This window comes from Dromiciops gliroides, chromosome X (genome assembly GCF_019393635.1).
Source record: "Dromiciops gliroides isolate mDroGli1 chromosome X, mDroGli1.pri, whole genome shotgun sequence".
Taxonomy (NCBI): Eukaryota; Metazoa; Chordata; class Mammalia; order Microbiotheria; family Microbiotheriidae; genus Dromiciops; species Dromiciops gliroides.
Genome location: NC_057867.1, coordinates 28402169 through 28958220, shown reverse-complemented (window position 1 = coordinate 28958220; position 556052 = coordinate 28402169). Strand labels below are relative to the sequence as shown.

General features: G+C 43.5%; 6 protein-coding genes and 1 pseudogene across 10 annotated transcripts; 4 read left to right on the top strand and 3 right to left on the bottom strand.

Annotated features, from left to right (window-relative positions):
• The first annotated feature begins 18754 nt into the window (after window positions 1–18754).
• Window positions 18755–20612, top strand: LOC122733900 (fizzy-related protein homolog). Its single transcript, XM_043974613.1, has 2 exons — window positions 18755–19015; window positions 19062–20612. Exons 1-2 carry the CDS (start codon window positions 18755–18757, stop codon window positions 20610–20612), a joined length of 1812 nt encoding a protein of 603 aa, XP_043830548.1.
• Window positions 20613–58000: 37388 nt separating this feature from the next.
• Window positions 58001–59858, bottom strand: LOC122733899 (fizzy-related protein homolog). Its single transcript, XM_043974612.1, has 2 exons — window positions 59598–59858; window positions 58001–59551 (listed from the first exon to the last, which is right to left on the bottom strand). Exons 1-2 carry the CDS (start codon window positions 59856–59858, stop codon window positions 58001–58003), a joined length of 1812 nt encoding a protein of 603 aa, XP_043830547.1.
• Window positions 59859–82550: 22692 nt separating this feature from the next.
• Window positions 82551–106191, top strand: LOC122733462 (uncharacterized protein C8orf48-like). The gene is made up of 6 exons (XM_043973897.1): window positions 82551–82708; window positions 87631–87924; window positions 90138–90281; window positions 94918–95153; window positions 98011–98163; window positions 105953–106191. The coding sequence occupies exons 2-6, from the start codon at window positions 87633–87635 to the stop codon at window positions 106055–106057; spliced, it is 930 nt and encodes a 309-aa protein (XP_043829832.1). The 5' UTR covers window positions 82551–82708; window positions 87631–87632; the 3' UTR covers window positions 106058–106191.
• A 15503-nt stretch (window positions 106192–121694) lies between these two features.
• Window positions 121695–143287, bottom strand: ZC4H2 (zinc finger C4H2-type containing). Of its 2 annotated transcripts, XM_043973605.1 has the most exons (5): window positions 143077–143284; window positions 129887–130058; window positions 127797–127969; window positions 127286–127448; window positions 121695–123482 (listed from the first exon to the last, which is right to left on the bottom strand). In XM_043973605.1, exons 1-5 carry the CDS (start codon window positions 143127–143129, stop codon window positions 123369–123371), a joined length of 675 nt encoding a protein of 224 aa, XP_043829540.1. In that variant the 5' UTR covers window positions 143130–143284; the 3' UTR covers window positions 121695–123368. The 2 variants fall into 2 exon arrangements, with proteins under 2 accessions (XP_043829540.1, XP_043829541.1); XM_043973606.1 differs by lacking the exon at window positions 127286–127448 and having other exon boundaries at window positions 143077–143287.
• A 24586-nt stretch (window positions 143288–167873) lies between these two features.
• ZC3H12B (zinc finger CCCH-type containing 12B) lies at window positions 167874–488995 on the top strand. 3 transcript variants are annotated; one of them, XM_043974578.1, is made up of 6 exons: window positions 167874–167944; window positions 466328–467097; window positions 472673–472812; window positions 478690–478924; window positions 479260–479366; window positions 483398–488995. In XM_043974578.1, the coding sequence occupies exons 2-6, from the start codon at window positions 466502–466504 to the stop codon at window positions 484840–484842; spliced, it is 2523 nt and encodes an 840-aa protein (XP_043830513.1). In that variant the 5' UTR covers window positions 167874–167944; window positions 466328–466501; the 3' UTR covers window positions 484843–488995. The 3 variants fall into 3 exon arrangements, with proteins under 3 accessions (XP_043830513.1, XP_043830514.1, XP_043830512.1); XM_043974579.1 differs by lacking the exon at window positions 167874–167944 and adding an exon at window positions 180024–180075; XM_043974577.1 differs by lacking the exon at window positions 167874–167944 and adding an exon at window positions 418963–419101.
• LOC122733898 lies at window positions 249552–253463 on the top strand (annotated as a pseudogene).
• Window positions 488996–521664: 32669 nt separating the features above from the next.
• LAS1L (LAS1 like ribosome biogenesis factor) lies at window positions 521665–538210 on the bottom strand. 2 transcript variants are annotated; one of them, XM_043973814.1, is made up of 13 exons: window positions 537485–538210; window positions 533642–533767; window positions 533189–533258; window positions 532324–532405; window positions 531503–531742; window positions 531314–531360; window positions 530643–530752; window positions 530048–530133; window positions 529593–529799; window positions 528946–529093; window positions 528153–528574; window positions 527537–527690; window positions 521665–524783 (listed from the first exon to the last, which is right to left on the bottom strand). In XM_043973814.1, exons 1-13 carry the CDS (start codon window positions 538162–538164, stop codon window positions 524369–524371), a joined length of 2787 nt encoding a protein of 928 aa, XP_043829749.1. In that variant the 5' UTR covers window positions 538165–538210; the 3' UTR covers window positions 521665–524368. The 2 variants fall into 2 exon arrangements, with proteins under 2 accessions (XP_043829749.1, XP_043829750.1); XM_043973815.1 differs by lacking the exon at window positions 521665–524783 and adding an exon at window positions 525362–526503.
• Window positions 538211–556052: the final 17842 nt, after the last annotated feature.

Sequence of the window (556052 nt, the reverse complement as noted above, 5' to 3'; positions counted from 1 at the left end):
TAGGAACCCCAGGATCCTGCATCAGGAGTGAAAAGCTGTGCACACACGTCCTTTAGCCTTTGAGAGACGTCATGAATGCCCCATGCTGTTCACAGCTTTATCTAATACCGCATCTGACACAAACATTGTTAACATCATGCCAAAGGGATACACATAAGTCCAAAAACTAAATATTTCATATTATAGAAGGCAGAACTCTTAAACCTTTCACAATTACATGTATATCCACTTGACCTTAATTTTTCTCCAAAAATTTTTAACTCAATTATTTACAATCTAATCCTCACATAAGAATTGGGTTACAGATTATTTTTGTAAGAAGATGACCACAAATGAACTTACGTAAAAGTTACCAAGTTAATTTCAATTGTAGTAAAGGACTTAGGGTGACACTTAAGCAACTAATTTCAAAACAGTGCATGTCTAATAAGTTATTACAGGACATGCTCTACAGACAGATGTTATTTCCACATTACATAATAAACTTCAAGTAGACCTTTCCATATGTGTAAAAAAAAAAACCACATTCTATAGGTTTGTGGAGACCAATTTTTAATTGCGGAGTGCTAGCTAAGGGGCTCGCCGAAATGTTGGGGCAAGGAAGGAGACCGGCAGCCTCCCTCAAAACAGAACAAGATTTATTTTAACAACAACGAACTTAAAAAAAAAAACAAACAAACACAAACAGGATCAGTAGGATCAAGGGAAAGGAATTAAAATGGGGAAAGGGAAATTATAATACCTGAAAAAATACCACCGCCCAGGAATCAGCTGAAAATACGCAGCAGAACGCCTGTTGCTTTCCAGCTACCACCTAGAATGCCCAATTCTCCTCCCCCAAACCTAGAAACACCCCACACAGCCCCAGCCAATGGGATGGCTGCTCTGACAGTCACATGACTGCCCTCACTAGGCTTCCATTCATTATAATTTTGCCAGGCCCATGTAGGCGTCTGTGAGTGGTGATGACCTGAGGTGCCAGAGCCCTGGCAGCAGCTACAACCAGTGGCTGGAGCGTGCGGTTTGCGGAGGCCCAGGTCAGTGCGCACCGAGACATAAAAACCTCAAATGACAATTCTTTACAGGTTTTCTTCAAAACTGACTTAAAATGTTTCTGATTAATTTTTAAAATGCATAGATAATAATAGACAGATGACAAAGTCCGATGCTCATATACTCTTGTTGTTTTAAAATATAAAAAACGACTAGGATTTCTAGGTTAAATAGTTTAAATCTTATACCTGCATCTCACACAGATATTAATGTTAACCTAAGGGATGAAGAACCAATACTGTGTTCATGCTGACTGCATGACATGGTTATAGGAATCTGCCATAAGAGAAGAGGAATGAAGCTCTAAGGGAATAATGCTTCCCAAACCTCATGTCCACTCCACACACAAGTTATATAGACAGCCAAATGCAGTGTGCCAGGCTTAAAATCAGCCAGGTGGGAGAGTTTACATTCCATGTGCAGTATTTGGGGAAACTGAGTCAGGAGATGCCTACCTTAGCCTTAGCTAAAAGTCGTTCTCCCAGCCTTCCCCAAGAGAACTCCACCTGCAGAGCACACATGTAAAAAAGCCCATAGGGTTGTTGGCATCATGGGTCATGGGGCTCAACATTCCTTAATGGTCAGAACTGGAATCAGACTCAGAATAAAAATAGTTAATGTAAAAAAGCCCATAGGGTTGTTGGCATCATGGGTCATGGGGCTCAACATTCCTTAATGGTCAGAACTGGAATCAGACTCAGAATAAAAATAGTTAATAGTCTCATAATATCTTTTAGTGAGGCAATTGGGGTTAAGTGACTTGCCCAGGGTCACACAGCTAGTAAGCGTTAGGTGTCTCAGGCCGGATTTGAACTCAGGTACTCCTGACTCCAGGGCCAGTGCTCTATCCACTGCACCACCTAGCTGCCCCTCATAATATCTTAAAAAGCAAGTCCCAACAATCAGTCCTGCAGGACTTAAAAGGGAACTCATTTCTCAAGGATCACATATCCTAGGTAGCAAGCATTAACTATCCTTGTATTTAAGTTAAATAGATGCTTCTCGTCCACAAGTTAACATTAAACAAATGAATTTGCTTTGAGATGCTTAATAGCAAACAACTAAAGAGTTGAAATAAGTGCAATTAATCCCAAATTGCATACAGAGACCATACTAGAAAATGTTTTACCTCATAGTATATAGTAAAACAGGTTCGGGTATTAACCATGTAAACATAAACATAGGATACTGCCCTCAGAATTCCTTTAAACAGTGGGAACATCTTCAAGATGACTCTACTAGTTTGCATGGGTTTCTACACATGCTCCAAGTCCAGATTAAATAACAAACATCAGTAAACTCAGATTCCCCATTAGGGTGGTATATAATAGCTCATAAAATACCATTGTATTCACTAACATATCTTATACATATGCCAAGCACAGGCTCTAATTTAATTATGGCTTAATACCAATAAATTCAGGTCAAAACAGCAAGATCTTTCTCACAGTTTGTTACAGTAATTTAGGTGCTTTAATATTTTTTTCAATTTTTTTTTTTAGGATTACCCCACTTTTGTTTATTTTTTTTGTTTTGTTTTTGGGGTTTTTTGTTTGAGGCAATTGGGGTTAAGTGACTTGCCCAGGGTCACGCAGCTAGTAATTGTCAAATGTCTGAGGCTGGATTTGAACTCAGGTCCTCCTGAATCCCTGGCCGGTGCTCTATCCATTGCGCCACCTAGCTGCTCCTTTTAGTATTAATTTACTAACCAATTGATTCAATATTGACTTTGTCTACTCTGGTAATAGATAGATGTTATGAAAGTTATAAGAAGGACACACCAAACCTAAGAATGTAACGCAAAGAGAAAATTCAGGGTCCCAGGAGAGCTTTTCCCTTAATGAATAAAACCTCACAAATCACAGTATGTTTGACCATAACTGTTATCAATATCAACAAATTCGCTTATAAATAAGATAGCGTGCCTTCTAAATCATACTAGTGTTCATTGAATATGTACACATCATATTCGCAAAACACTTTTCTTTTGAGAAAAAGCTTAAAATTGATCCTGATGTTAAAAGGAATATTTATCAAACCTTCATGAGATAAAATGCTTTGAAAATGCCAAATATCTCTTTTCCCCCTCTAAAACATATCACTAGAAAGAAAACAATAATCACATGACATGTAAGCATTAACAGGTAGATGACAAACCTGGGCATGAATGTACCTAGTTGTCTTGCATATGGAGTAATCACACATTTAGACGGAAAACAATCTTCCATACTTGCATTCTGCTCATATCTTCTAGTTGCAAGAAGAAATAAAAGTTTACAAGGAGACACACACATGTAAGAGGTTTCACATAACAACGTTCACCATAGCTGAAACAATTGTTCACCAATTTGTACGCGATAAAAATATTTAGAAACATAATACCTCATATACATATATATATACATATATATACATATATACACATATATATACACATATATATACACATACATATATATATACATATGTATAAAAACTTGGCTTACTCCATTTCTCAAAAAAGTTGAGGCTTCTGCCCATACCTTAGAAACTTATCAGATAAAGAGCCATGGTAAAGAGTAGTCACTTTTCCCCCCAGCAGGTCTCCCAGGCTTTTGTGGCCTACAAGACATAGTGCAGATATGGCATGGCCTACTTTTCCAGAATTAAATCATTCAAAGACAAAGGCTGTTCCTAGGCAGTGCCATTCAATAGTTACAGACGTAAACCAATAAACATATTTTTATTTGAAACTTCTATACGTTACAAACAATTCCTGATCTTACACTACTCTACTACAATAGATTTTAAGAGTAGCAATACATACCTGATCAAAATCTTAGGCACTAGTTGCTTATCAGGTTACTTTCTTCCCCCCATAGCAGAAATGGCCATGTGCAAAAAGGGGGGCCTTGAGGACACATGCTGTCCTCCATTTTGATTTTAGCCCCCTGCAAGCCTTTTGGCAGTTACAATCCTAAAATATTTTCTTATATTTAAACTTTTTCTGGTGCAAAGATCAATCATTAAATATTACTTCTATATGATAAGCGACGTTCAAAATTCTCAGTAAGACCATTCCTTCCTTATCTAGGAATTTCTCAAGCTCTATTTCTGGCAACTTGACAAATTAAGGGGACTCGAGAAGGGTGTTTCTGTGAGTTTTTCTGCTTTTCATACAATAATATACCACTTTTCTCCTTTATCTCCAAGATCATAACATAGTCTATAACAAAAACAGTTAGGAGTCTCATAGGATTTACAGTTATTTCCAATTTTAACACACACACCAATTTAAAAGTTACGTTAAGGGGGCAGCTAGGTGGCGCAGTGGATAGAGCACCGGCCCTGGAATCAGGAGGACCCGAGTTCAAATCCTGCCTCAGACACTTAACACTTACTAGCTGTGTGACCCTGGGCAAGTCACTTAACCCCAACTGCCTCGCTAAAAAATAATAAAAAAAAACTTATGTTAAACTTGACCAGGGAGTACTTAACTTATAATTTGCAAGACTCCATAACCAACTAGATCTCCCGATCAAACTACTTTCAGACTCACACAAACCTTTTCTCTTTTTTTGTGAGCCAAGGAAGGGTTAATGTTGTTACTGCCAGGTTTCATTTAACTCACAGTACACCCCCCCTTCTTCCTCTCTCTCAAAAGTTTCCAACTGTTTTCTCCCATATTACTGTTCACACTGTCAATGTCAACAGGACACAGCTTTCTTTTTACTTTCGTTGATCAATCATAAATATTTGATTAAGACAATAACTCCGAGTAGCTTAGTTAACAGCATAAGTTCTTGATCTTGGTACTTCAGACCAGGTAGTCAACGAATAGCTTCCTAACCCATTCATTGCCCCTTTTGACTTAAAACAAAATCAAACTTCCTCATACCTTCTCAACGTGCTTAAATCATCTGAAATTAGCCAAATAGCAGTTAACCCAATATTTTGCCAAAATTCTATTTTTTTCAACACGAGGCACGGGGGATTCTCTTCATTCATCTGCCTGTTACAAAATTCAGGTATTCGCTCGGAATTCCTTGATTGCTTACTGAACAGATTTGGAAATTAATGAATCGTATACTCACCCATCTCGTTGTCTTGCACCTATTAACTTGGTAGGATTAGAAGGGTTCATTTACAGCATAGAAAAGAAATTACACTCTAAGGCCAAATTCAAACTCTGAGTAGCTCGCAACATAAAAACATCCTGAAGTCAGATTCTTACCTTCTCAGCTTGGCACAAGAGGCAAGAGGATCTCAGAATGAGCTTTTTCAGTTACAAGGGAAAAGAAAAGAAACCTTCCTTCTGTGATGTTTAAAATCTAAATTGTGGTCGCCTTAAATTAGAAGCTTTAGCACCAGTCCTTGGGCATTAAACATTTATTAAAGCATACAGATATTCCCCTGGAGTTCAGAAAGTTACGAAAAAAGCCTATTTAGCCTAGAGTTCCAGCCTGGTCTGGTTCTTCCTCAAGTGCTCTGCCACAAGCCTGCTTCAATCACAAACTCTCTCCAGCAAGCTCCTTGTGGAAGCTTTTTATAGGTCTGGAACAGAGGGATCCTTACACACCGCTTCAAGCTGATTGGTTGGCATGATCCAAATCCATTGGTTCTGAAGGTGTTCTCAAGGTGTGATTACAATCCAGTTAACTTGAAGTAGGCTAATCAGCAGTCAATCACTCTCACTTGATTCAGTCAGTCTAGATTAATCTCCAGGTGGGTCTTTGAGTATCTGCTAAATCTCATTATTTCATCACACTTCCAAACAGTCAAGTACAATGCTTGACAGACATATAACAATAAAACACAAACAGACAAACACCTGTGAGACAGCTCTCCCAATGTTAAGTTTATTTCTTCCTGCCTACCTTACTAGAGCCCTGGGTGTGTGAGAGAGAGAGAGCCCTGGGAGGAGGAGAAGAGGGAGCGAGGAGAGATGGAATTTCCTGCCAGCCGGGACCACAGCCCTAGGTTTCCTAATAACAGAAGGAATCCTCTGAAGGGGAGGGGCTTTTCTGGTTGGTCTGCCTGGTTCCCTCAAGTCTGAGTTCAAAGGTAAGGCCAACAAAGCTAAGTCCCATTGCAAAATGGTCCCATTTTATGGCCAGAATTCTTTGGATTCCAACTGATATTATCGGCAGGCAGTGTTACCATCAAAGACCATGCTTTTCTTTTTCAGGTCTGTAATGTCGAATTAATCCTAATGGTTCCAATTGCATCTCAGAGGGGAATCCCTCAGTATACTTTCTCCCTGCCCCATGAAAAGTAGGGCTGTGTGATCCACTAGCTACCCAGATATTGTCCCTACCTCCAGGGGGGTATCGACAACACCAAGTCTGGACACAGGTCAGGACGTCCCCTGACGCTCTTCTTTAGACAGCAGGCATGGTCCTTGCAAGGGAGACACCTCATACTTGGCCCAGAAGACCAGCTTCCCTTCCCTTCTGCAGCTGCCCCACAAGGGATAGGGTTCAAGGTGTGAGGGAGAAAATCCACAAAAAAGAAGTTTACTTCAGAGTGTTGTGGGTGAGAAGAAAGAGGGATATTTTCCCCAGCCGATGCACCAGAGCTATGTTACCGGGAAACTTCACCTCCTGGGGAGGAACAGATTTATGGCTTGTTACTCCATGAACAAAGGAGAAGGTGATAATTTTATAGAAGAAAGAAGTGGGGAGAGACATAGGACTGAAAAGTTACAGCTGCTTGAGGAATGATTCTTTGGGAGTGGGATACCTGAATAATAAGTAATGACTCTTTGGGGAGTGGGATACATGAATGATAATAAGGAATGCCTCTTTTGGGAGTGAGATACAGGAATAATAAAAATTCCACATTTCTAACTTGAGATTATTGTCATTACCTGGTCCTAATCACATAGCAAACCTGACTGGCTCCCAAATAAGCTCGTGCTACAAATTTCAAGAAGCCCAGCTTTCTGGGTGTCCGTGACATCTCTGCTTTGTTATCTGTTTGACTAATAACTACCTGTTAATGAACTACTCTGCTTTTGCAAGGAAAGATTAATCTCTAACTAACCCCAGCCAGCTGATCAACCATATGGGCTCTCTCATAACCTCTGAGTGGAACTGGCAACTGATCAGTAGCCATTGTGGAAAGCATTTTGGAACTATGCCCCCAAATCCATTAGCCTGTGCGTACCCTGTGCCCCAGTGATGCCACTATTGCATCTATACCCCAAAAAGAACCAGAAAAGTAGAAAAGGGCCAATATGTACAAAAATATTTATCCTAGCCAATATATTTTTGTGGTGGCAAAGAATTGGAAATTAACGGCCTGCCCATTGACTGGGGAATGGCTGAACAACTTATGGCATATGAAGGTGATAGAATGCTATTCTGCTGCAAGAAATGACCAAGGGGATGGTTTCAGAAAAACTTCGGAAGACACTTTGAGCTCATGCAAAGTGAAGTGAGCAGAACCAAGAGAACAATTTATATAGTAAGAAGAATAGTCAAGATAAACAGCTCTGAAATACTTAGAAACTGTGACCAACACAATGGCCAACCCTAGTTTCAGAGGAGCTGTGATAAAACATGCTTCTCACTTCGAGATATGGAGATGATGGACTCTGGATGCAGATGGGGAATGGGTTTTATTTTGGATATGGCCAATGTGGGCTTTTGTTTTGCTTCACTACGCAATTTTGAAGCCGGTTTGATTTTTTTTTCTGCCTGTGAGAAATGATTATTAATAACCAAATATTTGGGTGGAGAGTCAGAGTTCTCCCCTTCTTCCATAGCCCTGACTTATTCCATTTTTTTCTTGAATCTTCATCGCTGATGATGAGATTGCATTGACTCTCCAGACCTCATCCAGCCATACAAGGAATTTAATGTAGGGTAGGGAAGTTCACTGTGCTCTCAAGCTTAGGGGGAGTCAGATGTTTTTGTCTATATAGACAAAGGTTTCTCCATGGGCAGGGTTCAATTGTCCTCCTCATTAAAGAGCAAAGACATTCTTTGAATGGATAGCCCGTGCCTGGGGGTGATCTGAGTGGAGATAATGTCTCTGGGCCAGGGTCAACTCTGTCCCCATTGACCACCTACTGTTTCGAGGATACAAAAACTAGGAGTCCCTCCCCTAAGATTGTCTTTGGTCTGAGAGAGATGGCCAAATGACTTCCCTTTTATTGATAACCCGATGGCCTTAGTAAAAAATTGATTAAATCAGAAGAAACTTTGCCTCTCACCTTTTGAATCATCACAGTTATGGCAACCATGAAGGGAGTTTTGAGGAAAAGAGACTGGCCTGGCTTAGGGTCTCCTGGGAAACTGCCCTCTCCTGCCAGTGCTCATGGTGAGATTTCTTTACCCTCAGAGAGGCCCTTTCCTGAGAATCTCTAAGTTGAGCTTTTGACTCTCCTCAGCCTAAAAGTGATTCAAACCTTCAACCATTTCTGAGGAAGCGTATAGGTGTGCCTATATCCATCTGCGTGTTTCTGCTGCAGCAGCATTTTTTTCCTAATTTGCCCACTCACAGGGGGGCGATCCTCATGTAGATGCATCTACCTGAGCAAAGTCCTCTGAAGGAAGCTATCTGGGGAGGAGAGGAGGAAATCTACATACACAGTAAGGGGCCACCTGGGAGATTATCCATAACTCAGCTTATGAAACCAATTATTAGTGATCAGTCATCCCCCAAACGCTAATAATACATTCTGAATTTCCAGCAGGAGTAGGATTTCAGAGAGGGAAATCCAGCATCCCAATATTCTGAGAGAAGCTCTCTAAAGCTACCATCCTTGCTGTCAAGTTTGGGGGGACATATAAGGTTCTTTGGAGCTGTGAATTGTCACCATGTGTCTTTGTGGGTAAAAAAGGAAATATGGGAAGTTGTGGATAGTAATCCTTTTTCTTTTAAATTGCTAGCGGTATTAGGCCTTCGAAATTAAAATGTTACCGTTAGTGATTATCAATCCAGATTTGATTTGATTTAAGCCCAAATCTTTCCTAAAGGAACTAAGAACGGGGTCTGAGAGCGTTATCCTATCGGGATTATTATGGTAAATTAGAACTTAATGCAAGAAGATATTTGTGATTTGGCATTAAGAAATTTATTAGCTCTACAGCCCCATGAAATTTCTATTTACCCCAATTTACTGCTTTGTAAGGGGAGAAAGATAAAACCTACCTCCCAGGGTTGATGTGAGAATCACAAGATTGTAAAGAGCTAGGTACAGTGCTTAGCCAATGCAATATGAACGATAACTGTTGTTTTATTTTCTCTTTCATTGGATGCAATTACCTCATCCTGGATAACTCTACGTGGGTTTTTTTAGATGAGATCAGTCTACACTGCCAATGTGGATGATAGAAATGGTTTTCTCTGGAAAGTCACTTGGAAGAGCATTCAATGAAATTAAGGTCAACCGATTGCTAATTAATTGGGTCTGTTTCAAATTGTAAATACATCATATCGTTGAGGGTATTGTCATGTCTCTAAAATGTCTTATATTATGAAATTTTGCAAACTATTGCATCAGTTATGTTGCTACAACAGCAATTTGTCTTATAACCAAGACATTGTTAGATTAAGAATCGTGTTGTTTACGAAAAAAGGAAGAAGGAAAAACGAATGGGTTAGGAAGTTGTTACATCCTTCTATCAGCCCTGCTGCCCATGTGTTGGTGATGTTCTGAAGCACTGTCATTGAAGAAATTATAACCCTCCCATATTTGCCAATATTTAAAAGGAAGTTCCCCTAAAATTATTTGTCTGTTTCTTGTGAAAATTATGAGAGTGTTAACTAAGCCATTTGGAGTTATTGTTTAATCAAGTATTTACATAACTATTTGAGAAGGAGAAGAATGGTAATTATACCCCACAAAAAAGACCTTGTAAAACCCCCTTTGCAAACTCCCAAGTACTATTAGAACCATCTAATCATAAATTCTTACCAACCCTGTGCACGAGCTTACTGTGCTGTAGAATTCCGACTGAGCAAATGGGATACAAAATGGGGATCCTTGCACCAAATGCGAGTGAAGCCTGCTTAGAGTGTACAGTGAGTTTCATCTAAGGTTATTTGTCTATCCCTTGTGGAGGTTCTATGCACATATCAAAAACTCCACTCTTTATTTTTTTTTTATTTTGCTGGGCAATGGGGGTTGAGTGACCTGCCCAGGGTCACACAGCTAGTAAGTGTCAAATGCCTGAGGCCCCGTTTGAACTCAGGTCCTCCTGAATCCAGGGCCAGTGCTCTATCCACTGAGCCTCCTAGCTGCTCCCCAAACTCCACTCTTAAAGATGAATTTTGCCTTAGAGAGGTCTGTGTGTATAGATGGTAATTTGGAGATTTGTTTCTTCTCGGGGTTTTAAGTGAACTATCACATTCACTATCTATGTGGGATTCCAGAATATCATTTTTTCCCTTGATTCTTAGTGATATGTTTGAAGAGAAAGGGAAGGGGCAGCTAGGTGGCACAGTGGATCGAGCGCTGGCCTTGGAGTCAGGAGGACCTGAGTTCAAATGTGGCCCCAGACAGACATTTGACACTTACCAGCTGCGTGACCCTGGGCAAGTCACTTAACCCCCATTGCCTCACTAAAAAAAAAAAAAAAAAAAAAGATAATTGGTGCAAAATGTCTTTTTTTTTTTTTTAGTGAGGCAATGGGGGTTAAGTGACTTGCCCAGGGTCACACAGCTGGTAAGTGTTAAGTGTGTGAGGCCGGATTTGAACTCAGGTCCTCCTGACTCCAGGGCCGGTGCTCCATCCACTGTGCCACTGAGCTGCCCCACCAATTATTTTTTAAATTTTTTTTGTCTTTTTTTACGCCAATTGAATCTTGATAAATTCCAAGTTTAAAGATTTATTTTTGCTTTAACGTTTAATACAACAGAGATATCTGTCATTTTAGAGGTTTCCAACTAATTTACTCTATGAAAGTTTAGTGATTATCATTTTTAACATCGAAATTGAAAGCTGTTTTTAAGAAAGAAATACTTTTAGGGAGGGATGTTTAAGCAAAAGAAAAAGAAATATGCTTTTGTAAAAAAAACTTCTTGTGATTTTTAGGTCTACAAAATTTCATCTGTAAGCTATTTTGATAATTTGATAAGATAATTTTGATAATTTGATGCTGATCACAATTATGTCCAGACCTACTGTGATTAGTGTGTCCCTTTCTGGGACCCTGAACACTCTTTCTGAGTTTTATTCTTAGCGTGGGTGTCTGTATAGCCAAAAGCTTCTCAGTGTGGGGAGAATCACTTGGGCTCCCCACCCTTCACTGAAGTGGGAATACATTCTCTGAATTGAAAACCCAAAGCTGGGGGCGATCTGAGTAGAAATAATCTCTCTGTGCCACGGTCAACCCTCTGCCCCATTGACCAGCAACTGATTCGAAGAAATAAAAAACTGCGAGTCCCTCCCCTAGGACTGTCTTTGTCCTGAGAAAGATGGCCAAATGACCATCCTTTTTTGAATAGTCTGCTGGTCTTATTAATAAAATGACTACATTACCCAGAAACTGTGTCTCTCGATTTTTTAATCATCGCATGGCTTTCTCAAGGTGCAGAGGTGGGAGATGGGTGGGGTGGGGGGGTTGATGAGGGCGAAGAGAAGGTGGCCCTGAAAAGAAAAGAAAATACCATTAAAAACCGGTATTAGAAATAAAAACGCCTTTGGAGGACGTTAGAATTCTGAGCTGGTCCCGAATGTGGGTAAAGCATGAGTCCAAAGGACTAAAAAGGAAGCACACCACTTCCCTCCTGACTGAGAAGTGACAGATTCAGGAGTGGTTTGTGTGCAATTCTCTTTGGCCTTCCCTGTCTAGGGAAATGCTCACCTTGTTTGCTGTTGGCTAAGTTCAGAAATGCACACAGTCAATGTTACAATATTGAACAAGGGTCATTGAGAGCTGGTGACAAGGTATTATTCCACCAGCAGCAGGAGCACCACCTCCCCCTCCTGCTCACCCCCCTGCCCCACCCCATCCATTGAAGGGACACTTTGGGGCAAAAAGCCATACTTCTTTTTCTTTTTTTTTTTTTTTTTGCGGGGCAATGGGGGTTAAGTGACTTGCCCAGGGTCACACAGCTAGTAAGTGTTAAGTGCCTGAGGCCGGATTTGAGCTCAGGTACTCCTGACTCCAGGGCCTGTGCTCCATCCACTGCGCCATCTAGCTGCCCCTAAAAAGCCATGCTTCTGATGAGCCTTCTCGAGAAAGGCTGAAGAGAAAAGCACCAAATCCACCCTGTGGGCGACGTGCAGAGCCACAGCGGGACGCTGCCTGGCACGATCACATCTGTGAAGACTCCTCCTGCCAGTCAGAAAGGGTTTGCAAGTGTAGTGTCAGCCCAGCGCCCCCCTACACCCGCCCCCGGCAAGGAGGCAAGGAATCCTGGCAGCTCATGGAGGACCCCCTGGGGGCCCCAGGGCCGGCAGCATTGCTTGGACTCCCGCACCCCTTCTGGGCCCCTCTGCATGGCTCCCGTGCAGGTCGTCAGCCAGAGATCAGCCTGACCCCAGAAGAGGGGACGGGATCCCTCCGTCTTTGGCTTGTTAACCCCCTGCCATGGGTGCACACAAAAGAACCGGGCCTGCAAAGCACTGGCAAGCACGCGTTTGCCAGGAGGCTCTGCTCAAAGACCATGGGTGCAGTGACCGGGGCAGGGTCCCACAGCCAGGTTTGAACTCAGGAGGAGGAGTCCTACGGAGTCCTACAGAGTCCAGGCCCCGCCCCCTTGCACAGCGCCCCCTCGTGGCCCTTCCCCGCCTCCGGGCTTTCCCATGGGGCTCTCTCAGCCCAGCATCTGAGTGCTCAGCCAGGCTGCTCTAGCCCGCCAGGGGGCGCACGCCGCCCCCTCGGAGGCAGTAAAGGGGCTTGTGGGGGATGGGGGCGGAGCTAGCGCCTGGCGCAGTGTGCTTGCAATGTACCTCAGGGCGCTCAGCATCAAGGCACTTCAGTTAGACCCAGAGAGCAGCCAGGGTGGAGGGAGGACCAGGCCATCCCTCCCAGGCCCCAGGGTCTTCCTGGGGGCCCGCTGTGGGGGGGGGGGTGGGCCTAAGTGGGGGCCATAGGGGCCTAACTTTGGGCCTGCGCACTCCGGCCTCGACCGCCTCCCTCATCCCCTGGGAGAACGCCAGACAGACGTGAGTGTTGAGGAGCCTCTTGCTGGGCTTTGACCTTGGCCATGGACCCCAGGCCCTCATCATTGGGGGGCGGGGCGGGGAGATGGAGGAGGGGGGAGGGGAGAGATGGACTCTTCTTGACCTTGACGGTTCTTGCCTGAACCTCCTCTTGCCCTGCCTTGACCTTGGCCATGGACCCCAGGCCCGATCCCCTCTTGAGGGCCTCTCCCCCCTGTGTTGCCCTCAACCGCCATTCCCTGAGCCCTCTCCTTCCTCAATGCTCCCCTTGGCCACGCTGCGCTGAGGTGCCTCTTCCCCAGCCCTGACCTTGGCCATTGTCCCCCCATTGAGGTTCCCTGCGATGTGCTCCTTCCCCAGCTGTGACCTTGGCCACTCTTCCCTGAGACCACCTCTCCTCTCCCCATTGACTCTGGCCGTTCCCAGATACCCGCTGGCACAGAGGCCCCTTCCCTCATGCTGACCTTGGCCGTTCTCCCCCGGACTGTGACAGACAACGACGTTGGCCGTTCTCCCGTGGAAGGGCATCCGACAGGGCGCCGTTTCCCACGCTGGCATCTGGGCCTTGCTGGACCCAGTCCCAAAGCCACCTGGATCCCAAGAGAATTCTCTGTCCTCCATACACGCTTGTCCACAGCGGCCTGCTTCTCCATCTGGCCTCCCAGTCTTTTGCCCTAAACTGGGGTCACAAGGGGATCTCGTGTCCTTTTGACCCTGGTCCTCCTCATCAGACTGAGAGCCCCTAAGGGAAGCAGGTAGGGGGTCACTCCAGCAGTCAGTCAGTCAGTCAGTCAGTCAACATTTTGGAAGCCCCTACTCAGTGCCAGGCACATACAACAGAAGGCAGGCCCTGCCTTTAAAGAGGTCACAGTCTGATAGAGGAGACAACAGGCAAACGGATAGATACAAACTAGCTCTAGGCAGGATGAGGAGGAGGTGGTGCGGAGGGGGAGGGCGCTGGAATGGAGAGGGATGGGGAGCGGCTTCCTTCAGGAGGTGGGCTTAGAGCTGAGCTGAAAAGAAGCCGGGGAGGTCAGGAGGCAGAGGAAAAGAGTGAGGGTCTTCCAGGCATGGGGGGGACAGCCTGAGCAGCAGTCTGGAGCCCATCCAGAGATGGAGGGGCCTGTGAGTGGAACAGTAAGGGGGCCAGCGCCACTGGCTAGAAGAAGACAAGGTGGGGACGAAAGCATAAAAAGACAGGAAGGGGTGGGGCGGCTAGGTGGCCCAGTGGAGAAAGCACAGGCCCTGCATTCAGGAGGACCTGAGTTCAAATCCGGCCTCAGACACTTGACACTTACTAGCTGTGTGACCCTGGGCAAGTCACTTAACCCCCATTGTCCCGCCAAAAAAAAAAAAAAAAGACAGGAAGCGGCTTTGGGGCTTAGGGGGCCTAGAGCATGCCTGGCTTTGAATGGATCCCCAAGGCCATAGGGAACAACTGGGGTCTATTGGGTGAGGTGGGGGCTGGGGTGACATGGTCAGACCTGGGCTTTAGGAGAATTGCCTTGGTGGTTGAACGGAGGATGGATTGGGGCGGGGAGGAACTTGAGGTGGGAAGACTCCCCCTACCCCCAACAGCTATTGCAGCAGTCCAGGTGGAAGGTGATGAGGGCCTGTCACAGAGAGGGAGCAGTACGAGAGGGGCAGCTAGGTGGCGCTGCAGTGGATAGAGTGCTGCCCATGGGGTCAGGAGGACCTGAGTTCACATCTCCCCTCAGACACGGACTAGCTGTGGGGCCCTGGGCAAGTCACTTCACCACAATTTCCTCAAACATCCGGGGCTATCTCTGGTCGCCCTGATGTGTCTCTTGCCACTGGACCCAGATGGCTCTGGAGGAGGGAGTGAGGTTGGAGACCTTGCACAGCCCTCCCTCACTTTAATCCAAGTCCCTGCAAGTCAGGACATCGGCTTAGTATCATGCTCCTCTTTGAGAACAAGGACAGATAGCAACATCAGTATCAGAAGAGAGAAGGGGGCACTTTCCAGAGATGTGGCATGGGTGAAAGGGACAGGCCTGGACAAGAGAATGTATATTAGGGGGGCTGGTAGGGAGCCATGGAGCAGGACACCTAGGTGGGTAGCCCGGAGGACCCAACAGCAACAGGGAAGGTTGCAGGTGGCGAGGGTGTAGGGCAAAGAGTTCCGTTTGGGGCATCTTGAGTTTGAGATGTCTAATGGACATTGGGTGCGAGATGTCTGAAAGGCAGGTGAAGACGGGAGACTGGAAGTCAGCAGAGGAGTTAGGGCAGGCTAGGCAGATTGGAGAATCCTCAGCATGGGGACGGTATTTCAATCCATGAGAGCAGCAAGTTAGAGGAAGAAGAGAAAGGGTCCAAGCCTAGAACCCTCTGGGCCCCTCCTAGTCAGTGGGTGGGACCTGGAGGAGGATGCAGCAGAGGAGCCTGGGAAGGAGTGTTCTGAGAGGGAGAAGGAGAGCCAGGAGAGAGAGGTGCCCCCAAAGGCTGCAGAGGAGAGGGCCTCAGAGAGGAGGAGTGCTGGGTGGTGGGAAAGGCCGCAGAAGGATTGAGGACAAGGAGAGTGGAGGAAGGCCACTGGGTTGCAAGGCAGGCTTGCCTAGTTACAGCTCCACACAGCGGCTGGCCGTTGAAGATCCAACTCCTCCCAATGTCTTCCTTTATGGAGGGTCGGCACTGAACGCTCAGGTCACTCCCCTTGGCATCTGATGCCCTGCCTGCTTTCAGCTCCCCAGAACGAGGGCTTGCCCCTGCCTGGTCGCCCCTCCCGGCCCCCGCCTGGCGCCTCCCACCTCCCTTGGCTGTGTTGTCTCCCCCTCTAGAAGGCAGGCCCCTTGAGGTCAGGGACTGGCTTTCTGTTTCTTAATTGTATCCCCAGGCTTAGTACAGAGCCTGGCATGTGGCATTCGGCATGCGGCACGTGGCGCCGACCAAGTGTTTGTTGGACTGGGTCACGTAGAGATCATGGCTGAGTCTGGAGAGAGCCGCTTCTGTCGAATGAGGAGGGAAGAAGGCAGAGTGGGAGGGCTCAGCAAGTGAGTGAGAAGAGAGCAAGTGGAGGGGCCTCGCAGAGAGGACCTTCCCTAGAGAAGACTGGCCACAGGGCCAAAGAGAGCTGGCACCCCAGCTACCAGGGATGGAAGGCCCAAGGGAGGGTATTTCTCAGGATGGGGGAAACGTGAACATGTGTGTAGGCAGTAGGGAAGGAGCCAGGAGCCAGGGAGAGATGGAGGGTAGGTGGCAGAGTGGGGGGATGCCAGAGGGGGCGACCTGTTGGAGGAGACGGAACGGAAGGGGATCGCTTGAGCACGTGGCAGCGTCAGGCTCGGTCAGCAGAAATGCCACCCCGGTTCCCATGAGGCAGGGGTGATGGAGGAGAGAGTGGCAGAAGGAGTGGGAGGGATAGGGGATAAGGAGGAGTGGGAGAAGAGGGAGTTCATGGCCAATGGCCCCAGTTCCGTCTAAAATAGGAGGCCAAGGTCTCAGCTGAGAGAGAGCAGGGGCAGGGGCGTGGGCATAGGAGGTAGGAGGAGGGGTGAGACAGTTTGGCAGAGCCACTGTGCAGAGCATGCGAGTGAGCTGACCCGGGAGGGGGCACAGTGGGTTCGTCTAGGGCAGTGAGGAAGGGGTGGAGGTTGTGTCCCATGGAAGGGTAGGGGCCGCAGTCAGAGAACGGGTCCCTACGTTCCTTGAGCAGCGGATGTGTGGAGGAGGGAAGGCAAGGCAGGGGATGGGGGGAGTGACCCAAGGCTGAGACGTGGCCTAATCGGTGACGGGATACGGGGGCAGGCATTCCATAGAGGAGGACAGTGTACAGTTGAACTGGTTCACCAAGGGGTCAGCATGAGGAGACGAGCAGAGCGTGCCTAGTGGGAGGGAGACGGCCGAGGGCTCCGAGGCCGTGGAGGTCATGGCGTGGACAAAGAGGAGAGCTTGATAAGGGGAGGCCGGCGCAGAGGTGGGAAGCCAATAGCCTGGCTTTCCGTGGTGATTCTCCAGTCAGATGAGGGCACTGCAGAACTCTTGTACGTGGAGGTGGCTTCTTGGGCTTGGGTGGGGGGGGGGTGGCAGGACCCAGGGCATGGCCGTCTTCATGTGTGGCTGGGGTAGGGTGGAAGAGGAGCCCTTGGTCCCCCTCCTTAGGCCCCAAACCAAAGTTCTCATGGATCTTCATGGAAATCTGTCTCCTCCACAGAGCCACATCTGCAGGGAGAGCACCTGGCTGTCCCTCTTCCTCTTCTTCTGTCCTTGACTGAGACCCCCTGAGGCGCCTCCCCCCAGACTGACCTGGGTCACTCTGCCCCACTGAGATCAGGTAAGGCACCTCCTCCCAGATCCAGGCCCCAGAGCTAATGCTGCCTCGCTGGGAAGGACAGACCCACGTCAGCTGGAAAAACCCCGTTGGCGTATGAGTGCCTGTCTCTAGCCATCTTTCCTGTCTTCTGCCCTGGCCTGAGACAACCCCCCCCCCCCGCCCCCCACTGCCTCCCTATCCTTCCCCTCCCCAACTGCCCTTGGCCGTTCTGCCCAGACTCAGAATCCCCTGGGCTGCCTCCTCCCAGACTGGCCTTGGCCTTTCTGCCTATACCGGGATCCAGTAAGGAGCCCGCACCCAGACTTGGGCCCTCCTGGGTCCGGCCCCACCTCCCGAGTCTGAGGTTGCCCTGCCTCAGTCGTCTCCCCAGATGGAGATTGGCAAAGACGGGCCTCCCCGACTGACCCTGGCCATCCTCCACAGACCCGGGTCCCCAGAGGACAGTGTCTCTTCTCCGAACGAAGGAGCTCAGGCTTTAGCCCTCAGGGATCAAGGGTTCGAGCGTCAGGCCCCTCTGCCTGCTCCAGAGATTGGGAGCACCTCTCTTCCCGTGGTGGCCTTGGCCATCGTCCCTTAATTCAGGTGGCTCCTCCCCAGCCGATGGAGGCCATCTGGCCTCAGGGATGCAGGCCCCAAGTCTAAACCAGCACCTGCCCTCACGCTCTCCTGACTGAGATCCTGGAAGGCATCTCTTCCCAGACCGGCCTTGGCCATTGGCCCTCACCCCACTTGATCCCAGCCTTCTCCCCTGCTGAGAACCCCAATGACCTCTGCCTCCTTCACAGACCCCAGCCTGAAGTGAGGACCCCAGGGGCCTGGGGGTGCTCGTCTCTGCATCTGCCCAGGCTTTGGCCCTGGACCGAGATCCATGGCAGAGGTGTCTTCTGCCAGGGTGAGCGGGACTGTTCTCCTCACACTGAGAGCTGGTAAGATCTTTCCTCTCCGACTGAGCTTGCTTTTCACCCTTTGACGATCCAGGCCCAGAATCCAAGTCAGCCCCCAAGACTCCTTCTTCCCTGGCAGAAGTCCAGAGTGGAGGCTCCTCCCAGATCGACCTTGGCCACCAAGCCTCGTGGCTCCACGCCCTGGGTGGCAGCCAGTGCCAGCCACCTTTCTCTCCTGGCCAGGTCTTCCCAGACTGTCCTTGGCCATCCATCAACCTATCCAGCTGTCAATCCACAGACTATTTGCCAGGCACCACGCTAAGCGTCAGGGATGCCAAAAGGAGGCCAAAGACCGTGCCTGCCCCCAAGGAGCTTACAGGCCCCGAGTCCCAAGCCACTGCAGCCCTGCCTCCTCCCCCTACCTAGATGGCACAAGGTGTTTCCTCCCATACTGACCTTGCTTATTCTCCCCAGGCCCAAGATTCCAAAATTCCCTGGCTCCCCACGACCACCTCCTCCACCTCCCAAGATCAAGAGAGGTACCTCCTTCCAGATGTTCCTTGGCACTTGCCCCTGGTGGATCCTGAGCTCCTGGGGGACCCAGTGCTGTCTCACCCACCCCCAGCTCTACTCCCCTACCATCCTCAGAAGGCATCTCCACCACTGACCCACCTCCAGAGTGACCGTGTGAGTGTCCGTCTGTCCGTCCATCCGTCTGCCTGGCCCTCTGCAGGCTGCTCTCAGCAGCCGAGGGCCAGCATCAGGGGCTAGTCCTGTGGCTGTCCTGACTTCACCAAAGGGCCTGTTCCGGCCAGGCCGAGACACCAGGAGATCCCCAGAGAGCCGCCAGTCTGTCACCTGGGGAGCCAAGATGAGCTGGCTTCTGACAGGGTACGCTTCTCCAGCGCCCTGTCCCAGCGATCCTGGAGACCGCTTCATCCCCTCCAGAACTGGATCCGACTGGAGCCTGAAATTCCAGAGAGCAGAAGACGCTGAGAAGTCACCGAGGCAGACGGGGGAACCCGGAGGAGGGGACACTTTGGGCACCAGCAGAGAGATCCCGGTCTACTCCGCCTTACTGAAGAACGAGCTGCTAGGAGCTGGCATCGAGAGAGTCCAGTATGCCTGGAGAGGGGGGCAATGGCTGCTGCAGCCGGGCACCCCAGCGAAGCAGGACCTCTTTGTGTATTCTCCGGGCCCCAAGGGCCGGGGACCTGACGCTGCCGGGAGCGAAGCCTCTCAGTTTGCCTTGTCCTCCATCAGCCCCCAAAGCCAGGCCTTACTCAGGTTGCAGAAGAAGCCCTCGAGAAAAGTCCCCCCAAAGCCTTTCAAAATCCTGCGGGCCCCGGAGCTGCAGAACAACTTCTGCCTCAACCTACTGGACTGGTCTCCCCTCAACATCGTCTCTGTAGCCCTGGGCTCCCGGGCCTTTCTGTGGAATGCCGTTACGTACCAGGTGACCAGGCTGTGTGACCTGGCTGTGGAGGGCGATTCCGTGACCTCCACGTGCTGGTCCAGAGAGGGGAATTTGCTGGCAGTCGGCACGCACAACGGCTTCGTGCAGATCTGGGACGTGGCAGCGGAGAAGAAGGTGTCCGTGCTGGACGGGCACCGATCCCGAGTCGGTGTGCTGGCCTGGAATCAGGAGCAGATTTCTTCCGGGAGCCGAGACGCCACGATCATCCAGAGAGACTTCCGCACCCCGGCCCTGCAGTCTGAGCGCCAGCTGCATGGCCACAGCAGGGAGGTGTGTGGGCTCCAGTGGTCCACGAATGGCCGCCTGCTGGCCTCCAGTGGCAGGGACAACACCATTCTGCTGTGGAACCGCTCCAGCCTGCATCCCGTGCAGCAGTACACCAGACATAAGGGGGCCGTGAGGGCCATCGCGTGGTCTCCCCACCAGCAAGGCCTGCTGGCGTCGGGGGGCGCAGCCACTGACCGCAGCATCCATTTCTGGAACACGCTGACGGAGCAGACCCTGCACATCATCCATACCGGCTCCCAGGTCTGCAACCTGGCCTGGTCCCGACACAGCAACGAGCTGGTCAGCACCCATGGCTCCCCGGAGAACCAGGTCGCCATGTGGAAGTACCCCTCCCTGACCCAAGTGGCCAAGCTCACGGGCCACACCTGCCGCGTCCTCTATCTCACCACGTCTCCAGATGGTCAGGTCATAGCCACGGGCGCGGCTGACGGCACTCTGAGGTTCTGGGATGTCTTTGTCAAACCCCGTCCGAGGAGGCCATCCCCGTCTGTCCTCGATCTCTTCAGTCACGTGCGGTAACTGCCCGACTCACGCTCCAGGACCACCTGGGCCGCTCGGCCCAAATACCCCTGACTCTGAGCAGCAGGCGTGGCAAGGACCCCAACGGCCAGCTGGCAAGGGGGGAAAAGGGGGTGGACCTGGGCAAACCTTCCTTCCGAGGCATCGCTCTTTGCAGGACTGTGGACCCTGGCCAAGGAGATGTGGGCAGAGCGCAAGCTTGGGGGTGGGGGAAGCACTCCCATTTTAGGAGCCCATCCTTCCCAGAGAGGGAGCTGAAGGAAGAGAACCTCCATTTCACACACTGGACCAGCCTGCTGTGGCCAGAACAAAGAAACCTCACCTTTCCTCTTCTGCCCTGGCATCTCTGGGAAGAGACAGACAAACTGGCTTCTTTTGGGGGACTGTTGTTCTCTGGGGTGGGGGCGGCAGGGGGATCGTTGTGAAAGTTGGGGGAGGGAGGGGGTAGGCTGCGGGTGACCTCAGGCTCAGGGCAGGCCCTGCTCCTCCATCTAGATGGGCTGCCCTGAGAGCTGAGGCCCACTGGGGCGCACACACACACACACACACACACACACACACACACACACACACAAACAGAAAAAACAGAAGGGGTAGAGATAGGCAAAGGAATAAAATGAGTCTCTAAAGAAGACCTGGGTATGGGGCCCCCTTCCAGGCTCCCCCCATGGCTGTCTCTGAGCCTCATGGGGAGAAGCGACTGGGCTACTAAGGTTGTGGCCTAACTGACCAAAGAATGCTTGCTCCTCCCTGGCTCGAGAAGGCCTGGGGCTGCTGCCCCTCAGTTCAGAGCAGGGTGCTGGGGGTGGGAGGAGGACTTGTGGAAAGGTGGGGGGGAGCATTGTTTCTTTATTTTTCTTAAGGCATGAGGAAGAGTTGGGGTGGATTTTCTACCAAAGGCCAGAAGTTATTTCAAAATGTCCTCCTGGGTGGCAAGAGAAAGTGGGCATCACGCTCGGGAGTCTGGACACCAGCTTTTGGGGAAAGAAATGTGTTTAAATAGATCAGAGCCTGTGGGGGAAAGGCATTTTTGTTTGTTTTTCAGAGTGGCCTAGCAGCTCCTGTGTGCTGACCGAGGAGAGAGGGCTCTCCTTAAGGGGGAGCTGAGCTGAGCTGCGAGTGCTGTTGCCACAGGGGTTCCTCAGGGCCTTGAGCCGTCAGCTAGAAGGCAGGAGTGGGTCCTGATGGGGCAGGACAAGCATCCTTTTGGCCACCAGGCGAGGAGTGGATCCGGCCCCCGAGGGCTTAGGGTATTGGGCCACTTCCCTTTCACATCCCCCCTGATAGCCTCTTCTGCTGCTGTGGGCTAAAGAGAGAATATTTGAGGTACAGGTGAGAAGGTCTTAGATTGAGTTGGAAGTTGTCTCCTTGGCCCTCTGACTTTCTTTGGATCCTCCCAGATCTGTGTGTCTCTCTCTCTGTTGGGGGCAGGTGGGTTGCTTTGAAGTGTGGACAATCTCCAGCCCCTGGTTCCAGCCAACCGACCAAAGAGCCCACCTCAGAAAAGCAGGAGGAGTATAAGAAGGCCATGTCTCCAGAGGAACCCAGAGGTTTCTGAGGGCACGTGGTTGAGGAGTGTGCACGGTATTGTCATGCCTTTTGTGGAAAAGTATTGCTTCATAATCCAATGGCATTGGAGGAGGCAGAAAGGGGAGCTTCTGCCCAGTGGAATCTGTCGCTCACCTGCCCCTCACCCTAGGCCACCCATGACCAGCCTTGGGATGGGCCTCTAAAGCCTGGGAGCTCTATTCCACGCCCAGGGAGCACTCCCAGCCCTGGGCCTTTGGGGGAGGCTATCTGAGTGCCCACCAGAGAACCTTTGCTGGGGGAAAACAATACACGTGTGTCTGTAGCCTCTGTAGGTATAGGGCTGCATATAGACATAGACATATACCTATATGTCTGTCTATGCATGTGATTAATGGGTTATTTTTCATGAGAAGAACCAGTTCTTTCTTGCCTTGTCCCTGGCCTGAACCCTGTACGCTTAGCAAAGGAGGCAGATGACGATTGGCTCACTAGCGTTTGCTGAATTCACCTTGTGAATGTGGTTTAAAAACCCAGTTAATTAATTCTTGTATTTTTCCAAGTATGCCTGTGACATTAGTACGTTGTATAGTTTGAACATCGTCTTGGAAAGCCTGGGGAATTTCCTTCCCTAAAGTTCGTACAGGCCAGTTCCCAGAGTGGAGGCTTGTGCCATATGTGGCATCTGAGGGAGGAAGAGTATATATTGAGACAACATGTAAACTGGTGGAACTGTCATTAAACAAGTTGTACCTTGGAACCAAAAAGTGTTTTAGTGTGCCTTTCTTTCCCCAGCCCCTCCAACAAGGAGCGTTCTCATCGTTTGAACTGATGCACGAATGATTGACGGAGCATGTCTTTGGTGCTTCCCAAGTACCAAGCACCAGAGATACAAAGAGAAGGATTCTATGCTTCTGTAGCCCGCATCCTTAGTGGGCAACACAGCACATGCAGGAGTGGTCAGCTATGGGGTGGATGGAAAGGCCCAGGAGTCCTCAGGTTACATTGATGGGTCAGATGGCAATGCCAGGGGGGATTAATGTTTTGTTTTGTGGGTTGGGTTTCCTGTAGTGCCTGCTCCTTTTCTCCTTCTACCTTTTTAGAGATCTGTGCCAAGGAGCTGGTGGGTAGGGATGTAACTGGAAAAGAGTGTGTTGTGTTTAGTTGCTTCCTATTGGAACCAGCTAATGAGACCTTCCTTTTTTTTCTGGGTTTCAGGTAAAACCTTAATGGTATTTAGGTTTGCACTTCCCTTATCATTTGTCATTTGGAGCAATCTTTCATGTGATAATTAATAAGTAGCTAACTTTCTTTTTAGAGCTGTTTCTTCATATCCCTTGAGAATTTGCCTTGGGGCAGCTAGGTGGCTCAGTGGATAAAGCACAGGCCCTGGATTCAGGAGGACCTGAGTTCAAATCCAGACTCAGCCACTTGACACTTACTAGCTGCGTGGCCTCGGGCAAGTCACTTGACCCTCATTGTCCAGCCAAAAAAAGAAAAAAATCTAATTTGCTCTGTGGAGAACAGATCTTAGTTTCACGTATTTGGTTTTTGTTTTTTTTCCCTTGGGGACCCACTTGCTTTATTCAGGTTATTTAATACACAACAACTCAACCGTGGCCCCAAATGTGCAAAGTTAAAGCCTTCAGCCGTGGCTGGGGATGTAGAAGGGGCTATGGTTTGGAGCAACAAGGGAATGAGACTGAACGGGTTGCCTTCCCTCTTGTCAGTCTCTGCTCCCCATTGCCTCTGGGGAGGGCAGACTTAAGACCAAGTCCCTGTGGGCAGATGGAGGGAGCAGGGGAAGGGGGCAGAGACCTCCCTCTGACTGGTGGGGCGAGGAGGGGGCGTAGAAGAGGAAAGAAGTCTCCTTGGGCTGGAGACCCACAACAGCCACCGTCTGAGAAAGCAGACTGCAGCTGGACAGAGGTGGGAAGGGGGGCCAGGGCCAAGGAGAGCACCATTTGCTGTGGGGCGAGGGGGGAGTTTCATGTCTTTGTGTTCATTCCCTTTATACCTTCCTGTTCTGCGTAACTATCTATCCTGTTCATCTCTCCATCCTGGTAAGAGTTGACCATCTCAAGTCTTAGGCCCATAGGGTTTGGGGTGCACTCACATAAACTCTGTGATGTGCTTTCACTCACTGTGATGGCAATTCTCTCATCAACTCACCTAGGCTTCTAACTCACTAGCCTAACCCTTAGAAAAAACTGTCCCTGCCTGTTTTCCCCACTTCCTCTCCTCTCACTTCTCAATGCTTTACATCTTCTTTTTTAAAAATATTTAATTCTTAAAATCCTTCAGAGACATTGGATTTTTTTTTCCTTTTTTTCCCCGGGGCAGTGGGGGTAAAGTGACTTGCCCAGGGTCACACAGCTAGTAAGTGTCAAGTGTCTGAGGTCGGATTTGAACTCAGGTCCTCCTGAATACAGGGCTCGTGCTTTATTCAGTGTGCCACCTAGCTTCCCCCTGCTTTACATCTGCTCACCTATCACTCACCTGAGGCTGCTCCCCGCAAAGTTGCCAATGAGCTCTTCCTGTCTCATGGCCTTTTGGTCAGTGCTCACCCTTATTGACCTCCTTTCAGTATTTGCTATAGTTGCTCCCCCCCCTCCCGGGTGGATACTCTACTTTCTGGTGTTTTCTGCCATTGCACTCTTGTGCTCTCTCTTCCTCTCCCTCCCTCCTTCTCTCTCTTTCTCTCTCTGTCTCTCTGTCTCTGTCTCTTTCATTCTCTCTTTCTGTCTCTCTCTCTCTCTGTTCCTTTTCAGTCTCTTTTTCTGATCCTTTTACCAGAGCACATTCCCTTAGACTGTGTCCTGGGCTCTCCTCTCTCTGTAGTCTCTCTCAGTGACCTCATCAGTTCCCCTAAATTCAATTATCATCTCTATGCAGGCAATTCCCACATCCCCATGTCCAGACTTACTCTTCCAGTCCAAGGAAAACTGCAAGGAATATCATAGCCAAATTCCAGAATTATCAGGTAAAGGAGAAAATACTGCAAGCAGCTAGAAATTAACAATTTATATATCAAGGAACAACAATCAGGATTACACAGGACCTGGCAGCCTTAACATTAAAGTATTGGAAGGCTTGGAATATGGTATTCCAGAGGACAAAGGAACTAGGATTACAACCAATAATTTACTGCCCAGCAAAATTTAGCATAATATTTCAGGGAGATTGATGGGCATTCAACAAAATTGGGGACTTTAAAACTTTCCTAATGAAAAGCCCAGAATTCAACAAAATATTCAATCTACAAATACAATCCTCAAGAGTCACACAAAAAGGTAAAAAGGAGGAAAAAACAAAACATGTTACTCAATAAGGTTAAAATGTTTGTATGCCTACATGAGGAGAAAATACTTGTAACTCTTGAGATCTGTATCTTTATTGTAACGATTGGAATGATGCCACCTGCTGGAGAGCTACTGTAGGAAAGCTCTGCCATGAGGAGAAGGCATCTGAGGGCAAGTCATGTGGCTTTTCTTTGGCGTCAGGAAGTGACGTTTGTTCGTGGGTACTGTCTATCAAAACTACCAGCCAAGGGGCAGCTAGGTGGCGCAGTGGATAAAGCACCGGCTCTGTATTCAGGAGTACCTGAGTTCAAATCCGGCCTCAGACGCTTGACACTTACTAGCCGTGTGACCCTGGGCAAGTCACTTAACCCCCATTGCCCCGCAAAAAAACCAAAACAAAACCAAAACATAACAAAACAAAACAAAACAAAACAAAACAAAACTACCAGCCAATCAACTTGAGGAGCCTCCCATTTCTGGGAAGAGAATATGAAGTAGGAAGTGGATGCTGGTGGAGGGGTTCTTGCTCTTTTGGTTCCTGACCTCACCATGATAGGTTGGATGATAGGGTCTCTTAGAAATAGTTAGATTTTTACCTTTCTCTCTGATCCTAATGCTCTTTAATAAATACTTAAACACTTAAATACTCTTGCTAAAGCTTATAATTTATTGGTGACCACTCATTAGATTTTAGATAATATAGCTAGAATTTTAGCCCCTTACATTATTAAGGCATATAGGAGGAGGACACACAGACAGAGGGCATGGGTATAAGTTGATTATGATGTGATTATATAAAAAAACTTAAGGGGTGACAAAAAGGATTATACTGGGAGAAAAGGAAAGGGAAGGCAGAATGGGGTAAATCACATCACATGAAGAGGCACAAAAGATGTATTACAATAGAGGGAAAGAAGGAAGGGGTGAACATTCTTTCAACCTTACTCTCATCTGATTTCGCTCAAAGAAGGAATAACATACACACTCATTTGGGTATAGAATTTTATCTTACCCTATAGGGAAGTAGAAGGGGAAAGGGGAAACAAAGGGGTGGGGTGCTGATAGAAGGGAGGGTAAAACTAGGAGGCAAAAGGGGAAAGAAAAGGGAGGTGGGGTTGATAGAAGGGAGGGCAAAACTAGGAGACAAAAGTGAGGTTGGTCTGAAAGAAGGGAGGGTAGATTGAGGGAGGTGGTGGTCATAAGCAAAATATTGGTGAGGAGGGACAGGGGGAAAAGAGTGAGAAAAGTATAAACATGGGAAAAAATAAGGTTCAGGGAAATACACAGTAATCATAACTGTGAATGTGAATGGGATGAACTCTTACATAAAATGGAAGTGAATAGCAGAGTGGATTAGAAACCAGAATCCTACAATATGTTGTTTAGAAGAAACACATTTGGGGACATCTAGGTAGTGCAGTGGATAAAGTACCAGCCCCGGATTCAGGAGGACCTGAGTTCAAATCCAGCCACAGACACTTGACACTAGCTGTGTGACCCTGGACAAGTCACTTAACCCCAATTGCCTCACCAAAAAAAAAAAATCAAAACAAAATACAAGAAACACATTTTAACAGAGATATACACGCAGAGTAAAGGTAAAAGGCTGGAGCAGAATATATTATGCTTCAGCTGAAGTAAAAAAAAAAAAAGCAGGGGTAATGATCCTTATATCAGACAAAGCAAAAGCAAAAATAGACCTAATTAAAAGAGATAAGGAAGGAAACTACATCTTGCTAAAAAGGAATATCAATACTAACCGTGTATGCACCAAGTGGTACAGAATCCAGATTCTTAGAGAACTGAAGAGAATTATAGGAAGAAATACACAGCAAAACTTTATTAGTGTGGGACCTCAACCACCCCCCTCTTAGAATTAGATAAATCTAACCACAAAATAAATAAGAAAGAAGTTAAGGAGGTGAACAGGATTTTAGAAAAAATAAATATGATAGACCTTTGGAAAAAACTGAATGGGGATAGAAAGGAATAAATGTTTTCCTCAGTGGTACATGGCAAGTACACAAAAATTGACCATATATTAGGGCATTAAAAACCTCACAGTCAAATGCAGAAAGGCAGAAATAGTAAATGCATCCTTTTCAGATAATGATGCAATAAAAATTATGTGTAATGAAGGGAAAGATAGAAGAAAAAATAATTGGAAACTAAATAACCTCATCCTAAAGAAGAGGGGCAGCTAGGTGGCACAGTGGATAGAGCACCAGCCCTGGAGTCAGGAGGACCTGAGTTCAAATCCGGCCTCAGACACTTGACACTTACTAGCTGTGTGACCCTGGGCAAGTCACTTAACCCCAATTGCTTCACATCCCCCCCCAAAAAAAGAATGAGTCAAGCAACAAATCATAGAAATAATCAATAATTTTATCAGAGAATGACAATAATGAGATAACATACCAAAATTTATGGGATGCAGCCAAAACAGTTCTTGGGGAAAATGTTATATCTCTAAATACCTACATCAATATAATAAAGAGGACATCAATGAATTGGGCATACAACTAAAAAAGCTAGAAAAAGAACAAATTAAAGATTTCCAATTAGTTACCAAATTAAAAAATCTGAAAATCAAAGGAGAGATTAATAAAATTCAAAGTAAGAAAATTATAGAATTAATAAATAAAACTAAGAGTTGGGTCTATGAAAAAGCAACAAAATAGATAAGCTTTTGATTAATTTCATTAAAAAAGAAATAAGGAAACCAAATTACCAGTATCAAAGATGAAAAGGATGAATTCATCACCAATGAAGAGGAAATTGAAGCAATAATTAGGAGTTATTTTGCCCAACTATATGCCAATAAATTTGACAGTCTAAATGAAATAAATGAATATTTATAAAAATATAAATTGCTCAGATCAACAGGAAAGGAAATAAAATCCTTAAATATGTTCACTTTAGAGAAAGAAATTGAGCAAGCCATCAATGTACTCCCTAAGAAAAAATCTCCAGGGCCAGATGGGTTTATAAGTGAATTCTACCAAACATTTAAAGAACAATTAATTCCAATACTATACAACTATTTGAAAAATAGGTGAAGAAGGAAGCCTACCAAATTCCTTTTATGAGACAAATCTGGTACTGACACCTAAACCAGGAAGAACAAAAACAGAGAGAAAATTATAGGCCAATCTTCCTAATAAATATTGATGCAAAAATTCTAAATAGAATATTAGCAAAGAGATTACAGCAATTTATCATCAGGACAACACACTGTGACCAGGTGGGATTTATACCAGGAATGCAGGGCTGGTTCAATGTTAGGAAAACTGTCAACATTATCAACCACATCAATATCAAAATTAACCAAAATCATATGATTATCTCAATAGATGCAGAGAAAGCTTTTGACAAAATACAGCACCCATTCCTATTAAAAACATTAGAGAACATAGGAATAAATGGAGATTTCCTTAAGATGTAAACAGTATCTATCTAAAATAATCCGCAAGCATTATATGTAATAGGGATAAGTTAGAAGCATTCCCAGTAAGTTCAAGGGTGAAACAAGGATGTCCATTATCACCACTATTGTTCAATATTGTATTAGAAGTATTAGCCTTAGAAATAAGAGAAGCAAAAGAAATTGAAGGAATTAGAATAGGCAAGGAAGAAACAAAATGAGTACTCTTTGCAGATGACACGATGGTATACTTAGGGAATCCTAAAGAATCAATATCACAACAAATAAATAAATGAAGAAAAAAAATTAAAAATCTCTTTTGAGATCTTCCAGGAATTCTTTTTAGGCATATGTCCAATTCACATTTTTCTTCAAACTTTGCATCTGTAGGGGGCAGCTAGGTGGCGCAGTGGATAGAGCACCGGCCCTGGAGTCAGGAGTACCTGGGTTCAAATCCGGCTTCAGACACTTAACACTTACTAGCTGTGTGACCCTGAGCAAGTCACTTAACCCCAATTGCCTCACTAAAAAAAACAAACACACACAAAAAAAACTTTGCATCTGTAGCTGTTTTGACAGTGTTTTCTTCTTCTGAGTTTGTGTCTTGATCTTCACTGTCACCATAGTAACTTTCTATGGTCAGGTTCTGTGTTCTTGTTTGCTCATTTTTATAGCCTATTTCTTGACTTTTAACTTTATGTTAAAGCTAGGCTCTGTTCTCTGGGTGGAGGGGGCATTGTTCTAAGCTTCAGGTTTTTCTTGCTGCTGTTTTAGAAGTTAGATCTGGGGTTCTCTAAGTTTTTGGTGCTATCAAGGTGGTGTGATCTAGAGAGCAGTGTAGTCACTGTTCTCTTGACCTCTGCTCTGGTCTTTACCCAAGAAGGGACCTTGTTTCCCTATAGCTACCAATGCTAGCACTCCTCCTGGCCCTGTGACTGTGAGCAGGTCTCCCATTCTCCTTTAGCTGCAATTGCTAGTGTTCTCGCCTGTCTTGGAATTGAGACCAGGGACCTTGCTTACCCCTGAGCAACCATAACATTCCTCTCTAACCTGGAACCACATCCAGGGCCCCTTCTTTCCTGCAGGCACAAATGCTATCACTCCTTTTGGCCCTGAAACAAAGGTCTGGAACTGTGTATGAACAATGCAACAGGTTCCTGAACCCAGTGCTGGCTAAGGTTCCCATGTAATCTCTTTCCAATCAGTTGTCTTACCACACACACACACACACACACACACACACACACACACACACACACACACACACACTGTCTGTGGGCTGAGAGTTCCCAAAGCTGCTATTACCACCAATGAAGCAATATCCAAAATCTCCTGTTAGTCCTCTGGGGCAGGCTGAATTGGGCTCCAGGTGTGACCACCACCTTGGTGAGATAGACCTTTCCTGCCAATTTCCTAAGTTGTCTTTGGGTGGAAAATCGTTTCTTCCAAGCTTTTGTTGGTTCTGCCACTCCAGAATTTGTTTTGAGGTGTTTTAGAGTTGTTGAGGTGGGGGGATTTGGGAGAACTTGGCTGAGTGCTTCTTTACTTTGCTTTTTTGGCTCTCCCAATTTTCTCAATTCTTATTCTTCTTGACCTCTCTGAAGCCTTGGACACTATTGATAACCTTCTCCTTTATACTCTCATCTCTTGAATATGTCTTCCTCTGTCCTCTGACACTGCCACCACCCTGATGCAGGCCCTTTGCCTGCCACAAATCTCTCTTCTCCAATACATCCAAATTGTAGTGGCTCCCTATTGCCTCCAGGAACAATTATGAAATCCTTTATTTAGCAGTCTTCTTATACCTACACCTCTCTACTCTTTGATTCAATAACACTGGCCTCTTTGCTATTCCATGAATAAGATACTCCATCTCTCAGCTCTGGGGATTTTCCCTGGATATCCCACATACCTGGAACTCCTTTCCTTCTCATCTATACTTACTGGTTTGATTCTTCCAAGTCCCAACCAAAATCCTATTTTCTACAGGAAGCCTTTCTCTCTCCCCTTTAATTCTAGTGCCTTATATCTCTATTAATTATTTTCTATTTTTTCCTGTATGTAGCTTGTTTGTACATATGTTTTAATGTTGTCTCCCTCCTTGAGGGCATAGACTGTCGATTGTCTCTTTTGTATCCTCAGGGATTAGCACAGTGTTTAGCACATTATAGTCACTTAATAAATGGTGAATTATTATTTTACTTAGTTATCTTATTGCTTCCTACGGATTAAAATATCACTTCTGTGAAGATGATTCTTAGGTTTATTTATCCAACACAAACTTCTCTCCTGACTTCCAGGATCATATTTCTAACTGCTTATTAAACATTTCAATCCAATAAACATTTATCAAGTACCTACAATGCACCAGGCACTGTGGTAAGTGCTGGGGATACAATTACTATAAAAGAAAGATAGTCCCTGACGTTAAGGAGTTCACAATCTACTGGGGTGAGACAATACACAAGAAGAGGCAGGAAAACAAGTGGTGGTGGGGAAGACCAGGGGCTATCTATTCCATGGGGTTGAAAGCAGGGAGAGCAGCAGATGCAGAGTGAAGTGAGCCAAAATCCAGTTTCTGCCCTCTGAAAGAGAGTTTGGTACTCACCATTCCATCATCCAGATGATGAGCATCGCAAAGGGCAATGGAAAAGTGCATGGTGGGTGTGAGCAGACTGCCACATAGGAACTCCAAAAGAGGAATAGGAAGAACAAAAGAGAAACAAATGAGGAATTTCAAGGAAGAACAGGAGTTAGGATGTCATCAAAGAATTGTATGATGACAAGAGAAAATAGGCTGGACACAAGGTAAGAGAGGTGAATGACAGACAGGTGTCACACAGGATGGGCAGCCATAGGTAGGTAGCAATCTGTGGCATTTGAGGGAATTCTTGAATCACTGAAATCAAATATTCATTTGAGTTATTTGAGTTTGCTATCTCCAGTCTATGTGATCACATCATCTCTAATGAGTACATCTCTAATTTGTACACAGATGTTTCCCAAATCTCTGGATCTAACTGGGATCTTCTCTTGAATTTCAGTTCCACATCAACACCTGCCTATTGGACATCTCTACCTGTATGGTCCATTGGTATCTCAAATTTAATTCATCCAAAATGAATGTTAATAAAAGAAAAAAAAAAGGTGGAGTGGGCTGCCCTAAGAAGGTGTTGAGGTCTTCAAGTACAGGCCTACTGACTTCTTGGTGTGGGTGTCATGGAGGGGTATTTGGGTATGAGTTGGACTAGATGGGCTCTGAGGAACCTTCCTGGGAAATGCTTTTTTCCAATTTCTTTAATATATTGGTCTCCCTTGGTGATGGGGGCTGAGTAAAGGAAAAAGTTTAGATTTATCTCATTTTGAATTTATCTAATATTTTATTGGTCTAATTTTTATTTATCTCATTTAATCTTTTCCTCTCCATAATTCCTATGGGGAATTGGCACTCTTTCTTTTTAATTCCAAGGTTCTTTAAAGCCACTTTGTGGGGAGAATTGTTTTGTGCTTAAACCCAGTGTCTGCTTTTTGAAAAAAATTAACATTTTAATTTATTTTGGGCTTTCAAATTCTATCCTTCCCTCCCTTTCCTGCCCCCTCCCTGAGGAAGTAAATAGATATAGGTTATACATGTACAATTATGTAAACCATTTCCATATTTGTCATTTTGTATAAGAAGACTTGAATAAAAAATGAAAGAAAGTGACAAATAGCCTGTTTCAGTCTGTGTTCAATAATTATCAGTTCTTTCTTTGGAGGTGGATAGGATGCTTTATGATTATTCCTTTGGGATTATCTTGGATCACTGTATTGCTGAGAGTAGTTAAGTCAGTCACAGTTCCTCATCAAACAATACTGCCATCACTGTGCACAACATTCTGCTGGTTCTGCTAACATCATTATACATCAGTTCATATAAGTTTTTCCAGTCCTTTTTTGAAATCATCCTGTCTGTCATTTCTTATAGGACAATAATGTTCCATTAAAACCCTGTACCACAGCTTGTTTAGCCATTCCCTAATAGATGGGCATCCCTTTAATTTCTAATTCTTAGTCACCACAAGAAAATCTGCTATAAACATTTGTGTAAAAAGAGGCCTTTTTCTCTTTTGGGGGGATATTTTTGGGATATAAATCTAGCAGTGGTATTGCTGGATCAATAGTCCTTTGGACATAGTTCCAAATTGCCCTCCAGAATTGTTGGTCCAAGTTTTCCCACAGGCCCTCCAACATCCAACATTTTCCTTTTTTGTTATATTTGTCACTCTGACAGGTGCTCGGTGGTACCTCAGAGTTGTTTTCATTTGCATTTCTCTGATCAATAGTGATTAATAGCTATAACTATGACTATGGATAGCTTTAATTTCTTTGTCTGAAAACTGTTCATATCCTTTGACCATTTATCAATTGGGGAATTACTTGTATTCTTATAAATTTGACTCAGTTCTGGGTGGAGCCAAGATGGCGGAGAGAAGCCAGTAAGCTACCTGAGCTCTCCCAAATTTCCCTTAAAAAAACATTAAATCAAGTCTCTAAACAGATTCTGAAACTACAGAACCTAAAAAAAGAAAGAAGATCACAATATTCCAAATAGAAATAATTTAAAATACTTCAGGAAAGGTCAGTCTCACTTGGGCAGGGGAGGAGCACAGTGCACCTCAGTGCAGCGCAGCATGGAGGGGGTCAGGGCAAGTCAGTAGGAAGCAACTGATGCCCCTTGATCTTGGCTCAACAGGCTAGTGGCACAGCTGGCCAGTGGTGAGATCCACCAGCACCAGCTGAGAGGGCAGGCTGCCAGCTAGGGGGCCATCCACAGGATGGGTGCGACCAGGTCTGACCATCCCAGCATGTGCCCAGGGACAAACCCGGGGCAGTGAGAAATGCTCAAGCCATAGAGGCCTCAGAACAGAAAGCCAGCGACATAGCCCCTATCTCCCAGCACAAGAAGCTTGAAACAGTGACCCTAGTGTTCAAGGAGTGGACCTCAACTTTAAAAAAAAATAATAATAATAATAAGCTGCAATATGAGAAAGAAACAAAAAAGGGCTCTCACCATTGAGAGCTTCTGTGTCAATAGGGAAGAGACAAAAACAAACTCAGATGAGGACAATACTCTCAAATTGCCTACATGTGAAGGCTCAAGAGGGAAGATGAATTGGTCTAAAAAACAAAGAGCCTTCTTGGAAGAGCTCAAAAAAGATTTTAAAAATAAATTGATCTCTTAACCCTCACTGCCCCACAAAATTTTGAAAAAATCAATTGAGAGAGGTAGAAGAAAAAATGGGGAGAGCAATGAAAGCAACGTGAGAAAATTATGAAAAAAGAATCAGCAGCTTAGAAAAGGAACCACAAAGAAGAAGCAGCTTGGAAAAGGAAGCACAAAGATTGACTGAAGAAAACAATTCCTTAAAAAATTCATTTGGCCAAGTGAAAAAGGAAGTGCATAATCTGACTGAAGAAAACAATGCCTTAAAATTCGAATTGAACAGTTGGAAGCTAAGGATTCCATGAGACAACAGGAATCAGTCAAACAAAACCAAAGAATGAAAAAATTGTGAAATACCTCATTGGAAAGACAACTGACTTGTAAAAAAGATCCAGGAGAGACAATTTGAGAATCATTGGACTGCCTGAAAGCCATGATCAGAAAAAAGTCCAGACACCATATTCCAGGAAATTATTAAGGAGAACTGACCTGATATTATGGAATCAGAGGATAAAATCATCATTGAAATAATACACTGATCACCTCCTGCAAAAGACCACAAAAGGAAAACTCCAAGGAATATTGTAGCCAAATTCCAGAATTACCAGGTGAAGGAGAAAATACTCCAAGCAGCCAGAAAGAAGCAATTTAAATATCATGGAGCCACAGTCAGGATTGCTCAGGACCTGGAAGCTTCAATATTAAGGGATCACAAGGCTTGGAATATGATATTCCAGAAGGCAAAGAAGCTTAGATTGCAGCCAAGAGTCTATTACCCAGCAAAACTGATCATTCTCTTTCAGGGGAAAAGATGGGCATTCAATGAAATAGGGGACTTTCAAGGTTTCCTGATGAAAAGACCAGAACTGAATAGAAAATTTGATCTTAACATACAAGACTCAAGAGAAGTTTAAAATGGTAAACAAGGGGGAAAAGTTATTCAATAAGTTTAAACTGGGGAAGTTAGGTGGTGCAGTGGATAGAGTACTGACCCTGGAGTCAGGAGGACCTGAGCTCAAATCTGGCCTCAGACACTTAACACCTACTAGCTGTGTGACCCTAGGCAAGTCACTTAACCCCAATTGCCTCACCAAAGAAAAAATAAGGTTAAACTGTTTATATTCCTACACGGGAAATAATACCTATAACTCTTAAGAACTGTGTATATACATACATACATACATATACATATACATATACATATACATATACATACACACACACACACACACACATATATATTTGGGCAGACAGAAGGATTATACACGGAGGGTATAAATATAAATTGTCTTTGAAGTGATATAAAGAAAATTAAGGGGTTAAAAAGTAGTTTGTTGGGAGAAGAGGAAAGGGTAGGTCGAATGGGGTGAATTGCATCATATGAAGAAGTGCAAGAATACCTGTTACAATAGAGGGGAAAAAAGGGAGGGGGGAATATTGTTTCAACCTTACTCTCACTAGATTTGACTCAAAGAGGGAATAACATATACGTTCATTTGGATAAAGAAACAGCATATTCTTTAGGGAAGTAAAAGGGAGAGGGGAAAGGGGGAGCTAATAGAAGGGAGGGCAGAAACAGGGGAGAAAAGGGTAAAGAAAAGAGAGGGGGCTGATACAAGGGAGGGGACATTGGGGGAGGAATGGGATAAGAAGCAAAACATTGGTGAGGAGGAATAGGTTGAAGGAAGGGGGGGAGTACAAAGGGGTAAATAGAATGGAGGTGTAATGATTAGAATGATGCCACCTACTGGAGACTTGCTGTGGGAAAGCTCCACCATGAGGAAAATGCCTCAGAGGCATTGTGGCTTTTCCTTGGTGTCAGGAAATGATGTTTGCTCATGGGTGCTGTCTATCAAGGCTACCAGCCAATCAACTTGAGGAGCCTGCTATTTTCTGGGAGGAGACAGGAAGGAGGAAAGGGAGCCTGCGTGGAGAGCTCTCGTGCTTTTGGGTTCCTGACTTGATGGTGGTGGTGGCGGCAGAGGACTTCACAGGAAATTTGAGGAAAGATAGGAATGCCAGGCTGTTGGAATTCTGTTCTCAATCTTTTTCTTTCTATTTTTCAATAAACCCTTAAAAACCTAAACTCGTTTAATCAGTGATTTTAGTCAGTTTCCCCCAAAACTGGGGGAACAGATTAGAATCCACATTTAGAATCTTAAATTACACAGTTTGGCTGACCACGAAGAGGAAAAGCAGATCCTCGATCTTCTGATCAAGTTTGGTAAGAATTATTTTTTTTCTTTTCTCTTTTCCTTCCTTATTTGCACATGTGCCTGTCTCTTTAAATTGGGTTTCTCCTTAACGGCTAAGTACCTAGGTTGAGTATATATTTTAACCCTTAAGTACTCTTAGCCTCCTATTTTCAAGCCTTGCTCCCTTTTACAAAATGGACAGGGAATTGCGGAACCAAAGAGGACTAAGCCTCTTCCCCTGGCTTTTCACCAGGATTGACCTCCTGTTTAAGTTTGGTCCTTATGAATTCAAATGTTCTATTCCTATTTTAATTTTAATTTTAACTTTTATTTTTCTTTGTGTCATAGTGTGGAAATTTTTGAATTACAAAAAGGGGGTGGAAGATAATACATTTTATATCATTCATGACTCCCCCCTTGGGAAAATAATTGCAGCTTGGGACACTTACAAACTACCAATTCAGCCAGGCATGACAAAAGCAAGGCTTATCAAACTGTGTTTTATGTGGCATAAGAAATATTCTAGCTTATTGGAAAACAAATGGTTAGAAAATGGATCTTTTGATCACTTAACACTGAAAACTCTACAAATGATCCTTCATTTTGAGTCCCCCAAAGATGTAACTTATTGGAACCTCTGGAATGTAGCAAGTGAGGAATTGACTGAAAAGGGAGAAAAGGAGGACGGCTTTGGGCCTGAATGTGAATGTAAATCTGCCTTTCGGGCTGACACATCAACAAAGGAAACAAAAAAGAGAAAATCCATGTTTAGAGGAAACAGAAAGAATAAAGATCCTCCCCCTTCACGAGATCCCCTCCCATGGTAAGGATGATGTTGTAGTAAGTCTTAGAAGATATATACCATTCAGCCCCAAAGATTTAGGTATATGGAAACAAGAAATTCCTAAATTTGATGAGGACCCCACAGGGGTTATTGGCCATTTTAGGACAATCTTCAGAGGATATCAGCCCACTTGGAATGACGTTAATGAGCTTATGAAAGCAATATTATCCCCAGGGGAAAGAGCAGACATAATAGCTGCAGCCAATGGCCTGGAAGCCACAGGAAAGGTTGACATTGGGTGGCCTATTGAAGACCCTGAATGGAACCCCAATGACCCTAGGCATTTTGATCTGTTAAAAGAGGCGAGAGACACATTGCTGAAGGCAATGGAATCCTGTGCTAGAAGGACTGATAATTGGGAAAAATTTATAGATACAGTTCAGAGTCCTGATGAGAGACCTAATAGATTCTATGATAGGTTGTGTAAGCATGCTAAGCAACATGCTGGGCTAGACCCATTGAATCCTAGAGATTCCCATATTATCTGCTCTTATTTTGTATACCAGTCCTTACCAGAAATTCAAAAATACTTTAAAAGGCAGTGTCCAGATTGGAATTAAGTTGAGTCCTGACAGACTTAAAGAAATAGCAATGTATATTTACGAAGGAAATGAACAGACAAGGCATTTTAGCTCCAGTACAGGAAATAATGAAGCAGCGAAGCTGGGCAGTTGAGAACCACTACCAACCCCCAAATCACTGCCAACCCCAGAATCATTACCAACCCCAGAATCAATATCAAACCCCTAAATTTTGTCAGTACTGCCATAAACAAGGACATTTTATATGATTCTGTAGAATTTTGAAACGAGACATGAACAAAAACAGATATAATTCCTATCAGAGGAATACAGATGGGCAGAACCAAAACAGATATAGATCTTTTCATGGGGGTGCAGGACGAAGACAAAACAGACCTTTTCAGAGAGACACAGGTGGGCAGAACGAAAACAGTTACAGGCACTCTCAAAGGGGTGCAGAACAGAGAGATATAGAAAATTGATGGTGTATGGCGGGGGGGGGGAAGGACAGAAGCTTTTATGTTCCCAGACCCTGAACTTTTTAGCACTCTTGTGCCAGTCCATTCACCTCCCCAAAATAATGAACCCCACATAACCCTTAGGGTTGGAAATACTTATTATGATTGCTTATTAGATACAGGAGCCTCAAGATCAGTCCTAGTGCGAAAACCTGACCCTGATTGTACACCTATTGGATCTCTAAATGTAGTGGGTGTTTCAGGAAAAGCCCAGTCCATTGCGAAATTAACCCCTCGCAAGGTGAATCTGGGTCCATTAACAGTAGAACATTCATTCTTACTTATGCCTGACTCTCCTGCAAACCTATTGGGCCGTGACCTCCTTTGTAAACTCAGAGTAACCATATCTTGTTCTCCAGATGGTAGCATTTCCCTGGAGGTGCCAGAGGACACAGTCCACTTACTGCCAGTTTTGATTTCAGACAGTCAGAGAACAGTGGAGAACACATTTGAAATCCCTTCTGATATTCCTGAGTCCCTATGGGCTTCCTCCTCTACTGACATAGGCCTCCTTAAATCTGCCGTACCTGTTATCATTAAGACCAAAGGTGGCCCAGCACCATCCATTCCACAATATCCATTGTCTAAAGAAGCCATAGAAGGGATCGCCCCTATAATTGAGGCTTTGAAAAGCCAGGGTATTATTATTCTATGTCATCACTCTCCATGCAATACTCCCATTTTGCCAGTTAAAAAACCCAAGCCTGGGCCAGATGGTAAACCTGTTTATCGTTTTGTGCAAGATCTTAGAGCAATTAATAATTATGTTATCCCTAGACATGCTATAGTGGCTTCCCCTTCTACCATAATTTCTTCCATTCCCTGTGAATCTACATGCTTCACAGTGGTAGACCTCTGCTCTGCCTTTTTCTCCAAACCAGTACATGAGGACTTTCAATATTTATTTGCTTTTACCTGGAAAAATAGACAGTGGACCTGGACTAGACTCCCACAGGGATTTGTAGACAGTCCCACATTATTTTCTCAAATTTTACAGCAGGATCTGGCCTCCATTACCTTTAAAGGCTCCACACTGGTACAATATGTTGATGATTTACTTTTAGCCTCCCCTAATGCTGAAATTTGTCAGGAAGATAGCCTTCACTTACTACTAGAGCTGCACAAGAGAGGCCACAAAGTGTCTAAGTCAAAGGTACAATGGTGTTTGCCCCAGGTGGAATATTTAGGATTTATTCTGGCTGCTGGAACTCACTCTGTCTCTTCTAAGCGAGTCCAGGCCATTCAACAACTTTCTGCCCCCTCTACTAAGAAGCAATTAAGAGCCATTCTGGGAGCAGCTGGGTACTGTAGACAATGGATACCCTCTTTTGGTGAAATTACTAAACCTCTCATAGCTCTAACAAAAAGTTCTGTCCCAGACATTTTACAGTTGGATCCCCAGCATATCTCAGCCATAAAAGAATTACAACGGCCTTGTTATCAGCACCTGCCCTAGGACTACCAGATTATAGTAAGCCTTTCACTCTCTTTGTGCATGAACAAAGGGGGGTGGCTTCTGGAGTTCTGACTCAATCACTGGGGCCTAACCAACGCCCCATAGCCTATTATTCAACCCAGTTGGACCCTGTAGCAGCTGGAGTGCCACCTTGCCTTAGGGTAGTGGCAGCCACAGCCCTTTTGGTAGAAAAAACCTCTTATTTGGTCCTAGGTAACCCTCTAACTGTGCAATGCCCTCACGAAGTGGAGGCTCTCTTACTACGTCACAGGACACAAGCCTTTTCAGATCAAAGGCTAGCTAAGTATGAAATAACCCTGTTAGGTAATGAGAATATCACTTTAAAATGCTGCACAGTTCTCAATCCAGCAACATTACTCCCTAACTTACCATTCTCAGGGGAACCGTTGCATGACTGTGCTTCTTTAGTTGATGTGGCTGAAAAACCCCATGATGATCTTTTTGATACACCTTTAGAAAACCCTGATCTTGTCCTCTATACAGATGGTCCCTCATTTATGAGAGAGGGAACCCGTTTTACTGGAGCTGCTGTAGTTTCTGATTATGACACCCTCTGGGCAGCTTCTCTGCCTTCCCATTTTAGTGCACAGGCTGCTGAACTTGTGGCTCTTACACAGGCCTGTAATATAGCCAAAGGTAAGAGTGCCACCATTTTTACTGACTCAAAATATGGCTTTGGCATATGCCACTTTATTGGTATGATTTGGCTTCAAGGAGGCTTCCTAACATCCTCGGGCAAGGCTATTGCCAATGGGGACCTTATCAAGGACCTCTTAGATGCCCTGAAACTGCCTTCTTCCCTAGCTCTGCCCACACAGGGAATAGTGATCCTGTTTCAAAGGGAAATGCACGAGCTGATTCTGCAGCCAAGCTTGCTGCATTAGAAGCTCCTGAACATGTATGTAACCTTTCACCTTCTGAGGATATTCCTTCCAACCTAACCTATGACGATTCTAAAGTAGAAAAGTGGAAAAAGAAATTTAAGGTGAAACAGATCAACGGCGTCTGGGTGTCTCCGGAAGGTAAGCCATTTCTTCCCCGGAAATTCTACCACCAGGTATGCCTCTCTGTTCACAGAAAAGGCCATTTTGGTACACAAGGCATTGTAGACTCTATTAAGAGAACCTGGATAGCACCAGGTGTGACTAATACAGCATCTCGAATCTGCTCGGGCTGCTCCACATGTCAGTCTTATAATCAGTATGTTTTTAAAGCCAAAGCTTATGGAGGGTGTCCTCTAGCATATACACCTTTTGAGCACTTACAAATTGATTATATTACTATGCAAAAAGCAGGACATTATAAATTTTGCCTTGTTATAGTTGATCAACTCACTCGGTGGGTGGAGGCATTTCCCAGCCCCCGAGCCACAGCTGCCTTTGTTGCCAAAATTCTTCTTAAAGAGATAGTACCTCATTTTGGCCCACCAGCCCGCATCGATTCTGACAAAGGCACACATTTCACTGATTTGATTTTATCCCAAATCTACTCTTTCTTGGGAGTGACTCCAAAATTCCACATGCCCTACCATCCACAAAGTTCAGGCCAAGTTGAACGTATGAATAAAGAGCTTAAGAGTATGATTGGCAAATTATGTACTGAAACCCATTTGAAATGGCCTGATGTTCTACCATTGGCATTATTCTATCTACGCAGTAGACCAAGAGGAGAACTTCATATATCTCCTTATGAAATGCTTTTTGGTCACCCTCCTATCCAAGCTAAAACTTTTTCCCCAGTTTATACATCACTGGTGGGAGGTGATACTTCTGTTGCCTCCTATATAAAGGAATTACAGACCAGGCTACGTGAACTCCATGAGGCAGGAGCTGTGGTCCAGGCAGGCCCATTAGACTTTTCATTGCACAGCCTCAACCCAGGAGATAAAATATATGTAAAGAATTTTCAGAGAACCAATGGAACCCAACCTGCCTGGGAAGGACCTTTTCAGGTATTATTGACAACTCCTACTGCCATTAAAATTGGTGAAAAAGACTCATGGATTCATTGCTCTCATGTAAAGCCTGCACCATTCATAGGTGAAGAGATTTCAGATAGCCCTGAGGTAGACGCTAAAGAGCTAAAAACCCTAAGATAGCAACTGTTAAAGAGCAAAGAGAGTTCAGAGGAAATAGGCAGTTCCCATTTGATAATCCCACTGATCAGTTAAATGCTTTGGGACTCAGTCTTCGTAAAGTATCAGGAGATGGAAATTGCCTTTTTAGGGCTTTAGCAGACCAGCTAGAAGGTCACTGTAGGAATCATCTCAGACATAGACAAGAAGCTGCTTCTTATATGATTAACCATAGACAAGAGTTTGAGTCTTTTAGAATAAATGACTCCCCTTTTGAAGAATATGTTGACGAATTAAAGAAATTTGGAAAGTGGGGAGGAAATGATACAATTGTAGCATTTGCTAAGCAGCATCAGCTGAACGTGATAGTTCATCAATTAAAGCAGCCTTTATTGAAAATCAGTGGCACAGACAAAACTGATGCTAGAGAACTCCACATTTTCTACCATAAAGAACATTATGACAGCATTAGAAAGATCAATGACAATTCAGAAACCCCTGCCACTTTGGCATGCAGAGAATTGGGGAACCAGTTAAAACAATGTGGCATACCCCAAACTCTAGCAGCTTAAATACCTTAAAATTTAACAAGCATTTCCTTCTATAGGCAAAGCACTGAAGCACATGACCTAGTTTTCTGGCCCACCTCAATTTTCCCCCACCCTTTCCCTACCCTATACCTATTTTTTTTAATCTTTTTTGGTTTTGTTTTTGGTTTTGTTTTGACTTTTGAAAGGCACTGAAAAGACCTGGAATTCACCACACCTTTAAGGTCTTTAAGAGCACAAAAGGGTGCTTAGCGAATCTTTTGCTTTTTATTTTTGGTTTTGGTTTTGCTTTGTTTTTTGACTTTTGTTTCTTTTGCTTTTCTTTAAAACCCGATTTTGTAAACTAAGTGACTTTTCAAAGACATTTTAAGTATATGCTGTGGGTGAGGCCATCGAGCCTCAGAAGCTACCAGAATTCTTTTCTTTTACTCTTTCTTTTTGAGAGAACCATGAGTTTTTATTTTTTCTTCTCTTTTCTCTTTTATGGTGTTCTACTAAAAAAAAAAAAAAGACCAGAAAGGGTTATTGAACCCTATTGCTTGATACCTCACTGAAAACATTGAATATTGAATCTTGCTAATTGAAGTCTTGTTTCTTTTTGATAAATTGATCACCACTTTAAGTATCTGCTACTGTTATACTAGAGAATTCATGTATAAGATGATGTGGTTTACTTGCTAAAAGAAGATTAGGTAATAATGTCTAATATAATCATCTATTTATATTCGTTTATTATTTATATGTCATTATACACCAGGTATGGTTTGGAATTATTGTGTATATCACTAATATATTCTCAGTTATGCAGCATAGCACGCATTTTTACCATCATACTGTCTTTGGTGAAATTAATATGAGATTTCAGAAGTATGGAAACTTATCGTTTCAGAGACTAACTTGCTATGAACTCTGATGCAGGCCCTGGAGAGAATATATGTGCAACAAAAGGAGAGACAGGTATATGTAAGTCCATGGTTTGCTTATGATGGTGAGTATGTAGAGCACAATTACTAGGCACAGTCCAGTATTCATCCTCTCTCCCTCCTAATTTAACCTAACTTAACTGAACTTATTTTTCTTTTTATCTTACTCAGTCGAACTCACCTGTGGCCTAGCATAATCACTGGCTGTCTCGGAACCATAAGATATGATATGATAACCTTTCCATAACATTTTTCAGGTGCCATGAACACATACTAAATTTGGCTCTGATCCAGACACATGGTGGTAAAAAGTGTTACCGATTGCATAACTACCTCAACCCTCTATTAGAAGTCTAAGGATATAAAGGAGGGAATGTAATGGAATTTATTAATTTGATTATTGACAATGCTATGCTAAGGTTTAGTAAAAATCCAGCAATTCAAACAGTTAAAGAGAATCCAGCTTTCCAGACCAGAGTCCAGAATCCAGTTTTCCAGACCAGAATCCAGCTTCCTCCTGATGACATCTTACCACTTCAAGAAGACAAGAGAAATCAGAGACTGTATATGAACTGTTTTGTTTTGTTAGTTTTTACTATCTCCTTTCTGTTATAATATACACCATCTGTAACATGTACCCTCTGCAGAGGCCCTCCCTTTGCAAGACTAATGTCAAAGCATCGGTTCATGAGGACAAAAAAACCACCCCTCTGGACAAAACTTTCCTCTCTTCCTTTTCTATATTGTTATTTACATATTGTTAGCTAGCATAGGATATTATTTTTGGTTGTTTCATTGAGCGAGCAAACACATTCGTTTTTCAAATGAAACAAAAGGGGGGACTGTAATGATTGGAATGATGCCACCTAGTGGAGACTTGCTGTGGGAAAGCTCCGCTATGAGGAAAATGCCTCAGAGGCATTGTGGCTTTTCCTTGGTGTCAGGAAATGATGTTTGCTCATGGGTGCTGTCTATCAAGGCTACCAGCCAATCAACTTGAGGAGCCTGCTATTTTCTGGGAGGAGACAGGAAGGAGGAAAGGGAGCCTGCGTGGAGAGCTCTCGTGCTTTTGGGTTCCTGACTTGATGGTGGTGGTGGCGGCAGAGGACTTCACAGGAAATTTGAGGAAAGATAGGAATGCCAGGCTGTTGGAATTCTGTTCTCAATCTTTTTCTTTCTATTTTTCAATAAACCCTTAAAAACCTAAACTCGTTTAATCAGTGATTTTAGTCAGTTTCCCCCAAAACTGGGGGAACAGATTAGAATCCACATTTAGAATCTTAAATTACACAGAGGGAAATAGACAGCTAGTAATAATAACTGTGAATGTGAATGGGATGAACTCTGCCATAAAACGGAAGCAAATAGCAGAGTGGATTAAAAACCAGAATCCTATAATATGTTGTTTACAAGAAACACATTTGAAGCAGAGAGATACACACAGAGTAAAGGTAAAAAGTTGGAGCAGAATATATTATGCTTCAGCTGAAGTCAAAAAAGCAGGGGTAGCAATCCTTATCTCAGACAAAGCAAAGGCAAAAATAGATCTAATTAAAAGAGATAAGGAAGGAAAATACATCTTCCTAAAAGGTACTATAGAAAATGAAGAAATATCAACACTAAACATGTATGCGCCAAGTGGTATAGCATCCAAATTTTTAGGAGAGAAGTTAAATGAGTTATAAGAGGAAATGGACAGCAAAACTATACTAGTGGGAGATCTGAATCTTCCCCTCTCAGAATTAGATAAATCTAGCCACAAAATAAATAAGAAAAAAGTGAAAGAAGTTAATAGAATGTTAGAAAAGTTAGATATGATATATGTCTGTAGAAAACTGAATGGGGATAGAAAGGAATATACCTTCTTCTCAGCAGTACATGGCACATATTCAGAAATTGACCATGTATTAGGGCACAAAAACCTCATAGTCAAATGTAGAAGGGCAGAAATAGAAAATGCATCCTTCTCAGATCATGATGCAATAAAAATTACATGTAATAAAGAGCCATGGAAGGGTAGACTAAAACTTAATTGGAAACTAAATAATTTCATTCCAAAGAATGAGTGGGTCAAACAACAAATCATAGAAACACTCCATAACTTCATCTAAGACAATGACAATAATGAGACAACATACCAAAATCTATGAGATGCAGCCAAAGCAGTGCTTAGGGGAAAGTTTATAGCTCTAACTGCCTACATCAATGAAAAAGAGAAAGAGGAGATCAATGAATTGGGCATGCAACTTAAAAAGCTAGAAAAAGAACAAATTTTAAATCCCCAATTAAATACTAAATTAGAAATCCTGAAAATTAAAGAGAAATTAATAAAATTGAAAGCCGGAAAACTATAGAATTAACCAATAAAACTAAGAGCTGGTTTTATGAAAAAACAATAAAATAGATAAACCACTAGTTAATTTGATTAGAAAAAAGAAATAAGAAAACCAAATTACCAGTATCAAAAATGAAAGGGGGTGATTTCACGACCAACGAAGTGGAAATTAAAACAATAATTAGGAACTATTTTGCCCAACTGTATGCCAATAAATTTGACAATCTAAATGAAATGGATAAATATTTACAAAAATACAAACTGCCCAGGTTAACTGAAGAGGAAATAAAATCCTTAAATAAGCCCATATTAGAAAAAGAAATTGAACAAGCCATTAATGAACTCCCTAAGAAAAAATCCCCAGGGCCAGATGGGTTTACAGGTGAATTCTACCAAACATTTAAAGAACAATTAATTCCAATATTATACAAATTATTTGGAAAAATAGGTGAAGGAGTTCTACTAAATTCGTTTTACGACAAAAATATGGTGTTGATACCCAAACCAGGCAGAGCCAAAACAGAGAAAGAAAATTATAGACCAATTTCCCTAATGAATATTGATGTTAAAATCTTAAATAAGATATTAGCAAGGAGATTACAGCAAGCGATCACTGGGATAATACACTATGACCAGGGGGGATTTATACCAAGAATGCAGGGCTGGTTCAACATTAGGAAAACTATTAACATAATCAACCACATCAATAAGAAAACTAACCATAATCATATGATTATCTCAATAGATGCAGAGAAAGCTTTTGACAAAATATAGCACCCATTCCTAATAAAAACACTAGAGAGCTTAGGAATAGGTCGAGCTTTCCTTAAAATAATAAACAGTATCTACCTAAAACCATCAGCAAGCATTATATGGAATGGAGATAAGTTACAGGCCTTCCCAATAAGATCAGGGGTGAAACAGGGATGTCCATTATCACCTATTATTTAATATTGTACTAGAAATGTTAGCTTTAGCAATCAGAGAAGAAAAAGGAATTAGAATAGGCAAGGAGGAAATAAAACTATCACTCTTTGCAGATGATATGATGGTTTACTTAGAAAATCCTAGAGAATCAACTCAAAAATTACTTGAGGGGAGCTAGGTGGTGCAGTGGATAAAGCACTGGCCCTGGATTCATGAGGACCTCAGTTCAAATCCAGCCTTGAACACTTGACACTTACTAGCTGTGTGACCCTGGGTGAGTCACTTGACCCTCATTGCCCTGAAAAAAAAATAAAGAAACAACAAAACAACAACAACAACAACAACAAAAAGCAAAGCAAAAACAAAAACATAAAAAAGGGGGGGCAGCTAGGTGGCGCAGTGGATAGAGCACTGGTCCTGGAGTCAGGAGGACCTGAGTTCAAATCCGGCCTCAGACACTTAACATTTACTAGCTGTGTGACCCTGGGCAAGTCACTTAACCCCAATTGCTTCACTAAAAAAAAAATTACTTGAAACAATTAACAACTTTAGCAAAGTAGCAGGATATAAAATAAATCCACATAAATCATCAGCATTTCTATACATGACCAACAAAGTCCAGCAGCAAGAGATAGAGAGAAATTCCATTTAAAATAATGGTAGACAATATAAAATACTTGGGAGTCTACTTGCCAAGACAAACCCAGGAACTCTATGAATACAATTACCACACACTTTTCACACAAATCAAATTAGTTCTAAAAATTGGAAAGATTTCAATTGCTCATGGATAGGCCGAACTAATATAATAAAAATGACAGTTCTACCTAAATTAATTTACTTAACAGTGCCATACCAATCAGACTACCTGAAAATTATTGTATAGAGCTAGAAAAAAATAACAAAATTCATCTGGAAAAACAAAAAGTCAAGAATATCAAGGGAAATAATGAAAAATGCACAGGAAGGTGGGCTAGCTGTACCAAATCTGAAGTTCTACTATAAAGCAGCAGCCATCAAAACTATCTGGTACTGGCTAAGAAATAGAGTGGAGGATAAATGGAATAGGTTAGGCACAAGAGATACAATAGTAAATGACTTTAATAATGTACTGTTTGATAAGCCTAAATACTCCAGCTTTTGGGATAGGAATTCAGTATTTTACAAAAACTGCTGGGAAAACTGGAAGTTAGTATGGCAGAAACTAGGCATAGACCAACATCTTATACCTTATATTAAAATAAGATCAAAATAGGTACATGATTTAGACATAAAAGGTGATACCATAGGGGCAGCTAGGTGGCACAGTGGATAGAGCACCGGCCCTAGAGTCAGGAGCACCTGAGTTCAAATCCGGCCTCAGACACTTAACACACACTTACTAGCTGTGTGACCCTGGGCAAGTCACTTAACCCCAATTGCCTCACTAAAAAAAAAAAAAAAAAAGGTGATACCATAGGTAAACTATGAGAGGAAGGAATAGTCTACCTTTCAGATCTTTGGAAAAGAAAACAGTTTATGACCAAACAAGAGATAGAGAATATTATGAAATGCAAAATGGATTATTTTGATTACATTAAATTAAAAAGTTTTTGTACAAACAGAAGCAATGCATTTGTAAAACAATTTTTATGGCCAGTACTTCTGATAAAGGCCTCATTTCTAAAATATATAGGGAACTAAATCAAATTTATAAGAATCCAAGTCATTCCCCAATTGAGAAATGGTCAAAGGATATGAACTGGCAGTTTTCTGATGAAGAAACCAAAGCTATCTATTGCCATATGAAAAAATGCTCTAAATCACTATTGATTAGAGAGATGCAAATTAAAACAACCTCAGGTACCTATCAGATTGGCTAATGTGGCAAAAAAGGAAAATAATAAATGTTGGAGAAGCTGCAGAAAAATTGGAACACTAATGCATTGTTGGTGGAGCTGTGAACTGATCCAACCATTCTGGAGAGCAGTTTGGAACTATGCCCAAAGGGCTTTCAAGCATTGCATACCCTTTGACCCAGCAATAGCACTATTAGGACTTTTCCCCAAAGAGATCATAAAAAAGGGAAAAGGACCTACATGTACAAAAATATTTATAGCTGCTCTTTTTGTGGTGGCAAGGAATTGGAAATTGAGGGGATGCCCATCAGTTGGGGAATGGCTGAACAAGTTGTGGTATATGAATGTAATGGAATGGGGCAGCTAGGTGGCGCAGTGGATAGAGCACTGGCCCTGGAGTCAGGAGTACCTGAGTTCAAATCTGGCCTCAGACACTTAACACTTGCTAGCTGTGTGACCCTGGGCAAGTCACTTAAACCCAATTGCCTCACTAAAAATAAATAAATAAATAATGAATGAATGGAATGGAATGGAATGCTATTTGTTCTGTAAGAAACAATGAGCAAGCGGATTTCAGAGGAACCTGGAAGGACTTGCATGAACTGATGCTGAGTGAGATGAGCAGAACCAGGAGAACACTGCACACAGTATCAACAACATTGTGTGTTGATCAGCTATGATAGACTTGATTCTTCTCAGCAATACAATGGACCAAGATAGTTCCAAAGGACTCAGGATGGAAATTTCTCTCCAAATCCAGAAAAAAAAAGAGAACTGTTGAATCTGTATGCAGATCGAACCATACTATTTCTATTGTTTTTGTTGTTGTTGTTTTTTTATTTTTTGAGGTTTTTCCTTTTTGCTCTGATTCTTCTCTCATTACATGACTAATGCAGAAATATGTTTAATGTGATTGTACATATATAACCTCAGATTATCAGATTACTTGCTGTCTTGGGCAGGGAGTAGGGAGGGGAGGGAGGGAGAAAAATTTGAATCAGGAAATCTTATAAAAACAAATGTTGAAAACTAGCTGTACATGTAACTGGAAAATAATAAAATATTTATATGGAAAAAATTTGACTCAGTTCTCTATATAGGTGAGAAATGAAACCTTTATCAGAGATACTTGTTACAAACGTTCTTTCTCAGTTTTCTGCTTTTCTTCTCATCTTGGTTGCATTAGTTTTGTTTGTTCAAGGAGGTTACAATTATTCAGAAAGTGCCACATACACATACAAGTAGATATTAGCTATATCCAAGGAAAACTCAGGGCAATTTTGGGGGAGGGTGAGGAGCAAGTTGAGGGATCAGGAATGTCCTTGATGGAAAGTAGTAGGAGGTAGTGCTTGGGCTGGTCCTTGAAAGAAGCTAGGGATTCTAAGAAGTGGAGGGGAAGAGGAAATGGAATCCAAGGGTGGGGGACAGCTACTCCAAAGACAAGGAAAGGGAAAATAGAATGTCCTGTTTGAGAAACAAGCAGGCCAGCTTTGAGGGACTGAAGAGTGGATGAATGTGCAATCAGCCTGGAAAGGTAGGCTGGAGCCACATTGGGAGACCTTTTTAAGGACCTTGCCCTTTCCCACTTTTCCAGGCTTCTCCTCAGCCTACTATCAGACTACTACTTGCTCTTCCTCCCACATGAAGCTCATTCTTGCACCTTTTCTTTTTTCAGCCTTTTCACTGGCTGGCCCTCACACACCTGAAATGCTCTCCCTTCTTACCACCTCCTGGTTTCTCTGAAAACTCAGCTCAAGTGCCACCTTTCCCTGTTTCTCCCAGCTCCTCTCCCTTCCCCAAACAGATACTGCCTCCTGCTTGGAGCTTTATGCTGTGTGTATCTTGTATTGACTTAGCTGTTTGCATGTCATCTCCACCATTAGAATGTGAGCTTACTGAAGGCAGGGGTCACCTTTTACATTTCTTTGTACTTATTTGGCACTTAGCCATAATGCCTGGCACACGGGCAGCCACTGGCTGATGAGGTGAGAGGAAGCCACTGGAGTTTGAGCAGTGATATGAAGAGGTCTGGGCTTTCTCCATATCCTTGCTTTTGCAGTTGTGTGGAATGATTGGTACATATACATATACATATACATATACATATACATATACATATACATATACATATACATATACATATACATATACATATACATATACATATACACATACACATACATATACATATACATATACATATACATATACATATACATATACATATATGAAGAGGGGAGAGATCTGAGACAGGGAGATCAATTGGAAGTCTGTTATCTGGGCTAGAAGGAATGAGGACATGAACTAGTGTAAAAGGGTATGTGGTATGAGAAATGAATATTTCTCTCATGTATTTAATAACTAATTGTATTAAGACTAGGGTTTTGACCCCTTTTCTACTTCCTCATCCAGAAACCAACCACGGTGGGCAATCTATTAGAGATTTACCCAGACCATGATCTAATCAGACAGTAAAATAAATTCTAAGTTTGAGGTAATGGGTGTATTCCTGCTCACTGAGTTTGCTCTGACAGGTCTGGGAAACTGTTGATTCTCTCTTTTGTCAAGAGAGGTGATTATGGAAATTGACATTCCTTTGACCAAGATTTAAGTGACCTAAGGTGTGTATCCTAAGACCCACATTTTAATATAGCCCACCTCCCATTGTGTCAAGCAATCAATATTGATTGGGATTCCTCAGGAATACCTATTCTTTGAAGGGCATAGAAACTGTGAGCCCACTGCCATTAGGGGTCTTTGGTCTAGGAGAGACAGCCAACTGACTATCCTTTTATTAATAATGTGCTGGCCTCATTAATAAAACAATTAAATTATCCAGAAATTATGTCTCTCAAACCTTTTTAATCATTACTGTTGTGGGGAAATAGGTAGGGGGTTTGGGATAGGAATAGGGATTGGGGTCCTTAGGAATTCCTCTTTAAAGAATTACACCCTCTTGCACACAAAGATGTTAGTAAGTAAGTAAAGTAAGATAATAGTTTATTTAGGGGCTGGGGAAGGGAAACCAAGAAAGAAATCCTTGGACTTCTTCTCATGGGGAAAAAGGCATGGCATAGAGCATGGCTCTGAGATACCAATCTCCTCGAGCAGGAGACAGGCAGATATTTTTATAGAGGACTGATGGGGGTGATCATCTGACTGTGGAAAGTTCCCTTATTGAGGGAGGATCATCCCCCACTGGTGGTGGCTGGGGGAGTTGGGTGAGGGGTGGCTGCGGATCTCTCAAGCCATCTCTCTGCTCCTCAGGCCACAAAGGTAGCAGCCACACCCAAACGTATCTCCCCAGGGGTGAGGGAGACTGGAATGAAGGTTGGTGGTCCCAAAGCTAGCTCTGTTGCCATCTGGTTCCATTTATCTCTTCAGGTGTGTCTGTCCTTTGGTTTAGTTTCTCAAGGAGAAGGTTCTTTGATGTACCCCCAGAGAACTTCTGGGTTACTCTGGGCCCATAACAATTACAGTGGGTGACAATTAGATTGTGAGATCCTTGAGAAGAGACTGTCTTTTGCCTCTTTGTCTCCCCAGTACTTACCACAGCACAGTGCTTAGCACATAGTAGGTGCCTAATAAATGTTTATTCACCATTTGCTGAGATGTGTGAGGAGTGTGCTGGTAATGACTTAAAAATGAGCTCTCTCAAAACTAGAAATCTTATAAAAACAAATGTTTAAAACTATCTCCACGTGTAACTAGAAAATAATAAAATACTTTTATGATTTTTTTTTGCGGGGCAATGGAGGTTAAGTGACTTGCCCAGGGTCACACAGCTAGTAAGTGTCAAGTGTCTGAGGCCAGATTTGAACTCAGGTTCTCCTGAATCCAGGGCTGGTGCTTTATCTACTGCGTCACCTAGCCTCCCCAATACTTTCATGATTAAAAAAAGAATGAGCTCTCTCAAAAATGCAGACTACACTTAAAATGTAATTTTGAAAAATGTAAATTTACTACTTAAAATCTAAGTTTAACTTGCATTTAAAATTTTTTCCATCACTTTCTTAAATTTACAAATCAACAAAAACAATTAATCAAGCCTTCCTTTGTAGCATTTGCTGATTTCCAAGATGTAAATATTCGATCTGAAAATTTAACAATCAGCTGGTTCCAGCACAACCATGTGGATATTACACATTTTGAAGATAGAAATGACAAGATGAGGCAACTGAGAATTCCAGAATGACTGAGATTGTGAAGCAGAGTAACAGGAAGGATAGGAACATCCTCAATAGAGAGGTAAGCTTGGAGGATTGGTGGACTTTGGCTAGGAGAATAAGTTCTGTTTTGGGTATGTTGGGTTTGAAATATTAATAAGACATCCAATTAGAAATGTCTAACAGACATTTTGTTGTGTAGGGCTAGAAGAGTAAGTCTGGACATGGGGATGTGGGAATTGCCTGCATAGAGATGATAACTGAACCTAGGGGAACTGATGAGGTCACTGAGAGAGACTACAGAGAGAGGAGAGCCCAGGACACAGTCTAAGGGAGTGTGCTTTGGTTAACGGTTCAGAAAAGGACACTGAAAAGGAACAGAGAGAGAGAGACAAAGAGAGACAGAGAGACAGAGGCAGAGACAGACAGAGAGACAGAGACAGAGAGACAGAGGGGGGAGAGACAGAGACAGAGAGACAGAGAAAGAGAAAGAGGAAAGAGACAGAGAGAGATAGAGACAGAGAGTCAGCAACAGAGACAGAGAGACAAAGACAGAGACAGAAGACAGAGACAGAGAGAGAAACCAAGAGAGAGACAGAGACAGAGACAGAGAGTAAGAGACAGAGAGACAGAGACATAGATAGAAGGAAAGATGGAGAGAGAAAAGAGGGAGAGAGAGGAGACAGAGACATACAGAGAGACAGAGACAGAGAAAGACAGAGAGAGAGGAGACAGGGACAGAGAGTCAGAGACAGACAGAGAGAGAAAGAGAGGAGAGAGACAGAGACGGAGACAGAGACAGAGAAACAGAGATAGAGAAGAGGGAGAGAGCGAGGAGAGAGAGACAGAGAGAGAAGAGGGATAGAGAGAGGAGACAGAGAGAGACAGAGAAAGAGAGAGAAGAGGGTTAGATAGAGGAGATAGAGACAGAGAGAGACATAGAGAGAGAAGAGGGAGAGAGAGAGGAGACAGACAGAGACAGAGAAGAGAGACAGAGAGAAAGACAGAGACAGAGAGAGAGCGAGAGAGAGAGAGAGAGACGAAGGAGAGAGGAAACAGAGAGACAGAGAGAGGAGAGAGACAGAGACAGAGGAGAGAGACAGAGACAGAGACAAAGAGACAGAGAGTAAGAGACAAAGAGAGACAGAGAGACACACACAGAGAAGAGGGATAGAGAGAGGAGACAAAGAGAGAGAAAGAAGAGACAGAGAGAGATAGAGACAGAAAGAGAGAGACAGACAGAGACAGAGACAGAGAGGAGAGACTGATACAGAGAGACACAGAGAAACAGAGACCAAAAGAGACAGATACAGAGAGACACAGAGAGAATGAGAGAAAGAAGAGTGAGAGAGAGGAGAAAGACAGGGGGACAGATTCAGAGAGAGACAGAGAGACAGAGAGAGAGAGAGAAGGAGGGGGAGCAACGATAGCAAATACTGAAAGGAGGTCAATAAGGGTGAGCACTGACCAAAAGGCCATGAGACAGGAAGAGCTCATTGGCAACTTTGCGGGGAGCAGCCTCAGGTGAGTGATAGGTGAGCAGATGTAAAGCAGGGGGAAGCTAGGTGGCACACTGAATAAAGCACGAGCCCTGTATTCAGGAGGACCTGAGTTCAAATCCGACCTCAGACACTTGACACTTACTAGCTGTGTGACCCTGGGCAAGTCACTTTACCCCCACTGCCCCGGGGAAAAAAAGGAAAAAAAAATCCAATGTCTCTGAAGGATTTTAAGAATTAAATATTTTTAAAAAAGAAGATGTAAAGCATTGAGAAGTGAGAGGAGAGGAAGTGGGGGAAAACAGGCAGGGACAGTTTTTTCTAAGGGTTAGGCTAGTGAGTTAGAAGCCTAGGTGAGTTGATGAGAGAATTGCCATCACAGTGAGTGAAAGCACATCACAGAGTTTATGTGAGTGCACCCCAAACCCTATGGGCCTAAGACTTGAGATGGTCAACTCTTACCAGGATGGAGAGATGAACAGGATAGATAGTTACGCAGAACAGGAAGGTATAAAGGGAATGAACACAAAGACATGAAACTCCCCCCTCGCCCCACAGCAAATGGTGCTCTCCTTGGCCCTGGCCCCCCTTCCCACCTCTGTCCAGCTGCAGTCTGCTTTCTCAGACGGTGGCTGTTGTGGGTCTCCAGCCCAAGGAGACTTCTTTCCTCTTCTACGCCCCCTCCTCGCCCCACCAGTCAGAGGGAGGTCTCTGCCCCCTTCCCCTGCTCCCTCCATCTGCCCACAGGGACTTGGTCTTAAGTCTGCCCTCCCCAGAGGCAATGGGGAGCAGAGACTGACAAGAGGGAAGGCAACCCGTTCAGTCTCATTCCCTTGTTGCTCCAAACCATAGCCCCTTCTACATCCCCAGCCACGGCTGAAGGCTTTAACTTTGCACATTTGGGGCCACGGTTGAGTTGTTGTGTATTAAATAACCTGAATAAAGCAAGTGGGTCCCCAAGGGAAAAAAAACAAAAACCAAATACGTGAAACTAAGATCTGTTCTCCACAGAGCAAATTAGATTTTTTTCTTTTTTTGGCTGGACAATGAGGGTCAAGTGACTTGCCCGAGGCCACGCAGCTAGTAAGTGTCAAGTGGCTGAGTCTGGATTTGAACTCAGGTCCTCCTGAATCCAGGGCCTGTGCTTTATCCACTGAGCCACCTAGCTGCCCCAAGGCAAATTCTCAAGGGATATGAAGAAACAGCTCTAAAAAGAAAGTTAGCTACTTATTAATTATCACATGAAAGATTGCTCCAAATGACAAATGATAAGGGAAGTGCAAACCTAAATACCATTAAGGTTTTACCTGAAACCCAGAAAAAAAAGGAAGGTCTCATTAGCTGGTTCCAATAGGAAGCAACTAAACACAACACACTCTTTTCCAGTTACATCCCTACCCACCAGCTCCTTGGCACAGATCTCTAAAAAGGTAGAAGGAGAAAAGGAGCAGGCACTACAGGAAACCCAACCCACAAAACAAAACATTAATCCCCCCTGGCATTGCCATCTGACCCATCAATGTAACCTGAGGACTCCTGGGCCTTTCCATCCACCCCATAGCTGACCACTCCTGCATGTGCTGTGTTGCCCACTAAGGATGCGGGCTACAGAAGCATAGAATCCTTCTCTTTGTATCTCTGGTGCTTGGTACTTGGGAAGCACCAAAGACATGCTCCGTCAATCATTCGTGCATCAGTTCAAACGATGAGAACGCTCCTTGTTGGAGGGGCTGGGGAAAGAAAGGCACACTAAAACACTTTTTGGTTCCAAGGTACAACTTGTTTAATGACAGTTCCACCAGTTTACATGTTGTCTCAATATATACTCTTCCTCCCTCAGATGCCACATATGGCACAAGCCTCCACTCTGGGAACTGGCCTGTACGAACTTTAGGGAAGGAAATTCCCCAGGCTTTCCAAGACGATGTTCAAACTATACAACGTACTAATGTCACAGGCATACTTGGAAAAATACAAGAATTAATTAACTGGGTTTTTAAACCACATTCACAAGGTGAATTCAGCAAACGCTAGTGAGCCAATCGTCATCTGCCTCCTTTGCTAAGCGTACAGGGTTCAGGCCAGGGACAAGGCAAGAAAGAACTGGTTCTTCTCATGAAAAATAACCCATTAATCACATGCATAGACAGACATATAGGTATATGTCTATGTCTATATGCAGCCCTATACCTACAGAGGCTACAGACACACGTGTATTGTTTTCCCCCAGCAAAGGTTCTCTGGTGGGCACTCAGATAGCCTCCCCCAAAGGCCCAGGGCTGGGAGTGCTCCCTGGGCGTGGAATAGAGCTCCCAGGCTTTAGAGGCCCATCCCAAGGCTGGTCATGGGTGGCCTAGGGTGAGGGGCAGGTGAGCGACAGATTCCACTGGGCAGAAGCTCCCCTTTCTGCCTCCTCCAATGCCATTGGATTATGAAGCAATACTTTTCCACAAAAGGCATGACAATACCGTGCACACTCCTCAACCACGTGCCCTCAGAAACCTCTGGGTTCCTCTGGAGACATGGCCTTCTTATACTCCTCCTGCTTTTCTGAGGTGGGCTCTTTGGTCGGTTGGCTGGAACCAGGGGCTGGAGATTGTCCACACTTCAAAGCAACCCACCTGCCCCCAACAGAGAGAGAGACACACAGATCTGGGAGGATCCAAAGAAAGTCAGAGGGCCAAGGAGACAACTTCCAACTCAATCTAAGACCTTCTCACCTGTACCTCAAATATTCTCTCTTTAGCCCACAGCAGCAGAAGAGGCTATCAGGGGGGATGTGAAAGGGAAGTGGCCCAATACCCTAAGCCCTCGGGGGCCGGATCCACTCCTCGCCTGGTGGCCAAAAGGATGCTTGTCCTGCCCCATCAGGACCCACTCCTGCCTTCTAGCTGACGGCTCAAGGCCCTGAGGAACCCCTGTGGCAACAGCACTCGCAGCTCAGCTCAGCTCCCCCTTAAGGAGAGCCCTCTCTCCTCGGTCAGCACACAGGAGCTGCTAGGCCACTCTGAAAAACAAACAAAAATGCCTTTCCCCCACAGGCTCTGATCTATTTAAACACATTTCTTTCCCCAAAAGCTGGTGTCCAGACTCCCGAGCGTGATGCCCACTTTCTCTTGCCACCCAGGAGGACATTTTGAAATAACTTCTGGCCTTTGGTAGAAAATCCACCCCAACTCTTCCTCATGCCTTAAGAAAAATAAAGAAACAATGCTCCCCCCCACCTTTCCACAAGTCCTCCTCCCACCCCCAGCACCCTGCTCTGAACTGAGGGGCAGCAGCCCCAGGCCTTCTCGAGCCAGGGAGGAGCAAGCATTCTTTGGTCAGTTAGGCCACAACCTTAGTAGCCCAGTCGCTTCTCCCCATGAGGCTCAGAGACAGCCATGGGGGGAGCCTGGAAGGGGGCCTCATACCCAGGTCTTCTTTAGAGACTCATTTTATTCCTTTGCCTATCTCTACCCCTTCTGTTTTTTCTGTTTGTGTGTGTGTGTGTGTGTGTGTGTGTGTGTGTGTGTGTGTGTGTGTGTGTGTGTGCGCCCCAGTGGGCCTCAGCTCTCAGGGCAGCCCATCTAGATGGAGGAGCAGGGCCTGCCCTGAGCCTGAGGTCACCCGCAGCCTACCCCCTCCCTCCCCCAACTTTCACAACGATCCCCCTGCCGCCCCCACCCCAGAGAACAACAGTCCCCCAAAAGAAGCCAGTTTGTCTGTCTCTTCCCAGAGATGCCAGGGCAGAAGAGGAAAGGTGAGGTTTCTTTGTTCTGGCCACAGCAGGCTGGTCCAGTGTGTGAAATGGAGGTTCTCTTCCTTCAGCTCCCCCTCTGGGAAGGATGGGCTCCTAAAATGGGAGTGCTTCCCCCACCCCCAAGCTTGCGCTCTGCCCACATCTCCTTGGCCAGGGTCCACAGTCCTGCAAAGAGCGATGCCTTGGAAGGAAGGTTTGCCCAGGTCCACCCCCTTTTCCCCCCTTGCCAGCTGGCCGTTGGGGTCCTTGCCACGCCTGCTGCTCAGAGTCAGGGGTATTTGGGCCGAGCGGCCCAGGTGGTCCTGGAGCGTGAGTCGGGCAGTTACCGCACGTGACTGAAGAGATCGAGGACAGACGGGGATGGCCTCCTCGGACGGGGTTTGACAAAGACATCCCAGAACCTCAGAGTGCCGTCAGCCGCGCCCGTGGCTATGACCTGACCATCTGGAGACGTGGTGAGATAGAGGACGCGGCAGGTGTGGCCCGTGAGCTTGGCCACTTGGGTCAGGGAGGGGTACTTCCACATGGCGACCTGGTTCTCCGGGGAGCCATGGGTGCTGACCAGCTCGTTGCTGTGTCGGGACCAGGCCAGGTTGCAGACCTGGGAGCCGGTATGGATGATGTGCAGGGTCTGCTCCGTCAGCGTGTTCCAGAAATGGATGCTGCGGTCAGTGGCTGCGCCCCCCGACGCCAGCAGGCCTTGCTGGTGGGGAGACCACGCGATGGCCCTCACGGCCCCCTTATGTCTGGTGTACTGCTGCACGGGATGCAGGCTGGAGCGGTTCCACAGCAGAATGGTGTTGTCCCTGCCACTGGAGGCCAGCAGGCGGCCATTCGTGGACCACTGGAGCCCACACACCTCCCTGCTGTGGCCATGCAGCTGGCGCTCAGACTGCAGGGCCGGGGTGCGGAAGTCTCTCTGGATGATCGTGGCGTCTCGGCTCCCGGAAGAAATCTGCTCCTGATTCCAGGCCAGCACACCGACTCGGGATCGGTGCCCGTCCAGCACGGACACCTTCTTCTCCGCTGCCACGTCCCAGATCTGCACGAAGCCGTTGTGCGTGCCGACTGCCAGCAAATTCCCCTCTCTGGACCAGCACGTGGAGGTCACGGAATCGCCCTCCACAGCCAGGTCACACAGCCTGGTCACCTGGTACGTAACGGCATTCCACAGAAAGGCCCGGGAGCCCAGGGCTACAGAGACGATGTTGAGGGGAGACCAGTCCAGTAGGTTGAGGCAGAAGTTGTTCTGCAGCTCCGGGGCCCGCAGGATTTTGAAAGGCTTTGGGGGGACTTTTCTCGAGGGCTTCTTCTGCAACCTGAGTAAGGCCTGGCTTTGGGGGCTGATGGAGGACAAGGCAAACTGAGAGGCTTCGCTCCCGGCAGCGTCAGGTCCCCGGCCCTTGGGGCCCGGAGAATACACAAAGAGGTCCTGCTTCGCTGGGGTGCCCGGCTGCAGCAGCCATTGCCCCCCTCTCCAGGCATACTGGACTCTCTCGATGCCAGCTCCTAGCAGCTCGTTCTTCAGTAAGGCGGAGTAGACCGGGATCTCTCTGCTGGTGCCCAAAGCGTCCCCTCCTCCGGGTTCCCCCGTCTGCCTCGGTGACTTCTCAGCGTCTTCTGCTCTCTGGAATTTCAGGCTCCAGTCGGATCCAGTTCTGGAGGGGATGAAGCGGTCTCCAGGATCGCTGGGACAGGGCGCTGGAGAAGCGTACCCTGTCAGAAGCCAGCTCATCTTGGCTCCCCAGGTGACAGACTGGCGGCTCTCTGGGGATCTCCTGGTGTCTCGGCCTGGCCGGAACAGGCCCTTTGGTGAAGTCAGGACAGCCACAGGACTAGCCCCTGATGCTGGCCCTCGGCTGCTGAGAGCAGCCTGCAGAGGGCCAGGCAGACGGATGGACGGACAGACGGACACTCACACGGTCACTCTGGAGGTGGGTCAGTGGTGGAGATGCCTTCTGAGGATGGTAGGGGAGTAGAGCTGGGGGTGGGTGAGACAGCACTGGGTCCCCCAGGAGCTCAGGATCCACCAGGGGCAAGTGCCAAGGAACATCTGGAAGGAGGTACCTCTCTTGATCTTGGGAGGTGGAGGAGGTGGTCGTGGGGAGCCAGGGAATTTTGGAATCTTGGGCCTGGGGAGAATAAGCAAGGTCAGTATGGGAGGAAACACCTTGTGCCATCTAGGTAGGGGGAGGAGGCAGGGCTGCAGTGGCTTGGGACTCGGGGCCTGTAAGCTCCTTGGGGGCAGGCACGGTCTTTGGCCTCCTTTTGGCATCCCTGACGCTTAGCGTGGTGCCTGGCAAATAGTCTGTGGATTGACAGCTGGATAGGTTGATGGATGGCCAAGGACAGTCTGGGAAGACCTGGCCAGGAGAGAAAGGTGGCTGGCACTGGCTGCCACCCAGGGCGTGGAGCCACGAGGCTTGGTGGCCAAGGTCGATCTGGGAGGAGCCTCCACTCTGGACTTCTGCCAGGGAAGAAGGAGTCTTGGGGGCTGACTTGGATTCTGGGCCTGGATCGTCAAAGGGTGAAAAGCAAGCTCAGTCGGAGAGGAAAGATCTTACCAGCTCTCAGTGTGAGGAGAACAGTCCCGCTCACCCTGGCAGAAGACACCTCTGCCATGGATCTCGGTCCAGGGCCAAAGCCTGGGCAGATGCAGAGACGAGCACCCCCAGGCCCCTGGGGTCCTCACTTCAGGCTGGGGTCTGTGAAGGAGGCAGAGGTCATTGGGGTTCTCAGCAGGGGAGAAGGCTGGGATCAAGTGGGGTGAGGGCCAATGGCCAAGGCCGGTCTGGGAAGAGATGCCTTCCAGGATCTCAGTCAGGAGAGCGTGAGGGCAGGTGCTGGTTTAGACTTGGGGCCTGCATCCCTGAGGCCAGATGGCCTCCATCGGCTGGGGAGGAGCCACCTGAATTAAGGGACGATGGCCAAGGCCACCACGGGAAGAGAGGTGCTCCCAATCTCTGGAGCAGGCAGAGGGGCCTGACGCTCGAACCCTTGATCCCTGAGGGCTAAAGCCTGAGCTCCTTCGTTCGGAGAAGAGACACTGTCCTCTGGGGACCCGGGTCTGTGGAGGATGGCCAGGGTCAGTCGGGGAGGCCCGTCTTTGCCAATCTCCATCTGGGGAGACGACTGAGGCAGGGCAACCTCAGACTCGGGAGGTGGGGCCGGACCCAGGAGGGCCCAAGTCTGGGTGCGGGCTCCTTACTGGATCCCGGTATAGGCAGAAAGGCCAAGGCCAGTCTGGGAGGAGGCAGCCCAGGGGATTCTGAGTCTGGGCAGAACGGCCAAGGGCAGTTGGGGAGGGGAAGGATAGGGAGGCAGTGGGGGGCGGGGGGGGGGTTGTCTCAGGCCAGGGCAGAAGACAGGAAAGATGGCTAGAGACAGGCACTCATACGCCAACGGGGTTTTTCCAGCTGACGTGGGTCTGTCCTTCCCAGCGAGGCAGCATTAGCTCTGGGGCCTGGATCTGGGAGGAGGTGCCTTACCTGATCTCAGTGGGGCAGAGTGACCCAGGTCAGTCTGGGGGGAGGCGCCTCAGGGGGTCTCAGTCAAGGACAGAAGAAGAGGAAGAGGGACAGCCAGGTGCTCTCCCTGCAGATGTGGCTCTGTGGAGGAGACAGATTTCCATGAAGATCCATGAGAACTTTGGTTTGGGGCCTAAGGAGGGGGACCAAGGGCTCCTCTTCCACCCTACCCCAGCCACACATGAAGACGGCCATGCCCTGGGTCCTGCCACCCCCCCCCCCACCCAAGCCCAAGAAGCCACCTCCACGTACAAGAGTTCTGCAGTGCCCTCATCTGACTGGAGAATCACCACGGAAAGCCAGGCTATTGGCTTCCCACCTCTGCGCCGGCCTCCCCTTATCAAGCTCTCCTCTTTGTCCACGCCATGACCTCCACGGCCTCGGAGCCCTCGGCCGTCTCCCTCCCACTAGGCACGCTCTGCTCTTCTCCTCATGCTGACCCCTTGGTGAACCAGTTCAACTGTACACTGTCCTCCTCTATGGAATGCCTGCCCCTGTATCCCGTCACCGATTAGGCCACGTCTCAGCCTTGGGTCACTCCCCCCATCCCCTGCCTTGCCTTCCCTCCTCCACACATCCGCTGCTCAAGGAACGTAGGGACCCGTTCTCTGACTGCGGCCCCTACCCTTCCATGGGACACAACCTCCACCCCTTCCTCACTGCCCTAGACGAACCCACTGTGCCCCCTCCCGGGTCAGCTCACTCGCATGCTCTGCACAGTGGCTCTGCCAAACTGTCTCACCCCTCCTCCTACCTCCTATGCCCACGCCCCTGCCCCTGCTCTCTCTCAGCTGAGACCTTGGCCTCCTATTTTAGACGGAACTGGGGCCATTGGCCATGAACTCCCTCTTCTCCCACTCCTCCTTATCCCCTATCCCTCCCACTCCTTCTGCCACTCTCTCCTCCATCACCCCTGCCTCATGGGAACCGGGGTGGCATTTCTGCTGACCGAGCCTGACGCTGCCACGTGCTCAAGCGATCCCCTTCCGTTCCGTCTCCTCCAACAGGTCGCCCCCTCTGGCATCCCCCCACTCTGCCACCTACCCTCCATCTCTCCCTGGCTCCTGGCTCCTTCCCTACTGCCTACACACATGTTCACGTTTCCCCCATCCTGAGAAATACCCTCCCTTGGGCCTTCCATCCCTGGTAGCTGGGGTGCCAGCTCTCTTTGGCCCTGTGGCCAGTCTTCTCTAGGGAAGGTCCTCTCTGCGAGGCCCCTCCACTTGCTCTCTTCTCACTCACTTGCTGAGCCCTCCCACTCTGCCTTCTTCCCTCCTCATTCGACAGAAGCGGCTCTCTCCAGACTCAGCCATGATCTCTACGTGACCCAGTCCAACAAACACATGGTCGGCGCCACGTGCCGCATGCCGAATGCCACATGCCAGGCTCTGTACTAAGCCTGGGGATACAATTAAGAAGCAGAAAGCCAGTCCCTGACCTCAAGGGGCCTGCCTTCTAGAGGGGGAGACAACACAGCCAAGGGAGGTGGGAGGCGCCAGGCGGGGGCCGGGAGGGGCGACCAGGCAGGGGCAAGCCCTCGTTCTGGGGAGCTGAAAGCAGGCAGGGCATCAGATGCCAAGGGGAGTGACCTGAGCGTTCAGTGCCGACCCTCCATAAAGGAAGACATTGGGAGGAGTTGGATCTTCAACGGCCAGCCGCTGTGTGGAGCTGTAACTAGGCAAGCCTGCCTTGCAACCCAGTGGCCTTCCTCCACTCTCCTTGTCCTCAATCCTTCTGCGGCCTTTCCCACCACCCAGCACTCCTCCTCTCTGAGGCCCTCTCCTCTGCAGCCTTTGGGGGCACCTCTCTCTCCTGGCTCTCCTTCTCCCTCTCAGAACACTCCTTCCCAGGCTCCTCTGCTGCATCCTCCTCCAGGTCCCACCCACTGACTAGGAGGGGCCCAGAGGGTTCTAGGCTTGGACCCTTTCTCTTCTTCCTCTAACTTGCTGCTCTCATGGATTGAAATACCGTCCCCATGCTGAGGATTCTCCAATCTGCCTAGCCTGCCCTAACTCCTCTGCTGACTTCCAGTCTCCCGTCTTCACCTGCCTTTCAGACATCTCGCACCCAATGTCCATTAGACATCTCAAACTCAAGATGCCCCAAACGGAACTCTTTGCCCTACACCCTCGCCACCTGCAACCTTCCCTGTTGCTGTTGGGTCCTCCGGGCTACCCACCTAGGTGTCCTGCTCCATGGCTCCCTACCAGCCCCCCTAATATACATTCTCTTGTCCAGGCCTGTCCCTTTCACCCATGCCACATCTCTGGAAAGTGCCCCCTTCTCTCTTCTGATACTGATGTTGCTATCTGTCCTTGTTCTCAAAGAGGAGCATGATACTAAGCCGATGTCCTGACTTGCAGGGACTTGGATTAAAGTGAGGGAGGGCTGTGCAAGGTCTCCAACCTCACTCCCTCCTCCAGAGCCATCTGGGTCCAGTGGCAAGAGACACATCAGGGCGACCAGAGATAGCCCCGGATGTTTGAGGAAATTGTGGTGAAGTGACTTGCCCAGGGCCCCACAGCTAGTCCGTGTCTGAGGGGAGATGTGAACTCAGGTCCTCCTGACCCCATGGGCAGCACTCTATCCACTGCAGCGCCACCTAGCTGCCCCTCTCGTACTGCTCCCTCTCTGTGACAGGCCCTCATCACCTTCCACCTGGACTGCTGCAATAGCTGTTGGGGGTAGGGGGAGTCTTCCCACCTCAAGTTCCTCCCCGCCCCAATCCATCCTCCGTTCAACCACCAAGGCAATTCTCCTAAAGCCCAGGTCTGACCATGTCACCCCAGCCCCCACCTCACCCAATAGACCCCAGTTGTTCCCTATGGCCTTGGGGATCCATTCAAAGCCAGGCATGCTCTAGGCCCCCTAAGCCCCAAAGCCGCTTCCTGTCTTTTTTTTTTTTTTTTGGCGGGACAATGGGGGTTAAGTGACTTGCCCAGGGTCACACAGCTAGTAAGTGTCAAGTGTCTGAGGCCGGATTTGAACTCAGGTCCTCCTGAATGCAGGGCCTGTGCTTTCTCCACTGGGCCACCTAGCCGCCCCACCCCTTCCTGTCTTTTTATGCTTTCGTCCCCACCTTGTCTTCTTCTAGCCAGTGGCGCTGGCCCCCTTACTGTTCCACTCACAGGCCCCTCCATCTCTGGATGGGCTCCAGACTGCTGCTCAGGCTGTCCCCCCCATGCCTGGAAGACCCTCACTCTTTTCCTCTGCCTCCTGACCTCCCCGGCTTCTTTTCAGCTCAGCTCTAAGCCCACCTCCTGAAGGAAGCCGCTCCCCATCCCTCTCCATTCCAGCGCCCTCCCCCTCCGCACCACCTCCTCCTCATCCTGCCTAGAGCTAGTTTGTATCTATCCGTTTGCCTGTTGTCTCCTCTATCAGACTGTGACCTCTTTAAAGGCAGGGCCTGCCTTCTGTTGTATGTGCCTGGCACTGAGTAGGGGCTTCCAAAATGTTGACTGACTGACTGACTGACTGACTGCTGGAGTGACCCCCTACCTGCTTCCCTTAGGGGCTCTCAGTCTGATGAGGAGGACCAGGGTCAAAAGGACACGAGATCCCCTTGTGACCCCAGTTTAGGGCAAAAGACTGGGAGGCCAGATGGAGAAGCAGGCCGCTGTGGACAAGCGTGTATGGAGGACAGAGAATTCTCTTGGGATCCAGGTGGCTTTGGGACTGGGTCCAGCAAGGCCCAGATGCCAGCGTGGGAAACGGCGCCCTGTCGGATGCCCTTCCACGGGAGAACGGCCAACGTCGTTGTCTGTCACAGTCCGGGGGAGAACGGCCAAGGTCAGCATGAGGGAAGGGGCCTCTGTGCCAGCGGGTATCTGGGAACGGCCAGAGTCAATGGGGAGAGGAGAGGTGGTCTCAGGGAAGAGTGGCCAAGGTCACAGCTGGGGAAGGAGCACATCGCAGGGAACCTCAATGGGGGGACAATGGCCAAGGTCAGGGCTGGGGAAGAGGCACCTCAGCGCAGCGTGGCCAAGGGGAGCATTGAGGAAGGAGAGGGCTCAGGGAATGGCGGTTGAGGGCAACACAGGGGGGAGAGGCCCTCAAGAGGGGATCGGGCCTGGGGTCCATGGCCAAGGTCAAGGCAGGGCAAGAGGAGGTTCAGGCAAGAACCGTCAAGGTCAAGAAGAGTCCATCTCTCCCCTCCCCCCTCCTCCATCTCCCCGCCCCGCCCCCCAATGATGAGGGCCTGGGGTCCATGGCCAAGGTCAAAGCCCAGCAAGAGGCTCCTCAACACTCACGTCTGTCTGGCGTTCTCCCAGGGGATGAGGGAGGCGGTCGAGGCCGGAGTGCGCAGGCCCAAAGTTAGGCCCCTATGGCCCCCACTTAGGCCCACCCCCCCCCCCCACAGCGGGCCCCCAGGAAGACCCTGGGGCCTGGGAGGGATGGCCTGGTCCTCCCTCCACCCTGGCTGCTCTCTGGGTCTAACTGAAGTGCCTTGATGCTGAGCGCCCTGAGGTACATTGCAAGCACACTGCGCCAGGCGCTAGCTCCGCCCCCATCCCCCACAAGCCCCCTTACTGCCTCCGAGGGGGCGGCGTGCGCCCCCTGGCGGGCTAGAGCAGCCTGGCTGAGCACTCAGATGCTGGGCTGAGAGAGCCCCATGGGAAAGCCCGGAGGCGGGGAAGGGCCACGAGGGGGCGCTGTGCAAGGGGGCGGGGCCTGGACTCTGTAGGACTCCGTAGGACTCCTCCTCCTGAGTTCAAACCTGGCTGTGGGACCCTGCCCCGGTCACTGCACCCATGGTCTTTGAGCAGAGCCTCCTGGCAAACGCGTGCTTGCCAGTGCTTTGCAGGCCCGGTTCTTTTGTGTGCACCCATGGCAGGGGGTTAACAAGCCAAAGACGGAGGGATCCCGTCCCCTCTTCTGGGGTCAGGCTGATCTCTGGCTGACGACCTGCACGGGAGCCATGCAGAGGGGCCCAGAAGGGGTGCGGGAGTCCAAGCAATGCTGCCGGCCCTGGGGCCCCCAGGGGGTCCTCCATGAGCTGCCAGGATTCCTTGCCTCCTTGCCGGGGGCGGGTGTAGGGGGGCGCTGGGCTGACACTACACTTGCAAACCCTTTCTGACTGGCAGGAGGAGTCTTCACAGATGTGATCGTGCCAGGCAGCGTCCCGCTGTGGCTCTGCACGTCGCCCACAGGGTGGATTTGGTGCTTTTCTCTTCAGCCTTTCTCGAGAAGGCTCATCAGAAGCATGGCTTTTTAGGGGCAGCTAGATGGCGCAGTGGATGGAGCACAGGCCCTGGAGTCAGGAGTACCTGAGCTCAAATCCGGCCTCAGGCACTTAACACTTACTAGCTGTGTGACCCTGGGCAAGTCACTTAACCCCCATTGCCCCGCAAAAAAAAAAAAAAAGAAAAAGAAGTATGGCTTTTTGCCCCAAAGTGTCCCTTCAATGGATGGGGTGGGGCAGGGGGGTGAGCAGGAGGGGGAGGTGGTGCTCCTGCTGCTGGTGGAATAATACCTTGTCACCAGCTCTCAATGACCCTTGTTCAATATTGTAACATTGACTGTGTGCATTTCTGAACTTAGCCAACAGCAAACAAGGTGAGCATTTCCCTAGACAGGGAAGGCCAAAGAGAATTGCACACAAACCACTCCTGAATCTGTCACTTCTCAGTCAGGAGGGAAGTGGTGTGCTTCCTTTTTAGTCCTTTGGACTCATGCTTTACCCACATTCGGGACCAGCTCAGAATTCTAACGTCCTCCAAAGGCGTTTTTATTTCTAATACCGGTTTTTAATGGTATTTTCTTTTCTTTTCAGGGCCACCTTCTCTTCGCCCTCATCAACCCCCCCACCCCACCCATCTCCCACCTCTGCACCTTGAGAAAGCCATGCGATGATTAAAAAATCGAGAGACACAGTTTCTGGGTAATGTAGTCATTTTATTAATAAGACCAGCAGACTATTCAAAAAAGGATGGTCATTTGGCCATCTTTCTCAGGACAAAGACAGTCCTAGGGGAGGGACTCGCAGTTTTTTATTTCTTCGAATCAGTTGCTGGTCAATGGGGCAGAGGGTTGACCGTGGCACAGAGAGATTATTTCTACTCAGATCGCCCCCAGCTTTGGGTTTTCAATTCAGAGAATGTATTCCCACTTCAGTGAAGGGTGGGGAGCCCAAGTGATTCTCCCCACACTGAGAAGCTTTTGGCTATACAGACACCCACGCTAAGAATAAAACTCAGAAAGAGTGTTCAGGGTCCCAGAAAGGGACACACTAATCACAGTAGGTCTGGACATAATTGTGATCAGCATCAAATTATCAAAATTATCTTATCAAATTATCAAAATAGCTTACAGATGAAATTTTGTAGACCTAAAAATCACAAGAAGTTTTTTTTACAAAAGCATATTTCTTTTTCTTTTGCTTAAACATCCCTCCCTAAAAGTATTTCTTTCTTAAAAACAGCTTTCAATTTCAATGTTAAAAATGATAATCACTAAACTTTCATAGAGTAAATTAGTTGGAAACCTCTAAAATGACAGATATCTCTGTTGTATTAAACGTTAAAGCAAAAATAAATCTTTAAACTTGGAATTTATCAAGATTCAATTGGCGTAAAAAAAGACCAAAAAAATTTAAAAAATAATTGGTGGGGCAGCTCAGTGGCACAGTGGATGGAGCACCGGCCCTGGAGTCAGGAGGACCTGAGTTCAAATCCGGCCTCACACACTTAACACTTACCAGCTGTGTGACCCTGGGCAAGTCACTTAACCCCCATTGCCTCACTAAAAAAAAAAAAAAAAAAGACATTTTGCACCAATTATCTTTTTTTTTTTTTTTTTAGTGAGGCAATGGGGGTTAAGTGACTTGCCCAGGGTCACGCAGCTGGTAAGTGTCAAATGTCTGTCTGGGGCCACATTTGAACTCAGGTCCTCCTGACTCCAAGGCCAGCGCTCGATCCACTGTGCCACCTAGCTGCCCCTTCCCTTTCTCTTCAAACATATCACTAAGAATCAAGGGAAAAAATGATATTCTGGAATCCCACATAGATAGTGAATGTGATAGTTCACTTAAAACCCCGAGAAGAAACAAATCTCCAAATTACCATCTATACACACAGACCTCTCTAAGGCAAAATTCATCTTTAAGAGTGGAGTTTGGGGAGCAGCTAGGAGGCTCAGTGGATAGAGCACTGGCCCTGGATTCAGGAGGACCTGAGTTCAAACGGGGCCTCAGGCATTTGACACTTACTAGCTGTGTGACCCTGGGCAGGTCACTCAACCCCCATTGCCCAGCAAAATAAAAAAAAAATAAAGAGTGGAGTTTTTGATATGTGCATAGAACCTCCACAAGGGATAGACAAATAACCTTAGATGAAACTCACTGTACACTCTAAGCAGGCTTCACTCGCATTTGGTGCAAGGATCCCCATTTTGTATCCCATTTGCTCAGTCGGAATTCTACAGCACAGTAAGCTCGTGCACAGGGTTGGTAAGAATTTATGATTAGATGGTTCTAATAGTACTTGGGAGTTTGCAAAGGGGGTTTTACAAGGTCTTTTTTGTGGGGTATAATTACCATTCTTCTCCTTCTCAAATAGTTATGTAAATACTTGATTAAACAATAACTCCAAATGGCTTAGTTAACACTCTCATAATTTTCACAAGAAACAGACAAATAATTTTAGGGGAACTTCCTTTTAAATATTGGCAAATATGGGAGGGTTATAATTTCTTCAATGACAGTGCTTCAGAACATCACCAACACATGGGCAGCAGGGCTGATAGAAGGATGTAACAACTTCCTAACCCATTCGTTTTTCCTTCTTCCTTTTTTCGTAAACAACACGATTCTTAATCTAACAATGTCTTGGTTATAAGACAAATTGCTGTTGTAGCAACATAACTGATGCAATAGTTTGCAAAATTTCATAATATAAGACATTTTAGAGACATGACAATACCCTCAACGATATGATGTATTTACAATTTGAAACAGACCCAATTAATTAGCAATCGGTTGACCTTAATTTCATTGAATGCTCTTCCAAGTGACTTTCCAGAGAAAACCATTTCTATCATCCACATTGGCAGTGTAGACTGATCTCATCTAAAAAAACCCACGTAGAGTTATCCAGGATGAGGTAATTGCATCCAATGAAAGAGAAAATAAAACAACAGTTATCGCTCATATTGCATTGGCTAAGCACTGTACCTAGCTCTTTACAATCTTGTGATTCTCACATCAACCCTGGGAGGTAGGTATTATCTTTCTCCCCTTACAAAGCAGTAAATTGGGGTAAATAGAAATTTCATGGGGCTGTAGAGCTAATAAATTTCTTAATGCCAAATCACAAATATCTTCTTGCATTAAGTTCTAATTTACCATAATAATCCCGATAGGATAACGCTCTCAGACCCCGTTCTTAGTTCCTTTAGGAAAGATTTGGGCTTAAATCAAATCAAATCTGGATTGATAATCACTAACGGTAACATTTTAATTTCGAAGGCCTAATACCGCTAGCAATTTAAAAGAAAAAGGATTACTATCCACAACTTCCCATATTTCCTTTTTTACCCACAAAGACACATGGTGACAATTCACAGCTCCAAAGAACCTTATATGTCCCCCCAAACTTGACAGCAAGGATGGTAGCTTTAGAGAGCTTCTCTCAGAATATTGGGATGCTGGATTTCCCTCTCTGAAATCCTACTCCTGCTGGAAATTCAGAATGTATTATTAGCGTTTGGGGGATGACTGATCACTAATAATTGGTTTCATAAGCTGAGTTATGGATAATCTCCCAGGTGGCCCCTTACTGTGTATGTAGATTTCCTCCTCTCCTCCCCAGATAGCTTCCTTCAGAGGACTTTGCTCAGGTAGATGCATCTACATGAGGATCGCCCCCCTGTGAGTGGGCAAATTAGGAAAAAAATGCTGCTGCAGCAGAAACACGCAGATGGATATAGGCACACCTATACGCTTCCTCAGAAATGGTTGAAGGTTTGAATCACTTTTAGGCTGAGGAGAGTCAAAAGCTCAACTTAGAGATTCTCAGGAAAGGGCCTCTCTGAGGGTAAAGAAATCTCACCATGAGCACTGGCAGGAGAGGGCAGTTTCCCAGGAGACCCTAAGCCAGGCCAGTCTCTTTTCCTCAAAACTCCCTTCATGGTTGCCATAACTGTGATGATTCAAAAGGTGAGAGGCAAAGTTTCTTCTGATTTAATCAATTTTTTACTAAGGCCATCGGGTTATCAATAAAAGGGAAGTCATTTGGCCATCTCTCTCAGACCAAAGACAATCTTAGGGGAGGGACTCCTAGTTTTTGTATCCTCGAAACAGTAGGTGGTCAATGGGGACAGAGTTGACCCTGGCCCAGAGACATTATCTCCACTCAGATCACCCCCAGGCACGGGCTATCCATTCAAAGAATGTCTTTGCTCTTTAATGAGGAGGACAATTGAACCCTGCCCATGGAGAAACCTTTGTCTATATAGACAAAAACATCTGACTCCCCCTAAGCTTGAGAGCACAGTGAACTTCCCTACCCTACATTAAATTCCTTGTATGGCTGGATGAGGTCTGGAGAGTCAATGCAATCTCATCATCAGCGATGAAGATTCAAGAAAAAAATGGAATAAGTCAGGGCTATGGAAGAAGGGGAGAACTCTGACTCTCCACCCAAATATTTGGTTATTAATAATCATTTCTCACAGGCAGAAAAAAAAATCAAACCGGCTTCAAAATTGCGTAGTGAAGCAAAACAAAAGCCCACATTGGCCATATCCAAAATAAAACCCATTCCCCATCTGCATCCAGAGTCCATCATCTCCATATCTCGAAGTGAGAAGCATGTTTTATCACAGCTCCTCTGAAACTAGGGTTGGCCATTGTGTTGGTCACAGTTTCTAAGTATTTCAGAGCTGTTTATCTTGACTATTCTTCTTACTATATAAATTGTTCTCTTGGTTCTGCTCACTTCACTTTGCATGAGCTCAAAGTGTCTTCCGAAGTTTTTCTGAAACCATCCCCTTGGTCATTTCTTGCAGCAGAATAGCATTCTATCACCTTCATATGCCATAAGTTGTTCAGCCATTCCCCAGTCAATGGGCAGGCTGTTAATTTCCAATTCTTTGCCACCACAAAAATATATTGGCTAGGATAAATATTTTTGTACATATTGGCCCTTTTCTACTTTTCTGGTTCTTTTTGGGGTATAGATGCAATAGTGGCATCACTGGGGCACAGGGTACGCACAGGCTAATGGATTTGGGGGCATAGTTCCAAAATGCTTTCCACAATGGCTACTGATCAGTTGCCAGTTCCACTCAGAGGTTATGAGAGAGCCCATATGGTTGATCAGCTGGCTGGGGTTAGTTAGAGATTAATCTTTCCTTGCAAAAGCAGAGTAGTTCATTAACAGGTAGTTATTAGTCAAACAGATAACAAAGCAGAGATGTCACGGACACCCAGAAAGCTGGGCTTCTTGAAATTTGTAGCACGAGCTTATTTGGGAGCCAGTCAGGTTTGCTATGTGATTAGGACCAGGTAATGACAATAATCTCAAGTTAGAAATGTGGAATTTTTATTATTCCTGTATCTCACTCCCAAAAGAGGCATTCCTTATTATCATTCATGTATCCCACTCCCCAAAGAGTCATTACTTATTATTCAGGTATCCCACTCCCAAAGAATCATTCCTCAAGCAGCTGTAACTTTTCAGTCCTATGTCTCTCCCCACTTCTTTCTTCTATAAAATTATCACCTTCTCCTTTGTTCATGGAGTAACAAGCCATAAATCTGTTCCTCCCCAGGAGGTGAAGTTTCCCGGTAACATAGCTCTGGTGCATCGGCTGGGGAAAATATCCCTCTTTCTTCTCACCCACAACACTCTGAAGTAAACTTCTTTTTTGTGGATTTTCTCCCTCACACCTTGAACCCTATCCCTTGTGGGGCAGCTGCAGAAGGGAAGGGAAGCTGGTCTTCTGGGCCAAGTATGAGGTGTCTCCCTTGCAAGGACCATGCCTGCTGTCTAAAGAAGAGCGTCAGGGGACGTCCTGACCTGTGTCCAGACTTGGTGTTGTCGATACCCCCCTGGAGGTAGGGACAATATCTGGGTAGCTAGTGGATCACACAGCCCTACTTTTCATGGGGCAGGGAGAAAGTATACTGAGGGATTCCCCTCTGAGATGCAATTGGAACCATTAGGATTAATTCGACATTACAGACCTGAAAAAGAAAAGCATGGTCTTTGATGGTAACACTGCCTGCCGATAATATCAGTTGGAATCCAAAGAATTCTGGCCATAAAATGGGACCATTTTGCAATGGGACTTAGCTTTGTTGGCCTTACCTTTGAACTCAGACTTGAGGGAACCAGGCAGACCAACCAGAAAAGCCCCTCCCCTTCAGAGGATTCCTTCTGTTATTAGGAAACCTAGGGCTGTGGTCCCGGCTGGCAGGAAATTCCATCTCTCCTCGCTCCCTCTTCTCCTCCTCCCAGGGCTCTCTCTCTCTCACACACCCAGGGCTCTAGTAAGGTAGGCAGGAAGAAATAAACTTAACATTGGGAGAGCTGTCTCACAGGTGTTTGTCTGTTTGTGTTTTATTGTTATATGTCTGTCAAGCATTGTACTTGACTGTTTGGAAGTGTGATGAAATAATGAGATTTAGCAGATACTCAAAGACCCACCTGGAGATTAATCTAGACTGACTGAATCAAGTGAGAGTGATTGACTGCTGATTAGCCTACTTCAAGTTAACTGGATTGTAATCACACCTTGAGAACACCTTCAGAACCAATGGATTTGGATCATGCCAACCAATCAGCTTGAAGCGGTGTGTAAGGATCCCTCTGTTCCAGACCTATAAAAAGCTTCCACAAGGAGCTTGCTGGAGAGAGTTTGTGATTGAAGCAGGCTTGTGGCAGAGCACTTAAGGAAGAACCAGACCAGGCTGGAACTCTAGGCTAAATAGGCTTTTTTCGTAACTTTCTGAACTCCAGGGGAATATCTGTATGCTTTAATAAATGTTCAATGCCCAAGGACTGGTGCTAAAGCTTCTAATTTAAGGCGACCACAATTTAGATTTTAAACATCACAGAAGGAAGGTTTCTTTTCTTTTCCCTTGTAACTGAAAAAGCTCATTCTGAGATCCTCTTGCCTCTTGTGCCAAGCTGAGAAGGTAAGAATCTGACTTCAGGATGTTTTTATGTTGCGAGCTACTCAGAGTTTGAATTTGGCCTTAGAGTGTAATTTCTTTTCTATGCTGTAAATGAACCCTTCTAATCCTACCAAGTTAATAGGTGCAAGACAACGAGATGGGTGAGTATACGATTCATTAATTTCCAAATCTGTTCAGTAAGCAATCAAGGAATTCCGAGCGAATACCTGAATTTTGTAACAGGCAGATGAATGAAGAGAATCCCCCGTGCCTCGTGTTGAAAAAAATAGAATTTTGGCAAAATATTGGGTTAACTGCTATTTGGCTAATTTCAGATGATTTAAGCACGTTGAGAAGGTATGAGGAAGTTTGATTTTGTTTTAAGTCAAAAGGGGCAATGAATGGGTTAGGAAGCTATTCGTTGACTACCTGGTCTGAAGTACCAAGATCAAGAACTTATGCTGTTAACTAAGCTACTCGGAGTTATTGTCTTAATCAAATATTTATGATTGATCAACGAAAGTAAAAAGAAAGCTGTGTCCTGTTGACATTGACAGTGTGAACAGTAATATGGGAGAAAACAGTTGGAAACTTTTGAGAGAGAGGAAGAAGGGGGGGTGTACTGTGAGTTAAATGAAACCTGGCAGTAACAACATTAACCCTTCCTTGGCTCACAAAAAAAGAGAAAAGGTTTGTGTGAGTCTGAAAGTAGTTTGATCGGGAGATCTAGTTGGTTATGGAGTCTTGCAAATTATAAGTTAAGTACTCCCTGGTCAAGTTTAACATAAGTTTTTTTTTTTATTTTTTAGCGAGGCAGTTGGGGTTAAGTGACTTGCCCAGGGTCACACAGCTAGTAAGTGTTAAGTGTCTGAGGCAGGATTTGAACTCGGGTCCTCCTGATTCCAGGGCTGGTGCTCTATCCACTGCGCCACCTAGCTGCCCCCTTAACGTAACTTTTAAATTGGTGTGTGTGTTAAAATTGGAAATAACTGTAAATCCTATGAGACTCCTAACTGTTTTTGTTATAGACTATGTTATGATCTTGGAGATAAAGGAGAAAAGTGGTATATTATTGTATGAAAAGCAGAAAAACTCACAGAAACACCCTTCTCGAGTCCCCTTAATTTGTCAAGTTGCCAGAAATAGAGCTTGAGAAATTCCTAGATAAGGAAGGAATGGTCTTACTGAGAATTTTGAAGGTCGCTTATCATATAGAAGTAATATTTAATGATTGATCTTTGCACCAGAAAAAGTTTAAATATAAGAAAATATTTTAGGATTGTAACTGCCAAAAGGCTTGCAGGGGGCTAAAATCAAAATGGAGGACAGCATGTGTCCTCAAGGCCCCCCTTTTTGCACATGGCCATTTCTGCTATGGGGGGAAGAAAGTAACCTGATAAGCAACTAGTGCCTAAGATTTTGATCAGGTATGTATTGCTACTCTTAAAATCTATTGTAGTAGAGTAGTGTAAGATCAGGAATTGTTTGTAACGTATAGAAGTTTCAAATAAAAATATGTTTATTGGTTTACGTCTGTAACTATTGAATGGCACTGCCTAGGAACAGCCTTTGTCTTTGAATGATTTAATTCTGGAAAAGTAGGCCATGCCATATCTGCACTATGTCTTGCAGGCCACAAAAGCCTGGGAGACCTGCTGGGGGGAAAAGTGACTACTCTTTACCATGGCTCTTTATCTGATAAGTTTCTAAGGTATGGGCAGAAGCCTCAACTTTTTTGAGAAATGGAGTAAACCAAGTTTTTATATATGTGTATACATATATGTATGTGTATATATATGTGTATATATGTATATATATGTATATGAGGTATTATGTTTCTAAATATTTTTATCGCGTACAAATTGGTGAACAATTGTTTCAGCTATGGTGAACGTTGTTATGTGAAACCTCTTACATGTGTGTGTCTCCTTGTAAACTTTTATTTCTTCTTGCAACTAGAAGATATGAGCAGAATGCAAGTATGGAAGATTGTTTTCCGTCTAAATGTGTGATTACTCCATATGCAAGACAACTAGGTACATTCATGCCCAGGTTTGTCATCTACCTGTTAATGCTTACATGTCATGTGATTATTGTTTTCTTTCTAGTGATATGTTTTAGAGGGGGAAAAGAGATATTTGGCATTTTCAAAGCATTTTATCTCATGAAGGTTTGATAAATATTCCTTTTAACATCAGGATCAATTTTAAGCTTTTTCTCAAAAGAAAAGTGTTTTGCGAATATGATGTGTACATATTCAATGAACACTAGTATGATTTAGAAGGCACGCTATCTTATTTATAAGCGAATTTGTTGATATTGATAACAGTTATGGTCAAACATACTGTGATTTGTGAGGTTTTATTCATTAAGGGAAAAGCTCTCCTGGGACCCTGAATTTTCTCTTTGCGTTACATTCTTAGGTTTGGTGTGTCCTTCTTATAACTTTCATAACATCTATCTATTACCAGAGTAGACAAAGTCAATATTGAATCAATTGGTTAGTAAATTAATACTAAAAGGAGCAGCTAGGTGGCGCAATGGATAGAGCACCGGCCAGGGATTCAGGAGGACCTGAGTTCAAATCCAGCCTCAGACATTTGACAATTACTAGCTGCGTGACCCTGGGCAAGTCACTTAACCCCAATTGCCTCAAACAAAAAACCCCAAAAACAAAACAAAAAAATAAACAAAAGTGGGGTAATCCTAAAAAAAAAAAAATTAAAAAAAATATTAAAGCACCTAAATTACTGTAACAAACTGTGAGAAAGATCTTGCTGTTTTGACCTGAATTTATTGGTATTAAGCCATAATTAAATTAGAGCCTGTGCTTGGCATATGTATAAGATATGTTAGTGAATACAATGGTATTTTATGAGCTATTATATACCACCCTAATGGGGAATCTGAGTTTACTGATGTTTGTTATTTAATCTGGACTTGGAGCATGTGTAGAAACCCATGCAAACTAGTAGAGTCATCTTGAAGATGTTCCCACTGTTTAAAGGAATTCTGAGGGCAGTATCCTATGTTTATGTTTACATGGTTAATACCCGAACCTGTTTTACTATATACTATGAGGTAAAACATTTTCTAGTATGGTCTCTGTATGCAATTTGGGATTAATTGCACTTATTTCAACTCTTTAGTTGTTTGCTATTAAGCATCTCAAAGCAAATTCATTTGTTTAATGTTAACTTGTGGACGAGAAGCATCTATTTAACTTAAATACAAGGATAGTTAATGCTTGCTACCTAGGATATGTGATCCTTGAGAAATGAGTTCCCTTTTAAGTCCTGCAGGACTGATTGTTGGGACTTGCTTTTTAAGATATTATGAGGGGCAGCTAGGTGGTGCAGTGGATAGAGCACTGGCCCTGGAGTCAGGAGTACCTGAGTTCAAATCCGGCCTGAGACACCTAAAGCTTACTAGCTGTGTGACCCTGGGCAAGTCACTTAACCCCAATTGCCTCACTAAAAGATATTATGAGACTATTAACTATTTTTATTCTGAGTCTGATTCCAGTTCTGACCATTAAGGAATGTTGAGCCCCATGACCCATGATGCCAACAACCCTATGGGCTTTTTTACATGTGTGCTCTGCAGGTGGAGTTCTCTTGGGGAAGGCTGGGAGAACGACTTTTAGCTAAGGCTAAGGTAGGCATCTCCTGACTCAGTTTCCCCAAATACTGCACATGGAATGTAAACTCTCCCACCTGGCTGATTTTAAGTCTGGCACACTGCATTTGGCTGTCTATATAACTTGTGTGTGGAGTGGACATGAGGTTTGGGAAGCATTATTCCCTTAGAGCTTCATTCCTCTTCTCTTATGGCAGATTCCTATAACCATGTCATGCAGTCAGCATGAACACAGTATTGGTTCTTCATCCCTTAGGTTAACATTAATATCTGTGTGAGATGCAGGTATAAGATTTAAACTATTTAACCTAGAAATCCTAGTCGTTTTTTATATTTTAAAACAACAAGAGTATATGAGCATCGGACTTTGTCATCTGTCTATTATTATCTATGCATTTTAAAAATTAATCAGAAACATTTTAAGTCAGTTTTGAAGAAAACCTGTAAAGAATTGTCATTTGAGGTTTTTATGTCTCGGTGCGCACTGACCTGGGCCTCCGCAAACCGCACGCTCCAGCCACTGGTTGTAGCCGCTGCCAGGGCTCTGGCACCTCAGGTCATCACCACTCACAGACGCCTACATGGGCCTGGCAAAATTATAATGAATGGAAGCCTAGTGAGGGCAGTCATGTGACTGTCAGAGCAGCCATCCCATTGGCTGGGGCTGTGTGGGGTGTTTCTAGGTTTGGGGGAGGAGAATTGGGCATTCTAGGTGGTAGCTGGAAAGCAACAGGCGTTCTGCTGCGTATTTTCAGCTGATTCCTGGGCGGTGGTATTTTTTCAGGTATTATAATTTCCCTTTCCCCATTTTAATTCCTTTCCCTTGATCCTACTGATCCTGTTTGTGTTTGTTTGTTTTTTTTTTAAGTTCGTTGTTGTTAAAATAAATCTTGTTCTGTTTTGAGGGAGGCTGCCGGTCTCCTTCCTTGCCCCAACATTTCGGCGAGCCCCTTAGCTAGCACTCCGCAATTAAAAATTGGTCTCCACAAACCTATAGAATGTGGTTTTTTTTTTACACATATGGAAAGGTCTACTTGAAGTTTATTATGTAATGTGGAAATAACATCTGTCTGTAGAGCATGTCCTGTAATAACTTATTAGACATGCACTGTTTTGAAATTAGTTGCTTAAGTGTCACCCTAAGTCCTTTACTACAATTGAAATTGGTAACTTTTACGTTCATTTGTGGTCATCTTCTTACAAAAATAATCTGTAACCCAATTCTTATGTGAGGATTAGATTGTAAATAATTGAGTTAAAAATTTTTGGAGAAAAATTAAGGTCAAGTGGATATACATGTAATTGTGAAAGGTTTAAGAGTTCTGCTTTCTATAATATGAAATATTTAGTTTTTGGACTTATGTGTATCCCTTTGGCATGATGTTAACAATGTTTGTGTCAGATGCGGTATTAGATAAAGCTGTGAACAGCATGGGGCATTCATGACGTCTCTCAAAGGCTAAAGGACGTGTGTGCACAGCTTTTCACTCCTGATGCAGGATCCTGGGGTTCCTAGGTTCTCTCTCTCTCTTGGTTTGCCCCCTTTCTCCCTATAGTAACATTGGTTGTTGTCCTTTTAATTTGGAGCCTTTGTCTCTTTTACCTCTTGGTAATTTGTTTCACCTAGGCTCAAGGCTTTCAACCTTATGGCAGCAACAATTCTGGCCTATATCCCTGTTCACCCTCTGGACCAGGCCTGCAAGGATTTCTACTCCTCCCTCCAAGAACTAGGGGCAGAGGGGCAGCTAGGTGACGCAGTGGATAGAGCACCGGCCCAGGATTCAGAAGGACCTGAGTTCAAATCTGGCCTCAGACACTTGACACTTACTAGCTGTGTGACCTTGGGCAAGTCACTTCACCCCAATTGCCTCACCAAAAAAACCCCAAAGAACTATGGGCAGCTCTACAACCTTAGCCAGTCTGAAGCAGTACAGAAGAAAGATCTTTGCTCTCTTTCCCCTTAGCTATTAAAAGAAAAAGTATGGAAGTGTAGTAGCAGCTTAGTAGACTTGGACCCAGTTATGTGTACTCTGACCCTGGAGGGGGTGGGGGGGCTGACACTCTGACCATGGAAAAATATGGTTGATCAACTTGCTGGGGATACAGATTATTCTTTCCTTGCAAAAGCAAAGTAGTTAATTAACCAGATAGTGGTTAGTCTGTCTCTATTTGGGTAAAGGATGTTGTACAGTTGTGTTCATATATTTCCTTTGTCCATCTTGGTAAGTAGACGCCAAAATGTTTTATACTTTCTGTCATTTTGGGGGAGAAATTTTTATTCTTTCTTTTTTCTGATTACATATATATAAACCATTTAACATTGATTTTTTTTTTAAATTGCATTCTCATTTCTTCCCCCCCAGCCTTGATATAGATTATACATGCCCAGTCACAGGCAACATTTCCTTATTAGCCCTGTTGTGAAAGAAAACATAAAATAGAAACAAAACCAAGAAAAATAAAGAAAGTAAAAAATGCTATGATCTGATTTCATATTCCATCAGTTCTTTCTCTGGAGCTAGATCGCATTTTCCATCCTACGTCCTTCAGAATTGTCTTGGATCATTGTATTGTCGACAATAGCCGAGTCATTCACAGTTGTTCACTGGACATTATTACTGTTACTGTGTACAGTGTTCTCCTGGTTCTGTTCAGTTCTTCTCTGTTCTTGTGAGTGTTTCCAGGTTTTTCTGAAAACATCCCACTCATTATTTCTATCACAATTATAAACCATGGCTTGTTTGGTCATTCTCTAATGGATGGGCATCCTCTCAATTTCCAATTCCTTGCAATCACAAAAAAAGAGTTGTTCTAAATAATTTTATATTGATTAGTTCTTTTCCCTTTTCTTTGATCTCTCTGGGAGACAGACCTCATTGTGGTATTTCTGGTATTTCAAAGGGTCATTTGTAATTATATAAACATAATTACAAATTACTTTTTAGAATGAGTGGATCAGCTCACAACTCCACCAACAGAGCCTTAGTGTCCCAATGTTTCCACAGTCCCTTCTGACAGTTGTCATTTTCTTTTTCTGTCATAACAGTCAATCTGAAAGTTGTGATGCAATACCTCAGAGTTGATTTAATTTGCATTTCTTTAAACAATACTGATTTAGACCATTTTTCCCACTTGACAATAGATAATTTTTTTTTCTTCTTGAAAACTGCCTCTTCATATCCTTTGACCATTTGGCGATTGGTGAATTATCCATATTCTTATACATTTGATTCAATCCTCTGTCTTTTTGAGAAATGAAGCATTTAGCAGAGAAACACGATATAAAAATGTTTCCCCAGTTTTCTGCTTTCCTACTAATGTTGACTGCATTTTTGGGTGCAAAAACCTTTTAATTTGATGTAATCAGTATTATTGATTTTACATGCTGTAATGCTCTCTATCTCTTGTTGGTCATAAGCTCCAGGAAGGAAGACAAAAAGGAATGATAGAGCAAAGAAAAAAGGAAGGAATATGGAAGTGTAGAAATATTTTTACTGACTAGACCTGATTTGGGGGGACTAAACTGGGGATGACTAAACTGGGGACTTTTGACTATTTGGCTATCTGACTTCGTTAATTTAATGTGGGCCGTTTATAAAGTTCCACCACACTGCTCCCAAAGTGATAGACTAAAGATTAAGAAGCCTCTTAACCAAATAATCCAAGCAGAGTTTATTTATGAGATACTATTTCAAATTAGGAATACAGGGAAATAAAGTACAACCTGACTGCTTTCCTGCGGTTTCTTTCCACTGTGTCTCTTTCCCACCTGCTTCGCTTAGAACTTCTTAGAACTTCTCGAATACAGTAAGGGCCTTAGCTGCCTCCGGCCTCAGGGCACGTTACACTTTCCCTAGTTTGTATTAAGGCCTGTGACCTTCTGTCTGTCTGCTCTGTCAGTTTGCCCTTCGGCCTCTCTTTTGCCTGCTCCTAGTCCTTCTCGTCTTCTCCTGCATCCTTGTAGCCCCCTCTCCAGTCTCCAATCTTTGCCTCTGCTCAGCCGCCTCTTGACCTCTTCTTGCCCGTCTGAACCCCTGAGTCTTGTCTAGCTAGTCTGTCCTCGGCCCATCCTCTAGTCAGTCTCCCCCCTCCAGTCTCATTCCCGGGTCTGTAGATACCTTTTCTTCTCTCCAATCAAATCTCGGGGCTTCCTTCGCCCCCACAGACCAAGCTAATCCACCAGCCAGAGCTGCAGCTGGGGGGGGGGGGGGCTGTGCTCTCGAGCCTCATGCCTCAGCACAGGCCATCCGGGATCCTTCAGATAGCTCTGCTCAGGTCGAGGGAGCTGGGGGCTTTTTTTCCCCCCAACTCCATCTGACCTGGTCTTGTATAGCCCACGGGGCTTTTTCCGCTCAGCTGAAGCTGAGGAGGAGGGGGAGAGACCCTGAGGGCCTAAGGCTTTTTAATCTCAGCCTAAAGGTAGGGTCCCCAAATCAAAATAAATTTCCACAGAAGGAAAGAAAGAGGTAAGAAAGAAAGAAGGAAAGAAGGAAAGGAAGAAAAGAGGAAAGAAACAGAAAAGAATGAAAGGAGAGAGGAAGAAAAAAGAAGGTAGGAACAAAGGAAGGGTAGAAGAAAGAAGGAAGGAAAGATAAAAGACAGATGAAAGAAAAGGAAAACTGAAAGGAAAGCTATAAAGAGAGGGCAAAGGAAGAAAAGAGTAAAGAAAGAAAGAAGGAAGGAAGGGGGAGGGAAAGGAAGGAGGGAAGGAAGGAAGGAAAGATGAAAAAGGAAGGAAGAATAAAGAATGAAAAAAAAGTAGAAAGGAAGGGAAGGAAGGAAAAAGGAAAGATGGAAAAATAAGAAGGAAGAGTAAATAAAGAAGAAAGGAGGTAAGGATGAAAGGACAGAAGGAATGAAAGGGAAGAAAGGAGTAAGGGAAGAAGGGAGGGAAGGAAGAAGTGACATGGGGCTAAATTAGGTTATTAGGATAAATTAGGACATTGGGATAACTCAAGTTTTCTCCTCAAGAAGCCAACGCAAAGGACAGACACACCTAAGGAGTAAGGGGAGATAAGTCCATTAGGCTTGGCTACTACCTGAGCTTGGAGACAGAGATAACTGCAGAGGTCAGGACTATCATTCCCCCCCCCCCCCAAAAAAAAATCCCCCTGACTCTCGGTCATCTTTCCCCCCCCAAAGGGCACTTTCCATTGTCAGGTGATCACCCCATCTATCGTCTTAAAAAACTTTGGCCTTTCTTCTGTTTGAGGAGAAAGAAGTTTAAGCCCTCTCCTCCCCTGGAGGCCAAGTCTTCCACTTCCCTCTAGGTCACTTTCTCTAGTGCCCAATAAAGGACCCTTTGAATCCTGACTGGACGGGGTGTAAGAGTGTACTTCTTTATGGAGGAATACCTAAGGACCTCCCCACTGACAGAAGGAAGGGAATGTGGGAAGGGAGGAAGGAAAAAGGAGGGAAGAAAAGAGTGAAGAATGAAAAAAGAAAGAAAGGAGGGAGGGAGGAAGGAAGGAAGGGGGAGGTGACAGAGGTGATGGAGGGGGGGGAGCTGGCCGGAGCTGCCCCGCCCCCAGCCTTCGCAGGCCCCGCCCCCAGGGCCCTGGGAAGCCTTAGCCCCTAAGGCTCCGCCCCCACGGCGAGGACGGGCCCCGCCCCCGCCCCTGCCCGTGCTTGTGGGGGCGGGGGGCCTCTGGCCCCCGCTGTTACCAGCCTGGAACACTCGGGTCGCGGGCGGTTGCAGAGACGCAGTCCGGGCGGGAGGAAGGAGCGGACCCGGGACCTGAGTTCGGTAGGCCTCGGCCCCCCCCACCCCCCCTTCCCACCCCGCGAAAGAGACCCCTGGGCCGGGCTTCTGGCTCGCGGGCCGCCCCTCCAGCTCCCGTGCTCCCCGCGGCCCCCTCCGACCCAACCCCGACCCTCCTGGGGCCTGCCCTTCCCGCGCCTGGGCCGGGGACCCCGGCCTCCGAGGCCGGCCTGTGTGGGCTCCGTCCCAGACCCTGCCCGCTCCGGGCCTCAGTTTCCTAATCTGGACAGTGGGGGTGGGGGCGGCATGAGTCCAGCCCGGGGTGCCCGCATACCCGTCCCCCCCCCCCCAGCCCCCTCCCCGGAACAGCTGCCCCCCCCCCCAAGGTAGTGCCGGGCATGGATCACAAAGGAAAGCAGCAGCTGCAAGCCTTCTCTCCCCTCCCCCCCAGGCCCCTGTCTCCCTTCTCCCCCCCATCCCTTCTCTTCCTTTCTTCCCCCCCCCCATTTCCCCCCTCCCTCCCCATAACCTTCTGGAGAGCCGGGCCTGCCTTGTTTGTATGTTGGTTTGTTTGTGGTTTTCCTCCTTAGCATCCTAGGTGGCCGTGGGAAGGTTTCTAGGCAGTGGGTAGGCCCCGGGCCATCTTTTTTTAAAATTCCGAATATGGGAAATATAACGAGCGTTTCTATAACAAGGTGGAATAGAAAAAAAAAGAGGATTGCATCTAAATCTGCAAATCTCTTATGTCCAGCTTGCCTTTCCTTTTAAATATGCAAAAAAACCCGATTACGATGTAACTATTCCCCCCCCCCCAGATGGCTTCCCTTAGTCACAATTATATGTGTGTGTGTGTGTGTGTGTACACCCCCCCACACACACACACACGGTGGGCCAAAAGTCATGATTTTTAATAACTTTTCAAAAATGATTTTTCTTTATTTTTGCCATTTATAAGATTTGTTTTTTCACACTTCATGTCAATTCATTTCCTCTATGTACTGTATATGATGCTGTGGCCTTGTAACTGAAGCATGCACAATAAAGGAGTTATGAAATATTGAAACCCCTTTGTGATTTTCAGCCCACCTTTCTCTGGGTGCAGATAGCATGTCCCTGCAAAGGACCTTTGTGGTTAATTCAGGCATTTCTAATAGAATGACTTGGCCCATCAAAGTTGTTCTTAAAACAGTATTGCTGTTACAGTACACGCCGTTCTCTTGGTTCTGCTCATCTCACTCGTCATATTTGCATGCAAGCCTTTCTAAAACCATGGAGCTCATCATTTCTTAGAGCACAGTAGTCTTCCTTGAGGAACATAAACCACAATGTGTTCAGCTTTTCCCCCAATGACAGTCGTCCCCCTCACGTTGGTCCATCATTTGTTGTTTGTTTTTTTTTTGGGGGGGGGTTGGTGGCATTGAGGGTTAAGTGACTTGCCCAAGGTCACACAGCTAGTAAGTGTCAAGTGTTTGAGGCCAGATTTGAACTCGGGTCCTCCTGAATCCAGGGCCAGTGCTTTATCCATTGTTCAACCGAGCTGTCCCACCTTGGTGCATCTTGACTTTGACTGTAGGCATTGCATCACCTGATGTGGTGGAGAGGGCCTGGCAGGCAGGACACCTGAGTTCTATTTCCAACACCTTTGGTCTTTCTGCTCCTTAGCCACCTGTCCTTGGGCAAGGTCCCTCCTTTCTTCTGGGGCAGAGCTGAGAAGTGCGACTCTGATGTCTTTCTTTCTCTCTTTCTTTCTCTTTCTTTCTCTCTTTCTTTCTCTCTTTCTCTCTTTCTCTCTCTCTTTCTCTCTTTCTTTCTCTCTTTCTTTCTCTCTTTCTTTCTCTCTCTTTCTCTCTCTTTCTCTGTCTCTCGGTCTCTCTCTTTCTGTCTCTCTCTTTCTGTCTCTCTCTTTCTGTCTCTCTCTTTCTGTCTCTCTCTTTCTGTCTCTCTCTTTCTGTCTCTCTCTTTCTGTCTCTCTCTTTCTGTCTCTCTCTTTCTGTCTCTCTCTTTCTGTCTCTCTCTTTCTGTCTCTTTCTGTCTCTCTCTTTCTGTCACTCTCTGTCTCTCTCTCTCTGTCTCTCTCTCTCTGTCTCTCTCTCTGTGTCTCTCTCTCTCTGTCTCTCTCTCTCTGTCTCTCTCTCTCTGTCTCTCTCTCTGTCTCTCTCTCTCTGTCTCTCTCTCTCTGTCTCTCTCTCTCTGTCTCTCTCTCTCTTTTTCTCTGTCTCTCTCTGTCTCTGTGTGTCTCTCTCTGTCTCTCCCTCCCTCCCCCCCCTTTCCTTTCCTTTCATCAGTTGGAGTTAAGTGACTTGCCCAGGGTCACACAGCTAGTAAGTATTAAGTTTCTGAGCTCAGGTTTGAACTCAAGTCCTCCTAAGTCCAGGGCCAGTGCTCTATCCACTGCACCACCGGGACCCTGATTTCTACCAGTACTTCTAACTCTAGTCGTGGGGTCTAGTCTCACTCCTGGGGTCAAAAAGGGTCTTCCAACATGAGTGATAGAACTGGTGCTTTGACCACCTGAGAGAAGGGACGTGGAAATGGTGGGTGATGCTACCAGCATTTGTAAGGCATTAGAAAACACACGCATTCCAGTGGTGGAAGGGCTTGGCCAACAACTTGTAGGAACAGTAAGAAGGTTCAGTGAAGACCTGTAAACTGGGCAGCAAACCTGCAACATGGTGGGTGTGGTGGGAAAGGAGAAGAGGAGCAGGAGGAGGAAGAGGAGGAAGCAAAGGCAGGACCTGGGGCTGGGGCTGGCTCTGAACTAGGTCTGGGGTCCTGGACAAAGCGCTCAGGAATGTGTTTGGTACCACAAAGCTGCTTGGACTCCAGCTCAGGGACCTTCCCATTTGGGGTCACACACCCCTTTGGCAGTCAGTGTGGGGAAGCCGTCGGGCCCTTTTCAGAATCGTGTTTGTTACCTCCATTCCCAAAGGCTGATTCTCTGTCATTTTGAAGTTAGAGACAAGTTACTTGTAATTTTGACACCCCCCACCCCCCAAAGCCCTATGCAAGTTCCGGAGCCCCTGAAAACCATCCATGGCCCCTGGACCCCAGGGTAAGAATCCGTGGTCTTGAGGTTTGCCCAACAACTTGGCAACTGTCATTTCCCCCCTTCTTTCAGCACAAATAGGTGGATGAGTAGAAGACAGTCTCATATGGGAGGGGGGCCATGGAAAGAGAAATAAGGGCAGCCACCAAGAAGGCCTGGCAGGGGGAGTTCTGGTATCCGGATAGATTGATGTCCCTGTATGCTGTGTCCCTCCCCCCCCCCCCCATGCACATAGAGAGCAGGAAGCATTGTTCAGAAGGACGACCTTGAGTTCCAGCAACATCCTAACTTATCAAAGGACAGTTTAATATTGTACATCATATTTTATTGACTAAGGCCAGAGTGTGAGCTGTTTTTTTGCTGAAAAGATTTTGTTCTCAAGAGTGGAAACAGAAACACTTTTGTGCTTCACCTTCAGCCCAGAAAATCAAGGGAATCGGCCAAGTGGCTACATGGAGTATTCTGGGTAATTCACATTTTGTCATCTAATGGGGAGAGGAGGCAGTGTGGTGCAGGGGTTCTAAGGACCAAACTTGGTGCTTGGGAAACTGGAGTTCAAATTCTGCCTGTGATATTTTGTAGCTGTGTAATCATGAGCAAGTCACTGAGCCTCAGTTTTATATGAGGATTGGTGATGCCTGGAGTCCTTCCCTCCCAGGGACGGTGTGAGGATCCTCTGAGATAATGTACACACACAATCCTTTTTAAATGTGAGAGGGGTCAAGCATTGTAATCCTTAGGACAAGGTTTAGCCTGTGGGAAATACGATGGGTCCCCCCCACCCCGCCAAAATAGCTTTGAGAATGGAAACCAGACTTTGTAGGCTCATGTCTTAGCTCCTTTTAGGCCCCAGAGAAACAGCCAACTTTTTGCCCAGTTTAAGCCCTCTCATTTTGTTTTTGTTTTTGTTTTTTTTTTGGGTGGAGCAATGAGGGTTAAGTGACTTGCCCAGGGTCACCCAGCTAGTAATTAAGTGTCTGAGGCCGGATTTCAACTCAGGTCCTCCTGAATCCAGGGCCGGTGCTTTATCTACTGTACCACCCAGCTGCCCCCTAGTTGTACAAGTTTCTAAAAAAGATTGTAGGAGTCATATATTTCTTTCTTTTTTTTTTGGTGAGGCAATTGGGGTTAAGTGACTTGCCCAGGGTCACCCAGCTAGTAATTAAGTGTCTGAGGCCGGATTTCAACTCAGGTAGTCCTGAATCCAGGGCCCGTGCTCTATCCACTCTGCCACCTAGTGGCCCCAGGAGTCATATCTTCGATCAACTTCCAAAGGCCCCTTAGTCTCAGACAACTGATACTAGACCGCTCACATGGGGCCTACTGCTCATATTGTGTGCTGAATATTGAAGGGACCTTGTTACCTAATAAGTGATCCTATTCTTCTTCCTTTAGCTACTCCCTTGTCTTCCCACTGGGTAGGGGGTATCATTTAGCTGTAAGCCCCAAGTCACTGACCAGAAAAGTAAGCCTCCATTCTGTAGTCCAGGGTAACCGTCAGGGGAGTTCTTTAGCCCATGGGGCCACATGCTTCTGAGCCCTGACTCCAAGCCTAAGTGTTCCCAGTTCCATTTGGGGGACCAGTGAGCATCCCGGTATTTTCCATAAATATCCCTCAGGTCTTAAGCAGCAGACTCAGGCTTCCCACAAAGTCTCTCAGTTTCTTGTGAGCTAATTTGCGCCTCTTTGTTTCAGACAGATGCCAAAGAGATGTGCTTTCTAATGAGATGTGGCTGAGGAAGCTCTCATTTGTAGATCTTTCTCATTTCCTGTATCTGTCCCTCCCTGCCAGCCCCAGAAGTCATCCTGGCTCTATGATGCTCCTCCTTCCTTAGTCACGCCAGTGAAGTGGAGGGAGTAGGGCAGGGAGCACAGAGCACAGAGTTTGTTGGCCTGCACAGCCACCTTTTTGTTCTTGCAGCAATGCCAGATGTGTATGTGGTCCCGGGTGGAGCCTCGCCAGAGATGCCCAGGGAGGATTCTCATCAGTCAGAAGTGGAGGGTAGCAGTGTCCATTCCAGCTATTCCAGTGAGACCTTTGAGTCCTTCACAGAAGAGGAGGTGAAGGAGGAGGTGGCAGAAGAAGAACAATGTCAGCTGATTGAGGGGAAAGCCCCCGGCTCCTTGGCCTCTTCTGAAGAATGCCTGACCGAGTCTAGTGCCTCTGGGAGCCAAGCTGTGAGCAAGAAGCTGATGCCAAGCTTAAAGGATGGAGGTACAGAATTCCTATTGGGTGGGAGTGGAAAGGGCTGTTGGTTGGTCCATCAGTGGGCAAACATTTTTTAAGAACCCCCTATATGCCAGGCACTGTGATAAGTAAGTTCTGTTGGCCACAAACTTAGGGTTACATTCCCACCCACCCACTGCCTTTGCCCATTTTCTACAGTAAAGGGGACCAGCCACTTTGCCATTGGCATGCTCACCCTGGGCATCTACAACATGCAGAACGCAACAGAAACAACCCCTGGCCCGCCCCCCCCCTCCGGCCAAACAAGATGCTCTCTGGTTCCTCTGAAGCCACAGGCCAAGGTGATGTGAAAGGTGCACACCAGGGTACATTGCTGAAGAGGGCCAAGCTATGCCAAAGAGAGTGTAGTGGGGCAGAGGGAAGGCCACAAGGGATTGGTTCAGTAGCCTGATCACTGTGGATATTGACCTTCCTCCCCACCTGCCCCTGCACACAGCCCAAGCTCTGCTGCCCACTCTTCACACTTGTCTTCATTCCCCTTTCTACTGCCGTTTGAACCCCTTCCTGACAGCGGCCCTGTCTGCAAGTTGTTCCCGTGTTAGGAACCTAGGATTGAGAGTTAAGAGGGACCTCAAAGGTGTCTCCAACCCTGGATTGACAGATGAGAAAGCTGAGGCCCACATAAGTGAAGTGACTTGTAAGATGTCACAGGGTAATTTTACAAGAGCCAGATTTGAACCCACATCCTTTGACTTGAAATCTGGTCCTCATTCCCTGACATCACACTCTCCCCCTATCCGATGTGAGCTCAGGAAATGTGGGCTATGTTGAATATGTCTGTACAGTGAAGGTAATTACAAAAATGCATCTGCTCCAGGAAAATAATGGAATGCATTCCAAGGCCAGAGAGAACAGTTTTTAGATGGTTTTCTCTTTGGGATAATCCATTTCCACAGGCCATTCTTTCCATTAGCACCAGTCCTTGGGATTTGTCTGTCAGCATAATTCTTCAGGGTCTCTCCTGACAGTGGGGAGAAAAGACTGATGAGGCACAGCCTGATAATGGACTTCCAGTAAATTCAGGGTTACACGAACAAAGAAGCAAACCATTTCTCCATCTCCTTAGGAAACAGACAGAGAGGAATCGGGTTCATACAGAAACTGGGGAAAGAAACAATTTGTTTGCAAGGGCACTGAACCCCAAAATGGGCTTAGATGGCAAGGTTCTGGGCCCTTCATTCATCAGCCCTTTGGGTGGGCTGACTTGGGTACTCTCTCTAGCATGCGGGCAGAAGCTGGGATGAGAGAACATGTCTGAAAAAATGATGGTGGTTTTTTCCCTTGACGTCACTTCCCAGTGGCATTTCCCCAACCTCAATAGCACCTTCCCTGGCAATGGAGAAGTATGGTTCAACAAAGGAAAGCCATGTGTTGGCCATTAAGAACAACATGGTGTCATTCTGGGCCTCTGGCTTATTGCCACCTCTCTTTTGGGTGGCAGAAGCCTACTTCCTTTCTCAGGCCAAGTAGTTGGCCTCCTGAGGCACTTTGCAATTCAGGGATTCTACCAGAGGCTACTCCTCCCACCTTAGCCAATAAGGAAGCCTTCCTAAACAAAGCTGGTTGTGTTGATTTTTTTCTATCCCAAATAGGGGAATGAAATGCTCTGTGGTGTCTGGGATCTAGTATATTTATTTGAGCTCATGACTGTGTAGGGTGTCCTCAAGAAGTCAGATCTGACTTTAGAATCGATAGTGCCCCACATGGGGTCATCCTAGGGAGGTAGGGCAGAACCCCAACCCCCCCAAATGTCTCTTCTTTAGCCTGTAATAATCCTTCAAATTCGGCCTTTAGAGATTCATACAAGGGGGCTGGAAAGAAGAAATGAAAAAGCATTTATCAAGACCTCCCCCTGTGTATGCCACAGTAGAACGTGCACATACAAAAGCAAACCGGTCCCTGCTGTCTAGGAGCTCACAGCCCAACGGGGGACGCCGCCCAGAGTGGATTGACCGGGTGCTGAGCACCTCGGAGGGTACTTTGCTCCTTAGGGTGCAGAGGTAGGCTCAGGGTGCTGCAGCTGTCTTTAGTTTCATCAGACAAATCACAATAATGTTTGTGTTTCTGAGGTTGAGCCATTGGACGGCCTCAAAGACTTAGGTGGCAGGAACCTTCTTGGTGAGGTCTTCAGTGGCTAGGCCTCTACCACAGTCAGCCAACATTTCACTATTGTAATTTAGATGAGCCCTTGAAGACATTGGACCCTGCTGCTTTGGAAGAGAAATTGAGTCAAAAGTGGATCCAGCATCTCAAGGCCAAAGAAAGTCCTGTTGGACAGCCCCAGGCTGATGGACGACCCCAGGCAGGCCCCAGGCCCCGAGCAGGTAAGCCTTTACCTTGTGTTAGCAGTAACCTCCTCTTTCTCTGACTGCCTTGTCGGGAGCAGTGGCTGTCTGAGACTCAGTTTCCTTCTGTGTAAGACAGACATCTTACTTGAGTGTCTACCTCCCAGGGGTGCTGTGACAAAAGCCTTGTGTGAACCTCACACTCGTAAGGAGATGCTCATTAGCCAGCATCACCCATTCTTTTTGGCTTTTTATTTTTTAAAGTAATAGACATTTTTATTTATAGCTTTGAGTTCCAGTTTTTATTCCTCCTTCCCTCCCTGTCCTCCACCCTCCCTGAGGCAGTAAGCAATGGGTCATACATGAATGGTTAAGTAGAACTTTACCCTGTTAGTCGTTTTGAATAAAAGAAAAAATGAAAGAAAGTGACAAATAGCAGGCTTAAGTCTGTGTTCCATCAGTATCGGTTCTTTCTTTGGAGGGGAATAGTAGGTTTTTTCTCGATACTCCTTTGGGGTTGTCTTGGATCATTGTATTGTTGAGAATAGTTAAGCCATTCACAGTTCTTCATCAAACAGTATTGCTGTCTCTGTGCACATTGTTCTTTTGGTTCTGTGTTCTTCGCTATACATCAGTTCTCACAAATCTTTTCAGGCCTTTCTGAAGTCATCCTGCTTGTCATTTCTTTTTTCTTTCTTTTTTTTTTTTTGTGGGGCAATGAAAGTTAAGTGACTTGCCCAGGGTCACACTTACTAAAGTGTCAAGTGTCTGAGGCCCGATTTGAACTCGGGTCCTCCTGAGTCCGGGGCTAGTGCTTTATCTTCTGGGCCACCTAGCTGGCCCCTGCTTGTCATTTCTTATAGCACAGTAATGTTCCATCAGCATCATATACCACAGCTTGTTTAGCCATTCCCCAACTGATGGGCATTCCTTTGATTTCCAATTCTTAGCCACCCCAAAAAGAGCTGCAAGAAATATAAAAAATAGGTACAAATAGGTCTTTTTCTCTTTTGGGGGATGTCTTTGGGATGTTTCCCTAGCAGTGGTATTGCTGCATCAAAGGGTATGCCCAGTTCTGTAGCCTTTTGGGCATAGTTCCAAACTGCTCTCCAGAATGGTTGGATCTTTTCACAATTCCTCCCACAGTGGATTAGCATCCCAGCGTTCCCACATCCCCTCCAACATCCCACATTTTCTGTCTTTGCTATATTTGCCACTCTGATAATCACCTGTTCTTTATACATGAAATGGTGCCACAAACCCTATCTCCAGTGTGGCTGGAAACAACACTTTATTTCCAGAACAAAAGCCGTGTTCACGGGTGTGCTTCTCAAAAGCACTAAAAGTTTGGGTTTGGAAGCAAAGGGCAAGTCCTATGACAGTCAAGGTGTGCCCAGGTCTTGCAGAATGCAATTTAAGGAAGAGCCCAGGAGTTTCCTATGTTTCCTCTCTGTGGACAGACTTTGCCATTTTCAAGCTGGATGGGACCTGGGAAATCATGTGATCCAACCCTCTTGTTCTGCAGAGAGAGAGAGAGAGGGCAACAGCCCTGAGAAGTTCAGTGACTGGCTTATGGTCAGGCAGATACTAGGGAGCTGAACCAAGATTTGAACCCAGGTCGCCAACCTTGGAATTGAGAGTTCTTTCTGCGGTTTTCTTCCTCATATCAGCATATGCCTTCATCCTCTCAAGCTGTGTTGGGTTTCATTCAGGTTCTGCTAAAGAGCCGTGCAAATATCCATTCGGGGAGCCTGGTTTTTGATACAGTTCTCTCCCACCTCTGCACGGCCTTCTTTGTCTGCTTTCTGTTACGTTCTGTCTCCTAGGTTCTCGTTCTGTTGACCACCAGAAAAGTTATAGTTTTCTGCTCCTCTTTTGCATGAGGATATTTGGTTTCTTTTCCTTTATTGGGCACCAGATGGCGCTCTCTTGTCACTTTATTACAGTGATCATCCCTTATTAGGCAACTAGTCCGGGTCAGGGGTTCTGCTAAACTCTGGGCTACAAAAAGAGGCAAAAAGGCCCATCCCTGCTCCGAAGGACTGCACAGGTGGATGAAAGAGATGAAAAGGGAGCCAATACGTACACATCAAGCATACAGGAGATAAATAGGAAATGAGCAAGCGGGGGGGGGTGGCACTAGAATTAAGAGGAGTTGGGAAAGATGTTGGGATTCTGGATGCGAGTTGAAGGAAGTCAGGAAAGTCAGGAGGTGGAGGGAGAGAATGCCAGGCGTGAGAACAGGCAGGAATGAGGACCACAGGGGAAAGATGGAGGGTCTTGTTGGTGGAGCAGCCAGGAGGCCAGCATCACTGCATGGAAGAATCCCTGTTGGGCAGTGAGGTGGGAGTAGTTGGGAAAGGGAAGAGAGGTGGCCTAGTATCCCTGGAGGGAAGTCAGGGATTCTGAGTCTGAATTGCTGTGTGACCTCAGCCAGGCCATTTAAGCTCACTTGGTATGGGATTCCCTCTCCTTAAAACCCTAGGTCTGCCCAGAGATTTCTGACTTTCATTTCATCTCTCAGTCCCATTGATTCAAAGGCCTCCCTGCTTTGGTTACAAAGAGGAAAATGCAGGCCTTTCCCATTCCCCTTTCTCCCGCTCACTTGATCCAGTGTTGTAGAGATGTAAATATGAATAGAGAGAAAAACCCGAATGCTTTTAGACTGGACGTATGCCCCAAGGATTTCAAAGGCACAAGCAGGGGTTCTGTGTGCCCACCAATATTCACAGCAGGACTTTTGTGGAAACAAAGTGGGTTACGTGTGCCTACTATGGAGAGAGCTCTCACAGATAAGCCTAACATAGGGTTACTGGGTGGTAAGAAGGGACAGCTACGAGCAGCTCAGAGACTTGGAAACATGACCGTGAGCTAAGGACAACAGGCATCAAGTCCCTGAAATAACGTCAAATTCTTTCTGGAAAAATGTGAGAGTAGGCTTCAGGAGAGCCTTAGAAGTGAGGGAGTTTGAGGGGCAGCTAGGTGGCGCAGTGGCTAAAGCACTGGTTGTGGATTCAGGAGGACCCGAGTTCAAATCCGGCCTCAGACACTTGACACTTACTAGCTGTGTGACCCTGGGCAAGTCACTTAACCCCCATTGCCCCACAGAAAAGAAGTGAGGGAGTTCTTCTTTACTGGATTTTTGTTGGGAACATTATAGAGGAAATTTATACTTCAGGTAGTGGTGGAACTAGATGACTTCTGGGGGGTCCTCCCAGTTCTGAGATCCATGGGATTTTCCTCTTTCTTCCTGTAACTACCGTCTCCTCTAAGAATTTGGATGCTGTATCATTTGGTGCCTACATGTTTAGTATTGCCATTACTTCATTGTCTATGGTACCTTTTAGCAAGGTGTAGTTTCCTTCCTCATCTCTTTTAATTAGGTCAATTTTTGCTTTTGCTTTGTCTGAGATAGGGATCGCTACCCCTGTTGATATTTGATTCTGCTCCAGCCTTTCACCTCTCCCCTGTGTGTATCTCTCGGCTTCAAATATGTTTCTGGGAAACAACATATTGTAGGATTCTGGTTTTTAATCTACTCTGCTATCTGCTTCCATTTTATAGGAGAATTCAGACCTTTCCTGAAGACCTTCTAGGTTACCTTAAGTCAGAAGACTGGTTCACTGGGTTTTTTCAGGTTGTACAGCTCCAGAATCTGTTGAGAGGCTTAATTTAACATTGTTTCTGAGGGGAATTTGAGAGAGCTCAGGCAGCTTCCTGGTTCTACCCTGCCATCTTGGCTCCACCGTAGGATTTTTCAAGTGCAAGAGAAAAACACACCATACTCTGCATTTTTGGGAGATGTCTGTCAGAGACAGTTTGTCGATTTTTTACAAGCATTCCTGCTTGGAGGGAGAATCAAATGAGCCAAGCTTCCCTTGCTCATTGAAATTTCTTCTTCCCCAACCGATGTCTCCTTACATTTTGTAGTTATCCTGAAAGGAAAGACATCATTCCTAGTGCAAGACAAAACAAGGTGCAGAACAAAGGCTTAGGGACCTTTTACCCATGCCAGTGGATGGAAGCAGCATTGGTGCACCCTTGGAGAAATCTCTTCCCCCAAGCAGTTATTCCCTCTTTAACTGCTCCTTCTAGGAGTCCCCTTTCAGGCTAGGCAGAGATGCCCACTCTTAGCTGGATGACTCAGAAGGTATTCCCACTCTTAGCTTGGTCACCTCCAGCAAGACAGACTTGGTGTGTCATCTTAGTTTGGGGAAGTGAATGAATGAACAAGGACGTTCCTGAAAGGCTGATGAGATCTCGATTCAAGTGAGACCAAGGCTGTCAGATTGGGACAGTGTCCTCACGTGATTTCTTGACATTGTGTTACACTTCCCCCAGAGGTGGACCTGCACTTTCGCCACCATGCCGCCAAGTCAGGTTATAGTGAAGAAGAGGAAAGTGAGGCCCAGAGAGGGAATTGCCCCTCCATCCCCCAGGCGGTGGTAGGGCAGGATTCAAACCCAAGTGGTCAGGAGACTCGCATCCAGGCCCCCTCTGCTGCATTGTGGTGCCTTCCCTTCCACCATGCTTTCTCGTACTAGGGAATCTGTCGTTTTCCCTTTTCCCTTCCTAAGTGACAAACACGGAAAGCGTTGGAGACACAGATCACATAATTCCTCCTTAACCTAACAGAGTCACTGACATTTCTGTTCCGTGCACGTGTTGTTGACAGATGTCGTGGAAGCATCAGAGAGTGAAGAGGATGCTCTGCAGGCTTTTTATGCCACTAAGATAAAGGTGATTCGTCATCAGCTGAGCTCTCAGGAGACAAAGGGCAGCAGCCTGCCGAGGCAGCAGCAAGGACTGGGTGCAGAGAAGCCAGTGACAGATGAGCGGAACGACTGTGTTGTTCCTCGTCAGCTGATCAACAGAATCTCTCAGCAAAACCTGAGGATGGCACCCAACAAGGTACAGACACTGGAGAGTGTCCCGTTAGCTTTGGCAGCTGCTCAGTAAAGGAAAGTCTTCTGACTTATTTACTTGAAAGGAGCCCCGTGTTTTCCTGAAGCCACCGGGATCCTATGACATTGTGTCTGATGAAGAGCAAATCACGTTAGCAGTCAGGCAGCTAGGGGTTAGGGGTGGGAATGAGGCAGTACCAAGCAAAGGCAGCCCCCAGTGCAGTGGAGGCAGTGCGGAGTCACGAATGAATGGCTGATCTCTTCTTGATCAGGGTAGGGAAGGGAGGAAAGTGAAGCCAGAGTGGTGGCGACAGCCTGGAAGAACACTGGAGGTAGAAAGGGCATGGCTAGAGGTCATCATGAAGATGAAGGGTCTGGGAAGGTAATAGTTACCAGGAAGACTAGAGCAGTGCTCATGGCAACCTCCCCAAACCCCAGAGTGAGCTCTGTGTAATTGTAATGACCAAGCTTGGACCAGAAGAGGTGAGACAGTGCAGCCCCTCCCTTCTTTGAGGAAGTGTCAATGTGCAGAATATTGCCTTCCAGACCAGCTCACCTGAGGTGCTGCATAGTTTTGTCACGCTAATTTTTAACCCCTCTGGCCATCTTTTGTTCTAAGGGCCACCCCTGGGGGCGGGCCACCACTGGTTTTGCTCCTGAAGGTTGTATAAAAGAAGGAAACACCAACACAGTGGTTTTCAGAGGCCAAAGAGCCAACCAGGGGAATGTCTAGTCTGAAACTGATTCTTCCCAATCACTTTGCTTGGGGTCATGGGGAGTGGGTGGGTTGGTGGGAATGATGGGGAGCACAGGAAGAAATGACCTCCCCATCTTAGAAGTGGGACATTTTTGTTTGTTTTTGAGACGGGGCCTCCATGTCTCACCTAGACTGGAAATAGAGTGACCACTCTGGACAGTCCCACTGAACCCTGAGGGAAACCTGTAGTGAAAGGAGGTGATCTGGAGGAGGATCCAGCACAAGAGAATGAGGAGTGGTCAGAGAGGTAGGGAGGGACCGAGGAGAGCAGGGGTCCTGGAAACCTAGAAGAGAATAGTGAGGAGATCAGGGGCGTCCAAGCTACAGAAAGGCCAAAGGTAAGGAAAATGGAGAAAAGGCCCTTGGATTTCAGCACTAAGAGCTCACTGGTAACTTTGGGAGTTTGGGTGCAATGCTAAGACTGGACAGTGCACTGTAAGGGCTTAAGTAGAGAGTGGGAGGAGAGAAAGCAGAGGCACCTCTCCTAGGAGGCCTTCCCCAGCAGATTGGCCACAAAGGGCAGAAGTGGGATCAGGCCACAGTTCATGGGCATGAAGGCTCAGGGAGGGGGAGGAGACATGGCAAGGAAAGGAAAGGCCTCTCAGTCCGAAGGCAGGGAGAGATGGAAGGTTAGACTCATTGCCCCTGAAAGCCAAAGTTGAAGCAGTGGCTGGAAGCTGGAAGGAGTCACATTGTGGTGGAAAGACTCTTTGGTGTGGGAATGGCTGAGACTCCACGGCCTCTGAGCTCCCTTCAGATGGGGAGACTTTGTCATGCTCTTGTCTCTCTTTCAGGAAGCTTGGTACTGATCAGTAATGCTCACACACACAGAGGAACTCACACACACACACACACACACACACACACACACACACACACGCGCACACACACACGCGCACACGCACACATGCACACACGGACTCATACACACACACACACTCACATACTCACACACATTCACATACTTACTCTCATGTACTTACACATCCACACTCATGCACACTCACATATTCTACACTCACACACACACACACACACTCACATACTCACACACATTCACACACTCTCATGTACTCACACATACTCTCACACATCCATACTCATGCACTCTCACATACTCTCACACACACACACAGGGACTCACACACACACTCTCACATATCCACACTCATGCACACTCACACATACACAGGGACTCATATATACACACACTCACATACACACATTCACATACTCACTCTCATGTACTCACACACACTCTCACCCATCCACACTCATAAAGACACTCCTGCACACTCATAAAGACACTCCTGCACACTCACATATTCTCACACTCACACACACAGGGACTCATATACACACACAGACTTATACACATACACTACATAGGATATACACCTTGCCTTGATCCCCGCTCAGTTCGTTGCTGGGTGATAAGAAAATGAAATTCCCCTGACAGGAATTAAATCCTAGTAGAAGGTAAAATGCCGTCTGTTGCCCGCTCTCGTTCCCCTTTGGGGGCAGCTTGTGGTGCGGAGAATAGAGCTCTAGACCTGGAGTCAGGAAGGCTTGATGCCGCCAAACCCAGGCTCAGATATTCAGTAGCTGGGTGACCTCTGTCTACCTCAGGCTCTTCATCTATAAAGGGAGGATAATGGTGGCCTCCACCTCCCTGTGGTGGTGTGAGTATAATGTGGGAGAGAATATTTGGAAAGCATTCTGTAAACTCTAAATGCGGTTTAAGTCCCAGCCACTGTTATCAGTATAGGAAATAGTTTCAATTTGTTTCTCTCTCAACCCTAGCCTTGGAGTCAGGGATCCAGTTCTGTGTCTCGTCTCTGCCTGCTGCTGAAGTAGCTCTGTGACCGTGGTTGCTGCAGTTTCCCCTCACTTTCCAAACAGAAACTCTTAACTTGACAAGATAATGGTGGAGATTAATGTAGCAAAAGTACGTTTTCACCATTAGGCTCCATAAAGATGTCAACCGGTGTTATTCTTTCTGCTTCCAAGCATGTTTATTGAGCATTCCTTTCAGAAAGGTGTTGGGTGACTACCGAACTCGGCCTAATGCATCCGGTAATTTCTGATTCTGATTTCTCGTTTGAAGGCATCAGCAGTTAAAGAGCACAAGTGTTCCCGGTGCCCAGAGTGTACCAAGAAGAGAGGAGAACTCTCCCAGCTGACCTTTCTGCGACAGAAAAAGACCTTCCTAGAGTCGGCTCTGCTCAAACAGAAAATGGAAGAGCACCGCCATACCAAAGTTAGTGACTCTTACACACAAATTCTGAATGGCCCACGTTTCCATAGCCTTTCAAGGCTGACCCAGAGCTTTCCTCACAAGCTTCTAGCAGAAGCAGGCGGCGTGGCCTCCTCCTTTGATTTTCCTCTTGGAAATGCTTATTACTTATCCATTTAAAATATTCTTTTCTTTTTCAATTGAGTTGCAGGTTCTCTCCCTCCCTCTCACCCCTTCCCACCCCACCCACTGAGAAGGCAAAGGATAAGATGTCACTTATGCGTGTGAAGTCCTGCCAACTACATTTCCATATCAGCCCTATCTCACAAAAGCAAAAACCCAACCACCAGCCATCATCTCTGTGGCTGCTCTGTCCTTGGCTGTTCAGTATTTTTGCATCAGCATTAAGCGATATTACTTTAGGCTTCTTTCTCTATCCCTCTTTGGTCTGGATAAGAAGGTTGTGTTTGTCTCTTAGAAAGAGGTTGGTGCCTTCATCCTCTGTTCTTAAAAAGAGTTTCATAGCAGGACTCAGAGGTTATTTTGTAATGTTTAATACAACGTGCTTGCAAATCTCTGTGGTCCTAGAGGCCCCTCCCCTGCATGGGAATTCATGTATATGTTGTTCACTTTCTCTTTCTGTGATTAGCTTGTTTGGGTTACGTTTATGCCAGTTCAAGAATCTCATGTTGTTTTTTTTAAATTATTCATCCACTTAATTTCATGTTTTCCTTTACTTGAAATACAACTGGGTATCCAGTTTCTGAGAACTGTCTTTATTTCTCTTCCAGCTTTTGTGATTTCCTTTCATCAGTTTGATTTCGGTATTTTGGTTTTCTTCTCTCCCTTTCTTTCACTTCTCATCGAGACCGTTAATTAAGGTTATCAGATTTATATTTTTTGTTTGATCATTCAGTCGTGTTCACGTTTTTGTGACCCCACTAAACCATAGCACATCAGGCTCTTCTGTCTTCCACTATGTCTCAAAGATTGCCCGAGTTCCCATTCGTTGTTTCCATGACACTCCCCAGCCATCTCCTTCTCTGCCGTCCCCTTTTCCTTTGACTTCAGTCTTCTCCAACATGCAGTTCTTTTCCAATGAGTCCCATCTTCTCATTATGGGGCCAGAGGATATAAGCTTCAGCTTTAGTATTTGACCTTCTGGTGAATGGTCTGAATTCATTTCTTTAGATATTGCTGTCCAAGGGACTCTACAAAGTCTTCTCCACCACACTTGGAAAGTGTTGATTCTACAACTCTCACAACCATACATTGGCACCTTGATTATCCCGACCTTGGTTGGCAAGCTGATATCTCTGCTTTCGAGTCTGCTGTCCACCTTTGCCATAGCTTTCTTCCAAGGACTAAGCGCCTTTGAATTCATGGCTGTAGTCCTCTCTGCAGTGATCGTTGAACCCAAGACTATCAAATCTGCCACTGCTTCCATTTCTTCTCCCTCTATGTGCCTGGGTGTGGTGGGACCAGCTGCCAAAGTTCCTAGGGGTTTTGATGTTAAGCTTCAAGTCAGCTTTTGCATTCTGCTCTTTCACACTCAAGAGGCTTCACTTTCTGCCATCAGAGTGGTATCTTCTGCATATCTGAGGTCGTTGAGGTTTCTCCTCCTAACCATAATTCCAGCTTTTCAATCACCCGGCCTGGCATTTCCCCTGATGCGCTCTGCCTAGAAGTTCAGTCACCGAGGGGGAAGGGACAGCCTGGTCACCCTCCTTTCCCAGGCTTTAATTGATCAGGTGTTCCATGGTTAGTTCTAACTCTTGCTTCTTGGCCTACACGCAAGATGATCTGGCACTCCCATCTCTTGGAGGACTTGCCACATTTTGTTGTGATGCACACAGTCAAAGGCTTTAGTGTAGTCAGTGAGGCAGAAGTAGCTGTTTTTCTGAAATTCCCTACTGTTCTCCACAGTCCAGTTGTCAATTTGGTCTCTAGTTCCTCTGCCTCTTCAAAAATCAGCCTACGCTTTTGTGAATCCTCGGTTCACAGATTGCTGAAGCCTGCCTTGCAGAATCTTCAGGATGGTCTTGCTTGCGTGTGACATGAGTGCAACTGTTTGGGCACTTGACCATTCCCTGGCGTTGGCCTTCTTTAGGATTGGGAAGTAAACGGCCCTTCTGCAATCCAGTGGCCACTCTTGAGTTTTCCGAATTTGTTGGCCCGTTGAGTGCAGCCCTTTGACAATTGCTCCTCCATAAATCCGGGTCCGTGTGCTCAGTGGTCATCTTCCATTGATTTTCACCGTGTTCTCCTTTGGCCTCACTTTTGCATTATTGCCTTGGTGGTTCTGTACTCAGTTGCTTTTTAAATCCTTATTTGCCATAAGCAGCTCTGATTTCATCAGTGTAGGGAAGACTCAGCCTGCTAAGTCCTTCCACAAGTGTCAGTCAAGAGCTCCACTGTAACTTGGAGTCTTCCTGGGTCCTGGATTGTTTCAGTGCCAGGCCACACATGGCAGAGGTAGGACTGGAACCCAGCTTTCCCTGCCTCCAAGGCTTGCACTTTCTTGTGCTGCTTCGAAGCCTTCCCCTCAAGACATTAGTGTTCTCTTACCCTTTTGGTAATGTCCGTGTCATAGGATATACATTTTCTCCTGATGAGCATTGAAGTTGCAGCCATCAACATTCTCATGTTATCTCCTGGCTAGCATTCTCTTTAATGTTGTTCTTATGATTGGGCCTTTGATATTCTCATTGTAGGGAACTTCATTTATCAGTTCCTTTTAGGCCTTTTTCTAAGTCCATTTTTTGAGTACAATTTGTGTCACGTTGGGGCAGCTAGGTGGCACAGTGGATAAAGCACCGGTCCTGGATTCAGGAGGACCTGAGTTCAAATATGACTTCAGAGACTTGACGCTTACTAGCTGTTTGACCCTGGGCAAGTCACTTAACCCTCATTGCCCTTTTAAAAAAAAAACCAACAATTTGTGTCACGTTATAGAAAACAAAAATTTTTTGGAGACTTGTGCTTCTTTTATGTCTGAATTCTTTGTGTCTTGGCAGTTTTTGTATAAGTCTCATTGGAGTCTGAAAACAAAGCATATGCTCTAAGATTCTCACTCAGAAGTCTCCGTAGCCCCAAATTCTAATAAATTCTCTATGGAATTTAGTAGGAAGGGGACATCCTTACTTTTTGGAGCATCACCAGAATGCAGGTGGATCATGTACGGTGTAGATGAGCTCTTAGGGTTTTCATCCAGCTGATGCCATAACCTGGAGACTAGAGATTCTTCACCCACTTGATTATTTTCCTGTGTCGATGTTTGGGGCGGTTACAGGTCTCATCCAGGAGACTTGACAGAAACAAAAAGCTTCTGTCTTTTGCAAAGAGGAGCACTTGTAGATCTTCACCACCCATAGTGAAGCCCTTTTTGGGGGAGACTCTCTACCAGATCCATCTGTGATCCGGGCAAAAGGCTTCCACGAGCATTTGTCTCGCTGTGTTATGGCTGGCCTATTATTCATGATCAGAGGGTCACCAAAGAAGTTCTTAACCACCATCTCTTCTCAGTCCCCACTGGGGACAGCCCAAGACCCTGGGTCTAACATCTTATTAGAGACAGCCCAAGACCTTGAGTCCAAGACTCTCTGAAATTGTCACGCTTCCAGCTGAGCATTTGCAACCATCATCCCAGGTAGTTATCCTAGCAGAAATATAACCTGGCAAGTGCTCCTGCAGGTGGTATCACCACTTCACTTATAGATAGCCCCCCCAAAAGTTCTTGTCCCCAAAGTCCTTGGCACAGATGGATGGCTCCGTGTCACAAATGGGTATGATTTTTATCCTGGAATTGACATTAAAATGCTTTGCCATCTGTTTTGCCACTGTACCCTGAGGACCATGGGACTTTTCCACTTGGCTTGCCATTCAAAGTTTCCACGTATATAGTCTCTTTTATTAGAACGGGGGCCCCTTGAGATCATGGACTGTCTTAATGTCCATCTGTTTCTCCAGTATCTAGTGCAAAAGTGCTTAATAAATGCTTTCTTTAGTCATTCCTTATTCATTCTCTGCTGTTTTATATTTAAGGGAGCCAAATAGTTTGGATGCACGAATGGGAGATGCTTTTCTGGACTAGAGCCGTTAAAGTGGTATTTTGTTCTAGGAAACGGGAACGCTTTTTATAATCAAGAAACCCTAATCACAGAGGGGTCTTATATTCTCCATACCTTTGAGGCAGTTGTGTCATGGTTCAGATTCTGCCTGCTCTCCACTGTAACAGCTGCCCTCTTCCCTGTTAATCCCATCACGGGGGATGCCCTTAATGCATGTATTTGTGCTTCTCACCACTATTTCTTGTCAGTGGGAAAGTAGGCGCGTGCAGGTGGATTGTTGTTGATGTTCTGAGATACCTTGGCATCAGTTGATCCTTCAGTGACCTGTCATCGTGTTTCTCTGATTAGTGATCTGGAGCATTTCTTTTGCGTATGGCTATAAATAATTTGTGCCCATTGATACCCCTGACCATTTGTCAGGGGATGTTATTCATTCTTGCATGTTTCAATCTGCCATGTAAATACCTTAGATGTCAGACCTTTATCGAAGATCCTTGCTGCAAAGATTTTTTTCCTCATATAATGCCCAGGCTTTCTGATGTGTTGCTGTATCCTCTTTGCTAATATTTTATTAAATATTTTTCAAATTGATATTCATTATGAAGAGTGGTCCATACTTTTTCTTTCTCTGATTGGAGTTCTCTCTGCTTCTCTTCTCTGATACCTAAGTATCGGGACCTATGACCTGTGTGATAGAAGAAATTATGTGCGGTCCCTTATTTCATTTTTGCAACCATATTATTCTTCCAGTGTTTGAAAGAAGTCACTTGTAAATTAAACTGGTTGTGGAATTTGTTTTTCTTTTAGAGTTCATTTATAGCTTGTTCAGTTTCTTTTTCAAAGATTGGGATATGTAAAATCTTCATTTCTTCTTCTGTTCATCTGGATATCATATATATGTACTTATGGATGTGGATGTGGATATGTCTATTTCAATGAAGTTGTCAGTTTCATCTGGATATAGTTGGACAAAATAATTTCCAGTAATTTCCTTCATTTGTTCTGATTTGTCCTTTTTCATTTTTGGTACCTGCCATTTGGATTTTTTTCTCTTATTTTAATCAGGTTAAGTACTGATTTTTCTCTTTGGTCACTTTTCCCCTGACCTCCCAGCCTCTAGTCTTATGTAATTATCTATTGAGGACAGGGCAGGGGCTGCTTTCAGCTGTCTTATTCACTCCTTTGATTTTTCAGCCTTTTGCTCCCGACCCTTATTTTAACCTTGAGTGACTCTGTTTAAGCGTGTTTCTCGTTCCTAAGAAATTACAGAATCCTACTTTCTAGGCCCTTTTGCTACCTTCCTCTATTTCCTAGGTGAGTTCATCCCATTCGCATTTAGTGTTATGATTGTTTATTGTACATTTCCCTCTATCCTATCCTTGTATACCTTTTGCTTTCTTTGATCCTATCTTCCTCTTTGCAGAGGATAAGAGAAAAGGGGGATGCTCATCACTAGTGAGTTATATATTTGGTGTGGTCTACTTCTGTTCTCTTCCTCCTCTTCTCTTCCCCCCAACCAGTCCTTGGTTACAGGTTCTTACCATTTCTCTCTGCTTTGTTCCCCACTTTGTGATCCTCCCTACAGAGTCGGAATTTGTTTTGCTTCTGACCAATCCCTCCCTCACCCTACTCTGCCTCTTGTTCCACCTCTCCCCTCTCCCAGTTCCTACCTGTTTCCTCATTGAGTTTAATGTATTTTTGTACCAGACTCTCTTCTGTGGGGGTGTGTGTGTGTGTGTGTGTTTGGAAATGCTGTTTGGCATTCAAAGCCCTTCATCTTCAAGCCCCCTCCTGCCTTTCCAGTCTTCTTCTTCTTTCTTCATGCCTGACACGTACTCTTCTTCCCAGTGTCACTGGCCTCAGGGCTGATCCATAAACAAGACATTCCAGCTCTCTGTGCCAGGCATTTCCTTGAGCTGTCCCCCCATGCCCGGAATGATCTCCCTCCCCCATTCCCACTGCTGACCTCCTTTTCTTCCCATAAGTCCCACCCCAAATCTCACCTTCTCCAGAAAGCCTTCCCCAGCTCCTTCTTTTAAGGATTTCTTCTTGACCTCCTATATTCCTTGTTTTGTGTAAACGTGTTTGCATGTTGTCTCCCCCATCAGACTGTAAGCCCCTTGAGGGCAGGGGCTATTTTGCCCCTCTTTTGTATCCCCAGCACTTGGCACAGTGCCTGGCACATAGGACGCGCTTAATACAGGTTTATTGACTCACCTTGAATGGACCTGAGTTCAGATCTGGCCTCAGACATTGACTAGCTGTGTGATGCTAGGAAACTCACTTAGCTTCTGTCTACCTAGGATTCCTCACATGGGAAATGGGGGCAGTAATCGCCCTTCCCTCCTCTAGTTGTTGTGAGGACCAGATGAGGTAATATTTGTAAAGCACGTGCAGATGTAAAGTGCTCTATAAATACTATCTGTCTTATCTGTTATTATGTTGTTGTTGTCCATGATGGTGGTGGTAGTGATGATCACTTGTAGGGAGCGCCCCTAGTTTCCTGGGATGCCACTGGTCTCTTAGTAGAGCATCTGAGGGGTCCAGTTTCTGAGGGCCTTCAGAGGGTTCACTGCAGAATTCTGTGATCCTCTGCATTCTCCCTGAGCTAATTCTCTTTGTCATGAGGTAGCATAGCAAGTGCCAGAGGGAATCCCACGATTGTGATAGAATGATCAAATACATCGTTTTGATCAGGTGACTTTTTCTGAGCTGTTGTACACGCAAAATCCGTGCAATGAGCATAAGGTTGGCAGTCAACTAGATGAAAATTGTCTGTCAAGTCTACAGGCAGCTAACCTAAATACAGAGGAGCAGAAGCCATGCCCCAGGAGGGTAGTGGTCACAGAGTATGAACAATCAGTTGTCCAAAGTACTAGGTATTGTTAGCCACCATATGCCCCAAATCACTCATGATAAGAGAGAGGTCGGTCAAAGCAAGCGAAATCTGAGGTTTCTCTTCTTGCCCAGCAAACTGGGACCCAAAATATGGGAAGGACTGTGGAAAGACCAGCACAGTCACGGTGCTCTTGGTTTATCTGTGAATCTACCCAACCGTTCTGGAAAGCAGCTTGGAGTTATTTGAAAAAAAGGACTAAAATATCCCTACCCTTTGACCCAGAGGTTCCACTTCTAGGCGTATACCCAGGCAGGTCAGTGCTCAGAAGAAAGGCCCCACGTCCACCCAAATTCACCTTTTAGCAGCAATTTTAGAGTCGCAAAGAATTGGAAACCAAGATGACGCCTGGGGATCGTGGCCTAGTTCGCTAAGGTGTGACGTGTGAAAGGAATGGAATATTACTGTGTCGCATCCAACAAATAGGAAGAATCCAGAGACTCATGGCAAGACTTCTGTGAACTGATGCAGAGTGAAGTCAGAAGAATCAGGAAAACAATCTAGACGGCGACCACAAGGATGTCAGCGGAAAGGACCACACCCAAACAATGGACCCTGCCTGCCTTCCTTGGAATCTGAATGACCAGGCATGGCCCCAGTGACGCTCTGTCCCCTCCCTCTTCCTCCAGGACAGCTATGGCTGAAAACGTCTTTGCCAGGGGCTATCCTTCTAGGGATAACCCTCTCCACCCAAGGGCAGTCTGGTCCTCAGACAGAAGACACAGCAAAGTTGGTTCAGTGTCCACTGCTGCAAGAACAGGAGGAGGAGAAGTTGTAGATATCTTCCTCTTTGTCTTAGGAGTCATCCTTGTTCTTGTTACTGTTTTCCTATTTCTTTGTCTTCTAGGACTTTCTCAGCTTCATTGGAGAAATCCACGAAAGCCTTCCCAAGCTTTCAGATGACCCAGAGACCATCTGGAAAAGATTAAATGCTCGAGGTCAGGTTGGGTAGAGTGTGGCTCAGCTTGGCCCCAGAGCAGGAGGCTGGATTGAACTATCAGGCCCTCTCCTCTCCATCCTGGGCCCTGCCTCATGCCCTTTGATACCACCAGCTGTCAGTAATATGTGGTCAATAAACAGATGTTTCTGGCATGTGTCTGAGTAGCCTCATTATTCCTGCAGTACACAGTGCACATCCTGTAAGGGTTCTGTGCAGACCTGGGCACTTGCACAGAGATGCCAGGAGGAGCTCCCATGCACAGGGCCCTATGCTGTGTCATGGGGGGTGGGGGGTTGGGGGCACAGAGCCAGGGAGCCAAATTTAGAGAAGACAGAGTCCATCCCCTGCCTGCAGCCGGGTAGGGAGCCAGGCCACAAGCACCGGTAAGTATAAGATATAAAGTACCCCTGGGGTGCATGAGGGAGGTGCAGAATGGAATGCCCCATGAGGTCACACGCCTCGGGAGAGATTCAGCAGCTGAAGAAGAACGTTCCAAGTACAACAAAGAGCATGAAAAAATCAGTCCCTGCATGCCCGGAGCTCCCATTCTCCTGGGGGAGAGAACACAGTAGGTTGCTGTTTAGGGGCCAGTCAAGTGGAAACGTCCCATGGGCCTTCAGGAGGAGGCACAGAGCCAGGGCCAAAATGGCCCTTCTTTAAGGGTCTTTGTTCTGATGAGACCCTAGTGGTATCTGATGTGGAACCACTGCATGTTGCCAAGGATTTTGGTGGGGGGACTTTCCATTCCAGGTCGTCAGGAGCCACTGCCAGGGAAGCTTCCCATGCTGGAAGCTCTGCCCTTTCCCAGGCTCTTGGGCTCAGGGCCCTGGGCCCTCCCCATCAGGGTCTGAGGGGAGATCGGTGGTGGTCAGTGGGGTGTTGATGGTGCTGTGAGTTGCCTAGCCCCGAGTGCTGCCTCCTGGGTCTCCCTCAGGAAGCCTTGCTGCCTCAACTGGACTGGCATGCTCACCCCCTGCTGGGCAGTCAGTGGGCATAGCTGGCCCCCTTGTGCCCAAAGTCCATTCTCTGGATGAGGGCTGTGAGGGAAGGCTGATCTGGAAGCAGGAAGGGTGGGCTTGGAGCATCATGACTGGGTTCTGCCACTCTCGGGTCTCTTTTGCTGTCTTTTGATGGGAGCAGTTGGTCAGTGGTTTTTCTTGGTCATGCAGCCATTCTGTGTCAGTGGTGAGACCTCAAGTCAGGGCTTTCTTGCTTGGAGGTTCTCTCTCCCTCTCTCCGCTCCCCCCTCTCCCTCTCCCTCTTTTCCTCCCTTCCTCTTTCCTCCCTCTCTCTTCCTCTCTCTCCCCCTCCCCTCCCTCTCTCTTCCTTTCCCTCCCTCTTACTCTTTCATCCTCCTTCTTCATCTCTCTCCCTCCCCCTCCCATCCCCCTCTCTTCTCTTCTTCCCTTCCAACCCCCATCTTTCTCCCTCTCTTCTCCCTACATGTCCCCATGTCCCCATTTTCTCCCCCTCTTCCTCTCTCCCCTTTCCTCCCTCTTCCCTTCTTCCTCCTTCCTCTCCCCATCTTTCTCCCCCTTTCGTTCCTGCTTCCTTGTCTCTCTCCCTCCTTCCACCATCTCTCTCCTCTCTCTATTATGCCACAGCCTAATAGAGCAGCTGGGTGGTACAGTGGATAGAGCACTGGCCCTGAAGTAGGGGGAACTTGAGTATAACTCTCACCTCAGACACTTACAAGCTGTGTGACTCTGGGTAAGTCACTTCACCCCAGTTGCCTTCAACATCCAGGGCCATCTCCAATTGTCCTGATATATATCATGCCACTGGACCTAGATGGCTCTGGAGGAGAGAGTGAGGCTGGGGACCTTGGACAGTGTTCCCTCACTTAAATCCAAAGTACTGCAAGTCATGACATCACTCTGATGTCATGGTCTTCAAGAACAAAGGACAACCAGGAATAAGAATATTATGCCACAGAGCTCTGTGTCATGATGATGACAACCGAGGAGAGCGGTCACTCATGAACAAAGCAAGGAGGGGGCAGACGTCAGGGCAGCTGCCATGTGACTGACTAGGTTGGTGTGGTACAGCCATTCCACCGGGTCTGTTTCTGCCTGCAGACCCAGCTCGTGGTGCTGTTGGGGCTTCTGGCAGTTTGCTTTGGGGATGTGGAAGCTGCTCTAAGCTGCTTGTCAGGAAGAAAAGTAGATAGGGCTGCAGAGACATAACCTGTGTGTTTCAGGCCAGTGTCTCCCTGTTCAGCTGAAAGCTAGAGCCATGAGTGGAGCACAGAGAGAAAGAAAGAGGAGACTGGAAACTTCACCGTTGAGGGCCTGGATGACAGTAAGGGAATCCACAGAACCCAAGTACTTTGAATGTGACCCAAGATCTGGACAGGGAATGGTGTCTCGTGCATCAGTGACACTCTTTGGGCCCAGGCAGGTGAAATGGAAACACACTCCTAGAGAAGACTGGAGATGAATGCAAATTAAAGTCTGGCCTTTAAGAGCCTCCTTTTCTTCTTTTTTTTCCTTTTTTTAAAGGGGCAATGAGGGTTAAGTGACTTGCCCAGGGTCACACAGCTAGTGTCAAGTGTCTGAGGCTGGATTTGAACTTAGGTCCTCCTGAATCCAGGGCCAGTGCTTTATCCACTGTGCCACCTGTTGTCACGTTTCTTTTGAAGAATATTGCAGGCAGGGAAGTTGAACTGGTGAGATGAGAAGTACTGTGAAGTTTTCAGCTGCCCACCCCTTCATATGGGTCTAGAGATGTGGGGCTTCTCGTCATTTCTGCTCATCACCCAACTGAAGGATAACAGGAAGTAGTCCGCAGGCTTGTGGCTTTTTTAACCCAGCGCCAAACAAACAAAGAATAAGGGTGTGAAATGAGCAAATAAATATTGAAAAAATACAGGCAGAGTTGTTCATCGCTTGTTATAAAATGGTAGGCCTGGCCCCAACAATTAACAGCTTTCTTAGAAATGATTGAATGTAATTATATATTGGCTTTTCAAGGTCGCTGTGTAATGGCCACTTATGGGCCTCTCAATTTCAGTCTATTCTGCAACATTTCCCTTTTCCATAGAGAGGGGGAGTGTTATTGGGAGGGGATACACATGTTTATGACACAGGTCCTGGAGGGCTTTGCAATGCTGCAGTTCCAGGCACCCCTTCATGCTCTTCCTAGTCCCTCTTCAAGCTTTGGTTTGTTTTTTCATTCATTTGTTCATTCATTCATTCATTTCTCTGTTTTTAATGCAGCAACTCCTGCTTGTAGGAAAAAATGTTAGGCTCTAGGGACACCATTACAGAAAAGACTGAAATGGTTCTGTTGTCTCCTCAATTCAAGAGTTCCCTTCAGTGACACAGATCCCCACCCATCCGTGCCTGCCCATCCTATGGGGCTGTAGTTTCATCCCAGGGTGGGCCCCCCAAGTACTGCCACCCACTTAATTTTTCCTGATGCACAAAATAGTGCATTATTGAAGTTGTCCAGTTATTTCAGTCATGTCTGACTCTTTGTGACCCCATTTGGCATTATCTTCCAAAGATAGTGGAGTGGGGGGCAGATAGCTCAGTGGATAAAGCACAGGCCCTGGATTCAGGAGGACCTGAGTTCAAATCCAGCCTCAGACACTTGACACTTACTAGCTTTGTGACCCTGGGCAAGTCACTTAACCCTCATTGCCTTGCCAAAAAAAAAAAAAGATACTGGAGTGTTTTGCCATTTCCTTCTCCAATTGATTTGATAGATGAGGAAACTGAGGCAAACGGGGTGAAGTGAGTTGTACAGGGTCACACAGCTGGGAAGTATCTGAGGCCAAATTGGAACTGAAGTATTCCTGACTCCAGACCTGGTGTTCTATCCTCTGTGCTACCTAGCTGCCATAGGTTTATTATCAGCAACTTTAAAATGATGGTTAGCACTATGATCAGGGCATCTGAGGGAGAACTTTTTGTGTTCTGGTTTTGTCATCTCTTGTTGAAGGAAGGAATGAAACAAGCACTGATTAAGCACTTAGTGTGTGCCAAGAACACTGGGGATAGAAATGAAAAACTAAGATGCTCTGTGGTCATAATGAGCTAGCATTCCAAGTAGAGACAGCTTGTCTAGTAGAGGTCAGCAGTAAGGTGGGTGGAAGCACTTGGTGGTCTTAAGGGTGAGGCAGATGGTAAGGGCCCTTTGTCCTTAGAGCTGGATCCTGAGCCCCCACTCCCTTCCTTTTTTCCTTTTCCTAAGGGATGAAATCTAGTGCATCAGCATTGGCAAGGAGGTTCAGAGTGGGGCACAGGGAGGGCATGCCATGACCCCAGTTTTGTGCTGGTCCTGCCACATGTCACATTCAGATTAGAAAAATTGGAGTCCTTGGCATCCAGAATGCAGGTGTAAGAGCCACTCCTGGGAGTGGAGTCACTCTTTAAGAATGACAAAAGCAGCTTGGGCTTTGATTCTCTTTCCACTCTTGCAACCTTCTCCCCATCTCTGCTTCATCTTTGCCCACCTATTTTAAAGCACTAGAACAGTATGGGGTGGTAGAGAGAACACCTGGGGGCAGCTAGATGGCACAGTGGTTAAAACACTGGCCCTGGAGTCAGGAGGACCTGAGTTTAAATCCGGCCTCAGACACTTGACACTTACTAGTTGTGTGACCTTGGGCAAGTCACTTAACCCCCATTGCCTAAAAAAAAAAAAAATGATCCGAGAGAACACCTGATTTGGAATCAGAGGTCCTGGGTTCAAAACCTAGCTCTGGCCCTTGTTGTATGTATGACTTTGGGCAGGTCATGGTCCCTCTGAAGGCTTGTTTCCTTCATGAGAGTGTTGGGTCCATTCACCTCTAAAATGATCCCTTCTAGGCTGTGATCAAAATCCTAGGAGGCAGAATTAAGGACAGACCAGAGAGTGTGGTAGAGACTTGGGACAGCCAGAGATGGGGATCAGGAAACTCGGCAACTGGACCAGTGCTGGGGCTAAGATGCCTGGCTTCTAGGATTTAAACGGCTCAGAAACTCACTCAGTCTTTGGTTTTTCTTCTTCTTCTTTGACCTTGGGCTAGGTTTTTCCCCAAAGTAACTGCTCCTTCAGGTTAACTAGAAGGCTTGTGTCCAGAGTGAGACTATATCTGGAGGTATCAGATCCTCTGGAGGTACAGGCTGGAATTGGTAGCATCAGGAGAAAGAAGGGCCATTTTGCTCTATTCCACTCCCTCAGGTAGGCCTGGCCTTGGCCTCAGGCCTTGTCATTCCCTCCCTTCCCCAGCTTGAAATCGGCAATCCTTTGAGGGCTTTGAAAAGCCCTCCCTCCACCCAGTGCTTGGATACAGGCCAGACTTGTAGGCAAGACCCTTCTGCCTTTCTGTCACATGTCACATACAGCCTGCAGCCATGCAGGCCATCTGGAACTTGGGGCAAAAGGCAGCAGTGAGTTCCCAGTTCCCCACAGGGTCTCTTTTCTCCCAAACACTCAAGTATTCTCTGTACCTTGACCTCTAGCTCTGTGCAGCTCCATGGGTCATGGAGGGAGGTGACCATCCCATGAAGAAGATGTGCCCAGAGAGCCCATGAAGGGAGAAGCCAGGCAAACCTCTGGAGCAGCCCCAGTACTTTACAGCAAGAGAACCTGAAGGCCTTAGAGAAGCAATAACTTCCCCAAGGTCTCCCTGATTGGTCAGTAGCAGAACCAAGACCCCACAAACCACTTCTGCATGTTTGTACTTTTCTATTGGTGGTGGTTGTTTGTTGCTGTTTGTCCTTCCTTCTGAAAGAGGACCAAATTACATCAGGAGGGTGATGTCTTGACTCTCAAGTGAATTGGATTTAAGTGAGGCAGAGCTGGGCAGAGTCATGGGCCTCACTCTCTCCTCCAGAGCCACTGGAGTCCAGTGGACAACTGGAGATGGCCCCGGATGCAGTGGGAGACCTTGGCCTTTTTAAGCTAACGTCTTCCCCAGGTCTCAATTGGTTTGGGCTAACACCCATTGAGTAGTTAAAGGCTAGGTAAGAACTGAAGCCAAAGATGACCTGGGTTGATTTCCCAAAAGAATCAGTGTGGGAGGGGAAGATCCTCAGGGTTTCTGGCCAGAACACAAACACTGGCTATTTAGGCCAACCCTAAAGGCCTTTTATCAAGCAGCTCACCCAGGGCTGCCCCTAAGTGGAAAAAGCTGCCCACCTTCTCCTAAAACTTCTCCTCTGGGCAAATCCACAGCTGTGTGTTGCCTGGGCTCTTTCTTGGAAGGGTGAAGGCCTCAGCTTTGCCTTGGGAGCAAGGGAATCAAGAGGTATGAGAAAGTGGGTGGTAAGGAATGTGAAGGATTGAGAGACAAAAACAAAGGATTTCAAGGAGCCAGGTGTTTGGACTTGGGAATCCTGGCTCTGACTCTCTTCATCTAGGGGACCTTAGGACCACAGCCACAGCTAGCATAGCATTCCTAGTTCTCTAGACCAGATGCCAACTGGAGGGCAGGGCGACGGGTATGATTCCTCTCCCCCATCCACCTGGCCCTCCAGGGTCCCATGGTGATCCATCCCCATACCTTCCCCACCTTTGCCTAGGAACTTGCCTTTCGCTGAGGCCTATTACCTGTTGGGACTGGGGGGTGGGGAGTAAGTAAATCAAGGAGACCAAGGATGCCAACCACTACAGTCCTTCAAGAGTGAACTCAGGGGGCAGCTAGGTGGCGCTGCAGTGGGTAAAGCACAGGCCCTGGATTCAGGAAGACCTGAGTTCAAATTCAGCCTCAGACACTTGACACTTATATTAGCTGTGTGACCCTGGGCAAGTCACTTAACGCTCATTGCTCCACCCAAAAAAAAAAGAATAAACTCAGCACTAGCCTGTCTTGGTGTCTATCTTCTTCTGTCCTCTTTCCACTGTATCATTTGGGCCCCTTATGGCAGAAAGACCAATAGATTTCTTAGGAGGTTCCAAGTTTGAATGATTTCTCCTATAGGTAAGTCACTTGTCCTCTTTGGGTCTAAGTTTCTTCATCTGTAGAATGAAGGCCACAGAAGTTCCTTCTAGCTGAAACCTAAGATCATGGAGCTTCTCAAATATTGTCCATCTGTTGGTGCTCACCACCTGAAGACCTGTCCCCACTACCCCTCCTCATATACCTTCTGTTCCCCCAGATTTCCATCACTACCTTCAGGGCCTCCTTTTACCTCAGTCACCCAGAAAACTTCTGTAAAGTTCTCTCCATCTCATCTAGCCCCTTGTTGCCTATGAAGCTCTGGGTCACTTTCCTTCCTCCCCAACCAGTTTAGCCCCCTGGCTCCATCCCAACCCTGTTCCCCTGTCCCCTGGAGTCCCTATCAGTCAACCTCTTCAGCTCTCCCACCCTCAGGAAGGGCTATATCTTACACAATCCTCCTCTGCCCCACCCCCTTCCCCCACCAGCCTCAATTTGTCCCAGGTTTCTGAACTGTGTAACGTAGCTCCCTCCATTAGATTGTTAGCCTTCTGAGGGCAGGCACTTTTGTTTTTATCACACAGTGCTTCATTTATCATTGGGGTTTAGAAAGTCCATATTGATGTAACAAAACTGGGTTTTCCTGCTTGTATACCATTCCTTCTTTCATCCTTCTCTTTTCCCCAATATTGCCTACAGAAATATAAACAAAAAAGGACACCCCTCTCTGTGGGCCTCAACTTACCTCACCAGCCTGAACTCATTCTGAGCTTTAGCTCTCCTGGAAAAACCATTCCTACAGAACCATGCCCCCTTCTTCTACTTAGCATCTCTTAACTGTCCTTGCTTCAGTCTTCTCTATTTGTATATGAAAAGCACACTTCTCCACTTGCTCTGCCTTAGAATTCTTTCCCTGAGTGTCATCCCCAGTTGGATTCCCCAAGTATTTTAGGCCAGAGGGTCCTACCTTTCTCTCCTTCCTTAGAACCCTTAGAAATGTGCTTCCCTCAAATCAAGGGGCAGTGCATAGTCTATGCTGGTTCCCTCACCCCTCTCTGTCTCTGTCTCTCTGTCTCTGTCTCTGTCTCTCTCTCTATGTGTGTGTGTGTGTGTGTGTGTCTGTGTCTGTGTGTGTCTGTGTGTGTGTGTCTGTCTGTCTGTCTGTCTCTGTCTTTGTCTCTCTGAGTGTGTCTCTGTCTCTGTCTCTGTTGCTATCTTTGTGTCTATCTTTCTGCATATGTCTCTCTCTGTCTCTCTCCATGTGCCTCTGTCTCTTTCTCTTTCTGTCCCTGTCTGTATCTCTGTCTCTCTGTGTCTGTCTCTCTCTCTGTGTCTTTCTGTCTCTCTCTGGGTGTCTCTCTGTCTCTGTTTGTCTCTGTCTCTCTTCTTCCCAGTTGAGAATCCAATCCAGCATAGAATCCTTTCCCCTTCTTGTTTCCTTTGCTAGAGAATCTTCACCAAATGCTAAGGTCCCAATGGATCAGTATAAGATGAAGGCAATCAGTAGCCCATTACACTTGTCAGGCTCCTGTTGGAGGGCAGAGACAACTTGGCGGGGCTGCTGAATTGCTATTGGCCCAAGCCCCTGACTCCATCGTCCTCTGCTGAGTGGCTCAGTCATGGCTTTCTTCCGTCTTTCAGCCACTGAGTGACGCTCTTCTCTGAGAAAAAGGAGAAACTCCAAAAGAAAGGAAGTGATTTGGCTGGGGGCACCCACTGAGCAAGAAGCAGGGTGAGCGAATGTCTCCAGGAGTTTTCTGAATGCCAGGACCTACAGCTCCATGGTAGCCTTGAGACAAATGCCTGCACTTTGCAGAAAGGCTAAGCTCAGCTCTGTCTCTCTAACCAGTTATAAAGTATGAGGCAGGATTCAGTCTCAGGTCTTCCTGGCTTGTGAGTCCAGCACTAACCACTACCCAGCACTGCCTTCTTCCCTTGGGGAGGGACAGACTAGCTCCCTCTGAGACAGCTAGGTGTCCCAGTGACTGAGTGACTGGCAGAGCTGGGCCTGGAGTCAGGAATTCCTGAGTTCAAATATGGCCTGACACTTACTATCTTTGTGACCCTGGGCAAGTCACTTAATCTCTGTTTGCTTCAATTTCCTCAAGTATAAAACAGGGAGAAGAACAACACCTCCCTCCCAGGGAAATAATATTTGTAAAAGCACTTGACACAGTCCCTGGCATCCCCCTCGCTTCCCTCTGATGGAGTTAGCCTGGGGTTTACCCAGCATTCCAAAGGATGGTGGCCAAAGCGGCTCAGAGGCTACTGCTCAATTGAGGAAGCCGAGGCCACAGGGTGGAAATGACTTGCCCAAGGCCACACAGGTAGGAAATAGTAGAACTTTGGGACTCGGACAGGGCCAAGGCTGGTAAAGTCACTTGTGTTGTACCAGTGGAGGCCTGTAGCACTATCTCCCTTGTCATCACTTTTTAGCTAATGACAATGACTTGGATTTACACAAGGCTTGGAGAGGTAGCCTGGTATGGTAGAAAGAAATCCTGCCTCTCCCATTTGCTATACTATGGGCATGGCACTTAACTACTTTGGGCCCAGGCCACCCCAGAAGTTGTCTGGGGAGATCAAGGAACCTTCTCCTTGAGAAACTAAACCAAAGGACAGACACACTTAAAGAGACAAGTGGCACCGGATCAGGACTAAGCTAGTTCCAGGATCACCACCCTTCCTTCCAGTCTCCCCCATCCCTGGGGAGATAAGATCAGGTGTAGCTGCTGCCTTTTTTGACATGAGGAGAGAGATGGCTTGAGAGATCCGCAGCCACCCCTCACCCAACTCCTCTAGCCACCACCAGTGGGAGATGGTCCTCCCCCAATAAGGGGACTTTCCACAGTCAGATGATCATCCCCATCAGTCCTCTATAAATCTCCTACTCAAGGAGATTGGCATCTCAGAGCCACGCTCTGTGCCATAAGACATGGCACACTTCTTCTCCTCATGAGAAGTCCAAGGATTTCTCTCTTGGTTTCCCTTCCCTAGCCCCTAAATAAACTATTATCTTATTCTATTGGATTTATGTGCAAGAGGGAGTAATTCTTTAAAGAGGAATTCCCAAGGACCCCTACCCACACCCCCATTCTATTTCCCCATAACAATTTCCTCCTCTGTAAAATGAGGGCCTTGGACTAGCCGGTCTCTGAGGTTCCTTCCAGCTGTAGATGTGTGTTGGTCAAAGGTTTGCCTAGCTAGCCTTAGCAAACCCACTTTACTGATGAGGAAATAGGCTCAGAGAGAAGTGACCAGCCAGGGCTATATAACTGAAGTGTTTGAGCAGGGATTCACTGTCAAGGCCCCAGATTTCAAGGCCATCCATAGCTCCTTCTTCTGGACAGGCTGTCTGCCCTGCTCTGGCCTGCCTACCTCTTTCCGCCCCCTCCCTCCACCTTAGTTCTCTCTCTTCCTTTCCTTTTCTCTCTCTGCCTGCCTAGGCCTCAGGTCTCCCAGGAGTATCCAGGGGCCTAGCTTAGATCTACTTTCAGGCCTTTGAGATGAAGAGTTGGCTGACTTTCTACCCAGAGAGCTTTGGGTTCAGCTAAATTCATCACTGCCTTACAGTGGGAAAAGGAGAAGTCTTAGCACTTGGGGCCAGGACATCCTGAAAAGAGCTGGAAAGGAGCTGGAGGGAAGCAACCAGTTGCTTCTCCCTAAAACTCTATTTTCCTCATTTGTATTTAGCCACTAATTACCTCAGGGCTATTAGTAGGTAAAGGAGTTTCATCCTCCAGGTAGGAATGTAAACAGTTGAACCTGACTGACCCCATTGTAATTTCCCTTTTGGTTCACCTTTGTATGCTTCTCTTGGGTCTAGTATTGGAAAGTCAAAAGTGATTGAATGAAGTTCAAGCATTCCTGATGAAAAGGCCAGAGCTGAATAGAAAATTTGACTTGCAAATATAAGACTCAAGAGAAACATAAAAAGGGAAACAGGAAAGGGAAACCTTAAGGGACTCAATCAGGTTCAACTGTTTACATTGTTGCTTAGGAAAATGATACTTGTAACTCCTAAGAACTTTTAGGACATTTAGGAGTATACACAGAGGGCACAGGTGTGAGTTGAATAGGATGGGATGATACCTAAAAAAATGAAATTAAGGGGTGAGGAAGAGGAATACACTGGGATAAGGAGGAAGGGAAAGGTAGAACGGGCTCCATTTTCTATAGACATAAAAGAGGCAAGAAAGAACTTTTAAAGTGGAGGAGAAGATGGGGGATGTGGTGGGGAACACTTGAACCTTAGTCTCCTCAGAATTGGCTCAAATTGCAGAAATCTATCTTATCCTACAGGAAAGTAGGAGGGGAAAGGGATAAGAGAAAGCAGGGTGGATTGGGGGAGGTGGTAGTCAGAAGCAAAACACTTTTAAAGAGGGACAGGATGAAACGAGAGAATGTGGGTAAATTAAAACACTAATGTACTGTTGGTAGAATTGTGAACTGATTCAACCATTATGTGGGGCAATTTAGAACTATTCTCAAAGGACTATAAAAACGTGTACCCTTTGGCCCTGTGATCCCACTGTTAGAGATGAAAAACAAAAAGGAAAAGGACCTATATTTACAAAAAATATATTTTTAGCAGTTCTTTTCTGGTGACAAAGAATTGGAAATTGAGGGGATACCCATTGATTGCAGAACGACTGAAAAAGTTATGGTAGATGATTGTGATCGAATACTATTGTGCTGTAAGAAATGATGAACAGGATGCTCTCAGAAAAACCTGGAAAGATTTACATGAAATGATGCGAAGTGAAACAAGTAGAACCAGGAGAACATTGTACACAGTAACATCAATATTGTAAGATGATCAGCTGTGAATGACTTAGCTCTTCTCAGCAATATAATGATCTAAGACAATTCCTAAGGACTTATTATGAAAAATACTATCCATCCCCAGAGAAGGAACTGATGGAATCTGAATACAGATCAAAGCACACTTTTTTTGCTTTCTTTATTTTTCTTGAGGCTTTTTTTTTCTTTTGGTCTGTGTTTTCTTTCACAACACGAATAATATGGAAATGTTTTTGCATGACTACACATGCACAATCTATATCAAATTGCTTGCCTTCTCAATGGGGGGGGAGGAAAGGAGAGAATTTAAAACTCACAATTTTAAAAATGAATGTTCAAAATTGTCTTTACATGTAATTGGGGGAAAAATAGTAAATAAATAATTTAAATAAAAGGGAAACTTCTCTAAGTCTGTTTCCTCAGTTTCCATCAGGATGAGAGCACTTTCCACCTCCTGGGATGATTGGAAAGAAAGTTCTTTTGTTGTTGTTTTTTGTTTATTTTGTTTTTTTGCAGGGCAATGAGGGTTAAGTGACTTGCCCAGGGTCACACAGCTAGTCAGTGTCAAGTGTCTGAGGTCAGATTTGAACTCAGGTCCTCCTGAGTCCAGGGCCAGTGCTTTATCTACTGTGCCACCTAGCTGTTCCCTGGAAGGAAAGTTCTTGATAAACTTCAGAGCTCTAGGGAAATGGATGGCAGATGGAGAGAGGCAAACAGGGGAGCTTCTTCCCTCTTGACCTCAAACTGAGTGAATGAAGCCAGTGCTGGTGAAGCCGAAGAGTAGCCAATTGGTACCGGAAGCAATCGTGCCCATTTTTTGAACTGGTAACCTTCTAGCCAGGAAGTTAAGGGACTCTACCTCCCACTCCTTATCCCTCCACCTCACCCTATCCTGCGCCCCCATTACACCTGCCATCTTGATTTTTGTTCCAACACTGGGCTGTGGAGCCAGGCCTCCCTCTGGCTCATTAAGGGCTTCTGGTATTACTCCTTAGTTGATGAATGCTGAACTCGAAGCCTGATGGGATATTCTGGGCCAGGAAAAGGGGAAAGAAGGGCCTGCTGGCCCCAGGCCTGCAAGCAATCCCTTGGCCCAAAGACAATGCCCTAAGACTTCTGATTCCCTGTGCAATGAAGGGCTGGAATATGACTCTGGTGGAGGCCAGTTCTCTTGGCACAGGAGTAGGGTATGCATGGCTGAGCTACTCTTTCAGGTAAAGCCATCCCAGCTAACTGGAGTAGGGGGAGGAAAGAAGGGGCCCCTATAGCAAGCATGCCTGGGTCTAGTCTTGGACATAAGATGGTAAGCCTGTTGACATCTCTGAGGGAACAAAAGCCCATAGCATGAATAGTCAGATTTCAAGCTCAAAGGCATCTCTGAATCTTACAGATCAGGAAACTGAGGCCTAGAGAGGGGAAGTGACTTACCCAAGCTCATACATGTAGGAAGTGGTAGAGCCCAGGTTAGAACCCAAGTATATTGACTGCAAATTCAGTACTCAGTCTACTACTCCATACTATGTCTTTTTTGTTTTGGTTTGTTTTTGGTTTTGGTAAGGCATGGGGTTAAGTGACTTGCCCAGGGTCACACAGCTAGTAAATTTTCAAGTATCTGAGGCCGGACTTGAACTCGGGTCCTCCTGACTCCAGGGCCAGTGCTCTATCCACTGCGCCACCTAGCTGCCCCCATACTATGTCTTATAACAGTGCTTAGCATACAGTAGTAAGTGCTTAATAAATGCTTATTGACAGTTATATGAACAATTTTACAAAGCCACATGCACAAATGCTGCTCCACATGTATAGGACACATGGAGAAATACACAGTTGGACACAAGCACACTCACAGAATGCAGACATTCCAACAAAACAGATCCCATTCACCTGCTATGGGGAGTTATTGTGTAGTCATTTTCAGTCACGTTCAACTCTCTGTGACCTGTTTTCGGGTTTTCTTGGCAGAGATGCTGGAGTGGTTTGCCCTTTCCTTCTCCAGCTCATTTTATAGATGAGGAAACTGAGGCAAACAGGGTGAAGTGACTTGTTCAGGGTCACATAGCTAGTGTGTGTCTGAGGCTAGATTTGAACTCGGGTCTTCCTGACTCTAGACCCAGAGCTGCATCCACTGTGGCACCACCTATCTGTGGAGAGTGGCTTTCCTTTATGTGGCTTGTTTGTATAATAAGCCAATGGGATATTGGGAAGAAATCATGGTCTGGGCCGCAATTTCTCTGTTATTCCACCAACCTTGCCTATGGCTGAAGCCTAACCATTTGAACCATGAGGCCAAGGCCCTACCACTTACCTGGGGAGGTGTACTCTGTCAAAGGCAAAGTACCTAAGAGGAAAGATATACCTCTGAGACCAAGATGGTGGCTCCACAGTGGGTTGGGTGGACCTTGGAGAGAGGATTCAGTTTGCTAATTCAGAACTCATTAGGATTCAGCATCTTGGTTTCCCTCTTCTGTAAGATCAGGGCCCTTCCAGTTCCATGAAGTCTAAGATCCAAAGACCTTCCTTCTTTTTTTCAACTCAAAGACTCTTACTGCTATCTTCCCCATCCCTCTTGGTTGGAGGCTTTTTCTAGGCCTCTTAGAGATGCCAAACAAACCTCACCCCTTTAGCTTCCTTCTCTGACCCTCAGTTACCTTTCTGGGTCTCCCATCTGCAACAGGGAAGGCCTCGTTATTGAAAAAATATTAGGAGACACCCCCGCTGTTTTCCAGAGCAAAGGCCCAGAAGACAATCTGTGCTCTGAGTTTGGCAAGGCAACAATCCTTCGCAATTACTTTCTGGATGATTTCCCATAATTCACCAGGTGTTCTCTGAGCTAGACAAGCACAGGACAAACTCAGAAAGTCCTGAAGTGAATCAAACTTGTCATGTGCTTGCTATTACCCCTCATTGTCAGGGCTATAGCTCACTGGGCAGCCACTAGTATAGTACTGAGATCTCCCCACACTGCCTTGGCACTAGGGTCAGGCCCCCGGCACATGTCCTTGCTTGCAAGCCATTTTCCTCACTTTGAAAAGAAAACTTCTCTTTGATTCCTGACCCTCCTGTCGCTAGCCTGCTCTGGCTTCAGCCATTCACAGGTTAGAAGCCAGTTCTGCCTGATTGATGTTATTAAAGGAATTTCACAGTATCACTGAAGAACCACCATCACAGTGTTCCTGAAGCACTCAGGTTCTGCTGGAAACAATATCAGGCATGTGCTCGAACACCTTCAGTGATGGGAAGATCACTACCCCCAGAGGTTGCTCATTTCCCCTTTCGATCTCTCTAACTGATGTGTTTCCCTACATCCCTGCCTCTCTACAATGTTCACCTCCTGCTCCTCATCTGTCCTCCGGGATCTCCTCCATCACAGCCCTTCAGATACTTGAAGACAGCTGTCACATACCTCCCAAAGTCTTATCTTCTCCAAATTAAACACCCCCAGTTCCTACAACTCATCCTTTCTAGGGCAGGGTTTCCAGTCTTCTCAGCATCCTAGCTGCCCTCCTCTAGATAGCCTCTTCTTTGTCAGTGTCCTGAAAGCATGGTGCCCAGAATGGAACACAGCTGCCCAGCTGGGTATCTGACCAGGGCAAGGTAGTGGGGAAGAATCAGCTCCCTCATTCTGGACGTTAGGCTTTTTTGATGGCCATATAACTGTTAACTCAGAATGAACCTCATGGACCATTAAACCCCCCCCCAGAGAGTCTTTCTATCAACTTGTCCAGCCATGCCTCCTCTCATTCATATTCGTACAATTGATTTTTTGGACCTACATTTAGGACTTTGCATTTATTATCCTTTTTAAATTCTATTTTATTCAGTTGGGTCTCTGGTCTGTCAAGATCCTTACAGGTCTTCTGTTAAGTGTTTTAACTATCCCTCCCAGCTTCCTGGTGTCTTCAAATCCAAGCTAGCCTTCCCTAGACACAAGTCCAGTAGGAAGAAGGGAGAGAAAAAGAATGTTCACGAGAACCTGGAATGATGTTTATTTAATAGGATTTGTATAGACAAGTGGTATAACACACATAAGTCCAAGAGGCAGAGGAGCCTTTTGGGTTATGAACACATGGCCCTTGAGGGCAACTCACTAAAACTACCATTAAACAAGGAAGGAAAAAAATGCCCCCTGCCAGGGACATGGGGTTGAAGCTTTCTCAAACTTGGCCAAGGCCTACCCTCTTAACACCAGGAAAGGTCTCCATGAGAGCGACCTGGATGCCAAAGAGGAGCCCAGAGCTTTCTCTTCTACTTACAGGAGGGGATGGTATGTCAGGGGAGAGGTGTGCTCAGAAGCTGTGACCATGGTCCCCAGGGAAGGAGGTCCTGAGGACGGGGGTGCTCCATGTGGCTAATAGGATAGGCTTTCCTTGAAGGAAAAGGCCCATCCCCCACCTCCATCTCTCCTACTGACCCAAGTGCATGGTGGGTAGGGGTTGGGGGCCTAACAGAGGGGTTGACTGACTCACGGCGATAACAACACATCCACAGCACAGCTCCTAAATGAAGATGAGGGCTGGGACCATGGAAATATCCAGAATGAACTACCCAACAGCTCCCATGGCCTCAGCCTCCCAGAAAAGCACCATTGATCAAATGTAAGGGAATTAGTTCTTCCAAGCGAACAGGCTGACAAATGTTAGTGCCCCTTCCCAGGGAGTGCAGAGCCACAAATAGGCACTCAGCCAGGACAAGCAGTGGACAAGGGAGTCACCTGGGAAAAGGGGTGTTGGCATTAGTTTCACTGCAAGGGTTCAGGGGGCTGGGTAAGTGGATAGGACTGAATGGTCCTCCCATTGGGGGAAGGAGAGGGAAAGGAAGAATGGACCAGCCACATTCTTCTGGGTCAGCATCTAGGGCCCTGGGAAATAGAGAAACAATAGGGAGGACCACCCAACTGGCCTGGTTCAGGAAGTGAAGTAGGTGGGTTATGCAAGCTGCTTCCCTGGTCTTAAAGACCTTGACACACCTTTAAGACTGGGCCCCAAGGAAGACTGGAAGGCATGGGGCGGGAGGAGAATTAGAATGAAAAGGCTGCTGGAGGCAACTGCTACCCATGAAGTCAGAAGGAGGGAGGAAGGAAATAGACCAGTAGCTCTCCAAATTCGAAAGGGACAAACAGCACCAAGGTCCCTCGGCTGTAGCCACTGTTGATGAGCGGCATCACCCCTCCCCTACCTGAATCTGGAACAGTGGGCCTCCTTGATCCCACAATTCCTTGAGTGCCAGCCCCATCTGGGACACGGGGCCCCTGCGAGTAACCAGCAACTTACCCCACCATTATCCACCATTGGCAGGGATGTTAGCCCATCAGGCCCCTGGATGCCTTCTGCCACCACCTGACATCCTGAAGTGGGGAGGGGGAAGGGAGGGGCAGCAATCAGGGCTGGAGGAGCTGTCAGACACACAGGCCTTAGTACCTGAAACTTATGTCTTCCTAACCCCAAATCCCAAGGGCTGGAAGGAATAAGAACATGAGAGAAGAGTTGTGCTTCCGTCCCACTAAATACAAGATGAGGAAGGGCAGAGGGGAGAAGGAAAGAATGGAAGGAGGAGAAGAAGGAGGGGAGGAACGCTCACGCCTGGACCTCAATCACTCTGGCCAAGGGAAAGGGGCTCTCCGAGCAGGGGAGCTCCATGAGGCGGGTCTTCTTTTCATTCATCCTGTTTCCTCTTTGGCTTCTTGGGGTTCCGAGAGCGGCTCTTGGCTTTGCACAGAGGGCAGATGGGGGCATTCCGGTGGATTTGCTGGTGACAGGACAGGCATGCCTGGGAGACACACCCAACAAAGGAAGTGAGCTGCCTTGCTCCACTTTGAGGGGAGGCAGAGCCAAGGCTCAGAAGCCTTGAGTGAATGCATAGGACTTGGGGGTCCCAAGGGGGAAAGGACGAGTCAGCCTTAATCTGCCAGGCCAGCCTCAAGATCAAAGTTTGGAAGGGAAGATGCCAGTAGTCTTGGGGGAAAAAATGGTGAGATCAGCTAAGCTGCTCTCTGGACACAAAGACAGGAACCCACTGAAGGCCGGGTCCTAGAAGTCATGGTAGTACTCTACAAGGAAGCCATAGAGGGACCAAGAGGGACAATGGTGTTGTAACCTTGCTTTGCCTTGGAATTCCCCTAGGTGGTGGCAGTGGGCTGTGGCAGGCCAGGGTAAGGGAGAGGCTTTGGGAAAAGCTGGGCTTAGCCCCAAATCCTCAGGCTATTGGGGGTAGACTGGAATCAACTGGCTTTGCTTGTATCCTGGGGGACAAATGGAATCGATAATGGAATGAGACCTGGCCAGCATATCTAAAGCTAAGCGCTCATTTCTAGAGCAACCCCAACCTGGGACAGAATGAATGCAAAGTTCTTGCTAGGATGCCCTGCTGCTTTTTGCTCTTTGGAGCCCCAGTGCCTAAGTATAGTGCCTGGTTCACAGTAGGTCCTTAATAGATGTTTGCCAAATTGAACTGGGTCAAAGGAGACCCAACAGGCCAGATCTGTTGTTAATTCTTTTTATGACCTTGGGATGGGTCACTTAATCTCTTTAGGCAAACCAGAAAACTGCCTTGGAATGCTTGGAACACTCAAACGTCCCAGGGTTCCAATTAATCCCCAGTTAAGGGTACTCCCTGGGGAAGCAGAATGAAGGTAGAAGGTCAGGGGCCTCTGCAGGCCCTGGATTATGTGGAAGGGAGGGGGCTGGGCCTCCATGCTTTCATAAGGCCCTTCCAGCTTCAATCATCCATGTGTCTATGAATCTAAGAAGCCTAGAACCTAACATCCTTCCCAGCTTGGACATTCTGTGTTCTAAGGTTCCTACCAGCCCTGACCTTCTGTGTTCTAAGGTCCCTTCCAGCCCTGACATTCTGTGTTCTAAGGCCCCTCCCAGCCCTGACATTCTGTGTTCTAAGGTCCCTCCCAGCCCTGACATTCTGTGTTCTAAGGTCCCTGCTAGCTCTGACATTCTGGGTTCTAAGGTCTCTCCCAGCTCTGACATTCTGGGTTCTAAGGTTCCTACCAGCCCTGACATTCTGGGTTCTAAGGTCCCTCCCAGCTCTGACATTCTGGGTTCTAAGGCCCCTCCCAACCCTGACCTTCTGTGTTCTAAGGTCCCTCCCAGCTCTGACATTCTGGGTTCTAAGGCCCCTCCCAGCTCTGACATTCTGGGTTCTAAGGCCCCTCCCAGCTCTGACATTCTGTGTTCTAAGGTTCCTCCCAGCCCTGACATTCTGGGTTCTAAGGTCCCTCCCAGCTCTGACATTCTGGGTTGTAAGGTTCCTCCCAGCCCTGACATTCTGGGTTCTAAGGTCCCTCCCAGCTCTGACATTCTGGGTTGTAAGGTTCCTCCCAGCCCTGACATTCTGGGTTCTAAGGCTCTTCCCAGCCCTGACATTCTGGGTTCTAAGGCTCTTCCCAGCCCTGACATTCTGTGTTCTAAGGCCCCTCCCAGCTCTGACATTCTGGGTTCTAAGGCCCCTCCCAGCTCTGACATTCTATGTTCTAAGGTTCCTCCCAGCTCTGACCTTCTGTGGTCTAAGGTCCCTCCCAGCCCTGACATTCTGTGTTCTGAGACCCCTCCCAACTCTGACATTCTGTGTTCTAAGCTTCCTCCCAGTCCTAACATTGTGTATTCTAAGGTCCCTCCCAGATCTGACATTCTGTGTTCTAAGGCCCCTCCCAGCCCTGACATTCTGTGTTCTAAGGTTCCTCCCAGCCCTGACATTCTGTGTTCTAAGGCCCCTCCCAGCCCTGACATTCTGTGTTCTAAGGCCCCTCCCAGCTCTGACATTCTGGGTTCTAAGGCCCCTCCCAGCTCTGACATTCTGTGTTCTAAGGTTCCTCCCAGCCCTGACATTCTGGGTTCTAAGGCCCCTCCCAGCTCTGACATTCTGTGTTCTAAGGCCCCTCCCAGCCCTGACATTCTGTGTTCTAAGGCCCCTCCCAGCTCTGACATTCTGTGTTCTAAGGCCCCTCCCAGCCCTGACATTCTGGGTTCTAAGGTCCCTCCCAGCTCTGACATTCTGGGTTCTAAGGTTCCTCCCAGCCCTGACATTCTGGGTTCTAAGGCTCTTCCCAGCCCTGACCTTCTGTGGTCTAAAGTCCCTCCCAGCCCTGACATTCTGTGTTCTAAGACCCCTCCCAACTCTGACATTCTGTGTTCTAAGGTTCCTCCAAGTCCTAACATTCTGTATTCTAAGGTCCCTCCCAGATCTGACATTCTGGGTTCTAAGGTTCCTACCAGCCCTGACATTCTGGGTTCTAAGGCCCCTCCCAGCCCTGACATTCTGGGTTCTAAGGTCCCTCCCAGCTCTGACATTCTGGGTTGTAAGGTTCCTCCCAGCCCTGACATTCTGGGTTCTAAGGTCCCTCCCAGCTCTGACATTCTGGGTTGTAAGGTTCCTCCCAGCCCTGACATTCTGGGTTCTAAGGCTCTTCCCAGCCCTGACATTCTGGGTTCTAAGGCTCTTCCCAGCCCTGACATTCTGTGTTCTAAGGCCCCTCCCAGCTCTGACATTCTGTGTTCTAAGGCCCCTCCAAGCTCTGACATTCTGTGTTCTAAGGTTCCTCCCAGCCCTGACATTCTGTCTTCTAAGGCTCCTCCCAGCCCTGACATTCTGTCTTCTAAGGTTCCTACCAGCCCTGACATTCTGTGTTCTAAGGCCCCTCCCAGCTCTGACATTCTGGGTTCTAAGGCCCCTCCCAGCTCTGACATTCTGGGTTCTAAGGTCTCTCCCAGCTCTGACATTCTGGGTTCTAAGTTTCCTCCCAGCCCTGACCTTCTGGGCTCTAAGGTTCCTCCCAGCCCTGACATTCTGTGTTCTAAGGCCCCTCCCAGCTCTGACATTCTGTGTTCTAAGGTCCCTCCCAGATCTGACATTCTGTGTTCTAAGGCTCTTCCCAGCCCTGACATTCTGTGTTCTAAGGCCCCTCCCAGCTCTGACCTTCTGTGGTCTAAGGTCCCTCCCAGATCTGACATTCTGGGTTCTAAGGTTCCTACCAGCCCTGACATTCTGGGTTCTAAGGCCCCTCCCAGCCCTGACATTCTGGGTTCTAAGGTCCCTCCCAGCTCTGACATTCTGGATTGTAAGGTTCCTCCCAGCCCTGACATTCTGGGTTCTAAGGTCCCTCCCAGCTCTAACATTCTGGGTTGTAAGGTTCCTCCCAGCCCTGACATTCTGGGTTCTAAGGCTCTTCCCAGCCCTGACATTCTGGGTTCTAAGGCTCTTCCCAGCCCTGACATTCTGTGTTCTAAGGCCTCTCCCAGCTCTGACATTCTGTGTTCTAAGGCCCCTCCCAGCTCTGACATTCTGTGTTCTAAGACCCCTCCCAACTCTGACATTCTGTGTTCTAAGGTTCCTCCAAGTCCTAACATTCTGTATTCTAAGGTCCCTCCCAGATCTGACATTCTGGGTTCTAAGGCCCCTCCCAGCCCTGACCTTCTGGTTCTAGGGTACTGCTAGAGTTCTGACACTGTTCTAAAGGCCCTCCCTGCTCTACAGGTATGACATCCATACCTGAATCCATGCCCTGAGGCCATCTATACTTTCCCAAGCCCCATCCCACCCTTCACCTCCCCATCTGATCTCACCTTCATGGGTGGGGGCTGTTGTCTGAATGTGGCCGTCTGCCTGGTGTCTTGTTTCCTAGCCACTTGTAGCTGTTGGGCTGCCGCAGCAGCAGCAGCAAGGGACTCAGGGATGGGTGGCTCCTGAGGCTCCGTCTGCCACTCAGCCTTCTGCTTCTCGAAGTAACTTGGAGGGGGTGGGATGGGGGAGGGGAGGAGGAAGAAGTTGGCTGGGTTGTTCCATGGTCAGGAAGAACCACCTTGATCTTTTACCTAACCACTAGGCTACTGGGCAGTAACCAAGGCTTAGGCCATCACTACTCTGGCCCTGTCCCAACCCCGGGAAAGGGTCAGCATGATGGTAGGCCCCCCAGCCCACCAGTGCCCCAGGAACACAACCTCTGGAAGGGTCCCTGGACAAGACTGTCCTTCCTCAGAAAGATGAGGCCCTAATCTCCCAGGAAGCTCAGCCTTCTGCATCCCACCTCCCAAGCTCCCTGTCAGGGGGCTCAGCAACAGGGCTAGAGCCACTTACTCCAGGGACAGCTTCTCCTCCTCTTCACACAGGTCTGGAAGCCTCTGTAGGCCCAGGGTCATGCGGAGAGCATCCACATGCTCTTTTAGGGGCTTATACTCATCATGCAGCCGCCGGGTGGACTCCAGCAATTTGTTGAGGTCATTCTCTGACTGTTTGATGGTGTTCTCCATCTGGCCCAGGGGGATAGGAACAGGAAAAGGAGAGCAGCTGACCAGCAAGACCCTGGGTTTCCACTCCCAGCATCCCTCCAGGTAACTGTTGCTAGCCCTCCCCCATGCTGTCTGATTTCTCACCTGTCAAATTAAATGCCAAGACAATACCCTGGACCACAACTCAAAAAAGAAATGTGACCACAAAACATAGAAGGTTGCTTGGCAAACTGAAGCCAGGCCATGAAGAAAGGATGGGTTTCAAAAGGGAGAAATGGGCAGGATCTGTGGCAATGATATGGGGGTACATGAGCAACATGAAGACACAAGGGGAAGCATGTGAATATGGTCAATTCTGAAATGTTAGCAATTCTTTAATTTCATAGGCTCATATGCTTTTGGACCTAGAAGGGACTTTTGAGGTTTTCTATACCAACTCTCCTCATTTTTCAGTGAGGAAACCCAAGTCCCAGAGGTAGAAAGTGATAAGCTCAAAGTAGCGAAGCCAAGATTTGAACCCAAGTTCTCTAACTCCAAATCCATCCTAAGACTGAGTTAGCTGGACACTCAGATTGAGCTTGTAGGATAAAGACCCTCAGGAATCCCTCATAATGAGAAAAATGGAAATTAAAAGAACTCCGGGGGCAGCTAGGTGGTGCAGTAGATAAAGTATCAGCCCTGGATTCAGGAGGACCTGGGTTCAAATCTGGCCTCAGACACTTGACACTTACTAGCTGTGTGACCCTGAGCAAGTCATTTAACCCTCACTGCCCCACAAAAAAAAGAAAAAAAGAAGAACTCCAAGGTTTTTCCCCACACCTGGTAAATTGGCAAAAATGTCAAAAGATAGGAACAGCCAATATTGGAGAGGTCATGGGAAGATGGGCACACTACTGCACTATTGGTGACACTGTTAGCTAATCCAAGTATTCTAGAAAGGAATTTGGAATTATGCAAATAAAGTGGTTTCAATGTCTATACTCTTTGACCCAGAGAGTCTACTGCTAGGCATATACCCTATGAGACCAGTAAAAAAATATAAATATGCCAAAATAGTTATAGTAGCACTCTTTGTAGTAGCAAAGAATTGGAGATAAAGTAGATGTCCATTGACTGGAGAATGGCTAAACAAATCGTGGCAAATGAATGTATGGAACAGCACTGTACTCTAAGAAATGATGGATATGGGGGCAGCTAGGTGGCACTGCAGTAGATAAAGTACGGGCCCTGGATTCAGGAAGACCTGAGTTCAAATCCGGTCTCAGACACTTGACATATTAGCTGTGTGACCCTGGGCAAGTCACTTAACCTCTACTGCTATGCAAAAAAAAAAAAGTTGGATATGAAGAATTCAGAGAAGTATGGGAAGACTTATATGAACTGATGCAGAGAGAAGTCAGCAAGCCACAAAAACAATATCCAGTACTGCAACAATGAAAATGGAAAGAACAAATGAAAAAACAAGCCAAATGACAGAGTTCTAATAGCCAAGAAGCTCAGTCCTGGAGAAGAGGCAAGAAAAAGCACCTCTCCCCCTTCTTTGCAGAGGTGATGGGTAGTGAATGCTGTATAGAACACCAGGCACAACTCATGTGTTGGTTGGTTTGGCTGAACTGCTCCCCTCCCCTTTCTTTTGTTATTCTTTATAACAAGGGATGGATCTCTGGCTAGGGGAAGGATATATTCACAAATGAGGGTGGTGTAATAATAAAGGGTATCAATAAAAATGTTTTCAAAGATGCCCAGTAGTTCACATGATCTATTCTCTGGCTACATCATTAGCATTCTTAAAATCCCTGAAGCACTTTCCTATCAAGTTACCCCAGCCAAGGGAAGCCCTTCTGCTTATGGAACAAGGGAACCAAATGCTCAAGTAGAGCCCAGGTTGATGCTAGAACCCATTGCTAGTCTGTCCTACACTACTTGCCCGCCACACACCACGTTGATATCCGCGTGGATCAGACGCAGTTCCTCCACATGGGCCATCTTTTCCTGTAGCAAGAGATCCATCTCTTGCTTATATTCCTTCAGATGCCGTTCCTCTGACTCGAGGGCTTCAAACTCTGCCTTCAGTCGGGCCTTGATCTTCTCCATCTGCATGGTCTTATTCCTGTAGTATCAGAACATGAGAACAGGCTAAAAGCACAATATTGGACCAAGAATCCACGACTTGGAAGGGCCCTCCAGAGATAATCAGAGGCAGGAATCAAAGTACCTGGTTGCTCAACATGATTCATGACACATTCATGTCCTGCTCTCCATATCGCCATCTAGGGGTTTTCTTGACAAAGATACTGGTTTGGTTGGCCTTCTCCAGTTCGTTTTACACATGAGGAAACTGAGGCAAACAGGGTAAAGTGACTTGCCCAAGGTCACACAGCTAGTAAATGTCTGAGGCTGGATTTGAACTCATGAAGATGAGTCTTCCTGATCCCAAGCCCAGGGCTCTTCCCACTGCACCACCTAGCTGCCCATAGCTAGCACATCATAGGTGTTTCACAAATGTTCATTCCCTTCCACCCCTCCGCACAATGTTTCCATAACTTTACTAGCTGCATGACCTTGGGCAAGTCATTTCTCTGTGCATAAATAATAACTCACATTTCTATAGAACTTGAAGATTCCAAAGTATGTGTCTTACAGCCCCCTGGGAAGTATTATATTACAGATAAGGGAACTGAGGCACAAAATCTTAGTTCCCTCCTCTGTACAATGACAAGGCTGGATTACATGATCACATAAACTCAGAACTGGAATATCTAGTCCAACCAGAACCTGAGCCAGAATGCCCTATCCAATATCCCCAAAAAATCATCATCCACCCTCCATTTGACCGGCTCCAGTGACAGGAAGCTCTCTCCCTACTGAGGCAGCCCATTCCATTTGTAAATGGCTATGACCCTTAGAAAGCTTTCCCTTAAGGGTCTTACGTGAGCTGATGATGAGTGAGATGAGCAGAACCAGAAGAACATTGTACACAGTATCATCAACATTGAGTGTTGACCTACTGTGATGGACTATATTCTTCTCACCAATGCAATGGTACAGAAGAGTTCCAGGGAACTCATGATAGAAGAGGATCTCCAACAACAAGAAAAAAAAAAGAAAGAAAGAACTGTGGAGTATAGATGCTGATTGAACCATATTATTTCTTTTGTTTTGGGTGCTGTTGGTTTTTTTTTTTCTATTTTGAGGTTTCGCATCACTGCTCTGATTCTTTCTCTTGTAACAGGATTAATGCAGAAATAGGATTAATGTTATTATGTGTATATATATATGTGTGTGTATATATATATATATATGTATATGTATAGAGATATATAGATATAACCTATATCAGATTACTTGCTGTCTAGGGGAGGGGGGAGGGAGGGGAGGGAGGGAGAAAAATCTGAAATTGTAAAGCATGTATAAACAAAAGTTGAGAACTATCTTTACATGTAACGGAAAAAATAAAATACCTCATACATTAAAAAAAAAAAAAGAAAGCTTTCCCTTACAGGACACTGAAATATGCATCTCTGTGACTTCTCCACACCGCTCCTAGTTCTCTGGTTCTTTTATCTCTCTCTTATGACTATGGACAGAAGTAGATAAAAGAAATATCTATCCTGCAGGGGGCGTTATTTTTGTCTTTGCATCCCCAGCACCAAGCCCAGTGTTTGTTGACTGATTGCCTCATTTCCTCTAGTTGTTAATGTTCCTTCCCATATCACTTTATTTATATTCATGTACATACTGTGAACATGGGCTCTGTCATGACTATACAATATGTTAGAACTTCCCTTCTTCACAGGGGAGCAGGATAATTACCCAATCAGAAGGATTTCTGAGGCCCAGGGCTGCTTGACATACCAGCAATCCTTGGTGAGTAAACTCGAGTGGAATTTGGAGATGCCTGCAGCTGCCAGAGACCATAGAGCCAGCCTTGACCAGCTCAAAAACAACCTGGGGCAATAGTTGCAGACTCGGGACTTTCTAAACATCCTGCCCCCTGGTTTATTGTGTCTATATACATCTCCCCCAATAACCCTGATCCCTGCTTGAAAGCCTCTTGAAATCATAAATATCTCATCCTTTTCCACTCCCCTTTTGAGCTGCTGAGAACTCTCTCTTCCTCTCTGCTCCTTTGCAAGCTCTTCTCAGACAATAAACACTTGTAATCTGTGATCAGACTCTTTCATTTAGGGTCCCCTCTTTTGGGGGCTGGGGTCTTCCTTTAACAACACATATGTATATCTGTGTATACATATATATTTAATATTATATATTATTACATTTAAATTAGATATATAAATATATTCTATATATAAAATATATAAAAAGTATCTATTCTATATATTAAAATTAAATTCTATGTGTATATGTTGTTGGGTTGTTCTTTCTTTTTCTTTTCTTTTTTTTTTTTGCAGGGCAATGAGGATTAAGTGACTTGCCCAGGGTCACACAGCTAGTGTCAAGTGTCTGAGGATGGATTTGAACTCAGGTCCTCCTGAATCCAGGGCTGGTGCTTTATCCACTGTGCCACCTAGCTGCCCTGGTTGTTCTTTTTTTAAAATCTTTTATCCCCAGCCCATTAAAAAATGTCTCAAACCTGTGATCTCATTGGCATGGGGAATGACTTGGTGAGAAACTCCCCAAGACAACTTGGGGCACAGACAGGCCAGGGCAGATCCCAGGATCACACAGACAACACATGTCAGAGGTGGGCCTGGAACCCAGGTCTTCCTGATCTCAGCCTCTGCTTCTCTGATGCAATATTTTCAGAGCCCTCCTTATTGACTTCTTCAGGTTTTCACTGAATTCCATGTAGGCTGCAGCTCAAAGCCATGTCCTCAGAGATGGATGAGCCCCCAGAGGCTACCTGGTCCAACCCCTACCTGAACAAGAATGACCCCTGTTCTGTCACCCCATTCCCATGACCTCCCTTTGCTCTTTGAGACAGTTCTAATTACCTGATATCAGATCTCAATTGGCTTCCACCCATCATCTCTGGTTCTGTCCTCTGAGGCCAAGCAGAAGGAGGCTAATCCCTCTACCCTGTGACAGCCCATCCATCAATGTATAGGAATGGACACATACATATATGTGTGTGTGTGTATTCCTTTTCCATCCTCAGTAGAGAACAGCTGACCACCCTTCACATATTTCATTAAGATCACACATTTAGAGCTTGAAGAGACATTAGAGATCAAGTCTAACCCCACTCGTTTTACAGATGAGGAAACTGAGGTGCAGATTTGATGAAATTACTTCCCAAGGTGACATAGATTTAGAATCAGAAAACAAAAGTGGTAGGATGGTGACATAGAACTAGGGCCTAGAGGGCAGCTAGGTGGCACAATGGGTAAAGCACTGGCCTTGGATTCAGGAGGACCTGAGTTCAAATCCAGGCTCAGACACTTGACACTTGCTAGCTGTGTGACTCTGGGCAAGTCAATTAACCCTCATTGCCCTGCAAAAAAAATGAAAAAAAAAAAAAAGAACTAGGGCCTAGGCCTGGACCCAGCCTCAGGAGATCTGGGTTCTAGTTCTGGCTCGATCCACTTTCCCCATGCATGTATTGAGCTATGTTCCAAGCCCTGTGCTAAGGGCTAGGGACATAAAGACAAAAAGGGAACAGTTCCTGCCCTCAAGGAGCTTCTACTCCACTGGGGCTGTGGGGGGGGGGGAGAGGAGAACAGTCATTAAATCACTGGGTGACCTTGAGTGAATCACTTTTCTCTTGGTTTGTTTCTTCATTGGGAAAATGAACAGACTCATTAAACTCTCTTCCAGGACGTGTCGTGGAGTAGTGGAGAGAGCTTCAAAGACCTAGGTCTGAATTCCAACTCAGACACCTCAGAGGTGTATGACCTTTGACAAGTCACTTCCCCGGACCTCAGTTTCCCCATCTGTAAGTGCCAAAGCTAGATTCGAACCCAGGTCTCTTGCCCAAACCTGGAGCTCTTTCTACTCCTTCATTTGCCATACTAAAGATCTGAAGAGATCAACCCCAGCCCGGATGCAGGAGCTCAATGCTCTGCCCACTCAATTGGCCACTTGAGTTCCCAGGTTCAGGTTACAGATGATGAAAATAATGATTAGCACAAGTCAATGCATACATTAAGGCATTGTCTGGGGCTGAGCCCCATTTGTCCAATATGCCCACAATTCACTTAAGGTGGCATAAGCACAAACAATTACAATCAGGATGAAAGTGTCCCTTCCACTGGTACTTCCTAGAATGGCCCAGTGCAGCTTCCTTCCTGGGATGGGCAAACTCAATCTATGCCACTCCCTGCCCCGTTCTTGTCCATGACATACAAAGGAATTTTGTAGGGACAGGAAGCAGCCAAAGGTAACATGTGGAGAGAGGTGTCTCACCTATAAGCAACTAGCAAATATGAATCATGGAAGAAGTGCATAGGGCACTGGTGGTGAAGTCAGGAAGACTTGGATTGAAAGCTCCCCCCAGATACTTACAAGTTATGTGACCTTGTGCATGTAATTTTACTTCCATGGGCCTCAGTTTCCCCTTCTGTAAAAACAAAGTGTTTGGAATTCTAAGGTCCCTTCTAGCTCTCAGTCTATGATCCCATGATTCTGAGAAGTAAAAGGTGGACTTCAAGGGACAGTGCTGCTTCTGAAATTCAGGGATTAGAATTACAGAAACTCAGAGCCAAAGGGCTAGCTTCTCATCAAACCTGGACCTCAGCAGAAATCCAGTCTACACCATACCCAATAACTGGGCCAAAGACCCTTGGTGATGGGGAACTCACTACTTGGCCTTACAGTCTCCTAAGACTTCTGGTGATGGGGAATTCACTACTTTCCTTTCTGCTTTTGTTTTGTTTGTGAGGCAATTGGGGTTAAGTGACTTGCCCAGGGTCACACAGCTAGTAAGTGTTAAGTGTTTGAGGCTGGATTGGAACTCAGGTCCTCCTGACTCCAGGGCCGGTGCTCTATCCACTGGGCCACCTAGCTGTCCCTCCTTTCTGCTTTTGAACCAATCAGAAGTTCTTCCTTTCACTGGGTTTAGGGGATTCCTTTGTGGGAACCACATAAACAGGACAATCACCATCCTTAGGAGGTTTACATTTTAGTGGGGGGGGGCCCAAGTTCCTTTCCCCCTTTGGGCCTCAGTTTCCTTCTCTGTAAAATAAGGGAATCGATCTGTAAGGTCCTATCCAGCCCTGACATTCTATAATCCCAAGCCCCTTGTCCTCTCTTAGCTTCAGTTTCTACCTATGTAAAATGAGGGGCTTGGACTGAAATCAATCATCATTTATTAAGCACCTACTATTTTACTGGGGAAGAAACTGAGGCCTAGAGAGGAGGAAGGATTCACACCTAGATCTCCCTACCCAGTCCCTGGCTCCCCTCTCCTCAAGAGCCAGGAGAAAAGTGATTTTTTTTTTTTGGTGAGGCAATTGGGGTTATGTGACTTGCCCAGGGTCACACAGCTAGTGTCACGTGTCTGAGTCCGGATTTGAACTCAGATCCTCCTGACTCCAGGGCCAGTGCTCTATCCACTGTGCCACCTAGCTGCCCCAGGAAATGATTATTAAATAAGTCATTGTTAATATGGGGGAGACACAGCATTCATCCCCTTCTGAAGGCCATTCCTCCTCAGTCTTGTTTAGACCCCACCCAGGAGGGGAAGATCTTTGTGTTCTACTCAGGTTTAGGTGGGAATAAATTCTTTGATTAGATTGCCCAAGGCTGAGGATAATTTGGAAGCAAATGACATAATCAAAGTCACATTCCCCCAGCCTCTCATTAGAATAGACCCGCCTCTCATTACAATATTCATTCTCTCTCATTATGGTTTTTGGTTTTATTTTGGGTTTTTTTGCAGGGCAATAAGGGTTAAATGAGTTGCCCAGGCTCACACAGCTAGTATCAAGTGGCTGAGGCCAAATTTGAACTCAAGTCCTCCTGAATACAGGGCCAATGCTTTATCCACTGCAGCGCCACCTAGCTGCCCCCCCATTATTTGTTAAACAATGAGAGTCAATTGTCTCCCCCCTCAGGAGCACCTGCTCTTCCAATGGCATATGAACACTGACGGGGTTCCAGGAGGGGTCTTTGGCATTCAAGAGTGTCACTGATCAAGTACATTAATAATATGCTAGAATTACTAATAAAAATGTTTTAATTTGTATTTTACTCAGAAATCACCTCTCTTGACCTTTTCAAACGTCAGAGCCATAACTAGTAATTCTAACATCTGGGGACAAGTTCAGAGTGAGGAGAGATAGAAGCCACTGGAAAAGCCAAGGGAAGGGCTTCCTTCCCAAAATGGATGCCCCACAGGAAGTGTACTAGGGCCCCTCACCCCTGTGCTGGCATCCTGGGAAGAGAGGAGAAGGGAGCATGTCAGGGTCCTGGGAAGAGGCCCTGGTTGCAGCCCTCCCCTCAAGGCTCCATGAAGCTGGTTTATCCCAACTGACCGCAGAGCCGAAACTTTATGACTAAAAACATTCTAGGTTCTAGTGGGGGCCTGATTGTCTAAGTAAGGAGGGTGGCTGATGTGGCCGCCACACGCTCAGTCCTGTACACAGGAGACAATGTCGGCAAGCTTCCACTTTGTAATTGTAGGTCACCATGATAATCGAGGTTTTGAAATGGAATGTTTACCAGCTGGAAGAGTGGATGATCATTGTCATCTGAACCAGTTAATGGCTTATGGAGCCCTTGACCTGGAAGGTGAAAATATGTGACTGTTTCACAGCGGGTACCTAAAAACCATGGACAAATTCGACCTTCTAAGCTGAATACAGAAAACTTCTTAAGTACCTGATGTCATGGTATGCATTGTAAGTAACTAAGAGCTAATCAAGTCTACTGTGTCTAGTTTGGGCTCTCTAAGCCTCTGTCAATTAACCTCCTTTCTAGTTAGAAAGACAATGGGGGGGGGCAGCTAGGTGGCACAGTGGATAAAGCACCGGCCCTGGATTCAGGAGGACCTGAGTTCAAATCCGGCCTCAGACACTTGACACTTACTAGCTGTGTGACCCTGGGCAAGTCACTTAACCCCCATTGCCCTGCAAAAAAAAAAAAAAAAAAAAAAAAGAAAGATAATAGGGGGGCAACTAGGTGGAGTAGTGGCTAGAGCACTGATCCTGAAGTCAGAAGGACCTGAGTTCAAATCTAGCCTTAGAGACTTGATACTTGTCTTGTTGACATTGTTACAGATGATCAAAAAAGTAGAATTTGTACTTTTAAAAAATACTGTATTGGGGCAGCTAGGTGGCGCAGTGGGTAGAGCACCGGCCCTGGAGTCAGGAAGACCTGAGTTCAAATCCGGCCTCAGACACTTAACACTTACTGGCTGTGTGACCCTGGGCAAGTCACTTAACCCTCATTGCCACACACACACACACACACACACACACACACACACACACACACACACGGAAAAAATACTGTATTTATGAAGACTGCTAGATAAAGGGCCCTGACAATTATTTTTGCTTTAAAAATTTGTTTAGAAGATCATTTGACTGGACTAATATAGTCGTCTTAATTACAATGTAAATTAGGAAAATGTCATGGGTACATTTGGTTGTCAGATCTTAAACTGAAATATAAAAGTTTGCCCACAATAGGAAATAAAATTTCCAGCACACACATGGATTTTTTCATTTATCCATATAGGCAATATTCATAGTGCTGAAGAAAATATTTCTTTTGTTTGACAAGTTTTGTACTAAGGATTTATCTGTACCATGAAGTATCAAGACTGGCAATAGTTGTTTGTCCTTCAGGAAAGGACAGTACAGGAAAGGACAGGAAAGGACAGGACAGGACAGAAAAGGACAGGAAAGTACAGGACAGGACAGGAGAGGAAAGGACAGGACAGGACAAGACAGGGCAGGACAGGAAAGGAAAGGACAGGAAAGTACAGGACAGGAAAGGACCAGACGGGACTACACAGGAAAGGACAGGAAGGGACAGGACAGGAAAGGACAGGAAGGGACAGGACAGGAAAGGACAGGAAGGGACAGGACAGGAAAAGACAGGACAGGAAGGAACAGGACAGGAAAGGACAGGACAGGACAGGAAGGGACCGGACAGGAAGGGACCAGACAGGACAGGACCAGACAGGACAGGATAGGAAAGGTCAGGACAGGACAGGAAGGGACCAGACAGGAAGGGACCAGACAGGAAAGGACCAGACAGGACAGGACAGGATAGGACAGGACAGGAAAGGGCAGGACAGGACAGGACAGGACAGGACAGGACAGGACAGGACAGGACAGGAAAGGAAAGGAAAGGAAAGGAAAGGAAAGGAAAGGAAAGGAAAGGAAAGGAAAGGAAAGGAAAGGAAAGGAAAGGAAAGGAAAGGAAAGGAAAGGAAAGGAAAGGAAAGGAAAGGAAAGGATAGGAGACGAAAGGACAGGACAGGACAGGAAAGGATAGGAGACGAAAGGACAGGACAGGACAGGACAGGACAGGACAGGACAGAACAATAGAAAGGCCAAACACTCAGATAATCCCAGATTGATAACTGGAAAGGATGTTAGAAGCCATCTGGTCCAACCTCTTTATCTTATAGATATAAAGGGAAGTGACTTGGTTAGCTCTTAAGGTCTGAAAGAAGATCCCAGTGCTTCATGACTGCACTCCTCCCCCCCACCCCACCACAGTCCCAGTCCCTAGCCACTACCAGTGGTGTCAAACTCAATTAGAAAGAAGGGCTACCAAGGGATACATAAGGATCCCTGAGGGCTGCATATTGACTTAGAAAACCACATAGTAACATTATCTAAGTTGTACTGTATTTTTATTTCTTTTGTTAAATGTTTCCCAATGACATTTGAATCTGGCTTGGGCTTGGGAGTGTTGTGGGCCATGTCTTTGCCGTGCAGTCTTTCACATGTTATTAAAAACTTCTCAGAGATGTTAGTGCCACAAAGAGGCCAGCCCTTGGAGAGAGAACCTCATGGTTACCGTCACAGGGAAAGGACTTCAGTGGCCATCTAGTGTACCCTTATATGAAGGAATCCCCTCTGTAATGTGTCTGACAATGGGTCGTCTTGAGGACCTCCCAAGAGAGAGACCCCACCTCTCAAAGCAAACCATTCGAATGGCTTGAATTGTTAGGAAATGTTCCCAGACATTGAGCCTACACTGACTCCTGCTCCTTTCCCAGACTGCTCCTGAGTCTGCTCTCTGGGGCCAAACAGAGCAAACCTAATCCTTCCCTCCCATAGGACTTCAAATGGCTTGAGAATCCATTTCCCCCTAAAGTATTCTCTTTACCAGGCTAAACTCTTTCAGTTCCTTCCTACAGTTTGAGAATATCAAGAATTCAAGTCCCTTCCCTATCCTTTCAGCCCTTCTCTGGCCACTCCCAACTGATCAAAGTCATTTCCCTGTTCCTGGAAGTCCAGTATGTTTTAACGTGGCCCAAGGTGGAATGACAGTTATCCCTTCTGCATTGCAGGTGTTTCATCAAGGAAACACTTGTATTCCTCGAAGAAACAAAGGGGAAAATGGGATAAAATAATGGGATTTAGCAGATACTCAAAGGCCCACCTGGAGATTAATCTAAACTGATTGAATTAAGTGAGAGTGATTGACTGCTGATTAGCCTACTTCAAGTTAACTAGATTCTAAGCACACCTGGCTGGCCCTTAAGGAGGTATTGTTCTCAGAACCTAAGGACTTTGAACTCAACTAGAGACCACCTTCAAGTCCAGTGAACCAGTGGATTTGGATGATGCCTGCCAATCAGCTTGAAGCAGTGTATAATGACTGCCTATGCTCTGGACCTATAAAAAAGCTTCCGCACTCAGTTTGGGGGTGTTCGTGATTAAAGCAGGCTCGTGGCGGAGGACTTGAGAAAGAACCAAACCAGGCTGGAACTCTAGGCTAGATAAGCTTTTTCTTAACTTTCTGAACTCCACATGAATACCTGGTATGCTTTAATAAATGCTTAAAACCCAAAGACTGGTGCCAAAGCTTCTAAATTAAGGCAACCACACATTTAGATTTTAAAGATCACACAGGGGTTAGGGGTGTGGCCACCTTTGATCTGGAAAATCCTACCTGAGTAGAAGTCTGAATTATTGTGGTATGAAAAGAAAAACTGTTGATATCATACAATACTATACAATTAATTTATGAATTTCTGAATTTCTAAACTTTTGCTGGCCTTCACATGTTCCAACTTCCACAAAACTCGTCCAAAATTCCCATTTAATTTCTTATGCCAACCCATGACATATTGAAACCTTGATGAGGAAAGTCATGATGTAGAAGGGACAACTGTAGATTATTTAGCATCCCACCACTCGGCCCTCATAGTGCATTAAAACCTTCAGAACTTCTTCAGATCAACTGCTGTCTACTCATGCCTCTTGTAGCTTATAGTTGTGAAGCTGCTATTTTTTGTACTGAAGTGCAACATTGATCCCTACTAAATTTCACCTTAAGAGATTCATCCCCAAATTCTGGTCTGTTCAGACCTTAGTCAATTAACCTCTCTAAGCTTCAGTTTTCTCATCTGTGAAATGGAAACAATAGCACCTGCCTCATAGGGTTGTTGTAAGGATCAAATGATAGATATACAGTTATCCCTTCCACGTCTCAGGGATTAGGGGCACCATGCCCTCTGAGATCTGAAAAAACCACCTAAAAGATTTTGGCCCTCCCTTCATACCAGAGAAGAAGTCTGAATTATTATGGCATTAAAAGATAAAATATGTTGATGTTAAACCACACTATACATCTATTTTATGCTTTTCTAAGTTTTTAAACTTTTTTCTGTGTCATCTTCTGGCCTTCACTTCACCATCTACGACTTCCACAAAACTCCCCCCAAATTCCTATTCAGTTTCTTATGCCGATTGGCTATGATTGGCTATATATGGAAACTGTGATGAGAAAAGTCACAATGTAAAAGGGATAACTGTATTTGAAAACTGTAAAGTGCCATACAATTGCTAGTTCTTCTTTCCATGACCACCACCACCACCACCATCACCCTCTTTGTCATCATCACTAGCTATGTGACCCTTGGGCAAGTTACTTGACCTCTAAAGGCCTTAGGAAATTCCCAAGGATTTCCTGACTGAGTCTTGGCCCAGGGTTCATCTCCAGTGGCAGGGAGAGTTCTGCAACACTTGAAGTCATAACTACTTGTTTACAGATGATGAAATCAAGGCTGAGAGAGGTTGTTTTCTATTATTTTAGGAGAAGCTGATTATATAAGTGGGATACTAATGGATAGTGCAAAAAACAAAGATGTTTTTCATGTTCCTGGGCTTTGTTTAAATTTCTCAAGCAAAGTAATTGACTGGATTGGTTAGCAATAGAAAGGATAATTGCCTTTGTGGCTCACTAACACAGAAATAACCCAGTCAAATGTAAGTTTCTTCGATCAATCAACAGTCAACAAGCACCTACTATGTGCTAGTCACTTGGCTGGGTGCTGGAGATACAAAGACAAAAATGAAACAGTTCCTGACCTCAAGAAACTTACATTCTCCAACGTGTAGATGATGTTATTTTTTAATAGTTGTTTCCCCATCACTGGGCACTTGACTTTGAGCATAGTAGGCACTTAAGAAATGTTTGTTGACTATATTGAATTCCAGGAAGAGACCCCTCATGAAAATGAGGCAGAGCATCTTATCTGGCCTTATTATCCAGGACTTCCTTTTATATATTCTCTGCTCCATTCACCTTGCTGTTTCTCATACAGAACACTCCATCACCTATCTCTGTGCCTGCAGAGGCCTGGAATCCTCCCCCACCCCCACCCCAGTGGATCTCTGGTTTCCTTCTAAGCTCAACTCAAGGGTCATCTTCTACATGAGGCTTATTATGATCATCATAGGTGGGCTAGTGCCTCCCCTTCTACCCTTACCCCAATAGCATATTTGATATGTGCAGATTCATACATATAGAGAAACACACCCAGAGGACATAGATGAGAAACTGAATCCCAGAGGGGGAACAGTGACTTAGCCAGAGGCACATGGGTAGTAATAGAAAAAGGATTTGAATTCAGGTCCTGGGATTTCAAAATGAGGGCTCCTGACTTCCCCAGGGTAGGCTCTAAACTCTTTGAGGGGAGGAAGTGGGAAGTTTTTTGTTTTGTTTTGTTTTGTTTTTGCTGGGGCAATAAGGGTTAAGTGACTTGCCCAGGGTCACACAGCAAGTTAAGTGTCTAGTGTCTGAGGCCAAATTTGAACTCAGGTCCTCCTGAATCCAGGGCCGGTGCTTTATCCACTGCAGCGCCACCTAGCTGTCCCAAGGGAGGGTTTTTAACTTTCTTTGTATCCTCATCCCCAGGGCCTAGCACAGTGTGGGAACTTAAGAAATGCTTGGCTGCCAGTACATACCAGGGCAAGCAATCAAAGTCAGGTCATCTGGTTTCAAGTTAGGGGGCTCCCTTCCCCGTGCCCAACATTGTCTTCCCTTCCACAAAGAAAGATCGAAAAGGACAACCCCTGCCCTCAAAGAGTTTCCAGTCTAACAGGGGAGATGACATGCCAGCAACTATGTACAAACAAGCTATGTATGCAATGAACTGGGGATGATTGAGGGAGGGAAGGTACTAGCATTAAACTCGGGGCACGTTATCTTCTCCAAAAGTGTAGTTTGAGAGAGCTGAAAGGTAGAAAGGGTCTTTGAGATCACCTCTTCCACGCCTAGCATCTTTGAGAGGAAAGAACTACAGTTCAGAGGAGGGAAATGACTTGGCCAAGATCATTGGGGGGGGGGGGGTAATGTCCAAGACAAGATTTGAACTCAGGTCTCTTGATTCCATCCACTCTACCCTGTCAACGAGAGCAATCCGCTAGCCTTCCAGGGATTTTCAAGCTCTCTAAGGGCCGGCAGGGCAGGGGACTGTGGGATAGGTTTCCTCTCTCCTGGGACCAGAGGGGCGGGAAGAGGTTCAAGTGGCCCAGGCAAGAGAGCATCTTTAAGAAGCAAGCCCTGCCTCGTCAGATGCTCCGGAGAAGCACAGATGGACAGATGTGTGCAAGCCCAGCCATCACTGGGCATCCTCCCCCTCCCACCCCTCAAGCTCACACCTTCTTTCTCTCGGGGGCAGGGGCGGGGGCGGGAGGGGGCAGTTGCCGCCAGGGCTGCTGGGCCGGGGGTCCCTCGATGCCCTCGCTGCTCACCTGATCTCTTTGATGCTCTCCAGCTTGCACATGATTTCCTGCTCATCAGCCATGCTTTTCAGGCCCGATTTCACCGTCCCGAGAAGGTCTCCCGAAGAGGCGGCCAAAAGCTACAATAGACACAATGTAGCCCCCTCCTCCGGGCAGGGGGCTTGGAGACTGTGCGATGGCGGCCGCGGGGACGCCTGGGACTTGTAGTCCCTCGCCTGGAGTCGACCATGCCACTCGCCCGCCAGCGGACTACAACTCCCAGAGGAAAGCGCGCGGCCTTCCCGTTCCTCTTCCTGCTACCGCACTTGAAATCAATTTGTCACAGTTAATTATGTCAAAGGTTGTGAGGAGTCCAAGGGAATGGGGATTTTCTTTTCTCGCTCGTGCGGAAAAAGGAAAGTCCCCAACACCACCACCACTGCCACCCCCAACCTCTGCCCATGTAGGCTAGGGGAGGAGGGGATAGAGGGACTAAGTCACCAGCTCCCAGCCTTGCCACCGGGCAGCTGGGTGGGGAAGTGAGAGGGCTGTAGTGCTGTTTGAACAGATGCACAGTGCCTGTCCCTGAGGGAGGCTAGGGGCCAACTGGGAGCTTGGGCAGCCAAAGAGGCCCAGGGATGGGCCACCCAGCAGTCCTGGCTGGGAGGCCTTGAAGTCAGAAAGGAGTGCACCTTTTTTTCTGACTTTGTCAGGACAGTATCCAACTTTGATCCCCAAAGGGACAGGTGCACTAACCTGTGAAAAGAATCACTGGAAGTCACAGTGGGGAGGGTCCTTAGAAGCTAGAATGTTAAAGCTGGGAGGGGCTTTAGAACAGGGAACGTCAGAGCTAGGAGGGGCTTTAGAAAAGGGAATGTCAGAGCTGGGAGGCGCCTTAAAACAGTATCAGAACTGAAAAGCTCTTTATTTTTTTTTTTAATTTGTCTTTTTTCCCCCAATTAACAAGCATTTATTTTCTCTCTTTCCCTCTTCTCTCCTTATTGAAGGGGAAAAAGAGGAAAACAAACCCTTTGTAATAAATATGCATAGTGTAGCAAAGCAATTTCCAACATTGGCCACTTACAAAAATGTATTTTTCATTCTGTATTTTAAATCCATCTCCTCTCCTTCACAAATTGGATAGCATGTTTTGCCATCGGTCCTCTGGAACCATGGTTGGTCATTGCAGTGATCAGAGTTGTTAAATATTTCATAATTGTTTTTCTTTCTAATGTGGCTATTGTTAGTTTTTTTTTTTTCTCCTGGTTCTGCTCAATTCCCTCTTTGCCGGTTCATACAAGTCTTCCCAGGGTTTTGAAATACGATCCCTTTCATTCTTTCTTTTAGTTCTATATCTCATGAAGCTCTTAGAGCTTGGTCAGTCATCAAAGCTCATTCACTGCATCCGGGCCATTGCCAGTCATCCCGACTTTTGTCTTGCCACTACACTTAGATGACTCTGAAAGAGAAAGTAAGGCTGAACTTTATGCAACTCTGCGTCACTTAAATTCAGTTCACATCCTAGTTAAGGCATCACCCTGTGATGTCATTGGTCCTCTTTGAAAACAAAGGATAAACAACAGCAACAACTAAAACATGAAGAACAAGTATCCTGTTACCCCTGCTTGTTGAGCAACCCTTTAATTTCTAGGTCTTAGCCACTACAAAAAGAGTTGCGGGGCAGCTAGGTGGCACAGTGGATAGAGCACTGGCCCTGGAGTACCTGAGTTCAAATCCAGCCTCAGACACTTAACACTTACTAGCTGTGTGACCCTGGGCAAGTCACTTAACCTCAACTGCCTCACTAAAAGAAGAAAAAAAAAAGAGTTGCTATAATTTTTTTTTTTTTTGCAGGGCAATGAGGGTTAAGTAACTTGCCCAGGGTCACACAGCTAGTGTCAAGTGTCAGGCTGCTATAAATATTTTTGTACTTATTCATCCTTTTCCTCTAAAAGGAACTTTAGAACATGGAATTTCAGAGCTGAGAGGATCCAGAGAGGACAAAATGTCAGAGCTAAGAAGGACCCAAGAACACAGAATGTCAATCAAAGCTGAAAGAGACCTTGGAACAGAACTGTCACAATGCAGTTGAATTTAGAAGGGAAACAGTTAACTGGAGGAGGGGAATCTTTTTAACAAGTTTTTCTGATAAAGTTCTCATTTCCAAGATTCATAAATAATTGATGCAAATTTATAAGAATGAACCATTTCCCAATTGAAAGATAGTCACTTTTCAGAGGAAGAAGTACAAGAAAAATGCACCAAATCATAAATGATTAGAGAAATACAAATTAAAGCAACTCGGAGGTTCCACCCCATATGCATCAGATTGACAAAGGTGATAAAAAAGAAAATGACAAATGGTAGAAGGGCTGCAGGGAAACATTGGTCCAGTCATTCAGGAAAATTATTTGGAACCTCAAAAGTCACAGCTATAGGGGGAACTAGGTGGCGCTGCAGTGGATAGAGCACTGGCCCTGGATTCAGGAGAACCTGAGTTCAAATTTGGCCTCAGACCCTTGACACTTACTAGCTGTGTGACCCTGGGCAAGTCACTTAACCCCCATTGTCCCACAAAAAAAAGTCACAGCTATGCCTCTACTAGGCATATACCCCCCAGAGAGTTCAAAGAACATGGAAAATAGTCCATACATGGAAAAATGTGCATACCAGCTTTTTAGTAGTGGTCAAGAATCGGACATCAAGGGTTGGTCCATCAATTGGATAATGGTTCCACAAATGATGGTATATGAAGGTGATATAATACTATTGTGCTAGAAGAAACGATGAAAGGTATAGTTTCAGAGAAACTTGGGAAAACTTATATGACTTGATGCAGAATGAAGTAAGCAAAGCTAGGAGAACAATTTGTGCAATAATAAAAGCAATGAAAAGAAAAACAACTTTTGGTAAACCATGATATCAGAGGACTGACAATGAAGCATGCTATCTTCCTCCTGATAGAGAAATGATGGGCTCAAGATGAGGAATGAGGCATATATTTTTGCATTTAGCCAATGTGGTAATTTATCTCACTTGACTATGCATATCTGTTACAAGGATTGTGTATGTATTTCTTTTTTGTTTCTTTTTCATGGGCAGAGTAAGAGGGAGAGGGGTGCTGGTGATGGGGTCTCCCTCCTCCCCAAAATGGGAAGAGGATAGAAGAAAAGCCAGAAGGAATCACAGTCAAGCAGGACAGCTTTGAAAGTTACTTGTTAAATTTATGAAATACTTCCAAAGAAAAGTATGCTGTACATAATGGAGATTCACAGTTTCATGTACAGTCCTTTCCATCTGTTCTACAATGTATATGGAAATGCTCATTTAATTTGGTGTTTGCTAAATTCAAAATTTTCAAAATGAAAAATTTATCTAAAAATAATCACCTCGCTCAAAAAAAACCCCACTAAAAACCAGAAAATCTGAGCAATGGGAGGGAACTTATAAGAACCTAAGAACAGAAAATATAAGAGGTGGAAGGGACCTTAGAAGAGCAAGCGTCAGAGCTGGGGAAGTCTCCAGAACACAGAATGTTAGCTACAGAGATGACTGCCTGAAGGGAAGCAGACTGCTTGAGTCCCACGTGCCTACTCTAGCCAAAAAAAAAAACAAAAAAAAAAACCTGAAACTCACAATGATCAAGAAATCTGAGGGGTAGCTAGGCGGCCCAGTGGATAAAGCATTAGCCTTGGATTCAGGAGGACCTGAGTTCAAATCCAACCTCAGACACTTGACACTTAACTAGCTGTGTGACCCTGAACAAGTCACTTAACCAATGATTGAAGATCTGGAGATATCCCCAAATGGGATAGTAACTATGTAACAACTGTAAAGACTCAAAGGAAAAATGGATTTTTTCACAAGAACTGCATTAATATCTAGAAAAAATGAAGCAAGAGACAAAAGATGAAATAAAATCTCTGGAAAAAAATAATTAGGAGAAAAATGATAAACATTATCCAGGGAACAGACTCCCTAGAAAATCCAATAGATCAAATAGAAATCAATGACTACATAGGACAGAGAGAAATATTGTAACAAAGTCAAAATATTTATAAGATAGATGAAAATGAAAAGGATCTACTACAAAAACAACAATAACAACAAGTTAATGTCAGGATTGGGAGGGCACTTAGAATCTAGAACATCAAATCTATGAGGGACCTTAGAATACAAAATGTCAGAACCATAGAACAGAGAATATCATAGCAGAGAGGAACCTTAGAACATCTAATGTTACAACTGAGAGGGTACTCAGAATGGAAAATGTAAATGGTGGAAGGGAAATTAGTATAGCAAATGTCAGAGATGGGATGGATCTTGGAAGAAAAAATGTCAGAACTGAGAGGGACTTTGGAACATAAAAAGTCAGAGCTGAAAGGGAGCTTAGAACATAGACTTTGGAATATAGAATGTCAGGTATGCAAGGAATCTTAGAAAATACAATGTCAGCACTTGGCTGGACCTCAGAATAGGGAATTTAAGATTTGGAAGGGACTCCATAAACATCTCTGTTTGGCATTTACTATATCTGTTACTGTACCCTTTCTATCCTTCCCTGAGCTTCCCCTCTCCTAAACCCTCCACTTTTCAATTCTGGGAACATAATAAAATCAATATCACCATTGATACTGGGAAAAAAATCTGCTAATATCTAATTCCTTTGGTGTTACCATTAGAGTAACTGTCCAAACCAAAATACCCCTCCATGAATTATGGTCCCTCTTGTATGCTGTCAATTTCTACTTAGAATATAAGCTCCTTGAGGTCAGGTACTCTCTTCACTTTTGTATTTGTACCTCCAGCATTTAACCCAATGATTTGTAAATCATAAGCTCTTAAATATTCTTTTCTTCATTCCTTCACTCTGTGATCCTCAGTTTTCTTATCTATAAAGTGGGGATAATAATGTGGACACTAGCTCCCTCCCAGAATTGCTTTGGAGAAGATGTGAATGCTATACAAATGTGAGCTATCATTATTAAAGCCCTAATTTATCCAGAAGAAGAGACCATGTATACATGCCCTTTTTTCAGTTCAGCAAATAGTCACTGAGCACCTACTGTGAGCAAGGCAGTATACCAGATGTGAATGTAAGGGGCTAAAATTCTAGCTAGTCTGTCTAAAATATCTAATGAGTGGTCACCAATAAATTATAAGTTTTAGCAAGAGTTTAGACTGTGGTAAAAAGTTTCTAACAGTCGGTTAGTGAATATGGAAAGACGCCAGTTTTTAAAGGACTACCTTTCGGGGAGGAGACCAGCGGCTGTGCATGGGCTACGCATGCCAGTCTGGCTGCTAAGCACTCCACTTCTGGGGTGAGAGCTTAAAAGGCAAGGAGAGAATGGAAGTGGGATCTCTTTTTGGCTCTCCTTGTTCGCTGGCTGCGCTGCACACACAGAGGCTGAGGAAGGTTGGACTCGGCCCGGCTCGCCGTAACAGCACGTGCTTGACGCGGCTCTCCCCCCCAAAGGTGGCCTTGGGCTTTTGGTGAGTTTTATACGGAATATAGACTAAGCTTAGATTTAAGACTATTTGTTTGTATTTCTACTTTCCTATCCCTCTAATCAACATCACCTTGTAACTACCAAACAATAAAAGCTCTAACTAGAGACCAGAGGCTTCTTTAACTTACTGATCTGGGAGATAAAATAAGGGAAAGATTAAAAGGGGAGGTTAATGCTCTAGTATCCAATTTTAAATCTCACAAGACCTTTAAGCATTTATTAAGGAGAATAAGAATTTGGTGAAGAGAGAAAGGCCTAGATTCATCTATCTATCAAAGGGAAAGTGCATTTTTAGCTCCACTCTCCACCAGAGTCCTGACAAAAGAGAGCGAGAGAGCCAGCCTCACCCCCTCTTCCTCCCACAAGCAAACGTCACTTCCTGACGCCAAAGAAAAGCCACATGGCTTGCCCTCAGATGCCTTCTCCTCATGGTGGATCTTTCCTACAGTAAGTCTCCAGCAGGTGGCGTCATTCCAACCATTACATGAGGGACATACAAAATATAGATTAGACAAGATCCATGCCCTCATGGTGTTTAGGGAGATGACACTAAGATAATCATAATGTATATGTGGTACTTGGGGTAATCCCCAACTCACCATCTAGGCACAGCAGAAAATAGCTACCCCTGGTTCAAAGTACCCTGTAGGTCCCCACCCCAACCATAACTCACAAGCCCCCATCAATGCTTTTACCTTTAATAGTCAGTGAGGAGGCACAACTAGTTGGCAGCAAAGACATTTAATAACTAGCATAGTAAGAAAAGTAGTAATAAAACACTTCCCTCATATACCTTGGGGCACATTCTCCCACATACATACACCCCATCAGTGGGATATTCTAGTGCATACATGTTGAGAGGGAATACATGTATGTAACACCCATGGCCACTGCTTTTTTTCTAGGAATGTTGTTGTGATGCTCCCACTGGATCTGTAGCATCTTTGCTGGAAATTACTCTTCCACACACTGGTTAGTCAGACACATAATCTACATTAAATGTTTCTTCAGTTGTCGTCTCTACTGCTCAGCTGCCAAGTTTGCCAGCCTGGCATTTAGCTTAGGGCCCAAAAGACAGAAAGCCTTGCCTGAGAACAACCCCAAACCCTCCCCTCTGGTGTTTCTGTCTTACTCCCTCAGAGTATTAGCTCTTTTTTTTTTTTTTTGCAGGGCAATGAGGGTTAAATGACTTGCCCAGGGTCACACATCTAGTAAGTGTCAAGTGTCTGAGGCTGCATTTGAACTGAGGTCCTCCTGAATCCAGGGTCGATGCTTTATCCACTGCACCACCTAGCTGCCCCAGAGTCTTAGTTCTTAAGCATCTTACCTTCCCAAGAAGGGAGGGGAAGCGAATAAGCATTTATGTAGCACCTACTATGTATCGGGCACTGTGCTAAATAGTATCACCTTTGATCTTTACAACAACCTTGGGAGGTAAGTACTATTATTATTTTTTTTTTTTAGTGAGGCAGTTGGGGTTAAGTGACAGCTAGTAAGTATTAAGTGTCTGAGGCTGGATTTGAACTCAGGTACTCCTGACTCCAGGGCCGGTACTCTATCCACTGCACCATCTAGCTGCCCCCGGTAAGTACTATTATTATCCTCATTTTTCAGTTGAGGAAAGTGAGGCAGAGATTAAGTGACTTGCCCATGATCACATAGCTTGTTAGTGTCTGGGGCAGGATTTGAACTCATATCTTCCTGAGTCTTGGCCTGGAACTCTATCCACTGTGCCACCAGCTGAGGAGATTCTTATTCTCAGGCACCAAATTCTCTAGGACAAAAAAGAGTAGGGTCTTCACAGTTATGTCCTCAGACTTAACCTTTTCTTTAGACTTTTCTTCATAGTTTAGGGGCTCCAATTCCTCTGTCAGAGACCTCAGTTTCTGGTGAGCATTCCATATGTATCCCTATATTAATCTCTGATGGTTAGACTATAAGCTAGGTAATGGTTATTTGTCCCCAAAGTACTTGCAAACAGTTCTGGGTCCCAGGAGTCCTTGGTTTTTAAACCATAAGCCTCTTATATCCTCCCATGCAAATGAGGAGGCAGGGAAAAGCACCGAAAAACAACAGCAATAACAACTCAAAACCCAAGAAATACTTACGAGAGGCAGCATCAAGGAGCATGTTCTCTAGCAGCAGAGAAGAGTACCGACTATGCATTCAGGAGAGAACTAAACCTGGCAGTTGAGAGTAGAGCTACGAAGAGGAGTTGATTCAGTGAGCTCCAGGAAGTAGAGATTCTGGGAGTGGGAGGGGGTGGGGGAGGAAGGGAGAGAGAGGAGCAGCTTTAGGAGACTATGAAAAATAAAAGGACAGCAGGGCCTTGCAATACCAGAGGCATGAAAAAGTTGATTTCGAAAGTGAGGTGATGCCCATCAGTTGGGGAAAGGCTGAACAAATTTTGGGATGAGATTAGGATGGAACACTATTGTGCTATAAGAAATGATGAGCAGGATGCTATCAGAAAAACTTGGAAAGACTTATATGAGCTGATACAAAGTGAAATGTACTGTATACAAAGTAACAGCAATATTGTAAGATGATCAGCTGTGAATGACTTAGCTGCTTTCAGCAATACAGTGATCCAAGACAACTCTGAAGGACTTAGGAAAAATGCAATCCATCTCCAGAGAAAGAACTGATGGTATCTGAATACAGATTGAAGCATAAAAAATACCAGAAGCATGAGTTGCCTTGGTCACATGTTCCTTATGTGTGTGCCTCACTACTCATGTACTCTATTCCCATTCTTCTCAATCAGTCAGTGTTTATGAAGTGCCTATGGTGTGTAACCACCTCGGGACAGCTGGGTGGCGCAGTGGATAGAGCACTGGTCCTGGAGTCAGGAGTACCTGAGTTCAAATCCGGCCTCAGACACTTAACACTTACTAGCTGCATAACCCTGGGCAAGTCACTTAACCCCAATTGCCTCACTAAAAAAAAGAGTTAGCTTCAGGTTTATGAAAAGAATGTTTTAGCTACTGTCCTGACTGGGCTATCTTAGTAAATGTCTTTGCTTTGAGCTAATGGTCTCTACTAGCTGACTATCAAAGGCAAGCTCACCTGTAAGGGTTCCTGAACTATGGCTTTAGGGGCCTGGGTCTACAGAGAACTCTTTAAACCCTAAAGGTAGTAGTCTGCACCCTGGGGACTCAAACTACAACCTGTGAGTGCCAAGTTAGGGAGATAGCTACTAGAGGGGGTGTTATGTAAGTGCAATGAGAGGACTAGCCAATGAGAGCCCAGTCCTCATGGAATGATCGGATCTGCCTTTTCTGGTGGGTTATACAGAGCATGTGCACATCTTCTCTGCCTGGTTTTAATCCAACTTGTGGAACCTGAGGGAGCCAGTTTACAGCCATTCATGACTAAGCGGCTGGTACTTTGTGGTGACAAAAAAAAAATTCTACTAATTGGCTGAGGAGCCAGAAGGACTGATGACTCAAGAGGTTTTGATCCAGAACTGAATTTACATACAAAAGCGATGAAGCCCATCTCTTTGCCTTTTTTGCTTCTTTTTCTTCCTGTCAGAGAATTGGGCAGAAATGATGAGAACTACTACAGCATGGAAGATAGGGCAGCCTCCCTTCTCTAACCCAGTCACCGTGTGGCCTTGAGAGCATTACCTCTATTTCTTTTGTGTTTATTCTTTCCTGACATTGGGTGAATGAGTATTCTGAGACGGGGGTACCCATGTGTCTGGGAGAGTCACCTGAAGTCCCATCAGTAGCCAACTGGCAGCAAGAGGTAGTGGCTAGTTACAGAACTAGATGTAAATGTAGATGTAGATGAGAATGGGAAAACAGTCCCCTCAAGGATAGCAGTAGATTTAGGGACTGAGATCCCTTCTGATGGAGAAAAAGGCTGACTTCAGATAGGCACCAAGCATCAGAGCCCAGCAAAGAACTATACCTAAGAGGAAACTCATGAGGAGCTCATAAAGGGAGGAAAGAATTTCCAGGGCCCCACATCTAAGTTCAAATCAGGCCTCAGACATTTTCTAGATGTGTGACCTTTGGCTATATACCTTACACTCAGGAACCCTGTACCCTGTATTTGTTATAAGTGGGAAACCATGCCACATGTGAATCCAACTCTATCTGCCCAAACACATTTACTTGGAGGGAACTTTCATGAGTCTTAGCTAAACTTACATGAGAATGCTGGGTCCCTCAAGGTTATTTGTTGATAGAATTCTGAGTCACCTGACCTCTGAAGACCCCAACCTGTGACTGGCATCTCCAGGTAGAGAAGTAGCCAAGAAAGTATGCTATAAAACAGGGCTTCTTTTTTAATTATAAAAGTATTTTATTATTTTCCAGTTATATGTAGAGATAGTTTTCAACATTTGTTTTTATAAGATTTCTAGTTTCACATTTTTCTCCCTCCCTCCCCTCCCTCCCCCCCTCCCCAAGACAGGAAGTAATCTGATATAGGCTATATATGTACAATAACATTAAACATATTTCTGCATTAGTCATGTTATAAGAGAAGAATCAGAGCAAAAAGGAAAAACTTCAAAAAAGAAAAACAACAGCACCAAAAACAAAAGAAATAGTATGGTTCAATCTGCATCCATATTCCACAGTTCTTTTTTTTCTGGATTTGGAGAGCATTTTGCATCCATGAGTCCTTTGGAACTATCTTGGACCATTGTATTGCTGAGAAGAATCAAGTCTATCACAGTTGATCAACACATAATGTTGATGATACTGTGTACAATGTTCTCCTGGTTCTGCTCATCTCACTCATCATCAGTTCATGCAAGTCCTTTCCAGGTTTCTCTGAAATCCGTCTGCTCATCATTTCTTACAGCACAATAGAATTCCATTCCATTAATATACCACAACTTGTAGAACAGGGCTTCTTAAACTTTTTCCACTCTCAACTTCTTTTCAGCAGAGAAATTTTTACATGACCCACAGGTGTGTATGTATGTATTTATGTATGTGTATATGTATGTCTATAAGACACATATTATCTAAAATATACACGTTATATACATTATATATATATATATTTATGTATACATTCATATGTCATTGTGCATTCAGAAACCTTTTGCTGTTGCCAAGTTTTTTGCAACCCCTGCATTCAGTTACGGCAACCCCATATAGGCTCTCGACCCACAGTTTAAAAAACTTTGCCATATGAAATGTCAACTTTCAGTGGGAGAGGGAAACTGGTAGCAGAGAACATGAACAGAGGGTGATCCGTGTTGTTTGTGATGTAAAGCAGAGCATATAGTGGGAAGGAGTACAAGCTAAAGCTGGAAAGGATCCATGATGGCAGATCATGGAGGGCCTTGAATGCCAGATAGAAATGGACTCAGCTCATTGAACCACTCCTTGCTCTACTCCTAACTCTCTGCCAGCAGCTTTCCCTCCTTTTGTCCTACAAATATCTCTTCTGATTGCTGAGTCCCTGACTTGGACCAATATTTCACAAGTCTCCCAAACCATGCTTGCTTCATTCCTGGCTCCACCCTTCATAGTCTTCTGTACCTCTGCACCAACAGCCTTGCCATGTCCTCCTTTCCCCTCCCCCAGATTTCCAGCATCCTTCTATGTGTTATCTCCCCCATTAGAATGTAAGCTTCTTGGGGGCGGCTAGGTGGCGCAGTGGATAAAGCACCAGCCCTAGATTCAGGAGTACCTGAGTTCAAATCCGGCCTCAGACACTTGACACTTACTGGCTGTGTGACCCTGGGCAAGTCACTTAACCCCCATTGCCTCACCAAAAAAAAAAAAAAAGAATGTAAGCTTCTTGAGGTGAGGGACTGGGTTTGTTTGGTTGGTTTTTTGCTTGTATTTGTATCATTGGTGCTTAGCATACAGCCTGACACATAGTAAGGCCTTAAATGCTTTATTTGTCTATTCATCTCTAATGGTGATAAGGAGTCACTGAAGATTTTTAAGCAAAGGAGTGATATGACCAAATCTATACATGAGGAATATTAGTCCATCCATGATTAGAGTGATTAAAAAATAACCATTAAAGTTCTACTCAGAAGAAAGTGTCTTTGTATCTATTGTCTGTCCATCTTCCAGTCTCCTTGTTTAGGCTGTAATATCTGTGAGAACAGGGGGCAGCTAGGTGGCAAAGTGGATAAAGCACCAGCCCTGGATTCAGGAGAACCTGAGTTCAAATCTGGCCTCAGACACTTGACACTTACTAGCTATGTGACCCTGGGCAAGTCACTTAACCCTCATTGACCTGAAAAAAAAATGTGAGAACAAAGATCTTGTGTCCTTGAACAAAATAGGATGATACTGATGAGGGAAAGGAGAAGATCGAATGGCCCTTCCTACTCCCTTCATCATCAGTGCCCAACCCATTGCCTCAGGGCCTCACATGAAGGTGACATTTAGTAGATATTTCTTGATTGATTGGTTCATCAGGAGGCTGTGAATCAAGCCAGGCTGTGCTGAAGGTGACTGACATCTCAAGCATGGTTTCTTAGGTGAGCTGATAGATTTGATAGAAGGGGGTAGGAATAAAGTTAACTCTGGCTGGGCCAACATTGTTTTTTGGGTTGCTAAGAAACTGGAAGGGGGAGGGAGAGAATAGGAGGGGTGGATTCCATAAAAAATGGGAGAAATTAGGAAAGGGGAAAACCAGCCAGTTTTGTGTTGACATGATTAAGCCTATACTTTTTGGTAATGTATCTCAAAATGGAGACCCAGAATACTAGAATTCAGATATCCTCTGTATCTCAATGGTGAACAAAAATAGGATACAATTGACTTTCATACCCATTATGCTGACATATGCCAGAGTACAGGGAAAAAAGCCAGTAGGAAGTCTTATATTTCAATTTTCCTTTAATAACTAGATGCCACTTGTGGATAAAAGAGCTACAAATGGAGTGATAGCCTTCCTTCTGAATGACTCCTGAAAAATACTGTTGAGGAAGTCAAGGCATTAATTTAGATAGAGAAGGAAATAATTTACCAAATAAATTTATGTAGTACTTGTAAAGTGCTCTTACCACACCTGTTCCTTCCAGTAGCCCTGTGATGTAGTAAGATGGGGTTATTATTATTATTATAATTTCCATTCTATAGATAAGGAAATGGAAATGGGTAAGTGACTTGACAAAAATCACACAGCTAACAGTAATGGGAACTCTGGGTCAAAATGGAAACAGTTTATTCCCTTTTCTTTCCTAACTGCAAATTGCCAATTAGAATCAGTCAACAGTATTCATAAAGTGCCTCCTATGTGCCAGGAATTGCACTTTACAATTGCCAAGGAAATCACAGATGGAGATGGAAGTTTGACATAATCATAGCCCTGCTCTTTGGGTAAGGAAAGAACTAGAAGCAAAGTAGGTGCTTACTGATTGGCGAATGGCTGCAAAAAGTCATGGTATATACATTGTGAGAAAATAATTATTAATCATGGATTTCTTGCGGGGACCCAATTTTAGAAAAGTTTAGTTCAGGAACTTTAGCTAATCTCTTTCAGAGCCAGCCCAAAGGTACAATAGAGATAAGACTCTGACTAGTTTGCCCTCAGAGGGTCTGTCTTCCACTAGACCCTGATGGCATCCCAGTACAGCTCACTTTAATATGGCCCACCCTCAAGTCATCTCAATCAATGGAACCAAATGATGCTGACCGATTGGCTTTGATCAGTGGGTAAGGAGCTGCCTCTATCAGAAGGAGGAAGAGAACTGGACCACAGGAGACTTCCTCTCTCTTCTTCCTGGGACTTTCTTGAACTCTCTACCCACCCGCCCTCTTCTCTGTCTCTCTGTCTCTCTCTCGATCAAATACACTGGGTATGTAGTTGTTTAGGCCTGTAAACCTGTGACTAGTGAAGAAGTTAGGGAAATGCTACATGATTTCAATTGTTTACTAATATTTCATATACTTTAATAATAAATTATTACTACCTAAAGTGGTGCAATAGCCATTAATTTATAAGTAACAATAATTTAGCTAAACCCAGCCTAGCCCCCACAATAATTTAGATTACTCAACATATCATGAGTTTGTTGTAAGAAATGATGAGGGGGCAGCTAGATGGCAGAGCGGATAGAGCACCGGCCCTGGAGTCATGAGTACCTGAGTTCAAATCTGGCCTCAGACATTTAACACTTACTAGCTGTGTGACCCTGGGCAAGTCACTTAACCCCAGTTGCCTCACTAAAAAAAAAAAAAAAAAAAAAAAAAGAAATGATGAGTATAGGGGGCAGTTAGGTAGCACAGTGGATAAAGCACTGGCCCTGGATTCAGGAGGACCTGAGTTCAAATCCAACCTTAGGTACTTGACACTTACTAGCTGTGTGACCCTGGGCAAGTCACTTAACCCTCATTGCCCTGAAAAAAAAAATGATGAGTATAGGGGGTAGCTAGGTGGCGCATTGGATAAAGCACCAGTCCTGGATTCAGGAGGACCTGAGTTCAAATCCAACCTCAGGTACTTGATACTTACTAGTTGTGTGACCCTGGGCAAGTCACTTAACCCTCATTGTTCTGCAAAAAAAAAATGTTAAGTGTGAAGATCTCAGAGAAACATGGGAAAATTGATATGAACTGATACAGAGTAAAATAAGCAGAACTAAGGGAATAATATACACAATAATTGTTGTTGTTGAGTTGTTTCAGTCACATCTGACTCTTTGTGACCCCATTTGGGGGTTTCTTGGTATACATACTGGAGTGGTTTGCTATTTCTTTCTCCAGCTCATCTTACAGATGAGGAAACTCAGACAAATATGGTTAAGTGACTTGTCCAAGGTCACACAGCTAGAACACGTCTGAGGAAGATTTGAACTCATAAAGATGAGTCTTCCTGATTCCAAGCCCAGTGTGCTAACAGCACAATAATTACAACAATGTAAATGAAAAATCACTAAGATGAAGCTGAACTCTGAGTAATGGAAAAACAAATGAAGAGTCTTGAAAAGAAATATTGAAATATAGCTCCTCCTTCATAGAAGAGTGCTGGGGGGGACTACCAGGACAGAATACTGTATATGCTGTCAGGCAAAGTTTTTGTATTGGATGATTTTTTTTGCTCTATTGTTTTTCTTTTTTTCAGGGGAGGGGTTCAATCTGGAGGTGAGGTAGAACATGACAAATATAAGATGAAAATCATCAAAAAAATGCATTTTTTAAAAAATCACAGTTAATTAAAGGGGTAGTGGGGACATGAACTCAGGTTTAGCTCAAAGGATTTGACATTAGAAGGGATTTTAGGGATGAGGAAGGAGAGATTGAAATGGCATGACCTGGAAACCAATTGGATCTGGGGAATAAGAGGCATCCAAGATGGCTCCAAAGTTACCAACCTAGGGAGTAGGATGAGACTCCCTTCCACATAAACAGGAAGTTGGGGAGGGAAGTTTCTAGGGCAAAGATAGCATTTTACATTCTATATGCTAAGCTTCCTTTTAGCACTAACAGTATGATTCTACACATCACTCACCCCACCCAGACCTTCCTAGAAACTCCTACAAAAGGCCTTTCTTCACCTTTTCCCCATTACCTTAAAGGTTATTTTTAACTGCAATCTCTAAAACTAGAAAATGGAATAATTGAGGCAGAACCAATATGCTTTGCCCAAGGTTCTCCTAGATTTTAGAGCTGGGAGTTGTACAGTGTTGGCATATCATTTTCATGTGCCCACATGGATTGTGCTAGGTATTCTCGGTCGATTTTTTTTTAGTGAGGCAATTGGGGTTAAGTGACTTGCCCAGGGTCACACAGCTAGTAAGTGTCAAGTGTCTGAGGCCAGATTTGAACTCAGGTACTCCTGACTCCAGGACCGGTGCTCTATCCACTGCACCACCTAGCTGCCCCTCTCAGTCAGTTTTAAAGTTAAAACGTTCTTACTGTTAAACTGTCAAAAACCGTTATGGTTTTTCCAGTAGCAAAGGCTGTAAGAGTGGACTATATGGAAAAATGAGCACTATAGAATTGACACTTTTTTTTTGCAGGGCAATGAGGGTTAAGTGACTTGCCCAGGGTCACATAGCTAGTGAGTGTCAAGTGTCTGAGGCCGGATTTGAACTCAGGTCCTCCTGAATCTAGGGCTGGTGCTTTATCCACTGCAGTGCCACCTAGCTGCTCCCTAGAATTGATGCTTTCTAATTGTGGTACTAGAGAAGACTTTGGAGAGCCCCTTGGGCAGCAAGGGTATTAAATCCATCAATACCTAAAGAAATGAATTCAGACCATTCACTGGAAGGTCAAATACTGAAGCAGAAGCTTATATACTCTGGCCACATAATGAGCAGATGGGACTCATTGGAAAAGACCCTGATGTTGGGAAAGATTGAAGGCAAAAGGAAAAGGGGACGGCAGAGGATGAGATGGATAGAGAGTGTCACAGAAGCAATGAACATGAATGAGCTTGGACAGACTTTCAGAGATAGTAGAGGATAGAAGGACCTGGTGTGCTGTGGTCCATGGGGTCATGAAGAGTTGGACACAACTGAACAACAAAAACCGTTAAACCTCTACTCGTTAGCTCTTGGATTGTTTCTCCTCTACCTCTTATCCATTCAGTATCAGTGACACATGAGCTCCCATGAGAGCTGTTTGAATAGAGTGAAAGGAATCCTAGAATTTGAATCAGAGGACCTGGTTTGGCATCCCAGCTCTACTATTAACTCACTGAGTGATCTTGGAAGAGTAACTGTATCTCTCTGTGCCTCAGTTTCCTCATCTGTGAAATGAAGGGGTTGGACTAGATGGCCACTGAGGACCCTTCTAGCTCTAGATCTAGAAGCCCATGGGTGATCTTGGGCAAGTCCCTTCCCCTCCCCAAGCCTCAGTTTTCCCCTCTGTAAAATGAGGAAATTCGACTGGATAACCTCTAAGGTTTCCCTCCAGTCCTAACTCCTAAGTGTATGACAAAAAAGTGGAGGTAAACAAAGGCAGGGAAAAGGTTCTGAATGATTTGATCCCCAACTTCTCCACTCCGAACTGGGCCATTAGCTCTGGTTTGTGGAACTATGACATAATATTCATAATAGTTCTTGTTTGTACCACACTTTCTCATCATAAAACACTTGGTCTGGGGCAGTTAGGTGGCGCAGTGGATAAAACACCGGCCCTGGATTCAGGAGTACCTGAGTTCAAATCCAGCCTCAGACACTTGACACTTACTAGCTGTATGACCCTGGGCAAGTCACTTAACCCCCATTGCCCCGCAAAAAAAAAAGGGATCGCAAGTGGAAAAAGTTTAAGATGCCCTGGTATATAAGGTGCCCAGGCTATGTTCACTTTGCTCTCTGCTCACCGTCTGGACTTCTCTACATCCCCACCAGACAATTCCCTGCTTCCCTCTCCAGCAGTAACCCCGCCTCCACTATGTACTCTGCTATCCAGTGACACTGGCCTCCTTGTTGTTCCTTACATAAGACCCTCCATCTCCTAATTCTGGGAAATTCCCCTTGCTGTCCACATGCCTGGAATCCTCTCCTTCCTCATCTCTGTCTTTCAACTCCCTTAAGTCTTAGCTAAAATTCCATCTATTAAAGAATATTTTCCTGATCCCCCTTAATTCTAGTGCCTTCCCTCTGTTGATTATCTCAAATTTATCCTGTCTATAGCTTGTCTATACATTGTGGCTTGCCAATCGTCTCCTTCATTAGACTTTGAGCTCCTTGACAGTGAGGACTATTTCTTGCCTATCTTTGCATCCCCAGTGTTTAGCACAGTGCCTGGCACATACTAGGTGTTTTATACTGTTTACTGACTATCTGACTGACTACTTACTGGAGTGGAGATTCAGGGTCAGGAAACACAAAGGAGATCTAAAAGCTAAAACAAAGGGAATGTCAAGGAGCTGACCTTTTCCATGACTCAACCACTGATTGGTTCCCCCAAACTTCAGGTTTTGGTTGGTTTTTGTTTCTTGAATCTTTCCATCCATCCATCCATGCATCCATCCATCTATCTGTCTATCTATAGATATATAGATATATTGAGATATGGATATATAGATATAGATAGATATATATGCATATATACATATATAGTAATGATTAAAACTATGAGACAGTTTCTGGGTAATTTAATTGTTTTTTAAAATTTTTATTTATTTATTTGTTTATCTATCTAGATATCTATTTATTTATTTATTGGTGAGGCAATTGGCATTAAGTGACTTGCCCAGGGTCACACAGTTAGTAAGTGTTAAGTGTCTGGGACCATATTCGAACTCAGGTCCTCCTGACTCCAGGACTGGTGCTCTATCCACTGTGCCACCTAGCTGCCCCTAATTTAATCATTTTCTTAATAAGGCCAGTGGTTTATCAGTAAAATGAAGTCTATGGCTGTCTCAGACTTAAGACCCCTAATGGTGGGGGGGGTCACAGATTATATGTCCTTTGAAGAGATGCTCTTCAGGGATGCCTAGTCAACTCTCATTGGTCAACTTAATTTGGAGGTAGGCTATATTAAAATGAAGGACTGATAGCAGACCACCCCCCAGCCTAGGGCTAATTATTAATCTTTTCCCCATACCAAAATTTTTATGACCCTAACAAGAATTTAGAAGGGTCATTCTTATCTTATCAAGATTCCTAAAAGTTTATAGCTGTGACCAGGGCCAAGGAGAGAATCTTATTTTATAGGTTTATAGCCCTGACCAGCACCAAGGAGAGTTGATTTTATTTGATCAAGAAGGACTTTGGAATGGGGGGGGGGAGTCAGGATTATATCACGATATATAGATGTAGGTAGATTTATCTTTAAAATATATGTATGTGTATGTGTGTGCATGCGTGCATATGTGTGTGTGTTCTTGGAAGGTAAGCTTCTTGGGGGCACCTAGGTGGTGCAGTGGATAAAGCACTGGCCCTGGATTCAGGAGGACCTGAGTTCAAATGTGACCTCAGACACTTCCTAGCTGTGCAACCTTGGGCAAGTCATTGAGCCCTGTTGGCCTCAGTTTCCTCACCTGTCAAATGAACTGAAGAAGGAAATGGCAAACCACTCCAGTATCTCTGCCAAGCAAACCCCAAATGGGGTCATGGAGAGTGAGACACAAAGAGTGGGACATGACTGAACAACAACAAACAAAAGATGTCAACAAGCATTTATTAAACGCTTACTGTATTCTAGTAACTGAGTGCCAAGTGCTAGGGATACAAAGAAAAGGGAAAACAGTCCCTGCTCTCAAGGAGCTCACAGTCTGATGGGGAGACAATAAGTAAACAAATATAAACAAACAAAATATGGACAAGACTAACTTGGAGGCAACCTCAGAGGGAAAGCACTAACATTAAACTGACCAGGAAAGACTTCTTGGGGAAGGTGGCATTTGAGTTGAGACTTGAAGTGCTTTACACGATTAAATTCCAGGTGTGCTTTAAGCCCCATTCCCCATCCCTGCCTTCAGCCCCTCCCCCACAATCCCAAACTTTGATACTTGGTGACTTCAATGCAAAGATGGGAACAGACATGGATGGAGAAGAATATATTGGAAAATATGGATCAGGAATGGGAGACACCAAAGACAAAATGGGAGATAGCACTGAAGCCCCAAGCCTAAAGATCATAGAAGCTTTTTTTCCCCGAACAGAATCAGTAGGCACTGGACAAGGCAAACGTCAGATAACATCTTGTCAAATGAAATTGGTTACATTTTAACAGAAAGAAAACAACTCATTGCTAATGCCAAAGTCATTTCTGAGTCAGCTGTTTGTGTACAGTCAGATCACTGACTTGGTAGAACAAAGATCAAAATTTATACAAAGCTAGAAAAAGCAAAAACGAGGAAAAGATATGATAGGAAATTCAAGCAAGTTATCTATGGTAAAAAATTGAGCAATGGATGGAAGAGACACGGGCATAATACTATGATCATTTCATACAGTATTCTTTTTTAATAAAGTATTTTATTTTTTTCCTGTTACATGTAAAGATAGTTCTCAACTTTTGTTTATACAAGCTTTCCAATTTCAGATTTTTCTCCCTCCCTCCCCTCCCTCCTCCCTCCCCTAGACAGCAGGTAATCTGATATAGGTGTTTTATATATACACACACACACACACACACACCACATAATAACATTAAACATATTTCTTCATTCAGTATTCTAGCCAATACAGCTTGGTACAGTGGTACTTTAGAGTCAGAGGACCTGAGTTTAAATTCCTCCTTTGGGTGACCCAGTTTCCTCATCTGTAAAATGAGGCGGTTGGAATAGATGGCCCCTGAGGTTGCTTCCAGCTCTAGAGTTAGGATTCTGTGACACAAATCAATTGCCATGACAAGGAAACCAAAACCAAAGAGCTAAAAAGTCAAGAAACACATGATTTCATTGTGGAGGAGAGGGAGGGAGGGAGAGAGAGAGAGAGAGAGAGAGAGAGAGAGAGAGAGAGAGAGAGAGAGAGAGAGAGAGAGAGAGAGAGAGAAACAGAGACACAGAGAGAGGGGGGGAGGGAGAGGGAGGGAGAGAGAAACAGACACACAGGGAGAGAGAGAGAGAGAGAGAGAGAGAGAGAGAGAGAGAGAGAGGGAGAGAGAGCGAGGGAGGGAGGGAGGGAGAAGGAGAGAGAAACAGAGACACAGGGAGAAACAGAGAGAGTGAGGGAGAGGGAGAGAGAAACAGAGACACAGAGAGAGGGGGGAGGGAGAGGGAGAGAGAGAGAAACAGACACACAGGGAGAGAGAGAGTGAGGAAGAGGCAGAGAGAAACAGAGACACAGAGAGAGGGGGGGGAGGGAGAGGGAGGGAGAGAGAAACAGACACACAGGGAGAGAGAGAGAGAGAGAGAGAGAGAGAGAGAGAGAGAGAGAGAGAGAGAGAGAGAGAGAGAGAGAGAGAGAGAGAGACAGACACACACACAGAGACAGACAGAGAGACAGAGAAATAGGGAGACAGAGACAACTAAAGGCAACACTAGGTTACATGCTAAAGCAATCTGTAAAATCTTTAGGAGAGCAATGCTAAGAAGAAAGTCCTCATACACATCAAAATATTCACAGTACTTTGTTCAGTAAAAAAGAACTAGAAACAAAGCTGATTCCCCTTTGGGGGAACGGCTTCACAAATTGGAGTAACTGAATGTGATGGACTATTTATTCCATGTTGTAAGAAATGCTAAATATGAAGAATACAGAGAAGCCTGGAAAGCCTTAGATTTGGGATCAGAGGACCTGGATTTGAATCCTGCTTCTCCCACTTTCTACTTGTCACTTCATCTTTCTATGTCTCATTTTTTTCATCTGTACATTCAGTGGGTTGGGGAAGACAGTCTCTAAAGGCTTTTGTGGGCAGCTAACTTGATCTGCTGCAGTGGATAAAGCACCAGGCCTGGAGTCAGGAAGATCTGATTTCAAATCTGGCTTCAGACACTTACTAGCTGTGTGACCCTGGGCAAGTCATTTCACCTGGCTTATCTCAGTTTCCTCATCTGTCAAATGAGCTGGAGAAGGAAATGGCAAACCACTCAAGTATCTCTGCCAAGAAAACCCCAAATGGGGTCACAATAAGTCAGACAGGACTGAACAACAGTAAAGGCCTTTTCAGCTTTAAATCCTATGAAATGATGCAGAATGAAGTGAGTATAGGGTGGGCCAAAAGTCATGAAGGGCTTTTGACATTTAATAACTCATTTATTTTTTATTTTTAATTACAACACCATAGCATCATGTACAGAATATGTAGGAAATGAATTTACGTTATGTATGAAAAATCAAATCTCATAAATGGTGATAAATAAAGACAAAATGCTTTTCAAAAAGTTATTAAAACATCATGACTTTTGGCCCAACCTGTAGACATAGGAAAAATATACCCAATGACTATAACAATGTCGATGGGACAACTGTGATAGACTTGGCTCTTCCCAGCAGTGCAATGATCCAAGACAATTCCAAAGGATTCATGATGGAAAATGTTTTCCACATCCAGAAAAAAGAACTGTGGATTCTGAATGCAGATTGAAGCATACTGTTTCTACTTTTGTTTTTGTTTTTACTTTTTTGAGGACTTTCCCTTTTGTTCTTCTTTCACAGCATGACTAATGCAGAAATGTGTTTAACGTGATTATACATATATAACCTATATCAGATTGTGTTCTGTCTTGGGGAGGGGGGAGGGAAGGAAGGGAGGGAGAAAAATTTGGAACTAGAAATCTTATGAAAACAAATGTGGAAAACTATCTTTACATGTAACTGGAAAATAATAAAATACTTTTATGATTGAAAAATAAAGAAAATGGGCAGCTGGATGGCACAGTGGTTAAAGCGCTGGCCCTGGATTCAGGAGTCCCTGAGTTCAAATCCTGCCTCAGACACTTGACACTTACTAGCTGTGTGACCCTGGGCAAGTCACTTAACCCCCATTGCCCTGCAAAAAAATAAAATAAAATAAAAAAGAAAGAAAGAAAAACCAAACTGAACAAAAATAATGTCGATGGGAAGACCAAAGGGAAAAAAAAGAAAAAAAAACAATCTTATTTCTGTATAAGTTTGACCCTAGAGAAGAGATGAAAAAATATACCCTTCTCCCATTTTGCAGAGGTGGGGAACTCAGGGTATGGAGTATTGCATAGATTCCTAGATATGGTTGATGAATTGTTTGCTATTGCTGACTTGCTTTTTTTCCTCTTTCTTTTTCACAAGTCTTTAGATGTGAGATAAAGATGGAGATAGTTCAGGCTCCTTATGACTACTTAAGACATAGGGGGTCTATCTTTGAGCTTAGACCCATTTGTAGGTACAGATTATCTCATGCTGTGTGTAATTTAGTGGAAAGAACACCAATTTGGAGTTGGCTGTGCTTTTTAGGCCACATGCATTCATAGGTTCGGTGCCTGAAGGGTCCTTAGCAGTCATCTAGTCCAACCTCTTCATTTTACAAATGAGAAAACTGAGGCCCAGAAAGGGAAAGTATCTTATTCGAGGCCAGAGAGCTAGCAAGTGGCAGATTGGGATGCAAACCTGGTTCCTCCGGCAATCAAATACACCACATTGGCACATTGTTCTTGGGAAAATACATTGCACATAGGATTTTCACTTATTCATTCATTCATTCATTCATTCACTCCCTCACTCATTTATTTATTACCCATTTGTCCATTCATTCATTATTTGTCTATCGATCTATTCATTCATTCATTCATTTGTTCATCCATCCATCCATCCATTCATTTATTCATCCATTTTATTTATTCATTCATTCACTCTATTACCCATTTGTCTATTTATTTATTTATCTATCGATCTATTTATTTATTCATTCATCCATCCATTCATTCATTTATTCATCCATCTATTTATTCATTTATTCATTCATTCATTTACTTATTAGTTTTAGGGTTTTTTGTTTTGTTTGTTTCTTGTTTTTTGTTTTTGTTTTACATAGGATTTAGAAATAAGGGACGGGGCAACTAGGTGGCGCAGTGGATAAAGCACTGGCCCTGGATTCAGGAGGACTTGATTTCAAATGCGGACTCAGACACTTGACACCAGCTGTGTGACCCTGGGCAAGTCACTTAACTCTCATTGCCCCGCAAAAAAAAAAAAAAATTAATAGAAATAAGGGACCACAGAAGATCATTTAAACTCTCTGGTCGTCTGCTTTTCTGTAAAATGGGTCTTTCCCTTGTGTCACTATCGGGTTGCTATGAGGAGAACTTTAACTTGCTTTTGAAATGCAAATCCTTACTGCCCCAAAGCAGCACTTTAGGGGGGCCTGGTCTGGCTGGGAACACGTGGAGGGGCAGTAGTAGCAAGACCCTGATGGTCTAGTCACAACAAATCCTTTACTCAATTCCTGGTTCTGCCTTGAACTGCCTAAGTGACCTTGAGAAAATGACTGGTCTCTAATGTCTCTTCCAAGATCGAGATCTTGTGATTCTTTGACACCAGAGCAACTCTGGAGACAGTGCAAAGAGCTCTGGATTTGGATCACAGGAAATGGATCCCACATCAACAGCTGGAAGGGACCTCTGGGGTACCGGATGGGGCCAGTCCCCTACTTTTACTGAGGAGGAAACTGAGGCCCACAGAGGTGAAGTGACTTGTTCAAGGTCCCGAATAGGATACTAAGTCTAGAGCTGGAACGGACTTCAGAAGACACTTAAAATCCAACCCCCTCCTTTTATAGGGGAGGGAACTGAGCCCCAGGAAAGGGTAAGGGATTCGCTCAAGGTCACACGTGGGATCCTGGAGCTAGAGCTGGAAGGGATTGCAGAGGCCAGCCAGTTTTACCCCCTTGGTTTTAAAGAAGAGGAAACTGAGGTCCAGAGAGGTGACTTGCCCAAGGTTACATAAGTATAATCCTCATAGCAGGGATTTGAACACAAGTCCTCTGATCCCAGGTCCGATGCTCTTTTCTCTGTACTGTGGAGTCAGAGGGCCTCAGTTCCAATCTCTCCTGTAACACCTGCAGATCACCTGAGTGACCATGGGCAACTTACTTCCCCTCCCTGGGCCTCAGTTTCCTCGTTTTGTCAAAGAAGAGTTGGCCTCAATGATGTCTCAGATCCCTTCCGGCTGTGCCGTCCTGTGATCGGTCCTATGACTTCAGAGCAAGTCCCCGTCCGTCCATCGGTCCGTGACAAAGGCGTCCGCCCACCCCTCCTCCTTCTCCACCCCCCCCCCTCCCCGCCCGCCCCGCTTTCCGGGCTCGGAGCTCCGAGCCAGGGGATCGCTTCTGGAGCCCACTGCCAGAGCTGGGGGGGGGGGGGGGGGGAAGGGGTGAGGAGGCGCATGCGCGCGGTTGCTAGGTGACGGCGGCCAGGGAGCCGCGGCGGCCGCCGCGGCGGCGGCGGTGGCAGCAGCGAGGCTGTGTGTGTGAGTGTGCGCGCGTGTGTGTATGTGTGTGTGTGAGTGTGTGTGAGCCTGTGTGTGCGAGCGAGCGCGTGTGTCTGCTGAGGAGGAGGCAGGAGGCAGGAGGAGGAGGAAGAGGATGCGGCTGCGGCCGCGGCCCCGCGAGGGAACCGCCGCCGCCGCCGCCGCTGTGTGGCCGCCGGGGCCGAGGGCCGGGAGCCGGGGCCCGAGGGCGAGGGCGCAGCCGGCGCTCCCGCCCGGGGCTCGGGCCTAGGTCCCGCGGGAGGGTCCGGGCAGCCGGCCGGCCGGCAGCCGCCCCGCGCCCGTCGATGGTGCTGGCCTCGGCGGCGCCGGCGAGCGCAGGGCGCCCCCTCCCCTGCGCGCCCGCCCGGGTGCCGCGGCGCGCACCCGCCCGCCGCCTGCGCGCGCCCCCTGCGCTCCCCCGGCCCGGCCCGGCCCCCCCAGCCGGCCGCCCCCAGCGCTCGCCCTCGGACGCCAGCGCCGCCCCCTCCCCTCCCCCTCCCGCCCCTGCCCTCCCCTCCCCCGCCCCCGCCCCCGCCCCCGCCCCTGCTCCTGCCCCTGCCCCCTGCAGGGGCTGCTGCGAGTGGGGCGACGACAGGGACGTAGGAGAGCGGGGGTGAGTAGCAGCCGCCCCCCTCCCTCCCTCTCTCCCTCCCTCCCCCGGCCCCCAGCCGCTCGGCGGCCCCGCGGGCGCTCGCTCACTTTTCCCGGATCCCCGGGATGGCGAGCCGCAGCGGTGGCAGCAGGGGCAGTAGCCCGGGCTGCTGCCCCTCGCTGCCCCCGGGGCAGCCCCGCCAGCCTCGAGGCCTCTGGCACTCGTTCCTGGAGTCCCGTGGAGGTGACTTAGAGATGAGAGAATGTCAGACCTGGAAGGGACTCGGGACTCTTGGCCCGGGGCGTCTTTGTGGACCCGGTGCCCACGGAGGACCTGCTCAATAAAATGCTTGCTTGCTTCAGTTGCATTGCCAGAGAATGTTAGAGACGTTCCACAGCAGGTCAGATGTGGGGAAGGGACCCTAGAACCCCAGAGCTACCGTGTAGTCCAACTCAAGGTGATGGCTCGGGCTATTTCGTTTTCGTTTTAAATTTGTTTTGGGGTTTGTTTGTTTGCTTTTTTTTTTTTTTACTTGCCCAAGATTACACAGCTATTTGCTGCCAGAGCCCCTGGTACCCCTGTCTGCTACTCTCTTCCGGAACATCTTGGCTTCCCTGTTCTTGGGAAGGCTTAGCTATTGCTACTACCCGGCCACTCTGCGGCCCCTCACTTTTGAGGACAATTGCTACCTGTGTGCTTTCTGACAACCGCTTTTTACTTCTCTTATTCGATTAAGATTTAGGGGGAAAACCCCTCTTTTTTAGAGCCCTGCATTTTTGCCAGGTTAGAGTTAGCTCTATTGAAGCTGTTATTTGGGAGTTCTAGGAGAGAAGGCAGCTACGCAGATTGCAACTGTACATGACTTGATGGCTAAGTCCTAGGGAGTTGTTTGAGTTAACATCGACATTAAGTGACCTGCCTGGATAGATCCTTTAGTAAGGGTTCGAGATGACGTTTGGACCCAGGTCTTCCCAGCACACTGAGAGGCCAGGCTGCCTCTTAGAGCATCATCGATAACTGAAGAATAAAGAAAAACAAAAAACAAAAAACAAAACAAAACAAGCAATGCAAGGAGAAAACGAATTTGAGTTTCTTTTAAAGCCTTAAGGTTTTAAAAGGATTGGTGGCTCTGTAATGAGATATCTTTAGTGGTTCTGTCAAGTCTGCCAACACCCAGCTAGTTTTGAGTTAAGATGCTTTGTTTTGGCAGCTTTCATGTTGCATGAGGTCCTCCTGGGTACTGTCTTAAGCACGCTATAATTCTGGTACACTGCAAAGTAAGCCCAGAGCTTCTCGAACATCTCATTCCTTGTGCTAATGACTCAACTGGCTTGTCGTCACTAAGATGCCCAAGTTATTGATGTTTTTGTTTTGCAAATAGAATGCCCTAGTCAGAGGGGACCTCGGCACCTACAATAGCAGAAAGGGAAAGAATCCCGCCACACACCGTGTTGGGGTGGGTAGGGACCTTGCAGACCATCTGGTCCAACCTTCTCGCTTTAAGATGAGAAAGCAGCCCCAGAATGATTCGATGGGCTATGACTTGATCAAGGTCACGGGCTGGAAAGTGATGGAGCTGACCCATCAGCCCGTTTTCATTAGAGGCTCCCACGACGTCTAGCTCTTAGAACCATGTTAACATGCAATACACATGGGTATTTAAAAACAAAAAAACCAAGGTCCCTGGGGGTGGTCTTTACTTGTACTCGTTTTCCGACCCTTGCGGCAGCTTGAATAGGTTTAGAATTCTGTTGTTAATCAGTAAAACAATGAATATGCCATACAGCTAATCCCCGCGGGTTTTATCCACTGCCCTGCATTGTTACCGGGGAAGTGTGTGTGGATTGTTGTAAATGACATTGTTAGGTAATGGTGATAATTCATTCTGCAGCTATTGTCAAAGCACATAGCCTGTGAACTCATCCTCTGTTCTTTTATTATCGAAAGACAGATATCAATCCATCCCTTAAAAAATAGTTGGGTAAGGGTCAGGTACTGTACTAGTTCTCTGAAAATGATTCGTTTTTTTTCTTTCTTAGTGAATTTCAACGAGCTTTTAAGTGCCTATTTCCTACTAGAAGCCATGAGGGATTAAAAAAAAAATGTCGAAGATGAGACAGTCTGGTTCCTAGCCCTGATACTTAAAACCCAGTTGAGGCAACAAGTTAGCTACATAAGCTAACTTAGCAAACAGTTCAAGAGAGTATAAAAATAAACGTGTAAAAGTGTCAGTGCTATCTAGGGTCAGAATGAGGAAGATCATGCTGGTCTGAGGTTAGTCTGGGAAGAAGGCTTTATTGAGCAGTTGCTGTTTGAAGTGGTCTTTGAAGGAAGTATATAGGCTTTGAATTATGGGGCTGGGGCGGAGGGAGGAAGCGTGAGCAAGGGTCTTCAGTTCCATGTGAATCACAGTGCTCATTGTCTTCTAGACAGAATACTGAACTCACATAAGTGGAAATGAAATTCACTTGTATTGCATATGGTTCCTTATGCGAAATCCAACTTTGCCAAGTGAGAATTGGTTAAAGGAACTGGGGATGAGGAGACTCAGGGGGAATGTGATAGCTATCTGAAGGTACTAGAAGAGTAAGCTGTCTAGTGGAAGAGGGATTAAATTGGTTTTACTTGGCCCCTGAGGACAAAATTAGGAACAATGGGTTGAAGTCAAACAGAATCAGATTTAGGCTTTATGTAAGGAAAAACTTCTTGCCAATTAGAGCTCTTTAAAGTAGAATGAACTGCTTTGGGAGGCAGTGGGTCCCATCTCAGCTGAGGTGTTTAAGCTAAGGCTGGATGGCTGCTTGTGGGGAATGTCAGCCAGCTACCAGGCATATTAGATGGCCTCATGTCAGCTCTTTCAGGTTTAATGATGGGGATTTCAGTAAATCACTAAAATGCTGGAAATATCAACCCTGAAATTCTCATCTCAAATCCTAGAGGAAATGAAAATGTTTTCTGGAGATATGTGTATACACATACATATATATGTGTATATATACACATATACATATACACACATACATACATACATATATTTCACTTATATTTATAATCCACTTGTTTTACACCCTGCCAGACATGGACAATTTTATCTTGTTGTACGAGGTTAATCTGATTATTTGGATGCCATATTTTTAATGTGCTCTAGGAACATCCTTGGTAAAGTGAATTAAGGAGATTCCTCAAGCAGTTGGGGCTTTAGTTAGCAGTGTGATATAGTGTATAAAGAGCCCTGGACTCGATGTCAGAAAACTTGGGTTTGAATCCTAACCCTGCCACTTACTAGTTATGTAATTGTGGGGTAAGTCCTTTTCCCTCTCAGACCCTAAGTTATCTGCCAAGTGAAGATGATAATGTAATTAACAGACGAGTTATATTTTCAAAGGTTTTTTTTGTGAACCAGAAGTCCTATGGAAAATTATTATTATTATATGTCATATGATAGGCCATGTGGACCTACTTGATAGAGAGTTGGCCTTGGAACCAGAAAGACCTGGGTTCCAGTCCTGCCTCCCACCCATCCTGGCTGTGTGACCCTGGGCAAGTCATTTAACCTCTCAGTGTTCCAGGCAACTCTCTAAGACTCTAAGTTCCAGAGAAGGTGCCAACATGTATGGGGAGAGGGAGTTTTTCTGTATGCCAGTGAAATCACAGGCAGTCCTTATCTCACAATAGTTAACCTCCAATGCTGTATCTTTTGTGAGCTTTCTATGAAATGTGGCTGCCAGAGTCGTGCAGGTCGGTGTTTGTCTTTTTATATTTCCAAAATGTTTTTTGCAACGAAACATCAATATTTCAAGTTTACTTATAAAACCATTTAGCTTCTTTTTAAAAAAAAATTAAAAAAAATTTATTGATTGTTTTTGCATCACATCTATTTCTCAATAGAGCCTTCTTTCCTCCTACCTAGTGAGCCTTCTTATGTGCCAAAGATTTTTTTAAAAAGCAGTTCAGCAAAAACATTTGACACAGCAATTGTGTTTGACAGCATATACAACATTCCACGCCCGTAGTCCCCCACCTCTCCAATGAAAGGAGGGAGGTATATTTTCTTCTTTCCTTTCTGGAGTCTATTTCATGATATTTTTCTTTGCAATCACTGTGTATATAATTTTCCTGGTTCTACTTCCTTCACTTTGCAGCAGTTAAGTCTTCCCAGTTTCCTCACTATTCCTTATATTCATTCATCCATTACAGTCACATACTACAATTTGTTTAGATATTTCCATTTTGATGGGTACCTACTTTGTTTCTGGTTCTTTGATACCTCAAACAAGTGCTGCTATGAATATTTTGGTGTGTATATATGTATGTGCATGTGTGTGTATAAGTACATGCACACACACATACATATACATATACGTATATAAACTTTTTCTGTCATTGATCTACTTGGGTATAGACTCTTTAGTCACTTTTTGGGGGAAAGATTCTACATTATTTTCCAGAATAGATTAGACAAGTTCACAGCTCTAGTAACATTGTATGAGTTTACCTTTCTTCAACTTTGACTGTTTCCATCTTCTGTCACTTTTGCTGGTTTTCTGGGTATGAGATAAAACTTCATCACTGTTTTAATTTGTATTTCTCTCAATTTCTTTTCATTTAATTTGCATGTTTTCAAATGGACATTTATAGGTTTCAATTCTTCTTTTGAAATCTGTTCATATCCATTGGCCATTTAGCTATTGTCAGTAGCTCTTGGTTTTCTATATTTGTGTTAATTTCCTATAAATCTTGGATGTCAAATCTTTATTAGAAATACTTAATGTAAACATTTCCCCCTATTTGACAGTTTCCCCTCTTATACTAGCTACATTGTTTTTATCTGTGCAAAATCTTTTCAGTTTCATGTAGTTGAAATTGTCTATTTCATCTTCATCTTTCCTTTCTCCCACTAGGCATATACCTCTATCCATTTCCCTCTGACTTTTTAAAGCCACGACTTTTTAGATTTCTATCATATCTATTTGGAGCTTATTGTGGTACATGCTATCAGGTGCTAATTTAAACATTTTTTGTCCTAGGTGGTTTCCTCTTTTTCCAGCAGTTCTTATTGAATAGGAAATCTTTCCCCAAGGAGTTTTTGTTCTTTGGGTTTAGAAAACATGGCCCATTGAAATCATTTGTATAGGATGCTTTCTTATCCGGTATCATCCACTGAGCTACTGCAGGGTTTGCTATAGTGAATCCATCTAATAACTTTTCTGTTTTCTTGAGTCCTTTGAGAAACTATCTCTGTTTTAGGTCAGTCATCGAAAAATTACCTATATGTACATATGTATTCTTTTTTTTTTTTTTTAGTGAGGCAATTGGGGTTAAGTGACTTGCCCAGGGTCACACAGCTAGTAAGTGTTAAGTGTCTGAGGCCGGATTTGAACTCAGGAACTCCTGATTCCAGCGCCAGTGCTCTATCCACTGTGCCACCTAGCTGCCCCCTATATGTACATATGTGAATGTATGTACACATAAAGAGGGATCATCAAGGATCAATCATCCTGATCTTGGGACCTGGGGTAACTCCTATGGAGTTGGGTATGCATCTTCTGGCTCCGTGGGAAGGGATCCATATTCTGACTTTGTGCTAAAGGATGTCTATGTTTTAGGGTCTCCTTTAAAATGGGTTAATAGTGTCCCTTTTAGAAAAGGGACTCAGTGTACAAAGTAGATCCCAAGTATAGGACAGCTACTATATTTCTTTCTTCTACCACAGAAGAAATGCTTAAAACACAGAAGACTCATGATCATCAGCGCCTAATACTTTAAATACTTAAAACATGAAGCAGTGACCCCTTGCTCCTATTATCCTCTCCTGGAAGAAGATGATTTTGGAGCACTGCTCAATAACGATTTCGCATTCACCTCAGAGCTCTACTGTTTGAGCCACTTAGAAGTACAGATGATCTGGCTGGAATAGGACTGACTTTTTAGTCCATTCAGTATTCTAACTGTGGTGCCCTTCTCTTACTAGAAGTTGTTGCAGAATTTGCCTCCTGCCAGACAACTAGCTCCTAATTGCTTGAACTTGTGAGGTTATTAATAGGGTTGGAAATAGCCATTTTGTCAGGATCGCTATAGAATGAAGGTGGATTGGCCCATGGGGACCAGCCCTTGAGCCTATCACAGATATTACACGCTTGAATCTAGTCCAAGGAACTATATGGAAGTTTGGGGGAAGCATATTTCCAGCTGTGACTTGTCAGGGACTTGTGGGGTATAATGATGAGGGAGGGAAGGGAGGAAACAAGTCTATTTTTTTAAGCATCCACTATGTGCTAGGCACTATGCTAAACCCTTTACAAACATCTAGTTTGATCCTTACAACAACACTCTCAGGTAGGTGCTGTTATTATCCCTATGTTATAGGTGAGGAAACTGAGGCTGACAGATTAAAATCACTTGCCTAGAATTACACAGCTAGTAACTGGCTAGATTTGAACTCACGTCTTTCTGACTTGAGGCTCAGAGCTCTATCTGTGGCTGTGAAGCTGAAAGAAATGGTGATTCAGATTGTTGAGCTGAAACTGAGTGACCACACAAAAAGGGTGAACCATGCATCCATGTCTCTCCCCCCTTCTCATTCTCTTTCTTCCTCCCTTCCTCCTCCATTCCTCTATTTTTCCCCCACCTCGAGCTCTTTCCCTATTTTTTCCTCTTCTGGACTCTTGATTTTAAAGTGGAAGGGCAGCATTAAGTTGCCCCTTGAAAGCTAGGTGGGGGAAAGGCAGCTGCCCAGTGTCCTACCTAGTCACAAGGTTGATCTGAGCACATAACCTGCTGAGGCAAGCCCGTGCCTGGGATGGGGCCACCTTTTTTCTGTTTTTCCTTCTCTGAGTAGGTAACTGAGTAGCAACCTTAAGATGGAAATGTCTACGTGACCTGGAGAATTCGGGAGATCTGGAGTTCTCATAAGAGAGATCCTGTTGGCGGTTGGAGCTGAATGGCATCAGTAGCAGTAGCCACCAGAGCAGTAGTGGCTGGCAGAATGAAAGTGGCAGACAGCTGACAGCTGAGGAAAGACAGTCAATTACCCAAGGATGGTGGCTGCTATAAGGCACATGAGCCCCACCGGAGAATGGCAGCTGTGGACTCTAGAAAGGTATGGATCCCAGGAGCCCAGTTCAGTGATCTCTCCAGCAAAGATGCCATATCCTGTGAAGAGCCCAGTGGTTGGACACCCAGCCTTATCCAGTTTGGCTGCAGCTTAGCCCAGGGAGGATCCAGCTCAGCAGCTGCGAATGACCTGCTTGACTCAGCCTGCCAGTGGATTGACCTGTCTGCTCAAGATGATGTAGCCTATGAGGAGCATGCCATTTATCCAGCGGAGATGCCATGCCCCACAAAAGCCAGTTTAGCCTAGCTCTAGCAGCAACAACTGCTGACCAACTGCCATCAAGAGGCAGATGGGCATAGTAGCTGTACGTGTGATAGCATCTCTACCCTGACCATTAGTGCTGTCTCCAGCCCAGTCCTCACAGGCATCATTTGTGGAATCAGCTCCTTTGGAAAAGGGGCCAGCCTTCCCCACTGACAGCCAACCAGTTGTCACCCACAGGGCAGGAAAACCAGTCTAGCTATTTAAATAGCAAGCCATTCTGAAGGAGAGACAGGAAATAACATCTGGCAGGCAAATCAAACTACCACCACCACCACCTTGACCACCATTTTCCCTCATACTCTGATGGGGACAGCCTAAGACCTTAACATTTTCCATTTTAAGGAATAGAGTGCCCTTAGCCATCATACTGAGAAGCAATTCCTGTGGCTAGGTAGCCCATCAACTGCTCCTAAATGTGCTATAACCACAGCTGTTAAAGACCCAGAAAAGAAAGTTTTTGCTACCTGAGTCCTTGGCACTGTCACATGGTTTAACATCAGACATTGATAAGATTTTATTATCAACAGAAGTGACAAAGAGGCATTCGTATCTACTTTGCTGCTGCGTTTTATGGATCACAGAGCCTTTCCATCCCACTTGCAGCTGAAATCTTCCATATATATTGCTTGGTGCATTATAATGTGAGCTCCTTGAGAGCAGGAACTGTCTTTTCTCTTTGTATCCCCAGCGCGCTCAGCGCTCTGCTTTGCACATAGTAAGCGCTTAATAAATGTTTTATTTATTCATTCATGAAGAGCCTCCTAAGAAATAAAGGACATTAAGACCATGCTGTTCCAGAGTTGTGAGTTGCTTTGGTCCCCCTGTTTTCCCTACATGCATGCTTCACTAGCATTGTACTTTAAGGAATGTGCCCACTTGCCCCTCATTTCCCACAGGTGCTGTGTGTGTTTATGGGAGCATGTGCCCCACCCCAGATTTTTGGTGGAAGTTCTTTGTAACTATCATTTTTGCTAGACCATTTGAGTAGATGCTCTTTCTAAAAGCTAATTGAGTCTACTGCCTGATTGTTGAGGACCCACATGAGTAGAGGCTCAGAAGCTATGTTTGGAGAATCCATCCATAGTGTTGTTACCAGAACCCGATTTAGAAATCACCCTATTAAAGATTCAAACTGCCATTGCCAGTGTGAGTTGGTGGAGTGTGCCCCAAAAGTGTTACAATTGTTTGGTGACTTGGACACAGGGAAGGAAATATAAAAACAGAAGGGGCCATCAGGGACTTGAAATCCCATTCTAATGGGCTAACATTCCCGTTATCCTTTTCTGGAAGATAAAGCCAATTGTGTAGGACTGTTTAAGAGATATTTCACATTCACTTCAGATCTATACTGTTTGAGCAGTTCCCAAGTACAGATCATCTGGCCAGCCAGGCATGACTCTTTAGTCCTTTCAGCTTCATAATCCTATCTGTGGTACTTGTAACCTCCTAGTTGTTGTAGGAATTACTTCCTTCTGGGCAAAGAACTCCATTCCACTTCAATTCAGAAAATTATTTGTGGGGTTGGAAATATCCATTTCTCAGGATTGCTGTTTGGTGATAAAAATTCAGTCCACTTCAGGGAAACAGAAGTGGAAGCCAGGGATTTGAGGTTCCGTCTCAGGGTACCCTGGGCAAATCCTCTTTGGAAGAGCCCCTAGTCATGGGGACACATGAGGAGCAATATGGAGCTGGTCATCACACACACCTCCTAGCAAAGGGCTGAGCATGTGTCCTGATGCATGTATGCCCAACAAATAAGGAGCTACTGATCACCCCTGTTATGTATGGGAAAATAGCAATAAGAAGTAATGAAAATGGATAATACAAAATGTGAAAGGGTCCCTCACTTAACAGAGATTTATTTCCCTTCATTTCAGACATAAGGAATTCATGGATTCAAAGAGTCACTCTAAAGAATAGTACTCTACAAACTTGAGGGATTTGGAGTTGCTGTGCAACCATTTCATACCTATCCTTGCTCCTAACAATAGTCATGCCTTACCATGTGGGGGATTAATAAACTTCTTCTTTTTTTTTTTTTTTAGTGAGGCAATTGGGGTTAAGTGACTTGCCCAGGGTCACACAGCTAGTAAGTGTTAAGTGTCTGAGGCTGGATTTGAACTCAGGTACTCCTGACTCCAGGGCCGGTGCTCTATCCACTGTGCCACCTAGCTGCCCCTATAAACTTCTTTTAAAAACACTCGACAATTTTCAAGCTCAACTAATTTAATTTAGATTTACAGACAACCCATTACTTAGGGATATCATCTATTAGTTAAATGAGTAAACTGTCATTTTTCAAACAGAATGCCCCTTAGGAAAAAAAAATCAATGAATTTGATGCTAATTGCTGGATATTAGCCAGTTGCAAAGCAGTTGTCCAAAAGGCATTTTGTGAGCTTCTATTGCTAAGGAAGGATCCTACATTACAGTTCTTCTGTTTACTGAAACAAAGTATTTTTCTTTTTTTGAGATGTTGTTTTGCATTTTTTAAAAAATCATGATAGTATTTTATTTATTCCAATTACATGTAAAGATAGACATTTGTTTTTATAAGATTTTGAGTTCCAAATTTTTCTCCGTCCTTCCCTTCCCCCCTCCCCAAGATAGAAAGCAATATGATATAGGTTATATATGTACAATCATATTAAACATGTTTCCAGATTAGTCATGTTGTGAAAGAAGAATCAGACCAAAAAGGAAAAACCTCAAAAAACAACCAAAAAGTAGGAATAGTATTCAGATTCCACAGTTCTTTTTTTCTGGATGTGGAGAGCATTTTTCATCATGAATCTTTTGGAACTCTCTTGAATTATTGTATTACTGAGAAAAGGTATGTCTATCACAGTTGATCATGACACAATGTTGCTGTTACTGTGTACAATGTTCTCCTGGTTCTGCTTACTTCACTCAGCATCAGTTCATGTAAGTCTTTCCAGGAAACAAACTATTTCTTTCTTTCTTTCTTTCTTTTTTTTTTTTAGTGAGGCAATTGGGGTTAAGTGACTTGCCCAGGGTCACTCAGCTAGTAAGTGTTAAGGGTCTGAGGCCAGATTTGAACTCAGGTACTCCTGACTCCAGGGCCGGTGCTCTATCCACTGTGCCACCTAGCTGCCCCGAAACAAACTATTTCTAACTGAAAGGGATCTGAACCATGGTGTAGTCCAAAGCCCACATTTCATAGATGAGGCCACAGACCCTGAGAGGTGATTTCTCCTTGATCATGCATAAGGCACCAAGCTGGAATTTCTAACTCAGGTTCTCGGACTTCAAATTTCGTGCTTTTTTCCCTACGCCATTTATTATGATATTGAAGACATTTGGAAAGAAACAAGTAAATTCAAAGATGAGCAACTGCCTCCAAAGTAAAGATGACTTTGATTGGATAGTTAGAAATGCTCAGGCAATCTGAGTGTGGTAAAAAATGATAGCTGAGACAATTGGACAGTGAGCATGAATTAACTGAACTTTGCAACTTGCTCCCCTTGTGGGAGGCAGGAGGAGGAAGAACGTGCATGAGAAGCTGTGAAGTTCCTGTTATTGGATTGTTTTTTACTTGTATTTGGTGGCATTTTATTTAGCATTATGGACACTGTCTATTTTTTTTTTTGCAGGGCAATGGGGGTTAAGTGACTTGCCCAGGGTCACACAGCTAGTAAGTGTCAAGTGTCTGAGGCCGGATTTGAACTCAGGTACTCCTGAATCCAGGGCCGGTGCTTTATCCACTGCGCCACCTAGCTGCCCCCCAACACTGTCTATTAATGTACATTGTCTATTAATGTTTTAACTGGAAGTTGTAGTGATTTTTTTCAAATACATACTTTGAAAAGATTTTTTTTTTTGGTGAGGCACTTGGGGTTAAGTGACTTGCCCAGGGTCACACAGCTAGTAAGTGTTAAGTGTCTGAGGCAGGATTTGAACTCAGGTCCTCCTGACTCCACGGCTGGTGCTCTATCCACTGTGCCACCTAGCTGCCCAGGTTTGCTCTATTCCTAAGTATAATTGTTTTTGTCCAAGGATTTCAATTTTTTTCTAATGGAACATATCTCAGATGTTTATAACAGAAGCTGATGGAAAAAATGGAATTCATTTAACAGAAATTCTCTTTGCAGCTGACTTTTGGTAGCAGATTTTAATTTACATAAAAAGGCAAAACAGTCATTTAAAAATATAGCCATGATAAATGATAGTTATATATTTATATGTATGCCTACATATCTATGTATACATATATACATGCATGTATATATATAGTGCCTGGAACATAGTAGGTGCTTAATAAGTGTTTATTGAATGAATGAATTGAATGACTATTCAAATACCTTTATCTGTCTATCCTAATACCAAAAGGTATTGGGATTTTTTTGGGTGGGGGGTGGGGGGGGAGGAATGAGGGCAAGTAGAGAACTGGAAGAATGGGTGGCCAAGCCATGAAGTGTTTTGACATAGGGTGGTATGATACAAAGAATGCTGTAACTTTGAATGTCCCACCCTTCCTTTAGGCCTATCTCCTCCTCTTGTAAAAGGAGGGGATTGCTCCAGGTTATTTATACGATCTCTCCCAGTGCTAATGTGTTCTTTTCTCTTTTCATAGGCTCCTTCCACCTCTAGCAGTCTTGGTCTAAGGGCACATCTAGCTTTGACACCCTTCTCAGAGTCCCTAAGTGTACTCTGAGATATTAAATCTTTGCTCTCTCTTTTTATAGCTGGAGCCTCTCAACCTCTTCCAACCTCAGTCCACTCCTACATGAAGCAAAGGGATTGGGATTCTTTGGTTAGTAAAGTCCCTTGCACAATTTAATAATGTAAGACATTTAGCTTGATTTTATATGAGGAGAATGTTACTAAAAATTAGAGCCACTCAAAAGGGAATCGACTGCTTCAGAAGGTAGTGAGCTTCTCATCACTTGCTCGGGTGGCTGTAGAGGGTCAGTCTTGTTTAGAGATGGGTTGGACCAGATGACCTCTGTGGTTCCTTTCAACTATCTGCTAATGTGGTAAGATGGCAGTTCCTTTCTTTAATGGAAGTAGGTAAAGGTGGTCATAATGTTGCCTTCTAGGGGAAGCTGGAAAGGGTGGGGGCGCCCCCCCCCCCGCAGTGGATAGAATTCCAGTGGGCCTGGAATCAGGAAGACTGGTGTTCAAATTTAGCCACACTGGGGCAGCTAGGTGGCACAGTGGATAGAGCACCGGCTCTGGATTCAGGAGGACCTGAGTTCAAATCCGGTCTCAGACACTTAACACTTACTAGCTGTGTGACCCTGTCACTTAAGTCACTTAATTCCACTTGCCTCACCAAAAAAACCCCCCCAAACCCCAAACCAAAACAAAACAAAAAAACCAAATTTAGACACACAACTATCCGTGTAACCCTGGGTGAGTCACTTAACCTTGGTTTGCCTCAGTTTCCTCAACTGTAAAATGGAAATAATAGTAATAATAGCCTACCTACTTACTTCTCAGGGTTGTTTTGAGGATTAAATGAGATATTTGTAAAGTAGTTAATACAGTGCCTTGCACATATGAGGTGCTTAATAAAGGCTTATTTCCAGCCTTAAAATACTTCATTATAGGAATGAAGTATTTTATACCTAATTATAGGAATTGGTCTTCTGGCTGTTGCTCAAACAAGACACTCCATCTCTTGGCTCCAGGCATTTTCTCTGATTGTCTTCCATGTGTTGGAACAGCCTCCCTCCTCCAGGCTGCCTGCTGATCTCCATGGCTTTCCTTAAGTCCCAACTAAAATCCCTTCTTTTATTGGAAATCTTCCCCATCCTCTCTTATTCCTAGGGCCTCCCCTCTGTTAGTTATATCCTATTTATCTTGTATATAGCTTGCTTTTTATATATTTATTTGCATGTGATTATATTTTGAGCTCCTTGATGTCAGGGACTGTCTTTTCCCTCTTTTTGTAACCCTAGCACTTAGCACAGTGCCTATCACACATAGTAGATGCTTAATAAATGTTTATTGGGTGGTTGATTAATATTAAGTAGCTGCTATGTGGTAAGTGCTCTGGATGATATGATACTTGAGACAAGGTGCTTGCCCTTGAAGCATGTTTAATCTAGGTGTGGAGGTGAGGCACAGATGGATAATACAATAACTCCCAAGGACAAGGTGGCATATGATAAGCATCAAATATTAATATTTATCCAGGGGCAGCTAGGTGGCGCAGTGGATAGAGCACTGGCCCTGGATTCAGAAGTACCTGAGTTCAAATCTGGCCTCAGACACTTAACACTTACTAGCTGTGTGACTCTGGGCAAGTCACTTAACCCCAATTTCCTCATCAATTGTTATAGATCTGTAATACTATATACTTTGGTAGTAGCTTAGTAGTGCTTCTAGTAGTGTTTTTAGCATTTGCTTTGCTAGACCCCCAAATCCATCACTTCATGGATGACAAATCTCTCCCAATTTAGCTAAGCTGATCCTTCGATGAAAAGGCATAACTTAGTGAATCCTTGTAAGTTTAGTGTAGGTTGTGCTCCAGCTTGGTTTCTGCTAGCATAGCTTTCCAGAACCTGGCATTGCTGCCCCATCTATGTTGGAAGAGGGATGTGCTTTAGGGTTTTAAAATTCACTGATAAATATTGATCACTATGAATAGTGAGCCCCGGGGGTAGGTGGATATGGAAGAAGGTGGTTACAAAGAAGACCTCAGTGGCTAAAAATAACCTACAATTTGGTAAAAAAAAAAAAAAAAAAAAAAAAAAAAAAAAAAGGACCAACATTAGAAATGCATGTCATTTTATTCCTGCCTTTTCCCTCCAGATGGTAGACGGATTCCCTGCTCACCTTCTCTTAGGGTCCTCCAGTAGCTGTCCATGGTATTTCAAAAGCCATGGCTATGATCTTAATGGCATAGGAATCGAGAACACCTCACAACCTGATAATTCTTTTTTTGTTTCCTGTCCTTAATCTGGGGGTGGGGTGTGTCCCTCATTATGAGATAGGCTGATGGGTTGTCGTCATTCCTTTTTTATTTTTTGTCATCATTATTTTAATATCATTTCGTTTATTATGAATTGTCAGTTCCATTTGGGCTCTCAGCAGCCAGTTTTCCTCCAGGTTCTGATTGAGTCTTCTTTTCTAAATGACTGTCAGATCCCAGAGATTTGCTGCTGAAGTTAGTTGTGTTACTGCTAGCATTCCACTGGAAGAGGAGATTTCCCTCTGCAAAAACAAAACACATTTTTAAAGTGCAATGAAAATTAAGTATAATATAGAAATTCAATCACAAAGTGACTAATAAAAATGAGAAATGTGATTCTGGGCAGTGTTTGAAAACATTTTAGTCAACGGCTAAACTTGGAGCCATTTATTTTTTCCCCTAGGAAATGAACATCTTCCTAATGGTCTTCATTCAAGCCATTGTCCATGAAGTTTCGAGGGTCCCCACAACCATCTTGGGTCCCTGATGTTCCTCATGCTTCTTGCATCCATTTCCTGTAATAGCCCTCATGGGTTTGGTCTCATTGCCACTTCTCAAGCACGTTTCTTGCTCTTACATGAATTGTGCCACTTAAGTGGCAATTAAAACAAAAAACTTCAGCAGGAATTACTGTCTCTAGTAGCTAAGGAATTTTTTAAAAAGTGCTTGGCTATATCAGAAGAAATTGTATTTGAAACTAAGCAATCTGAATGAAAATAGTAGCTGGCAGAAAATGGGCCCTTCTTTTGAACTTGACTCCAGGGTCAAGTTACATCAAATTAACAAGTATTTTTTAAGTGCTGCTGGGGATATACAAAGTAAGGCAAAACCAGTTCCTGTCCTGAGGAGCTCATATTTTAGGGGTTAGACAGTATGCAAATAACTATGTACAAACAAGATATATACAGGATAAATTGAGGGGAATTTCAGAGGGAAGGGACTATGGTTAAGGAAGAAGGAAATCAGACAATACACTAAATGCTTTACAGATATTTTCTCATTTGATCCTTACAACAACCCTGGGAGGTAGATGCTATTATTATCCCCATTTTATACTTGAGGAAGCTGAGGCAGAGGGAGATTAAGTGACTTGCACAGGGTCACAGAGCTAATAAGTGTCTGAGGCTGGTTTTGAACTCAGATCTTTCTAACTCCAGGCCAAATGCTCTATACACTGTGCCAACCAGCTGCTTCTAAAGTAGGATTTAAGGATGACTGAGAGAGACTTCTTGCAGAAGGTAGGATTTTAGCTGAGATTTGAATGTCAAGGAAGCCAGGAGGTAGAAATAATACAGCAAACAATCCAGGCATGGGGCACCTAGCCAAAGAAAATGCCAGAAATGAGGAGATGAAGTGTCTTCTGTGCAACTAAGATGAAACACCATGCTACTCAAACTACTTTATGCAAGCATGATACTGTTGTTATGCTTAATTGATTCCTCTGATCAACCTCTCTCTATTTTTGAAACAAAACTGAATAGTCAAATTTCCGCTTTGGAAGTAGAGTATCAGATCTGGGACTGCTAGACCCTCCACTTTCCTCTCCCCCTTTTTCATTTTCAAGGGAAATATCTTGAGATTCTTTACCCTTTGTTCCTTCAGATGAATTTGGTAATTTTTTCTAGCTTTATAAAGTAAATTAATTAGTATCTTAGTAAATTAATTAGTATCTTTGCTGATTCTATTAGGTTTTCTAAGTAAATTACTTGTCTTCTGCAAGTAGGGATAGTTTTATCTCTTCTTTGCCACACTTTAAATACTTGATTTTGTTCTCTTGTGGTAGTTCTATAGCTAGAATTTTAAGAACTATGTCAAATAATAGTGAAGAAGAAGCATCCTTACTTTACCTTTTTTTAAGTGGGAAAGCTGGTTTCTTCACTGAAAACAATGATAGCTCCTTGTTTTAAATATGTTTTTGATCATATTAAAGAAGAGCCTTCTATGCTTGTGCTTTTTAGAATTTTTAACATGAATGTTAATGTTAAATTTTCTGTATCTATTAGGATAATAATTGCTTTTTGTTATCTAGGTAGTTTATATGAATCTAATTTGATTATAGTTATTTTCTGGATACATCTCTGTAGTCTTCTTATGAGGACTTTCTTTTAAACATTTTTGTGATTTTTTTTTCCATCATGAAGCAGTCTGCTATAGTAGATAAAGAGTTGGTCTCAGTCAGAAAAACCTAGAACCTGACTTCAAGTCCTTGCTCTGATATATACTGGCCATGTGACCCTGGGCAAGTCACTTAACCTCTCAGAGCCTAGGCAACTCTCTAAAGCTATAAGTTACAGAGCAAGTGCCAGTTTGTATTGGTAGATAGAGTTTCCTTATCAGGAGTTTCCTACACAATTAAAATCATAGGTCTGGTAAAAGAGACAGACAAACAAACAAACAAAAGCATTAGTGGCTTATAGTGCACAGAGCACTGGGCCTGATGTCCGGAAGACCTGAGTTCAAATTCAGCCTCAGATACTTTCTAGCTCTCTGACCCTGGGCAAGTCACTGTGCCTTTATTTGTCTCAGTTTCCTCATCTGTAAAATGGGGCTCATAATGGCACCTACCTCCCAGGTTGTTATGGAGGTCAAATGAGACAATATTTGTAAAGCTCTTAGCACAGTTCCTGGTATGTAGTAGGTGCTATGTAAAAATTATTATTATTATTATTATTACTTTATCTTTCCATTGTTTGCTTATGACAATTATATTTGCCTCACAAAAGGAGTTTGGTAGCATGCTTTTGTCCCTTTTGGTAATATTGTTCAGTTAAATTCAATAAACATTTGTTAAGCAAGCACCTACTATGTACCTGGTACTGTGCTGAGCACTGGAGATACAGATAAGAAAAAAAAAGACAGTCCTTGCCCCCAATGAGCTTACAATCTAATGGGGGATGACAATATATAAAACTAAGCTAGAAGGCAGGTGGTGGTAATGGAGAGTTACCTAGAAAGTTTAGATCTAAACCCCTCTATAAAGGAAAGCTTGGGAGGAGTTTAGTGCTCTACCTTTCAGCCTTCCAACCAGAGGGGAGGGACAACTGAGGCAGTTGAGAAGGTCTTCTTGTTGTTTCAGTTGTATCTGATTCTTTGTAACCCTATTTGGGGTTTTCTTTGCAAAGATATTGGGGAGGTTTGCCGTTTCCTTCTCCAGCTCTTCTTACAGATGAGGAAACTGAGGCAAACAGGGTGAAGTGACTTGCCTAGGGTCACACAGTTAGTAAATGTCTGAGGTTAGATTTGAACTTAGATCTTCCTATCTCTAGGTCTGGCACTCTATTCACTGTGTCACCTAGCTGTCAAGTTTGAGAAAGTATCAAGTAACAAAAACTGTCATTCAGCATGGAGATGAAATTTCTGGTGATCATATTGTAGGATGAGGCATGATATTCTGCTGATGGAAAAAGGAGAGCTATTATAGTTGTTAATAGTTCTTAGAGTATTTGATAGAATTCACTTTACATTCATCTTTCCTAGGGTTTTCCCTCCCTTTTGGTAATTCATTTATGATATCCCATTTCTTCCCCTCAGAGATGGGGTTAAGATCTCACTTTCTAGTTTTGTTAGCTTGAGTATTTTCTATTTTTGTAGATATCAATTTCCTTTGAATTCTCAGTTTTGCTGACATAGAGTTGCATGTAGCACAACAACATTAGTTGTGTGTAGCACAAACAAAAGAATTATTTCCCCTGTGTTGTGAATACACCTTGTTCATTTTTAATTTTGGAATTTGAACTCTCTCTCTCTCTCTCTCTCTCTCTCTCTCTCTCTCTCGTTTTTTTTTAAGTGAGGCAATTGGGGTTAAGTGACTTGCCCAGGGTCATACAGCTAGTAAGTGTTAAGTGTCTGAGGCCGGATTTGAACTCAGGTCCTCCTGAGTCCAGGGCCAGTGCTCTATCCACTGTGCCACCTAGCTGCCCCATCTCTCTCTCTCTCTCTCTGTCTTACTCACTCACTCACTCACTCCTCTGTCAGGGTAATTGTTTATCAATTCTGTTAATCTTTTTAAAGCTCAGTTTTATTCATTAGCTCTGTTGTCTTTATTTTTCAAGTTCCTATTTGTCCTCTAATTTCCATATTTTTTCTTTTGTTCTTATTTTAGAGTTGCTAATTTATCTTCTAGTCTTTCTAATTGCATGCTTAATTTATTGACTCTCTTTTTCTATTTTGTTAACATAAGTTTTCTGAGAGATATTCTCCTGTGATGTCTACTTTTGCTATGTTCCAAAAGAATCAGTATATTAGTTCATTATCATCATCATCTTTAACATAAATATTTATTATTTCTATGATTTGTTCTTCTATTCAGTAATTATTCAGGACACTTATTATTTCTGTATCTTTTGCTCCTATTTCCTTTATTCATTACTAATTTTATTGTGTTTTGGTCTTTTGGTCATTATATCTGCCATTTTAGTATTTGTTTATGATTTCTTCATGCCCTGGCATAATTAATTTTTGTAAAAGATGTTGAGAAATATATGTATTCGTGATGATTTTATGAATGGTCTATAATACTTAGACCATCTCTTCCCATACCTTCAAGTTTTGTAGGGCTCTTGTGTGTTCTTCTAATTATGTTTTTTTTTAAACTTTGTTCTATTATTTTTCCTTCTTCCTCTGCCTCTTTTTGTGTTCTAATTCTGTTATTTTCTTTTTTAGAGGATCTGTGGTATGGTGTGTCTTTTTTTCTCTAACTTCTCTAGTCTCTGCTTATAATGGCTGGTTTCTTAAGAACTCTATATTTTTATTTCTTTGATATCTTTTTATATTTCTTTGCTTACTCTTCTGAACCATTCTTGAGATTCTTGGAGTCTCTCCATTGTCATTTCAGTACATCTCACCGAATTCATTGTGCTATCTTCATCTTTCCCAGGAGATTTTGACTCAGTTTCCTTTGTTGTGAAGTACTTGTCCACTGAGATGGAACTATTTTTCAAATGCTTGCTCATTTATCTCCTCAGTTGGTTTTTTCCTGTGTCATTCAATGGTTCTGCTGATTTTTCCTGCAATGTAATTGTTGAAAAGGTGCTTACCACCAATCTTTTGCCTTCAGAAGGCCCGGTGGGTGTTATGTCCCTTCCAAATCACTTGCTGCTTGTTCTTTTTTTACTTCAAACCCTTCCAATTGGGTGAGGCATGTTTCCCTCAAAGGGTGAGGATGGTCATTCGGGACACTACTACAGGGAAACTGAGTGATCTCCTTTTGCTCCTCTTTTTCTTCTGGCTTCCACTGTCCTTTCTGAAGCAGCTTTCTTTGTTCCCTAGACTGCCCTTGGGGAGCTGGCCATGAAGAGGTTAGGGAATGGTCCCTCGAGACACTTCTTGGGACTCCTAGAAGGCTGTGCACTTGAAGATCTTCTGTACTTTTCTCCCCCTCTTTCTGTGATTGCCTGTTTCCTACTAGTTAATTAGTGGGGAGTTTTTAAAAAAAATCTCCTCCCTCCTATACTCTGTTGTTCTCCAGGCTCCACTGCTCTGCAGTAACCCCCTTTCCTTCTCAGCATTTGGAGCTGGTCTGATGCAGGGGCTACAGCTTGCCCCAGTAGTGAGCTTCTCGCTGTGAGTGTCAGAGGCTCAACTCCAAAAGCCACTGCTGTGGCTATGGCCGTGGGCAAAGGAAATTCAGTAGCAAAGGGAGTGTCCCTGAGGCCTCTACTACCTTAGGAGTGGGTCTACTTTCTGGCAACCTGCTAAGAAATTCACTTCCAAAATTGCAGCAACCTGATGGATCCAATCAGGCAGGTGTGAGCTTGTGGGAGTGAGGCAGGCTGAGAACAGTCCAAAGGATTGGCTACTGACTTGGTCTTCCTCTTATTTCTTCTTCAGGAATTCATTCCTTCCTGCCCTCTCCAGGGAAACTTGTGGAAGGGTTCTTTTCTCATCTTCTTGTCATTGGTGAGCTATTTACTTGATTTCTCTGTAGTGGTAAAAGGAAGCTGGATATCACAGACAGACAGACAGACAGACAGACACGCACGCACGCACGCGCGCGCACACACACATCTCATTCTGTCACTTCCCAGGTTCTGGATCCTAGGATTTAGTATGAATCAAAGCATCTGCTCCATCCAGGGAGGGGAAAGGAGTCACCTAAACTCAGAGATGGAGCCCACATTTTTGATGCCAGATCCAATCTTTCTGCTCTAGTGAGGTATTATTATTACTACTAATAATACTAACCAACACTTATGTAACACTAGGTACTAGGCTCTGTGCTGAATGCTTTAGAATTATCATCTCATTTGATCCTCACAGCAACCCTCGGAGGGTAGGTACTATTTTTACCCCCATTTTACATATGAGGAACACTAAGGCAAACATAGGTTAAGTAACTTACCCAAAGTCACATATCTAGTAAGGGCCTGAGGTTGGATTTGAATTCAGATTTTCCTGACTCCAGGCCCAGGACTCTATCCATTCACTGCCTCTGAAGTAATGTTATTTTAAGGTCAAATCTCATACTTTGTAGTTTATCATATGTGGATGCTATTATTTCCTGCAGGTTTTATTTTCCATCTTTCTATATAAATCTTATCAGACCTACAGATCATTTTTCTTCTATGGACTTTTTTTTTGTGGGACAATGAGGATTAAGTGACTTGCTCAGGGTCACACAGCTAGTAAGTGTCCATTGTCTGAGGTCGGATTTGAACTCAGGTCCTCCTGAATCCAGGGCCAGTACTTTATCCACTGCGCCATCTTCTATGTACTCTTAAGGCTATCACAGTTAATTAGGCTAATTGCATAAAGAGTACTTTGGAAATTTTTCAGCATTATATAAATGTCAGCTGCTATTATATATCTGTAGCTGTACTGCTCGTCATAGGTTGTATGGAGATAACTGCCAAAGTCTAGTGACCATACTTGGGATCGGGATAGCTGGATTCATTGGGGCCATGGAGAGAAAGAAGCAAATAGGGAGTGGAGGGAAAAGCGATGCTAGATTATCTATCTATCTATCTATCTATCTATCTACACATATATATATGTGTGTGTGTGTATGTATACATAAACACATACACATATATGTATATGTATCTATAAATAATCTAGCATCACTTTTTCCTCCACTCCCTATTTGTTCCCTATTATATATAGATATGTATCTATGTATGTATACATTGTCAAACATTGCTATCTGGGAATAATGGAAGTGGCTTCTGAATTAGAAGATACTTTATTTATAATTTTAATTTTTCATAATTTTCTAATATAGATTTTAATAGCAATTATATTCGACATATTAATAAATATACCAATATATCAATTACTATATACTTAGAATATAATACTTTTATAATGTGGATTTTAAAATAATTTATCTCTAACTTAGATTTTTAAAAAAACTGAAGTATTTCAAACTGTACTGTCCAATATTTGTTGAGTAGGGTCTTAGGGGTGGGTCTGACTCAGCCTGGCACCTTGTTCAGATTTGACATTGGAATGAAATGAGGTGCTCTAGGTCACTGAAAAGAGTTAGCAAGAGGAGATCTACTCGGCCCTAACAGAGAAAGGATGTTTAACAAGGACATGGTAGCCCTTCATTCCGGGAGGCATAGGTTACCTTGCTAGTCTGATGCAGGGGTTACAGCTTGCCCCAATAATGAGGTTCTTGCTGTGACTGTCAGAGGCTTACCTCCAAAAGCCAGGGCTGTGGCTGTGGCTCTGGGCAAAGGGAATCTGGCAGCAAAGGGAGTGGCTCAGAGGTCTCTCTACTAGCATAGGAGTGGAGGCCCCTTTCTGGCAACCTGTCAACATGGGATTAGGTTGGAGTGACTTGGGTGCTCTTGGGACATTTACCATCTTCATGTGGATGGACCTTTATGGCCTTCCATGACCAGGAAGCTGCATCAATAGGAGCTGCATCCAGAGAGGTACGGCTTTATCCTTGTACCACCCTTAGGCCAAACAAGCCCCAGCTTTGTCACCATTTAGGGAAGAAATCCCTAACTCATGTTGAGACTGGGGTGAAGGGGGAAGCCTGATAGATATTGGTCCTATCACATAGTGAGTCCTACAGGATCTGTCTTACTGAATAGATTTTGTTTGTGGGCTGTCAAAATAGCTGAACAATTTTGGTGATGAAGGCATGGAATCGAAATGATTAATGGGGGGGAGAATCTTGTGGGATGCAAGAAGTGAGCAGTATAGATTTGGGGGACAGCTGGATTGAACGCATCTTGGTTGCCCAGCTCATGGGCTTTCCTCTCCCGGATCTTCTATTCTGTAACTATGACAGGTGGTTATTATGAATCTGAATCACTAGTATTTTGAGGTTGGCAGTGCTTGGTGAGCACTGTGCGATACCCCACTGGGAAGTTGGCCGATTTGCTTCCCGGAGAGCATGCACATTAAAACTGGAGACCCGCAGGCAGTGTTCCCCGTGGAGAGAAGGTCAGTGGGCTGCTTGAGCTGAAATGGCAGGAGGGATGCCTGCTAGCAAAGAGCCTTGGCAGCAGAAATCCTGTACTTCATCTCTTTGAATAATGGAGTGAAGACTTGTTGGCACCAGCCCCAGACCTACTGCTTCCTTCCTTTGAATGATGGGGGAGATTGGAACCATGGCCTACAGAGGGTGACTTTCCATTCAGGGATCCCTAGGCCTGCTTAGATCCCAGAGCATAGCCTGAAATTTCTTTTTGCACCCATCAGTTATGTGAGGGTCTGGAAAACTTGGAACTCTTATTAAGGGCAACACACAAACACACACACACACACACATATTTTTTTCCCTAGATTTTAAGCGTCCTTTCAAATTTGACCTTCAGACTTGGATCACAAGCATGGGCTCAGCTCTCCTTTTACCCCAAAGATGCAGCTTTGGGATAAGAGCCTGGCTGAGCCAGGGACTTAAATGGCCAGGGCATCTTCAGCCTCTGTAGTCAGTGCCCACTTAGCTCAGTTGCTTTAGATCCCAATAGGAGAAGAAAGTTATAAAAGTCCTGGAAAGAAAGGCTAGTTTGGAGGGCAAGGTCTGTTTTTTGCCTTTCTTCATATTTCCAGTGCTCGGTGCTGTGCCTGACACCTAATAAATGCTGAATAAATACTTATTGGGGGTTGCCTGAATGAGATTTTTTTTGCAGGGCCATGAGGGTTAAGTGACTTGCCCAGGAGTCACTAGTAAGTGTCAAGTGTCTGAGGTCAGATTTAAACTCAGGTCCTCCTGAATCCAGGGCTGGTGCTCTATCCACTGCACCACCTAGCTGCCCCCCGCCAATGATATTTTTTTTAGTGAGGCAATTGGGGTTAAGTGACTTGCCGAGGGTCACACAGCTAGTAAGTGTTAAGTGTCTGAGGCCGGATTTGAACTCAGGTCCTCTTGAATCCAGGGCTGGTGCTCTATCCACTGCACCATCTAGCTGCCCCCCGCCAATGATATTTTAAGACAGTAACTTCACTTGTAGTATATCTGGTCTTATGATGGAGAGCATGTCCAACGTCCTCATGGATGCGTCTTGTTGCTACATCGCTCCTAGATCGTGCAGATTCAGATCCAAATGTGGGCACGTCTCCATTCCTTTTCTTTCCCTCCTTTGGTCATAGGAATGAAGTAGGAGTAGGAATGGATCCAGGGCTATCTTCTTCCAGTGCTTCAGCAGGGTGCTGCTGAGGTTTCTGGACCCCCAATGGCTTTGTCAGTGGAACAGGAGCTCTAACAGCTCCCACGACACATGGCATGCGTGCTCACACACACACAGAACAAACAGTACACACAGATAGGGATAGGGAAAAGAGAGTGGAGGGGAAGAAAGAGAAAAGGTGGAGGGAGAACAGGTAGAAATGAAGAAGATATGGGGATGGGGGCAGCTAGATGGCGCAGTAGATAGAGCACCGGCCCTGGAGTCAGGAGGACCTGAGTTCAAATCCAGCCTCAGACACTTAACACTTAACTAGCTGTGTGACCCTGGGCAAGTCACTTAACCCCAATTGCCTCACCAAAAAAAAGAAGATATGGGGATGGAGGCATTAAAGTAGGAAAAGGGAGAGGGGTGGGGGAGAGATTTGAAGGGGGCTAGAGGGGTTGGGGAGATTGAGGAGGAGAGGAGGGGCAGCAGAAGTAGAGTTGAGGAGGGGAGGGTGGTTGTCAGGAAGCTACTCTGTATAGCTTAAAGAAGTTAAGAAGTATGAGTTTTTATCGTCAAACTGGAGTTTTTTTTTTTTTTTTTGGTGAGGCAGTTGGGGTTAAGTGACTTGCCCAGGGTCACACAGCTAGTAATTGTTAAGTGTCTGAGGTCGGATTTGAACTCACATCCTCCTGAATCCAGGGCCGGTGCTCTAACCACTGCACCACCTAGCTTCCCCCAAACTGGAGTTCTTCACAGAGGGGGATCAGCTACTAGCAAGAGTTGCATACACTGGATGATTCTGTTTCCTTCCCTCCTGCTCACAGTTCCTTGAAGTCTGACTTCCTTCTATACAATTCAGCTGCTACTGCCCTCTCTTCAAGAATACCAACAATTTCTTCTTGTTAACTTCAGTGGCTTCCTCTAAATCCTCATTTGGCCTAACCTGTTTCAAGTAGAAACTATTGATCATTTGCTCATCCTCAACATTCTGTCCTCTACTGGTTTCCCTGATGCTGCCCCCTTGGTTCTCTTCCTACCCCTTGGAGGACTGACTTAGTGTCCTTGTGCCCGCTGAGTATGGGTGTCCACCAACAGCCTGGCTTGGGTCCTCTTCTTCATCTACATTCTCTTCCCCTGGCAATTGATCTCATTGGTTTCTATAGGTGTGTTAGTAACTAGCAGCTCAATGCACATAACTTCCGGATCAGCTTTTCTAGATTTCAACTCTCTGCTGAGCTGGCTTTTTGCATGTCCACCTAGATATATCTCAGACTCACCACAAATAAAATGAAGCTCATTTCTTTTTTAATTTTATTTTTTAATTTAATTTTTTTTTTTTACGGGGCAATGGGGTTAAGTGACTTGCCCAGGGTCACACAGCTAGTAAGTGTCAAGTGTCTGAGGCCGGATTTGAACTCAGGAACTCCTGAATCCAGGGCCAGTGCTTTATCCACTGCGCCACCTAGCCGCCCCGAAGCTCATTTCTTTAAGGAAAAATGTCACTGATGCAAGTCAGTCAGCCAACAGACAGTTATTAAGTTCTTGCTGGTGTAGCTGCCATCATCCTAAGCCCTGGGGATACAGAGAAAGGCCAAAATACCGTCCCTGCTCTCAAGGAGTTCACATTCTAATAGGAGGGGAGAGGAAGGGAACAGACATTTATTAAGCACCTACTATGTGCCCTTTACAGATATATGCAAAGATCCTCACAACGAGCACCGTAGAGATAGGCACTATCATGATCCCCATTTTACATTTGAGGAAACTGAGGCAGAAAGCAGTCAAATGACTTGCCCAGGGTCACACAGCTAGTAAGTATCTGAGGCCAAGTATGGAAGGCATATATTCTTGACTCCAGTCCCAACTCTTTGTCCATTCCACCCCTTAGCTGTCTAAAGGGAGACAACATGCAAACAATTATGTGCATACAAGAGCTATACAGTGTCAAGTGGCGGGTGGTCTCAGAGGGAGGGCTCTAGCAATGGGAGTGACTGGGAAAGACTCACTGAAGAAGGTGGGATGCGAGCCGAGTCTTAAAGGAAGCCAGATGGGAGGTGAAAAGGAAGAACATTCCAAGCATGGCGGCAGCCAATGGAAAGGCAGAGATGAGGGACATGGTGTGTCATGTTTGAGAAACAGCAAGGAGGCCGAGGTCATTGGTTTTCAGAGCTTGTGGAGGGGAGGAAAATCCAAAAAGACTGGAAGGGAAGGGTCCTGGCTGTGAAAGGGCTTTAAAAGCCAAACCAAGGTTTTATAGTTGATCCTGGAGGCAATAAGGGGCCATTGGAGTTGATTGAGTTGGTGGGAGTGGGAAGGGGTGTTACACAATTAAACCTGGGCTTTAGGAAATTCACTTGGCTAGCTGAGTGGAGGATAGACTACCGTAGGGAGACACTTGAAGCAGGAAGACCGAGCAGAGGGCCGTTATTATAGTCCAGGTGTGAGATCATGAGGGCTTGCACTACACAGAAGGAGACAAATCCAAGAGAAGCCATGATATAGAAGAGAGAAGACATGTTAGCAGATTCCTTTTCTCTTCTCCCTGTAGACAACTTCACTTGGTGATCTCATCAGCTCCTGTGGATTTAATTAACCATCTCCGGGCTGATGATTCTGAAATCTACCCTTTGTGCCCCAGTCTTTTGGCTAACCTCTAATCTCTCATCTTCAACTGCTTTTCAGACATCTCAAACTAGATGTTCAGAAGACATCTTCTTTTTTTGGGGGCGGGGCAATGAGGATTAAGTGACTTGGCCAGGGTCACACAGCTAGTAAGTGGCAAGTTTCTGAGGCTGGATTTGAACTCAGGTCCTTCTGAATCCAGGGCCAGTGCTCTGTACACTGTGCCACCTAGCTGCCCCATTCAGAAGACATCTTAAACTCACTCTGGCCAAAACAGAACTCATTCATCATCTTATCCCCCTAAACCCTTCCACCTCTAAACTTCCCTATTACTGGAGAGGGCAATACCATTCTCTCATCCCTCAGGCTTGCCACCTAGAAGTCATCCTGGACTCCTCACTCTCTCTCACCCCCCATATCCAAGCTGTCACCAAGGCTTGGTGATTTCTTTCTTTCTTTTTTTTTTTAGTGAGGCAATTGAGATTAAGTGACTTGCCCAGGGTCACACAGCTAGTAAGTGTTAAGTGTCTGAGGCTGGATTTGAACTCAGGTCCTCCTGACTCCAGGGCTGGTGCTCTATCCCCTGCGCCACCTAGCTGCCCCTAGGCTTGGTGATTTCATCTTTGCATCATCTCCTCTGACATCTCCACTGCCTTAGGGCAGGCCCTCATCACTTCCCATCTGGACTATTGCCAGTAGCTGCTGGTGGCTCTGCCTACTTCAAGTCTCCCCATTCCAGTCTATCTTCCATTCAGTCACCATAGTGATTTTCCTAAAGTGCAGCTCTGACTTTATCACCTCCCTACTCAGTAAGCTCCAGTGGCTCCCTATTACCTCCAGGAACAAATACAAAATGCTGTATCTGACATTCAAGGCCCTTTATCACTTATCCCCCTCTGACCTTTCCAGTCTTCATGTATCCTTGGATCCTGGCTGTTCCATCTCTCAGGTCTGAGTATTTTTTCTGGTTGTCTCTAATTCCTGGAAGACTCTTCCTCCCCGTGCTGACCCCTGAGCTCCCTGGCTTCCTTTGAGTCCCAACTAAAATCCTACCTCCTACAGGAAGCCTTTCCCTACCCCGCTTAATTCTAGTGTCTTCCCTCTGTTCATTATTTCCGATTTATCCTGCATTTATCCTTGGTTTGATTACCCATTCGTCCATTCATTCATTCATTTATTTATCTATTGATCGATCTATTCATTCATTCATTCATTTATTTGTTCATTGCATGTTGTCTTTCCCATTAGATCTTAAGATCCATGGTAGCCGTATTAATGTTATAATAGGAAGGAAAGTGTGCCAGGCACTATGATAAGTGCTTTGTAAATATTATCTCATTTGATCCTCACAATAATGCTGGGAGTTAGATGCTATTATTGTACCCATTTACAGTTGAGGAAACCGATGCAGAGAGGTTAAATTCCCAAGGACACACTGCTATTACATGTCTGAGGCTGGATTTGAACTAAGGTCTTCCTGACTCTGGACCCCATGCTCTTTAAGTCCCAACTAAAATCCCATCTCCTACAGGTAGCCTTCCTCAATCCCTCTTAATTCTAGTACCTGTACTCAGTTAATTATTTCCTGTTGATCCTGTATATAAATTGCTTTGCATATATTTGTTGGCAAGTTGTTTTGCCCCTCCCATTAGATTGTAAGCTCTTTGAGGGTAGAAACTGTCTTTTGCCTATTTTTGTATTCTCAGCACTAAATACAGTGCCTGTCACATAGTAGGTTCTTTCTTTTTACTTTCTTTTTTTTTTGCGGGGCAATGAGGGTTAAGTGACTTGCCCAGGGTCACACAGCCAGTAAGTGTCAAGTGTCTGAGGCTGGATCTGAACTCAGGTCCTCCTGAATCCAGGGCCGGTGCTTTATCCATTGTGCCACCTAGCTTCTTCCCACATAGTAGGTTCTTAATACGTGTTCTTGAATTGAATTGATATGTGGAGTGAGTATGAGAGAGGAATCAAGGATGACACAGAAGTTGTCTGAATGACTAAGAGGATGGTAGTACCCTCAACAGTAATAGGGAAGTTTGAAAGGGGGGAGGGTTTTAGGGGAAAGATAATGAGTTCTCCTTTTGACATACTGGATTTGAGATGCCTATGGGGTAGTCTACTCAAGGTGACTAAAAGGTAGTTCATGATACAGTATTGGGCCTGTGAAGAGGGACCAAGGCTGGATATATAGATCTGGAAATTTGCATAGATTAGATGGTCAGGAAGAGATATGAGAGAGAGAGAGGAGAGAGACAGAGACAGAGACAGAGAGACAGAGACACACACAAACACACACAGAGAGAAATAGAGAGCAATTTTAGTTGAATGATGCAACAAGGTACCTTGAGGGAAAGACAAGAGGCAGCATGTGCCAGGCCAGTCAAACTACCATCACCACCACTTTCCCATAGACCTTGGTGGATGCAGGCCAGGACCTTGATCCCAAGAACCTTGGGAATAGCAATGATTGCAGCCCAGTACTTTTCTTTTTGTTGTTTTTTGTTTGTGGGGCAATGATGGTTAAGTGATATGCCCAAGGTCACACAGCTAGTAAGTGTCAAGTGTCTGATTCTGGATTTGAACCCAGGTCCTCCTGAATCCAGGGCCTGTGCTTTATCCACTGAGCCACCTAGCTGCCCCTGCAGCCCAGTACTCTTACCCATCATCCTGGTGAGCAACCCCTCTGGAGATCTGACCCAGTACTACAGTAATGGCTGGCTACTGAAGACCTAGAAAAGACAGTTCTTGCCCCTAAAGTCTTTTGGCTCTGTCAAATTATTCTACATCAGAAACAGACATGATTCTATCAGCAGAAACGACATTAAAGAAGCAGCATTAATATGTGCTTTGCTGCTGTACCCTTAGGACTATGTAACCTTTCCATCCAACTTACAGCTGAAACCTCCCATTGAAACCAAGGAGACCATCTTACTTTCTGTTTGTATTCCCAGTGCTTGGCGTAATGCTTTTGCACATTTTAAGTACTTAATGCTTTTCCCCAATTCATTCATTCATTCTTTCATTCTTTCATTCATTCACTCATGGTGAGGTTGGGAGTCAGATTATAGAGGGTTTAGAAGATAATGAGCTGAGAGGAAGTGGAAGCCCCCAGTTTAGTTGCTTTTCTCAAGGAGTTTAGCCTAGAAGGGGGAGATAAGATAAAGGAAGATAGCTGGGGTGGTAGGATCAACTATAGAGTTTTTTAAGGATAGGGGAGAGATGGCTATAGGCAGCAGGGAATAATCCAGTAGACAGACAGAAAGTGGAGATGAGAGAGTGAGCAGTCTGTGAGAGAAGGTAGGATGGTAATTGGATCAAGGGCACATATAGAAGAGTTTTCCTTGGAAAGAGATAGGCCATCTGTTATGTAAACATAAATAAAGGAAGGAATAGTGGGATGATGGGAAATGAAGAGGGAAGAAGAGGGAGCTCTCCTTGAATGGCTTCAATTTTTCAGTGAGATCTTCAGTTGAGAGGGTAAGGAGAGAGTGCTGGTGTCGGGAGGCCAGAAGAAATATGAAAATGTTTAGAAAAGCCACTGCGGTGAGTGAATTGGTTAGAGGTGTAAAAGGGTTGATTGCCTTGCAGCAGTGAGGGCCCAAGTTAAGATGATTTAACACCAATTTGTGGTAGACTTAGCAGTTTCAGGAGTTTCCCCAGTTCTGTTCAGTAGCATGTTACCAGGCAGCAGGTGGTGGAAGTAATCCAAGTTTGGAGTTTGGCAAGGTGTGATCAACAAACAATAGGCTAAAGAAAAGGCCAAGGATCGCTAGTGCAGAGAAGTGTCAAATATGCAACCTGTGGGTAGCATTGTGTCTGCAGTACACCCACATCTGGCCTGAAACAGATTCCAATGTGATCGGGAGATTGTTAATAAAATCAATACAAATACAATAGGACAAGTGGTTTAGTGGTTCCTGTTTCTATTGGAGTTTGAAACCACTGGTCTAGAGGATGGTATAGAGTTGAACTGATAAGTATGCTTTGTTTTTTTGACATTTGTCTCCTCCCAGTGATCCTCCCCTTCCAGCAGAATCCACCTGTGGACCAAGGAAATGTACAACCTGTACAAAGGCACAGAGGCTAGAGATGGAATGGCACATATAGGGAATGACTGGTAGGCCAATTGGACCTGTTCATGCATTGGCCATGTCTGACAACATAGACTTTTGTTGGTTGGTTGGTTGGTTTTTACAGGGCAATGAGGGTTAAGTGGCTTGCCCAGGGTTACACGGCTAGTAAGTGTCAAGTGTCTGAGGGCCAGTGCTCTATCCACTGAGCCACCTAGCTTCCCCCAACAGCCAAGTTTTTAAATCCAACTCTAGTTACTGATGAATTTTGTATTTTTGTTGTTGTTTAGCCATTTCAGTCCTGTCCAACTCTTTGTGACTCCTTTTGGGGATTTTCTTGGCAGAGATACAAAAATGCTTTGCTATTTTCTTCTCCAGCTCATTTTACAGATGAGGAAACTGAGGCAAAGAGGATTAAGTGACTTGCCCAGGGCCACATAGCTAGGAAGTATCTGAGGCTGGATTTGAACTCAGGTCTTCCTGACTCCAGGCCTAGCACTCTATCCACTGCATTACCTAGCTACCCTATGTATTTTTAGCTTAAACTATAGTCCATCACTCATTCAACAAGCTTTTTTTTTGGCAGGGCAGTGAGGATTAAGTGACTTTCCCAAGGTCACACAACTAGTAAGTGTTAAGTGTCTGAGGTCGAATTTGAACTCAGGTCCTCCTGGATCCAGAGCTGGTGCTCTATCCACTGTGCCACCTAGCTGCTCCCTCAACAAGCGTTTATAAGATTCCTATAATGTAACAGTCTCTATATTTGGTACTGGTGATACAAAGATAGCCAAGAAAGAGCCCCTGCCCTTAAGGAGAAGACATCATCATCTAGGGGATGCAGCATAATGAATACATACTTAATCTACATAAAATGAGTACAAGGCAGTTAGGGAAGGAAGGTGCTAGCAGCTGTGGAGATTAGGAGAGTCTTTAGGGAGAAAGCAGCATTTGACCTGAATCTTGAAGGAGACCAGAGATTCCAAGAGCTGGAAGTGAGAGGGGGTATATTATACGTCTGACACATAGTAGGTGCTTACTAAGTGTTTGTTGATTGATGCGGGGGACAGCTAGTCCAAAGGTGCAGAAACAGGAGATAGAGTGTTCTGTGATGAACTGCCAAGGACAATGTGGCTAAACCACAGAGTAGAGGAAGTGGAGTGATGTGTCTTAAAGGTAGAAAGGTGGGTTGGGGGCCAGGCTGTGAAAGGCTTTAAAAGTCAAACCTAGGAATTTGCATTTGATTGTAAAAACAGTAGGAAGCTATTGGAGTTTATTGAGTAGGGGAATGATACAGTTGAACCTTCACTTTAACCAAATCATTTTAGCAGCTGTGTGGTGTGGGGAGGGATTAGAAGCAGCAAGCAAGATGGAGGAGGGGCAGGTTTACAGGAGGAAGATGTAGGATTCAATCTGGATGTGTTGAATTTGAGATGCCGATTGGCTACCCAAGTGGAGATGTCCAGCAGGGCGCTGGCTTTCTGGTGAGGGATGATTCTGGCCAACTTGAGATTTCAGGGTTGTCTGGGTGGAACAGGTAAGATCACTAAGGGAGAGAGGGCAAAGAAGAGGGTGCACCTAGGAGAGAATCTCAGAGTATGGCCGTCTGGGGGGTAGGGAATGGATGGAGGCCATATGGTGAGACAGGTGGGAGAACCAGGAGAATATCTTGTCAAGGAGGCAATGAAGGAGAGAGTCTCCTTGAGAGAGGGGCTAGTCAAAACAGCTCAGAGCTTTCCTCACAATAACCCTGTGAGCTAGCTATTTCCATTTTACAGATGAGAAAACTGAGGCTCAGTGGTTAGGCGGTTTTCGTGTTTGTGGCATGTGGCAGAGCTAGGAATTGCCCCTGGGTCTTCTGATGTCAAGTTCAGCACTATTTCGACTTCCCTTTTCCTCTTTAACTGAATTGTTGGTGGCATTTCTAGATAAAGGTGACAGACTACATCATAGTAGTCTTCCCTAGCCTTCCCTTCTCTAGCTCTTACTGGACATTTTTGGTTGGAGGCAGGGAATGGTCTCTAAGGGTCTCGATCAGGTGTATGCCATCTGGTGAGCGTTTCTCAGTCATCCCAGCCCAACTCCTTCAAATACTCCAGGGTAGCTGAAGCCCGGGGTCACCAGAGACACCTTTAGGTTATCAGTCTCCTGAACGCCCCAGCAGGATGCTTAGGAGGGAGGGCTTTGGGGCCTCCAAACCACACCCCAACATGACTTGTCGCCTGCAACAAGAGGGCCCTGGTTGCCTTCTCTCCTGCCCTGGCTTACATTGTCTATAGTGATAGAAGCAGACCAACCAGCAAGGAATGGATTGCTTCTTTCTGTGTAAGTGCCTGCTACATAGGGCTTCTCTGTCCTGGGGAACCACCTCTTCCTATCCCCAGATGACTGTACCTTTAAGGCAAATGGCTAACTGGAATGATTCCCTTCTCTTTGGCCACAGCTGCTGTGTGCAGAGCCCTCTGGTATGCCATGAAGAAGAAACAAAGTATAGATAGATAAGACAGTTCTCAACTGACTGATAAGTTAACTCAGCACAATTCTTTATGCCCTTAAAGACTTCCTGTACTGGCTTCAATGGAGTCAGCAGTTTTTGTCTATAATCTTAGTTTAGCCTGTTCTTGACCTTGTTTTTAGAGAACAGGGAACAGGTGGGATGAACCCTGAACAAGGGGCCTCTGAATGGGAAGGGATGTAAAAAGATTTAATTTGGTTATTTTGTATAATTTTCCAGTCCTATGTATGTTCCGGGGTGTGGCCAATGCAGAGATCTGTGTGAAACGACTCTGATTCTTTTTTGGGGGAGGCACATTTGGAGGCAGGCAGTTTTCCTTTCTTCTAGAAGTCGAATTTCTTCTCATTTGATGGGTTTGGAGCCAGAAGACCTGAGTTTAAATCCCATCTGTGCAGCTTAGCACCTGGATGATCTTGGGTAAGTCACTCAGCCTCTCTTGACCTGTTTCCTTTTCTGTAAAATGAAGGGGGTTGGACTGGATGAGTGCTGAGCTCTCTCCCAGCTCCAAATTTTTGATCCTGGGAGCCTCTCTCAAAATCATGCTAATCATTTTCGGTCATTGTTACTGTTTGAAGGGATTGCATTTCTATTCCTTTAAGAAGGTCAGCCTTAAATACACCTGAAAGTCCCCATCCACAAGCCATGGTTGGTGCTTGCCAGAATCTTGAAGGAAACTCACTTCAGGGGGATGTAAATTGCAAAAAGGAAGCCATACTTTTTATTTTTTATTTATCTTTTGTAGCCTTACTTTTTATAAAAGACTGTTTTCCTAGTATATAGAGTTCAATTTTTGAAATGAGGAAAAATGATCAACCTTAACAGACTTAGTAGGCTGCCCCCCCCAAAAAAAAGGTGTTTTGTTTATTGTTCCCAAGTTAGAGTTTACAAGAGATATGGACAAGATACGGTTTTTGGAGTTGCCTTTTCCTTGCCCCTCTGGTCTGAACAACGTGGTGCAGGAGAAAGTAGAAAGTGTTCGATCTGGAAGTAGAGGATTTTAAATCTTGACTTTCTACTGGCTCTTAAAAAATTCTTAACTTGCCCAACACCCACTAAAATGAGTATTTCCATGTACAAAGTGGAATAGACAAAGGACTATACATGAAACTGCAAGGCTCTGTCATGTATACCTTGCTTTTCTTTTTAAGTATAGAAAAAACTCAACATATGACTTTCAAGGCTGCCCTCTTTGTCTCCTTCTGACCTTATTTCTGTTTTCTTCCATGCATTTAAAAATATTTCAATGACTTTCTTTCATTTCTTTTTCCTTCTCGGAAACCCTATCACCATCCCCCGTCTGTTTTCCACCTCCCTTTCATTGCAAAAGATAAAAGAAAAAAAGGAAAGGAAAAACCCTTGAAACTAATAATATGTACAGTTAAGCAAAACAGTGTAAATTTCTATACCCGCTATCTCCAAAAATGTATGACTCCTTTTGTACCTTGAATATATAACCTCTCTGTGATGTGATGGGTAGCATGCCTCATCATTGGTTCTCTATAATTATTGTTGGTTAATTACATTAATCAGAGTTTATAAGTCTTTCACAGTTTTCTTTATAATATTGTTAATGTGTAAGTTGTTTTGCTCACTTTATTCTGGACCAGTTCATACAAGTCTGAGTTTCCTTGAAACAATTACTTTCATAATTTCTTATGGAGAAATAATATTCCATTGTATTAATACTATAATATTTGTTCATTCTGCATTTGATGGTCCCTTAGTTTCCAGTTCTTTGCTATGTTAAAAAAGAACTGCTATAAATATTTTTGTACACATGTGTCCTTTTCCTTTTCTCTTTTTGGGGCATAGATAGATAGATAGATAGAGCCTTTATTAAACTATGAGCTAGGCCCTGTGCTAAGCAGTGGAGATACAGCTACAAGCAAGAGACACAGCCCCTGCCCTTAAGCACATTACATTCTGATAGGGAAGACAATACATACAAGGCTGCTGGAAAGGTGTGGAGGTGAGAGGGAGACACGAGGATTGTCATATAAGGTGAAGAGATGTCTGGCAAGGCCTGGGACTCAGCAAAACAAGGTGAAAGTTTACCTGTGAGACCTGGGGGAGCTGGGATGGAGGCCAAGGTTCTGGGAGGAGGAAAAAGAGAATGTTGACTGGAGAGCAGAAGCCATGGTATAGAAATGATCAAATATAGGCCTAGTTGTGGTATCTCAGGGTCAAAGGATCACTGCCTTAGTGACTTTGGAGGCATTTCTTCAAACTGCTTTCTGTGATGGCAGGACCAGTTCACAACTCCAGTAACAGTGCATTAGCATACCTGTTTTCTTACACTTGCTCTAATAGTTGTCATTTTCTTTTCCAGTCATATTTGCCAATCTGATGAGTGTGAGATAGAACCTTAGAGTGGGTTCGATTTGTATTTCTCTAATTTTTAGTGATTTGGGACATTTTTCATGTAGTCCTTGATAGCTTGTGTTTCTTTCAAAAGAACATGAGCTATCTTTTCATATTCCTTTGGATGTTTATCTATAATAGCTAGCAGTTATATAGCATGTTAAGGTTTGCAAGGTTCTTTATAAATACTATCTCATTTGATCCTCACAATAATCCTGGGAATTAGATACTATTATTATCCCCTTTTTACAGATGAGGAAACTAAGATAGATGTTAAGTGACTTGCTCAGAGTTACAACTAGTGAGTGTTTGGATTTGAACTTAGGTCTTCCTGACTCTAGATCTAGCGCTCTATCCACTGTACCACCCAGCCGCCCCTATTGGAGAATGGTTCTTGTTCATATATATTCAAACTATTCATTATATATCTTGGATATTAGCAATTTATCAGAGGGATTTTATGCAAATTTTTTCCTTGTTAATCATTTCCCTTTTAATTTTAACTACCTTGGTTTTGTTTATATAAAAACATTTTAATTTCACATGATCAAAACTGTTTGTTTTATCTTTTTTAATCTCTTGTAATGCTTATTTGATCATGAACTTTCCCCCCTGTCTATGGTTGTGAGATGTATTTCCTTCTTTGCTTCTCTAATCTGTTTATGATGTGACCTTTTATATATGTAATATATCCATTGGGATCTTTGGCATATGATATGAAATATTGGCCTAAAGCTAATGTCTTCCAGATTGTTCTCCAGTTTTCCTAGTAGCTTTTGTCAAATAGTAGTCCTTACCTCAGTACTTAGAGTCTTTGTGTCAGTCAGTAAACTGACATTTATTTTGGGTTTTTTGTTTGTTTTTTTTTCTTGGTGGGGCAGTGAGGGTTAAGTGACTTGCCCAGGGTCACACAGCTAATAAGTGTCAAGTGTCTGAAGCCCGATTTGAACTCAGATCCTCCTGAATCCAGGGCCAGTGCTTTATCCACTGTGTCATCTAGCTGCCCCCAAACTGACATTTATTAAGCTTTGTCAAAGACTTTTTCAGTATCATTTGATGTGTTAGGCACTGTGTTGAACTTTCTAGATACAAAGAAAAAAACCCCAAACTCTAAAACCCAGTCCGTGCTCTCAAGGAGGTCACTAACGGATGGGGGAGACAACCATAGAAACAACTATGTACAAACAATTGATATACAGGATACATTGGGAGTAGCCTCAAAGAGATTAAGGAGGACTTAGAAAGGCTTTTGATGAAGGTGGGAATTTAGCTAAGACTTGAAGGAAGCCAGAAGAGCCAGGAGTCGGAGATGTGGAGGGAGAGCGTTCCAGACATGCGGGCCAGCCAGTGAAAATGCTCAGAGTTGAGATGGAGCATTGTATCCGAAGAAGATGAACAACACTATGCTGGCCTGATCTTATGTTTGTGGGTTGTGTACTGAATCTATCCCACTGAGCAGCTTCTCTATTTTTTTTTGGGGGGGGTGAGGCAATTGGGGTTAAGTGACTTGCCCAGGGTCACACAGCTAGTAAGTGTTAAAGTTTCTGAGGCTGGATCTGAACTCAGGTCCTCCTGACTCCAGGGCCAGTGCTCTATCCACTATGCCACCTAGCTGCCCTTCTCTATTTTTTTAACCGAAACCAAATAGTTTTGATAATTTTTGTAAATAGTGTCAGATCTAATACTGCGAGGCTCCGTCCCTTACCAATTTCTCAGTATTTCTGCTGAGATTCTTGACCTTAAGATGAATCTGGCCAATGTTTTCTCTAGCTCTATAGAGTAAGTAATTCTTTGGTAGTTGGTACTGAATAAATACATTAATTTGGTATTATTATCATGTTCATGATATTCACATGGCCTAACAATGAACATTTCATATTTCTCTAATTATTTAGTTCTGTCTTTATTTTCATAAAGAGTGCTCTATAGTTGTGTCATGGGGGAAATAGGTGGGGGGTGTTCTTAGGTATTCTTCTTTAAAGAATTACACCCTTAGGGGCAGCTGGATGGCGCAGTGGATAGAACACTGGCCCTGGATTCAGCAGGACCTGAGTTCAGATCCGACCTCAGACAATTGATATGTACTAGCTGTGTGACCCTGGGCAAGTCACTTAACCCCAATTGCCTCACCAAAATAAATAAATAAATAATCACACCCTCTCCCCCACAAATCCAATTAGAATAAAATAGTCTTTTATTTAGGTGCTAGAGAAAGGGACCACGAAGGAAGTGAAAGACTTCCCTCAAGGAGAGAAAATGGCACAGAGACATGATTCTCTGAGACATGTTTCTCCTAGAACAGAAGAAAGGCATAAGCTTTTATAGATTATGGATGGGATGACCACCACCTGACAATGGAAAGTTCCCTGTGGGAGTGGAGAAAGCTTCCTGAGAGTCAGGGGGATTTTCTTTTGGAATGATAGTCCTGACCTCTGTAGTTATCTCTGTCTCCTACCTCTGGTAGCAGCCATGCCTAACTGACTTTCTTGCTATAGAATTTAATCTCCCCCTACTTCTTAGGTGTGTTCATCCTGATAGCTAGTTGGTCAGTTTCCCAACTCCCATGTCAAGTTGTATTCATATAGTTTCTGTGTGTTTTCACAGGTAGATACCTAAATATTGTATATATTATGCAGTTATTTTGAATGGAATGTATTTTCCTGTCTCTTCCTGCTGGGTTCTATTGGGGATATACAGAAATACCATTGATTTATGTGGATTTATTTTATATCCTGCAACTTTTCTGAAGCTTTTACTTCAAATAAATTTTAATTGATTCTTTAAATAGACCACCATATCACCTACAAAAAGTGATAGCTTTATATCTTAAGCACTTTGCCTATCCCTATTCCTTCAATTTCTTATTCTTGTCTTATTGCTACAGCTACCATGTCAAATAATAATGATTATAATGCTCACTCTTGTTGTTCTTCTCCCCTTTTTATTGGAAAGGCCTCTAACCTTTTCCCATTATATATGATATTGGCTTTAGTTTTAGATAGCTGCTGTTTACCATAATAATGAAGGATCCGTTTAGTCCTGTGCTTTTTTGTGTTTTTAATAGGACTAGGTATTGAATTTTGTCAAAGGCTTTTTCAGCATCTATTGATGCATGTGGTTTTTATTCATTGATCTAGTCTTTCTCTCTTTGGTTAATGAACACATTTAGAAATATAAAATTTCCCCTAAGGACTGCATTAACTGTATCCCAAAAGTTTTATTATGTTATCTCATTGTTATTTTCTTTGATAAAGTTTTCTATTTTTTCTATAATTTGTTTTTTAATTCTTTGTAATCATATTATATAGTCTCCAATTAATTTTAATACTTTATTGAAGGCCTTTTATTGAATATAATTTTTATTACATTGTAGTCAACAAAAGATCTTTTAACATTTTCCATTTTTTCTGCATTTATTTATGAGATTTTTATGCCCTAATGTACACTCAGTTTTTGTCAAGGTGCCATACACAACTGGGAAACATTTCTGTTCCCATTTGGTAAATTGTCAGAGATCTATAACATCTAATGTTTCCAAAATTTTCAGGTCCTTAATTTCCTTTTTCTCTCCTCTTCTCCTTTCCTCTCCTCTCCTCTTCTTTCCCTTCCTTTTATTTTTAGATTTGTCTAGTTCCAAAAAGAATACATTGAATTCTCCCACTATTATAATTATTATTGTATAGGGCAGCTAGGTGGCACAGTGGTTAGAGCACTGTCTCTGGAGTCAGGAAGATGTAAGTTCAAATCTAGCCTCAGACACATGACGCTTACTAGCTGTGTAACTCTGGGCAAGTTACTTAACCGCAATTGCCTCAAACATCCAGGGCCATCTCCAGTCATCCTGATGTATATCTTTCCATTGGACCCAGATGGTTCTGGAAGAGAGAGTAAGGCTGGTGATGGTGACTTTGTATAGCTCTCCCTCATTTAAAACCAATTCACTGCAAGTCATGACATCACCTCCCCAATGTCATGGTCCTCTTCAAGAACAAATGACAAACAACAATAACAATTTTATTGTCTATTTCTTCCAATAAATCGATCAACTTTTCCTTTCAATACTTAGAAGATATGTTATTTAGGACATATATGTATATTAAGTATTGCTATTTTTTATTATCTATGGTAGCTTTAAGCATTGTGTCCCTATTTATCTTTTGAATCTTTTCTGGTTTTACTGTTGTCCTGTGTAAAGTCACAATTGCCCCCCTGGTTTTCTGAGTTCACCTGAAAGCTCAACAAATTTTGCACACATTAAGTCTCTGAATCTTTCTGTTTTGTGTATGTTTCTTGTCAACAACCTGTTGAATTTGCTTGCTCATCCATTCTGTGATTTTTATGGGACAGCTCATCCCATTAACATTCATGGTTATGACTCTTAATTGTGTATTTCCTTTTAGCCTATCCTCTTGTTCTTTTTTTTTTTCCTCTTTGTATCTCACCCCACTCTTTACAAAGTAGTAGAAGTTCTTAAAGGAAAATCATGCTTAATGCTAGTGATCTATAATCAAAGAGATCTGTTTGTACTCATTTGTACTTCTTCTCTTTCCCTCACATTGCGTTTATATCATGTACTTTTACTCTTTCTTCTCTTCTCATTCCTCCTTCACTTTACACCCAGTGACACTGGAATTTGTTTCACTTATGTTTATTATTTCTTAAAATACAGTAACAAGACTTTATTTCTGTCATGACTTTCAGGTAGACTGATCATTCTTAGATTATTTCTCTTTGATTTTTTTCCAGGTTAGTTTTTTTTAATATCATATACCTTACATTTCCTTCTATTTTCTTTTAATATTTCTTGTCACCCCTTTGATGATCTCATGTTTCCACAGGTTTAGTTATCATCTCTGTGCAAATATCTTCAGTCTATCAGTCACTTAGCATTTATTAAGCATCTCTTATGTGCCAGGCACTGTCCTAAGCACTGGATATATGAAGAAAGGCAAAAGATAGAGCCTGCTCTCTAAGAGCTCACAGTCTAATGGAGTAGACAGCAGAAAACAACTATGTACAAACAAGCTGGAAATAGTTAAGAGAAGGAAGGCACTAGAATTAAGAGGGATCAAGAAAGGCAGGATCCTGATTCTGACGGATTTTCAAAGCCAAACAGGATTTTCTATTTGACCCTGGAGGTGATGGGGAGCCACTGGACTTCACTGAGCAGCAACCTGGACTTCAGAAAGATTACTTTGGCAGCTCAGAGGAAGATGGATTGGAACAGGGCTAGATTTAAGGCAGGGAACCCAAGTAGGAAGCCCTCCTAGGTGTGAAGTGATGAGGGCCTGTCTGGGTGGTGGCAGGGATTGAGGGGAGAAGAGGGACGTCTGTGAGAGATATTGGGAAGGTAGAATCAACAGTTCTTGTCAATGTATTAGCTATGAACACCATCAGCTACCTAGTGGGGAGCTCTACCTCAGTGTCCTATAGGTACTTCAAACTTAACAGAAACAGAACAGAATACAATCTGTTTCTCTTCCTCCAGATTGCCCTATTTCTGTTGAGAGCACCATCATACTTTCAATCTCCTAAATTTAAAACTTTTGTTGTTGTTGTTGTTCAGTTGTGTTTGATCCCACATGGGGTATTCTTGGCAAAGATATTGGAGTGGCTTGTCTTTTCCTTCCTCGGCTCATTTTAAAGATGAGGAAACCAACGCAGACCGGGTTAAGTGACTTGCCCAGGATCACACAGCTAGTAAGAGTCTGGGTCAGGATTTGAACTTAGGTCTTTACTGACTTACTTACTGACTTACTGCCTGGTGCTCTGTCCTCTGCAGCGCTACTTAGCCATTCCAACCTTAGGACAATCTTACAACCTTACAACCTTTGGGCCATCCTTAACTGTCTTCTCTCTTCCAATTTCTCCGTTCTTGCTGATCCCACCTCCAAAACATGTCTAGCCTCTGTGCTCTTCTCTCTATTAATAGACTCTGCTAAAGTTCAAGCCCTCATCATCTCATGTTTGAATTATTGCAATAACCTTATTGGTTTCTCTGCTTCTCATTTCTTCCTCCGATGCAGTTTCCCCTCAGTTTCCAAATTGATATTACAAAACACAGAGCTGACTATGTTACTCTTCTAGTCAAAAGTCTTTTAGTGATTCCCTATTACTTTTAGGATAAAATATAAAATCCTCAGCCTGGTATTTAAAGTATACTTCCACTTCATTCCTACCTTTGCCCAGATAGTTTCTTTTTTTTTTCTTTTTTTGGTGAGGCAATTGGGGTTAAGTGACTTACCCAGGGTCACACAGCTAGTTAGTGTCAAATGTCTGAGGCCGGATTTGAACTCAGGTTCTCCTGACTCCAGGGCCGGTGCTCTAGCCACTGTGCTACCTAGCTGCGCCGAGATAGTTTCTAATGTCTGGAATACTCTCCATCTTTATGACTTCTAGAATTCCTACGTTCCTTCGAATACAACCCAGGTGCCACTTCTCACAGGAGGCTTTTACTGATCTTCCCAGTCGTCCTCTTTCTTTCTTGACATTATTTTTATTTACTTAGAAATCAAGTATTTTATTGATAACTCACTTTTAAAATTTTACTATCACTTTCCAGTGTCCTCCCTCCACCAGTACCAGTAGAACTGGCCCTTGCAGCAGAGTGTAGCTGAGTAAAATAGATGAACACATTGGGCCTGCTTGCCAATGTATGCCTTGCTCTTCATTCACTGGTGTTCTGCTGAGAGGGAGAGAGTCATACTTCATGAAGAGTTCACTGAAGTCATGACTAATTGATCAGAGTTCTGTTGGCTTTCATTTGTATTTATATATATCTGTGTATGTGTTGTATTTCCCCAGTCAAATGTGAGCTCCTTGAAGGCAGGGACCGTTTTATTTTTGTCTTTGTGACAGTGTGTACTTACAATATGCTGGAGGAATATTTGTAACGGATATTGCCTCGTAGTCTGCTTTTTTCCAAGCCTACAGAAAAGCAGGCTTGTCAATTAATGGATTAATTTAGGAGCACTTGAGCATAATATATAATTTATTCACCATATGGCACTCAAAGCCACCAGCAAAGTGGTTTTGTCAGAGGGCACTGGCATGGGCTTCCCTGAAGACTGCAGTGCCCCCTGTAGGGTGATCAGCCCACAAACTCTCAGCCTACTTCCCCGTCCCACTGCCCAGAGTTTGGTTGGACACTCTAAGTAGAGAAAGTACTGGCCCAAGATTTTGAACTACCGTTCCAAATATAAAAAAATAAGACAACTTATTGCTCTAGAGCCCTCAGCCTTTCATCTCCTGCCCTTTGTTGACCAAACTCATTCACAAGACTTAGACAATTGGCTCTTCAGTGGCCATATCCTTTATCAAAATGTGGAAGAGACAAATTGGAAAGAAACTCCCACATCAGCAGACTACAGAAAAGATTAAGGGAAAGGACTGGGTATTTGGAACCTGCTCAGATCAACTCTGCAAACAAATAAAAAATGGTGGAAATGCCAGGCACTTAGGATTGGTCTCTCTGCCTGATCTCACCAGCTGATGAGGTTCCTGGCAGTTATTAGTCTGGTCCCAGGTTGTCAGACTCACCCCTGCTCCTGCTCACTGGTTTGCCTCAGTGTCACAGCACCTTGGCTTTAGCACAGCTCTCCAGAGTCTGTCCCAGCTTTTCTGCCACTGCCTTCAGTTTGGGTTGATGTTCAGTGGCAGCAATAAGAGCTGGTGGTCGTTGTGTGGTGTATCTCTTCTTTCTTAATATTCTTTTTTTCTGAAAGTGAGGCAACTGGGGTTAAGTGACTTGCCCAAGGTCACATAAGCTAGTAAGTATCAAGTGTCTGAGGCCGGATTTGAACTCAGTTCCTCCTGAATCCAGGGCTGGTGCTTTATCCACTGCGCCACCTAGCTGCCCCCTATATCTCTTCTTTCTTCCTGGTCTCATGGAATAGAAGGGGCTTCCAGCCCCTCTGGCCAGAAACCAGGGGGTAGGGGGGAGGCAAAGGGGAGGTGACGGATTACTTGCTCACATCCAGAATCTCACTGTGCCCCTGACTTCACACAGCTTTATCCTCCTACCTCAAACATGTTCTCAAGCAGTCTTTCTGCCAATGTCTTACTGACTCAGTTTTCCTCATGGAATTTCTTGGTATTCACCTGGCTCCCACAGAGACAAGACTCATTAGACAAATAAAAATGCAGGCATTCCATATTTCCAGCATGCAGTGTATAGTAGGCACTTCAAAATGCTTCAGTGGAATTTAATTGTATTCTGGAGGGTTTAGTTTGTTGGAGATGTATTATTTAAATTGCATACTTCTTTATACACTTTGAAATTGAAGTCTTCCAATGAAAGGTGCATATATACACAGTGCTAATCTCAGTGGTGGCCATTTTCCTGTGCACGCCGAGACCAAGTGTGCTGTGTAGCAAGCTTTTATATGTCAGAAATGATCAAACTACATCTATGGACATATCATATATATGAGATAAATTGCTGACAAGAAGGCCAGGTTAATCTTTGAAAATTACTCTGTGGGCCTATAATCAAACACATTTAATGGAATTATCCTATACCCTCAAAAAGATAGGAGTATACTTTTATTATTGTTGAGAGACTGTCACAATGCTAAATTTGCATATTGCAAAGTTATCCTAGAGTCATAGAATCAAAATGTTATCAGCCGAGAAAGAACCTTACAGATGGATGATTTTGTCCTGACCCCCTCAGTCTCTGTATGAGCAAACTGAGGCCCAATGAGGGAAAATGATTTGTGTAGGGTTGACAGCTAATGAGTGACAGAGTCAGGACTAGAGTCCCTCTGTTGACTCTTTCCATGGTATTGTTTTGCTTAGTAGTAACTCACTGAATAGAAATTTCATTATTTAGTTCGATCCATCAATATGGATATTTCACCAATTGGCGACAGTTACGGTTCCTCTGTATCTTTTCCACACGTCCTCAATAGAACAGGGACCTCTGGAAAAAGCAGAGGAATAAGAGATATTATCAAGGAATTGTATAATCAGAAGAGAAGGTAGAGTGATCACAAGACAAGAGCAAGGGATAATGGATGGAAAGAGTGCTCTGCTGATATCCTTACAATGTCAGGAGGAAACATGCTGAGTAGGAATCTTTTAGGGAAACACAGACAAGGGTCATACAAGATAATCTAACCCTGCAGGAAAATAGGAGGGGAAGGGGATAAGGAGGGAGGGGCAAAAGAAGGGAGGGCAGATTGGGGGAGGGGGCAGTCAGAAGCAAATCCCTTTTGAGGATGGATAGGGTGAAAGAAGATAGATAATGGAGTAAATATCATGGGGATGGGAATAGGATGGAGGGAAACAGTTGACAATAGTAATTGTGAAAAAGAGAAAAGGGAAAAATTGTACAAAAAATATTTATAGCAACTCTTTCTGGTGGCTAAGAATTGGAAATCAAAGGAATGTCCATCAATTGGGGAATGACTGAACAAGCTGTGGCATATGATTGTAATGGAATATTGTTGTGCTATGAGAAGTGACAAGCAGGATGATTTCAGAAAAACCTGGAAAGAGGCATACAAGATCTTCCTTGTTGAAGAGAACTCCTGAATCGGGGACCGTTTTAGTATCGACTGTTGCTTTTCCAGAACTTGGTAATCTGCTGTTAGATTTCTTCCACCCACTCTGTCTTTCTATTGCCTTTTGGGTTATCTGCTCATTTGATTCTTCCGAGTATAGGGTATATGAGTGGCCATGTAAGATTTTTATTTCCACATGGGTTGTCTAAATATATAGACACAGTTCAGGAGTTGCATGGATAGCTATCTCTGAAATCTGACCCACCCCTCTCTCAGGGAGATTTCTTCCTTGAAGGAATGCAGGAAAAGGGCCATGACTGGGAGCTTGCTTTGTCCCAGCTTATCTCCAGGAGGGGTATTGTGCTAGATTTATATTTCTCTGCCCCTCAAATATTGCTAGTCTAGAGGTGCAGTTTTAGAGGTTCAAGGTAGACTACTCTCTTAAGGGTAGAGGAGCCCAAACTTTATTATTTTTTTTAATTAAAATTTTTTTTTTTTTTAGTGAGGCAATTGGGGTTAAGTGACTTGCCCAGGGTCACACAGCTAGTAAGTGTTAAGTGTCTGAGGCTGGATTTGAACTCAGGTACTCCCGACTCCAAGGCCAGTGCTCTATCCACTGCGCCACCTAGCTGCCCAGAGCCCAAACTTTAACCCACTGGACTGATCCCTTCCCAACAAAATACAGAAGGCCGTAATGAATAGCAGATAGCTAGCAAATCCAGTTATCTTAGGAAACGGAAATTAGAAAAGGTAAAATTCTGAAGGTAAATCTATAGTTCTTGTCAACAGATTGGCTATGGACATTATACAGAGATTAGAATATGTATAGCAGAAGATATATATGAGTGAATAAGTTCTTTAAATAGGAGTGAACTAAGGTCTCAACTCAACCAAGAGCGGCTCTAACCTTACCCACCGGGAAATTCTCTCTGAAGTCTCTGGAGAGGCAAGCTGCAAGCCAGGGATATGTTGAGTAGCCAGCCTCCCCCTAGATGTCTGCAGTTTCCAAAATCTTTTTATGTGTGTAACCCCAATCCCAAAGTCTGTTGGTATGGGCTCTCCTCATTGGTGGATATCAATGGCCTGTGGTGGGGCAGAGCTAGCAAGAGTAGGAAAATGGAGAACTCTTCAGTTTTGTTCGGGTTCTTCAGTCACTTAGGTCAGTTCTGGCTTCCAGCTTTGAGAGGGCAGATGGATGATGCCAACCCTACTTGACGTTGCTGAAGGAAAAGACTGTGGGAAGAAGCTGACATGAGAGGAGCGGGCAGTCTCCATCATGCCCCTATCCCCAGCTTGCTACACTAGAGACTTTGGGGAATTTCTCCTTGGGGGAGACCTAGGAAACTCTCTGTCTCTGTCTCTGTCTGTCTCTGTCTTTCTGTCTCTGTCTGTGTCTCTCTGTCTCTGTCTGTCTGTGTCTTTCTGTCTCTGTCTGTCTGTCTCTCTTTCTCTCTCTCTCAGCAGAGCTAAGTTACCTTGCTTCCCAATGGGAAAGCTCCTTTACTCTGCATTGATGGGTATATTTCTCATATGCATATTTGTCTGACTTCTGTTTTTCTGTGGACTTGGATAAATGGCTTTTTTGGCTATCTACTATGTATTTTCATTGTGAAACTGGTATTTGGTGGGACAAACCTTGAAGATAAATCTTGGGATTCTACTTCCCCCACTAATGAAACAGTAATCAGAAGTTAGCTTGAACCTGAAAAATCCCATCCCCTAGACAAATAATACTTAATGAAGCAGATAGATAACCCTTCTCTCTGAGCCAGTCTTATGGCTCCAATGTCTTGCTTCCCCTTCTGGCAGGAAATAAAGTCTCTCTTGGAAAAGGGTGAGGGGAGAAGAGGCTAGGGATCTCTATTCTACCTCCCTTTGCATCCCACAACACCCCTCCATGTTAGATGTGAGAGGTCAGCCTTCACTATATAAGAAGTCATTGGAGATTAAAGTAATGGAAAACACAATAAAATTGTGCTCATTTAGAAAGCTGGAGGAGGGGGAGATCTGAATTCTAGGATATTTTATAAGAAAATATTACTTTCAAAGATGCATAATAACAGGGAGAAAGAACTCCGACTTTTCACAGCACTTAATGAATGAAGACTCAGAGGTCATGACTCTTAACTATCTTGTTAGTACTAATGGGTCCAGGTGGATTTTAGAGAGTACTATAGTAACAACATGCCCAAGTCACAGGTCAGACCTAGCATGTGCACAGCTCAAGAGTACAATGCAATCCGTGGCATACAGAGCAGTTAATCAAAAACAACAAAGCAAAGCATGGCTAATAGAGCCAGCTGACTGCAATTAGAACGCTATCAATAGGGATCGAGAAAAAATATCGCTTAAGTATAAGCATTAGTTGAAAACAACGATCAGACATTGCTATAGCATGAACATAGTCAAAGGAATGTAACAGTAAAATTAAAAGAACAGCCTCAAATATGCAGCAATTGGCATGTATTGTAAGAGACATGAGGTCACAGGAAGGGCACGTCACATGGGCAGTCTCCAGCACTATCACCTGGATATGTTGTAACAATTTCTTCAGGTTCACCTGTCATTGGTTATTAGTTATTGGTCTGGGGGGGGGGTAGTTCCCTTGTTGCTGACTGATCTGTCTTCTCATATACCTGAATTAGTAGGTGGTATGGGCTCATCCTCCTAGATTTGGATTTTTTTTGTAGGGCAATGAGGGTTAAGTGACTTGCCCAGGGTCACACAGCAGTACAAAAGCCTAGGAATTGACCCCTACAGTCAATTCCTAAGACAAATTTCCTTAGTTAATGATCAGAATTCTCCATTATTGCTAGAGTTCCTGAGTTGTCCTATCTTCCTTTACATTAGTTAACTCCAGTGTGTTCTCTTCCAAGCCTTTCATTTTTCTGCAGAAAATCTTTTAAATGGCCTCATTCTTAAGGTCTGGTGTACACCTATTAGAAGACTTCTGTGCTTTTATTTTTGGGCAGGGCAATGAGGGTTAAGTGACTTGCCCAGGGTCACACAGCTAGTGTCAAGTGTCTGAGGCCAGATTTGAACTCAGGTCCTCCTGAATCCAGGGCCTGTGTTTTATCCACTACGCCACCTAGCTGCCCCTCCCAGATTAGCTTTTATAATGGAATATTTACTTCATAGGTATAACAAATTTAGTCCATGCCAACACCTACCTCAGGGATCTATTCCCCTTGGGTCTCCAGGGATTAGGTTCATAGACAAGTTCACTTCCTATATAGCATAGTCTTACCAAGTTCCAAATCTAAAGTTCCCTCCTTCCTCCACTCCCACCAGCCCCTGACTTGCATCCTGGTACCCTGGCACTCAGCCCTGCTAGGCTGGCAATAGCATTTTGCCTGGATTCTGATTTCAGGGTCACCACATCTTGAGTTCCTGGGACTGGGGACTGGACTTCCTGAACCTAGAACTGAAAAGGACCAAAACTTCCAGCCTGATTCTTGGGGCCACAGGCCCTAAAGAGGGTGAAGTGGACCTTCGCCCAGCCCCCCCCCCAACTTAGTGTATGTTGCTTCTGCTTCAGGTGAATTGATTTTTATCCTTTGGAAACCACCAGAAAGAGAGGGAGACTGTCCCGGTTCACGGCCAATGGAAAGCAGATCCTTTCATCCGTATAGTAGGCAAACACATGGTATCTTCTCCCAGAAGCACGTCTTGCAATCTCCCTCATGGGTTCTTCTATTTTAGTTAATCTGGGCATGTGCAAAGCCAAGTTACATGCTCTATTTGATTAACATACTGTACTTAAATTATAAAATATCATAACCACAGTCATCAGTTAGTATTACAAAAATAATAGATAAAAATGAAGTACCTACTATGTGTCAGGCACTGTGATAAGTGCGAGGGATACAAAAAAAGGCAAAAGACAGTCCCTGCTCTCAAGGAGGGCAGATTACAATCTAATGGGGGAGACAAGCAAACACAAATGTGCAAAGAAACTATACACAGGCTAAATGGGAGATAATTCACAGAGGGAAGGCAATGGAATTCAAAGGGGTTGGGGAAGACTCCCTTTAGGAGGTGGGGTTTTAGTTTAGGACTTAAAGGAAACCAGGAAGTCAGTGGTCAGAGCAGAAGAGGGAGAATATTCTAGGCATGGGAGATAGCCAGAGAATATACCTTGAGTTGAGAAATGGAGTTTCTTTTTTTATCGAACAGCCACAAGTCTTGTGTTGCTGTATCAAAGAATACACTTTGGGGAGCAAGGTATAAGAAGACTCGAAGGGTAGGAAAGGGTTAGATTATAAAGAACGTTGGCCAAACTGCTGAGTTTGTATTTGATTCTGGAGGCAATAGGGATCTACGGGAGTTTATTGAGTAGAGCAGTGACAAGATCGGCCCTGTGCTTTAGGAAAATCACTTTGTTGGCTGAATGGAGGGTAGACTGGAGTGGGGAGAGACTTGAGGCAGCCACTGACAGGCTATTGTCATAGTCCAGGGGCGAGGTGATAGGAGCCTGAACTAGCCTGTAGGCAGTGTCAGAGGAGAAAAGAAGCATATTTGAGAGAGGGTGCAAATCAGCAGGCCTTTGCAATAGTTTGGACATGGGGGGAGGGTGTGAGATAGTGAGGAATCCAGGATGACTCCTAAATTGCAAACCTGAGGGACTGTGAAAGGGAAGGTTGGAGGTAGGGGAGGGTTCAGGGGGAAAGAATGAGTTCTGTTTTGGACATAGTGAGTTTAAGATATCTATTGGCGGGGCAGTGAGGGTTAGGTGACTTGCCCACGGTCATCCAGCTAGTAATTGTCAAGTGTCCGAGCCTGGATTTGAACTCAGGTCCTCCTGAATCCAGACCCAATGCTTTATCCATGGAGATGTCATTTAAAAAAAAAAAGATTGGGGGGCGGCTAGGTGGCGCAGTGGATAGAGCACCGGCCCTGGATTCAGGAGGTCCTGAGTTCAAATCCGGCCTCAGACACTTGATACTTACTAGCTGTGTGACCCTGGGCAAGTCACTTAACCCCCATTGCCCCGCCAAAAAAAAAGGTTGGAGGTCTGTAGAGAGTTTGAGGCCAGATAGATAGATTTTAGAATCATCAGCATAGGGATGGTTATTAAATCCATGGGAGCTAATGAGATGACCAAGTGAAGTAGTCTAGAAGGAGAAGAGGGTCAAGGACAGAACTCTGAGGTAAATCCTGCTGTTCAAAGGCATGTTCTGAAGAAGGAGCCAGCAAAGGAGACTGAGAAAGAATGGTCTGATAGGTAAGAAGAGAATGAGGAGTGAGTAGTATCCTGAAAACCTAGAAAGAGGGGAGTATCAAGGAAGAGGGGATGATCAGAGTGAGCAGCAATATCAAATGCTGCAGAAAGGTCAAGGAGAATAAGGATTGAGAAGACCATGAGCTAAGAAATCATTAGTCATTCTGGAGAGAGCAGTTTTGGTGGGATGATAAAGTCAAAAGGGGTTAAGAAGCGAGGGAGAGGAGAGAAAGGGAAAGACATCTATTGTAGATACCTTTGTTTTGCAGGGCAGTGAGGATTAAGTGACTTGTCCAGGGTCACACAGCTAGTAAGTATCAAGTATCTGAGGCTAGATTTGAACTCAGGTCTTCCTGAATCCAGGGCTGGTGCTTTATCCACTGCACCACCTAGATGCCGCCTGTAGATGCCTTTTAAGGAGTTTACCCACACAGGGCAGAAAAGATATAGGGGAGGAAAGGATCAAGTGAGAGGTTTTTTTTTTTTTTCAGGATGGGGGAAATATAGGCATATTTGTAGGTAGTAGGGAAGGAGCCAGCAGAAAGGGAAAGATTGAGAATAAGTTAGAGAATGGGGATGCCAGAGGGGGCAATCTGTTGGAGGGGAAGGGATGGAAGGGGATCACTTGAACAAGTAGCCTTGGTAAGGAGAAAGGGCCACACCTTTTCATGTGAGACAGGGGTGAAGGAGGAAGGAGTAGCAGAAACAATCCGAGTAACAAGAGATAAGGAAGAGTGGGAGAATAGGAAATTCATGGCAAATGGCCCTCAATTTCATCTGTAAAATATGAGGCCAAGGTCTCAGCTGAGATGGCAGGGGCTAGGGACTCCAGAGAGGATGACAAGATAGAGACAGTACCAATGTATTTTTTCATGCATCAACATATTTCAGTTAAGTATGCATACAATGGTATTTAAAACTTGCTTCCACAGCATATAAAAAAATCAGGAAACTGCATAACATTATTTTCATGCTAGAATCAGGTAATTTTAATAAGTATTTTATGCCACTAGAAAATAAAGTAAAATAAAAAGTATAAAAGAAATAATTCCAGGATACAACCAGAAAATAAACAAAATTATTCATGCTTCGAAAGAAAGTCAAGAAAGTCTGCTCATTATAAACTAGAAAAAATAATGCAAACAAAATGTGGTTTACAGAATGGAAAGGTAAAATTCCCTTCTGTGGCCAACCAAAACAAAACATTTGAAATTAAAACATATTCTACCCCCCATGGGAAAACCCTAATCCTTCTTTTAAAAACCAAGCTAAAACTCCCCTCTCAGAAAAGCCGAGAACATGCAAATTTGAATTGGGAGCCTAGCAGTTTCAAAAAAACAAAACCATCCCAATTTTTAAAAAAACCCAAATTTACAACAACCTGGCAACCTAAAAACATTAGCTCTCTTAGAATTGAGAACCTGAGGTCATAAAGTCACTTACAACTGATAGCCTGGTGTTATTCTAATTGAAAGATATACTTAAGCATCTACATTCAGAATATAATAAGCTACTCCTGAGGCAAAATATCACATAACCTAAGAACCACTGTCTTCATTCCTCGCCCCAGTTCATTTTGAAAATTAAACGCATGTTCTTGTGAAATAATTGATATAGAATTATTATACTGTAGCGGGGTATAACCCTGGCCCTGGAACAAAACTCCAATTGAGGAATTAAAACTAGACAGACTAGTAAATCAAAGAAAATGCCAACCAGTATCAAAAAGAAGTCATAAATGAAAACTATCCAGATCTGTTAGAACCAGAGGGAAAAGCAGAGATAGAAATAATTCCCTGGTCACCACCTGAAAGGAGCCCCCAAAGCAAAAAGCACCAGAATATCTTCTCTCAAATTCAGAGCCACCATGTCAAGGAAAAAAATACCGTGAAAATACAGAAAAGTGTTCAGATACCAAGGAACTATAGCAAGGATAACATAAGACCTGAGAACTTCTACAAAAATGAGAAGATATACTCAAGTGCAGTATTTCAAAAGGTGCAGGCTTCCCAATGAAGAATAACTTATTTTATAAAGCTGAGTATTATTCTACAGGGGAAAAATCAAATGTGAATGGAATAGAGAACTTCCAAATATTTCTTATGAAAAGTCAGCACTATGTTGAAACTTTGAAATACAAACACAAGAGTCCAGGGAAGCCTAGAAAAGTAAATTTATTAAATAATTTGAAGGAACCCTATAAAAATATATTGCTAACATTCTTTTTTTTTTTTGTGAGGCAATTGGGGTTAAGTGACTTGCCCAGGGTCACACAGCTAGTAAGTGTTAAGTGTCTGAGGCCGGATTTGAACTCAGATCCTCCTGACTCCAGGGCCGGTGCTCTATCCACTGCACCACCTAGCTGCCCCTATTGCTAACATTCTAACGAGGGAGAAGAAACAAATGTCCCTTCAAAACCTTAATGCCTTCCAAGGATATTGAGGGAGTTAAATAACAAAAAGAGGTCATGGGTCATTGGGTAGATTGGTTCTTTTCCGAGGGTTTGAAGAGGAGAGAGAGAAGGTAGGACAAAGAAGGTAGTACACTAACATAAAAAGAAGGAAGAAGGTAGAAGGATGTGGAACTTTCTCCTCATGATTTGGTTGTTTGATAAGATAATATACAAATAATATGCAAAAGGAGTTGGGTGGTAGACATCTAATGAACCTCACTTATATGAAATGGACAAAGGAGGATTAACTATACGTACGATTTGGTGTATAAGTACATCAAACTCAACAGGGAAACAAATGGGAATGGAGAGCACATGTTAAGTGGGAGAATAATACTAAGGTGAAATAGTTACAAGCAAAACAAACTCCCTGATCCTGAAGGGGATGGCCAAAAGGGAGGGAAAAGAAGAAAAGAAGTAGAATCTAAGGTGGTGCTTTAGAATTGCCTCTTAGGCATTTGGGGAAATAGCTACACAAATTACAGTACATGAATATAATGGAATACTATTACCCCATAAGAAATGATAAATGAGATGATTTCAGAGAATCCTGGGTAGTCTTAACAGATTAGTGAAGTGATCAGAATCATGAAAGCAATTTAAATAATACCAACAACATTATAAAAAAACCCTTAAGAACTCTAATCAAAGCAATGATGATTTCTCCAGAGGACCTACGATGAAGCCTGTTACGTACCTATTGGCAGAGAGGACACAAGGTGCAGGGACATAACTTTTTATTTCTGGACATGGCTACTATGTGGATTCTTTTTGCTTGACAATGCTTATTTGTTACAAGGGTGTTTTTCCACTCTTTGTGATTTTAATTGGGGTTAAAGAGGTAGGGAAGAAAGAGGTCAGCAATAGTGATGCCAAAAAAACAAAAACAAAAACCGGGGCCATTGCAACATTTCTAAAAGTGCACAAAAGAGAACAAAAAATCGTTCAGATATAAATACAAAGGGGACAGTTTTGAAAATAACATGTAGAATTCATTATGTTTATTTGTTTGTTTGCTTGATTATTTATGTATTTATAGCCAGCAGTATGATATAGTGATGCATGATTTGATATAGAATCCTCATTTTGTGTTCTTCTGGTGTGTAAATACTTTTTTTTTACTTTGGCATTTAAACATAATTTTTTGAGGGGGGTAGGGCAATGAGGGCTAAGTGACTTGTCCAAGGTCACACAGCTAGCAAGTGTCAAGTGTCTGAGGCCGAATTTGAAAAATAAATTTTTTCAATGTGTAGCTATAGTAGCTCAGAAGTAATATGAACAGAGAGCTTTGTAGTTTCACTCACTTCTTTTGAAGGGAGACTGTGATTTCTGCCCTGGCAGAGAGCAGGAAAGGGGGCATGGCTAGAAGCTTGCTCCTCAGCCAGTATCCAAAAGGGATGTTAGCTTAGATTTGTATCTTTCTGCTTTCTCAGATATTCATAATCTTAGTGGTACAATCTTTAGAAGCTCAGAACAAAAGCTCTTAAGAAGGAGGATAGCCCAAATTTATGCTCATTGGCTTGGCCCCTTCCCACCACTGACTATACAAAAAATCATCTAAAATAGCAAATTGCTAGTAACTCAGAGAAGCTCCACAGAATAGAATATGGCAGAAAATATCCAAGAGTGCATGAGCTCTGACCTCACTCAAGGAGAAAGCCTCTCTCTGGTCTCTGAGGAGGCAAGCTGTTAGGGAATGTGTTGAGGAGCCAGCTTCTCCTAGATATCTATAGCTTCCAAAGTCTTTTTATGTATTTCTCTCCTAAATATTGTCTGGAACCATATATTCCTCTTTCCTCCAAAAGCTCTTGCTCCAGTTTTACCCCTTATGCAGGTATATATGAGTGTATCATATTGCACTCAGTATTCTTTCTACCAGCCCACTGGTCCTACTTGTAGACTAGCCCCTTTAACTATCATCTGAGGAAGCAACATCTATAGAGAAAGAACCAGCTATTCGCACCTGCTGCCAAACACCTGCTACCTAGTGGGCAAGCCAGCCTAGCTAATGTAACAGAGCACTCTGATGTGCCAGACACAGCAGACTACCACCACCACCTTCACCACCATTTCCCCTTAGACTATGATGGAGATAGCCTGAGACTCTGAGACAAAAAAACCTTCAGAATGAAAGTGCTCCCCCCCCCACCAGACCTGCTTCCAGCTAAGCCCCTACAATCAATGTTGAAGGAAGAAATCATTTTGGAGAGGGGGTCCACCTTCCTTATCACCACTGATGACAACTATGGACTAACTGCCACCAGCAGTCAGGTAGTCACAGGAACCATAGAAATGGCAGCACCTCCCAAAGTTCATAGTCATCATTCTGGGTAGCAACCCTTGGGGTGATGCAGCCTGTCAACTCTTCCAATAGGTGCTTTGGATACAGTCACTGAAGACCCAGAAAAGAAAATTCTTGTCCCTAAGGTCTTTGGCATTGTCAAAGGGTTGCTTTGCCACTATACCCAAAGGACCATGGGACTTTTCCATCTGATTCATAGCTGAAACCTTCCATATATGTGTGTAAATGTGTGTAACCTTCCTCCATTAGATAGTGAGATCCTTGTGAGCAAGGACTGTCTTTTATTTATATCTTTATCTTTATCTTTATATTTAATTTATTTATTTATATCTCCAGAGCTTATAAAAGTGCTTTGCATATAGCAAACACTTAATAAAGCCTTAATTCCTTCATTCATTCACCAACTAGGAATCTTGTCTCCTTCCACTTACATAGTATCATGCAAAACTTCCCAGGCTTGATTAGAAGTCCATTTACACATGATCATAGTGTTCTATGATTTATGACCCTTTAGTATTGAGCATCATTACCCTAACACTCTCTCTCACCACAATTATTATTCTTTTTTTTTCCGGGGCAATGGGGGTTAAGTGACTTGCCCAGGGTCACACAGCTAGTAAGTGTCAAGTGTCTGAGGCCGGATTTGAACTCAGGTACTCCTGAATCGAGGGCCGGTGCTTTATCCACTGCGCCATCTAGCTGCCCCCTATGACCCTTTAGTATTACCCAACATCCCCCTACAACCCCCAGTTCTCCATCACCCTCTATATCAGAAACTGTGCCCGATGGAACTAAGCAAGGCAGTGTGTTCCCTACCACCATGCACATTCATCCAACCACTTTCTGCCCTGCCAATGAATACATCTTCCCTCCCCCTTCCACCTTTTGCTTAGAGAACTATAGTAAAAGAAACAGTGCTGCTGTCTGTGAGAAATGGTATGGCCAATTATTGCTTTATTGTTTGTCATCTTCATGGCTTCTCAGACGGTAATTCTCTGAGCACTGCCTTCTCCATTAGAATGAAAGACCCTTGAGTGCACTGCCTCTCAGTTTTGTATTTATAGCCTAAGTTTTTCTGTATGTTTTACATATGTGCTTGGTACATACAGTAATTGCTTAACAATTGCTTTTTCATTCATTCATTCATTTGTTTATTCATTCTCTGTCCATTTTGTGTGGAACAGCTTAGGATTTTTGAGTGCAGCATGTCAATCAATCAAAAGACATTTATTTATTAATGTGACAGGTGCTGTGTTAAGTACTGGGGAGTACTAAGAATGACAAAAATCAGTCCCTGCTCTCAGGGAACTCAGTCTAATGAGGGAGACGACACGCAAACAGCTATGTACAAACAAGATATATACGGGGTAAATTTGAGATGATTGCAGAGGAAAGGCACTATGATTTAGGAGGGCTGGGAAAGACTTCTTGTAGAAGATGAAAGTTTAGCTAAGTCTTGAAGGAAGCCAGGAAACAGCAAGGAGGATGTGGTGGGAGGTGGGGGTGCATAGTGTTAGAAGATTGTAAAGGTAGGAAGAGTTCAAGTTATAAAGCCAAACATAATTTTTTTTTTGTTTTTTTTCCTTTGCTGAGGCAATTGGGGTTAAGTGACTTGCTCAGGGTCACACAGCTAGTAAGTGTTAAGTGTCTGAGGCCAGATTTGAACTCAGGTCCTCCTGACTCCAGGGCTGGTGCTCTATCTACTGCACCACCTAGCTGCCCCCAAACAGAATTTTTTATTTGATCCTGGAAGCAATAGGGAGCTACTGAAGTTTATTGAACAGGGGATGACATAGTCAGACTTGTACTTTAGTAAGATCCATTTGACAGCTGAGTGGAGAATGGACTGGAATGGGGAGAGACTTGAGCTAGTTAGGTGATGCAGTAAATAAAGAGCTGAGTCTGAAGTCAGGAAGACCTGAATTCCAATATGGCTTGACCTCTATCTGCCTCAGTTTTCTTATCCGTAAAACGTCAACAATAGTAGCTCCTACCTCACAGGATTGTTGTGAGGACCAGATGAGTTCATATTGGCAAAATGTTTATTTAACACAGTGCCTGACACGTAGAAGGTATTCAATCAATGCTTCCTTCCTTCCTTCTTTGAGGTAAGGAGACCAACCAGCAAGCTATTGAAATAGTCCAAGTGTGAGGTGATGAGGAACTATAGCAAGGTGGCAGTAGTTTCAAAGGAGAGAAGGAGATATGTTATAAGAGATGCTAAGAAGGAAAAACTGACAGGACTTGACAAGTGATTGGATATAGGGATGAGAGAGAGTGAGGATGGCACCAGCGTTGTGAACATGGGTCACTGGAAGAAAAGTGATACCCTTAATAGTGACAGGGAAGTTAGTAAGAGAGTAGAGTTTAAAGGGGGAAGAGAATGAATTCAGTTTTAAACATATTGAGTTTAAGATGTCTATGGTATATCCTGTTAGAGATATCTAATAGGTAGTTGGAAATGTCAGAGTAGAGGTAAGAAGAGAGGTTAGGGTTGAATAAATAGATCTGAAAATCATTTGTATGGAGGTGATAATTGAGCCCATGGGAGCTGATGAGATCACCAACTGAAATGGTATATGGAGAGCAGAGGACCAAGGATAGAGCCTTGTGGGCATGACTTATAGATCCAGCAAAGGAGACTGAGAAGTAGTCAGACAAGTAGAAGAAGAACCAGGTAAAAGCAGTGTCATAAAAACCTAGAACAAAGAGAATATCAAGGATAATAGGGTGATCCACAGTGTCAAAGCCTACAGAGAGGTCAAGGAGCATGAAGACTGAGAAAAGTCCATTAGACTTGGCAATTAAGAGATCATTGGTAACTTTGGAAAGAGCAATTTCAGTTGGTTGATTAGGTCAGAGGCCAGACCGTAGAAAGTTAAGGAGAATAAAAGGAAAGGAAGTGGAGACATTGATTATATATGACCTTCTCATGGAGTTTAGACACAAAATGGAGAAGGGTTATAGGATGATGACTGGCATGCCCAGTAGACAGAGAAGAAATTGAAGATAAGTGAGAAAGTGAGGATGACAGAGGGGTTAATCTTTTGGAGAAGGTGGGATAGAATGAGATCATGATTGGTCTCATTCATCTCAATGAGATCATGTGTATGTAGAGGGGTTTGCCTTGACAAGGAGAAGGGCTCCCTCTTCTCCTGAGACAGAGGTAAAGAGTAGAAAGCAGCAGGAGGCATCTGAGTGACATGAGATGGGGTGGAGTGTGAGGGTAGGGAGAGCCATTGGGAGATTTCAGGAGGGTTAAGAGGTTTGGAAAAGCCACAGGGGTGAGTGGGAGTGTGTCGGTGAGAGAGGTAGAAAAGGATCGCCTTGCTTCAGTAAGGGGGCCAGTTGAGATTATGTAATATAAATTTGTAGTGAATCCAGTCAGCATAGTTTAATCATTTTCTGCATCTTAGGAGCTAAGGCAACAGATGGTAGGAATAATTGCAGGCTGAGATTTGGCAGGGCAAACTCTTTAATAGGACAAAGGGGCAAGGAACTCAAAAGAAGAGAATAATGTAGAGTAGAACTGGTTCACTGAGAGGTCAAGATGGGGATGAGGAAGGCAAGAGAGTATAGCTGGTATAGAGGTGATGGTCTAGGAATCATCTCAGGAGTCAAGAGGAGGATTGGACATTTCAGTGAGGATGAAGAACAGGTGTTGTTTTAAGGCAGAAGGAGAGGTGAAATGACAATAGATTGCAATTAGGTAAAGGAATTTCAGAGTTCATGAATGTGGAAGTGGTGCATTTGTGAGTGACGTCAAGAGGTGTGACTATCTCTGGGTTTAGCTGAGGTAGACATCATATAGTTTCCCAAATATAATCCATCCCAGTCTCTTTTTCCTATTCATCTCTGGGCCTAGCTTACCCTACCTCAGATACACGCACGCATGCATACAAACATACATACACACTCACATATATAGACATGCATGGACAAACTCAGTGAACTGCTCATCTAATTCTGTATCCTAATGTCACCATGGATTTTTTGGTTTACTTTGATTTTCCAGTGCAGATGTTCAAATTGATCTCTTTCAAACTATAGGAATTTAGCATTAAATAATTAGTTTGATAGAATTTTCAGTCTTCTTTGGTTATATGCTTCAATAAATGTGGTTGCAATCTCTTCTCTTTTGTTCATTTGCAATTTAAATTGTATGTTGGCTATGTCTCCATGTGTCCTTTTCTTTATTCTGTCGTAGATGATTCTGTCCATTTATAAAAGCAATAGCTAGAATTCTAGGAAGTACCAAGAACCATCGTTTATATACCTTAAGAGATTTCTCAGAGGTGGAAGGGAAATTAGGAGGCATCTAGTCCAATGTAGACCTGACTGAGAACATTCCCAACAAGAATCATCCAGGGGAGGGGGAGTGAGGATGTCAAAGCAAGTCATGATGGTGGCGACCAAGCCATGATGAACTAGTGGTTTCACTCACTGTCTCCCAGACCTGCCCCCAAACTTCTGAGGACAGGCTCTCTGCTGGCTACATGCCCTGGGGAGAAGATGATCTTGGCCTTTCACAGTGTGGGAAAGCGACAGGCAGAAGTGGTGGTGGCCTAGGCGAGAGAGAGAGAGAGAGAGAGAGAGAGAGAGAGAGAGAGAGAGAGAGAGAGAGAGAGAGAGAGAGAGAGAGAGAGAGAGAGATCGCCCTGCAGGGTGAATGTGACCAGCCCCACCAGCCATCTAAAACTCCCTCCCAGCAGGCTGAGAAGCCGACGGAGCCCCTGGCAACAGACCTTTGAGATCAACATCTACCCTGCAGAGACAGTTAAGGCACTGAATCTGAAAAAGGAAAGGATGCATTTCCAGTAGCAGGCCAAAAATTAATTTATGCAGGCAAATCCTCAAAGATAACTGCTCTGAAAGAATACAAAATTGATGAGAAGAACTTTGTGGTGGTTATGATGACAAAACCCAAAGCAGCAGCTACTTCAACGCCATCACCAGCTACAACGCAACAATCAAATCCTGCTACCACTACTACAGTTAGTTCATCTACCGCAGCATCTGTGGCTCAAGTCCCAACTCCTTCCCCTGCCTTGGCTCCCACTCCTACACCTACATATGCCATTCTAATACCAGCTGTAACAGCTTGTGAACCTATACCTCCTAGTGTTCCTAAGGAATTGAGACCAGCAGAGAAGCCAGTAGAAGCTCCTATTGCTATTAGCCCAACATCATCTGACAGACTTTATGGGCAGGCAGAATCTCAGTTTAATGAATATCATTATGATGTCCACTTCTATGTAATGAGGATATTTCCCACATTCTGGCCACCAGTGCATACTAACATTGCTTTGCTGCTGTGGATACAGCAATAACTCACTTATTCAGAGGCCACCTATATGGCAACCTCAACTATCTGGAACGGCACCAAGAACCTGGCAGTAAGCCAAAAAAAAAAAAAAGAAAAAGAAAAAGAAAAAAGAAAAAAAGAAAAGAGGCTCTGAGCATCCAAAATAGGTGTCATAGGGTCCGTAAAGCTCATGCCATTTGCTTATTGAAAAACTCCTCATACTCTCACTCAAAAGCCATTTACTTATTTGGGACACGGTTTTAACCACCCTAGTTATAAATGGGCTCCTTTTGGTAGGAACACTGATAACAGTAAGAAGTGACAAAAGAGTATAACATAAAAATAATATAAAAAGTAGGCAGAAGAATTGAAAAAAGCATCACCATCTAATTTAAAGATAAATAATCTTGTAGACCTCAGTGATTGTGCTGATATTCTTCCTCTAGTCCCAGTACAGTATAATAATAATTGATGTGCATCATTACTGCCCAAAGAAAGGGTTAAGTATGCTCTGTTTAAGAGGTTGGGGGAAATACTGGATACAGTTATAGAGAGACTTCTAACTAAAATGCTTAATTGTTTTTAGATTGATACTTCACATGGCGAGCTTCAATTATCCAGAAAATTAACATGTGAAACACCTCATTTTCTCCAAGACTGAATAAATGAAGTGCACAGCCTAATTTTTTAAAAATTTGAAGTTCTATACTGCATTTGTCAATTTAACAAGGATAGTCCTTTTGATGAGGTATTTCAACATTTGTATTTGAATAGCTCTTAAATTGAATACCAATAAAATTTATTTCTTGCAAAAAAAAGAAATCATCTAACCTTTGTTTGAAATCTTCTAGATATGAAGAGCTCATTACTTCCCTAGACAGCCCTAATGGTTAGGAAGTTTTTTTCTTTGTATAAACTAAAAATTGCCCCTTTTTGCTTCTTATCCTGATGTAGAATATTGGGGAAAGAGTTTTTGAGAGAAGTCTAGTGATTATTTTAGTCTAATTTGTTCTATTTAGTTCTATCCCATTCTATGAAGTATTTAGTCTATTTGCTATAGACAGGCAGCAAACAGTAAATGCTTACTATGTGCCAGGCAATGTGTTAAGTGCCAGGGGTCCAGAAAGAAACAAAAAGCCCTTCCCATGAAGGAACTCACAGTCTAATGGGGGAAACAACAAGCAAAATACAAACAAGTTACATATAAATAAGAAGTGATATAAGCACTAGAATTAAGAGGGATTGGGAAAGGCTTTCTGTAGAAGAAGAGATTTTAATTGGGACTTGAATGAAGCCTGTAAGCAGAGGAGGGAGAGCATTCTAAGCATGGAGGACAGCCAGAGAAAATGCCTAAGGCTGAGAGATGGAGTGTTTTGTTTGAGAAATAAGAATACAAGGGACTGGTTCTAGATTCAGGAGGACCTGAGTTCAAATCCGGCCTCAGACACTTGACAGTACTAGCTATGTGACCCTGGGCAAGTCATTTAACCCTCATTAGCCTGCAAAAAAGTTTGGCAATATATATGGATTTGTCATGAGAAAATAAGAATACATTATGGGGAGAAATATAAAAGAAAACTGGAAAGGTAGGGTAGGGCTGCATTATGAAGGGCTTTGAATGTCAAACAAGATTTTCTATTTGATCCTGGAGGTGAAAGGAATTATAACACAGTACTTTTTATGCTAGTGTCAGCCAAGAAAACAGTCCTGAATAATATGCACAGTTATCCCTTCCACATCATGACTTTTCCCATTCTGGTTTTGATATATTGTGGGTTGGCGTAAGAAATGAGTATAAATGGGGATTTATTGGGAGTTTTGCAGAAGACACAGACAACATGGGAAGGCAACACAGAAAAAGCTCAGAAATGCTTAACCCAAATTTTACAATAAGTCACTGTAAATGCCCCATAAAAGAAAAAGACAAAATTCAAGCTTCTCATCTGGTACAAAAGGAGGAAGAAAAAAATGTATGCAGATTTTCATACAGATCATGGTAGTGCCACTCTTATAACCCATGCCATGTGGAAGTGATAACTATTCATATTTGGGACTTAGTTTTCAGATATAGTAGCACTTAGGAAATAAATTCTGTACTTTGAGGACATCATGATTTTCCTTTCAAAAATGTTTTCTTGATGCTGTCAGATGCAATCTCATAGATTCTCTGTCCCCCACTCCCACTATATAACCCTAATGAATTTGACCATGACTTAAAAAGCATGCACCCCTCCTGGATCATTGCATTGTTGTGGTGGAGGAACTTGTGTAACTTAATGAAACCTTGATCTATGCCATGCAGGTTACCTAAGACAAATAGGTCATAGTGGGGAGCTTTGACAAAAGGAGAAGGAAATGGCAAAGCTCTCCAGTATCTTTGCCAAGAGAACCCCATGGACAGTATAAGAATGATAAGAGATATGACACCAGAAGATGAGCCCCTCAGGTCATAAGGTGTCCAACATGCTACTGGGGAAGAGTGGAGAGCAACCTCAAATAGCTGTAGAAACAATGAAGCAGCTGGGCCAAAGCTAAAGGGAAGCTCAGCTGCAGATGTATCTGGTGAGGAAAAGAAGGTCCTATGCTGTAAAGATCAATATTACATAGGAACCTGAAGTGTAAGATCTATGAACCAATGTAAACTGAATGTGGTGAAATAGGAGATGGAAAAATTAAACATAGACATCTTAGGCATAAGTGAACTTGAATGGATGGAAATGGGTGGATTGAATTCAGGTTATCATTACATATACTACTGTAGACAGGTATCCCTTAGAAGAAATGGGTGATAAAAGCAGTGGTGGAGTATAATCTCAAAAATGACAGAATGATTTCTGTTCAGATCCAAGGCAAACTGTTCAACATGACAGTAATACATGTGTATGCTTCAGTCATCGATGATGAAGAAGCCAAAGTTGATCGGTTCTCTGAACATATTCTAGGAATAACACTGAAAAAGATGTTGCGTTCATTATAGGAAATTCAAATGCTAAAGTAGGAAATCAAAAGATAATTGGAGTAACAGGCAAGTTTGTCAGTTAAAACAAGACCTGGACCTGACTGTGGCCAACCTATGGGGTTTACAATATTGTACAGGAGGCAGCAACAACAACAAAAAATTCCAAAGAAAAAGAACAAGAAAGCAAAATGGCTGTCTAATGAGGCTTTACAGATAACTGAAGGAAAACAAACGGTAAAGGAGCAAAGGAAAGATATACCCAACCAAATGCAGAATTCCGGAGAATAGTAAGGAGAAAGGTTTTCTTAAATGAGCAATGCAAAGAAATAGAAGAAAACAATAGAATGGGAAATACTAAAAAGCTCTTCAAGAAAACTAGAGACACCAAGAGAAAGTTTCATACAAAAATCGGCATGATAAAAGACAAAAATAGTAGGGATTTAACAGAAGTAGAAGAGATTAAGAAGCAGTGGCAAGAAAGATTTTAACATCATTGTTAACCACAATGGTGTGGTTACTAATCTAGAGCCAGATATCCTGGGGAGTGCAATCAAGTGGGCCTTAGGAAGCATTGCTAACAATAAGGACAGTGTAGGTGATGGAATTCCTGCTGAGCTATTTAAAACCATAAAAATGATGTTATTTATTTAGTATTTTATTTCTCCTCAATTACATGTAAAAACAATTTTATCTATCACATAAAATTTAAAAAGTACTAACAAAATTACTCTGTCCTCTTCTGTACTTCTTTTTGTTTTTTTTACATTGATTTGTTTTTCTTTATTTTATTTTATTTTCCCCCAGTTACATGTAAAAACTATTTTAACATCCATTAAAAAACTTTGAGCTCCAAATTCTCTCCCTTCATCTCTTCTCCCCCCCCCCATCTTTCAGAAGGCAAGCAATTCAATATAGGTTATACATGTGTAGTTATGTAAAACATTTCCATATTAGTAATATAGTAAAAGAAAACAAACAAAAACGTCAAGAAAAATAAAGTAAAAAATATGCTTACATCTGTATTCATACACCATCAGTTCTTTCTCTGGGGAGGGATAGCATTTTTCATCCTAAGACCTTCAGAGTTGTCTTGCATCATTGTATTGCTGAGAATAGCTAAGTCATTCAGAGCCGATCATCTTACAATATTGCTATTACTCTGTACACAATACATTTCACTTTGCATCAGCTCATGTAAGTCTTTCCAGTTTTTTGTAAGAGCATCCTGTTCATTTCTTATAGCACAATAGTATTCCATCATAATCACATACTACAATTTGTTCAGCCATTCCTCAATTGATGGGTATCCCTTCAATTTCTAATTCTTTGCCACCAGAAGAGAGCTGTTATAAATATTTTGTACCTATAGGTCCTTTTTCTTTTTGTTTTTATCTCTTTTTGGATATAGACCTAGTACTGTTATCACTAGGTGAAAGAGTATACATAGTTTTATAGCCCTTTGGGCATAGTTCCACATTGTTATACAGAATGTTTGAATCAGTTTATAACTCCACCAATAGTGCATTAATATCTCATTTTCCCACATCCCCTCCAATATTTGTCATTTTACTCTTCTGTCCTATTAGTCAATCTATTGGGTATGAGGTAGTACCTCAGAATTGTTTTGATTTGCACCTCTCCAATTAATAGTGAGTTAGAGCATTTTTTCATATGACTATAGATAGCTTTGATTATTTCATCTGAAAATTGTTCATATCTTTTGATCATGTGTCAGTTGGGGAATGGCTCTTATTTTAATATATTTGACTCAGTTCTCTAGATGTTTGAGAAATGAGGCCTTTATCAGAGAAACTTGCTTCAATATTTTTCACAGTTATTGTTTCTAACTACATTTCCTTCCATCTTATTCCTTCCCCCCCCATTTGTTCTATTCTCTCTATCCTTTTACCCTGTCCCTCCTCAAAAATGTTTTGCTTCGGGGGCAGCTAGGCGGCGCAGTGGATAAAGCACCGGCCCTGTGTTCAGGAGTACCTGAGTTCAAATCCGGCCTCAGACACTTGACACTTAACTAGCTGTGTGACCCTGGGCAAGTCACTTAACCCCCATTGCCCTGCAAAAAAAAAAAAAGAAGAATAAAAAAATGTTTTGCTTCTGACTACCCCCTCCCCCAATCTTCCCTCCCTTTTATCACATACCCCCTTATCCCCTTCTCCTCCTACTTTCCTGCAGGGTAAGATAGATTTCTATACCCAATTGAGTGTGTATGTTATTCCTTCTTTAAGCCAATTCTGACAAGAGTAAGGTACACTCACTTCCCCTGACCTCCCCCATATTCCCCTCCACTGTATAAGCTTTTTCTTGCTTCTTTTATGTGAGATAATTTACCCCATTCCACCTCTCCCTTTCCCTTTTTCCCAGTGTATTCATCTCTCACTCCTTAATTTTATTTTTAGATATCATCCCTCCATATTCAACTCATACTTGTGCCCTCTGTCTATATATAGTACTTCCAACTGTCCATATAATGAGAAAGTTCTTATGAACTTATACTTTAAGTATAATCTTCTCATGTAAGAATGTAAAGAGTTTTAACCTTTTAAAATTCCTTATGTTTTCCTTTTTCTTGTTTACCTTTTTATGCTTCTCTTGAGTCTTGTATTTGAAAGTCAAATTTTATATTCAGCTCTGGTCTTTTCATCAAGAATGCCTGAAAGTCCTCTTTTTAATTGAATACCCATTTCCCCCCCCTCCCCCCGAAGGATCCAGTTTTGCTGGATAGGTGATTCTTGGTTATAATTCCAGTTCTTTTGCCCTACAGAATATCATATTCCAAACCCTTTGATCCTTTAATGTAAAAGCTGCTAAATCTTGTTTGGTCCTGACTGGCTCCATGGTACTTGAATTGTTTCTTTCTGGCTGCTTGCAATATTGTCTCCTTGACCTGGGAACTCTGAAATTTGGCTATAATATTCCTGGGGGTTTTCATTGTAGGATCTCTTATAGGAGGTGACTGGTAGATTTTTCAATATCTATTTTAGCTTCTGATTCTAGAATATAAGGGCAGTTTTCTTTGATAATTTCTTGAAAGATGTTGTCTAGGATTTTTTTTTTGATCATGGCTTTCAGGTAGTCTAATAATTTAAAAATTCTCTCTCCTGGATTTTTTCCAGGCCCATTGTTTTTCCAATGAGATATTTCACATGGTCTTGTATTTTTTTCATTATTTTGTTTTTTTTCTTGATTTATCACAAAATCATTAGCTTACATTTGCTCAATTCTAACTTTTAAGGAATTATTTTCTTCAGTGAGTGTTTGTGCCGCCTTTTCCATTTGGCCAATTCAACTTTTTAAGGAGTTTTTTTTCCTACCATGAATTTTTGTGCCTCTTTTTCCATTCAGCCAATCCTTATTTTCAAGAAATTCTTCTCCTCATTGGATTTTTGTACCTCTTTTACCATTTAGACTAGGCTATTTTTTAAGCTGTTATTTTTCCCAGTATTTTTGTGTTGACTTTACCAAGATGTTGACTCTTTTTTCATGATTTTCTTGCATCACTCTCATTTCTTTTCCCAATTTTTCCTCTACTTCTCTGACTTTATTTTCAAGGTCCTTTTTGAGCACTTCTATGGCCTGAGACCAGTTCATGTTTTTTCTTGGAGGCTTTGGATATAGGAGCTTTGACTTTGTTATCTTCTTCTTAGGGTATGCTTTGATTGTCCTTGTCACCGTAGTAACTTTCTATGGTCAGAATTTTTCCTGTTTGCTCATTTTCCTATCCTATTTCTTGACGTTTAACTCTTTGTTAAAGTAGGGCTCTGCTTCCAGGGTGGAGGGTGCACTGTCCCAAGCTTTGGGGGTTTTGTGCAGCTGTTTTAAGAGATACTTCTGGGTATCTGTAAGTTTTCAGTTCTTACAAGGTGGTATGATCTAAGGAGAGGTATGTTTACTTCTTTCCTGGCCTGTGCTCTGGTCTGTGAGCAGCCATAAGCCATCTTTTCTGCCCTGGAACTATGAGGAGGGGCCCTGCTCCACTGTGGCCTCCAAGCTCTGGTGTTCTAGTGCTCCTCCCTGCCCTGGGACTGCCACCCAGGACTGCAACTTGGCTCCAAGTATAGGGAAAACAACAGAGTCCCGCCTCAGTGCCAGCAAAGAGATCCCTGTAATCTCTTTCTGACCACTTATTTTGGCCCCCTTACTGTTTGTGGGCTGAGAGGTACAGAATCAGTTGTTGCCACTGCTGATTCAGTGATTCTCAAGGCCTGTTCCTGGTTTACTGGGGGTGGCCTGTACTAGACTGTGCTGCACTCTCACCCCAGTGCAATAGACCTTTCCTGCCAACCTTCTAAATTGTCTTTCCCTGGAAAATTATTTTACCCTGTCCTTTTGTGGGTTCTGCTGTTCCAGGAATTGTCTTATGGTATTATTTAAGGGTATTTGCAGGGGTTTGGGGAAGAAGTCAGGTGAGTTGCTACCTTTTTTCCACCATCTTGGCTCTGCCAAGGTTATTAAAGTTATTATTATTAAAGTGCTGTACTCAATATGCCAAGAAATTTGGAAAACTCAACAGTGGCCACTGGATTAGAAAAGATCAATTTATGTCCCAATCTTAAAGAAGGGCTATGCCAAAGAATGTTTGAATTACCAAACAGTTGAACTAATTTCACACACCAGCAGGGTTATGCTCAAGATTCTGCAAGCTAGGCTTCAGCAATATGTGAGCTGAGAATTAACAGAAGAACAGGCTGGTTTTTGAAGAGGCAGAAGAGCTGGATGTAAATTGCCAACATTCACTGGATTATGGAGAAAGCAAAGGAATTTCAGGAAAAAAACATCTATTTCTGCTTCATTGACTACACTAAAGCCTTTGACTATGTGGATCACAACAAGATGTGGCAAGTCCTCAAAGCGATGGGAGCACCATATCATCTTACTTGACTCCTGAGGAACCTGTATGCAGGCCAAAGAGCAACAGCTAGAACCAATATTGAACAACTGATTGGTTTAATATTGGAAAAGGAGTATGACAAAGCTGTATATTGTTACTTTATTTATTTAACTTATATTCGGAGTACATCATGCAAAATGCCAGGCAGGATGAATAAAAGCCAGAATTAAGGTTGCCAAGAGAAATACCAACAATCTCAGATATGTAGATGATACCACTCTGATGACAGAAAGTGAAGCCTCTTGATTAGGGTGAAAGAGGAGAGTGTAAAAGCTGGCTTGAAGCTTCACATAAGAAACTGAGATCGTGGCAACTGGTCCTATCACTTCCTGGCAAATAGCGGGAGAAGAAATGGACGTAGTATTGGATTTTATAATCTTGGGCTCAAAGATCACTGCAGAAGGCAACTGCAGACATGAAATTTTTTTTTTTGTTTTTTTAGTGAGGCAATTGGGGTTAAGTGACTTGCCCAGGGTCCCAGCTAGTAAGTGTTAAGTGTCTGAGGCCAGATTTGAACTCAGGTCCTCCTGACTCCAGGGCCGATGCTTTATCCACTGTGCTACCTAGCTGCCCCCAGACATGAAATTTAAAAATTCTCCTTGGAAGGAAATGTATGGTAAATCTGGATATCACCTTGCCTACGAAGGTCCATATAGTCAAAGCTATGGTTTTGCCAGTAATCATGTATGGCCATGAGAGTTGGACTATAAGGAAAGCTGAGTTCTGCAGAATCAGTGCTTTCCAATTGTGGTGTTAGAGAAGACTTTTGAGAGCCCCTTGGACAGAAAAGTGATGAAAACAGTCAATGCTGTTATTGATTCAGAATATTCATTGGAAGGCCAAATCCTGACACTGAAGCTTAAATACTTTAGTCACATAATGAGAAGATAGGAATCTTTGGGAGAGACCCCGATGTTGGGAAAAATGGAAAGCAAAAGAAGGGGGCAGAAAAGGACGACATGAACAGATAATGTCATGGAGGCAACTAACATGACCTTGGACAGGTTTTAGGAGATAGTGGAGGATAGAAGGGCCTGGTGTGCTCTTGTCCATGGTCCACGGGGTCATGAAGAGTCAGATACAACTAAATAACTGCACAAGAAAAATGGAAAAGTATGCCTCATTGACATCACTAGTTCATTCCCTCTCTGGTGAGAGGTGAGAATCATGTTTTGCCATATGTTTTCTAAAGTTATGATTGCTCCCTGCCTCAATCAGAGCTCTCTTTGAAGTCTTTGGGTATCATTTCCCCCCAGAGGAATACATACTTAGTATTTAAGTTAAAAAAAAAAACTAAGGGATGATGCATATGATATTCAGAAGTTCAACAATTTTTGAGTGACTTAGATAGGCTATATGGTATACCCATAGTGTTAAAGCAGACAAGATTCCTTGTCATTTAATATAATATCTATAATGCCACAACAGTGGCATCTCTGTACTGAAGTGAATCTTTGATCTCATTTTTTGTGAGTACTTCCTTGACTTATGCATATTGTAACCCATCCATGCATTCCTATCCAATAGGATCCTTTTCATGTCTTTCCATAAGACCTACAGAAAGGATCCATTTAATGTGTTTGAAGTATTCCTCTACTTCATTTAATACTAAATGGAGGGGGCAGCGAGTGGCACAGTGGATAAAGCACTGGCCCTGGATTCAGGAGGACCTGAGTTCAAATGTGGCCTCAGACACTTAACACTTACTAGCTGTGTGACCCTGGGCAATAACCTCATTGCCCCACAAAAAAAAACAAAACAAAACAAAAAAAAACCCCAAATACTAAATGGATACAACACTTGGGAGGTTTTTTGCTCGTGTCCATTGACTGTGACCAGCCCACATTCTTTCACAGTCATATATGAAACCCATGACAAAAGGTGCCCCCTCTCACAAGGAGCTACATCTCTCACATGGATCAGATTCATTCTTGGGGGAGCCTGACCCTAAAGAGAGATTAAGCTTTTTTTCATGCTCACTGGCTCATTCTGCTCCTATTAAAGAGTTTTGGGGAAAATCTCTTAAAGCTTAGATATCTAGAGTGTCTAGGGTCTCTCCTTAAAAGGGATTAATAGCTTTTATACTTGGTGTACGAAATAGATGTCTGGTATAAGACAGCTCTTTAATTCCTTCGCCACAAAAAAATGCTTAAAACATAAAAGACTCATAATAATGCATGAGCAAATACTTAAAACATAAAATAATAACCCGTCTCACCCATTATAATATCCTGAAAGGTAAAAGTATTTTGGGGACTATTGAATAGACTTTTTAAAAAATTTCCCTCTGATGTGACTTATCTGTACAATTGCAAATCCACTTCTCCTGGTAAAATAGGCATAGCTTGAACTTTTGTAGTACTTTCCGATACAACAGCCTTCTGACTCTTCTAGTAGGAGTGTGTTTTCTCCTTTCAAAAGTAGTATAGTTGTAGGAAGCACCTCCTTCTGGATGACACTCAGATCAGAAAGGTCAGAACTCTTCAATTCACGAGGCCACCAACATGGATGGAAGCCTCTATCTTAGCCCTTTGATCACTTATACTCAGGGAAAAAAGACACAAAACAAAATAATCTCAGACTTTTACAGGCAAGCACATTCTTGCTACCACAGCCATGATGGCATGGGAAGAAGGGGTACAGACAGAAAGGAGAGAAAAATTTCTTCCTCTCCTCCCAATCTTGAATGTCCAAAAGGGTAGCCAACAATAGAAGGAATACAGAAAATTGTTTTGTAGGCAATCTCTCAGAGAGGATGTAATTGTGTTGGAATATTGCTGTGGTGTAAGAACTAATGAGCTGGTTGATTTAGAAAAATGTGGAAAGACATAGACCTATGAAGGAAAATGCTATTCACATTCAGAGAAAGAGATGACAAGTGGAAATATGCAGAAGACGTTCTTACATATGTGTGTATGAGTGTATATATGTATATATGTGCGTGTTTATAGATATCTATGTATATATATATATATATGTATGTACATGTTTAATTGTAGCCTTCTTTAGGATGGGATGGGTGAGGGAGGGAAAGAAAGTAAAATATAAAGGGCACAGGAGAGAACAGAAAGAAAACCTACAAGGAAGTACAGAAAAGGAGGGTAGCTTTGAAAACAATGTGTAGTATTTATTATATAGGTTTTCTTGAAAAGGAAATTTATTGTTTTATATTGAATTCTCTCATGTTCTGTGTACACAGCAATGTTCTTTTTTTTCTTTTCTCATTTTGTATTTAAGTTTAAAATGAATAAAAAATTTACAACAAAAAAAGAAAGTCCAAAGGGGAACTGAAAGAGTTATAAATGACTTTCTTAAAAGAGAGGAAGTATTTTCTTCTCAATTCCTCTTAAAGTCTACTGAATGGGTAGTTCTTTCTAGCTTATTTGCCAGTAATCTTTGACACAGCTCTAGTCACAAGGACCAAGAAAGCAACTGGGAACCATTTATCTCACATGGCCTTCAGCAAAGGGTCAGATTGCATGCCAATTTCCATGGGAAGTTGCTTCAGTTCATCCCTTCCTACATATGTACTCTTGTTGATATCTTTTATGTCATTTCGTGGGAGCATATAATCATTAGTATTGTAGAAACTGGTTTATCTCACACTTGTGTCTTTCTGATTCCCTTTAGATCACCTGAAATTTCATTCTTGGAGATTTTGGTGTTACATGATTTATAGCTATATCATCTAACCAGGAGAATATCAATATTACATTGAGCTCATTATTTCACTTGGTTCATTATTTCAGTAAAAATTTATTAAGTATCTACATCTACACTGTTTTGATAACTACAACAGACAGCATTACATGGGAAAGTACATTAAAAAGTTATAAACTGACAGGGAGAATCAGGAAAGATTCTCATACAGATGACATTTGAGTTGGTCTTTAAAGTATATGTAAGGGGCAGCTAGGTAGTACAGTGGATAGAGCACCGGCCCTGGATTCAGGAGGACCTGAGTTCAAATCCGACCTCAGACATTTAACACTTACTAGCTGTGTGACCCTGGGCAAGTCACAACTCCAATTGCCTCACCAAAAAAAAGATAATAAAAAATAAAGTATATGTAAGAATTTAGCAGGTGAAGGAAGGTGAGGATATTTTATTCATAGGGAGTGATGTGAGTATACAATACATAGAGACTGGAAATCTCAGGGTATATCTGATGATTTGAAAATATTCCAATTTTGCTGAAGTGTACAGTATATAGAAGAGAGTAGCATGAGAAAAGGCTAACAAGGTAGGTGGTATGAGATTGTAGAAGGCCTGGAGTGCTAGGCAAAGTCATTTGAATTTGTCTTGATTGGCTTTAGTGAGATATTGTAAAGTTTTTAGTAGAGGAGTGCCATGACTCGATATATGTATAAGTGCTAAATTAGAGAGGAAGCTTGCATAAGGTATAGAGCTCCAGCCTGGTAGTCAGAAAGACCTGAGTTAAAATATTACTTCAGACATTGATTGGCTGTGACCTTGGGTAAGACAACCTCTTTTAACCCCAGTTTCCTCACCTGTTAAAAAAAGGAAGCTCTCAAAAGGGACTTTGAAGTGAAAGTAGGAGAGATAGAACGAAGATGTAGAGAAAGAGAGGAAGGAATGGAAAGAGAAATGAGAGCAATGCAGGAGAGTCATGAGAAAAAAGTCAACAGTTTGAAAAGCCAAATGGAAAAGGAGATTAAAAAATTGTCTGCTGAAAATAATTGCCTAAGAATTAGGATTGAACAAATGGAAGCTTTTTTATGAGAAACCAAGACACAGTAAAGCAAATCCAATTGAATGAAAAAATAGAGGGTAATGTGAAATATCTCCTTGGAAAAACAGCTGATCTGGAAAATAAATCTAGGAGAGATAATTTGAAACAAAAAAGGAATAATAGTAACACCTGCCTCACAGGGATCAAATGAGGATAATGTATTTATAAAGTTGTTTGCAGACCTTAAAATGTTATATAAATGTTAATTATTATTGAAGAGAGTCTTGCTTGTTAGTTATTATAGTATATACCCATGCCAAATCCTTATATGCAACTCACCCAGTAGGTGATACCATACAGAGGAGATGACTGGCTTAGAGTCCAGCTTAAGCAACTTGTCCGGCAGAGAAACTGTGCTCCATCGGGAACATTGTAAGGATACCATGGAACATCAGAACACCATTCTTGCTTGTAGAGAGGTCCAAATGGGCAAAAATTACCCTGCTGATTAGAATTTTCATTTTCATTTCTTGTTACAAGGGATGGCTCACTGGGTAAGGGAAGGAGCAGAGATATATTCAGAAATGAAAATGATGTTAAAAATAAATGTAGTACCACCTCTGGCCTACCCACCTAACTCTTATTCACAGATGGGGATCCTCATTATATTATATATTGACTACTCCAAGGTCAAGAGACTCTTTGGGCCTCCTAATTGAATCACTTCTGTATCTTTGCTGAATATCCTTTCCATCCTTTTCCATTAAGTAAACTTTTTGTTAAACGTCTCATTTTGTTCTAATCCTGAGCCTGGACCACTAAATTAATCTGAATCCGGACTAGTCTGGAACATTTGGCATTAGTCTTTAGTATTGGATTGGAATGTTCTTGTGGATAAGCTGTGGCTGAAGTGGAGGGAAGGCAACAAGGAAGAAGGGGAGCTCCAGGTGATCACAGGCCTTAGTAGAGGAATTTTGAACCTTGTGGCTGTTGTGCTCCTGACAGTGATTTTGCTCCACTGACACAGTCAGATTGAGAAGTAAACTGACCACAAGAACTCAGCAACTAGAGACCAATGTGAATATGTGCTGAGTATTTTTTAAAAAATAAGTGTTTATTGATAGCTTCTGTTTCTTACATCATCATAGTCATCCCAAGTAGCCCTTTCCCTTCCCCTCCCAGAGAGCCATCTAATATAATAAATAGTAATTTTCAGAGAGGAAAAAAACCAGCGTAACTAATCAATATATTTTTTGGGTTTGTTTTGCGGGGCAATGAGGGTTAAGTGACTTGCCCAGGGTCACACAGCTAGTAAGTGTCAAGTGTCTGAGGCCGGATTTGAACTCAGGTCCTCCTGAATCCAGGGCTGGTGTTTTATCCACTGTGCCACCTAGTTGCCTCCTAATCAATACATTTAAAAAATTTTTTTTTTTTTTTAGTGAGGCAATTGGGGTTAAGTGACTTGCCCAGGGTCACACAGCTAGTAAGTGTTAAATGTCTGAGGCCAGATTTGAACTCAGGTACTCCTGACTCCAGGGCCGGTGCTCTATCCACTGCGCCACCTAGCTGCCCCTAATCAATACATTTTTAAAAGTCCAAAAACATGTGCAATGTGTAACATTTTTGGACCTTCCACCTCCACGAAGAAGTTGATTGAAGATGTCCTCTCATATCTCTTCATTTGAGTCCTACTTGATCTTTATGATTTTGTTACATTTACTTTTGATTTTTTTGGGAGTGTGCTCATTATTCCATTTATATTGTTTAAGTCATTGTGTAAATTGTTTTCTTGGCTCTGCACTGTGCATCAGTTCACATAGAGCTTTCCAGCTTCTCTGTTTTCAACCTCCCAAGGTTGCTGTGAGTATCAAATGAAATCATATTCATAAAGTACTTTGCAAACCTTTCAGCACTTTGTAAATGCTAGTGACAGTGATGATGACAGTGGTAGAAGTGGTGGTGGTGGTGATGATGTCTGTAGAGAGTAAGAAGCAGAACAGAGAGAGGAGTGAAGGAGTGAGCAAAGTTAACCTGGACACTTCCTCAAAATTGAATTTCCAGGAGAAAATCACTAATTGGAGGAAGGGGTTGCTGGAATAGAGGAATCTTCCAAAGTGAGAAGGCTGCAAAGACCTTCAATATATATTAGCCCTTTGGGATAACTAATAAGCCTATGTTAGATATAAGAGTATAGCTAAAATAGAGAGAAATGAATCTACAAAATAGTTTTTCATAGTGGACTGTTTTGATCAACATTCCTTCAGTCATGCATATCAAAGCATGAAAATGAACATGTCTGCTTTAAGAATGGGTTTACTTTCCCCAAATATACTTTTTTTTCCTTTTGAACCTACGCAATATTTTCAGATTTCAGGAATCTTTCTTTGCTCTTTTGGTATTGCCATAGGTCTTACCTAAATAATATTATGAAATCATCTATTTAGCATTGGCACTATCTCCAACCTACTCTGCAAAGTTCAGTATCCTCCTTCAAATAGTCAGGTTTTATCTCCAGCTACCTACGCTTTGGCATTTACCCTACCTAGGAAATATTCCACTCTCCAAATCTATTTATCCATCAAAATTTCTCTCTCCTCTGATCCATATCCAGATGGCTACTCTCTTGGAATCTAATAAACTCATCATTGTTAATGGAACGATAGGTTATAATGGGTTGGTATGTTACTACTCCTAGGGAACACACTGGCATTTAATAGGGTCTACTAAAGACAATTACTTAACCTAGGAGAGTAGAATTTCTCACACAAGAGTTGAACAACTGGAGAAATATTTTGAAACATGTTCCTTTCCCCGTTTTTTAAGACTCACAAACCTTTGGCAGTCACCAACCTTACCAAAAGGATTTAGAACTGGTAGTGATTTTAGAGATCATCCAGTCAAATCCCTTTATTTTTACAAATTCTTACAGCAGAGTACTATCCCATCACATTCACGTACCATAATTTGTTTGGCCATTCCCCAGTTGCTGGGCACCTACTTTGTTTCCATTTCTTTTTTGTTTTTGTTTTGTCTTGTTTTGTTTGTTTCCAATTCTTAGCTATCACAGAAAGTACTGCCATAAACATTTTGGAGTATATAGACACTTTGTATTGATGGCCTCTGTGGGGTATAAGGCCAGTAGTGGAGTCTCTGGTTCAAAAAGATATGGACGTTTTAGTCACTTTATTTGTGTAATTCCAAATTGCTTTCCAAAATGATTGTACCACTTCATAGGTCCACCAATAATGTATGTATGTATTTATTTATCTGTCTGTCTATTTATTTATTTATTTATTTGTTGTGGGGCAATGAGGGTTAAGTGAGTTGCCCAGGGTCACACAGCTAGTAAGTGTCAAGTGTCTGAGGCAGGATTTGCACTCAGGTCCTCCTCAATCCAGGGTTGGTGCTTTATCCACTGCACCACCTAGCTGCCCACCACCACCCCAATAATGTATTAAGGTACCTATCTTTCTACAACTGCTCCAACATTGACTGTAGCCACTTTTGGACGTTTTTGCCAATTTGTAGGCTGTCAGGAGAAACCTCAGGGTTGTTTTGATTTGTGTTTCTCTTATTAGCAATTTTCAGCATTCTTTCATATAGTCATGAATACTTTGCAGTTTGTTTTTGAGAACTGTTCGTTCACATCCCTTGATCACTTCTCTATTGGGGAATGGCTATCTTATACATACATACATACATATATACATATATGTATATATAGTTTGTATATCTGGGATACTAAACCCTTATCAGAGAAATTTGTTACAAAGATTTTTTCCCATTTGACCACTTCCCTTCTTATCCTAGGTGCATTAATTTTTGTGTAGAAAGAAGCCTTTCAGTTTCATGTGATCAAAGTAATCTATTTTATCTTTTGTAATTTCCTCTATCTACTATTTAGTTAAGAATATATCTTCTATACATAGCTGTGAATGATCTGCTTCTCTTCTAATTTTTAAAAGGATAATCTTTAATATTAAGTTTTCTTATCAATTTATTTGGTTTTTTTGGTTTTTTTGGTTTTTTTTTTTTGTGAGGCAATTGGGGTTAAGTGACTTGCCCAGGGTCACACAGCTAGTAAGTGTTAAGTGTCTGAGGCGGGATTTGAACTCAGGGACTCCTGACTCCAGGGCCGGTGCTCTATCCACTGCGCCATCTAGCTGCCCCTCTTATCAATTTAGAATGTGTTATTGAATATGATGTGAGGTGTTGGCCTAAGCCTAATTTCAGCGAGAATGCTTTCCAGTTTTCCTAGCAATTTTTTTCAAATAAGGAGTTTTAAAAAATTAGGTAATTTATATTTTAAACTTTATCAAACACTATGTTATTTAGTTCTATTATTTCGGATTGTCTTGTCTAGTCTGTTACATTGATCTATTGCTCTGTCTTTTAACCAATACCAAATGGTTTAGATGACTACTACTTTATAATGTTGTTTCAAGTCTGGAAGCCATTTCTCTTAATAGTCTAGATCTTTTTGTTTTTCTAGATGAATATTATTATTTTATCAGGTTCCATAAAGTATCCCAAAGTTGTTGTTGCTTTGTTATCGTTATTATTTTGTTGTTATTTTTGGTTTTCAATTTATTTATTTCCTTTCCAATTCTTAATATATCTTCTTTTGTGCTTATTTTAATTTAAAAAATATTGTTGGCTTTCTAATATTTTGGCGGGGGTGAGGCAATTGGGGTTAAGTGACTTGCCTAGGGTCACATAGCCAGTAAGTGTTAAGTGTCTGAGGCCGGATTTAAACTCAGGTCCTCCTTAATCCAGGGCTGGTGCTCTATCCATTGCACCATCTAGCTGTCCCGGCTTTCTAATTTTTAAAATACATATTCAATTCATTAATCCTATCTTTTTCTATTTTGTCAATGTACATTTATAAGGATATGATTTTCTCCGAGCACTGTTTTCACTGTATCCCAAAATTTGATTGGTATTTGATATAGCATTAAAAGTGTGGCTTTAATTTGGTAGTATTGTTTTTAGTATATTTGTATATCCTAGCCATGAACACTGAATATTCCTCCAGCTATTTAAATTGTTCTTTATTTCTTTAAGGAGCACTTCATAATTGAATCTATATAAGACTTTGGTTTGCTTTGGTAGGTCAGTCCCCAGATATGTCATGCATTTTGTAGTTATTTGGAATGGGATTTCCCTTTCTATTATTGTTTCTTCTTGTGTTTTGCTATTATTATATAGAAATGTCATTGATCTTTTTAGAACTTATTTTATAGTCTGCAATTTTGTTGAAGCTATTTGTTGTCTCAGTTGGTATCTTTGCTCATTCCCTGGGATTTTCCACATAAACCCTTATACCACCAAGTAAGATAGTTTGATATCACCTTTACTCCTTTAATCTCTTTCTCTTGTCTTATTGCTTTTGCTAGCATTTCCAGAAACATATCAAATAATAACATAAAAGAACTTTGTACTTTGTCAAAGACTTTTTCTGCATCTATTGAAATGATTGTATGGTTTTGGATTTTTTTTTGGCAAGGCAATGAGGGTTAAGTGACTTGCCCAGGGTCACACATCTAGTAAATGTCAAGTGTCTGAGGCTGGATTTGAACTCAGGTCCTCCTGAATCCAGGGCCGGTGCTCTATCCACTGTACCACCTAGCTGCCCCCTGTTTTTGTATTTAACATGATTAATTATGGTTATTTTCCTGATATTGAACCATCTTTGCTTCTGTGGTATAAATCTGACTTCTATATTAAGGGCTCCTTCTTTTCTCCTCCCTTTTTACTCTCACTTCCCCCTTATCCACTCCAACTGTACACAGGGGTTACCTTCCCCTCATTGCTAGACCTTGATTTGACCCCAGCACATTACACATTTCTCTCTATCCCCATGTCCACTCCACCCCTACTCCTTCAGGTACGCTCCTATGTTGCAGTGGTACAGTGAATAGGGTGAATTAAAATTTGGCCCCAGACACTTTCTAGCTATGTGGCCCTTGGCAAGTCACTTCAGCTCTGTTTGCCTTGGTTTTCTCATTTGCAAAATGGGACTAATAATAGCACCTACCTCCCAAAGTTGCTGTGAAACTCAAATGAGAGAGGAGCCAAGATGGCGGAGGAGAGGCTGTGACTCCCACAAGCTCCAGAGACTCAAATGAGAGAATAATTGTAAAGCACTTAACACAGTGCCTGGCACATAGTAAGTGCTATATAAATGTTAGCTATTATTATTTTTATTATTAATGTAGTCCCACAGTGCAAACAAATATTGATTCAGCTGTAGTCAGGGTGTTACTAGGTATTGTCCATAGTGCCTCTTCACTGTTACCTCTACCAGGTTTCTACCTTCACCCCTCTCTCCTTGTGTACATTTAGAAAGAAGTCTCTGTGGTCTCTCTGCTATCTATCTATTGCTATTTTTTCAGTCTTTGGCAGCCTAATTTATTCACTCCTCCAGCATTTCTGTTGTTTGGGATGTTTGAGAAGCAAGCAGTCTCTTCAGTTCTGGTTTTCTTTCTGAAAGTATTTAAAATATGCCTTTACTATTGAACATCTATCCTTTTGCATGCATGGTTAAGCTCAGATTTATAGTGTAGGTTAACCTGAGCTATATCCTAAGCTCTATCACTCATTGGGAAACATTATTTTATTCCCTCCACTTTCTTTTAAATGTGCCCCCTTATCATCTCTGACACTGCTACCATCCTAACGCAGACTCTCATCACCTTATTCCTAGCCTATTGCAATAGCTGCGGGGGGTGGGGGTGATTCTGCCTGCCTCAGGTCTCTCCCCATTCCAATCCATTCTCCATTCAGCCACCAAAGTGATTTTCCTAAAGTGCAGCTCTGACCCATCACCTCCCTATTCAGTAAACTCCAGGAACAAACACAAAATATTTTGTTTGGCATTCAAAGACTTTCAAAACCTAAAGCTTTCCTACCTTTCCAGTATTCTTATACCTTACTCCCCAAAGTGTACTCTTTAATCCAGCAACACAGGCCTTGTGGCTGTTCTATATACAAGATATTCCATTTCTCAGCTCTGAGCATTTTCTCCAACTGTCCCCCATGTGTGGAATGTTCTCTGTCCTCCTCTCTGACTACTGACCTCCCTGACTTCCTTTAAGTCAACTAAAATCCTACCTTCTACAGGAAGCCTTCCTCAACCTCTCTTAATTCCATTGCCTTCCCTTTGTTCATTATTTCCTATTTAGCCTGTATAGAGGGGGTAGAGCCAAGATGGTGGAAAAAAGGAAGTAAGTTGCCTGATATCTCCCCTGTTTCTCTCAAAATAACTTTAAATCACATCTCAAAATGAATTCTGGAGTGACAGAACTAAAAGGATGGGATAAAACAATTTTCAAGCCCAAGATAACTTAGGACTACAGAAAAGGTCTATCTCACTTGGGTAAAAGGGGAGTGCAGCCCAGTGCAGGTGGTGTCTGGGCAAGTCAGCAGGAGCCTCTTAGCCCCAGCACAGACCAGCAGCCAAGGCCCCGTGGTCCTGGCTCAGCAGGCCAGTGGCATATGGGGCAGCTATGAGGTATCCAGTCCCTACCATAGCAGGCAAACTGCCAGCCCTGGGATCTCCAGCACAATAGACTCTACTAGGCCAAATGACCCCAGTGCAGTGGTCAAATTGCCAGACCTGGAGCACCCCCTCCTCCAACAGAGCCACCAGTCCTGGAAACCCTGGGGCAGAACACCAGTGACTATCCCCCTGACCCCCCAGCACAAGAAGCTTAGACAATGCCCCCTGTACCACAGGAGCAGAGCTCAACTTTAAAAGTCATGAAATAGGCTAGAAAATAAGCCATAAGCTACTATGGCAACAGAGAAGATCAAAACAAAAACTCAGAAGAGGACAACAATGTCAAAACACCTATATGCAAAGCCTTAAAGAGAAATATGAATTGGTCTCAAGCCCAAAAAGTCCTCCTGGGAGAGCTCAAAAAGGATTTAAAAAATCAAATAAGAGAGTAGAAGAAAAGTGGGAAAATAAATGAGAGTGATGCAAGAGTCAAGAGTGATGCAAGTGAAAAAAGAGTCAACAGCTTGGGAAAAAATACTCCTTAAAAAGTAGAATTGACCAAATGGAAAAGGAGGTACAAAAGCTATCTGGCAAAAATAATTCCTAAAAATTATAATTGTACAAGTAAAAGCTGATAACTTCATGAAACAGCAAGAATCAAACAAAATAAAAAGAATGTAAAAATAGAAGAAAATGTAAAATACTTCATTGTAAAAACAACTGACCTGGAAATAGATCCAGGAGAGATAATTTAAGAATTATTGGACTACCTGAAAGCCATGACCAAAAAAAAAAAAGAGTCTGGACAGAATCTTTCAAGAAATTAGCTAGGAAAACTGCCCTGATATCTTAGAACCAGAGAGTAAAATAGACATTGAAAGAATCCACCTATCACCTCCTGAAAGGGATCACAAAATGAAAATTCTCAGGAATATTGTGGCCAAATTCCAGAACTCTCAAGTCAAGGAGAAAATACTGCAAGCAGCCAGAGAGAAATAAGTCAAATATCAAGGAGCTACAGTCAGGATTACACAGGATTTAGCAGTTTCTACATTCAAGGATTGGGGGGCTTGGAATATGATATTCCGGAAGGCAAAGAAGCTTAGATTATAACCAAGAATCAATTACCCAAAGAAATTGAGCATAAAAATCTTTCAGAGGAAAAGAAAATGGACATTGAATGAAATAGGGGACTTTCAGGCTTTCCCGATAAAAAGACTGGAGCCAAACAGACAATTCGATTTGCAAATACAAGACTCAAGAGAAGCATACAAAAAGGAGGTGTTGGACCAATTCAAGAGGCTGAGGCAGAGTCAGGGCCAGAAGTTGCTATGAGCCACAGCTACAATGATGAGCTTCAGTACTTAGACAAAATCCACGAGCTTCCAGAGGATAAAGAAGGGCTTCATGCTCCATATGTAGGTGACAGGAGTGTACTATGTCGATAATCCCTATGAGTAACTATTGTTTGAGGAGATAAGAAATGCTTGGTGAGGTGGAGGTGTTGGTGGCTTCCTGCCAGCAATGAAACAGATTGGCAATGTAGTAGCCCTACCTGGAATTGTTCATAGATCTGTTGGGCTTCCTGATGTCTATTCTGGTTATGGATTTGCTATTGGGAATATGGCTGTCTTTGATATGAGTGACCCAGAAGCCATAGCGTCCCTAGGTGGTGTCAGAGTCTCTTTCTAAGAACCAACCTTAATAAAACTGAGGTCCAGCCTGTGAAGTGCTGAGCAATGTGCCTAATCCATGTTTGACCACATTTCTGTTGGGGTGGAGTGAATGCCAAGGACTTAGAAGAGACCCTGGATACAGAAGTGTACTGTTCTTTATGAGAAGGCTGTACCGGGGCTGAGGACAAGGAGCACTGTAAGGAATATGGGTGTGGTCACAAGCTGACCTGAATAAGGTCTTCCCTAGGGCTAAGAAGGGACATCTATCTCCACTTGGGACCTTGGGAGAAGTTAATCATTATGCTGAAATGCAAGTTATAGGTGATATTTTTTTGGGGGGGGCAATGAGGGTTAAGTGACTTGCCCTGTGTCAAACAGCTAGTAAGTGTCAAGTGTCTGAGGCCAGATTAGAACTCAGGTACTCCTGCATCCAGGGCTGATGCTTTATTCACTGTGCCACCTAGCTGCCCCTATAGATGATATTTTTAATGAGTATGTTACAGCAGAGGCCTGGGCCATCAAGTAGTTACAGATGCACTGATGGCTATGGAAAAAGCTATGAAGAGAGACAAGATTATCATGAAAAACAACCAGTTAGCATGTGCACAGATCAATTCCCGTCAGGGGCAGTACTACCTTAAGAGGAGAGCAGCCACTGGAAACTACTCCTTGGTCAACTGGATGTTCCAGGGTATTCTAGACCCAATAGACTTTTGCCAGTGTCTTCAACCCAACCCCTGATGATTTGGACCTCCATGTGATCTATGACATCTCCCACAACATCGCCAAAGTGGAGCAGCAAGTGGTGGATGGGAAAGAATGGAACCTGCTGGTGCACAGGAAGGGGTTTATCCAAGCCTTCCCTCTGCACTGTCCCCTCATTGCTATGGATCTAGATGCCATATTTCCTTCTGTTGTTAATGATTTCCATGTTGACTTATCTGCTTATGTTCAAGGTTTTTTGATACTTCTTCCTGAGATCTTTGGTCATTTCAGTCTTACTTTTGTCTGCATGATTCTCCCCTTTTCATTTTCTGACTCTCTCCTCTGATGGCAGTTTCCTGGGGGGCTGGATCTCAAAGGGTCTAAGCCTCCTCTCATACTAGAAAATTTGCAGTTCGCCTGTCTAGATTTCTACATGACTTTGGGTGGTCAGAAGTGGCCCCAGCTGGATGCTGTTCCCCTTGCTTCGGACTTGGTGGAGTGCTTCACAGTCCCCCACACTCATTGTGTCCTGACCTGGTATCCTGTTCCACACAAGGCTACTTAATTCCTTTGGCTTGGCACCAGCAGTTCAAAGCTTTACCCTGCTGATAACACTGCTAGAGAGCTGTCCCGTTGGTACTATGGGGTTATGGCCCCTACAGGCTTTTACTTATGATGTACTGTGTCTGCCTGGCTGTCTGTCATGGCAGGGGAAGATTTTCACAGCCTGGAACCATGGCATCCATTGCATTGGAAAGATGGAGAAGGGACCATGCTGTAGGGATCGGGGTCCTTGGATTGGCTAGTGTAGCCTTTCTGCATGTGGTGTGGAAGGTAAGGGAGGAGTGCCAAGTGAACTCAAGGTCAGTGAACATCAGTTCCTGGGTTGGTTACTTTGTTCTCCCACATTCTTTTGGATTCTGTCCTAGACCATGGAGACAGATGAAGTTGCTTTATTTTTGGTGTATAATTTCTGTTTGGAAGAGCTTTTAGAGGTTGTAGGGATCAGAGAAAATGTCAAGTCTGCCATCTTGTGACTCAGAAGTTCATGCACTAAGTCTTTGATAGTCATGCCCCAAAGATGATAAATGTCAAATGTCTTTTGGGGAATTTGCTTAACTTCGTATTGGGGATGATTGAAATGTTCAGATTTCCAATTGTCACGGACATGGATTCTTCCTAACAACTGGAGTTTGGGGATTGAATTGTGATCCAGTGGAGGACTGGATTTGGAATCAGAGAATCTGTGCTCAAATCCCAGCTTTGCCCCTTACTCCCTATGTAACCTCAGACAATTCAAATCATACCTTGAGGCTCAGTTTCCTTTTCCATTAAATGAAGGGGTTGGGCTTGATGGACTCAATGACTTTTTTGGGGGGGCGGGACAATAAGGGTTAAGTGACTTGCCCAGGGTCACACAGCTAGTAAGTGTCAAGTGTCTGAGGCCAGATTTGAACTCAGGTCCTCCTGAATCCAGGGCCAGTGCTCTACCCACTGCACCACCCAGCTGCCCAACTCAGTGACTTTTTAGGTCTCTTCTAGCTTTAAATCTGTGATTCTATGATTGCTTGGGACTTTTTATATTAAGAACTGGGCCATGTGGACTTTGTTAAGACTCTTTAGCGGAAGTCCCTTGAAAGAACAGTTCCTGAACCTCCCCAAGATCCTAGAGACATTTCTTGAATTAAGGACAGGACAAATGTGCCAAATTCAAGCGAGCTAATGTTCTGAGGGGAAGAAGGATTAGAGGCTGTGTCCATTTAAGAGAGAGAGATTCTAGTCTCACTCCAGAGCTAGGAACTCTTTTTTATTTAGAATTTTATTCTCCCAAATTACATGTAAATACAAATTTTGACATTAAAAAAAAAACCTTTGTGTTCCAAATTCTCTTCCTCCCTCCCCTTCTCCCCCAAGAACTCAAGCAATTCAATACAAGCTATACATGGGCAGTCATGCAAAATATTTCCACACAGAGCTATGAACTCTTAATTCTTTTTCTCCGTGGGATTTCCAGTGAAAAGTAGGTGAGAGGGGGTGGCTAGGTGGCGCAGTGGATAAAGCACTGGCCCTGGATTCAGGAGTACCTGAGTTCAAATCCGGCCTCAGACACTTGACACTTACTAGCTGTGTGACCCTGGGCAAGTCACTTAACCCCGTTGCCCTTAAAAAAAAAAAAGAAAAGTAGTTGAGAGGGGGCAGCTAGGTGACGCTGCAGTGGATAAAGCACTGGCCCAGGATTCAGGAGGATATGAGTTCAAATGCAACCTCAGACCCTTGACACTTACTAGCTGTATGACCCTGGGCAAGTCACTTAACCCTCATTGCCCCACAAAAAAGAAAAAAAAAAACCACCACCACCACAACAAATAAAAGTGGGTGAGGGACCTTGGTAGATTACACTCCAGTGCAGGCCCTGGGTACTCTCCCAACCTCAGCAGAAATGGTGAGTTTATTCATATGGCAACTAGAGCACATATTCTAGCTTAGATAAGTCTTGGGCTTCCACTTGGGCTTTTTTTCTGTCTCTACCTTCAAGCATAGTTGAGCAAACAGTGATCCTAAGATGGCCATCCCTAGCATTGGTAGCTGTGCTCAGGCTTCAGCATAGTGAGGAAACAGTACTGGATCCCAGCATGGAGGGGAGCATTTATCCTAGCAGAGGGAGAGAGGGAGAGTGACAGGACAGGCAAGGAATGACACTGCTAACTCCCCTTTCCCCACTAAAAGGATGTAGAGTTTGGCCCGTGGTGGGAGAAGCTGGGATTCTGGTCGGGAGAAGCACTCTGCCCCTTTACAGGGCAGCAGAACCTGGACCTTAGTGGCAGGAAAATGGGCAGTAGCACAGGTCCCACTAGCAACTGAGTGGTCCTAGCTGCGGTGCAGTAGCCAGTGGCAAGTCCAGCATAACCGTTTGCTTACTATAATCTGGAACTGATAGCGCCCTTCCACATTGCTGACAGAGTATTAAGTGTATACCCCTTCAAAGGGAGACTTGGGAAGACCATAGGCTAGAATGTTGGGGAGATGCCTTGTTTCTAATGACAAGAGGGAGGTAAAATTATTTACCCAGACCCTGTGGAATAAGGGAGAAGTTCCTCCACAAAGGTACCTCTTTGATGGGGTTCCCAGGAAGGAGAAGGTCCTGGCTGCTGGGCCTAGGGAACACTGAATGAGTGGTAGTACAGGGCAGATCCTATGACTGAGTCTGAAACCTAGATAGGCATCATGCAAGAGCTTACTTAGCTACTTTACTACAGACAATCGTGATTTGTGATGAGAATCAGTGACTGTGCTGGATGCGTTATCATCTGTGTTGTAATCCTGAGGTTCCTGGGGTTCTTCCTGCTCAGCAGACTGTTCAAATGCAGGACTTCTGAAGGGGAAAGGTGAAGCTTCGGATTTTTAATCTCCATTCTCCTCCATATTTGGTTACTTCTTCAGGGGGCCATTACATTGCTTGTTGTCTCTTTTGCTGTTCTTTCTGGGTTTTTGTTTTACCTGGTGCACTAAGTTCATCCTTCAGTGTTGTTTATACCAGGTTCTGTCCAGTAACAACCCTAAGGCCATTTAAAGAAGTGGAAGATCCTCGAAGAAATCTTTAGGACATTACCACTAGGGGATAGGATATAGAGGCAACATCTACCCGACTTAGATTTAGCCTAGTGTTCCCTTAAAAGGTAGCTAAACTATCCTTAAGACATAATCGGGGGAGCGGTGAGGTGGCACAGTGGATAAAGCACTGGCCCTGGATCCAGGAGGACCTGAGTTCAAATCTGACCTCAGACACATGATACTTACTAGCTGTGTGACCCTGGGCAAGTCACTTAACCCTCACTGCCCCACGTGAAATAAAAAGACATAATCAGAAAAAAAAAATTAAAAATAAAAAAAATTAAACATTAAAAAAAAACTTTTAAAAGACATAATTGGTCCAAAGGACTAATACTGCAACCGTTGACAGAACTTCCTGGTTGCTTACATACAAAAGTGAGGACCTGAGAATTAACAGGCTCCTCAGACTTAAGATGACATATGCTTTTGACCAGTGAGCCACCATGGCAAATAGAGAGGTATGGGAAGCTGTGCCTGACTGAATCAATGATGTGTCCTTACAAAATATCCTGTCCATGATATTGTTAAGTAAACTTTATATTAAGTGTTTGTCATTTCATTTCAAAGCTGAAATTGATCCACTCGAGTGGGCTGAGTCAGACCTGGCCTAGTACAAATACATCATCAAAGAGACATTGGCGGGGGGGCAACTAGGTGGCACTGCAGTGGATAAAGCACCAGCCCTTGATTTGGGAGGACCTGAGTTCAAATCTGGCCTCAGACACTTGACACTTACTAGCTGTGTGACCCTGGGCAAGTCACTTAACCCTCATTGCTCTGCCCCTCCCCAAAACCCCCAAAAAACAAAGAGACATTGGGTAGGAGAAGTATAATAAAGGATATCATCAGGGTGAGATTTATGACTAGAAGAGAAGATGGACTTTCTTTTTATAGCAAGAGGGAAGTCCCTGAGCATGTTGGTGGGTCCCCTCTGGAGATTGATGGGGGGACTTGGATAAGAGTTGCATTGACTGAGAAGGTGTGAATGGATTGTGATCTGCTTTAGTGAATGGCTGTCCACAGCTATGACATTGCAGATACAGCAGAAGGCCAAAGTAATAACCATATGATGTAGGTAGCTCAAGGGTTATTTTAAGGATGAGGAAAACGTGTCAGTGAAAGAACGTAGATTGTCTTGGATCACACAACTCACTAATGGCGGAACCAGCACTCTAACGTAGGACTTCTGGTTTCAAATCCATGTTTCCACAGTACCACACTACACATCTGGGGAGCTGTCATAAAAGAGGGGACCACTCATTTGGGTTTTGAAGGAAGAGAAGGATTTCATCCAACAATTTTGGGGGGAGCAAGAAGAAGGTCATTCATTTCAGCTATGTGGTGATCAAACACCTCCCACAGAGACGGGAGAAGGCAGGACAAGAGTGGGGGTGGGGAGGAGTAATTCTTTAGTTATTTTGTTTTTTTCGTAAGGTGGGTTTTGTTCACTTAGAAAGATTTTCATGCATGTAGATCTAATAACAATAACAATTCATATTATATAGCAATTTAAGGTTTACAAAGCATTTTCCTCACAACTTTGTCAGACTGGTAACTCAGAGATTATAATTTGCATTTTCCAAAGCAGTAAATTGAAGCTCAAACTTGGGACTCAAATCAGTTTGTCTGATTTGAAGTCTAATGTACTTTTCCCTAGCCCATGGTGACTCTCAGATGTATACAATAGATTTAGTTTATACATTTGGTTCATTGTTGTTGTTGTTTAGTTGTTTTTTAGTCATGTATTACTCTTCGTAACCCCATTTGGTGTTTCTGTGGCAAAGATACTGGCGTGGTTTGCAATTTACTTCTCCAGCTCATTTTGCTGATGAGGAAAGTGAGGCAAACTGGGTTATGCAACTTACCCAGGGACAGGCAACTAGTAAGTATCTGAGGTCAGATTTGAACTCATCTTCCTGACTGCAAGCTCAGTACTCTATCCATTGCAGCGTCACCCAGCTGCCTTTTGGTCAGTTAGGGTTTGGTTATTCTAGTGTAGTGTAGCTGTGTCTACAGGAAAAGACCATATTGAAATATACTACATGTGGGGCAGCTAGGTGGTGCAGTGGATAGAGTACCGGCCCTGGATTCAGGAGGACCTGAGTTCAAATCCGGCCTCAGACACTTGACACTTACTAGCTGTGTGACCCTGGGCAAGTCACTTCACCCCAATTGCCTCAATAAAAAAAATAAAAAAAGAAAGAAATATACTGCATGAGGCAGCACAGAAAGGACAGTATAGCTCACTGAGTGAAGCATCTGCTTGAGTACTATGAGTCTTCCTTGTGTGCAACCAACTTAACTGGGGAAATAATTTAATCTACAATAATCCATTTCCTCATCTATAAAATGGGAAACATATTGATGAAATGTGTCAAATGCCTGGAGATGTGATTGCTTGACAAATACTTATTCATAATGATCATGAATAACCTACCAGCAGCATAGCAGGTTTTTAAATGAAAGCATTAATTGTTATAATATTTCTTTTTATGAATATGAAAGGTTCATAAGTGTCACTAAAATATCCAAATTGAAGCTTCCCAGGCTATTCTATTCCCATTTGATATAGGAGAGTAGAATTGGCCATTGTCATTGTGGGAAAGTGCTTGGTAAACATTAACATGTTATGTAAATGTGAGTCGATGTCATTGGATGTCCTGGAGTGGACATCTCCCATCTCCATCTGTTGGAATTTTTTTTTTTAGTGAGGCAATTGGGGTTAAGTGACTTGCCCAGGGTCACACAGCTAGTAAGTGTTAAGTGTCTGAGGTCGGATTTGAACTCAGGTACTCCTGAATCCAGGACCAGTGCTCTATCCACTGTGCCACCTAGCTGCCCCCGCCACCTAGCTGCCCCGGAATTTTTTGCTAGTGTAGTAGAAAGAACATGAGATTTGGAGTTAGAATACTTGGGTTTGAGTCCTGATTTTGCCCCTGGCTACTTGTGTGAGTTGTATTAAGTATAAGGACTTTTGAATTTGGTTGGGAGGGGCAGAAGGACTTGAGCTAAAGAAGGAGAAGAAATTGTGACAGTGATTTTGAGAGGTCTGAAAGTCATTGATTGAACTTGAGGAAGGTGGGGGCAGAATTTGGGAGGACTTGAAAAGGTTTTGTTTTTTTTTTAGGCAATTGGGGTTAAGTGACTTGCCCAGGGTCACACAGCTAGTAAGTGTCAAATGTCTGAGGCCAGATTTGAACTCAGGTCCTCCTGAATCCAGGGCCAGTGCTCTATCCACTGCTTTACTTAGCTGCCCCAAAAAGTTTCAAAAGAAAAGCACTTGAACTGAGAGAGAGAGATTCAAGTAGAAGGTTGTTAATAAGACAAGGTAAGAAGTTAGTAAGACAAGGGAAAGGAAGTTTAGCATGGTTGTCAATGTGCTGACTTGGTGAGGAGAGTGACAGCTCCAGAGTTGGGAATCCCCATAAGCAGTTGGCCATAATGGATCTCCAGGAGAAACCCTACCAAGAACAGTAGAGGACTGAGGAGCTCACTCCTGGGAAATTCAGAGAGCAGAGAGAATATCACACTTGACTTCATAGAGTGTACTTTTGCTAAGGCCGAGCGGCTACTATCCATGCTCAAGGTTGAGACTGGGTTTTTTTTTCTTTAAATAATATTTTCCCTGATTGCATGTAAAAAACATTTTTAACATTCATTTAAAAAAATTGAGTTCCAAATTTTCTCCCTCCCTCCCCTCTTTCCTGTCTGAGACAGTAAGCCATTTGATATAGGTTATACATGGGCAATAATGCAAGACATATTTGCATATTAGTCATGTTGTGAAAGAAATCACAGGACTGGGCTTCTGTCTAAAGAAAGGGGGAAGGAGTTTGAGAAATGCCTTCCTGCTCTCCAGGTTATCAGTGTTGCATTTCTGACCAAAAAATAAAAAATTGGGAAGGCTCATTGTGAAGCCAGAAGAGAAAGGATCTTGAAAGGCAAAAGAAAATCCTGACCTGGGTCAGGGGTTCAGAGGGTAGAAGAATGTGATGAGAAAGTACAACCAGTGAATGTTCAGAGCCAAGAAGTGGGATGGGGGACTAGAGATTATTTTGTCTTTGTATCCCTAGCACTTAGCATGGTGCCCAGCACATGCTTAATGAATATGTTTTGATTGATTGATTAACTATGGAAGAAGAATGCAAAATCTTGGCATGCTCTCGGGAAGGAGAGTCTCCAGACTGCTAAAGCTTGGAATGAACTGAAACGGATAAAGGAAGCTCAACACCAAAAAGGAATATGGCTATGTTGGGCAAAGGAAGAGAAAGACGTGAGGGAGATGATTGCTTGGGGGTAGATGGGAGGATGATAATGGAGAGAATATGGAGCTGTTCAACTCTTCTCTTATTTTGCTACTATTTTTTTCTGGCTTGGTAAGGCCAGAGCCCCAATGGGAGTTGATAAGGACCAGTTAGAAAGCATCTACTTACTATGGTTGAGTTCCTGACCCTGGGACCTAGGTGAGGTACTTCCTAGGATCCTCTGTGATCCTAGGCAAGTGTGATGTATAAGCTTTTGCCGGTAACCTACAAAAGGTTGGAAAGAATGGCCAAGGTGCTTCAGGTTTAGAGAAGGATATATAGGGCATTGATTTTCTTTTTCTTTTTCTTTTTTTTTGCAGGGCAATGAGGGTTAAGTGACTTGCCCAGGGTCACACATCTAGTAAGTATAAAGTGTCTGAGGCCTGATTTGAACTCAGGTCTTCCTGAATCCAGGGCCGGTGCTTTATCCACTGTGCCACCCAGCTGTCCCCTGGGGCATTGATTTTAAAAAAAGGGGAGCTAGCTCTGAGTCCATGTCCTTGATTTCGACTCAGAATTCTACAATTTACTATTAAAAAATGGCTAATGAACATCTAGAAAAAAAATCCCTGATCACAAAGAGCCAGCATGTTATGTGTGGTGACTTTGCCTACTGGAATAAGAAAAGTATCTTATTTGGCCTCAAAGTTAAGTAATCAAGATATTTTAATACTTTAGATACTTCAAAAGTTCAATGATTTCATCAGGGTGGGTACTTTCTCCACTCTTAAATGAGTTCCCTCGACAACATGTGGCATTAGAGAAAGACTTGAGTGAAAGAAAATGGCATTTTATCAGAACCACAGCCAAAAATACATCAATATAGTCTCACCCAAAGATGAAACTTAATTTGAAAGGAAATTCCTTCATTTAAGCCTAGGTAATTCTGTTATCTTCTGCCTTTCTAAAAGAAACACAATTGAATTTAGTAAGAATTTAAGCATGTAGTAAATTTACGCATTTAGTAAAAATTTAAGCATGTAGGAGGTAGTGTGATCCAGTACATAGACAGCTGACTTTGGAGTCAAGAAGGCTCCTATTCAAGTCATAAACTCTTACATATACTAGCTGTGTGACCATGGGCAGTTCACTTAACCTGTGGATATCCTAGGCAGCTTCCTAAGGCTATAAGTTACAGACAAGTTACTAATCTGCATTGTTAGAGGGAGGTTCTATACTGGGTGGTTCTTACAACCGTGAAATCATAGGTACAAGCCCTATGTACTAGGGACTGGGGAAGATGGATGAAAAAAACATAGTCCCCACTCTCGAGGAGCTTACATTCTAAAAGAAAGATAGAATATGTACAAGCAACTGTGAGGAAGACTGAATTGAAGAAATACAAAGGAAGGGGCCAAAGTGCTCTGAGAGATTCCAGGGGAAAAGATCATTTCTAGCTGGAGGAAGTGAAAGAGGCTTCATGCAATCCAGCCTCCTCTTTGCAGATGAAAGTATCGGGACTCAAATACAAGTCTTCTCTCTCTAGATCCAGGTGATCCAGTGTTCCCCACATGATCCTATTCACGGAAAAGGTAGGACCCAAGTCGGGCCTTAAAGAAAGGGAGGGATTATAATGGAGGGAATGAGGCCTCTCATAATAGTGGATAAGTATTATTTTTAAATTGATGGCTTCTTCTTTTAATAGCTAATTTGAGCAACATTAGTTATCCTTTAAGCACAAGTGACTTTCCTAAGCAGAGAAACAGAATTTCCTGTTGAGGAGTACAAGTTGTTAAATTGTAGAACACAGAGCTATTTGTAAGCTTTGCAGGACCATATTTCACTGTGTGGGTTTGCACACTGAAGCAGTACTTGTTGCTATGAGACCAGTCCCACAGCCTCTGTCTTCTCTTTGCTATAGTTTTATTTGGTATTGCCTTATTTTTTTTTTACAATGTATTAAAGAGACCCCTCAAAATAATTCAATTCCTTAAAAATTAATATTTCTACTTTTAAGAGTTGGTGAAAATACCCTAGTCTTTATTACTCAGAGCTTCAGGTCAGATTATAGGTCACACTTAATAAACAAGATAATTTTTGTTGCGGCAGTATTCAATTTTTAAATTTTTCTCTCGAATTTTATTGTTGTAGTCACCATGCTTATTGTTTGCCTGGTTCTGCTTTCATCACTGCATCAGTTCATAAAGTCCTCCCATGTTACTCTGTATTACTCAGATTCACTGTGTATAGCCCAATGATATTCCATTCCCCATCTGATAGGTACATACTCTGTTTACAGTTCCTTGCTACTGTAAAAATTTCTGCTGTGAATTTATATAATATATATATATATACACACACACATACATATATGTATGTATGTATGTATATGTATATGAGAACTTGCTGTGACTTCTCTGTTGCATATGCCCAGCAGTGTGATATCTGGGTTAAAAAGGTATGGACATTTTAGGCACTTTCTTAAAAAAGCACAATTCTCAATTGTTTTCTAGAATAGTTGGGACAATTCACAGCTACATCAATAGTATATTAATGTGTCTGACCTTCTGCAGTCTCTCCAATATTGGCTATTTCCATCTTTTGTCATATTTGCCATTCTGTTGGGTTTGAGGTAAAAGCTCATAATCATTTTGATTTTAACTTTTCTTATTAGTTGTTTGGAGCAATTTTTCATATGGTTAATAGTTTACATTTCCTTTTTTAAAAAAAATCATAAACATTTTTATTTAAAGTTTTGAGTTCCAAATTAGATCCCTCCTTCCTTTCCTTCCCCCCTCCCTGAAGCAGTAAGCAATAAGATATAGGTTACACATGTACAATTATGTAAAACATTACCATATTAGTAATTTTGTATAAGAAGGCTCAAATAAAAGACAAAAATGAAAGAAAGTGAAAAACAGCATGCTTCAGTCTGTGTTCAATCAATATCAGTTCTTTCTTTGGAGGTGGATTGTATGCTTCATCATTAGTCCTTTTTTTTTTTTTTTTAGTTTATTTATTTTTTTAGTGAGGCAGTTGGGGTTAAGTGACTTGCCCAGGGTCACACAGCTAGTAAGTGTTAAGTGTCTGAGGCCGGATTTGAACTCAGGTACTCCTTTATCCACTGCACCACCTAGCTGCCCCCATCATTAGTCCTTTAGGGTTGTCTTGGATCGTTGTATTGCTGAGAATAGTTGTCATTCACAGTTCTTCATGGAACAATATTGCTGTCATTGTGCACAACATTCTCCTGGTTCTTCTTACTTCACTGTACATAAGTTCATATAAGTCTTTCCAGGCCTTTCTGAAATCGTACTGTTTGTCATTTTTTATAGCACAATAATATTCCATCACAATCATATACCACAATTTATTTAGCCATTCCTCAGTTGATGGGCATTCCTTTGGTTTCCAATTCTTAGCCACCACAAAAAGAGCTGCTATAAATATCTTTGTACAAATAGGTCTTTTTCTCTTTTTGGGGATGTCTTTGGGGGAAAATCTATTGTATTTCTTTTTATGAGAACTTTTTTCATTAAATAAGTATTCATTGACAGTTTATGTTTCTTAAATCATCATACTATCTGATGTGTCCCTTCCCTTCCCCTCCCAGATAGCTATCCTATATGACAAATAGTACTGTTTTTTTTTTGTGGGGCAATGGGGGTTAAGTGACTTGCCCAGGGTCACACAGCTAGTAAGTGTTAAGTGTCTGAGGCCGGATTTGAACTCAGGTCCTCCTGAATCCAGGGCCGGTGCTTTATCCACTGCGCCACCTAGCTGCCCCCAAATAGTACTTTTTGGAGAGGAAAAGGGAAAAAAAAAGTCAGCACAACTGATTGACACATTGAAGGAGTCCAAAAGCATTTGTAATGTATAACAGCTGCGAACTTTCCACTTCCATGAAGGGGTAGGTTGAGGGCATCCTCACTCAAGTTCCATTGGATCTCTATAATTTTGTTATATTTACTTTTGATTTGGGGGGGGGGTGTTGTTCTTTCTGTTTACATCGTTGTAGTCACTGTGTATATTGTTTTATTGGATTTGCTTACTTCATGCTGTATCAGTTCACATAGATCTCTCTGTGCTTCTATGTATTCATCACAAACATTTCTTACAGCACATGTCCATCTTTTGTCCTGTATGGTTAAACTCAGATTTGCAGAATACATTACCCTGGGCTACATCCTAAGCTCCAGTGCTCTTTGGCACACATGATTTTATTTTCTCCTACTTTTTCTAGTGGTTGAAAAACAATCTTGTGTTATTTGAATATCCTTTCCTTTGTATTTGAAGATCTTTCTCCTGATAGCTTTCATGGACTTGTTTCTTTTTTTTTTGATGTAATAAACATTTTTATTCATAGTTTTGGGTTCTAATTTTTATCCCTTCTTCCCTCCCTCCCCTTCCTTCTCCCTGAGGTGGCAATCAGATATGGGTTATAAATGTATGATTATGCAAAGTATTACTATATTTGTCATCTTGTACAAGAAAACTTGATTAAAAGAAAAAAATGAAAGAAAGTGAAAAATAGCCTGCTTCAGTCTGTTCCATCAATATCAGTTCTTTCTTTGGAGGTGGATAGTATGTTTCATCCATAGTCCTTTGGGATTGTCCTGGATCATTGTATTGTTGAGAAAAGTCAAGTCATTCACAGTTCTTCATCAAACAATATTCCTGTCTCTGTGCACAATGTTCTGTTGGTTCTGCTCACTTCACTGTACATCATTTCATACATGTCTTTCCAGGCCTTTCTGAAGTCATCCTACTTGTAATTTCTTATAGCATAATAATATTCTATCATCATCATATATGACTGTTTAGCCATTCCCCAATTGATGGGCATTCCTTTGATTTCCAACTCTTAGCCAACATAAAAAGAACTGCTATAAATATTTTTGTACAAATAGGCCTTTTTCTCTTTTTGGGGATGTCTTTGGGATATAAACCTAGGAGTGGTATTGCTGAATCAAAGAGTATACACAATTCTATAGCCCTCTGGGCATGAACTTGTTTCTGAATTGAATTATTCAATTTAACTACTATGTGTCTTAGAGTTTGCAGCCTCGTTTTTTTTTTTTTTTCTGGAGGTGATCTGTGAATTCTTTTAATTGGAATTTTGTTTTTTATGATTAGAAGTTCTAGATAGTCATGTTCTTTTAGGAGATCTATGATTCTTAGCTTGTCTTATGCATCCTATCTTTGTGATCAGTATGTTTTGCTTGTATAGAGCATATTTTCTTTTAATGTTACTGTTTTTTGTTTCTCTTCTTCTAGGTTATTCTTCACTTCTGTGTATTTACATTTTCTTTTCTTTTCTTTTTTGGTGAGGCAGTTGGGGTTAAGTGACTTGCCCAGGGTCACACAGCTAGTAAGTGTCAAGTGTCTGAGGCCGGATTTGAACTCAGGTCCTCCTGAATCCGGGGCCAGTGCTCTATCCACTGCACCACTTAGCTGCCCCTGTGTATTTACATCTTCAATCTCTCTTTTGTTTCTTTGGTCATGTTTGACATTGCAGATTCCAGTTTTTCTATTCTGTTCACTATTTTTGCTGTTCGGGACATAAATTCTGCTCTCATAATTCTCATTTCTCCTTTAAACCAGTCAGGAATAGTGTGTTGTAGTTCCATGTTCTCCTCACATTCCACAGGGTCCTCTGTCTCATCAAATGTTGGATCATTTTCCTTTATTTTTCAGTATTTATTCAGAGATTCTTGAACTCATTTACTAGATCTGAAGGCCATATTTCCTTCTGCTGTTACCGTTTTTTTCTTTTGATTTAGCTGCTTATGTTCATGGTCTTTGATATTTCTTCTTCCTGAGATCTTTATTACTTTCAGTCTTCCTGCCTCCCCCTCTTCGTTTTCCTTATCAGCTGCTTCCTGACTCCCTTCCCTCTGATTGTGGTTTCCTTTGGAGTTGAATCTCAAAGCTCTCAGTCTTCTCCCGTACTAGACAATTCATCATTCACCAGCCTAGGTCTCTGCCCAAAGTGATTTTTGGGTCATCAGAAGTGGCCCCAGCTGGATTCTGTGACCTTTCCCTTAGGCTTGGTGGGATGCACAGTGTCCTGTCCTATCACAATTCCTGTTTCTCAGTTCTCAGCATAAGTAGTTCGTTGTTTTGTAGCACTAGTATTGCTGGGCTGTAGCTGAAGGGCTATGGCCAAGCTGGCTACCAAGGCCCAAGTAAACTTCTGCTGCCTGGAAGTGGGGTCTCCACAGCATTGGAAAGAGGGGAAACCAGGGTGCAGGGGTGCGGTTTTTTTGGCGAGGCAATTAGGGTTAAGTGACTTGCCCAAGACCACACAGCTAGTAAGTGTTAAGTTTCTGAGGCCGGATTTGAACTCAGGTCCTCCTGACTCCAGTGCCGGTGCTCTATCCACTGCAGCGCCACCTAGCTGCCTCCAGGGGTGGGTTTTGATGGAAGCTTGTGTTGTATCCTGGGGTCTGCTAGTGTGGATTCACTGCTGATAGGTAGAGTAGGGACACTGAGTGAACTCAGGGTCAGTGAGCATCAGTTCCTGGACTTTTTTTGAGGGGTTGAGATTACCTTCTTTTGGATGCTTCATGTCCTAGACCCTGTTGACAGCTGAGGTTGCCTTATCTTTAGCACATAATTTCTGTTTTGGAGAGGGCTGATAGATCATGGAAATCAGAGAAATGTCTAGTCTGCCATCTTGTTGCTCACTTGAGAATTGTTTGTTATAGTTTGACTACTGGTCCATTGGGAAATGCCTTTTAGTCATCTATGTTTAAGTTAAATCTCTCAATCAATCTCTCTGTCTGTCTGTCTGTCTCTCTCTCTCTCTCTCATGTCAGATCCTTATCAGGAATATTTGATGCAAAAATTTTCCCCCAATTAACAGTTTATTCTTATCCTAAGGTTTTGTTTGAGAAAAAAACTTTTCAATTTCATATAATCAGATGTTCTATCTTATTTTTTGTGATTATCTCTATCCCTTGTTTGGTTAAGCATTTTCCCCCTAAACATAGCTATGAAAATTACTGAAGCCATTCTTTTTTCTTTTTTTTTTTTTTAAATTTTTTTTTTTTTTAGTGAGGCAATTGGGGTTAAGTGACTTGCCCAGGGTCACACAGCTAGTAAGTGTTAAGTGTCTGAGGCTGGATTTGAACTCAGGTACTCCTGAATCCAGGGCCAGCGCTCCATCTACTGTGCCACCTAGCTGCCCCTGCCATTCTTTTTTATGTCATTATAATGTGACTTTTGACATTCAGGTTGTATATCCATTTTGAGCTTATTGAATATTTGATGTAATATGCTGATCTAAACCAAATTTCTGATAAACTGCTTTTTAGTTTTTCCAGAAATTCTTGTCAAATAAGGAGTTCTTCCCCAGGCAGTTTATGTTCTTGGGTTTATCAAATATTGGTTATCAAGTGTGATTGCTTCTGAGTCTTATGTAGTCTGTTCTACTGATTCACTTTTTTGTAATTAGTATCAAATATTTTTATGGTTACTGATTTATGATGTAATTTGATATTCCCCCTTCATTTCTACTTTTTCATTATTTGCACTGAGAACCTTTTGTTCCTCTGAATGAATTTTATAATTATCTTGTTTAGCTTTCTAAAGTACCTCCTTAATTGTTTGATCATTACAGCACCAAGTCTGTCATTTGGGCAAATCTGTAATCTGTTCATTTGGGTCATATCATTTTTATTATATTGGTGCTCCCTAAAAATAAATATCTCTCCAATTCTTTGTCATTCTTAACTTCTTTAAAGAGTGCTTTACAATTGTATTGATATAAATTGTGTGTCTTGGTAGATGACTCACAGATGTTTTATGTAATATGTAATTATTTGAATGCCATTTTTAATATTATTTTTCCTCCTGCGTTTAGTTACTGCTATGTAGAAATGCTGATGCTTGTTGTATACTTTTTTGCTTTTTCTCCTACTTTAATGTTACTATTAGTGGTCTCAATTAGTTTCTTTGCTGATTCTCTGTAGTTTTCTAAGAAGCACGTCATCTGTAAATAGGGATAATTTTGTCTCCCCTTTGCCAGCATCTATGCTTTTAATTTTTATCTTTTTATTTATTGTTATTGCTAGTTTAACACCAGTGAATCCTGGATGTGTCTTTATTAGTTCACCAAGCCCTGGGTGGGACTGGGGTGGAGGGCTGGTCCCATTGCTTCTGCTGCTCAGCTATTGAGGCTCCACCACTTTCTTTCAGTCTCTATTTCCCCAAACTATAAAGTCTCTTTAAAAACTCCAGGACATGACTTAATTTCTTCTAAAAAATTGTGATACTCAGTCACAAATCGCTTCTTATGACTAAGAGAATACTTGTCCCTGTGAACTACAAATCCCAAGATGTCAGTCAGTTCTCGAAGTCCTATTATGCTAGTATTTCTAGAACTATGCCAAATAGTGGAGAGGGGAGCCATCCTTGCTTGACTACTATATATGTTGGGAAAGCTTCTAGGATTTTCCCATGGCAAATAATGCTACCTTTTGGTTTAAGATATATACTTTTTATCATTATTTAAACTGGTTCTCCTGTGCCAGTGCTTTTTAGAATTTTCATCATAAATGAATGTTGTACTTTTTCAGGCTTTTTCTCAATAGGATCATATATGTAAAGCTGGAAGGATCCTCAGAGATCATCTAATTCAACCCTTTCATTTTACACATGAGGAGACTAAGACCCAAGGAGGTTAAGGTGGGATTTAAACCCAGTTTCTCTGACTTCAAAGTCTGTGTTCTTTCCACTGTATCACACCGCATATATCTAATATAATAATACAATCATATGGCTTTTGTGTATTTTAGTTTTTATATGATTAACTATGTTACTTATTTTTCTGCTGTTATATCATCTTTGCATTCATTCCTGGTTTAAATCTAAATCACTCATAGTGAATTTTTTGGACTTATTGGTGTAATCTTTTTGCTTATTTTATTTAAAATGTTTGCATCAATATTTATGACTGATATTGGTCTATGGTTACCTTTCTTTGCTTTATCCTTCTAGCGCCATATTTGTCTCATAAAATGAGTTTGACGGAATATCTTTTCCTCTCAATTCTGTACGATTCTTTATGCAGCATAGGTATTTATTGCTCGTTAAATGTTTGATAGCATTCACCTATAAATTTATCTACATGAAGTTTATTTTTTCCTTTGACGGTTTCTTTATACCTTTTATAGAGAGGCCATATGGTAGAACCTGGAGAGTCAGCCTCAGAGTCAGGAAGAGCTGGGTTATATTCATGGCTGTACTGTTAAAATGTTTAAAAGCTGGCTCTCTAGAAAAAAATGGATCATGTCCAGATGATGTACTTTTAACTTTAATTTGTATTATTGACATTTTCTTCATCACTTTCTTGAGTCTAAAGAATCAACAAAACACTCAATCAAACCCTTATTTGTAGCATTTGTCAATTTCTGAGACGTAAATTCTCACCCTGAAAATTTAACAACTGGCTCCCATGAGCCAGTAAGACCTGGGTCCAGCACGCCTCTGGATCTCTACCTTTTCCTTGATGAATTTGGATGTTATATAAAATCGTATATGGGTGTATCTATAGTTAGTATTTGGTTGTTCCCTTCCCAACACATTTTCCTTTGCTTTCTTTCTCTTTATTTCTATTTCTAGTCTAAGTAACCTAGAATTGAAGTGATCAATTCTTAATCCTCTGCTCCTCTTCCCTTCACCAAGGCAAGACACTCATCTCTGGTTTTTATACTTTCTCTCTTTTTCATCTCCACTTCCCCTTTATGTTCAGTCTTCCAAAGGTGACATTTATTTTGCTTATGACTATTCCCTCCTTGATTCTTCCCCTTATCTCAAACTCCTCTCTCTCCTCTTCTTTTCTCTGTTTCCCTGTTGAGTTCAATGAATTTCTACACTAGGCTGTGTGTGTGTGTGTATATATGTTCTACCCCCATTTTTACATTTCATATATGATTGAGGTTCATAATATGCCTGATTCCCCCACCTCTTCCTTCATGTTTGCATTCTCTTCTTCTCATGTATCCTAATTAAGTTTCTCATCCTTTTTATTCCTTCCTAGTATATTCATTTTTCCTTTATTTCCTATCCTAAAACCAACAAAACAGGACAAAACTGCACCAAGTCCCTATGTTTTCAAGTTACTTAACTCCCTCTGTGATTCTTGGAAAAGTTAGATTCTGAAAGGACACGTATCTCTTTTCCCATAATTAAATATTAAGCACCTCATCATTCAGCCAATTCCAAGTATTCTTATGTAATTAATTACCTTTCTAAGTTTCTCTTGACTCCTGTGTTTACATTTCAAAGTCTGCTCTGCTCTGGTCTTTTCATCAGGAATGTTTGAAAGTCTTCTGTTCTATTAAAGGTCCATTTTTTACTCTGTAGTATTAAACTTAAATTAAATTCTTTCTCCTGGACCTGTTATCATGGTCAGTAGTTTTTTATAGGAGGTACTTTACATTTTCTTCATTTTTTCCCCAATATTTTAAATTTGCAAATATTTCTTATTTCATGAAGTTATGGATGTCTGACAACTTTTTCTGTTTTGCAGGAACTCCATTATTTGGGTAAGGTTTTCTATCTTTTCTTCCAAAGTATTTTTTCTCCTTCTACTTTTTCTTCCAGAGCCCTTGTTTCAATTCTCATTTAATTTTTATCTCTTGATTCATTTTTTCTTGCCATTCTTGTAGTCTTTGTGGCCAAGGCATTTTTTTTCTCTGTGGCTTTATTAGTTTTTGTTGCAGTTACTCTCTTTGTCTAGGTTTACCTTTTGGGCTTCTCTTAACCCATGGTATTTTTTTCATTATGTTTAGTGGGGTTTTTATGTTACCTCATGTTTTCTCTGCTGTGGCCCTTCTTTCCAAATTCACAGGCTTGTGTTGCATTTACCAGAGTTTGCATTGGTTTCTCTGGTGTCACCTCTCTTCTGGTCATTGCTGGCTTCTAGCTGTTTTTATTTTGCAGTTCTGGACTCATGGATATGCTTAATTCTGCTTTGGCTTTTTTGTGTGGTGGTGGTGGTTGTTTTTATTGCTGTTTTTATCTGAGGTCCTCTCAATCATTGCTGGGATATGTGTGGAAGGGCTGGCTTTCTCTATATGACTTCGTGATGTCATTAGCTATGGGTTGTGGTGGGTCCGAACGGAGGGAAGAAGCAGCCATATGCAGACAACCTCTGGGGGGTTGCCTCGTCATGGGGTCTTGGTGGTGGTGGGTAATGGGGAGATGGGAAGTAGGTACTTTGGGGCAAGCACCTGGACCTGCCTCATTACTGGGTATAGTTTGGATGGTGGTAGCTCAGGTACAAGTAGGAAAAAGGAAGTGGGGGGCTGCAGGCCACCTTGTTACTGAGTCTGGATCCGGGTCTAGGTGATAGTAGTGATGGTGGAGGTGAGAATTGAGGACCTTCTGGTCAAGTACCAGATGCTGCTTCATCACCAAGTTTGGGTCCAAGGGGTGGTGGGTTGAGGGGAGGCAAGAAGTGGGAAGCAGGGGCCCATAGGTGTGGGGTGCCTGGGGATACCTGCTTTGTCTTTTCTTTATAAATGTAATCATGTACCTTCTTTGTGTTTCTCTTATTTGGAGCTAGCTCTGTGAGGAAGCTGCCCTGGCTGTTGATTGGAAGATGAATAAATCAACCTCACCTCAACATTCTGTAACCAACCAGGACCCAAAGTGGAGCCTGATTCCCTCCACACTATAACTCCTGAATCTAGACAGCCTAGCTATTTCCATATACCCCACACTCCCTTTCCACCATTTAGAGAATAATACAGTTAACATTATTCTGTCTACTAGAAGGAGTGTGATAATCTACTTCTTATGGCTCTACTCAAAATCCTAGTGAATCAGCTTCTCTCATTGGTTACCATTCCCTGTTCCTTCATAACATTCCATGTTAGCCCTATCCCTTCTTTGTCCCTATACATCGTGCCCTGTGAAACACCTGTTCTATTGTTAACAAATTGTCCTTCCTATTAGACCCCTTTCTTCTGACTTCAGACATTTACTAGCTGTGTGACTCTGGGCAAGTCATTTAACCTTGGTTTGTTTCAATTCCCTGAACTATAAAATGAGAATCATAATAGTACTTGCCTCACAGGGTTGCTGTGAGGGTGAAGCACTTAGCATAGTGCCTGGCACATAGTAGGTGATATATTAATGCTTATTTCCCTCCTTCCCTTTGAAGATCCTTTTGTCTCCTTGCAATCATGTAAACGTGGCTCTCCCCAGAAGCCACTGCTTTCCTGGTTACCCTCTATAGTACTGAATGTACTTTGTCTCATATTCCACCAATATACTGGGCCAGGGGAACAGGAGGCATACTTCTTGGTCCTTAGTACAACTTCCAGGCCCTCTTCCTACTCTCATCACTCAGCAAACTCTCCTCTGTTACGTTTAATCCCCTCTCATCTAGATCCTCATATTAGGCCTCTAGGTTAATTCTGTCTTTCTTGAGGAGTTTAGTATCTGTCTTATGGTGTTCTTCTCTACCGCAATCCCCTTACTTATACTTGAGGACTTCAATTTCGGTGTTGATATGCCCACTTAAATAATTTTGCATTAAGGTAATCATCTTTCTCAACTCCCATGATTCAACTTTAGCTGCTTAATATATAACATACATGTTGTGTTGGTGGAGAGAGGCTCCACCTGGATGGTCAATCAGTCAAGAATTTCTTAAGTGCTTTTTATATGCCAGGAGTTGTACCAAGATCCAGGGACACAAAGAATGACAAAAACACAGTCCTTGCCCTCAAGAAGCTCCCATCTGAATGGGGGAGATATTATGTAAATAACTATGAATAGACAAGATAAAGAGTAGATGCAAGGTAATCTCAAAGGGAAGGCACTAGCAGAAAGGAGGACCAGGAAAGACCTTTAGCACAGGGTAGGATTTGAACCTGAGAAGCGGGGCTGAGAGGGAAAGAATTCCCTGCATGAGGGACAGTGGGAGGCATAGATTCAGGGAACAATGAGAAGGCCAGTGTCACTGGATCGTAGAGTAGGTGGAGGGAAAAATCCAAGAAGGCTGGAAAGGTTGGGATTGGCTAGGCTGTGAGGGGCTTTAAATGTCAAGCAGAAGTTTTTATAGTTGATCTTGGAGTTAATAGGGAGTCACTGGAGTTTGTTGAAGGGAGCAGTAACATGGAGAGGCAGTCTTAGAGGAAAGGCATTAGCAATGTGTATACAGCAGAGGTTGGAGGTTGTGGGCAAAAGCTTCCAATAGAAGTCAGAATTTGAGCTGACTTGATGGAAAACAGGGAAGCCTGGAAGCAGAAGAGAGGATCAAGAGTATGTCACGCATGGGAGGCGGGGCAGCCAGTGAAAAGGCAGGTCTAGAAATAGAAACAGTAAGAAGGCTGGTGTCCCCACATCGTAGAATATATGGAGGAAATAAAGTAGAAAAAAGATTGGGAAAGAAAGAGACGCTCAAGTTGTGAAGGATTTTCAAAGCTAAACAGAGGATTTTGTACTTGATCCTAGAGGTAACAAGGAGCCATTGGTGTTTGTTGAGTAGGGGAGTGACATGGAGAAACCTGTACTTTAAGAAGATTACTTTGGCCACTGAGGTAGGGAGATCAACCGTCAGGCTTTTGCAATAGCCCAAGTTTGAGGTGATGAGATCCTGCACCAAGATGGTGGCTGTGGGAGTTGAGAGAAGGGAATCATAAGAATGACAAGGTTTGGCAATAGATTGGATATGTGGAGTAAGTGTGAGGGAAAAGTCATGGTTTCTGAGCTTGGGTCACTGGGAAGTTGGTGGTGCCCTTGATCATCCTTGCAGTTTGAAAGAGAGGAGAGTTTGTGGGGAAAGATAACAAATTCTGTTTTGGACATGTTGAATTTGAGATGTCTAGAGGAGAAGATGGTGGGTAGCAGAAATCCACTCCACAGAAATCTAGAAAATTCACCAGACCAAGTCCTGATTGAGAAAACCAAGAAAAAAAATAGAATGAGTCATATTTCCATTCCAGAGAGACAGACAGAAGCCTGAGTCAGGGCAAGGGTTCACCCTGAGTAGCATTCTAGTACACAGGACTATAAAAGGACTCAGATCCACACTGGCAGTAACCTGACCTTATGCAGAATGTGGCAACTCTGTTGTTCACTACCTAGTTCTGTGTCACCAATCCAGGGTGGACTGAGGAAGGGGCCTGTGCCTTGCAATAGTGTTCCAGCATGTATAGTAGTCTAGTACTTAGACTATGTACTAAGTGAGGAGCAAATCCTGGAGCAAATGGAAGCTCTGTGGCTTTGACCCCAGGAGTTGATCAGGGTTTCAGATTCAGCCTCCAGTTCAGTCTGGAGCTGGCAACAGAATAACTGGCACAAGAATCCTAGACCAAAGGGAATCTTATAGTTTTGTCCCCCTGAAATAGCAGAACTTTCCAGCCGGCTAAAAGTGGCTGAATCCAGCAGTATTCTCCTGAACTTTCAACCAGGAGCAAGCCAGAAGGAGTGTTATATATACTCAAAATCATGTCAGGTGGTACAGTGGATAAAGCACTGGCCCTGAATTCAGAAGGACCTGAGTTCAAATCTGGCCTCAGACACTTGACACCCTGGGGAAGTCACTTAACCCTCATTGTCCCCCTCCCAAAATCATGTCAGGAACTTGCAGAGCTCAAACCAGAAGGACAGGGATCAGACTTTGGTCCAGATCAGACCCCTTTGGGAGCCTTGGAAGCTTGCAGATCCCTAGCCTGAGCTGTCCCTGAGATCCTGGAATAACATAGCACTCAGTATCCCAGGAAGATAAAACCTCAGCTTAGATATTCCTGCCAGAAGTTCACAAAGCCCAACCTTGAAGCCAGTGAGTAGGCTGGAAGAATGAGCAAACAAAAAAGAATCTTACCATAAAGAACTATTATGGTGACAAGCATGCTCAAGATGCGAACCCAGAAGAGGATGCCTCCAAAATATGTATAAGCAAAGCCTCAAAGAAAACCATAGCTTGAGCACATGTTCACCCAAAATTCCTGGAAGGGATGAATTAAGAGTTTTGAAAAAGAGCTAAAAATGATTTTAAAAAAACAAATCACAGAGCTAGAGGGGGAAATGGGAAGTAAATGAGAGCTGTGGGAAGAAACATTTGCAAAGAGAATTTACAGCTTGGAACAAGAAATACAAAATTTAACCTAAGGGGCAAAAAACTCCCTGAAAATTAGATTCAACCAAATAGAAGCTAATGACTTAATGAGACATCAAATATTAAAATAAAGTCAAAAGATTGAAAAAAATAAAAGAAAATGTAAGATATTGTATAGTAAAAACAAATGACCTGGAAAACAGATTGAAAAGAAAAAAACACACATAAAAATCATTGGATTACCTGAATGCCATGACCAAATCAAGAGCCTTGGCATCATATTTCAAAAACTCTTAAAAGAAAATTGCCTAGAACTCTTAGAATTGGAGGGCAAAGTGGAAATGGAAAGAATGCACTGGTGATCTTCTGAGAGATTTCTAGGAGATATCCAATTTGAGATAGTCAATACGCATTTGGTTATGTGAAACTCCAGGTTAGGGGAGGGTAAAATTGGATAAATGAGAGAATCATCTGCATAGATATGACAACTTAACCTATGGTTACTTAGTTTACCAAGCAAGATAGTGTAGAGAGAGCAGAGAAGAAAGCAGAGGACAGAGGCCCGGGGGGACACTCACAACTAGTGTGGGTGTTTGGTGTATGCAGATACAGCAGAAAAGACAGAGAATGAATAGGCGGATTGCCTGTAGAGAGAGCAGTGTCATGGTTGGCTGATGTTAGCAAGCTGTTTCTTTGTGCTTTTGCATCTTACAAGAAAATTTCACTTATCGAGAGATCTTTAGTGGTGAAGGTATCACTTGACATTGGTGGGTCCAACTGGGTCTCACCATACTCCACTCCTGATTAATTTGTCCTTGAAATAATCAAGCATTAACTTTTGGTATTGAGCATGGACTTGCCATTCCAGGAACTAGGGACAACAGATTGAAAGGAAGGAGAGGCCTGATCTACCTATTAGGAATGCTGATGCAAGACCAGAGGGATCTCAGGTAATTTTGTCCACCTGATCATAATTGAACCCGGCCAGGACAACCAGAAGAATACATTGACTAAATCCTCTCATAGCTGGATCAGGTTTTGCTACCATCGTGATATTGGATAACTGTATATTCCCAGCTTTTATTTCCCTTTTCTTAGGTTTCCTGTAGCTAGTCCATAATGTCTGCCAGCATTAGAGATTCCTACCATGTTGTGACTATGAGGAAGAAAAGAGAGGTCTCTCCCTATTCCCCTTAATACTGGCCAGCTTGGGCTTGGTTATCATAGCTTCCCCGGAGTTGCATTTACAAAGGAACTTGAACACTGGCACCCTACTTGTATGCCAGAATGAGTCTCTCACAATGTTGTGTTACATAGCGTTATGCAGTCTAAAGGGATCAGACAAAAGCATAGATCGGGTTGACGTGTCCCACAACCATGGGAGGCATCTGAGCATGGTCGACTTTGGGAGCTGGAATACCCTAGACTGGGGTGACGGATGGCTCCTTGGATGGCTGTAGAGACTTGTGTATTATTTTCTAAATAAACCCAGTAGATTATTCCTACAAATGCTTGGGACCCATTTCGGGTTGTAGTACCTATGACTACCAGTTAGGGGGACAATGTGGCACTATTGCCTGCAACTGGGTTAGTTTGTGGGAAGATCATCAGATCAGAGGCCTAGCTCAGAGGCTATCTAGTACACCCCTGTCATTTTACAGTTGGGGAAAGAGAGAGATTAAGTGACTTCCCCAGTGTCACAGAGGTCAGCATCAGAGACAAGATGACAGCCTTGCAGATGGCATTGACTGCCACCTATGTCATGAAGGACCCCACTCCTAGTTTGGTTTTCCCCCTTTTTTATTTCTAGGGAAACTCTCTCATCCTTAATTATATCATGCAGGCTGTTGAGTTTAGATATGAGGAAAGTTTGAGTGTTCTGCTATTTGCCTTCCCAAACCTTCTCTCTCATCCTTCACTGCCGTGTCACATGATGAGGTGGCCTCACTCTACTCTATGTGTTCAGCAAACCCATTCCTTCCTGTCCTTTCCAATAGATTGTCTCCTCTAGCATCCCTACTTTTTAATTTCTTTTCTTTTCTTTTTTTTGGGTGAGGCAATTGGGGTTAAGTGACTTGCCCAGGGTCACACAGCTAGTAAGTGTCAAGTGTCTGAGGCTGGATTTGAACTCAAGTCCTCCTGACTCCAGGGCTGGTGCTCTATCCACTGTGTCACCTAGCTGCCCCTTTTTTCACTTATTTTCAATCTCTCTTTCTACTGTCTCCTTCCCTATTTCTGAGTAGAGTTGAGTGTCATTATAGTCCTCTTGCTATAATAGACCAGAGAGGGCAAGCTCTACTCCAACTTTCCAGTAATCAGACAATCCAAGGTGATCAAGAAGCCACTCCATTATCTATCGACCAGGAAGCAGTGTAGAGGGTGATAGTAGGGTGGAAAAGATTGGGCCAGTGTACTTTCTCTATAACAGACCGGTAGCAGATTAGGAGTTGCCTTTGAACAGGGTATACTTCAAGGCCTTATTTGGAAGGGCCCATATCTGAAACCCAAGGGTTCATGCAGCTCTTAACTGCCAATTGCCATAGATTCTAGTCAGCAGGTGTCTTAGGAGCAGGACCTTAAGAACCATAGGGTCATCTGGATGATAGGGACCCAGGGGCAATGCAATTTGTGACTTTCACAAACATGAGGATTGGGGAAACACTGGCATGTGTGTTGACAGCAGGGAAGTAGGTCCTATGACCTGCCGTCTATTGCAGGGCTTTCATTGGATAATAAATTTGAGGGTCTACTCATTTTCTCAGCCTCAGTAGGCTGTCAAGAAGTCATAAATGAGGGCACAGGTAAGGGAGGGACATGCACCACCCAATATCCAGAGTCACTCCAATTCCTTATCTTATTTCCTCCGTTTTGTCCAGGTGATGTACTCTGGTGACAAAATTGCTCCCTTTCCTCTCTCTGCTAATCTGTAACCACAGGTTTTCCGCCATTTTCCCCTTTCCCTCCCCCCTCCCCATTCTGGGATAACCTCACAAGTTTGCTTTATTCATATATAGTATTACTCCACCCACCCCCTTTTCTCTATCTTTTTTTCTTTGAAATAAGCTATACCCACCCCCCAAAAAAGAAATAAGGTATACCCAATAAGAACTTGGGGAGAGGAAACCTATGGCTGAAATATGATAGACAAAAGCTTCTCCCAGACTGATTGCAGAAAGTCACAAGTGAGGCTGGTGTCTCTGGATTAATGGCTCACCTGAGTCTGAATAGCTCTGAGGGTAGCTTGGATCATTTCTCCCACAGGCCTCTTGAACAAGATGTCATCAATAATAGAGTGGGCCAGGAAAACATCAGGAGGGAGGGGGATTTGAGCTTCAATGGCCCAAATGAAATCAAGAATAATAGCTGGATGATTTAAGTATCTTTGCATCAATATAGTAAAAATATATTGCTACTGTCCCCAAGTGAAGGAAGTAGTCAATCCATCATCAGAGTGGACAGGCCCACACAGACCATTTCCCAGAGGTCCTGGCATATACAACATTGAGATAAGATATGAGGGGCAGCTAGATGGTGCAGTGGATGGAGCACCAGCCCTGGATTCAGGAGTACCTGAGTTCAAATCCAGCCTCAGACACTTAACACTTACTAGCTGTGTGACCCTGGGCAAGTCACTTATCCCCAATTGCCTCACTTAAAAAAAAAAAGAGATAGAGATAAGATATGGGATGAAGGAAAACTGCTGTTTAGTTGAGAAATATTTCTATTTTCTTGTTGCCTTTAAATATACCTAGAACCTTGTTTTATTGTGAAATCCTTAGGCTTTGCAAGTCAATTAGGTTAAGGTTTGCCTATGTGCCTGGAAACCCCCAGTAATCACCCCTTAGTGCTTTAGGGATCCCTGTACAATAAGCTTCCTAAAATGAACTGTTTGCTGTCTTGCTCTTTTCTCAAACTGAGCTTGCTTATCCTGATGGGTGAGATAGAATTCCAGGAGCACTAGAATTGGGGAAATTTGGAGTGGTTTGGGAATGGTGACCCAGAGGATATTTGCCTGTAGCTTTAAGGGGATCAACTATGGTATAAGGATCCCTTGAGAAATTTTGATGCTCCCTGTGAAGAAAGAGACACTAAAGAATTCTGTCCAGACTCTATTTGACTGGCCTTATGCCCTGAGGGAATCGTGGAAAGGTTCTCACCCAGAACAGGTAGTTTCCTATCAATCGATGAGGGGATGATTGCTAGTGCACCCTGAGAACTCACAAACTAATGGGGGGGGTGATGCCAAGCAAACAGATATATACAAATAAGCTCTACACAGGATAAGTAGGAAATAATGAACAGGGGAGGGAAGGCACTGGAAAAGAGGGGAAGAAAGCCCCCACTCAGCATTGATTAGACTGTACTCAGTGCAGATGAAATGTAAGATAGAAAATAAACAGCTCTTGCAAAGAGGCTGTTTGCATGTTTCCCAATAAGGTGTGATCTATTATTCTTCATTAATGACCATTCCCTTTCTAAGTGGGAATAAAACTGCCTGTCCCAAACCCGATTCACATTTGTTCTCTGAGTATCTCTGCTTTCTTCCCTTCCCTTCCCTGTTACTGGAGAGGACCATTTAGACTAAAGCCAAAAATAGAACTATTAAGACCGTGAGGTTGTTTTCCTTCATTCTTGAAGAGGACCGTGACATCGGGGTGATGTCCTGACTTGCATTGAATTGGATTTAAGTGAACGAGGGCTGTGCGAGGTCACCAACCTCACTCTCTCTTCCAGAGCCATCTGGGTCCAGTGGCATGATGTATATCAGGATGACCAGATGTTTTATGACAATTGGAGTGAAGTGATTTACTAGAAATGGTAGACTCTCACACCCAAATACATCCCTTATCATTCCTCTTAAATCTCTTCTCCCCAAATCCAGGGACCCTCCCCTTCTCTGCCATAGACTCTGAGACGGAAGAGTGGTCACTTCCCCGCAAGGTTCCTATCATCTTCAGTTCAGCAATGAGTTTCTTGCTATTTCTGAGAATCAGATCCAGAATAAAATTTCCCTTTGAGGTTCTTCTACCTTTTGAAGGATGAAATTATAATTAAAGCAAGTCAGGAAATTATTAGCTGCTGTGCTTTTGGCAAAGAGAAAGCTCTAACAGATGTCTAAAGAATTGAAGTCCTTCATCACCATATCATGCTTCTGGGCCAGACTTGGGATCTGTTTCTCCAATCCCTTATCTTATTTCCTCTGTTTTGTCCAGGTGATGTACTCTGGTGACAAAATTGCTCCCTTTCCTCTCTCTGCTAATCTGTAACCACAGGTTTTCCGCCATTTTCCCCTTTCCCTCCCCCCTCCCCATTCCGGGATAACCTCACAAGTTTGCTTTATTCATATATATATATATTACCCACCCACCCCCTTTCTCTATCTTTTTTTCTTTGAAATAAGGTATACCCCCCAAAAGAGAAATAAGGTATACCCAATAAGAACTTGGGGAGAGGAAACCTATGGCTGAAATATGATATTGAATGGTTATGCCTTTAGCAGAAAGAAAAGGGAAGGACTCCATCTGGATGGAGCAAGTTAGAAGATCCCATTTCTTAAAAAGATAGTATGGAATGGAACTTTTCAGTAGAAGAGACACTTTCACACAGAGGGGTTTATGAACTCATTTGTTATTTCTTTTGTTTTATTTTTTACTTGTTTGTTTTTTTTTAATTTTTTTGTGGGGCAGTAAGGGTTAAGTGACTTGCCCAGGGTCACACAGCTAGTAAGTGTCAAGTGTCTGAGGCCAGATTTGCACTCAGGTCCTCCTGAATCCAGGGCCGGTGCTTTATCCACTGGGCCACCTAGCTGCCCTGCTTGGTAACCTTTGCTGGCTCATCAACCATCTCCCAGTCCCACCCCCACCCCCACCCCCACTATCCATAGTGCCCTGTCCTAACTGTGCAGGTTCCCCAAGGCTCTGTCTTAGGCCTTTTTTCTCTTTGTACTCTCCCTTGGTAACCTCATCAGCTTCCAGGGTTTTAATGATCATCTTTAAGCAAATGACCCCCAGTCTCTCCCCAGAGCTTCAGCCATACACTAGTAGTTGTCTTTTGGACATTTCAAACTGGATGTCCCAGAAACTTCTCAAACTCGACATGTCCAAAACAGATCATTTGTTTTTCTCCCTAGACCCTCCCCTCTTCCAGACATCCCTTTTTCTGTGGAAGGGACCCACATTCTTCCAGTCTCCCAGGTTTGTAACTGTGGCATTGCCCATGATTCCTCCCTCTCCCTCACTCCACATCTCTAATTAGTTGCCAAATGTTGCCTACGCAGAAGTGCTTAGTTATTTATGAATTTTTCTGTACCATGTCTGAGTGGCATGACCATTGGTTCAATACAGATGACATTTCTTTCAACCTTATGCCTTTTCTCTAGGACACACTCTGGACTCCCTAGATAGAAAGAGTGAATGCCGCCTCTAGCTTCCAATCCCATAGTTACCTTCCAGGCTAGGCAAAAAAGGGGCCAAAGTGGGAGGGAATAACTATTTCTATAGTGCCTGCTATGCTCCTGGCACTATAGTAAGTGCTTTAAAGAATGTTATCGGGGCAGCTAGGTGGTACAGTGGATAAAGCACCAGTTCTGGATTCAGGAGGACCCGAGTTCAAATCCAGGCTAAGATACTTGACACATACTAGCTGTGTGGCCTTGGGTAAGTCACTTAACCCTCATTGCCCTGTAAGAAAGGGAAAAAAAGAATGTTATCTCATTTGATCCCCACAACAACCTTGAAAGATAGGTGCTATTATTATACCCATTTTGCAGTTGAGGAAACTGAGGCAAACAGGTTAAGTGACTTGCACAGGGACATACAACTAGTAAATGTCTGAAGCCAGATTCAAACGCAGATCTTCCTGACTCTAGGCCCAGTGCTCTATCCATTGAGCCACCACCTGCCTCTAAGAAACAGTACAGACTGATCAGAGAGTGACCAACAGGCTGAGCACAATCAGACACGTGGTCCTGTGGTCATATACATTCAAACCCAGGCTGTGGGGCTCACTGACTGAGAAGTCACAGGCCCATGAGGCCGCACTAACACTCATTGGGCCTCTTTGAAACTCAGACACATAGCATACTCCATGAGGTTCACATAACACACAAACATCCTCTGGGCTGGCAAACTTCAGATTTAGTCTGGGTTTCATGATGGCAAGGGAAAGTCACATGTTCCTACCATAGCAGGGTTTGGCTTTTTCATTTTTGAAAACTTAATCTTGGCAAAGTGGATAAAGTACTAGCCATGGATTCGGGAGGACCTGAGTTCGAATTTGGCCTTGGACACTTGACACTTAACACTTATGTGTGACCCTGGGCAAGTCATTGCCCCACCAAAAAAAAAATCTTGGTTTTATATCACCTACATTTCTTGTTATATATTCTTCCTACCCCCCTCCCCTTTTGAGAGAACATGCCTTAAAAATGTTTGTAAGAGGGGCAGCTAGGTGGCACAGTGGATAAACCACTGGCCCTGCATTCAGGAGGACCTGAGTTCAAATTCAGCCTCAGACACTTGACACAACACTTACTAGCTGTGTGACCCTGGCCAAGTCATTTAACCCTCATTGCCCCACCCCAAAAAAATGTTTGTAAGAGAAAAGAAAAAAATGTTCCACCAAGCTAACCCCCAAAATCTAATGTTTCTATGAAGTGTTCCCCACCTATGGTCTCCCAATTCTATAAAGAATCTGTTTGAAGGTGTATTTTCATATATTTTGGAGGGATCCAAGATTGATCCTTACAATTTTGCAGCATGGCATACAGAAATCCTTAACATATGGTTGGGTTGTTTTTGTTTGCTTGTTTGTTTTTGCATATGACCATTAACTGACATTTTCTGTGGGGTCAGTAGTGTTTGGGGTTTTTTTTAGACAAAAGGGAAAGCAGATAGGGAGAAAGAAGGGTTACTCATCCATCGAGGGTAAGAAAACACCGCTGTTAGATCTTCTTGCTGAACATGCTAACCAGGTACACTGGCATGGACCATTAAGAGTTAACCCGAGAAAGTGCAGTCATTCACTTAAGTCAAACCCCTCTGGATGGGGATCGCCTGACTGAGCAAAGGAGAGGCAGCTGAAATCAGTTTTCTCTTGGCCAACCTTTCTGAAGTTGGGTCATCTTTTTTGTTTAAAAACTGAACTTCTAAAATGACAGTTCCTGCCTTCAAAGTGACAGTGTTGAAACTTCAGACTAATGTGTTGAGACTGACATCACATCACTTTTGAAAAATCCATTAAACAAAATCAAAATGTTCTCATATGATTCTAATTTTCCAGGGACTGGGAGTTCTCATTAGTGCATGAAACCCTGTATTGGCAAGTATAATTTGAGTTGCATGTGTACCTCAGGGACACTAACAGTTTGGGGGGAAGGGTCCCCCTTTTTCAGCTCCTTTCCTGTTGGAACATATTAGCCTGGAGAGAAAAGAGGACAAATGATTTTCTTGCCTTGGCACAAACAGTATTTATTGTAATGCACATGACAAAAGCATTTTTTTCCTGTTAAAGGTGAAAGATGCTTTAGAACGTCCAGTACCTTTCCTGAGGTGAACTAAAATAATGCTTTCCAAAGGTTCTTTTATCTGTGGGTCTCAAAAGACTTCAAAGATAACTCTTAGAGGCAGCCATTTTTCTCTCATAAATAAAGTAACCATAGTACCGAGAGTTGAAGACAATTGCTTAAGTCTACATGCAAGGCTGAGTAGAACTGGCAGAATTTTCACTTACGTGTGTCTATGTATAGGTCACTAGGCTATACAACCTTAAGTTGACCAAATATATTGGGGAGGAAGTTAAATGACAATCCACATGTCTATCATGTATTAAGGTATGTTTAGAAGGTACTTTCCTCCCAAGGAACCACTGGGGTGGTTTTATTAGAAGCTATATCAAAAGATTTTGAAACTGAGGTGAGGAAATGAAGACAAGTAGCATTAACGACCCCTTCTAGGCATTTGACTATAAAAGGGACAACAGTATATTCCATATTAGTTTGAGAGGGTGGCAGGGTCAAGTAAAGGCTTTAAAGATAGAGAGAGCTGAGCAGAATTGTGGGTGGGGGGAAGAAATGAGTAGTTAGGGAGAGAAGGAGAATGAATGAATGAATGATTGATAGGGTAAGCTTCTGGAATAGATGGTATAGAAAGGAGCACAAGTAGAAGATTTAGCTTTGGTTAAAAGAACAGCCCCTTCTTTAGAGACTGGAGGAAAGCAGTAGAGGATGAGTGAAAATGTAGAAAGGCTTTGAAATGAGGTTATGATAGTTTCAATTTGGGGAAGGGGTAATTTAAAAAATTTTATTTATTTATTTATTTAATTTTTTTGCAGGGCAGTGGGGGTTAAGTGACTTGCCCAAGGTCACACAGCTAGTAAGTGTCAAGTATCTGAGGCCAGGTTTGAACTCAGGTCTTCCTGAATCCAGGGCCGCTGCTTTATCCACTGCTCCACCTAGCTGTCCGGAGAGGGGGTTTTTTATTTAAATTTTATTTTATTATAAAGTTAATGATTAACAAACAGGAACATTTCAATATGCAAAGATGAACAAAAAAGATTGTATATGAAACTGTGAACTTCCATTCCCTTATAGTTTGAAGGTTTTTTAAAAAAATATATAGTAAGTAAACTTTTGTTGCTGTTGAGTCATTTTTTAGTCATGTCCGACCCTGTGTCCCCATTTGGGATTTTCTTGGCAAAGATACTGGAGTAGTTTGCCATTTCCTTCTCCAATTCACTTTACAGATGAAGAAACTGAGGCAAACCGGGTTAAATGACTTGCCCAGGGTCATACAATTATGAAGTGTCTGAGGCCAGATTTGAACTCAGGAAGATGAGTCTTCCTGACTCTAGGCCTGGCACTATGTGCACTATGGCGCCACCTGGTGGCCCTTATTAAGCTTTATCATGGTACTAAAAATTTCCTTGATTGTGCCCTCTGCTAATAGGGGAAGGAAAGTGGTTTAGGTTGTTTGAGGGGAGGGGAGAAGATGCTGCAGACTGTCAGGTGACCTTGTAGCACCGAGGACCTGGTTGAAATTAGATAGCATGGAGTTATAGCAGCCCACTTGTCTGACTTCCTCCTGAAGAATTCAGCAGCACAGGAACAGGGCGTGGGCAAGGCTCATGGTTGGGGTAAGTGACTCATGGTGTTGGAAACTAAACAACAGAAGGGCAGAGAGTAAGGGCTTAAAGCACGGGGGACAATATATAGTTGACTAAATTGTGGCTATAACTGAGTTGAATTGAATTGATTAATTATGGGGCAAAATTGTAAAGGGAAAAAAGTCAGAGCAGAGTAGAGGTGATGCACTGCACTGCTTGTGGCAATGAAGATGGAGAATAGGGTTGGGAGAAGTGAGTCAGAGGGAGAGATGGAAGGATGGGAGATGATCAGCTTCCGAGTTCAAAATCACGAAGGGAATACGGTTTGGGAGATGGTCAGTTGTAGAGTGTGTACACCTCTACAAGCGCCTACTCAGAAGAGTTGAGTAGTTTGATGAAGTGAGAGGCCAAGGGCAGTGGGACGGACTGAAGTTTCTAAATCTGAGGGCAGAGTTTGGGGGAGAGAGGAGACGGGGAGCCAGGTTCTGAGTTGCTCATAAAGTAGGGAAGGTAGCTGAAGATATCTGGCCCATTTGGTATTGGGAAATGAAGGTTACTTTAAAGAAAGAGGAGCTGGTCAGTAATGGCAGCAGAGAGAGGGCCTACAAGTGGCATTGAAGACTAAAGAGTATTTTGGGAGCACAAGAGAAGATGAGGGGAGGCAGCCAGGGATGAGAGCTTACTCTGAAAAAGCTGGGTTCTATAAGGATAAGAAGATCCAGTGCCGTTCACATCAATTTAACAGTGTCAAGCACTGGAAATACAAAGACAAAAACACAATTCCCGGCACGTAATAAGCATATGATCAATTGATTGTTGACTTGACACCGTGGATAGCACCCCAAGTCTGGAGGCAGAAAGACCTGAGTTCAAATCCAGTGTCAGACACTGACTAGCTGGGTGACCCTGGGCAAATGATTTAATCACTCTGTGCCGCGGTTTTGTCATTGGTAAAATGAGCTGGAGAAGGAAATGGCAGACTACTCCAGGATTTCCCCAGGACCACAAAGTAAATGAGTGTCAGCAGGAAGTAGGGTGTCTGTCTTCTCCCTTTTAGTACAGAATATGACAAAATGCATTAGCATCTATTAAGATCCCAGTTCCCTAGCATTTTAGGATTGACAAAGTGCTTTTCTCACAGGGTTAGTATTGATGTCTCCCATTTTATTTTTCTAGAGACAGGCTTGGGGAAATGAAGGCTAATTAGGAAGTAGCAGAGCCAGGATTCAAACCTTGGCCTGCTAACACCCAGGCCAGTGGTCTTTTTACTACTTTGGGGATTCGGAACCATTTTTGTGTCATGGACCCCTCTGGCAGTCTGATGGTCTGTGGATTCTTATTCAGAATAATGGGAAGGGAATAAGCAATTATTAAGTACTTCCAGTGTGCTAGGCACTGATTCATCTCCTTGGATCCTTACAACAGGGTTGGGAGGTGGGTGCTGTCATTATTTTCATTTTACAGTTGAGGCAGAGGTTAAGTGACTTGGCTAAGGTCACACAGCTAGGAAGTTATCTGAGACAGAATTTGAGTCTTCTTGACTCCAGACCCAATGATCTAGCCCCTATGCCACCAGATGGCTCTAGTATTGTTTTGAAATGCATAAAATAAAATACAGATGATTATAAAGGAAAGCAATTATATTGAAATCTAGTCATATATATATATATGTACATATATATAATATATATATATATAAAAGTTCACAGACCCCAGCTCAAGAACCCTTGCACTATAGCAAGCAGCCACCTACTGTCTGTATGTGTTGGGGGTAGGAGGATGGTTACCATTGAAACATCAATCAGTAAACAGTGTATGACAAATAGCGCCTTTGAGCACCATATGTTTCTACTTTGGAGGCTTGGCCAGTTCCCACAGTGCCACAGGCCCCTGGGTTGTAATCTTTTCAGCACTGATGGAAAAAAGATCATAGGCCTGTTGAGAGCTTTAGAGGTAATAGAGTCCAACTGCCTCATTTTACAGAAGAGGAAACAGGCCAATGGAGAGGAAATGATTTGGCCAAGGTCACCCAAGCAGAGGCAGGATTTGAACTCGGATCCTGTGATTCCAAGTTGAATGTTCCACTGAATAACAATAATGATAGTAACTAACAAATATTTCTTTATTCCTAATAGAAGCTATTCAGCTTGGCTTTGGCATGCCACAAAGGAATGTTTTCATGTATTTAAAGTTTACATTCTTACGTTGAGCTAAGATGAAAATATCAATCCATGGGAATTCTTTTTCATGAATATTACTTCAGCGGTGACAGCTACCAATAATAATAGTTATCTATAGTACTTGCTGTTTTACAAAGCAGTTTCTATAGATTAGCTTGTTTGATCTTTAGAATCTTACTGTGAGGTTTTTATTACCTGTATTTTACAAAAGAGGTGAGTGATTTGCCTGAGGTCACACAACTAGAGAGTTCTATAGCAGGCAGGGGAACCTAAGCCCCCTGATTCCAAAGCTGATCTCATCATAACGCATTTGTACCCATGGTGAACATTTTCTCTACTGTGACTTTCATCATTTATCTGGATCCCTAAAATCTTTCAATTTCAGATACGAGAGACTTTAACACAGGAATTCTTTTTTTTAAGTCTCTTTTTTTTGTGAGGCAATTGGGGTTAAGTGACTTGTCCAGGGTCACATAGCCAGTAAGTATCAAGTGTCTGAGGCCTGGTTTGAACTCAGGTCTTCCTGAATCCAGGGCTGGTGCTTTATCCACTGCGCCACCTAGCTGCCCCAACACAGGAATTCTTAACCTGGAGTCTATGAATTTTAAAAAATCATAACTGTATTTCAGTATAATTGATTTCCATTGTAAACCTATGTATTTTATTTTATGCATTAAAAAAATTGTGAGGAAGGTTCCATAGATTTCAACAGACTGCTCAAGGGGTCCACAATACAAAAAAAGTTTTAGAAAACTTGCTCTAAGACCATGAGTTGGATTTCTTTGTTTAAATTTTGATTTTATATATTTTCTTTTTATATCATCTTCATTTCCAAATATATCCCTTCTCCTCTCCTACCCAGCCAAGATATGCTTTGTAAAAAATAATTTAAAAAGAGGGAAACAAAACAGTTCAATAAAACCAACTAAAATGTCAACCAAATCTCATAGTATTTGCAGTATTCCAGCCCCCAAATCTCTTATCTCTGCCAAGAAGGGAGAAAGGCAAATCTTCCCAATGCTTGTCCAGGGCCAAGTCTCTTGGGTCTCATCATTACATAATGTACTCTAGATTTTTTATTCTCTCCATTTACATTATTGTAGTCGTCGGGTATATTGTTTTCCTGGTTTTGCTTATATCACTGTGTATCAGTTCATATGAACTTTTCTGTGTTTCTCTAGATTCTTCATATTCATTGTTTCCTATGGCACAATAATAGCCTATTACATTCATGGAATTGGTTTTGCCATTTCCCAGTCATTGGATTTTGTTTCCTATTCTTTGGTACCACAAAAAGTTGTATCATTCATTTTGTTATATATGGCATCTTTTTTTCTTTGTACTCCTTGGGCCTAGCAATGGGATCTCCAGGTCAAAGGATATTTAATCACTTTTTAAATATCCTTAATCACTTTTTAAAAGCATTATTCCAAATTGGTTTCCAGCATGGTTGGACCAATTGATATGTCCACCAGGAGCAGTACTTTGGGATTTTTGTCTTCCCACAGCCCCTTCAGTATTGACTATTTCCATCTTTTGTCATCTGGGACAGTTTCTTGGGTGTGCAGTGAAATTCTAGATTTCTTTTAATTCGCATTTCACTTAATTATTACTGATATGGAGCAGTCTTTGACATGGTTGTTCATAATTGGCTCTTGAGAGCCAGTTGCTCATATCCTTTGACCACTCAGCCATTGGTAAATGGCACATGGCCTCATGCATCTTTTAATTCCCTACATATCTTGAATATCAGACCCTCATCAGAGATGTTTGATGCAAAGATTTTCCCCCAAGCAATAGTATCCCTTTGTATCCTGGCTGCATTAGTTTTATTTGCTTAAAAGTTTTTCAATTTCATGTAATTGAAATTAGCTGTTCATTTTCTGTGCTTGCCTCTATCTTCTGTTTGGCTAAAAGTCCTCTCCATGACCATATGGATGTTATAATAATAATAATAATAATAATAATAATAATAATAATAATAATAATAATAACTCAATACTTAAAGGAGCTGTGATTTCATCAGTGTGGTTACTTCTCCACTGATGCAGATTGTAGCCACTCTGCACCTTAGTGAAGATCTCTTTAAATTGCTATGGCTCCCAAACATCCTTCACCAGTCTTGGGTGATAAGCTTCTCTGTATTTAGGTCCTTAGATGATAGTCTAATATTATAGTCCTTCACTGGTCCTATTCTCCAAGCCTGAAGCCTTTACAGCTTGTGGTCCACTGCCATTGCCTTTGAGAACCTAAAGGTCACCTCCACTCCATGATGAGAAGGACAACAGGGTGCAACTCAGATAGAGGAACAATAGTGACAGAACATTTAGTAAGTGCTTACTGTGTGTCAGGCATCTTATTAAGTTCTGGGGACAAAAATATAAGCAAAGAAGCTAACCATTGCCCTCAAAGAGCTTATAATCTATTTGAGGATGGCAACAAAGAAAAGGGGAAATAGAAAGGAGGGTGTATTGATATGGTGGAATGAGGTAGAGATGAGCTAAGAACTGGCATGGAGACCAGTTTCCCAGCAAGATAAGGTAAAACTTTCCTAGCAGAGTGCAGTGTCCCAGGGGTAGAATCCAAGGTTCCAATGGTGGGGAGGAATAGGGAGAAGGGAGAGATATAAGGATGCCGGCCAGCGTGTAGACAGCCTAGTGTGGAAATGGCCAAATAGTGTTGCATTTTGCAGTGTTCTTCTTATAATTGTCCTGCTAAATAAATAGAGTAAGTAGTAATATTCCCATTTTAAAGATAAGGAAACTGAGGCTTAGAGAAGCACTGATGTGTCCAAGGTCACATACACCTTGGACTAGAGGAGCTAGGACCCATATCCAAGTTCTTTCCTCTCACTCCAAGTCAGTATTCATTCTGCCAAGCCATATTGCCTCATAGAGTTGCAGCTGTATCTCCAAATGCTATTTGTTATTGATCTTGCCCGTTCCTATCGAATTGGGCCTTGGAAGCAAGCGGTGACCAAGCTTCTACAGAATTAAAAAAATGAAATGGCCTAAGGAAACAATTCTACCCTCCGATCAATTGGTATAAGATTGTCCTTGGGTAAATAAGTATAGAGAGTTCTCATTTGTCTTGAATGCTTTTGGACTCATCCCAATGCCAGAGGGAAAAGCTGACTTTTAGAGTCTGTATAGTAATAAAAATATGGTGTAAAAATTATACAAGATAAGATGTTGTCATACTTCTATAGTCCTTAAAAAAAGGCAGTATGGCCTTGGAATCAGAGGTCCTGGGTTTGCCTCTTACCACCCATCTGACGTGGAGCAAGTAACTTAACATGGGCCCCAGTTTCTTGAAGAGGTTAAATTAGAGCCCATCCCAACTCTTAATCTATGAATCCATGATTCTAAAGCTTACAGAAAACTTTCCCTTCAGTTGGGTGAATAATGACTCATGAATGAGCAAAACATACAATAAATGGCCTTCTTGGTAGATACTGGGTTGGTTTTCCCACTAACTTTGTATAAGCATTTTGGACCTGGAGATTCAAATTAGTGGTCCAATCTGTTTCTAATATTTTTTCTCTTCTTGGAAGATAACAAGAACTGTCCTTAGTCACAAGTTGAATCACCTGAAAATCTCTCCACTAAATTTGCTCTGTAAATCTTCCAGATTAAGAATTGATTAAATGGAGACTTTCGGAGCATCTTGAATTGGCTTTTCTAGGAGTTCAAAAGAAAATAAGGCAATTCATAAATAATGTTGTCATGAATTGAGAATGTTCACTAATTACTCCAGGTGACAGGCAGGAGAAAGGAAGGAAATCCACCATGTTTCCTGGCCATCACACAAGCCAACTTGCTGGATGAAAATTAATCCTTATGTAATGGTGGGAAATGGGGTACGGGGTGGTGGGAGTTGGGGTTCTTGGGAATTCCTCTTTAAAGAATTACACCCTCTTGCACACAAAACTTAGTTAGAATAAGGTGGTAGTTTATTTAGGAGCAAGGGAAAGGAAGGGTGGGGGGAGGGAAACCATGAAAGAAATCCTTGGACTTTTTCATGGGGAGATTGGCATAAAGCACATGGCTCAGAGGTACCAAATCTCCTGGAACAGGAGACCGGAAGGTACTTTTATAGAGGACTGATGGGGGTGGCCCATCTGCCCGTGAAAAGTTCCTTTAGTGAGAGAGGACCATCCCCCACTGGTGGTAGCTGGGGGAATTGGGTGAGGAGTGGAGGACCATCCCCCACTGGTAGTGACTAGAGGTGGCCGCAGCCACACCCAAATTTATCTCCCCAGGGTAAGGGAGACCAGAATGAAGGGTAGGAATCCCAAGCTAGCTCAGTCCGATTTGGTTCAGTTTATCTCTCTTATCTGTCCTCTGGTTTAGTTTCTCAAGGAGAAGATTCCTTGATGTGCCCCAGAGAACTTCTGGGGTGCTCTGCACCCCATGACACTTACAATTATTCAAGGCAGTTAGGTGGTACAGGATTCTGGACCTGGAGTCAGAAAGATCTGAGTTCAAATTTGACCTCAAACGCTTTCTAGTTACATGACCCTGAGCAAGTCACTTAACTTCTGTCTGCCTCAGTTTCCTTAACTGTAAAATGGGAATAATACTAGCACCTACCTTGCCTGTGAGGATCCAATGAGATAATATTTGTAAAGCACTTAGCGTAATTCATAGCATATAGTAGGTGCTTAATAAATGCTTGCTTCACTACTTCATTCATCGTTCGAAAAAATATAGTGAGCTTTCTTCACATATGAGCATGTTGGGTAGCATCTGCTCTGGGACAAAATTAATAGAATCAAGCAAAACTGAGTTTGCAAAAACACATGGTCACATTTTAAGTTAAGAGAGTGTAGCATAGTGGAAAGAGTACTGGTCTGTGAGGTGTGAGTTCTAGTCCTAGCTCTGTCACTATTTCATTTAGGTGACTTTAGACAGGCCACTTCCACTTTGGGGGCCTCAGTTTCCTCACTTGCCAAATTGGACTAGAGAGTCTCTAAGGTCCTTGACAACTGGTTGGATATGGTGAGAGGGGGGAGGGAGAGGGGAGAGTCAACATTGACGCCAAGATTGTAGATCTGGGTTACTTGAAAGAATGGTTGGGGCAGCTCGGTGGCACAGTGGATAAAGCATCTGCCCTGGGTTCAGGAGGACCTGAGTTCAAATTCTACCTCAGACACTTGACACTTACTAGCTGTGTGACCCTGGGCAAGTCACTTAACCCCAATTGCCTCACTTAAAAAAAACCCCCAAAACCAAATCTAGCCTCAGATACTAGATACCCACTAGCTGTGTGACCCTGGGCAAATCACTCAACCTTCATTGCCCTGTCATTTGCTTTGAGATAATTAAACATATGGAATCTTATGAAATCACAGATTATAGTGGGAAAAGAGTGCTCAGGCTAGAGCTTTGGGGAATGTCTACCCTTAGTCAGTGTGAGGAGAATAATGATAATCTGGCCAGGAAGACTCAGAGCACTCAGGAGTAGGAAAATAGTAAAGTTGTGGTGTATTACCAAGGGAAGAAAGTATGGTCAACAGGGTCAGAAACTGTAGAGAAATCAAATAGAGTAAGAACTGAGAAAAGGCCACTCTATATCATGGCTAAGATATTGTTGATTACTGTGGAGAGAGTAGTTTCAGTTGAATGGTAAAGTTAGAGGTCAGAGGGTGGGATTGAGAAGTGAAAAAATGAAGGCCATGAGTATAGAAAAGCCTTTCTAGTTGTTGCGATTTAAGAGGGAGAAGGGCTAGGGGACTTTCTTTGACATTATGAGGGTACTATTGCAGCACAGCAGGCTTTCCAGCAGTTGTTCCTTGATTTTACTACGTGATCTGCCAAGCTTTATTTCCAGTCATATATTTCAGACTTATGTCTTTTATGGTAATTTATTGCAACCTGTTTCTGCCCACTGTGCATCTTTCCATTGTCTTTCATGTGGCCTATGATTTTGATTCTTTGCATATTGTGGTATTCCATGGTTCTCAGTCATATAACATCATCCAAAGAATAATAGTTAGAAAGATGAATTTTCATTTCAGAGAGAGCTTGAAGTCATTGAAAAAGCTGCTCACTTTTCCAGTTGCAATCCATTCCATGCTCGTCCTCCTACTCGATTCTAGGTCCACTTCAATGTCTATCTTCCATGTTTACAATCCAAGATATAGGTGTTAATCAACTAGCTCAATGAGCTGTCCATTCAACTGTATATCATAGTCCAGCCAATACACATTCTTCATCCACTTGGTTTTTCCTGTGTGGATTATTAGAGTTAGGCCAAACTCTTGAGTGATTATGTATCTTATTTCGGAGAATCCACAGTGTTCCAGAGCTTGAGGCAATCAGCAAAATGTCATCGACAATAGGAGCATCTGGAGGACTTCGCCATCTATGAGGTGATACTGCTCATAATCCTTCTTCCATTTGGACTCTGTGCTGGACATCCTCCATGACAGTGTCATGCACCATTGGTGAGCATATGTCTTCTTTTATACATTGCTTAATATTCATCATTAGAGGTTTGTCAAAGTTATCTCTGTTATTGTGTCTTTCAAGGAATCTTATGTAATTTTAACATATGCATTGGTGGCTCCTAGGTGGAGTGCTTTAAAACTGAATTTAAATATTTTTTTTCTTAACAAACACTTAAATAAAACGAGTGTTTCCCTATACAAAGTAGAGTGGATAACAAGAATTGAACATGAAACTGTGAATCTAGATTGCATCCCACCTGCTTTTCTTTGTAAGTATGTAATAAATTCAATATGTTACTTTTAATACTTAGTTATAATACTTTGCACTCCTGAATCAAATAATTTGTAAATCAAGAAATAGTAAACACAGTGAGATCTTGTATTTTCTGCACCCTTCAAATCAGTTGTGTGACTGTAAGGATGTGGGCTGATAGAGATAATTATTTACAAAAGCCTTCCTGTTTCCTGCTCATATTTTCTTTAAGGGTTTCCTAGATTGATATGTGTATAGATTATTTTTGTCAGTAGTAGAGTTGACAAAAGAGGTGTATGAGCTGGTACTTCTAATGATTCTAATAATTGCGTTGTTCCCATATTAATAACATCCATGATATTTTCCAATTGTTTGGTATTTTCCCCTCTCAGTTGTCTCAAGAACTGCTCCTTTTGCACCCTCAAGATTCTGTTGCCGACTGCACAGACCTCTCTGTTGTATACTCGGTCTGTTCTAGCTGCTAGGCACATCCTGATCTTGTTTAGTGTCATTTCTACTTCCTCGTGTGGCACATTTATAACTATGACGTTAGAGACCATATGTGGTGGCTCTACTCTCATTGATGAAGAAAATCGTTTGTCAGAGGAATCTCAACAGATCTTTTACGTTTTTTTCTCCTCCTTCCTGTTTCAGCCTTAAATGCTTTTGGGAAGATCTGTCTTACCTGGGTCTCTTGCCAAATTTTCTATCTCACTTCTTATTGCTTTATGTGAGCTGATACTGCTCATAATTGTCTATCCTAAAGTCATATATTTTCACTTGGCAGAGACCACTTATTGACTGAAGTGGTTTCTTGGTTCTTTTGGTCTTCTTGTTGTGGTAATCTTTTTGTACGGGCTCAACTTCTTTAGGAAAAAGTCATAATCTGTTTCAAATTTTTAGTTTATTTTGACTTCTACTTAGATGTTAACTTTGGTCTTTGTTCTAACAAATCAATGGTATAACTGTACATACAGATGATTCAGAGATGATTCTATCCATAATTGTTCCCTATATGATAAGATATGTCCCTGGAGACAAATGTTTGGAGAATGGGAAGGTGGGGGAATGAGGTAGATGTAGTAGGAGTCTTGGATTAGGGATCCAGAGTGTGGGGGCTCAGTGTTTGAAAATTAAGGTGGCACAGTGAATGGAGTACAGGTCTTGGAATCAGGAAAAACCGAGTTCAATTTCTATCTCAGATACTTTCCTCATCTGCAAAATGAGAATAATAGCAGCTAACTCGATGGGAATATCAAATGCAAAAACCTATGTAAACATACTTTATAAACCTTAAAGTGCAATATAAATGTTAGTCATGATAGTTATCTTCATCACCACCACCACCACCATCACCATTATCAATTTCCATTGTACTTCTAGGGCTTCTTGGCCCCCTTTCCCCCACTCCAATGTGTTCCTATCATCCTATAGATTTCCACAAGATCTCCTATCACAAGTCCCTGTGCTAGCCTCAGTTCTGGTAAGTAGAAGCCATAGATTATTTACCAGCCTCTTTCTGTTTAGCTAAACCCCAACCATCTTTTAGGGCTCAGTTTGAGTATTTCTTCCTCCATGAAGCCTACAGACAACATGGAGTACTGGACAGAGTGCTGAACTTGAATTCAGGAAGCCCTTGGGTTTAAAGCTTGCCTCAGACACTTTAATAGCTATGTGACCTTGGACAAGTTCTTTTCCCTACCTGGGCCTCAGTTTCTTCCTTTGTAAAATGAAGGAATTGAACTTGATAGCCTCTAAGGTCCCTTCTAGTTCTAGATCTGTAATCTTATTACAGTTTCATTTTTGTTATATTATTTGATTCTTGTCATGTCCAGTACCTACCAACTCTCTTCTTGGAAAAAGAAAGGTTCATTATATATAGGAATGGTATTTATCCATAGTCTGTAAGCACTTAGATTCTTCCATTTTTGGATGCTGACTGATATTTTCCAATATATTTTTCATCATATTTCCGTGAATCCACCTTTGCATTGAAGTCTCTGTTGTTGGCCTTTTCTTCCTCTGTTCTATCTTGCTTCTGATCCCATCAGCTCACATAAGTTCGATTATCATCTCTGCTGATGATTCCTAGATCTATATATGCCTGGTCTCTTTCTAGAGCTCCATTCCTGCACCACCAACTGCCTTTTGGATATCTAGAACTGGATGTCATATAAGCATCTCAAAGTCAATGTGTCCAAAAGAAAAGTCATTATCTACCACCCCTGACCTCAAACCATGACTTCCTTCACATTTTCTTATTACGATTGAGGATACCACCATCCTCCCAGTCATTAAAGTTTATAACCTTGGTATCATACTCATATCCTCACTCATACTCACCCTATATATCTTATCTATTGTCAAATCTTCACAACATATACCATACATATACCCTTCTTTTATGGAGTCATTAACTTCTACTTGACCAATTCTAATTTTTTTTTTGCAGGGCAATGAGGGTTAAGTGACTTGCCCAGGGTCACATAGCTAGTAAGTGTCAAGTGTCTGAGGTTGGATTTGAACTCAGGTCCTCTTGAATCCAGGTCCAGTACTTTATCCACTGCACCACCTAGCTGCCTTGACCAATTCTAATTTTTTTTTTTTAGTGAGGCAATTGGGGTTAAGTGACTTGCCCAGGGTCACACAGCTAGTAAGTGTTAAGTGTCTGAGGCCAGATTTGAACCCAGGTACTCCTGACTCCAGGGCTGGTGCTCTATCCACTGTGCCACCTAGCTGCCCCTTTTTTTTTGTTTTTTTTTTTACAATTCTAATTTTTAAGGAGTTATTTTCTTTGGTGAGATTTTGGTGTCTTTTTTACTAAGATGTTAAATCTCTTTTCATAATTGTCTTGAGTTGGTTTAATTTCTCTTCCCAATTTTTCCTCTACTGCTTTTATTTCATTTTTAAAGATATTTTTTGCTAATTTAAAAACTCTCTTTTTTAGCTCTTCTAGTAATTCTCGTTGGGCTTTTGTTTAATGTTCATTTTTCTTTTAGGTTTTGCTTATATATGATTTCAAATTATTGTCTTCTGAGTTCATGTCCTAGGCTTTCCTATTACCATACATTTTTGGTCAGTTTCTTTTTTTGTTTGCTCATTTTTCCAGCCTATTACTTTGACTTTATATTAGAGTTCAGCTCTGTTCACTCCTCAGTGGGAGATGGCCAGCCTGAGCTTCTGTAGATCCATCTGATGGCCTTTGGACTTTGTTAGAGTTCAGTTCTGTTCATTTTTCAGTGGGAGATGGCCAACCTGAGCTTCTGTAAATCAATCTGGTGGCCTTTAGGGTTCCAGTGCTTCTGAGGAGAAGTCTGGTCACTGCCCTCCTGCTTTGTGCTCTTATCCTTATACAGCTAGAGCCTCTGCTCCCCCATGACTGTGATTTCTCCTCCCTCTGCTAGAATTGCACCCCAGAAGTGGGTAATACACTATGGAGCTGCCAAATGGTGCTGGATTCTGTGGCCAGTGTTAGCACAGGGGTCCCCTGGAATCTCTTTCTGACCAGGTATTCCATCTTTGGGTTAGGAGGATAGTCTTACTGTCTCTGTGCATTGAGTGCACATTGAGTGCTACTACAGCTTCTGCCTCCACAACCCACAGTTGTCCATGGTATCTGCTTCCCCCACAATCCCCTATCCCAGTATGTACAGACCTCTCTTTCTGTCTATCTAAACTACCCTGGTATGGAACATGTCTCCTTCTCTCTATTCACACATCCAGCACCCTAAAACAGAACCTCATCACCTCTTATCTGGACCACTGAAATAGCCTTAAAATTTATCTCCCTGCTTCAGAACTTCAATCTATCCTCCAATCAGTTGCCAAAGTGATCTTCCTAAAGCACAAATCTCTTTTTCCCCTACTCAATAAACTCTACTGGCTCCCTGTTACCTCCAAGATCAAATATAAAATCTTGTTCTTGACATTTAAAGCCCTTCACAGCCTGGTGCTTTTCTACCTTTCCAGTCTTCTCATATTTTGCTCTCCATCTGCTCTACAATCCAGTTATGTTCGTCTTCTCATTCTTCTCCAAATCTGTGCCTTTTCACTAGCTATCCCTCATGCATGGAATTCTCTGCCCCCTCACCTCTGCCTCTTAGTTTCTCTGGCATCCTTCAAGACTCAACTCAGTTTCCACCTTGTAGCAGTCTTCCCCACTGCTAGTGCCTTTCCTTTGAGATGACCTTTTATCTACTCTTTATCTTATCTATTCATAGTCATTTAGATAATGTCTTCCCATTAGAATACGAACTTCCTGAGGATTCAGACAGTGGTTTTGCCTTTCTTTTTCGCCCAGGTACTTGACATACAGTAAGTGCATAATAGATGCTTGTTGATTGACAAAAAGTCACTAAGTAATGAAGTATATATTGAAGTATATATATATATATTTTCTCTACCTCCCCATCCTCTGCAATAGATGTTGGCATATAAGCTGTCATTACCTTTATGGTGATATTTTTGCTTATGTTTGTCATGAGCACTGTAAGGGGAAATGATCAAAGTCCCATGAAATTATGTTTCTTGTTTCAGATGCATGATAAAACCAATTCTACTTTGAGGGAACTTAGCCTCTGCTGAGAAGGGACTCTTTTTTCCTACTCATTGAGTCATTAAATTGCCCATCCTACCTCCCGGAATATGGTTGTAATTATAGGAAATCTGTATGAGGTGTTCCTCAAAAAGGTAAAAGTAAAAAATATGGTACTCTGTGTATAATGGGAATCAGAGTAGGAAACAGGTAATTTATTCCTACGCCCCCAAAAATGCTAAAGACAGGACACAAACACTCATAAACAGAATGATTAGAACTGTTATTCGGTAACTTAACCAATAACTACAGTAACAGTCTATTAGGAGAGTAGTGTTTACATTTCATCAGAACATAGAGCAGTTTCCTAAGCTGCTAATTAGGCATTTTACATTTTACCTTAGCTGTACTGTCTAAACAACTACTGGTCTATATTTGTTGGTAAGAGAGGCCAGGGGGGCAGCTAGGTGGTACAGTGGATAGAGCACCAGCCCTGGATTCAGGAGGACCTGAGTTCAAATCCGGGCCTCAGACACTTAACACTTACTGGCTGTGTGACCCTGGGCAAGTCACTTAACCCCAATTGCCTCACCCCCCCCAAAAAAAAAGAGAGGCCAGGAATAGGCCAGTCTTCTTCTTGGTTGCCAGTCTCTCCAATGCAAAAGCTTTTCTTCCTGTCATCAGCCAAAACCATTCTAATGGACTCTGTTGCTGCTGCTGTTGCTGCACAGACCTCTAAGCTTTTCCACTTGACAAGTTCAACTAATGAGGAAAGAAAACCCAAAGTGTAGAAGGCTGGAAGATCCCCAGATATAAGGTCAACTAGTTGCGTTCATGCTCCACATGGCACTGGTAATGGGGTGGGGAAATGATTCTACATTCTCTCCACCTCCTACAAGGGAGAATCAAAGCAGAGACTACATTATTTGCCATATGGAAAGAGTTGAAGCCAAGAGTACTGAACAAGAAGCTTTTCCCTTTATTAACAGATGCAACATCTTGCCACACTACTGCTCTCATGGGCTAGCAAAGGACTACTCAGGGCTTTCCATGTCACTACAAAATGCTAAGTTCTTTCAACACTGGCTACCATGTGGCCAGAAGCAGCCAGCAAATTCATTATCTCCAAAGACTCAGGCAATGAGTCACTGAGTCTTTGGAGTCTTGTAGTATTTCCAGGGGAGCTCTGTATACATGATCCATGAGATGGCCCCTATAGACCCATTCAACCTCTGCTATAGCATCATATATAACAGGGGGAGGGAGTGGTGTGGATCCAAGATGGCAGAGTCCTAGCTGGGACCCATTTGAATTCTCCTAACATATCCCTCCAAACAACTTTAAAACAATGCCTCAAATCAAGTTTTGGAGTGGCAAAGCCAACAAAATATCAGAGAGAGAGAGACAGAGACAGAGAGAGAGAGAGAGAGATTTTCCAGCCTAAGACAACTTAGGAGATTTCCAAGAGAGGTCTATAATACTGGGGTGACCCAGAGTATGACAGGAATTCCAGTAGTGACCCTTGGAGACAGCCAGGACAGCAACAGCAGCAGCAGCAGCAACTTTGGGAATTCTCAGCCAAGAGATGGTAAGGGGGTCAGACAACTGCTCAGAAATATATTACAGGGGACATTTTGCTGGCACTGGGTTCAACTGGCACTGATTGACAACTCTGTTGCCCATAAGCAGTTCTGCATCATAGTTTCCAGGTGGAGAGAAGCACTTATTATTGGTCACAAGGGAGCAGGGGCCCTGGTCACAGTTCCAGGGCCAAGAGAAGTGCTAGTGCTTATGGCTTCTGGAGAAAATGGGACTTCATTTCAATTCCAGGGTCAAGAGAGGCACTACCGTTTGTGGCTGCATGAAAGCAGAGACCCTTCCTGGGTAAAAATCGGAGTATAGACCAGGAGAGCAGTGGCTACACCTCTCCCAGGATAAAACCAACTTGGAAGCACCAAAAACTTGCAGATTCCCAGAATTAGCTCTGAAAACAGCAGCATGAAAAAGCCTGAAGCTTGTGACAGTGTCTCCCCACCCCTAGGTGAACAGAGACCAATTTTAATATAAAGTTCAAAGTTAAGAAATAGACTAGAAAAAAAGAGCAAACAACAACAACAAAAAATAACGACTATAAAAAGGTACTACAGTGGCATGGAAGACTAAGACACAAACTCAGAAGAATGTGAAAATATCTATAAGGAAAGCCTCAGAGAAAAATGCTAATTGGATCCGAGGCCAGCAAGTATTCTTAGAAGAGTTAAAGAGATAAGAGTGGAAGAGGAAAAAATGGGAAAAGAAATGAGTATTATTATATATTTCATAATATTTCAAGAAATTATCAAGGATAACTGTCCTGATATCATAGACCCAGAGGGTAAAATATAAATTGAAAGAATTCACCAATCACCTCCTGAAAGAGATTCCAAAATGAAAACTCTCAGAAATATTGTAGCCAAATTCCAAAATTCTCAGGTTAAGGAAAAAATATTGCAAACAGCCAGAAAGAAGGGGATGCTCATCAATTGGGGTAATGGCTTAACAAGTTGTGACATATGAATGTGATGGAGTATTATTGTGCTTTAAGAAACAATGAGTAGGATGCTTTCTGAAAAACCTGGGAAAACTCATATGAATTGATGCAAAGTGAAGTAAGAAGGATCAGGAGATCGTGGTGCACAGTAACAGTAATGGTGTCATGAGGATGAGCTATGAAAGACCTGGCTACTCTGATCAATACAATTATACAAGGCAATTCCAAAGGACTATGACGAAAAAAATGCTATTCACTTCCAGAGAGATTGCTGATTGAGTGCAAATTGAGGTATATATTTCTCAGTTTATTTTTTGCTATGTTTTGTGATATGCTAATAGCAAATTATGTTTTGCATGATTTCATATGTATAACTGATATGATATTGTTTGCCTTCTCAGTGGGTGGGGGAGGGGTGGGAGGGAGGGAGAGAATTTGGAATTCCAAAATTTTTAAAAAAGTGTTAAAAATCAATAAAAATTTTTTAAAAAAGAACCATATACAGGGTTATGGGGGAGGGACTAGCACTAGCAGCTGGCAAGATTAGGAAAAACCTAGAGTAGGGCCAGAGACTTGAAGGAGACAAAGTAGAGGTAAGGAACAATTGCATTATAGGCATGAGGGATAGATAGCCTATGCAAAGGCGTGGGAGGCAGGAGATGGCATGCTGCCAAAAGGCAAGTTTGGCTGGAATGTAGAGTACATAAAGTGGAATAAGGTTTATTAGTCTGGAATGCTGGGTTGGAGCCAGATTGTGAAGGACTTCCTTTTTAAAAATTCATTTTTATTGCTATCTTTTATTTTGACAACATTTCTATTTCTAACTTTATTCCTTGCCCTCCCCCAAAGAAGCCATCCTTTATAATAAAGTATGAAAAAGAGTTGCACAAAATTAAACAATACATCAAAAGCCTGACATTATATGTAGTATTCCATTTGTAAAGGATTTCAAATGTTCCAAAGAGGAGTTTCTTTTTGATCCTAGAAGCAAGAGGTAGCTACTGGAGATTGATTCTTAAGCAGAGGAATGAGATAGGCCTGCACTTTAAGCCACACAGCTGTGTGGTGGATCCATTTTGTGATCTGCTACAATGGCCTGCTTATTATTCCGGCCTATGTGCCTTTGCCCTTAGTGTCTCCTCAGCCTGGGGTGCTATGTCCCCTCATTTCTACCTCTGTTTCCCTTGCAAGATTTTCAACCCCCCTTTTGCGGAAGGCCTTTCATGGTCCTTTCAACTACTAGTCCCTTCTCTCTACTCTGCGTGTATCTTCTATGTATGTATTTGTTTACATGTATGTAGTTGTCTCTCCACTTAGAATGAGCTCCTTGAAGGCAGGGATAATGCTTTTGCCTTTCTTTGTACCCCTAGTGCTTAGCATAGTAGGTGCTTAATAAATGCTTGTTGGCTTGAGTCTGGGAGACTTAATTAGGAAATTGTTACAGTGGTCCAGGTAAGAAGTGATGAGAGCCTAACTAAGGCGTCAGCAGAGAGGAGGAGACAGATGGGATATGCTTGTGGAAGATGAATTGACAAAATTGGATAGCTCATTGAATGTGTGGGGAAAAAGAAAGCGAAGAGTTGAGGCTGATGCCAAGATTGACAAGCTTGGTAACAGAAAGGATTGATTTTACCTTTGACAGAAATAGGGAATTTTGAAGGAGAGGAGAGTTTGGGGGCGGGGAGGAAGAAGAGTTATGTTTTGAACATGTTTAATTTGAGATGTCTATGGTGTTCAAAACAGCTGATGAACAATTGGTGGGCTGGAGCTCTGGAGAGAAATAAATGCTAAGAAACTTCTCCCATTCTCCATGATTTTTCTGTTTTTGTTTTATTTGTTTGTTTGTTTGGTTTTTTGCGGGGCAGTGAGGGTTAAGTGACTTGCCCAGGGTCACACAGCTAGTAAGTGTCAAGTGTCTGAGGCAGGATTTGAACTCAGGTCCTCCTGAATCCAGGGCCGGTGCTTTATCCACTGTGCCACCTAGCTGTTCCCTCTCCATGATTTTTCAAAGAAAAATGACAGTGGCTCTGCAATGATAGCTCTTGGTTCCTTAAGTGCTCTGGAATGTGTTCTGGTAACTCGACTTTGCCAAGGGCAGCTACATTCTCCCTTTCTGCCTTCTCACTTCTGTTGGGTATTGGCTCCACAGTAGCCATTTTTCTTTTTCTGTCCTTTCCAGGCTAAAAATTATTCTCTTTGAGAAAACAAAAGCAAAAAGAGATTTGTAGCTATGCCTCACCTCTGTAGTGAATTATTGGTCCATCTATGCCTGAGGAGAGCTCCTCTCCTTACTTTGATCCTGCCATTTTCCCCAATTTAGATTGAACAAAACAAGAAAACAAGCCCTATTTGTTACCTTTAGCTTTTCTTGCTGCTCTGAGCTCATTTCTGGTTTCATGACTCATGGCACTGTTCTCATAGGACTACACCACATTTTTGGATTTACCCCCCCCCAAAAAAAACCCCTGCCCTTGCTTCCATTTTCTGTCCATGGCTTTTTAAAATCTAAGTTGGTTTGTCTGTGCAATTCTTTTAGTCTGTTTAAAAACCTATCCTTTTTCCTCGTCATCAGAATTATTTATCTTTGTGTCTCTATATTCATTCCCTTGGTGATCTCATCAGCATGGTCCCATGGGTTTGATTATCATCCCTATGCAGATGGCTCCCAAATCTTCATCCAGCCCTAGTCTCTTTATTTCCTACCAGCTTCTCCCCCAAAAGTTGGAAATAGAATAGCCACTTGGCTACTTTAGAGTACCAATTAAATTATTGGTTAATGTAAATTATTAGTTAATGTTTCAAGCTGGTATAAAACCTGTAGGATTCTTAGCACTCTTTACATCCTTTCTGCCATCATCTCTGGGACAGTAGAAGGAGGTCATTTGTAATTTTCTTGGTTACATGGGTTGCCATGGCCAAATAATTCATCCCCTAGTTGCTAGCTTACTAGTGATAAGCCTCTCTGTCCTTAGCTGGGCTGGGCTTCTTACAGCACGCACAGATCTATTGCTAGGACTAGCCTTTCTAGAATGGTAGAACCATTGGCTTTGTTGTTGTTCAGTCATGTCTAACTCTCCATGGCCCAAGTTGGGCTTTTCTTGGCAAAGATACTGGAGTGGTTTGCCATTTCCTTCTCCACTTTATTTTATAGATGAGGAAACAGGTAAATAGAGTTAAGTGACTTGCTTAGGGTCACACAGCTAGTAAGTATCCAGGGTGGAGGTTTGAACTCAGGAAGATTTATCTTCCCGATTCCAGGCCTAGCACTCTATCTACTGCAGCACCACCTAGCCGCTGCTCTGTCCTTAACTTGACTGGGCCTCTTACAGCATACACAAGTCTATTGCTAGGGCCAGACTTTCTAGAGTGGTAGAACCTGGTAGACAATGCATTCCTTTGGCTTAGACTTCAAGAACTTGGAGTCCTGTGAATACCATACTGAAGCATGGACTAGACCTTTTGTGGATGTATGTTGTATAGCTTTTGTTGCAAAATATCTCCAAATGCACTAATCCAAATAAATACTTTGGGGCTTCCTCATTGTCTCTATGGCTTATTTTACCTCTATTTTGGTAATTCCATGAACTTTTCAAGGTAACACAGGCCCAAGTATCCTATAACTTACCATACTAGGAGTGGTATTGAAATAAGACTTTATCCAGGACAAAAAACAATAACACAGTAATACAAGCCGAAACGGTTGCTTTTCATATTTTCAGAGAGCATAGTCTCATTTCTCATTTCTCTTCCTCCCAGAGTAATTTAGGTCTCAAACCCCCTCCAAAATTGTCATTTTGATAATCAATGTCTGGATAAAATCATTCTGAAGTGGGAAGGGTGGGTCAAGGCTGGAAATTTCACTTTACAAAACTCTTCCATCTGTTTGGTTTTGGCATCTCTCTGTAATCAGGATATCTCCTCTCTTTGGTCCGTGGGGTTTCAGGGACACTGTCATTGCTGGTTTCTCGGACATTACAGATGTTCTCCCAGATACCCCTTATACTTCTCTTCCTTCTCCTTAGAAGTTTTTATGTCTCCCTAAACAACAGCTGTGCTGTGGACACATGCCCTCCTTGTTTTTATCCAAAGCAGTTTTGGGCTCTGAGCCCAGGAATTTTGGGAAATGTAGATAGACATTCCTATTAATCTGAAATTCATGGTATCATAGATGGAGAGCTAAAATACTAAAAAGGCATCTAGTCCAGCCCTCTATCCCTGCATATTTACAGAAGAAGAAACTGAAGACAAGAGGTTAAATAACTTCTCCACGGTCACACACATAGTGAGTATAGCACCATGATTCAAACCTAGATCTAATGATTCAAAATCCATCACTATTCCCCTACAGCATGCTCTTCCCCCAGTTAAAAATCATTCGATCAATCATTCATTAATAAGTGTTTAGCACTTACTATATACCAGGCACTGTCATAAACACTGGAGATAAAATAAAAGGTAAACATAGTCCCTCCCCTCAAGGAGCTCACATTCTAATGAGGAAGACAACATATAAACAGTTTAGTCATTGGCTGTATTGTCTTGGTATTCCTTTGGTGTCCTGCTGTTACTTCTGTACCTTTAGCCTCCACACCTCTTGTAGGTTAGGTATCTTTTAGCCCACTGACTGGGGCAGCTAGATGGCGCTGTCGTGGATAGAGTGCTGGGCCTGGAGTCAGGAAGATGAATCTTCCTGAGTTCAAGTCCAGCTTTAGACACTTGCTAGCTTGGTGATCCACGACAAGTCACTTAAACCTATCTGCCAGGTTTCCTCATGTGTAAAATGAGCTGGAAAAGGAAATGGTAAACCACTCCAGAATCTTTGCCAAGAAAACCCCAAATGGGGTCTCAAAGAGTTAGATATGACTGAGCAACAACAAGCCCACTTGTAGTGCCAGTTCTAGGCCTGTGGTTCTCACAGGCTGAAAAATACTTCTTCCCACCTCTAAGAAGTCAGGCTCTGGAGGTGGCCCCTGTTCACCTGGGCCTTCACAGCCAGAATATGAAGCATGAAAGGGAGAGTCTCTGGAGTTAGCCCTCCAACTCTGTTAGGGCTAAAGCACCCCCCCATCCAGAGCATCTTTACCTCCCAAGAGGGTGCTAACACTCAGCCTTTTCATCCCAGTCTCTGGCAATATTGTACCCATATGGACCTTTATCTGGAATCAACTGTTCACCTTTGTGAACATTGGGAAGTACTCATTAGGGGAGCTGGTGGTTAACAATTAACATTAAATTTACATTTATAAAGTGCTTTGACATTTGCAAAGTGCTTTACAAATATTATCTCAGTTGATCCTCACATCTACCCTGGAAATTAGGTACTATTATTATGCCTATTTTCCAGATAAGGAAACTGAAGCACATAGAGTTAAGTGACTCACCCAGGGCCACACATAGAATTAGAGATCTAGAGCTTGATCCAACCCCTTCATGGAAGCCAGGGAAGGGAAAGTGACTTACCCAATGTCACCCAGGTAGTGAATAGCAGAGCCAGGATCTGAATATAGGCCTTCAGGCTTCAAATTCAGCATTCTTTCCAGGAAGTAAATAAGCATTTATTAAGCACCTTCTATGTGCCAGGCACTGTGCTAAGTACTGAGGATAAAAAAGAAGGGGGGGGGAGGAAGATAGTGCCTGCCCTCAAGGAGTTGCCAATCTAATGTACTATACTGTGCATCTTTTCTATCTTCCAAGACTCCAATGCAGCATCTCAGGCCCAGAATTGACAAGAACAAACCAGAGTAAAAGCCCCTGTGTTGTTTATGGTAGCATTCATACACAAGAAAGGCCACATGGTGACTCCACTGAGCCTTCTGCTTAGGCATTAGGATTCCTGTGTTCAGTAGGCTGTGCTGAAAATGCTCTGGCTTTTAATCCCCTTGAGTATGGCGTGGTGTTGTTCAAGACTTTTTTTTATTCCTGCTAAGTAGTTTGCTCCTAAAATGTAACCTGTGTCCCAAAACAGCTATGAATTCATATGGACCCAAGTTTATATCTTGGGGCTTCTCAATAATTAATCACTTCTCTGGCTTGTTTTTTTTTATCTCCACCCAGATAACTCTGGTTATTTGTGAAGTTAACTTAGTCCCAGGTATTTAGTGGCTCACCATACTAGAGACCCAGGCTAGAAATAGCTTTAAAATAAGAAAACATTCATTTGGGATATAAATATACAGTAAAACAACAGAAAGCTATCACCACCCATATTCGTGGTGAAGAGTCTCATTCCCTTCCCCTCAGAATAATTTGGGCCTAAAACCTCTCTCCAAATTCACCATTCTACTATAGAATGCTTGGGCAAAGCCTTGTAGTCAGTGTGGAGTTGGAAAAACCAGTCATATGTGGTTTGAACATCTCTCCTACTTCAGCCAACTTCAGTTCCTCTCTGGAGCCAAGATGTCTTCTCTTCATGCTCCATGGGACCACAGGATCACTATAGGATCCTGGGTTCCTTGACACTACAGTGGTCTTCTTTCTCCTTCCCAGAAGACTTCACCTCTTCCCAGGCAACACTATCAGTATGTCTGCTGGGGGCTAATCGGAAATGGGATTCATGTTCTCCGGCTATTCATGCTTGTGATACAGGCCCTGGTGTCCTTTCTTTATCAGATGTGTCACTTACATATGTGTTGTTATTTTTATATGTATGTAGATACTGCTAGGATTAATGAAATATGAATGAATGGAAAGGCCTTACTAGAGTAACTTTTTAGCACATATATACTTTCTCAATTTCTCAATGTTAAAGGTACAACTACTCTCATATGAAGGGCTGTGAAATTTTGTGACATTAAAAAGGAGCTCACAGGGGCAGCTAGGTGGCACAGTGGATAGAGCACCGGCCCTGGAGTCAGGAGGACCTGAGTTCAAATCCAGCCTCAGACACTTGACACTTACTAGCTGTGTGACTCTGGACAAGTCACTTAACCCCAATTGCTTTACCAAAAAAAAAAAAAAAAGAAGCTCACCATGGTCCTTCTGGCTGTAATTTTACTGGTCTTTTTAGCATCTCCTGAAAAATCTCTACCTATGCCTTTAGTCTTACTTAAGAGTAGTTGTGGGGATAAATGTCCTCCCTCCCCCTCTCCCTCTCCCTCTCTTTCTCCTTCTCCCTCCCTCTCCCTTTCCCTCATGTGGGTAGGACCACTCTTTCCCAATACCTTCTTCCAGGTCTCCCCATGGGTGGGACTTTTCCCTTAGCTGACACTCTCACTCTGCCCTGGGATTGGAGAAGGAGGATGGGGCTCTTTCATTTGCTGTAGAGTTGGGGGAGATGGGGCAAGGGAAGACACTAGAGAGAAACTTGTCTGAGACTACTACCTTGATTGAACTTTTCCCCCTTCCACTTATCAAGCCTCCTTTGATCAGAAAGCCATTGCTGGCTCATTCTGTACCCAGGTCTGGAGTTTAGATTCCTTTCATCTTTTCCATGTTTTGGGGAAGTTATAATAATATGTATCAATAAAATCTCTTTTGTTCGACCTGAGCCTCCAGATAGGAAAAATTCTCAGGATCAGAAAAAGAATCTCCCTCTCTCTCTTTTTCCTTGGTGAACACAGTTCCAAGTCAGCAGCTTTTAATTCCTTCAAAGATATCATATTCAATGAATAATATCTTAGACAAACAGGTTTCTTTTGAGAACACATGGTGTGGTAGGTCACATGACCAGCAAGATGGGGAAGCCTTGAGGACCAATCCTAAGGGGAAATCTATCATCAAAGTAAATGGAGACAGAAAGTGACAGGGGAGCATAAAGACAAAACTCTGAAATCACCCCAGATCTCAAGAGGAAGAAAACTCCATTAAAAACCAAGAACAAGGGGGCAGCTAGGTGGTGCAGTGGATAAAGCACTGGCCCTGGATTCAGGAGGACCTGAGTTCAAATCTGACCTCAGACACTTGACACTTACCAGCTGTGTGACCCTGGGCAAGTCACTTAACCCTCATTGCCCCTCCAAAAAAACCCAAACAAAAACCAAGAACAAAGCAGAAAAACCAACAAGGAAGATACTAATATTAGAAGAGAAAATGAGTAACTAGACCTCAAACATTCCGAATCACTCTAAATAAATTTAGTAAGACAAAGAAGATTGAACCAATCCATGATGAAACACAGAACCCTTTGTATTCAGGAATTGTAGCAGAATGTTCCATAGTGGTTCGAGAGACAAATCAGAACCTTGAGAAGAATTTGGATGAGGAAAAATGATGGAATTTATGACTTGTACAGTGGAAATAATTCATAGCATAGAAACACTTGAATTCATCATGGCAAATCTCAAAAGAAGTCAAAAAGACAATTTGGTAGAAGGGAAGCAAAACACAATAATATTAAAACACGTCTGCTACAGAAACAAAGCACATTAATCTCAAAGACATGATGCACAGACACAACTTAAGGATCATAGACCTCCCAGAAGAACATGACAAGTGGAAACATCTGAACAGGATAATGCAAGAAATAATAGGAGAAAACTACTCAGAACTTCTGAATACAGGAAACAAAGAATCAAATGGAAAAAATACACAGATTACCTCCAGAAAAACAACCACAACAATAATCCAATCAAAGCTTCAAACTTCTAGAACCGTAGTGGTTCAATTTAGTAGTTCCAATGACAAATACCAAATTCTGCAAGCAAATAGGAGGAAGACCTTCAAATGTAAAGGAAAGGACATTTGAAAAACACCAAACTATTCTGTGCCCACTGAAAGCTGCAGAAGGGAGTTGAATATATTCATTCCCCAAAAAGGAAAGGAGTTCTACGTGCAGCTCAGAAGGACATGGCCTGCAAAGCCCAAACTACTTATCAATGAAAAAGGTGGCCATTCAGTAAATGAGAGGCATTTGAAGCATACTTTCTTCCCCCACCCCCCAAAATATCCCGAGAGCAGATTATTTGACTTGCAAACACCCCAAACAGCTGAAAAACAAGAACAGTAAATAAGTAAATACAACTGCCAAGGAAAGCACAAATGACTAATAAATTACCCTATCTCGAGAAATTATTAAAAGAAAAAACAGGAAAGAAAGGACATATGGGAAATACAGAAAACAAACAAATGTTTATACTTTGGATCTGACATGTCCAGACTCACCCTGTCTTTCAATGGAGTTCCAACACTAATTAGAACCAATTCTGGTCTCTTCAAGACATTAACAAGACACTGCCAACAAACTGGAAATACACTAACTGCCCAGTTCATGCCATCCATGAAGCCTGTGCCATCAATGCAGCCAGCAGAGGTTTACTGGAGAACAGAAGCAACCCTTTAAAATTTTTTGATTTTTTTGATTACCCAGAAGAGAAAGAATTGGGAAGAAAGGTTGATGCAGAATCTCACCAAGAGGACTGGTGTGTTCTTATGACATGGATCAGATATGTGACATGCCTGAGGAGCAACCCTTGGCATCCAGCTGACCCTGATCCTTGACTGGTCTGGGAACAATCTAAGAAAATTCCTCGGTCTGTGATGGATGACCTCTGAGACCATCTGTATCAAAGAAGTACTAGCTAATGACATCATCACAGAGTACTACAACTCATATGCATCAACTGGTGGCTCAAAAGAAGAGTAGAAAGCTGTGTATGTGGGTAATAATAATAGCAAACATTTATAAAGTACCCCTTTACAAATATGATATCATATTATCCAAACAACAACTCCCTACTTTACAGATGAGGAAACAGAGGTTCAATGATTTGTCCACTTACTAAAGGGGGGTACCCCCTTTAGTTTTTCAGCTTGTGATGTCCACCTGCTAATAGGGGAGTGCCCCCTTTAGTCTCTCTTTTCATTCCCTTTACTTAGTTAGTCATAAGCATCTGTAATGTTATTGCTTCATTGAGGAAACCATGTTTCTTCACTTGAAGCACAAGGGGGGACTGTGAGAATTGGAATTGCACCCCCTACTGGAGAGATGTTGTGTGTGGGGGGCTCCACCATGAAAGGGAGAGCATGTGATTTGGAAGACATGTGACTTTAGCATCCCAGAACTCACATCTGTAGAGCCGCCTCTTAGACTCGTCAATCAGAGCTACCAGCCAATTAGCTTGGAGCTCTGTGTGTGTGGACGGCCCTGTTTCCTATTTCATGAGAGGCTTCTGGGAGGAGGAAGGATCGAGCGAGCTCTCTTTCGCCTGGGACCTCGTTCTGAGTGGAGAAGAGATGCTGGCTCCCTTAGATAGATAGGTGAAGGCATCTTGGTCTCTTTCTTTCTCTTCACCAAATTCTTATTCTCCTTAATAAATACTTAAAGGTCTAAACTCTTGCTAAAGCATATAATTTATGGCGACCACTCATTAGATTTTTAGGCGGTCTAACTAGAATTTTAGTCTCTTACAGATAGCAACTTTACATATAGCTAGGACAAAGTCTGAAGCAGGATCAGAACTCAACTCTTCCTGACTCCAAGTCTAGTGCTCTATACACTGTACCACCAACTAGCCCTATAGTGTAGACGCCAGGGTATGAATGCCATACTAAGAGTAAAAGATACCTTGGATTGTCTCTAAGGCATCCAATAGTTCTTAGGACTGGATGTATACAGTGGCTACTGCCAGATTGCTCTGGCCAATGAAGACAAGAAAATTGCTTTCATTTGCCCATTTGTATTTGATCACTTTGAATGTATGCCCTAAGGCATCTCAACTTTGACATTCCTTTACTCTGTCCAAATCTTTTTTTAATGTATTTATTTACCTTTAATTGACTCCATTTATTTTAAGTATAAAATAGAAAATATTTAGCCTGGCATTCAAGGCTATTCATTCTTCTTGTTGTTGTTCAAATAATATTTTCATTCATTTATTTATTTTTATTATATTTTTGATTCTGAACTGGCTGCTTCCCTCCCTCCCCAGCCCTCTACATATATAAATATGTAAAACCATACTATGCACATATCTATATCTATCTATCTATCTATATACACACACACACACACACACACACACACACACACACACACACACATATCAGTTCTTTGTCTGGACGTAGATAGCAGCTTCCTTCATAGGTCCTTTGTAGTTGATTTGAGTATTTATAATTCTCAGAATAACTTCCTCATTCACCATGATTCTTAGAACAATATTGCTGTTACTGTATACAATATTCTCTTGGTTCTGCTCATTTCACTCTTCATTACTTCATGCCAGTCTTTCCATAACTTTTCTAAAATGTACCTGCTCATCATTTCTTAGAGCACAGTAGAATTCTATCATGATCATGTACCCCAACTTGTTTAGCTATTCCCAATTGATGGGCAACTCCTCAATTTCTAGTTCTGTGCCACCACAAAGATTGCTGTTAGAAATATTTTAGAATATATAGGTTCTTTTCCTTTTTTCCTGATCACCTTGGGACCAAAACTCATAGTGGTATTGCTGGGTCAAAGAGGTTTTTTGGGGGGGTTTTGTTTTGTTTTTTGCGGGGCAATGAGGGTTAAGTAACTTGCCCAGGGTCACACAGCTAGTAAGTGTCAAGTGTCTGAGGCCGGATTTAAATTCAGGTCCTCCTGAATCCAGGGCCAGTACTTTATTCACTGCACCACCTAGCTGCCCCCAGGGTCAAAGAGTTGTATAAATTCTTTGGGCATATTTCCAGATTGCCCTCCAAAATGGTTGGATCAGTTCACAGTTCCATCAACAGTGGACAAGTGTTTCAATTTTTCCACATCCTTTCCAGCATTTTTCATTTTCCCTTTCTAACATTTTAGCCGATCTGATAGGTATGAGATAATATCTCAATGTTGTTTCAATTTGCATTTCTCTAATCAATAATGATTTAGAGCATTTTTTCATATGACTATATATAACTTTGATTTCTTCATCAAAAAACTTCCTGTTCATATTTTTGACCATTTAGCAATTGGGGAAATAACTCATATTCTTATAAATTTTACAAAGTTTCTCTATATATTTTAGGTATGAGACTTTTATCCAAGAAACTGTCTATACCCCTCCCCTATTTTCTGCTTTCCTTCTAATCTTGGCTACATTGGTTTTATTTGTACAAACCCTTTTAAATTTAATGTAATCAAAATGATCCATTCTGCTTGTCACAATTCTCTCTATCCCTTGTTTATTTACTGTTAATTCTTTAATTTCCCATTACACCCTTTCACGTACTCAATGTTCCAGCCAAATTGGACTGTGAGTTTCCTGATCTCATCCCACCCTCTCCTTCCTGTCTGCATTCATGCAGGTCATCCATTCCCTTAATTCCTGGAATGAGCTCCTTCCTCATCTCCACCTATGTTGAAATCCTCTTCCCCAAGGCCCAGCATAGTGATAGCTCCTTCCTAAAGCTGCCTCCTCTGCAAATTCTTCCATGATTCTCCCAAGTAACAGAGATCTTTTCTTCCCCACACTTTCTGGATCACTTTGGTGACATTTTTTCTTAACTGTGATCACATCATCCACTCTACCATATACTTATTGGAATCCATATTGGATTCCCCACAGTAGATTTAGTTCCCTGAGTGCAGGTGGGGTGTCACTTTTCACCTTTGTATCCTGCTTCTCTCCACCACCCCTTTGTAAAGGCTGTAGCACATAGTAGGTACTCAATTATCTTCTCTACTTGAAAAAAGAAGAAACTGAGATGCCTCAACTCTTCTCACTCAGTCCTGTGTTCTTGCTAGAACATTATTGATTCTACTAAGGGGTTGTAATGCCTCCACACTCTGCCCTATCACCCTTCAAAAGCCTTATCATTTAAAAAAAGCTTTAAAAGAGAAAAACAATTTAGTGTGGTAAAGCGTGTACAGAATCATCAGTTCATAAATCTAGAACTGGAAAGGACTCAGGCCATTTAGAATATTCCTCTCATTTTACAGAGTAGGAAACTGAAGCATTCTCAGATGGGAAGTGACTCAACCAAAGTCACACTTATTCAGTCATTTCAGTCATGTCCAATTCTTTGTGACCCCTTTTGGGGTTTTCTTGGCAAAGATACTGGAGTGGTTTGCCATTTTCTTTTCCAGCTCATTTTAAAGATGAAGAAACTGAGGCAAACCAGGTTAAGTGACTTGCCCAAAGTCACATAGCTAGTAAATTTCTGAAGCCAGATTTGAACTCACATCTTCCTGACTCCAGGCCCAGTGCTCTATCCACTCCAGCGCCACTTCACTGCCCCCAAGGTCACATAGCCAGCTTATTACTAGTAGCAGAGTTGGAATTTGAACCCAAATCCTCTTGTTCCAAATCCAGTACTCTTTCCATAGCATCATGCTGTCTCAGATACCTGATAAATACTCTGTTAATTAAATTCCATAATTCTCGATTCCAAAATTTTCATTCTGAGCTCCGTAAAGGGGCAAGGAATGTAATTTTTTCAATTTGGTAATCCCAACACAATTAGCTACTTTTAATAAACATTCCCTGATTTGAATCAGTCAGCCTTGCTTTGTAGATACTTCTGGATACTTAATAAAGCCCATCTAGGAATAGTTCATGTATCCAGTGTCTCCAGAACATATCTGAAGCTTCCTGTCCATTGCCCATTTGTGTATTCTTGCTAGATCAGCTGTCACTACCAAATTTTAATACTAAGTCCAGTACTGATACTGGATACTTAGAAACTCTTTGTCATCAATCAATTGTCCGGGTTGATTTCACATGGGGACACCATTACCATTAGAGTATAAATCAGAAAACTACCTTTATAGCTTGAGCTCTGTTCTAAAACACGGCTGCTCTGTAAACTATCTGAGGCAGTAAATGAGGCAAAACTGTAGTTTATATTATATTAATGCATATTTTATTTTATCTCACTTTATGACATATGTATGTTTTTCTTCCAACTCAATTCCCAGAAAGAAAGAATCCTATTGTATCTGTTTTCTCTTAAATCCCCCATTGATTGGTACATTATTGTTACATCCGGAAGAGACCTTTAAAGATTTGGTTGTAACCCTTTGTTTACTGCTAAGCTGAGGTGTAGAGAGGGGAGTGATTTGCCTAAAGTTACATGGTTAATTAATGACACAGACTAGACTCCCAACCCACTATGCTATGCATGCAGTAAGTATTCAGTGAATTCTTGTAGGAAGGAACAATGAGGGGTAGCTAGGTGGCGCAGTAGATAAAACACCGGCCCTGGATTCAGGAGGACCTGAATTCAAATCCAGCCTCAGACACTTGACACTCCGGCTCTGTGACCCTGGGCAAGTCACTTAACTCTCATTGCCCCACAAAAGACAAAAACAAAAACAAAAAAGAAAGCAACAAAGAAATAGAATTTATGTCTCAACCAACCTAATTGAGCTGTGTTCCCACCTTCCACAACCTTGAACCTAGCATCATCCTCTAAATTATTTACTTATTTGATTGGATCTGTTATTTGGTACAAAGTAGGTGCTCCCTTCATAGGTGCTGCTTGAATCCTCCCTTCCCTCCTTCCCATTGAACTGATGGTACCCAGCATGCTAACAGGTTATTCTCTAGTTCTTTGAATATTTCACAAATATGATTGATGCCATTGAGGCATAGTGGATAGAGAGTTGGCCTTTGAGAGACTCAGATGTGTTCTCCGCATAGTTCAAAGGGGCTTCTTCCCCTTCCCCCACCATTTCCTTCCTTTTCCTGCTGAGTTAGCAGTAGTTTTCTAAAGTTAGGTAACGAAGAATAGTAAAATCTCAGGGTCTGGTTGTCCCACGGGGTCGGGGAGAGGGGACGGCGGTGGCGCCACATCTGGGGGGAGGGTAGGTACATATTTAGAAGTGTTGGAAGAATGGGAATCCGGAGTAACCAGAAAGGTGAAACAAGGGAGAGAGTCCTTTCGTTAGGGACCTATATAAACTCTGTGTGAAACAAGCATGCTTTGCACACTATTTCTTTGGAAGTGTGTGCCCTTTCTTGCAAGATCATAATAAAATGGCCTTCCTTCTTTGCACCAGACAGGGAGTCGTGCCTCAGTTTACCTCTGTCTAACAGCCCTGAAACCAGGAAGACATGGGTTCCAGTCTTGCTCCTGACACATACCACCTATGGCCCTAGACAAGTCACTTAACCTCTCATTCTGTAACTTTTTGAGGAGTGGCTAACATGCATCAATAAAAGAAGTTTTCTCACTTGGGAGTTCCCTATCAGTGAGCTCACAGATCCAGCCAGTGATAGGGGATAGAATTGCCAATGTTCTCATTGATACCATTGTTCCACTTGGACTACCCACTGTATCCTTTACTCTCGCTACATGCCTGGTACATGACGTTTTGGGGGCATATTTGTTCTTGATAATGTGGTTTATGCCATTTTTGGTCACTCAATCATCACATGCCCCAGCCCAAATCTTGCCATTGCCTTTTGAGCTACTCATCATTTGGATTTTTCCAGGTGCCATAATTCAACACCAGGAGAATAATGTTGACACAGAGAGCCTTTTGTGGAAGTAAGCAGTTTAGTGTGATTGAATGCGCTAGGTCATTTCCCAAGTGACAAAAATAAATGAGACAAAGCCACGCTCTCCTCCCTATTCCTACTCCCACGATCTGGAACCCCTAGCGATTCCTTGTGCTGCAGCCTTAGACTTAGAGGAACAAAGTGTAATATGAACACCCGTCAAGATTGTGCTCACAGGTTTACATCACATTTTCCTCACAAAAGATCCCACGAGGGTAGGCAATGCAAACATTATCGTCCCCATTTTCCAGATGAAGAAACTATGTTTTCAAGCGGTACAATGGGGTTCCTAGGATAAGCACCAGGATTCAACTCCAAGTCCAGAATTTTTTTCATTTGTAGCATGGGGAAACTTAACAGTATCTCAAATTTGGAAAAAATCTTGGATTTCATATAATCCAACTTGTTCCTGATGGGCCAAAGCCCTCCACAATATCCCCAGCCTTGTTTGTAGACCTGTAGTAAGAGGGAGCAGACTGTTCCCTGAGGCAGTCCATTTTTCTACAGATAGCTCTTGTTTTTTTAGAAAGCTGCTTACAGTGAACAACAATCTGCCTCTTTGCAGCTTCCCCTTCTTAGTTCTGCCCTCTGGGGCCAAGTAGAACCAACGTAATCCCTCTTCCATATGGCCATCTTTCACATCCTTAAAGTATCATGCGCCCCCCTAAGGTTTTCTGCAAGCTGAAATCAGCATTCAACCCAACAGATACTTATTAAGTGCCGCTCTGCACCGGCTACTGTGCTAGACCCTGGGGCTCCAAAGACAAAAGTGAGGTGATCCCTGCCCTCATGGAGCTTGCGGTCTACCGGTCTACTGGAGCAGGACAAAGTCTAGACAGAGTAACTTCAAGAGGTACAGAGCAAACAGGGCTCATGTAGGAGGCGTCCCCTGAGATGTGCTTTGAAGGAAGCCAAGGATTCTAAGAGGTGAGGGGGATGACAGGGAGGGCATGTGAGGCATGGGGTCCCACCTCTGCAAAGGTACAGAGGCCAAAGGCGGAAGAAGATCTGTTCTTCCCCAAGCTACGGCCAAGTTCAACAGAGTTAGTTACAAGCAGCAGCCAAAGTGCTTGCTAATGTGTTACTGTTATAAATAGAAAGTCTTCACAGCCATTTCATTGCATAATGTTGAGCTCACAGAAGATTAAAGTGGAGCTTTATTTTTAGATGTTGGAACAACATGAGGGAGTTTCCTAGTAACCTTATTTTACGGACTGAAAATGCTTGTTTTTTTAAAGTATTCTGTTTATTTTTGTTTGATTTTGGCTCTAGGTGATTGCCTTTAATTAGTTGGGATTGCAGAATTTGGGGGTAGAGGAGAGGTAGAGCTTCTCACAGAAATGAACAGCCAGTTAAGAAAATGGGGTCTGAGAATGGGCCTTGAATTTCTGGACCATGGTTTAAGATATAGGAACGATAGGCTCCTGACCAGGAATAGAGGGCACCTCACAAGGGCTGGTAGGAATGTTTTTGCCTGGAGTCTTGTAAATCTATTCAAAGTAGCTTTGAATGGAAGAGAAAGGGGGAGGGAGAACTGCCTTTCAACATTCATCAAGCTAGATACCATAGAGAGTAGCTATCATATTGGAAGGAGAATAGCAGCAGAGGTGTTTGGAAGTTCATCAGAGACAAAATCCATGAAAGAAGATGTTAATAAAATCCATGGCCTCAGCCGTCTCTGCACAAAATATGGGTAACAAGAAAGGCGAACTAAAAATCCTAATGTGAGGGCACAAATCAATAGACTTCTTGTGATGGAAACCATGACTAGAAGATGGCTTTTGGGAAGGGTAGACCTTATTTGTCAATTGACAGTTGTCTGAATAGAGATGACTATTAATGTTGTGGGAGCAAGAGGGGAAAATATAGAGACATAAAGAGAAACAATTCTGATGAGGAAGGAGAGGGGGAGCAGTCTAGACAGACTGAAGAGGGTGCATAGGGGACTCACCAACTAACTTTGATTTTAAGAAGACATGTCCAGAAGATAGAAGCAAGGGAGATGGGGGTAGATAATGAAGGAGGAATACAAGACTGGAAGAATGGTGTAATAATTAATAATTAGGGCAACTAGATGGCACTGCAGTGGATAAGAGCACTGAGCCTGGAGTCAGGAAGTCCTGAGTTCAAATCTAGACTCAGACATTTCCCAGCTGTGTGACCCTGGGCAAGTCACTTCACCCTATCTGCCTCAGTTTCCTCATCTATAAAATGGGGATCATAAAAGCACCTACCTCCCGGGATTGTTGTGAGGATCAAATGAGAAAATACTTGTAATGTGCTTAGTCCAGTGAAAGGTGGCTTTTTATAAGCCATATTGAGGGGGCAACTAGGTGACACTGCAGTGGATAAAGCACCAGCCCTGTATTCAGGAGGACCTGAGTTCAAATCCGGCTTCAGACACTTGACACTAGCTGTGTGACCCTGGGCAAGTCACTTAACCCTCATTGGCCTGTCCCCCCAAAAATGTGTGCTATAAGATTGGGGACAATTAGGTCAATTAAAGTACAGTTTTGTCCATTTAGAACTGGTTGAACGGCCAGATCAAAAAGTCTTCATTGGACCATCCCTGTGTTATTTAGCACTTCGATGACTTGGGAACACAGACAGCAGCCTATCGAATTTGCACAAAACTCAAGAGATGGCTAACACACTGGATGAAACAGATGGGATTCAGAAAGTTCTTTACCAGCTAGAACAATGGGATGAGCAGAAGATTTTTTTCCAAACTTTTTATTGATGCCTTTTCTTGTTCTAGGGCTGGGGATTGGAACTGTGATTTTATTAGTGTAGAGAAATACTGGGTGAGGAAATTCCTTCTGCCAGTATAGATTATCACCTTCTCTACAACTACCTTATAACGTTACAGAGCTGCCTAGAGCAGTAAGAGGTTTACGTGTCTTGTCCAGGTCTCACTGCCCGGATCGGTAAAAGGTGGGATTTGAACCTTCCTAGCTCTGAGGCCAGCTCCCTATCCCATGCTGCTTCTCTTTCTATTTTTTATACCACATTAATTTCTCAATATATCCCCATTCCACTGAATGCTTTCCTTTAACAAAGAAAAACCAGTTCAAATCAACTGACAGAGTTTTGAAAGGTTTCAAAAGAAGGTCACACTAATATGTTGTTGTCAGAGCTGTGAATTGGTTCAACTCTTCTGGAAGGCAATTTGGAATTATATGAAGAAAGTGACTAAAATGTCTATATTCTTTGGACCCAGAGATTACAATGTTAGCCTTATACTCTAAGCAGGTCAATGAAAGAAAAGAAAGGCCATATATACAAGCAAAATATTTATATATAGCAGCACCTTTTGTGGCAGCAAAGAATTGGAAACAAAGTAGATGCCCATCAATTGGAGAATGGCTAAACAAATGTGTGGTGCATGAATGTGATGGAATATACTATGCTTTAAGAAACACTGTAAATGACAATTTTTTTTAAAAAGCATGGAAAGACATATGAATGGATACCAGGAAAACAAAATATACAATAACTTGCAACAACAAAGCAATAGAAAGAACAACAAAATTATTTAAACTCAATGCTGCAAAATTATTATAATGATAATTATCTTCAAATTTGGTCCCACTGCTTCTTTGGGGCAAGGTAGAGACCACATGAGTAAAATACCTTGCATGTAACATCAGACTTTAAAAAATATGTTGGTTATTGCAATTAATCTGAGTTTGGCTGCCTTTGTAGTATTGTTTTTATTCACATTATTGTAGTCATCATGTATATTGTTTTCTTGGCTCCACTTATGTCACCCTACTGTCCTATAAGTTCATGTAAGTCTTCCATTGTTTCTCTGAATTCCTTGGATTCATCCATTTTTACAGCTTATTGATATTTTATTATATTCATATACCACACTTTATTTTGCTATTCACTAATCAGTGAGCACTCATTTGTGGTAGCAAAAAGGTGGATATGAAAAATACTGATACAAATAATTTGAAATACATGGGATCTTACTTTTTAAAATTTTTATTTATTTATTGGGGGCAATGAGGGTTAAGTGACTTGCCCAGGGTCACACAGCTAGTAAGTGTCAAGTCTCTGAGGTCAGATTTGAACTCAAGTCCTCCTGAATCCAGGGCTGGTGCTTTATCCACTGCACCACCTAGCTGCCCCCAGGACCTTACTTTTTTAAACAAGCATTTATCAATCATCTACTATGGGCCAAGCACTGTACTAAGTGTTTTACAAATATTGTCTCATTTTATCCTTAGGATAACTGCCTGAGGTAGATGTTATTATTATCCCCCTGAGGCTCAAGGAAATTAAATGATTTACCCAGGGTCACATAGCTATCTGAGGCTGGACTTGAATGCAAGTCTTCCTTTAACCTCCTTGAGATAAATGCCCAGTACTGACATTATGAATTCAAAGAATATAAAATTATTTTTCTCACATAATTCTAATTCATTTTCCAGAATAGATAGACTTTATGGGGCAGCTAAGTGGCGCAGTGGATAAAGCACCGGCCCTAGATTCAGTAGTACCTGAGTTTGAATGCGGCCTCAGACACTTGACACTTACTAGCTGTGTGACCCTGGGCAAGTCACTTCACCCCAATTGCCCCCCCAAAAGAATAGATAGACTTTAAATAAATAAATAAATTTTTTAATTGCACATGTATAACCTATACTGATTGCTTGTGATATTGGGGAGGGGGCAGGGTAGGGAGGGAGGGAATGAGAGAGGGATAGAATTTGCCACTCAAAACTTTAAACAAATAAATAAGTCTCAAGAATAGATAGAGCAAGACTTATTTTCATGCTTCTCTCCTCCATTAGATTGGAAGCTCCTTCAGGGTAGGGACTGTTTTTAACCTTTCTGTGTATACCTAACACTTAGCACAATGCCTGGTATATAGTAAATACTTAATATAAATGCTTATCGACTACCAGGGGGTCAAAGATAGGCAAAAGGTCTCATACATACCAAAATAGTCATAGCAACACTCTGATGACCAAGAATTGGAAATAAAGTGGACTACCTGTCATGTAGGTACTGGTTAAATTGTTTTCTGTGAATGTAATGGAATATGACTTCACCATAAGAAATTAGGAATATGAGTAATTGAGAGAAATAGGGGAAGAACTGTATGACTTGACAAGGAGTGAAGTAAGCAGTACTAAGAAAAAAAGATGTGCATAATGACTACAACAATGCAACTAAAAAAGAATTATAAAATGGAACTGGATTCTTCATAATTATAATGACCAAGCTTGGGCCCAGAAAAGAGTTTAGGATCTGCATCTCCCTCTTTTGGTGATGGGGGTTCATAGAAATAGAGTATTCCATTCACTGTTAGACAGCTTTTTTTCTTTGTTATAATAGAAGGCTTGAGGTGGATGTTGGATTGATGGTGCAGGGATCTCTGGAAATGACTGGGAGGTAAAAACAAAGGGCATCAAATAAAAAAGGAAAAAAGGAGGAATATCTCTCTCAGATGATCTTGTACTTGACTACTTCGTATTTATATTTAGTCTGTATATATTTATAGATGTCTCTGTTGTCTGCCTGTAGGGAATGTAAGCTCTTTGTAAGTAGGGATTGTTCTGTTATATTGCTTTCATATCCCCAGTGGTTAACATGGTACTTGGCACATAACAGGTGTTTAATAAATGCTTGTTGCTTGATTGAAAACAACTGAATCAATACACAACTCTGCCAAAACTATATCTGTATGACCATCTTCCCATAGCCACATCAACAATATTTTAATCATTTATCTTCTTTGTCAATTTCATGGGAGTGAGGCAGAAGCTGAGAGATTTTGTTTTATGTCACTTATTTGTTTTGTTTTTTATTTTTCTTGATCTCTTTTGCTTTTACATTACCTTCTTCTCTATATATTCCCGCCTCCCATTCCACTAAGTGAGCCATCCCTTGTAACAAAGAATATAAATAATAAGAGGAGGAAAAGCTTCTCAGCATCACCTGGTTTTGACATGACAGCATACATAATATTGCCCCCAGCCCCAGCTCTGCAAAAAAGGGAGGGAGATACATTTCCTCATCTTCTTTTCTAGGGCCAAACTTCTTAGTCGTTATAATTATTCAGCATTCAATTTCATTCGTTTGTTATTTTCACTTACATTTACCCGTTTTATATAGCATTTTCTTGTCTCTTCTTAGGAGTGTGATGGCAAATGTTTAACAATCCTCTCCCTCTCCCCTCCCCAAATAGGAAAAGCACACTTTCCAGTTTAATCTACATTACTCAAATTTTCTCTATCCCTTTAACTCTAGATGATCACCAAAGCAATAAATAAAGCCTTCGTATGTAGAGTTTGCCTATTTCCCAGGTGTAACCGCTCACACTGAAAATCTAACGATTAGCTCTCTAGCCAGTATGAGTTGACTCCAGCACTCCCCTGCGCTTCCTTCAATCTACATCAGTTCAATCAACAAGCATTTATTAAATATCTACCAGGCACTGTTCTAAGCGTCGGGGACATAAAGACAAAAACAAAACACACTTTGTCTTCAAGGATTTTTGGCACAGAGAATATAGCTGAAAAACTCCAAATAATGTCTTAAGAGAATATAGCCGGGGGTGGCTAGGTGGCACAGTGGATAAAGCACCGGCCCTGGATTCAGGAGGACCTGAGTTCAAATCCGGCCTCAGACACTTACTAGCTGTGTGACCCTGGGCAAGTCACTCAACCCCCATTGCCCCGCAAAAAAAAAAAAAAAGGAGAGAATATAGCCAAGGTAATTTGGGAGAGTGGTATAATATCTGAGGGCGTCAGAAAAGGTCACGTCAGGTGGAACTTAAGGTGACCTTTTGTGACCTTAAGGTTACCCTAAGTTCCACCCAATATGACCTTTGAAGAAACCTTGGGATTAGAAGGTAGAGAGAGGGAGTTCATTCTAAACATGGAGTCATCCTGTGCAAAAACCTGCACTTGGGAGAAGGGATGCTCTGTGTGAGAAAAATAAGAGGGCCAGTTTGCTGGACCATGGAGTGCTCACAGGTGAGTGATGTGGAATAAAGCTGGAAATGTAGAATGGACTTGGATTGGGAAAGGCTTTCAGTGCCAAACAGGAGTTGATATTTAATCCTCTGTGCTTGAGGGAACCATCAGAGTTTATTGAGCAGGAAAATGATGTGGTCTGATCTATGCTTTAGAGAAGTCCCTTTGGCAGCTGTGTGGAGAATGGATTGGAGGGGGAGAGATTTGATCTAGGGAGACCAATTAAGCACTATTGCCATAGTCAAGTTTAGTGATAAGGGCATGAACTAGGAAGGGTCTATGGGATTGATTCTGAGTGGTGAGAAAGGAGTAGGTGCAAGAGATGTTGGAGGTAGATTCGATTAATCTTGGCAACTGATTGGATATATATGTTGGAGAAAAATCTCAATACCGTACTCTGGGTTTTAGCTCATATCTGCCAGAAACATTTTAAAATTAATTTATTATTATTTAAATCCAAGCATTGTCTAGCTTAAAGGGAGAAATGTCAAAACTGACAGTCTCTCTCCTCCCCCATGCCCTTGGACATCTCTTTAACAAAGACAATTTAAATGAACATTTATAGGAATCTTAAATAAGGAAAAGGTCACAATATGATACAGTTTGGGGTTAACATTCTACTACATCTAAAAGAACAATAATAGTCGCTTAATCTTCTCCTAAAACCATTCAATTTCTTCTTAGACAGTTCCTTTCAAGGGCTGTCCAGAAATAATCCAAAATACCTCCTCCCTCTGATCAATATCCTAATAAGCCCTTCAGAATGGGGAAAGAGAATGGGGAATACTGCCCCTTCATGGTTTGGGAAGATCATGTTACAGTAATTAATTTTAAGCCTAGGGGGCAATATAACTACCTGTAAAGTCTACTTGGTTCCTTCCCCATTAGCTTTAGGGAGTTTATTTTAAATGAAAAGTTCTGAGTTGACACAATTGCTCTGAGCCCCCACTTAGGAAAATTCCTAACACTTAATTAGAGGTGGGCTCCCTGCCTAACTTTAACATTTATATCCATCTATAGATAACCCCTGGTCTCTGTGGTTGAGACAGAATTCATTTCACTGGAAATACTTAGGTAACAAAGTAGCAAATCACAAGCATCAAGAGGAGACATTTGGGAAAGAGCTGATCTTTTCTTGGAACTTGCCTTGGTCCTTGAGGAGTATAGTACAACTGGTAGCATCAGCCCTAGTTTTCTGCTCTGAGATGCCTGCAAGGCCAATGACTGACTTTTCTTGATAGCTTCCTTCTCTATTATAGCTTGCTCCCTTTTCTCCTCACAAATGTGCTGGATGGACATTTCCTTTACCTCCAGTTCTTCAACAAAAAGGTGTTCCTATGAATTGGAGTCGTTTTAATTTACATCTCTGAGACCTCAGTTTCCTCATCTATAAAATGAGCTTAAGAAGGAAATAAACCACTGCAGTATCTCTTCCAAGAAAACCCCAAATGGGGTCACAATGGAGAGAATTGGACATGACTGAAATGATTCAACAACAACAAAAAGGATAAATATAAAGGCTTACACTTGGATTTGTGACGTTTAAAATCTGTGTTCGCCTTATTCCTGCCCCAAGTGTAGGGAAAACTAGCTAGGGTTTACTTATAAATTAGAAGCTTTAGCACCAAGTTTTGGCATTAAACATTTATTAGTGAAAAAGAGAACACCTGGGTCAGAAAGTCAAGTGCTCTCAAGTTCTCCCACCACCCCCTGTTCCCTGTTCGAGAGAGGAGGGTCCAAGTTTCCTTTGCCTCCCAAGGATAGGTGGTCCTTCCACACTGCTTCAAGTTAATTGGCTAGGATCACCCAAATCCATTGGTTCACAGGACTTGAGGGTGGTCCTGTGTCAGAGTCCGCAGTCTCTGAGAACACACCCTCTTCAGAGTCAGGCAGGTGTGGTTTCAATTGAATTAACTTTAAGTGAGTTAATTAGTGAATTCAGTCAATTTCAGTCAATTCAATAGGTCCAAATCAATCTCAGCTGGGGTCTTTGGGAGTTGGCAAAGCCCATTATTTTCTTACAGATTAAAGGAAAATTGATTTCATTGCCATAAGATAGGTAGGGCATGGCTTGATGACAATTCATCTGAAAAATATCTGGGGGTCTTAGTGTTCTTTAAGTTAGCACCATGATACGGCAATCAACAAAGTTAATATGATCTTGGGCTATGACATATAAGGCTTTCAGGAGTAAGGCCTCATCAGGAGTCCTCTGTTTAGTTCTGGGTACCATGATTTAATGAGGAGATTGAGAAGCTGGAAAGTGTCCAGAGGAGAATAACCACAGTGATGAAGGACCTTATGCCTATGTCATATGAGGATCAGTTGAAGGAACTGTACATAAGTTGCCTGGAGAAAAGACAACTCTGGAGACATGAGTCCAACCCACATAGTCCCCCCTCCCCATATCCTTGGGGACACTGACAATAAGGCAATTTAAATGAACATTTATGGGAATCCTAAACAAGGAAAAGGTGACAATATGATACAGTTTGGGGTGAACATCCTCCTCCATCTAATAAAATAACTGCCACTTAATCTTCTCCTAAAATCCCTCCATGCTATCTCTGACCATTCCTTTCAAGGGCTCTCTGGAAATAATTAAAGGGACCTCCTCCCTGCGAGACATGAATATTTGAAAAACTGTTACATAGAGAAGAGATTAGCCTTGTTGATGTCCTGCAAAAACTTCCAAATGTTTATAGCTGTCACAAAGTAGAATGGGGGGACTTGAGAAGTGGCAGTGGGGTATCTCTCCTTGGAGGTTTTCAAGCAAAGCCCAGATGATTATTGTCAGATATATTGTAATGAGGATTCCTTTGAGTAAGGATGGGACTTGATTACTGCTAAGGTTCCTTCCAACTCTTAAATACTGTGATTCTGGGAGGTAATAAATCCCCCATGCCTGAAGTATTGTGTTCAATTCTGGGCTCCACATTTTAGGGAGAAGCTATAATGTCCAGAGGAGGGATTACACAGTAGTGAAGGCCTTTTAGTTCATGCCACACAATCAGTTAAAAGAACTGGGGGGCATTTGTCCTGGAGAAGAAAAAAGAAGTGAAAACATGGCAGCTGTCTTCAGTTATTTGAAAGGAAGAGAGATTAGACATGGTGAGGACAGAAGTCTCACCAGTGGTGGGAAGTTGATAGGTGGGAAAAATCTTCTTAATAATCAGAGCTAGCCGAAGTGAAATGTCCAGCAAAGGCAGGATGGCCTCTTGCCCAGTATGTTCAAGGAGGGATTCATCTTTGGGTGTGTGGTGGATTAGATGGCCACCAACTGAGGTCCCTTCCTAATCTGACTTTCTGTGATTCCCTGAAATTATTTTGATGAGTTAGGGTATGATTTAGAGCTATAAGAGACTATAGAGTTCAGGAATTCCTTCTACAATATTACTGACAAGCAGAACCAATCTTTCTGGAGGCAGCTTGTTCCACTTGTGGCATCCTCTAATACTAAGGGAAAATATACATCAATACTTCAAGAATCTGTGATTTCTTTGGTATTCTGATGGAGATTGTCAACAGTCTATCGCCAGGCCTGTACCCTTCTTCATGGAGTAAGTACCCTTGTGGTTCACCAGAATCAAGCTGCTCCACCTGCCCCTTAGTGTTCTATTGTTCCCTTTAGGATTTGTGGAGTTTCTCTTCTGCCCTTCCATCAGTTTGATCCCCCACTAGCTGTGTTCCCTTCCCTCCCACCCTGCATAGTGTTAGGGGTCACTGACTAGTGCCCCAGCTATAGTTAACCACTTAACATGAATTAGCTTTTACAAAAATAGATCTACTTCAAAGATATATCAAGAACAAATATACAAATATTCCTTTCCAACATCTTTAGGGCACATTCTCCCCTTCATCCCCTGAGTCTCTGGGGAAAGTAGGCTCAAAATTGAGGTCAGCTCCTACATAGCCCCAAATTCATGTCCAGACACAGCATTACAAGCCAGATGAGTTTCCATCTTAGCTTCCTCAGTCCTGGGACAAGAAGGTCACTCCTTGTTCCTTGGGAGATCAGCCAGCATCAGTACTGGCTGGCTACAAACCCATATTCTAAAATTCCAGCATGCCAAGGTGCCCTCTGGGCCTTTCAAAATTCACAAGGTCTTAGAGACCCCACTTCTCAAAGCTTTTTTCCATACAGCAGGGTCTCTCACCAGACATTGCAAGCAAAGGAGTCACCAAATTAAAGTAAAAGGCAGTTGAAGCTACCTCAGGTCTTTTTGAAGATGCCCTCAGTTCTGGCTACACAGCCAGTTCTAAAGACTCCTCCCAGTCATGTGGTCAAGAGACAGGAACCAGTTACAGAATGTCCACAGGGCAGCTAGGTGGCACTGCAGTAGATAGAGCACCAGCCCTGGAGTCAGGAGGACCTGAGTTAAAATTCAGCCTCAGACACTTGATACTACTAGCTGTGTGACCCTGAGTAAGTCACTTAACCCCAATTGTCTTAAAACTTCCTGGGCCATCTCCAGTCATCTTTTTTTTTTTTTTTTGGTGAGGCAATTGGGGTTAAGTGACTTGCCCAGGGTCACACAGCTAGTAAGTGTCTGAGGCCGGATTTGAACTCAGGTACTCCTGAATCCAGGGCCGGTGCTTATCCACTGCGCCATCTAGCTGCCCCTCCAGTCATCTTGATGTATATCTTGCCACTTGACCCAGCTGGCTCTGGAGGAAAGAGTGAGGTTAGTGACTTTGCACAGCCCTCTCTGACTTAAATCCAATTCACTGCAAGTCATAACATCACCTCCCAATGTCATGGTCCTCTTCAAGAACAAAGGACAAACAACAACAACAAAATGTCCACTCACACTCCAGTCTCTCCAACTTTCAGTATACAAAATCATTACTCTCCTGACAATAGGATTCCCAGCTTCTTCACATGAAGAAGTCTCATCAAATGGGCAAGCCAGTGGGGTTGGTGCAAGTACCAGGCCCCTATCGCACTTACATTGAGCCCAAATCTGCCTCCCCCATTGCTGCTAGATCCGCCCTCTTGGGCCCAGCAGAACAAGGCTGAATACTTTGTTAAAGGACACCCAGTATTTCTTCTTAACCTCCATTCCCCAAACTCTCCTCCAGGCTAAATGTTTTCTATTCCATCAAAAGATTATTTTATGGTCTTCTCTAGCTCAGCCCCTTATTTCACAGATGAGGAAACAGATGGCCAACAAGAATAGAGCAGTGGTTTGCCCAAGGTCACAAAGGCCATAAGTGACAGAGCCAGGACTTCAACCTGTGACTTCAAACTGAGTGCTCTTCTTACTTTCTCTTTGGGTCCCCATTGCCTAAAATAAAGTTCATTTATTGTTGTTATTGTACTGTTAACTCTCTTTCTGGATTAATTCCTTATCTAGCTAGACCCATGGCAGCAAATCCAAATAGAAATAGACTTAGAGGGGGCAGCTAGGTGGTGCAGTGGATAGAGCACCGGCCCTGGAATCAGGAGGACCTGAGTTCAAATTCGGCCTCAGACACTTAACACTTACTAGCTGTGTGACCCTGGGCAAGTCACTTAACCCCAATTGCCTCACCAAAAAAAAAGAAAGAAAGAAAGAAACAGACTTAGAAAACCACAACTTAACATTATCTATGTTGTTATTTTATATATTTTGGAAAATATTTTCCAATTACATCTTAATTTAGTTCTGCCACCACTCAAGAAGGAGTTTTGCTGGCCTTTTGGGGCCTTAGGGCTGGGAATTTAACACCTCTGATCTAGCCTGTAAGATCCTTGAGGGCTAGAGGCCATGTTTTATTCATCCTTGTATCCCCAACAATCCTTCAGCACAGGGTCTTATGCTTGTGCCATTGGATTTAGGAGACCCAGGTTTGAATCCTGATTTTACCAATTAAGGAACCTCAATTTCCTCATCTGTAAAATGGGGAATGGCAAGTAGGACAGTTTGGCTGGAATGTAGAATATGTAAAAATGAGTGCCTCTTTTATGTTTCTTCCTCTTATTTGCTGTATGGCACTGTAAATTTAGCTGCCTTTGGAGACCTAGGAAAAATTATATATATAAAAAAATAACCATGTGGGGATTTTGTGATTCTTCCAAATAATTTTTGACCAGTTGCCAGCTCTTTGATACACAAACCTGAAGTGAACAGCCAGTGATTTACATTTTTAAGACTTAGCAGCATTTTATGTCTAACAATTATAGTGCCCGTATTGTATTAAGCATCTTTTCTTTAAATTTTCTGTCCAGTGTCCTGGGAGCTACATTTTAGGGTTACTGTTGAGTGAACCTTAAAAACACACCACACATACACAGATGTTCATTTGATGTTTTGCTTGTCTGTTCATCCATTAGGCGGTTGTTAAGCACTTTCCTCGTGATCAGGATTGGGTAATATATAAAGGAACTTAAAAATCTACTATGGAAAATGAAGCCCAGAGACATATAAGAGTTATACAAAATCCAACTGTCTAGGTCAATGGTTAGAAACAAGATGGGGTGGGGAGGGGGAGGAAGAAATGGCGGGATGTGTTCCTGGAGACTTGGAGTGGTCCACTTTATCTAGAACCAAAGTCTGTAAAGTGAGGGCAGTGGTCAGAACTGGGGGGAGGGAGTGTGTACAACCAATCAGAAAGTGGAAAGATGGATCACATACCATCTCCCGATTGGATGAGAATTAGATCCCCAGGCCAGTTATATAAAGCTATACAGGTGCCATTAGGAAAATTCCCTCTCCTGGTGGCTGCAACAGAGCCCTTTGGGGCAGTGACCCTTGCTTGCATAAGAGTCCCACCTCCCCCCTTTTCCCTCTTGGGTGGGAGAGAATGAGTCACACAGGATATGCAGGCATGCATGAGTTGTGATGTGCAGCTCTGATCTCATTACATCCTTTCTCCTCCTAAACCTTCCCCTCTTCTGAACTTCCCTATTTTGGTCAAGGGTACCACCAGTGTCCTGGTTACCTAGCTTCCTGACCTCACTGTCATCCTTAACTCTTCCCTCTCCCTCATCCCACACATCCAGTCAGTTGCTAAGTCTTGTTTCTACTTCAGCAACAGCTCTTATCTCTGACCCCTTTTCTCTGCTTACACAGCCATCTGCTCAGGTCTTCATTGCCTCTCACTTGAAATATTAGAAGAACCTCCTTACTGGCCTCCCTTCCTCAAGTCTCTCCCCTCTTTGGTCCATCTTTCATTCAGTTGCCAAAATGATTTTCCTAAAGCACAGGTCTGACCATGTCACTCCTCTCCTCTCCTCAACAAACTACAATTACTCCCTATTGCCTCTAGAATGAAATATCATTTCTTTTTCTTATAATTTTTACATTTCGATTTTGTTTTGTAGTGTATATAATCATTAGAATAGTAGTACACATATATAGATAAACATTCACATAATTGGAAGTCCATATTCAAAATTGTTTCACTGATATGGGTGTGGAATCAACAAAATTTGGAGGCCACTGATCTAGAACAGAAAACCCTTAGCGGGGAGCATGGTACATGGAAAGAGGCCTGGCTTTTGACTTGGAAGAGACCTAGGTTCTAACCTGACTTTTCCACTTACAGCCTGTATGACCTTGGTCAAGTCACTTTACCCTGCTAGGCCTCAGTTTCCTCATATGTAAAGTAGAGTGGTTGGAATTGATGACTTCTGTCCCTCTAGCTGGAGATCTAGGATGCTCATTGTGACCTAGAGTAGTTAAGTGGCATGGGAGATAAGCACTAAGCTTGGAGCTGGGAATATCCAAGTTCAGATTCTGAATTAGGCACTTATTGACTTTGTGACCCAGACCAAGTCATTTAACCTCCGTGAGACCCAGTTTCCTCCTTGTAAAAATGTGGGAGATATAGGTCATCCACAGCGGTGGGATCAGACTCAAATTTTAGTGGGGCCCCTAAACTGTACCTAAGGATCCCTGCAGGCCAGATATTGACTCAGGGAAAACCACAAGTTACCATTATCTATGTGCCAATGTATTTTCTTTATTTTGTTAAATAGTTCCCAATTGCATGATATTGTATATTATATCAACATTATGCATATTGTATTGCATTTTTATTTATTTTGTTAAACATTCCCTAATGACATTTTGATAGGATTCCTTTCAGAGCTTTATAGGGCCTCCTTGCAGACTGAGAGTTTGACACCATTAGAGAATCCACCTATGATGCTAAAAATAGTAGGACATGCCCCTTAGAAAGTAAGCGAATGAGGTCCCAGGGCCTTGAGTGTCAAAGTAAGGAGGTGGTACCCTCGGGCTTGTTCTGTGTCTGTATTCTTCTAGCTATATTCTAGGGACAGAGGGAAATGGACGAACTAGGTCAGCTTATGTTTCGTTAAGTCTAAAAAGGAATTTGCCCCCTTTGCACAAAATTTCTGAAGCACACAAGGTTTGAGGGATATGTGCATGTGCACTTAAGTGATGCTTACTGACTACAACGGGCTTAAGTAATCCGCTAAAAAAGAGTCGTAACATAGGAGGCAAATGTTCTCCCACAAATTGTATGCAATTTTAATTTTCAATCCTGGCTTATTTTTTAAAATAGTGCTCCTTCTGGATCTCCAGCCTGGGACTGGGGCTGCAGGCAGCCATGCAAATAAAAACTAAAACTTCCCCTTAGAAGATACATAGGAAAATATTAAAAGGATGTAGCATTCTTTACTAGGGGCCTCTATTAACTCATTTGCACCTGAGGCTGACTAAGTACAAAGCTAGTAAGGCACCTGTCTATGGAGGCTGATAATGTGAGGAAAACCAAGCCTTTCAAAATTGCATAATGTTCCCTCTTGCATCAACATGGGAAGCTGTACCCATTTCAGCTGATTTTACTCATCTGACCTGAGGAGCCTCAGTTTGCTCTTCTGCAAAATGAATGGGTTGGCCTAGATTAGAAGTTCATAACTTAGGATCCATTGAAAAATTTCAGGGGGCCCCAAGCTTAGACAGGAAAAAACAATTAACTCCTTATTTTTACTCTCTTTGAACTGAAAATGAGCATTTATTCTAATTATTTAAAGACATTATTCTAAGACAGGGTCGTTAGGTATCCCCAGACTGCTTGCCAAAGGGGTCTATTACACGCAAAAAGTTCAGAACCCCTGGACTAGGTGATCTCTAAGATCCAATTCTGGATCCTATGATTCTATATCTTCCATAAGAGAAATTGTTTCCTTTAGGCTGAGGTGGGTGGGGTATTTGGAACAGAATTTTGCCTCAGTTATGCTAGTTCTGCAGGGCGAAGCATTACTTCCTGTCTTCTCAGTTTCCTTGCTTGCCCTTCATTAGTGTTTGCCCCCTTTACACTTCTATGTCCACCAGGGGGCGCTCCGAGAGCACTTATAACCTCCAATTTATTGGGAGGGCTTTTATGTGATGTGCTAATAATTTCTCCCAAGTCTAGAATCAGGATCATAGATTTAGAGCTGAAAGGGACCTTAAAGGCCAAGGAGTCCACCCAGCTCATTTTACAGATAAGAAGTCAAGTGATGATATAGCCAAGGTCACACAAGTAGTGTCTGAGGTAGGATTTGAACCCGGCCTCCTAACTCCAGTGTCAGTGATCTTTCCAATGTATTAGAAATATACGGTTCCCACCTCCTACCCGAACCCAGAAGAAAGATACCATTCCTTTCACACTTCAGACCTTTCTATGTCAACCCTATCCCCCTCTTATATCCCTAGCCAACTCTCATCTCCCCTTTCATTATACCCTATAGAACTCTCAAACTGTTGTTCATTGTAAATTTGCCCATCCTATTAGACCTCTTCCTGTCATGCATCTTCTGTCTTCTTGCAATTGTGGAAAGCTGGCTCCATCCAAAAGATCCTGCATCCATGGCCACCCTCTCTAGCACTGGACAGCCTTCTCCCGTGCCCCACCCCCTCCTCAACACTCTGGGCAAGGCTGAATGGTGGGCATGCTTCTTGTTGTTCACTACTCCGTCACTCTCTCCACATCCTGACAGCTCTTATTTTTCCTACCACCAGATAATTCTACCTCCTTCCTCCTGGGATTCAAATTCTGCCTTCTGTTCTCTCCTGGACCCTGTCTTTTGTGTGTGTGTGTGTGGGGGGGTAATGAGGGTTAAGTGACTTGCCCAGGGTCACACAGCTAGTAAGTATCAAGTGTCTGAATCTGGATTTGAACTCAGGTCCTCCTGAATCCAGGGCTAGTGCCACCTAGCTGCCTCCCCCCATTCCTTTCTAAGCCCCAACTCTGGATTACTCCCACCAGCTGTTTTCTTTACCCTTACTTGTTGCAAAACATGAAGAGGAAGTTACACAATTGCATGCCTGTCTTGGCAGTTGATGTTTTCCAATCTCAACTGGACCCTCACTGCTGCAAAGCAATCCTTTTAATCTTCTTTGTTTGACCCTTTCTCACTCCCCCACATCCCTTCCAAACCTCCTCTTCTATCCTCCCTCTTGGGAGAAGAACCCACCTGAGACTTTCCTAAAAAAATTAAAGTCATCCATCATGAGCTAGCACCCTTTTCTCCCCAGTTCTATACCTCATGTCCCCTCACCTTCATCTCCCATTCTTTTTCTCATTTGTGCTAGTCTCAGAGAATGAAGTGGAACTTTTCTTTGCCAAGGCCATTGTCCTTGATCCCATCTCCCTCCATTGCCTCTGGAAGCACACCTCTCGATCAGCCCCTCTTCTGAATTTCCACTCTCTCCTTATCCAGACTCCTTAGCTCTGAGGTCAGAGGAGTTGGGTTCAAACATTGCATGTGGTGCCCATCCCTTGTGTAACTTGAGACAAGCTGATCATCCTCTCAGGGCCTAAGTTTTCTCATTTGTAAAACAAGGGGGCTGGAGGCCTCGGGTGTCTTCTGGCTCTATGCCTGTGATCCTATCAGTCCCAGATATGGACTCTCCTTAAAATAATCTTTTTAGCCTTCCATTCCCTCAAACTATTATCCTATCTCCTCCCTTTTAGAGTCAAACTCTGGGGTGGCAGGGGGTGGAGATATTGATTACACTCTGGGCCTCTACTTTTTCTACATTCTTTCCATGCTTGTTAACCCTTTGCTCTCTGGCTTCTGGTCCTACCACTAGAATAAAAGTGCCCTCTGAGACTTTGCCAATGATTTCTTTTTTTTCTTTTTTTTGGCTGGGCAATGAGGGTTAAGTGACTTGCCCAGGGTCACACAGCTAGTAAGTGTCAAGTGTCTGAGGCTGGATTTGAACTCAGGTCCTCCTGAATCCAGGGTTGGTGCTTTATCCACTGCGCCACCTAGCTGCCCCCCGTGTCACTGATTTCTTCATCGATAAATCCAATGCCATCTTCTCAGTGTTCATCCTTCTTGACTTCTCAGTAGCTTTTGTCATTTGAACATCTTCATCTGTTGGGTAATCTCTCCTCCTTGGGATCTCTTCTGGTTTTTCTTCCTCCCTGTCTGATCATCTCCTTTGTAGAAACAACGGCCATGCCCACAAGGTGTCCCTTAGGGTTCTGTCCTAGGCTTTTTTCTCTTTTTTTTTTAATTTGTTATTTTATTTTTTTATTTAACCTTTTTCTTTCCCCAAATTACATGTAAAAACAAATTTTGACATCAAATTTTTCAAACTCTGTGTTCCAAATTCTCTTCCTTCTGCCCTCCCCCCCCACGCCAAGAACTCAAGCAATTCAATATCAGTTATACATGAATAGTCACTTAGGCCTTCTTCTCTCAGTTATTTCGTTAGCTCTCATGGGTTCGAATGTTATCTCTATTCAGATGACTCCCAGATCTGCATCTCCAGCCCTGCCTGCCTCTCTTCTGAGCTCCAAATGTCTCCTGGATATCTTTGTCTGGATATCCAAATGAGAACTCATTATCTTCGCCCTTCTCCAAACTTCCCTGGTTCTGTTGAAGGCATCCAGTTTGGCAACTTCAGAATTATCACCCACTCTCCCCTCACTCTCACCTCTCAAAGCTAATTAGCTGACAGATCTTTTCAGAATGACAACCTCTACCGTATCTACTCCCACAGGCAGCACCCTAATTCAGGTGCTTGTCACCTCTCATCTGGACTGCGGCATCCCTCACTGAGCTCCTGTTCTTTGTGTGTGTGTGCGCGTGTGAGGCAATGGGGGTTAAGTGACTTGCCCAGGGTCACACAGCTAGGAAGTGTTAAGTGTCTGAGGCCGGATTTGAACCCAGGTCCTCCTGAATCCAGGGCCCGTGCTCTATCCACTGCGCCACCTAGCTGCCACTGAGCTCCTGTTCTTAAAGCACAGATTTGATCATGTTACCTTCTTGCTCAAGAATCTTCAATGACTCCTTACTGCTTCTGTGAGAAAATAGAAATTCCTCTTTTTCACATTTAAAGTCCTTCAACAGCCTGGCTCCCACCTATATTTACAAGTTGATTACATATCCCTCCCTCCCTCCCCACTCCCCAACCTCCAGCCCAACACTTGCCGTTCCAGCCAAAACAGCCTACTTGGTGTTCCTCAACCACAACATTCCATCTTCTTCTTTTATCACCCAGACTGCACCCATTCATGGAATGTTCTTGCTCCTTATTACACTGGCCTCTTGGAAAACCAAGCTGTCTTCAAGGAACAACTCAGGTATCATTTCCTAAAAGGGACCTTTCCCCATACCCCCCAATTTTTTTTTAAGTGAGGCAATTGGGGTCAAGTGACTTGCCCAGGGTCACACAGCTAGTAAGTGTTAAGTGTCTGAGGCTGGATTTGAACCCAGGTACTCCTGACTCCAGGGCCAGTGCTCTATCCACTGCAGCGCCACCTAGCTGCCCCACCCCCCAATTTTTAATGAACTCCTGAAATGACTTGCAATGGACTTTCTATATGTTTTATATTTGCTTACCTGTGTACATAGACTAAATGATTCTAAATTCTCTGCCAGCTCTTGAAAACTATAAATAAAGGAAAAGAACCCAAGAAAGAGGAAAAGTGGGATGATATCGGGGAAAGCCCATGAGAAAAAAGGAAGCCTTTTGCAAGTGTTTGCTTGGTCTCTGCAAGATACAAATAATAAGTAATGGGCCAGTCATTGGAAATTGTAGCAACTTAGTCATCACAGGTTCCCACTCTCCCCCCCCCGCCCCCGCCTCTCCCCACCACAGTCGTGATCTCTAGAGCCCTAAAAGCAAAAATATTTGTAGAGAATGAAAAATTGAAATAGGCCCAATGGAAAAAGTTCATTCTTTGATCACTTAGCCTTCCTTCCTCAGTGTTTTTGAAGAGGTTCGCAATGATCAGGCAATCCACAAACATTTCTTTTTTCTTTTTTTTTCCGTGAGGCAGTTGGGGTTAAGTGACTTGTCCAGGGTCACACAGCTAGTAAGTGTCAAGTGTCTGAGGCCAGATTTGAACTCAGGTCCTCCTGACTCTAGGGCCGGTGCTTTACCCACTGCGCCACCTAGCTGCCCATAAACATTTCTTAAGGTACTGACTGAAACAGGCCCTGAAATTAGTGAGGATGTATGTTAGATTGTTAGCAGAGACCCTTCTAGTTCTAACACTCTGAGTTCTGAGATCCTTTCAAGCCCTAACTGCTTAGATAATGAGATGAGTAAGAACATTGAGGAGTAGAAAGGAAGCATCTGTGTCTGGAGAATCTGAGACAGGGAACTTGGGTTCTAGGGCTGGCTCTGCCACTGATTCCTTGTAATCTGGAGGAAGTCAGTTTCCCCTGCTGGGCCTCATGTTACTCAGTAATGAGAAAATGAGAGTAATCTCTACGGTTCCTTCCAGCTTTAAGAGGTTACGATGAGATACAACATATGCAGCTGAGAGGGAGCGGGACTGGGAATAAAAAGAATGTGGGTTTCGGACAGCTAGGTGGCGCTGCAGTGGATAGAGCACTGGCCCTGGATTCAGGAGGACCTGAGTTCAAATCCGACCTCAGACACTTAACACTTACTAGCTGTGTGACCCTGGGCAAGTCACTTAACCCCAATTGCCTCACCAAAAAACAATTAAACGAATGTGGGTTCAAATCCTGTCTCTAACATTTATTAGCTCTGTGACTCTGGACCAACCACTTAGCTTCTCTATCCCTCAGTTTCCTCCCCTGTAAAATGAGGAAGGTGGAAATAAATGATGATCTCTACGGTCCCTTCTAACCTATCTTGCTAAATCTGTCTGTTGTTCAGTAATGTTTGACTCACCGTGACCCCATGGACCATAGTACACCAGGCCCTTTGGTCCTCCACTATTTCCCAAACTACACCCAAGCTCATGTTGGTTGCTTCCATGACACCATCTATCCATCTCATCCTCTCTCGTCCCCTTCTCTTTTTTGCCTTCAGTCTTCCCTAACATCAAGGTCTTTTCCAATGAATCCTGTCTTCTCATTATGTGGCCAAAGTATGTAAGCTTTTGCTTCAGTATTTGTCCTTCCAATGAGTAGTCCAAATTAATTTCTTTAAGTATTGACTGATTTGATCTCCTTGCTGTCCGAAGGGCTCTCCAAAATCGTCTCCTATACCATAATTGGAAAGTGTTGATTCTGTAGTGCTCGGTGTCCCTTATAGTCCAACTCTCACAGCTATATATTGCTTTTGGAAAAAACATAGCTTTGATTACATGGACCTTTGTCAGCAAGGTGATATGTCTGCTTTTTTTTTTTTAAGTGAGGCAATTGGGGTTAAGTGACTTGCCCAGGGTCACACAGCTAGTAAGTGTCTGAGGCTGGATTTGAACTCAGGTCCTCCTGAATCCAGAGCTGGTGCTCTATCCACTGCACCACCTAGCTGCCCCGATATCTCTGCTTTTTATATGTTGTCCAGATTTGCTGGAGCTCTCCTTCCAAGGAGAGCTTTCATGGCTTGCAGTCGCTGTCTGCGCTGATCTTTGAGCCCAAGAATATAAAATCTGACACTACTTCCATTTCTTCTCCCATTATTTTCCAGGAAGTGATGGGACTAGTTGTCAGGATCTTAGGTGGGGTTTTTTTGTTGTTCTTTGTTTGTTTTGGTTTTTGAGGCAGTTGGGGTTAAGTGACTTGCCCAGGGTCACACAGCTAATGTGTCAAGTATCTGAGACCAGATTTGAACTCAGGTCCTCCTGAATCCAGGGCCGGTGCTTTATCCACTGTACCACCTAGCTGCCCCAATGATTTTAGTTTTTTTTAATGTTAAGCTTTAAGAAAGCTTTTCACCCTCATCAAGAGGCTTCTTAATTCCTCTTCACTTTCTGCCGTCAGAGTGGTATCATCTGCATATCTGAGATGGTTGATATTTCTCCAGAAACCTTAAAAAAATAACTTGTGATTTGTCCAGTCTGGCATTTTGCATGATGTATTCTGTCTATAATTTAAATAAATAAGGTGACAATATGCAGCCTTGTCATACTCTTCTCCAATCTTTTTTTTTTTTTTTTTTTTTTGGTGAGGCAATTGGAGTTAAGTGACTTTCCCAGGGTCACACAGCTAGTAAGTGTTAAGTGTCTGAGGCCAAATTTGAACTCAGGTACTCCTGACTTCAGGGCCGGTGCTCTATCCACTGCACTACCTAGCTGCCCCCTTCTCCAATCTTAAACCAATCAGTTCTTCCATGTTTAGTTCTGTTTATTCTTGACCCTCATACAAGTTTCTCAGGAGACAAGTAAGATGATCTGGTACTCCCATCTATTTGATGACTTGCCACATTTTGTTGTGATCCATGCAGTCAAAGGTTTTTAGTATAGTCAATGAAGCAGAAATAGATGTTTGGGTTGTTTTTTTTTTCTGGAACTCAAGAAAATGTTAGCAATTTGGTCTCTGGTTCCTGTGTCTCTTCAAAAACCAGCCTGCTCTTCTGATAATTCTTGGTTCACATATTGCTGAAACCTAGCTCACAGAATCTTAAGCATAACCTTGCTGGTATGTGGAATGAGTCCAGTTGTTCGACAATTTGAACATTCTTTGGCATTGTACTTCTTTAGGATTGGGGTGTCAACTGATCTTTTGCAATCCAGTAGCCACTGTTGAGTTTTCTAAATTTGCTGGCATATTGAGTGGGACGCTTTAATGGCATCATCTTTTAGGATTTTGAGTAGTTCAGCTGTAATTCCATCACCTCCACTAGTCTTGTCATTAGTAATGTTTCCTAAGGCCCACTTAACGTCGTTCTCTGGGTCATTGCTCCAGGTCAGTAACCACACCATAATAGTTATCAGTGATGTTAACATCTTTCTTGTATAACTCTATTTTGTATTCTTGCCACCTCTTCTTTTTTTGCAGGGCAGTGAGGGTTAAGTGACTTGCCCAGGGTCACATAGCTAGTAAGTGTCAAGTGTCTGGGGCAGGATTTGAACTCAGGTCCTCCTGAATCCAGGACTGGTGCTTTATCCACTGTGCCACCTAGCTGCCCCCCTTGCCACCTCTTCTTAATCTCTTCTGCTTCTGTTAAGTCCCTACCATTTTTGTCTTTTATCATGTCCATTTTTGCATGAAACTTTCTCATGATATCTCTACTTTTCTTGAATGGACCTCTTATGTTTCCCATTCTACTGTTTTCTTCTATTTCTTTACATTACTCAGTTAAGAAAATCTTCTCTCTCCTTACTGTTCTTTGGAATTCCCCATTCAATTGCTTATATCTTTTCTTTTTGTTTTCCTTCTTTCTTCAGCTATTCTCATCAGACGGCCATTTGCTTTCTTGCTCTTCTTTTTCATTGAGTTATTTTTGTTGCTGCCTCCTGTTGTGAACTTCTATCCATAATTCTTCAGGCACTCTATCTACCAGATCTAATGTCTTAAATCTATTCATTATCTCTACTTCATATTCATAAGGAATGTCATTTAGGTGATCCCTATACAGTCTGATGGTTTTCCCTACTTTCTCCAATTTAAGTCTGAATTTTGTAATCAGAATTTCATGATCTGAGCCACAGTCAGCTCCAGGTCTCGTTTTAGCTGACTTGATAGAGCTTCTCCACCTTTTGGGTTGTTGAAAAAGAGTGTTTTCTATGACCAGTGAATTATCTTGACAAAACTCTTTTAGTCTCTGCCCTGCTTCGTTTTGTGCCCCGTGGCCAAAGGTGCCTGTTATTCCAATTCTCTTTTGATTTCCTGTTTTAGCATTCCAATCTTTTGTGATGGTTATGCCGTCTTTTGGGTGTTATTTCGAGAAGCTGTTGTAGGTCTTCATGGAACAGATCAAGTTCAGCCTCTTTATCATCAGTGGTTGGAGCGTAGACTTGTATTGCTGTGTTTTGCCTTGGATTCAAGCAGATATTATTCTGTCATCTTTGAGATTATAACCCAGTACTGATTCTTACCCTTTTAATGACTATGAAGGCTTCGCCATTTCTTCTTTTTTTTTTTCTTTTGGTGAGGCAATGGGGGTTAAGTGACTTGCCCAAGGTCACACAGCTGGTAAGTGTTAAGTGTCTGAGGTCGGATTTGAACTCAGGTCCTCCTGACTCCAGGGCTGGTGCTCTATCCACTGCACCACCTAGTTTGGGGACCCTGGAAGGGACCTTAAGGACCCTCCCACCCTCCCTAGTTTGGCCACAAGCCAGATAATTTGGTGGATTTTCCAAATACCACCCCCTCCCACTGACTTTCCCTTTGCCTAATCTCCCTTAAAGCCTTTAAGCCTCTAAAACTCCGTAATTACCCTATTTTTTATTTTAAGCTCTAACTAAAGATCAGAGGCTTCTTCCACTAACTGGTCTGGGAGATAAATAAGGGAAAGGTTAAAGGGGAGTTTAATGCTCTTGTATCCAATTTTAAATCTCACAGTTTGGCTCTATCCACTGCACTTAACCCCCATTGCCTCACCAAAAGAAAAAAAAAGAAGAAATGGCGAAGCCTTCATAGTCATTAAAAGGGTGAGAATCAGTACTGGGTTATAATCTCAAAAATGCTAGAATGATATTTGTTTGAATCCAAGGCAAAACACAGCAATACAAGTCTATGCTCCAACCACTGATGATGAAGAGGCTGAACTTGATCTGTTCCATGAAGACCTACAACAGCTTCTTGAAATAACACCAAAAAGATGTCATAACCATCACAAAAGATTGGAATGCTAAAACAGGCGCTCTATCCACTCTACTCCATTTTTTCTAAGGGATTCTTGCCCAGAGTAGTATATGTAGCGATAACCTAATTAGATTCACCCTTTCCCATCCATTTAAGTTCACTAACACCCAAGATGTCAATATTGAATCTATCTCCTGTTTGACCACATCCAGCTTACATTGGTTCATTGATCTTCCATTCCAGGTTCCTGTGCAATATTGAGCTCTACAGCATTGGGCTTTTCCTTTTGTCACTAGACACATCTGAAGATGAGCTTCCTTTTGGCTTTGACCCATCCACTTCATTAGTCCTGGAGCTACTTGTAATTGTCTTCTGCTCTTCCCCATTGGCTTGTTGGACCCCTGACCTGAAGGGCTCATCTTCCGATGTCATCTCTTTTATCATTGTAATACCATCTTTCTTATCATTGTAATACATTTTCTTGGCAAGGATACTGGAGTGGTTTGCCATTTTCTTCTCCTGTGGGGCACCTAGGTGGTGTAGTGGATAAGACATCACCTCCCCATGTCCTGTTCCCCTTTGAGAACGAAGGACAAACAGCAACAATAAAAATCCAGTGAACTTTTGCATAAATGATGAAAATGATTGCTCACATTTTTGTAATTCTTTAAGGTTTACAAAGCTCTTTCTTCACAACCACCATGTGTAAATCTTCTTATCTCCAATTTTATAGAAGATGAAACTAAGACCCTTGGAAGCTGTGATTTACACATATTCCTACAGCTAAAAAATGTCTGAGCCAGGACTTCCAAACCAAGTCTTCTGCCTTTAAATCCCATGTTTTTCAAACCACAACACACTGAGAAAGGACAGATAAGTTTCCAGAGGTGAGGCCCCCTACCTGTCAACAGACAACTTATTTGGGGAAAACACCGGTAATGTGAGAGCTCCTCTTGGAAACCCTCTCCACAACTGAGGTTTTGAAAACATATTCATTTGGTTGGCACGCTGATATTGTAGTTTCAGATAGTGATATCTCAGATAGCTGAGACTGAGGTCAAACTGTAGGAAGGTCTCATAAATACCTTTTTGTTAAGTATTACTATATATTGTGCAATTGTCATTCGTAGCAATAATAGCAGGGATGTGGAAATCGCCCTGGGCTAGGAGTGAGAAGACCTAGACTTGAGGCCTGGCTTTGTCACTTCCTAGCTTGGGAAAGCCAACTGACTGACCTGAGCCTCAGTTTCCTTATCTGTAGAATGGAGGTTGCACATACCCAGCCTGCCTCCATCACAGGTTTGTTTGGGAGATACAAGGTGAAGTAGCAAAATCTCTTGAGTTTGAATTCTGGCTCTCTTACTAGTTGTGTTTCTTTATGTAAGTCATTTCTCTTCTCAGCCTCACTGGTAAACATTGAAGCACTATAAAGATGTGAGCTCTTCTAGTTATTGCACTATAAAACCATATATAAATTCCACGTGCTATTTGTTTCCAAAGTCTGAAATGGATCAATCGATCAACAATGACTTATTAATCACCTACTGTGTATTAAAGCATTGTACCAGGTGCTAGCAAGACACAGACACTGAGTGAAATAATCCCTTTTCTCAAGGAGCTTATGTGGAAAAGACAAGCATACCCATAAGCATATACAGAATAGATATGGGCAGCTAGGTGGCATAGTGGATAAAGCACTGGTCCTGGATTCAAGAGGACCTGAGTTCAAATCCAGCCTCAGACACTTGACACTAGCTGTATGACCCTGGGCAAGTCACTTAACCCTCACTGCCCCGCCAAAAAAAAAAGGAATAGATATGAATATAGTAAATATAGTGTGAGCTCTTATGGTTAATGCACTGTAAAAACATATATAAATATGAGGTGTTATTTGTTCTCAGTCTCCAATGGGTCAATCAATCAATAAGCATTTATTAATCACCTACTGTGATTAAAGCAACTAAATAACAAAGTAGTTAACTACAAGGCAGTTGGGGAGGGAGGGCATTCACCATTGGGGTGATAAGGCTTCAGGCAGAAGATGGTCCCTGAACTGCATCTTGAAGGAAGAGAGAAATCCTTTGAAGCAGAGGTGAATAGGGAGAGCATTCCAGGCATGGGGGACAGCCCATGCAAAGTACCAGAGGTGGGAGATGGAGTCATGTGTGAGGAGCAGAGAAAAGACCATTTTGACTGGAACATGGGTAGGGAGTTAAAGCTGGCAAGAGAAGCTGGGACCAGATTGGAAGGGGCTTTAAAACCTAAACAGTTTAATCCTAGGAGCAATGGAGAGCCACTGGATTTGACTGAGTAGGGGAGTAACCTATTTGGCTCTAAACCTAAGGTAAATTACTTCAGCAACTTTGTGGAGCATCTGTGAGTTCACTGATTTGGAAATTTGCTCCAGTGAGGTAGCTTGAAACCCACCCATTCCTTTATATCTTCTTCATACATGAACTCTCATGCATGCCCTCCCATAAGTTTGCCACAGGGAGTCCATCCAATGTGCTGAAATCACTCCTCCCTTTCTCCTGGCGTTGTGAAGGTACCAACAGAGCACTCTGGCTATCTGTCTGTCATTTTTTACTTTCACTACACAACCAGTCCATACAGGCATATCTTGTTTTGTTACACTTTGCTTTAGTGTGCTTCACAGTGCAGTTTTTTTTGCCAGTTGAAGAAGGTTTGTGGCAACCCTGTGTTGAACAAATCTATCAGTGCCATTTTTCCAACAGCATGGGCTCATATCATGTTTCTGTCACATTTTAGTAATTCTCACAGTATTTCCAATTTTTTTATTATCATTACGTCTGTTATGGTGATCTGACATCAGTGATCTTTGTAGTTGTTTTGGGGTGCCACAAACAATGCCCATGTAAGACAATGAACTTAATGGATAAATGTTGTATATGTTCTGACTTCTCTGCTGACCATCTGTTCCCCCATCTCTCTCCCTCTCCTCAAACCTCCCTATTTCCTGAGATACAATATTGAAATTAGGCCCGTTAGTAACCCTGCAGCAGCCTCCGGGTGTTTGAGTGAAAGGAAGAATCAATCGATGTGTCAGACTTCATTTTTGTCTTATTTTAAGAAATTGCCACAGCTGCCCCAACCTTCAGCAGCCCCCACCCTGATCAGTCAGCCGCCATTGACATGGAGCCAAGACCCTCCATCAGCAAAAGGATTATGACTCGCTGAAGTTTCAGATGATGGTTAGCATTTTTTAGCAATAAAGCATTTTAAAATTAAGGTATGTACATTTTTTAGACATAATACTAGTGGGCACTTAATAGACAACAGTGTAGTGTTTCATATGCATTTAGAAACCGAAAAATTCATGCGCCTTTCTTTATTGTGATATTCACTTTGTTGTGGTGGTCTGGAATTAAACCTGCAATATCTCTGAGGTATGCCTATATTTTTCAACATGGACCATTGATCATATGTTGCATCCTGTTCATAACTACTATATACCTTTCTGTATGATACTGATTTTTAACCCTATAGACTGTTGAATTCCATGTATCAATACCATACACCACCAGTAGAATGTTCTAACTAAAAGGATGGGTTGGGGACAGCTAGGTGGCACAGTGAATAAAGCACTGGCTTTGGATTCAGGAGGACCTGAGTTCAAACCTGGCCTCAGACACTTGAAACTTACTAGCTGTGTGATCCTGGGCAAGTCACTTAATCCCCATTACCACCCCCCCCAAAACAAACTAACTAACTAAAAGGATGGGTCTTTACTTTCATGAGAAGTTTAGGTTATTAAGGGAGCTTTGCAATTTCCTGAAGATCCTCTAACCTGTTGTCTTCCACATATTTGACTCCCAGCCTAGCCTGTTGTCCACAGATATGGATAAGCTCTTCTGCATGTTGTAATCTGAGTGACAGACATTCTTCATCCATTTGTGTTTTCCTGTGTGGATGACCAGGCTAAACACCTTTAAGTTATTACAGCTCTCTTCCAGAAGGTTTTTTCTTTGTTAGAACTCTAGAAGTAGATTGAAGAGAATTCCTTTTTCCCCCAAATTCTTTCTATTGGATACCACCATTGTTTTCCATCTTTCTTAATCTTTGTCATTCCCTAATTGTCTAATAGGCTCATCACTTTTGTATGACTGGAAAGTCACAATGACAATTGCCTATAGCAGCTTCAATTAGTTTTTTCAATCAGAAGTTACTTAGGGGGCGGCTAGGTGGCACAGTGGATAGAGCACCGGCCCTGGAGTCAGGAGTACCTGAGTTCAAATCCAGCCTCAGACACTTAACACTTACTAGCTGTGTGACCCTGGGCAAGTCACTTAACCCCAACTGCCTCACTTAAAAAGAAGTTACTTAGAAGTCTCCCCCGCCCCCCCCCCCCAGGGGCACAGTGGATAGACAAACCAGTCCTGGATTCAGGAGGACCTGAGATCAAATCTGGCCTCAAACACTTGTCACTTACTAGCTGTGTGACCCTGGGCAAGTCACTTAACCCCAATTGCCTCACAAAAAATGAAGTCTCCCCCCTTTTTGTGATTAAAAAAGTTCTTCCATATGTTAATCGGATGAAGAAAAAGAATAACGCACCATAAACATTTTTAAATCACAGTTTTTCTAGTGATATATTTCCATCTTTTCCATTCGCATTAATGGTTTTGAAAACATTATGTTCTTTCCAGGCTTCTTGACTACTTTTCAATATTGAATGGTATGAAATATGTTTTGGCCAAGCTGACATTTCTGGTCCAAGGTAAATAGGATGAAGAACGGCCTCCTATGAAAAGAAAGTCATTTTCAAGATGTGCTTAATATGACTTTAATAATGGCTCTTTCTTTTCAATAATTTAAAGGTGAGACATAAAACAAAATTTTAGAGACCTAATAACTGTGGCCGATGGACAACCCTTTGAGATTAAATTAGAATCATAGAAAGTCTGTGCTGGATGGGATGTGGGAACACACAGCCTGGAATATTTAAGCTGGAAAGGACCTGAAAACATAGAATGTTACAACTGGAAAGGACCTGAGAACAGACGTTGGTAGTGGTAGGTGTGGCCTTATAGGTCATCTATGCCAGTCCTCTGCTCCTGAAAAGAGTCACTCAACAACATACCCTACCTGATCATCTAGCTGTAATTGAACAGACATGTAGAACTTACTCCTTCCCGAGGCAGCCCATCTCACTGTTTCACAGCTCTGATTGTTACAAAGTTTTTCATGTGAGCCAAAATAATATCCCGTAACTTTTACCCACTTGTCCTAGTTCTGCTTTCCAGATACCTACAGAATACATTTAATTCAGAGGACCTAATTTTGAATTCTGGCTCTTTGTGACCTGGGAAAGTCACCTCATCTCTAGTTTGGGTGGCTCAGTGTACAGCAGTTGTATTAGATGACCTTGGAGGCCCTTTTCCATCTTAAAAGTATATTCTCGTGGGGCAGCGAGGTGGTGTAGTGGATAGAGCACCAGCCCTGGAGTCAGGAGTACCTGAGTTCAAATCTGGCCTCAGACACTTAACACTTACTAGCTGTGTGACCCTGGGCAAGTCACTTAACCCCAATTGCCTCACTTAAAAAAAAAAAAGTATATTCTCCCATCATCTTAATCCCTCCTTTAGACAATGGCCTTTCTTTTCTTTTTTTAATTCATTTTTTCTTTCTTTTTTTTTCACTTAATAGTATTTTATTTTTTCCAATTACATGGAAAGATAGTTTTTGACATTCGTTTTTGTAAGATTTTGAGTTCCAAATTTTTCTCCCTCCTCCCTCCCCAAGACAGCAAGCAATCTGATGTGCCATACAGTAAAATCAGGGATAATGGCCTTTCAAATATTTGAAGATGATGAAAGGTTCCACTTTAAATCTTCTCCAGGCCTCATACCATAGTCAATGTCCTTGGTTCCTTCCTGTAGCATGTAGCATACGACATGCTTTTCAGTCTTCTGTAGCTTGGTTCTCAGTCTCTTCATTACCCCACTTGTCCATAGACTTCTAAACACAGGTCTCCAGGTATGGCCTACTTAGGGAAAAGGCCTGTCACCTCCCTTGTTCTGAAGGAGCTATACCAGTGGACTGTCTATGCGAGTTATTCCTTGGTTAGAAGTTCTTTCAGCTAGAAAACAGGTCCAGCTCAGGGTAACTAAAATCATTCTTACTCCCCACTCAAATCATTCTTCTGTTTGTAGTCAGTTAAGTCTTCCAAGGAAACAAGATAGTATTCATTAACTTCAATCTGCTAGTGTATAAGGAATCATTCTAGAACTTTAAAAAAATCAGTTTATCTCATGAAGGGGAATCATAGCAAACAAACAAACAAACTACTGTGTGAAAGAAAATCCAGCTCAATAAAATACCAAAAAATTACCTTTACAAGTATAAGATGCGGAAAGGAGTTTGTCTGAAAAGGATCCGGCGGGGGGGGGGGGGGCAGGGAGTTGAATGGACCACAGTCTTAACACAGGTCAGTAGGGTGATGTGTCAGCCCACAAAGCTAATGGGATCTTGGGCTGCATTAAGAAGGGTGTAACTTCCAGGATTCTGGGATAATAGCCCCAGTGTACCCTGCCCTCATCAGACCTTACCTGGAGTATTGTTATTTATTTGTGAAATGGGGAGGCTTAGGTTTGATGGCAGGACACCCCCCCTTATAATTAGAGTTCAGTGGACTACTTTGAGGTGGTAGGTATCCCCTGCTTGGAGGTCTTCAAACAGAAGCTGGGCAGTCTCTTATAGTTGGGATTTTTTTCATATGTGGATTGGATTAGGTGGCTGCTGAGGTCCCTGCGAACTCCTCATTTCTGGGAGTCTGTGAAAACAAGGGAATTAGGGTGATTCTTTGCTTTTTGGGGGGCAATGAGGGTTAAGTGACTTGCCCAGGGTCACACAGCTCGTGTCAAGTGTCTGAGGCTGGATTTGAATTCAGGCCCTCCTGAATCCAGGGCCAGTGCTTTATCCACTGCACCACCTCGCTACCCCTGCTGCGTACTTTTAAATGGGTCACAACTATGTTATAGAAATGCTTGTTGTATCCCATAAATTAAAAATAAAAGAAATAAAAATGAAAATAAATATACAAATGGCCCCCTGCCCCCCAAAATTCCCACTATTCTCATCTCATAGGCTATACAAAAGCAGACAGGAGGCTAGATTTGGCCTTAAGGGTCATAGTTAGCCAACACCTGTTCTAGTCTATCCGTCTCATTTTACACAGGAAGAAACTGAGATGCAGGGAGGAGAAGTAACTTGCCTTTTGTTGTTGACTCTGTTCAGTTGTGTTCACCTCTCCATGACCCCATTTGGGGTTTCTTGGCCAAGATACTAGAGTAGGTTTGCCATTTCCTTCTTTGGCTCATTTTATAGACGAGGAAACACAGGCAGACAGGGTGAAGTGACTTGCCCAGGGTCACACAGCTAGTAAGGATCTGAATCCAGATTTCAACTTTAGATGCCTGTAACTTGCATAGGGAGGCATGTTTCCATTAGTACAAGTAGATAGATTGAGTGTAAAAGGCGAGTCTGAAAAATAAAGGAAACTTTGTATCCTCTGGAACCCTCCCTTAACAATGGAAGGAAGAGGAACATAACGGGATAGGGACATAGAATTTGTTGGGCAGATGTGGCTGGGGATGAGTAGGGTGTAGGAGCAGGGAATTTGTGCCTTAGCATGCAGCTCCTTGGAACTTCAGGGTTAGGAGAGAAAGAGGTGGGTGTCTGCTAGGGATCCTGGTGAATGATGAGCCTGTTCAGCTGTACAACCCATTGCTGAATCTGTATTAGAATGAGATCCAGTTTGGGAGGACCTAACAGAAAGTGTGGCTTACTTACATAGCCTTTACAAATGTAATCTATGTATATGATGTAGTGGATCCTTGGAGCCAGGGAGACCTGAAAGACCTAGGAGACCTGGGAGACTTGGGTTCGAGACCTGGGAGACTTGGGTTCAAGTCCTGTCTTTATGACAGTGGATAAATCATTTCACCTTTCCATCTTCTAGGTAACTATTTAAGGATGTAAATTACAGAAAGGATGTCCTCACATCTTCTTGGGGAACTTGAAAAATGGATGAAATTCCATTTGTAAAGGAGTGAGGTCAATGTGCCCTTGAGGTCTGCTTTAGTTACATTTGGATTGGAGTCCTGGGTTCAGTTTTGAACATTGCACAGTACTTTTATTTGAAGAACATTCACAGATGAGCAGGAAGAAGCATTCACAATGGGGAGAAACTGGTGGGGGTTGTGGGAGGCTCGTAAATGTCCAAAGGGGACAGAGGAGAGGGAAAAATGATTTATACTCTATTTATTCCCTAGAATGATCTTTTCTCTTCCTGGGAATCCAGGAAACACTGGGTCAGTGGTATGGCAGAATGGGAAAAAGCTTTGTGTTGGAATCAGGAAGCATGGCTTCTGGTGCTGGCTCTACCAGGAAGTTGCAGTGAGACTTTGGAAAAGTAACGTTTCCTCTCTTTGCTCTAAATTGAAGAAGTTGGACTAGGTGATCCGATCTCCCCTTTCCAAGCCCCAGCTCTGACATTCTCTGTCCTAAGGCCCCTACCAGCCCTGACATACTGTGATACTTTGTGAAGCAGGTAAAAATGTGTGTGATGTCATCTCATGCTCTTTTCCTTTTACTCTTCCCTATTACACCCACATAAAAACAAGAACCCTTTCATTCCTAACATACTTCAATACCTGCCAAGGGGGCACTGTTCCAGATAGCCTTTGAGATCCTTCCCAAGTCTCCGTCCTGGGGCTTCTGCTAAAATCAGGCAATTCAAACAATTCATAAGTTTATAGACTCTCGGTGTGGAAGGGACCTTAGTGATCAACAGAGGTGTCAAACATGTCACATGAGGCCTACAACACTCATCATGGGACTCAAACCAGATTAAAATATAGTTACTATCTGACTTTTATATTTTGATGTATCAATACAAAAAGAAATCTATAAGCATGTACAGCATTCTAAGTCAAATATGCAGCCCATGGAGATCCTTATCTACAGTTTAGTGCCTCTGTTTCTCTCTGAGTTTGATACCATGGTACTAGTGGACCTCCCCCCTCCCTTTACAGAGAAACAAATGGGCCCTGGGGGGATAATTGACTTATCCAAGGCCACACAGCCAGTAAATCTCCAAAATGGGATCTGAATTCAGGTCTTCAGAGTCCAGAGTCGGTGCCCTTTCCTCTGTACCATGGCAAGGAATAACATAAAGAGAGTAGAATAAACAGCACTTGACAACTGATTTGATTGATACCAAGCCTGAGGGAGGAATCAAAGATGACTGTGATGCTTAAAAGTGTGAGTGACTAACAAAATCATGTTATTACTAACAGAAATAGCCAAGTTGGGAGGAGGTATTGATGCTGGGGAAGAAGATGAATGTTCAGTTCAAGAGGCTTTGAATTGGAGGTGTTGATGAGATTATTCGAGCCCAGCAGACAATTGTGAATGCAGGACTGAAGAAAGGTCAAGATTGGAACTGGAAGGTTGGCATGACAAAGAGATGACCTTTGAGGAGAAAAAAACTCCTGGGTTTAGCTTTTAAGGCCCTCTACACCCACTCCCTTCACTTCCTCTCTGCTCACTCCTCCATCCTTTTGCATTCTGGCTTCAGACCTCATCACTCAACTGGAATTGCTCTCTCCAGAGCCATCAACAATTTCTGAATTGGCCATTCTTGTGGTCTTTTTTCCGAGCTTATCCTTCTTTACTGCTGCTGCTTGTGACACTGCAGACTACCTTGGGTACTCTCCTTTTTGGGTTTTTGGGACTCCACTCCCCCTGGATTCTCCTCTGACCCCACCCAACTGTCCTTCTCCATCTCTGTTGCTGGCTCCTCTTCCATGTCAGACTCCCTAAAGTGAATATTACCAAAGATTCACTCCTGGGCCCTCTTCTTTACTCCTCTACACACTCTTTCTCAATAATCTCATCAGCTTTCATGGGTTTAACAATCTTTCGCATTTAGATGACTCCAGATCTGTGTCCCTAGAGATTTCTCCCCTGCCCTTAGGTCCTTGATCACTAGTTGATTATTGACCATTTCAAACTGGATGTCCAGACACATCTCAAACTCAAATGTCTGAAACTGAACTCATGAGTTTCCCCCCTAACCTCTCCCTTCTTCAAAACTTCCCTTTTATTGTTGAAGGCACTGCAACCTTGCCAGTTAGGATAGTCATGATCTTTGACCCCTTGCTCTCTCTGACTCCACATAGCCAATCAGCTGCCACATCTTGCTGTTTGCAACCTTGTTGTTGCTCCACAACATTTATTGCATTGCCCCCCTTGCTCTACTCACACAGCTACCACTTTAGCTCAGGCCTTCATTCCCTTCTCCCCTGCCTTGTAACAGTCTCCCAATTGATCTCCCTGCCTCCAATCTCCTCCTCTCCCCATCTATCCTCCGAATGGCTGCCAAAGTGGTGTTCCTCAGGTGCAGATTTTTTTAACCATGTTCTCCCCAACTAAGTCCACTCCAGTAAGTGCCTAATGCCTCTAGGTTAAAATATAAACTCATCGGTTTAGCATTTCAAGACCTTGGTCAGAATGTATCTTTCCAGCCTCAGTGGATATTACTCCCCCTTCCAAATTCTAGGATCCAGCCAAACTAGCCTTTTTTCTATTCCATCTTCTGTTTCTGTACCTTTGTACTGCTGTCCTCCATTTCTGGATGCATTACTTCAAAGAATCACTTTCTTCCTTTAAGAGGAAGTTCAAGTACCACCTTCTAGTGTCCTCTCTCCCAGACTTCCTAGCTATAAAATTTTTTTCCCAACTTTCTGCCTCCCTTCTAATTTTGACTGCATTGCTTCTGTTTGTACAAAACCTTTTTAATTTAATGTAACCAAAATCATCCATTTTACATTTCATAATATTCTCTATCTCTTGTTTGGTCATAAACTGTTCTCATTTCCATAAATCTGAGAGGTAAACTATTCCTTCCTCTCCTAATTTACCTATGGTATCACCCTTTATGTCTAAATCATGTACCCATTTAAACCTTATTTTAGTATAAGGTGTAAGATGTTGGTCTATGCCTAGTTTCTGCCATACTCTCTTCTAGTTTTCACAGCAGTTTTTGTCAAATACTGAGTTCCTGTCCCAGAAGCTGGAGTCTTTGGGTTTATCAAACAGGGCATTACTAAAGTAAGTTACTACTGTGTCTCCTGTGCCTAAACTATTCCATTGATCCACCACTCTATTTCTTAACCAGTACCAAATAGTTTTGATGACTGCTGCTTTATAGTAAAGCTTCAGATTTGGTACAGCTAGACCACTTTCCTGTGCATTTATTTCATTAGTTCCTTTGATATTCTTGACCTTTTGTTCTTCCAGATGAATTTTGTTATTATTTTTTCTAGTTCTTTAAATAATTTTCAGGTAGTCTGATTGGTATGGCAATAAATAAGTAAATTAATTTAGGTAGAATTATCATTTTATTATATTAGCTTGGCCTATCCATGAGCAATTGATCTTTTTCCAGTTATTTAGATCTGATTTGATTTGTGTGAAAAGTGTTGTGTAATTGTGTTCATAGAGTTCCTGGATTTGTCTTGGCAAGTAGACTCCCAAGTATTTTATATTGTCTACTGTTACTTTAAATGGAATTTCTCTTTCTATCTCTTGCTGCTGGACTTTGTTGGTCATGTATAGAAATGCTGATGATTTATATAAATGTGGATTTATTTTATATCCTGCAAATTTGCTAATTTAGTATTTAATTGAGACTTTTAAATTTGTTCTTTTTCTAGGTTTTTTAGTTGCATGCCGAATTCATTGATCCCCTCTTTCTCTTTTTAATTCGTGTAAGCATTTAGAGATATAAAATTTCCCCCTAAGTACAACTTTGGCTGCATCCCATTGGTTTTGATATGTTGTCTCATTATTGTCATTCTCTTGGATGAAGTTATCGATTGTTTCTATGCCTTGTTGTTTGACCCACTCATTCCTTAGGATGAGATTATAGTTTCCAATTAATTTTCAGTCTACCTTTCCGTGGCTCTTTATTACATGTAATTTTTATTGCATCATGATCTGAGAAGCATGCATTTACTATTTCTGCCTTTCTACATTTGACTATGAGGTTTTTGTGCCCTGGTACATGGTCAGTTTTTGAATATGTGCCATGTACTGCTGAGAAAAAGATATATTCCTTTCTATCCCCATTTAATTTTCTCCAGACATCTATAATATCTAACTTTTCTAACATTCTATTCACCTCTTTAACTACTTTCTTATTTATTTTTGTGGCTAGATTTATCTAATTCTGAGAGGGGAAGATTCAGATCTCCCACTAGTATAGTTTTGCTATCTATTTCCTCTTGTAATTCATTTGACTTCTCTAAGAATTTGGATGCTATACCATTTGGCACATCCATGTTTAGTATTGATATTACTTCATTTTCCATAGTACCTTTTAGGAAGATGTAGTTTCCTTCCTTATCTCTTTTAATTAGATCTATTTTTACCTTTGTTTTGTCTGAGATAAGGATTTCTACCCCTGCTTTTTTTTTTTTACTTCGGCTGAAGCATAATCTATTCTGCTCCAACCTTTTACCTTTACTCTATGTGTATCTCTCTGCTTCAGATGTGTTTCTTGTAAACAGCATATTGTAGGATTCTGCTTTTTAATCCACTCTGCTATTCTCTTCCATTTTATGGCAGAGTTCATCCCATTCACATTAACAGTTATTATTACTGTCTATTTCCCTCCATCCTATTTACCCCCTTTGTATCTATTTCCCTTCTTTCACCCTCTTCCTCCTCACCATCATTTTGCTTCTACCACTGCCTCCCCCAATGTTCCCTCCCTTTTATCAGCTCCCCTCCCTTTTCTTTACCCTTTTCTCCCGTGCTTCTACCCTCCTTGTATCAGTGCCCCCTTACCCTTTTATGTTCCTAAAGAATAAGATAAATTTCTTTATATAAATGAGCGTATATATTATTCCCTCTTTGAACCAAATCTTATGAGAGTAAGGTTGAAACAATGTTCACCCCTCCCTTCTTTCCCTCTATTGTAATAGGTTTTTCTGCATCTTCATATAATGTAATTAATCCCATTCCACCTCTCCTTTCCTCTTCTCCCCATATACTCCTTTTTTTCACCCTTTAATTTTCTTTATATCATTACATCAGAGACAATTTATATTTATACCCTCTATGTATACTCCTTCTGTCTGCACAAATAGGGATACAGTTTTCAAGAGTTTAAGTATTATCTTCCCATGTAGGAATGTAAACAGTTTAACCTCACTGAATAACTTAACCCTGTTTACCTGTTTATACTTCTATTGAGTCTTGTATATTAAGACCAAATTTTCTATTCAGATCTGGTCTTTTCATCAGAAAACGTTGAAAGTCCCCTATTTCATTGAATGTCCATCTTTTCCCCTGAAAGAGATTGATTAGTTTTTCTGGGTAGTTGATTCTTGGTTGCAATCCAAACTCCTTTGCCTTCTGGAATATCATATCCGAAGCCTTGCAATCCTTTAATGTTGAACCTGCCACATCCTGTGCAATCCTGACTGTGGCTCCATGATATTTAAATTGCTTCTTTCTGGCTGCTTGGAGTATTTTCTCCTTCACCTGATAATTCTGGAATTTAGCTACAATATTCCTTGGATTTTTCCTTTTGGGGTCTCTTTCAGGAGGTGATCGGTGGATTCTTTCAATGATGATTTTATCCTCTGATTCTACAATATCAGGGCAGTTCTCCTTGATAATTTCCTGGAATATGGTGTCAAGAGTCTTTTTCTGATAATGGCTTTTAGATAGTCCAATAATTCTCAAATTATCTCTCCTGGATCTATTTTCCAGGTCAATTGTCTTTCCAATGAGGCATTTCACATTTTCTTCTATTTTTTCATTCTTTTGATTCTGTTTGACTAATTCCTGTTGTCTCATGGAGTCATTAGCTTCCATCTGTCCAATTTGATTTTTGGGGGGGGGACGAGGGAATTGGGGTTAAGTGACTTGCCCAGGGTCACACAGCTAGTAAGTGTTAAGTGTCTGAGGCCACATTTGAACTCTGGTCCTCCTGAATCCAGGGCTGGTGCTTTATCCACTGTGCCACCTAGCCACCCCACCAATTCGAATTTTTAAGGCATTGTTTTCTTCAGTAAGCTTTTGCACTTTCTTTTCCATTTGACCAAATGAATTTTTTAAGGAATTGTTTTCTTCAGTCAATCTTTGTGCTTCCTTTTCCAAGCTGTTGACTCTTTTTTCATAACTTTTTCATGTTGCTTTCATTTCTCTCCCCATTTTTTCTTCTACCTCTCTCAATTGATTTTTGGGGGGCAGGGCAATGGGGGTTAAGTAACTTGCCCAGGGTCACACAGCTAGTAAGTGTCAAGTGTCTGAAGCTGGATTTGAACTCAGGTCCTCCTGAATCCAGGGCCGGTGCTTTATCCACTGCACCACCTAGCTGCCCCTCAATTGATTTTTAAAATCCTTTTTAAGCTCTTCCAAGAAGGCTTTTTGTGCTTGAGACTAATTCATCTTCCCTCTTGAGGCTTCACATGTAGGCAATTTGGGAGTATTGTCCTCATCTGAGTTTCTGTTTTGCTCTTCTCTGTTGACACAGAAGCTCTCAATGGTAATAGCTCTCTTCTGTTTCTTACTCATATTGTGGTTTATTTTTTAAAGTTAAGGTCTGTTCCTAGGGCACAAGGGTCACTGTTTCAAGCTTCTTGTGATGGGGGATAGGGGCTGTGTCACTGGCTTCCTACTCTGAGGCCTCTGTGGCTTGTGGATTTCTCTCTACCTTGGGCTTTCTCTCTGCACTTGCTCCAGGGTGGCCAGGCCCAGTCGTGCCTGTTCTGTGGGTGGCCCTCTAGCTGGCAGCCTGCCCTCTCAGCTGGTGCTAGCGGATCTCACAACTTTTCTGCTGTGCCACCAGCTTGCTTAGCCAGGATCAACGGGCCTCAGTTGCTCTGTTGTGGCCAAAAGCCTCCTGAAAACTTGCTCAGACCCCCTCCATGCTGTGTTGCACTGTGAGTTGTGCTGTGTTCCCCTTTTGCCTGAGTGAGACTGACCTTTCCTGAAGTCTTCTAAAATATCTCAAGTTGGAAGATTGTGTCTCTCTGTCTTTTTGTAGGTTCTGTAGTTTCACAATCCATTTAGAGGCTTGATTTAATGTTCTTTTTGAGGGAACTGAAGGAGAGCTCAGGCAACTTGCTGGCTTCTCTCCACCATCTTGGCCCTCCCCCCTCTCCCAGACTTCCTTAAATTAAACTCATTTGTATTAATTTATATTTATTCTCCTTAATTTTGTTCCATATGTAGTTTTCTGGACATACTTTTTAGGTACTTCTTGTCTTCCTTATTTCAAATGAAATTATATATCTTTGCCTGGTACCCAACGTAGAGCCTGACACATATTAGGTGCTTTATAAATCCCTGTTTATTGATTTGAAGCCATATAAATGGATGTAATTACCAAGGGAGTTTTCAGAGTGAAGAAGCACTTTACACCTCCCTTATGAGCTCAGTACTTATTATTCTAGATTATAATTGCCTATGTGAGTATCTCATCTTTCTGTTAGACTCAACTCCTTGAGGACAGGGATTATTTCTTACCCAGCTTTGTATGGGTTGAATTGAATTGTCTAAATTTAAGTGAAAAGAGGAGAGAGGAGAGGAAATTGGAGAAGGAATAGGCAGTCTCAGAGGCTGGAAAAGAACTAGGGTGGTATAATATTGAAAAAGCCAAGGGAGAGGCGTCTTTCAAAATTAGCAATACCAGAAAATGAAAAATTGAAATAAGGAGCATGGGATCTAGCCATTGGGTCATGGATGACACCTTTGGGTGCAGTCTTGGTTGATAACAATACCTTAGAGAAGTAGAGTACTTTATAATTTACAAAGTGCCTCTCATCCTCAAAGCAATCCTGCAAAGATGGATAGAACAAGGATTATCATCCCTATTTTAAGGATGAGTAAACAGAAGCCCAGAGAAGTTGTGACTTACTTAAGGTCACATAATTAGCACGGGGTAGAGATGGAGCTAGAACCCAAGTTTTTAGTTCCTAATATAGTGTCCTTTTCACCAGAGCTTTCTATCAGATCAGAAGGGAAGAAGGGAGTCTAGATTTCAGGGGAATATCATATATGGTAGAGGGAGCAGCTAATCCATCTGGTGAGAGGAGAGAAAGGAGATACTAACTAGAGGAGTAGCTCAGTAAAGTAAATGCTTTTTCTTTTTCTTTCTTTTTTTGGGGGGGCGGGGCAATGAGGGTTAAGTGACTTGCCCAGGGTCACACAGCTAGTAAGTGTTAATTAAATGTTTTTTCAAGCTAGAGGAACCTTGAAGAATGGAAGACAGAAAGCAAGGAAGCCTTGGAGAGGAAGTGATTGAAGACTATGGAAAGACCAAAGGTGTACAAGGGATTAGGGTTGAGGCTATAGGGGTCAGTCTAGGCTGGTCCTCTGAGGACAAGCACAGAGGACATTCCCAGGTCCTGTCTTAAAGCTTTTTGGAGCCTGTATCAGTGTGTGGGCTTTAACAGGTGATTAATAATTACTATTATAATCCACCAGAAGGGACTTGACCAGTCTCTTCCAGACATTCTTCTACCAAGACATTCTTCTACCAAATGGGATTTGGGATGATTATTAAGTGATGAGGAGAGGCAGTAAACTTGTGACTTCATTGACATAAGGAAATTCCCTCTATCAGTGGAGGTTGGTACCTTCTCTGTATAAGATAATCTGAGAGAGTTATCTAGAATGCTAAGTTTAAGTGACTTGACCAGAGTCTCACAGTCAGCATGTGTTAAGGGTGGGACTTGAACCCAGGTCTTCCTGGCTTGGAGGCCATGCCATTATGCATCTCTATTGAACATTAGTGATAGAGTATCCACTTCTTCAGGGTGAGGAGTGCCTCACTTTAGTCCTTGTATCCCCAGAGCATCACATATTGTCTAGTACAGAGGGGATGCTGGATCAGTGCTTGTCGACTGATTAAAAGAGCTTGATGGTTCACCATTGACTGATTAAAAGAGGAAAGGTATCTTGGCAGATGCAAGCTCAGAAGTTGTTCCAGGACCGAGGAGGAGCAAAGCCACGAATGGGTGAAGGACATCCAGGTCTAGTTGAGAGAGGAGACAACGTTCATGAGATTTTTGTGCTTTTAATGGTTAACAGGTATTGTTGGGAAAGTAGAAGAAAATGATAAACAAAACTCCTATACTACTCACAGATAAGGAAAGGAAAACACGGCTCTTACTTTCTGATAAATCCCTGTTCATAGTAAAAACAGTTCCTTTTACTTATGATTAGTTTGGGATGTTAGGGGCAGCCAGGTGGTGTAGTGGATAGAGCAACTGGCCCTGAAGTTGTGAGGATCTGGGTTCAAATCTCACCTCAGACACTTGCTAGCTTTGTGACTCTGAGCAAGTCACTTAACCCCAGTTGCCTTAAACATCCGGGGCCATCTCCAGTCATCCTGCTCTATCTATATCTTGCCACTGGACCAAGATGGCTCTGGAGGAGAGAGTGAAGTTGGTGACCTTGCACAGCCCTCCCTCACTTAAATCCAATTCACTGCAGGTCATGACATCACCTCAATGTCATGGTCCTCTTCAAGTATGAAGGACAAAAACAGTATGAAGGACAAACAACAAGTAACAACAACAATAAAACTAATTCATTGCAAGTCATGACATCCATCATGGTCCTCTTTGAAAATGGACAAACAACAACAACAGTTTGGGATGTCATTTACCATTGATTTAAGGCTTGACCCCCATCAGTAATGTTGTATAATTAGGGTCCTGATGGAACAGTGAAGGGAGGGGTCCCTTGTGTAATAAAGATTAGATGATTGAGCTTAAGGAAGGCCTCTGCCTGAAATACTTTAAAAAGCTGAAGTGTTTTGAAACTAGCAGGGAATTTGCAAGTCCAAACACCCTTCAGAGCATCATTAATTGGTTCTACCAGAACACACACATTGGGGAGAATGACCTGATGGGGGCTCAGTTCCATAGGAGCACCCTTAGAAGTGTATGGTCATCTGACCACTGTCATAGAAGGGTCTTTCAACTGTCCAGTAAGGCTGGGTTATTATGTTTCCCTGCTAAAGATGTTGGCTGGGGTGACCTTATTTATACTGAGTGTGTCTATGCTTGAGTTGAAATGGGAAGAGTTTTTATTTCTGAGGCAAATCCATTTGTGGCCACTTCAAGCTTTTACCATATGAGCAAAATGCAAGTACTTTGGAATACCTGCTCTCTTCAGCTTCGTGCTATCTGTCCTACTATTCAGTCGTGACTCTCACAAAAAGGGGAGACAGAGTTGCTAAGCAGTGGGCCACGAAAGCTTCAAGTCTTCAAGTTGTAAGTTACCTTTTTTGTCATTTAAGTTATAATAGTCATCTGACACTGACAAGATTACAAATTTGAAATTGACAGCATCTGTCTCTTTTTCAAAGACGTGACTTTAGATTTTAATATCAATGGTAAGAACTCTGTGAAGAATCGTGGATTTTTAGAGGCAGAAGGGGACCTATGAGGTACAGAGGAGCAGATCTTTGGAGCTGGAAGGTGTCTCTGAGGTCGCCCAGTCTAATCCCTAATTGATGCACAAATTGTCCCTCTAACAGCCCCCTTTGGTAATCGGTAATCGGTAATCATCCCCCGAAAGCACTCCAACGATAGGGGCCTCACTGCCTCCCAAGGCAGGCCATTCCACTCTTACACAGTTCAAGATATTAGGAAGGGTTTCCTATAGGGAGTCCAAATCTACCTCTCAGTGACTTCTCTCCACTGGGCCTTGGTCTTTCCTCTCAAGCCATGTCTAAATAACCACCCCCCTTCCACAAGAGAGCAGCCATAGTTTTGCTTATGAAATTTCAAAGATCAGTAGGGCCAAAATCCAGAGGCCATGTTAGGCAGAGGCCCAATTCAATATACACGTCACTGGGTAAACTGTCACTGTTTTTGGAGTCATTTGACAGGTTACTCTCCAGTGTTCTGGTGTTTTCTTTAACCTCTATGAAACTAAACTAGTCAGATCCATTATTAAAGTTATCAATCCTTCCTGTTCTAAGCTCCCACAGTGATAGAGGTGATGGGTATGGACCTTAAAAAAAGAGATCACTTGCCCCTTCCAACCAGTCTGTCACTGAGAAGAATGGGTTGCCCAGGAAAGCAATCAGTTTAAACAGTATCTGTACTTGCTGGATGTTCTCAAAGCCTCTCCTGAGAAAGGGAGGTTAATGCCCCCAAACACAAAGAAACTGGGTTTTTAAGCAGTTTATTTTGGTCCACAAAGCAGACTCAAAGAGAGATTGTAAATTTGTTACCAGACTAATAAGCAAGGTTCATTATGTGCTTTTGAGTCATAAAACCCTCTACCATCAGTCACTGGGCAACCCCAGACGACAGAAAGACAGAATGTTGTTCTCTTGTGGAATGGGATTGCAAAGGAAAGAGGAGAGAGAGCCTGGATTCTCAAGGAGCAATTAGAGGAACTAGGCCAAAGATGCTACAGAGATGGAGCCCATTAGAACACTTACCCACCTCTTATTGCACCCCAGGTGTAAAATGCAGATATCTGGTGATTGGCTGATTGGCAGCATGTGGGATTCCACTAAGAAGGGTTTCTGGAAGAGTTGAGTTTTGAACTGGATTGTGAGTTGGAAAGAGGGACCTAGTTTAAGAATAAGAGGATAGATTAGTCAGAACTGGAAGGACTATGAGAATACAGAATGTCTAAGCTGGAAGGCCCTTGGAGACCCTCTAGTCGAACCCACCTCATTTTACAAGCGCTCTGAAATGGAATCAGTGTAAAAGGAAAAGGTTGGATTAGAAGGTCTCTACAATACTTCCCAGATCTGACATTGCAAGGTCCAGAGAGGGGAAATAACTTGAGGAACAAGTCAAGTGGCAGAGCCAGGACTAGAACTGAGGTCTTGGGATTCCCAACTCTAGCCCTTGAGAACCAATTATTAAATTTTCAGTGTGAGCATTCATAACTCAGAAATTGGCAAACAACACAGATCAAGGCTTAATTTATTGTTTTGTTGATGGTCTAGACTTAAGAAAGTGGGCAGCTAGGTGGCTTAGTGGATAGATTACTGGCCCTGGATTCAGGAGGACCTGAGTTCAAATCCAGCCTTAGACACTTGACACTTACTAGCTGTATGATCCTGGGCAAGTCACTTAACCCTAATTGCCTCAGACATCCGGGGCCATCTCCAGACCTCCTGATCTATATCTTGCCACTGGACCTAGATGGCTCTGAAGGAAAGAGTGAAGCTGGTGACTTTTCACAGCCCTCCCTGACTTAAATCCAATTGTCTGCAAGTCATGACATCACCTCCCCATGTCATGGTCCTCTTCGAGAATGAAGGACAAACAACAACAAAAACAAAACTTAAGAAAGCAATGGAGAAAATGTTAATGGTACAGATTAAATTTAAAACTCTGCTGTGTATGCTGGATTGGCTTTGGAGAGCTGGTCATTAAACAAGTACCAGCACTCCCCTATTCCCTGCCCAACGTACTTTTTACTATACCCTGAGATCCTCAGAGGTTGCGTTCATTCTGTCACTGACCACTTTTGAAAAACAAGAAGGAAACTCACTAATCATCAACAGCATTATTATTATTATTATTATTTTTTTAGTGAGGCAATTGGGGTTAAGTGACTTGCCCAGGGTCACACAGCTAGTAAGTGTTAAGTGTCTGAGGCCGGATTTGAACTCAGGTACTCCTGACTCCAGGGCCGGTGCTCTATCCACTGCGCCACCTAGCTGCCCATACAGCATTATTATTAATAAGAATAATGTACAAGTCCCTTACCCTCTCCTGGGTAGCTCCCTGAGCTTCAATTTCTTCATCTGCAAAATGAAAGGATTTGGACTAGAATTTTGATCAAGAAATTTTTAACCTCTTTGTGTCTTGGACCCCTTTGGCAATCAGTATGGTTGAAACCTATGGACCTGTTCTCAGAACAACATTTTTAAATGCATAAAATAAAATACATAGGATTACTAATGAAATTAATTATAGGGAAATACAATGATCAAAATAGCTTTAAAAACAAGTTTATGGACTCCTAGTTAAAAAAAAAATCTTCATCTATAAGATCTCTAAGGTCCCTTTCAGCTCTAAAGCCTAATAATTATAAGAAGTCGTCTCTTAATTTGCATAGCACTTTACAATTCACAAAGTGCTTTTATATCCATCATTTTCATTTAATCTTATTAATCTTTTCTAGATGCCAGTGTTTAAAAAAATACCTTGCTTTTGTGCAGTAGATGTAGCCTTGAAAGGTTGTGTCTAAATGAATTCTATTTTTCCATTGACAATGTATAATTTCGGAGAAGTTTTATCTTAATTTCCCATTGATCTTCATTCAGCAGTGACTTCTAACAGCTTAGCTTTATTTCTTCATCCTCCTCCTGTCAAATAGCTAATTATCTTTAAAACATCAGGAGAATCCTATTTGTTAGAATTTCTCCATGAATTCTTTTGTAAGTAGAGAAATCTTTCTGTAACACCAAGAATCACTTCTTTTCAGCTTGAGTTTTCTTTAAAGGATGCCATATCCACAGTGAAAAAAGGCCCAAACTGCTCCTGTACACACCATTTTTTTAATTGTGGAGAATATCTTGGACCTTAATACAGAGGACAGGACATCAACATCTACCAACCTCTATATACCTACTTTTCCATCTATATAAAAGTTTTATGGGGCAGCTAGGTGGCGCAGTGGATAGAGCACCGGCCCTGGAGTCAGGAGTACCTGAGTTCAAATCCGGCCCCAGACACTTAACACTTACTAGCTGTGTGACCCTGGGCAGGTCACTTAACCCCAATTGCCTCACTAAAAAAAAAAAAAAAAAGTTTTATGAGAATCATTAGTACCTGCATTGAGGGCTTCCTTAATTAAGGTTTCAGAGGGAAGCTGTATAGACTTTCGCAAGTGATGTTCCATAGGAAACCACACCTCTGTGGTTATATGATTGACCAAAAGATATGGAGAACACAGAATCCCACTGTGCTTATTGTTGGCTGCTTATGAAACAGTATTTGATTAAGTAGAGCAAGCCACAACCTTAAGGGGCGGCTAGGTGGCGCAGTGGATAGAGCACCGGCCCTGGAGTCAGGAGGACCTGAGTTCAAATTCGGCCTCAGACACTTAACACTTACTAGCTGTGTGACCCTGGGCAAGTCACTTAACCCCAATTGCCTCACTAAAAGAAAAAAACAAAACAAAACACAACCTTAAAGCCTCTCTTCCAACAATGCATCTCCCAAGCATGCATCAAAATCTTTTGAGATTCTTTGGAAGGTTTAAATAGAGATGACCTTGTTTGATGACCCTCTCCTCATAAATTTCAGGCAATGAGTAAAGCTTAAGTTCAGACAAGGTGCTTGCCATTATTAGTGGAAGAGATTCTGTGTGGAGTACAGGTGGAAGAGGGCTTCTTTATGGGTGGTAAGGTACTCCAGAGAGTCCATTCTGAGTTCCATATTTTATTATTTGGGGGGGCGGGGCAATGAGGGTTAAGTGACTTGCCCAGGGTCACACAGCTAGTGTTTAAGTGTCTGAGGCCAGATTTGAACTCAGGTCCTCCTGAATCCAGGGCTGGTGCTTTATCCACTGTACCAACTAGCTGCCCCCCTGAGTTCCATATTTTAGCAAGGGCATTGAGAAGCCAGAGAATATCCAAAAGAGGGCAACCAAGGCTGGAAAAAGGCCTTGAATCCATGTCACATCAAGATCAGTTGTAGGAATTGGGAATGTTTAGCATAGAGAAGAAACGACTCAGGGCAGGCATAATGGCTGTGTACTGGAAAAGGGAGGAGACTTGTTATATTTGGCCCCAAAAGGCAGAACCCAGAGCAATGAGGGGTGGGGTTGGGAGTAGAGGGTGGGAAGAGAGTGGAGGAAAAGGAGGAACATGGAGTTTCAAGGAGGCAAATTGAGACTCGATGTCAGGAAAATCATCTTTTTTGATGATATTTTATTTTTTTCCAATTATCTGTAAAGACAATGTTTAGCCTTCATTTTTTTTTGCAGGGCAATGGGAGTTAAGTGACTTGCCCAGGGTCACACAGCTAGTAAGTGTCAAGTGTCTGAGGCCGCATTTGAACTCAGGTCCTCCTGACTCCAGGGCCGGTGCTTTATCCACTGTGCCACCTAGCTGCCCCATAGCCTTCATTTTTACAAAATTTTGAGTTCCAAATTTTCCTCCCTCTTTCCCTCCCCTCCCCTCTACCTAAAATGGGAAGCAATTTGATATAGGTTATATATGTGCAATCAGCTAAAACATATAGGAAATGGATAAAGCACCGGCCCTGGATTCAGGAGGTCCTGAGTTCAAATCCGGATTCAGACACTTGACACTTATTGCTGTGTGACCTTGGGCAAGTCACTTAACCCTCATTGCCCCACAAAAAAACAAAAACAATATAGGAAAATCTTCTTTTAAAAAAAATTTAATAAAGTATTTTATTTTTTTCCCGTTACATGTAAAGATAGTTCTCAAGTTTTGTTTATACAAGCTTTACAATTTTAGATTTTTCTCCCTCCCTCCCCTCCCTCCCCCCTCCCCTAGACAGCAGGTAATCTGATATAGGTGTTTTATATATATATATATATATACACATATATACATATATATACATAATAACATTAATCCTATTTCTGCATTAGTCATGTTATAAGAGAAAAAATCAGAGCAATGATGAAAAATCTCAAAATAGAAAAAAACAACAGCACCAAAACCAAAAGAAATAGTACGGTTCATTCAGCATCTATACTCCACAGTTCTTTTTTTTTCTTGGATTTGGAGATCCTCTTCTATCATGAGTTCCCTGGAACTCTTCTGTACCATTGCATTGGTGAGAAGAATATAGTCCATCACAGTAGATCAACACTCAATGTTGATGATACTGTGTACAATGTTCTTCTGGTTCTGCTCATCTCACTCATCATCAGCCCACACAAAACCCTCCAGGTTTCTCTGAACTCCTCCTGCTCATAGTTTCTTACAGCACAATAGTATTCCATTGTATTCATATCCCACAACTTGTCCAGCCATTCCCCAATTGATGGGCACCCCCTCAACTTCCAATTCCTTGCTACCACGTAAAGAGCAGCTATAAATATTTTTGTACATGTGGGTCCCTTTCCCCTTTCCATGATTTCTTTGGGAAAAAGACCCAAAAGTGGTATTGCTAGGTCAAAGGATATGCACAGCTTTATCGCCTTTTGGGCATAATTCCAAATTGCTCTCCAGAATGGTTGGATCAGTTCGCAGCTCCACCAACAATGCATTAGTGAGGAAAATCTTAACGATTAAAGCTGTTCAAAAGTAGAATGGGCTACTTCAGGAGGTGAAGACTTCGCTTCATTGGAGGTCTTCAAGCAGAGACCTGTTGACTGTTTATTGACTATGTTTAGAATGGGCCTTCCTTTTTGGATGTGGGTAGAACTGAATTACCACCGAGCCTCTTGCAATTCTCAAACTAGTTCCGGGACTCTAAGGTTGCGAACCTGGGTGACTGCAAGCATGGTGGGTGGTTCCCTCTGTGGTATTAGGGAAGCTTTGTGAAAAATCTGATGAGATCCTTTTGGCATATGGGTTGTTTGGGATGCCTGAGGGATACCAGATGTAGCTGTCCAGCAGGCAGTTTGGCAATGGAAGACTGGAGTTAGGGCTGGAGAGACACAGATTTAAGAGTTATCTGCACGTGGTGATCGTCGAACCTGTGGGAGTTGATGAGAATGTCAAGGGAGAAGAGAAAAGAGAGAGGGAAGAAAGAAAAAAAAGGACCCAGGATATAATCTTGAGGAACACCCACATTTAGTGGGAGAGAACATCCCACCAAAGGAGCCTGGGAAGGAACAGTTAACCAGGCTTGAGGAGAAGCAAAAGAATTAGGGAGGAGAAAATGTCCAGGAGGAGGGTGTGGTGAGCAGTGTCCAAAGCAGCAAGGAGGTCAAGGAGAAGGAGGGCTTAGCAAAAGCTAGTAAAGAGATTTTGAGGTAAAGAGATGATTGGGAGCAAACACAGATGAGCAGGACAGCTTTGAAAATTACATGTTGAGTTTATTATATACAGAAAATGAAAAGCAAACTGGTCTTAATTCAGCTTCCCAGCTTCCTGTACAATCATTTTTCTTTGTTCTGCATCAAAGAGGGAAATGCTCTTTTTTTGGGGGGGGGTATTAGTTAAGTTTCAGTTGAGTTGTGGGGTCTGAAGCCAGATCGAATGGGACTGAGAAGAGAGTGGGATGTTGGGAAATGAAAGCAAATGGAATAGAAAACCCCTTTCTGGGAGTTTGGTTCTGGATGCCTGAATGCCAAAGCATTTATTAAGCATTTACTATATGCAAAGCACTGTGCTAAGTGCAGAAAGAAATTAATAGAAAAATGAAACACTCCCTTCTCTCAAGGGGCTCAGAGTCCAGTGGGGGAGGCAAGACATATGGGAGGTGCCAGCTGTATTTTCTCCTCTCCACCGCAACACCCTGTTCAGACCAGAGGAACAAGAGAGACAAAGTATATTTAGTACCTCCGAGAACAGCAGCTTGTCAATAACTCTCCTTAAGTTGAAATTGGGGACAATAAACAGAACCATCTTTGGGATGTGTCTGAGGCAGAATACACTTGGCATCTTTCCTGCTAAGTCTGTTAAGGTTGATTGTGTGTACTCATTTTAGAAGCTGAACTCTTTGTATACTAGAAAAACATTCACTTATAAAAAAAAGTAAAGTTGTTATTTGACCATTTACATCTTGATAAATTATTTTCTTCACCTGAAGTGAATTTCTCTTAGTATCCAGGGAATTAATTGGTCAGTTAATGAGCATTTATTAAGTACCTAGTATGTTCTAGGCACTGTGCTAAGCACAGGAGATACAAAAAAAAAAGACAAAAAAAATGTCCCTTCCCTCAAGGAACTCACATACAAACAGGGAATGCAGTATGTAAATGACTAGGTCTGATTAGAGAAGATGGAATATAATCTCAGGAGGGAAAGCACTAGCAGTCCACATCCTCTGACTCTATATCCAGTTCTTCTCCCATTCTACCACAATATCATCTCCCAGATATCTAGGAAGATAGACGGGTTGACTGGACACTGAGGAAAAATGAAGAATTTTTACAGTTGAGGGAGATTTAAGCATATGACTGTGAGCACTGGGTAAGGAGCCAGTGGATAAAGGGGCAACTTCCTCACCCACTCTGGGCCTCAGTTTCCTCCTCTGTAAAATGAAGAGTTTGGCCCTTTCCCTTAAGGCATTAGGCATGGAACCGAACATTTACAGATGACAGACTCACAACCGGAATTCCATCGAAGCTGCCTTAACCCCCATCCTCCTCTCTTGTACTTCTCCTGGCCTGGGCCCTTCCTTCTCTTGGAAACAAACTCCGGTGGTAAGCCAAGGCACTTAGAAGTAACTGAAAACCCTGAATGATACAAATTGGTTTTCCACACTCCGGCTGGGTTGTTAACTAAGCCAGGAACTCACTCTTGAAGATCCTGGACCCTCGGCTTTGGCCCAGCTTATACTCAGGGAGTCCACTGCTTAACCCATATGGACTAAATTATCGATTTGTACCGTTTAACGAACTGAGGAAAGTTAATTGACTAAATCTCCTGGCCATACTTGTTCTTCTGCAAGAATCACATGGCCGAATACTTTGCTTTATCGTTGAGCGGGCCCTGGCAACCGCTGCCCTTTGGCTGGGGTTCGTCTTGGGCCAGGTTTGTTGGGGAGGGGGGTGGATTTCAGTTTATCCTCAAATCTGAATACATTTAGTCTTCCTTGTCATTTCTAGACAGCCCGATCTGACTCTTCCCCTGGAACTCTTCCAAGCTGTGACCAGCAGCCTCAGAGTCCTCAGAAAGTTCTTCCCAGCATGCCTGATCCTGCACTTGGCAGCGGTTATTACTGATGCTTCTGCTCTTCCATCCATGTACAGTTTATTAATATTGTTGTCCTATCCTCTTGGCTGTTTAATTAGGCTTGAGTTTCTCTCATTTACTTTCTCTGTTTAAGGAAAAGGCCCTTTATCTTGGAGCTTTTACTCTCCGGCTGAGAAGCAGCACAACTCCCACCCACCCTATTGGAGCTGAAAGAGACCTTGGAATGTAGAAAGGAGAATGACAGGGCTTGGGGACACAGGAGAAAGGGGACCTCAGAGCATAGGATTTAAGAGCTGGGAAGAACCTTGGATCCAGGATTCCAGATCCATAAGGGAGCTTCTAACACAGAGTATCAGAACTGTGGGGCCTCAGAACACAACATATAAAATTGCCGAACAGAAAGGGACCTTAGAAGAGAGAATATTTGAGCTGGAAAGGACCTTGGAACATAGAATGTCAGAGCTGGAAGGAATTTTAGCACATAGAATATATAATGTTATACTTGGAAGGGACTTGAGAACATTAGGGCTGGAAAAAACTTTATAAACGATCCAGTCCAACCCTTTCATTTTGGAGGAGAGGAAGCCGAGGCCCTGAGAGTGTCAATGATACCCTAGGGTCATACAGCTAGTCAGTGCAAAGTCGGGCCTAGGAGTTGGGTCTCTAGGCTCCTAGGCCTACCCCAGGCTCATGTCCTCTTTCTCCTCTACCGCGCAATCATCAGCCTTCTATGTTTCTTAAGACACTTGACCGTTTGCAGTTACCTCAGCATCACCATCTTCTCACTTCATACCTGGGGACAAGCAAAGGCAGCAGCCACCATTTTTGTACCTTACCACTCCACTCCAGGGTATGTTTGTTTCCTGATGTTGCCTTATTCTTTTTTTTTTTTTTTTTGGTGAGGCAATTGGGGTTAAGTGACTTGCCCAGGTTCACACAGCTAGTAAGTGTTAAGTGTCTGAGGCTGGATTTGAACTCAGGTCCTCCTGAATCCAGGGCCGGTGCTCTATCCACTGTTGCCTTATTCTAATCCGTTCCTTAACTGCCAGCCACATTTCTTCCCTTCAGTGGGAAAGTACATGGGAGTGTTTAAATGTTACTTGGAACGCATTCCAGCCCCGAGTGAATAAATCTTTACTCTCATCCTATGTATTTATATTGTGCCAATTAAGGGGCTCTGGTGGGTTCTTCTTGGGCGCCTCCACAGCCTCTGGCGAGCATGCAGTCTATCCTGCAGAGGTTCAAGGAAGCCAGGAGCGATTGGTTTCATGTCTCCTGGATCTCCCAGGTCTTCCAACCTAACTAGGCCACTCAACCCTTCACACAGGACTTGGAAGGAGCAAAGGCATTCATTATAGTATTTCATTGAAATTGCATTTCTAAAATGTATAAGGAGGCTCAACTTTTCCACTTGGCTGGCTATTAATGCAGGGCCTTTGAAGTCACTTATTTTTTTTAGCCAAAGGAAAGCAGAGCAACCAGAAAGAACAGTGTTTTCTGTACGTGTGTTAGAGCCAAAGATCGGAAAATGTTGGTGTGAATGATGGCTCTTAGTGGCAGCCTTTCAGAATCTTCTGGTCTATACTTCTTCTTGCAACTAGGCTGTATTTGATTTCACCCACAAATTCAGTGGGAGCCAGCTATTCAACCTGGCCTCTAGCATTAAAACCCATATATTATGCCTGGGCTGCTTTTGTAATTATCGGAGGATTTAGAGCGGGGAAGGCACCCACGAGATCGACGGGGCCCCTTGTTTTACAGAAGGCGAGATTGCGCCCCAGAGAGGAGAAATGACTGGCCTTGCCCAAGTTTACACAGCTAGCAAGTAGCAGAATTAGAATCCTAACACAGCAGCTCTGGAAGGAGCCTAGAAGCCAAGCCCTCTCCTTTTACAGGCAAGGCAACCTGAGGCCCTGAGGGTATAGAATGCAGCCCAACAGACCTTACAACAGAGGAGATTGCAGCTGGAAGGGGCCTTAGGATACCGAGTCTTCATCTTCTGGGAGTCGTGGACCCCTTTGGCGGGAGCCAAAATGATGTTTTTAAGCACATGAAATAAAATACAGGTGATTGCAAAAGGAAACAATTCTTGAAATGGGGTCAGAAAAGAAGTTCCCAGAACCCAAGTTAAGAGCCCTTGCCTTACAACATAGGACGTTGCAGGTGGAAGAATTCTTAGATGTCAGTAGTATCTCTAGACCCCTCCTGCCCTGGGAAGCCCTGGTGGCTTCCCACTCAGGAAACTGAGGCCTGGTGAGGGAAGCAGCTTGTTCAGCAGCACTCAGCAAGTAAATGAAGGATCTTGGTCTTTGAATTTCCCAGACTCCTGCCCCTTTGATGGTTAATGTCTCTATCTAGGTAATAACAGCTGCTATGTCTATAGCATGTTACAGGTCCTAAGGCCTTTCCCTAAATAGTCCTGTGACATAGGGAGCACACAGGTTGTTACCTTCATTTTACAGAGGAAGAAACAGCATTAGAGAGATGGAGGCATTTAACAGAATTGGGGGGGGGGGGGTTGGGGGAAGGCACAGGGCCGAGACTTGAACCCAAGCCTCAAAGCCTAGTACACACCTAGTACGCATGAGATATCTGTGGTCTTGGGAGGATTTGAAAAGGCCACGTGGGGATGCCTTTCAAACTCTCGCTTGAAGACTCCAAATTGGGGGGGGGCAGCTAGGTGGTGCGATGGATAAAGCACCAGCCCTGGATTCAGGAGGACCTGAGTTCACATCCAGCTTCAGACACTTGACACATACTAGCTGTGTGACCCTGGGCAAGTCACTTAACCCTCATTGCCCCTCAAAAAAAATATTCCAAATGAGGAGAAGTCCACCAGGGCTTCCTAAGGCATCCCATTCCTCTCCAGAGCTCTCATTGTCATGAAATGTTTCTTTATATCACACCTTCATTTGCCTCTTTCACCTGTTACTTTTAGTTCTCCCTTCTGCTAATTCACAAGAGATGCCTTCACATACTTGAAGATGGCATTCACGTCTCTCCCCTGGGGCTCCTCAGCTCCAATTTCTTTGACTCTTTCTCATAGCGGATACTCTCCAGGCCTTCCCCATCCTGACTGCCCTCCATCTTAGTGATGTGGTCCTTAGAATAGACCCCCATATTCCACTTGGGCCCTGCCCAAGTCAGAACCATCACCTTCCTCATTCTGGATACTCTGCATATCTTAATTCGGCCTAATGTCTCATTGGCATTCTTGGTCGCCATATTACAGATGTTGACCTGGAAGAGTTCATGGGAAGTGATGAAATTATTGGAAGGTGGGGATCCATCTCAGTTATTTTGGCATTCAGTGAGAATTCTTGTTTTTTTTCTATTTGGCAAAGCCTCATTAGGCTATTAGGTCAAATCTCACTGGCACATGGGGCATCTGGATTTGCCTTAATACCCAGTTGCCCTTTAAAAAGCAAACTAGGGAGTAGCTAGGTGGTGTAGTGGATAAGGACCTGAGTTCAAACCTGGCCTCAGACACTTGACGCTTATTAGCTGTAACCCTAGGCAAGTCACTTAACACCCATTGCCCCATAAAAAGCAAAAAAAGCAATCTAGCCAGCTCTAAAGTCAGTCCAGAAAACAGTCAGCTATGGAGGGGGCCTCCAGCTTCTGAGTTTGCCCTTCATCTTATTTGGGGGGGGGCAATGAGGGTTAAGTGACTTGCCCAGGGTCACACAGCTAGTAAGTGTCAAGTGTATGAGGCTGGATTTGAACTCAGGCCCTCCTGAATCCAAGGCCGGTGCTTTATCCACTGCAGCACCACCTAGCTACTCCCTAGATTGCTTTTTAAAGGCTGGCAAATGAGTATTAAGGCAAATCCAGATGCCCCATGCGCCAGTGAGATTTGACCTAATAGCCTAATGAGGTTTTGCCAAATAGAAAAAAAGCCTCATCTTACTTTTTCCAGAATGCACCAAGGTGAGCTGTATTGATGAGAGAAGAGTTTTCCAGTACTTACTTCCATTGCTAGTAGAATGGAAGATCCTGGAGCACAGGAGCTCTCTTCTCTTCTTTTTGTCCTGAGGGTCTAGCACAGGGCCTTTCTCATAGTAGGCACTTCATAGATGCTTATTGAATTCAATTGATTAGAACATAGAATGTTAGAGCTAAAAGTCAATATAGAAATCTAATCCTGGGCTTCTGAATGCTTTTGTACATCAGTCAATCCTCCGTAGGGTTCAATTACTCTTTAACCCTGCAAATGAGGACACTGAGGTCCATGATATATTTTACTCTGATGTACTTCTTTGCTGCCGTGGAGGGTTCTAGTAGGTATTCCAGGAAGTAATTGGGAAATGACAACCATGTTTTGAAAAAAAGAAATCAATAAAAATATTTTGAATGATAAGGACAAAAGAAAAGGCAAGGAAGGCAAGAAAGAAAAGGAAGGAAGGAAAGGAAAAGGAAGGAGGGAAGCAAAGAAAGAAAGAACAAAAGAAACAAAGAAAGAAAGGGGAAGGAAGGAAGGCTAGGAGGAAAGAAAGGGAGGAAGGAAAGAAGGAGGAAAGAAAACAGGAGGGCAGGAGAAAGAAAGAGAGAAGAAGGAAGGGAAAGAAAAGGAAAAAGAGGAAAGAGGGGAATGAAAGAAAGGAAAGAAAAAGAAAAGAGAAGGAAAGGAAAGATTGAGACTTGGGGAGGGGAAAGTGGCTTGCTAGAAGTTCCAGTGATGTAGTGGCTGACTCAGAACTAGAAGCTCAATGCTAGCCTGGCACTTAATTACTGGTTGTTGTCCTTCGTGCTTGAAGAGGACCAAAATGACATCACTATGTTGGGGTTAAGGTACACTGTGTCCGACTGTGGCTGATCAGACTAGTACAACGTGGGAAAGCTCTACCACAGGTCTGGCACAAATAGTCCATGTGAATGTAATCAGTACTCCGCTATTAGCTATGCAAATGAACCTATGGCTAACCATAGACTCGAGGCCTAAAATAAGTCAAATCACACCTAAACTTCTGTGGAACAAGGTCAGCATTTTTAGAAAACTTTAAAACCCTGATCCATGGTATTAATCCCATGCTTGACACTACTAATAAGCACTGCAATGAGAAGAATTGCCATGTGGAGATCTTAGGATCATAGATTGAGAGCTGGAAAGGATCTTAGAGGCCGTGGAGTCCAGCCTTCTCATTCTACAGAGGAGGAAACTGAGGCACAGAAAGGCAAAAAGACTTGCCCAAGATCAGCCAGCTAATAACTTTCTGAGTTGAATGCAGGGCTTCCCAACTCCAAGTCCAATGCCCTGGAGTTTGGGAAAGCCTTATGAAATTTCTGCAATTTAGGAAAAATGTTTTTTTTTTTTTTTTTGCAGGGCAATGGGGGTTAAGTGACTTGCCCAGGGTCACACAGCTAGTAAGTGTTAAGTGTCTGAGGCCAGATTTGAACTCAGGTACTCCTGACTCCAGGACCGGTGCTCTATCTACTGTGCCACCTAGCTGCCCCGAAGGAAAAATGCTTTTTGATAACAGATTAGCAAGATTGGTTACTTGTCACAGAGGGACACTTAGTTCCTCTTTTCCCCACCACTCTGAAGTCCAAGTCAGTGAGGAGACTCCTCATTTGTTAAAGCTGTTGGTTGACTCGTTTCTCAGTGTATGTGTTCACAAAGAGTTTAGGGGTGGACACCACTACATGGAGAATTCAAGAACTGAAAACAATGTAATCTTGGAGTTTTCCATCTTAAAAAGGGACTGTGACTGTTATGCTAGCAGGCCTTCCTGGAAGAAAGATTGGTGTGCGTGATAATGTTTTCTCTAAAACAGTAAATATGCAAGTATGTTTGAAAAATATATGTTACATGCACACTCAAGCGGGTATAGTAATATATTTTTCCCTGAGGGAAAGTGGGAGAGGAAGAGGATAAGGGGAAGAGGTAAAGGAAGGGAGGGCAGATTAGAGAAGGGGGCAGTAAAAAGCAAAACACTTTTGAGGAGGGATAGGGTGAAAGAAGATAGAAAATAGAGTAAATATCAAGGGGAGGTAATGGGATAGAGGGTAACACAGTTAACAATAGTAATTGTGAAAGAAATGATGAGCAGGATGCTATCAGAAGGACGTATGAAAAATGCAGACTGGGAGCAGCTAGGTGGCGCAGTGGATAGAGTACCGGCTCTGGAGTTAGGAGGACCCGAGTTCAAATCTGGCCTCAGACACTTGACACTTACTAGCTGTGTGACCCTGGGGAAGCCACTTAACCCCAGTTGCCTCATCAAAAAAAGAAAAATGCAGACCATCAGCAGAGAAAGAACTGATGGTATCTGAATACAGATTGAACTATAATTTAATATATATATATGTATATATATATGTTACATACACTGTTGGAAGGTATGAAAATAAGCTAATTTTCTTCTATTGTGCTCCAAAATTCCACCCTCCATCCCCCGCCTGTATCTTGGGGGATCGACCATACTACCAGACCAACATTTGGGGCTTCTGTAAATGCAGAGAAAATCCCAAAGTATTCTCTGGCCAAATTTATCCTGGAAATTCTATCTTCATTTAGTCTTCTTTCTGTTTTAACCTTGCTTATGACCACCAGTGCCAGTGGGGATTTGGGTTAATAGAGCTTTGCTTATGGCGTTTTACAGGACCTGTTTGGAAATGGAGGCGATATCAAAACAAGATAGTAATGAAAATCAGGAAAACGATTTTAGAAGAAACCACTGCTTTAGAACATAAGTGCTGAATGTTAGTGCAGGGAGGAGTCTTCAGTTCAGAGCAATAATAACAAAGACTGGCATTTCTATAGAGATAAAAGAAACTGTGGGACATCAAGTGGGGAGCAATTCAAAAAGCACTTAAGTGTCAGATATGCACCAGGCACTGAGGAGACAGACAACAATGAAATAGACACCTATGTTCAAGGAGGTTACTTTCTACTGGGGGGATGTAATGTGTTCAGAGATGGATTAGGGCAGCTAAGTGGCTCATTTGGGTGGGCAGTCAGGAAGACCTGAATTCAAATATAGCCTCAGACATTCGCTATGTGACCTTGGGCATGTCACTTAACCTCTGTTTACCTCAGTTTCCTTTTTTTATCATAAAAGTATTTTATTATTTTCCAGTTACTTGTAAAGGGAGTTTTCAACATTTGTTTCCATAAGATTTTTACTTCCAAATTTTTTTCCCTTCCCTTCCCTTCCCTCCCCCCTTCCCCAAGACAGAAAGCAATCTGATATAGGTTATATATGTACAATCACATTAAACAAATTTCTGTGTTAGTAATGTTGTGAAAGAAGAAGCAGAACAAAAGGTAAAAACCTCAAAAAAACCAAACAAACAACCAAAGACTACAACAGTATGGTTCAATCTGTATTCAGAATCCACAGTTCTTTTTTCTGGGTGTGGAGAACATTTTCTATCATGAGTCCTTTGGAATTGTCTTTGATCATTGCACCACTGAGAAAAGACAAGTCTATCACAGTTGATCATTATACAATGTTGCGGTTACTGCGTTCACTGTTCTCCTGGTTCTGCTCACTTCAGTAAGCATCAGTCCACTTAAGTCTTGCCAGGTTTTTCTGAAATCTGCCTACTCATTATTTCTTTCTTTTTTTTAATGAAGCAACTGGGGTTAAGTGACTTGCCCAGGGTCACACATCTAGTAAGTGTTAAGTGTCTGAGGCCAGATTTGAACTCAGGTATTCCTGAATCCAGGGCCAGTACTCTATCCACTGCGCCACCTACCTGCCCCTGCTCATTATTTCTTATAGCACAATAGTATTCCATTATATTTATATACCACAATTTGTTCAGCCATTCCCCAGTTGATGGGCATTCCCTCGATTTCCAATTCTTTGCCACCACAAAGAGAACTGCTATAAATATTTTTGTACATCTGGGTCCTTTCCCCTTTTTGTGATCTCTTTGGGATTACTTCAGTTTCCTTTTTAAAATTTTGTTATTTAGTATTTTATTTTCTCCCAATTAACATGTAAAAACAATTTTCAACATTTGTTTTTAAAACTTCAGTTTCTTCATCTGTGAAATGGGGATAAATACCAGCACCTACCTTCCCCCACCTCGGTTGTTGTGAGGATTAGATGAGATAATGATTGTGAAGCATTAGCATAGTGCCTGGCACATAGTAGGCGCTATATAAACGTTAGCTATTATTATTAGACAGGTAAATACAATATAATTTAAGAAAAGGCAGAGTTACTAACTGGGAAAACTTTACAGAGGTGGTGACATTTGAACTTAGCCTTGAAGGAAGATAAAAATTCTGAGGGGTGGTGTGTTCTAGGCTTGGGCAAATACACAAAGGTGGGCTGTGCAGTGCTACTCATTTAAGAGCCAAATGATACCTTGAAGGAGAGCCAGACTGAGGAATCCTATAGTCTAGACTCTTCACGGTAGAGATGAGTGTGCAATTCATTCATCCTTTCCACAATACTAGTTGGAAATGTGTGTGTGTGTGTGTGTGTGTGTTCATAAAGGCAGCTCTGACATCCCCTGTAAATATATATATGCATATATTTTGATCTGACTCTCCCTCTGTCAGACTGTCTTCTTGCTTGCCTGCCTTTCTGCCTGTATATCTGTCTGTCTGTCTTTGTACCCACAGTGCCTCACACTGGGCCACCATGGTACACCATAAGCACTTATAAATGCTCTCTCTATCTCGGTCTCTCTGTGTCTAGCTGTGCTTCAGAGGAAATTCTTTTGCAGTTCTCATTTGGCCTAGGAGGCTGCTGGCATCCCTTCCTGCTCTGCTCTTTTTTGTTTGTTTGTTTGTTTGTTTGGTTGGTTGGTTTTTTGGTGGGGCAATGGGGGTTAAGTGACTTGCCCAAGGTCACACAGCTAGTAAGTGTCAAGTGTCTGAGGCCGGACTTGAACTCAGGTACTCCTGAATCCAGGGCCAGTGCTCCATCCACTGCGCCACCTAGCTGCCTCGCCTACTCTGCTCTTAGACTCAGTGACTTTGGTACAAGTGGTAGAGCCAGGCCTAGAACCGAGGGTTCCAGCTCCAAGTTTGACATGTACTCCACTCCACTGCTTAGGCTGTAGGCCTAATCTTGGTTCTTTGGATGTTTCCTTAGCAAACCAAGAAGACAGCAGGGGTGCTTGTTTACTGGTAATGGGAGATCTGTCCATTGGAGCTATTCCCTTGCTCCCAAAATATGAATTGAGGCAGCATGAACTTTGCTGTGATCCCCAATGTGTCTCCAGACATTTCCATTTGGCCTCAAAGAAACCAGTCAATCCAACAGTGCATCAGTAGTGGCCTGGGACAGCAGATGAGACTATTCCACCTTAACTCAGCAGCACTGTGATCATAATAAGCCAAAGAGTGAGGGAGCAGATTCTGGCTGTCCCAACCTTGGTCATGAACAAGTAGGCCAGAGGAGATGGATCCATTTCCAACTTTGTCAATCTCATAAACTCATATTTTCACTATGCAAAGATATATAAGGAACATGCAATATGGACATCATGGTATGGCTGTGCTATCTCGACATGTACAGTAAAACTGGACCTCATCTTCCTCATCTGTAAAATGCATGGTTTAGGGGCAGCTAGGTGGCGCTGCAGTGGATAAAGCACTAGCCCTGGATTCAGGAGGACATGGGTTCAAATCCGGCCTCAGACACTTGACACTTACTAGCTATGTGACCCTGAGCAAGTCACTTAACCCTCATTGCCCTGAAAAAAACAAAACAAAACAAGGAGCAGCTAGGTGGTGCAGTGGTAAAGCACTGGCCCTGGATTCAGGAGGACCTGAGTTCAAATCCGACCTCAGACACTTGACACTTACTAGCTGTGTGACCCTGGGCAAGTCGCTTAACCCTCATTGCCCTGCAAAAAAAAAAATGCATGGTTTGGATTAGACAATCTCTGTGTTCTAAGAACTCTTCCAGCTCTGACATTCAAGGTTTTATCTTCTAAGGCCCCTCCCATGTCTTCTACTCCCTGTTCTCAGACCTCTCCTATCTCTGACATTCTCTATTCAAAGGGTCCAGCAGGGGAAGCTAGGTGGCACTGCAGTGGATAGAGCGCTGGCCCTGAAGTTGGGAGGACCTGAGTTCAAATCTTACCCCAGACACTTATTAGCTTTGTGACCCTGGGCAAGTCACTTAACCCCAATTGCCTTAAACATCCAGGGCCATCTCCAGTCGTCCATATATCTATCTATCTATCTATCTATCTATCTATCTATCTATCTATCTATCTATCTATATATATCTTGCCACTAAACCTAGATGGCTCTGGAGGAAAGGAGAGGGTGAGTTTGTTGACCTCACACAGCCCTCCCTCATTTAAATCCAATTCACTGCAAGTCATTACCTCACCTCCCCAATGTCATGGTCCTCTTCGAGAATGAAGGATAAACAACAACAGCAGTGGCAGCAGCTCTGACACCCTCCTGTTCTCTAAGACCCATTCCCATTTCTGACATTCTATGACATTGACATTGTTTCTTTTCTGTAACAATCTTTCCTTTAAAATCCCTTTCAGTTCTGACATTCTCTTTTATTTGTTCTAAGTTCTCATCTAGTTCTGTTATCCCTTGCTCTTTGGTCTAAGATTTCTGCCACCTCTGGCATTCTGGATCCCAAAGTCCCTTCTAGCTCAGACATTCTGGGCTCTAAGGGCTCTTTTAGCTCCAACAGCCCATCCTTCATTCTATTCTAAGGCACATCTCGGCCATAGCATTCCATTCTGAGGTCTTTTCCAGTTGTAATATTCTGCACTCTATTCTCTAAGATCCCCTTTAGCTCTGATAATCAATGAAAATCCATATTTTTTACCAGGTACATTTTCTTCCTTGCAGGATCAAGGAAGTGAACTGAATGTTCCAAAGGGAAGCCATCCAGCTGAGTGTTCTTAGCCAGGGTCCTCAGTACAAAAAAAATGATAGAATGAAAGGAGCATGTGGAAATACTTGCCAAAATGAAATCTCATTCACCAAGAGATTAGCAGATACATGGAATTGTCCTCTTGCCCTTTCTCCCGCCCAATCACACCATCTTCTCAATCGTCTCAATATGCAATCATCTAACAGCGTATTAGAGGGGATGTAAACCGAAAACCATTCTTACCTATACTACCTTTAATGATCCAAGGTTTGAATGGTCATATTGTCACAGGCACAACCTCACTGGATCCTCACAATTTCCCTTTAGGGGTTGAGAATGCAGGTATTATGGGACTAGGGAAGAAGTGACCTTACTCAAGGTCCTGTGGCTTCTAAGTGGCAAAGTCAGAACCCTGAATCTGGAGTCTAGATTTTTGTTTTATGTGCCTCTTACTAACTCACCCTGCTGGGACCCACTTTTTCAGATTCCAAGCTTTGTACTCTTTCCAGGACATTATAGTGCTTTCCAACAGGTAGCACTCAGTCCCTGGAAAAATCAGGCCAATGAACAATGCCCAGATTAAGGCCAGCCAATACTGCTTGTCACTGAATGCAATGGGGGAGCTGAATACGATGACTGGGGCCAAAAGAAATACCCACCACTGAGTTTGTGACAGAGCCAGCTTTCAACATCTAGTGGTTTGTAAAGAACTAGAAATTTTGTCTTCCAGTTATTCCACGAGATGTTTGTTTTTCTTCAACTTTTCTATTTTAAGTATAATACCCCCAGGACTCATTCACCCGACTAACACCACTGGCAAGCTGGGTCCACAGGGTAGTGGCTGTTACTACTCCTGAGTTCTAGGGATAAACCCGTGGGTGGTTATCCTCATAAATACTAGTTTGCAAGCCCCTACTGGTATGATTCCCCTTTAATGATCTGCCAGTAGACTCAATTCTTTAGCAAAGGCATTTACTCAAATGCCTGTAAGAACAGTAATTACGAAGCATTTCCCCCAACATTAAGTGCAAATATACTCAAAGTGCCTGCCTACAAATACATCCAGAATCCAGTCTGAAGGGTCTGAAGGAAAACTGAACTTGAACTTAAAGTGCAATAGTAGTGAGGTACATTTATAGCCAACATACCTGTTCAAGGCAACTTACAGCTCTAGAACTGCAGGATTTTGATATCCGTTTTCTCCCCTCCAAAGAGTTTTTGTGAAGTTTGCTACAAGTCACTCTGTTGTTTATCTGGGCTATCTAGCAGGTCATATTGCCACTAGACAGGGGCTGCCATAAAGTGCCAGGAAGACTACTCTACCACTGACCAGAATCTGACCAAGTAGACTACTCTGCTGCTGGGTAGCTTCTGCCAGGCTGGGCTGGCCAGGTTACTCAGTCACTGGACCCTTCTCAGGGCAGGACATCTCTGCTGCATGGGTCAATCTACTTGTCTAGTTCTTCAATGGGCGGCTATGGTTTTTTTGCATCTAAAGTTATTGGCTTGACTGGGTGGTACTGTGCTCTTTTCAGCTAGGGTATAGAGCTCTTTTATCTAAGGCAACAACTCTTGGCTTATAATTATCAGAAGCTTCTTCCATTTGACTCTCTCAGAGCCTCCTCTTATAAAAGGTGTTCAAGCCTCCCACCCTTTCTAGGGGGGAAATTTCTACTTTGCATCTACAGGATTTTCCCCTTTACATTTCCATATCTTTGGATATGGAAGCAAAATCAGTATAACTTATATAACAGACATTGCAGTCATGAATGTACCTTAGTATGTTTACATCATTAGTACATTAGTACATCATTGGATCATTTACTCCAAATTATTAGAAATAAATAACTACTTTTCAGTTGTTTTTGCTAATAGTGACTTATGTTTCTGGTTGGTTTTTTTGGTGAGGCAATTGGGATTAAGTGACTTGGCCAGGGTCACACAGCTAGTAAGTGTCAAGTGTCTGAGGCCAGATTTGAACTCAGGTCCTCCTGAATCCAGGGCAGGCTTTATCCACTGCAGCGCCACCTAGCTGCCCCTGTGACTTATGTTTCTATAGCACTATCAAGGTTACAAAAGCAGTTTCCTCACAACATCCCTACGAGATCAATAATGCAGACATTATTAGCATCATTTTGCAGATGAGGAAACTGAGGCCCAGAGAGATGACATGTTCTACCAAATGCCATACAAGTAGTATGAGCTGGTTCCAAAAGTCAAGCCAGCTCTTCTCACATCAAGTCCAGGGCTCTTTTCACAATACTGTGCTGCCCTTCTGTGTAGTAGCAAAAGGTGTGAATTTGGAACCAAAAGACCTGTGTTCAAGTCTCACCTCTGCCACTTATTAACTGTGTGACCTTAGACAAGTCACAAAAAGAGTCACAGAGACAATCAAAGCGTATCCTTGAGCAAGAGGATACCTCAAAGGACATCTAGTGTAAACCAGAAGAAAAGTCTAGGTTTTTTTCCACTTTTCTGGACCTCAATGCCCTCCGTTCTGACCAGGATCATTCCAGTGTTCTCTAAGGGTCGTGCAATTGAGTAAGCCAATCAAGTTATTCCACTCCACTTAAATATGATACAAACCCAACGCTCAATCTGTCAGTCTTAATCGTACGTGTTAGTTTCAACCAATCATAAACTTTAGACTTAGTGCAAAAAGTCTTTGGAAATGGACCAACATTACACAGGAATTGTGTTCAAATAGGCTAAGGAAGCTTCATCATACCCAATAGGTTTTCTATAAATTATTGGGCTGATTTAGCACTGGAGTCATTCAGGGTGTTCTAGGAAAACCTCTTAGGCAGGAGTGGAGCAGAAGAGAGAAGAGACATTGACTTTGGGATTGGCCTAGGTCTCTTTCTCTTGCCTTCTTTAGCCAGAGGAGGCCCTTGGGAGCATTGAAGGCTCCAGAAGATGTTGGACTTCCCATCTTCCCATCAGTATCCTTGCAACATCCCCAGATAAGGGGATATAAGTGTCTGCACTGGGAGACATGATCATAATTAATAATAATAACAATAGTATTTATATATCACTTAAAGTTTGGCAAAGCAATTTATACACACTATCACCACCACCAACAACAACAACACTATGAGTTAGGTGCTATTATTGTCCTTATTTGACATAATATTCCCAGCTCCCAAAGGAGCCCAGCAAAGAAATTATGCTATGCCTAAGGGGAGTTGCTTGATCAACTCACAAATGGGAGAAAAGAACTTCCAGCAACCCCTTGGCCACGTGTGCTCTCCAGGGCTGACCCCATTTTCCTCTGGACTTGTGAGAGAGGGTGCCACAGACTTTTTTGGGGGGGAGGGACAAGGCAATGAGGGTTAATTGATTTGCCCAGGGTCACACAGCTAGTAAGTGTCAAGTGTCAGAGGCCGGATTTGAACTCAGGTCCTCCTGAATACGGGGCTGGTGCTTTATCCACTGCAGCGCCACCTATCTGCCTGCCCCAGATTTTTAAGGGGGCATTTTGAACCAACTATTGTTATTGCTCCACCTTGATAGATATCCTCTTTCTAAAGGCTACTTAAGACTGGCTGACTAAAATGATTCTCAACTGATAATCTTAAGAGAAAGCACATTGGTAGGGGCTAGAGCCAATAGCATTAGAGAATCATCTCCAGACTCATGAGAAGTATCCCTAGAGCCCTAAGAGGAAAACATTGCCTTGCTTTGGCACCCAAGAGTCATTTGTAAGAGTGGGGGTTGGGTGTAAGGATGCACAGAGATTATATGGGTCTACATTGTTGGGCCTCATCCAAACAGGGTTCTCTGACTGTAAAGGGAAGGATTGGGTCTAGAAAAGGAAACTCCTACTACTAATGCAGATTGCCATCTTCTCTGCCACTTCTAATCTTAAAGAGCATTGAGAATTAATCTTTTATATTTTATCTTGGGAATTTAAAAGCATGATTCTGAGAAGGCTTTGCCAGACCGCCAGAGAGGTCCAGGACACAAAAAAGGGGAAGAATCTCTGGTCCAGATGATCTCTGAGGTCCCTACTAGGTCTAATATTCAATGTTCTAATATTCCTCCCAACTCTGCCATTCTGTGTCTAAAGTCTCTCCTAGCTCTGACATTCTGTGTTCTTGGGTCCCTTCCACTTCTAAAAATTCTGTGTCTCAAGATCTCTTTCAGTTCCAATGTTCTGTGGTGGACTACAAGCCCCATATGAGTCAGCAGGGTGAGGTGAAAGCCAAGAAAGTAAATGGGATCTTGGGCTGCATTAGGAGGAACTCCAGGAATGAGGAGGTATAGTTAGTCCCTGTGACCTCTACCCTGGTCAGATCAAACTTGGAGTATTGTGGTCTTCTTTGGACTCCATGCTTTAGAAAGTCCATTGAAAAGTGGGAGAGTATCCAAGGAATAGTGATCAGAATGGTGAAGGCTTCAAATTTATCCATGAGGGACCTGGACATGTTGAGCCTAGAGAAGAGAGGATGTCAGAGGGACAGGATAACTGTCTTCAAGGAATGGAGGGTTTTCACATGGATTTGGGATTAGCATTGTTTTGCTTTTCCCCAAAGGACAGAGCAAAAAGCAATTGGGAGAAGGTGAAAACAGGCCAATTGAGTCTCAATGTAAGGGTTCTGGGCTTCCTCCGATTTACCCGCCCTTCTTATACCACTCTTGTCCTTATCCTGCCAGAATTGTGCCACGAGTGGTCTGGCCAATTTTCTGGGACCCTTTCTTGATTTCTTTTGGTATTAGGAGGATTCCAGTGGGGCTGCCCACTCATTATTTCTCACTCTGGCCACTTTAGAGCTATGCCAAATTAGATTGAACTGCCTTGGATTTCCCTTCTTTGGAGATCTTCAAACAAAGCTAGATGACCACTTGCCCAACTTGTTGTAAAGGGAATTCATTTTCAGATAATCACTAGGATCCCTTCCAACTGAGAAATCCTTTTACTTTGCTCTATTGCATCAGTGACTCTGTACTCTTGGGTAAATCCCATCTTGTACAATTTCTCTAAGAGTTTGAGAGTTAGCAGAGACCTCAGAGGCCATCTAGAACCCTACACATATGTATATACATACATACATACCTGACAAGTGCTTGTCCAACCTCTGCTTGACCCCCTCTCATGGTAGCCTCTTAGCTCCAATTATTAGGAAATTTTTTCTGATATCAACCTGAAATTATTCCAGTTGTGTTCATAGGGGTCAAATATAGCATGTCTAGTCCCTCTACCACATGGCAGTCATTCTAATACTTGAAGGCAGTTAATGTGTATCCCATCCATTTTCTCCTCTCCAGGCTAAACATGTCCAGTTCCATCAGCTGATCCACATATCAAGACTCAACACTTTCACCATCTTGGTTACTGTCCTCTGGACAATCTTTAGCTTACCAGTGCCTTTCCTATTTTTGCGGGGCAATAAGGGTTAAGGGACTTGCCCAGGGTCACACAGCTAATAAGTGTCAAGTATCTGAGGTCAAATTTGAACTCAGATCCTCCTGAATCCAGGACCAGTGCTTAATCCACTGTGCTACCTAGCTGCCCTCTGCATATAATACTTTTAAGGTCATATGAGGGCTAAGCAGAGTAGAACTATCAATTCCTTATTCCTAGAAACCATGTTTCTCTTAATGCAGCCTAAGATTATACTACCTACTTTGGCTGTCACATCATATTGAGTGAGTAATCCACTAAAACCACAGAGTCCTTTTTAACACAGCTGCTGTGTAAGCATGCTTTCCCCATCTCATTCTTGTGAGGTTGATTTTTTGGACCCAAGTACAAGACTTTATATTTGTCTCTACTGAATTTTATCTCATTAGATTCAACCCAGTGCTCCAACCTGTTAAGAACTTTTTGGCTCCTGATGTTATTACCCAGTAGGTTAGCTCTCTCTTCCCAGCTTTGTGTCATCTGCAAATTTGATGAGCATATCATCTCTGCCTTTATCCAAGCCATTAGTAAAAATGTTAAACAACACAGATCATAGTCCATTGGGGATCCCTTGCCATGTTGACACTGAACCATTAACAACTACTCTTTGAGTCTGGTCATCCAGCCAATTCTGAATTTATCTGATTGCATTATCATGTAGTCCACATATCTCTGTTTTTTTAATCAAGAATATTATGGGATGCTTTATCCAAAGCTTTGTTAAAATCTAAGTAAACTATATCTCCAGCACTGCTCTTATCTACTAGTTTATTCATGCTGTCAAAAAAGGAAATGAGTCTAGGCTGGCATTTGTTCTGGTAGAAGCCATTCTGGCTCTTTGTAATCACTGTTGCCCTTTCTAGAGGTTTGCCAACCATCTTGGCAAACTGTTAATGGCCCCTTTTAGACTTTGCCCAGGAATGAAAGTCAAACTCATTGGCCTATAGTTTGCAGTTCTCTTACACACACACACACACACACACACACACACACACACACACACACACCCCTTTGTAAAACTGAGACAACATTTGCCCTACTCCAATCTTGTGGTACCTCTCCATAAACTGAGTCACCTTTTAAAAATGTCTCCATTTGAAGATTTTAGATGTGGAAGTCTGTGGTTGAAAACCATATCCCATTAGCAACAAGTTCCTGGTGCTGATTTATTATTTCCCTTTCTACCAGTGATTTTCCAATGAGTTTGGGGAACCACTTGGTATGGCCTTGAACTTTAAAATGCAAAGTAGGTGTATAAAATAGCACTGTCTGACATGATTATCAGCCTGATTTTTATGAGATATACTTTTCTTTGTATAGATATGTTTGTGTGGTAAACAATTGATATATTTGGCTTTGGGCTGAAACCTATCCTGGGATGAGGGCTTAGGGAACCAAGACTTATGCTTGTCATTTTTCTCCTAAACTGTAAAGCTCCATGAAGCATATTCTGCGTTCTAGCTAAACTTCATCTCCACCTGGCATTTAACATAGTGCTCTGTACATAATGGATTCTTATCTAGAGGTTGTCAAATTAATAAAGAATCAATGAAGGCTGGGGCCAGCTAGGTAGCACAGTGGATAAAGCACCTGCCCTAGATTCAGGAGGACCTGAGTTCAAATCCGGCCTCAGACACTTGGCCCTTACTAGCTGTGTGACCTTGGGCAAGTCACTTAATCCTCATTGCCCCACAAAAAAAAAAAGAATCAATGAAGGCAATAAAAAGGAACTTGGGCCTGGTTCATCTTACCAACAAAACCTTCATGACCAAATTAGTTTTCCATCACTGAAAGTATGGAAACAGAGTTGGTCATGCATTGGAGATATTGTGGATGGAATTCTGACTTTGGCCAGGCTAAATGACCTCTATAGGTCTTTTGGATTCCAAGATTCAAGTATACAAAGGTGATGCAAATGATCAGTAGGATATTCCCTCTCTGAGACATTTCCATTAATAATGAATTATTCATTGAATGATCCATACTGGCCATTTCCTACTTATTGTCAATTGTATATATTAGAAGAGTTAAGTATTAGATCTAGAATGACTTTAAGGTATTGAATACTGCAGATGAAAAGGGGCCTTAGAACACTGAGTATAGACAGTGGAGTTGGAATGGCCCATAGAAGTTGAAATAATAGAGCCACACAAGACTTTAGAATGTAGAAAATCTGATTCAGAAGGAAGCTCTGACTGGAGAAAATAGACTGTTGGCACCAGAAGAGACTGTAGAGTTTATCTGGGCAGTCTCTCTTTTTTTATCAATGAGAGAACTGAGGCCAAGTGAGGAGGAAGTGAAATATACAAGGTTCCACCTCGAACTCTATCAGATGGCCAAGATATGAACCCATGTCTGCAGATTCACAGTCCTTGTCTCTTGGTCCATTGCCTCTGGCCAGAGAGCTTTTCCAGATGAAGGGCAGAGTACGTGTCCCCAGCAAAGATGCTAACCAACCTGCTTTGGGGACAGACCGCATCCTTGACCTGGCTGGCACCATGCTTGCGCCTCAACTCAGACAACCCATGTGGACTTGGTTCAATCCCATTTCTCTCTTACATCTTGATGAATACAATGCCCCCTTTCTTCAATTGAATGGGTTTCTTTCAGTCCTCAGCAATCCTAGTGCAAGCCAAGCCCTTTGTTACCTTCTGTCAGGAATAGTTATTACTAAAACCCAATCTAATGAAAGGAGGTAGGGGGGTTGTTGATATTTATAGCCTTGTTAATATTGTTTTCTGCTTCTCATGATGTTTATCACTGCAACAAAGAGTACTTGGAAATAAACACCATGTACTGCACCAAATATCACTGTGTCGTCAGTACTAGTCGAAAATAGCAACCTGTGCTTTCTTAGGTGAGTACAGCAATTGAAGCATTTATTTGCTCCTTGGTAGAAAGGACTAGTTTTCTACCAGAAAGCCTTGTGGGTAAATTTAAAATAAGGGAATGCAGTCAAATGCATTTGCTCTGAAAGAAAGCCATGCATTCTCTGTTGACAGACAGAACAGACTCACTCCTTCAATTAACTGAGATTTTGTTTATCTACAGAGACTTCATTTTGTCCCAGCTGTTGCACACCATCCAGGAAAAAGGCATCTCAGCAGCTTACTAGCTATTTTGAAAAGGTTTGAATGTATAAAAGCAGAGGGGTCGATTTCACTACCCTATGGCCTTAGACAGCCTGCCAAACACCAGAAGGTAGCCAGAACCAGATCAAAATGTCATTAGGAAATGATTAAGTAAATAAATAAAAATACAATGCAACACAGAAAATGTTAATTTGTGATGTTTCTAAGTCAATGTGTAACTCACATGATATCACTGCCTTAAGATATTTTGATGATAGTTTCTTTGGAATATCATGATCCATTTTTTCATCATTCAACTTGATTCATTCATTGAATTTTGGAACTGTAAGGGGCCTTAGAACATAAGACAAAAATTTTTAGAACTTGAAGGAATCTTAGAACATGGAATAGGGCCCTTAGAACAGCGATTTTCAAGAGTTGGAAAAGCCCTTAGAAATTATTTGGTATAATTCCCTTATTTTATAGATGAGTGAACTGAGGCCCAGAGGTAAAGTGATTTGCCCCCAATTTATCTAGTAAAAGAGCCAGGATTTCAGTCAATTTCAAATCCAAGGTTTTTCCCACCTTACCTCACACTATGTATGTTTATTTCATGTCTACTCCATTTCTGCAATGTAATTGGTTTCCTTTCTAATCCTATGTGTTTTATTTATTTAAAAACATGATTTTGAAGAGTGAACCATAGACTTCGCCAGACTCACCACCCAAGGGATGCAGGACACAAAAAGGGTTAAGAACATCTACTATAGGGGCAGCTAGGTGGCACAGTGGATAGAGCACCGGCCCTGGATTCAGGAGGACCTGAGTTCAAATCCAGCCTCAGAAACTTGACACTTACTAGCTGTGTGACCCTGGGCAAGTCACTTAACCCTCATTACCCTGCCCCCCCAAAAAAAAGAACATCTGCTCTAAGACTATAAGTTGCAGAAAAGGTGCTAACTTGTGTTAGTTGAAGGAATTATCTTTATCCATATCCCTGTGTGCTGCAAAGGTAACTAGCCATGATCTCCAAGACTTTACAATCCTGTAGGAAGAAAAACAAGTAGACCCAGAATTGTGTAGTAGTAAGGGTCGATGAGAAAAGTCCACACTGAATGTCCAGAGGAATTTGAGGAAGGAGAGAACACTTCTATCTTGGGAAGCAAGTAGTGGAGAAAGGGAATGGAAGGAACTCAGAAAACACTATTTTTGAAAAATAGACCTATCATTGAAATATAGTCTTTTCATCTTGATGGTTTCTTCTGGTACCATCCTCTCCTGGTACATCATCTTGGCATGGAGGGGACTGTGGCTTCCCAAAGATGGCTGAGGAAGGACAAGCTGGGCAGGTCCTGTCAAACAGAAGGGGAGGTGAGTGCAGGACCCAACATCGGATCGTCCTTTCCAAGGGCTAGCCAAAGCAAGCACTCACAGTAGTTTTACCAGGCACCAATTTTTTTGCAGCCACCACAACTGAAAAAGGTTCAAGGGACTGGCATCTATATCAATGATAGCTATATGAAATCCTCTGTTTAAATTTCTTAGTCATAGGCTCCCAGATCTAGAATCAGAAGGGACCTCTGAGGCCATCTAGTCCAGCCCCCCCCCCGGCCCCATCTTACAAAGGAGGAAAATAAGGTCCAGTGAGGGAAGTGACTTGCCCAAGGTCATGTGTATAGTAAACATCAGAGGCAAGATTAAAACCAATGCTATATAGTATTAACGCTGAGCCTCAAGGTGTAGTGTGGTTAAGCCAAAGGCTTAGGAATTTTTGGACTTTGGGTAATTAATTAATTGATTGATTATTTTTTGCAGGGCAATATTGTTAAGTGACTTACCCAGGGTCACACAGCTAGTAAGTGTCAAGTATCTGAGGCCAAATTTGAACTCAGGTCCTCCTGAATCCAAGGCCAGTGCTCTATCCACTGTGCCACCTAGCTGCCCTCCAGGTAATTAATTTAATGCATAGTCTATTGGAAAAAGCATTAGACTGGGGTCTGAAGACCAGCCACTTAGCAAGTGTAATTCATTAGTTCATTAGCAGGGTAATTCATTCCACCTCTCAGGCTTGGCTTCCTTCCTAGAAAATGGGGATAATAATGTCAGTCCTAGAGTTGTAATGAGGCTCCAACAAGATAACATATATAAGGCACAATAGAAATACAAACCATTAGTTTTTAGGCAGCTAGGTGGCACCACAGTGCACAGAGCACTGGACCTTGATCAACGAATCATCTTTGACTCTTCTCTCTCTCAGCCTTCATATCCAATCAGTTGTCAAATTGTGTCAACTCTACCTCTACAATATCACATATCTATCCCCTTCTCTCTACTTACACAGCCAATATTCTAGTTAAGATCCTCATTACCTTTCACCTGAAGGATTTTATAACCTCCTAATTGGTTTCCTGGCCTTCATTTTTCCCCTCTCCAACCATCTTCCTCATTTGTTGTTGTTGCTCAGTCGTTCAGTCATGTCCAACTCTTCATGACCCTGTGGACCATAGCACAGTAATACTATCTATGGGGTTTTCTTGACAGAGATACTTGAGTGGTTTGCTAATTCCTTCTCCAGTGGGTTAAGGCAAACAGAGGTTAAGTGACTTGCCCAGGGTAACATAGCTAATAAGTGTCTGAGACTGTGGAATGGTGGAAGGGACTTAGGAGAATAAGTTCCCCCATAGACTGAGGTAAAAGAGATACAAAAGATTGAGGCCAGACCACCCAGAATTGAGAATAACAGAGAGAGGGTTATTATAAGCAACTTATACATGGATGGGTAGTATGTAGCCCATGATGGCTGGTGGACAAAAGTGGATCCCTGTACCTGTCCTAAGGGCCACCTTTTATAGGAAAAGGCAAACAAAGCATGCATAAGAGAGACCAGGTGTACACATATGCTTCCCTGAAGCAGTATTGATGAGGATGTTCCCAAAGCTGTCAAGGACAAGCTAAAGATATGGCAGTGAGCCTGGAAGATGCGCATGCCCATATGCTTCCCCTTATATAATTGGGTAAATGGGAGGCCAAGTTCCCTAACGGGGTGAACAGGAGGTCAGATTTCCTAGTATGACCCAGCCATATAGCTAAAGCCATAGTATCTAACAGAGGCTGGATTTGAACTCAGTTCTTCCTGACTTCAGGCTTGGCATTCTGTGTACCCCTAGATGCCGCCATCTTCCTCATAGCTATCAAATTGATGTTCCTACAGCACAGGTATAACTATATAATTCCACTGTTAAGGTTCAGTGACTATCACTTCTAGGATAAAGTACAAACTCCTTTGTTTGATATCTAAAGTCCTTCACAATCTGTTTTTAAGGTGTTGTTCACTTCATAACTTTTGTGCCACTTTTACCAAGATGTTCATTCTATTTTCACAATTTTCTTTCATTTTTTTCATATGATTGTAGATAGCTTCGATTTTTTTCTTCTGAAAACTGCTATTCATATCCTTTGACCATTTATCAACTAGGGAATGGCTCTTCTTTTTTAAAAATTTGACTTTGTTCCATATGTATTTGAGAAATGGGGCTTTTAGCAGAGAAACTTGCTATAAAAATTTCTATTACTTCATTATCTATGTTACCTTTTAGCAAAATATACTTTCCCTGATTATCTTTTAATTAGGTCTGTTTTTGCTTTTTGGCAGCTAGGTGGCACTGCAGTGTGAAGAGTGCTGGGCCTGGAGTCAGGAAGACTCATCTTCCTGAGTTCAAATCTGACCTCAGACACTTACTAGCTGTGTGACCCTGCATATGTCACTTAACTCTATTTGCCCCAGGTCCTCATCTGTAAAATTAACTAGAGAAGGAAATGGTGAAGCACCCCAGTATCTTTGCCAGGAAAATTCCAAATGGAGTCATAAAGAGTCAGATGCTACTGAAACTACTGAATGACAATAACAAAATTTTTGCTTTTGCTCTGTTTGAGATCATGATTACTACTTGATGTTATCTGTATATGACATTCCACCTATTACTTCCATGCCTTTGTACAAGCTGTCCCTTATGCCTGGAATGCTCTCCCTCTTCACACTTGCCTCTTAGAATCCCTAGTTCCATTCAAGGTTCAGATCAAATGCCAGCTCTTACAGGAGGGCTTTCTTTATTCCTATAGTGGTTAGTGCTTACCATCAAAAAATGCTTCGTATTTATTTTGCATATCATTTATATTTATTTATATCTGTAAATCCAGAGCTCTGATGTTAGAGTCCAAGTTTAATGACTCTACTGTCCTTGAAATTAAAATGGCTTGTTTATTAAACTCTTTGCAAGTCTTTCCCATTTTTCTTCTATTTGTTGTTCTCCTTCCATTTTCATCCTAAAAATGCCTTTGGGATGAGTTGACTTAGGTGGTGCTCTCATCAAGCTTTCTTTAACTTTGGTTTACTCTCCACTGTTTTTCTTTTTTGAGACAATAGTGCTTATAATCTTTCACCTCCATTTTGGTAAGATTTTTGCAAATGAGTTTATATTGTAAACTAGTGTTGCCTTTGGCCTTTCACTCTCCTTGGCAGATAAGTCAAGTGCTTGCTGACTCTCTAGAATCTTTTGGTTTCCTTGCTGTAGCAATTGATTTTCACCAGTTAAATGTTTGTATGGAAGTATCAATGTCATTTCTACTGTCCATTTCTGATTTTCATGATCATAACATTTAAATTGGTCAAGGTTGAGTGGTTTCAATTGCATGCCATCTCTTTTTCTCATTTTTTAGCTTTATACTAATTCAGATCTTTGCTTTTATAAGTTGGGAGTTTGAGTATATGCAGACAGCTGATTCGTATCAATAATGAGTCTTTTCCTATTGGTTAGAACATAATTAGTTTCATTTTGTGATGTTAATCAATGCTCTTCATGTTCAGGGCCTCTGAATTGTTTTCTTAAGGAAAGTATTTGTGATATACAGACATTAGGCTTCTATGCAATTGAAAAGTCTCTGACTTTTTTTCATATACACCCATGGAGGAGCTATAAATGTCACTAATTAGAATAAAAACAGAAAATAGCATGATCAAACCAAATGTATATAACAACGATCTCTACTGGTTGTCATAGAATTGTGACAGCTTTGATGAGTTGACTCACAAGGTATCTGAAGGAATGGACGATATCAAAAACATACAATAGATCTTGGACTTCATTAATACTGAAAAAGATTACTAAGCAGATAACTATAATACAAATCAGAGTATGAAAAGTATGTGTGTGTGTGTGTGTGTGTGTGTGTGGCTCCTTCCCTGCTGCCTAGAAACAAATTGAAATCTTCCATGTATAGAAAAAAATCTCTCACTAAAGCCTACCATGCCCTATATATCTATGCTCCCATTCACATTGAAATTTCTAGGAAAAGCTGCCTAACCTCATTGCCTCTATTTCTCCTCTCACTCACTTTCCAGCATTTTGCAATCTGGCTTCCAATCTCATCACTCAAGTAAAGTTCCTTTCTTTAAAATTACCAGTGATCTTTTTGGGGGCAGGGCAATGATGGTTAAGTGACTTGCCCAGGGTCACACAGCTAGTAAGTGTCAAGTGTCTGAGGCCGGATTTGAACTCAGGTCCTCCTGAATCCAGGGCAGGTGCTTTATCCACTGTACCACCTAGCTGCCCTGGTTTTTTTTTTGTTGTTGTTGTTCTTTACATTTACATTATCATGTTCATTGTGTGTCTTGATTTATCCACTGTGCCACCTAGCTGCCCCCACCACCAGTGATCTCTTAATTGTCAAATCTGATGGCTTTTGCTTAATCCTCATACTTCTCAACCTCTCTGCAGAATTTGACACTGTCCAAAAATCTTTATTCCTAGATGTTTTCTTCTCTCTGGGTTTTCCTGAAACTGCTCTCTCTTGGTTCTTCTATTACATATCTGACCTCTCCTTAGTTTCTTTTGCTGGTTCTTACTTGGTGACATCATCTCCCATGAGTTAGATTATGATCTCTTTGAAGATGACTCCCAGATCTATGCATTCATCCCTAGACTCTCTCTTGAGTTCCAGTCACACATCAACATCTGCTTATTGGACATGGCCAACTGGATGGATGCCCTGTAGGCATCTCAAACTCAACATGCCCCAAAAGAGACCTTCTTATTTTTTCCCCCAAACCTACCTTCTTAGAAATGTCACTATTTTTGTTGTTTCTTACCTTGGGTTCTCCTTCACTCCTCTGGGGCAGTGAGTAAGAACCCCACCTCGACCCTTTCTATTTTAGACAAGACAAGTTTTATTGATGAGTAGGTATAGACATGTGTTACTCTGCATTGCAGATCTCATTACATCATCTTCTCCCCAAAAGAATCCTCCATTCTCCTGAATTTCTCTATTTCTGTTGAGGGCACCACTAACCTTCAACTCTCCCAGGTCCACAACCTTGATGTCAATTTCGACTCCTCATCCCCCTACACCATACATATACATTGGTTAAATTTTGTCATCTCAGGCCTTCATCCCCTCTCACTTGGATTATTGGAGTAGCCTCCTAATTGGTCTCCCTTTCTCTCATGTTTCACCTCTCCAATCTACCCTCCACCTCCCTTTATAACATATCTTTCTGTCCTTATTATTCTTTACTCCTCTTTACACACTCTATAGACCAGTCAAACAGGCCAAAACATGATGCTCTCTGTTCCATTTCCCTGGCTTTCTATTGGCTATAATATATTCCCTCCTCACATCCTTCTCCTAGAACTCCTTGTTACCTTTAAGACTCAACTCAAGGCATACCTTCTTTTTTTTCTTTTTTCTTTTTTTTTGCAGGGCATTGAGGGTTAAGTGACTTGCCCAGGGTCACACAGCTAGTGTCAAGTGTCTGAGGCTTGATTTGAACTCAGGTCTTCCTGAATCCAGGGCCAGTGCTTTATCCTCTGCAACGCCACCTAGGCATACCTTCTACACAAAGCCTCTCTTGATCGGCCTCAACTCCTATCAATTTATTTATTACTTAAGCAATAATTTATTAAATGCTTAATATGTGACAGTCTCTGGGGATACAAAGAGGATGCAAGAAGTAATCTCTGTGCACAAAGAGATTATATTATGATGGTGAAGACAATAAGTATATATATATATAAACTATTGTGGCATAAATATAAAGAGAATAAATACAAAGTAATTTAAATGCAAGGTAGTTTGGGAGGGAGGGCTCTGGCAGATGTGAAGGTAGACCAAGTAAGGCTTCATGTAGAAGTTGATGGTTGAGGTCCATCTTGAAGGAAGAGAGGAGTTTTATGAGGTAGAGGTTTAGGGGGGGAATATATTCCAGGCATGAGGAATAGCTAGTTAGTATGGAGATGGAGAAACAGCAAGAGAATGGAAAAGAAATGGAATGTCCTGAATGAGGAACAGAGAAGAACAGTTTGTCTAAATCGTAGAATATGGAAAGGTCAGTTGGGGCCAAGTTGTTAGGACTTTAAAAGCTATTGCATTTGACGCTAGAGGCAATAGGGAGCCACTGGATTTGACTGAGTAAGGGAATAACATGGTTAGACCTGTGTTTATGCAAAGTCACTTTGACAGCAGTGTAGGGTGGACTCTATCTAATGTGGAGAGGCATGATGCAGGGAAGCCAATTAGCCTTTTGCAATCATCTAAACCAGAGGTAATGAGGGCCTGAGATAAGGTGGTAGTTATATAAATAGAGAGAAGGGGTCAGATGTGAGAGAGATTTTAGAGGCTGAAATGGCAAGGCTTGATTGGATATGTGGGGTGAGTGATGGTGAAGGCTTAAGGATAATGCTAAGGCTACAAAATTGGGCAACTGGAAGGACTATGGTACCTTCGATGGAAATAGGGAGGGTTAGGAGAGGGAGAGATTTGGAGGGAAAGATAATGAGTTCTCTTTCAGTCCTATTGAATTTGAGATGTGTCTGTGATGTGAGACTGAAGATATTGGGAGCTGGGGAAACATACATACAGACCATTAGTGCCACAGTGCACGGAGCCCTAGGTCTGGAGTCAGGAAGACCTGAGTTCAAATTCAGCCTCAGACACTTCTTTGTCTCCTACCATGCTTGGTGAAGTTCCTAGCACATAGTAGGTGCTTATAATAAATGCTTGTTTATTGATTGGCTGATGATTCTGCTTGGGCCCCAGTTGAGATCAGCTATCTTTGAGGGTAGAGCTTCTTGTTACCCAACGTCTTCAAGCAGAGTCTGAACAGACACTTGAACAAAGGATTCCTGTTCAAAGAGGGATTGAACAAAATGCCCTCTGAGAATCTCCTCCAGCCCTGAGGCTAGGCGAATGGTTCTTAATGGATTAGCCAGTTGCTTTGCTGCCAATTGCCCGCAAAATCCCTTTGTAAAATCAGAAAGAAAGATTACCTCTGAACCTAGCAAAGGCTTAATTCGTTTTGATTGGAACTGGAGCAGTTGCACATTTGGCGGTTCAGAGAGGCCCAGAGAACTGACACTCCAAACAACCTGCCCTGGATCTAGGAAGATACTGATGCTAATCTCCAACTAGATTAAAAACCTTCCAAGGGCAGGAGCCGTGTCTTAATTATTTTAATGATGTAGTGGAAAGTATAGTGAATTTAGAGTCTGAAAACCTGCCTAGAATGCACCTATTATTAGCCCCATTTTGCAGAGGAGGAAATTGATTCAGTGAGGTTATTATATGACTGCTTCAAGGTCTCATGGCTAGACACTAGCAGAGCAAGGATTTAAGTCCAAATTGTTTGATTCAAAATTCAGTGTTCTTTCCATTATGTCATACTGTTACTACTGTGGCATTTTAATTTTTTTAAAAATACTTTTTGCGGGAATATGAGGGTTAAGTGACTTGCCCAGGGTCACACAGCTAGTAAGTGTCAAGTGTCTGAGGCCGGATTTGAACTCAGGTCCTCCTGAATCCAGGACTGGTGCTTTACCCACTGCACCACCTAGCTGCCACACCTGTGGCATTTTTCACATGAAATATGATGCAGTTGGGGACAGTAGGTGGTACAGTGAATAGAGTACTGGGCCTGGAGTCAGGAAGACCTGATTTCAAATACAGCTACAGACATTTATTAGCTGTGTGACCTTGGGCAAGTCACTTAACCATGTTTACCATAATTTCCTCATCTGCAAAATTATCTGGAGGAGAGAATGGCAAATTATTCCAATATCTTTGCCAGGAAAACCCCCAAAGTGGGGTCTTGAAGAGTTGGACATGACTGAAAAATGACTGAACAACAAATGGTGCCATGGACCCACTTTAGGGAGGACACAGGCTCTGAAGAGTCTTGGTAGTGGCAATGGGTTATCTTGCCTAGTCCTGCTGTGACCAAAGGTTATACCACTTAACTGTATAACCATGGGCACAACCCCATAGCTCTTGGAGCCTCCATTTCCTCATCTGTGAAATGCAGGTAATAATAATGGAAGTACATGTGTCTCAGCAGGGTCCTAAGACACAAATGAGATAAAAAATGTAACATAGACAGGGCAGCTAGGTGGCACAGTGGATAGAGCACCAGCCCTGGAGTCAGGAGTACCTGGGTTCAGGTCCGGCCTCAGACACTTTAACACTTACTAGCTGTGTGACCCTGGGCAAGTCACTTAGCCCCAATTGCCTCACTAAAAAAAAAAAAAAGAAAAAAGAAATGCCCAGTTATTTTTACCATGGGTTAATGCATCCCCCTGAACACCCAGGACAGGTCCTTGGCCATGGTAGATCCATATACGTGTCTGTGTACATGATTGAATACATGCATATAAACAGATGGGACATAGGAAAGAGCTGAAAGGCCCTTGGGGAAATCTCAGTCGAGTGTTCTTTTCAGAGATGTAAAGTTCTGGGCTAGATTCAGAAGGAATTAAACAGCTGTGGGTTATTGAAGATGAGGCTATTCAGAGCTGGGGTCTTAGAATGGAAGCCAGTCAGAGATGTGGAACAGTAATCAACTATGCCTTTGGAAAAGGAAGCAGGGGAAATCATTGCTGGGAGGCCTGGACTACAAAGGCGGAGCAGCCTCTCTAACTCCTGTTGTCCTTTCTTTCTCTATTCCCCATTGATGAAGCCTGCCTGTGGCATCCATGGTCACCCCTTATCCTTGCAGGAAACATCCACAGCTGGAAAGGCTGCTCTCCCTCAGGTCAGGGCTTGGTGCCATCCAAGATCAAGACTGGCTAGCTTGGCGTAGTGAATAACTCAGTTCTGTAGCCACAAATCACCCACTGACCCTGGCCAGCCATCTCTGAGAATGTGACCTTTGGTCACAGTAGGACTATGCAAGAGATTGTGGCTAACCCATTGCCACTGCCAAGACAATACTCAGAGCCTGTGTCCTCTCTACTGTGGGTCCATAGCAACATTTGTCGTTCAATCATTTTTCAGTAATGTCCAACTCTTCATGACCCCACTTCGGGGGTTTTCTTGGCAAAGATAATGGAATAATTTACCATTCTCTCCTCCAGATGATTTTGCAGATGAGGAAACTGAGGCAAACAGGGTTAAGTGACTTGCCCAGGGTCACACAGCTAATAAATGTCTGAAGTTGTATTTAAACTCAGGTCTTCCTGACTCCAGGCCCAGTACTCTATTCACTGTACCACCTACTACACCCAATAGCATCATATTCCATGTGGAAAATGCCACAGTAGTAACTTCTTTGCATTTTCAAAGAACAGTATGACATAATGGAAAGAATATTGAATTTTGAAGCAAACAAAATTTAGACTTGAATCCTTGCTCTGCTACTATCTAGCCATGAGACCTTGAACCAATCATATAACCTTACTGAGTCAATTTCCTCCTTTGCAAAATGGGGCTAATAATAGGTGCATAATCTCTTTCCCAGGGTCATCATGAGGATCATTGTGAGGATCAAATGAGAAAGTGAATGTAATTTTTTTTCTTTTTTTGTTTTGTTTTGGGGGGCAATGGGGGTTAAGTGACTTGCCCAGGGTCACACAGCTAGTAAGTGTCATGGGTCTCAGGCCAGATTTGAACTCAGGTACTCCTGAATCCAGGGCCGGTGCTTTATTCACTGTGCCACCTAGCTGCCCCTTAATTTTTTTTTTAAAGTATTAGGAATGTGAGCCAGTGTAGCCCAATAATAGAGGTGGAAGGGAGCTCTGAGTCCCTCTAGTCCAACTTCTTTATCTTACAGATGAGAAACTGAGGCCCAGACAGGAAAAAAGAGTTGTCTTCGATCACCTAGGCAGTGAGTAGCAGAGCCAAGGCACTCACAGTGTAATGGAGAGAAAACATGAAAAAGACTATGTACAACCAAGCTAGGTGTTGCCATAGTAGATAAGAGTGCTGGGTCTGGAGTCAGGAAGATCCAAATTAAAATCCAACCTCAGATACATACTAGCTGTGTGACCCTGGGCAAGTCACTTAACCTGTTTGCCTAAGCCACTGGAAAAGGAAATGGCAAACCATTCCAGTATCTTTTGCAAGAAAACCCCATGAACAAGTAGAGTCCACAGGGTCATGAAGATTCAGACACAACTGAACAACAAAACTTGGCCTTATTCATCCCTAGTTATGACTATTTGCAAACCTTAAAGTGCTCTATAAATGTGAGCTATTATCACTGAAAACTCTATCCTGTTCTAACATGAACTAGCTCACACTTATGTGCCTTGATTTTCACTGATATTTTTTATAAGTGCTGAGAGTAGAATTTAATTATTTTCAATTTGGGTTAATTGGATAGTGTTGTGGTATAGAGAAAAGAGCTGAGACCTGAGTCCCATTCCTGACTCTGCCACTGACTTGCTAAGTGACCTTGGATAAGTACTGTACCCTTTCCAGGGCTTAATAGCAATCCCCTCTTACCTGTAGTATCCCACCCCACCTCCCCTTATAATTGCTCCCTCCTCTCTGTGATAGGGAGGTTTTAATCATGATCTCTACACCATGCTAACAAAATCCAGGCAGAGAATCTCTAAACTAAGATAAGAGTTTTCCTTTTCAGCCCAAACATCTTGGTGTAGATCAAAGAATTCCTTACAGGTAATGATCTAGTTTAGGGTTAGTCTTAGATATACCCAAGATCTTCTCTGTCTCCACCAGCAAATAAATTTTAGTCCAAGCAAAAGACAAGCTGAGGCAGCAACTTCATTGTCCACTGTTGTCACTTTCTTTTTTTCCCACTGTTGTCACTTTCTTTTTTTTTCACTGTTGTCACTTTCTAATTTGATAGTCTTATCTTTTTTGTGCATATCTGTTAACAGCAAATCCTGAGGGCTTTAGTGCAATATTTTGGCCAATGAAAAACCTCAGTCTCCCTACCTGTAGCTACATGATCTGGAAATTTTTTTTCAGTTTTTGTTTCAGATTTCCTTCTATGCTATGAGGTTCTTTCTACCTCAGACATTCTATGTTCCCAGGTCATCGAATTGTTAATTCAACCCAGGCATATACCTGACAAGTATACTTGAAGACCTCCAGTGACAGGGAATCTGGCACCTCTTGGGGCATCCCATTCCACTTTTGGAGGAGGGCAATTGATCATCTGTCCCTCTGAAAGCTCCATCCATTGCCTCTAGTAATGACTGCTGGGGCTTGGCCGCATGTGATTAGGCTCTCTTCCCTGGGTCAATCCTTTAAATGCTTGAAGACAGCTATCAGGTTCTTCCTCAGGGTTTCCTTCCCCAGGCTAAAAATTCCCAATTCCTTCAACTGATCTTATTCCCTTCTCCTCTTCCCCCAGTAGAAAGCAATCTCCTATTGTTTGTTTGTCTTTTTCTTGAGGGGCAATGGGGGTTAAGTGACTTGCCCAGGGTCACACAGCTAGTAAGTGTCAAGTGTTTGAGATCAGATTTGAACTCAGGTCCTTCTGAATCCAGAGCCGATGCTTTATCCACTGCGCCACCTAGCTGCCCTAAAGTAAGCTCCTCTTGAGGCCATGTCTTAGTTTATGGTTTTCTTTTTGGTCCCCAGTACCTAGGAAGAAAGGAAGGAAGAAAATAAGCATTTAATAAGTGCCTGCTGTGCTATACATTTTATAATTATCTCATTTGACCTTCACAGTAAACCTAGGAGATAGATGCTATTGTGATCCCCCATTTTATAGTTGATGAAACTGAGGCAGACAGGTGAAGTGACTTCCCCAGGGCCATATTAGCTAGAAAGTATCTGAGGCTGGATTTGAACTCAGGTCTTTCTGACACCACTAGGTGGTGCTGCAGTAGATAGAGAGGACTGGGCCTGGAGTCAGGAAGAGCTGAGTTGATTTGAAAGGTATGTAAAACAAATCATTTCCTCCTCTGTATGATGAGGGGGTTGGATTAAATAACCTCTAGACCAGTGCCTTGGAGTTCCATATCTGTTAGCCTGTGGGTCATCTCTGTAGTGGCTAAGTGGCTGGCAGTGGGGTTCATATACAAAGATAAAGATCTTTGCCCCCATGGTGCTATCTATATCATTCTCCAAGGCATTGATAACAATATTAAACAGCCTCAAATGGATGTTGAATAATTGACTTCCTAGTTGACATCAAATAATTGATGACTGCCCATTGTGTGCAGCTGTCCAACCAGTTCCACATCTCCCTGACTGTCCTATTGTTGATTCCTACCCACAGCTAGTTGGCTCAGTGGATAGAACACCAGGCCTGGAGTCAGAAAAACTCATCTTTCTGAGTTCGAATCCAGCCTCAGACATTTAATAGCTATGTGATCCTGGACAAGTCACTTCACCCTGTTTGCCTCAGTTTCCTCACCTATAAAATGGGAAAGAAATGGCAAGTAGCTTTGCCAAGAAAACTCCAAATGGGGTCATGAAGAGTCGGACACTACTTTAAACAACTGAGCAACAACATCCACTCATAAAATTTGGTGTTCTAAGGACCCTTCACGCTCTAACATTAAATGCTTCCTTATTTAATTATTTATAAAGCAGTAGGGTAGCTAGGTGGTGTAGGTGGTGGAGTCAGGAGAACCTGAATTCAAATCTAACCTCGGACACTGGCACTTACTAGCTGTGTGCCTCTGGTCAAGTCACTTAACCCTGATTACCTCAAACATCCGGGGCCATCTCCAGTCATCCTGATGTATATCTTGTCACTGGACTCAGATGGCTCTGGAGGAGAGAGTGAGGCTGGTGACTTTGCACGGCCCTGCCTCACTTGAATCCAATTCACCACAAGTCATGACATCACCCCGATGTCATGGTCCTCTTCCAGAACAAAGGACAAACAACAAGAATTTATAAAGCAATTAATGAACACCTATGTCAAAAGGAAAAATATACTCAATAGGCATAAAAATAATGGAGGATTCTATACGCAAAGCTGGCAGGGACCTCAGAGGTCATCAAAGGTTACACCAGTAGTAATAGATCTAGAGCTGGAAGAGACCTACCTCTGAGGTCCTCTAGTTCAACCCCTTCATTTTACAGAGGGGGAAACTGAGGCCCAGGGCAGTGAAACAACTTGACCAAGGCAACACGGAGTGTCACAGGCCAGGAAGCATACTATCTCCCTATGGGTAAGAACGTTTTAAAACACCCTTCCTGCTTAGGTTGAATTTTTCAAAGAAGAAATGTTTTTCATGACTTATCATACTAGTATCAATGAACATGGCCCGACAAGGAGCTTTGTCAGAGAGCACAGGGAGGTGTTGTAGGAATTGAACAAAGGAGGCTTAGTCCCAAAAATGTAATTGGAGACTCACCAAAATAAGCAGTTTACCAGAAAGCATAAAATGGGTGACTTGGTATGAATTGTAATGTTTAACTTTTATATTTTTCAAAGCGATATAGCATCCACACCAGTGCAAGGCACACGCCTCCCCCAGTGCCTCATTAGGATGCACAGGTGACCTTGGGTTCTCATGAGCCGTGCTAACAAAGCACAAGCCGGCAAGGGTCTGAGCGTGGCCTCACACTGTGCTCTGGGGCTCCCAGCTGAGGAGCAGCCCTGGCTCAGCCACCAGAAAGGGACTCTTTCTGACCACAGCTACTCATGAAACTGCCTACTCCATAGGTAAGATGATGGATCCAAAAATGGGACGGAGGCCTTTGAGACTCGGAGGCCTGTTGATTCCAGAGGAGGACGTCACATTAGGGCAAAGATTACCTCAGAAGGATACATTCTAGAAATAGAAAAAACTGTATAGGGCTTTACCAATGTCTTCTTTAATGGGTATCTTTTGAATAGTCTTGTGCAGGCTGAGGGAAAAGAAGAGGCGCCTTTTTCTACTCTGTATTTAGGTAGCTAGAAACTTTGCGGCAAACATAGGCATTAGAACAATTAGAAGGCCTAAGATAGGCACTGGTGAGGGAAGTAGATACATCAGTGGGATTGAGGAATTTATTCTAATAACAATATCTATTTCTCTAATTCAGATATGTTGTGATCTATTTACAGGTTTTAGACCCCAGTAGCATGTAAACATCTTGAAACAGAGATTGGGTTTTTTGTTGTTGTTGTTTGTTTGTTTGTTTTGACTAAAATCTGGATCCTTGAAAGTAGCATATAAAAAAATTAAGAATGTTTTTTTAATTTAAAAAAATAAAAAAATTTTTAAAAAGGAAAGTAGCCTACATACCCAACTTTGAGTAGGATAATAGACATTTTATTTGGACTTGGAAGCTCAAATATTCAAAACAAAATTAATTTGCATCGGATTCCGTAAGGTTCTAGATGCCACCAGCTTTCAGCGGGTGAGAGGACACCCAGATGGGGGCCAAACAACTGTGTGATGTGGTCCAGGTACAAACTGGTTTTGCTTCGCTCTTTTCTTTGTTAGAGGGAAGATTTAATTAGTGGGTCTAGGGAGAGCATATTGGGAGATGACTGTGCTATAAACAGACACTGGCATTGGGAGAACTTGGGGGGAAAATACAGAATCTTTTACAATAGAGTTGCTCTTGGTGACCAGGGGAAACTGAGAAGGGTAAGGGCTTGAACCTCACTATGGCCGAAGGTTGGAAAGTAGGCAAACAGATTTCTCCAGGTGCTTGGACTCTGAAAGTCAAAGTTGTATAGAAACGAATTTGCATCAAGTTGCCTAAGATTATATATTAACTACTGAAAGGAGGAAGTTTTCCAACCTGCCTCGTAAAAGAAAATAATAAATAGCAATGTTGTCTTCCCCTGAGGCCTCAGGACCCTCCCCACACACACTTGTACACACTGCTGCTTATGACTTATGAAAGGTTTTTGTCTTTTTCCCCAGAAGAATTCCAAATTGAGCCAGCAATCACTGCTAAAGGTGAACTTACCTCTTCCGCCTCTTACGCGATGTGCCCTCAGACAAGTTAGTTCATCTCTTTGAATCTGTTTCCTCATCTGGAAAATGAGGGAAATATCCTAGCTGGTTTTCTAATCCACATCTACATCTAGGAGCTGCTTTTTCCAATGTGAAATGTAAAGTTTCTTATACTCTTCCTGGTTTGGGGAGAGATCCAAATTTGACTCATCTCAGAATTTCTGTTTAGCTTAATGATGGCTTTCACTAATTAATTGATGGAAATTGTCACACATTTCTTATTGGCAGATATTTCTGTTCTTGTCTTAAAGGGAATTCTCTATTATAAGAAGGATAGATGAGAAAATGCATTCTTCAGTCCTAATCCGATAAATTATAGTTATCTGACTATTACACAGAATATTAGAACTTTTGAACCCTATACTATGGCGGCAGTGTCCAAAAGCCATGCACTGGTGCCCATCCCCTTTTTACAAATAAAATTGTTGGGCCTCTTGGACTTTTCACCAAAAAACTACACAAATAGGGGCAGCTAAAATGAAAAAGGGTGGGGGGTGAAGTATATAGAGCACTGGCCCTGGAGTTAGGAGGATCTGAATTCAAATATGGGCTCAGACACTAGCTGTGTGACCCTGGGCAAGTCATTTAACCCTGATTGCCTCCCCCCCATAACCCCCCAAAAATCTCTACATAATTTTCTTAGCTCGTATTTTATTCAAACAAAATAATTTGTTATACTTTTCTAACAATAACACATATTAAACATGCAATAAAAACAGAATAACATACATAGATATTTATTACTATTAAAATAATTTGTAATATTCTGTTTATAACTTAGAGCATCACAACCATAACAATATTATTGTTAACATGGTGGTTTTTGTTGAAAACTTTCTTGAAATATGGCATTATTAGGGGTAGCTAGGTGGCGCAGTGGATAGAGTACCAGCCCTGGAGTCAGGAGTACCTGAGTTCAAATCCAGCCTCAGACGATTGATATTTACTAGCTGTGTGACCTTGGGCAAGTCACTTAACCCCAATTGCCTCACCAAAAAAAAAAAAAAGGAAAGAAAAGAAAAAGAAATATGGCATTATTAATATTGATACTTACAATACTTTTTCAACCACAAATCAAGATTGATGTTTTGTCTTAGAATATAGCTATAGCAGAAAATCCCACTTCCCACAGTTAAGATGTTACCAACAGGGGCAGCTAGGTGGCGCAGTGGATAGAGCACCAGCCCTGGAGTCAGGAGAACCTGAGTTCAAATCCGGCCTCAGACACTTAACACTTACTAGCTGTGTGACCCTGGGCAAGTCACTTAACCCCAACTGCCTCACTTTAAAAAAAAAAAAAAGATGTTACCAACAGTAGCACAGTGTGGATTGCTTTGTTTGATAACCTGAGATAGGGCCTGGACCTGGGATTTCATTGGTTAAAGAAAACTCCCAGGTGAGTGAATACCTTCTACCAGTGTAGGTCAGCACCTTCTCTACAACTTGTAGTAGAGTTGTAGTAGAGAGTTGCCAAGAGCACCAAGAAGTTGTGACTTGACCAGTATCGCACAGTCAATATGTGTCAGACTTGACACATGTGTAGGACTTGATATCTACTTTCTTGGCTGTCTCTCCCTGCTATGCCACATGGCCTCTTGGTAAACTGGAGAATTCTTCGTTCACTCATAGCCAAAACATAATGAGATTTTTCAGGTTCAAATGCTTATTTCAGCACACTATCACAAAACAAGGCTATTAATCATTCTTGTTAGGATGGAATAAGATAATGTGTTTCATATTTGCCCATGACAAATGGGTTTCTTATGCATTCCTGTTTAGAAATATCTAGGTCTTTAAATTAAAATGAGAATTGCCTCTGTCGATCAGTCAACTGATTAATACACAGGTCCTTACTTCTATTTCATTTGCAGGCCAAGTATTTTTAAATTGGGAAACATGTCAGAAATATTGTTTGGGAAATTTATTATCCGTAGCTCAATTTTTTCCTAAATATAGTCACTTTATCTTTATGAATCAGACTATGAGTTTGAGATTCTCACATCGATTGTAGAGCAATCAGTTTTTTAAAAATGTCAACCCAATATTCAAGGTTTAGAAGAAAAAAATGTTATAAAATGAATTTGTGGGGCAGCTAGATGGCGCAGTGGTTAAAGCACCGACCCTGGATTCAGGAGTACCTGAGTTCAAATCCGGCCTCAGACACTTGACACTTACTAGCTGTGTGACCGTGGGCAAGTCACTTAACCCCAATTGCCTCACTAAAAAAAAAAAAAAAAAAAAAAAAAAGAATTTGTTTCATCTTTATCATTATCACTAAGAAAGTGAGCTATTTCTTCTTTTAACTCACTCAACCCTTCAAAATGATTTGGCTCAAGACTGCCAGAGTTGTTTGCAATTATATAGAAGTACACCATACTCTGCTCCCATATTGTTATATGATTCTCCAAAGAGCTTTCCTTTTTTATTCATTCATTTATCTATTTATTTATAAATATTTGTTATTTACTTTTAGCATTAATTTTTTTTTAGCTTCAAATTCTTTCCCTCCCTTTCACCCCTTTCCTGCCTGCTGAGAAGGCAAATAATATGATATCAATTATACATGTAAAATCATGCAAAACATATTCCATATTAGCCAAAAAAGCAAGAAAAGTAAAGTGAGAAAACTATACTTCGATTTGCACTCAGAGTTCATTAGCTCTCTCTATTGAGGTGGATAGCATTTTTCATCATGAGTCCTTTGGACTTTTCTTGGATCACTGTATTAATCAGAGAAGCTAAGACTTTCACAGATGATCATTATTAAAATATTGCTGTTACTGTGTACAATGACCTCTTGATTCTGCTCAGTTGCCTTTGTATAAGTTCATATAGGTCTTCCCATGTTTTTCTGAAACCATCCCCTTTGTTATATCTTATACCAGGGCTTCTTAAACTTTTTCCATTCATGACCCCTTTTTTCCCAAGAAAATTTTATGTGACCCTGGGTATATAGCTATATAAAATAGGTATACATAACCTTTTACTATTGCCAAATTTTTCACACCCCCTCATTTTCAGTTATGCAACTCCCTAAGGGGTCACAACCCACAGTTTAAGAAGCTAGGTCTTACAGCACAATGGTACTCCATCACAATCATATACTACAACTTGTTTGGCCATTCCTCAATTGATGAGCATCTCTTCAATTTCTAATTCCTTGACTCCACAAAAAGAGTTGTTACAAATATTTGTGTATAAATAGGTCATTTTCCTTTGTTTGACCTCTTTGGGGTACACACCTAGTAGTATTGCTGGGTCAAAAGGTATGCACAGGTTTTTTTCCACTTATTTTTTTCCAATTACATGTAAAGATAGTTTTCAACACTCATTTTTGTGAGATTTTGAGTTCCAAAATTTTCTCCCTCCCTTCCTTCCCTTCCCCCTACCTAAGACAGCAAGCAATCTGATATAGGTTATACAATACAGTCATATCAACCTTATTTCCATATTAGTCTTGTTGTGAAAGAAGAATCAGAACAAAAGGGAAACGCCATAAAAAAGAAAAAACAAAACAACAAAAGTGAAAATAGTATGTCTAGATCTGCATTCAGATTCCATAGTTCTTTCTCTGTATATGTATACCATCTTCCATCATAAGTCCTCTGGAACTATCCTGGATCATTGTATTGCTGAGAAGAGCTAATTCTATCACAATTGATCATTGCACAATGTTGCTGTTACTATGTACAATGTTGTCCTGGTTCTGATATGCACAGTTTTATAGCCTTTTAGGCATAGTTCCAAATTGTTTTCTATAATGCTTGGACCAGTTCACAAATCCACCAACAGTTCATTAATGTACTCATTTTCCCTCATCTCCTTCAACATTTGTCATTTCTGATAGGTCTGTAGTGTCTCAGAGTTGTTTTAATTTGCCTTTCTCTAATTAATCGTGATTTAGAGCATTTTTTTCATATGAATATAGATAGTTTTGATTTCTTCTTCTGAAAACTGCCTGTTTCTGTCCTTTGACCATTTATCAACTGGGGAATGGCTCTTATTTTTATAAATTTGCTTCAGGTCCCTATATGTTTGAGAAATGAGGCATTTATCAGAGAAACATGCTATAAAATGTTTTAATATTACTTCATTTTCTGTGACACCTGTTACTGAAATGTAGTTTCCCTGATTATCTCTTTTAATTTGGTTTATTTTTGCTTTTCTTTGAGATCATGATTGCTACCACTGTCTTTTCTTTACTTCAACTGACACATAATAGATTCTGCTCTATCTCCTTATTTTAACTCTGTGTCTATCTCTGTTTCAAGTATGTCTCTTATAAACAACATATTGTTGGATTTGTATTTCTAATCCATTCTGATGTTTACTTCCATTTTATGGGTTATCTCATCCCATTAACATTCACAGTTATGATTATGAACTATTCATTTCCCCCCTTTCTATTTTCTTCTGATTATCCTTATCTCTCTCTCTTTTTAACTTCAAAAGTCTGTTTTGCTTCTGACCACTGCCTCACTTAATCTGCCCTCCCTTTTATCATCCCCCCCATATATTTTATCCCCTTCTCCTATTTCCCTATTGGGTAAGATAGGTTTCTATACCCTACATACACAGTATGTTTGTGTATGTACATATATACACATACATACATGTACATACATGCTCAGACACACACATTTCCTTCTTTGAACCAATTTGGATAAGAGTGAGGTTCAAGCATTACCTATCATTCCCCATTTTCCCCTCCACTGTAAAAGCTCTTTCTTGCATGCCTCTTTTATGTGAGATACTTTTCCCCATTCTACCTCTCCTTTCCCCCTTCTCCCAATGCATTCCTCTTCCTCACTCATTCATTTCTTTCTTTTTTTTGCAGGGCAGTGAGGGTTAAGTGACTTGCCCAGAGTCACATAGCTAGTAAGTGTCAAGTGTCTGATGCCAGATTTGAACTCAGGTCCTCATGAATCCAGGGCCAGTGCTTTATCCACTGCGCCACCTAGCTGCCCCACTCATTCATTTCTTTTTGAGATCATTCGAACATAATTGACCATATTTATGCCCTCTGTTTATGAAGAATGCTTCTAACTGCCCTAATAATGACAAAGTTCTTAGGAATTACATGTGTCATCTTCCAATATAGGAATGTAAATAGTTTAATTTTATTGAGACTCTTATGATTTCTCTCTCATCTTTACCTTTTTATGCTTCCCTTGAGTCTTAAGTTTCAATGTCAACTTTTCTATTCAGCTCTGGTCTTTTTATCAGGAATGCTTGGAAGTCATCTATTTCATTAATTATCCATTTTTTCTCTAAAGGATTATAATCAGTTTTGCTGGATAGGTGATTCTTGGTTATAATCCTACCTACTTTGCTTTCTAGAATATCATATTTTGAACTCTCTGATACTTTACTGTGGAAGCTGCTAAATTTTGCGTGATCCTGAAGGTAGCTCCACAATATTTGAATTGTTTCTTTCTGGCTGTTTGCAATATTTTCTCCTTCACCAGGGAGCTCTGAAATTTGTCTACAATATTCCTGGGAGTTTTTATTTTAGGATCTCTTTCAGGAGGTGATCAGTGGATTCTTTCAATTTCTATGTTACCCTCTGGATCTAAGATATAAGGGAAGGTGATAATTTCTTGAAATATGATGTCTAGGTTCTTTCTTTCATCATGGCTTTCAGATAGTTCAAATAATCCTTAAATTATATTTCCTTGATCTATTTCCAGGTCAGTAGTTTTTCCAATGACATATTTCACATTTTCTTCTGTTTTTTTCATTCTTTTGACTTTGTTTTATTGTTTCTTGATGTCTCATGGAGTAATTAGCTTCCATTTGCCCAATTCTAATTTTTAAGGAACTGTTTCTTCAATGAGCTTTTGTACCTCTTTTTTCATTTTGGCCAATTCTGCTTTTTAAGTTCTTTTCTTCAGTAAATTTTTGTGCCTCTTTTAGGCCAATTCTGTTTTTTAAGGTGTTAGTTTCTTCAGTATTTTTGTGCCTCTTCTACCAAGATATTAATTCTCTTTTCATAATTTTTTGCATCACTCTTTTATTTTCATATTTTTTTTTCTTCTACCATACTTATCGCTTTCTTTAACTCATCTAGGAATTCTTGTTGGATTTGGGTCCAATTAGCATTATTCTTTAAAATTTTGGTTGTACTTATTTTCACATTGTTTTATTCTTTAGAGTTTGTGTCTTGATCTTCTGTGCCACTGTAGTACTTTTTTATGGTCAGGTTCTTTTTTCATTTGCTCATTTTCCCAACCTATTTCTTGACTTTAAACTTTGTGTTAAATTTGGACTCTGTTCACCTGGGGCTGGGGAGGTTCTGTCCCAAGCTTCAGGGTTTATCTTGATACTATTTTCAGAGCTAGTTCTGGGATTCTTCAAGTCTTCATGCTTCCAAGGTGGTGTGATCCAGGAAGAGATGTGGTTACTGCTCTCCTGGTCTATACTTTGGTATTTACCCAGGAAGGACCCCTGCTCTTCTTGGCCCTGGAACTATGACCAAGTCCTCTACTCCCTTGTGACAGCCCATGAGTACTACTCTCTGCCCTAGAACTGTGACCCAAAACTGTATATGGCAGAAGAGTTGCTAATCAGTGCCATCTGCACCCAGAGCTAGCAAAGGGTCCCCTATAATCTTTCTGACCAGTTGATTGATCTCTTTACCATCCCTGGACTAAGATCTCCCAAAGCTGCTGCTACTGTTGTTGTCACCTCTAAAGCCTGATTTTGGTGTAGCTGTATCCATACACTTGAGACAGACCCCTACCATGGTGTCATGGAGTTCTCCTACAGACCTCCTAATTTGTCTTAGGCTAGAAAAATGTCTCAGTCTGACTTTTTGTTGCTCTGCTACTCCAAAATTCAATTGGAGGTGTTATTTTAAAGTTGTATAGAGGAGAATGTTGGGAGAGTTTGGCATGGTTGCTGCCACAAGCCCACCATCTTGGCTTGACCAAGAACTTTCCTTTTAATGGACTATTTTGTACAAAGTTGGTTACTCTTTACAATTTGAAAAATTTTGTGTAACTCTTCCCTCATATTTCTCAATATAACTGATTATCTATGAAGCATGTAGTGGGTCCACATTTTAACAGGTGCCATGCTTTTAACTAGTATTTGGAGACCTGTTTTATCCTGAAATTAATTGCACTCCATCAGGGCAGAGTCCAATATAATTTTCCCACATTATATAATTTATGTTTTAAAATTTTTCAATTGAAATTTCCTCTTAATGTGGCACTGACATCAAAAGGTTTGCAAAGTAACAAATCGTCCCTCAAATCAATTTCAAGCACATACCTACAATACTTTCAAATAGGCATCTTTAACTACAAGTGTTGTTTTATCAATTCACAATGAAAAATCAGATTTTAGATTCTCTATTAATTGATTTAGATGTTCAGATATATGAGTAACTCTTTCTTGTGTTATTATCTGAGAGTGGAATCCTTGGAAGTTGCTTTGTGTAAGATTTGTCAAGCATCATTTTAAACACATACATAGCTACAAGTAACACCAGTATTTCCCCATAAAATGAAGCTTCTTATCCTTAACACTTCTGTAAGTAACCTTATATGATGCAAGCAATCCTTTTGATGTCAGAGACTGGTTTTTTAAATTTGTTGTTGCTTATTAAAATAATTTGGTTTTTTTTTCTGGAAACATTTTCTTGTCAATGTATTCTACTATGTACACTTTCAAGATGTCATTTCAGCTTCTTAGGTTTCATATGATTGGTAAAGAAAGCATTCGTCCAAAATAAATATAGCTATCTTTCCATCCATAAGAGTACTCAGGAACCCAGTGATAAATAGGGTAGATCAGATTCTCTGGATCTGAGCATTTTCCTTTGTGTTTCTGTATTTCTGCTACTTAAATGGCCTCTATTATCTTTAGATGTCTGGATTTTAGATGTTCCAGTGGATTTTCTCTTCAAACTTGATATGTATTTATCCATCATGGGGAGCAGTATCATTTCACTTTTAAAATCAGAGACTAGGGGGCAGCTAGGTGGCACAGTGGATAAAGCACCGGTCCTGGATTCAGGAGTACCTGAGTTCAAATCCGGCCTCAGACACTTGACACTTACTAGCTGTGTGACCCTGGGCAAGTCACTTAACCCCCATTGCCCTGCAAAAAAAAAAATCAGAGACTAAAATTTTAAGATAGATTCAAATGCAGTCACCAACAATTTAAAAAAAGAATTATCTATTACTGTTCTTGAGTTATTTTAGATGTTTCTTAGTTTAAATATGGAGAGGGAAACTACCTCATTATATTATACTTACCAAAATGAACAACATTGAGAAATATGACAGATATTATGGTCCTTTTCACTCCCACACAGTTTGTTTACATTTGAGTTTACATATTTCATTATCAGATGCAACAAGCAGTGGGATGGTACAGTTCATCTGTCTCTTGAGCATACACCAAGTAACAGCGACAGAGGCAGATTGTGCCCACGTCAAGATCTGACAAACACCAACTCATTTGACCCTGTTTCTATAAATCTTATTAAATAATCACAGTACTGCATGTACTGTCGATTGCAGCAAATTTGCTATATGTTAGTCTTGGTTGTGTTGAGTTTAATTGGAACGGGTTTCCTTTTTTTTCATGGTTTTCATTTTTTTTTTCATATTTTTTGAGAGTTGCAACCAAAAAAAAAAAAACACCCAGTGATTTGGGGCCATTGTTTTGCACCTCCTCGGAAAGGGTCTCCTCATGCTCCCTGCTACATAGGGTAGGCGCCATAGTATGGGAAACTCAGGATCTTAGAATTAGAAAATGATAAAACCTTTGAGTCACTGAATTATGAAATCTTAAAATTACAGGACCAAAGAATCTTGGAATCTTAGAATCAGTGAACTACATAATAAGAGCATCTTTTTGTTTGTTTTGTTTTTTAGTGAGGCAATTGGGGTTAAGTGACTTGCCTAGGGTCACACAGCTAGTAAGTGTTAAGTGTCTGAGGCCGGATTTGAACTCAGGTACTCCTGACTCCAGGGCCGGTGCTCTATCCACTGCGCCACCTAGCTTCCCCATAATAATAGCATCTTTTTTTTTTTTTTTTTTAGCAAGGCAATTGGGGTTAAGTGACTTGCCCAGGGTCACACAGCTAGTAAGTGTTAAGTGTCTGAGGCCGGAATAATAGCATCTTAATCATACACTCTTGAAATCATTGAATTATAGAACTTTCAACTCAGAGAACCATAGAACATTTGAGTTAAAGAGGACATTAGAGTCCAACCCCCTTCCCAATATGATTCCCCTGAGTCTATAAAATCCCTGAAAGATTGTCAACTTGATGTGGTCTTAGAATCCTTCTGCTAGTCTTATATGAATAATGGTAGTAGAATCAGGATATGTTTTTGCAATAAATGCTAAAGAATTAACACCAATTTCCACATGTACAGTTTTTCCATTGCAGGAATTGTTATTTTTCTTTTTGCTGCCTAGCCAAGCCCTTTGAATCAGTATGTTATTTCGGAAAAATCTTGGGGTTTTTTTTCTTTTTTTCTTATTTTGTCTTCTTATATTAAAGATGTCAAAAGTCTGGAAGAGCCTTCCCATTTGAAGGCCGAAGTTAATAACTAATGTTTTTGGCGTTCTTCGAGAGCTGAATTTCTTTTGCTCATCTACTTCTCAATTGAACACAGGAGGTTAGGGTTGGGAGGAGAAGGTTGGAAAGAATGTCATCATGAATAATTGTTGCCTTTAGAGTGCATTAGCAATATTTATGCTCGGTTGTTAGCTTTGGAAGGATGTCTTTTGAACTCAGTTACTTGGCTTCTGGCCTCCAGTGAGAGATTTTTGGCAATAGATGCTTTAGTCCATCTGCTGCTGTTGCCCGGCCAAACCAACTATGGTCTTTTGACTGGTGTGTGTCTTTATTATGAGAAAATAAAATGATTGCTAAGATGCACACAGCTTGGGTTCCAAAAATTGTTCACATTTCATATGTTTGCTTGTTTTGTAGATCTTACAACAGCAATTTTATTTTTCCTAAGGATGTGAAGCAAAACTGCATCAAACTAATCCTACCAAAGGAAGAAAACAAAGGCAGATCAATGTCATTTGCCGCCCCCCAACATTGTCTTTTGTCCTTTCATCTTTATTATTTCCATATCCATAGGCTTTTGTCCTACTGCTTACATACATCCCTAAAAAAATCCGTCACTTGATCCTGCCATCCCTTCGATCTGTAGTTGTATATCTCTTCTCCCTTTCACAGCCAAACTCCTAGAAAGGGTTGTCTACACTCATTGGCCCCATGGACCCCCTTCCCTCTCCCTACATCTAAATTCTGATTCCACCACCAGACTGAAACTGCTCTTTCCAAGATCATCCCAATGATTTCTATAGTGCTAAATCCAATGGCCTTTTCTCAGACCTCATTCTTCTTGGCCTCTCAGCAGCTTTGGATATTGTAGATCATCCCCTCCTCTTGGATTCTCTCTTCTCCCTTGGCTGCTGGGACACTGCCTTCTTTCTCTGTCTCCTGCTCTTAAGTGTGGGTGGCCCACAGGGCTCTGTCCTGAACCCTTCTCTTTGTATCTTTTTTAAGTGATCTTATCAGTTGCTATAGGTTTAACGATCAGCTTTATGCAGATGATACTGCATAGATAGATAGATAGATAGATAGATAGATAGATAGATAGATAGATAGATAGATAGATAGATAGATAGATAGATAGATAGATGATATAGATTTGGGGGATGTTGGGCAGCTAGGTGGTGCTGCAGTGGATAAAGGACTGGACTTGGAATCAGGAAGACTCATCTTCCTGAATTCAAACCTAGCCTCAGATACTTACTAGTTGTATAAACCCAGGCAAGTCACTTAACCCTGTTTGCATCATTTTCCTCACCTGTAAAATGAACTGGAGAAGGAAATGGCAAACTACTCCAGTATCTTTGCCAAGAAAACCCCAAATGGGGTCATAAAGATTCAGACACAACTGAACAACAATACCTCAGTACGTTTTATTTATTTGCTGGAGAAGAAAATGGCAAACCACTCCAGCATCTTTGCCAAGAAAACCCCTAAAGGGGTCACAAAGAGTTGGACACAACTCAAAAACTACTAAACAACAGTAACATGGATATATATTAACAACGATAATATCCCTCCTGAGTTCCAGTCCCATATTACCAACTGCCCACTGGACATAGGAATCTCAAACTCACCATATCCTTCCTAAGCCTACCTTTTCTCTGAACTTTCTTATTGCTGTGAGAGCACCCCCATCCATCCAGTCACCCCGGTTCACAACCTTGGCGTCATCCTTGCCTATTTTTTCTCCATTAACACCCCCCACACACATCCCATCAGTTGCCAAGCCTTATTTTGTTTTGTTTTTTTTAGTGAGGCAATTGGGGTTAAGTGACTTGCCCAGGGTCACACAGCTAGTAAGTATTAAGTGTCTGAGGCCGGATTTGAACTCAGGTACTCCTGAATCCAGGGCCGGTGCTCTATCTACTGCGCCACCTAGCTGCCCCAGTTGCCAAGCCTTATTAATTCTACCTCCAACTCTCTCAGTCTGTCCCCTTTTCTCCACTCACATAACCACTATCCTACTTCAGATTCTTATCACCTTTTATCTGGAGTATCACCTCCTAAGTGCTCTCCACATCTAGTCTCTTCCCTCAGAATTTCATCCTCTACAAGCTGAGAAACTGATATTCTAAAACATGTATCTGACCATGTCACTCCCTACCCCCAAACTGCCACATTTCCTCTAAGATAAAATTTTAAAACTCCACAGTTTGTCATTTAAAGCCATCCTGTCCACCTTTACAATCTCATTTCTCTTCCTCCTCCTTCTCCTCCTCCTCCTTTTTCCTCCTCCTCTTCTTCCTTCTTTTCTTCTGCTTCTTTCTTCTCATTTTCAGATTTGCAAAGTACTTTATATACAACAACTGTGTGATGTAGATGCCTTTCTTATCTCCATTTTGCAGTTGGGGAAACCAAAGTACATAGCAGTTAAGTGACTTACCCAAGGTTCTACAACTGGTGTCTGAGGCAGCATTTGAACTCACATCTTCTTGACTCCAAGTCTTGCATTCTATACCTGTACCATCTGGCTGTTCCTTCACCTATATTCTCTGTTCTAGTCAAACTGGTCTGTTAATTATTCTTCATATATAACATTCCATCTCTGACCTCCATGCTTTTTCATAAGTGAATTCCTATATCTACAATGCACTCCCCACTCACATCCACTTCTTAGAATGCCTAGCTTCCTTCAAAACCCAGTTCTGCCTCCTGTGAGAGGATTTTCCCAAGCCATCCCCCACCCCAGTTAGTAGAACTTTCTAGGGGGCAACTAGATGGCGCTGCAGTGGATAAAGCACTGGTTCTGGATTCAGGAGGACCTGAGTTCAAATCCGGCCTCAGACACTTGACACCTGGGCAAGTTACTTAATCCTCATTGCCCCGAAAAACAAACAAAAAAAAAAAAGAAAAGAACTCTCTATCTGAAACTACTTTCCATTACTTACTTGTGAACAAGTTTTATCATCCAGTAGAATGTAAACTCCTTGAGGGCAGAGACTGTCCACTTTATCTTTGTTATCTCCAGGGCCTGGCACAGAGTTGATGCATAAAATACTTGTTGATTTACTGCATGTAGCACATACCTGAATGAAGAGGGGCTCTGTGATTTCAGTGGGGCCTTGGTGTCTGCACTCATCCTCCTGACACAGATCCAGCCCTCAGCCCCTTTGGAGACGGGCAGCATATCTTTTGTGGCTGGCTGTTCAGTGATGACACTCTCTCTGTACTAGGACTTAGATAACAGATCCCTATGTAGTCTGTCAGGAGCCTGTCCTTAATTCCTCTCCTGCTTGGTTTGACCTGTCAAAGCTTGTATTTCCCTAGCATAATCTTCAAGAATCCCAACTCACCTTCTCTCTGAAGAAGGTATTTTTGGAGGAGGACTTTCGCAGCTTTATATAGCACTAGGAGCTGGGATATTCTGTTTGAATTTGTTCAACTCAGTTTGACTCAATGGTTTGGCAAATCATAGAATTTTAGAGCAGGAACAGACCTTAGGATCACATAGCTTCTTTTTACAAACCAAGAAGTTGAAGCCCAGTAGGGAAAGTGACTTTTGCAAGGTCACATGACTAGTTAGTAACAGTGCTGGAACTAGAACCACAGAACATTTGAGCAAGAAAGAACCTTAGGGGCAGCTAGGTGGCGCAGTGGATAGAGCACTGGCCCTGGAGTCAAGAGCACCGGCCCTGGAGTCAGGAGCACCGGCCCTGGAGTCAGGAGTACCTGAGTTCAAATCCGGCCTCAGACACTTGACACTTACTAGCTGTGTGACCCTGGGCAAGTCACTTAACCCCAATTGCCTCCAAAAAAAAAAAAAGAAAGAAAAGAAAGAACCTTAGAGCCCATTTAACTTAAGCCCCTCCTTTTACAAATGAGGAAACTGAGGCCCAGGAAGGAAAAGTGATTTACCTTTCCAGATTCTCCCCCCAAAATGTATCTTGTACTTATTTTATAGACCACAATTTTATCACCCCCAAAACTATAAGCTCTTTAACAGCAAAGACTGTTCCATTTTGGTCTATGTATACACAGTACATGGCCTGTAGTAGGTAGAACCCTGGACCTGGAGTCAGCTGAGTTTGAATCCTGCCTCAGACACTTACTACAATTCAGTCAGTCAAGATACACTTAGTAAGTGCCTACTGAATACCATGCACAATGCTACACACTGAGGATAGAAAAAGAGGCATAAGACAATCCCTACTTTCAAGTAGCGTCCAAGCGGTCTACGGGGGAGACAATATGCAAACAACTATGTACAAACAAACTATAGAGAGGATTGATAGGAAATAATCAACAGAGGGAAACCTCAGCCTTGGTAAATGGGGGAAATAATAGCTCCCCGACAGTATTACTGTGAGGATCAAATGTGATCATTTGTGTAAAGTACTTTATAAACCTCAAAAATGCTCTAGGAATGTGGGCTATTATTAATAAGCATTTAATAGATGCCTGTTGATCAATCGATTCATGTTCCCCAACTAGTTAATAGCATAGCTAGAAGTAGAACGTAGTCTCCTTGCTCCCATTCCAAGGCACTTCCCACTACCCTTACACCTTGACTGTTTGGTTCTGTTTTGTTTTTAAGGAGTGAGAGGGCTAGAGAGTAGAAGGAAGGGATTATTTCCTTCCCTGAAAATTGTCTCTTTCTATTTTTGTCAATTGATTCAGAGGTCTGATGATCTGGCCTTCCTTGAAAGTGAAGACAGGAAACAGGTGTGTTAACCTGGCTGCCTGCCTCTCAAGGGGCCTGGCTGGGCCCTCGTAATGAGGCCTGTGGTTTTGTTCCGCCAGGTAGATTTTTTTCTTTGCTTGTTATCTTAAGTTTAGGTTATCTGTGAGTGACTGTTATGCTCTTGTGTCTCTTCATTGGTACTTTGTGGACAAACCATGTTGATTTCTGTTTGCTTTCCTTTCTTTTGCCTTCCCATCCAGTTTGACCAGGCCTTTGGGAAAATTAGCTCTCTGAAAGGCTAGCAGACTATTTCTTCCCTTTTTTGCCTTCTCTACCTCAGAAAACTGTCACTGCAGGGGCATTCCTGGTTAGGAGTCACCAACCATGTTGTTCCCCCTCATAGATACCCCCATCCCTACCCCCAGCAACACAAGGGGGTAGCTGAAATAGATGGCTTGTAACCTAGGCCTATGGAAAGGTGGGTGAGTAGCTATTTTGTCACTGTGAGTTGGCACTGTTGGTAGCTCCCTCCAGACTTTCTCCCCCTCACACACCCTCTGGACCAGAAGACAAGAATCTGACCTTATGAAATCATTGCTTTTGAAAGGCACTTAAAGATTGCATGGGAGGATTTGGAAAGAGGGGAGACAAAAATGATGTTCCATATTTACACATAGTAGAAGGAAATCATGGCCAATTCTTATCTTGGTAGAAAGAGCTTCCCAGATTCCCAGGGCAGGGCATGTGCCTTGTATATGGGACAGAGATCACGGTTGCCCAGAGAGTACCACTGCAGGAGGGGACCTTCCAGAAACACTAGAAGGGTAGACCCAGAAACCTCCATCTGCCATGGTGGCAGCAATAACTGGGCACTGCCACCAATGGGCAGTGTTAGGTTTTCTGTGATGTCATCGATTCACTGACTGGATCCCATGATTTGTGTGCATGTGAGGAACATTAGAGGGCATCTTGCCATCATTGGTCACATGACTCCCTGGCCCTGACAGCTTGGGCGAGTTTCTCGAGTTGCTCTGATTTGCTGTCTGAGGTAAAGGGCAGCATACCACAGTGGAGGGATCTCTGTGAGGATAGAAAATTGACTTCCAAATCAATTGATCTTTAGGTAATTTTTAAGATACCATTATTATTGCTAGACTTTGATCCTTTTTCTCTGAGCTTTCTTATCTGTAATTACTGACTGAACTTACTCTACCTTACAACCATGTGTCAGAGGGGTGAGTGGAAAAAAGTCCAGAGGTGGACAAGAGCTCATGGGGTCAACCAGAAGCCTTGCCTGAACCCAAGTACCATAGAATACAGGATGAGAGATGATCTGGAACCTTAACAACCACCATATTCCTGAGAAGTGACCAACTAACGCTTGCTTAAAAGCCTGTAGTCATGGCTGACTTACCTCCCAAAGAGGTCTAGGCTATTTTGGAGTGTTGGGAAGTTTTCTCTTATGTTAATTCAATGATTCTAATACACTACCCGTGGGCCTTGACTCAAAGCATTCTGGTCTTCCACTACCTGGAGTGAGAGCAGGCCTCATAACCAGGATAATAAAGATATTGTATTAACTTTTTTTTTGATGATTCTAACACACTTAAACAAACTTGAACATTTCCCTATGCCCAAAAAAGAAAACTACAATAGAAAAAAGGATAATATATGAAATTATGTATCTTCCTATAATACAATTTTAAAGGGAATAACATTAATAAATTAAACTGCATTTAACATTGTAGTAACCACACTGATTTATTTAGCCTTTAAAACATTTGGAGAAGAGGGTTATGATTTTTCTAGAGGGGGTTGTGATGGGGAGAAGGAGGATTTGATTCCGTTTCCTCCTTCTTGGATTTTTAGTCTCTCGTTTGCCTTTATCTAATTCCAACTGTACAAGAAATCAGCGTCAGTAACATAAAGTTGTACATGTGAACTCTGAATTACTTGAAAATGAATGGATATTTGTCTCGGGAAATCTGCTAAACTTCAAGTGCTTTGAAAATGACTATTTTTTCTCAGCATAAGATTTATAGGCTTGTTTTCAAAGAAGGTCAGCAAGAGAGAACAGCCATGCATAATCTGCAAAGAGTGTGGCCCAGTCAACATGGAAATATACAGGTATTTCACTAACTGAGAAACTGACCCAAGTCTCTGTTTCTAAATTCACTGCTGATCTGTATTTTTAAGGCATATTCTCATCACTGAGCAGCCATGACTTGAGACTTACACTCTTACATGGAGCCACTCGATAAACTCCCTCCAGCTGGAAAAAAAAAAGCTGTAAGCCCCCACATAAGGCTTTGAGATGCATCTCCTTTTCCGCTCTGATGATAGCTCTAAGCTCGCAATAGGTTCCATGGCAGGGACAACAAGCTACAGAGTTAGCACCACAGGGTTTTGCTGCCTTCAGCACACTGAGTTGAGAAATGTTTGGATCTATTAGAATCTCATTTCCACAGGGTGGTGGACTCCTTTTGACATCTCTGCCTCAGCAACAGAGGATGAAAGCCATTTTTTGATGGATAAGTGTAAGAAATACAGGTGTGGATCACAAGTCTCCAGAGAAGACTGAGCTCATTGTCAGTTGATGGCAGACACAGGAATGTCTGAGTGGCTAAGAGGTGGGTAACCTTTTTCTTTTTGTGGGGAAGGTAGGCTACCGGAAGGTTTTTTTTTTCTTAATAATGTGAACCAGTTGAGACATAATAACATAGTAGTAAGCAGGCTTTCTTTAAAAAAAATAATGTTTTATTTATGCCTTTTATTTTGCCATCACTGTCCTTAGCAAAGAAAACCAGTTAAGCAAAAACAACCAATGTCTGACAATGCTGCCTTCACAATCTTCTACCTTTCTGCTGAGAGAAAGGAGGTATATTTCCTCATCTATTCTCTGGGACCATTATTGCTTTTTCAGTTACTCAGGGCTCAGTTTTATTTTGCAAGATCTTTCTATTTGTGCAGTTGTGGTTGCTGTATATCTTCTGGTTCTGCTTACTTCACTCTGATCCATATATAGAAGTCTTCCCTCCCGCCCTGTCCATCTCTTTTGCTGGATCATCACTCATATCCCACCTCTAAGTGTGGGTAACTACTAAAGTTCTGCTCTGGACTCCTTTATCTTTTTTTTTCATTCATTGTTTTTCATTCTTTTTTTTTCAGGGCAATGAGGGTTAAGTGACTTTCCCCAGAGTCACACAGCTAGTAAGTGTCATGTCTGAGGCTGGATTTTAACTCAGGTCCACCTGAATCCAGAGCCGGAGCTTTATTCACTGTACCACCTAGCTGCCCCCATCTTTGTTTTTCAAAAACTGTCCCTTTTAAAAAAAAATATGAACTTGATAAAAATCAACACAAACATTTCCACATGCAAATAGCAGAAAAGGGACACTGCATATGGAGCCATGAATTTTCACTGCCTGCAATTTGTTTTTATTTTTATTTTTATTTTTGATATTTCAGATTTTAGCATGGTACTTCCAACATTGCCCTCATTATCTGTGGCTCCTTCGGAACTTCCTACTGTTTTCTTCTGTTTGATTTTTTTATTCATCCCAAATTTTACTAGTAAATGTACTTGAATGCTATTTTTTTGGTGGGGCAATGAGGGTTAAGTGATTTGCCCAGGGTCACACAGCTAGTAAGTGTCAAGTGTCTGAGGCTAGATTTGAACTCAGGTCCTCCACTGTACCACCTAGCTGTCCCCTGAATTCTCTTTTTAATAAAATGAGTCATTAAAAGTTATCTTTTTCAATTTAATAACAAAATACAGAGAGCCATTTTGGACTTTCAACTTGGATATATCTCAGCACACATGCATGAGTACACATGCACACACACAAACACACACACACACACACACACACAACCACACCCCAAAATATAGCTTACTACCAAGAAAATTCTGTTACACCACAAAAATTTTAAAATAATTAAAATACTAGCTTTAAAATACAACTAAACTTTACAATTCACCCTTTATTCTTTTAAAAAGTTTTTTATCCTGAACATTAATACAAAAAAAAAGAGTATTTACCATATACAAAACAGAACATGAAAACAGCATTGTATAAAACAGCAAATCTCTATTTCATCCTGCTTACTTTTTTAAAAAAATACTAAAAATGTAGACAATAAATTTCAGGTGTTACTTTTGGGTTTTTTGTTTGTTTGTTTGTTTTTGGTTTTGGTGAGGCAACTGGGGTCAAGTGACTTGCCTAGGGTCACACAGCTAGTAAGTGTCAACTGTCTGAGACCGGATTTGAACTCAGGTCCTCCTGACTCCAGAGCCAGTGTTCTATCCACTGTGCCACCTAGCTGACCCCAGGTGTTACCTTCAAAACTATCCTGCTTGTCTGTGCATCCTTCTGACTTTCTTTTCCATTCACATCTATCCATTTTTTAAAAAATGTATCATTGGTCCATTGGGAAGGAAGGGGGCATCACTATTGCTAACCCTTCCTCCTCCTCTTCCCCTCCCTCTTCTCCCAATGAAAAATCAAAAGAAATCTTTTGAAACATTTAAGCATAGTCAAGCAAAATAAATCCACCCACCGGCCATATCTCAAAATATATGTCTTTTTCTGTACCTTGAGTCCATCACCTCTGTCAAGAGGTGGCTAACAAGCTTCCTCATTGAACTTCTGGAGTCATAGTTTAGTCATCGCATTGCTCAGAGTTCTTAAGTCTTTCAGAGTTATTTTTCTTTACGATCTTTTTGAACTCATGTAAATTGTGCTTCTGATCTTGCTCACTTCCCGCTGCATGAGATCATGCTACCCAGGGTTCTCTGAAATAATTTCTTTTGTCATTTCTTACGGCATAATCATATTCTATTCCATTCACATACCACAGTTTGTTCAATCATTTTCTCAATAAATAGGCAACCTTTTAGATTCTAGTTTTTTGCTTTTCTTTTTTTCCCTTTTAATTTCTTCTACAAATTAAAAAAAAATCACCATGCCGCCTCAAAGGTATCCTCTATGTTCTTAGTTGTTGCACTCATCAGCTCCCATGGTTTTAAAGATTATCACTATAAAGACCCCCTGAGCTCCCATCCTACACTATCAACTGACTATTGGACATTTCAAATAGAATGTTCGGAAGGCATCTCAGACTCAACATGTCTAAAACAAAACTCCTTATCTTCCCCCACCCCACCCTCACCCAATGACTACCCCCCTTTGTGAATGTCCTTATTACTGTCCAGGACACCACCAGCCTTCCCGTCACAACAGTTCTCAAGCTTGGTACTCCTCAATTCATCACTCTCCTTTACTGCAAATAGCCAGTCAGTTGCCAAATTTTTGTCATTTCTACCTCCACAATGTCTCTTGCATATTCCCTCTTCTCTCTCCTCATATGGCCCCCACCCTAGGTCAGTCCCTCATCACCCTTTTCCCTCTAGGATAAAATATCAGCTCTTCTTTTTCTCATTTCAATTCCTTCATAACTTGGGCAGCTAGGTGACTCAGTGGATAAAGCACTAGCCTTGAATTCAGGAGGACCTGAGTTCAAATCCAGCCTGAGACACTTGACACTTACTAGCTGTGTGATCCTGGGCAAGTCACTTAACCCTCATTGCTCCGCAAAACAAAAACAAAACAAAACAGAACAAAAACAAAAAATCAATTCCTTCGTAACTGCCCCCATCCTACCTTTACAGTATTACTGCCCATTACTCCCTTTCATATGCTCTTTGGTTCGGTCACACTGGCTTATTACTGTTCTTCATACATAGAAATCCACTTCTTTTGGGGGCAGCTAGGTGGCACAGTGGATAAAGCATTGGTCCTGGATTCAGGAGGACCTGAGTTCAAATTTGACCTCAGCCACTTGACACTTACTAGCTGTGTGACCCTGGGCAAGTCACTTAACCCTCATTGCCCAGCCAAAAAAAAAAGAAAAGAAAAGAAAAAGAAAAGAAATCCATTTCTTGTCTCTGCCTTTTGCATGGGCTTTCCTCCATGCCTGGAATAAACTCTCTCCTCACCCCTGTCTCTTAGAATGCGAAGTAAGAAGTCCTTCAAAACTCAGCTGAAGTAGCAGCTTCTACATGAAGATTTGCCTAACTTCTCCCCTCCTTCAGCTTCTGGTACCCTCCTCACCCAGATCCCTTTTGCATTTGATATGTCTACAGGGTGCCCCAAAAGTCTTAGTGTCATTGTAAGCCTTAATGGCTATGGAGTATAACTCTCTTGATGACAGGGTCAGTTGCACTTTTGTCTATCATCCCCAGCCCCTAGCACAGTGCCTGACATACCACCACCACTTAACCTCTTCTTCCCGATCGATCGATTGAATGATTCTCATGTTTCTCTGAATTCCTTATATTCCTCATTTCTTAGTTTGCAGTAACATTCCATTATGTTCATTACACCACAGTTTGTTCAGTCATTCACCAATCTGTGGGTATCCATGTAATTCCAGTTCTTTGCTAGCAGAAAGGTTTCTTCTGTGACTGTTTCGAGATACATCAGGGCCCTATTTCTGTCTTTGACCTCCTTGGGAGTCATGCCTAATTATGGGATCAGTGGGTTAAAAGTATGAACAATTTAGGTCAACAGTTAGCAATCTTCTTTGGTCCCTGTGTCTGGGGCAATAAGTTAGCTTTCAGTAAAGCTTCTCATACCCCTTATTCAAAACGAAAGGGAATCAGTTCTAGAGTTTATCATGCATGTGCACAGAAGAAATAAGATACAGAGATTACTTTTCATAAAGAAAGCTTTATTTGGTACAAAACATTTTTTTGGCATGATAAAGTTGTTCTCTTTCCAATCCACATTTTTTTTCAGTTAACATGATTACTTTTGGAATATTTCAACAGGATTATATCGTTACTTACCAAATATTTCCAGTACACCCATGATAAACTTCTCCTATTCCCTGGGGATCTGCATGTCTCAGGTTGGGAACCCCTGCTGTAGACAACTCATCTTGCATAAGTCCAAATTGTTATCTAGGAATGGGTGGGCCAGTTCACATGACCTAAGCATTCTTGAACTATTGGATCACCAAACACTGGAGTTGGAAAGTGTTTGCAAAAGAGGATTTTAGAGATGGGAAGGACCTTAGAACACTGAATGTCAGAAAGGTCATTTAGTCCAACTGTTTCTTTTACGGATAAGAAAACTGAGGCCTGCAATAACAGGGATTTGCCTTAAGTTATACAGGTAGTAAGCGGAACAGCCAGTGTTCAAACCCCATTCCTCTTTTCCTCCCATGCCTTGCTATATCTGCTAGAAGGGACCTCTGAGATTTTCTAGCGCAATATTTTATTTTACGGATGAAGCCACTGAGCTTTGAAGAGGTCAGGTGTGTTAACCAATGTCACACACCTAGAGTGAGCATTGGAAACCAGGTATCCTAACCTCTAGTTTGGGTCTCTTTCCATCACATTCTATAGTTATCCCTTCCCCATTGCCGGTTCAATATATCTCAGGTTGGCATAAGAAATTCAATGGGAATTTTTAGGGAGTTTTACAGAAGCTGCAGATGATGACACACAAAAGCCAGAAGATGACACAGAGTCTATGACCAAATATTTAACCCAAATTTTACAATAAGGTACTATAAACACCCCATTTAAAAAAGAAGGGTTAGCTAGGTGGCACCGTGGATAAAGCACCGGCCCTGGATTCAGCAAGACCTGAGTTCAAATCTGGCCTCAGACACTTGACACTTACTAGCTGTGTGACCCTGGGCAAGTCACTTAACCCTCATTGCCCCACAAAAAAAAATTAGACTTCTTTGATACAAAGGGAGGGCCACAAAATTTTATGTGGATTTTCCAGATTATGGGGGGAGAGGGGTGCTAGGCCCCTAACCGCCCCCCATGTGGAAGGGACAACTGTACTGCCAAAAAGCCAACACAAGAGGAATAGTTGTGGAAGGACAGTCTTCTTTTCTTACAAGGTTAGCATCCTTGTTGGAGGATATTACATGTTACATCCTCTGTCTGCTCCCCCGTATAATATAAGCTTCTGGAGGCCAGGGTCTCTATCAGCTTTGTCTTTGAATCTGCAGCACCCAACACAATGCCCTCTAAGAAGTTCATGTTTTGGGGGCAGCTAGGTGGATAAAGCACCGGCTCTGGATTCAGAAGGACCTGAGTTCAAATCCAACCCCAGACACTTGACACTAGCTGTGTGGCCCTGGGCAAGTCACTTAACCCTCATTGCCTTGCCCCTCCCCCCCAAAAAAAGAAGTTCATGTTTAAAAAATGCTGGTTGGGTTGCATTGGATTGAATCCTACCCATCTTTCAAGGCCCAACTCCAGGCGTTTTGTATCCTTCTTACAGATTTTTGGGGAGGCACAGAGGGGGAAATCCAGGTCTATAGGAAATGCCTATTAAAGAAACACCTTCTATGGTATAGACATGCACCTTCTCTGCAATTTATTGGAGCATTGACTGGGACACTGAGAGGTTAGGTGACTTGCCTAGGCCACATAGCCAGTATATGTCCTAAGTGGGACTTGAACCCAGGTCTTCCTGGCTCTGAGACAAGCTGTCCTCTCACTACTTATCATCACCTCCTCTCACACACTTATCATACTCTAATTTTCATTATCTGTCTTATCTCCCTTTCTAGAACCTAAGCACCAAGTGGGCAGGAAGCATATCTTATTTGTCCTTTTAGCTCCCCCAGTGCCCTATGCTTAGTGGGTAAGCAAGGCAGGCATTTGCTTTTTGCTGAATGAATAGGTGGGATTGGTGCAAATCTCAATAGTAATACTTCTAACAAGAGCTTCTGGTTATTTGTGCTTTAGCATTACAAAAAGTCTTCTATACATGATTGTAGTTGGCCCTCAAAGCAACCCTATGGGCTAGGAGAGAATTCGGTTTCGTATCAGTAACATTTTCCAATGTACCTTTCCCTTTCCCTCCTCCCAGGGAATAAAACGATCTAACTATATAGTTGAACAAAACTAGCCAATTTATCACAAAGCCTGACATTATCCGCAATGTTCCAGACCCCTGGTCCACTCCCTCCTGTAGGGGTGGGTACCTTTTCATGTCTCTTCTTTGGGGTCAAAACTGGTTAGTATCATTTCATAGCATTTGGCTTTGATCGTTTTGTTGTTTCCATTTACATTGTTGTACTTATTTTATGTCTTGTTTTTGTTGCTTTTCATTTCTTCACGGAAGTTTTCCTAGGCTTCTTTGAATTCTTCATATTCATTGTTTCCTATGGCACAATAATGTTCCATTCCCTTTATGCGCCACAGTTTGTTTAGCCGTCCCCAATCAATGGGGATCTATTTTTTTTTTTCAGTGCTTTGCTATTGCGGAAAATGTTATAAAGAATATTTTGGCCTACGTGAGGCTTTTCTTTTTCTTATCCACCCTCCACGGTATGCCTGGCAGTGGGATCTCTGGGTCAAAGGGTATAGATATTTTAGTCATTTTCTTAGCATAATTCATAACTGAGGCAGCTAGGTGGCACAGTGGAGAGAGCCCTGGGCCTGGCATCAGGAACACCTCAGTTCAAATCCGGGCTCAGACACTTAGCAGCTGTGTGACCCTGGGTAAGTCACTTAACCTGTTTGTCTCAATTTCCTCAACTGTAAAATGGGGTTAATAACAGCCCTTACTTTGCAAGGTTGTTATGAAGATCATATGAAATCATATTTATAAAGTGCTTAACACATAGTAGGTGCTTATTCCCTTCCCCATAATTCCAAATTGTTTTCCAGAATGGTTAGACCAATTCACAGTTCCACCAGCAGTGCCATGGTGTACCCATCTTTCCACAACTCCTCTGGAATTAACTATTGCCATCTCCTGTCATCTTTGTCCATCTGTTGAGTGTGAGGTAAAAATCTCAGAGTTGTTTTAATTTTCATCTCTCATCTTATTAATAATCGAGTATATGCTTCCGTATGGTTGTTAATAGTTTGCAAGCCTATTTTTTGAGAACCACTTATTCACATCCTTTCTCCACTTCTTTTGGCAAATGGCTTCTGGTCAGTTATATGTCTCTGGGTCTCCTGTATGTCTTGGATATCAGACCTTTATCAGGCATGATTGGTCCCCAGATTTGTTTCTAATTGCCTGCTTCCCTTCTTTTCCTACTTGCCTTAATTTTGTTGATGCAAAACCTTTTCCATTTGACATCATTGCACTTTTCTCAAATCTTGCTGTTTGTAATCTGTCCTCTCTTCTTGGTTTGGTTAAGTCTTCATGCCTTACCTAGCCATAGCTAGTTCTCTTCAAATTTGGGGGGAGGAATGAAAACATAAATATTCTTAAAACATCTATTTTGCATTTATGACAGTATATGGTATAAGATGCTGATTTAGCCCTAATTTTGGCCATACTGCTTTTCCATCTTTCTGGCAATTCTTGTCAAATATGGAGTTATTTCTGAGATAATATTTTCAGGTTTATCAAACACTAAGTTATATATTTCATTGGGGGGTGGGTAAAGAATAGGCATTTCTGCACTTTACAAATGTTAGTTCATTTGATCCCGACAACAACCCTGGGAGTTAGATGACATTGTTAGCCCCATGTTACAGAAGAAGAGACTAAGTTTGAGAGAGTTTAAGTGACTTGGCCAGAGTCATGTGGCTAGTAGGTATGTGAGGCTGGATTTGAACTCAGGTCTTCCTGATTACAGATCCAATGCCCCACTGCCATATGATAACTAAACTAGTTGGGAATTAACCGCATGTGACAAAGGACCATTTCCCAGTAGGTAAGTGGTCAAAAGATATGAATGAACAGGTCTTAAGAAAATGACAAACCACTAATGACCACATGAAAGTTTGCTCCAAATCACTGGTAATGAGAGAAAGAGGCATCTCTCCAATGGATAAATGATAAAATGATACACATGGATATTTCTCAGAAGACTTAAAAACTATGAACAACCATGTGGAGGATTGCACCAAATCACTAAAAATAAAAGAAATGTGAATCAAGATAGCTCTGTGGTTTTACCTCACATCCTGAAAATTTGCAAAAATGGAAAGATGGTCAATGTTGGTGGGGCTATGAGAAACTAGGCACACCAATAAACTGTTACTAGACCTGTGAATTGGTCCAAACATACCATAAAGTAATTTGGAATTATGACCAAAATGCCCATGTACTTTGACCCATATTTCTCACTAGTAGGCATGTTCTATACATACCAAAATATTAATAGTAGCAAAATGGTAGCAAAAAGCTGGACGTGAAACGTCGTGTTGTAATGGGTATGGAGTCAAGAAGACCTTTGACATTTACTAACACTAACTTACTAACACACTTCTTAACCATGCTGGACCTCATTTTCCTCAATGTATGAATATAGTGGAATATAGTTGTGTTGTAAGAAACAATGAGTACAAAGAATTCTAAAATGCATGGGAAGGCATATGAACAGAAGAGTGATGAAACCAGAACCAGGAGCATTGCATAAACAATGATTACAACAACATAAATGGGAGAAAAACAAAAGAATAAAACTAAACCCTACATACTTATTATATTGGCCAACATTGGCCCTGGAGAAGAGTGGAAAAATATATCTCCCTCTCTTCACTGCAGAGGTAGGAGGCTATAGATGTGAAACATTGTGTATTAATTTCTTATTTCTAAAAATCTTTGTTGCAAAGGATTGTTTTCTGGGTAAGAGGTAAGGGAGGGATATATTCAGAAATTAATGTAATGTGAAAACAAAAGTAAGAATGAGATTAAACAAATTCGAAACACGGTAACCATATGAGCTTTGCAATGTGTTAACTCCATTTTTCAAAGAAGGAAACTAAGATTGAAAGAAATGATTTGACTTGCACAGTTTCCCACAGCTGCTAAATGGCAGAGATGGGACTTCTGATTTAGGGTGAAAAAAATTCAAGCTTTCGGCAGGCCTGGTATATATTAATAGAGGATGGGGGCAGCTAGGTGGCACAGTGGATAAAGCACCGGCCCTGGATTCAGGAGTACCTGAGTTCAAATCCAGCCTCAGACACTTGACACTTACTAGCTGTGTGACCCTGGGCAAGTCACTTAACCCCCATTGCCCTGCCAAAACTATATATATATATATATGCGTGTGTGTGTGTGTGTGTGTGTGTGTGTGTATGTATAAATAGAGGATGGATGAATGCCTGAAAGTGAGCAAAGACAATATCACTGCATGGTAAAAAATGATAAGAATGATGCATTCGGAGAAGCATGGGAAGGTTTATGTGAACTGATACAGAGCAAAGTCAGTGTGACCAGGAAAATAATCTATATTTTGACTATAACAACCAAACAACAGCAACAACCAAAAAACCTAAACCTGAATGTTAAGTTATTATAGTGACCAAGCTTGGCCCCAGAGGAGATATGAGAATGCACCTCCATTCCTTCTTTGCAAGGGTGGGGGACTATAGTCATAGAACACTGTATATAATGTGGAGCTTCGTTGTTGTGTTGGATTAACTTTTTTTCTCTCTGTTTAATTCTTTGGGTTTTTATTTTTGTTTTTTGTTTGTTTTTTTGGTGAGGCACATAGCTACTAAGTGTCAAGTGTCTGAGGTCACATTTGAACTCAGGTCCTCCTGAATCCAGGGCCAGTGCTCTATCCACTGCACCACCTAGCTGCCCCTGTTTAATTCTTTGTTATAAGGGATGACTCTCTGGGAAGGAGATAATGATATATTGGGAGCTGTAGGGTAGGTAAAAAGAAAAGTTATCAATAAAAAGTTCTTTAAAAAAAAGAAAGTGGGGCAGCTAAGTGGTGCAGTGGATAGAGCACTGGCCCTGGAATCAGGAGTACCTGAGTTCAAATCCGGCCTAAGACACTTAACACTTACTAGCTGTGTGACCCTGGGCAAGTCACTTAACCCCAATTGCCTCACTAGAAAGAAAGAAAGAAAGAAAGAAAGAAAGAAAGAAAGAAAGAAAGAAAGAAAGAAAGAAAGAAAGAAAGAGAAAGAAAGAAAGAAAGAGAGCTAAGATACTCTTTCCATAGGTTTTATGGAAAAAATAGATTTCTATTTCATATTTATTCATCAAGTAAGATTTGGCACAGACTCAATTTGGCTTTCGAAATGGACTTAAGCAACTCCAGTGGGTCTGTTGTCTCATCAATTGGTTTCTTCCTTCCGGTGGTACAAATGGTCACTTGCGCATGCCTGCCCATCCTCTAGGCCTCTTGTCCATATCTTCCCGCCATTTCACCACAGATTGTACAGATTGTATTCCCGCCCCCCCAAAAAGATAACGTGAAAGTCAGTGTGACCTAACTCGGGGCTTCTTAAACTTTTTCCACTTCTGACCCCTTTTCACCCAAGAAATTTTTATGCAACCCCAGGCATATAAGTATATATAAATAGGTATGCATAAGCTTTTACTGGGGTCAACTTTTTTGTGACCCCTACATTCATTTACGCAACCCCAAGTTTTAAGAAGCTAGGACCTAGTGGATGGAGAGCTAGCCTCAGGACCCGGAATGTTTGAGTTCCAGTCCTGCCTCTGACACAGCATGGCTGCCTCTGACACAACCTGGCTGTGTAACCTTGGTCAGGTCACTGTAGGTTATTCTCTAAGTTTAGAAATCACAGAGAAGGTGCTGTGACCTACGTTGGTAGGGGAAGTCTTTCATTGGGAGCTCTCTATGGAAATGCCAGGATGAGGCTTTAGTCAGTTCTTACCCCTATCTTTAGTCAATCAGATCAGATTACAGGCCACCGCCCTTTATTTGGAGGCAACTGAGGGGGAAGCTTCCCAGGGAGCAGAGCATGCTCCCTGGCTTCTTGTTGTCAGGGCACAGGCAACTCCTGAGATTTGGCTGAGACCCAGGGGCTTGGATTCTTGTCAAAAGAGCCACCCCACACTCCATGGCCTATAAAAGTGAGCTGGAAAACCAGCTGCTGACTGTGTCCCTCACACTTCTCTTGGACTTGGCCTTGGACAGGGCATACAGCAGGAGGGTTGGGAGAGATGAGGGGGCCTGTCCCCATGTACAGGTTCTATTTGCTTTCCGGGAGCAGTTGATGCCAACCTGAAGCGGGCACACACGCAAGCAGAGAGAGACGTGGGTTTGCACAGAGCCCCAGAGGGTAGTTTTGAATTTCCTAGGAAACATAATGCCAGGTTCTAGCCTTCTCACTAGGGAAGTAATTATCGTCTGGGCATCATCATCTCTGGGAGCTGACTCATGAGGAACCCCAAGTTTGAGAGTTTGGGGATCACCTTTTATGTCACAGACCCTTCGGCCGTCTTGTGAAACCAAGGGACCCCTTCTCAGAATTAATTTTGTTTTGTTTTTTTTGGGTGAGGCAATTGGGGTTAAGTGACTTGCCCAGGGTCACACAGCTATTAAGTGTCAGAGGCTGGATTTGAACTCAGGTCCTCCGGACTCCAAGGCCAGTGCTCCAAGGCCACTGTGCCACCTAGATGCCTGAGAATTAGGTTTTTAAATAATTAAAGGAAATGCTCAATTTCAGTCAGAGGTTAAAGAAAATAAAGATGTCATTTTTTTTCTTCTATCCAAGCTTCAAAACCCCTGAAATCTATCAAAGGAACCCCTTACCAGGTTGAAGACTCCTACTGGAAAGAGAGAGAGAGAGACAGACAGACAGACAGAGAATTTCCTGCTGTAGTGTGCTCCTAGGAGAAAAGGACTCCTGAAGCAGCCTATTTGGAAAGCAAAGGCAGTGAGTTATTTGGCCAGTGTGGGTCTGGTGGGGAAAGAGATGGCTCATTAGGGAGCTTCCAAAGTGTGTTTACCTCTCCGGAAGGCTCTAAAGCATGGGGCAGGGCATTAAGTCTTGGAAGAGGTCAGAAGACTTTGTCAGATGCTGTAGGAGAGAGGGAGCTGCCGGGGTTCAGGTCCATTCTGAGGGGAGCTGATGGACTCTTGAGTGCCCTAAGTGTTTCTCTATCTGTTGTGCTGCTCCTCATCTTCTCTCTATTACTTACAATCCTTCTATCTTCTTCATTTTCTGTGGAGTGAAATAAATGTTGGCTTGTACTTGATACGGATTTGGAACCTTGAGTGCTTGTCTGGGAGCCGGGAACATCTTTTACCTGCATTTGGAGAGACCTAAACACAAGCTATACTCGATGAGCTTTACTTTCAAGATTTCCCAGAGTCACTCCAGCCGAGACAAAGAACCAGAAAGAATAAGAGCCTTTGGGATTCAGCTCCCCAAATGGACCTGCTCTGGGGGCCTTCCCATGGGAGCCGGTCTGTTCCTGGTAACAAAAATAATGCTTTTCACCTTAAGACCTGTTTAACTTGTCAGATCAAGTGATCGACCTGGCTCATTCACTATTCTTGTACCATATATTGGAGGCAGTTGTTCGTGCTAAGGATGGCTAGTATTGGGTATTTTTTTGGCTTTACAAACTTCAAGTCAGTGAAAAGGGGAAATTAGATTAGTCGGGACACTGCAGCACAATGGCCCAACCCAGCCAGCAACTTGTTTTTGTATGGGCCCAAGAACCAAGCATAGCTTTCCATTTTCAAATACAGTAAAGCTTTATTTAAAGATGTAAAAACCGATAAACACAAAATGGGACTGTAATAAACATGGATGATGTTATTTCTCTAGTACTGTGAACTCCAGGTGCTAAATTTCCTAAGAACAGTACCTCATAAGTTTTATACATTCTGGTCATTTAAAGAATATATATTAATCAGGTTTAGTGCTTCCCAAAATAATAATAATAATAATAATAATATCAAAATGTAAAAACCATGCTTAGGTTGAGGGCCATACAAAACCAGACTGCTGGAGCAGCTAGGTGGCACTACAGTGGATAAAGCACCAGCCCTGGAGTCAGGAGGACCTGAGTTCAAATCCGGCCTCAGACACTTGACACTTATTAGCTGTGTGACCTTGGGCAAGTCACTTAACCCTCTTTGCCCCACCAAAACCAAAACCAGAACCAAAACCCAGACTACTAGTCAGATAGAGCCCTCTGGGCCCTAATTTGCTGACTCCTAGATGAGGTGATCTTTAAGGCTTCTCACGGGTCTAACATTCTGGGTCTTAAAGGCTCTTCTTGCTCTAACGATGGTCTGTGGTCCCATCCAGTCCTGGTATGATCTGATTCCTAATGCCTCCCTGCGATGCTACTTTTCTCCTTCTGCTTATTCCTTCATTTCTAATTAATGTGTAATCATTCCTTCATTTATCATTAATTTGGGGGGTGGGGCGGGGCAATGAGGGTTAAGTGACTTGCCTGGGGTCACACAGCTAGTAAGTGTCAAGTGTCTGACACTCAAGTCCTCCTGAATCTAGGGCTGGTGCTTTATCCACTGCACCACCTAGCTGCCCGCCTCATTCATTTCTTTTTTTTTCTTTTTTTTTTTTTCTTTGGCAAGGCAATGGGGGTTAAGCGACTTGCCCAGGGTCACACAGCTAGTAAGGGTCAAGTGTCTGAGGCCGGATTTGAACTCAGGTACTCCTGAATCCAGGGCCGGTGCTTTATCCACTGCACCACCTAGCTGCCCCCTCATTCATTTCTAATACCCACTGGACAAAGGGTGGGAATCCATGCATCAGCTGCTATGATGATTCTCTGAACATCCCTGAAACAGGGTAACTTGCCCTGATCCTGATACTCATCCCTCCGACTCTGTGAGAACCAAAGTCCAGACACTGCTGCTTCCTTGATTCCTCTGGAGCTCAGCTCAAATGGCCCCTTTTATAGGAGGCCTTTCCTGTTTCTCCGGACTTGTACTGCCTCCCCCCAAATTACCTTGTCTTTCTTTTATATGGGGGAGGGGGAATTAACAATGTTTTAATAACTTTTTGAAAATTATTTTTCTTTGTTTTTTACTACTTAGGAGATTTGATTTCCCCCACATAATGTAAATTCCTTTCATATATATATATATTCTGTATATGATGCTATGGGATTGTAAATTGAAAACAAAAAAGAAAGGAGTTATTAAATATTGAAACGCCTTCATGATTTTTGCTCCCTACTCCCCCCCATCTATTCCTTTCCTTTATTTTGAACAGAAAATAAGCTTTTAAAAGCAGGGACTAATTTGTTTTTTCATTTTTATTTCTTTATTGTAAAACACTGACCTCAGAGCCAAAAAGATCTGGGTTCAAGTCCCTCTTCTGAGACATGCTAGCTGTGTGACCCTGGACAAATCACTTAACTTCTTTTTTTTTAATCTTTTTAAAAATTTTAATTTTAATTTAATTTTTCCCCCCACGGGGCAATGAGGGTTAAGTAACTTGCCCAGAGTCATACAGCTAGTAAGTTTCAAGTATCTGAGGCCAGATTAGAACTCAGGTGCTCCTGAATCCAGGGCCAGTGCTTTATCCACTGTGCCACCCAGCTGCCCCCAAATCACTTAACTTCTTAGTGCTCCAAGCACTTCTAGAAGGATCAGAGAAGGTACGGACCTCAGAGGTCTAGGCTTGACCCTCTTTGTCCTATGCAAGGCACAGAACCCACACTTCCAAAATGCCTAATGACTGATGGACTAGCTGCCCGGTATTGTAAGCAGAGGTATTTTATGGAAGGGGTCACTGTGGCTTCTTTTTAAAAAAAATTTGTGTGTGGTGGGGCATTGAGGGTTAAGTGACTTGCCCAAGGTCTAAGGTCGGATTTGAACTCAGGTCCTCCTGAATCCAGGGCCACTGCTTTATCCACTGTGCCACCTAGCTGCCTGCTGTGGCTTCTTCTAAGCATATAACCGCACTATCTCCTCCTGTGACTAAAAAGTCGCATCGAAATCTGCTTTCATCCCTGTATACGATTTATGAAGACGTGTTTCATCTGTCTGATTTTTTTCTCCCCACCCCAAGCAAAAAAGAAAACAGTTGTGGAAAAAGAAAAGGAAAATGTGAATGATAGTATAGTGGTTAATCATTACAAGAATAGTGATATAAAATGCACTCGGGGAAAAAAGAGTCCATTTTTGTGCATACTTGGGCCCTCCCTGGTCCTCAGTTTCCCAATCTTTAAAATGAAAGGGAGGGGAGGGGGCATCTAGGTGGCACAGTGGATAAAGCACTGGCCCTGGATTCAGGAGGACCTGAGTTCAAATCCGACCTCAGACACTTGACACTTACTAGCTGTGCGACCTTGGGCAAGTCACTTAACCCTCATTGCTCTGCCCCCCAAAAAAAAAATTAAAGGGAGGGGAAGCTAGGTGGTGCAATGGATAAAGCACTGGCCCTGGATTCAGGAGAACCTGAGTTCAAATCTGGCCTCAGACACTTGACACTACCTGTGTGACCCTGGGCAAGTCACTTAACCCTCATTGCCTCACAAAAAATAAATAAATAAATAAATAATAGAAAATAGAAAATAAAAAATAAAAAAATGAAAGGTTGGACCAGAGGATTCTAAGGGCCCTTTTGCCCTTGGCATTGTGTTATTCTATAATTTGCCCAAGGTCATGCAGGCAACAAGTGGCTAGGCTGGGAGGGAGCCCAAATGGGCTGACACCAAAGCCAGTGTTCTTGCCCCAGCTCCACATTGCTCATGATGCAGCATGGTCATTTGGTGGTAACTACCACTTTCCAGGTTTCAGGCATTTTACTCAGGTTAGAATAAAGGAGGTTTTTCTGTAAACGGAGTAAAGGGAAAGTTTAAAGGTTTTTTTTTTTCCCCAATCCACTTTTTTTTTGATTTTTTTTTTTGTTTTGGTTTTTTGTTTTTAGTGAGGCAATTGGGGTTAAGTGACTTACCCAGGGTCACACAGCTAGTGAGTATTAAGTGTCTGAGGCCAGATTTGAACTCAGGTCCTCCTGACTCCAGGGCAAGTGCTCTATCTACTGCATCATATAGCTGCCCCTTTTTTTTGTTTTTGTTTTTGTTTTTTTGTTTCCCAATCCACTTTTAATAAAACCAAAAAAAAAATCTGATTGAGACTGCCTAAGGACTTAGTCTTCCTTGAGTCTAAGTTCTAAGAACCTTTCCACTTTTGACATTCTAGGTTTCAGATGTTCCTCCTAGCTCTGACCTTCTGTGTTCTAAGGCCCCTCCGAGCTCTGATGTTCCATGTTCTAAGGTTCCTCCCAACTCTGATGTTTCATGTTCTAAGGTTCCTCCCAACTCTGTTCTAAAGTCCCTCCAAATTCTGACATTCTGTATTCTAAGGCCCACCTAGCTCTAGGTCCCTTGAAGGTCTGACATTTTGTATTCTGTGTTAGCCACAGGCAAGCAAATGTGCAAATTGAATATGAATACATCTCCTTGCCCCTCTTGAGATGATGAAAAGATTAAAGTCACATGTGTAAAGCCCTTGGAACTCATTGGGAATAAGTAGCTATTTAAACATAATATGTTGTTGGTATTTTGAATTGCAACCTATTGGCATTTAGTGCAGGAGAAGGAAAGAAGGTGTATGAGCAACTAATTATCCGTTTATCCACCCCCCCCCAAAAAAAAAATCTCTCCCATCCCACATATTTACTCCAGGCTCTTTTTACAGCTGCTTTCCTCCCTCCCTCCCTGTCTCCTCTCCCCCTCTATCACAAGATGGAGAAGGTTGAAGGTAGAGAATTTATCCCCGGGGTTATCTCCCTGTCTCAGTAAAGTGGCTGGTTGCTGTCCCAAGGTGTCATAGCAACAAAATGGAATGCAGTATTAGTGGAGATTGTAGTGCTGGAAATGCTTCATGATAATAGTCAGAGAAAACCAGTAGCTTCTGGGAAATGTGGGAGTTAAATGGAAAGCAGCCCTAATTCCACAGGGTTCTTAGATGAATGAGCTATGTAAGAGGGAGGCAGTACCTTGCTTAGCCTTTTAGAGCCAATGTCTAGTCACCCTGACAAATCTTACTCTGATTCTAATAAAGGCATTCGAATCATGACGGCCAACCCTCGCAGCCAAATGGGACGTCAGCACGTGGCACAGCCCATGTCAGGCCTAGAAAGGGTCTCCTAAACCAGCAGGTGGCCCCCCTTTTTGTTGAAGGACTTGCATGGTTAGATTTTTATTTGGTTAAACTATGTTCCCATTCTCTGAGAAATAAGCCTACCTGGCTTAGAGAAGAGACTCATGGGTTAGCTGAAGAGTCAGAGGGAGGAAACTGAGGTCCAGAAAAATCAAAATGACTTGCCTAAGGGCACACAGAGGATCCCAGCTCTAGAGTGAGAATGATCCTCAAAGGTCATCTAGTCCAGCCCCCTCATTTTGCAGAGGAGAAAACTGAGGCTGAGAGCAGGAAAGAGTCATGCTCAAGATCACATCAGTCCTGATAACATACTAGTTGAATTAAGTGATCTCTGACATTCCTTCTAACTCTGAGATTATAATATAATGTCCAGGGTTCCTAGTTTTTGCTCTCAATCAATAAGCAGGTAATTCTTTTTTTTTTCTTTTCTCTTTTCTCTTTTTTTTTTTTTTTGGTGAGGCAATTGGGGTTAAGTGACTTGCCCAGGGTCACACAGCTAGTAAGTGTCTGAGGCTGGATTTGAACTCAGGTCCTCCTGACTCCACTGCAGTGCCACCTAGCTGCCCCTAAGCAGGTAATTCTTGTGCACCTACTTTGCTGTTCTGTTTTTACTTGTATTATGAACAAATACTGGGAGATATGGCTGGAAAGCTAGATTGGGACCTTTTTGTAGAGAGCTTCGAATGTTGAGCTAAGGTATTAGAACTTATACCTAGAGGCAATGGGGAACCACTGGAGCTTTGTTGTGATTAGAACTGTGCTTCATGAAGATTAATTTGGTAGAACCCAGAGGAATAATTGGATAGAGAGATAATAAATATGAGGTCACGTTGGAGGCCTGAGCAACAGTTCAGGAGAAAGGTATATGAGGAAATGTATAAGCAATGGGAATAGAAAACCAGATTTGGTCATTGACGGATTAGTTGTGGTGGGGCACGGGTGAAGGAGAATGGCATGTAGCGAAAAGAGTGCCAAGCTCAGAGTCAGATGACCTGGGTTTGAGTCCCAATTCTTCCACTTATTCCCCTGGTGAACTTGGGCAGGTCACTTCCTTCCCTGGGCCTCAGTTTCTTCCTTCTGTAAAATGAGGGCGTTAGACAGATGACCTTTGTGGTTCCTATTTGTGACACTGGGCAAGTTGGGCCCTCCCTGGGTCTCAGTTGGGATTGGAGCAGATGACCTCTGAGGTGATTTGCAGGTCTAAATCTGTGCTCCCGTGATGTGATGCCAATATTTGAAGCCCAAGTGACTTGGAGGGTGGAGTTGCCATCAGCAGAAATGGGATGGGGGCAGTGGGAATGGCAAGGAAGGGATAGATGAGAGAACTACATTCTTGGAGAGCTCAAGCTGATGAGACCTGAGCACCTGAGAGGACTCGATGGCTTGGCGGGGAGAGGGAGGGTTTGAAGATGGCTGTGCTTTGGAGCCTGGGAAACAAGAAGGTTCTAAATGAGGAGGTCAGGAAGGAGAACACATCTAAGAAGGGAGGTGATTGAGTTCGGCTTTGGACGTGCTTAGCGTTCCTAGACCTGCCCAGCAGGCCATGGGGGCCTTCAGGAGGTCCCTTCAGGGCCCTGGCCAGGGACTCCTTCACAGGGAAATGGGCTCCAAGTAGGAGGTAGTGGAAATTGTGAAAGTGGATGAAGGGAGAAGAGATGTAGCATGTGTGTAGGGGAAGAATGGAAAATAGGGATAAGGCAGAAAGAGGCCTTCAATGCCCAAATGAAGTGCTTGGCCCGTAGGCAGTGGGGATCTATTGGAGGATTGTGAGTAGGAGAGGGACGTGATCAGAGCTGGCTAGTAGAAGAAACTTGGTCAGGCATCCTGCACAGGACCCGTTGGCAGGGGAAGAGAGCCTGGAGGCACAGAGCCCCAGTGAAGAGGCTGTCCCAGTAGTCCCAGCCAGGGGTGATGCACATCTACCCTAGAGTGGTGGTCAGAGGTACTACAATAGAGTAGGAGGGCCAAAGACCTGTTTGCCCTTTACTAATGATCCACGTTCCATGACCTAGAAGAACTTCCCGCTCTGATGCCAGATCTTCCACTTCCTGGCTGTGTGAGCCTGGTCAAGTCACTTCCCCTCTCTGAACCTCAGTTTCCTGATGGTACAATGGGTCTAATAATCCTCATACACACTATCTCCTGGGATTGCTGGGAGAAAAGGGCTTTGGGAACAGAAATGGGAGCTCTTGAGATCGAGGTGTCAAACCTGCAAGTAAGAAAAGGGACGAGCCAATAAAAGAGGGGCTATTTCTTTTTTCCTGTGTTTTTTGAAGCTCGTTGCACACTTTGTTTTACCCCCCTCCATTTTCTAGCAAATGAGGTAAGAGAGAGTGCAATGGGTTGGTTTGGCTCAAGTCACTCTCTTCCTTCACACTCCTGTTGACACAGCTGCTTTGGCCTGACCCGGAGAGAAAAGAGGCCTATAGACCACTTGATTATGTTGGTACCCTGGTGTAACCAAGTGGGGAGCAGAGCAGAGAAGCACCCCCCCAAGCCCTTCTCACCTGACAGCTGCTCCCCACTGCTGTGATGTCCCCACTCGCCCTGGTGTTTTCTGAACTGGGATAGCCATTGTGAGGGGAAAGATGAAAGGATTCCTGGCTCAGGTCAGGAGGGGCAAGGGTGGGGATGGGAATGCGCACAGGCAATGTTGGTAGAGAGGAAAAGCACCACCCTAAGAGTCAGAAGACCTGCGTTCCAGTCCCAGCTCAGCTGCAGCCTCCCTAGGTGATCTTGGCGAAGGCCCCACCCTCTCTTGGTCTCAGTTTCCTATTTTCCACAGTGGGGCTCATTGCCTGACCTACTTGACAGGGGATTTGTGAATTTCCCTGTGTGTAAAATGAACGGGTTGGACTCAGTGTGGTCTAGGAGCCCTTCCAATTCTGAAATTCGGTCACACTATGAGGATGCAGGCACTGTGGGGTCATCTCATCACTTCCTTGAGCCTCAGTTTCTTCCTCTGTAAAAATCAGAAGTTGGACTAGATGGCTTCTGAGGCCCCTCCAGTTCTAACTCTACGATTTCGTTATTCATTCGTTGTTCAGAAGTGAAGCTGACATCACAAAAGTGACTGGGGAAGTGAGGTTGCCATTAACGGACAGAGGCTGGTGACCGTGGGAATAGTAAGCAGGTAGCAGATTAGAGAAACGGAAGGCTGCCAAGGTAGAATCCATAGGACTTGGGCAACTGATTGGTCAGAGGAGGAGGAACTGAAGAGTCCTAAAGGATTCTAGAAAGAGCACTCATCCAAGAGCCTGGAACCTTCTTATTTTTTGTTTTGTTTTGTTTTGTTTTTTGCAGGGCAGTGAGGGTTAAGTGATTTGCCCAGGGTCACACAGCTAGTAAGTGTCAAGTGTCTGAGGCCGGATTTGAACTCATGTACTCCTGAATCCAGGGCCGGTGCTTTACCCACTGTGCCACCTAGCTGCCCCGGAACCTTCTTATTGAGTTCTAGCTCTGCCACTTCCTGGATGCATGTCCCTGGGGAAGTCATTTCTTTCTCTGCTTCCCAGTTTCCTCTTCTGTGCAATGAGGTGACACTTGCCCTGCTTACCTTCAGCTGTTACCAACAGCTGGCTGCTGCAAAGTTGATAACGTCTTGGTAAAAGTGATTACTGAGTTCTTTTTCAGTGAGCCTTGAAAGAGTATGGAGACCTGGGGAGATACCATAAGACTGGAAATGGGAAATGTCCAAATTCTCCCCTACAGACCAATGAGCTTACCTTGCATTCCTGGTCGAATTGTAGAACATTAAAGGCATGCCCAACCGATGTCCATCTAGAAAAGCAAAGTCAAATCTAGGCTTCAGCCAGAACATGTAATGCCACGCTAATCTCATTCCCTCTTTTGGACAGCAGACTGGGAGATGAACAGATGAGTAGGGATCTAGTTTACCTAGATTTTAGCCAAGTATTTGACAAAATGCCCTATGCCCAACTTACATAAAAGATGGAAACAAGATGATAGTACAATTAGGCCTGGTCAGAACTGGTGGAATGGCTAGACCCACAGGGTAATCCTCAATGGTTCTCTCAATGTCAGTTTGGGAGAAGGTCCCCAGTGGAGTGCCTCAGGGATCTCTGCTTAGCCCTGTGCTATGTAATATTTTTAGCAATGGCATAGCTGGCACTATTTTCTTTTGATGAAATTTGTGCTGTCACAATGGCTAAGAGGTGAGTCAAAAAGAAATTTTATTGGACTAGGAAATTGGGCTAAATCTAAAAAGATGTCATTTCCATCACTCCATCAAAGATGTGTGATTTTGTTGGAACAGGAACTTCCTCCACCAACACAGCTCTCAACTCATGTAGAACTTCAAGTCTTAGAACATAGTGGGGCAGCTAGGTGGCACTGCAGTGGATAAAGCACCGGCCCAGGATTCAGGAGGACTTGAGTTCAAATCCGGCCTCTGACACTTGACACTTACTAGCTGTGTGACCCTGGGCAAGTCACTTAACCCTCATTGCCCTTCCCCCCCCCCAAAAAAAAAAGAAAAAGAAAAAAAGAAAGTAGCCAGGGGCTCATAGAAAGTTAAAGAACTTGTTCATGATCATGTAGCTAGTTAGTGTATAAGAGGTGGAATAGGAACTCAAGGCTTCCTGCCTCTGAGAAGGGAGATTCTTAGGTTCGAATTGAGGAAATCAACTTCACAAGTAGCAGACAGAGGAGGCCTGGCTTGACATCAGGTCATCTGAAAAGGATCTGGGGTTTTAGTGATGTGCAGCAAGCTCATGAGTCCATAGGGCAATATGGTGCCCCAAGTGGGAAGTGGCAATGGCCAGGAAGGTTAAGGTAGCCGTTGGTCCTGTTGGCCTCTCCTCAGTCCGTCCCGCCTCAGGAGTGTCTTCACTTCTGGGTACCATGCTTCTCCTCTCTGGTGATCTTCATGCAGAAACTAGATGACTCTGTGTTGGGACCATGAGAAAGGGGATTCTTGGTCAGACAGGTATTGGACTAGAGTGCCTCTGAGGTTTCTTTCGGCTCAGGGATGCTGTGATTCTGTGAAATACCATGGGAATGTGAGTTCTGAGCTTCTCTTAAATGGTTTTCTTGCCCTGAGGTGGACCCCAGCCTTTTTATATTATAGTAAATGGTTCTATGAGCTACTGTGGCCCAAACCCTCCCACAGTTCTTGGCCAGCCTTCTGGTAGTGAGCCTCTGAATGGGGTCTCCCACTTAGGAAGCGCTGAATCAGTTTTCATTGATCAGAGGATCCTAAATTTAGAACTGGGAAGGCCCTCAAAGATCATCAAATCCAAACCCCTCATTTTACAGAAGAGGAAACTGAGGCCCAGAGGAAGGGGAGTGACTTGTCTAAGATAGCACATGGGATCCTAGAGCCTTGTTTTACAGAGGGAGAAACTGAGGCCAAGGAAAGAGAAGTGGCTTATCCAGAACCCCATAGAGAGTAAGACTTAGAGGCACTGAATTAACTAGCCTGGCCCTTGAACTTGGGAGGAATGGCCAGAGCTCCTGCCCCACTGGCATCCTCTTCCAGAGCCCAGAGCCACCTTTTTGCCATGGGGAAACATCATACTTACTGTGATTCTTTGCATGGAATAAGGGGATAGCATTTTGTAACCCCAGACTATTCTATGCATGTATCCTTAGGTATTTCCTTTCTGAATCATTATTCTTACTAGCACTACTAACTTTCCTCACACATAAAATGTCCTGGTTCAGTTGGTGACCCCCCCATCGATGTGCTCGTGCCGCTGCCTGGCATTCTTCATCCTTAAAGTTCAAGGAACTGAAGCCCTCGCTGCTCTCAACAAAATCAAATTCAGATCTCCCCAACTGAAGATGTTAAGTAGGGAAAATTCATTACCACCTACATTATTAGTTATCAGAGATGTCACACATTGAAAAACAGACTCTCACAAATTCTGGTTTAGAGATGATTCACTGGGTTATAATCTATAGCTGAGCAACCATTGAAGTGGAAGAGAGGAGCCGACAGGATCCTTCTGTGCACAAGCCTCCAAGAAATGAGGCAAAAGGGAAATTAGATTTTTCCACCACAATTTCGTGTCCAACTTTACGCCAAAGATACCACACTTCCTCCCAGTGTGACTTTGCTTGCTCTGACAAACACTGTAGGCTGTACCCCTTTCTCTGCTTGGTACTGTGTGTTGGCATGTTTTTGATACCCACAAATCTCATGATAATGTGCTTAATTATATACTGGTCACAGTGCTGATCACCTTGAATAAATCCATTTTCTGGCCAGTGAATATTAGCCAGAAAGACTTGATTTTAAGAAATATTTCTAAAGTATGTCAGTGCATTTCCCTGCCTTAGTAAGTATAGTATAGTGAACCTAATTGAACCTTACCTTAATGACTGAAGGCAGGCTGGTATAGTGAGAAGAGAATAAGGATTTGGAGTCAAAAGACCTAGGTCGGATTCTGGCTCTGCTGCTTCCTGCCTGTGTCACCCTAGACAATTCACTTCCCTCTTTGGGGCCTGACTCTCTTCATCTTCAAGAGGAAGAGGTTGGACTGGATAATTGTTTTTCCTTTTTTTTTTTTTTGGACTAGATAATTTTGAAGAGCCCTGCCAGTTCTAAAACCTGTGATCTGATGCTTTTATGGTGCCTCAAAATCATTGCTCTAAACTTTGTCCATTCACTTGAAAAATAGCTATTGAGTACCATATGCTCAATAGAAGCAAAGCCCAGTGCTAAGGACTATAGGAGATACCAAGATGAGTCACACGATTCTTGTCGTCAAAGCTACAATCTAGAAGAGAGGAGGGCTAAGAGGAGTGCGCAAATAGCTCTAATACATGGTAGATTTGCCAGATGCCTGTTGCATAAATGCATCGGAGTGGCAGAGGAGGAAGGTCTCTTGTCTCCTTGGGAGGGAAGGAGGTAAAACCAGAATTGGGCTCTAAAGGATGGGAAAGATGGTAATGGGTTGACAGGGCCCAGGGCAGAAGAGGACAAAAGAAAACAGTTGACAATAACAGTCAAGTTTAGATAGAAGGGTCAGTACATAAGAGGGGAAAGTGTTAAGATGATGTTCAGCAGGTGGGTTGGAAGCAGATTGTGGAGGGCTTAATTTTTTTTTTTTTTAGTGAGGCAATTGGGGTTAAGTGACTTGCCCAGGGTCACACAGCTAGTAAGTGTTAAGTGTCTGAGGCCGGATTTGAACTCAGGTACTCCTGACTCCAGGGCCGGTGCTCTATCCACTGCGCCACCTAGCTGCCCCAGAGGGCTTAATTTTAAAAGCACCAGGATGGGTGTTTGAGGCAAGAGGGAGCCACAGAAGGTTTTTGAGTAGAGGAGTAGTGACTAAGTGTAACGCATTAGGAAATCAACTTAACAAATCAATTAGGTACCTCCTATAGATCCCTTTGCCTAGGAGAACTTTGAACAACCGACTGAAGACTCTGAACATTGCAGGCAACGTTACAGGACAACAGGCAACCAACCACTAGAGAGTTTTCCATCAGGGCTTTCTTTGACTTGAGTCTTGAGAGATAACTCCCCCCAACACCATTAAAAAAAAAGGTCTCTGGGGGACAGGCCTGGATTCAGGAGGACCTGAGTTCAAATCTGGCCTTAGACACTTGACACTTACTAGTTGTGTGACCCTGGGCAAGTCACTTAATCCTGATTACCCCCCCCCCCAAAAAAAGCTCTCTGCTTCTCCTTTAAAGCACCAACCTTTCCAGGGACAGGTAAACTCCATGGTAATACAAGTGATGGATAGAAAAGGAAAACTAGAGAAGGGCAAAAATCAACATGGGGTGAGGTCATCTGGGCCATCTTCTTGGATTCCCTGGGCCTTGACACAGAGACACAAGGAAAGCAGTCCAGCTGGTGGGGAAAGGTGGACAAACGAACATGTAGAATGGGGGATGGTTACGAACTGAATGAAGGGAAGAGAGCTTGTCTGTAAAATGAGGGGCTTGGCCTTGATTTCTAAGTGACGTTCTAGTCCTAAAGCTTATGATTTTCTGTTCGGGCTGCCAAAGTTGGCTTTTCTCCTGTAGATGCTAGGGAGTCATGAAAGGTTGTTGAGCAGAGCAGTAACAATATCTGAGCTGTTCTTAAGGAAGGCTAATCTGGCAGCAGGATGCAATGGTGGGGGAAAGACTAGAGGCAGGGAGGCCAGGTAGGAAGCTACTCCAGCAACACAGACTGGAAAAGTTAAGCTGGAGTTGACAGGGTGGCTGCATGAGAAGGAAATGAGAGGACTTGTTTTCTTGGCATTTGCCTTTCTCCTCCTGTGAAATGCTAGAGGGGACAGGGGATTCTGGGTAACTGGGGGTTCTTCTGCCTTATATTATGCAATAAAGTTGAGTAGACCATGATAACCTTCCTGGTTTGGGTTACTATACAAAGGAAGGACCCTTGTAATCTCCTAGAGATAGAAGGTAAATCCAGTGTCCAGAAAAAGAAAATGATCAATTTTTAAGAAAGAACAATCCATCCCAGACCCTGTGCTAGGTGCCAAGGGAATAGGGAGTGACCCTGAGATTTCCTTGGTATAGAAAATTCCCACTTAAGGGGACTTCCCCAACCAATTCAGGTCATAGCCTTCTCTGCACCCGAGCATCTTAAAGCTTCTTGGAGAATTAAGAGGTTCGGGTGCCCTATCCAAGGGCCCACAGCCAGGATGTGTCCAAGGTAAGCAGGGCTCCCCACCTCTGAGGCTGTGGTTTGCTCTTTAGTGAAACAGTCTGTGTCCTCCATGGGTTTGCATTCTAATGGAACACTGGATTTGAGCCCCACCCCCCCCAAAAAAAAGGAGTGGTAGTAAATTAAGCAAAAATCATTTTAGAATTTGAATTTATATGACTGTGGATCAAGCTTGGTAATATCTCCACTGGTTGGATTTGGAGTCAGGAGACCTTCCTTGGAATCCCAATTCTTTTGAGTTGAGTTGTTTTTCAGTTTTGTCTGACTCTTTGTGACCTCATTTGGAGTTTTCTTGGTAGAGATATTGGAGAGGTTTGCCATTTTCTTCTCCAGCTCATTTTACAGATAAGGAAACTGAGGCAAACCGGGTGAAGTGACTTGCCCAGCTAGTGTTTGAGGCCAGATTTGAACTCAGAAAAATGAGTCTTCCCGACTCCAGGCCTGTTGCTGTATCCATTACAGCGCCACCTAGCTGCCCCTATCCCAGTTCTACTACTTACTATACCTGTGTGAGAAAGGCATTGTCTCTCAGTTTTCCCCTCTCTAAAATTAGGGGATTGGATTAGATGATCTCTAAAATTCTCTCCACAAATTTTTTTCAAATGAATGTTGACAATAAATATTTTTAAAGAGAGAGAAAATAAAAGAAATATGTTTTTCAGGATTTTACATGTATAAGTGATAGCATATTTCTTGCCTTCTCCATGGGTGGGGAAGAGGCAGGATGGGAGGAGAGAATTCAGAACTCAACATTTTTTTAAATGTTAAAAATAAATAATAGGGGCTGTTTAAAGATTAAAATTCTTTCCATATTTAAAACCTAAGAATCCTGTTTGATATATTGACTCAAGTCTGGGCTCTGATACTTGGTGGTCCTCACTTTCCCCACTCTGGGCCTCAGTTTCTTCCTCTCTAAAATGGGCATAGAAATATAAGTACTCACTATTGTAAGAATCAAAGAAGGTGACGGAGTAAGCAGAGTCTATTAAGGAACACTGTGTCAGGAGGAGTTGTAACGAGATAATGTAGAGGCAGGAGGAGTCTGAACAAGAAATTGTAAGACCAGGCAAATTGAAAAGTCATCTTTTGTTAGTGAAAGTGAAATTAATTACTTGTTGAATCCATTATGGGGATCTTTGTTCTCAGGTATTCTAGTTACTTACTTAGCATAAATGCCTTTCCAGGAAAAGAATGGATTCATTATTGTTTTAATCTCCGAAGAGTTTGCAAGAATGAAGAAATGTCATAACCGGGGCTTCCAGTTGTAGACCTATCAAAAAATTTTGTAGTTTAGAAGCAATGACACAAAATCATGGGCATCATTGCTCCAAAGACGTTGTTTTCCCTCCTTGTAATGACTATTGTGCAAAGTCGGCTTCTCCAAACAAGCTGCCAGCCAGCCAGGAGCTCCAGGCAAATGTCTGAAGGCAGCCTCGGCCCCCAGGCTGACTCACCAGAAGCTCCTTCACTGGTTGGCCAGAAGCCACAAACACTGCCAGGCTCTGATCGTTCGGATCGACTTGAATTGATGCAATGGCTTGGGGATTGAATGTGTCACAGGCTTCCAGAACACTGGGATCAAGGAGTCTGCTAGAAGGAATAAACAGCAAATGACAGGGGGAAGGCATTTGAAAACATACAACATGGGAAGGTAGACCTTGAAGAATGGAGGACTTGGGTGGTGGGGCTTGTAACAGGCAATATAACAATGTCACAGCTGGGAGGGGCCTTAGAACCCAGAATATCAGAACTAGAAGGGGCCTTAGAACAGGAAATGTCACAGCTGGGAGGGGCCTTAGAACAGAGAATGTCACAGCTGGGAGGGGCCTTAGAACAGAGAATATCACAGCTGGGAAGGACCTTAGAACAGGAATGTCAGAACTGGGAGGGGTCTGAGAACAGAGAGTGTAAGAGGTGGGAAGGGGCCTTAGAACAAGAAAATGTCAGAGCTGAGAAGGGCCATTGAACACAGAATATCAAGGCCGGGAGGGACCTCAAAATAGAAAATGTCAGAGATGGGGAAGACCATAGAACAAAGAAAGTCTGAATCTAGTCCCGACCCTAAGTTCTTCTGATGAAAAAGTGAAACCCAGAGCTGAAACGTGACTTGCACTAAGTTGCACATCATTTTCTGGAGGGAAGCTGAGACTCAGCCCAATGGGGCTGCTCAGTGGCGGTCCTCAGATTGTACCTGCTGGCTGAGTCCAAACCCTTCCCCACCCCACCCCACCCCACCCTACTACACCCCACCACCTCCCCACCTCCCCACCTCCCTACAATCTCCCCACCCCCAGGGCCCAGACAGGAAGGTCTCCCTCATTTAATCATTTTGTGATTTATTTACATAACACTTTCCCATCATATCATTGCCCCCTCGGGATATTCTCACAGATCGTTAATTACAATGATTATTATCCCTCTACCCCCTTTTTTAACTGGAGTTGTGATTTCATTGCTATCAGAGAACCCTAGGTGAGGAAGCCCCCTCTCTCAAAGCAGATAAGCCCTTGTTCTGCAGCTTCTAGCCTTAAGGAGTAGCCTAGGGGGCAATGAGGGTTAAGTGACTTGCCCAGAGTCCCACAGCTAGGGCACATTACAGTCAGGACATGACCCATGACCTTTCTGGCTGGAGACCAATTCTCTAGCCACTACAGCAAATTGCCTCTCTACTCTCATTTTGCAGATGAGAAAACTGAGACAAAGAGACATTGAAAAACTAGAGGATCCAGAGGAGGGAAGGATGATCAGTAAACATTCATTAAGCACCTACTATGTGCCAGGCATTACACTAAGCACTGGGAGGGTGAGAGGCCTGAAGTGCATGCCATAGCTGTACCAACTGAAGGAACTGGCGACGTTTTGCCTAAGATGAGACTAGACAGAAGTGGAAGGCCTTCAAGAATTTGAAAGACTAGGGGACAGCTAGATGGCACAGTGGTTAGAGCGCTGGCCCTGGATTCAGGAGGACCTGAGTTCAAATCCAGCCTCAGACACTTGACACTTACTAGCTGTGTGACCCTGGGCAAGTCACTTAACCCCCATTGCCCCGCAAAAAAAAAAAAAAGAATTTGAAAGACTAAGCTGAAAATAAAAAGAGAATTAAGTAAAAAAGAAAGAATTTGAAAGACTTCTGTGGTGGAGGTATTAGGCTTGTTGGCCCTAAAGGGAAGAACCAGGAGCAGCGAGTGGAAGGGGCAAAAGGGAAAATTTAGGCTTGAAGCCAGGAGAAACTTCCTACCAATTTGAGCTGTCTCGAAGTAGCGAGCACCTGCTGCCTTGGAGAAATGGCTTACCCTTCCCTAGAAGACTCCAAGCAAAGACTGCCTGACACCTTGCTGGGTAACTTGCAAAGAGCTTTCTGTTTGGGGTATGGGTTGAACCAGATGGCCCTGGAGGTCTCTTGCAACTTGTACAAATTGGGTGATTCTGTAAAGGCAAGGCGGAGTAACATGGGCATAGAATGCTGGGGTTGGGTCAAGAAGATCTGGGTTCAGGGCAGCTAGGTGGCACAGTGGATAAAGCACAGGCCCTGAATTCAGGAGGACCAGAGTTCAAATCTGGCCTCAGACACTTGACACTTACTAGCTGTGTGACCCTGGGCAAGTCACCCTCATTGCCCTGCAAGGTGAGGGGGGGGGTTGCAGGGGGGAGAAGACCTGGGTTTGAGCCTTTGGCCAAAAGCTATGTGCCTCTGGGAAGTCATTTACTCTCTCCAATCTTCCATTTCCTCATCTGAAAAATGGAGATAATAATACCTCTGGTGCTTCCTTCATTGGGGCTGTTATGAAAGTCCAATAAGATAATGGATATGGAATACTTTGTAAGCTTTGTAAAAAGCACTGGCTATTGCTTAGTTATTATAGTGGCTAGAGGCAGGGGGGAGCTAACACACTGGAACAGTAGGGATCCAAAATGAAGATGGTGTTCAATAGGGGAAAATGTAAAGTCTATCACAAAATCAGCTTGGCGTGCCTGAGATGGGGGTGGTGTGGATTGACAGCAGTTGGTCTGAAAAGGACCTGGAGGTTTAAGTGGACTGCAAGCCCAATATGGGTCAGCAGTTGGGATATGGCAGTCAAGAAGACAAAAGCAATCTTGGGCTGCATAAAGAGGAACCAAAGCTTCCAGGATTAAGGTAGTGAACATCCCACAGTCCTCTCTGCCTTCTCAGCCCTTAGCTAGGAGACTGGCTTCAGTTCTGGCAAGCACAGGTTAAGAAGGACATCGATCAGCTGGAGTGCATCCAGAGAAAGGCCACCAGGATGGTCAAGGGCCTTGGGTCTGTACCATATGAGGTTGGTTGAAGTAACTGGGTATATTTAGCCTGGGGAAAGGAAGATTCAGGGGCAACATGATAGCTGTGTTCAAGCATTTGAAGGGTTGTCATGTGAAGGAGGGATTAGCCTGGTTCTGGTGGCCCCAGAGGGCGGAACTAGGAGCAAGGGGTGGAAGGTGCTGAGGTCGGAAAAGAGCAGCTGGAGAATATGAGCTGGCCCCAGATGGAATCGCCTGCCTCGAGAGGTGGTGGCTTCACCCTCCCTGGAAGGCTGTAGGCTGAGGCTGGATGACCACTCTTCGGGTATGTTATCGGGGAATTGACTCTCGTGGATGGGTTGGACTAGGGGGCCGCTGAAGTTCGCTTCCAGCTTTCGAATTCTATGAGTGTGAGATCGGGGGTAATTCCGATTTTGGAGTGACTTACTCAAGGTCACACAGCTAATAAGTAGCACATCCTGAGCCTGAGACCTTTCCAACTTAAAATAGAGTGGTTTTCCTTCAAACCGGTGCCCTGGGGCTCTGTATGGCAGGCCTGGACTACTTGGAGGAACTGACTCCCAGAAGCAGAGAATATCAAAGCTCAAAGTGATCTTAAAGGTCATCAAGTCCAACCTCTTTCATTTTACACCTGGGGAAACTAAGGCCCAGAAGAGGGAAGCGACTTGCCCAAAGTTACACGTAAGATCATAGAGCTAGGGCAAAAAGTGACCAGTGACCCTCTCTTACATCACAGAGGAAAAAACTGATGGGGTGGAGGGAGTGACTTGCCCAAGGTTACATAGCTAAGCATGCAAAGAACAGGTCTTCTGACTTGAGATCCCCTGCCCCTTTCACAACAACTTCACGATCCCAAACCTACACTTGGGGAATTTGCTGGGAATTGATCCCATTTGGCCAAGAAAGTACCAAAAGTTTGGAAGAGCCTTAAGCTGATTCCCCCAAGCCTCTGGGTCTGAGACTCCTTTCATTTCAATGAGCCCTGCTCCCTGTCAGGGTCCCCCACCCCTACCCCAGCCCCAAGGCCACTCCCATCAATTACTTTCTAGTCCTCTTGGGAATAATCAGAATTGGCTCAGCCCCCCCCCCCTCCCGTGGCCTTTGAACAAGATAGGATTTTGTCCTCTGCTCCTTCTCCACCTGAGACAAGAAACGTTCTGAAAATGCAACTGGTTCCATCCAAGCAGCATTTAGTAAGCACCTACTATGTACCAGGTGCAGCTGGTACACATAAGTGTAAGTGCTGGGGACACAACAGTAAAAAGGAAGCAGCTTCTTAACACCAGGTCCCCAGTTAAGTTACGGTGCAAGGTGGAGTGTGGTAAGATCAGAGGAGAGATCCAGGGGAGAAATCTGAGGTGAAAAGAAACTCTTTCACCTGAACTGACTCAGGAAAAGAGCTTAAGGTCCCGCTTGCTTGTTCATTCGGCCACTTAACTAGCTATGTGAACAAGTCACTTGTCTTTGTGCTTCAGTTTCCTCACCTGTAAAATGAAGCTAATGATATTTGGTAGCGTGTCCCTGATGGAGAGTGCCCCAGCCTTGACATCAGGAAGATCTGGGTTCAAGTCCTACCTCTGGCATGTGCTGGCTGTGTGACCCTAAGCAAGTCACTTAACCTATGAATGCCTCAGACCACTCTCTAAGAGTAGAAATTTCAGAGCAGGTGCCCATTGGCTTTGGTAGAGGAAGTTCCCCGCAGGGGTCCCTATAGCAATGAAGTCGCTGGTCCAGCCCCCTCCCCCAAAACAAAAGATACTCCCTATCTCATGGGGTTGTAAAGAGAAAAGTGCTTTGAAATCTTTACAAAGTTGTATAAAAGGAAGGTTCTTTTTATCTCATTAGGTCAATCTATCAATCGCTCAGCAAGTGAGCATTTTTAAAGCGCCTACTATGTGCTGAGTGTTGAAGAAGCAGAGACAAAAAACTGAAACAATTCCTGGAGCTTCACAGCTACCTAGTAGCATCAGTGGACCTCTGACTCCTGGCTGCGTGACCCTGGCCAAGTCACTTAGCTTCTCAATGTCCCAGGCCACTCAACACCCTAATCATAGGGTAGGTGCCATAGGCATTAGTTGAGGGAGTTCTCACACCAGGAATTCCCAAAACCATAGATCTGGACCAAAAATATAGATATAGATATAGATGTATATATGTGCATGTGAATGCATACACACATCCACAACTATATATACACACATATATATGCACATACATACATACATACACACCTATACATACTCATTTTAGACAAATGAAGCCCAGCCCCCTGGAGGGAAAGTGACTTGCCCAAGGCCACATAGCTAGAAAGTGGTGGGTCTGAGAAGGCTCCCAAGTAGTATTATTGATTTATTACTCATCATAACACATGATGTTACTGGGAAGCACCTCTTGTCCTGAAGGATTCAGAAATGATTTAAAAAACAGATCTGCTCACAAAACTCCCTCACTTGCCACAGCAGTCCAGCTGCTGCTGAGACAGAGCAGAGCAGCTGTGAAAAAAAAAAAGGCAACTGCCCCCCAGCCTGAGGAAGGAAGTCTAAACAAACAGTGTGTTGTTTGAAACAATGGGGAGAACCTAAGAATTCTGGGAGCAGGGTCCCCCCCTGAGGCCCTCCAGTGTGGCTCACCCTCCCCATTTTTTGTTCAGGGCATTTGTTTCCCAGCACATCCCCCATTTGTTCCCTGAGGTCTCTGAGGCTAGCCCAGCTAGAGTTGATGGATGACGTCACGGCAGAGGTTCCTGAGCTTGCTGGACCCTGCTGTCTTGCTCAACAGCAGGATTTCCCAGCGGCAGTTGTCACAGAGAAATGGGCTTTAGCCTTCCCAAAGCCCCTGTCAGGAAAGTTTCTGAGTTGGCAAGCACAAAAAGAAATCAGACTTAGCAGCTCTCTCACCTAAAAGAACAATAAGTTTGCTAATTTGAAAAGTCGTGAGACACTCACTCCTTTTTTTCCTTTGACCTGTAAACTTGGGATGACACAGGCAAATTTCCCCTATGGCTTTCTACTGTCTGAAAGAGTACACTTCAGGAGAGAGACAGAGAGGGAGGGAGGAGAGGGAGAGAGGCCGAGTGGGAGGGAGAGAAGAGAGACCAGAGGGGGAGAGACAGAGACAGAGGGGGAGGGAGGAGAGGGAGAGAGACAGAGAGGACGAGACAGAGATGGAGGGAGACACAGAGTGGGAGGTAGAGAAGAGATATCAGAGCGGGGAAAGACAGAGACAGAGGGGGAGGGAGGAGAGGGAGAGAGACAGAGAGGACGAGACAGAGAGATGGAGGGAAACACAGAGTGGGAGGTAGAGAAGAGATATCAGAGCGGGGAAAGACAGAGACAGAGGGGGAGGGAGGAGAGGGAGAGAGACAGAGAGGACGAGACAGAGAGATGGAGGGAGACACAGAGTGGGAGGTAGAGAAGAGATACCAGAGGGGGAGAAACAGAGAGGGAGGAAAGGGAGGGAGAGACCAGAGGGGGAGAGAAGAGAGGGTGAGATAGAGAGACGGAGGGAGAGATAGAGTGGAAGAGAGACCAGAGGGGGAGGGAGGAGAGGAAGAGAGACGGAGGGAGAGACAGAGTGGGAGGGAGAGATAGAGAGAGGGAGGGAGAGGAGAGAGACCAGAGGGGGGGAAAGACAGAGACAGAAGGGGAGGGAGGAGAGGGAGAGACGGGCAAAGAGAGGAAGGGAGAGGAGACAGAGACACAGAGGAAGGGATGGAGGAGAGGGAGAGAGACAGAGATAGGGAGGGAGAGGAGAGAGACAGAGTGGGAGGGAGAGGAGAGAGACAGAGTGGGAGGGAGAGGAGAGAGACAGAGGGAGAGATGGAGGGAGAGACAGAGTGGGAGGGAGAGGAGAGAGACAGAGGGAGAGATGGAGGGAGAGACAGAGTGGGAGGGAGAGGAGAGATATCAGAGCGGGGAAAGACAGAGACAGAGGGGGAGGGAGGAGAGGGAGAGAGACAGAGAGGACGAGACAGAGAGATGGAGGGAGACACAGAGTGGGAGGTAGAGAAGAGATACCAGAGGGGGAGAAACAGAGAGGGAGGAAAGGGAGGGAGAGACCAGAGGGGGAGAGAAGAGAGGGTGAGATAGAGAGACGGAGGGAGAGATAGAGTGGAAGAGAGACCAGAGGGGGAGGGAGGAGAGGAAGAGAGACGGAGGGAGAGACAGAGTGGGAGGGAGAGATAGAGAGAGGGAGGGAGAGGAGAGAGACCAGAGGGGGGGAAAGACAGAGACAGAAGGGGAGGGAGGAGAGGGAGAGACGGGCAAAGAGAGGAAGGGAGAGGAGACAGAGACACAGAGGAAGGGATGGAGGAGAGGGAGAGAGACAGAGATAGGGAGGGAGAGGAGAGAGACAGAGTGGGAGGGAGAGGAGAGAGACAGAGTGGGAGGGAGAGGAGAGAGACAGAGGGAGAGATGGAGGGAGAGACAGAGTGGGAGGGAGAGGAGAGAGACAGAGACATGGAGGGAGGGAGGAGAGGGAGACAGGGACAGGGACAGGGAGAGAGAGAGAAGGGGAGAGAGAGGAGGGGGAGACAGAGAGGAAGAGAGAAACTCCTTCAGTGAGTCATAGAAGTGGGCGTGTTCTCTGGAGAAGTAGCTTTCATAACACCTCTCCAGGCCGTCACTAGTGGCCAGAGAACCCACATTCACAGCAGTCCCTCTCCAGACAGCTGAGCCTATAGGGCACACCGCAGCTCTCCAACATGGATTTCAGCCGCTATTTTCTCATGCCTCCTTTACCGATTTCAGAGAAAAAGTGAGTATGCAACTATTCCCTTCTTTTCCTGGGGTGCGGAGTGCTCAGTATAGTTGTGTGCTTATGGGACTGAATTCATTAGCCGGGTTGTAAATGAGTCCAGACAAGGGAGACTCTCTTAGGAAGAAGGACGTTTGGTTAGATCAGACAAATGGGCTTTGAAATCAAATCATTCACGGCGTTTGACATTTCAAACCCAAGAAATATGAATGGATGGTAAAGTTCCAGGAACGTGTGAAAAATGTGCCCAGCAAATGTTTTGGCAGACGAGATGAAATGTGGGGTGTGAGGGAGAGCAGAAGTGAACGGGTCCGGTAGGGAAAGTCAGCCTCCTTGGAAATGAAGCCCCGCTTGCCAGTTTTTCTCTCCTCGCCTGGATGGCTTTTGCTGTTTCCACATCATCTTTCAACATGCATCTAAGATTACAAACAAAACCCCTCACACCTAGGATGCATCTGCTGGAGAGAGAAGCTCGCCTCTGGCGTTGGTCTGCTTTGTTTATAGATTTAATGGAAGATCAGACTTTGAGAGGCTTGGAGAGTTGGAGTGGAGTGACATCTTTTTACAAACTGGAGCAAAAAGACCAAAAAAAAAAAAAAAGAAAGAAAGAAAAGAAAAAGAAATCTCTCTCTCTCTCTCTCTCTCTCTCTCTCTCTCTCTCTCTCTCTCTCTCTCTCTCTCTCTCTCTCTCTCTCTCTCTCTCTCTCGCTGTTATCACCCAGTGTTACTACCTGGGAGCCATTCTTCAGCATGGGAGGTGGGCGGCTTAGAGCGGGAGGGGAAGGCAACGGGGGAGCAGATATTTGTCTTTATGGTATAATTATTGTTGTATATGATTAGCTTCATATGAATTAAAAGGGAGAAGGAGTCGGCTAATTTGGGCTTTTCACAGATTGACTCAATATGAGTGTCTTTCGGGTTACCTGATGGTAAAGGTTGGACAAAATCTTTGCCTCCCAGTCCCCTCAATGTGACAACACTTTGGTCCCTGTCAGCTGCTCACTGCCCTTCCCTTGTAGCTTTACCTGAGGAGAAAGGTAGCAAGCCACGAGGCATGCTCACCCCTCAGTAACCCAGACCTAATCAGGTTAAGTAATAACTGGGCGCAGCCAGAGCTCAGAAGCGACTTCTGTTGTCCTCTTCATTTGATAAGGTTAAAAATGCTCCTATGGGCTTCTGCCACACCTGCTTTGCTTGCTTTTTACAAATTAAGTTCTATTTGTATCAAATATCATTAGCTGATTTGGAAGACCAAAGCAGTGGATGTTAGAGTCACATGGAATATAGAATGTCACACCTGGAAAGGAACTGAGAACACACAACATACAACATCACACCCAGAAGGGACCTGAGAACACACAACATACAATGTCACACCCAGAATAGACCTGAGAACACATAATATATAATGTCACACCCAGAAGGGGTCTGAGAACACACAACATATATAATGTCACACCCAAAAGAGACCTGAGAACACAGCTACAATGTCACACCCAAAAGGGACCTGAGAACACACAACATACAATGTCACACTCAAAAGAGACCTGAGAACACAGAACATACAATGTCACACCCAGAAGGGACCTTAGAAGAGAGAATGTTGGAGTTGGGAGCAAGTTAGTGGGATAATTGGAGCTATCACCCAAGTCACCTGCTTGTTGGTGCAGTATACTACAACACCATGTATTCCTTAATTTCATTCCATTTGTTCATTCATTCATTCATTCATTCATTCATTCATTCATTCCATTTGTTCATTCATTCATTCCATTTGTTCATTCATTCATTCATTCATTCAATTTGTTCATTCATTCACTTCACTTCATTCGTTCGTTCATTCCTCCAGCAAATAACCTCTCAGGTCTTTTGGTCTTCTTCCACCTGGTTTCTGTACCACTCCTCAGAGCAGCAGCTCAGGACAGAGTTGTGTACTTTCCTAATGACAAAACCAGGCTTGTCCCATACTGTTCCCCTTCACACACTCTCCGTTCTAGTTCACTGGCCTGCTGCCTAGTCCCTGTGCACAACATTCCATCTTCCCCCTCTGCTCCTTTGCCTGGGCTGCCACCGCCCTTCTCCCCTGGACTGCCCTCCCTCCTTACCTCTCTACCCGGAAGGATTCTGAGCTTCTTTTCAAGGGTCACGTTGGAGCCACCTCCAGCATGAGGCCTCTCCTGATTTCTTCCCAATGTTGAGCATTCTGACCCTCTTGAAATCAATTAGTCTGTGTATGTGTGTACACATATGGACATGCACATACACATATACATCTATATACAGATACACATATATACATACACACCCACACACACTTTGCATCCACTGATCCTTGTAAAATGTAAGCTCTTGGAGGGCAGGGAGTATTTGGCTTTTGTACCCCACTACCTGGTACATAGGTAGGTTCTTCATAAACATGGATCAAATTGGTTTATCTAAACTAAGAAAATTGTGCCGTGGTATGGAAAATTCGCACCAACAGAAATCATCCAAAAATCTTTTTTTTTTTGGGGGGGGGTCGGGTGTATGGTGGGGGAGGGGAGGGGAGGCATCCTTTAGTTCTATATTGTTTGGCTAATACTTTAATATTTGCATTCCCTTGGCTCATCACCCACCTGGGATTGTAAGTGGGCCACAGATAATCTACTATAAAAAATCCTGAGTCGGCCCTTTGTTTAACACCTATTGGGGGGCGGGGAGAAGCAGGGTTTGAATCTGAAATCAGCAGCCCTACTGGCCTCATTCTTGTGACAACTTAGCTCCCCAATCACCTAATCAGGCGTCTGGGCTCTCTGCACTCAGCCAAAAATGTTCTGTCCCTATATAGATTATTACTCAGCAGTTTTTGGAAAAGAAAAATTTGTTTCTGTAGTAGCTCCTGAGCCCGTGAAGTTGCTCTGAATGAATATGTGGTGAATAAACTCTATTTTAAGAATGAAGGCTTGGGGTTGGGTTGGGCTGGGCTGGTGGTGTAGGGAGACGGCTGGCCCGGCCCGCAGGGGACAGGAGCAGCTCAACAAATGTTAGGGGCCCTGCTCCTGGTTCTTATGGAAAAATTCCTTGATGGCTCATTTGGTAGTACTTGCATGTATGTGTGCCTTGCTTTCTGAAAAAGTCACAGCTGCTTTGTGTGGCTTTACTTTGTTGTGTTTTTCTTTCTAGCTTTTTCTTTTTTTCTGTAGTTTGCGATAGGCTGATGGAATATTTTAGAACCCTAGATCTAAAGCTGGGAGGGACCTGAGAGGCTGTCCAGTTCAACCATCTCCTTTCAAAGATGGGGAAACTGGGGGCAGCTAGGTGGCACAGTGGATAAGGCACCGGCCCTGGATTCAGGAGGACCTGAGTTCAGGTCCGGCCTCAGACATTTATACTTACTAGCTGTGTGACCCTGGGCAAGTCACTTAACCCTCATTGCCCTGCAAAAAAAAAGAAAGATGGGGAAACTGAGGCCCAGGGAGAGGAAGTGACCTGCCCAAGGTTATTCAGAGAATCCTAGATCTAGGGTTGATAGGGGCCTCAGAGACCAGCTAGTCAAACCTCCTTATTTTTCCTTCCAACAACCCCAGGGGACAGGGATTTATAAATATTATTATTCCCATTTTACAGAAGAAACCAACTCACAGGAGGGGAAATGACTTGACTAAGGTCACATGGGCACTAAGTTACAGAGCTAGGGCTTGACCCCAAAATGTCTGGCTTTGAGTCCAGTGCTCTTACCACTTTCCCATGCTACTGACCAAGCCACTAATAGCTTAAAACAAACTCCCTACAGTCCTAGAATTTCATATGATTAAATGTGACTTACACCCCCATGTGCTAGTCCTTCAGGATTTCTTTTATGTGTTTTAACCTGTAATAATAATAAATGGTGGTACTTGTCAATATCTGTCATAAATCAACATGGAACCTCCCATTTGCCTTCATATTTGTACAGCTTTTCATTTCTCTTCACCCATATTCATTTGCTTCATTGATCAGCTATCTGTACTAATCATTGTCTTAAGGCTAAGTGTGAGCTCCTGACAAGAAGACCAGAGATTATATCTTTCTCTTAATCTAAATAAAAGAAGCGGGCGGCTAGGTGGCGCAGTGGATAGAGCACCGGCCCTGGAGTCAGGAGGACCTCAGTTCAAATCCGGCCTCAGACACTTGACACTTACTAGCTGTGTGACCCTGGGCAAGTCACTTAACCCCAATTGCCTCACTAAAAACCAAAAAAAAAACCCCAAAACAAACAAACAAATAAATAAAAGAACCAGAGGAAGGCATCTGGCACCTTGGTTGGAACTCATAAAGAAGTTATAGAAAGACATAGGCAAAAAAAACCACGGGATAAGAAGGCATGTAGGGGTCACTCTCTGCTCCAGTGGATGGAGGGGTCTCATCAATGAGAGACTGAATCCATTGACATGTCCATGGGCTCAGCTTCCAAGAAGTTCACTTCCTGGTGTGTCCTTGATATTTCAAGGATCTGTGTTTTCTTTGCTATGAGTATACCTTCTGCTAATCCAAATCCCAACCCCTCTGTGCCTTAGGAGATGATCTTGGTGAGTTAAAGTGGCTAAAAGAAAGCCAAGTGATGGCCTTCCTGATGACAACCTCTCTTGAGCTAGCTCAGGTGGGCCCCAAATTCCAGAAACCCCATCTACCACCACACCCATTCTCACAGCCTTTCCAGCTGACTGGGACCTCCACTGGCAGAGGCTCTGAGAATCCAGGATGCCCTCCATGCTTGAAGGAGGAATTGAAAAGCTTCCAGTGGAAGCTTTAATTCCAAGGCAGGAGCGGCTAGGTGGCGCTGAAGTGGATAGAACCCTGGCCCTGAAGTTGGGAGGACCTGAGTTCAAATCTCCCCTCAGATACTTACTAGCTGTGTGACCCTGGGGCAACTCACTTCACCCCAATTGCCTTAAACATCCGGGGCCATCTCCAGTCATCCTGATGTATATCTTACCACTGGGCCCAGATGGTTCTAGAAGAGAAAGTGAGGCTGGTGACCTTGCACAGCTCTTCCTCATTTATTATTATTATTATTATTATTTTTAGTTAGAATAAGGTGGGGGCAGCTAGGTAGCGCAGTGGATAGAGCACCGGCCCTGGAGTCAGGAGTACCTGAGTTCAAATCCGGCCTCAGACACTTAACACTTACTAGCTGTGTGACCCTGGGCAAGTCACTTAACCCCAAATGCCTCACTAAAAACAAAAAAAACAAAAACAAAAAAAACCTAAAAAAACAAAAAAGAATAAGGTGGTAGTTTATTTAGGGCCAAGGGAAGGGAAGGCGGGGGGGGGGGGGAGGAAAACCATGAAAGAAATCCTTGGACTTCTCATGGGGAGATAGGCACAAAGCACATGGCTCAGAGGTACCAATCTCTGCTCTTCCTCATTTAAATCCAATTCAGTGCAAGTCATGACATCTATCATGGGCCCCTTCAAGAACAAAGGACAAACAACAACAACAAGAATTCCAAAGAAGATAATTAATTTCCTTAGAATTAACATTATATGGGGGGGCAGCTAGGTGGTGCAGTGGATAGAGCACTGGCTCTGGATTCAGGAGGACCTGAGTTCAAATCTGACCTCAGACCCTTGATACTTACTAGCTGTGTGACCCTGGGCAAGTCACTTAACCCCAATTGCCTCACCAAAAAAAAAAAAAAAGAAGAGAGAAGAAGAGAACTGGGATCTCTAGTGCTCTGTCCACCACACCAGGCTGTTTCCAAAGTTCTTATAGTCTAAGATCTCTTTGTTGTACTTGTTGATTTTCAGACAAACAGCTACTATAATTTAAAGTGTGTGTGTGTGTGTGTGTGTGTGTGTGTGTGTGTGTATACTGGTTCAAGGCCTCTGGTGACAAATCCAAGGTCATTTTTTTTGTTCACTTATTCTTGCTCCTTACTACTTCAAAGGTGTGCGGTAGAAAATGTTCCGTTACAGCTGGTAGGAAGATCAAAGGATTTGGGGTTTTCTCTTTTGGTGGGGTTTCCCCGGGGTTTGACTTTAGTATTGCATATGTCATACTCTCAACAGGCTGTCAGCCTGCAGGAAGGAGCACTACTTAGCTTTTCTCGTTGACACAAGGGAAGACCGAGCAAAAGAGAAAGTGATTTGATTACTGTGGGTATTAATAGAATTGAGTGCAGTCTTCGGTAACTAACCAGGGGCCAACAGTGCTACTAGGTGACTGTCACATCTCGTGTGAACCGCCTCCTGTTCCTAATGTAAATAAATAATTGGCTTTATGAACAGTTGCTTTAGACCTCGGTATGCAGGGCCCACCATCCAACGGCCATCCAACGACTCTGCAGCACAGATTGCAGAGATGCAGAGCCAGACATTGCATTAGGGGAGGGCTTCTGAACTTTCTCTTTGGCCTGGACCCTCTTGGGGAAGCCCAGAGACCCTTTCTCAGAGTCATGTTTTAAAATGAATAAAAATGAAATATATAGGATGACAAGGGAAACCAATTATATTGCAACACAGCTATCGAGATTAAAACAAAACAAAACCCAAGTTTGTGGACCACAGGTTTAAAAATAATCCTCCTGGGGCAGCTAGGTGGTACAGTGGATAGAGCACCAGCCCTGGATTCAGGAGGACCTGAGTTCAAATCCAGCCTCAGACACTTGACAGTAGCTGTGGGACCCTGGGCAAGTCACTTAACCCCAATTGCCTCACCAATAGATAGATAGATAGATGGATAGATGGATGGATGGATGGATGGATGGATGGATGGATGGATGGATAGATAGATAGATAGATAGATAGATAGATAGATAGATAGATAGATAGATGAATGAATAAATAAAATTAAAAATAAAAAACTCCTACTGAGAAAATGAAATGTCCAAAATATAAAGGAACTTAGAGCATAGAACAAAGAATGATAGAGCCAGAAGGCACCTTAGAACACAGAACCCACATAGGCAGAGCTGCTAGGGGCATTAGAAAACAGAATGTGGGGGCAGCTAGGTGGCACAGTGGATAGAGCACTGGCCCTGGAGTCAGGAGTACCTGAGTTCAAATCCGGCCTCAGACACTTAACACTTACTAGCTGTGTGACCCTGGGCAAGTCACTTAACCCCAATTGCCTCACTAAAAATAAAAAAATAAAAATAATTAGAAAACAGAATGTGGAATGTGAAAACCAGAAGGAGTCTTAGAACCTAGAATCCAGAATGTGAGGGATCTTGGAAGGATGAGATGGACAGGACTTCAGAACATAGAACATTAGAACTGGAAGAAGAAACTTTAGAACATAGAATTGGGGAGATCAGAGCTAGAAGAACCTTAGGTCATCTAGTCCTAAATCTTCCATTTCCCAGACTAGGAAGTTGAGGCCCAGACAGAGGGAAAAAGCTTGCCCTGAGTAACACAGGCAGCAAATGTGGTCAAAGTGGGACTGAAGCCAAGGTCACCTAACTGCCAGCCCAGTGCTCTTTCCAGCCCATCTCTCTTCCTCTCGGTGCAGTGACGTTTCAAGCAGGGCCTATAAATGGCTAACAAACTGAAAAGGGGAAACATGCTTCAGATTTTGAATAATCAAGACCGATGGAGAAGTGAAAGTGAAGCAGTGTCTCTGAGTGTTTGTGAATTCTTTATTAGAAACTTCTGAAGTCATGTGGGGGACCACCCTGGTTTCAGGAGACATGGTACCCAGAGAGAGAGTGAACATCCTCTCTGCTCCGTAGGCAGCTTCTCCCAGGCGATGGCATTAACTCTTTGTACCCACAGAGGGTTCCCAAAATAACTCTTCTTTACCAAAGGAGACCCTTGGAGATTCCCAAATGCTGTTGGCTGTGCTGCTTCCTGTTTATTCAGACTTGAGGGAAATGAGGGAAAGGTAACTAGAAATCCCCGACACATTTTGCTTGTAGAAAGAGTCTTAATGGGGGTTACCTAACTATGGACCTGTTGGGACTTGTGAGAGCTCTCTGGCTGAGCCTCACTGATGTGAAAGTCTGGAGCTGGGGGCGGGGGGGTGTCTAATCAAAGTATGTGTCTTGTCAGTGGCTGACTTCGCATTGTAGAAATGTGTGTACGCATGTATATACATGTGTACTGTGTACATGCATGTGTGTCTTGTATCTGTGATGTGTGTTATTCGTTGTGTGTATTGTGCAACAAATATATGTACACCATGTGTATATTATGTGTGTAGTGTAACTGTGATGTGTGTGTATTGTTCAGCGTGTGCATACACATGTGCATTGTATGGTATGTACAGCATGTGTGTATCACATGTGTATGGCTGTGACATATGTATCATTCATTATGTATATATGTACTGTTCATTGTGTGCATGTGCATTGTGTACATGTGTATATTGTACAACGCATATATGTATACCGTTTGCTCATGTGTATTATGTGTGTGTATAACTATGGTGTGTGTATTGTTCAATGCGTGCACACACATATACGTGTGGTGTATACAATGTGTGTATCTCATTGTGTATAGCTGTGACACATATGTATCATTGTGAATATGTGTGCATTGTTCATTGTGTGTGCATTGTGTAGATGTGTATACTGTGTAACACATCTATGTACACCATGTATATATGTGTATAACGTGTATATGTAACTGCAATGTGTATATATTGTTCAGTGTGTGCATACATGTGTAAGTTATATGGTATGTACAACATTGTGTAATGCATTGTGTATAGCTGTGACATATATGTATCATTCATTGTGTGTTGTGTATATTGTGTGATTCTGTATATATGTGCAGCATGTGTTTATGTATGTGCATATTACATATGTGTATATAGCTGTGGCTATATTGTTCATTGTGTATATGTATATATGTATACATGTGTATATTACGTGACTGTGACTTGTGTATCTATAGGTATATGTGTGCATAAGCACATGTATCTGTGTGCCATGTTTATATGTATATATATGTACATTTGTGACTCGTATTATGTGTATATGTGTGTACATAATTGTATGTGTGTGTGACGTGTGTATATAGCTCACATACAAATACACACAGCTGCTGGTGTTTTACCTTCAACTCTCTATGTATCTTGCACAGACCTACTTTTATATGCATGTCATCTCAATATTAGAATGTTAGATCCTTAAGGGCAAGGACTATCTTCTATTTTTGTGTGTGTGTGTACCTTAAATGTACAGCCGAGGAGGCCCTACCAATACAGCACCGTCTCTGGTCTTTAGAGTTATAGGTTGGTCTGGAACAATTATATTTCATTGTTGTAAAGAATTCCTTCAGGGGGTGACTCTACCAATGCAGATTGACAGTGGTTCAGTCTTAGTGTTGCCTATGGAACTGAGAAGGTCAGTGGTCACACAGTCAGCATGTGTCAGAAAGCAGGACTTGAACCTATGTCTTCTTGGCTCTAGTGCCAGCTTACTATCTGCCCTGGCATGCCGCCACTGTATTATATTATATTACTTTGCCTCAAAAAGAATTGGCAGGGGGCAGCTACGTGGCGCAGTGGATAGAGCACCGGCCCTGGAGTCAGGAGGACCTGAGTTCAAATCCGGCCTCAGACACTTGACACTTACTAGCTGTGTGACCCTGGGCAAGTCACTTAACCCCAATTGCCTCAAAAAAAATTGGCCACACTTTTCTCCCTTTTTTCTCCCAGAGGTTGGAGACTACAGGTACAGACTGTTTCATATACTGTCAGACCTAGAGGTTGTATTTGTTTTGCTTAACTGCTTCAGTTTCCTTTCTTTCTTATTTGTTACAAGGATTGGCTTGATGGGCACAGAAGGGCAGGGAGGAATAATTTGGAAATGAAGGTGACATAAAAACAAAAGACATCGATAAAGATGAAAATAATTTTAAGGGGCTTAAGATATGGTAGATACAGCAGAGAATCATAAACTATCAGAACTGAGAAGGCCCAAAGTCCACCACCTATCCATATGCAAGAATTCTATCTAAAACATCTCCAATAAGTGATCACCCACAAACCTAGGAGTTGGTGCAGTGTAACAGCAGCAGCAGCAGCAGCTAGGTGTACAATGCTCTTGTTCTATATTTATTTACTCATTTGAGCTTCACCAAAACCCTGTCAGGTGTTATGCCCATTTTACAGATGGAGAAATTGAGGCAAAGAAAAGTTAAATGACTTGCCTTACATCACATGGCTAGGATCTGAGGCAGGTTTTGGATTCCAGTCTTCTTCACTCCAGGTCCCACATTCTACCCAACTGTCTTATAATGGAAAGAGTCAGAGACCCTGAATTCAGATTCTGGCTTCATCACTTACTGTATGACCATGGACAAGTCACTCAACTTTTCTGGGCCTCAGTTTCTTGGTCAATAAAATTGAATGTTGAACTACGTGACCTTTAGGGGCATAATGTCCCAATGAACATTTCTAAAAGTGCCTACTATATGTGTGTAAGGCACCCAACTAAGTGCCAGAGATACAAAGAGACCTATGAACTAGACCCTATTGTCTCACAGCACTTACAGTGTAATAAAGTTCTTTGTTGTTGTTGTTGTTTTAATCTTGAGCCAAAATCTGCCCCCTGTCCCTTATAACATCTACCTGTTTATCTTTGTTCCTTTGCAAGGGAAGGATTCTTTTCCTCCTTAAACTAAGCTCAATAGAGAAAGGGTTAGTTTGAGTCTTGATTTTACTACTAGCTCGTATTTGACGTTGTGCAAGTCACCCTTTCTGGGACTCAGTTTCTTCCTCTGTAAAATAACTAAGTAATCCTTCAGGTACCTTGAAAATTTGGCACTAAAAATCTTTTATTCAAAAGTTGTTTCCACTGCTAACATGATAATACCTGATTCCAAAGTCCTTTCTATTTTCTAAGGTAGATTCTCCCAGCTCTGACATTTTGTGTTCTAGGTTCTGAGGTTCTCTCCAACTCTGACATTCTGGATTTTAAGGTCCTGCCCAACTCTACCAGTCTAGGTTCTGAGGTCCCTCTCACCTCTGAAGTTTCCTGTTCCAAAGGCCTTCCCAGCTCTGACATCCTCTGTTCTAAGGGCCTTTACAGCTCTGACATTCTGTGTTCTAGGTTCTGAGGTTCTCTCCAACTCTGACATTCTGGATTTTAAGGTCCTGCCCAACTCTACCAGTCTAGGTTCTGAGGTCCCTCTCACCTCTGAAGTTTCCTGTTCCAAAGGCCTTCCCAGCTCTGACATCCTCTGTTCTAAGGGCCTTTACAGCTCTGACATTCTGTGTTCTAGGTTCTGAGGTTCTCTCCAACTCTGACATTCTGGATTTTAAGGTCCTGCCCAACTCTACCAGTCTAGGTTCTGAGGTCCCTCTCACCTCTGAAGTTTCCTGTTCAAAGGGCCTTCCCAGCTCTGACATTCTTTGATTTTGAGGCCTCATTGATATGGATGTTTGAGGATATCCCATGGGGGTTCGTGATATTTTTTAACAACAACAATAAAACCAATATCGGCCTTCTTTAAATTTCTACAACCTGAAGTTGTTAGTGTTGACTCGTGACCTTTTTTTTAAAAGAAGTTTCTCATTTTTTTTATCCAACAAGAGGCAGCCTAGCTTGTCACTTAGCATGCTTAGTCTTTCTAGGAAGATATCATAACAGGTTGTGAGAGAAAGAAAGAAATGTTTTCGATTGGCAAAGGCGGGACATGGAGAAGCTCATGAATTCCCATAGACCTCATCGTCTTTTACAAATTATTATACTCTCATTTTGATCTGCTCTGATCCATTTTGATCATTTGATAATTTCGGTCCATATTTTGCTTTCTCCTTTCACTGAACAATCTAAACAGAGAAGTCCCACCCTGCATGGATGCTCCGCCTTGTCTGGAATTCCCCTCTCTATTTATGACCCTCACAGGCTATTTCACATGGAAGCAATTCTATTGGCTTGCCTGTCTTCCCAGATGAGGTTGTTCCTAGAGGAATAGTGAGAAAGAAGGTCATAACCTTTTGAACTCTGGGACCACTCTTAATTAGAAGGGACAGGTACAAGAGACAGTAGAAAAGAAAGCAGAATTTCCAGAAATCTGTTCCTGCTTAGCGTTGAAATGTCACGTTTCCCTTTCCCCAAAGTTGTTGCAACAAACACGACTTCAGCTACAAATTTACTTTGTGGGCAGAAATTCAACATCATTGCCACTACTGGGTTTTTTTTGTGTCTAGGATTATCGGGGAATAAGGCAACCTGGGGTTTTGTAGATTGCATTTTGTTTTCATTTAAGGATGATTCCAGACAGTTTAAGCTTAGAAATCTAGAGTCCAGGGGACCAGAATGTTGTAGAAATAAGTCTTTGCATTCCAGACCTTTTCCTGGAACGTAACTCACGTTAATTGTTGCATATGTGTGTGTGTTAGTTTTCAGGAATCTTTTGGGGGATCTGTGTACACTCAAGCAGACTGAGCTGGAAGGACGAATCCCTCTCCACACTGCCTAAGTGTTCAACCTTAAGAATGATTGCGACTATGAAGCCAAAGCATTTGGGGGAGTGAAAAGGAGGAAGTGGTACCCCTGGCTGGCAGCTGAACGGGATGACGGTCTGGTTCCTGGTGAAGATGCTAAGAATGAAGAAGAGATCTTCCAAAGAAAAGAGGAGCCCTCAGCAGGGAGCCGCCGAGGACTGTCATGTCAACTCTGATGACTGCACCAGCTCTGAGAGCGAGCCAGAGCAGCTGGCCTTGCGAAATCCCAGCCACCCCCAATGGCAGGAACGAGGGCCGCCCCCCAAGCCGCACCGGCAGCTCTGCCGTTCCCCTTGCCTGGACCAACCCAGCTTCTCTCAGAGCAGCACCCTGCAGGACCCAAAGCCCGAAGAGGACAAGCAGCCCCCTGTGGATAAGGAGTACCAGGCCAAAATGGACTTTGCTTTAAAACTCGGCTACGCTGGGGAGCAGATTCAAGCTGTCCTGAGCAAACTGGGCTCAGATGCCCTTATCAATGACATATTGGCTGAACTTGTTAGGCTAGGAAACAAGAGTGAGGAAGAGGGGCAGAAGAGCGGAGGGGCAGAACACGGCCACGCTGCCAGAGACGTGGGCAGCCCAGAGCTGTCCCTGGAAGATGAGATTTCAGACAACACCGAGAACCTGAGACCTGTCGTCATAGATGGAAGCAATGTGGCCATGAGGTAATGCTAATGTTTTTTTCTTCTCTACCCTTTATTAAGCACTCACTATGTCAGGCATTGTGCTAAGAGCTGGATACAAAGAAAGGCAAAAGACAGTCCCTGTTCTCACAAGATGCTCACAGTTTGATAAGGAAAAGTCCATGGAAAGTGTACCAGACTGGAAGTCAAGAGCCCTGCATTTGAGTCCCAGCTCTGCTACTTATCACCTGTGTGGCCTTGGCCAGGGTATTTCCCCTCTCTGGGCCTCAGTTTCCCACTCTTTGAATGGGGAGGATAACACTTAGGCTTGCATGATTTCCAGTTGGAAGTTACCTTAGCTTTTGTCCCACTTTCCTTCACTTTACAAAAGTGAAGGTCTAGACAGGTTAGGGGATAGGCATGTGACCCCTGTTTCGGCACTGTCATGACAAGAGCACTCGGTTCACTCGAAAGCACAATAGCAATGTGAACTCCTTCCTGATGTCACCCATGTCACTGATACAGGTTTGTGTTATAGGGTCATCTGAGTCTAACGTCCTCATGCTGCTGCTGCTGCTACTGCTACCTCTTCCCAATTCTCTCTCCTTGGAAATTGTTGCCATTTTTTTCAGGCATTCAGAAACCACCATAGGCATAGAGCAACAGAGATGACTTTCTAGTTTCTGCTCTCGCTCCCTCCCTCTCTCTGTCTCTCTTTCTCTCTCTCTCTTTCTCCCTCTCTCTCTCCCTCCCTCCCTCTCTCTCTTTCTCCCTCCCTTTCTCTTTCTCTCTCCCTCCCTCCCTCTCTCTTTCTCCTTCTCTTTCTTTCTCCTTCTCTCTCTCTTTCTCTCTCCTTCTCTCTCTTTCTCCCTCTCTCTCTCTCTCTCCCTCCCTCCCTCCCTCTCTCTCTTTCTCCCTCCCTTTCTCCTTCTCTCTCCCTCTCTCCCTCTCTCTTTCTCCTTCTCTCTCTTTCTTTCTCCTTCTCTCTCTCTTTCTCTCTCCTTCTCTCTCTTTCTCCCTCTCTCTCTCTCTCTCTCTCCCTCCCTCCCTCCCTCTCTCTCTTTCTCCCTCCCTTTCTCCTTCTCTCTCCCTCCCTCTCTCTCTTTCTCCTTCTCTCTCTTTCTTTCTCCTTCTCTCTCTCTTTCTCCCTCTCTCTCTCTCTCTCCCTCCCTCCCTCTCTCTCTTTCTCCCTCCCTCTCTCTCTTTCTCCCTCCCTTTCTCCTTCTTTCTCCCTCCCTCCCTCTCTCTCCTTCTCTCTCTTTCTTTCTCCTTCTCTCTCTCTTTCTCTCTCCTTCTCTCTCTTTCTCCCTCTCTCTCTCCCTCCCTCCCTCCCTCTCTCTGTCTTTCTTTCTTTCTCTCTCTCTCTCTCTCTCTCTCTCTCATATCCCTCCTGTACACCAGACTAAACTTTGTATCATTGCCTTCATCCTATCACCCCACACCCCACTTTCTTACTCAGGAAGCTACAAGAGCTCCCCATTGCCAATGGGATGTCATAAAGGCCGTTGGCCTGGAGTTGGGAGCTCTAACTCTTTCTAGCTTGGTGACCTTAGGGAATCTTCCTAATTTCTCTGACCCTATTATCTCACAGGATTGTGGGGAGGAAGGAAGGACATGCTCCATAAGCAGTGAAACATGATTAAAATGGAAATTATCGTTGTTGTTATTATTGTCCTTATTGTTATTGTTGTTATCTATATTATGATCATTATTATTACTTCTTATCTTCCAAACTGCTCTACTTGGCATATACAAGGCTCTCCAGAAACTCTACCCAACCTACCATATCCAACCTTGTGTAAAACTTCTAGGATCTGTCATTTCATTGGTGCCACAGTGACCTTGGGCACTTTGCCTTCCTAGGCCTCAGTTTCCCCTTTTGTGAAAAGAGGGCTTTGAAATAGATGGCCTTTAAGGTCCCTTCCAGTTCTTTGTTTCCTCCTACGAAGCGGGTTGCAACCCCTTTGTAACCTGAGCAGATGATTTTTGACTGTTTCTGTGATAGAAAAGTTCATTCCCTTGGGACTGGTGTGGTGCTGTCTCTCCCCAAACTTGGTCTGTTCTTATTGGTCAACAAAGCTTAGGTTCTGCCTCAGTGTGCATGTGACAATGTACTTTGCCAGGCTTATGAGAAAACTTGACCACTGAACAAGGGCAGAATGTGAGAGGGTAGCAGTTCATCAGCTGGACAAAACTTGACCAGAAAGGCTAGATTGAGAGGGGCCTCTTGGAACCCTAGAATGTCTGAGCTGGGAAAGATCCTATAAAAAAGATCAAAGCTGAAGATATGGAGAGACCTTAGAACACAGAATGTCAGAGCTGAGAGGGTTTTTTGTTTGTTTGTTTGTTTTTGTGGGGCAATGAGGGTTAAGTGACTTGCCCAGGATCACACAGCTATTAGGTGTCAAATGTCTGAGGCTGGATTTGAACTCAGGTCCTCCCGAATGCAGGGCCAGCGCTTTATCCACTGCACCACCTACCTGCTCCTGTTTGAAGGAACCTTAGAACAGAGAGGATGTCAGAAATGGAAGACCCCTTACAACATAGAAGGTCAGAGCTGGGAAGAGACATAGAACACAGAATGTCACAGCTGAGAGGGACCTTAGAACAGGGAATGTAAGAACTAGAAGAGTCCTTAGAACATTGAAAGTCAGAGCTAGGAGGGATCTTAGAGTAGAGACTGTCAGCTCTTAGAGGGCATAAGGACATAGAATGTCAGACCTCGGAGGGGCCTTAGAACAGAGAAGGTCAGGGCTTGCAGGGGCCTTAGATCAGAGAATATCAGAGCCAGGAAGACCCTTAGAACATAACTTTTGGGGCAGCTAGGTGGCGTAGTGGATAATGCACCAACCCTGGATTCAGGAGGACCTGAGTTCAAATCCGGCTTCAGACACTTAACACATACTAACTGTGTGACCTTGGGCAAGTCACTTAACCCTCATTGCCCTGCCCCCCCCAAAAAAAGAACATAACTTTTTAAATCTTGGAGGAACCCTTAGAATGCAAAAAGTTGAAGCTGGAAGGGACCTTAGGACATGAAATGTCAGAGAACCATAAAGGATCTTGAAGACCATCGAGCCCAACTCCCTTCATTTTCCATAGGAGAACATTGGAGACCCAAAGTCAGCAAGGAGATGGCTGGAACAAGAAACTAGTTCTATGATGCCCCATCTGGGCTCTTTCCATGTCCCTCTCACTGAGGCCTCTGAACCATAAGCAGCACACGCTTGGAAATCAGAGCAAAAACGTATTTGACAAAGCTTTGACATCACTTTATGGATGGTGTCCTGCTATCTTCTCAGAGTTCCCTTGGCACTCTATGCCATCTTCCACGTTAATGCATTTCTCCTGTGGCCTCATAGTTGATGAATCCAGGACAACGCAGCAATCCCAGTGTTGAAAGAGCTTTGTCGGCTATGCCATGTGTAAGAATATAAGAGACTTTGCAGCAGCTACGTGGCGCTGCGGTGGATAAAGTACCAGCCCTGGATTCAGGAGGACCTGAGTTCAAATCTGGCCTCAGACACTTGACACTTAACTAGCTGTATGGCCCTGGCCAAGTCACTTAACCCTCATTGCGGGGGGGGGGGGGGGCGGGGAGGAGTGGAGAAGACTTTACTCAAGGATATAAGAGACTTTGTTCTCAGGTATCATCCCAACCAATTAAGTATGAGTTATGTCTTAGGTGTGTGTTATATCAGAGCACCATGCTCCTTGTGTCAATAGTCACAGATTCTTGGAGTCCAAAGAGATCTTTGAGCCTTTGGACCTTCAGTCCAAATTAGCCTCTCCCTTTCCAGAGGAGCCAACTGAGGCCCAGAGAGATAGATGGAGTGATCTGTGCTCAAGTATCTGTAGCAAATCAATGCAGATGCAGGAGTTGAAGCCAGGTTTCCATGGCCAACGTGCATGTGTGTGACATGGACCCATCCCCACCACCTCCCAGTTTTTAAGATGGTGGCAACAACTTTCCTTCTCCAATTTCCTTTCCAACTACTAAATTTAGTCATGGTTCTCATTCTTTTTTTTTTTTTAGTGAGGCAATAGGGGTTAAGTGACTTGCCCAGGGTCACACAGCTAGTAAGTGTTAAGTGTCTGAGACTGGATTTGAACTCAGGTAACTCCTGACTCCAGGGCCAGTGCTCTATCCACTGCGCCACCTAGCTGCCCCCATGGTTCTCATTATTACAAGTAGCTGTGGAATTAGCATTTTCCATCTCACAACGTGAGTGGTTATGGAGGATTCTCAACCAGTTCTTCCCGTGATGGAAACATTGGTCAATAGGAAGTAGCAGTATCAGTGCCCTTGGGATCCGGGACAACTGTTGTCAGTTTCCACTTACAAATGCCACAGACATTAAATCCGGCCTCAGACACTTGACACTTACTAGCTATGTGACCCCGGGCAAGTCACTTAACCCTCATTGTCCTGCAAAAAAAAAAAATGCCACAAACACCCAGAACACTGTAGACTGTGAAATAGTTAATGGCAAAGTCCCAGAGGTGGAAGCCTGAAGACCTGAGTCTGGTATGTAGTAGGCACTTAATAAATGTTTATTTAAAAAAATAAAAATAAATTTTAAAAAACAAAAAAATAAATAAATGTTTATTGATTGAGCCCCAGCCTTACTTGTCCCATAAATACAATACCTAATTGATCCAAATATAGATTCCACTCCCCCCCCCCACATATAGTTTTTATGAACCCTTACTATGGCCTGTTGGGAGTATTATTTTTCAATAGGGAATGGAGGGGGCAGCTGGGTGGCACAGTGAATAAAGTACCATCCCTGGATTCAGGAGGACCTGAGTTCAAATCTGGCCTCAGACACTTGACACTTACTAGCTTTGTGACCCTGGGCAAGTCACTTAATCCTCATTGCCCTGCAAAAAAAAATTAATGAATGGAGAGTTGGCATTGGAACCAGGAAGCCCTGGTTCTGCTTCTGGTACACCCTGGCTGTTTGAGCCAGGTTACAAGGTACCAGCCTGTATGGGTGAAGCCTTTTCCTAAATCAGAAATTTCCTATCCTGATGAAATTACAAGTCTGGTCCCTTTCCCTTATATACATATCTATTTTTTATATTACATATATAATACATATTCTATATTCAATATGGAGCACATATAATATAGTTGATAAGTTACATAAATAGTTCGTATGTGGCATAATATCTATCCTATATCATATAATATTATATATCATGTTATGTCATATTACGTGTAATATACATTTGATAGATCACGCCTATTATATATAATCTATATTCTTTTTCCCTTTTACACAAATATGCCATTTTAGAAGTGTGGTCTATATTTTGACAGTCCCTTGCCTACTCAACTCCCAGGGCCTTTAGAAGGATCCATGAAGATAATGGAGAAGAAAGGGCTTTGTAACTGAGAGTAACAGACCAATACACCAATTAATTGAAGAGGCATTGGATTTAATTAAAAACAAAATCAAGCTAAGCTCTGGGTGTCCTCTCTGCCACACTGCCCTTGTGTTTTGCCTTCCCAGCCAGGCTCAGCCTTTATAATTAAGGAAGGCAGAGATGTGTGTATCCATTCGCCAATGGCTGTGGCTGCCCTCCCATATTCCTTTCCATATTCTTTCAGCCATGGGAACAAAGAAGGCTTCTCCTGCAGAGGAATACAGTTAGCCGTGGACTGGTTTCTGGAGAAAGGCCACAAAGATATTACGGTATTTGTACCTGCATGGCGGAAAGAGCAGTCTCGCCCCGATGCTCCAATTACAGGTAATGCGTCTAAAAGACACCTGTTCCTGGCTTAGGGCCTGAGCTTTGCCTTGTTGGCTGGGGGAACGTGTAGGGGAAAGAGGCTCGGCTGCTCCCCTACGGCCAGGCCCCATCCCTGAAAAGAGCAGGCCTGTTGGCCCGAGGCAAAGAGCACGCCAGCAGAGAGAAGGCTCCCCTAGCTCTTGCAGCTGGAGACCTTCACATCTGTCCTGTGTCTTCTGTCACCCTTATCACACCTCAGTCAGGGGCCCGGGTAGGCTAAGGATTTATTATTCTGCCTCTTCTACAGATGAGGAAAGTTGAGGCTCACTGAGGGGAAGGAAAAACATGTGTCAAAGCTAGAGAGCAAATGGATTTGACCATTTCCAGACCACTTTGACATATGTGCTCTCTCTCATTGGACCATTATAACCCCTCCCTCATAAGGTGGGAAGTTTGAGTATGATTGTCCCTCTTTAACAGAAGAAGAGACTAAGGTTCAGAGGATGGTTTGAGGAGGTGATCTAGGTCATGCTTGAACCCAGGTTCTCTGACTCTTGGCCCAGTGTTCTTCCCGTTATGTCATGAAGGAAATGGTGTCCCTGGAGAGGAAGGGTCCCAGAGCCCAAAGGTGCTGGTTCAGATTGCCCCTAAAACACCTGCCATTAGGGTGGCCTTGGGAAAATCACTTCACCTCCACCAGCCTCGGTTTCCTCCTTTGTAAAATCTGAGGGAAACTGGGTGGGGGAGAGATGTGGGCAGGTTCCACTAGACGGCCTAAGGTCCCTTCTAGCACTACCTGTGATCCCATATAAAGGTTCTGCCACCAACTAGCTGTGTGACTTTTGGGAAATCACTCCCCGTCTCTGAAACTCAATTTTCTCCTCTCATAAATAAGAGAATTGAACTAGACAGTTTTAAGGCTCTCTTCCACTTTTAACTTTCTGACATTATTTTGAGGTCCCTCAAAGCTGTAACATCCCTGGTTCTAAGCCCCCTCCCAGCACTGGCATTCTGTATTCCAAGGTCCCTCCCAGCTATGACATCCTGTGTTCTAAGACCCCTCAAAGCTCTGACATTCCATATTCTAAGGTTCCTGCCAACTCTGATCTCTGTTCTAAGGTCCCTTCCAGCTCTAACATTCTGTGTTCTAAGTTCCCTCCCAGCACTGGTATTCTATGTTCTAAGACCCCCTCCTAGATCTGACATCCTGTGTTCTAAGATTCCTCCCAGTTCTGACATGCTGTTTTCTAAGGTTCTTCCCAGCTCTGACATCCTGTATTCTAAGGTTCCTCCCAGCTCTGACATGCTGTGTTCTAGGGTTCTTCCCAGCTCTGACCTTCTGTATTCTAAGGCCCCTCCCCACTCTGACATCATGTATTCCAAAGCCCCTCCCATCTCTGACCTTCTGTATCTTAAGGGCCCTCCCAGCTCTGACATTGTCCGTTCTAAGGGCCCTCTCAGCTCTAAGATCCTGTGTTCTAAGGCCCCTCCCGGTTCTACTAATGTCTATTCTAAGGTCCTCCCACTTCTGCCATTCTCTGTTCCCTTCTGTGGTCCCTTCTAGCTCTATCCTTCTATGGCCTGTGTTTTCAGGTGCTCCCAGCTCTGTTCCAAGCTTTTCTCTGCCCTAACATCCCATCAAGCACTGCTGTTCTCTAACTCTCCAAGTGGACAGGGACCCAAGCACTCCCTCTTTGTGCTCTGTTTGGGGCTGGGCTTGTGAGCAGTCTGAGTGGAGAATGTTGAGGTTGGAGCTAGTGAGCTCTGCAGCAGCTGGTGGACATGGCCCCTTTGAAAACCTAAGCAGCTGCTTAATAATCTCACTTTAGCCCAGGAGAAGATGGGAATGAAGGTCCTAATGGCCTTGCCCGTCATCTATGGAATTATATACAGGGGCTTCTAACTCTACTGCAGGAATGTCTTCTCCTGGCTTCCCCAGTATGTAGACAGGCAGAAGCATTTCTTCAGGCGGGTTGCTGCAGCCAGCTACTCTCACTTATAAGGTTGACTATGCCAGTCATTGTTCACTATGGTTTCTTCTTTAGGCTCTTGGAAATCTTATTAAAATATAGGACTAGAAATAGGACATTTTAAATGAAGTCTAAAGATTAATGGGAAAGCCCTGCTTTCGAGTATTTAGAACCATTGAATCTCAGAGCTCCGAGGGGCCTTAGAACACAGGATGTCAGAGTTGGGAGGAGCCTTAGAACACAGGATGTCAGAGTTGGGAGGAGCCTTAGAACACAGGATATCAGAGTTAGGAGGAGTCTTAGAACACAGGATGTCAGAGTTGGGAGGAGCCTTAGAACACAGGATGTCAGAGCTGGGAGTAACCTCAGAACAGGAAATGTCAAAACTAAGAAGTGCCTTAGAACACACAATGTCAGAGCTAGGAGGAGCCTTAGAACAGAGAAGGGTAGTGCTAGGAAGGGCCTTAGAACACAGGGTGTCAAAGCTGTGAATGACCTAAGAAGAGGGAATGTCAGACCTGAGAGGAGTCTTTGAACACACAATTTCAGAACTGGGAAGGACCTTAGAACACAGGATGTCATTGTTGAGAGTGGCCTTAAAACTGAGAACATCAGATCTGGGAAGGGCCATAGAACACAGAATGTCAGATCTGGGAGGTGACTTAAGATATACACTATCAGAGTTGGACGGGCTCTTAGAACATGGAATGTAAGAACTTGGAAGGCCCTGACAACATAGACTTTCAGAACTGGGTGGAACCTTAGAACAGAGAACAGAGAACACCAGGCACCTTAGAGATCATCTAGTCCCAACCCTTCATTTTCCAGGAGAGGCAACTGAGGCCCAGAGACAAGAAAAGACTTGGCAGCAAAAAACTAGTAAGTGGGGCAGCTAGGTGGTGCAGTAGATAGAGCACCGGCTCTGGAGTCAGGAGTACCTGAGTTCAAATCCAGCCTCAGACACTTAACACTTACTAGCTGTGTGACCCTGGGCAAGTCACTTAACCCCAACTGCCTCACTAAAAAAAAAAAAAAAAAAAACTAGTAAGTGCCAGAGCCAGGACTTGAACCCAGGGCTCCTGACTCCAAGGGCAGCACTCCTTTTACTACCCAATTTAGTGCATATTTAAGGCAATGTGTTAGAACCCACTTCATAGCAGGTGGAGGAGGGGGTGTGGGTGATCAAAACAGTTCTTCTGCTACCCAGAGACCCAGTCGTTTGAGGAGAAAGAGCGTGACTCCCTGGGTGGGAATGGGGAAGGCTGCTTGGAGTGGTTCTAGTCTGTGCTGGCAAGAGGTTTGCCAACAAGCCCAGCTCCCTTCCATCCGATGCTTTTCTCATTTACAAAAGCCCTTCCCCAACACCATCCATAGGTGCTCCAAGAGCACCTTTCTGTTGCAATAGATGGGTTCAGAGAGAGAGAGAGAGAGAGAGAGAGAGAGAGAGAGAGAAAGAGAGAGACTTTTTGTTCAAGAACTCGCAGCCCATAAGGGGCATGGGTAGCATTCTCTGGACTGCTCTTGCCACTACCACACATTACTTCAATGTTTCCAGGACTCATTATTTCCTTACTGTGAGTACTCCCTCCACCAATGCAGATTGCAGCTCATCTCTGCCTTACCAGATAACTCAATGAGTTTCTGTAACTGGAATTTCCCTTGTCTGGTGGCCAGCCTTCTGGTGGTAAGCTTCTCCTTGCTTAGGGCCTCCGTTCCTTGTATGACAGATTAGGTTTGGGGTCCCCCTGGCTTGGTCTTCCTAAACTCAGTGGTAGCCCCACCTCATGGGGATGCTTTGGAGAGAAGACTTCATTTAGCATTTTTTTTTTCATTTGTATTGCTGTCTTTGGTTTTTATCTCACCTTCATTCCCAAGTTTATCTCTTTTCTTCTCTACCCTTGGAACTAAGAGTTAAAAAGAAAAGTAAAGGGGGGGGCAGCTAGGTGGCACAGTGAATAGAGCACTGGCCCTGGATTCAGGAGTACCTGAGTTCAAATCCGGCCTCAGACACTTGACACTTACTAGCTGTGTGACCCTGGGCAAGTCACTTAACCCCCATTGCCCCACAGAAAAAAGAAAAAAAGAAAAAGAAAAGTAAAAGCAAGTCAGCGGGGGCGGCTAGGTGGCTCAGTGGATAAAGCACCGGCCCTGGATTCAGGAGTACCTGAGTTCAAATCCAGCCTCAGACACTTGACACTTACTAGCTGTGTGACTCTGGGCAAGTCACTTAACCCCCATTGCCCCGCAAAAAAAAAAAAAAGCAAGTCAGCAAAACTAATCCACACTTTACCTGAGGCTAACAGTATGTACAGTATTCCACACCCATAGTCTCCCACCTCTGCAACTAGGAGAGAGAGAGAGAGAGAGAGAGAGAGAGAGAGAGAGAGAGAGAGAGAGAGAGAGAGAGAGAGATTGATTTTCTCATCTCTTCTCTAGGACCAAACATAGTCTTAATTCTTCATCATTCCTTTTTTGGTGTTGTTCTTTCCGTTGAACTTATTATATTTATTGGCTAGGAGGGGAGGCCCTACATTAGGAATAGCATAGCTTCACCAGTAACCACTGGCTGGTGCTTCCCAATGGGGGAAAGGAGCTCTGAGCCATCACCAAAATGTGCTGTGTTTGACTAGACTGCCTAGTGAACGATATGTCTTGTGGGGACCAATTTTTAATTGGGGAGTGTTAGCTAAGCGACTCACGGCAATATTGGGGTAAGGAAGGAGACCGGCAGCCTCCCTCAAAACAGAACAGGATTTATTTGAACAAGAACGAACTTTAAAAAAAAACCACAAACAGGATCAGTAGGATCAAGGGAAAGGAAATAAGATAGGGAAAGGAAAATTATAATACCTGAAAAATACCACCGCCCAGGAATCAGCTGAAAATACGCAGCAGAACGCCTGTCATTCCAGTGTCCAGCTAGAATGCCCAATTCTCCTCCCACAATCCAAGAAAACGCCACACCAGCCCCAGCCAATGGGATGGCCGCTCTGACAGTCACATGACTGACCTCACTAGGCTTCCAATCATTATAATTTTGCCAGGCCCATGTAGGTGTCCGTGAGTAGTGATGATGTGAGGTGCCAGAGCCCTGGCAACGGCTACAACCAATGGGTGGAGCACCATGTGGTTTGCGGAGCCCCAGGCCAGTGCACGCTGAGGCATAAAAACCTCAAATAACAATTAATTCTTTACAGTCTGCATACCCTAGTGCTCCCTGCTGAAGGGGTCTTCACTCTCTCCATCCTTCTTCCCACACCTAGTCTCCAGCTTGCTTTTCCAACTAGAATAGCCTGCTCTTCAGTTCTCAAGCAACCCAGGAGACTGAAAAGATCATTGGCCCGGGAGCCTTGAGCCCTCCCTGTCTCTGGCCACCTCCCCCGTTGGAAAATGGGAAGATCAGCCTTTGCTGCCTCCCTCCCAGAAGCGTCCAAATGCCGGAAAAGAGGCTGGACCTTAAAGAACTGGCCTCCCCATTTATAAAGCATTGCCCTCCCTGTAGGCCTCCCCCTGCCCTGCCAGGTAGAGGGTGCCTGGCTTGCCATCATGAAAAAGCTTGAGACTCAGAGAAGTTCTGCGACCCTCTCCAAGGCCACCGCTAATAAGGGGTAGAGCCAACATTTAAACACTGGTCTCTTCACTCCAAGCTCAGCATCTCTCCATTCCCGTGTGTGGCTCATGGCTTAGAACTCTTCTAGAATCATAGGCTATCCCATTGATGAGTTGGTTGGTTTTGCTGAAATGCTTTTCTCTTACCAGGGACAGCTCCTTTGGAGGGAAAGAGAGAAGGGTATCTATTCCCAAATGAAGGTGATCTAAAACCAAAAGATAGCAATAAGAAATATCCTCTTTGAATATATGTACGAGCTAACCATCTTGGACTTCCGTCCTATACTGTCTTGGCGCTAACTAACCTGTTTGGCAGATCAAGACATCTTACGCAAACTGGAGAAAGAAAAGATTCTCGTCTTCACCCCATCCCGAAGAGTGCAAGGCCGGAGGGTTGTCTGCTATGATGACCGGTTCATTGTCAAGTTGGCTTTTGACTCTGATGGTATCATCGTGTCCAACGATAACTACCGGGATCTTCAGAATGAGAAGCCCGAGTGGAAGAAATTCATTGAAGAAAGGCTCCTGATGTTTTCCTTTGTTAATGACAAGTAGGTTCTGGGCCTGGGGACCCCAGAGAACTCTATTTTTTATACTTTGAAATTTTTTCTAACATTTTATTGATTTTTAAAGTTTGAGTTCCAAATTCTCTCCCTCTCTCCAGCCCCTCCCCAACCCACTGAGAAGGCACAAGCAATTATGATATCAGTTATATGTGTGAAGTCATGTAAAACCCATTTCCATATCAGCCTTGTTGGAAAAGTAAAGATAGTGAAAAAGCAGGCTTTGATGTATACTCAGAGGTCATGGGTTCTCCCTCCAAACCCAGAGAACTCTTAACCCTAGTTATCACTAGGAATGCGCTCATATCCTGTCTATTTTTCAGGTTTATGCCTCCGGATGATCCCTTAGGGCGTCACGGCCCAAGTCTGGAAAATTTCTTAAGAAAGAAACCTGTGGTTCCTGAGCATAAGAAGCAGCCATGCCCTTACGGTGGGTACTCAACTGGAGGACTAAGTTGTATAACCCAAGTTCAGTTATATTGCCCAAGAATCCTACGAATACCAGAGCTTCCATGATTTTAACCCTTTGCAGTACACCAAGCACTTTCCCCACAACAGCCTGGGCAGTGACATGGCGTAGTATCATTATTTTCATTTTAGAGATCGGGACACTGAGGCTCCAAGAGGTTATGGTCAGTGACTACTTTTGAACTTGCCATTTTTCTCCATTTTGGCATCATTATGATCCCAATTGTTGCTTTGATGATGATTAAGAATAACAATTGGGGCAGCTAGGTGGCACAGTGGATAGAGTACCGGCCCTGGATTCAGGAGGACCTGAGTTCAAATCCAGACTCAAACACTTGACACTTCCTAGCTGTGTGACCCTGGGCAAGCCACTTAACCCCAATTGCCTTAAACATCTGGTGCCATCTCCAGTCATCCTGATGTTTATCTTGCCACCGGATTTTGCACATCCCTCCCTCACTTAAATCCAATTCACTGCAAGTCATGACATCTGTCCTCTTTGAGAATGAAGGACAAAAAATGGGGCAGCTAGGTGGCGCAGTGGATAAAGCACTGGCCCTGGATTCAGGAGTACCTGAGTTCAAATCCGGCCTCAGACACTTGACACTTACTAGCTGTGTGACCCTGGGCAAGTCATTTAACCCTCATTACCCCACAAAAAAAAAGAGAGAATGAAGGGCGAAAAACAACAACTCTAAGCCAAATGAAATGGGAAAGAGCACAGATTTGAAGTCAAAGGATTTGACTCCAAATCCTTGCATCTATGTGACTTCAGGGAGGTCCCCCATCCTCTCTGAGTCTCGGTTTCCCCATTTGTAAAATGAAGGGGTTCGGGGGCAGCTAGGTGGTGCAGTTGATAAAGCACGGGCCCTGGATTCAGGAGTACCTGAGTTCAAATCCAGCCTCAGACACTTGACACTTACTAGCTGTGTGACCCTGGGCAAGTCACTTAATCCCAACTGCCCTGCAAACAAAACAAAACAAAACAAAACCATTTATTAAGTGCCTACTATATGCCAGCCACTGGGCCAAGCGCTGGGGATACAAAAAGAGCCAAAAGCCAGTCCCTGCCTTCAAGGAGCTCACAGTCATTATAATGGGGGAGACAGTATGTAAACAAATATATGCAAATAAGCTGTATCAACAGAAAATAATGAACGAAGGAAGGCCCTGGAATAAAGAAGGATTGGGGAAGGCATCTCGTGAGATTTGAGTTGGGACTCAAAGGAAGCTGGAGGAAGTGGAGGTGAGGCAGGGATGGGAGCAGCCAGAGAGAGAGCCCAGAGCCGAGAGATGGAGGGTCTTGGTGATGGAACAGCCAGGAGGTCACTGGGCCGAAAAGTACATGTAACTGGAAAGGTAGGAAGGGGCAAGGTGCTTAAAGGCTTCAAATGCCAAAGAGAGCCTTTTGTATTTGCTCTTGGAGGCAATAGGGAGCTATTGGAGTTTATTGAGTAGGAGAGTGACATGGTCAGACTTGCACTTTAGGAAAACCACCTTGGTGGCTGAATGGAGGATGGACTACAGTGGGGAGAGATGAGACAGACGTCCCTCCCCCTCAATAGGTATTGGAATAGTCCAGGTGGGAGGTGATAAGGGACAGTGTCAAAGGAGAGAAGGGGGCATATTTGAGAGACGTTACAAAGGTGAAATCGGCAGCCATGGCAACAGTGTGGATATGGGTGAGAGATAGTGAGGAATCCAGGATGACTTCTAGGTTGTGAGGCTGAGGGCCTGGGAGGGTGGTGGTGCCCTCTAAAGTCATATGGAAGGGAGGAGGAGCAAGGGTTTAGAGGAAAAGACAATGAGTTCCATTTTGGATGTATTGAGTGTAAGATGTCTACCGGACATCCATCAAGATGTTTCAAAGTTAGTTGGAAATGCCAGTGGAGGTTAGGAGGTTAGGGCTGGATAAGAAGGTCTGAGAATCATTAGCATATGAATGGGAATGAAATCCATGGCAGCTGATGAAATCACTGTGGAGGGATGGTGACTGGGGCTCATTTTCTTGGTCCTGTCAGCCAAATTCCTGGAGGGGTAGAAATGATCTGTCCAGGGCAGCACATCAAGTAGATGCCGCAGTTAGGACTAGAACCCAAGGTTCTAGCCTCCCACCTCCAGGGCTCTTCCAACTAATCATGGCCTCTGGATGTCTTTGTGTGAAATTGTGCCTCAGCTTCCCTTTTTACCTTAAGCAAAATGGTCGAAGCACAATGGTAGAGGAGACTAGTATCAGCCCCTTTGCTGCAAAGTGTTCTCGGTATTCAGTGAAGAAGCTTTTGGCAAGGATTTCAGGAGTGAAGGTGCTTATTCCCTGAGCAGAAGGGAACTTGGGTTCCTAAGAAAACATGAGCCATGTTGTGACTGCCCAGGACTTATCTATCCGGCACTTGCCAAGTTAGGAGTGAGGATCTTCTTGTGGGGCTGGAGGACCCCTTTGCAATGCGGCAGTCCAATGACATTGGACCCCCAGTGAGAAGTGCCCAATGGCCTATCCCCAGGCTGTTGTCTGGTCGTAGAATCTCAGTTAGAAATCCTGGCTCAGAGTTAGAAAGAGCTTGGGAGGTCTAGCCCCTTTCCTGATGTAGGAATCTCTTCTCCAGATCAAAAACTTACCCTCTCATCCCCATCCCTCCCAAATTCAATGAAGAGAACTATGGACTTAGAATCCAAGGCCCCAGTGCCCCTCCTAGCTGGGCGATATCCCCTTCTCTGTGCCTCACCATCTTTGTCTGTGAAATTGGATAATAACCCTCACACTGCCTGCTTCACAAGCTTATGGGGAGGAAAGTATTCTGTAAAGAGCCATGCATCACTATTCCTGGTTGGTAAGCGTCTTTTCTCCTAACAAAAATGAGCCAATATCCATTGAACAGCTTTGTGTGGCCTTTTCAATCTACCTTTCTAAAGGTCTTCTTGTGGTACAAAACTCATAGGATCCAAAGTCTGGAGCCATAACTGACCTTAGCGGTCCAGCTCCTCCCTTTACAGACCCAGGCCTATGGAGATGAGATGCTTTTTACCCAAGGCCACCTAGGTAGTAAGCTTCAGAGGTAAGATTTGAATCCAAGTACTCTGAGTCAAAGCCACTGTTTTTTCCCCTTGTGTCATACTGTGCCCCAATTTTACATGCCTGGGTAAGGACATTACTATTTCAATCTGGAACGGTTCCTAGCCTCTGTTGGATGTGGATAGGGCTTGTGGCATATCTTCAGAGAAGTGCCTAGATCACAGCTGTAGGGAGATGGCTTAAAAGGGTTAGATCTGGAAGGGTCATCTAGTCCAACCTCCCCACCTCCTGTTTTACACGTGAGGACATAGAGAGGTTAAGCAACTTTCCCACAGTCACACAGGGGGCAGCATCACGATTCGAACATAAGTTCTCTGACCCCAAATCCCAGCTCTTTCCATTGTGTCACATAATTGAGGTCTCCTGATACCCACAAGGCAGTGGGAGATGATACTTGATTTTTGCTCCACCCCAGTGGGGAGAGAGTTAAAGGGAAACGAATTTCAGCTTTCCCCAGGGTGAGAATGATGGGAGGTGGGGTAGAGGGACCTTTCTGATGAGAGATATCCAATGACGGATCAGACCCTGGTCTTTTGGGTGGTGAACTCTCCACTATTTTTTTTACGGGGCTTTGAGGGTTAAGTGACTCTCCCAGGGTCACACAGCTAGTCAGTGTCAAGTGTCTGGAGTCAGATTTGAACTCAGGTCCTCCTGAATCCAGGGCCGGTGCTCTATCCACTGCACCATCTAGCTGCCCCCTCTCTATCACTATTGATGAAGGTGCTACTGCAGGGCTGGGTGACCATCTGTGGGGAATAATACAGAAGGGATCCATGTCCCACACAGGGTATTAGGCCGTGACCTCTGAGATCTCGTCTAGCTTTATGATGCAGTGTCCTTCACTTGTGAAAATGCCCAAGGAAGGTCGAGGTTATTGCCACAAACCAGCAGAAGGAATCTCACTCCGAGCCATTGTTTTTCAGGCAAGAAGTGCACCTACGGCCACAAGTGTAAATACTACCACCCAGAGCGTGCCAACCAGCCGCAGCGAGCGGTGGCAGATGAGCTCCGCATCAGTGCCAAACTGTCAGCTATCAAAACCATGAGTGAGGGAGCATTGGCCAAGGGCAGCAGTGTGGCCCCAGCGCCCGCTTCCAAGAGCGAGCCCAGCTCGGAAGGGAAGCGCGTGGCTCCCAAGCGCCAGTCCGATCCTAGCATCCGGTCTGCAGCTGTAGAAACTGAGGAGAGGCTGCCCATCATCCGTAAACCTGAGACCAGCTCAGCCCCCTCCCTGGTGACAGCACTGAGTGTGCCCACGCTTCCCCCTTCCAAAAGCCATGCGGCAGGTGCCCTAAACACCCGCTCTGCCAGCAGCCCAGTGCCTGGTTCCTCCCAATTTACCCATCAGAAATCTTCCCTGGAACACACAGCCAGTATGCAGTACCCACCCATCCTGGTCACCAATAGCCACGGCACCTCAGTGGGCTACACTGAGCAGTACCCCAAATACGAGTCTCTGGGGGACCATGGCTACTACTCATTGATGAGTGACTTCTCCAACCTAAGCATCAACAGCACCCGCGGGGCAGACTACTTCGGGGCTGAGGCAGATCGTCACGCACGTGGCATGTACTCTCGCAATGCCAGCCCCTGCCATGACAAACACATGAGCCATACAAGTAGTGATCCTTACTCCTCGTACAGCGATTTGTATTTGGGTGTAGTGGATGCAGGCCAGGAAGACGCTATGAAGATGAACCGATCATGCTCACAAAACCATCTCCAGCCTTTTTCACACGGTTACCGTGAAGCCTTAACCAGAGTACAAAGTTACGGTCCGGATGAACCCAAGCAGGCTCCCCACAAACATCCCGCACCCCGATTAGTGTTGCATGCCCAGCACCCGGTAGTTGGTGCCCGATCTAGTTGTCCCGGAGATTACCCTGTGCCTCAGAGCATCCATCCCCCAGGCGCAGCTCCGCCAGGCCGAGCACTGGTGATGACAAGGATGGACAGCGTTTCTGACTCCCGCCTCTATGATGGCAACCCAATGAGGCAGAGGCGGCCACCCCTGTGCCGGGAGCAGCACGCCAGCTGGGACCCCCTGCCCTATCCCTCTGCTGCCGACTCCTACAGCTATCACTCTTACCCTTTGAGCACCAACCTCATGCAGCCCTGTTATGAGCCGGTCATGGTGAGGAGCATGCCTGAAAAGATGGAGCAGATCTGGAGGAATCCCTGGGTTGGGATGTGTGGCCAGCCAAGGGACCATCACATGATTCCCGAACACCAGTACCAGACCTATAAGAACCTCTGCAATATCTTCCCGGTTGGCATTGTCCTCTCAGTGATGGAGAAGAATCCTCACATGACTGATGCACAGCAGCTGGCAGCCATAATTGTGGCCAAGTTGAGATCAGGACGCTAATGGGGGTGCCTCGTCTCCCATCCTTTCTGGGGGTGAGCAATCTGGGAAGAAGAGAGATTGGGGGAAAGTGGTTAAGTAGAAGAAACCCTCCCGGGAATCCTGTTGTTAGGGTTCTCTTACACATCAATTCTGTACAGGAAAAAGTATATCAATGGGGTACGGAAGGCAGATGCTGAGAGTACCCAAATCAGATTGTTTTGTACATAGGTTTAATATTTTAGGGTTGTTTTAAAGTAAGAATTTCAAAAGCTGAGTGAAAGGAAATGCATATTTTATTGCATGGATAGTTGGCCATCAAATATCCGTAATGAACCAAATGGGGTCACAGTTTACCCTTGATTGCTGTAAGTGCAAACCTATCGTCAGCAGTTATGTTGCATGTTTGAATGTATATTTTCTGGGGTGCGTTAAGTGTGTATATATATATATATATATACATATATATATATACACACATATATATGCATATATATAAATATATATATAAATACTATTTTCTATTGAGATATAGATGTGCCCATCTATATCAGTGTGTGTCTATACTGTATGTGTGTATACATATATATAATGCATATATGTATATACATATATGTATACACACATACATGTACACACAGAGTCTTAGAAGATGAGCTCTTCAAGGTCCTGAACCTACACTCAGCCATGTAGGTAGAGAGGCCAACTGGGCTGCCTTTGTTGCATCTCACATTAGCAAAGAGTATCAAAGTGCAAGGGGCTCACCAGCAGTGGGGGAGATGGCTGCGTTTGGTGACAAAGCAGAGCAGCTTCCGCCCCCTCCCACAGCCCTTTGCACTTTGTAAAATGTTGACCCTTGTTGACATTTCTTTAACAACTGAAGTCTCTCAGTGACTTCACTTGATAAAGTTGAGGTCAGATTGCAGCATCCATCCCTCTTCAGAAGAGCTGATGGAAGCGAATTTTGTTTCCTAGGCATCCCACGTGAATGCCATGAAGCTCTGGCTTCCTGTCACAAAGCATCACATTTGAAATGACTGACATTTCATGCAAGTATTAAAGCTTCATGGCAAATATGGCCTCATCTGATCGGCCAACTCTGGGTGTTACCCCTCTGGGAGCAAAAGTGAGGCTCCTAGACTGGGAGGGCCCTTCCAATATGGAATGTGATTGTTGGAAAAGACAATCATCAGAACATGGAATGTCAGATTTGAGAGGGACCTCCGAGATAATCCCGTAAGCCCCCTCATTTTCTATATGAGGCACTGAGGTCCTGAGAGGTGGCATATGTTGTCCGCATTCCCACAGTTTATAAGTGGCAGCAGAGCCAAGGCTGGATCCTGTTTCTTGGGTCCTAGCCATAGGTCTCATTCCTCTCCACTGCCCAGCCTCTTGGTAGGGTAGAGTATGTGGAAAGGTGGTTAGTTTTACCTTATAGTTCAGTCACTGGGCAATAGGACCAATCACTGGTTGCATAGTACTCTCGTGTAGACCCCAAACAAGCTATTTTCCAGGCAGGAAGAACCTAGCTTTGGGAAGATAGATATTTCATCTCTTATCTGCCATCACCTGATGAATCTTAGCTTCTCACTCTTGGTCAACACACCAAAGGTATACAATTTGCCTAGTGACATTTTTCAGATGCATTTCTTGGGAAAGGGGGGGGGGGGCATGGCTTGTGCAATTTGTATTTTGCTCAGGGTGTAATCCTTTGTAGCGAAATGCCTCTAGCCGAGGCATCCATCGGTTTTTTTGTTCTTTTTTTTTCTTAAGCTGCACTGAATGAACGCCCTTTTTTGAATCTAATGTATATTTCAACATTTTAAGCCAGCTCTAGAGTTTGGGAGCTGAAAATTGCTGACTTCCTACTGTAGTTTTTTCATGAAAGTTGAGAAGGCCTCACCTGGGCCTTTTGTCTCTTCATGAGAAGGTGTGACACTGCCTAAATGTTTCTTACTGTGAAACACACGGATTGTGAGGCTGCTGTTAGGGTTGTTTCTGGTGTTTTGGTAAAGGTTTCGTGTGCTGCTTTCTGGTCCTCTGTCCCTGCCCTGAGCAACTGCACAGATCACTCCCAGCATGGCTTTTTCAGCTCCCACCACTTACGGAGGGTAACCAGTTCTCATTCTGACTTCATCCCCAAAGTTGTGTGTCCATTTCATCTTTCATCAAAAATCAATCACCCCCTCAAAATGTCATTCATGTGCAAAACACATTCTCTGTCCAACAATGAAGGAGGCAAAGCAAGCGGGGGTAGGGGGGTGTCTGGACCCAACTCTGACACTTAGTGCATGACCATGGGCAGGTCACTTTACTTACCTGGGCCTCAGTTTCCTTATCTGATACATAGGGATAGCAATACTTGCTGCCTCCTACCTCACAGAATTGTTGTGACGAAAAGCAATCCACCTCAGATCTTAAAGTGCAGTAACAATGGGAATGAGAAGATTATTAATGATTCTATGAAAAATGACTGTTAGAATTCACACATTCATATATTTCCCATTGATGCCATTTCACGTCAGATCACTCAGTACTCACAAGACTGGTGCCTCCAATCGACAAAACTGAAAGACTATACTGCCTTCACGCCTAAACCCTTGAATTCATGAAATTAAAAATCATGGAGGTTGGGCCAATTGGGAATGGACAGCTCTAGCCATTAAAAGAATTCCATTAAAAGATCTGTAAAACCTAATTCATTGGGGCAGCTAGTTGGCACTGCAATGGATAGAGCACAGGCCCTGGATTCAGGAGGATCTAAGTTCAAATGCAGCCTCAGGCGCTTGACGCTTACTAGCTGTGTGACCCTGGGCAAGTCACTTAACCCCAATTGCCTCACACATACACATACACATACAAAAAAAAAAAAACCAATTCATTCCATGAGCTACCGTTTTTGAAAAAGTCAAAGGCACCAATCGAAAACATATTTATAAATTCACTGCCTCATGCCCCCCCCCGAACATACACCTCATTTTTCTTTTCACCAACATCTGTATTTCTGACCTTCATCAACTCTTCATTCTCACCTCCGCCCCCCTCCAGCTTCCCTTCAACATCCCCACACCCCCACAGCATGTCCAGATCCAAGCGGCTGAGAGCAACACCTCAAATAACCAGAAATGACCTTTTGTTTGTTGATACAAATTGTATCTCTTTTTTTCTTGATTGTATAAAACAACAAACTTGTACAAAACTCATCTCTAAACTAGTTCCAGTATCTCTTGTTCCCACCCGCGATGTTTGTGACACTGTGTGTCACCCCGACCTAGCGCAGGGCTAATTTTTCTTTACAGGGCTTTTTCTTTACAGATGGCACTTGTAGCTAACAGATAAACTGAGACAACTTTTCCAGTCCCCTTTGGTACCGTGTTCACAGCTAATGTGTATATAATTTTGAGCATAATATTGTCTAAGTTCTCTTTGTTCAGCTCAATGTGATCCTTGCAGAGGGATTCTCTGTAACAAATGGACCGGGCCAATGAATCATCCATCTGCAGGTGTTTAATAATGACATTCTATAGCCACAATGGCGGCAAGCCTGGCTTGGATTCTTGACAGGTGGGGTTTCGTTGCGACGGGGACTTCTTGATAAATAATCATGTGAAAGAGCATTTGTCCCCCTCAGCTCGCTTGATCCTAGAGTCAAGCTCATGGCTAGGGGCCTTCAGAGCCCTTTCTTTTTGTTGCTCTGAAGGGGCTAACACTTGCATGCCCTTTGACCTTGCTCTGGGACATGACAGGGCTCTAACTTTCTCCCTGCTACACCCTGCCCCAGCCTGACAGGATGCTCCAGCCTGTTTAGGCCTTTGCTTTGTGGGGTGTGGGATCTTTGGGGTTTGTCCTTCCTCCTCCCCTACTCCCACACCATGGGAGGGAGAAGTGGGGATCTGCAGCATCCTCCCTGAAGCTGGGGTTCCCTTTGGTTAAGTCAGCTGAGAGAGGCCAGGAAAATTTAAAGAGGCCCTGAGCTGGTCTGCCTGGTTAGAGTGAAGGTGGCTGCAAAGGATGGGGTTAACTTGGAGACACTGTTGAAACAGCTTCTCTCTCTCTCCCCCATCTTCTCTCTTGAGAGTAGCAGCAGAATACACCTTCTCGCCCTCTTTTTCCTCTCTCAGTGGATCCCCATTTTTCTATTTTCTGAACAAACTTCTTTATACAACCCCAGCAACCTTGACCTCCAACTCACCCCTTAGCACTGGGGTCTCTTCTAAAGTAGAAGAGAGAAGAGCTGATCTTTAGAAGCCCTCAGTCAACCATCTCAGCTCCCCTGTAAATATGGGCCTTTCTACAGACTCTCTTTTGGGAGATTCTGGTATCGAAACACATTTTGTTTCTTTTAGTATGTGCACCAGGTCCAGGAGGTAGAAAACATTAAATGTGCTGATTTCTCTGAAGAGCCTTGCTCAGATCTCCCCACTAAGCTATCTTTACTTGCCCCTTTAACCTTCGGCCTTTCCTTGTGCCTCTTAGCATTTGAAGAGCATGGGTAATCATCTTCTATGAGAACAGCACTAAAGGGGCTAGAATTTGGAACTGAAAACCCACTTTGTTCCTGGGTTACCCTCTTGGCACCAACCTAATATCTTCCTAGAACTTGCCCTCGTCGGTTATCCAAGGCCCTAACAACTAGCAGTCACATGTCCTCGTATTATAGCTTCAGTGCATTGTGTACGTGGACAAATAATCTGACTATGATTGGTCCTGGTGCTTGTTTTCTTGAGCTCTGGTATTTTTGCTTGCTCCATCTGTTAAATTAAATGTTACTGTGTAATTGTTGTAAACTTTTACGAAACCTCTTTGGGTTCTTTGGTCAACCCAAACATAATGTAAGTCTCAATGACAAGAGCAACAACGACAAAGCCAAGCACGTGCACACTCTAAAAAACCAACTGCCCACAAACACACAACAGAGGCCAAAATTGCAACCCATAGGTGAGTGCAAATGACAGTAAAATGAACCCTACTATGGTGTTTGTAAATCCCTCTGACGCATGCATGGCAAGGCTTTTTCCCCATTCTGCATGGCGTGTTCCCAATAGCCTGGATGTGCTGTGAGCGCTGTTTCACAAGGTTCTAATTTATTTTAAGTTTTCATGATGGAGAGATACTGTATGGTTGATGACAACTGTGAACCATTCTGCTCCTACTTACCATATAAAATTTTTGGTTAAAATTCACTGACTTCCATCTCTGTTTCTTTAAGACAAAATGGAAAGTGAATGGGTTGGGGGAACCACATAAGCTTATCTCTGGAGAAGTCAAATCTGTTCCATTGGGCAGAATTTTAAGAAACCATTTTGCAAAGCTATAGAAATATAAGTAGCCCAGTTTATCACAGATCTAGAGTTGGCAGAACAGAGCCCTCAAAATTCATCCATCTAGGGGCAGCTAGGTGGCACAGTGGATAGAGTACTGGCCCTGGATCCAGGAGGATCTGAGTTCAAATCCAGACTCAGACACTTAACACTTACTAGCTGTGTGACCCTGGGCAAGTCACTTAACCCCCAGTTGCCTCACACACAAAAAAAAACAAACAAAAAAGTCATCCATCTAATCCAGACCCTCATTTTATAGATAAGAGAATCAAGGGCCAGGGCCGTTGAATGTCTCACCCAGCATCCCATAGAGGATCCTTGATCTAGACCTGTCAGAGTGAAGTAGTATCCCTACACATGATAGAAGAGTTAAACTGAGTCCCAGGGAACCTAAAGCCAAGATCAAGCCAGTTCTCTTGATTTGCAGTCCTGTGCCCTTTCCACAACTCCCCACTCAGCACATGGAAAGTGGAGTCACCATTGTTGTGGTACTTTTCCTGCTGCTACTAGCCCCCTCCTTTTCCTTCCTGCCCATGTCAGTGTTCTCTATATCTACCTTGTTCCAGAGGCAATGGCTACAAGTCAGCACTGAGAGCAGGAAGGAAAATTAGGTGCCTTCCGGCCCCAGATATACAGCTTAGGCATTGCTGAGTCCCAATGCAGGGTTACACTTTGCAGGTACCCAGTACCAAGAACAAATGTGGCAGGAGGCCTGCCCTCAGGAAGCTTACAGCATAGTGAGGGAGGAGAATGGTCTTCACCTTCATCATACATCAGTGTGGGACCTCCCAGGTATAGAAACACCCTCTACCCATGCAGATCCACACCTTCTCTGCAACTTAAATCAGAGAGTTGCTTAGAAAGCGCTGAAAAGTTGGGTAACTTTCCCAAGGTCACCCAGCTAATGTGTCAGAGGTAAAGCTTGAACTCAGTTCGTCCCAACTCTAAAGACACTTCTCAGAAGTCTCTCATGAGACAGTTCCATAAGAGGACTCAAAACATGGCTTCTCAGGGGCAGCTAGGTGTCATCGTGGATAGAGCACTGGCCCTGGATTCAGGAGGACCTGAGTTCAAATCCAGCCTCAGACACTTGACACTTACTAGCTGTGTGACCCTGGGCAAGTCACTTAACCCCAATTGCCTCACCAAAATAAAATAAAATAAAATAAAATAAAATAAAATAAAATAAAATAAAATAAAAATGGCTTCTCCTGGTAGCCAACATCATTGTAATGATGCTTCTTTACAGATAGCTAAACTGGTACTAGGATGCCCAACATACACAGTCTGCTGCCGAGTCTGAACTTAAAGCCTACCTTCCAGCTTGGTAGGGTGGCATCTTCAAACATGCACACGAAGAGCTGGAATACAGCTGTTGTAGGGCTGAGTTGATGAACAGGCTGGCAGATGTCAATCACTCTTCTCTGCCACCCCCACCCCTTCCTCCCTTGGGGCATGATTTTCTCTTTAGCCACTCCCTTGGCACCTCCCCCTCAGAAACTTTCTTTTTGGTGGGGGAGGCGGTGAAGGGAGAGGAGAACGAGGGCTGAGCACTACTTCTGAATCATTTACCTAGAGAAACCCCAATAAATGTTCTCTCTTCCCTAAAAAGCTGTAAATATGAATCAAGGCAGAAATCACATTCTGGCAAATCACCCCAGGTTTCCATTTTTCGCCCTCTAGGGCATTCCCAGTTACCCCGTCTTGATTCAAGAAATAGCATAAAGAATAAACCAACAGGGGTAGCTAGATGGCACAGTGAATAGAGCACTGGCCCTGGAGTCAGGAGTACCTGAGTTCAAATCCGGCCTCAGACACTTAACACTTACTAGCTGTGTGACCCTGGGCAAGTCACTTAACCCCAACTGCCTCACTAAAAAAAAAAAAAAAAAAGAATAAAGCAACAAGGTTGGTTAAAGCCTTTATCCCATTTGCCTATTTAAGAAAACTAAACTTTGGAGATGTTTAAACCTCCCATGCTCCAGGGAAAGGAAAGAGAGGGGGCGCAGCTAGGTGGCACTGCAGTGAATAAAGCACCAGCCCTGGATTCAGGAGGACCTGAGTTCAAATCCAGCCTCAGACACTTGACACTTACTAGCTGTGTGACCCTGGACAAGTCACTTAACCCCCATTGCCCTGGAAAAAAGAAAGGAAAGAGAGGAAACAGGGAGAAAGAAGAATCATAGGCATCTGTCTGCAACCTGAAGGGGTTTCAAGAACATAAGATCCATCCTTACCAAACCTAGCTCTTAGAGGCAAACGACTACCCTTCCCATGGCAGCTCCTCCATGGGACCAGTGCTTCCCACAAAACACTTGTGCTTTCCTTCCTCATTCTAGGAGTCCAAAGGATGGGAGAATTTAGCTTTATGAGGCAAAAATCAACCCCTACCCCCACCAATCTCAAGGTCAGAGCAAGACTCCCCAGGGGTCAAAAAAAGAAGAGGAGGCTGGGAGATTGTTGCCTAAACAGCTGATCATCTATCTTTAATATCCTGATCTCGGGTGATATCTATGGTAGGCATGGCCAAGATGGTGTTCCACAAGGTAATATACTAGGTAATATCCCATGAGAGACTCAACAACATCAGGCATTTACATAGCACTTTAAAGTTTGTATTACACTTTGCCTACAGGGATCTCTTTTGAGCCTTGTGACTCTGAGATAGGTACTGCAGACATTATTAGCCCCATTTCACAGATGAAACCAGCTCAGAAATGAAGTGACCCTAACCCATAGTCAAATAGTATCTGACTCCAAGACTAACCTCAGTGATGTGAGCTTTGGGACAGGAAGGAGGCGGGGGGAAGAAAGAAGGAAGGTTTCCTGGAGGAAGTGGCATCTTAGAAGGACAAGGAGAATTTCAACAGCTGGCAATCACAAGGAAAGGAATTTCAGGTCTAGGGTATGGTGTGAGCAAAGATACAGAGGTGGTAGAGTAGTGGGAAATTATAATAGCCCCTATCTCTCTTGCATTTTAAGGTTTAAAAAGTGCTTTCCTAGGGGCAGCTAGGTGGCGCAGTGGATAGAGCACCGGCCCTGGAGTCAGGAGGACCTGAGTTCAAATCCAGCCTCAGACACTTGACACTTACTAGCTATGTGACCCTGGGCAAGTCACTTAACCCCAATTGTCTCACTTAAAAAGAAAAAAAGTGCTTTCCTTGCAACAATCCTGTACAGCAGTTAAGGTAAGTCTAATCCCCATTTTACCAAAGAGGAAACTGACAAAAGGAAGTTAAGAATTTAAGTGCCTACTATATGTTAGCTAAGCACTGGGCTAAGTGCTTTGCAAAAAGGAATTCATTTGATCCTCACAACTCTGTGAGATAGATGCAATCATGAGTCCCATTTTTTACATGGGGAAAATGAGGTACAGAGAGGTTAAGTGACTTGCCCAGGGTCACACAGCTAGTATTTGAGGCTGGATTTGAACTCAGATCTTCCTGGTTCCAGGCCCAGCACTCTAACCACTTGCCCAAGTGAGGCAACTTGCTCAAGGATTGAGGTTGTGGGGGGTCTGGAGGAGCAGAGGAGAGATTAGGGGTAGCCCGGCAAGGTCCCAATCACTATACATGTCAGAGCCAGGATTTGGACACTGATCTACTGGCTCTTAATTCAGTTCTTCTGCCTTTTTTGGAGTTTTTAAATTGCATCTCTTGCCCTTTTCCTCTCCCCATCTAGCTTGTGTTTGGCTCTATGGGGAGTCTCCATTTCCTTTCTGCTCTTGCTAGATCTCCATTTAGAACTGCAGCTAACTGAGGTCACCTTAGAGATGTCCAAGAGGAAAGCCCGGAATTGTCCATGGCTACCTTCTTTTTACTGACCTTGGAGGAAGAATGCTTAATAAATGGGCAGCCAATATCTTCTTGAAAGCCATTTCATGGGTCGGGTAGCCTCAGGGTTTACAGAGTAGTCTCCCCACCCAGTCTGACTGGGCCAACCTCCTCAACTGTAATGAGGCTAGGAGAGGGCATTCCTGCACTGGGAAGAACCAAGTCTGAATGGCAAGCTTTCAAAGAGGCCATTAGGTGACACCATAGTGCACAGAGCACTGGGCCTGGAGTCAGGAAGATCTGAGTTCAAATCCAATTTCAGACTGTGTGACCCTGAGCAAGTCACTTAGCCTCAGTTTCCTCAACTGTAAAAAGGAGATGATAATAATACCTATATCCCAGGTTGGTTGTGAGGATCTAATGAGATAATAATTATAAAGTGCTTAGCACACAATAGGTGCTTAATAAACACTTATTTGGAGATGGTAAACTGGTCAGAAGCTTACAAGGGTCTCTTTGCTGGCACTGGAGGCAGGATGCTGTCACTTTGCCCATAATCAGAGTCAGATTGTAGTCCTGGGTGGCAGTCCCGAGGCAAGGAGGAGCACTAGCCCACCAGAGTTTGTGGCCACAGTTAAGCTGGGACCCTTGTCATAGTTCCAGGGCAAAAAAGAGTACTTGTGGTCTCTCACAGACCAGAGCACAGGCCAGGAGAACAGTGCCTACACCTCTCCTTAGATCATACCAGCTTGGAAGAATTGAACACTTCTAAGTCCCTAGAATTATCTCTGAAAATACTTGCACAAAAACCCTGAAGCTTGGGACAGTGTGCCTTACACCCTGGTAACAGAACCCCAGTTTAGCAAAGCATTAAAGGTAAAGAATTACGCTGGAAAAATGAGCAAGCAATAGGAAAAAAAAAATTTCAACCGTAGAAAGTTACTATGGTGATGAGGAAGATCAAAACACACACTCACAAGACAACAAAGTCAAAACTTCTACAGCCACAGCCTCAGAGAAAAATGTGAATTGTTCTCAGGCCATGGAAGAGCTCAAAAGGGATTTTTAAAATCAAGTAAGAAAGCTAGAGGAGGGGCAGCTAGGTGGCGCAGTGGATAGAGCACTGGCCCTGGAGTCAGGAGGACCTGAGTTCGGGTCCAGCCTCAGACACTTAACACTTACTAGCTGTGTGACCCTGGGCAAGTCACTTAACCCCAATTGCCTCACCAAAAAAGAAAAAAAAAGCTAGAGGAAAAACTAGAAAGAGAAATGAGAGTGATGCAAGAAAAGTGTTTTTAAAAGAGTCAATAGCTTAATAAAGAAGTCACAAAAATTACCTTAGAAAATAACACCTAAAAAAAAACCATAATAGGCCAAATGCTAAAAGAGGTACAAAAATCCAATGAGGAAAAAATGTCTTGAAAAGCAGAATCAGCCAAATGGAAAAAGATATACAAAAATGCACTAAAGAGAAAAACTCCTTAAAAAGCAGAATTGGCCTTTTGATGAAAAGGGGACTTTCAAACATTCCTGATGAAAAGACCAAAGCTGAACAGAAAATTCAGTTTTCAAACACAAGACTCAAAAGAAGCATAAAAAGGTAAACAGGGGGGGAACATGTTATTAGATAAGGTTACATTGTACGGGAAGATAATATATGTAACTCTTGAGAAAATGTCTCTCTATTAGGGCAGATAGAAGGAGTATACATAGAGGGTGTGGGTATAAATTTGACTCTGATGTGATGATATAAAAAAATAAAGGGTGAAAAGAAGGATTGTACTGGGAGAAGAAGAAAGAGGGAGGCAGAATAGGGTAAATTACATCACATGAAGACACACAAAAGACTTACTACAGGAGAAGGAACAAAGGGAGGAGTGAGCATTGTTTGAACCTTAATCTCATGGGATTTGGCTCAGAGAGGGAACAGCATATGCACTCAGTTGGGTATGGAAATCTATCTTACCCTAGAGGGAAGTAGGAGGGGAAGGGTAAAAGAAAAGGGGAGGGCTGATAGAAGGGAGGGCAGATTGAGGGAGGCAGTGGTCAAAAGCAAAACACTGGTGAGGAGGGACAGGGTAAAAGGAGAGAGAGAGAGAGAGAGAGAGAGAGAGAGAGAGAGAGAGAGAGAGAGAGAGAGAGAGAGAGAGAGAGAGAGAGAGGGAGAGAGGGAGAGAGAGAGAGAGAAGTATAAACAGGGTGAAAATAGGATGGAGGGAAATACACAGTAATCATAACTGTGAATGTGAATAGGATGAACTCTACCATAAAATGGAAGTGGATGGCAGAGTGGATTATCATAAACAACATATTATAGGATTATGGTTTTTAACCCAGAATCCTACAATATGTTGTTTACAAGAAACACATTTGAAGCAGAGAATTACTCACAGAGTAAAGGTAAAAGACTGTAGCAGAATATATTATGCTTCAGTTGAAGTTAAAAAATAGTAGGGTAGCAATCCTTATCTCGGACATAACGAAAGCAAAAATAGATCTAATTAAAAGAGCCAAGAAAAGAAACTATATCCTGCCAAAAAGTACCATAGACAATGAAGTAATATCAGTACTAAACATTTATGCACTAAATGGTATACCATCCCAATGTCTAAAGAAGTTAAATAAGTTACAAGAGGAAATAGACAGTAAAACTATACTAGTTGGGGACCTCAACCTCCCCCTCTCAGAGCTAGATAAATCTAACCACAAAATAAACAAGAAAGAACTTAAGGTTGTGAATAGAATTTTAGAAAAGTTAGATATGATAGACCTCTGAAGAAAATTTAATGGGGATAAAAAAGAGTATACCTTTTTCTCAGTGGTACATGGCATCAACACAAAAAATGACCATGTTTTAGGGCATAAAAACCTCACAGTCAAATGCAGATTGGCAGATCATGATGCAATAAAAATTACATATAATAAAGGAGCATGGAAAGATAGATTAAAATTTTATTGCAGATGAAATAATCTTATCCTAAAGAATGAGTGAGTCAAACAACAAATCATGGAAACAATCAATAATTTTATCAAAGAGAATAAAAATAATGGGATAACATACCAAAATTTACAGGATGCAACCAAAGCAATACTTAGGGGGAATTTTACATTTCTAAATGCTTACATCAATAAAATAGGAAAAGAACAGATCAATGAATTGGGCATACAATTAAAAAGCTAGAAAAAGAATAAATTTTTAAATCTCAATTAAATACTAAATTTAAAATCCTGAAAATCAAAGAAGAGATTAAGAAAATTGAAAGAAAGAAAATTATTAAACTAATAAAACTAGGAGTTGGTTTTATGAAAAACCAATAAAATAGATAGATTTTTGGTTAATCTGATTTTTAAGAAAGAAAGACAAAAACCAAATTAACAGTATCAAAAATGAAAAGGGTGAACTCACCACCAATGAAGAGGAAATTAAAGCAATAATTAGGAGCTGTTTTGATCAACTGTATGACAATAAATCTGACAATCTAAGTGAAATGGAAGAATATTTACTAAAAATATATAAATTTCCCAGATTAACATAAGAGGAAATAAAATACTTAAATAATCCCATTTTAGAGAAAGAAATTGAACAAGCCCTTAATGAACTCCCTAAGAAAAAATCTCCAGGGAGCAGCTAGGTGGCACAGTGGATAAAGCACCTGCCCTGGATTCAGGAGGACCTGAATTCAAATTTGGCCTCAGACACTTGACACTTATTAGCTGAGTGACCCTGGGCAAGTCACTTAACTCTCATTGGCCAACAAAAAAAAAAAAGAAAGAAAAAATCTCCAGGGCCAGATAGAGTTATAAGTGAATTCTACCAAACATTTAAAGAACAAGTAATTCCAGTACTATATAAACTATTTAGAAAATGGGTGAATAAGGAGTCCTACCAAATTCCTTTTTTTGTTTGTTTGTTTGGTTGGGTTTTTTTTGTTTTTTCTTAGTGAGGCAATTGGGGTTAAGTGACTTGCCCAGGGTCACACAGCTAGTAAGTGTCAAGTGTCTGAGGTCGGATTTGAACTCAGGTCTTCCTGACTCCAGGGCTGGTGCTCTATCCACTGCGCCACCTAGCTGCCCCCCCCCAAATTCCTTTTATGACACAAATATGGTGCTGATACCTAAACCAGGAAGAGCCAACACACAGAAAGAAAATCATTGACCAATTTCCCTAATGAATATTAATGCAAACACTTTAAATAAAATGTTAGCAATGAGAAATTTATCATGAGGATAATATACTTTGACCAGGTGGTATTTATACCAGGAATGCAAGGCTGGTTCAATATTAGGAAAACTATCAGCATAATTGACCATATCAATAACAAAACTGACAGAAACCATATGATCATCTCAATAGATACAGAGAAAGCTTTTGACAAAATACAGCAACTATTCCTATTAAAAACATCAGAGAGCATAGGAATAAATCTTTCCTTAAAATGATAAATAGTATCTATCTAAAACTATCAGCAAACATCTGTAATGGGAATAAGCTAGAAGGCTTCTCAGAAAGATCAGGGTGAAACGAAGATGCCCAATATCACCACTATTATTCAAAATTGAATAATAATAGAAACGTTAGCTTTAGCAATAAAAGGAGAAAAATAAATTGAAGGAGGGGGCAGCTAGGTGGCGCAGTGGATAAAGCACTGGCCCTGGATTCAGGAAGACCTGAGTTCAAATCCGGCCTCAGACACTTAACACTTACCAGCTGTGTGACCCTGGGCAAGTCACTTAACCCTCGTTGCCCCGCAAAAATGAATGAATGAATGAATGCATAGATACATAAATGGATAGATGAATGAATAAATGAATGAACAAATAAATAAATGAAGGAATAAGTAAATAGATTGAAGGAATTAGAATACATGATGAGGAAACAAAACTATCACTCTTTGCAGATATGATGGTATACTCAGAAAATCCTAAAGAATCAACTGAAAAACTACTTGAAATAATTAACAACTTTGTCAAAGTCACAGGATATAAAATAAATGTATATAAATCATCAGCATTTCTATATATCACCAGCAAAGCCCAGCAGCAAGAGCTAGAAAGAGAAATTCCATTTTAAATTACTATAGACAATGTAAAATACTTGGGAGTCTACCTGACAAGACAAATCCAGGAACTATATGACACAATTACAAAACACTTCTCACACAAATAAAGTCAGATCTAAACAACTGGAAAATACCAGTTGCTCATGGGTAGCCAAGCTAATATAATAAAAATGACAATTCCATCTAAATTAATTTACTTATTCAGTGTCATAGCAATTAAACTACCAAAAATTCTTTTATAGAACTAGAAAAAACAAAACCAAAATTCATCTGGAAAAACAAGAGGTCAAAAATATCATGGGAATTAATGGGGGGGGGGAACCCGGGATTCAAAGGCCCAGCTGTACCAGATCTAAAATTACATTATAAAGCAGCCATAATCAAGGCTATTTGGTACTGGCTAAGAAATAAAGTGGCAAATCAGTGGAATGGATTAGACACACAAGACACAGTAATAAATAACTATAGTAATCCACGGTTTGATAAACCTAAAGACTCCAGCTTCTGGGATAAGAACTCACTATTTGACAAAAACTGCTGGGAAAACTGGAAAGCAATTTGTCAGAAACTAGGTATAGATCAACATCTCACACAGTATATCAACATAAGGTCAAAATGGGTACATAACTTAGGCATAAAGGGTGATATCATAAGAAAATTAGGAGAGCAAGGAATGGCTTTCCTGTTAGATATATGTAAAAGGGAAGAATTTATGCCAAACAAAAAATAGAGAACATTATGAAATGCAAAATGAATCAGTTTAATTACATTAAATTAAAATTTCTTTGCACAAAAAAACCCAATGCAATCAAGATTGGAAGGAAAGCAGAAAGCTGGGGAACAATTTTTTACAGCCAGTGTCTCTGATAAAGGCGTCGTTTCTCAAATATATAGAGAACTGAGTCAAATTTATAAAAATACAAGTCATTCCCCAAATGATAAATGGTCAAAGGATATGGATAGTCAGTTTTCAGATGAAGAAATTAAAGCTATCTATATTCATATGAAAAAAATGCCCTAAATCACTTGTGATAAGAGAAATGCAAGTTAATACAACTTTGAGGTACCACCTCATACCTATCAGAGTGGCAAATATAACAAAAAAGGAAAATGGTGGATGTTGGAGATGTGGAAAAACTGTTGGTGGAGCTGTGGGCTGATCCAGCCATTCTCTAGAGCAATTTGGAACTATGCACAAAGGGCTATAAAGCTGTGTATTACCCTTTGACCCAGCAATACCACTATTAGGTCTTTTATCCCAAAGAGATCATTTAAAAACAAAGGGAAAGTGACCTACATGTACAAAAATATTTATAGCAGTTCTTTTTGTGGTGGCAAAGAATTGGAAATTGAGGGGATGCCCAACTGGGAATGGTTGAACAAGTTGTAGTATATGAATGTAATGGAATACTATTGTGATGTAAGAAATTATGAGCAGGTGGATTTTGGAAAAGCCTGGAAAGACTTACATGAACTGATGCTGAGTGAAGTGAGCAGAACCAGAACAGTGTACACAGTAACAGCAATATTGTAAGATGATCAAATATGAATAACTTAGCTCTTCTCAGAAATACAGTGATCTGTGACAATTAAAATTTTGAGACTTTGTTTCTGGATAATTTAATAATTTGTATTAGTAAGGCTGGCAGGTTATTAATAAAAGTATGGTCATTGGATAATCTCTCTCAGACCAAAGACAATCATGGCAGCAAGGCTCACAGCTGATATAACCTCGAAACAGTAGGTGGCTCATCAAACAGCAATCAGATCTAATTGGTTAACATAACTAGAGGTAGGCTGTATTAAAATGAAGGGCTATACAAGACCACCCGCAGCCTTGGGCTATTAATATAAAGAATGTAGGGACAGCTAGGTGGCGCAGTGGGTAGAGCACCAGCCCTGGATTCAGGAGGACCTGAGTTCAAATCCGGCCTCAGACACTTAACACTTACTAGCTGTGTGACCCTGGGCAAGTCAACCCCAATTGCCTCACTAAAAAAAAAAAAAAAAAAAAAAAAAAGAATGTATACCCTTTTCAATGGGTGGGCTGAGTGACCCCTACCTGGAGGGAGAGGCCTTTCTCTCTAGACAAATGGATCTGTCTGTGCCCAAATTTGAGAAAAACACAATGAGCTTCCCTACCCTGGATTCTTTGCAAACTTGGAATAGGTCTGGCCAAGATGAAGAGATTCAATACAATCTTATTATCAAGAAGATGGGGCAGCTAGGTGGCTCAGTGGATAGAGCACCAGCCCTGGAGTCAGGAGTACCTGAGTTCAAATCCGGCCTCAGACACTTAACACTTACTAGCTGTGTGACCCTGGGCAAGTCACTTAACCCCAATTGCCTCATTAAAAAAAAAAATTAGGGGACAGCTAGGTGGCGCAGTAGATAAAGCACTGGCCCTGGATTCAGGAGGACCTGAGTTCAAATCCAGCCTCAGAAACTTGACACTTACTAGCTGTGCGACCCTGGCCAAGTCACTTAACCCCAATTGCCTCACCAAAAAAATAAAAACAAAAAGTTTACAAAGAAGAAACTGGACCTCTTAAAGTCAGGGCTTTGGAAGAAGCTCTGAATCTCCCCCAAAATATCAGTCATAAATAAAAGTTTCTCACAATTCCCCATTTGATTCTTGAGGAATTGCCCCCCTCAATGAATTGCTGACTGACATTACAAACACTTCATCAAGGGTTCTTAACTTTGCAGCTTATGATGGGTAACAATGTGAGGGGGAAATGAGGAGAAATTGAGTTATGCATTGACAAAATAAAAGACAGCAGTCCCCTTTAGCAAGTAGAACTTACAGATAATGATACAAAGGGGGAAAAGTTAACAAAGAGAAAGAAAAAAAACTCCACTTAGGGCTCAGAAGTCTCATCTCATCCAGCTGTACAATTCTCAGGACACCATTTGATTCAGCTCTCAAGTCCAGGTATGGTCTCAGAGCAGTTTCCAGCTGACTGTCTTCTTAGACTAAGGTCACTCGAAGAGATCCTCTTCTTCTGTTAAAAAAATCTCCCACAAAATTGGTTTTAATAGAGATTTAAATTACTTTACCAGTAATCAGATCAGATAATGAGTTAACCCTTATGTCTCTATTATTATAAAATCAAATTTGCAACCTTTTAAACCAGGGAATTTACAATTTTAGTTTGTCCAATTGTTATGTTTATATAAGTGTGTATATATATATATACATATATATATATATACACACATCTATATCCTATATATATACGTATATATCCTATATCCTCTCTTTCTCTTTCTCTCTGTCTCTCTCTGTCTCTCTCTGTCTCTGTCTCTCTGTCTCTGTCTCTCTCTCTCTATATATATATATATTTATTTATTTATGACTCAGATACAAACAGAAAATTAGAACCCTATTTTCATATTTGGCATTGTTCAATCCCCCATTAGGAAGATGAGATTCCACTAAAGAATCTCATAATCATTTGGGGGGGGGGGCTGGGCAATGAGGGTTAAGTGACTTGCCCAAGGTCACACAGCTAGTAAGGCTGCCCCGCCTCCCATAAGGTCTTAAATGGCAAGTACCAATAATCAGAGCTTCAGGTGGATTCAGCTCTCAAGGATCATATATCCTAGATAACAAGCATTGACTAGACTCAGATTGGTAACAGTATATTGATTACAGAAAAAGTCACATCTAGTACTCATGCTAAGTATAATTTTTATCCCTAAATTCAACTTTATACAAGTGATTTTACTTTAAGATGCTTAATAACAAACAACAGAAGATTTGGGAGGGATGTGTAAATATAATAATCCCAGAACGTATACAGAGAACAGATTATATGAAAAGTTGTGTAGGGTAAAACTTGTTCAGGTATTGTGGCCTCAAGCTTATACCACTATAAGAAGCCTAAGGGGGCAGCGAGGTGGCACAGTGGATAAAGCACCGGCCTTGGATTCAGGAGGACCTGAATTCAAATCTGGTCTCAGATACTTGACACTTACTAGCTGTGTGACCCTGGGCAAGTCATTTAGCCCTCATTACCCCACAAAAAAAAAAAGAAAAGAAAAGAAGCTTAGCATATGGAACCAGGTGGACAGACTTATTTTATGGGAGTGTCTACCCTTTCCCAAGGTAACCTCCCTACCTTATTCCCAGAGACACTAGCCTTAGATCTCAGATGTAGCTTCCACTATACTGCTGACTGCTTATGTTTCTCATGAGAATGGTCGATTTAAGAATGGTCCAAGTACATTTAAGAATTGTCCAAGCACACCACAAATCTAAAAATAAAACTCAAAGAATTTTCTGGGTTCCATAAAAGCTTTCCCCTCTGACAATAAAGTCCAATCACAGTCGCTTTGGACATATGTGTTATCAACATCAAACTATTGCAATAAATTAGCTTACAGGGGTAACTATGTGGTGCTGCAGTGGATAAAGCATTGGCCCTGGATTAAGGAGGACCTGACTTCAAATCCAGTCTAGGACACTTGGCACTTACTAGCTGTGTGACCCTAGGCAAGTCACTTAACCCTCATTGCCCCGCCCCCCCCAATTAGCTTACAAATAAACATTTAGTAGACCTTTAAAAATTCACTCAATATATTTTCTTCCCTTTTGCTTTAAATATATCACTAGAAATCAAGAAAATAATTACATTCTGGAATCTCACATAGATAATAAATTATCTTTAGATAATTCCACACTGGCCAATTGCTGCAAACCTCTAGCTTAACATACATATGAATGTCCTTATATGGAGCAAGTTTGAAAATTACATCCCGTTTTGTGAAAGGCTTGCACAGGGTTGATGAAAATTTATGAGTTGATTCAGGTCCTAAGAATACTTGTCAGGTTGCACAGGAGATTTTATTAGGTATTATCTTTTCTTTATATTTTATAGCTTTTAACATTATGACAATAACTCCAAATAACTTAGTTAACATTCTCGTAATTTCCATAAGTAACAGTCAATTAATTTGGGGTGAGTTTCCTTTTAAATATAGGCAAAACTTCCAAGTTCTTAAATTACAGTATTTTTTTTCTTTGTGGGCAATGGGGGTTAAGTGACTTGTCCAGGGTCACACAGCTACTAAGTATCAAGTGTCTGAGGCTGGATTTGAACTCAGGTACTCCTGAATCCAGGGCCGGTGCTTTATCCACTGCGCCACCTAGCCGCCCCCCTTAAATTACAGTATTCCAAAAATATTACCAGCATGTATTCAGAAGGGCTGATAGAATGACCTAACAGTTTCCTAACCCATTCATTTTTATATTTTTTTAATTTTTTTCTTTCTTTCTTTTTTTTTAGTGAGACAATTGGGATTAAGTGACTTGCCCAGGGTCACACAGCTAGTAAGTGTTAAGTGTCTGAGGTCACATTTGAACTCAGGTCCTCCTGACTCCAGGGCCAGTGCTCTATCCACTGCGCCACCTAGCTGCCCCTAACGTAATGGTAACATTTTAATTTCTAAAGTCTTAGTACTCTTAGTACTTTTTTCTGACCCAGTGAAAGAGAACTAAGGAATTTGGTTTAACACTGAGAGGGTGTGGCCGTTTCCCCAGACAGAAAAACCTCCAGCAATTTCACAGAGTTAGTGACATCGTTAAATCAAAATAATAATTGGATAATTGAACAGTACAAGGAAACATTTAAGATTTTATACAATAATAACAAATCAAAATAATCTATCTTTACCATATCCAATACTTATGTAGTGTTAGATTTAATAAGGTCTTTATCCTAAAAGGTCAGTAGACAATGATTAATCAGGTGATTATCTAACCTTATTTTTAGGCTATAGCTGGTTACAGACTGATCTCTAAAAACCTTTTCTTTTACAATTTCTGGTTCTTAATTGAAGTCAAATCCCTGTACTTTAACCACACAACAATGAGACTAGATCCGAAAATCTTAAAATCTGGCATTCTAACTCAGTTGCTAATCTGCTGCTTCTGATTGTTATTGATTATTTTTACATCAGTCTTAACAATTTAAATCCATAATCCAAAAGAAGTAAAGAATTCACATCCTAACAATATCTCTAATACACTAAATTATCAAATTAATGTTAGGTATTATCTTTATACAAATCCCATAACTGGGGTAACTTGGCTTAAAACCACAGAGTCCTGGAGGTGGAGCCAAGATGGCAGAGTGAAACCACGAAACTGCCTGAGCTCTCCCAAACTTCCCTCAGAAACAACATTAAATTAAGTTTCTCAACAGAATCTGGCGCTGCAAAACCTGCAAAAAAGCTAACCTAAAAGATCTTCAGGAAAGGTGTGTTTCATCTGGGTAAAAGGGGAGCACAGCTCAGCGCAGAGGGAGTCTGGGCAAGCCAGCAAAAGGCTCTTAGTCACAGCACAGATCAGCTGCTGAGGAGCCAAAGTCTTAGCTTAGCAAACTAGGGGCACAGTAGGCCAGTTGTAAGACCTCCAGCCCCATCGCAGAAGGCCAATTTGCCAGCTGGGGTAGCGGCTACCCAACACACCCAACTAGGCTGGACCACTCCAGTGCAGTGAGCAATCAGCAAGCTGCTGATGCCTCAGAGCAGAAAGCTGGTGACCTGGCCCCCTGGCCCCCAGCAAAAGAAAGTTGGGACAGGGGCAGCTAGATGGCGCAGTGGTAAAGCACAGGCCCTGGATTCAGGAATACCTGAGTTCAAATCCGTCCTCAGACACTTGACACTTACTAGCTGTGTGACCCTGGGCAAATCACTTAACCCTCATTGCCCTGCAAAAAACAAAACAAAACAAAAAATAGTCAAACTGGGGCAGCCAGGTAGCACAGTGGATAGGGCACCGGCCCTGGATTCAGGAGGACCTGAGTTCAAATCCAGCCTCAAACACTTAACACTTACTAGCTGTGTGACCCTGGGCAAGTCACTTAACCCCAATTGCCTTACAAAAAAAAATAGTCAAACTTCCTCATGCCCTCTCAACAGGCTGAAACATCTGAAGCTGACACAAGGGCAGCCACAGCAACTATCCAAGGACAGGAGGAGGTTGAAGTACATGGACTTGCACTGTAGCCCCCCTGCTGTGTGCAGGGTATGTTGCCCCCCATTTGTCCCCAAACCTTCTCTACCTTCCATCTTTTCCCTCAAGCCTTTATTTCTCTTTCTAAATCTTTCAAGCTCATTACTCAGACTACACAACTTTCCTTTTCATTTCAACCATGTCCCAGACTGTACATAGCCAATGTCTCACTAAAACCCTACTTTCCCAATGTATGGAGTTAATCTCAACCTAGGGGGTGCTCTTCATTAATCTGCCTATGTATCACAAAATTCAGGTGTTCTCTAGGAAATAAAAAGTTCCAGATCTCTCATTCTCCCAAAAGGATATATAAACCTGCACTGTCTTACTTCCAGTCCCTATATAGAAAGAAGTTTCTAGGACAAATTTTTTAAAAATCCATTAAGATAGGGGCAAGCTAGATGGCGCAGTGGATAAGAGCACTGGCCCTGGAGTCAGGAGTACCTGAGTTCAAATCCAGCCTCAGACACTTAACACTTACTAGCTGTGTGACCCTGGGCAAGTCACTTAACCCCAATTGCCTCACTAAAAAAAAAATCCATTAAGATGTTTTGAGGGATTAAAAAACCTCTTAGGAGACATGCAGTGCCTTATGTTCCTGTTCAAAAGTAATAGTGGGGTTCTGGCTACTCTGAAACCCTGTTAACAGATTCCAAAGTGCTTGATTACCTACTTAACAATTTTCCAGGGGGCAGCTAGGTTGCACAGTGGATAAAGCGCCAGCCCTGGATTCAGAAGGACCTGAGTTCAAATCTAGCCTCAGACACTTGACACTTACTAGCTGTGTGACCCTGGGCAAGTCACTTAACCCTCATTGCCCTGCAAAAAAAAAAAAACAAAAAAAAACCCACCAAAAAACAATTTTCCAAATTAAAAATCATACTCATTCTCCTTTTTTGTCCAACTGCTCTTCATCTTTTAGAATCTGGAGAGAGTTAACACTTAAAAATTTACAGACCAAGAGAGCTGTGTTATCCCAAAGAGATCATAAAAAAGGGAAAAGGACCCCTATGTACAAAAATATTTATAGCTGCTCTTTTTGTGGTGACAAGGAATTGGAAATTGAGGGAATGCCCATCAATTGGGGAATGGCTGAACAAATTGTGGTATATGAATGTAATGGAATATTATTGCGCTGTAAGAAACGATGAGCAGAAGGAGTTCAGAGAAACCTGGAAGGACTTACAGGAACTGATGCTGAGTGAGATGAACAGAACCAGGAGAACACTGTACACAGTATCAACAGCATTGCGTGATGATCAGCCGTGAGAGACTTGACTCTTCTCAGCAATACAATCGTCCAAGATAATTCCAAAGGACTCATGATGGAAAATGCTCTCCAAATCCAGAAAAAAAAACAACCTGTGGAAGAGAGCTGTGTTTCTCTCACACCCGTCACCAACATTATTTATTTTAAAAAGCTTTTACAATAAATCACTGAAATCCTAAAGTGATTTACATTTAAGGTTATGATAAAAAAGCCCTGATCAAAGTTTACAAAACAAAAAAATTATTTTTGCAGTTTTAAACACATTGCCCTGATGTCAGATATATTGGGAAGGCAGGGTATCAAAGACTGTTCTCTAGATTTAATTCAAACATAATCTACAAACTTTAGCTTTGGGATCTAATTAAAGCTGAATTCATCTAACTTTAGCATAACAGAAACTCTCTTAGCTTTCCTTTATCAGCCCTTGCTATATTCAGGCTCTTCAGTCTAGATCTTATCAGTATAAATCTGCTGCTAGAGGTTCAGCCAAAGGGGAAAAAATGATGTTTTTACTCAGAGGGAAAGATCCCTTCTGATTCTACCTCCTAAAGTAACTCCTGGAAGAGTTTCACCTTGCTTTTTCAAATCCCTTTCTTAACTAATCTTCGAAACCTCACGCAGACACAAAGACTAATAGCCTCAGTGACCCCAAAAGCAAAAAGTTAAGATTGAAACTACTTTTTTCCTTGTTTTAATACCTCACACTTCATTTTACTCAGAACATTATACTTATAACTCATAAGAATTTTCTCATTATAAGGACAGTTGGAAGTACTATATATAGACAGAGGGCACAGGTATGAGTTGAATATGGAGGGATGATATCTACAAAATAAAATTAAGGGGTGAGAGAGGAATGCACTGGGAGAAAGGGAAAGGGAGAGGTGGAATGGGATAAATTATCTCACATAAAAGAAGCAAAAAGGGGGCAGCTAGGTGGCGCAGTGGATAGAGCACCGGCCCTGGAGTCAGGAGTACCTGAGTTCAAATCCTACCTCAGACACTAGCTGTGTGACCCTGGGCAAGTCACTTAACCCCAATTGCCTCACCAAAAAAAAAAAAAGAGTGTATGGGATGGATTTGAGTCATATTAAACTTTGAGGATGGGGTCTGGAAAGTACCCAGCCCCCAGTCTCTCTTATTTAAAAAAAAAGAAGAAGAAGCAAAAAAAACTTGTACAGTTGAGGGGAAGATGGGGGAGGTCAGGGGAAGTGAGTGTACCTTACTCTCATCAGAATTGGCTTAAAGAGGGAATAACATACACACTCAGTTGGGTATAGAAATCTACCTTACCCTGCAGGAAAGTAGGAGGGGAAGATGGTAAGGGGCAGGGGGTGGTGATAGAAGGGAGGGCAGATTGGGGGAGGGGGTAGCAAAACACTTTTGAGGAGGAACAGGGTGAAAGAAGAGAGAGAAGAGAATAAACAGAAGGGAAACAGGATGGAGGGAAATACAGTTAGCAATCATAATTGTGAAAAAATTTGAAGCAAGTTTCTCTGATAAAGGCCACATTTCTCAAATATATAGAGAAATTAGTCAAATTTCTGAAAACAAGAGCCATTCTCCAATTGATAAATGATCAAAAGATATGAACAGTCCTTAGATGAAGCAATCAAAGCTATCTCTAGTCATATGAAAAAATGCTCTAAAACACTACTGATTGAAGAAATGCAAATTGAAACAATTCTGAGGCACCACCTCACCCCTATTAGATTGGCTAATATGACAGAAAAGGAAAATGACAAATGCTGGAGGGGATGTGGGAAAATCGAGACACTAATGCACTGTTGGTGGAGTTATGAACTGATTCAACCATTCTGTAGAGCAATTTGGAACTATGTCTAATGGGCTATAAAACCATTTATATCCTTTAAAATCCAGCAATACTACTACTAGGTCTGTATCCCAAATGATATCTAAAAAAGGAAAAGGATCTATAAGTACAAAAATATTTATATCAGATCTTTTCTGGTGGCAAAGAATTGGAAATTGAGGGGATGCTTATCAATTGGGGAATGGCCAAACAAGTTATGGTATATGGTTGTGATGGAATACTATTATGCTATAAGAAATTACGAGCAAGATGCTCTCAGAAAAACCTGGAAAGATTTACATGAACTGATGCAAAGTGAAATGAGTAAGGTTTGTAATGGAATACTATTGTGCTATAAGAGATGACAAGGGGCAGCTAGGTGGCACAGTGGATAGAGCACCGGCCCTGGATTCAGGAGGACCTGAGTTCAAATTTGGCCTCAGACACTTGTTAAGGGCTAAAATTCTAGCTAGTCTGTCTAAAATATCTAATGAGTGGTCGCCAATAAATTATAAGCTTTAGCAAGAGTTAGACTTTTAAGCATTTATTAAGGAGAATAAGAATTTGGTAAAGAGAGAGAAAAAGGCCTAGATTCCTATCTATTAAAGGGAGAGCACATTTCTAGCTCCCTTCTCCACCAGAGTCCAAAGGAAAGAGCCCCAGAGTCAGCGCCAGTCTCTTCCTTCCTCCTCCCACTAGTCCGCGTCACTTCCTCCCGCCAAAGAAAAGACTCCTGGTCTTGCCCTCAAAGACCTTCGCTTCATGGGCAGAACTCTTCTACAGTAAGTATCCAGCAGGTGGCGTTATTCCAATCGTTACAGTCCCCCCTGTTGTTCCTCAAGAAACAAAATGTTTCCTTGACGGAACAGTAAAAAGAATATAATAACTATTGCTAACTAATAATATGTGAACAACAATATAGAAAAGGAAGAGAGGAAAGTTTTGTCCAGAGGGGCGATTTTTTTTGTCCTCATGAACCGACGCTTTGACATTAGTCTTGCAAAGGGAGGGCCTCTGCAGAGAATACATATTACAGATGGTGTATATTATAACAGAAAAAGAAAAGAAAAAAAAAACAAAACAAAACTGTTCATTTAAAGTCTCTGAAAGTCTTTTCTCAGATGTCCTCTAGGTGTAGTCGTGGAATGGAAGTCTTTTCAGGGGTTGATGTGTGGATGCTGGTAATCAGCCAGGAAAATTTCCTACAAAATTGAGCTTAACACAACTTTAAAATAGCTTTGTCAATAATCAAATCAAACAATGAAAGTTCTCAAAAACATGTCTAAGGGAATTCAGAATCTTAGTTGTTACACATGAAACATATAATAAAACAAAAATTGAACCATTCTTTAAAATGATAATATTACTATAGTCCCCCCCTTATGGAGGGTAATTGAGAAGACAATTGCTGCGATATTAATTATTAAAAATAATTTTTTATCTTTGTTTCATCACTTTTTGCATCATCTGCCTAATTATCCTCATGCCATTATGAGAAATTAAAAAATCTAATATAATTGGTAACAGATGTCAAGGCCAAATTCAACACTGTTATTTATCATGACACCTGAGATAATTATGGGGGTTACCATAAAAGAACAGAGAAATGATGGGATTTGAGCATTCCCACACTTGAGCAATATGTACTCTCCATGCAGTATGCCAGGCTTAAAATAGGTGCATGGAATACATGTCCATGCCACCGAACATATTGGAGGAAACTGAGTAAGACTTAATCAGATGCATGGGATTGAGATGTCCATGGCATCAGGCATATAGGAGGGAGCATAGAAGCCAGGTGTAGAAGTGAGATGGGTGGGATCAATACTTCCAGCCATCTGTACAGTATTGTGGGGAAAAAGAGAATAAAATATTAAACCAAGAGAATCCAACCTCAACATTTGTCAAAAGCCGTTCCCTTGGCCATACCTTGACTTTATGCATTTCTCCCCTCTTGTGACAGTTCAGTGTCTGCTCTTGCATGTATTCCTCTTGGCACCTTGGCCAACTGGCATCTGATAACTCAGAATAAAGGCAATTAATGTCTTAAATGATAAGTTCCCATAATCCAAGTCTCATATGGATTTAAAATTGAGGATAATAAATGATTGCAAAAAATGTGAATACATCTTGACTCAAAATATAATATATAATTATGCAACAATTTCAAATAATACCCTTTTTTTTACTTAGTATACAATTACTTTTGTGAAAAATCAGAACATACTTAAATACAAGTTAAAGCACAACAGAATCTCAAAGAACTTTTTTTTTTTGAAAAAAGAAAACTTTTACAAATGTTCCCCTCTTTTTTTTTTTTTTTGGGAATATGCTTATCAAAAATAATACTTCTAGAATCAATTTACACTTGCCATGGCAACCAATTTGCCAGGGAAATGCTTTAAAGAGTTTGATCAAATAATCAGTTGAGGAAAAAAAAATAACAAAAACAAACAACTCAGAATATGGGAGCACAATACTCCTAGAATTAACATTGTATTATGAAATCAAAACCATGTTTCAAAATTAGATAGATGAATGAATAGAAGAAAATACACGTGGAATAATAAAAGACAATGAAATTCAAACTAGGGAAATCTAAATGAATATGAATTTAATATTAATAAGAGTACTATAAAATATAAACTTGATCACATGACTATAAAAAGCTTTTACAAATATTCTCCTTGTTTTAAAAACTAAGTATAAGACACAATCTCAAAAGCATGAAAATCTCTATGAAAATAAACCCATACCATTAATTTCAAAATGTATATGTAATAGCATAGAAATCCTATGTAACCTCTGAACTGACATTAATAATCTGAGTGAATTCAGAACACTCTTGATTCCGATATCTAAAATCCCCAATACTCATATCAATACCTTGCTGCTTACTTCTACATTTCTGTAAAATATATACCCTTCCATGGCAAAAGAAGCAGAGTCTTGAACTATGTTGATTGTCATTCTTATTCAGCTTAAGTTTTTCTTCTTTAACCCCTCTATATTGTCTGTCGGGCTTTTCACCATACAAATGCTTTATAAGATTACTAATTAAAGACAAAAGCAGGTTAGCAAAATTATGAACAAAACGAGCATATCTAGAATTTAAAGAGTTTTCTAAGATTGTCTCAAAAGCACAGCCAGGCCGGGGAAGGGCTGAGCCTGAAGCTGCAAATGCAGGTAGAAAAAGTTGAGCATGCGCATCAGATCTCTGGACTTCCCAGGCAGGGGAAGCTATGGGCTTGGCCATAGGAGGAGTAGAGGGTGGGGTCTGGGGAGGAGGGGAGGGACCAGCGCAATTTGAATCCGACTTGATTTTGAACTCAGGCCTGGATTCCTCTTCCCCCACTTTGCCTCCAGGTGCTAGGGGATTAAAAGCTTCTAGAGGGTGGGTCATTGCCTCCAGGCATGCAAAATTAGAGCAACAATTAGTGTTGGAACTGGGAAAAGCAGCAGGAATCTCTTCAGGTTTCTCTGAAAAAGCATGGTTGGGAGAGGGAGAGATATTTCCTTGTGTGAGTAAGTTGCTGGCTCTTTTAACAAAAATAAAAAGAAAAATAGAAAATCCACAAAAACAAAGCATTAACATGATCTTATCTCCCATTCGTCTGGTTAAACAGACTAAAATAAAAAATAGGGTAATCAGGGAGTTTAAAAGGTCCATTCGAAAAAATTTAAAGGAAAACACAGCCAGTACACCAGTACTTAGCAGTTAAAGGGAGAGGGAGGGGAAATTTCTTACCCAACCAGAAGATCAGAAGACTGAGGTTTAGCTTTCCTCTTCGTGGTCAGCCATCTGTTAAGGGCTAAAATTCTAGCCAGTCTGTCTAAAATATCTAATGAGTGGTCGCCAATAAATTATAAGCTTTAGCAAGAGTTAGACTTTTAAGCATTTATTAAGGAGAATAAGAATTTGGTAAAGAGAGAGAAAAAGGCCTAGATTCCTATCTATTAAAGGGAGAGCACATTTCTAGCTCCCTTCTCCACCAGAGTCCAAAGGAAAGAGCCCCAGAGTCAGCGCCAGTCTCTTCCTTCCTCCTCCCACTAGTCCGCGTCACTTCCTCCCGCCAAAGAAAAGACTCCTGGTCTTGCCCTCAAAGACCTTCGCTTCATGGGCAGAACTCTTCTACAGTAAGTATCCAGCAGGTGGCGTTATTCCAATCGTTACACACTTAACACTTACTAGCTATGTGACCCTGGGCAAGTCACTTAACCCCAATTGCCTCACCAAAAAAAAGAAAAAGAAATGACAAGCAGGATGATTACAGAAAAACCTGGAAAGACTTGTATGAATTGATGTATAGTGAAATGAGCAGAACCAGGGGAACATTGTACACAGTAACAGCAATATTGTTGGATGAAGAACTGTGAGTGACTTAGCTAGTCTCAGCGATACAATGATCCAAGACAATCCCAAAAGCCTGATGATGAAGCAGACTATCCACCTCCAGAAGAAGAACTGATTTTGATTGAATACAGACTGAAGCATGCTCTTTGTCACTTTCCTTCTTTCATTTTTTTTTCTTTTGAGTCTTCTTGTCCAAAATGGCTAATATAATAATGTTTTACAGAATTTCACATATATAACCTATATCTGATTGCTTAATGCCTCAGGGAGAGGGGAGAGGAGGGAAGGGAAGGGAGGAAGGGATAGAATTTGGCATTGAAAACTTTAAATAAAAATGTTTTTTTTTAAATTTAATTAAAGTGACAGGATATATAAAAAAGTGAAATGATTAGAACCAGGAGAATGTTATACAGGCTGGGCCAAAAGTCGCAATGTTTTAATAACTCTTTGAAAATTATTTTTCTTTCTTTTTCTCAATTTACAAGATTCAATTTTTTACACAAAATATCAATTCAGGGGGCGGCTAGGTGGCGCAGTGGCTAAAGCATCGTCCCTGGATTCAGGAGTACCTGAGTTCAAATCCAGCCTCAGACACTTGACACTTACTAGCTGTGTGACCCTGGGCAAGTCACTTAACCCCCATTGCCCCACCCCCAAAAATATCAATTCATTTCCTATATATACTGTATATGATTCTCTTGTATTATAAATGAAAAAAAAAATAGAGAAGTTATTAAATATTGAAACCCCTTCATGACTTCTGGTCCACCCTGTACAAAGTAACAGCGATATTGTAAGATGATCAGCTGTGAATGACTCAGTCATACAATGATCCAAGACAACTCTGAAGGACTTTTGATGAAAAATACTATCCATCCCCAGAGAAAAACCTGATGGTGTCTGAATACAGATCAAAGCAGACTTATTTTACTTTCCTTATGTTTCTTAGGCATTTTTTTGTTCTATGTTTTCTTTTGAAAAAAAAAAAGAAAAAGAAAAACCTATGGCTCATGGCTTTCCAAGGGATCACATGAACCAGGACCCAAGAGGGTCACTTTTTCTCTTTGTTGGTCTCACTTTGGTGGATACATCCTTAGCACCAACCACGACACATGGGAGCACCTGGATGGGCCCGGAACTGCGTTTTCCTTGGTGTAAGGAGCTCCCAGTGAAGAACTCCCTCTGCCAATGTAAGTTGGCATCTTCTCAACAACTTTATAATAACAGCTAACATTTACATAGCACTTTAAAGTTTCCAAAGTGCCTTACATATTTTATCTCATTTTATCTTTATCATGACTCTATGAGGTAGGGGCTCTCATCCCCATTTTGCAGATGACAAAATTGAGGCTGAGAAAAGTTAAATGACTTGCCCGGGATCAGAGAGATAAAAACTGTTTAGGGACACTGGAAGGTTGAGTGTGTTTTTCAGGGTCAAACAGCTAGGATTTGAACCCCCTTTTTCCTGACTTGGAGCTCCTCCCTGCCCCTCCCTTTGTACCCCATCCTTCCTCTCCTTTCCCTTCCCCTCTCCTCCCCTCCCTTCTTCTCCTCTCCTCTCCTTTTCTTTCCTCTCCTCTCTCCCCACTACCCCAGGCTCTCCAGCACACAGTAAGAACTTAATATATGTTAGCTAGTTCATTTGATTGATTGATTTGGATTTTCCCGTCCACCTGAAGTTAATCCAGGAATCTGGATAGAGCTTGCAGAAAGCTCATGTCTAAGTTTCCCCAAATGTGGGTAATATGGTAACCTCTGCACAGGCACTCACTGTATAGTATGGAGACACATCAGGTATAAGACAGAAAAAGCTGCTTCTTCTTGTGGTTGTTGTTTGTCCTTCATTCTCGAAGAGGACCATGACAGCAGAGGTGATGTCATGACTTGCACTGAATCGGATTTAAATGAGGCAGGGCTGTGCAAGGTCACCAGCCTTACTCTCTCTTCCAGAGCCATCTGGGTCCAGTGGCACAATATACATCAGGATAACTGGAGATGGCCCAGATGCAGTGGGAGACCTTGGCCTTTTAAGCTAAGACCTTTCATAGGTCTTAGTTTGCCTGGGGCAATGCCCACTCAGTGATTAAGTTTAGTAAAGGCAGATGATGAAAGAGTCACAGAAGCCAATGAAACAATACAGAAACATCAAACACTCATATTACCCATCTGACTGCCCCAGAAAGATCCCCCCATTTATCTTGGACATGGACCGTCCAAGCAACTGAAGGCAAGGAACAGCAAGGGGAATTGGCAAGGTCCAGATTTCCTGCCCCCTTCCCCATCCCCAACCCACCCAACCACAGTATGGATTTGGTCTTTCTTGTCTGGTGCTTAAGTATGAGTCTATTCTCAGAGATCCCGGCCGAAGAAGGTTGCCAGGAACTGGGAACGCAGAACTTCCTTCTCAGGGTTACCATGTGTTTCTCTTACAAGTTACTGTTGCTACCCAGAGGGGCCAGTCAAAAGGTAGGAGAGTGAAAGGGAGAGATCCCCTACTTCCTCCCCACCCTTTGTTGCTATCTGGGAAAAAAAGGCTCAAGGGAAAAGACCCAAAGGCAGAAGGATTCCAGGGAATCCTGGAAATGAAGAGTCCAAGGGGATGCAATGGTACCAACTTCCTTTTATAGACCATAAGGCAAAGTGGCTGCTGAGCCTGAGCCAAATATTAGGAGTTCCCCACCATGTCCATCACCTCCCAAAGTCATGTTCCTCTTCGAGATTGAAGGACAAACAACAACAACCCAACAACAGCCCATAGCCTTGTCCTTTCAGCAGACTGATTGGGGAACTGTCCAAATTGATCATGAGCTCCCCTGAGCCCTCCCATTTATACCTGCTGAGGGCATGGCCATCACTGAAATCACCTGACTCTACCACCTTGGAGTCAGCCTTGATTTGGGCCTCTCCCTCATCCATCACTTGTCAAGTGCTGGCACCTCCCTGTGCTCGACATCTCTCCTATCCCATGACACACATAGATTTTGGAGCTGGAAGGGCTCTCAGAGGTCAGCTAGTCCAATCTCCTCATTTTACAGGGAGGAAACTGAGGCCTGGGGGAGGGGAAGGGGGAAGGAGTCCAAGGCCACACACAGGATTCTTGATCCAGAGCTGGAAGGGACCTCAGAGATAAGTTAGTTTCATTCCCTTCTAGAAGGAAACACAGAGGGAGGGCCAACTCCTTCAGATGGGGAAACTGAGGCTCAAAGCTTTTGGTTCTGCCAAAATCATACCCTAATTGGTCGGTGTGATCACCAGCTTATTACTGTGTCCTACTGGCTATAGGGGTTCTTATATCCTATGCTTGGATACTCTAGCAAGGTGGTGCTCAAATATATGCAGAATGGTCCATTTCTAGGTTAAGCATTTATGCCTCAGAAATCTGCAAATGACCAATTAGGGACAGACTTATCATTCTGCTAACTGTCTAGACTTAAGAAAATAGTGGGGAAAACATTACTAATGCAGCATAGCCCTCTGTGAGGGAGTGTTGAGGTACCCCCAGTTCCACACCCCCTTGAACTGTCCCAGTTCAAAGCTGATATTATCTGAATGTTTGAATGGGGAGGGGGCCGAAGGAAAGCCCAGCCCCTGCCAGGATCTGCCTGTTCCTTAGTGGTCTCAGATGGAGGAGGCCATTGGACAGATGACCCTCTTGATTCAATGATGTGAACCCCAAAGAGGAAGATGGAGTTCTGTTCACTCAATGAAGTTCACACTCCTTTCCTCCAAAATGCCAGAGCTTACAAGATGGCTTCCCATCTCATGCTAGGAGCTGGGGTGGGTGGGTGGGGGACCCATGACTGAGCTCATGACCTACATTAATTGGACCAGAAGTAGAGGGTCAGGCTTCTGGAGTTTGATCCCCAGATCTAACTTCCTCTCTCTCTTCTGTCTTCATCCACAGGTACTTGAACCTAGCAGCTCAACTCTTCTCTCCCCTTGTGACCTGTGTGACCTAGAGCAAGTCCCCTCACTCTCCTGGGTCTCAGTTTCTTCATATGTAAAAAGAAGACATTAGACTCTTAGGCCTCTGAGGTCTTTCCAACGCTAGAGTTATGACTTTATGAATGACCCTGGGCAGGTCCCCTCCTCATCTGGAAAACAGGATAGTGGGACCTCGGAGGCCCCTTTCAACAGGAAGGGCATGGGTTCTGGTGACTCCACCCCCTGCCCTCTCCTACCATGGGCTCTGGAGGCAACAGGAGCCTGACATCTCTATTCCTGCCTTCTTCCCTTTCCCCTCTGGAGGTGCCCTCAGCCCTCTCCCCCTGGCTTGCAGCCTCCGGGAATTTCCTCTGCCTTGAGGCTCAGCCTGGAGTATGAGAGACCTCATTTGGTGACCCTTTTCTCCAAGCCCTGCCTTTCTCTCTCTCTCTCTCTCTCTCTCTCTCTCTCTCTCTCTCTCTCTCTCTCTCTCTCTCTCTCTCTCTCTCTCTCTCTCCCTCCCTCTCTCTTCCTCTCTCCCTGCCTCTCTCCCTCTTCTCTGTCTCCCTTTCCCTCCCTTCTCTCTCTCTTCTCTCTTCTCTCCCTCTCTCTCTCCTCTCTTCTCTGTCTCTCTGTCTCTCCTCCTCCATCCCTCCTCTCTCCTTCCCTCTCTCCTCTCTGTGACTCTTCTTCCTTCCTCTCTCTTCCCTCCCTCCTTCCTCTGTCTCTCTCCCTCCTCCCCTCTCTTCTCTCTCTCCCTCCTCTCTCCTTCCCTCTTTGCTTTTCTCTCTCCTCTCTCTCCCCTCTCGTCTCTCTCACTCCCTTCTCTCTCTCTCTCTCTCTGTATGTCTCTCTGTCTCCCTCCCTTCCTCCTCCTCTCTCCCTCCTCTCTGTCTCCCTTTCCCTCCCTTCTCTCTCTCTCTCCTCTCTCTTCTCTCTTCTCTCCCTTCCCCCCCTCTCTCTCCAACACCCCCCCCAACAAAGTCCTTATGGCCATAGGTCAGCTTTGTCCAGCCACAAGGTAAGGTGGCCCAGGCTGAGACAATCCATGGCCAGTCTCTTTATCAGAATGATTGTATGATTTCTATGTCTCAGGCTTTCTTAAGGATTCTGTTTTTATTATATAGGAGTCATTATCGCTAGAATTTTATGTTCCTGACCCCCAGATCCCCCTCCCTGATGGTCCTTGTGCTTTGTAATTCTACTCAGACTAGATTAGTGTGTTTGCTACTGAGCTAAGAAATTCCTCTCTGGTCTATTGGGGAAAAAGTGTTTTTTTACTAGAATGGGGCATTCTTCATTTGGGGTCATTTAGTGCTAACATTTTTTTTTTCATAACTGCATTGGTACCTAATTCGGTTCCTTTGTAGTCTCCTATATTTTTTATATCACAGGATTCGGAGGCTTCACCAGACTTAAGTGATCTGGAACATGAAAAAGAAGGAAAAACCCTAATTTTGGAGCAAAATGTACATGGTTATTTTGGGGGCTCAACTTTCCTCATGGCAGATCCCAGGAATTGACAAAATATATTTTTAAATGTATTTTTGTGTGTATTTTGTCAATGAGGGTTAAGTGACTTGCCCAGGGTCACACAGCTAGTGTCAAGTGTCTGAGGCCGGATTTGAACTCAGGTCCTCCTGAATTCAGGGCCAGTGCTTTATTTACTGCAGCGCCACCTAGCTGCCCCCAACATAATGTATTTTTTGGTGGGGTTTTTTTGGTTTTGTTTTTAGTGAGGCAAATGAGGTTAAGTGACTTGCCCAGGGTCACACAGCTGGTAAGTGTTAAGTGTCTGAGGTTGGATTTGAACTCAGGTACTCCTGACTCCAGGGCCAGTGCTTTATCCACTGCTCCACCTAGCTGCCCCCATAATGTATTTTTTAAAATGCTCCCAAGGAGCAGCTAGGTGGCGCTGCAGTAAGTAAGCACTGGCCCTGGGGTCAGGAGAACCTGAGTTCAAATCTGGCCTCAGACACTCAACAATTACTAGCTGTGTGACCTTGAGCAAGTCACTTAACCCCAATTGTCCTGCAAAAAAAAAGAAAAAGAAAAGAAAAAATGCTCCCAAACCCAGATTCAAAACCTCTGATCTAGTCTAACTCCCCCCCTCAATTTACAAATAGAGAAATGGAAGCTCAGAAAGTGAAAAACCACTTACCCAAGGTCACAAGTCCTCTGTGTCTTTAGAGCTAAGATTCTATATTTGTAACATTCTGGTTTTTAACAATATTTTAAAATATTTGAATCATTTTTTCAATATAATTCATTTCCTTTGTAATCCTATGCATTTCACTGTGTGCATTTAAAAACCTGATCTTGACAAGGGCTCCATGGGCTTAACTTGTCCAAAGCGGGGAGTAAATGGGGCCAAGGATAGTCCTTGTTGCCCCGGCCAGCCGGCTCCCAAATCCAGGCCCTGTGTCCCAAAGGGGCCAGTGAGGGAGGGCTAAAGGCTCCTTGTTCTTCCTCTTCTTTGCTGCTGGAAAACTGCCTGCTCTCCTGTGCCCAAGCCATTGGAGCGGATGGGGGTGGAGCAGAGCAGTGTCAGCCATGTCACCCTTGGATACAAGACATCTTTTCCAACTGACTTCCATTCTTCCTGGAGATGTGTTCCCATGGCAACCTTTGGGCCCAGACACATAGAAGGTCGAGCTGCAGAAGCTTTGTGGTCCCTTCAAAGAATTGGCTGTTTTTGTCAGCCCTGGGGGCTCAGCTTGGGCTGCCTGCCTGAATCTATTTCATCCTTTATTCTCCCAGTATGCCCATGGAAGAAAAGGAAGAAGGGAGGAGGGGGTAGGAGGGCGCCAAGGCTTCTCCCTCCAGTGGAGCTAGGGCCCTTGGGTGAGGTAGTACAGTGGAGAAAAACCCCCACCAACCCAGGATTGAGCTGGACTTGGGCAAGAACTCTTAGCTTTGAATACCTGCTCTCTGTGAAATGAGCTGACTTTGTTTCCCTTTCTGTAAAAAGGAGAGGGATTCTGGGGCAGCTAGGTGGCACAGTGGATAAAATACTGGCCCTGGAGTCAGGAGGACCTGAGTTCAAATTTGACCTCAGACACTTGACACTTACTAGCTGTGTGACCCTGGGCAAGTCACTTAATCCCAATTGCTTCACCAAAAAAGAAAAAAAAGAGAGAGGGATTCTTAGTTAGAAAATACATCGAAGGCTATTCCAGTGGAGAAATCCTGTGACAGGCTCTTCAGGTGTGATAGCAAACAAGTATGAGAACAAGGATTGTGTGGCATTCATCTCTGAGAGCTCCTATAGTGTAGCCTGGCACCTAGTGGGCACTCAATAGCAGCTCACCTTTCTTTAACACTTTCCAATTCACAAACTGACTCCAAAGGATTGCTTTAGAGCTGGAAGTGAACCTCTGGAAGAGACCTCAAGTCATTCAGACCAACAGTCTCATTTTACAGGTGAGGAAAAAGAGGCCCAGGGAAGGGAAGGGAAGGGATTTGCCCAGGTTCATATAGACAGTAAGTATCCAAGGGAGGAATTGAACCTAAGATTTCCACCTCTAGGGGCTAAAGCGCCATCTCTATTTCACTAAGCTGCCTCTGATATGCCCAAGTTGACACTGGGAGTCAGTCTCAAATTACATGTAAAAACAAATTTTAACATTGATTTTTAAAACTTTGTGTTTTACAAATTTTGGTGGTCAGTCTCAATCACAGGGATGTTCTTTAGCTGCTTACTGATAGCCTCCCCAATGTTCAAGGTCCAGCACCTCCAGGAAGCCTACTGGAATTGCTTTACCTCTCCTCTCATCACACCTCATCTTTCTATGGTTTGGGGTTGTTGGCTTGGGTTTTCTGGGTGGGCTGGGCCTGAACATGTGATTTCATCCATGTGGAAACTCCACTGATGCAGATCCAACTGGACTTCAAGATTCAGGGAGCTGTCCTGTAACCTCCAGGCTATGCTCCTTCCTTCCTGGATGAGCTCAGGGCCTGGCTCACAGTTTTGCTCTCCTCCCTGACTCCTACTCTCATAGTAGGGGATTCCAACATACAGAGCTCTCTCCAACACGCTGACTTCCCTGTTCCTCGACTTGCTCCTTTCCCATGGCCTCCACCTCCACCCCACCTCAGCTCCACACAAAGATGGCCGTCCCTTTGATCCTGCCAACACCCATTCTCGTGAGTTGTCGTCATCTTGTTCTTTCCCAGGCACAGGCTACTCTCCTCCCCTCCCCATCTTGGCCCTTTGGTGAACCGGTTCAAGTCTGCAATCAAATCCCTCGCCCCCTTGTCAGCCAGTCAATACACATTTATTAAGCGCCCACTATGTGCTGGATACTGTGCTAAGCATAGAGGATACAAAGAAAGGTAAGAGGCAGAACCTGCCATCAAAAAGCTCACAATCTAATCGAGGGGACAACATACAAACAACTACATACAAACAAGCTATATACAAGAGAAATAGGAGATGGGGACAGAGGAGGATTCTTGGAGAAGGGGATCTTGGGTTGAATCAGGCTGGGGCAGGCAGGTTGGGAAGGGCTTTCAACACCAAACAGAGGATTTGACATCTGATCTTGGAGGTCACAGGGAGGGGAGCCTCAGGAGTTTTAAGTAGGGAAGGGGTGACAGGGTCAGACTTACACTTCAAGAAAATCACTTTGACAACTCACTGGGGACCAGACCTACGCTTTAGGAAAATCACTTGGACAGCTGAGGACAGCCTGGAGCGGGGGACACAGGGGCAAGATCAACCAGCAAGCTACTGCAAGAGTCCAGGTGCGAGGTGATAAGGGCCTTTATCAGGGGGTGGCAGTGTCAGAGGCTAAATGGGAGAGGAAGGGGGCTATACAGGAGATGTGATCAAGGTAAAATAGAGAGGCCATGGCAACAGATTGGGAATGGAGGAGTGAGAATTTGGAGGGTGACATCGGGGTGGTGACTGGGAGGATGGCGGTGCCCTCAACGGTAACAGGAGAGGCAGGAGGAGTTGCAGCGGGGAGGGAGGGGAGATACCAAGTTCATTTGGGGGCATGTTGAGTTTAAGATGTCTAATGGGAAATCCAGTTCTAGATGTCCAATAGGCAATTGGAGATGGGAGACTGGAGGTCAGCAGAGTTACGTTAAGGTTGGATGAGGAGAACTGAGAAGCATCAGCATAGAGATGCTAATTGAATCCATGGGTGCTGGGAGAAGATTATCACCTACAGCAAAATTGGAGAATGGAACAAGAGGGCCCAGGACAGAGCTTTGGGGAGACACCCACAGTGAGGGGTAACCTGGGTGAGGATCCAGCAAAGGCGAGAGAAGGAATGGACCCAGGAGAGGGCAGTAGCCTGAGAACCTAGAGAGAAGGCAGCGATTGCCAGTGTCAAAGGCTATGGAGAGGGCAAGAATGATGATTGAGAAAAGGCCATTGGATTGGGCAGTTAAGAGATCACTGGTAACTTTGGAGAGAGCAGTTTTGGATGAATGATGAGGTCAGAAGCCAGAGACTGTAGAGAGTTCAGAAGAGAGTGAGAGGGGGAGAGAGTGGAGGCACCTATTGTAGACAGCCTTCTCGGGGAGTTTGGCCACAGAAGGGAGGAGAGGTGTGGGGTGAGTGAGCAGGGATGGATGGATCCAATGAGTGCTTGTTGAGGATGAGGGTGACATGGGCATGTTTGGAGGTGGTAAGGAAGGAGCCAGTGCACATAAGGAGAGTGGAGATGATAGAAGAGATGAGATGGAGCGGGATCACTTGGGCACGTAGAAGGCTTTGCTTTGGCAAAGATTAGGGCCACCTCATGATGTGAGACATGAGTGAAGTAGAAGATAGTGGCAGAAGGCATCTGAGTGATAGGAGATAAGGGAGAGGGAAGAACAGGGATCTCACTGCAAATGACCTCAAATTTTCCAGGAAAATATGAGGCAAAGCTGAGAGTTGGGGAGGGAGAGGAGGGGAGGGGAGAGGAGGGGCTACAGGAGGTGGGAGGTGGGAGGAAAAGGTTTGGAAGGGCGGCTGTGGAGGGTGGGAGAGTGGATCCTTTAGGGAAGTGGGAGAGGATCGCCTAGTATTGGTGAGGGTCCAACTGAGGTCAGGTAACAAATCTGTAGTGGACCCAGTCAGCACAGTTTTCTCCACCTTTTTTCAGCAGCACGTGTAGGAGTAAAGGCAGCAGATGGTGGGAGCGATTCAAGGCTGAGGCTTAGTGGTGCAAGATCGGCTATAGAAGGGGCAAGGGATTCTGGGTAAAAGGGCAGTGTAGAGGGGAACTGGTTCACCAAAGGGTCAAGATGGGGAAGGGAGAAGTGTGGGGAGTACAGAGGTGATGGCCTGGGAAGGAGTAAAGGGGTTGATCAGAGGTCACAGTATGAATGAATGAATGAATGAATGAATGAATGAATGAATGAATGAATAGGATGTGGGGCTCTGAGACAGAGGGAGAGGTGGAATGACAGTAGATGGTGATCCAATAAGGGGATTTCATGAGCATGGAAGGTGTGCACTTGTGGGTAATGGCAAGAACAAGGGTGTGGCCATCTCTGTATGTGTGGCTAAGGTGAAGTGGAGGTGGAGGCCATGGGAAATGAGTAAGTTGAGGGACCAGGAGGTTAAGCTGTTTGAGGGAGTCTTTCTGTCTATGTTGAAGTCCCCTAATACGAGGACAGGAGTCAGGGAGGAGAGCAAGACTGTGAGCCAGGCCCCAAGCTCATCCATGAAGAAGGAGTGAGTAGAGATCAGTAGGCAACAGCTACCAGAATTTTCATGGGTTGGTGGCGATGGACTGAGTGGAGTTCAGAGGAGGGGAGATTACTGAGAGGTGGAGGTAGAGAATGAGTCTGGAAGTGGCCACGGAGAGCGAGGGGTATCCCAACTCTCTTGCCTTGACCAGTGAATTGGGGGAATGAAAGTGCATCTAGTGCCAGGGAGGCTGTGTTGTTGGGAGGGAGAGAGGCAGGAAATGGAAAGAGCGCAAAAAGAAACAATCAAAGACAAAAGCAAGTTTGCCGCCTAGCGAACAGGCATTGCAGAGAGCACAGTGGGCTCTCTAAAGCTGGGCAGCTTTAGAGCACGTCATCATAGGAATAGGACTGGACTGGAGGGAAAATGAATGTGGGAGCAGAGTGGGGATGGTGAGACCGCTTGAACACTTTGCGGGGGTTCACAATCACGGGCACGCGGATAGATTGGCCCTCCACCCTGGGAGGAGGAGGAATATGGCGCTCAATGATGACATCAGGATCGTCTTCTGGATCCTCTTCCACTGGGAGGCAGGAGACCTGGGTTGATGAAATGGTGTTTTCTCCCCATGCCCCAAGGTCAGGACACCGGATCACGACGGAAGTGCGTTTCACCTCTCTCTTTGACTGGAGAACCGGCATGGTGGAAAGGGGTGTTTCTTGTCCCACCTCTGATGTCTTGCCAAACCCCAAACTTGGATTACTCCCACCATCTGCCGACTCTGCTTTTATTCCCATGCTGCTGAGAAAATCACAAAACTGTGTTGACTGGGTCATCCACAAATTTGTTACAGAATCTCAACTGGGCCCTCACTGTGGCAAGGCAATCCTTCTACACCTCCCTGAAAGATTCAATACACGAACTACTTCAAACCTTTGCAACCCTCAAGTCTCCAAAAGCATTTCCAACCTCAGCTGGGGAGCTTGCCTCCTGCTTCACCAAAACAACTGAAGGCAGAATGCCAGGACCGGGAGACTTCAGAAGACCAAGTCAGAGGTGGGAAGGTGCCCTGAACACACCAGCGTCAGAGGTGGTGGGAAGGTGCCCTGAACACACCAGCGTCAGAGGTGGTGGGAAGGTGCCCTGAACACACCAGCGTCAGAGCTGGGAGGAGGAAGGGGAGGAGGAAGAGGAGGAGGAAGAGGAGGAGGAGGTGGCTTAGAGGCCAGTGTTACTCTTTCTGAGTCTGGTGAGTCTGACACAAGGTTTCCTCAGCTCTTTTCACTTCTCTTGGCTCAGAGCCCCCACCCAAGAAACCTGGGCAAACAGTTGCTCCCCCCACCCCACCCCCCAGTAACCAGACACTTGCAAGCAAACACACGTCACATTTAAGTTTTATTCAATGGAAGTGAACAAAGGAGAGAATTTTGAAGGAGCCCCTATATTAGTTCCAATGATATTAATAAATCCCACATAGGAGAAAAATGCTGGTGGGGCACCTCCTCCACCGGCCTATTCTCACCACCTTGGAAGTGTGAGTGAGAACAGGGGTGTGCTTTTCTCCTCGGCTGCATGCCATGCCTTGGGACTCTAAAGGGAGGGTATCTACTGGTAACACAGTACTGGGGCAGGGGGAACAGTCAAAGTCAAGCCTTAGGGATAGCTTCTAACTTAGGGATCTAAACTTGGGGACGGAAGCAGAAGACCCTACAAGGTCCTGGGAAAAGCACTGGGGGAGGGGGGGCCTAGGAATCCCTTTTGCAGCACTGTTCCTGAGGACCTTGGTCCAAGGGGCCACGGGACATAAGACTAAGTAAGGGGCCCCTTCTGCTTGGCTGGCGCTGGGCAGTGTGGTGGCCAAGAGTAGGCCCTTCTCTGGGAAGCAGAGAAGACGAAAGAGATGGAAGCCAGCTCGACTGTCAGTGCCCTGCTGGGGCGTCAGCATTGACTAGTGGGGGCCACGGTGGCAAAGGCCTGGAGACGCTAAGGCCCCTTCCTTAAAGTTAGGAGAAGGTACCAGGGAGCACGCTCAAGATGCTGATGAGCTGTCTGCTGGGTCCCAGAGGGCAGGACCAGGAGCACTGGCCAAGTGGCAGAGGCAGAATTGGGCTCCACAGCTGGCATGGGCCCCAGCAGGGGAAGCCCTCCGGTCGAAGTGGGATGACTACTTATCAGGGGCGCTGCTGCAGAGGGGATTCCTGAGCAGGGGGTCCTTTCCAGGCCCCCAACCCAGGCCAGCTCTGGGAGGAGCACAGGCCAACAGGCCTGTGTTGCAGAGCAAAGGGAACAGGGTTTTTCTTCTCAAAAAAAAAAAAATACAACCAACACTAATCCAAGTCAACTGGGGTGGGCACCTTGGTTTCCAGTGCTTGTGGGGGAGGGGGAGTGTCTGCACAGAGGGGGAGGGGCACCCTTCCCACCCTGAGGTTAGAACAACTGGATGTTGCCTTTGAGGCTATGTAGCTCATTCTGGGTCCACAGTGGGCCTTCCATGTTGGGGATTCTCAGGTCCAGGGAACTGGGGAGAGAACAGACGCTTCAAGCTTAGGGTACGGTGGAGCGAGGGCCAGACCCAACCCAATTAGAGCCGTCCCAAAGTGGCCTCATTGGAGGCCTTCAGGCCGAGCCTGGCTGCCCGGCTCCTAGGCCTCCCAGGAGAGGTACCTTGGCCAGAGACTCCCCCAAGTCTCCCAGGGCATCCAACTATGTGACCCAAGAGACGCCAAATAGCAGAGGACTTTGGGAAGAGTTATCTGAGAAGAAAGCTCCAGTGGGGAGACGATCAAAATATGACCAAGATAGCAATAAGGCCTGGGACTTGACCTGGCAAAGTCCCTCCACCAATGCAAGTTGGCTCCTACTCTGCAACTTAGCCTCAGAGAGAGCTATCAGAGGTTAAGTTACTTGCCCACAAGCAGGATGTATCAAGAGGTGAGACCTGAACCCAGGGCTTCCAGCTCTCTTAGGCCACACTGACTCTGCCTCCAACAAGGTCAATCAAAGTGCTAAGCGGGTAGCCAAGCTTTACCCGCCTGTCATGAACAATCTTGGTCCAAGAGAACAAATGAGAAAACATACTTTCCTCTTCTCGGTAGAGGTGGGGGCTGAGGGGAAGGGATGTGGCATATGCTGCTCTGTCAATTAGACTAACTTAACTATTTTTCTGTTCAGTGGGGATGGGGGGGCACGGGAGGGGAGGTGTGTGGGGAGGAAGAAGGACATACTGAGAAATGTCTGTGGCATCAGAACAAAAGGCACCCACAGAACATAAGAAAAGCCAAGCCTGAGTTCTGGAGCTGGACGGGCCTGTGCCAAGGGGCTTGAAGAGCAGCAAATGGGGCCCAGCCTGACCATGGCTCCTCCTTGCTCCTCTGCCCAAAAAACCTCCCCTGAGGGCGGGGCTGTTCCCCCAGCTCCTGGATGCCTGGGCGGGGGTGGGGTTGGGGATGGGGGAGGCTGTTTCCCAAGGGATTTTTCCTAGGGGAGGAGGATGGCTCTCTAGCTGGCTGTACCTACCAGAAGAGGAAGGGGGACAGGGCAGAGATACTCACCCAAATGAGGATGAATGAGGCTCATCATCCAGCTCGCGGATCACAGGCTGATCCAGCACAGATATCAGGGTGTAGTTATCCACCATCAGCTCATCAGGGTCATCAGTCTGGCCTGGAATCTTGCCCAGGGGTAATTCGCTCCAGTTTATGTCATCTGGACCAGAGGGATTAGAGAGCTAGCACTAGGAAGGAGCCTGGAAGCCAAGCCCTCCATTTTACAGACTGGGAAACTGAGGCCTAGCCAGGAGAGGTACCTTGGCCAGAGCAAGGTGTCATTTCCTGCGCCCTCTGGCCCATCTCAGTAAGGCCTCTCCCCCTGAGGCCAGCAGCTACCACTGGATGTCTGGCTGTCGAACCCCCCAGAAGCCCTGAGGGCCCACACAGAATCATAAGCCTGGGGAGCCAAGGAGCAGGAGTGTGAGTGTGTGAGTGCGGCTGTGCCTCGGGGATAGGGGAGGGAGAGGGGTGGGCGACAGCACTTTTCTCTACAGTATGGGGGAGCCGGCCCCCCTCCGACTCTCACTGGGTAATTCGGCGTGCTTCTGAGACTACCAGAGGCACCTGCCCGCCCAGCCCATGGGGTCCCCCTCTCCAGGGGCCAGGTCTGGGCCCTTACCTAAGCACAGCTGCCATGGAGAGCCCTCCAAGCCGGCCTGCTTCTGCGCCAGCATCTCCGGAGTCTCCTTCAGCAAGACCTCCTTCACTGGCTGCGGGTCCACTTCCATCACTTCAGGTTCGGAGGAATCTTCTGACTCGGTCTCCTCCTGCTGCTGCTGCTCTTCCTCCTCGTCGTCATCGTCGTCATCATCATCGTCGTCGGCTTCCCCAGCTTTGCGGCTCTTCTTCTTCTCTTTTAGAGCCCGCTTCATCTGCCACTGAAGGTTTTCCAGGGTATAGACAGGCCTGTCCATGGAGGAGGTCCCTTCGTAGGGCTTCGCGCTAGACATTGGGTTCCCACCCTGGGTGTAGATGGTGCAGAGACAGATGAGCTTCTCCTGCGAGTCCAGAGGCAGCTGAGGCTCCATGGCCTTGAGGACCCTGGGCAAAAGGTTGGGGAGACAAAGGGAGTCAGGCGGCAGCTAACCCGTGGCCTCCCTGCCCCAGCCATCTGGCCACATCAGACCCTTGGCATCCTGCCTCCCTTGGGGCCCCTCATCCAATAGACATTTTTAAAGGAAGGAAGGCCAAAGCCCTGGGTCAGGGCAAATCAAGGTGCCACAACTGGGAGTTGGACTTGGTGGCCCTAAAACTGAGTCTGTTTGAGCTTGGACAAGTCATTGTCTCTTTCTAGACTTCAGCTTGTGTAAGTCTCAGGTCCCTGGGAAGGGAGGCTAAGAGCTCATCGATTGGGCAGGACTCTTCTGGTGGCCACCCCAAGCCAATCTCATCTGACCCCATTTGGGGCTTACAATTGGAGGAGGTGGGGACTGGCCCAGCAGGCGGCATCAAGAGTGACATCAAGCAGCTGGGACCAATTCAGGATGAATTTGCGGGGTCCCATCTTCCAGCTCTTCCGGACTGACCTCTGGCCAGCAGTGAGGCGCCTCTGGCAGGGCCCTGAGAAGAAAGAGAGATCCTGGTGCCCACCCCACCCCACTGTCCAAGCACCCCCCCCCGAAGGCTTGCAGGACAAACCCCAGAATCCTTAGCCCCAAAGCTCTTCTGTCTGAGGGAAGAGCCCAAGTGGGTGAAACAGCCTGGGGTTAAGAGAACCCCTCGGTCGCCAACAACCTTCCTGCCCAAACCTCACACTGCACTTAGTGTTTTCCTCTACTTTCATCAAAGGGACCTATCTGGATCTTGTTCCTCATCACCCTGTGCCCTTCCTTCCTGTCTCACCTCAGCAACTCCCTCAGTGCCAACCTCAGTCCAGGTATATGTCAGGGGACTCTGTCACATGGGGGAGGGAGGGGATCAGTGGATGTCCCAGCAAGGGGAGCGGGGTGTTCTCCCTGCCACACCCTAGGGCATCTGCTTAGGAAGCAGGGCAGAGGACATGAGGAGAGAGGGGGAGAGAGCAGAGAAGAGGTGGCCAGGGCCAGCCCCCATCCCTCACCAGTCGAGGTATAGACCACCACAAGCTCATTGATCCAGCTGATCAGGTAGGCTGGCCGGATCCCAGTGTCCCCACATTCGGGAAGGCTTCTCAGCATCTTCTCCAGAATGGCCTGAATGAAAGGCTGGGACTGCAGGCCCTTGAGGAGGGGCTGCCAGAAGCTTGAAAAGGACCTTGGCATCAGCAGGTTCACCAGGTTTGAGACTTCTACTGGGTGCGAAGGAGGAACGAGAGAAACAGACGCAGGTCAGCAGAAGGCCCAATGGCCCCGGGCCCCAAGCCCCCCCACAATGGGCCTTGGGCCAAGCCTCCACTGGGTCCTGTGGACACTCAGAAGGGCCTGGGCCCTGCTGGCCAGTGGCAGATCCCAGTATGGTGGTGCCCAAGGCAATGTGGCACTGGCCAGGGCTGGCAGAGGGGGTGCTGAAACCATTATGTCACCCATAAGCCCGCACCTGTTGGCTGGATCTTCAGAGCTTCCAGTTGTTCAGCAGTAGGGATTAGGAAGCCTTCATCAAGCAGGGTGTCCACCATATAGGCTCTGCAACAGGAGAAAAAGACCAGGCTCGCCAACCTTGGGGGGAGCAGGCTGAGGGCGCCTCTGCAGCCCAAGGCCACACAGCTTCTTGATTCCACCTCTCCTCTTGAGCCTCAGTATTCCTCCCCCCCGCCACCATAAAACGAAGGCAGTGGACTTGAGCGTCTTGGGAGGACCCTTCTAGGACCCTGAGATTCTTCTCAATCCTGTTCTCCATAGGCTCTGGCTCTGACTCCTGCAGCCAGCAGGGTCCCTGAGCCTAAGGGCAAAGGGCGGCAGCCCCTTGCCTCTGGGGTGAGTTTCCTTACTCCCAGTAAAGAAAGAAACTTGGGCCTCAGAGAGGTGGAGTCATGTGCTCAGATCCCTCTGCTACTAAGTGTCAAGGCTTTAACCTCTTCAATTTCCTGAGGAGGAAATAGGCCTAGGGAGGGCAAAGTCAACTAGGGAAGAAGTACCAAAGCATCCAGGATGCACACCCAAGTCCTTGCCTCTGCTACCTGACTCCCCCTTACCGATTCTCCTTAGACAGCTTCTTCAGGCGGCCCACCAGCCGCTCCACCTCGCGGGTGGCCTTGGTCCACAGTTTCATGGTTTTGGGCAGCTGCCTGGAACGGCGGAGCACCTGTTGGCAGAGAAGGCCCCGTTCAGGGATCTGCCAGGGGGTGAGACCTGAAGGCTGAGCTGTAGGCCTACCCGCTAAGAGCTGGAGCCCACATAGGAAGTGTTTGGTCTACAGGCTGCCTGCCTCGGGGATGGGACAGCACCTGACCACTGGCACTCACCCACTGCTTTAGTTAGGCCTTCTGAGCATGTGAAAATAGCCAGAAGCCCTCCCCTTTGGAAAGGAGGCAGGCAGTGCTCCTCTGTGTGCAGTGTAGGCCACTGCAGGAGTCAGTGGGAAAAGTTGTACCCCAAGGAGATGGCCCCTCAAAGGCCCCCAGTGTGCTCAGAGCCCTCCAGCGCTAACAGTCTATGCTCACCAACTCCCAGGCCACCCTGAGGCCATCCCCCATGGCTCTGTGACCACGAGAGCTTGGGCTGTCCTACACCAACTGTGCACAGCACCCCGGGAATTGGGGGGCTCCCACCGTCTAGGTCTTTCCATGCATTGGCAATGATCCGACTGCACCGGGCTCCTCTGTCCTTCTGCCGGCTCCCTCCTCGGGGACCCAGGTCTATTTACCTTAAATTGTTGTTCTCCATAGGACACCAGCAGTTTCCGGATTTTTTCTAGAGAAAGAAAAATGACCAAAGGTCTGACTACCAGTGCCCAGAGCGGCCCTTCTCTCATCTGCACAAGTGCCAGTGCCGGCTCCTGCCAATGGCTTTGGCTTTGGAGCCCCCTCATGCGCCACCCCCCCAGGAGCTGTACCTCGCATGTCTTTCTCTCTCTGAGCCTCTTCAGAAAGCACTTCCTCCTGGGTGGGCTGTTCATCCTCCACCTCTTCCACCTCTTCCACCTCTTCCACCTCCTCCACTTCGCCATCTTCTTCGTCCTGCCCCATCTCTATCTCCCGGATACGCGCCCGTGCATCCCAGGGCTCGCCCAAGTTACTCCCCAACTGGCGGCACCAATAGGTGCGACGGAGCCACTCTAAGACGAATTCACAGCCTGGAAGCAGGAGAAGGCACTGACTCACTGGGTCCCGCCTGGGACCGTAGGGCTGCAGCCACCTAGGCTCTGAAGCCCAAGGCAAGCAAGGAGAAACCATTACAGTAGGTGTTCTCCCAAGCCCTGTTCCTCCAAAAAAGTGCTGAGGTTTTCTCTTCTCCAGAAATGAGCATCCTCTGGGGGCAGCTAGGTGGCACAGTGGATAGAGCACCGGCCCTGGATTCAGGAGGACCTGAGTTCAAATCTGGCCTCAGACACTTGACACTTACTAGCTGTGTGACCCTGGGCAAGTCACTTAACCCCAATTGCCTCACCAAAAAAATTTAAAAATGATTAAATCAGGGCAGCTAGGTGGCACAGAGGATAAAGCACCGGCCCTGGATTCAGGAGGACCTGAGTTCAAATCTGGCCTCAAACACTTGACACTTACTAGCTGTGCGACCCTGGGCAAGTCACTTAAGCCCCACTGCCCCGCAAAAAAAAAAAAAAAAAAAAAAAAAAAAGAAATGAGCATCCTTCAAAGAGGAGCAAGGAGACCCGATTCCACCCCTCGTTCCAAAGCCAGGAAGGGGGAACGTTACCTCGGCGGCAGGTATTCAGCCTGGGCAGATTCCTGTGAGTCAGATTGTGGCGAAGGTTCACGACCCACTCTGGGATGTGCATCTGAGGGAGGGAGAGCAGAGAAGAGATGAGGGAAAGGAAGGAGAAAGGGATGGGGGAAGGAGGAGGTTGAGCAGGGGAGAAAGGCGCAGATGCACACCTTCCCCACAGGGACTAAAGTACCTTCCTTCACCAACCCCCTTGGAGTCCTCACGGGGAGACCCTGTGCCTGCCCAGGCCCACCCGTACACGGGCACTACTTTGTCCTGGAGGCATTGCCCACCTGTTCAAACACTACTGGGTGAAAAACTTGTCAGATGGGGATGTGACACCCTTCTGACGCCTCACCTTCCTCTTCCCTTTGCCCCCTCTTGCTGGCGAAACCAAGCAAAAGAAGCCTCACTTCTTCCCCTGAGCCAAGAATATTATAGGGTGGGTGAGAAGGCTGCACTGGAGGCTGGGACTCCTGGGTCCTCGCCAGGCTTGTTTACATAGTTCACCAGGAATGATCTGCAATCTTGCCCCACGTGTGCTCGGATTCTTGCACCCAGAGCAGCAGGATAGGGGAAGGGGAGAAGGTTAAGTTACAGGGAGGTAAGTTTTGGTTCATCAGGAGCAAGTCCCAAGCAGTAAGAACTGTTTCTGACTATAAAGGAGGCTTCACAAAGGGACAGGATGACCCTGCCCCCCTCAAGGAGCTTGCAGAAGGGGCTCTTTCTCTAAGGGCAGGGTTCGATGAGCAGCCTCTATGATCCTTCCTCCCTTCTTGTCCTTGGTTTTTCTGCCTCCCCCCCCCCTCAGCTCAGGTTGTGGTGGGTGGTGGGCGGGCTGGGGCACAGCACCTACCTCGTGGGCCAAGCGTCTCAAGGGAACGTTGATGATCTTCTGCTTGGGCTCAGTGATAAGATTCACAAACCTGGGGAGGAGGGAATGCCATGGTTAGACCTCTGATGGCTTGGAGAGGGGCCGGCTCATTCCTCAGGCTCCTTCCATGGCCCAGGTGGCAACTGCAAAGCTCAATGACGGGTGGCCTACACCAGGGTGGAGGGGATTAATCTGGACGAGGCAGGCTGGGCCCCAAGAAGATCTGGGCCTCTTCTGTACTAGAAGGTGAGCTCCCCAACAGGGGGGACCTTGGGGGACCATCAGCAACAGGGAAGGAGCTAAAGGTGAGCGAGAGAGGATGACGAGATGATATGCTGGAGGGGGAGTGACTCAGCCAAGGCAATGCAGGCAGTTGGGGCTTCCAAGCCTTGAGGTAGCCCTGCCTCCTACCAATCCCCACCCGCCCAGGCTTACCTGACCAAGGCCATCCCATAGAGAAGCACAAGCTCCTGGGAGCCCAAGGCTGAGGTTCCATCAAGGAGTTTGCAAAGCACCAGGTCTGTTGTGCAAGCCACCGCCAGGGGGAGGTTGTTGCTGCACCTAAAGGAGGAGAAGCCATGAGAGCAGCCCCCCATGCCCCACTCAAGGGTGCTCATGACAAAGAAAACTCAGTGGGCCTCCTCCCCCCTCCCTAAATCCCCTTCAAAGGAAATAGAGGGAATTGTCCCTGCTCTCCAGAAGGGGAGCCAGAGAGGGGAGATCTCACAGAAGCACTGATGCTTGGTTGCCTAGCAACCCCTGGTTGCCTAGCAACCTCAGTCTCAGAGCAGGGATTAGAGCAGAGAGAAAGAACAAATGTGGGGGTGGAAGAGGGAGAGGAAAGGAGGGAGAAGGGAGGGGGAGAGGGGAGGAGGGAGAGGGGAGGGGGAAGAGGGAGGAGGGAGGAGAGGAAAGGAGGGAGAATGGAAAAGGGAGGGGGAAAGGGAAGGAGGAAGAAAAGAGAGGAAAGGAAGGAGAATGGAAAAGGGAGGGGGAGAAGGGAGGAAGGAGAAGGGAGGGGGAGAAGAGGGAGAAGGGAGGGGGAAAGGAGGGAGAAGGGAGGGGGAGAGGAAAGGAGGGAGAATGGAAAAGGGAGGCGGAGAGGAGGGAGAAGGGAGGGGGAAAGGAGGGAGAAGGGAGGGGGAGAGGAGAAGAGGGAGAAGGGAGGGGGAGAGAAGAGGGAGAAGGGAGGGGGAGAAGAAAGGAGGGAGAATGGAAAAGGGAGGGGGAGAAGGAAAGAGAGAGAAGGGAGGGGGAGAGAAGAAGAGGGAGAAGGGAGGGGGAGAAGAAAGGAGGGAGAATGGAGAAGGGAAGGGGGAGAAGGGAAGGGGAGAGGGAAGGAGGGAGAAGAGAGGGAAGAAGGGAGGGGGAAAAGGGAGGGAGAGAAGGGAGGAGGGAGAAAGGAGGGGGCCTTTGCAGATGGGCACAGGGAAGGATGGTTTCCTTCCCATTCACACCTCACAATAGCCAAGAGCCCTGGGACTTTGGGCCAGTGACTGCCCCTTTGGGGGCCTCTGAGGAGCCATTATGAAGTGCTTCTCCATCAATTCTGCTTTGTAAATCAAGGGAGCTGGGCCCCTGCCGTTTCTAAGGTCCCAAGCAGCTCAGCCCGTCTTTAAGGACCTCTCTGAAGGTTGTTCCTCACACAGCTCTGTCCCTGGTCAAACTAGCCCCCAAACTGCACCCCAGCAGCCCAGGCTGTGATATCCCAATGGCCACTGAGACCAGAGCTGGGAAACTGGAAAGGGTACAAATGGCGAGCACCAAGTGGAGGTCTCTCTCCACTGTACCACGCTGCCCTCCCGTTATACGATCCTCAGCTGCTTCTCCAGCTGTTAGGAGTGTGGTGGGGAACAGAGCTGGCTCTTGAGGCAGGATTCAGATTCTGCTGCCTGATCCTTAGCAAGTCTCAACCGCTCTGAGCCTCAGTTTCCCCATCCATAGCTCTTAACGAGATGCTTGTAAAGAGCTTTGGAAACCACATAAATGTGAGCTATTTTCTGCAGATCCTGAGTGTCCCCGACATCTTACTTCAGAAAGCTTTGCTGGCTTACAACAGCACTAGGACTTCTGGGACGCCCTCTTGATTCTAGATAATTCTGGGAACCTGCTTCGTTGGGGCTCAGAGCCTGTTTTGGTTTTGTCTTTAAAAATGTGGACAAAGAAGACATAGGTTCTAATGCCAACCTCTTTCTCATGACTTCTATGGCTGGCCTCAGGCAAGTCGATTCTGCACTGGGGTCTCCTCCCCAACCCTACTGCTCTGGGGCTTGGTTGGCCCCTCCATCGTCCTTTCTGCGATCCCCCACCCGCTTTGGCTTCCTTTCAGTGTGTTGTCTTTCCTTTAGGAGAGAGACCCGCTTTGTTCTTATTTGCATTTGCATGCTTGGCACATAGCAAGAGCTTAATTTATGTTTATTGATTGATTGACTTGATGGCATCCGAGGTCTCTTCCACCTCTAAGTCCTTTGTGTGACCTGGGGCCAATTACTGTACCTCTTTGTGGCCTCAGTTTCCAGAAATGTAAAATGGGAGAAAAGGGGGTTGGACCAATTGGCCTCTGAGATCTCTTTCAACTCTATAGCTAGGATGCTGTGTGTAACCTGGAACGAGTCCTTCCCCCTCCCTGGGTCTGTTTTTCCCTCTTCTGCAAAATGGGGGGTAGGGGCTTGCTGGCTCTCCCCCAGCTGTAGTTCCACAGCAGCGAAACATTTATTGATTAATACTAGAAGGGGGTAGGTGGGGAGCAGCTCAGATTGGGGTTTGGAGACTCGGCAGGGATTACATAGATTGCTTTGCAAGGGATGAGGGGGTGGGGCAATGAACCATGCCTGTTGCTGCATTGCAGATGCAGGGTGGGTAGGAGATAGGAGGAGGGGGGCCCTAGGGTAGGAACCAATCAGGGATTTAAGGAGCCATTCAAACCATCCCCACCTGTTGTGAGGAGGGGGGATTCTTTGTCTGTGATGGCTTGGGAGAGCTCAGGCTTATACTGCAGTCTAGGGGAAAGGCTATGGACCAAGTGGGAGGAGGGAGGAGGGAAGTCAGTGGGGAGGGGGGAGTAGCTCAGATGGAGGAGAGGGGAGGGGTCTGGGCAAGGATGACATCAAGGTTCCTTTTGGAGCATGCGGGTACGGTCCGCATTGCAGTGGTTGGCAGGGCCCATCTATAACATGGGCCGGGTGGGACAAAGAAGTGGGCGGCCCCTCCGGCAAGGTCCAATCACACACTTATGGGGTCCTTTGTCTCTGCTTTGGGTGTTGGGGTCTGGAGGCAAGGAGCCTGCACAGGTGGGCGGAGAGAAGAGTGGGGAGGGGGTAGTACCTCAGATGGAAGGGGGCGGGGTTCGAGCAGGGATGACATAAGGGTTGTTTTTGGAGCATGCGGGGTACGGTGCCCACTGCGGCACTGCAGATGCTAACAGAGCCTGTAGAATATGAATATGAGCCTGGTGGGACAAAGATGGGGGCGGGACCTCCGGCAGTGACCAATCAGAGATCTGAGAGGCCATCCTCGCCCCTCTGCAGTCTTGGGTGTTGGGGGGGGGCTCCTTTGTCTCTGCTTTGGGGGTTCGGGCTTAGACTGCAGTATAGGGGCGAGGCCCAGGTGGGAGGGGGAGTAGCTCAGATGGAGGGAGGAGGGGGTCTGGGCAAGGATGACATCAATGTTCCTTTCAGAGCATGCGGGGTACGGTCCCCATATTGCCGCATTGCAGATGCGGACATTTATAATATGGCTTGGATGGGACAAAGAAAAGGGGCGGGGCCGATCAGACCTTTATGGGACCACTCCATCTTTGTGGTTGGGGGCCTCCTTTGTCCCCATTTTGAGGGTCTCGGCCAGAATTGGGGCTGGGGGCGCAAATCAAAGTGGGGGAAGGCTGGAATCGCTCGTTTAGGGACAGACGAGGGTGGAAGGATGCAGGATGCAGTGTGTAACTGGGGATGTTGGCAAGCCCTTCTAACAAAGAAGGGGGTGTGTCCTCGGGCTGGGACCGATCAGAGGTTTAGGGAACCGTTCTCCCCGAGACTGCGGGGGGGCTCCTTTGTCTCCTCTTTGGGGCTCAGGTCTAGGGGCCCCAGTTGGGGGGAAATCGAGGTCTCCCGGCACGTCCCCGCCCACGTCTAGTCCACCCAGCCCTGTCCGGCCCTGTCTGGCCCCGGGGCCCTCTCGGGCCGCCTTTCCCGCCCCCCCCACCTCCCCACCTGGCTGCCTGCCTGGCTCCCCTGCGCCTGCCAGCCGGCCGATCGGCCCGGGGCGCGCCCCCCCTTCTCTCACCTGCTCTTCCAGGCCGACACTCGGTTGAGCGCGTGCCGCTGCAGGTCGTGATCGGAGCAGAAGAGGTAGACCATGACCTGCTCCCACTCGGCCTTGCTGCGCCAGGCCACCACGCTGCTGTTGCTGGCCGCCTGAGCGGCTTCCGCCTTGGGGGGCTGGGGCGGCGGGGTGGGCTCGGGCTGGGGCTCGGGCTCGGGCTCGGCCTGGGCCTCGGCCTCGGGCTGCTGCTCCTCCTTCTTCTTCTTCTTCTTGCGCTGCGCCAGTTCGGACAGGGGCACGGGGGCCGCGCCGCCCTGGGAGCTCTCGCCCTCCTCCTGCATGCCCGCCAGGGCGCTAGCGGACAGCAGGCGGTTTACCCATGGCGGAACAACGCCGCGCTCGGTCCAGGGCAGCGAGGCCTCGGGCCGGGCCACGCCCCGCCGCCGCCTACCCCGTCTCATTCGCAGGAGCATCTGCCCGTGCACGCTCCGCCTCCGCGGAGCCGATCGCAGCCGCCGCTGCTGCTGTCGCTGCTGCTGCCGCTGCTGCTGCTGAAGCTGCTGTTGCCTCCGCAGCGTCCAAACCGAGCTGGGCCCGGGCTGCGGCTCGGGCTCAGGCTCAGGCTCGAAGCTCCGCCCCTGCCCCAGCCGCAGCCGCACTCGCCACCGCCAACGCAGACGCCTCCACCAATGGCAGCACATCAGCCGGAGCCACGCCCTCCTCCGAGTTGGGCGCCGCTCCCGCGGCCCCAGGGAAGCCTCCTGGGGCTGCTGCGCGGGCACGTGAGGAAGGCGGGCGCGCCGCCGCCGCCGCGGCGGCCGCGGCGGTTTGGCGCCCGAGCGCGTGGCGAAGCAGCCGGCCTTGCACACGGCGCCCGCGCCCGGCCCGGGCATGGCGGCCGCTGGGGGAGGGGGTGGGGCGGGAGCGCGGCCCTCGAATCACACCCCCCTCACCCCTACACCCACGCCCACGCCCAGCCCGGGAGACCTCGGTAGGCCGGCTTGCCTACCTGGGAGGCCCAGGGCAACCGCCGCCCTCGTCTAGGCCTCGACTTGCGCCATGTGGCCACTGGCCTAGCTGACCTCCCAGGCTTCTTTCACCTCTACAGCTGGGTGCCCCTGACCAAGTCACGGCTTCTCCTCGGGCCTTGAGCCGTCCCTGAAAACACGAGAGCGCTTGACGCGGAGAGCCTCTGAGGCTCCTTCCCGCTCTGTCACTACGCTCCTAACTGTGTGACCTTGAAGAGGTCACTTCCCTTTCCTAGGTCTCAGGTTCCTCTCTTCCATATAAGGGGCTGTGACCTCTGAGGTCACTTCCGACCCTTCGAGTACGCTACTCTATCTCCTTGACTGGAGGCTCCCCCAGACCACGCCCTCTGATCACCCGTCTCTCCTGCAGTCTGGTCCCCGGCCTTGTCCCTGTCTATTACTTTCCGCTACTTACTTAGCTGGGTCAAGTCATCGGCTCTCATGGATTTCATTACCCGCTCAGTGCTAATGATTTCAAAAAATACCCAACCTGCTCTAGCTGACCTCTACTTAATCTGTCTAACCTCTCTACTGTTCTCCAATTTCGTGTCTCCAACCGCCTTTCGGACATCTTGAACTAGATGTCCAGTAGACACCTACACATCTTAAGGGACGCTAGGTGGCGCAGTGGCTAGAGCATCAGGCCTAGAGTCATAAAGACTCTTGCCGAGTTCAAATCTCACTTCAGACACTTAATAGCTGTGTGACCCTGGATGAGTCATTTGACCCTGTTTGCCTCAGTTTCCTCATCTGTTAAATGAGCTGGAGGAGGATAAGGCAAACTACTCCAGTATCTGTACCAGGAAAACCCCAAATGGGGTCACAAGTAGATGAACTCATGATCTTTCTCCTTAAACCTTCCCTGCCTCCTGCTTTCCCTATTACTATAAAGGGCATATTATTAATGTACTTAAATACTATTTAGATTGTATATGGTTTGTAGCAAAATCTGAGGCTGTCTTTTTTTTGTGCGTGTGGGGCAATGAGGGTTAAGTGACTTGCCCAGGGTCACACAGCTAGTCAGTGTCAAGTGTCTGAAGTCGAATTTGAGCTCAGGTCCTCCTGAATCCAAGGCCGGTGCTTTATCCACTGAGCCACGTAGCTGCCCCTTCTAAGATATACTGTCAAAATGTATGTCCCAACACAGCAGAGGACTCCATTTCCTAGTGTAATTCTTTTGAGGAATTAGAAATTAACAAAAGATGTATTAATAACCTAGGTCAATCGAAGCTAGGTATTATGCTTAGTAATGTTGCTGAAAAACTTGCATTTATAGCATTTTTATAAGTTTACTTAATTTTAACAGTGTTTTGATATTTCATTTATCTAAAATGATCTGGAAGGTGGCAGCTAGGTGGCACAGTGGATAAAGCACCGGCCCTGAATTCAGGAGGACCTTAGTTCAAATCCAGCCTCAGACACTTGACACTTACTAGCTGTGTGACCCTGGGCAAGTCACTTAGCCTTCATTGCTTCCCCCCTCCCCCCAAACAAACAAACGATCTGGAAAAAATACTCATAAGCAACATTGATACATTGATAGCCTACCCTTTTTGTTTTTGGTGAGGCAATTGGGATTAAGTGACTTGCCCAGGGTCACACAGCTAGTAAGTGTCAAGTGTCTGAGGCCAGATTTGAACTCAGGTCTTCCTGACTCTAGGGCTGGTACTCTATCCACTGTGCCACCTAGCTACCCTGATAGCCTACCTCTTAAAGGACTAATATGATGTAAATGACTTCTCCTGGTCCCTGAGGCTCTCAACCTAGGAGTCATCCTGGACTCCTCGTTATCTCTCAATCCCCAGATCCAACCTGTTTTCAAGTACTACTGATTTTCCTTTTGCAGCATCTCTGAAATGCACCCCCTTCTCTCCTCTGACACTGCCCCCACTCTGGTCCAGGCCCTCATCACCTCAGGCCAGAACTATTGCAATAGCTGCTGGGAGGGGGCGGTATTCAGGTGGGAGGGAGGAGGCTCTCAAGTCTCTCCCCACTCCAATCCATGTTCTTTGGTTTTTTGTTTTGTTTTGTTTTTTTGGTGGGGCAATGAGGGTTAAGTGACTTGCCCAGGGTCACACACCTAGTAAGTATCAAGTGTCTAAGGTCGGATTTGAACTCAGGTCTTCCTGAATCCAGGGCCAGTGCTTTATCCACTGCGCCACCTAGCTGCCCCTCCAATCCATCTTCTATTCCCTAGCTTCTTAAACTGATGGGGTCAAGGAACTGAATGTGGGGGTTGTGAAAAATTTGGCAACACTAAAAGGTTATGTATACCTACTTTATATACCTATGTAGCTGGGGTCATGTAAAAAATTTTCAAGTGAAAAGGGGTTGAGTACAAAAATTTCAGAGGCCCTGCTCTATTTGACAGCAAAGTGATTGTCCTAAAACTCAGCTCTTATCATGTCTCTCATGACTCCCTATCTTCCAGGATCAAACACAAAATGCCCTGTTTGATATTCCAAACCCTTCATCACCTTTCCTACCTTTCCAGCCTTCTCACACCTTATTCTACCCCCCCACAGCCTCTTGGCTATTCCATCACCAAGACCCTCCATGCTCAGCTCTGGGCACTCTCTCTGGCTGCCGCTATCCCGCCCCACCTGTTATGCTGCTCCCTCCTCCTCTCTGACTCCTGACCCTCCAGCTTCCTTTGGGTCCCAACTAAAAGCCCAACTCCTCCAAGACGCCTTCTGCAATCCCTCTTCATTCCAGTGCCTTCCTTCATTCATTATTTCTTTTTTTTTTTTTTTAGTGAGGCAATTGGGGTCAAGTGACTTGCCCAGGGTCACACAGCTAGTAAGTGTTAAGTGTCTGAGGCCGGATTTGAACTCAGGTACTCCTGACTCCACGTTGATACAGCTTATTTGTCTCTATTTGTTTACATGTTATCTCTGTGAGTGAGATTTTTCCCCACCCCTTACCCAGATAAGTGATTTACCAACAGTTTATAGACTCCAAACTTTGAAAATATTTAGGTATTCTTTAGTAGCTTAAGCAAATGATAATGAGGTAAGTAATAGACTATTGGCAAAAAGCAAATGCAAATGCTTTATTCTCAACTAGTCTTCTCTACCACTTACCTAGAGCCTGCAGTTGCAGGTTAAAATACATCTACCTAGCTTCCAGTTGTTGTTAGGTCCATCTACCAATCAGCTTAAAGGTCACATACCTAAAATAGTAAGTCTAGAGTTGAAATGGACCAATCAGAGCTACTCAAGAGATGGAAAGTCATGCTTAAAACAATATGGTGCCCGCAAAAAAAAAAAAAAAAGCAATATGGTGAAAATCCTTGTGTCTCTACACAAGAACCACTTGGATATGAGTAAGACAGGCATCTCCCTAGATGGCAGAGATGCACTCATTTAGATGGCTGACTATGTTATGACCGTGTTACTTAGCAACAGGGAATTTTAGGATGGCATATAGGGAGCCAAGTGACTATGCTGTTATCTGCTTGTTGGTTTCTTCTTTTCAATATTGTGCTCATTGTATTAGCAACACGACCCTTGTCGGGACTATAAAAGTCCTACAAAGTCCTGAGGGTATAAATTTTGGGGAATCCTGAGGTTCGGGGTCTTTGGGTCTCAGACCTGAGACCAACTTTATTGTGAGGCAGGATCCTTCTCTCAATAAACCTATTTTCTTTTGGCCTGGAGACTTTGGTGTTTTATTTGTCTAACACTGCAGCATAGACATTTACATATCTCCCCCAGTAGACTGTGAGCTCCTTGAAGTCAGAGCCCTGCTTTTGGCTCTTTTTGTATCCCCAGAGCTTGGCCCAGCACCTGACACATAGCATACTGCTAATAAATGTTTATTGATTGATGCTATCTGTGACCTTAGACAAGTCACTCCCCCTTCCTGGGTCTCAATTTCCTCTCATATAAAAGAAAGGTGTGAGACTCAATGGCCAGATTTATGTCTAGGATCCTATGTATGATCTTAGGGCAGTCACCTTAACTCCCTGGGCCTCAGTTTCCAACTCTGTAAAATGGAATAGATTAGAAAAAATTTGCTTCTGAGTCTCCTCCCGGCTTTAATAAAGTCCTAAAGTCCTAAAGTCCTTCTCAGTTCTGATATTCTCCGTCCCTCCCAACTCTGACATCCTGTGTTCTAAGACTCCCCCCAGCTCTGACATTCATTTTTCTAAGACCCCCCCCCACCCAGTGCTGACATTGCTTGTTCTAAGTTTCCTCTCTACTCTAACATTCCACGTTCTGAAAAGGCCCGTTCTTACTCTGATATTTTTGGTTCTAAGTCTCCAAACTCTATATCCTGTGTTCTAATGTCTCCCCCAACATAACATATACACTCAATTGGGTGGAGTAATCTATCTAATCCTTCAGGAAAGTAGGAGGGGAAGAGCATAAGGAGGGAGAGGTGAAAGAAGGGAGGGCAGAGTGGGGGAAGGGGCAGTCAGAAGCAAACCCCTTTTGAAGAGGGATAGGGTGAAAGAAGATAGATAATAGAGTAATTATCATGGGGAGGGAATAGGATGGAGGGAAACAATAGTAATTGTGAAAAAAAATTTTGAAGCAGAGGTAAGAGTTGTAACGATTGGAATGACGCCACCTGCTGGAGACTTACTGTGGGAGAGCGCCAACATGAGGAGAGGGCCTCTGAGGGCAGGACCATGTGGCTTTCTTTAGCATCTGGAAGTGACATTTGCTTGTGGGAGGAAGAAGGGGGAGGCTGGCGCGCTGGCTCACTCTTTTTCCTGAGGACTCTGGTGGAGAAGGGAGCTAGGAATGCTCTCTCCCTTTAATAGATAGAGGAATCTAGGCCTTTCTCTCTCTCTTTACTAAATTCTTATTCTCCTTAATAAATGCTTAAAAGCCTAACTCTTGCTAAAGCTTTTAATTTATTGGTGACTACTCATTAGATATTTTAGACAGTATAGCTAGAATTTTAGCCCCTTACACTTATGGTACCTACTTTGCTGGGCTATTGTGAAGAAAATTCTTTGTCAGGTATAAGGTACTATATACTATTACTGTTGTTGCAATAATCAACCTCATGGGTTTATTGTAAGGAAATCTCTCTTTAAAGTATTATATAAATGTAGTTTACTATTAAAAAAAAGATGGGCAGGATGCTATCAGAAAGACCTGGAAGGAACTGCATGATCTGATGCAAAGTGAAATGTACTGTATACAAAATAACAGCAATGTTATGACATGATCTGCCGTGAATGACTTGGTTATTTTCAGCAATGCAATAATCCAAGACAACTCTGAAAGTCTTATGAAAAATGCAATCCATCTACAGAGAGAACTGATGGTTTCTGAATACAGATTCAAGCATAATTTGTTTGTTAGTTCCTTTATCTGAAGTTTTGGTTTTGTCTGTTTTCTTTCACAATCTGGCTCATGTATAGCTTATATTGAATTGCTTGAGTTCTTGGGGGGGTGGTGAGGGAGGGAGGAAGAGAATTTGGAACACAAAGTTTTTAAAAAATTGATGTTGGGGCAGCTAGGTGGCGCAGTGGATAGAGCACTGGCCCTGGAGTCAGCAGGACTTGAGTTCAAATCTGGCCTCAGACACTTAACACTTACTAGCTGTGTGACCCTGGGCAAGTCACTTAATCCCAATTGCCTCACCAAAAAACAAACAAAAATTGATGTCAAAATTTGCCTTTTACATGTAATTTGGAAAAATAAAATTCTAAATACTAAGTCATTAGGTCCCTTTGAGCTCTGATCTTCTATTTCCTAAGGGACCTTCCCAGCTCTGAAATTTTGGATTCTAAGGTCTCTTCCATCTTCCAAGATCTCTCCTGGCTCTACTATTCTCCTTTTTAAAGTTCCTCTCAATTCTCAAATTCTCTGCCCTAAGACGCTTTCCAGCTCGGACCATCTCTATTGGGATGTCCCTCTCAGCTCTACTACCACTGTGTACCCTACCATCCCTCCTCAGTTCTAAATGCTGTTTTGTAAGGGCCCTTCCAGTTTTTACATTCTGGGTTCTGAAGTTCCTCAGAGCCCTGACATCCTCTCTTCAGTTCTTCCAATCAACATGTTGTTGTTGAGTCACGTTCAACTCTTCATGACCCCATTGGACCACAGCACACCAGGCCCTTCTATGCTCCACTAACTCCTGAAGTCTTTCTGAACTCATGTTTGTTGTTTCCATGACACTCTCTAGCCATCTCATTCTCTGCCATCCCCTCCTCCTTTCCCCTTCCGTCTTTCCCAACATCAGGGTCTTTTCCTGTAAGTCCCATATTCTCATCTATTTTGTGTCAAGCACTGTGCTAGGCACTGTGAATACATAGACCCCCCCCCCCAAAAAAAAGTATCTGCCTTCAAGTAGCATATATTCCATTGGTGCCAAACTGCATGTTCATAGAATATTAAATATAAAATCTCTAAAAAGTAGACAAGTGGGGCAGCTAGGTAGCACAGTGGATAAGGTACCGGCCCTGGATTCAGGAGGATCTGAGTTCAAATACAGCCTCAGATACTTGACACTTGCTAGCCGTGTGACCCTGGGAAAGTCACTTAACCCTCATTGCTCCACAAAAACAAAAACAAAAACAAATAAAAAGTAGACAAGAGGTGATTTCTGGGGGGACAGTCCGAGTCACTGGCAGAACCAAGATAGGTCCTATATAGAATGTGGCATCTGATTTGAGTCAGCCTTGACAGAAGCCATTCCATGAGGAGGGAATGCTTTCTATGGATGGGTCACAGCCTGGGCAAAGGTGAGGAAATGGAAACTAAGTCACCTTCCCCTCCCCCCCCAGTTTCCCTGGCCCAGGGATTCTACCTGAGCCTGGTAACAGCAAGCCTCAGCAGAGGAAAGGTGAATTAACCCTAATGTATGTGAAGGGTTTCCTGCAGAAATCTAGTTCTGGTCCAGACTCAAGAATGTCTTGTCAGGGGCAGCTAGGTGGCACAGTGGATAGAGTACCAGCCCTGGATTCAGGAGGACCTGAGTTCAAATCTGGCCTCAGACACTTGACACTTACTAGCTGTGTGACCCTGGGCAAGTCACTTAACCCCAATTGTCTCACAAAAAAAGAATGTCTCGTCACAGCCACACTGTGGAAGAGAGCCAGCTAGAAACTTCTGGGACATGTATGACCCTGGCTAAGTCCCTTTTCCTCTCTGTACCTCAATTTCCTTCTCTGTAAATAGAGGGCCTCTCAAGTCCCTGCTAGCTCCAGATCACAGGTTCTAATTACTAGACTGAGTTAACAGGACCAACTGGCAGACCCAGTGGTCAAGTGCAAAGGATCCCCTTGGTTGACCTTTGTTCCCTACCTGGGGTCTGTGTATGTCAGCTGGGAGCTCTGAGCAGGACAGGGAGTAAGCTGCCTCACCTCTCACAAGGAATCCTGATAAACTCATTCACACTAAGAAGTAATTAGAGTCACTCCCATGCTCCTTTTATACCCTAGAGGTGTGAGCACTTTCCCATTTTAAAAGTGCTGTTAATCCTTACTGCCCTGAGTCTCCCTAAAGGATTAAGGCCTTTTAGACATCAGGAAAGGAGATATGGGGCTGGACTGCTGGTGGCAGTAGAACATCCCAAGCAACTGTGCCTCTGGGTAAGACTGCCTGGGTACCCTCCCAAACTTCCCAAAGGCTTGCGAAGCCGTGTTGGAACTCAAGGGTGAATGCTTAGGCCTTGGAGTCACTAGGCCTTACCAGGAATTCTGCCTCTGCAGGTCATACACCTGGGCCCTCTTTCCCTTTTGTGGTCCAAAGGGACTGAAAACTATTTATCCTTTGCCTCTCTCTCTCTCTTCAAGGAAAGAACTTGATAAACATTAAAGAGCTTAGAAAAATGAGTTCAGCTTAATGATAATACTATTCAACAAACATTGATTAAACACCTTCTGTATACAGGGTGGGACCCTGGAGGTATTTTGACTAGAGGAAGGAGATGGCCTTTGTTGGACCTTTCCTGTCCCCTTCCCTAGAGGAATGACCCAAGTTCTGAGGACTCTGGAAGCTCCACGTGGGTCTTGCCAGTGGGCCCAGTGGGCCCAATGAGCCCATCATCTTGCTTCTAAGCTACCTTCCATTCCAGAAGGAATTTATGACATCACTTGTGATGTCAGAATAAGAACAGACCAAAGAACAGACAAACAAGCTAACAGAGCAGGCAGATCAGAGATGAAGGAGACAACTGCATGAGATCCTTATTTTCTGTTCACTCAGAGACAAGCAAGTGTGGAACCCAGCCCAGATGGCTCAGCATCACGGGTAACTCTCATTTTTTGCTGTTTGTGTTGAAGAGTTTCATTTTAAAACTATTATAACCTTTTGAGCTGACGGGAGCTCCAAAGGTCTTCTAGTCCAATCTCCTACCTTTCTTTTCTTTGTGTGTGTGTGAAGCAATTGGGGTTAAGTGACTTGCCCAGGGTCACACAGCTAGTAAGTGTTAAGTGTCTGAGGCTGGATTTGAACTCAGGTCCTCCTGAATCCAGGGCTGGTGCTCTATCCACTGTGCCACCTAGTTGCCCCCAATCTCCTACCTTTCGAGATGATTACCACATCTAAACCGAATTCCATGTAAACCCAAGGGGGATCTCTGCTATTCTTCAAGAGACCTATGGGAAGAGAGTCTAACCCCACCCACCCCTCCATCATCTATACAACGATCCTCAAAGTCAGAGACCATTTAGTTGTGTGTAACTTTAATCTGTCCTGCCTCAATAGCAACTCATCCCCTTTTTCATCAGGTCTCTGCTGGAAAGGAGGTACTTGGCCTTATATATTTGTGTTAGTTTCATATTGATCTTTGATTTCAGACCTATGTTAGAGTTATTTGATGGAAAGCTGGGGGAGGGGGCAATCAACAGCTTTCCTTCCTATTCTGATTTCATTCATTTCATTTGTACAAAAGCGTTTCTGTTTCTTTTCATTGAGTGTTGTTTGTTTGGATCTGGAAGGAACCTTAGAGATCATCTAGTCCAAAGTGGGAGCCAGAGAGGTGAAATTCTTTGGCCAAAATCACACAAAAAGGTAATGGCAGAGCCCAGGCTAGAACTTTGGTCTCTTGGCTCTCAGCCTGGTGCTCTTTCCACTGGCTCACACTGCTCCCTAAAGATGACTGTTGAGTCCTAAACTCAGTCTTCTTTTCTCCTGACTAATCCCAGCTCCCTTTACCTTTCTACATAGCTCCTCCTTGCCAATGAGCAGAAAGCGTGGTAAGGGGACAGGCTCTGGATTGGGAATCCATTCAGTGCTGATGGTGCTCTTGGAGAAGGGAGATGAAGGGAGGGCTTTTGCTGACCCAGTGGCACTTTCCAAGTGCCAATTTTTTGGAGGATGTTGCTGGTGTGGCCATGGGCTACCTGATAAATGCAAAGGGCTGGTACCCACTCGGTGGACCTGCACAGCTTTCTGCAGCCCCCTCCATTCCTCAAATGAAAGCATTTCCAAATGCCTGCCCTGGAGCAGGCTAGGAGACAGGCTTGGTGTGGAGGGTAAAGCATTAGTCTTAGGAACAGCAAGGCTTGGCTCTGCTTTTGACCTTTGACACTAACTTGGTGTGTGATCAGGGGCAATTTGCTAAACTTTCCTGAGCCTCAGTTTCCATATCTTTACAATGGAGATAATAATGCCAGTTTCTGGTAGTGCCTCTCTACTAGCAGTGTTGTGGGCTCCAATGAGATAATATATGTAAAATATTATGCAGACTTTAAAATTATCAAAATGTCAGGGGTTTTTCTGAAGCTAGCATTTTAATTTCATTGGCCTAGGGAAGAAAATGCCTATACCAATGCAGGTTGGTGTCTCTTCTGTGTATGATGTTTTTCATGTGTTATCCAGAGCACTGAGAAATGGAGAACCTTGGCCAGAGACACAAACACAGGGTGGGTCAGAGGTGAACCCAGGTCTGGAACCTGGGTCCTTCTGGTTCCTGGGCCTCTTGAAAAGTCAGGATTTTTCCTGGGAATGGGAGAAGCTAAGAGCTGCTGAATATTGGGGAATGAGGAGACTAACCCCCAGAGATGATGAACTGAATCTTGGAAATAAGAAGGCAACTGTTGGTTATAATGTTAGGGACATGGGATGCTGCGCACTAGAGATGGGGAGAGGTGAAAGTGATTAGAAGCGCTACCTTTTACATGAATCCTTGAGTGGTCCTGAGAGACATTTGTATCCTTGTTGATAGGGCACTCGACTTGGATCAGGAAAACTTGGGTTCAAATGCTACCTCAGATACTTATTAGCTGTGTGACCCTGGGCCAAGTTATTTTGTCTCTGTCTCAGTTTCCTCCTCTGTAAAATGAAGAGGTTGGGGGGGGCGGGCTAGGTGGCGCAGTGGATAAAGCACCGGCCCTGGATTCAGGAGTACCTGAGTTCAAATCCAGCTTCAGACACTTGACACTTACTAGCTGTGTGACCCTGGGCAAGTCACTTAACCCCCATTTCCCTGCAAAAAAAAAAATGAGGAGGTTGGATTTGCTAGCCTATGAGACCTTTTCCAGCTCTAAATTGATGCATCCCTCACCCCTAACTGCTAATGCCCTCCCTGCATCAAGTACCTTTTATTTATTTATCTGGTGTATATTTATGGAGGAGAGCATGTTGTTACCTGATAAAAATGTAAACTCCTTGGGGACAAGGGCTACTTCATAGTCGTCCTCTCCATTGCTAAAGTTTTTGAAAAAAAAAAAAGTCCTTTCTCATTCTCTCCATTTTCTCACAATGCACTATTTTTTGGAGGGTGGGGCAATGAGGGTTAAGTGACTTGCTCAGGGTCACACAGCTAGTAAGTGTCAGGTGTCTGAAGTCAGATTTGAACTTGGGTCCTTCCTGAATCCAGGGCCAATGCCCTGAATCCAGGGCCACTGTGCCACCTAGCTGCCCCCACAATGCACTATTTTCCTCAACCATTGTGAATCTAGTTTCTGCCTTCTCCACTCTGCTTAAATTGCTTCATCAGTAATTACCAATATTCTTGTTTATCTGTCTCTGTCTTTTTTCTCTCTCCTACATATCTATCTCCCCATCTCTCTATCTCTCTGTCTCTCTTCCCATCTCTCTTTTCTCTTTTGTCTCTCTGTCTCTTCTCTCTCCTCGTTCCTATCTCTCTCCCTGTCTCTCTCTCTTCCTCCCTCCCTCTGTCTTTCCCTCTCTTTTCTTTTTACAAATCTGAAGCCAAATTTATCACAAGATATTTGGGGGATATAGTCTCTTGGTTCTTGGTCTCAAATGATAGGGCACAGAATGCTTTCAGTTGGAGCACATTCCCCTAGGCCTTACAGAACCTCCAGTTTACCAAGCTGCTGTTGAAGCAGGGTGAGTAGGGAAGTAGGGAAGAGGTGTCAGACTCATGGCCAGCAAAACTCCCCAGTGAGGCCCAAACCATATTCAAATGTCACTGGGAAATGTTTAACAAAATACAAAAAAAAATACAATACAGTATAGATAATGTTGACTTATGGTTTTCTAAGTCACTCTGCATCTATAGGTATGCTTTCTATTTGCATTTGACACCACTAGAAAGAGGATAGAGGATTGGACTTGGAGTCAGGAAGACATGCCTTCAAATCCCACCTCTGATACTCCCGAGTGTTATGAACACCTGGGAGGAAAAGCCTACAAACGTGCCATGACCTGACCCATGGACGATGTCTTAGTTGTCCAGTTCAATGGCCTGTTTAAAAGTCTGCATCATCCTTGCTGTCATAGCTTCATAGACTTTGAGCTGGAAGGGACTTCAGAGGCCATCCAATCCAACCCCCCTCATTTTACAGAGGAGGAAACTGAGGCCTGGGGAAGGGAATGGACTTGTCCAAGGTCACAGAAATAGCACATATCAGAAGTGGATGTGGAGAGCTAAGTTCTGGAAGTGCTGAAGTGACTTCTTAGAGACTGGGTGGCTAGTACTAGAAAAGGAAGAAGCTGAGCTGTAGAAATGGTGGTTAAATGCTAAAAGTGATGGGGACTAATACTGGAGATGAAAGGGTACCAGGAGAGATGCATAGACACTGCAGACAAGGGTCACGTTGTGGAAATAAGAAGAGGAAGAAGTGAAGTTTTGGAGAGGGAAGGGGCTAATTAGCTCTTGAGAGGGGGATCCTATATTTTTGAGACATGGGCAGCAAAGTACTAAAGAACAGGGAGACTGCACTCCAGAAGTGAAGAGTTAATTAAGTACTATCGAAGGCATGGGAGACCAGATCCACCATTAGGAGGCACAAAAGAACTAAAGTCGGGGAGTAGGGACGGGGTACAGGCAAAATCATGGAGATATAAAGGAATCAAATATGAGAGGGGGAGCCCTGTCAGTGATGGAGCCAGTGTCTAAATACTGGGTGGGTTCTGTATCAAAGAACTATGTAGGACAGCTAGGTGGCACAGTGGATAGAGTACCAGCCCTGGATTCAGGAGGACCTGAGTTCAAATCTGGCCTCAGAGACTTGACACCTACTATCTGTGTGACCCTGGACAAGTCACTTAACCCTCATTGCCCCACAAAAACAAACAAACAAACAAATAAACTATGTACAGTTATCCCTTCCACATCACACAGTTAAGGAGCATGGCACCTCCACGATCCAGAAAAACCATGTAAAATTTTTTACCCCTCCCTTTGTACCAGAGAAGTCTGAATTTTTCCTTTTTCTTTATGGAGTATTTACAGTACCTTATTGTAAAATTTGGGTTGATCTTATACAATACTATACATATATATATGATTTCTGAATTTCTGAACTTTTTCTGGGTCATCTGCTGGCCTTCACATGTCATCTGCAGCTTCTGCAAAACTCCCCCAAATTCCCATTTAATTTCTTCTTTTTTTTAGTGAGGCAATTGGGGTTAAGTGACTTGCCTAGGGTCACACAGCTAGTAAGTGCTAAGTGTCTGAGGCCGGATTTGAATTCAGGTACTCCTCACTCCAGGGCCGGTGCTCTATCCACTGTGCCACCTAGCTGCCCCCTTTTAATTTCTTATGCTGACCCATGATATATCGAAACTGCAATGGGCAAAGTCACAATGTGGAAGGGATAACTATTTTTGTTTTGTTTTGTTTTGCGGAGCAATGAGGATTCAGTGACTTGCCCAGGGTCACACAGCTAGTGTCAAGTGTCTGAGGCTGGATTTGAACTCAGGTCCTCCTGAATGCAGGGCCGGTGCTTTATCCACTGTGCTACCTAGCTGCCCCTAGGATAACTGTATTTTGATGGACCTGGAGTCTCAACAATGAGGGTCCTCCCTCCAGCACTGCAGACTACTGCCCACCCTCACCCAGTCCTATGTGATTTTTGTCCATGCTTTAGCATCCTTGATCCCTCAAAGAAGGGGAAGGGAAGGGAAAAGACATTTATACAGTAGCTATGGTGTGTGCTAGTCTTACAAATATGATTTCATTTCATAAGGTCTACTCCATGCATTGGAGGCCTCTCTCTATTTTTTTATGCTTTTGTGTGTACTCAGGCAGCCCTTGGGGACCAACCTTTGGCCCTTTTTGATCCTTCTTGAAGAGATGATGGAGTTAGTCAAAAATATATTGCATGGGGGCAGCTAGGTGGTGCAATGGATAAAGCACTGGCTCTAGATTCAGGAAAACCTGAGTTCAAATCCATCCTCAGGGGCAGCTAGGTGGCGCAGTGGATAGAGAACCGGCCCTGGATTCAGGAGTCCCTGAGTTCAAATTCAGCCTCAGACACTTGACACTTACTAGCTGTGTGACCCTGGGCAAGTCACTTAACCCCAATTGCCTCACACACACACACATACACACACAAAAAAAAAAAACAAAAGAAAAAATAACATTAATAAAAAAGGTTTGGCTAGGGGGCAGCTGGGTGGCACTGTAGTGGATGGAGCCCTGGACCTGGATTCAGAAGGACCTGAGTTCAAATCCAGCCTCAGACACTTGATAAATACTAGCTGTGTGATCCTGGACAAGTCACTTAACCCTCATTGCCCTACCAAAAAAAGTTTGTATAACTAGTTCGATATAATCAGTTTCATTTGTAATCCTCTGTATTTAAAAACAAGATTCTGAGAAGGAATCCTTAGGCGCCACCAGCTTGATTGCCAGATCCATAACACAAAGAAAGCAAAGAACTATCAGACTAGGGACTGGACCTGTGCCTGGCTCCCTCTGCCAATGGAGGCTGGCACTTTCTCTGCAACTCACCATCACAGAGAGTCACTTAGAGCACTGAGCTCTGATGATTTGCCTTGTTTCTCTGATGAGAACAGGCCAGAAACCTTTGTCAGAAAGGGCACCTTAAAAGAAATTTTTAAAGAAAAGAAAGGAAGAAAGAAAGAAAGAAAGAAAGAAAGAAAGAAAGAAAGAAAGAAAGAAAGAAAGAAAGGAAGGAAGGAAGGAAGGAAGGAAGGAAGGAAGGAAGGAAGGAAGGAAGGAAGGAAGGAAGGAAGGAAGGAAGGAAGGAAGAAAGAAAGAGGAAGGAAAGGAGGGAGAGGGAGGAAGGAACAAAGGAAGGAAGGAGAGGGAGAGAAAGAGAGAGAGAGGAAGGGCACCATCTTTTTTTTTCCATTTTTTTTTTGGTGGGGCAATGAGGGTTAAGTGACTTGCCCAGGGTCACACAGCTAGTGTCAAGTGGCTGAGGCCAGATTTGAACTCAGGTCCTCCTGAATCCAGGGCCGGTGCTTTATCCACTATGCCACCTAGTTGCCCCCAAGAGCACCTTCTTGTAATTTCATCAAGTTGATTGAGGGATGGGAGGGGCCATGAGGTTCAAATGCCTCACTCCAACCGAAACTCCAAATGAAAACCTCTGTTTTCATTTATGGTTGAGCTAAGCTTTATTACGCTATATTATATTCGAATGGCTCAGGAGATATTATTTTGTGGTGCAAATTGATTTCCTTTGCTTTTCTGGAGTATCATATATACCAATCTTTAATTTATTTCAGTTGCCAGATTGTCTTGCGTGGTTTGGACTGGTTTTTTTCCCTTCATTTGTGAAAGGCCTACTCCTACTTGCTTGCAATATTCTTTCTTTAATGTTGAAGGTCTGGATTTTGGAAACATTTCTGGGTGAGGTGAACTCAGAGTCCTCAGCCAACATCCTGTGGATTCTATTGATCTATTCTTTGCCTTCTATTTCCAAAACCCCTGGGCAGTTTCTGGGATGATTTTTTGGAGTGTATTATTTGGTATTTTTTTTCATCATTTGTTTTGCTGGGAGACCAATATTCCTTGAGTTGTCTTGCCATGATCTGTCTTCAAGGTAAATCAGTTTGATTTGTAGAGATCTCAAGCATTCCTCCAATTTTGTTGTCTTTTGATTTTGCTTATATATGTGTGTGTATGTGTGTGTGTGTGTTTATATGTATGTGTGTATATATTTATATGTATATATATACTTATATATGTGTGTGTTTATATGTATGTGTGTATATATTTATATGTATATATATACATATATATGTGTGTGTGTGTGTGTGTGTATATATATCCCTCTCTAGAAAGGCATAGTGGTCAAATGGATAGAGAGCTGGGCTTGGAGTCAGAGTCAGGGGGAGCTGAATTCAAATCCCAGGTCCAACACCTATTAGCTGTATGACCCTGGGCAAGTTCCTGAGTCTCAGGAAGCTCTTTGGGGCATATATCCTAAGTAACAGAGGGGCAGGAGAAGGATTCTTTCTTCCATCTTCACTTTTGAGTTCAGAAGCTAAAACGACCCATTGCATTTGTAGATTGTTTCTGCCTTAGTGAACTTGCCACCTTTTGTTGGAAAGAGTTGATTCTCTCCTTGTCTTTGTGAATTCTTCATTGAGTCTTTTTTTTCCCCATCTTTACTTCTTCCTTCTTTTATTTCCTCAATAAAACTTCTTAACCTGCTCTGGGTTTTCTTCCAATTGTTCTATAATCATATCTTGGGGCTGAATTGTTGTTGTTACAATATTCTCCCCATTTTCTGGGGCTGTTGCCTTGCTTGATTCCACCTTATAAGTAATCATTCACTTTTTTGGTTGTCAGATTTTGATTCAGTCTTTCTGTGCTGGTCGTGATGTAAGGTTTTTCCTTGTTGAGGTTTCTTGACTTTTTCTTTCTTTCTTTTTCTTTTTTTTTTAACTTCTTTTGCAGCCTTTCTTGCCATTTTGAGGAGTTGGAGGGGCACTGGGCTTTCATTCAGCTATTTGGTTCAGGGCTAAGCCCTGGGGAGAGCACACTAAGGCTCTACCTTCTAACTGCAAGGTATGGAGGAGGGCATCACATCCTGGACGTGGGGTAGAAGGAGGTTAAGGTTTTAGGTGAAGCTGAGGTGGAAGATGGGACAAAACTCCAGAGGGAAGAGGTGGGGCTAATCTCTTACTGAATTTGGGACTCTTTGTTTCCTGTTCCCCAGGGTGTGTTAAATTTCAATTTGGAGTCCTTAGCCCTGAATTCAGCAGCCCCTAGGCTCATCTGATAATCCTGAGCTTCCCCGCCTCCAGAATTTGTCTTTCCCTCCACACAGCCAAGGTTAAATCTCTTTGCTTCTGGAAGCCTCAGTTTTCCCATCTGCATAATAGGTTCACAAACCTTGCCTTCCCTACCTTACAGGAATGTTGTGAAGCTCAAATGAGATTATGCACATTGATGCTTTGTAAAGTAAAAAAGTAGGACGTATAGACGTCAGTCACTCAATAAGCATTCATTAAGTAAGTAGGCATCTGACTGTTATAGGTATTCCTGTTAAGGCAGCTGTGGTTTAGTGGAAAGTGCAGCAGACCTGAGGCAGAAGACCTGGGTTAGGTTTGACTAGTTATGTGCTAATTAGTGATCAGCTAATCAGTTATGTGACTATGGACAAGTCATTTTCTTTTTCTCATCTCAGTTTCCTTATTTGTAAACACAAACACACACACAGACACACACACACACCTTCCCTTCCCTAAAGAAAGTATTTTAGAAACCATGAAGTACAATAGACATACGAGCTCTTGATATTACTATAATTCTCTAAGACTCAGTTTCCTTTTCTGTAAACTGGGGAATAATAGCTATACCACCGGGCACAGCATTGTTGTAAACAAAAATCCTTTCTAAACCTTAAACTGCTGTAGAAATGGGGATGATTTTCATGAAACCCATGTGTCAGAGACACACAGGGCCTAGGTAGACTCTGAAGAATTTCCTCACTCTCTTGGCCCCCACCTTGGAAACTTTACTTTCCACTGGTAAGCCTATATGCCACAATATTACATAGAGAGATTTTTATTAAAAGGAGAGAAACCAAACAGAAATCAGAGCTTGAGCAAACATTCATTCCCAAGAAGCCTATAAATACTGAGTCACAGCCTTGAATCTGAGGACTTCTTTGTGCTCCCACACTGCTTTTCTTCAAGTCTTGGCTTGGCCTGCCTCCACGTGAAGGGAGATGGGCTGTGATGATGGTGGTCCCTCTCTGCCTCCCTCCCTCCCTCTCCCCATCTGCCTCTTCCTTTCCCCTTCTCCTTCTCTCTCTTAATTTCCCTCTCTCCCTTCCCCTTCCCCTCTCCCTGCCTTCTCTTTCTTCCTTTCTCTCTCTCTCTCTCTCTCTCTCTCTCTCTCTCTCTCTCTCTCTCTCTCTTTCTCCCTCTCTTTCTCCCTCTCCCTTCCTTTTCTCTTTCTCTGTCTCTCTCTCCCTC

Coding starts and splice junctions, on each gene's coding strand:
- LOC122733900 (XM_043974613.1), top strand. CDS start 18,755: ATGGCACAAGGTGTTTCCTCCCATACTGACCTTGCTTATTCTCCCCAG. Junction 19,016..19,061: donor CCCACCTCCAGAGTGACCGT/GTGAGTGTCCGT, acceptor GGCCCTCTGCAG/GCTGCTCTCAGCAGCCGAGG.
- LOC122733899 (XM_043974612.1), bottom strand. CDS start 59,858: ATGGCACAAGGTGTTTCCTCCCATACTGACCTTGCTTATTCTCCCCAG. Junction 59,552..59,597: donor CCCACCTCCAGAGTGACCGT/GTGAGTGTCCGT, acceptor GGCCCTCTGCAG/GCTGCTCTCAGCAGCCGAGG.
- LOC122733462 (XM_043973897.1), top strand. CDS start 87,633: ATGCCAGATGTGTATGTGGTCCCGGGTGGAGCCTCGCCAGAGATGCCC. Junction 90,282..94,917: donor AGGCCCCAGGCCCCGAGCAG/GTAAGCCTTTAC, acceptor TGTTGTTGACAG/ATGTCGTGGAAGCATCAGAG. Junction 98,164..105,952: donor AAGAGCACCGCCATACCAAA/GTTAGTGACTCT, acceptor TTTGTCTTCTAG/GACTTTCTCAGCTTCATTGG.
- ZC4H2 (XM_043973605.1), bottom strand. CDS start 143,129: ATGGCTGATGAGCAGGAAATCATGTGCAAGCTGGAGAGCATCAAAGAG. Junction 127,970..129,886: donor TCCACGCGGATATCAACGTG/GTGTGTGGCGGG, acceptor CCCCTGGGCCAG/ATGGAGAACACCATCAAACA. Junction 123,483..127,285: donor AACAGCCCCCACCCATGAAG/GTGAGATCAGAT, acceptor TGTGTCTCCCAG/GCATGCCTGTCCTGTCACCA.
- ZC3H12B (XM_043974578.1), top strand. CDS start 466,502: ATGACGGTCTGGTTCCTGGTGAAGATGCTAAGAATGAAGAAGAGATCT. Junction 467,098..472,672: donor GGAAGCAATGTGGCCATGAG/GTAATGCTAATG, acceptor ATATTCTTTCAG/CCATGGGAACAAAGAAGGCT. Junction 472,813..478,689: donor CCCCGATGCTCCAATTACAG/GTAATGCGTCTA, acceptor CCTGTTTGGCAG/ATCAAGACATCTTACGCAAA.
- LAS1L (XM_043973814.1), bottom strand. CDS start 538,164: ATGTGCTGCCATTGGTGGAGGCGTCTGCGTTGGCGGTGGCGAGTGCGG. Junction 529,094..529,592: donor GGTGGTCTATACCTCGACTG/GTGAGGGATGGG, acceptor CTTTCTTCTCAG/GGCCCTGCCAGAGGCGCCTC. Junction 528,575..528,945: donor AGTCCCCACCTCCTCCAATT/GTAAGCCCCAAA, acceptor CCTTTTGCCCAG/GGTCCTCAAGGCCATGGAGC.